The following is a 576,716-nucleotide window of genomic DNA, read 5'->3' as shown; positions in this document are numbered from 1 at the left end:
AAGGCAAAGTGCGTGAGTTTACGCTCACGTTGAGCAGCATTGTAGGAAACGCGATCTTTTGCGACTCGCATTTTTCACGGCGGTATAGGTGCGCATGCTATGCAAAGGTCCTTAAGCAGCATTCGGACCTACAGTTACAAGTTACTAAAGCGCGGAGCGAAATAGAAGAAGAAACGCGATCCATTCGCCGCTTCGCGAATGCCTCTAGCCTCTCTCAACACCCGGCATGTTTGCGTGTTTCATGTAGTACACATACGTGTCTTGTATGCAAATTAGCACTCCAGAAATTCGCAAGGTAAATAAGTTGCGTGAAAGAGAAAGTTACTCCACCTTGCAGATTTCTATACAAGTCACTTGCTTTATGTTCCTGCGTCGGAACGAAACTTTTTTTTTCTTCTTTCTGGTTTTCGTTCCAGTTTGGCGAAAATAATTCAGTTCCGGTTCAACCCCGGAACAAAAATATAACGACTCAAACCAGTTCGATACGGTTCAAGTTGATTTGCATAACCAAAGAATAATGACGACAAATCAGCTTAAATTCGTTTTGTACAAAAGCTCGACGCGGCTGCTAGGCTGTACGGAAAGATTACGCGTGTTGTTCCACAGGTCGCACGCAGTTAGTAGGTACAAAAGAATTATGTGGATCCATCACCATTGCAGCAGTCTGCTTGAAGCGAAGCTTTAGTGAGAGGGAGCATAATTTATTGAGGAAACGCAGAGAGTACCGTAGCCTGCTACAGCTTCTTTAAGGAGAAAAAGGAAAGAGGAGAGAAAGAGGGGTAATGAGATGTGATGATGAGGATAGCCAGTAGGATGTCTTCAATCTAAGCCGGCGTTAACTAAAATTTTTGAGAAAGCCACTCACTTCGTTGATATTATGTCCTGCCAAAGCCCCAGTAGCCCTTTTTTGCTCAACGGCTTGCAAGCAGCTGAAAAAGAGGCGTGCCGTGCGCATAGTGGTGACAAGGAACAATGTTCTCACTTTGCACACATCGCAATCTGGCATGTCCACGCGTCAGATTCGATGCAAATATTCTCGCGTAAAGAGAACACCTTGTCTGGGCAGGCAGCTCGCCCGACTACGCTAGATGCCACACGGCATCCGCAATGCCCTATGGAGATCGAGCTTACAACTTGACGTTCCTGGTGAGTTTCGTGTGCCTGTCGCTTTCCGCACTGCCTAGCGGATAAAATAATTGCGGTCCACCCTTGAGAATAGCATGGTGACAAACATGCCGTCATATGAGGTCATTTTGGCTTCTGTGTGTGCAAGGTCGTTCCCGTATGCAATGAGATATGTCGCTTTCATTAAAATGGTGTCGCAGCTTTGCCCGAAATGTGAAGCATCGATCACGATATCAATGTAATAAACAGCTAAACGAAGTAAGAATAGTAGTTTTATCGGCCGTGTTAACTTGCAAACATTCGCTTACTAACTAAATAACTAAATCAAGAAACATATTGGCAGCGCGCACAGGCAAACATGAACACATTAAACTCGATGCGCGCGGGCGCTCGCTGCCATAACGCAGGCGTGAGGTAGGGCGGCAGCAGCAGCGAGCGAAGTGACCTTCGTGCTGTCTATCGGCTTCAACGCAAACTGAGAGGCGAGAACTAAGCGCGCACAAAGGTATGAGTCGTCGAAACGCCTAAACTCTGCCCTCAAGCAGACCCCATTCAAGATACGGCGAGAGCGGCCGCGGAATAAGCAGTACAACGCCACCGCGCCCCCCTCCCTCCCCCCGGACCCTAGCGCGCGACGTAAGACGAAAACTTGCCGCGCGACTGGCCGTGCGAGGGACTTTTCTTCTTCTTCTTCTTCTTCTTCTTCTTCTTATTATTATTATTATTATTATTATTATTATTATTATTATTATTATTATTATTATTATTATTATTATTATTATTATTATTATTATTATTATTATTATTATTATATGCAACTACCTGGTTCTTGGCTAATCACCTAAAGTGGGTATGTGAGACCGACGTCTAGGCTACATCTACATCTACATATGCACTTTTCGTGCATTCGCGTGCTTCTCTCCCGCTTCGAAAAACACTTTTATGAACCACGTATTGAGGAACAGTAAGCTGTAGCGGGAGTTTTTCACGTTGCTCCACAATTTTCTCATTGACACTTTTCCTGTATATATAATATTTGAAAAGCTGAATAATTAATTAAGACGAATTATGTAATTAAGCGGAATGCAAGAAAACTAATCTGAGTATCTCCAAGCGATGACAAACAACGTTACTTTGGTTTTGTCCAGCTACGTGGCATTTGCATATTTTAAAAGGTTGGCTCAAGTTAGGTGCCGACGACCGGCATATACTATTCAGCGTCGTATGTACAAGTTGTATGTCGTGATTTATTGTTTTCTCATGCCCAACAAAGATGTGCTCACTGCGCTCATCATCATCATCATCATCATCATCATAAGCAGCAGCAGCCTGGTTACGCCCACTGCAGGGCAAAGGCCTCTCCCATACTTCTCCAATAACCCCGGTCATGTACTAATTGTGGCCATGTCGTCCCTGCAAACTTCCTAATCTCATCCGCCCACCTAACTTTCTGCCGCCCCCTGCTACGCTTCCCTTCCATTGGAATCCAGTCCGTAACCCTTAATGACCATCGGTTATCTTCCCTCCTCATTACATGTGCTGCCTATGCCCCCCCCCCTCATTTATTTTTCTTGATTTCAACTAAGATGTCATTAACTCGCGTTTGTTCCCTCACCCAATCTGATCTTTTCCTATCCCTTAACGTTACACCCATCATTCTTCTTTCCATAGCTCGTTGCGTCGTCCTCGATTTAAGTAGAACCCTTTTCGTAAGCCTCCAGGTTTCTGCCCCGTAGGTGAGTACTGGTAAGACACAGCTATTATACACTTTTCTCTTGAGGGATAATGTCAACCTGCTGTTCATGATCTGAGAATGCCTGCCAAACGCACCCCCAGCCCATTCTTATTCTTCTGATTATTTCCGTCTCATGGTCCGGATCCAGTCACTACCTGCCCTAAGTAGATGTATTCTCTTACCACTTCCAGTGCCTCGCTACCTATTTTAAATTGCTGTTCTCTTCCGAGGCTGTTAAACATTACTTTAGTTTTCTGCAGATTAATTCTTAGACCCACTCTTCTGCTTTGCCGCTCCAGGTCAGTGAGCATGCAATGCAATTGGTCCCCTGAGTTACAGGCAAGGCAATATCATCAGCGAATCGCAAGTTACTAAGGTATTCTCCATTAACTTTTATCCCCAATTCTTCCCAATCCAGGTCTCTGAATACCTCCTGTAAACACGCTGTGAATAGCATTGGAGAGATCGTATCTCCCCGCCTGACGCCTTTCTTTATTGGGATTTTGTTGCTTTCTTTGTGGAGGACTACGGTGGCTGTGGAGCCGCTATAGATATCTTTCAGTATTTTTACATACGGCTCGTCTACACGCTGATTCCGCAATGCCTCCATGACTGCTGAGGTTTCGACTGAATCAAACGCTTTCTCGTAATCAATGAAAGCTATATATAAGGGTTGGTTATATTCCGCACATTTCTCTGTCACCTGATTGATAGTGTGAATATGGTCTATTGTTGAGTAGCCTTTACGGAATCCTGCCTGGTCCTTTGCTTTCATTTGCAGGTCTATGTGCTTTAGAGATTCATGCGAGCCGCCATTATAGGTACAACGTTTGTGTAGTGATTTAGTGATTTATTAAAACGAAGCATTCTATGTCTCACTGATTCGTCCGTGAGCGCCGAAAACGCACTACAGGAAAGCCAACTTACACATCTGCGTGGAACACTACATTCGCAGTACCGCACCAACTTCGACTGGCTGACCGGTCAGTGACTGATAACGGCGCAAAGGGACGAGCTCAGCAAGAGTGGCGCATGCGCACAAAGTTCGCTGGAAGCGCAAGTCACGTCTGCTAGGCATGACACCACCCCTGCCGCGATTAACTGCGCTTCCCTGCTTATCGGAGACAGCAAGTGCGCGTGAATACGGGCTCGTCTTAAAATCTAGAAAAATAATCAAAGCCGCTTTCTTAAAGAAAGATGGTGGAACGCCACGCTGTCCAGACGAACTGCTCATATCTGCATTGCATTACGCACGTCACGCAATGCGTTCCCGGCCGTCACCATGGGTAGGCCGCGGGTGCAGGACCCGGCAGAAGAAGAGGCTGCCGTATGCGAATGTAAGCGCGAGCGCGAAAGGCAATACTGTGCAAGTGTGTGCGTGTAATCCACCACTACATGATCGAAAATAAAGGCTGCGCAACTTAACGAAATGTGTATTGATTCAAGTTAGACGTTCAAACTATACAATCCTAAACAAGCAATCAAGTCACATATCCATAGCATCGGCTCGCCCCGCATTTCTTGGGTTCGTTGTGTGGTCGTTGGCTTTGGACATGGATTAAGTTTGCCCAATTGGGGGAAAGCTTCGCGTTGAACAATCTTTCTTTAAGAAAGGGGCTTTGATTTTTTTATGCAGAACGGCAGCGCGCTCACTTGTAATATTTATTGGTCAACGTAGAGTAGTACAATAGCCGGTTTAATCGATGAAGCCGCACAGAAGGACGCGACTAAGGACTAAGACGCGACCTAAATCTAAGTACACGGGTGTTTTCGCATTCGGCCCACATCGATATGGAGCCGCCGTGGCCGGAACTGGATCCTACGACGTCGTGCTTAGCAGCCTAACACTATAGCCAATAAGCAACCACGAAGGGCAGAAAAAAAAATTAAATTATGGGGTTTAACGTGCCAAAACCACTTTCTGATTATGAGGCACGCCGTAGTGGAGCACTCCGGAAATTTCGACCACCTGGGTTTCTTTAACGTGCACCTAAATCTATGTACACGGGTGTTCTCGCCTCCATCGAAACGCGGCCGCCGCGGCCGGGATTCGATCTCGCGACCTTGTGCTCAGCAGCCCAACACCATAGCCACTGAGCAACCACGGCGGGTTACGACGGGTAGAAAGCTTCAATTTAAAGATCACGTTGCAAAAGCGCATGTCAGAAGCAATATATCATTTCTATTGCACTTAATCCAACTTATATAGCAGTCCGAGCAAACGCCATCACCCAGCTAGGAAGCACTTGTATTTTTGGACGGTCATACATATTTTTGAACGATCATATATTACTAACATTCACCACCCTGCCCCTGACGCGATACGTAGTAAACCGTACTAACGGTGCTGGTACTTCTAGAATCGCGGGAAATTGGAATGTATTTACATAATAGGTAGCATAGTTGAGCCACAATTGCAAACAATGCATGAATGAAAAGCTCCAGAAAAGGCGACCAGCCTGGACCAAAAACCATTATTTCTTTAAGTTTCACTGCGGAACGAAGAAAAATCGTAACGTTGCGCGATTGAATTCCGTTTCGATCAAAAATAAAGCTTCCTTTTTTCGGTTTTCCGTACAGTTACGGTTCGATACTCTGGTTCCTGCGCTTCCATCTGTCGATTAATTCGCTCTATAACCGCGCATACCTTCTGCTCATCTCCTGATTTGGTGAAAGAGAAAATTTCGTGCAATCAGCTTTTTTTTTTTTTAGCTTCGTGCCACAACCTTCGGGCCAACTTTCCCTAGACCCAGCTTCCCTGGACACGTTCATTCGTGATCAGGGAAATTAGGGCAGAATTCAAAAAGTTTCGTTCGTAAAAGCTGTTTGCCTATATAGACCTGCGCTTATAACATCCCCGTCACCACGATTGGCTACCCCGTTGACTCCTACGCAGAATTCCAGAATAAGAGCTTTCTTTGAGAATGCGGGCCCTTTATTCGCGAAATGCAAGCGCGAGCAACGCTTCGGCGAGAGTGCAGACGACGTTACAAGCTGTGCGGCGCATCGCCTCGCGCAGGCCAAGGCGGCGGCCGAGCGCTGCTTCTCGTGCGGCCAGTGCGGCAAGCGCTTCAAGCGCTCCTCGACGCTGTCCACGCACCTGCTCATCCACTCGGACACGAGGCCCTACCCGTGCCACTTCTGCGGCAAGCGCTTCCACCAGAAGTCCGACATGAAGAAGCACACCTACATACACACCGGTGGGTGGTCCGCCATGCTCTCGCGCATGCAGATTCCCTGAGCGAGAATTTAGCGAGTGAAGGCTTTGTTCAATTCCTGACATGTGGGCCGGTCTCTTAAATTGCGTTGTGTCACGTATTTTCACGCTGTCCTTTGCCACTGCCCAATTTCCCGCGTAGTAACCGAGCTTGTAACGTAGAGACGTAGTTCGCGGAAGCCATAGTGAGAACCTTGTGGTATAGATATACATATAGGCTGTACGATATATACGAAGATTCTCGTTCAGTTCTCAGCGTCGATGGTTTGCCTTGAACACCTCTCGTGAATTTTTCCCAGTGATTACGCCCAAAACTTTAGTAAGAAACGATATTCGTGCACGATTCTATATGGCACAAGCTAAGCCAATCTGTGTATCAGTTTAGTCGCGTAATCAAATAATTCTTGAGAGAGTATCCGACTGTATACTGTCATTGTTAGTGCGACTTTTTATTCCTGATGTGTTTGTCTAGTTACTTTTATTTTATTATTCTCTTTTAAACGGTCGTTCGATCGCATTCTCCCGGACGCACAATCTCGACCGCTGTCTTCACTACACTGCCACTTAAAAATTTCGATGTTTTGTGCCGATGGCCATTTACCATAAAACGAAGCCACTAACTGCACTACAGGATAGCGTATATGGCGGACTTTGACAGTCTTCAGAAATCCCGCAGCGAAGCGTGCAGGGCCGGTACAATGTAATAATTCCTTTCGATCGATTACGTTCCTTTCTCATCCACCGCTCGCGGCCGGCCGATGCCGGGGATAACGTAGGCGAACCGCCTCTCGGACAAGTTGCTGGGGACGAATTCACGACGCTTTCGTTCGTAAGCGATCTTTGTCCTTAGCCGGCCTCCTTTGCTAATTGTATGTCCATCGTTGGAGTTGGCTAGAATTTGCTCTTAGGAACAGTTCTAACGTAATAGCTTTCGCGGCAACACACACACGCACGCACACACGCGCGCGCGCGCGCGCGCGCGCGCGCGTGTGTGTGTGTGTGTGTGTGTGTGTGTGTGTGTGTGTGTGTGTGTGTGTGTGTGTGTGTGTGTGTGTGTGTGTGTGTGTGTGTGTGTGTGTGTGTGTGTGTGTGTGTGTGTGTGTGTGTGTGTGTGTGTGTGTGTGTGTGTGTGTGTGTGTGTGTGTGTGTGTGTGTGTGTGTGTGTGTGTGTGTGTGTGTGTGTGTGTGTGTGTGTGTGTGTGTGTGTGTGTGTGTGTGTGTGTGTGTGTGTGTGTGTGTGTGTGTGTGTGTGTGTGTGTGTGTGTGTGTGTGTGTGTGTGTGTGTGTGTGTGTGTGTGTGTGTGTGTGTGTGTGTGTGTGTGTGTGTGTGTGTGTGTGTGTGTGTGTGTGTGTGTGTGTGTGTGTGTGTGTGTGTGTGTGTGTGTGTGTGTGTGTGTGTGTGTGTGTGTGTGTGTGTGTGTGTGTGTGTGTGTGTGTGTGTGTGTGTGTGTGTGTGTGTGTGTGTGTGTGTGTGTGTGTGTGTGTGTGTGTGTGTGTGTGTGTGTGTGTGTGTGTGTGTGTGTGTGTGTGTGTGTGTGTGTGTGTGTGTGTGTGTGTGTGTGTGTGTGTGTGTGTGTGTGTGTGTGTGTGTGTGTGTGTGTGTGTGTGTGTGTGTGTGTGTGTGTGTGTGTGTGTGTGTGTGTGTGTGTGTGTGTGTGTGTGTGTGTGTGTGTGTGTGTGTGTGTGTGTGTGTGTGTGTGTGTGTGTGTGTGTGTGTGTGTGTGTGTGTGTGTGTGTGTGTGTGTGTGTGTGTGTGTGTGTGTGTGTGTGTGTGTGTGTGTGTGTGTGTGTGTGTGTGTGTGCGTGTGCGTGTGCGTGTGTGTGTGCGTGTGCGTGTGCGTGCGTGCGTGTGCGTGTGAAGCAAAATAGCTGTTTCACACAGAGCCTGTCTGTTCGCGCGCGTGTCTGCCGCCTCGCAGGCGAGAAGCCGCACAAGTGCGTGGTGTGCGGCAAGGCGTTCAGCCAGTCGTCCAACCTGATCACGCACACGCGCAAGCACAGCGGATTCAAGCCGTTCGCGTGCCGCATCTGCGGCCGCGCCTTCCAGCGGAAAGTGGACCTGCGCCGGCACACGGACTCGCAGCACTGCGCACCGGCTGCCACGCACCAGTCGCCGCCAGCCGTTGCGCCTCCGGTCCATCGCAGCGCCGTCCCGGTCACCGCATCGTCGGCGCTCGCCAGCACCTGCATGCTGTAGTCGAGCGCCACGCTATCGCCTGTGCACCTTTGCCAAAGTCAACGTAGCAAGACAGGCGGCGCTATTTTGGACAATGTCCGATTCTGCCGAGTTGCCGCATTCCGCCGTGCCGGCGCTTTGAGCCAACCATAGGAGCCGTAGCCGCCCTGTTGTCCAATCAAAGGTGACAACATGGCGAAATTTGACGATGTCCAGAATACATCAGCCTGAGGGTCACGGGAGGATGGAGGTTTGAAGCGAATGGCCGAACCGAGCGATATCTTTCAGCCTGGAAGCCAACGTTTCGACAAGGGGACTTGCTGCCATCGGCCTGACAGAGACAAGTCTAGACGCTGGCTCCAGGCTGAGAGATATCCATGTTGGAAGGAAAAAAAATGGGGAGAGACCCTGACGTCACTTGTTGCGAAGCCTCCGAGACTGCGGAAGTTGGCTTTACTCGGCCATCTCGCCGGGGCAAATTCTACTCCCTTGTTTACATTTCTCGCCTCCTGCGTGCAACCACGTGCAAACCCTCCGGGCTGCGCGGACACGCGCGCGCCGTAGCGATACGATCAGCGAACCCAATCGCGATGTACCATCGCTACACCGTTGCCAAAGTCACGTCGTCTGAGTATTGTGCTCTAGTGTCGAAAGAACTTCGTAGTGAACTCCGCAAATTAGGCCACGATACCGGCCTTCGCTGCTTTTGCCGGACTTTGTGAAAATAAATCTGCGCATTCTAACATCGCATGCACAGGCGATGACCGGCAGCACACTTTACGTACATCCCGACACTTGGACCTATGGTTAGCCCAGCTGCAGTTTGCGAGAACAAATACGTATGCTCGTCGTGGCTTGAGGACTCGTCTTGCTTTATTATTGAACCAATTTCGAACGACCACGCACCGCGCGGAGATGTGACGCGCCACAGCGCCCCGACGAAGAGACCAGCAGAGGAGAACACGTTGAGATACCTGACTGCAATTTCAGGTGTATTCTTCGCACGGTAAGTGAAGCTTCACGGAAACAAAGTTGTGTGATAGGTGCCACGCGGGGCAGAACAGTGCGCGCGTATGCGCACTGCTAGCGCGTTGACCGGGCCCGCTACGGGAGACCATCAGCCGTCTGATGTGCGCGCAGACGTACGTTCTTCTGTTCAACCTTGTTCACTCTTGCACCGAATCCTCCAACCTTCACGTCCCTGTGCCACTCGGGCGCACAGATACGTTGTCGGCGGTAGGCAGAGTTCGTCCTTTAATTACTTATAGCTACCGCTTTATTCCCATCCTCCCGCGTGGCTGTTTTGCGTACCACAAATGCATCGTCAGCGGTAGAAAGCAGGAACACTGCACCACCGTCGCTGATCTACAAACCGTTTATCGTACAGATTCTGAAGCATAGCGGTTTCAGTGTGTCATGACACGCTAGCATGAATCCACCGAAGAGGGCGACAATACTCCCAAATCTCCCCTCGTCAGTGACGCGGTAGGTGTGGTGTACGACGTTACACGCCCGCTCGTTTCACGCTTTTTACTTCTTCGAGTCCCATCTGGCATAGCAATAACCGAGAGAGCACGGCCTAGTTAACACGGTGGCAGGAAACACGGAGACTAACGCAAACCTGCACGTACGACGCCTTTGCTATGGTACGAGAACTACGGAGCAGCACGCACACATGAGCTCACACCACCATAACAAAACCGCCATTGTACCTCGACAATATAGCCGCTACAGCAAAAAAATACCACGCGACTTCCTCCACACTTATCACCAAGCGCGCGGACTGGGTAGGGCCTCTCCTCAGTTTTTTTCCCTTCCTCCACGGAGATATCCGTTTATTCCACCACTGTTGACCACCTGAAATCATCGCAATAATGACAAGAGTATTCGTCTGACCCTGGGACGAGGCTTCGTAGCAAAGCAATAAATGGGTCTAGTTAGTTCGTGTTACCTCTAATGCGCTGAAGCTCAGAGCAGAAAAATAAAACACCGACACAATGAAACAGACGCATATCTTCGTATCCATTGGCATCTTTTAAATATATGTCATGTTTTTAAGCATGAAATACGCTTAGCTCCCGTTGTAGGCGACCTCCAAGTGATGTTCAGCCAAAAGCCAGAGCCATGATACAGGCACTCAAATGAGAACATCCGGGCACCGTTGTCAGATGGGAAGAGGACTTGGCACCCGGAGGCGCCGCGTCCATGAGCTTACATGTACTCATCAACCCAAGATAATTCGATACATTGACCCCGGGGCTCCCCCCTCAACCCGAGCTAGATGCGAGAACAAAACAAGATCATCCGGACAACCAGTCAAAACGGAATAAAATGCGGACTCAGGCCCGGAACTCTTTGTACTGGACCGCATTATATACGCAAGTTACTGCCCAAACAAGTTAAAAAAAATATTGCCTCCGAGTTCTTCCTAATGTTTGTTCACAATGTCACTCAAGCTGTGGCTTCTAGTACGCTGAAGTTTTATTTGTCATTTCCAATAGCGGATGTTTAAAAGGCAGAGACAGGGCACCATACACGTCGCTGTCGTCTTTTGGCGTTGAGATAGGGTTGCCTGTGCTCTTCTGAACGCCAACGGTCCGTGAGTTCTGCGGCGCTGCCTGGCGCCTCCTTAAGGCGATTTTCTTCTAGCTGGGCAGCGTCCATATGGACCAGTGCACAGTATGGCGTGGTGCGGTGCGGTGTGGTGCGGTGTGTTGTGGTGGAGTGTGTCGTTGCGAACATGCACTACGCCCACTTTAAGGTTGTGGCTAGTGTCATCTCCAACCAATCTGCTTTGCCAGTCACCATTTCGTGCTTACATCTACTCTCGTTACGGGAGAGCCAGCAATTTCTTTTCTCGCTGTTAACGGGCCTGCTGTACCCTCTCGCGGCGTACGCTGGCGATATTTTTGATCTCCACAACACGAAGCTTTGCAACAGCTTTTCACCAAATCGTGTCAACAGCTCCCATTGTCATGTTACTGGCATTTCCGATCGAATTTATTAGTATTATTACTTCGCTATTTCAGTTACGCTGAAAAGCTTATTGTGAATTCGTAAGGATGAGATTCCATGAGACGACGGGTGCTCATCACCATCTCCAAAACATGGTGCTGGATGCAACAATGCCAGGACTCGTACGCTCGTCCCCAATAGAGCTCTTCATTCGATTGATTTTGCACTGCCCTCAAGGTGGTGAAACATGCTTTCTGATTTGTGTTAGCGTATATTCTACGTGTCAGTCCTTTCGCCGAACTTTTCATGCACAGGTTCGCAAGTAAAATTTAATAACATTGAAGTTATAGAATTTATGAGCAAGTATCACAAGGCTTAAGCACATTTCGTCCCTTTTCTTAGAGACGCTCAGGAACCGAATGGCGCCAGGACGGTTTCCGGTTTTGAGGCTGCGAGTATAAGCCCGGCAATTAATGTCTTTGGCGTTGTGAACTCGGTGAACATAACTTAATTGATGCACTTGTCCATGAACCAGCACACAACTTTTTTCATCTTGCTTCTTGATCGTGAACTATTAAAACTAAACGACTGCCACATGATCATTAACTCCTAAAGTTTCTGCATGCATTATACCAGGGGTATAAGCAAAGCTGACGTTTATTAGCTGGGCTTCGAGCACTACATACAAGGACGTTTTAATTATTCTTTGTTCACGGAAACATTATTCGTGGCATTGAGCATCAGTGACAATCACAACAAGTTGTTACTTCGTTCGGTAAAGTTATTCGACTCACTTTAACGAAATAAGTTTTTCTTAATTATTAACTTTAATGCGCACATAACTCAGTAATTGAAGTGGCAGCGTGCCAAAGTTGTGTCCTTTTAATATTATGGCTAATGCTAGCACAAGTTTGGAGACAAGCACACCCAAAATGTGGCACGACTACACTGGGGTTAATTTTCCATTATAGGCATTTCCCATGTGCTGTGCAAAACGCCGATACTTCTCACGGGATATTTTGGCGACTAATATTTCCAGATCAGTTTCAACTCTGCGATTACATGCGCGCCATGTTACTGGTAAATTAGTTGGTAATATTATAGAATTTATTGGCAAATATCGCGCAATTGCTGCTGCCACCCTGAATAACGTGTTTCTACAAAAAATAAAACAATAACCTCCTTCGCTCCACTGCACTGCTTTAAGAAGTGTATACTTCGCGAGAACATCACGCACTTATAGAGAACGGCGGCCGCAAATTCTTACCCTGTACTAGCGGAATGGAGGCGACCATATGTGATCCTGGTAAACAGGTTTCTCCTCATTGCCCGGTGCATGCTTTCACACCGGTTTCAGTGCCCAACAACGCAGTCGCGCACAAAGCGACGCCACCATGCTTGCTTCGCAGACTCGCGCGCAAATATATATGACTTGGTGTGCGCTAGCGTGGGATATCTGCGACGCGATTCTCACGCGAATGGTCGACGTTGGTGTGGTTGTGAGCTAGGAGATGGCGGCGTGGCGTAGCAAAACAGCGTCGCCATCTCTAAGGCTACGTAGCATGCAGGTCTTCAAATTCTAATCTTAGAGCTGTGCAAACACGTGATCACTTTCTCCTGTGCCTGCCGCGCCCGCCTGGAAAATTCCGCGGCGCGAGCGTCACACGGCAGGCAGCAGAGAGGTCACGCGTGGTATGACCTCCGAAACCGAGAGCGCATGCGCAGTCTCAGAGGCGACGCTACACGTGACCACTCTCCATTGTCTGCCGCATGGCGGCGCATGCTGCGGAATGAGGACGTAGTAAACCAGCCCGAGGCCTTGGACTTTAAGGATAATAACGGAAAAGTTGATGCATATGCGATGGAAAATAGTAGAACACGGCTGGAGCAGTGGTGGCGCAAAAGAAGGCGACATAAGGGGGAATAGACTTTTATTTTGGAAACAGTATTCCGGGGTAAGCCCAGGTTCTACTCTCGGTGGGAGGTCTCCTCATTCCAGGAACCCTCTGGCCTTCGCTGCCTTAAAGAATATATTTTAGGATTATACATATCTAACAGGTTCGGTGATTCTGTCATGCATCGAAGCATGGGTCTTAAGAGCCGATAACAAGCGTAGGAGAACAGTAAATAAAAATATTGGTGGCGTCCACGAACATCCCGTTTCAAGGCAGATGTTTATCCACCGCCAATTATGCCAACGAAGGGAGACGTGGACTCGGCGTCCTTCAAAGTGCGGGTGGCTCAGGGCAAAATCTGCTTCGAAAAACGACTGAGGGATGCGAAAAAAAAAAAACAGATGAGCCGCTAGGCTATTTACGTAACTGTACATGAAAACCGTCGACTCACAATGAAAAAAAAAATTGACTCGCCATCCCGGAAAAGTGGACATCCAGCGAAGCTGTTTAAAACCACCACTACAACTGCTAAGAGGGGTATGCAATGGTTTATTGCTTTAGAATAATGGTAGTAATCGTAATTTAGAGTAATGGTAATTCTAACAGCATGCCGCCGCCCATGGCGGTACTGCAACAGCATTGAAATCAGTTGCTAGGCTGGTTCTTTTATATACGAAAGGCTATGGACGCCACTGCCCACGTCGCAAGCTGCCGTCGCAGCAGCAGCTTATGCCATAGTAATCTTTACCGGGAAAGGCCCATGCGGGAAATTCTACACACTATGTGCTTCGCATTCTTATCAGGAATGCCTTATCATTAGTGATGTGGTTCGGATGCTTGTTTTGTGCTTGTTCTTTATTGAAAAGTATGCTGTCCTGTATGTTGTATGCGTGATTCGACAGAATGTATGCACTTTTCGCTTCACTTTGCTGATTGCTTGAAACCTCACGGAAGTACTCGAGCCACTGCTCCTGGCCTAACCTCCCGCGGGATCGGCCCACATTTTTTCTAAGAGACGCGGACACCAAAAATGCCGACCACTGAGAGGCTAACAGCTTCGCTGTAAAAGAACAAAGCAACTAAACAGTAAATTAGCGGCCTCGATAGAGACACGAGAAAGGGCGTTGTGCACAAAGGCAGAGATGTGCAGGCAGCATGCTGTAAAACAGGGATGGAGAACAAGACAGCGAACATCAAATTAAAAGAACTTTGTGTACGATAACTAAAAGAACAGTGCCGGCTTTTCTAAGCCAGAGCGGCAGGTCTGAGAACATGGTGTTATAAGAGAAAACTTGCCAATGATGACTATACATGTATGGCCTGTGGAAATAGCGCAGAAACCATCGAGCGTGTGTTGCGTTGGCACGTCGCAGGATCCGTCCCGAAGTCAACGGAAGCGTACTTACTCGGCCCGAGGCCTTGAAATTAAAAAAAAAATTGCTGGCTCTGCCGTAATTGAGAGTAGATGTAAGCATGAAATGGCAACGGGCAAAGCAGATTGGTTGGAGATGACACTGGCCACAATCTTAAAATGGGTGTAGTGCATGTTCGCAACGGCACTGCCCGCCGCACCACACCGCACCACGCCATAATGTGCACTGGTCCATATGGACGCTGCCCAGCCAGAAGAAGAAAACCGGCTGAAGGCGGCACGACAGGCGGCGAAAGACACCAGGGAGACAGAGCGCACTTCCCAGCTATGGCGGTAACAACTTTATTGAGATTCTGCTCAGTTATGATCTGGCAGGCCCGAGTCCTAGGATGGCCCCTCACGAGGAGCGACTCTTTCGGCCCAGGCAACGCGGGCTTTTTGTATTTTTTCATCCGGCATTCTGAGCAGCTCCTCCCACGGCTGTTCTGAGGGAGCTGGCAGGAGCGACCTGGGAGGGGGTAAGCCCTCGCACCCCCAAAGAATGTGATTTTGGGTAGCCAATGTTTGATTTGTGCAGTTTTGACATATTCGGTTCTATTGCCCCACTGCCCAGCTATTGGCCTCCAGCTCCACCACTAGAAAAGCTGGTGCCACCGTCGGCGTGACGTGCTATTAGGGATCACGTGGACATAGCGTCCGCGTCGGCTGCTTCGGGAGCGCCGAAGCGTGCTGAAAGCGAGAGTTTAAATTCCCTCGTACGCTGCGGTCCTCATTTAGTGGCGAGATTTTCCGGCTTCGAGTGTCTCCTTTACAACGCTTGAAAGCACTACAATAGGTAGTGGCTGCCTTTGAAGGCGCGCAACATGGTAGGCTACTGCTCGGTGCCGCAATGCCGGACGTACGCAACGGAGCCCGGCGTCAGCCTTATTCAAACGTAGCCGCAAGACAAGCTGCGTGCAGCTTGGCTCGCGATACAGAAAACCGGCAAACACTCATCGGCTACAACTCGGGTATGCAGCAAGCACAGACGCGAGGAAGATTTCTGCTACGGCGCCGGGTCTGCGATGTTCGGAAAACGCGCACTGAGACGCTCGCCCGAGTCCGCTGCCCGGCTAATGTCATGACGGTTTGGTCTATGAACTTGTCGATGCTGTAGATACTGGCAAGTCCACTGGAGTGGAAAGGGAGCGGTAAGAAGCACATTATAAAAAAGCATGACATATGGTCATGTTCGTGTTATCAATTAATGCACTGGATTACAAAAATGAAGCAGCGAGAAATCGCACGCTGAGAACACCGATAAACATACAGTGCGACGCAACTCGAGAAATAATATTGAAATGTCCAAGAATTTAGAAGGAAAAAAAAAGATTGAATCGTCGCGACAGCACATCACAGTCCCCGTAGGCGTCGAAGTTTCTACAATGAAATTATTTTTGAACAGCTCTGATAGCACCCACGCAACAATGGTTTCTTGTATACTGTCAAATGCTTATAGCTTATATTCTGCGGCCTAAAGCTCATGGCACGGTGCGAAAACGCGCACGCGGCGAAATCGAAACAGTGCGCGGACAAGCATGCAGACGCGCAGTCGGTCGCTGCGAATCTTTGCGATCGCTGCATTGAGGCTTCATTCTGTTATGCTCCATTTTGTTATACAGACAGCCCACTATAAGAACATATTTAACTTTCAGCGTTTGCCTACCTTTCACGTAAGAAGCCGGTTCAGGAGGCTCCATCGGGGCGACCGCGCGCAGTGGCGTTCGCTGTACGTATTCGCTAAAGAGATAGCCTCTGTAATCGATTCTGTGCTTTCAGTTTGCCCAAGGTTATTGTTTAGACAGTAAAAAACTTCTCTCGTTTCGAAAGTACTTACAGAAATGTCCCGAAGAGCTCGCGCGTGGTGTTTTCAGTGAGCGCCGATAGCAAAACCTATGAGGAGCGCGCCGCGTGATCCCTCATACTACGCCAGCGAGGTGCGACCAATAGATGGCGACTCCGTAACTCTTCACCGCCAATAGAAGAAGAAAAGCATCTGAAAGGAGGCGCCGCAATACGTGGCGTCATCTCTCAAGGCGAAGCAAAACCCGCGATGTGAAACTCGCGCACCATTGGCATTAAAAAGAGCACAGGCAACCCTGTCTCAGCGCCAAAAGATGACAATGAAGTGCATGGCGCCTTGCATCTGCCTTTTGAACGTCGCTATTGGAAATTACAAATAAAACTTGAGCGCGCTAGCAGTTACAGCTTGAGTGCTACGGTGAAGAAACATTAGGAAAAACTTGGAAGCAATATTTCTTGCAACTTGTTTGGGCACTAACTAGCGTAAGTAATGCGGTCCTGTACAAAGGGTTGGGGGCCTGAGACCGCATGTTCTTCCGTTCAGACTACTGTTCTATGATCGCGTTTAGTTCTTGCAGCTTCACCGGATGTTCTCGTTTGAGTGCCCTGATAGCGGCTCTGACTTTTGGCTAAAGGTCCCTCGAAGTTGGCGGCAACGGGAGCTTAGAAGCATTTTATGCTTAAAACTGGTTATATTGAAAAGCGAAGTAATCTGAGTTATACCTCTGTCACACGGCACCTGTAACGTCATTCACAGTAAATGACATTCATACAGAATGTCATTGTGGTCTTGCGTTCATGGTCTACACGGGCATACAAAATGGCATTCCCATATGATGGCGATGTTTATCGGCACCTTGCGCACGCAGACAATCGGCATGTATACTTTCAGGTTGCGCTTCACCCTGCGCAAATCGGTGTGGTGGTCTTCCCACACTTTCAGCAGCGCGTACGTCTGGTCGTCGGTCCCCAGTGCGCTTTTCGCTTCTCATTCTCCGCTGACGAAGCTACAGAGTTAGCTTCCGTGGTTGGTGGATAGGCTTTAGCGTGGTACCACCTTGAAAACGATATGCAGAAATGAAAAAAAAAAAAAGGCTGACGGGCGTTTGTATACATGGCCGACAATTTGCGCTAGCATCCAGTCGGAGACTGGGAACAAGGATATATAGCTGCAAAAACTACTTCAACTATCGTGCTGTACGTAAAAAAAAACGATTAACAAGTTCATAACAGCAATTATGACAGCCTTTACTCTGACTACATTTCGTTTTAACCTATTCATTTCGTAATTTTTTGCCAAGTCCCTGTCGTCGAGGTTACACAAGTCGCACTTGCATGTGTTCGGGAAACTCATTCAACGGGCGAATGCCATTAGCTGTGAATGTCATTCACTATATATGCCCGTGTAGAAGCAACAAAAATGTCATTATAAGACGTAATCTCATTCGCTGCGAATGACATTACGTGTGTTGTGTGACAGGGGTATTACAGAGTAGTCTAAGGACTCTGGCGGGCGCACAAGACACTGAAACAGAGCCAAACTCGGAGCGGTAGTTAATCTAGTGTCACTGTTTTCAATACAAGCTGGCTATAGAAATAGATATCTGTGCAGGGAAAAATATAAGAGGAGGGATGTACTCTTCCCGACCGTGCATGCGCATGGGAGCTGCGGCTTATAGTTAACAACCGGTGAAAAGACGGCAAAACACTGAGGCCAACTGTAACCGACCACACTGTACGGCGCTACGCAAGCTAAAAAGCCAGGGTGGTGGCTGCACGTATGCATATCTTAAGAGCCAGTAAAAAAAAATAAAGAAGCGCCTCCATTCCGCCCTGGGAAATGGGACGTACAGCGAAGCTGCTGCCGACGTTAGGCAAGCTTCACAACCGACATTAGAAGACGCAACACAAGCACCACAGCCGCAAGCGACGTACGTCACACGCGTGAACGTGTGCGGACATGCAGCAAACAGCCTCATTCTTCTAGGCCCTCAGCCAAGCGCAAGGACATTACTGAACGAAATGATTGCTTAAAAGTAAATTGCGTCAGAAAAATGCGCAAAGTGCCACTTACACACAAGCTGCAGACATGATAGCTTCGGATTGTAATACGAATATACGAGAAAACAATTCTATTACGCCGAAACTGAAAGACAAAGCCCCTTTTTGGCGGCTGCCACTTAAGCTCTGTCGCGCTAGACGCGGCCGCTAGGTGGCGGTACTCTTTTTGAACAGTGTTTGCCATACTGTCGAATACGGTCGCAGCCCACACTGTGCGACAGGTGCATGTAACGGGCAGAGCGGCCAGGCATCATGGACAGACACATTGTGTGTACACGTCCGTCATGCACGCACACACGTGTACGGAAGCGCAACACACATCCTCATTCTCCTAGGTCCCCCCCCCCCCCTCTCCTAGCGCAACTTCGTTATTGAACTAATTGAATTTCTCAAAGTAAAATGTGTCAGAAAATTCGTAAAGTACTACTTACACACAACCTGCAGACATGATAGCATCGGATTATAGTTCGAATATCAGAGAAAACATAATTCTGTTACGCGGAAACTCAAACACAAACCTGTTTTCTAGCTGCCATTTGACGTCTGTTTTTGGGTGAGCACAGAGCGAAAAATCCTCATCAACTAGAGGCTAACAGCTCCGCTGTTAAAAAAGAAAAAGAAAGGACCAAATCACGCGCTCGGAGCGGCCGCACCAAACACAGGCGTCGTTGATATCATTGGGTCAATATCATCATAAGCGTGCTTTGACACAGTCCATTTTGGCTACCTGCCTTCGCTGCTGGAAAGCACACACTTCTAGTTTTCGAGAATGCCCGCAATCAAATTAACGCGAATATTTACCGGCTGGCCTCGTGTAGTCGGCCGCCAGTTACACACGCCAACTCGCTATGATTTTCATGCAACTCACGAAGTGCCGTCTACAGTAGCGGTCTGTGCTCTATATAGGGGTCAGGTTCGCGCCTTGTTCGAGTTGCTCCACACAGTTACAATGCTGTAAACCAGCGCGCAAAACGCATCGACTGGCGGTGTGCAGCAGCAGTGACCGCCACGCGCACCATTTGTGGGAATTGTGTCGCTGTACTCACGGTACTGTTATTTGAGAATCAGCCTATTTTAGGTCCACTGCAGGACTAAGGCCTCTCTTCCTGCGATCTACAATTACCCCTGTCCTGCGTATGTTTATTTAATTATTTATTTCACATACTGTCAATCCCTCGTGGGATTATAACAGGAAGGGCAAGTACATATGGTAGTATTTGTGAACAAAGAATATAAATACACTATATAATCACGAGTGTGTTATGCAAAGGTTTTGGCTTCTCTAAACAAAAGAATTAAGCACTTCATCACAAATGCAATATTTGGGCACAATATACTATAACGAAGAAGAATATGAGAAAAGAAGAATCCAAACAAGAAAGAAAAAAAAAACACCTGAACACACATGTGATATAAAACACCTAATGAACATGACAAACAGAATGCAGTCATACGTATAATGCATCATACAAAAAGAACACTCATAGATTAGAGTGTTAGGCTATGAAGATCGGTAACAAACCAGAGTATGTAAATCAGAGCTGTAAGGCGAGGAGATGTTTTTTCACTGAATTAGCAAATGTATCTAATGAGGAACTGTTACTAATGGGTTCACTTAGATTATTCCACTCTCTTATCGCTAAAGGAAAGAATGAATTCTTAAAGCAATCGGTATGAAAAGAATACTCATTGAGTGTTTGTGTGTGTTTATGTCGCGTTGGCCGTGTTTCATTTCTGGGTATGTATCTAGAGGTATCAATATTGCTACGGAACAGTGTTTATAATGACGAAGAGGCGAGCAATGAGAAGACGACGACGACGATTAGATGCTAGCGCGGGCTGTTGCCTCTTGAAAAAGTGCGGCGTATTCCCTTGTAAATATACTTGTATATAGCTTTTTGTCTGCTTTTTGATACCATCCTCAAACCAATGGCCTGACAGAGCGGTTAAACCGTACTCTTACAGATATGCTGTCCAAGTACGTTTCCAAGGACCACCACGACTGGGACATTGCCCTTCCTTACGTCACATTTGCGTACAATTCATTCCGGCACGACACCGCCGGATTTTCTCCATTTTACCTACTGTACGGTCGCGAACCGACCTTGCCCCTAGACACGGCACTTCCTCCTGCTGCGATCTCAACAAGCGAGTATGCGCGCGACGCCATCGCCCTCGCCGACCGTGCACGCCAGCTTGCCCGTGCTCGACTGACGGCCTCGCAGGCCACTCAGCAGCGTCAGTACAACGCCCGCCACCGTGACGTACAGTTTTCGCCTGGTGCGCTCGTGCTCCTGAGGTCGCCCTCTCGTCACGTCGGACTTTCAGAGAAGCTCCTTTCGCGATACACAGGGCCCTACTGCGTGCTGCGCCAGGTGACGCCTGTGACGTACGAAATTGCTCCTGTGAGCTCAACCTCGTCATCTACTCTGGCATCTAGTGATGTCGTGCACGTGAGTAGGCTCAAGGCCTACTACACTGCTTCCGAGTCCGACCTTTAGTCGCTCCGTGACGGCGCTTTTGCCGCCGGGGGTAGTGCTACGGAACAGTGTTTACGATGACGAAGAGGCGAGCAGTGAGAAGACGACGACGACGATTAGATGCTAGCGCGGGCTGTTGCCTCTTGGCCAAGTGCGGCGTATTCCCTTGTAAACATACTTGTATATAGCTTTTTCTCTGCGTCTTCCTACGTAACAATATTAAGCCTGTTGTGTAGGAGCTGGTACACAAATTTTGAACGGGCTAGTACAGCTCGGTTTTGTACTGTTAGGATTCCGGCTTTGTTAAGTAGTTCGGTGGGCGAGTCTGTTAATTTATGTTTATTGTATATGTACCGTAGAGCTTTCCTTTGTACACCTTCTGGTTTTTTAATTAGTTGTTTAGTGTACGGGAACCAGATAACATTTGCGTACTCAAGGATTGACCTGACGAAGGTTTTGTAAGCCAGAAGTTTTGCGCGGGTGGTGCTAGTCGGAGGTGTCTTCCAAGAAAGAAAAGGCGTTTCATTGCAGTCGCTGTAACATTGTTTATATGGGAGTTCCACCTGAAGTCATGTGTTAACGTTAATCCGAGGTACTTGTGTTCATGAACTCGTATTAGTGGCACGTCGTTAACGGTGTACCTAAAGCTCGAGTTACTTTTTTTTTTCTGGTGATTGAAAGAACAGCAGATTTCTTAGTATTGATGGTCATCTGCCAGTGGGCACACCAGTTAGACACAGCTTTCAAGTCGTTGTTTAATGTTATGTGGTCATCATGCGAGTTAATATTTCGATAAAGAATGCAGTCACCTACAAATAGCCTAACGTTTCCTGTGATTTTTGCGGGTAGGTCCATTAATAAAAATTAGAAATAAAAGGGGAGCCAGAACGCTTCCTTGGGGGACTCCCGATGTTACCCGGGCTGTCTGGGAAATCTGTCTGTTCACTTCCACAAATTGGGTACGGTTAGTAAGATAGTCGCAAATCCAGTCAATTATGGGGCCTGTACCTAACCTAATATAATCTCAAGTTTCCTTATGAGCTTTTTTGTGTGATAACCGATCAAATGCCTTCGAGAAATCGAGTACGATGAGGTCTGTTTGTCTGTGTTGGTCAATCTTAAATGCTATGTCGTGGGTTAGTTCCAGTAGTCGAGTGATTGTAGAAGGCCTCTGCGAAAGCCATGTTGATATGGTGATATGATACTCTCCTTTTTCTAAGAAAACGGTTATACGTTTTAGTATGATGTGTTCTAGAAGTTTGCACACGGTACTCGTAAGCGAAATCGGCCGAAAGTTGGGCGGGTCGTCTTTACAGCCTGATTTATGTATTGGAACAACTTTTGCAGATTTCCAATCCTGTGGAAGAACAGATGATGATAATGATTTGTTAAATATTATACAAAGGTACTTCGTCGTCCATTCTGCGTATCGTTTCAAGAAAGCGTTGGGTATTTTATTCGGGCCTGGCCCTTTATTTCGTGTCCAGGTTTAGGAGAAGGTTCAGTGCTCCGGCCTCCGTGACGGTGAGGGGGCTTAGTGTGCTGTTAACGGTGATGTCAATTTGAGGTAGTTTCCTATCGTCAGTTGTGATGACAGAAAAAACAATAGTTATTTAGTGTATTAGCGGTTTGTTTGTTAGTTTCGGACGACACTTGGGGATCAGTTGATGCCTTAGGTTTAAGGTAGTTCCAGAATTTGCTCGGTGAATTTCTTAGAAATCCTTGAAGTGTGTTTGAGTAGAAGTTTGACTTTATTTTAGATTTGATGTCTTTACATATATATATATATATATATATATATATATATATATATATATATATATTCATTTATTTCCTCAAAGGTCTCTTGTTGAGACATTACATGAATGAGTGGGTGAGTAATGGCAAACAAAGATACTACTAGTTGCAATGGAATGTTTTCGATGAGCCGCTTGAATGCTAGTGGGTCGATGCGAGGCAACTTTGGTAGGCAGGCCGTTCCAGTCTCGTGCTCTGCGCATAAAAAATGACTGCTGAAAAGTCACGGTACGGGCTTGTGGGGGATATGCTGTGTTAGAGTGACTGGCGCGGGCAATGCGATGTACTCTTTTTATGTACGGGTTGTCAAAAGGCAAAGAATGGAAAAATTTATGAAAAAGGTTAAGACGTGCTATTCTATGGCGTGAGGCTAGACGGGTAAGCTTATCTGGGCTTTTAGTACTGAGATGCTTGAATTGGGGGGGGGGGGGGTATCAATAAGCTGACAGAATAAACCGTGTCGCGCGGTTCTGAGCCGACTCGACGGCGTTAACAAGGTTATTGTGGTGGGGGCCAAAAATAGCATTGGCATACTCCAACTTGGGCCGCACAGTTTGGGTATACATATACAGGTTGTCCCACATACCTTAAACCAAAGTTTTAAAAATGAAAGGCACTCCGGACGCGAGTTGAAGCGAATGCATAATGCTGGCACTGGCCTAGAGTTACACAGGCATTTTTTTATTTTCCCCTTAACTAGCGGATTAGTTATGTTTAATTAATCAACTTTTTAAGTATTGGCTGCAGACCCCAAGTGTGATACGCAAAGTTGTAGAGTACCTTGATAAACCTCTCAATAAATTGTTTCCAACACGATATATCTCACGCGGTCCTTTTTTCCGCGTTCCAATGAAAGCCCGCGAAATATGAATAAATAAAGTGAAAAATGCGCCGCAAAGGTTCTGGCTTTCATCGTATATACTACAACGTTTCAGATCGGTGTCTTCAGAGCAAACCGTTGACGGGAGTGGCGCATCCACGCGCTTCGAGTATCGCGTTTCAGCTGAGCGCTGTACTACGTCTGCTCACACGTTATCTGCGATCGCCCGGCTTATCAGCGTTTCGTGAACGTGCCGACAGAGGGCTGCAAGCTTCCGATGACTTCGCTGGGCCAGTGCAATGTGAATGATTCGCTGCGCTTGGTTCTATTTTCTTTCTTTTTTTATCATCCACAGCTCACGAGAGCCTGGATGAATGGATCGATAGATATGGCTGAACCCTTTAAATCGAGCGGCGGCCCACGCCACCTAGCCGTGACTAGCAATGCATTTTGTACTCAGTGAAGGGTGAAATATCACTCTTGCCTCGATTTCAGCCACCAATAAGATAGCCTCCATTGGGCTATTTCTACTCGCTTAAATTCTGTTTTGCCTCCACTGCCCCTAAACCCCAATGCCTTGAATAAAAAAAAATCAGTCCCGTTGCTTTGAACTGTAGGGCGAAGAAAAGTATCAGGTATTCAGCCGTTTCCTCCTCCTATCCACACACACCGCATAATGTGTCTATCCTTGACTTGGTACGTTTTAGACCGCAATACTTCCGTCCTGGCTTCAAACAACAAAGAGCTTCCAGTAGCAGGGGCGTAGCCAGGGGGAGAGGGGGGCTTATGGGGCTTCAGCCCCCCCCCCCGAAATTTTTTCGTGCTGTCCATGCACCGGCGACCAAAGCAACCCCCGGCGCCGGAAATCATTCTGGGTTTTGTCTAGAATGGTCTTTTTCACGCTCGAACAGACATTTCACCGCGAACATTGCGAACTCGGGCTGGATTTCGCGGCAACGCCCATGCACCGGAAGTCACATAACGCAAGAGACCCCATCCGAGCAGAGTTTCAAGGGCGTTTTGATGGCGAACGGGCTCGCCGCGGCATCTCGCGGAGGCCGCGGAATTTACGGAGCGCATGGATGTCAATTCCGAAACATTATGGGTATAAAGTTCTCATAAACTTTTGATGTGAAAGGTGCATTGACATTTCCAAAGTTGTGCTTTAGATTTTCAATTGAGGAACTATGTGGGTTTAATGTTATAAACATTTGACGCCAAGGTGCATTGACTTTTCTAAAGTCTTACATCGGAACATACAACGAGACAGGCCAAATCAGCAATCTATTAGACAAGTTGACAAAGCATGCAGCGAGGTCCGATGAGACGAAGCGTTGTGGTGGCTCATTTGTGCCGTCATGTCACACAAAAGAATATAAACATTCTTTTTCACCTCCGCTCTAAGCATCCATGTCGAGACACTAAAGCCAGCCAAGGTAACTAAGTTCTCATTTATTTTTTCTACTTCTACTTTTACTCGCGAGGACACATTGAGCCTCTTCAATTTTCTTGTTCTCGCTACCCGCGGGCTGTCAGAGCCAGCCAGAGCGCATGCGTTTTTCGCATGTTGCCCCCACCACCGCGCGGCGCACTTCGGTGCGCGTTCGGTTTTCTCCATCCGTGTTCCTGAGGAAGTGTATATATTGACGGACTCGCAACAGGCATGCCGGGCGTTCCTATCGGGACACGACATCCCGAGAGCGGCGCACCAAATTCTCAAACAGATCCCGCAAAATACACCAGCCACACCTCCCCGCATTCACTTACTCTGGACCCCTGGTCATACATCGCTGCCGGGTAACGAACGCGCACATGCGGTTGCTCGAGAAACTTCCCTCCGGGCGACTCGGCGTGGTGAGGCGACTAGTTCAGAGTGGGGAGATCCCTTGCTCCGTTATAAAGACATACTCCGTCATTATACACGCATTCGTCGCACCCACGCCGCACCACCGCCGTCGTTCTCGCGGGAGGAAGCAGTGGCATTACACCAGTTACAAACCGCAACTTTTCCTAATCTTGTATCTCTCAATAAATTCTACCCACACTGTTATGCAGATCGTTGCCCTGGCTGTGGCAGCTCGCCCACAATCTTCCACGTCACGATTGAGTGTACTGCAAACCTCTTTCCTCCCTTGCCAACTCTCCTTTACCCCCTACGCAACAAAGAGCTGTGGGACGATGCCCTCCGCGACGGACCTCCCGAGGTCCTCCGAGCTGTGATACAACGGGCTCGAAACATCGCCGGAATCATCTTAGGGACCCTGGACTGAGGGTTCCTCCCACACTGCTCTCGCCATTCAAATATTATTAATAAAGATGTTTTACTCTCTCTCTCTCTCTCTCCGGGAGAGTTGATTTTCGCCTGGCAGAGTTTTGGACGCTTTTTGGCTAGCGGACAAGAAAATGAAACAATGGTCGCTGGCCGGCATCACTGTGGTGACTCGACGGATTGCACCGCGTTTGCTTGATCGCAACCTCTCCGGAAAGGCATGTCTCGCCGGTGTGGAATGCCGAGCAGTATACGTATGGTTCTCAGTGGACTAAGGGTGTCACGTTTTCTTCGATATTCCTTCGGTAGCCACATTAGGTGCCCAATGTAGGCATCCGATTGTGGCCAACATAATTTTCTTAATAACATAAATTAGTAATTTCAAAAATTACCTTTATAAAGGTAATTAGTGAAATTTACGAATTTAATGGTTCATCACCTATTATGGAACAGTTAATTTCTACAGGTATTCCCGCTCAGTTTATTCTAAGCTTCATTGAAAATAATCCAGATCCCAGCCAATTTAATCTGAGCACCAGCATTTTTAATCCAAGTGCCAATAGTTTAATCCAGGCCCCACCACATTTAATCCGAGCGCCATCCGAATTAATCCGCGTGCCAACTGATTTAATCCTTGCTCCAGCCATTTTAATCCAACTGCCAGACATTTTAATCCCTGTGCCAGTCAGTTTAATCCGCTTGGAAATTGACTGAGGAACTAATAATTCTTGCAGAAGAGGTCGTAACAGGCGTCATGAATCCCGTCTATTCACTGATGTGATCACTGTATTGGTGTCAGCACTATAGGGGCACAGTTTCCAAGCTACCAGTGTTGTCATGGCTGCTTCAGAAACACCTCCATGCGGGACATTGATCATTTTCTCCTTTTCGAGTCACATTTCCAAGTGACAAGAGTGACTCACATAAATGAGTCACAATCTTGACGCATATTACGCGACTTGGGTTGCGATCATGACAAGCGATTTCCTTCTCTATCGCTATGCATATTGATCAACATGGTTCGCAAGGGCAAAAACTTGCTCACCATTGCTCGGGCACTTGACATAATCACTGAGCAACTCATTATAGCTCACTAAGCTTGTATCTTGCATGCAGTACTATGCTTCCAGCATGCATATCAAACGAAATGGTCCTTAGAGTGTAACAGTTTATTCTTGAGTGACATGACTAGGTCACTAGTGACTCACTCAACGACACCGCCGTCGCACCTCGCCTAACCAGTCTACTAGCATATCAAACGATTAAGGAAACTAAAGAAATTGTCTTTAGCCTCAATAATTGCTGTCTCAGGAGTAGCGTGCGCCTCTTTGTACTTTTCCCAATCACTGCCAGCGTTTGTTTTGTTCGCTGTTCGGTATGCTCTGTTTTTCCTATTAAGAAGTTTTTTAACACCTCGTGTGAACCACGGCGCATCTATTCTGGTTTTAATCGTTATTTTAGGCATACAAGTAAGTTCAATTTCTTTGATTTTATCGTGGAAGACGATCCAGTTCTCATTGGTTGTGCGGGTATTGATCGTGACTTCGAACATTGGGGCGAACTCACCGAACGTTCGGTTCATTTTAGTGGTGTCAGCTCTGCAATAGTTTAGTATCTGCTTTGTGACAGTAATTTTGCTTCGAGGAACAGTACTTCGAGACAGTATTTCCTGAAGTACACTTGTATGAGCTTTGCCTGGAGTGTTTGTAAATAGCAAATCAAGAATATGTTCGCCTCTAGGCAGCTCGTGCAGCAGCTGGACCAAATCGAACGTGCTTATTGTGTGAAGAATGTGGGAACACTCGTGACGATTGGTCGAAGAGTTCACAGCAGACGTTGTCCAATTTATACTGGGGTAATTAAGATCGCCTCCTAATATTAGAATGCACTGTGGAGGCACGCTGAACACGTAGTATAATGCGTCATGCAAATGATCAATGAAGTCCGACTGGCTGCTAGGGGGGCGGTAACACGCACCTACGATGCACGTGATGCCTTTATATCTGAACATAACATACAGTAGTTGAAGCGGCGTGTCAATGGGCATAGGTGACGGCTGATAATCGTTCCATACGGCGATCATTACACCTCCTCCCCTGCAACCACTCCTATCTTTGGGGAAAACTTTGGAGTTACTCGGGAGGGATAGTTCACCGTTCGGGATATCAGCGGTGAGCCATGTTTCGGTGCCAATAATAATATCTGTGTTACATGTGTGTATCCTAGTTTTCACTACGTTTAGTTTAGGAAGAATACTGCTGGAAATTTGCAAGCAGCACAGAAAGAGGACGATTTCCGTGTGGCTTTGAGTTGCGCAATGGCCCTAGTCATTTAGGAAGACGCGCCTCCTCTACGGCTGTCTCAATAACCCTGCCTAAGATTGCGTTGTATTTGAACGTCTTACCATGTAGCTGAAGTTTGTTAAACCTGATTGTGAAGCGTTCGTTTTCCTTGCATTTGGTTTTAGCGAAATCCCTCAGCTTTTTGCGGGCCAATTGTACTTTCGGTGAGAAGTCGTCCTCTAGCCATAACTTTGGCTCGACATTCTTTAGTTTGCTTCAACGTGAAGTTTAAGAACTTTATGATAATTGGCGATTTTGTGCGGTTCAACGTATCCCGATGCGGTGAGCTCGTCCAATGTCGTTATCCTGTAAGTGCAAACCTAAGTGAGCTGAAATAACATCTCTTATTTTCCTTTCAGTGATTGCGTAGTCCTCTTTCTCTGTCTCTGATAGACCCTTTATCAACAAGTCGTTGCGGCTCGATCTGTTGTTAAGATTATCTGCAACGTCGCCCAGCTCCTCCTTTGTCTTTGATACGGATTGCCTTACCTCGTTTAATGTGCCATGGACAGAGCCGACATCATTCCTAATTTCGCGGATTCCACCAATGTCCTGCTCGATGCTACTAAGTTGCGCTCTTAAGTCTGTGATATCCTTTTATATTTCGATTAGGGTAGCCATTGTTTTCTCGAATTTTGCCCGATTGTCATCCATGAGCTCTCTTAGGAGGATAAGAACGTCCTCAATCTTAGGCCCTGGGTTGGCCTCGACATCACCAGCACAAAGGAAGAGCAAGGCAAAGCACAAGGAAGCAAGCGCAAGAGGTCTCGGTAAAGGTGCATTGATACCATTTACATGGTTGGTAGCTAAACTTCGGCGTCCTGAGCATGGGCAGAAAGTGCGAGTGCGAGCACGATACATGCTGAGATCAATGCTCATGACTCAGGTTTCATTCGCATTAACAAAACACTTGAAACAGCCAAAGAGGATCAACGGCCACCCAAGTGGTCACACTACTCAAAAAGGACTGAATGCCTACATATAACAAAACAGAACAGTAACTTAGTGCTTGAAGCCTGTGGCCGCAAATCCCGGAGATTCCGTGTCTTTCCGCTGTTTTGATACCGATGTGGCCTCGGCAGCAACGCTCGCGTGAGCAATGAGCGAAGGCAGCGCCACCGACCATGACCATGACTTGGGCAATGGAAGAAGCCGGCCAGGTAAAAAGCTAAACACAGAGACGCGCAAAAAGAAAAAAAAACAATCCCTCTTCTTCTATTGGGTTTGTGGCATTTTCCTCTCTTCATTTTTCTATGCTGGTTACATTACTTTCTACTCTATAGATCCCCAGTGCTGTGCTTGAGTTTTTCAAATACGCACAAAATACACATTTGTGTCATTTGATACTGTGACCAGCCGAAAGCGCGTGCCACGTCCAATGTGCGTCGAGCAGGATGCTCCCATACACCACGAAAGAAAGTAGTGAAAAGGTAGCATCGCTAGCCGCTCACGCGATCAGAGCTATACGCGTTATCCCGTTGTACTTTTATCGCGTGCGTTTTATTAAATGTGTGATTTTGGCACCTGGTATTGACGGTGAAGCATCAAACACCACCAAGTGTGCGAGTATACTATTTAATTCTTATTTTGCCGAATTTGTGCCCCCCCCCCCCCCTTACAGAAAGAAAAAAAGCAACACCTTAAGCAAAACGATAGCGGCAAGCACAGGCTTCGGTCATCTAAATCCTATTCAAGCCTGGGGTACATGCCGCAAGCATTTCCAACGAAATCCGCGCAGCAGAAAGAGAAGACGCGGCACGATACAGAATATTCGCTGAGTTGCGGTACGTGTACTCGTATATATAGAGCGCGAAAGAGAGGCGTACGCCAGCGCACGTACGCCGCGTTGCGGTCAGTGTGACCAGAAAGTGTGAAAGAACTGCACGAGTAATGTATACGCAATGCACCAAGTAGTAGCTCTTGGTATTACTATTGCTTTATGATATCAAAATGACTTTCCACTTGATACTATTGGTTCTTATAATTTTCACTGATAACGTTCCCTGCAAGCCGGCTGCCGAAAAGAACCAAACGCTGACACTGGCATAGCGCTGGAGTGTCACTTCCGGAAACTTATTTGAATAATTGTGATCGAAATTTTCGAGGACGCTTAAGGCTTCGCCATTAGGAGGGGAACGCGATAGCATCCAAAGATCCCCGACTGCTTGTCAGGCTTCCCGGCAAGCGCAACTTTCTGAAAGCTGCGCATGCGCGGAGGCGAGCACGGTGGTGTTGCAAGGAACCGAGCACGCCGCGTCGCTCTATGAATGGTAGAAACGCTGGAAAAGGAGTTTCTGTTTCAGTGTGCGCATAACAGAAATATGTTTACCGGCATATCCAAACTAAACTCCGACGCTATTGTCACGTAATAGTGACGGTGAAGATGGAAGCCAAACTGGGATTATAGAAACTGACGCTCTATTGGGCGAACTTGTGCCCTCAAAAGCAGGCTATACTAAAGGAACAACGATAGCGGCGAGCACACTCGGCGATCGTCGATAATCTGATCAGCGGGTCAAGCTTTACACTATTCGCGTCGCGCATACATGCAATCAGATTACACAAGTTGGGGGAAAGACAGCGGATGGAACCATCGATAACACTCCAGAAACTTCTTTTACATGCAGGCTCGTCCTGCGCTATGCGATAACATTTGTTAGGCGGTAAGAAGTGGTCGCCCGATAAACATAAAGAAGTACACGTGTTATTACGCCCCTCTTCAAAAGCATCGTCCCGATGCTACAAATATAAGAGAGCGAAGCACAAGAGGACTCTTATTAAACAAAAGTAACAAAACAACGAAAAGAAACAAAGTCCAAAGGTCAGTTACGCGAAGTCCCAAAGTTCATTACCGCGGTTAGCACGGCTTGAGTCTCACAACGTGGACTACTTCAGGTCGTGAGCGGCGCCGCCGTGATAGCGAAATGCCGTCTGGCACGACCTCATAGTCTAGTGCGCCGATACATCGGATGATCTTGTACGGTCCGAAATAGCGACGCGAAAGCTTCTCGCTCAGTCCTCGTCGGCGTATAGGGGTCCAAACCCAAACACGGTCACCGGGCTGGTACTCGACGAAGCGTCGTCGCAGGTTGTAGTGTTGGCTGTCGGTACGCTGCTGGTTCTTGATCCGTAGGCGGGCGAGCTGTCGGGCTTCTTCGGCGCGCTGGAGATAGGTCGCGACGTCAAGATTCTCTTCGTCAGTGACGTGCAGCAGCATGGCGTCGAGCGTCGTCGTCGGGTTCCTGCCGTCGTCATCATCATCATCATCATCATCATCATCATCATCATCATCATCATCAGCCTGGTTACGCCCACTGCAGGGCAAAGGCCTCTCCCATACTTTTCCAACTACTCCGGTCACGTACTAATTGTGGCCATGTTTTCCGTGCAAACTTCATCTCATCCGCCCACCTAACTTTCTGCCGCCCTCTGCTACGCTTCCCTTCCTTTGGAATCCATTCCGTAACTCTTAATGACCATCGGTTATCCTTCCTCCTCATTAGGTGTCCTGACCATGCCCCCCCTCCATTTCTTTTTCTTGATTTCAACTAAGATATCATTAACTCGCGTTTGTTCCCTCACCCAATCTGCTCTTTTCTTATTCCTTAACGTTACACCTATCATTCTTCTTTCCATAGCTCGTTGTGTCGTCCTCAATTTAAGTAGAACCCTTTTCGTAAGCCTCCAAGTTTCTGCCCCGTACGTGAGTACTGGTAAGACAAAGCTGTTATACACTTTTCTCTTGAGGGATAATGGCAACCTGCTGTCCATGATCTGAGAATGCCTGCCAAACGCACCCCAGCCCATTCTTATTCTTCTGATTATTTCAGTCTCATGATCCGAATCCGCAGTCGCTACCTGTCCTATGTAGATGTATTCCCTTACCACTACCAGTGCCTCACTACCTATCCTAAACTGCTGTTCTCTTCCGAGAGTGTTAGACATTACTTTAGTTTTCTGCAGATTAATTTTTAGACCCACCCTTCAGCTTTGACTCTCCAGGTCAGTGAGCATGCATTGCAGTTGGTCCCCTGAGTTACTAAGCAAGGCAACATCATCAGCGAATCGCAAGTTACTAAGGTATTCTCCATTAACTGTTATCCCCAATTCTTCCCAATCCAGGTCTCTGAATACCTCCTGTAAACACGCTGTGAATAGCATTGGAGAGGTCGTATCTCCCTGCCTGACGCCTTTCTTTATTGGGATTTTGTTGCTTTCTTTATGGAGGACTACGGTGGCTGTGGAGCCGCTATAGATATCTTTCAGTATTTTTTACATACGGCTCGTCTACACCCTGATTCCGCAATGCCTCCATGACTGCTGAGGTTTCGACTGAATCAAACGCTTTCTCGTAATCAATTAAAGCTATATATAAGGGTTGGTTATATTCCGCACATTTTTCTATCACCTGATTGATAGTGTGAATATGGTCTATTGTTCCTGCCGTAAACCAGCTTAAACGGCGTGATCTGTGTTGTTTCTTGCACCGCCGTGTTATAAGAAAAGGTTATGTACGGCAGGACCGCGTCCCACGTCTTGTGCTCGACGTCGACGTACATTGCTAGCATGTCGGCGAGGGTCTTGTTCAAGCGCTCCGTGAGACCATTCGTCTGCGGGTGGTAGGCAATTGTCCTCCTGTGGCTTGTATGGCTATACTGTAGAATGGCTTGGGTGAGCTCTGCTCTAACCGCTGTTCCTCTGTCGGTGATGAGGACTTCTGGTGCACCATGTCGCAGTAGAATGTTCTCGACGAAAAATTTCGCCACTTCGGCTGAGCTGCTTTTTTGTAGAGCTTTAGTTTCAGCGAAGCGGTTGAGATAGTTTGTCGCCACGACAATCCACTTATTCCCGGATGTTGACGTCGGAAACGGCTCCAACAAATCCATCCCAACCTGCTGGAATGGTCGGCGAGGAGGTTCGATCGGCTGTAGTAATCCTGCTGGCCTTGTCGGTGATGTCTTGCGTCGCTGACAGTCGCGGCATGTCTTGACGTAACGGCCAACGTCGGCGGTCAGACGCGGCCAGTAATACCTTTCCTGTAGCCTCGACAGCGTCCGGGAGAATCCGAGGTGCCCAGCGGTCGGATCGTCATGTAGGGCGTGCAGTACTTCTGGACGCAGCGTGGACAGAACAACACGAAGGTAGTTGGCGCGGACTGGTGAGAAGTTCTTCTTCACGAGCAGGTTGTTTTGTAACGTGAACGAAGACAACCCGCGCCCTAATGCCCTAGGGACAGCGTCGGTGTTCCCTTCCAAATACTCGACGAGGCCTTTTAGCTCCAGGTCTGCTCGTTGCTGTTTAGTGAAGTCTTCTACGCTTATTATTCCGAGGAAGGCGTCGTCATCCTCGTCGTCTTCCGGCGGGGGATCGATGGGGGCGCGTGATAGGCAGTCGGCGTCAGAGTGTTTTCGTCCGGACTTGTAGATTACCGTGACGTCATATTCTTGCAGTCTAACAGCCGTCCTGAAGGGTCCTTTAAGTTAGCTAGCCAACACAACGCGTGATGGTCGCTGACGACGTTGAATGGTCTGCCATATAGGTAAGGGCGGAATTTTGCTGTAGCAAAAATGATAGCGAGGCTTTTAAGTCGTAGAATAATTGCCTTCCGCTATTGACAGCGACCTGCTAGCATATCACCCGTTCATGTCCGTCTTTCTTCTGGACTAGGACGGCACCGAGGCCTAGGCTACTGGCGTCAGTGTGGATTTCGGTATCGGCGTCTTCGTCGAAATGTGCAAGTACCGGCGGCGACTGCATGCGTCGTTTTAGTTGGTGAAATGAGTTGGCCTGCGGCGTTTGCCACTTAACTCGACATCAGATTTGGTTAGACGCGTTAGCGGCTCAGCGATGCGTGAAAAGTCCTTGACAAAGCGCCTGTAGTAGGCACACATTCCAAGGAATCTACGCACTGCCTTCTTGTCGATGGGCTGCGGGAACTTTGCGATGGCAGCTGTTTTCTGTGGGTCGGGGCGTACTCCGGATTTGCTGATGACGTGGCCTAGGAACAGAAACTCATCGTAAGCGAAGCGGCACTTTTCTGGCTTCCCCTGATGATTTGATGGCCTCTAGTATTGTCGCAAGCCGCCTAAGGTGATCGTCGAAATTTCCGGCGAAGACGACGACGTCATCCAAGTAAAGAAGGCAGGTGTGCCACTTCAATGCTGCTAAAACCGTGTCCATGACGCGATGGAACGTTGCAGGCGCCGAGCAGAGTCCGAATGGCGTGACCTTGAACTCGTACAGGCCGTCTGGCGTGATGAAGGCAGTCTTTTCGCGATCTCTTTCGTCGACTTCTATTTGCCAGTAGCCAGACTCGAGGTCCATCGACGAGAAGTATTTAGCGTTGCAGAGCTGATCCAATGCGTCGTCTGTCCGTGGAAGGGGGTATACGTCATTGTTCGTGATCTTGTTCAGTCGACGTTAATCGACACAGAAACGTAGGGTTCCGTCCTTTTTCTTTACCAGGACAACAGGAGATGCCCATGGGCTTTCCACGGCTGGATGATGTCGTCGCGCATCATTTCGGCGACTTGTTCTCTTATAGCTTCACGTTCTCGCGGCGAAACTCGGTAAGGGCTCTGGCGCAGTGGTCGAACGCACTCCTCGTTGATTATGGGATGCTTTGCAACTGGTGTTTGTCGAATCCTCGACGACGTCGAAAAGCAGCGTTTGTATCGTTGCAGCAGACTTCTGAGCTGTTGTTGCTTAATCATGGGTAGACTTGGATTAATGTCGTAGTCTGGTTCGGGAACCATCGTCGTCGGGGTAGATGCGGCGGAATCCGAGAGGACAAACACATTACTGGTTTCCAGAATTTCTTCGATGTAAGCGATCGTCGTGCCCTTGTTGATGTGCTTGAACTCCTGGCTGAAGTTTGTCAGCAACACTTCAGTTTTCCCTCCGTGCAGTCGAGCGATCCCTCTTGCGAGGAAAATTTAACGGTCTAGCAGTAGACGTTGGTCACCCTCGATGACGCCTTCTACGTCGGCAGGTGTTTTGGTGCCGACGGAAATGACAATGCTGGAGCGAGGCGGGATGCTGACTTGACTTTCGAGCACGCTTAATGCATGGTGACCACGATAGCTGTCCGGCGGTATCGCTCGATCTTCCGACAGCGTTATCGACTTCGACTTCAGGTCGATGATTGCACCGTGTTGGTTCAGGAAGTCCATGCCGAGAATGACGTCTCGTGAACAGTGTTGGAGGATAATGAAGGTGGCAGGGTAAGTCCGGGCATGAACGGTAATTTTTGCCGTGCAGATTCCAGTCGGCGTAATGAGGTGTCCTCCAGTGGTCCGAATTTGAGGGCCTTCTTATGAAGTTTTAACTTTCTTCAACTGGGCGGCGATGTGTCCACTCATTACGGAGTAATCGGCCCCTGTGTCCACTAAGGCGGTAACTGCGTGGCCGTCGAGAAGCACGTCGAGGTCGGTGGTTCTTTGTCTTGCGTTACAGTTAGGTCTTGGCGTCGGATCACGGCTGCGTCGCATTGACCTGTGGCTGGTATGGGATGTCGTCAGGTCGTCTTTCGTCGTCGTATTATTTGCTTCCACGCTTCGTCGGGACGGCGGCGTGTCGTTATGTCGTCGAGGTAGTTTCTTCGGCGTTTTCGTCGGTGGCGGAGGATCTTCGTCAGTTCGACGAACAGCAACCGCACCTCCATCGGTTGCTGCTTTTAGTTTTCCGGATATGGGCTCGCAGAGCGGCCCCGGGCTGGGCCGGTGTATGGTCGGCGCTGCGGCGACAGGTAGCGGCCTGGTGACGGCGAACGGGACGGTCGTCGAGAGTTCCACTGAGTGGCGGCTAGGTAATCGGCGATGTCACGTGGGTGCTCCCCAAGCTGTGGACGCGGCGCGTTGACGGCGAACCCTCTCAGTCCCAAGTCGCGGTATGGGCATCGGCGGTACACATGGCCGGCTTCTCCGCAGTGATAGCAGAGCGGGTGGTGGTCGGATTCTCGCCAAATGTCCGTCTTCCTCGCGTAGGTGCGCTGGGCGACGGGTGGGCGTGCTGGCGGCGGCGGCGGCGGCGGCGGACGACGCAACTGCGGCGTGACAGGGCCCTGGCGCGGTCGCGGAGGGGGGCCTTGACGGCGTGCGACGGCGGCGTAGGTCATCGTTTCTGGCTGGGGCTGCGGTAATTGAGTAATCGTTTGATGCAAGTAGTATATCTTCTGCGAACACTCCTGGCCTGATTTGCGTCACTTGCTGAACCCAAGCGCAGCCCAGATGTTTCATATTTTAAATATTATTACTCACTTGCTTAAATCACTCGCACTCTGCATCCAACATACATAATATATGCAATGTTAGGGGTTAGGCTATCATAACAACTAGCGCTAACTGTATATATTGTTGGTAAAATTATCTAGCAACGCGATAAATATTTTAATACGCGGGTCAAGAGCCCGCTCGGGACATGACCGCGTGAAGCTGGTGAAATAGTTCCCGCAAAACAACGCGGCCAATAAGCCTTATTGAAAGCATATGGCTGGAGAAAGAGACTGTAGTGCCGGTAACAGCACGAAAGAAAAAGCGTGTCTTAACGTTTTGCTGGCAAATTGCCTCTTTATTTTGTTTCTTTAATCTGTTTTACAGTAGTCTCACCAGGAATGTGCGCCACGAGGTCTGATCTAATCACCTTGCAGATATGAAATGTCGCTCTCGTTCCTCTTTCGCAATCGGGTTCAATTCGTTCAATCAAGTCCCTTTTTCGCAGACGATAAATGCTGTAGTTCACAGCCTCGTGGGTTTCATTCATAGACGGTAGCGCATGGTAGCGCTCCAATGAGTTGTACGTTAAAGAAAATATTTTGAGGGGACTGATATATACCGAAAGTGATAACGGCATAAGCGGACAGCTAAAGGGGAGGAGAAGGTTGCTTTATATCAGCTTTGCCTGACCTTAAGGTATCCGAGAGGAGGCGCTGCAAAACTTTTTCGTCGGTGCTTGCGCGATCAGTGCGATCCCCTACATAAATTCAGGGACTTGCTCGCACGAGCAGAAGGACGGCGTCATGCCTAACGACCGGTACGAGGCTCTTGCCGAAGACGCACCGGCACAATCGCGAGCTGCCCCCGCTCCAACTGGCACGGGTGCCCACTGTCCGCAACTGCGCCAACTTGTGGTCCGAATGCCGCGCAGTCGTTCGTGTCGAAGAAGGAGCTTTCACGAGGGCGACAGCAAGGCTCCGATACTCGACGAAGAGCAGAACTGCCACTTTTCGTGGTCGTCGTCCTCTCCTTCGCCGTCTCCAGAGCCCCGCGGTGCCAGCCGGGAGCTGTCATCCGACACCGAGCCTTCACCCTCTTGCACGCCCAAGGGTTATCTTGTCTTTGTTTATTCGAGCCCCGAACGCGAAGGAAAGCGTGAGAAAACAGTTATCGTGCCACCTACGGACGTACTTGTGCCATGTTCTCCAAGCTCGAACCTAAGTAGCGGCTTCGAAAGCGACCCGAAGTGGACTGGCAGTCCTCCACAGACACTTGCCGGCTGTCTCAACGTTACGTCGAGTAGCGGACCTATATGCCGCATTTGCCACGAGGGAGACCAACAGGACTCGCTTGTGTCGATGTGCAGGTGCTCGGGCACCATGGGCCTCTTGCACGTCACCTGACTAGAGCGCTGGCTGAACGCCCGAAACGTCGATCGTTGCGAAATTTGCCACCACCGCTTTCCTACCGTGGGCCAGGCCACTTGCGTGCGCCAGTTCTTCCACTGGGCGCTGCACGGCGATTCGCAGCGGGCGGTGCTGGGAGACTTGTTTTGCTTAGCGCTCCTGACGCCGGTGGCAGCGCTTAGCTGTTTCATGTGCAGCCACAGCGCCTCGAAGCGAGTGCTTGAAGGCCGCATGGTTGAGGCGGCCAGCCTGGTCACTCTGGCCGGCCTCTTGGTCACGGCCTACGTGGTCTGGTCGTTCCTCACGCTTCGCTTCCACTACCGAGCTTTCGCGGCATGGCAGGCAAGGAATCCGATGCGCAGGATCCTGGCTCCGCCTTTCGCCAGGGGAGCAGCTGCCGGCGGACACAGCACGACGATGGGTGGTCAATCGGCCGGCGTGCGAGAGCTGGTGGACGTCGTCGCTGGAAGCGTCAACGAGACCGGGCGCACGTCCACAGCACAGGGTCAAGGCGGCGGCCGTCGAGCGGCTTTGGAACCTTCACCTCACGTTCTAGCGGAAAACCTGCCTTTTGCAGGCTTCGTGTTCTGGTAGATCTGTGTTGTAGTTTTGATAAACATTTTTATTCGTCTTCGCGTCCCAGCAATATAAAGCGTTAAATATCCTTTTTCATTTAAATATTTTTTTCGGACTGTCAGCGCTATGCAACTTCGCCTGTTTTAACTTTTTACTCGATGCGTTTCTGCAAATAAAGAGAGCTTGCTCGTATTTTAAAACTCCGTCTTTATATCAACTCGTTATTCCAATGTCTTTTTCAGTGTTATAAATGACTTCGTCCACAGCATCAGCGCATGCCGTGGTAGTTTCTTTCACGTTGCGCTACTGAGCCCGAGGGCGCAGGATTGAATCTTGGCCGCGATGGCCGCTTTTTCATTGGGACGTAGTGCAAAAATGTCCGTGTACCGCGCACTGGGCACACGTTAAGGAACCGTGGGTGGTCAAAATAAATCCGGACTCCAGCAATGGCGTGCCTTATGAGCTTTTGGCACGTAAAACCCCAGAAGTGATTTTACAGCGGTCATACATTTACATATATTAAGCCTTATTTGCAGAATTTTGGAGTATCCGCGGTGTTACAGGATTTTGCTAGTGCATACCAAGATAGAAATCTTTCAGAGAATTTTCACGTGGCATTACAGGCGCGATTCTCACCATGCTAGTACCACACCAAGGCGGCCACGTGGACGTCAGTGCGCCATATCACACGTACTTAGTTTTACCTTCTGGCGGTGACCGTCCTTCACTACATTGTCGCTGTTATCGTTTTGTGGCACGGCGCTTGTCGTGTTGTGACCTTTCGTGTTTACGCAGCTTCTGGACATTGCGGCCATCATGACGTAATGCAAACCATATATCGATTTGTGATGTCGCCCCTGCCTTCTGGGATTGCTACGTGGTTCCAATGGCATGACAGAAAAAGGGGATGCGGTTAAAACTTTGCAAATTGTAGTACAATACTGAGGCTCGTAATAAAAAAAATGCAACAGGTTTCAAGCGAGGACGGACGCACTTGGTCGAACATGACCTTAACTGATGACCCTCTCCATGCAGGCGTCATTGAAGATTTAATTAGCTCGTCGAAGTATCTACACGAATCCTCACACGGCAACTGAGGTCGGATACATCGTCTGATAAACGCCTAAACCCCCCAAAGAAATGACACTTGCAATGGACCTTGTAGCGCGAGCGGGAACTGTTTCTGCCAGCAAAGTTTCAACCGTTTTATGCAAACTCCTGCAGACTTGAGTGATCTTTCTGAAGGCTCAAAAATCAATGCGGACTTTTAGGGGTTCGTTAAGATTTCAAACTCTGTGTATGGTTGCTAAGAGTTTCCATATAGCCGTTCAAAGTCTTTTCTTTGTATCTCTTTTCCTTTTCTTTTTTTCTCGCGTAGAGTCAGAATTGGCCAGAAACTAGTTTATCCTTGTCCACGCTTTGTTAACATTATCTGTGCTTATTTTATTTGTTTGTTTGAAAGACCGAGGAGATTGTTAGCGTGCAACCCCGGTTCAAGTCCCAGACGAGGCTGACGACTAGGTCTTCCTGTTCTCGGTGAAGTCTAGGATGTCCAAGCAGTGCTTTTAGGACGTCCGCCGGCCACTCCTCCAGGGTCTTACTTAGGTCTACGTGCAGTAATGTGTGACAGAGGTTCCCGCGGACAGCTGCGTGGGCACGCGGAAAACGTAACAAAATTGGGGATTATTTAGTGAAGCAGCCGCAAGCCATGCAGGTGGGAAACTCGTCCTTACTCAGCATGTAGTGTTGATTGTGGGGGTTGGCAGATAATGTATTTGCGCATCCCTCAATAGGATTATCTTCCGTCGCGTCATGAAGCAAGATGGATGATAAAGTCTGTAGTACGTACGCAACTCGTCCTATATCTTGTGCGCTGGTTCGAACGCGCTAGAGCTAGTAGTTAGGTACGATTTAATGAATCTGGCCATCACAGGGGAAGAGCCCGGGGTAATCAATCGCAGCTGGTGGAGGGTGACGAAGGCAGCTGCTGCAGTTTTACAGCGAAAGCTGTATATGACTAACCTTCCGTAGTTTTTTCGGCGTCCGGTGAAAGAAACGGACTTAGGAAGGAAGGAAGGAAGGAAGGAAGGAAGGAAGGAAGGAAGGAAGGAAGGAAGGAAGGAAGGAACAAGTAGAGAAGGAAGGCAGGGAGGTTAACCAGTTTAGCCTAACCGGTTTGCTACTCTACACATGGGAGCGGGATGGGGGGGATGAAAGATGGGGAGAAGAGATAGAGAGCACATAACACGGCACACACATCGTTGGTTACAGTCTGTCACTTTTGCGCGGTATGTGACATCACTGTCACAGCCGCTTGTCCCAAGCCCGTCTCCTTCATAAACCGAAGATAGAGAGCACATAACACGGCACACACATCGTTGGTTCCAGTCTGTCACTTTTGCGCGGTACGTGACATCACTGTCACAGCCGCTTGTCCCAAGCCCGTCTCCTTCATAAACCGAAGATAGAGAGCACATAACACGGCACACACATCGTTGGTTACAGTCTGTCACTTTTGCGCGGTACGTGACATCACTGTCACAGCCGCTTGTCCCAAGCCCGTCTCCTTCATAAACCGAAGATAGAGAGCACATAACACGGCACACACATCGTTGGTTCCAGTCTGTCACTTTTGCGCGGTACGTGACATCACTGTCACAGCCGCTTGTCCCAAGCCCGTCTCCTTCATAAACCGAAGATAGAGAGCACATAACACGGCACACACATCGTTGGTTACAGTCTGTCACTTTTGCGCGGTACGTGACATCACTGTCACAGCCGCTTGTCCCAAGCCCGTCTCCTTCATAAACCGAAGATAGAGAGCACATAACACGGCACACACATCGTTGGTTCCAGTCTGTCACTTTTGCGCGGTACGTGACATCACTGTCACAGCCGCTTGTCCCAAGCCCGTCTCCTTCATAAACCGAAGATAGAGAGCACATAACACGGCACACACATCGTTGGTTACAGTCTGTCACTTTTGCGCGGTACGTGACATCACTGTCACAGCCGCTTGTCCCAAGCCCGTCTCCTTCATAAACCGAAGATAGAGAGCACATAACACGGCACACACATCGTTGGTTACAGTCTGTCACTTTTGCGCGGTACGTGACATCACTGTCACAGCCGCTTGTCCCAAGCCCGTCTCCTTCATAAACCGAAGATAGAGAGCACATAACACGGCACACACATCGTTGGTTACAGTCTGTCACTTTTGCGCGGTACGTGACATCACTGTCACAGCCGCTTGTCCAAGCCCGTCTTCTTCATAAACCGAAGTAGTCCCTTCCTCGCCTTCAGCTGCGATGTCTTCTGTCGGCGATATGTGAAAATGGTTGCAACTGACAATGGTCTATTGTCAAGGTGCGCTAGAACGGACGCCATGGGCTGTATCTGAACATTATATTCAGGACCGTCACACAGAATGTGTTCCAGTGTCTCCTCGCAAAGACAGGCATTGCAGAGAGCGTTGTCGGCCATTCCAATTGCGAAACGAGTAAGATTTCTTGAAGGCCACCCCTAGCCATAAGCGTTAAAGCAGGGTGGCCTCACTTCGACGGGGTCCTGTTGGCATACAGAGATGCATCAAGGAGGGCAGGTCGTGTTGACAATTGCTCCGGTTGGTCTGGCTGCTTGGTGTGCACCATAGAGAGAGCGTGATCTCCCGTGCAAGCACTTGAAGTCTGTTGGCTGCGTCGGACCGTGAAAGTGGTATGGCCTCTTCATGTGTGTCTTCAAGAGCTGTCCGAGCGGCTTTATCGGCGTCTTCATTTCCTATGACGCCGCAATGACTTGGCAGCCACTGAAATGTCACGTGATGTCCTTTCTCATGTGATGTGTGGAGTAGGCATCTAATATCGAGCACTAGCTGTTCGAATGGCCCGCGACGCAGAGCTGATAGCACAGATTGTAGGGCTGCCTTTGAGTCACTGAAAATTGACCATTGTCGAGGTGGTCCTCGATTGACGAAACAAAGTGCAGCGCGAAGAGCAGCTAGTTCCGCAGATGTATATGTCGTTGGGTGGACAGTCCTAAAGCTGATGGTAACACCTCTTGCTGGGACGACCACAGCACCGGACGAACACTGGATGTTTGTGGAACCATCAGTATAAATATGTGCCCTGTCCGCGTACCTCTCGTGCAGAAGAAGCAGAGACAGTTGTTTCAGCACGGTCGACGACAGCTCAGACTTTTTCCCGATTCCTGGTACGCTGAGATGGACTGTGGGGCTTACAAGGCACCAAGGGGGTATCGATGGTTTAGATGCAGCGGTGAAGCCCGCGGGAAGTTTGTCGTTGTACTTGACGATTGTTTTAGAGAATGATGATTGGTGCCTGTCTGAAGGTAGTGTTGCAAGGTGGTGATAGGGGGCACGTGCAAAATGTCTGATATGCGTTCTCAGGGCTTCCACCGTGGTGTGAGTTTGCATTGGATGGTCCCGAGCAATCGCAATAGTTGCCTCAGTTGACGTGCATCTGGGCAAACCAAGACAAACTCTGAGTGCTTGGGCTTGTGCTGCCTGCAGAACACGAATATTTGTCTTGCAGGTGTTGTTCAGTACAGGTAGGCTATATCTTAAAAAACCGAGAAAGAGAGCTCTGTAGAGTCTCAGCATTGCGTCTACTGACATCCCCCACGTCTTTCCTGTCAAGTATTTAGACAACTGGGAGGTTGCTGCCAGGCGCCGTTTCATGTAGGCCACGTGCGGGCTCCAACAGAGGTCTCGGTCGATAATTACGCCAAAAAATCTGTGGGTTCTGACATAGAAAATGGTCCGCCCATTGATTGAGATGACATAAGGCGTCATCGGTTTACGAGTAAATGCTACTAGTGAGCATTTTTCTGGTGATATGCTGAGACCCTGTTTACACAAGTAATTCGCATTCAAAGTGGCCGCTCTTTGAAGTCGCGCACGTATCTGAGGACGTGTGACTGCCGAAGACCAGACACAGATGTCGTCTGCGTATATTGAAATTTTGGTGGTAGTTGTCAAGTGTTCAGCAAGCCCAATAAGAGCGAGGTTGAATAGCGTCCGGCTGAGAGCACCGCCTTGAGGAACGCCCCAGCTGGCATAGCGTCGCGTAGTTGGGCCATCGTCAGTTAACATATAGAATGATCTTGCAGATAGGTAACTTGCAATCCATAAAAATAGTCGACCACCTAGGCCAACCGTCAAAAGAGCGTCGAGAATGGCCTCATGTAATATGTTATCGTATGCCCCTTTCACATCTAAGAATAAAGCTGCAGATAAACGTTTACGGGACCTTTCGGGACATTGTCGATGGAAGAGCGGTCACGTCGGAAACCAGCTATGGAATTCGGATAAATCTTGTAGTGTTCAAGGTACCATTCCAGGCGGCCAAGGATCATCCGTTCCATTATCTTTCCTACACAGCTGGCCAACGCTATTGGGCGGTAAGAGGTGAGCTCTAGCGGGGATTTGCCCTGCTTCAAGATTGGCACCAAGCGGCTCACTTTCCATTCGTCAGGAACATTTCCCTCCTGCCATGAGGTGTTGTAGAGACTCAATAATGCTATACGTGCTGTTTCTCCGAGATAGCACAAGGCTCGGTATGATATACCATCTGGACCCGGAGATGATGCGCACCTGCAGAGAGCTAGTGCCGCCTCGAGCTCCTCCATTGTAAAAGGAAGGTCCATGCGACAATCACGGGAATGGGGGACGTCATCTCGGGCTGGAGGATCTGGACCTGTCGCTTGGTCTGCCATCCACGCACAAAAGTCTTCTGCGACATCGATGTCCTGCCGCCCTTGGAAAAGCGCGAGCGCCTTGAATGGAAGGCAACGAGACCTTGCACCGTTTTCCAAATGTGAGACAGTGGTTTGCGGGGGTCGAGTGTCTGGCAAAACGTTGTCCAACGTTCCGACGCTTATCTATCCATTCGACGCTGAATCTTCTTTTGCATCCTCCTGGCTGCCCTAAGGTCATGGATTGATTTTGTACGCCGATATCGACGTTCCGCCCGGCGACGAAGTGCTCGAAGTCGCTCTAATTCTATGCCGAAGTCGTTTCGCGTGTAAGAGATCGTCAGCATGCGAGTGGCGTTTTGCATCGTATATTTAATTGTTTGTTCTAACCCAGAGGGTAGGCCCTCGCGGCAGGCATCTTCCATATCAGATTTTAAGTTGGTCCATTGAATCGCTAAGTCCAAACGGACTTAGCGATTTCTAACGAACCCATACAGGTGCAGTGCGGCGGCGCATATGTCAAAATGCGGAGCAATACCGTGACATCAAGGTTATCGCAGTACATAAGCAGGAAAGGCATCGGCGCTAAAAACAGCTACGTTATCCATGGGGCGGACACGTATAGTTCGTACACCCGAAGAACAACATGCGTACGAGGAGCGCCGGAGGGAACAGCAACGAAACTGTAAACGGCGCCGGCGTGAAACGACCACCGACGAAGAACGTTCCCGCGATACTGACCGAAAACGACAATCGCGAGCCCGGGCACCTTCGAATGAGCAACGACACCAGCCTTGCAACGCAAAAAAAAAGACAACCATTCCACTCTGTGAAGATGGAACAGCAGCGAAAGCCCTTTGCTTTGTGTTTGAGAGCTTTGACTGTCGTCAGCTTTCGCTGCCATTCCATCTTCACAGAGTGGAATGGTTTTCATTCTTTTAGTGGCACTAGCATCGAGTGAAACTCTTATTTCTTGCGTAGCACTTCCGGTTCACCTCCTGAGACGACCTGAGAGAACGTACAAAATAAATTTTAAAAAATAGAAAAATAGTACAGCAAGAAATTCATGGGTTTCAATATAGATATGATATCAGAGCATAAGTTCAGTTACAAGTTGAGCTACTGAAGTGTCTGGAATAATTAGAACTAATTAGAAATCACTGATTGCCGCACACCAAACCACAGAGCCGTAGAATTTAGAGGCCGGCCACGTGAGCACCACTTTGGCGAAATTCCTGGAAAGGTGGAAGTAGAAAGCGGAAGTAATTACGTCACTAATGGCATCACACACAAGAAGGTGGCATGAATTTAACCGCCTAATTAATTGAAAACAGTTGCCTCCGAGGTCGTTTAGTGCTTTGCGTTCGGCTAAAGTTAACCTATAGAACACCAACGCCGAGGTGCGAGTGCCACTGAGAGACACCTAAGTCAGAGATTGCGGTCGCCTACCATTTTTTTAGGACCTGCACAAGTGGCTGTATCTTGAATTGGTGTTCGCTGGGCTCCACGTGATAGTTACTGGCTGCGATAGTGTGCCCGTGCTACTTTTCACGCTCTCTTTCTTTCTCTGCTTTCTCACCTTTATCCCTCCCCTCTCCCGTTCCTCAGTGCAGGGTAGCAAACTGGCTTTTCCAGCCTGGCTTACCCCGTTCTTCTGTCTCTCTCTCATTACACGTGGGACGTGGCGTGTGGTACTACATTCCATGTCATACCCGAAAGACTAGACATCCATTGGATTCGCATCCGCCAATGGAAGCACATTGGCCTAGAGGGCTACCGCTGGAGAGACTAGTGCTGCTATCGCTATGACGTATGAAGTGGCATCGCGTGACTCACGTTCGCGCCTCTGCCGCAGAAAAAGCTGCTCTCTGACTGGGCCATTGAAACCTTCATTGTAGGGTTGTAGATGTATAACACAACGTGCATGTATGCATGGTAGCGAAACTCCCATAGCGGCCCATACGTGCTGCGATGGAAGCTTGTGGAGGCACGGCAATGTCATCAACAATTCGACGGACCGACTTCTCTGTGGAAAAAAACAAACAAAAAAAAACAGCGTTCGTCGTTCGAGACATGTTGTGCTAAGTCGTGCACTGGCACCCACTCACATCACATCGCATTTACTACATGCACAGAGCAGACAGCAATACAAATCAAGCGTAAGTCAGAATAATCGCCACAACATTGCGTCACAGTGCAGCACGAGTTATTGACTGACCCATTTGTATTTATATGTTATGGTATGGCAAAACTTTATTGAGGTCCTGCAGATCGAGGGTCATCACGAAGCGGGCCGCTCCCACGTGAAAACCTGAAGGCCAACCCTCTCGGCCGCATCGTGGGCCCACTGGACAGCCCAGAGTTCGTCTTCCAGAAGAGGGCTGCGGAGAACTGCCTCCCAGCTGGCCGAGCTGTTATCGATGATAGAGCGTGACCGGGTACACCGCCAGAACATTTGTTCTAACGTGGCTAGTTCTCAGCGATCGCGTCAAGTACCATCGGTGTAAGTATCCGGATATACTGTATGTAAGAGCGAGGGATTGGGATACGTATTCGTTTGTAGTTGACGGAGCGTTAGTGATTGAGCTCTATTGAGCCGCGGATGAGGAACAAAGTAGGTTGTATGGCTGAGATAGTAGTGTTTAGTAATCTCGTTGGAGGTGGACGGCGTGTCCCTGTTCTCTGGGATGTCGTGTACCGATTGGTAGGGAGTAGCGCGGCGGGCAAGTTCGCACGCAGCCCCTTGAGCCGGCTCGTTGAGGTTGGGAGGAGCACCCTCTATCTTACCTTTATGTGAGGGAAACCAATAAATGAAGTGATGCGTGGTTATCCTACCCTCAAGAAGTCTGAGGGCCTGTTTGGCAACGGTGCCTTTTTCAAATGCTCTAACTGCAGACCTTGAATCACTGTAGATAACATCCCGTGAGCTATCCAGCAGGGCTATGGCTATAGCCATTTTTTCAGCATTTCCGAGCCCGTGGTCCGAACTGAGGAAGCATTGGTTATTCCTTGCTGACCATCCACAGTGACGATTGTGAACGCCCGACGTCCCTTACAAGAGGCGGCATCCCCAAAGCTGACCTGTCGCTGATCCCTGTGTATTTGCCTAAGGAGGTTGGCCACCCTTGCCCTCCTTCTACCACGATTATGATCGGGGTGCATGTTTCTAGGTATGGGCTCGACCGAAATGTTTTCACGAATCGTATTTATGTCCCTCATTTTATAATGACAGACATTACACAAGTGAGCCGTAAGAGTTTTGCTTGAATTCATTGGAGTACGTTCACCCAGATTTTGAACAAAGTACCACATGTAGTGCCCTTAGTACCAACACACACTTGTTTTTCGGTATCAAGATAAAATCAACACTAGATTGAAATAATTCACAAAAACCACCCATTAATCTTAATGATGATGATGATTTATTGGCATTCCCTTCGAAACTGGGCGGTGACAAATATTCAGCTAGAAGGTTTGAGTTAATCAACAGTAAATTACGGGGTTTTACGGGCAAGGCGTGTAATTAGGAGGGAAGATAACCGATGGTCATTAAGGGTTACGGACTGGATTCCAAGAGAAGGGAATCGTAGTAGGGGGCGGCAGAAAGTTAGGTGGGCGAATGAGATTGAGAAGTTTGCAGGGACAACATGACCGCAATTAGCACAAGACCGGGATACTTGGAGAAGTATGGGAGAGGCCTTTGCCCTGCAGTGGGCGTAACCAGGCTGAGGATGAGGATGATGACATGCCAAAACTACGGTCTGATTATAAGGCACGCCGTAGTAGGGGTACTCCGGAAAATTGGACCACCTGGGGTTATTTAACGTGCCCTTGAATCTAAGTACATGGGTGTTTTCGCATTTCGCCCACATCTTTTCAATATATTTTTATCAGTTGAATTAATATTATCTTGCGAAGGTCAGCACCGCAGCACAAGACTACGTAACTTCGTTTTACCCAGTAATTGTGCCCGATCTTCTATCAGACATTCCAGACCCCATTTTGCGTCGATGCTTCTAAAGCAGTTCATACACCGCAGCCACAACCTCGTTTCCTGAATATTGCATGAAACGCCTTTCGTGACAGGCTTAACGCGCCGGGCAGCAACAAAATTGAAATGTCCGTGGCCAACGGCGACCGAACACGCAGCATACGCTGACAGAGAAACACAGTATTACAACGCAGACACAGTAGCCGAAGGCCAAATGCTCCAGTTCATCGTCAAAAAAAAAAAAGAAGGCCGACATATCATAATGAGACCCCACGACAACGGAATCACAATGATGAGAAACCAATACCATACTCGCACATTTACATACTGAAGACTAGCAGATGACGCTAAGAGTACTTTGCACTAAGTGTGTTGACGACGGCGACTCCGCTCGATATTTCGCAGAAAATAGTGTCCTGGAACATTCCGTATATATAGTGTTTTACAAACCTGCAGCCTATGGTGTGGATGCCGTGCTCCTTGGATGTTGCTGGTTAGTTGCGCTTTATTGCGCCAGGCGAATTTTTACCGTCGCCGTCGCCGTGATGTTCCATATAAAGTGCAATGGCGATAACACCGTCGCCACGCGCCTTGTGCTGTATTTGTGAGTGAAAGTGTGCGAGGATGAGCCGATGATCGCAGCTCAATCTAGCGTTCTCTAGGGAAGGAAAGGGGGAGGAATCGCGCAGTCTTCTGTCGTGTGCACGGAACCGGGGGGACGGGGAGCAGCGGGGTGGGGGGACGCTGTACATCGGCAGCAACGCGCGGTCGCGCGGTCCTTATCGTGAACGCGATCTGCTTTGGGGGCAGAGTATAAGTGGGCAGACGGCTTGTAGCTTTACGTGTGCTGTGTTCTCGCGGCTCAGTATGCGTTGAAGCTATAGACAGTACGAAGGTCGGTTCGCTCTCGCTGCTGCCGCGTTTCCTCACGCCAGCGTTTTGACGGCGAGTGCCCGCGGTCATCGACTGTGCTGTGGGCATGTTTTCCTGTGTGCGCTGACACCATGCTTGTTAATTTAGTTAGTAAGCGAGTGTTTGCAAGTTTATACTGTTGAAGCTACTATCCTTCTATCTTGTGACAATCTGCTAATTTGCAAAAGAGATGGATGCTTTGCCTTTCGGACGAAACTCCGACTTTTTTTTTTGTCGCGGCCGTAACATAGGAAATCGTGTGATAGTCGCGAGGGAGTCATTTACCTGTGAGACTGACGATGAATCGGATAACTTCATCGCTGTGTCTAAATGTACGTCAAACCGACAATCTCGCTCCTGCGGCGCTCATGCTGAGTCAGTCATGCCAGATTTCTCGTGCCTTACGGCGCTCTACTTTCTAAATAGCAACACTTATTTTTCCGGAGGAGCAGTAGGGTAAATGGTATAGACCGGGCCTGCTCTCCTGGAGCAGTATCTTCGATCATGCCAGGCTTTTCGTATGGTGCTACCTACCGACTTTCGCACATGTTTGTACGCATGCCGACATACCTTTAGACACAGCGTTAAAGTTGTCCGGTTGGTCGTCAACCTCATAGGTTGAATGATGCCCTCGCGACTATCACACGATTTACTATGTTATCGTTGCGTTAAAAAAGATGCAGCGAACTCTCCAGTAACATCCGAGGAGCAAAAGCAAATCTTGCGAACGCGTGGTCGGTAGTAGAACGAACGGGTAAGGCGGAGGGTGTGGGTTCCAATCACAACGGCGGCAAGTTGTTCCTTTCCTCCATTTCCATTTCTTTTGAGCTTATCATTCCTATACTTAAATTAAGAACTACAAGTACATTCCTCTGAATTCTTTTTCTTCATTGTGTGTGGGCTTCATATGGTTACGAAGAGCGAAAATCGTACCCCTCGGTTTCTCTTCTTCAAGTAAATTTCTAGTTGCATTTGATCACTCTGAAACGGAAAATATTGTGCACACGAATGTCTTTTCAAGTCATTTCCTACCACCTCATATAATAACTAGAAATAATAAACTTACAGGTAGGGTATTAAAAATTTTCCCCAACAACGTTGACAGTCGTACAACATACACAGTTGTTCAAGTTGTACATAACGGTTGTACGAGCTACAAAATGAAACATTACGCCGGTAGCGCTAACCTTCCAGTCGCTACAGTCACAGTAGCAGTCCTAAAACATGGTCAAGTTGATTAGAAAAACAGAAAGTTGGCCCAGTTGGTACAAAATCTTGTTATTTCTGAACGAAGAAAGAACGGGTACAAGGGAGGAAGCACACAGCACATGCGCGGAGTCCAATCCGCCTTTTTCATTTTCCTGTGCTGCCCTCTGCCGCACACCGCTGAAAACGTTTTGGAAGGGTCCCGGGGCTTTCGCCTGTTGATTTGTGTACCTGCGCCCACGTTGAGTGCGTGTCGGTTGCGCGTTTCGTGGATCGCGAATCATTATTAATGGCTTCTTCGGGACAGCATGTCGTTACTGAAGCCATGTATCGCTCGCCGTCTACTGGGTGAGCAGGCCTGACTGCGCTGTTCTGCAAACAGTGCGGCCGATAAAGGCGCGCTGAGTTCCGTTTGGCGGCACGGCTGCCTTGGAATTTGTCACTGATTTCTACACTTGGACGTCACTATTTGTACTGTTTTTACATATTATTTAGACATTTCGCATATTCGAGAAGTCTTCGAGCGCAGCCTTCTGCGTCGCATTTATTAAAGCGGTGCACTTGTTTAAATCGACATCTACAGCCGCAGTTCGTTGTTATCGTCAAATATTGTGGAAAAGGTCCATCGCTGATATGAAGTAATGTCGAAATTTAGCAAAACATGCATATCTGCGCCTATGTGCCCTGTTGTTACACCCTGAGATGGGTCAATATGAGCGGCCGAACCACTTAAACAACGGCAAATGTGATCCAGATACATATATTGCGGGCTGTTAACTCATTCTCGCTTTTCTTTAACTCCATCATACTTACAGTTTTAGCGTGCCATAGAACATTATTAGAGAAAACTGTGCTCGCATAAGTGCTCATTTCTAGGCCATGTTGTTCCCTCACGAAAACGCGCAGATGCCATCGCTCACACGCCGCTGGTATAACTTAGCGAGGCGGTTGTTTATGCTGCTGTATACCGAATACACAGTCCCTTGTTTGCCGCTTGACGCAGAGGCAAACAGTGCATCTCTGAAATTGAGAAATGTGTCGGCAAAGCAATACGTGCTGGCCCACCCGTATACGTGGCGAATGCGGCCGGCAGCCTACAGGTACGGTGACGTACTATTATGAGCAATATGAAAGGGAACACAGGAACGCGTAGAAAACACCCTCAGGCCCAGCTATGTGGGTGATACGCAGCGGCCACCGTCGGAAACAAAGTGTAAAGGGGGACGCTGTTCTAACAACTGTTCGCAATCCTGTCGTGCGTCTGCAAAGTGCGGAACTTCGCATCGCCAGCAGGCGGCGATAACACTGTTAAATATTGCGTCACTGATAACTTTTTGCGCCGAATCGTTACAAAAGGTAGCACTGTTCCTGACTTCGATATTGATTTATGGTAGATCTTGTAAATCAGGAAAAAAATGGTCTTTAAGGGGGAGTTCAAAATAAGTTTATTGGCGCTTGCCGAATATTAAAAAGATATTTAAGCAAATGAAATAAGGCAATAGCGTCATCGCAGCTTACGCTCGTCCTTTGTTTTGTTCGTTGGTAGCCTAATAATGCGTCATGCCACCGTAGACTTGAACGACGGCCTCCATCCTTTGGGGCAGAGACGCGTAGAGAGCCTCGATGAATGCGGTATCACGCTGAAGGCGCTTCCACTCATGTTCTATCTTCCCATATAGTTGGTCGGAGTTCGCCAATTCCAGTGACCTCTTCGAAAGATTCACTTTCACACGGCCCCAAACGTGCTCTATAATGTTCATGTCGGTACCCTTCGCGCACCACTGAAGTTACATTACCCCTCGCTCTTCCAAAAGGCGCGCCACGTCCTTCGATGTGTTAACATAGACAAGTCCTGCTGGAAAAAATAACACCCATCCGGGTGCGGTCCGTTCAACACATAGGGGATCATCTGGTGCTCGAGCAGAGTGCAATACGTAGCACTGGTGAACCTCCCATCAATTCTCACCAGTGGGCCTAGGCCTTCGTGGAAGATCGCCCCCCAGACGTTCACAGACACGCGTCCGCTGGCGGCCACCTCCTGGATATTCTGCGGACTAAAGCGTGTGTTTGCGGTCCGCCATACTCTCTTTCGTTGGTCCCAGCGGCTCGAGAACGTGGACTCATCAGAGAAAACTACATACTTCCACTCGCTCTCGCTCCAGCTGCGGTGTTCAGTAGCGAACCTCAGGCGAGCTGCTTTGTTGGCTGCGGTGAGCAGAGGTTTCTGTGCGGCGATGCGACTTCGCAGTCCTGCTTCTCTAAGCCTTGGTCGTACCGTGCTGTCGCTCAAGTTGTCCAAGCCAAGAGCACCTCGAACGTCCTTCGCACTTAGAAATGGTTTGTCGCTGACGGCAGCCACGATGCAAAGGTCTTCGTCGTTCATTGTTGATCGGGGCAGTCTGCGGTGCGGCGCATCGTTTATGCGTCCTTCGTCTCGGTAAGCCTGGATAGCCCGGTTGACCATTTTCAATGGGCGGCCTGTCACGAGGGCAATATTGCGCTGCGTATAACCTCTTTTAGACATTTCTATTATATCTTCCCGCTGTTTAAGAGGCACTCGAGGCATCTTGAGGCTACAAAATCAGAGTTGACTGCTCTGCGTGGACCACTACGCGTGCTACGTAAATTTTTCTGAACGAATTTCGTGCAACAAAGTCGCACGAGAGACAGTTTATCAATGTTCTTTTTTAAAATTTTTCTTTATTCTATTCCTCTGTCGTCATTGGTTCGAGCGCCGCCGCTGTTCGAGGTGCCACTGACAACCGGGTGCGTCGATTAGAATAAAGAATCGGTTTGAAATACAGGGCAAACTTGATCTATGAGTACTATCAAGCGGTTGCGAGAAGAAAAAAAAAGAATGAAATAAAAGAAAATGAATCGGTGTAAGTCACTGGCGACGATTACCGTCTTATCGGCTGTCGGACGAACGATGACGTAACTGCTCCTTTGTCGAAATGCCAGCGTGGTGGGACTGCCAACAGTTAGTGGAAGAGCGCCCTCCTTTCGCGGAGACTCGGAGCGATACGCGTCATCCGTGTATCGCTCCGAGTCTGTTTCGAGGCTGTTTGCCACGCGTCCCTGTGTTCCCTTTCATATTGTTCATGATAGTACAGATGTTGGCACAGCGCTGTGTCGCCACTTACCGCTTATTGTGTACGCGCCGTGCGAAGTGAAGCGTAGCTGATTTCAAATCGCTAAGGCCAGAATTGGACTATCAAAGCAGTTTCCTTCGACCTAACTGCTTACATTTCAGTTCAAATCCGCCGCTAGCGAGTGCAGGAACTCGACGGCGCCAGGTTCGACAGCAGGATCGACATTGGCTCAAACTTCGCGGGCACGGCTTGAGAGGCTTAAAGCTTGTGCATTTCAACTTGGCAGGCGTGCTTGACTCATTTTGAGCACGAATAATTATATATACAAGCGAAGACTCTGTCCCCCGCCGTGGTTGCTCAGTGGCTATGGTGTTGAGCTGCTGAGCACGAGGTCGCGGGATCGAATCCCGGCCATGGCGGCCGCATTTCGATGGAGGCGAAAACACCCGTTTACTTAGATTTAGGTGCACGTTAAAGATCCCCAGGTGGTCGAAATTTCCGGAGTCGTCCACTGCGGCGTGCCTCACAATCAGAAAGTGGTTTTGGCACGTTAAACCCCATAATTTTTTAAGACGCTGTCGCTATTGTGTTGTCGGTTCGACGGCCAATCGCGCGGGTTCGGTCGAACGATGGTCGGCAAGCTGATGTTGCCGGTGCCTTCGACAAGAAAGCCTCGCGCTCGTCGGTTGCGTCGTTGTCGACCTGGTATGATAAAATGTTTTCAGTGACGCACAATAGTCGGTCAATCGTTGGAGTGTGCGTCTTGTCGGTCTCGTACCGACCCAGTGTTGCCGCGCCTTACGAGTACGTGCAGTCAGGCACGCGCTGCCACCACCAGCAAGTGAGGGCCGACACTGCAAGAAGACTTCGTCAGCAACGTGATGTACTTAAGTGTCGTCCAAGTGTAACGCACGGTTTTATTTGCTAAATTTGCTAGCCATCACTGAAAGGCGGCAACTACCTGGCTCACGGCGCAGTCCGGACAACTCGGACGATGCTCTGGCCGCTTTCTCTCTTAAAGTGGAGTTGTAGTCTTGCGCTACGCACGTTTTCGGCACCGCACCGACGTCGAGCTACCAGTAGAGTTTCAGCGCGGTACACGGCACGAGTGTTTGCAGCAGCGCGCGTCCGAGTGTTTTCTTTTTTTTTTTTTCAGGGGACTTCCCGGCGCGCGGCCATGCGCGCGACCCTTCCAAAGCGTTTCGCGACTAATCCGCTAGGGCAGGGCGCATGCGCCGTCGCGCTATGAAAGAGGCGGATTGGCTCATCCTGGAAGGTGCTGCAAATACGTAGGTGACCGAGGTACACGTGTCATCATTATTATGAATGAATGAATGAATGAATTTATTTCCATAAATATGCAAGTTTATGGAGGATATAAGAAAAAAAGTTACAAAAGAGCAACTTGACTAGTCCTTAATCCTTCTCGTGACAGCAGCAGCAGTAAACAAACACATGGCAAAAAAACAAAAAAAAACAAAAAAAAACAGTAAACGTTCTCATACAAGTGTACATACAGCAGATAGCAATAGAAAAAATACATAACTCAATAAAAAGAAGCCTACTTATACAGACATTAAATGCTAATAGGCACCAAAATAATTTATTAACTTGTTTTTTACTGCAAGAAAAGACATCAATACCATCGTTCATTAACTTATTTAATAAATGCGGTAAAGTATATGAGAGCTTTTGTTTCGCATAGTTGGTACGTGGGTATGGCACAAACCAATATTCCGGAAATCTTGTAGCATAATAGCTTCTATTTCGTGTCAAGTTGGCTATAGACCTGACGTGGTTAATGTTTTTCTGGCATTCCTTACCATATGTTAACGCTAAGCGAAAATTCAAGAGATCAGGAGCTTTAAGTATCTTTAAGTCTTTAAATAATGAATTAGTTGGAAAGTCAAATGGCACTTTGCACACAACACGAATGGCTCTTTTTTGTAGACGAAAGATACGATTAATGTTAGTGGCAGATGTTGTGCCCCAAACCAGGCAGCCGTAATTTAGGTGACAAACAAATAAAGAGTTATAGAGCAGAAGTTTTACCTTCTGTGGAATCTGTTTAATAGTAAAAAGAAGGCCTGAAACTTGAGAAAGCTAGTTTGTTAAAAAATTAGTATGACAGTTCCACGACATGTCATGATCAAAGAAAACACCTAAGGTTTTAATGGAATTCACGAGCATGATTTTTGAAGAGCCAAGTATAATGTCATCCTTCAGGAGACCATTCTTATTCTTGGCTTGAAATAAAATTGCTTTAGTTTTTTCTGTGTTGATTTTCAACCCATTTTCGAGAGACCAAGTATATAATTTCTTAAGCACACAATTCGCAACTGTAAGCAGTGTTATAGCATTATTTGAGGAAAACAACGCGGTTGCATCATCAGCATATAAAATAAACTTGGTGGCGAAATCTACATTAACAATATCATTAATAAAGATGTTAAGCGAAACGAAAGGGAAAACAAAAAAAAATACTATGCGTGACAAATTAATATTTTGCATATGTAGGCAATCAATTTATCGTGCTAACCAGACACAAGATCTGCTCTGTGAGGGCTATTTACGGTTAGCATAAGCAATATTCTTTTAGTTTTCTACTATAAAACGCTTCCGTTATCCCGCAGTACAATTGTTCCATTGCCCTTGTTAGGGTCTAAACATGGGGTGCTTCCCCACTTTCGACAATGTACAGCCAGGTGGGTCAGAGCTGCATTTTCAGGGACAGTTCATGTTCTAAGTCATGTCATCATGTCACTCAAGAATAAGCTGTTACACTCTCAGAACCATTTCGTTTGATATGCAGGATGGAAGCATAGGAATGCATGGAAGATACAAGCTTAGCGAGCTATAATGAGTCGCTTAGTAGTTATGTCAAGTGCCCGAGCATTGGTCCGCAAATTTTTACCTTTGCGAACCATGTTGGCCAATATGGATGACGATAGGGAAGGAAATCGCATGTCATGATCGCAACCCAAGTCGCATAATATGCGTCACGATCGTGACTCACTTATGTAAGGCGCTCTTGTCACTTGGAAATGCGACTGCAAAAGGAGGAAATGGATGATATACCACACGGAAGTGTTGCTGAAGCCGCCGTTACAACCCTGATAGCGTGGAAACTGCGCTCCTATGGTGCTGACACCAATACAGTGATCACATCAATGAATAGACGGCATTCAAGATGCCTCTTACGACCTCTTCTGCAAGAATTATTCGTGCCTAATTCAATTTCCATGAAGATTAAATTGACCTGCACTGGGATTAAAATGGCTGGCACTTGGATTAAAATGGCTGGCGCAATGATTAAATCAGTTGGCACGCGGACTAATTCCGATGGCGCTGGGATTAACTGTGGTGGCGCCTGGATTAAATTTTTTGTACTTGGATTAAAAATGCTAGCGCTCAGATTGGCTGGCACCTGGATTATTTTGAATGGCGCTTGGATTAAACTTACCGGAAAAACCTGTAGTGTCCGCCACTGCTACGCGTACCTTTGTTAGCAAACAGATACTTCTATTTCACATTCCCCAAGGAAATTGAAGAAGGATGTTCACGTCGGTAAAACTGCACACCACAAGAACGACGCGCTCCCGAGTGCGCCAGCGCCGGCAACAGTGCGCACCACCGCTGGATCGCTGCAGAATGCTTCTGCGCATGCGTGCGCGCTGCCAGTCGGAAAGGCCACCGCTATTCGTCCGTCTTCGTGTCCAATAAGTCACGTACCCTTATCGACGACGCTCGGCACTCGCACCCCACGTCACCCTCTACTGAATATCTCAAAAAAAATAATAAAAAGAAGCAAAGAAAGGAGCTTCAACAAGCTTATGCAAGCTGCCACTTTTTTTTATTATTATTATTCGAAAGGTTGCCTTGAGGCATATATCAAGAGTAGGGTCAGACAAAGGTGATACTGGGTGAGGGACTAGGGGTGGGGCGGGGGAGTGTAACCAACGAAAGCTTACAAATTAAGTTCTGCGGTTTTGCGCGTCAAAACCAGGATATCGTTATGAGACACGCCGTAGTGGAGGAGGCTCCGGAATAATTTCGATCACCTGCAGTTCTTTAACGTGCACCCAATGTACGGTACACGGGCGTTATTTGCATTTCACTCCCATCGAAATGCGGCCGCCGCGGCCGGGATACTATTCGGCGCCCTCGGGTTTTGTAGCGCAACGCCAAAGCCACTACGGCACCAGGGCGGGTCCAAAGAAAGCTTAAGCCGCAGTGACCTTCCGCGGTCGTATTATAAATCTGTCCCCCCAAACAAAACTATGTATGAAGCTTCATTAACGTGACCTGCCAGCTCCTACTAGTAAAACTACAATTCCTAAAGGACACTGTGTTCACGGATGCGGCAACTTCTCGCTGGGCAGGAGGAGTCGCCATCGCGAGTCCATCTCATTCCGCAATTCGACCTGCTTTCAGCTGTAAGACAAAAAGGCTCGACCCGTCCACACTTTGCTAGTTGAATTTGAAGCGAAATATACAATGTATACAAGATATATACAGTAGAAGATAAGCAGAATAATGTCATCGGCAATTTGGATTATACAGTAAAAGAAGCAGAATTTTATACTGACCTGTACAGTACCCAGAGCAGCCACGCAACCTTCATGGGAAGTAGTGACGAACAGGATACAGAGGATCCTTCAACTAGCGATGAAGTTAGAAGGGCCTTGCATTATATGTCCCAGGGAAAGCGACTGGAGAAGATCGAGTAACAGACGACTTAATCAAAGATGGAGGAGATATGCTTGAAAAGCTTGCGGCCCTTTACACGCAATGCATCATGCCTTCAAATGTACCGGAGAGCTGGAAGAATGCCAACATTATACTAATCCATAAAAAGGGAGTCGTTAAATAATTGACGAACTATGGGCCCATCAGCTTGCTTTCAGTATTGTATAAAATATTCACCTATATAATTTCCAACAGAATCAGGGCAACATTTGACTTCATTCAAACAAGGGAACAGGCTGACTTCAGGAAGGGATATTCCGCAAGTGCTCATGTCCGTGTCATCAATCAGGTGCTTGAGAAATCTGCGATGTACAATCAACCTATCCATATGACATTCATAGATTATGAAAAGGCATTTGATTCAGTATACATAACAGCAGTCATAGAGATATTGCGTAATCAAGGAGTACAGAAGGCATATGTGACTATCTTGGAAAATATATACTAAGGTTCCACAGCTTCCTTGTTTCTCCACGAGTAAAAAACGACCAATTAAGAAAGGGGTTGGGCAAGAAGACACAATTTCTATAATGCTATTCACTGCATGCTTAGAAGTATTTAAGCTATTAGGCTGGGAAGGCTTAGGAGTGAGGGTCAAGGGCAAATGTATCAGCAACCTTCGGTTTGCTTATGGCATTGTCCTGTTCAGAAACACCATAGATGAACTGCAACAAACGATTGAGGACCTTAACCGAGAAAGTGGAAGCGTAGGGTAGAATATTAATATGCAGAAGACAAAGGTAATGTTCAATAGTCTGGCAAGGGAACAAGAATTCATGATCACCAGTCAGCCTCTAGAGTCTGTGCAGCAGTACGTTTATCTAGTTCAGTTACTCGCAGGGGGGGACCCTGATCAGGAGAAAGAAATTTATAGAATAGAAATGGATTGGATTGCATACGGCAGACATCGCGACAACCTCACTGGAAGCTTACCACTGTTGTTGAAATGAAAAGTGTACAATCATTGCATTCTAGCGGTGCTAACATATGGGGTAGAAACTTGGAGGTTTAAAAAGAAGCTCGAAAACAAGCTAAGGACAGCGCAAAGCGTGATGGAAAGAAAAATGATAGGCGTAACGTTGAAAGACAGGAAGAGAGCGGTGTGGATGAGAGAGCAAACGGGGATAGCCCATATTCTAATTGACATTAAGAGAAAAACATGGAGCTGGGAAGGTCATGTAATTTGCAGGGCAGATAAGCGATGGACAATTGGAGTTACAGAATGGGTGTGAAGGCAAGCGAATCGCAATCGAGAACGGCAGAAAATTAGGTGGGGTGATGAAATTAGGAAATTTGCAGGAGCAAGTTCGAATCAGCTAGAGCAAGACAGGGATAATTGGAGATTGCTGGGAGACGCCTTCGTCCTACAGTGGACATGAAAATGGGAGCCTGCTGCTGATGATGAGGATGATGATGACGAATAAACGATGTCATAAACAATGCCATAAAGTCATTATGCCTTACACCTTACTGCGCATCACGAACTTTCAAATTCTCATTCTCTCACATGGTACAGTGAAGCACCTGAAGCAAGTGACAAGGACGCTACATATATGCTAATAAAACTACAGATTATACACACTTCCTCACAGTTCGGTACTAAGGTACAGTAGGTACAGGCGCGAAGTTGCTTAACCAAATCGCTCGACCGCCTCCCTCATCTGAGACACCAGCGTCACTTCCGTCGGACCCACATGCTCTCCATGAAGCCCTAAAAAGTAACCTCCGACGGGACACACACGCCCTAATTCCCCATGCAGTGTGTCCACTTCCTTCCCCATAACTTCACCCGGGCACACGAAGTATCTCGTCGAAGGCTTTGCGCTGGAGCGGGCTTCGTACCTCACACCCCCCGTCACCTGTGCCTGGGGATCGACCGAGGAACGTGTTTCAAGTGGCCGTATTCTGCGGCAATGGCTGAAACTCGGCATTCACTCTGGATCGGAACTCGAGCCATGAGGCTGAAAATGCTGGCAAAGGCAGAATTAAATAAAGCTTAATGTGCCGGAAAACTGCAATCGCTGGGAGACGGACAAGTTTTCAGATAAATAGAGAGAAAAAAGTTATGTAGTTCCAGGGCACGTGTTGGAATCTATGTGAAGCGAAGCTTTCGGAAGACAGTTGATCAAATGCTATAAATTTGCCGAGTTCGTCTTTGGCGTAATGGAAACTACAGTGTTGTCGCGGGATCAAATCCTGGCCGCAGCGGCCGCATTTCTGTGGGGGCGAAATGTAAAAACACCCGCGTACTATGCATTCGGTGAACGTTAAAGGGGCCCTGAAATAGTTTTTGAACATAGTAAGAAAACGTTCTTTTTTTTATTGGGTTTTACGTGCCAAAACCACTTTTTGATTATGAGGCACGCCGTAGTGGAGGTCTCCGGAAATTTCGACCACCTGGGGTTCTTTAACGAGTACCGAAATCTAAGTACACGGGTGTTTTCGCATTTCGCCCCCATCGAAATGCGGCCGCGGTGGCCGGGATTCGATCCCGCGACCTCGTGCTCAGCAGCCCAACACCATAGCAAGCGCGGCGGGTCAAGAAAACGTTGTCGATCTGTCGTAGAGGCTGTTGTGAACATGGGGGCCAAATATTACTGCACTGCATGCAGTAGGGAATTTACAATCTAGCGTCAAACACAACAAAAATCGCGTGCTCTCGCTTCCACATTGTAGTCATGCAGCGTCATGAAAAGCGGCTGGCTCAGTAACACAATTTGGCTATTTTCGTTATCGCGAGAGCATTATCGGTATTACATAATTGCTGATTTTGACTTCAATAAATTAGAAGTATATATATATATATATATATATATATATATATATATATATATATATATATATATATATATATATATATATATACGATCTCGGAAAGAGAGAAATATAACTTATCTTTGCAGTACGTGTGGCCTCTGAAATGGCAGCGGCGTGCTACGTCGATCCGCGCAAAATGTGGGACAAAACGCATGGGCGTTACAGTTGTTTTTGTGCTTCAATGCAGATAAGAGAGTTTTGTTGAAAGTGTATGTGGAACAAGGGTGCATTTTTACGGCGAGTTTGAGGGCGCATATCTCCAAACTGGTGTCATCCTGGATATTAATTCCAAGTGGATACACCTTGCAAACTCAGCGGCTACAATTCATAAATTGGAATGTGTGCCATAAAGTAATTAATTCAGCAGTTTTAATTAGTCGATTACACACTTGAATTTCGCTGTCGCTCTTCGGCCGTGAGACAGGGTCTATCAATTTCGCGGAATAACAGCGCAATAAGGCGCTGCATAGCGAATCGTAGCCAAACACTGCATGAGAACATCGGCCAACGCTTATACTTTGTATAAACGTTGACCTCCTGTGCCACGCGACGACCCTTCGCCGCATCGTCCGCACGGCGGCGAGACCCAGCACTAGAGACCGTGCCACTCCACCGCAGCAAATCGAGACGTGACGTGCGTGTCCTGCAAGTGAGAGCAGTTCAGAGAGCGCGCATTTCTACTGCTGCATGTCAGGTACGTGTTTCTTTAGAGTGGTGCGCGGCGCATCTTAAAAGCTTCGTTTGCATGAACTCGACGCCACGGGTCGAATCAGACGTCCAGCTGATCCAGCTTCGCCTGACCGCGTTGAAATCCACATCGCCAAGCTGATTGGGCGAGCGAATACATCTCTTGGAGGCGGGTTAACTGAATTCGGCTCTACGCTCGCTCGGCCTCACCCGCTCGCGCTTACATATACCTGATGACAAAGTCTTCGGCTCCTCAACCCGACTCGACTTCGACTTCATCGGGTTCGTGTAAAGCTCTAGTGCCATCCAGTTTTATTGCGATAGCAATTATATGGACACTCCAGGCGCCTGTGCTCTACGTGCGAGTGAAATCGTGCGAGGGTGAGCCGAAGATGGTGGCTCAATCTTGCGCGTGCAAGGGACGATAGTGAGGATGAATCGCGGCGTCTTCCGTCGCGCGCAAGATGTCAGAGGGAGGGGGGGGGGTGCTTTCCATTCCGGCGGCAACTGCATATGGCGCGGCCGCGAGGGCTTTATATTATTACGATATCATCGAGAGATGCTCAAGAGAAGAGCCGCCGCGAGAACGATGATGAAGTGAGTCTGTGCCCTCGGCGCGAGCGAGTGTCGGCCTGGCTGTCTGGCTCCAGTGTAAATAGCCTGTAAATAGCCTCTTTCGTCTATGTCTTTCCACACGTAACAGTCTGGTGGAGGTGCGGGGTACGTCAGAAACCGCCGCCTTCTCTCGTTTCGTCACTCTTCTCAACTCACCACCCATTCTCGCCCACTTCGACCCTGATGCCTCTACAGAATTGCGTACAGACGCCAGCGGTCATGGCGTAGGTGCCGTCTTAGCCCAGCGTCAGCGTGGCCAGGATCGCGTTATTGCTTATGCGAGCCGCCTACTAGCACCATCGGAGCGCAACTATTCCACTACGGAACGCGAATGCCTTGCTCTTGTCTGAACGGTTGCGAAGTTCCGTCCTTACCTTTACGGTCGCCTTTTTTCCGTAGTCACTGACCGTCATGCTCTCTGCTGACTCTCATCGCTAAAAGATCCTACAGGCCGGCTTGGTAGATGGGCTTTGAGGCTACAAGAATTTTCATATTCCGTGGTGTACAAGTCTGGTCGCCTGCACCAAGACTCTGACAGCTTCTCGCGTTACCCTGTTGACGACTCTGACTCCTCCAATTTTGACAGTACTACTTGCGCATTCCATGTATCACAGCTGCTTCATTTCGCCGACGAGCAACGTCGTGACGCCCACATCAGAGCACTCATCGCCGTTTTGAACACTCTACGGCCGACGCTACTCTACGCCTCTTCGTCCTCCGCGACGGTACTCTGTACCATCGTAACCTTCATCCGGACGGCTATGAGTTCCTACTTGTAATACCTCAACATCTCCGCTCAACCGTTCTCGAAGAGCTTCACGACGCACCAACGGCAGGACATTTAGTAAAGCAATGAAGGGGGCTAGTTGGTGAACGTTCATGGTTATATTGCGCTTAGTTTTACACTGACGATTTTAAGTGAAGGACAGGACGCGGACGTACGTAGCGCAAACTACCAACTGTTTAATACTGTTAAAGAACGCGCTTATATACAAGGAGATATGGCGCGGGGGGGGGATATAAAAAGATATGACAAGGTGCCGACATGTGATCATAGTTCGGGCCAGGCATACATCGATCAGTTGCACCCGTTCGCCCCGGCAAACTCGACCTCAGCTTCGATAAGCGCGATGGACGGAGTGCTTACGCACATCTCTTTCTTTAGCTATCGCAAGCGCCTCCCATATTTCTCGCTCCGTTTTTGTTTTCATGTGCCAATGACTGTGGTACTTTCTAGTAGCGGAGAGCATTTGCATTGTTTGCAGTGTGCAGCCAAATTGCTAGGTGCTGTCAGAAGCTGGCACGTGTATTTGTGCTCCTGTAACCTACAGTTATTATTAGGGTTATAATTATATTCGAGTGCTGATTGCTGTGCTATCGTTTGTTAACGAAGCTTTCCCTCATGTCTAAATATTTTAAGGCAGTTTGTCGTGTGCGTATCATGGCCACGCACGCTTATATCGCCTTCCGTTTCTCTACCCCGGGTGCGCTTTAAAACCACGGCGCTGCAATTTTGCTTGAGACTTTCCTTTCCTTCCTTCTTCTCCGCCCTTAAACTGGCGCTCTTAACTACTACACGCAGAGGAAAAGCAACAGCGCGCGCATGCGCTCATTGTAATTACACGAAGGTATTTCGCTCTCGTCAGCAGCAGTCCCTGCGATAGTTATTCTGGCGGCTAGCTTCCCACGCTATGCGTGCCGCCCTCGCACCTGTTTAAGCTTTTCCTAGACGCTAGAGTTACACTATGTACTCGCAACCTTGAGCGATCGGAAAAACACGTTTTCAGCACTTGACCGACGGGAATGGGGGGCTTTGTTTCCAGCCGGAAAGCCCTCCACGTCTCAGTAAGTTGCCTGGTGGTGGTCTCGTGCGGACGGTGACCTCTCGGTGAGCGCATATTTCCCCTCATCTTTTAAGAAGTTCAATACTTACACGCATTTGTCTCGCAAACCATATTTATTTCAAGGGAGTTTTCCACGTCTCAATAATTTCTCTCGTCGTATTCGAGTGCTGATTGCCGTGTTATAGTTTGTTAACGAAGCTTTCCCTCAAGTCTAAATATTTTAAGGCAGTTTTCCTAGTCTCTAAAGCCGCTCAAGTTCGCTCTTCTCCTCGGGCGGCCATTTCTCCAAGAAAATATACCTTCCAACCACTCGGAATCCACCATCGCGGACAACATCAGTCCTTTCCCAAGTAAGTTTGAGGCTCGGAGCAGGAGTTATGGCGCTTGAAAGTAACCTGGGGCTTGACGAACCAACCGACTGAGCTATCTTTCCGGGCAACATCCAAGGGTCAGAGTTCAAATCACCTCTTATGTTCCTTTTCTTCCCCCAAAATTTTTTTTCTTTTTTTCTTTTTAATGTCTTTTCCTTTATTTTATCACTGTACGGGAACCCTCCTTCAAAAAAAAAAAAAAGATATATATGGTCAATTATATATGGCCACACATGTGCAGGTCATAAATACGAGGTTCTCCAGCCGAGTGCCATCCGTGCGGTATAACCGAGCTCAGATTGGTCCACCTTGACTGATCAAATAGGGCACCACTGTAGGTGAAATGAGGCGCACAACTCCTGCGGGACCCGCCGTGGTTGCTCAGTGGCTATGGTGTTAGACTGCTGAGCACGAGGTCGCGGGATCGAATCCAGGCCACGGCGGCCGCATTCCGATGGGGGCGAAATGCGAAAACACCCGTGTACTTAGAATTAGGTGCACGTTAAAGAACCCCAGGTGGTCAAAATTTCCGGAGTCCTCCACTACGGCGTGCCTCATAATCAGAAAGTGGTTTTGTCACGTAAAACCCCATAATTTAATTTTTTAACTCCTGCGGGGGCGGTAGAGTATCCGCCTCCCGTGCAAGAGGACCGTGGTTCGAATCCCGGTGCCGCCCAATTTTCCACCGGATTAAAAAAAATCCGCGTGTTGATAAAATTGCATAAACAGGCCTGGAGTGCGGCCTGATCCCGGTGACCAGAACCGGCTACGCACTCCCTCACCAGAGCAGGGTTGGCCACCCTGGTACTGTACTTGGCCACAACCTCCTATATGAATACAGCAATCAAACTCCGGCCCTCAGCCCCCAGCAGCTGCGAAGCAACTGACCACAGCGGCGGTCAGACCTGTGGCGCAGCAGAGGCTGCTAAGAATCCCTAAATCCGGACAATCCGCCATTGGAATCTGAACGTGGCAACGCTTAACGCTAAAGCGTTATCTAGTGAGGCGAGTCTAGCAGTGTTATTGGAGGAATTAGACGGTAGTAAATGAGATATAATAGGGCTCAGTGAGGTTAGGAGGCCAAAAGAAGCATATACAGTGCTAAAAAGCGGGCACGTACTGTGCTACCGGGGCTTAGCGGAGAGACGAGAACTAGGAGTCGGATTCCTGATTAATAAGGAAATAGCTGGTAACATACAGGAATTCAATAGCATTAACGAGAGGGTGGCAGGTCTTGTTGTGAAACTTAATAAGAGGTACAAATTGAAGGTGGTACAAGTCTATGCCCCTACATGCAGTCATGATGACCAGGACGTCGAAAGCTTTTATGAAGACGTGGAATCGGCGATGGGTAAAGTCAAAACAAAATACACTATACTGATGGGCGACTTCAATGCCAGGGTAGGCAAGAAGCAGGCTGGAGACAATTCAGTGGGGGAATATGGCATAGGCTCTAGGAATAGCAGAGGAGAGTTATTAGTAGAGTTTGCAGAACAGAATAATATGCGGATAATGAATACCTTTTTCCGCAAGCGGGTTAGCCGAAAGTGGACGTGGAGGAGCCCGAATGGTGAGACTAGAAATGAAATCGACTTCATACTCTGCGCGAACCCTGGCATCAAACAAGATGTAGACGTGCTCGGCAAGGTACGCTGCAGTGACCATAGGATGGTAAGAACTCGAATTAGCCTAGACTTGAGGAGGGAACGGAAGAAACTGGTACACAAGAAGCCAATCAATGAGTTAGCGGTAAGAGGGAAACTAGAGGAATTCCGGATCAAGCTACAGAACAGGTATTCGGCTTTAACTCAGGAAGTGTTGAAACAATGAACGACTATCTCATGGGCATCATTAAGGAGTGCGCAATAGAAGTCGGTGGTAACGCCGTTAGACAGGAAACCAGTAAGCTATCGCAGGAGACGAAAGATCTGATCAAGAAACGCCAATGTATGAAAGCCTCTAACCCTACAGCTAGAATAGAACTGGCAGAACTTTCTAAGCTAATCAACAAGCGTAAGACTGCGGACATCAGGAACTATAATATGGATAGAATCGAACGGGCTCTCAGGAACGGAGGAAGCCTAAAAACAGTGAAGAAGAAACTAGGAATAGGCAAGAATCAGATGTGTGCGTTAAGAGACAAAGCCGGCAATATCATTACTAAAAAGGATGAGATTGTTCATGTGACTGAGGAGTTCTATAGAGATTTATACAGTACCAGTGGCACCCACGACGATAGTGGAAGAGAGAATAGCCTAGAGGAATTCGAAATCCCACAGGTAACGCCAGAAGAAGTAAAGAACGCCTTAGGAGCTATGCAAAGGGGGAAGGCAGCTGGGGAGGATCAGGTAACAGCAGATTTGTTGAAGGATGGTGGTCAGATTGTTCTAGAGAAACTGGCCACCCTGTATACGTAATGCCTCATAACCTCGAGCGTACCGGAATCTTGGAAGAACGCTAACATAATCCTATTCCTTAAGAAAGGGGACGCCAAAGACTTGAAAAATTATAGACCGATCAGCTTACTGTCCGTTGCCTACAAAGTATTTACTAAGGTAATCGCAAATAGAATCAGGAACACCTTAGACTTCTGTCAACCAAAGTACCAGGCAGGATTCCGTAAAGGCTACTCAACAATAGACCATATTCACACTATCAATCAAGTGATAGAGAAATGTGCAGAATATAACCAACCCTTATATATAGCTTTCATTGATTACGAGAAAGCGTTTGATTCAGTCGAAACCTCAGCAGTCATGGAGGCATTACGGAATCAGGGTGTAGATGAGCCATATGTAAAAATACTGGAAGATATCTATAGCGGCTCCACAGCCAGCGTAGTCCTCCACAAAGAAAGCAACAAAATCTCAATAAAGAAAGGCGTCAGACAGGGAGATACGATCTCTCCAATGCCCTTCACAGCATGTTTACAGGAGGTATTCAGAGACCAGGAGTGGGAATAATTGGGGATAAAAGTTGATGGAGAATACCTTAGCAACTTGCGATTCGCTGATGATATTGCCTTGCTTAGTAACCCAGGAGACCAATTGCAATGCATGCTCACTGACCTGGAGAGGCAAAGCAGAAGGGTGGGTCTGAAAATTAATCTGCAGAAAACTAAAGTAATGTTTAACAGTCTCGGAAGAGAACCGCAGTTTACGATAGGTAGCGAGGCACTGGAAGTGGTAAGGGAATACATGTACTTAGGGCAGTGTTACGTTTCGCCTACGACGCGCGGTAATGCCGGCGCGGATGCAACGGACGCCGGGGCTTCGTTCAAAGCGGCAGACATTTTGGCCCGTTCAGCGCCGCCGCTACGCCTCCCCGCCAAGCGCGTCCAGGCATGTTCAAAGGCCACGTGTCTTCGTGTGCGTGTGTGTGTGTGTGTGTGCATGTTGGTGCCCACGCTTGTCGAAGCGCGGCAGCCGGGGAGAGGAGCTCCCCCAACTGTGAAGCGAGGAGGTCTGAACGGCGCCGGCCCGGCGGATGCGTCACCTACTCATCTCAACGTGTCCGAGCGGCGCCGGCCCGGCGGATGCGTCACCTACTCGTCCCAACGTTCCCGAGCGGCGCCGGCCCGGCGGATGCGTCACCTACTCGTCCCAACGTGCCCGAGCGGCGACGTCACGTGCGCGTCTATAGAGACGTTCCTTCTTGCCCTCAACTGCGAGAGTATAAAAGCAGCTGCCCCCGGACGCCGAGAGAGGCTCCGATTTCTTCTGTTGAGTAACGTGCTCTCCCGTCTCTCCACTTCGGTCGACCTGACCGCCCGCTCTTATGCGATGATAGAATAAACAAGTTGTTCTGTTAGCAGTCGACTCATGCTTTGCTCGGACCTTCGGATGCTTCCAGTTGTGCCCCAGGCCGCCAGGCCAACGCTACCCTTGGGGCTTGCGACCCATTTGCAATAACGGGCGTCAGCGCTGAGATTCCAACAGCAGATAGTGACCACGGATCCGGATCATGAGACTGAAATAACCAGAAGGATAAGAATGGGCTGGGGTGCGTTTGGCAGGCATTCTCAAATCATGAACAGCAGGTTGCCACTATCCCTCAAAAGGAAAGTGTATAACAGCTGTGTGTTACCAGTACTCACATATGGGGCAGAAACCTGGAGGCTTACGAAAAGGGTTCTGCTGAAATTGAGGACGACGCAACGAGCTATGGAAACAAGAATGATGGGTGTAACGTTAAGGGATAAGAAAAGAGCAGATTGGGTGAGACAACAAACGCAGGTAAATGACATCTTAGTTGAAATCAAGAAAAAGAAATGGGCATGGGCTGGGCATGTAATGAGGAGGGAAGATAACCGATCGTCATTAAGGGTTACGGACTGGATTCCAAGGGAAGGGAAGCGTCGCAGGGGGCGGCAGAAAGTTAGGTGGGCGGATGACATTAAGACGTTTGCAGGGACAACATGGCCACAATTAGTACATGACCGGGGTAGTTGGAGAAGTATGGGAGAGGCCTTTGCCCTGCAGTGGGCGTAACTAGGCTGATGTTGATGATGATGAACCTATCATTTAGACAACGTCCAGTTTGCCCAATGTATACTTTCCCGCAATCTAGTGGGATTTGGTAAACCACTCAAGTAGCACATTCCATGTACTTCTTCACGTGCTTAGTCTGACAGACCGTAGCACTAGGATTGCCCTCGGGATCCTGCGTTCACCCTCTTGCGCAAGTGAACGATGTATGCCTGGCCCGAACTATGATCACATGTCGGCACCTTGTCATATCTTTTTATGTACCCCCCCCCCCGCGCTATATCTCCTTGTATATAAGCGTGTTCTTAAACAGTGTTAAACAGTTGGTAGTTTGCGCTACGTACGTCCACGTCTTGTCCTTCACTTAAAATCGTCAGTGTAAAACTAAGCGCAATATAACCATAAACGGCAGGACACCTAGGCGTATCTCGAACCTATGACCGTGTACGTTGCCGTTCTTTCTGGCGGGGCCTTGCCTATTCCGTACGACGTTACGTCGCCGCTTGTGAACTTTCCCAACGACGCAAGAAGCTTTCCCAGCTCCCCGCCGGTTACCTGCAGCCGCTTGAGATCCCTGCCAAGCGCTTCCATCATGTCGGCTTAGACCTTCTCGGCCCATTTCTGGAATCTACATCAGGAAACAAGTGGGTTGCAGTCGCGGCGGACTACGCGACCCGCTACGCCGTAAACCGCGCTCTTCCGACCAGTTGCGCAACTGATGTTACAGACTTCCTCCTAAATGATATCATTTTGATGCATGGTGCTCCGCGTCAATCGCTAACAGACCGTAGCCGTACGTTAGTGGCCAAAGTAATTCACGACATCATGCGTGGCTGCTCCAGACAGCATAAATTTACCACCTCCTTCCACCCTCATACGAACGACCTCACTGAGCGTTTGAACCGCACCTTTACATACATGCTATCCAAATACGTTTCATACGACCACCGTGACTGGGACCTGGCTCTACCTTACATTACCTTTGCCTACAGCTCTTCCCGTCTCTAAACTGCTGGCTTTTCCCCGTTTTACGTCTTGTATGGCCGAGAACCGACGCTACCACTGGACGCTAGCTGTGCTTCCGTCCACCACAGCTTCAACTAACGATTATACCCGTGATGCAATCGCCCATGCTGGCCATGCTGGCCATACTCGCCAACTTGCGCGCGCTCGTCTACGAATGTCTCAAGACAAACAGAAACAACGCTACGACCTCTGTCACCGTGACGTCCATTTTGTGCCCGGCACCCTCGTGTTGCTTTGGTCACTATCGCGAAAAGCTGGCCTTTGTGAAAAACTGCTTTCCTGTTACACAGGCCCATATCGCGTGCTACGCCAATTGACCGATCTCACCTATGAAATCGTTCTAGCCACGCCCACTACGTCCTCAGCTGTGACAGCCAGTGACATTGTCCACGTCGCCCAACTCAAGCCCTACAACTCTCCACGTGCCTTGGATATTTAGCAGCACCCTGGCGGCGCTTTTGCCGCCGGAGGGGGGGGGGGGAGGCGAGGGTGAGGCAGTATTACGATATCATCGAGAGATGCTCAAGAGACGAGCCGCCGCGAGAACGATGATGAAGTGGGCATCTGCCCTTGGCGCGGGCGAGCGTCGGCCTGGCTGTCTGAATCCAGTGTAAATAGCCTTTAAATAGCCTCTTTCGTCTATGTCTTTCCACACTTAACAATATCTTGAAAGCGATCTGCGACGAGGGACAGAGTCTAGGTGCGCGGACGGCCCATAGCTGCGTGGACGCTGTTTGCGTTGAAACGACAGGCAGCCGGAAGATCACTTCGCTCACTGCTGTTGCTGCGCTTCCTCACGCCAGCGTTTTGACGGCGTGTGTCCGCGGTAATGGAGTGTGATGCGTTCATGTTTGCTTGTGCGCGCGCGACATCATCCTTGTTAATTTGGTTAGTAAGTGAATGTTTACAAGTCTACAGGGCCGATAAAACTACGATCCGTACATCGTACAGCTGTCTGCTAATTTGCTACCACAATCGATGCTTCGCCTTTCGGGCGAAGCTCCGACTTTTTCTTTCTGTACAGACAAGGGGGTTTTTCAGGTGTCACTGGAGTTCTCTAAAGTCTCCCGAGTCTCTGAACTCATCGAGGAGTCGAGCGTTCAGAAGCACTGCTCGTAGAATCAGTCACTGAAACCAAAGGATATTGCCTGCGGGTTTGTCTACACGAATCTAACACCTTACGCCTGAACCGCTGCTAACATTCTCGTGTTAGCTCACCCCGATAACTATACTTCAAACACTTGAGGCGTTTCGTGCTCAACATATGCCATCACGTAAACTGCAGTCTGTTTCTGCGGCACCGCTCTTTCCTGCTCTGGTCTTACTTCACTTTACTTCGCGTCCATATTGCGCCATAATAAGTACGCACAACAGGAAGGAAGCTGCAGAAACTTTATTCAAGCGAGAGACTGCACACACGCACCCACACAGAGGGCGCTAAGGCTGGACCACCACTCCTGGCAGGAAAACAACGTGGAAGCGCTCGGAGGTGGCGCCCATGGAATTACAGCATGCACGAATGTAGTACAGCGTGTCCTCCATCACTTCCTCTTCAATTTGGTACTGGCCAACAGCGGGGTCTGACTTCCATGTGGTCACGAGGGCGTCTGAGACATCAGTTTTCATGTAGCGCAGCTGCGTAACGCACAGACAACGTGAAGCACAGTTAATAAATAAAAGCGTAACCTGAACCTTCCCCGTGGCCAAACATGGTCGAACATTTGTGCGCTCTATTTTATCCACAACGTTCCTGGTGATAGAACCGTGCGTTTGTTTGGTATTAACACTATGGTGCACCTATATTGCTATAATTTTGCGCACTTTTTAACACCATTACACCGAAATGAGAGTTGCCGTTATATTTTTCCACCTATACGAATCTCGACGGCTCAACGACGCCTCGCGGTATAGAGACATGGACAAGCGGGAGGCTCCACATCGCGCACATTGCAATAACCTAGGCTACAGTTCATCCTTCGCTGTTCAACTACAGGCCAGACAAGTGCGCAAGTGCAATCACATCATCAACTTGGAAAACGCGTCAATTACCGCAACAGAAAAGAACGCCATAACGAGACATGCTCAAATCATACAGGCGACACCTAACACTAGGCCCGAAGTTGATCTCTACTCATTACATCACGTTGTGCGTATGTAAACTGACCAATACAATGTGCGTGCCGCCTACGCTTTAAACAAAGAGCCTCAGTATGGGTTCCAGAACGTCAAATACTTTTTGACTCGGCCCTTTCGTTACCGCTAGAGATGCGCTCATGTTCGGTGTTTTTTACGTTTCCACATTTCATTCCAAGACGCAGTTGTCTCTATGTATACTGCTATACATAAAATTAAAGCTTGATCACTGGTATTTTGAATGGATGTATAGCAATAATAATTGCTCTGACAATTTTTGAGAATTCTTAGGTGAAACTCCAAAGAAGCACTTCAAGGAACCCCAATAAAAGAAATAATTTCCTATCTTTAGTATAAGGAATGAGAGTACAAAAAATCTGAAATGTACAAAACATGCACCTGGTTCCTAGCTCCAAACATTTGTAAGTTAGATCACGCAAAAAATTATTATGAAGATTTGTTGGCGTCAGTACTAACCATAGTGATGCCCATGCTATGCGAGAAAGCAGTAGCTTCCGCAAATGTAAAAACGGGTAAGTTCCTATTGTACGGGGACCAATGGATTTTGTTCACTGCAGCAGGCACGTGGTTTGTATTTTTGCAGCATTCTTTAGTCTCGCGAAATAATGCTTGCCAGGTCAGAGCGCATGCAGAAGCCTCCTCATACTTGATTATGGCGTTCGATCAGTTTTGCTGTTCAAGCAAGGTGCATGGTTCAGTGTGCGTTCAACTGGCGGTGGAACACCGCAGTGCTTTGTTCAGTTCACGTGTAATGCTGTACAGTAATGTGGAGTGCTGTACAATATGGTACAGTAATGAATAACGGAACTTTCACAGACGGTGTTCAAAATCTGAGAGAATAGACTGCTAGTCAAGCTGCCGTCGAAGGCCAGTCTGAAATCGACTGCGTGCTCTTGTGTGAGTGAAAACAACACTACGGGAATGATTGCTCGTACTAATTTGTACCCATGGTCTTGAAGCGCTGATACATAAAAGAAACCCACTGTGGATAAATAAGGTTACACTTGATATCAGTCGAACACACTTACCAAGATAACACGCACTCACGAGCGTTCACCATTGTTTGAGACATCGTTAACAGCCCATACGGGGGATCGGAAAATTGGCAACCTGAGAGAAGCTTGCGTATCTTCACTGGCAGAGCTATTTAAAAATTATGTTGCCGAGTCGACCAAAGCGGGAATTTTGGGTCGTTTTATTGAAGAAGTGCAAGGCGCATATTGGAGGCTAGTTCAACGATACCTCCACTAGAAGGTTTATTTTTCCAGGCTGCCCAATCTGCCAGAAATTGTCATATCTGACAAATAATCACTGTTAAGTCGTCATCTCAGACGGTGCATAATGTTCCTAGTAGAATAATTCCAACGGAATGTTCAACAAAGTCAATAAAAAACTGTCGATCAAATTTAACGATCTCTATTGGCGTGGTAACGAAATACTGAACATTTAACTGTTTTATAATATGCTACCTGACCAGACGAGCTTTCATGACTATCACCCAAACAAGCATCTTTTTTGCCCGCACTCAACCTACCCAATCTAAGCAAGAGTATACGGTAGGCGTTTGAGCTGCACCCCCGCATGGGCCGCGTCTATACATGTCAGCGATAGTGCAGAAACGCGCAGTGCGGATCTCTAAGCGTTCGACGTCTACGACACCGTCAGCGGCCAACCGGGAGAGACCTTAGCCAGCATTGGGCGGCGACATGTCTCGTCAGGTGTCGAGACGCCCGGAAGCGCGGGTCCCCGGGCCGTTCATCGCTGAAGGCATGTTCGTATAGCAACGCCGAGAGAACTACGACCGAGATTCGATACAGGCGCTTCCAAAATGTGCCACGAAATACACGGTCATATCTCATGATCTGATGGCGTTCGTAAAATCACGTGAATTGCTTCTGCCTGCTGTGGATTCCTCTTTCAATACTACCTTTGCAATGCTGTCGGTAAAACCAATAATTAGAAAGTTAATTAACGAATACTTGTTTATGAGCAAACGGACTGCGACGGCTACACGGCCATCTAGAGTCTGCAGTGCTGATGTAAAAATATTTATTTAATTATTTATTTATCTACTTATTTATTTATTTACTGATTTATTTATTGATACTGTTAACCCGAGCGTCGTTACCTGGCGGGTAAAATAAACACAAATACGCAAGACAATACGTGAATAATAGGCAGTGCTTTAGTCGAACATAAAATAATACCAATAATAAGCAGATCTAGATGTGCAAGTGGGTACATAGCGCATAATATGTTACAGAGCAAATCACATGGGACACCAATGAGGAGGCAAAAGAGAGAAGAAAAAAAAAGAAAAAATAGAAAAATAGTCAGGCGTTCACATATGCATAGTGCTAAAAAAATAATCGAGAACAAGAGAAGCAGTGCTGCAGCTTGTAAATCAGCAGTGCGAGGTATCCGTAAAACTTTAATTTCCGCAACGGAAATGAGATGAAAGCCACTCTTCAAATTGCTTTAATGAGGCTGATTGAAGGACTGTGGTGGCGGGGATGGGGAGTGGAATCCCATTCTTCTGTTGTTTTAGGGCATAGTGAATATTTAAAGCACTCTTTTCGCGCTGTGATTGGTTTTAATTGTTTTTATGGGAAATTCTTAAGGTGCGAGAAGAACGTAGTTTTAAGTCAAGGTCAGCATTCAAATTAAGTGAATTACAGTGTAATTGATACAATAATTTTAGTCTCGCGATTTTTCTATATTCAGCAAACTTAGCAAGTTGAAGATCATCTGACATATTAGTAACAGAATTTGTGCGTCTATTTCGACAATATGAATCGAGTCGCTCTTCTCCAGACTTTTTCAATCTTGTCTTTATTCAGACATTTTTGGTGCCGATTCCACACAGCGGTCGCTAGAGGGACGCGCAAGGGTTACATACATCGTTAACTTCGACTTCAGAGTAGCGAGCTTTAACTTACTTCTGAGAAGCCACAATTTTCTCTCAGCTTTTGAGCAAATGTCCGTATTGTGCGTTTTCTCGTTTAAATATGAAGATATTGTTAAGCCAAGATATTTAAAAGAGTCAACTTGCGTTAACTGGTGTCCGCCAATATCGTAGTCGAATGCTAACATGCTTTTAGTTATTTTAGTCAGCCGCATGTAAGATGTCTTGCTGAAGTTAATTTTCATTTTGTTTTTCTCGCACCAGGCCGCGACAACCTGCAGCGCAGAATTTACTGCGATTTGGTGGTGGCAGCCGTTTATATCTCAGTAAATTAAACACTTACCCGCAAATAAACGTACGGTAATATTAGGAGGAAGAATTGTGTCTGACAAATTATTTACGTAGCGCAAAAACAAAACTGGACCCAACACGGAGTCCTGAGATATGGAATTGGTACGGAATTAGTCGCACTGCAACTGCCGTCAGTTGCAGTGCAGCGCTCGTGTTTGTTCTTTCACGTGTTAGAGCCCTGGGCAACGGCGCCGAAGCTACGTGGTGGAGACGTCGAGTGGTGTTCTGGTGTGAAACATGCGTCATCTAGTGCTCTATGGTTTATCTGGGGCGCAGACTGGCCAGGATGGCGTAACTTCAGGTGGAAGCGAAGTGCCTAATCCGGAACACGTCAATTTACACTCCCTGTCACCTATCCCTACCGCACACGATCGAGGGGAAAGGTCATGCCATCCAAGAGATTGGATTGGTACGAATCTTCAGAAGGGGGGGATGCATGGCCTCCGGGATAAGGAGGCGCGATCGCGCACCGCCCGATGTCGGAGGCCATGAGGGATGTATAATTTGTACAAAGCAAGAGGGGAGCAAATATATTCGCGGGTTATTTATTTTTTTTTTCCGGCAGGGGTCACCATGGCTTGAAGTGTGTTCACCACAGCAGCGTTATGAGAAACTTCGATGTTCAAGGTAATCGGAGAGCGCGACAAGAACGCGGAGCCATCAGCCGAGACAAAGCTACTCCAGAGGCATGTAACCGATGGTGACAGAGCTCACAGCTCAGTCGTTTTCAGTTATTTTTCTTCTTCTGCGATGCCTGTTGATTGCAGCTTCAGAGGTAGCCTTGCAATGTACGGTGCACCACTGGCGAGACTACCAACAGCACCGTTTTTTTTTTTTTCGCGCTGTTGCAAATGGTCAGACCAGAGCTCGCACCCATATTTTTTTGTTTGTTGACATGCCACTTTATACTAATTTAACTTCTTAGTGATAACCTTCCTTTCATCCCGAGCTGCACGTTAATGTCTTGTCCTAATTTCTTTAGGTATCCTATAATTCCTTAATCTCTCCTCTCCCTGTCAGCTTTCGGCAAGCCGTGTTCGTGCCCAATACTTTTATTTCCAACACTCCTGCTTCTTGTCTCGTATCCTTAGCAGTTAGTTGCTACCTGCCTGGCACTGCCAGTCAAACTCAATGTAGTTTGGCAGGCTCGATTCTTGTACCTTTCTTTAGTGGATGCGTGCAATAAAATATTATTAAGGCCAAAGCCTTCTCCGCCTCATGGGACGAAAATCTGACCGTTCGGCGTTATGGCACCAAAATACAATGAGGCCTAAACTGGGGGTCCAACCCTCGACCTTTGGTGGGAGTCGAACCTCTACCCTTGGCGTTAATTACGGCAAAGACAATTAAAGCACAGTTCAGTAAGATTGAGTTAATTCAGGCACTCGAACCCACGAATTTTTATATTAAGGCGAAATTACTTAATTACAGTTAATGAAGATACAGTTAATTAAGGCACTCGAGTCCGCCACGAGCTTTGGTGGGAGTCGAATCCACGACCTATGGTGTTAATTAAGGCGAAATTGATTAAGGCACTCGAACCCACGACCCAACATGGAGATATGGACGAACAGGCCATATCTTCAAGTCGGAGTCCAAGCCGCCTCTTTCATTTTCCTGTGCTGCTCTCTGCCGCACGCCGCTGAAAACGTTTTGGAAGGGTCCTGGGGCTTTCGCCGGTTGATTTGTATATCTGCTCTCACGTTGAGTGCGCGTCGGTTGTGCGTTTCGTGGATCGCGAATGATTATTAATGGCTTCTTCGGGACAGCATGTCGTTCCTGATGCCATGTAGCACTCAATGACTACTGGGTGCGCAGGCCTGAGTGCGCTGTTCTGCAAAGAGTGCGGCCGATAAAGGCGCGCTGAGTTCCGTTTGGTGGCACGGCTGCCTTGGAATTTTTCGCTGATTTGTGCACTTGGACGTCACTTTTTTGTATTCCTTTTACATATTATTTAGACGTTTCGCATACTCCAGAAGTCTTCGAGCGCAGCCTCCTGTGTCGGATTTATTAAAGCGGTGCACTTGTTTACACCGACATCTACAGCCGCAGGTCGTTGTTATCGTCAAATATTGTGGAAAAGGTTCATCGCTGATATGAAATAGTGTCAAAAGGTAGCAAAACATGCACATTTGCGCACATGTGCCATGTTGTTACACCCTGAGACGAGTCAATGGCCGAACCACCTAAACAACGGCAACTGTGATCCAGGTACATATATTAAGGCTGTTAATTAACTCATTCTCGCTTTTCTTTAACTGCATCACACTTAGTTTTAGCGTGCCATAGAGCATTAGTAGAGAAAACTGTGCTCGCATAAGTGCTCATTTGTAAGCCATGTTGTTCTCTCACGAAAACGCCCGCATGCCTTCCCTCACACAGCGTTGGTATAAATGAGCGAGGCGGTTGTGTATGATGCTGTATACCGAATACACAGTCTCTTGTTCGCCGCTTGATGCAGAGGCATACAGTGCATCTCTGAAATTGAGAAATGTGTCGGCAAAGCAATACGTACAAGCCCACCCATACACGTAGCGAATGCGGCCGACAGCCTACAGGTACGGTGACGTACAGACGTTGGCCCAGCGCTGTGTCGCCGCTCACCGCTTATTGTGTACGCGCCGTGGGAAGTGAAGTGTTGCTGATTTCAAATCGCTTATGCCAGAATTGAACTATAAAAGCAGTTTCGTTCGACCTAACTGCTTGGACGGCAAATCGCGCGGGGTTCGGTCGAACGATGGTCGGCACGCAGATTTTGCCGGTGCCTTCGACAAGAAAGCCTGTCGCAGTACAACCCGCGCTTGTCGGTTGCGTCCTTGTTGACCTGGTATGATAAAAAGGTTTCAGTGGCGCACAATAGTCGGCCAATCATTGGAGTGAGCGTCTTGTCGGTCTTGTATCGACCCAGTGTTGCCTGGCTTTACGAGTACGTGCAGTCAGGAACGCGCTGCCACCACCAGCAAGTGAGGACCGATGCTGCAAGAAGACTTCGTCAGCAACGTGATGTGCTTAAGTGTCGCCCAAGTGTAACGCACGGGTTTTTCGTTCAATTAGCGAGTCATTTATGAAAGGCGGCAACTACCTGGCTCACGGTGCAGTACGGACCACTCCTACGATGCCTTGGCCGCTTTCTCTTTTAAAGTGGAGTTGCGATCTTACGCGACGCACGTTTTCGGCACCGCACCGACGTCGAGCTACCAGTAGAGTTTCAACGCGGTACACGGCACGAGTGTTTGCAGCAGCGCGCGTCTGAGTGTTTTCTTTTTTTTTTTTTAGGGGGACTTCCCGGCGCGCGCCAACGCGCGCGACCCTTCCAAAGCGTTTCGCGACTAATCCGCTAGGGCAGGGCGCATGCGCCGTCGCGCCATGAAAGAGGCGGATCGCCATCGTGAAGGTCGAGTGTCGAACCCGCTGCCTTTGTTATTAATTGAGGCGAATTTAATTAAGGCATGGTTAAATAAGGCACTCGAACCCACGAGCTTTGGTTGGAGACCCGCCGTGGTTGCTCAGTGGCTATGGTGTTAGGCTGCTGAGCACGAGGTCGCGGGATCGAATCCCGCCCATGGCGGCCGCGTTTCGATGGGGGCGAAATGCGAAAACACCCGTGCACTTAGATTTAGGTGCACGTTAAAGAACCCCAGGTGGTCGAAATTCCGGAGTCCTCCACTACGGCGTGCCTCATAATCAGAAAGTGGTTTTGGCACGTAAAACCCCATAATTTAAGCTTTGGTTGGAGAAAACAATAGGAAGTAACAAGGCATTAGAATGAAAATGTCAAGTAATGAATCTCTCGTAAGCGCACAAGCCTTCATCCTCTTTCGCGTATGCGAAAGTGTCTTTCAACTTTTGTTTCCAATATGCACTACTAATTACTCTTAATGGAATACGTGTTTATACCACTGATGGCACATTCGACTAATCGCTTTTCAACGTTGTCGCGAGGCGTTTTAAATTCCGCCGGTCAAAATCGAGCGCTCAGAACACATTCCCCTGATTCATTCATCAGAGCGCCTCGCTCCGGCTCAGAGCGCTTGGAGGCGCTCTCATATTGGATACGGGAGCGCGACCGATATCCGACAATCTCGACCACGTGTGCGGTGACTCTGATTGCTCTGGGAGCAGCTGAACGTTCGGCTTGGACATTGCTCCTCTGAGTCCAATCTCTGGAGGGCTCCGCATCTCTCCGAACAGAGCCGGAGCACCGTAGGGACAAGCCAAACGGCGCCTGCTTCCAGGCGTAGGTTCTTTTCAGCTTTTTTGTCACCGCTACTTCTTGAATGAACCGGCCGCGCTCTGCCACTGCCGCCCCCCCCTCCATTTTTTTTTATTTAGCACTTCGACTTCCCTCACGCTACTCTACGCACCCGTTTATTCTCCTCCCCACTGGGGGTGGGGGAGAGAGAGCTACAGAAACGCTTCCAAGGAAAGCACTTGAACTGAAAACGCTGCCTCAAGCAACAAATCTTGTTCGATCCCTCTTGACCACATCAATTAGTCCAGTGTTATTCGGTGGTTTCATCTCAAAACGATCGCCAGGCAACATACTTCCCTACATCCCCGACAAAATGATCCTCGCTGTTAACAGTATGGTATGCTCACCTTGCTGCCCACCTGCAGGTCGACACGCACTTCTTTACCCTGGACCTCTCTAGCGTAGAAGTGCTGCAGGTCCGTCTCCATCAGCCACAGCAGCAAGACCTGCTTGTCCTGCGCACGTGCACACGGAGGACAAAGCTTAGGGTAAGCGAGCTCGATCGCAGCGATAGACGCCGCGCTCAATGAATCGAGCTACAGAGCATGCAGCATTCAGTGGCAATACGTCTTGGAATCGCGAGAATACCCTGAACATTTGCCGGCCCCTTTATTACCTCTTTTAAAAAAGTTCGAATGAAGACGCGGTTCCTGAGACTACAGCCAGTATAGACCGCATCAATGGGTCGCAGCAAAGTATTTACGTTACAGGCCGAGCGAATCGCGCAAGCTAACTCGCTTGCGCCTCCTCGTTCCCACCACATTCTGCCGCCAGTCCGGCGTTCTCGGATGTTCGTAAACTGCGCACCAACGTGGAAGGCAACGCTTATTCTGCGTACAAACTGCAAACGCGCAACAATTATAACTCCCTGCTGTCCACTATATATAGTTCTTGTGTAAAAAAAAGAAAGGAAACAAAAAACACCCTAGTGAAACTCATTAAATTCCTTTACTTGCCCTTGTCGCGCCGCCTTCAAGATTCCGTAGTCATGTTTTTTTATGGCTTTGTTGGAAATCGAAACATTCTAACCAAAATTCACAGTCAAATGTCGATATGGCTTCGACCGAAGCGCCTTTTTCAAACTCTTGTCATGCACGAGAAGCACCCCCCCCCCCTCAAAAAATAAAAATAAAAAGACAAAGAAAACCTGATTGCTCCTGCCCTTTTCCCTAAGCACTTGCAATAGGTATTAGGTAGTCGTCTTACAGAAGATGCCGCCCAGACAAAGAGGAGGTGGCTCGAAGATCTCGGTTAAGCAACAATGCGTCAACAGCCAAAATTGCCGGCTGTGCTCATTGCACAAAGAGGTCGTTTGAGAAATGATTGCGAGAGGGATATTGCCTTGACCTGCTGTCCGGTATACAGCGGCGGTGGCGCGTGGATGGAGTGGCTTCGGTTCAAAGTACCCAATACCCTTGTGTGTGGGTATGGCTACGGCCGAGATGTACCGTGAAACGACCCATAGATTCCCGACAAACAAAAAATCATGCGCATGCCACGCACTGTGGGAATCGACGCAAGCGAAGCTCTCAGTGCTGTTTGCTTTGGTTGACGATAACTAACGGTGATGTTGACGGCGAATGTTTAATTTACTCAACGTTTAGTGCAATAAGAGAGTGGTGAGTTGATGCTTAAACGTTACCTTGCGTGCACCACTGCTGTTTGGCTGCGTAGTACACAGAACACACAGGGAGATGTGTTTGCTTGAGGCACTCTTGTGCGCCATTGTTCATAACCACCGAGAAGGATAGTATTGTCATTGCCTCACGCGGCATATGACATCGTGGCATAAGTGTTAAACTTTATTTGAATTATGGGGCTGTACGCGCCGAAACCACAACAGGATTATGAGACACGCCGTAGTGGGAGACTACGGATTAATTTTGACCCCCTGTGGTTCTTGAAGGTTTGTGTTTATTCGTATTTATGTTGTTTTATTCTATATTTGCGTTTGTTTTTGTAAGTTTACTTTAAGCTGCGTCTTTATTTAACTCGTCTCATTCAAAGCACCAAGTCCTGTGAATAGTAGGGCTGGCCTCTTCGATCCCATTAGAGCATTTCTATCTCATCTACCTTGTCTTCTGAATCTGCCTTCTAGCTGTGTTTTCCGCTACCATTCTGTCCTTGCTTCTTGTGTTGTTACCGCAATGTGATTAAACAATTTGTACTAAAGAAAGCTCTATAAGCTATGACATCAGAAAAGTTTACATCTACATTTTGTTAAAACAATCATGTGGGTAGCACAGTAACTTCGCCTTTTACCTCTGTTCGTATGTTTACGCATCAGTGCATGCGGCAGCTCAGTAGAAGTGCGCATGAAAGGGTGCGACATTTTGAAACAGCACCTTGCTATGTTCCTTTTTTTTTCACGCTTCCAGTCTTAGTAAACTGACGGTTTCGCTGCCCATCACATGTGGTGATACACATTTTAAACGCAGGTAACAATGCGCAGTAGAGTGTCATTTCCTGTTAGACGCTTTCGTCGTTACAAAGGCATTCTTCAGTGAATATAACCCAGCAAAGCAGCGGCCCGGAAGCTTGTGCAACTTTCACCATTTATTAATTCACCAATTTTATTGCCTGAATCTGGGCGCCGCTTTGCCTACGCCTTGTGCAATGAACAAACTGCCTCAAAAAACACGTTCAACTTTACTCTGCATTTTTCGGTATATAAAACGACAAAAGCATGCTAGCAACGTTATCTGGGGCTAATAATTGTGCTTGCATTAGCGTTACTTGCCCGAGCCAGATAAACAAATTAAACAAAAGCTACGGCACAACTGCGCTTTGAAGTGCACACTGCTGACGGTGCCTTCCAAACGTGCTTCAACCCGCCGTGGTTGCTCAGTGGCTATGGTGTTGGGCTGCTGAGCACGAGGTCGCGGGATCGACTCCCGGCCACGGCGGCCGCATTTCGATGGGGGCGAAATGCGAAAACACCCGTGTGCTTAGATATAGGTGCACGTTAAAGAACCCCAGGTGGTCAAAATTTCCGGAGTCCTCCACTACGGCGTGCCTCATAATCAGAAAGTGGTTTTGGCACGTAAAACCCCAAATATTATTATTAACGTGCTTCGACTACTGCTGTTTCACCACGGGGCCCTTAAAGCTCGACAATGGCTGCCCGAATGACCATTTTGGACCCCACAAAGTTATTCAGTGTTAATAATTGTGTTTGCATTCGGATTTGCCAGCATTTAAGCATGTTTCCATGCCAGTACTTAAATTGAGCACGATATTTGTGCAAGACGTTGTTTTTTCGGAACTGAGCTTCCATTAAAAGGAATATGCCATCAAATGAACTGCCTGTTAGTGACACTCTTGTTTCTTGATGTAATTTAGGGGAACGCTATAAACACACGGACAACAGAAGTTTATAGCGTGCTTATAGTGAAGTACCCTCCTAATTACAAGATGAACTTCCACAAGCTAGCCCAGATTGCCACCTTACAGCTACACTCTTGTTTCTTGCCGAGCACTTCCGGTTGACCTCCTGAGACGACCAAGGACGAAATCAAAAATAAATCAGAAAAAATATAGCAAAAGACAGCGCAGTACAATATTCATGGATTTCATTATAGATACAATATCAGAGCATAAGTTTAGTCATCGGTTGAGTTCCTGAAGTTCCTGGAATAATTATAATTAATTAGAAATCTGATTACCGCACATAAGAGCACAGAATCGTAGACTTTAGAGACCCACCACGTGAGAACGACTTTGGCGAAATTCCTGGAAACTCGGAAGTAGAAGGTGGCAATAATGACGTTACTAATGACGTCACACACAAGGTGGCATAATATTTAACCGGCTAATTAATGGAAAACAGTTGCGTGACATAGGCTGAAAATGTCTAGCAGAGCGGATGTGACGTCATTCACCCCTCTTTCGCTTCTCCTCTCCCGGCGTTCACCTGCTTGCCTGCCCACTCGCAACAGCTGCGCGCGAGCACACATACGCGTTACATGCTCTGACGTCAGCAGAGAAGGCGCGTATGGCCAACACCACCTAGACTAGGTAGTCTAGGTGATTCTGGTAAGGCACGCTTCGTGACAACAACACCTAGTTCGTGCGCGGCTCGCTAGAGGAATACGTCCTACCAGGTGGCGCGTTCTGCGCTCCCTCCTCGCTCAAATACCGTGCCAGGGGAATGACGTTCACTCGCTTAACCTAACGAACGCCAACGCCAAGGTGCGAGTGCCACTAAGAGACACCTAAGTGAAATATTACGGTTGCCTACCTTTTTTTTTATTTTAGAGGACACGGGATGGATGCTCGGCTATAGCGTTAGCACCAGCAAAATTATAGTAGCCCTAATAAGGGCTGTTCTTTCATTAAACATAAGCCGTTATGCTTTGTTGAGTGGCTCAATGGCGGACAGCTAGCAGTCGGAGTCGCTTTCTTCTGAATAGCAGCTTGGGCTTGTTGGTTTTCCATCCTGGTGTTAACAGCGCTAAACGTAGACGGGACACGATACGAGAAGACGACGCCACAAGCGATGTCAGCGTCTTCATTGCCCAGTTGGATGACGACGCGTTGGATGTGGTCGCTCGCACACGTTTCAAGTCGGAACTTTGCCTCCAGTTCCATCACGGGCTGCATGTTCTTCCTCCATTCTTACGCCGTTACGTGCGTGATTTGCTCATTCAAGATGTCCTCGACTGTGCACAGCTTCAAGTCGCTGTTGTCCGCAGCGATGCTATTTTTGCCTTAGCCCACACGAGCTCAATAGGATTAAATTCGCAGAGGTACGACGGGAGTCCGAGTAAAACGCAACCGGCGACTTGCCGCGGTTGCTTAGTGCCTTTGGCGTTGCGCTGCTAAGCACGAGGTCGCGGGATCAAATTTCGGCCACGGCGACCGCATTTCGATAAGGGTGGAATGCAAAAACATCCATGCACGTTAAGAACCCCAGGTGGTCAAAATTAATCCAGAGTCCCCCACTACGGCGTGCCTGATAATCAGATCGCGTTTTTGGAACGTAAAACCCCATAATTTAAATACAATCAGCCCTTTCAGCTGCGTTGTCTATACGATACATTGCTCAGAAAGCGTCATTTAAAAGATGACACCAACTCAAGCAGCTGATTCATCGCCAGCATTTCACTGTAGGCGATGTTCTTGCTTTTGAGCCACTCCTGTAGTTTTTTTCTTCTTCCCTTCTCGCCGGATATGATAAGGGGCATTGTCCATATCAATGAAGCTACCAGCTGGCAACTTCTGCAGAACGTCAGTGAACCATCCCTCGAAACGAGTGCGTTCCATTTCTTCGTGGTAGTCGCCTGTATTTTGGCCTCTGAATACATCCAAGCTGCGGTCGACGAAGCCATTCTCGCTCCCAATGTGCGTCACGATCAGGAGCTGGCCTTTCCCAGAAGGTTGTTTAGGACCCGTCGACAGGCCATTTGCTCGAGCGTACAGGCGTCCGCGCTTCTGCACCACGATGTCTGTCCTTGCGATCGATCGAGTGTGTCCTGCCGTCACCCATGTCCTCATTCAGATCTTCCGGCCTTCCGCCCGGTAGTGCTCCACGTCACGAAGGTAGCGATTCCGCCATTCGGCGATGTCATCCCGGTCGATAAGCAGCGAGTAGCGGCTCCTCTTATCGTGTTCGTGTCCGAGCTCGGCAAGAGGCGACGCCCAGTACACCGCTTCGAGAACTCGTTCGTTGTCTACTCGACAGTTGGCATCTTGTTGCGGCGAAAGAAATCGTGAACACGTAACCTCAGCGCACACAACGTGGAGCTGTCAAGATTCGTGCTGCGTCTTCTCCGCATTTCGTCTCGAAACCACTTTCTGATTACGAGGGACGCCGTAGTGGAGGGCTCCGGATTGATTTTGACCCCCTGGGGATCTTTAACGTGCACTGCAACGCATGCAGACGGCCGTTTCTGCATTTCGCCTCCACTGAAATGTCGCAATAAAGACGTTTATTCTCTCTCTGTCTCTCTCTCCGGCTCAGGGCGCTCAAAGGAACCTCCGAGCCGCGAGCGCGACCGAGATCCGTCAGAAACTCTATCGCGTGGCAATTGCGATTGCTCTGAGAGCAGTTAGCGCGTTCGGTTGGAGCAGGCCATCTCTGGTTCCAAGGGTTCCAACCTCGAGACGGCTCCGCATCGCGGCAAACAGAGTTCGAGCGTGGTATAATGTACCATTATCGATTTCTCGTAATTTTTCTAAATTGCTATCGCAGTAAAGCTATCAGACTCTACACCAAAATTCTACTTCCTGTAGTCGGCAAAGTTCAGACATTCTATATGAATTCAGCTTTCTGTCTCCAGAGTAGAACAATTTTCACTGAAATCGTTAGATAGTTTGCTCTAAATGATGTGCTTGTTTTCACATGTATTTGGGTAGGAAAAATTCTAGTTAATTTCATGCGGCCTCGAGGCATTTAAATCTTCGGTAGCGTTGCTCTTGAAGAAGCACCTCAGCAGCGAGTAACTACTGTCGACGTTTATATAGTGGTCAGTATCTCCGCAAGTCATGTGGGCAACCGGGGTCCGATTTCCCCGACGGGGACAATTTTCAAAAGCATGTATTACGATGTTTTTTTTTTTGGAAGCGCGATTACTTACTGCATATGCATGCGCACAGGGCAAAACGACGAGTGAGAAACGGGACCGGACGGTCTCGTTCCTCACTCGCGCTGTGGTACGTACTTGCAATGTCGCCTCACCACCTCCAACTAGCCCAAAGGATCGTGTCAGCTGTGATTACTTACTGAAGCCACCACAATCCTGCAGGCCTCGTTCAGCTGCAGCCGAGCTTTGATGAAGCCTCTCAGCAGGCGAGACGCGTCGACGCCATCGATGGGGCTGCCATCCTCCTCGTTGGCAGGCGTTGGTGTCACGCGGGTCGTAAATAATGCCGTGGACGATGGAGTCGCCTTTCTCCCCACCACAACGCGACAGATGCCACAACGTACTTTGCCGTCTTGCTTGTCGATGTCACCTTCTCTTACTTTTTTGTCGTGCACAACGAAGTGAGCTGCTGAAGTGAACAGCTCGTCCGGTTTCGGTGCGAAAGCGTCGGCCAGGTCGTCGCTGCTTGCACTTTCTCGTTGTTTACAAAACCACTCACCCGCAGCCTCTTTCCAGTCTTCGGGTGGCAGCGGCACGACTCGACGAAATTTTACTCCTCCGCCGAGAATCCCCGTAGCGCATTCGACGCACTCAAAGCAGTAGAGCGTTCCAGCAACAACTGCGGGTTCGACGAAAGGCTCCATCCCCTGCTCAGAGTCCGAGCCGGCCGCCTTGTGGAAACCCACGTTGAACGTCAGTTCTCGGGATGGCATCGGCTGTACGAATTCTTTGCGGTCCCTGAGAACCCTTATTTCTTGAGGGTTCGTGATAGTTTCGTGATCTAAAACAACGTCTTCGGGAAAAATAAGATCAGTCTGGGCGCAACTTCCACGGCCTTCTGCTGCGTTGACCACGATCTTAATTCTTGACGACGTACACTGAGTGGTAACGTGCCCCCCTGAGAGGTCCCACAGAAGAGCTTGAACCTTGCAGAGGTTAAGTGTGGGTTGCAGTTCCACTGCGACGTCCATTTTCTCCTGCCGCTGAGAACGAAAGGTACGTGCTCACGAGCATGCGCGATTCCACGCGCGCTTCACGCAACCACCTTTTGTCACCCGCGCTTTTTGGCGTTTCCAGCGTCCAAGTGCAACAAAGGCGACATCCAGGCGCCACACAAAAAAAATAATAATAACTTGTGTTGCCGCTTAACGGCAGCTGCAGAAAGCAGTGTTTCATAGAGGGCTGCCGCGTGTTCCAGGAGCGGGCAAAATTATACAGATTATGGGCGACACGCTGAAATGCCGCTTTTTGCATCTGCCGGCAAGGGCGACACATGTATATGCTTCTGCCATTAGCGCACACCTGGTATTCCCTTAAGCGAAGGCAAATTTGCATTTTTTTTCGTAAAAACCAGGCAATTAGGTGTGGCAGGTTTTACACTGAACGACGTGGACAAGCCCGTGGCATTTCCATAGGGCCAATAGGACCAATAGGATCGCAGGCGACGCTAGCGCCGTCTGGATTCTAACAGTACTTGCGCTGATACCAAAGAAATGTTTATTTGTTAGATGATGTTTTCAATATTGTTCCCTTATAATCAAAATTTAAAAAAACGACAGGCAATGTGTGAATAATATCTAGTTGCTTAGAAAATTAAATGCATGTCGAAAGCGTAATGACAATTGTGAATACCGCACAGCAGACGACCGACGCCGGCGTCGCCTGCTTCTGCTATTTCTGGTGCAGTGCCCGCTTGCTTTGGCTAGTTGTATCCCAATTTTACCTCGTCCACATAAGGTATATATATTTTTTTCTTATTTGGAACTCAGAATTAGCTTGTACATTTATCTTTGAAGGTTGGTGCTGCTGCCTGGGTGGAGCGATAGCACAAGGCTCATCACACCAACTTGCTGCAGATAAACAGCTTTACTGTAACAGCATCCATGTTTACAAGAAATAAAATGCACGTGAATAGCGTTTCATAACACATACTGATGCGTAACATGTATAATTGTTCATGCGCAAAAAGATACTACGTAGAGTCCGACCCCACATTTCTGGTGAACACTAGCTGTACGCTACTGAATGAAGAAATACATCCGACCACATAGAGCCGTCGCAGGCTCGTATGTTGCTAAAGTTCCTCCACTTATGTAGCTTAAGATGTCACATCACTTCATTAACGATATTCATAAACTGCAACTCTATTTGAGCATAAAAATGTAGCTTTGAAGGGACCCTGAAACGATTTTGACGATCTTGTACAAACGTACTGAGTCGTTAGAGTGGGTCCTTCTGATCATTAATTGACGCATCTAAATATTCCGCGTAAAGCGTGCAATTTATTATAAGGTTCTAAAAATGTACATCGCTGCCGATTGCAGTACACTGTTCAGCGGAATTTTCAGCCGCCCCTACCAATATGACGTAAATCACCCAATTGACGTCAGTAGGGCGAGCTATCCGATTGGCTGCCAGGGCGCGTCATCGATAATTTTTCCACCTTTATGGTGAACAAATGACGTTCGTAATAGTTGGAATGTCAGTTCATTTGTTTCTATAAAAAGAAAGTAACATAAAGAGAATGCACAAGAACAATTTCTCACTACACTTAAGCACTTCCTGCCCACATCAAGCGTCGTCTGCACGTGTTACAATGTGCACGCTCCGTCTTGACGAGAGCTCCGCGGTCAATGTCGGTTTGTCTTTTCGTAGCCCCATGAATCGCCTTTGTTGCGTTGTGGGCTGCAAGCGTAGCGACTGGCAATATGTCAAGCTGCGACATCGTGTCCCTCTGCAAGGCAGCAGACGAGCGTGCTGGCTGCAGCACATCGGACTGCCGCTATCCGATCGGCGCCACGATTTGCGCGTTTGTGGCCGTCAATTTAACACCGGAAGATTACTGACGCAGTAGCGTTTCGCGAGTCCGGTATTAGGGTATACGCAAGGGAATAGGGCCTGGCCCTTTGACCGTGCCGTTTCACAGGATGAGCAGAATCGCAAATGTGGATGGTTGGATGGAAGGTAGGAGCTTTGAAACGGGCTGATGGCAGTTGCCACCATGCTCAGCTTTTTATTTTTGTTTAACTGTGTTATGAGTTATTAAAATTCGACATTTTCTTTAAATACGTCTTCCCACCCTTTTAACCTTATGTCACCTCTCTGCTTTTGAGCCACCAATCCTCCAATCGCTTTTTGCTAATTTCTCGCATATTTATTTACATCACTATTGTTATATCTGAACCCTAGGGCATCAGGAAGCGTGACAGTGCAGGCATCGACATCGGGATGGATACCATCACATTTTAATATGAGGTGTTCTATTGTTTCTACAGATTTACCACACACAGTACATGCGCCTTCCTCTTCGTTAAATTTCTTTTTATAGCTCCGCGTTCTAAGACATCCTGACCTAGCTTCAAAGAGAAGGGCACTTGAGTTATCATAAAACGCTTCCTTCCTGATCTGCTGTTTCCAGTCTCGATATAGTTCAACACTATGCTTCTTTTCCATTGAATTTATCCAATTTTTATCTTCCGCGTTTTTAACCTGTCGTTTAATGCTCTGTCTTTCTTCGTCCTCGTGTCTGGCATACTTACTGGTTAGCTTCCTAGTTCTTTTCCGCCATTGTAAGTCAACGCTCTTTCTGTATAGGTATTTAAATACCTTAGCTGCCCACCTGTTATCGTCCAGTTTCCTCATGCTTTTTTCTTATAGGATTTTACTCTGAGCTTCCCGTGCTTCGAACGATGCCCAGCCCATATCCCCCTGTACTGCTTTGTTTGTGGTTTTCCCCTGGGCACCTAGTGCTAATCTTCCAACAGCTCTCTGATTTACTTCTAGTCTCGACTGAATTTCTGCCCTTAAGCACAGGACCGCATTCCCGAAAGTAACCATTACTCCCTTCCAAATACCTCTCAGTACCTCATACCTGTTGTACCCCCACAATGCCCTATGTTTCATTATCCCGGCATCTCTTCGCCCTTTTGCTGTGAGAGACTACTCGTGCTTTTCCGTGTACATCTGCCCTTTGTTTATCCTTACCCTGATATATTTGTATTCGGCCACTCGGGTATTTCATGGCTTTGTATTGTAAGCTCCTGATTAGTTGTATCGTTGAAAAACATCCCACCGGACTTAACTGCACTAAAACTGAAACCTAGACTGTCTCCTTCGACTCCACAGTAATTAACCAGAGTTTGCAAATCTTCCTTGCTCTCTGCTAACAGTACAATATCGTCCGCATACATTAAAGCCGGTAATCGTTGCTCAACAACCTTTCCGCCTAATCTGCGCGACAGATTGTACCCTAGATTGCTTCCTTGTAGCCTTCTTTCCATACTTATCATATAAAGCATGAACAGCAGCGGTGATAGAGGACAACCTTGCCTTAATCCTCGGCAGTTGTCGCACTCTTAATTCCTTCCCATGTTATTTCAACATTATTTTTTCGATATATTTCCTGCAGAAAATCAATTACCTCATGACCGATATCTTCATCTTTTAATATGTTCTACAGGAGTTCCCTGTTCCCGTTGTCGTATGCACCGCTTATGTCCAGGAAGGCTAAATACAGAGGTCTGTTTTCCGCCTTAGCTATTTCTATGCACTGGGTAAGCACGAACAGGCTATCATCTAAGCGCCTACCGTTCTCCAAGTGTGAATGGTCCGCACAGTGCAGTCACCTGGTGGCACAGAGCTCAACCACACACAGCAGCAGTAACGAAATATATTCTTCGTTGGTGCTGGCCGAATCTTATAACGGTTCGGTTGGGGAACCGTTCGTTTGGCCTCTCCTGATTGGCCAAAATTGTTGTTACGTCACAGGTCGTCAGAGGCAGCGGGGCGGTATCGCACTTTATGACTACGTCATGCATCTGTCAATCATATTCAAAGGAAACCGGCCGTAGGAACCGGCGAAGCGGTAGTCAGCTTTGGATTCCGTTGCTGTGGCTTGGCTGTTGGCTTGCGACCCTAGCCGCGAGCGCCGGTCGCGCGACCCAGGAGACACGCGGGCGTCGCGCGCGCGTGCGTTGGTTGCTTCGGAGGCTATTCGTCGTCTGCTTGGCGTTGCTCTTTCGGTGTCGACCACGGCTGGAAGTGCGATACGCGCTCGAAGAAGTGACGTATAATGAGCTGCACTGCCCTTGCCAGTTTTCTAAGTAAACCTTTTGCAGGCTACGCTATCAAATGGAGGAGACTCGGGTGCAAGCGTACCAGTGGTCATTCCACGCAGAGGAAGGAATATTGCGCACTGCGGTTCATCGCCGCCGGCCTGCAGCTCCCAAAGGTCGGTCGGACGCGAAGCATTCATCGGAATGGCCTAGATCTCTGCTGCCGACACTGTCCACAAAGTTGCTCTCGCAATTACTGTGTTGGCCGGTAGAAGGGCTGGGTCAGCTTTCCCGTGACCTCCGCTTCAAAGCCAATGCCAAGGAGGTATTTGCATGGTGAGATCGAATTCCCAGTACTATCGCCAGCGTGAATTTCTTGAAGATCGCCGTTCAGCAATCAGAAGGGTTCAACCTAGGCTGACTGTATAAAACTATACAGTCAGGATGGGAAGACATTGTGGAGATCTTTTATTTGGCTGCCCTTTTTTCTCTAGTTCGGGAGTGCCACACTTTATTCCTCAATTTCACGGCACAGCGCGCACCGTCAGCACCACACTCTTCGATTTTAGTTCGCGCAGGCAATGCAGGGCCCGTATATCGTGATGTTCGCTTTCAAGTTCTATTGCTTCTGTCACGCGACGCGTCGTGGGGCAAATCGCAGGGATAGCGGTAGCGCGGCCACGAGCGAATCATGTCCGAGCCGATGATGAAGGGCGAAAACAGAAGTTGATACAGTCGGCTAGTAAATGTGTCCATAAGAACCAGTTCACGGTTTTGTCGCGCTCGCTAATTAAGAAGTGCTGGCAAGGCGTTCCTGTTGTGTGCATCGTGCGAGCTCCTGGTAGCGGACGACATGGCACTGCGCCCTGCTAACTCATTTACGCTTACGATACCACCTGTCGGCTGAGAATGAAAAATAATGACATTAATAAATTACTTCTGCATTGCGTAAACGCCCAGCACCACACGTTTATACTTCAGAATTTGGCGTATAATATTTACTTTATATTTTACATTTATTTAGCAAACAGAAACATTGTGCAATTCCTCGATTAGCTCGTCATATAATGACGTACACTTCAGAGGTGGCACCCTCTCAACTATTGGTCGCGTCCTCCCCTTCTTCCACCACTGGCTTGGGAGTGGCACATCTAGTGACGTAAGCGGCGAAGCGAACGGTTCGTATTCCGAACCGCTAGATTCGGCCTCTGATCAGGCCACTCACGTACGTCTACGCTAAAGTTGCTTCATCAGCTTGAGTTTATGCCTCCACCCATCCGTCGAATGGCCCAGCACGCCTGTGGCTACCGGAATACCAGACACGTTCGGCGCTGAGACAGAATGCTCGCAACGCACGCAGTTTTGATAGCTCTCATTTGGGGTCGACTGCCCATCAGCTGCCGGAGAGGTTGGACGGGCTTCACGCGCTCGCTCCTAGAGAACCGGAAGTTGACGACACGACGTGCCATCATGACGCAGAGCCAGTGAAGGCGGAGCTTAGCTCCGATCACTCGGCAAACGAGTTGAGAAAATGCACGACTATGGAGGAGGGTAACTTGTAATCGTCCGTAGCCCTCTTAATATGAGACGCTTGGCACAAATTGTGGTGCGAATTATTAACTTTAGCTGTACCCTACGCGTCTGCAAAATCTTGGTAACGACATCGGGGCCGGCTGCTGAGCGGGTGTTGAGCTCGTGCAGCGCTACCTGTACCTCCGACGTGTTAATGTCTCGGTCGAGCCACGCGTTGGGCAGAACCCCGTACGGCGGGTGGGTTTCTGTTGGCGTGTCCGGCAGATACTTGGCTTCCAGGCTCTTGATAACAGCGTATTTTCCTTGTTGTTGTGTGATGGTGTGCATGAGGCGGGCCAGGCGGTCGCGCTGGTATGACTTGGTCTTTGTTTCGTCTAGGAGGTGCCGAAATAGATTTTATGTGCAACTGCGATGCAGTTCCCTGTCAGCTCGGTTGCACATTTCGTTCCACTGCTGACGGCACAGGAGAATGCAATGGTGTTCAATGGCCCTGTTTAAGTCAGCCACCTTCTTCCTCATTTTGCGATTCAACCGTTGCTGCTTCTAACGCGCCTGTATCGAACGTTTGGCCTCGATCAGATGGGCAAGGCGGCTGTCCATGATGATGAAGTCCTCGTCTGTTTCTATGGTCTTTGTGGCTGAGTGCATTGCATCGCGGAGCTCCGCCGTCCAGGCTTCGATCTCTGTGATGTCTTTTGCTGTGGTGAGGCGTCCCTTACGGAATCCGTCCCAGTCCGTCAACTTGTGTATAATGGTATTACTCCGTAATTGGTTAGGTATCGTAATTTCGAGGATGTAGTGGTCACTGCCCAGGTCGACGACGCCCGTGTTGTGCCATGTTACCTTGCCCGTGTGGCCATTTTTGATGAATGTAAGGTCTGGTGTGGTGTCTCGTGCTACGGAGTTGCCGATGCGGGTGGGATGCGCGGGGTCCGTGATCAGGACACAGCTGTGGTCCAGGGTATCCTGTAATAAGCCCCGTCCCTTGGCCGTGTCCTTCACGTAACCCCACGCTCGATGGGCTGCGTTGAAGTCCCCTCCGATCAGCAACGTGTTGTCTCTGGCTTGGGTGCTGGCTGTGTGTAGTAGGGTCTTGAATTTCTGTGTTTGGTGCTTGGGATTACTGTAGATGTTGGCGATGAACAGGCTGCCTTTCCGTTGTTTGCTTGGGATGATTTCGGTGAAGGCGTATTCCACTCTGCTGCGGCCGTGTTTGAGTTGGTGCTCGATGAACGTGAGCCCTTTGCGGACGAACGTGCAGACGCCCCGTCCCTCCGCTGGGCTAACGTGAGCGCGATACCCAGGGAAGGTGGGGGTCACCGTCGCCGTTTCTGGCAGCAGGATGATGTCGGGTTTCTTGTTTACTGTGGTGATACGTCGTTGCAGCACTGCTTTCTTGTTGTTGTAACTGCGGCAGTTCCACTGCCAGATCGCAAGGCCCGGTAGCGATCCTATTGTGGACTGGGGCTGGGACATAGTTGTGGCTAAGGTGGGGCTTGCGTCTGGTCTTGGAGGTATGGGTGGTTGGCGAATCGCGCTGAAAAGATGGGGCTGCGCACTATGGGCTTGACGGTGTGTTCAATGAAGTCGAAACGCTCTTGTATGGTGCGGAAGGACGTGTTGATCAGTTCCTCCAGCCGCGCCAGTCGTTGGTCGGTCACGGCAGCCGTACCGGCGTAGGTGTTGGCGAGCGCTTCAATTTTGGCTTCGAGCTGAGTTTCCAATTGGGTCAGGTCCTTGTAATGTCGTGATGAAGTGCGTGTTCGCTTCTTGGTGGTTGGGTCAGTGGTCTTCTCCTCCTGGGGCTCGTCTTGGGTTTTGTCCTTTGATTCTGTGCCTTGGTGCGATGGCGTGTCGGTGTTCTGCTCGGGGACAGCGGTGGGTGTAGGTTCAGTGCGTGCTCGTTTCTTGGGGGTTGGATCAGTGGTCTTCTCCTGGGGCTCGTCTTGGGTTGTGTCCATTGATTGTATGCCTTGGTGTGATGGCGTGTCGGTTTTCTGCTCGGGGATAAGGGCGGGTGTAGGTGTCTCGGGTGACTGGGCTGGATCTGTCCTTGGATGGGCTTGCTGTGCTTGAAGTTCTTTCTTGACCTCAGCTAGCTCTTCGGCAAGCCGGCGCGTGGTTTCTACCAGCGTCGCATTGGTTGCGCGGAGTTGTTCGAGTTCCTTGTAGTAGGGATTGGTAATCCACGCCTGCCAGCTGCTCGGAGTGCTTCGGCCACTAGTGGCGCTGTTGGAGTTGGCGCTTCTGCCTTTAACTTGGCCCTTGGCTACGTCGGCCCAGCTGACTCTGTCACGGCCGCGGGATGCGCTGCGCAAGGCCTGACGGGAAGCGTAACCTGATGCGTGGCGTGAGGCATGGCGCGACGCGCTGAGGAATCCGCCACGGGAAGCGCTGCGCGAGCGGGAGCGTCCTTGGCGTGGACAGGAGCTTGATTCGAGTGCTTGCGTTCGCTGTTCTTCGGCGTTCCCATCGCCGTCGCCGCACAACGTATGGAACCTTGTATTTGGCTCTGCAGAGGCGGTCCCCAGTGGGGTGTTCTTCGCCACAGAGCTTGCACTTGGGGACACATTTGTGGCCCTCTCTAGGATTAGCAACACCGCATGAAAGACAAACACGTATGTTCGGTGTGGGGCATACGTCGCGCCTGTGGCCGACCTTGCCGCATACTTTGCAAACTTCTATTTGCTTCCTGTAGAGACTGCACGGAAAGAGCGTGGATCCATAACGCACATACTTGGGAACCTTGATACTGTTGAACACTACGATTACTGTCGTCGTGTTGCCGATACGCTTCGCCCTCGCGGCGAGGGGGTTGTACTTTGTAACGATCTACTGCATTATTTCGGCTTCGCTGTCCTCGAGCGCTATGCCCCTGATCACGCCTTTGACTGTGTCGTGGGCGGTAGTTCCGTAAGCGCTCACTTCGTATATTTTGCCTTGGACGTTGATAGCTTGCATTCGAACATACTCCTTCGCTCGCTCCTCGTACGGAGTGCTGAGCACCATAATGTTCTGATGGGTATTGGGACACGCCACATCCTCAGCTCGATCTGCCTGCTCAATTCCCGCTGCCGCCATGATAGCAGTAGCCACGCATGCCGCTCCCGCCTTGGAAATATCGAGCTCTCTGCGGGGCCGCACGACGATCTTAATTTCTTCCGCAAGCATTGCGGGCATGCGAGCCGACCGAATAACTGTGGTCCTAACGTTCTTGTTGGATTTAGCCTTCTGCTGAGAGCTCGGAGTATCGGTACGAGAATTCGGCTCGCCCTGCGTTGCTTGCACACGTGTTCGGCTCGTGTCCCCACCGTTGTGCAGCCATTCGGGCGTGCGATGAAATTCCTCGGGCATAATTTCTTCTCCCTCTACTTGCACGCACATTTGGGAAACCTGGGGACCGTGCGTCAAAGCGGCGGGGAAAGCCTCCATGTTGTCGTGGCAGTGGTACGGCTGGCTAAGGCTAGCGAGCCCTGGCTTCGCTTAGGCCAAGCAATGCCTATTGGCGGTGAACCAGGAAAAGTCCGATAAATCGATGAAAAACGCACCTTTGACGGAAAGTCGGGTATCGGGTGATAGCGGATACCTTCACGATCAGAGTGGTAATAAAATCTTCGGGATCCACACTAATTAGCACTGCGAAAGCAGGCATTAACGATAGAGCCGACCCAGTGTTGCCGCACCTTACGAGTACGTGCAGCCAGGCACGCGCTGCCATCACCAGCAAGCGAGGACCGACGCTGCAAGAAGACTTCGTCAGCAACGGGATGTACCTAAGTGTCGCCCAAGTGTAACGCACGGGTTTTTCGTTAAATTTGCTAGCCACCCTGGCTCACGGTGCAGTCCGGACAACTCGGACGTTGCCCTGGCCGCTTTCTCTTTTAGAGTCGCAGTCTTAAGCTGGAACCGCATGGCGCAACGGGCGGCATGCGGCACTTTAGTTATTAGGGCCTCGTTGAAGGTTGCTTTGTTAATTTTAGGTGAACACGATGCGCGAACGAAATCACGGTAGCACACGTTTTCCTTGACGCGCGAGCCAGTTCTGCCGAAAAAAAAATTCCGCTAAGGAGGTTCCGTCGAGATGCGCAGAGAGCAGGGCCATCTGGTGGCAAAAAAAGAACCAAAATGCCACGTGACTTACCTGAACTCTGATTGGTGGACGCGCCATGCGACGCGTTTTTTTCTACTCCAAGCAGCGTCGCAGAACATGGCTCAAGCGTTGCATAATACCGTTTGCCTAAAGCCAGCTTCGAAGCCAGCAATGAAGCATGCGCATTGTATTGCGGCAAAGTATACCAAGAGTGGAAAGCGGCCACTGTGATATACGTGCCCACTTGCCGTCACGTCTCCTGCCGCAGTACAAGCACGGAGACGCCGAACAAGTGTACTGGCAGGCATTCAGAGTATTTCGCATGCGGTTGTAGCGATCTGAGCCCTTGTTTCGTCCACACAGAGCGCCCCGTATATGAGCTAGACATCGTAACAGCCGGGATTATTCAACGATCTACGGCTCAGATTGCATGGCGACGCAAGTACACACATACACATACAGAGTACAAAATTTTTATTCCCACGAATCTCCAAGTGTGTTGTATGCTCAGTTACATTAAGAACTAATGCATCGGCACGGCAGTTAATTCATAAACTCTTTCCGTTCCCGCAATTCCCCTGCAGTGTGTGGTATGCTGACCTTGATCAACGACGCTAATGAACAATGCATCGGCACGACGTAATGCTTTGCCACTAAAGTCATCCGAGAAGACACCTCACTTCCAAACGTATCCCCTTGCGACTACAAAATTTAATATGCTGCCGTTGCAACAAAATAGCAACAAACTCGCCTCGGACGCGGCTTTTTCGCCTTGCCGGTCACGCATCCTGTCGATTCTCTGCAGCAAGCTCGGCTAGGGACAAACGGAGCAAACGGTTTTCTTCCCCGTAGTACCTAAATGACGAGAAATTTTGAGCACCTAAAGTCCCCACATTTCTCTCTCGCAACCACTGCTCCTCGCGCGTGCGCAGAAAGAGCGGTGAAATCCAATTTCGATGTGCTCGTAGCAGCAGCACGCGGCGGCGCGATTTCGTGACGGGTCGTGCTGGGCACACGTCAAAATGACGCGCGCGTCCCACCATCCGCGCGTCAATCGCGCCTGAAATCGTGCCATGCGGTTCCGCCGCACGTTTTCGGCACCGCACCGACGTCGAGCTACCAGTAGAGTTGCAACGCGGTACACGGCACGGGTGTTTGCAGCAGCGCGCGTTCGAGCGCTTTTTTTTTTTTTTCCAGGGGCTTACCGGCGCGCGGTCACACGCACGACCCTTCCAAAACGTTTCGCGACTAATCCGCTAGGGCAGGGTGCATGCGCCGTCGCGCCATAAAAGAGCCGGATTGGGTGATTTACGTCATATGGGTAGGGGCGGCTCAAAATTCTGCCCAGCAGTGTGCTGCGATCGGCGGCGATGTGCATTTTTAAAACCTTATAATAAATTACACCCTTTACGCGGAGCACTTAGATGCGTCAATTAATGATCAGACATACCTGCTCTAACGACTCAGTACGCTTGTACAAAATCCTCAAAATCGTTTCAGGGTCTCTTTAACTGCATTACTGCTACCACTTGTCCTCGTCTTATATGAGCAGAACTTGCAGTGGTAAGTAGCAACCAAGGAGGTTGTATAAAGCTTCTGGAGTGGCAGTCCCAGCCACTGCCAGCGAGAGCAAGTGAAGCTGCAAGTGGCCATATTGCTAGAGGCAAAAGCGCGCGGCTCCTAAGGAGGTTCAACTACTGGAGTGGAGGTGGCTCTCCAAAAGCAAACTCGGCTGCCGCCATATTGTTAGAGAAAAGAAGCCCGAACCGCCGTAACGGCCGCTGCAGTGTATGATCGTCGTGTTATTGGTTGTGCGCGGTCGCAACAGTGTTTAGGCGATTGTCGCAAGCCTCCGAGGGCAGTGGAACACCTCAATACGTGACAGCTAGTACACTCGTCATAGCTGCACCAGTCGCGTAACGATAGCACCAGTTGTAAGGTTTAACTTGTAACATACAGGTATAAGCTCGCGTCTTCTGCTCAGTACTGTCGTATTCATTGTGCGGACGTTTGCTTCAGTTCGCAACGGTTGGGAAGGTGCCCATAAGATACGCCTCTGTCAATATTAAATTTACGTTTACATCCTATAAATACTCTCCGGCTCGTCACTGCTCGCGGTTTTTATGTGGCGCATGTATGGGCTACATGTTAGGAGAGGATGGGATTTCGCCACTTGCGTGCAGCGTTCTCTGCTTGTGCTCGAATACATGTGCGGTGTACTTGCACGAGGTCATACTCGTTTTAGATTGCACCGTATACGTTCCGCGCAGTGACTTCGTTTTAATGGGGGAAACCAGCGAGACGAACGCGTGCACAGCAGAACACGTGAACAGGACGAGCGCAGCACTTACAAAGGAATAATTGCAAGTTCAGTGCTCGTTCTGACCAATTCTCTTGCGTACGCATCTTTGTGTTTCGTAGGTTTTCTGTTCAATAATTTGCACCGACTAGCCCAGCAAGAAATTCTGTTGTAAAAGCTGGGCTTCAACACAAGAGCCTGAGCCCTTTTACAAGAACATTGCATAGAGTTATCTAAGGGTTTGGGTGCGCCACATCACTAAGAGTACTAAACGAGCGAATTGAGAGGTAAATGCCTAAACACTGCTTTCAAGATTGTAATACCTAAAACGTAACGAACGCAGAACCAGAGTTACAAACTTAGCTTGTGTAGTGAACCATTATGCATTGTAAGAGTTCAGGTGTCAATTGGAAATGTTTTCTGCTGTTCCTGTCTGTGTAGCATTTTTGACTGATGTTTCAGCTGTCGTGTGTGGTACAGTACGAAGCTCTAGACGGGATGGATGAGTGGCATCAATCTTTTTGAGCACACATGAAATATAGAACGTCACTGTGAAGCTCATGATGCAAGCTTTGGCTTCAGCATATGACTATCAAGTTGTTGAGGATGCTAAACACATAGCTTGTGGCGCCTTGTGTAAGCCAGCTCGGTAATTTGGTAATGTTGTGTACTAAAATAGAGAGTAATTACCGTATTTTCACTTAACTAACGCGACACGAATATCGCGAGGGGGACTTTTGGTCTCTTAGACAGAGGAAAAAATGCTTACTATAAAAATTACTGTACCAACAGAAATGATTACCGTAAAAACAGCAAACATCGCACAAAACGGATGCCCGCAAGGCTTTATTCATCGTTCGAACTGCTGTATACCCACCAAGATTATTGAACAAGCCTTTTAGGCGGATTCCACGGTGATGCGCCGCGCGACTTCAAAGACCGTTCACTAGAAGCGCCGTTCAGCAGCGCCTGTCATATCTTTCACATGAATTAGGGGGGTCGCAGTAATTAACTCCGGCGGTAAGTGCGCATGGCACAACCGCGTGGGCTGGCTTGAGAGCGATCTGCAACGGGGGACAGAGTGCCCGGACGGCGCCTAGCTGCGTTGCTGCTGTTTGCGTTGAAAGGATAGGCAGCCCGAAGGTCAGTTCGCGCTTCTTCACGCCATCGTTTTGTGGGTGGTTGTCCGCGGTTATCGAGTGTGATGTGTTCATGTTTGCTCGTGTGCGCGTGGCATCATGTTAGTTAACTTAGTAAGCGAAGGTTTACAAGTCTATACGGCCGATAAAACTACGATCCTTACTTTATATAGCTGTTTGATAATTTGCTACCGCAATCGATGATTCGCCTTTCGGGCGAAAACTCCGACTTTTTCTTTCTGTGTATACAGAGGTTCTTTTTTTTTTTTTTTTAGGTGGCACTGGAGTTCTCCCAAATCTCCCGAGTCCCTGAACTCATCGAGGAGTCGAGTGTTCAGAAGCGCTGTTCCCAGAATCAATCACTGAAACCAAAGGATTTTGCATGCGGGTTTGCTTACAAGTTAACAGCTTACGCCGGAACCGCTGCTACAACATTCTCGTGCTAGCTCGCCCCGATAACTATACTTCAAACACTTTAGGCGTTTCGTGCTCAACATATGCCATCACGTAAACTGCCGTCTGTTTCTGCCGCACCGCTCTTTCCTGCCCTGGTCTTACTTCACTTTATTTCTCGTCCTATTACGCAATATTAAGTACGCACAACACGAAAGAAACTGCACAAACTTTATTCAGGCGACAGTCTCCGCGCGCACACAAACACACACGCGCACACACGCACACAGAGGAGGCTAAGGCGGGGCCGCCACTCCTGGTAAGAAAACAACATGGAAGCGCTCGAAGGTGGCACCCATAGAGGTGCAGCCCGTGCGGAGGTAGCGGACGGTGTCCTCCATCACCTCCGGTTCAAGTTGGTACTCGCCAACTAAGGGGTCCTCCTTCCAGCTGGTCACGGCAGCGTCTGAGGCATCAGTTTCCAAGTACAGCAGCTGCGTAACACACATACCACGTAAGGCACAATTAATAAAAAGCGTAACGTGAACCATACCCGCAACCAAACCTCGACGAAAATTTGTGAGCTATATTTTATCCACAACACCCCTGGTGATATAACCGTGCGTTTGTTTCGTGTTAACACTGTGGTGCAGCTAATAGTGCTATAATTTTGCGCACCTTTCTAGCCCCATGACACGAAAATGAGAGTTACCGTTATATTTTTCCACCTATACGAACCTTGCCGGCTTGAAGACGCCTCGCGCTATAGAGGCATGGACAAGCAGCAAGCAGCACATCGCGCACATTGCAAGAACCTGGGCAACCTACAGTTCATCCTTCGCTGTTCAACTACCGACCAGACAAGTGCGCAAGTGCAGTCACGTCATAAACTTGGAAAACGCGTCAATTACCGCAACAGAAAAGAACTTCATAACGAGACATGCTCAAATCATACAGGCGACAGCTAACACTACGCGCCAAGTTTATCTCCGCACATCATGTTCTTCATGCGTATGTAAACTAACCACGACAATGTGCGTGCCGGCTGCGTTTTAAAAAAAGAACCTCAGTTTGGGTTCCGGAAAGTCAAATAATACTTTCTGACTCGGTCCATTCGTTACCGCTATAAATGCGTTCAATTTCGGTGCTTTCTATGTTTCCACATTTTGTTCCAAGACACCGTTGTCGCCATGTATACTGCGAAACATAAAAGTATAGCTTGATCCCTGGTGTTTTGAATGGATGCATAACAGTAATATTTGCTCTGATAATTTTTGAGAATTCTTACGTGAAACTTCAAAGAAGCACCTCAAGGAACACCAATGAAAGTACTAATTTCCTATCTTTAGTATAAGTACTGAGAGTACAAAAAAAATCTGAAATGTACAAAACATGCACCTAGTTCTTAGCTCCGAACATTTGTAAGTCAGCTCGCGCAAAAAATTATCATGAAGATTTGTTGGCATCAGTACTAACCATAACCATAGTCACGGCGGCCGCATTTCGATGGAGGCGAAATGCGAAACACCCGTGTACTTAGATCTAGGTGCACGTTAAAGAATCCCAGGTGGTCAAAATTTCCGGAGTCCTCCACTACGGCGTGCCTCATAATCAGAAAGTGGTTTTGGCACGTAAAACCCCCTAAGCTAATTTGTTTTTACTAACCATAGTGATGCCCATGCTATGCGAGAAAGCAGTAGCTTCTGCAAATGTAAAAACGGGTAAGTTCCTATTGTACGGGGACCAATGGATTTTATTCATTGCAGCAGGCACGTGGTTTGTATTTTTGCAGCATTCTTTAGTCTCGCGAAACAATGCTTGCCAGGTAAGAGAGCATGCAGAAGCCTCCTCATACTTGATTATGGCGTTCGATCAGTTTTGCTGTTCAAGCAAGGTGGTTCAGTGTGCGTTCAACTGGCGGTGGAACACCGCAGTGCTTTGTTCAGTTCACGTGTAATACTGTACAGTAATGTGGAGTGCTGTACAATATGGTACAGTAATGAATAACGGAACTTTCACAGACGGTGCTCAAAATCTGAGAGAATAGACTGCTAGTCAAGCTGCCGTCGAAGGCCAGTCTGAAATCGACTGCGTGCTCTTGTGTGAGTGAAAACAACACTACGGGAATGATTGCTCGTACTAATTTGTACCCATGGTCTTGAAGCGCTGATACATAAAAGAAACCCACTGTGGATAAATAAGGTTACACTTGATATCAGTCGAACACACTTACCAAGATAACACGCACTCACGAGCGTTCACCATTGTTTGAGACATCGTTAACAGCCCATACGGGGGATCGGAAAATTGGCAACCTGAGAGAAGCTTGCGTATCTTCACTGGCAGAGCTATTTAAAAATTATGTTGCCGAGTCGACCAAAGCGGAAATTTTGGGTAGTTTTATTGGAAGAAGTGCTAGGAGCATTGGGGGCTAGTTTCAACGATACCTGCAGTAGAAGTTTTATTTTTCCAGACTGCCCAATCTGCCAGAAATTGTCACATCTGACAAATAGTCTCTGTTGAGTCGTCATATCGGACGGTGGATAATGTTGCTAGTAGAATAATTCCAACGGAATGGTCAACAACGCGCATAAAAAGAACTGTCGATCAAATTTAACGATCTCTATAGGCGTGGTAACGAAACACTGAACATTTAACTGTTTTATAATATGCTACCTGACCAGACGAGCTTTCATGACTATGACCCAAACAAGCATCTTTTTTTGCCCTCACTCAACCTACCCAATCTAAGCAAGAGCATACGGTAGACGTTTGAGCTGCACCCCCGCATGGGCCGCGTCTATACATGTCAGCGATAGTGCAGAAACGCGCAGTGCGGATCTCTAAGCGTTCGACGTCTACCACACCGTCAGCGGCCAACCGGGAGAGACCTTAGCCAGCATTGGGCGGCGACATGTCTCGTCAGGTGTCGAGACACCCGGGAGCGCGGGTCCCCGGGCCGTTCATCGCTGAAGGCATGTTCGTATAGCAACGCCGAGAGAACTACGACCGAGATTCGATACAGGCGCTTCCAAAATGTGCCACGAAATACACGGTCATATCTCATGATCTGATGGCGTTCGTAAAATCACGTGAATTGCTTCTGCCTGCTGCGGCTTCCTCCTCCAATACTGGAATTGCAAAGCTGGCGGTAAAACAGTTCATTAGAAAGCTCATTACGAATATTTGTTTATAAGCAAACGCATTGCGACGGCTACACGACCATCCAGTGTCTGCCGTGCTGATGTAAAAATATTTATTTATTTATTTATTTACTGATTTACTTATTTATACTGTTGACCCGAGGGTCGTTACGTGGCGGGTAAAGTAAACACAAGTATACACAAGACAATACATGAACAAAGACAGTGGTTTAGCCGAGAATAAAATAATAGCAATAATAAGCAGATCTAGATGTGCAAATGGGAACACAGCGCATAATATGCTACAGAGCAAATCACGTGTGGCCCTGTGGAGGGAAAAGAGAGAAGAAAAAAAGAAACATATAAAAGATAGTGAAGTTTTCACGTGCATAGTGCTCAGAAAATAACCGAAAACAAGATAAACAGTGCTGCAACTTGTAAATCAGCAGCGGCAATTAAAGTCTTTTTAAAACTTTAATTGCCGCAACGGAAATGAGATGAAAGCGACTGTTTAAATAAAGACTCTGGTTGGGGTGGTGGGGATGGAATTTCATTCTTTTATTGTTCCAGGGAATTATGAATATTTAAAGCACTTCTTTCTCACTGTGATTGGTTCAAATTGTTCTTTGTGGGAAATTCTTAAGGTGCGAGAACAACGTAGTTTTCAAAGTAAAGGTCCGCATTCAAATGAAGTGAATTACGGTGTAATTGATACAAGAAATTTAGTCTCGCGATTTTTCTATATTCAGCAAACTTAGCAAGTTGAAGATCACCTAACGTATTAGCGACAGAATATGTGCGTCTGTATTTCCATAATATGAATCGAGCCGCTCTTCTCTAGACTAGACTTTTTCAGTCTTGTCTGTAAGACATTTTTGGTGCAGATCCCATACAGCGCTCGCATACTCTAGCGAGGGACGCACAATGGTTACATGCGCGGTTAACTTCGCCTTCAGAGTAGCGAGCTTTAACTTACTTCTGAGAAGCCACAATTTTCTCTCAGCTTCTGAGCAAATGTCCTTATTGTGCGTTTTCCAGTTTAAATCTGAAGACATTGTTAAGCCAATGTATTTAAAAGAGTTAACTTGCGTTAAATGGTGTCCGTCAATATCGTATCAAATGCTAACATGTTTTTAGTTCTCTTAGTCAGCCGCATGTATGATGTCTTGCTGAAGTTAATGTTCATTTTGTTTTCGCGCACCAGGCCGCGACAACTTTCAGCGCAGAATTTAGTGCGATCTTGTCCTGGCAGCCGTTTATATTTGAGCAAATTGAACAATTAACCGCAAACAAACGTACCGTAATATTAGGAGGAAGAATTGTGTCTGACAAATCATTTACGTAGCGCAAGAACAGAACTGGACCCAACACGGAGCCCTGAGAGACACCCGAAGTTGCCCCCAGAACCACTGATTTTGCATTGTTCACTTCCACGAATTGTGTTCTGTTGGACAGGTACATTTTTGTTCATCCGACAATTTCGAAATTAACTCCTAAATCTAAAAGTTCTACGATCAGTCCTGCGTGAGGAACACGCTCAAATGCCTTAGACACGTCAAGACAAACTGCGTCTATTTGTCCTGTTTCGTTAAGGGATTTTGCAAAGTCATCAACTGTTTTTTTTGCAAGCTGAGTAATCGTCGACAGCTTCCCTCTATAGCCATGCTGTTTGGGAAAAGAAAGATTAGAATCTGGAAGGTGCAGACCGGGAGACATCCTAGAACGTCAATGAATGAAGTTTCTTGTACGCATGGTTACCTGCGCGCCTCAAGGGCTCATGCTCCTGTTATCCAGTGAAAAAGTGAGAAACCTTCTCGTGCTGCCAGGAATTAGGAGGGCTTTTTTCGCTATTTGAAAACAGATACCAGATCACCTCGTTAGTAGTTACAAACTTTACTTAGTCAGTAGCCGCTTAACTGCGATAATTAAACGGGAATAATTATTGCATCTAACGAGTAAGCGCGAAAATTAGAACACGTAACCTGATTCCTAATGCCCGCCATCCTCGATAATCTAAAAAATGGCGTTTTTCTTTTTTGTTTCTTGAGTGCTCTAATTTTATCCGCTGCGGCTGCCACACACAAGCGAAGCCACGAGAAACACGCGGCGCACTTTTGTTTATTTCTTTTTTCCTTTATCGGTGACGTCATCATACCTAGCCTTATATACACGAAGTCAACAAATGTTGCTCAGTGTCATGACGGTTTGGTAACGTCGATAACGGCCGGTTCGATATTTGGAGGCAAACTTTGGTACGTCATTAGAATATCTTATAAGTGCTTTCCGTGCTTCGTATTTGCTAAGCGTCATCCTTTTACGTACTATAGGAGAAGCGTATGGTACAGTTTATTAGCGTCGTGCGTGGCCAATGGCGGCGCTGCGAACGGCGTTCCGGTGACGTCAGTCGGGGTACCCGCCTTTGTCGTCTGCTACGCTCTAAAAAAGTTATGGGGTTTGTGGGGATGCGTGACTCTTACGCGTCCCCTGATTTGTTGTTTTCTCGAATAGGTCCCGCCTCCTGTAATCCGGCATCACCGCGTGGCCTGGTGCCGGTGGTAGTCGGTGTGGTTGAAGCGCATTGCGAGAGATGGCGCGAGTGTGCCTCTGCTAACTAAAGGCGCTTAAACTTCGTAAAGTAGCGACACTCTCGTCCGCCTTCACTTCTCGTTTCTCCTCTCTTTCACGCTCCCTCCTCGACCGTGGCGCCGCCTACACTGCTCGAGCGTAGCAACGGCGCCAACATGCACTCCTCGCCACTCCGTAGACGCTTCTCGAGCAAGAATAGCGCTGATGCACGGCGCGAGGGCCCACGTGATGCTATTAGGCCAATAGCGACGCGGCGTCGGCCTCGGCAAGAGCGCGAGAGGAGGCGGCATTCTTCAAAGCGTGGCGCTACTTTACGAAGTTTAAGGGGCTTTATCTGCTAACGCCACCTAACAGCAGGGTTACTTGGGCGCGGAAAGGAGAAGGCTCTTCCTCTTTGGCTCGGAATCGGCAAGCGGCGCGGACGTTCTGCGCACGCGCCGATCCATGCTTCTGCGAGACCGTCTCGCGAAGCGTGCCCCGGAATGGACGAATACGATCGTTCGAACGCGCCACCATTCGCGTGACCGTACGCGCGAACGACCAGGCGTTGGTGTCCAGCATGAGGCGAACATAGTCGCTCGTTATCCGGTCGCGGTGAGTCGGACTTTCGCGATTTGTCGCGCGCCCATCGGCATGTTTTGTGGATAGCAACTCGGCTAGCAGACATTAGTCTATGAAAGGTGCAATAAATGCCCTTGTGATTGTTTGCACTACTGTGTTCTAGTTCCTTTGTCCCAAGAGCACGGGTGAGAACCCCATAAGCCTTACGTGCTAAAACCACAATCTGATTATGAGGCACAGCGGAAATTCAGACCATCTCGGGCTCTTTAACGTGCGCCTAAATCTTTTAACGTGCGCCTAAACACGGGTTTTGTCACACTTCGCCCCTATCGAAATACGGCCGCCGTAGCCGGGATTCGGTCCCGCGACCTCGTGCTTAGCAGCACAACACCATAGCCACTAAGCAACTACGGCGGGTGTAGTCTGCGACCTCCGGCTATAAAATGGCTCCACTTCCATGTGCTTTCTCGCGCTCTGACGGCGTTTCGCGTAGCACTGCGCTCTCCAGTTACTGGCTCTACTTTTTCCTAGCTTTAGTTCTATAAATGAATGCATTAGGAAAACAACAAAATAAACGTTGCGTATTTAATGTATCTGCTATATCACCAACCGAGGTCACCACCAAGATCACCATATCACCACCAAGATCGAGGTCGCTGATTCGATGAGGGCGCAATGTGAAGATGCTAGCGTATAAATAAATTTAACTGCAGGTTAAGAACCCCAAGAGGGGGGGGGGGGCAATATGAATCGGAAGTCCTCCATTGCGTCGTACCTCAATACACATGGTGATTTTCGCATATAACATCCCAGAATTTCATTTTTAGAAAAAAAAAATCATATAACTACGCAGACAGGGACAAGATATAATGACTCAGTCACAAAACATCGCGCCGAGCGAGTAAATACGAGTTTACGCAGCTCTTGAAATAAAGCACGATAGGAGGACTCTTTCAAAAAATTTCGCGTCGGCTAAGTGGCATTGTAGTTGAATACAAATTTTATATTTCGCTCACAATTCTAGTTACTTGGTGTTGCATATATTTAAGGCTTTTTGTGACAAGAAATATCTGTTTATTTGCTGTGGCAAGTGGTTTATGTAGAACATTAGTTTCACCACGCTCTATCATGTTTCGCAATCGTCAGGCATGCTTTACACTATTTTCTTGAAAGTAAATGTCATTAACGCTTTCTAACGCAAAAATTTTGTTTGTTTAGGGGTTATCATAGGACTATTTCTGTTGAATGCGCACTTTCAGACTACGGGAGACCACTCGGAAGACATTACTTTATCAGCATAGAAATAAAAATAGTTATAAAAATAAAGGAAACACAGGAACGCCTGCGAAAATTTTATTTCGCCTTTGTATTTCTCTCCCTTCCCCCTCCACCCCCCGCCTTTTTTCCCCTAGTTTGTTTAATTAACGCTACAGCTACTTATTCGGTCAAGTACCAGCTAGCCTGAACTTCTCACCTTCCTTGTTTTAGTTTTAAATACGCATTACGCACATACAGAACCATGCATATTGAAAAAGGTGATCTAAGCAAATGTTCACCTATTCTTATAGCGCTAATTCTCATCGCTGGAGGAACCTCGCCCGGAAAACATGCTGCTACCCATGGTAGGAGCAAAGAAACAAAGGGTTACTGGTAGCCGACTAACTTGCACGGGCGAGCTGGACCACGATGGAAGCAATTAAGTTTAATAAAAATAACTTGCAAAGGTCAGCACAGGAGCACAATACTGCGTAACTTTGTTTTGCCCACAAATTTTGTCCGCCCTTCTAGCGGACGTTCCATACCGCATTTTTGGTCAACAGTTCATGGTCCAAAAGGGGCCGACAGATCACTACAAGTGCACCGCCACAACGGAACAGCAATGACGAGAAACCAACGACGTGCGTACACGCATGTGTACACACTGATGACTATAGCAGACGACGCCAGGAGCAATCGACACTAAGCGTGGTGACGATGGCGACTCTGCTCGATTTCGCAGGAAATAAGTGTCCTGGAAGGTTCTGTATATACTGTTCATGTAAATCTGCAGATGCGAATTTAAAAAAAAACTCGAGCAGAGCATGTCGGCCGACAGCGCCGAGTCGCCTTCACCTAGCGAGCGAGCGCGCGCTTGGGCGGCAGTGGAGTCCCCCATCTGACGTCACACGCGAGAGGGCGCCACTCAAAGATTTCGGGGCTAATACAACTTAGAAAATATTTATTATTTATTACGAAAAGTCGCATTCGCTCCAAGAGCATTACAGTGAGGGCGGGGGGGGGGGGGGTATACACATATTTACAAATTTTTAGATGTAAAGTGAAAACTCAGTGTCACACAAGCGAGACAAGCCTTTATAAGCAGGTAAACAAAAGCAATAGATCGCTAGTATCTAGGTATCATACCCCTATAAAGCAAAATAAGTGCACAAGTACATTACAGAAAACAACACAAGTACAGGATCTGATAAAAGCAGCGCTATAGAGCTTGAACACTGAATTGAATAATATAATAATACATGTGTCAGTGCTCCTTCCAAGAACACCCCGTAATCAAAGTGGGCCCGGAGTCCTGTACTATATCCTTCATATCAGAGGTGGCGCTGAACAGGACGCTAAGCACTCGATTAGAAAGGCGCGGCACGCAAATGGAGCAGAAGGCGCATGACATGTGGTCGATGCGGCCCCGCGTGTCATGGCAAATGGTCTCAACAATCTCACCTTGCTTTCGACGCGGGCAGGGAGATATTGCGCATAACAAAAGGGCAAGGCGCGAATAACAGGATTTCAAGTCTGAAGCTTGAATTTACTTAACCACCTATAGTACGCGAGGAATGGGGATTTCTGCCTGGGTATGACGGGAAAAAAAGCTGCGTAGAGGCAGCTTGACGAGCCCCACCACCCCTGAAACGAAACAACAAACAACAAGCGCAGGCAGCAGAAAACAACGGCTCATTAAAATACATATGTGGTCTTTCACAACAAAGAATTACTAAACAGTTTATGTACCACAAAAACTGGATGTTCTATAAGTGTTGAAATAAACACATCATTTTAAATAACGCGGCTTTTGACAAAGCACGAAGTTCTCAATCGCTAATTTCCACCTATTAAGTATGCCAACTGGAGGACAGAAACGAACAGTTTCATGTCCATAATTTGATCGCGGACGTTGTACCCAATTATTTCTCCGTTTATAGAGTCAGACGACAGGCTGGATTAGGCTGTAAGCCGGCTAAATTACGTATGCACCTACTGCCCCTACGTATTTCAGATTTAGAAGCTCACAAGAGCTGGTATTCGTGGAACGGGACTTGACTCACGGAAGGCACATCTCTCGCGCGCACCACAACCAGTCGTTGTTGCGTTCTCTTGAGTCCACCACCTAACAGCCATTTTATGGGTCTCGTCCCTCCGACATATGCTGGTCTGCAGTGTTTACACAGTTCTACGCAGATAGTAGCTACAATTGTCTCATCACAAAAACAAAATTTGGGCGTCCTGTTCCCAGCCTGTTGCTCCTTTTCTGTGGTCTCATTTTCTCTTTATGCACACATGTGCGCTTCGCGAAAGCTTCTGGGAGTACAAGAGTGTGTATGTGCTTACAAACGGCAACAAGAGTGCAAAAAAAGAAGTTCAACAAGAATTTTTTCGGCATTACTAATCGCGTTCTTCTAATTCCATCCGAATATTGACCAATTCTCCATAAAGGGTACCAGTTTGGTAGAGTGGGTCCACAGTGGGTATATATCCAGAGGGCAAGCAAGCAAGCAAGCAAGCAAGCAAGCAAGCAAGCAAGCAAGCAAGCAAACAAACAAAAAACAAACGAAGGATCGCAAAGCTTGTTGCGTTTGGATGCCGCGCATAGTCCACCGGCGCCGCAGTAATTCCACGTCCACCACCAGGTTTCGACTTTCCACGCAGAAGCGCGAAACACATTCGCAAGAAGAAAATTTAATGTTGTCTGCTAAAACACTAATTACGGCCAAATGCACACGTCACGGTGGCGACAAAATCTGCCTCAACGTTGCTTCATCGCGCCGAAAAACCTGCGGCACAAAGTCAACTATCCTGAGGAGGACCTTCTCTTTTAAACACGTTGTGGCTGATTTGGTTTCAAAACCATATGCGGAGTACGGCTCACTGTTAAAGATAACTTCCGATTGAATACCAGCCCCGATTACAAATTGAGATTAGACAAGAAGGCATCCGCACCGATTTTTCATCAGATGTCTACCCGCCTAATGCGTCTTATCAGCCGCCGATTCTCTTTCATATTAGATGTCTCAGTGAATTTATGCAAGATTGTATACTAGCTTGGTGTTACCTTTAAGTGTGGGCCGTATTAAACGCACCAACACTTACGAGTACTGTGGACAGCCTCTATCGGCTGTCTCACACAGGAGCGGCTGAGCATGAGCTTCTTATCTATTGTTATGCACGTGTTCAGCTGCGACATATGTCTATATTAAAATTAATTTCTCGAGTATTACGTGCTATAAACCACGATACGATTATGAGGCACGCCGTAGAGGGGGACTTCGTAACAATTTTAACCACCTGGAGTTCTTCAACATGCCCCCAATGCACGGTATACAGCCACCATCGATATGCGGCCACCGCGGCCGAAAATTGATCCTGCGGTAGCTCTGGACCAGCAGCGCAATTAACAACAAAGCCACCACGCCCCCAAGTCGGGAACATGCGCTCGGCGCCTTCGGCCCACTTCGGCGCGCAGCCAGAATAAAAGCCCCGAAGACAACCTGCAGCCGCAGGTGCAGTATAAAGTATTGCAGGCGGCGCTGCATAGCGTTCCGCACGACTGCAGAAATAGGGGGCGCCAATAAATGCCCGGGGCTTTTTCCCGTCATGGAAATCTTCGTGTCTTGAAGTGTGTTCACAAATTCGTGTCAAAAGTGAAGCCAGACAATATGGAAGCGCACTTGGGACCAACGACGCAACACAGAAAGAACAAACACGAGCGCTGTACTGCAACTGTCCAGCGCATTGTGTTTCTTCTTTCTGTGTTACGCCGTTGTTTCGAAGCGCGCTGTCATATTCCATCGTGACTACCCAACTAGCCCACCGCTACGTCTTAAGCAAGCCAGGCATGCTGTTCTGCTGATCACGCGCGTCTGTGCAGCGCCGTGCTTCGTCGCTGTATCATACATATCTGCATCACGAGTACCCACGAAGGGAACGAGGGGCGGCGAGCCGCCGCTTCTTTCAACAGCCGTTCAAGTCTTGGAACCGCATCCACGGGCACCACTACCGTTCTATTTCGAAAACTCGAGCTTTCGGGTTACGAGACTGTTCCAGTATATGAGGACTTGTCGTTCGCTACGGGTCTCTACGCCGTTCATCCGGAAGTCCAAGTGCGCTCAACGCTGTTAGCTGCGTGAGATCGAAGGCCAGAATGTCTCTGCTATACACTCGGGGAAGCCGATCTGAAGGACGTTTCGGAGGTGCAGAGACCTTAACCGACCGCTTCTCACTTCGGTAAGACAACAGGTGCGTTTTTCACCGCACTTCGAACCCCAAAGTCAAGCGTTTCAATTACCAATCGTCCGACATCGGAGAGGCTGGTCAGAGACAGATTTATCGTTGCTTTGATTTAGTGGAAGCTCTCGGGCCACTTGTGTCGGAATCCGCGATTGACTTTGCAAGAAGCTCCCACAACGGCCAGGCAACACGAAGACGTCGAAAACAAGCGCAAAGCTCTGGTGATTCGTTTCTACTTGGCGTCGAAGCTGCCCGTTTCAGCTAAGGAAAGTCACCACTTGCCGACAGGCTGATCGCACATGCCCCTACTGTGGCAGCGGATACCGCACCACTGAATGTCCGGCTCGCCGTTTGCCTTGTAACTTCTCCCGAAAGGACGGCCACTTTGAATCCGCCTGCTTCACCAAGAAACGTTTCAACGGAAAGCTGCAACGCAAGCCTTCAGCAAGCTCCACAGAACTGCGCGCAGTTACATCGGAGCGTCCGAAACAAAGTACGCGGAAGTACTCGTAAACGGTACGCCGCCTAACTTCGAAGTTGACATTGGTGCAGGATTCACGGTCGTGCCCAGCACGTTCTGGGGAATACCCGCGCACACTGACGTACAAAATAAGGATGATGATAATGATGGCGATGATGTTTACTGGCATCCGTTTTGAAATGGGGCGGGCAGGGGCAAATAGTCCCCTATTCTGGTTGATTTAATCACGTTTCAATATATCGCAATCTAGCCTTTTGCCCATCAGATCTCGAGCTTAACTTTTAAATACTCCAGTTCTATCAATCTCTTCCCTGCCGGTGAAGGTGAGCTCATTGGCGCCGAGGGCCAGGCATTGGTCGTTCTCGGTACTTTCTCCGCAAGGCCCACGTGGAAAGGCAAGACCCGTGCAGGGACTTTACGGTGTGCGGTCACAGCGGGTACCTTTACTGGGATTCCCGGCTATTCAAGCACTGGGCGTAGTCAAGTTTGCGGATGGCGTTGATGAAAAAGAAAAGATGCGGCCTCTAGATGAACGTGAAAGAGACAAGCAGTTCCAGTGCCTCAGTGAGCTCCAGGAGGCGTACACGAATCGCTTGCAGTCAGACGCTGTGTCCTTCTCGCTAAATTCCTATTCCCTTTCGCCAGGTCAAGACCGAGCTTGACAAAATGAAAAAGCCAAGGCGTGATAAGGAAGGTCACAAAACGAACGCTTTTGTGTGCTGGCTTGGTGGTGTCTAAAGCATCGGGTAACTACTGTCTATGTGTAGACCTAACAAAATTGGACAAAGTTATTCTCCCCGAGCGACATGTGCTTCCTACCATCGAACAAGTGCTCTGGCTGCTCGGAAACACGAAGGTTTTCTCGAAACTTGATGTCACGTCCAGTTTTCACTAGTTGAAGTTAGTTTGGGCCAGCCTGCAGTTAATGACGTTTATCAAGGCCATTCAGCAGTTATTACTTCTGTCGCCTACCGTCTCGGAAAACCTTGTCCCCGGAGTATCTCCAACGCCAGATGTTCTACATTCTGGAAGAGCAAGCGACTGTTGTCAACATGACTGACGACTTGTTGGTCTTTAGACGTTATCGCAAAGAGCGTGACAAAAGACTGTACTTGAGCGGTTGAGGAACGCTGGCCTCATACTAAATAAGGACAAGCGCAAGTACGGCGTGTCAAGCGTCCATTTTCTGGGCGTGGTAGTGTCCGCAAAGGGCATCTTGCGTGATACTACCATGGAAGGACTACGATACTACTAAAGTGGAAGCCATCCAGATGATGGAACCACCCGCTGACGTCACCGGCGTCCGTAGATATCTCGGCGTGCATGGTAAGTAACGTTGGGAGGTTTTTGCCGCGTCTGTCGGATATCGTTGCCCCACTACGAGGGCTCCTTTGCAAGAGAGCTGAGTGGCCGTGGCGCACTCCTCAGAAGGCCATATTTAAGAAAGCAAAGGACATGCTTTCATCTAACACATGCATGGCCAGCTATCACCTTGAGAGTCCTTATGTGATCTCGGCGTACTCGAGCTCGTATGGACTTGGCGCGGCCCGGCTACATGCAAGATCAACGGCGAACGCCGCGCAGTCGCCTTCACGCCCAGTCGTTGTCCGTCAACAAACAAAGATACAGTCAAACCGAGACAGAAGTTCCGGCGGTGATGTGGGCAGTCCACCATTTCGACGACTTCATCGGAGGGATAGAGTTTATCGTTGAACCTAATCACTAATCTCTCACAGCTCTCGTTGGCGAGATGGACGTCGATCTCTTGCCACCACGCATACAATGATTATGCTCACGCGTTATGGGTACAGAGTGGTTTACATCCCCGGCAAGCTACTTGCTATCGCAGACACGTTGTCAAGAGCTCCATTTTGGCACTCAGCGAGCACTGCAATGGAATCGATCGAGCGGTACACGGACATCGTCGTAGATGCGGCACACGAGTGTGTGCATACCAAATGGAAATAAATAAAAAGGCACAAAATATCTGATGGCGTGAGCTCGGCTCTAATCAGGGTCAGCGAATTCGGCTGGCTAGCATTGTCAAGGCTACCTGGACACCTGACAGTATAGCGAGAGTATTGCGGCGAGCTCAAAGTTGCCAATTCCCTCCTGCTGAAAGTAGTCAGGGTCGTAGTTCCTGTGGCCCTTCAGGATGACGTACTCCACCTGATCTACGAAGGACACTGTGCGGTCCGCCCCAAGGCAAGGGTGTCAATCGGGTGGCCGGAACTCAGTCGTAGAACCAAATTAGTTGTATACTGCTGTGAAGAGTAAGGCAACGGCGAGCATAACCAATGTTGCCGTCACGTGATCGCACATGGCAACAAGTCGGCGCAGACCTGTTCCATCCCGAAGGTCAATACTTTTTGATGGTGGTCGATTATTACTTTCGGAAGTGCTCACTCTACGTGGCACTGTGATCTGTGAAGTGCGCGAAGAAGAGAAAGAAGAGGACAACAGATTGCTTGTGCGGAGGCGAATTCAGTGCTGAATGGAAGACAACAACGTCGAGGAGCATCAAGCACGCGCGGCGCAACAAGAGAAAACAAAAGGAAAATTCAAGAGCACATACTTTCGTTCGGGGTCAGTCGCGATCTGCCCTAGATCTTACGTTTGCTACCTCGAGCATGTTTGTCACCTCCTGGAAGACTGTAGATTTCGGAACTAACAGTGATCACCTCCCTATCATGTTTGAAATGCTTACCCCGTTAACTAGTTCAGATAGTAATGTGCGCACTTTTGTTAATCACGAAAAAAATTTAAATGCGTTAAAATCAGCTTTACACGCTCAGGAGGGCATGGAGAGGGATATTAAAGCAATGAGCCTATGCTCAATTCTAAAACAGTAATAAAAAAAAGCTCAATTTGTTGTGCAATCTACTAAGGATGGATCATATTGTCCCTGGTGGAATTCTGACTGCGAGCGAGATTTCAGACGTAGAAAAGCTGCGTGAAAAAAACTTTTATACAACCAATGTCCTGTTAATTGGGCTGATTATACATATACAGCTACTACATTTAAACGAACAGTCTCAAAAGCTAAGGAGGATTATGACTCCACGCACTACACATACATTTCGAAGTGCAGCAATAAAAAAGCCCTGTTTAAGTTTCTCCGATCTCGTAAAGTTATTGGGAACGATGACTTACGGAGTCGCCATCTGTCGGAAGCGGCTCCCTTGCGTACTATGAGGGATCACGCGGCGCGCTCCTTATAGGTTTGGCTTACGGCGCTCAATAAAAACACCACGCGGCAGCCCTCTTATACATTTCTGTAAGTACTCTCAAAACGAGAGAGGTTTCTAACCGTCGAAATAATAATCTTGGGCAAACTGAAAGCACAGAATCGTTTACAGACGCTATCTGTTTACCGAATAGGTACAGTGAACGTCACTGCGCGCGGTCGTCGCGATGGGGTCTCCCGAACCGGCTTCTCGCGTGAAAGGTAGGCAAACGCTAAGAGCAAACTATGCGAGATATGTTCTTATAGTAGGCTGTCTGTATAACTAGATGGAGCATAACAGAATGAAGCCTCAATGCAGCGATCGCACGTGTTCGCAGCGACCGACTGCGCGTCTCTATGCATGTCCGCGCACAATGTTTCGCTTTCGCTGCGTGCGCGTTTTTGCACCAGGCTGTGAGCTTTAGGCCGCAGAATATAAGCATTTGACAGTACACAAGCAACCATTGTTGCATGGATGTTATCAGAGCTGTTCAAAAATAATTTAGTTATATACACTTCGACGCCTAGGCGACTGTGATGTGCCGTCGTGACGTTTCAATTTTTTCTTTTTCTTCTAAATTCTTGGACGATTCAATAATATTTCTCAAGTTGCGTCGCACCGTATGTTTATCGGTCTGCTCAGCGTGCGATTTCACGCTGCTTCTTTTTCGTAATCCCGTGTATTAATTCAAAACACAAACATAACCATATGCCATGCCTTTTTTAATGTGCTTCTTACCGCTCCCTTTCCGTTCCAGTGAACTTGCCAGTATCTAGCATCAACAAGTTCATAGACCAAACTGTCATGACATTAGCCGGGCAGCGGGCGCGGACGAGCGCCTCAGTGCGCGTTTTCTGCTACTCACCGAACAGAGCAGACCCGGCGCCGTAGCAGAAATCTTCCTCGCGTCTGTGCTTGCTGCGTACCCGAGCTGTAGCCAATGGCTGTCTGCCGGTTCTAAGTTTTCTGAGCCAAGCTTCACACAGCTGCTTGTTCTGCGGCTACGTGCGAATAAGGCTGACACCGGGCTCCGTGCGTACGTCCGGCACAGCGGCACCGAACAGTAGCCTACCGTGCTGTGCGCCTCCAAAGCCAGCCACTACCTATTATAATGCTTTCAAATGCTGTCAAGCAGGCACCCAAGGCGGGAAAGCCTCACCACTTAATCAAGAGCGCAGCGCAGGTGGGACTTTAAACTTTCGTTTTCAGCTCGCTTCGGCGCTTCTGAAGCAGCCGACGCGGCCGCTGTGTCCACGTGATCCCTCATGCCACGTCACGCCGACGGTGGCGCCAGCTTTTCCAGTGGTGGAGCTCGCCCCCAATACCGGCGCCGGTGAATGCTGAATCTGTCGTTCTATCAAAAAAATAATTATCAGAATCACTTGAGAAACTTGCTCAAGGACTTGCGCGACGTTTCAAACATAAATTGCCGATAGGACTAAAGAAACCTGCCTTGCGAGACGACTTTATAACAGTAACAGCGACAGAGCTTGAAAGCATTATTAGTTCGTTACCGGCGTCAGCCCCCGGTCCAGACGGAATTACAACAGGAATGCTAAAGGATTTATTTGATTATGCGTCTCAGGACCTGCTAAACATAATAAATTTCTCCCTCACGAATTCATGGGTGCCAAGAGAGTGGAGAGCAGCTAAAATTATTCCACTATTAAAGAAAAGATCAGCTGGACTTGACTTAGACAACCTAAGACCTTACCCGCCGTGGTTGCTCAGTGGCTATGGTGTTGGGCTGCTGAGCACGAGGTCGCGGGGGATCGAATCTCGGCCAGGGCGGCCGCGTTTCGATGGGGGCGAAATGCGAAAACAGCCGTGTACTTAGATTTAGGTGCACGTTAATGAACCCCAGGTGGTCGAAATTTCCGGAGTCCTCCACTATACGGCGTGCCTCATAATCAGAAAGTGGTTTTGGCACGTAAAACCCCATAAGTTAATTTTATCATAAGACCAGTTTCTCTTACTTCCAATGTCGTCAAATTAACAGAAAAGGTTCTTCACGGCCGTATAACGAATTTTATGCAGGATGATACCCTTCTCAGTTTTTGTCGGATTGGATTTCGTCCAGGCCACTCCATATGGTGCGCCCATGTAGATTTAGACAGCCGCATTAAAATTGCTCGCCACAAACGAGAGTACGCGGCTTTGGTGACGCTAGAAGTATCAAAAGCATACGACTCTGTAGAACATTGTATTGTATTCGATAAGCTTCAGTCTACGAATTTCCCAAGATATACAACCGCTTGGATCTATTAATTTATAAGGGATAGAGAGTTTTATTGTTACCAACACGGTATCTCGACGTCCAAACACAAGCAGACAAGAGGTGTACCACAGGGTTCCGTTCTTCCAATTATATGATTTAACATTTTGCTAAGCACAATTCCTTTGTCTCCGGAAGCACATGTTTATGTTTATGTTTATGCGGACGATATCGAATTTTTTTACATCCGCAAATAATATACATTCACTATAACAGTCGTTGCAGAATTACTTAGGAATGCTGGAGACATGGCTAGAGGGGTTATGTATGTCGTTAAATATTAGCAAAAGTGCGGTATTAGTGTTCCCATTAACTGCGCAGGTGCATATATCTTTACAATACCGACAGGAAATCATTCCTCAAGTTGACGAAGTCAGGTACCTTGGTGTTATTTACGACGGCAAACTCACCTGGCACAGTCACATTGAACATATTAAAACAAAGGCAGAACGAGCCGTAGCTATGCTCCGCCGGCTCAGCCACTGTCGCTCTGGACTACGCAGGGATGACTTACTGATGATACATAAAATGTATGTTCGGCTCATATTAGAATTCGGCTGCGTAATATTTTCCGGCGGCCCCGCCTACAACATTAAACCTCTCATACTTTGAGCAAGAGAAGCTCTACGGTCGTGCCTCGGGCTACCTAGATTTGTTGCCAACGCTGTTTTATATCAAGAAGCTCATATACCCACCCTAGATTGTAGATTCTGCATGCTTACGGTTCAGACATTTTTAAAAATTTATGACTTTTTAAAATGACGTACGCAATATGCATTTATCACTGAACCGTCTGAGTTTTTTTTTCAAGTATCCTGGTCGAGATTTCATATTTGTGCAAGAACAGTTACAAAAATTGGATGTGTCCATACGCCAAGTTTGCCATTCAAATGATGCCTTAACAGACCTCAAAATTGAGTTGGAGGACATGTTTCCAAATCATGCTAAACTATTACCAAGGCGAGATTTAATTAATATCTTACACGGCCACCTACACCAGCTAACCACTGACAATGTAATAGCTACTGACGCTTCTGTGTGCTATGAGAAAGCAGGAGTGGGGATCTTCTCTGAATCTCTTCAATGATCTTACTCCCTTCGCCTTTCCGACTTCACCTATATTTCAGGCAGAATTATTAGCGATTATATTAGTGTTACGAAAACTCCCCCAAAATGACCCATTAGCTCTTATTGTGACCGACTCGCTATCTGCATGTACAGCAGGCACGTACGCAGGATATATTTTCGGGGGGGGGGGGGGCAACCCAAGGTAATTTTTCTATGCAAATGACGGGGGGGAGGGCTAGTACAAATGTGAATAACGCCGGCCAATCACCATAAAGACGCGTAAACCCGAAAAAGAGAAATGAAATAAGGTGTATCTTACAGGTACGCCTGTGAAATACACCTCTTCTTTACGAGGCAAACAAGGAGCCACATCAAACGGAGTCGCGCAGGAAAGAAGCGCAGTGCGAACACTGCCAACAACAATTATAAAAGCGAAAGTGTAAAATAAACATTTCTATGGTAACATACAACTTTTAAAAAATGAACAGCAGTTGACAACCAAGGCACAAGGACCACGCGAGGTTATGTTGCTCCGCCAGCCAATCACAGAAGCAAACAAAATGGTCTTCATGCGGCCTTTTCAAAATGGCGTCGTACTTGATACCTCCGGAGCGTCTGCTGTTCTTGAAGAGCCTTTGCATCGAGGGAAGAAATGAGGTGTGCAACAGACATGGACAAAGTGTATGGAGTCTGAGCATTTCACTCTTCAAACGTCTACCAGCCATGGTTGCTTAGTGGCTATGGTGTTGGGCTGCGAAGCACGAGGTCACGGGGACAGAATCTCTATCCCGGCCACGGTGGCCGCATTTCAGATGGGGGCGAAATGTATATTTGCGGAACAACCACAGTTCTCTTGGATCCCTCGTTTACTGCTCTACGAAGTTAAGTGCCACAACCGACTCGTGTTGTTATTTGGGAAGTTGCGTAACGATGCGTGGCCGCCAGTCCCGTACAACCGCGTAGAGCGCATGCAGGACGCTGCGGTTATAGACGTACTGCGCCCACCACGGAAGGTTAGAAAAACACCTATACATAAGCACAGCAGAGAAGTGGCTCAGGCGGCTCGACTGATAACTGTAGAAGCACCATTCAAAACACACGGAATGTTCTCCACTTCTAACGGCGTTTTCTCTGCTTCCTTTTTAAATATAGAGATGTTGATCCATAAAGAGTTTCATAAACAACGGTTAAATTCGTTATTCTTTGCTCTTCCTTCCTGTTTGGCTGTTGCCTTGGCTCTCTCCCTAGGTATAAAGCTTAATTTCTCAATTCTTTGTTACTCTTGTTTCCAGTTGCCAATTTTTCACGAAAAGTGCTGTACAATTAGGGAAAAACCAGACGAGGTAACGGGTGATAGTCATATTGCTTATGGGTTTAAGAGGAAGCTTTAGCTCGGTTGATCTTATCTAAATACATGTAAAAGGAGAGTTCGTTTTTCTCGGCAACCACGGCACCAAATTTGACGAGGTTTGTTGCATTTAAAAGAGAAACTTAAAATCTAGTCGCTGTTGGTTTCCAATTCTTGATTTAGTCAATTCTGTATTAAAGATTGGCAAAGGAACGTAAATTTTCAGAAAACGAAACTATCAAGTTTACAACTCTCACTCAGAAAGGAAAAATAAAATCACAAATATGTGAATTGCGTCTGATATTACATTTAAAGGGGCCAAAATTTATATGTTACACATGAATATGAAAAGAAATCAGTAATATGGAAATACAGCTTTTGCAGAACCCTTGTACACAACGTAAGAATTTCACGTAAGATATAAATTGACGTATCGAATTAGTCGACTTTGAATGATCTAATGGATGCCGTTTATAGAACCGCGGTATCTGTTTTTGATGCAGAGTTATTAATTTATAAACTTCGTGCGTCTATCTTTTCATAACTTTCGAATTTTTGAAAATGTTTTTTCACAAAATTCACGCCATAAATCGAAATTCCGCTTCCAACAGTCGCTATAATTTAATTTTCTCTCTCAAATGCAATAAGTTTCATTAAAATAAGTCCAGGGGTTATCTCAGAAAAGCATTTTTGCGTTTCACATGTATTTGAATAGGCCGCGTCGGAGTTGGTCCCGAGCTAAAGCTTCCTCTTAAGGGTTATTGCAAGGTTTGATGATGGACGCCGTTTCGTATTATTTTATTTTCCACTTTATCTAACCCATATCGCCGGTATATGGCTCCGAAGATCTGCCACCGTCGCGGCGAGCCGTCACTCGAGGAAATAATGAAGCAAAAGGAGAAGTTAAACGCAACTGGCGTTTTGTCCGGCCGCAACTCGTTTCCCGCGCATGCAGACCAGCTGACCACGAACCGAATCCCTTTCCTGGTCCCTGCATCAGTCTAAAGAAAGAACGGTCAACTAACGGAGCAACATCAATGCGCGTGACCGTTCAATATGGTGACAACTGAACGCAGATTGGGCGCGCAGCAGCGAGCGAATTGATCTTCGTGCTGCCTCTCGCTTCAACGCGAACTAACCGGCGAGAACACAGCGCACACGAAGCTGTCAGCACTCGGCGGACTCTGCGCCCATCGCAGATCGCTTTCAATATAGGGCCCGCGCCATACGCAGCCGCCGTTGGAGTACGGCTGATCACGGTCGATAATGGCTCGACGCGGATGGATGTGGCGCTAAAAAGCGATAACAGCTGATAATGATCGGAATGTCATCAGCGCCCCTGGCACCGCCACCTGCAGTAGTTTGCTTGCATCATCAATTCATCTTGCGTCGCTGTCCGCAGCAGTTTCGTGTCGCCGCAGCGCTACCGTTTATACCGGTCGGATCAAGTTTCACAACGTTGATAATTACAACGTGCTGCGCGGAGATGAGCAAGTGGCACATTGCTTACACTTACTTAGACAACTCCTGTAGACGAGTTTCTGTGTGAATTTTTTTTACAATTGGTCAATTTACATCCACGACAAAATGATCCTCGCTGCTAACAGTATATGGTACGCTCACCTTGCTTCCCAACCGCAGGTCGACACGCACTTCTTTACCCTGGACCTCTCTGGCGTAGAAGTGCTGCAGGCCCGTCTCCATCAGCCACAGCAGCAGGACCTGCTTGTCCTGCGCACGTGCACACGGAGGACAAAGCTTAGGGTAAGCGAGCTCGATCGCAGCGATAGACGCCGCGCTCAATGAATCGAGCTACAGAGCATGCAGCATTCAGTGGCAATACAGCTTGGAATCGCGAGAATACCCTGAACATTTGCCGGCCCCTTTATTACCTCTTTTAAAAAAGTTCGAATGAAGACGCGGTTCCTTAGCCTAAAGCCATTACAGTCCGCATCAGTGGGTGGGAGCAAAGTACTTACGTTACAGGCCGAGTGAATCGCACCAGCTAACTCGCTTGCGCCTCCTCGTTCGCACCACATTCTGCCGCCAGTCCGGCGTTCTCGGCTGTGCGTAAACTGTGCACCAACGTGGAAGGCAACGCTTATTCTGCAAACTGCAAACGCGCAACTTATAACTGAACGTTGTCCGCTATATATAGCTCTTGTGTAAAAACAAAAAGAAAGAGAAAAACCTTCCAGTGAAACTCATTAAATTCCGTTACTTATGCGCAGGAGCAAGGCAAATAGCCAACATTACAAGTAAACATGGCTTTCGGCTGGTACAAGTGGTGCACCGTGTACGTAACTTGAATGCATCTCTTTACTTATGCGCATAATGTGGGGTGTTTTTTTTTTTTTTTGCACTTGTCGTTTTCGTCGCGCCGCTTTAAGATCCCGCAGTCACTTTTTTTCATGGCTTTGTTGGAAATCGAAACATTCTAACCGAAATTAAGCGAATAATCGCACAGTCATTTCGCACAGTCAAATTTCGATATGGCGTCGACCGAAGCGCCTTTTCCAAACTCGTGTCATGCACGAGAAGCCCCTCATCACCCCTCACCCACCCCCTCAAAGAATAAAAATAAAAAGACAAATAAAAGCTGATTGCAGCTGCCCTTTTCCCTAAGCACTTGCAATAAGTATTAAGTAGTCGTCTTACAGAAGGTACCGCCAACGCAAATAGGAGGTGGCCCGAAGATGTCGGTTCAGCGACAATGCGTCAACAGCCAAAATTGCCGGCTGCACAAAGAGGTCGTTTGAGAAAGGATTGCGAGAGGGATATTGCCTTGACCTGCTGTCCGGTATACAGCGGCGGTGGCGCGTGGATGGAGTGGCTTTGGTTCAAAGTACCCAATACCCTTGTGTGTGGGTATGGCCACGGCCGAGATGTACCATGAAACGATCCATAGATTCCCGACAAACAAAAGATTATGCGCATCCCACGCACTGTGGGAATTGACGCAAGCGAAACTCTCTGTGCTGTTTGCTTTGGTTGACGACAACAAGCGGTGATGTTGACGGCGAATGTTGAATTTACTCAACGTTTAGTGCAAGACGAGAGTGGCGAGTTGACGTTAAACGTTACCTTGCGTGCACCACTGTTGTTTGGCTGCGTAGTACACAGAACATACAGGGAGACGTGTTTGCGTGAGGCATTGTTGTGCGCCATTGTTCATAAGCACTGAGAAGGCTAGTATTGCCATTGCCCCACAGGGCACAACGCATCGTGGCATAAGTGTTAAACTTTATTCCAGCTATGGGCACTACACGTGCCAAAACCACAATCGGATTATGAGGCACGACGTAGTGCTAGACGGATTAATTTTGACCCCCGGGGTTCTTTACTGAGCACATAAATCTAAGTACGCGAGCGTTTTTGTATTTCGCCACCGTCGAAATGTGGCTGCCACGCGGTCGGGATCCAAGCCGTGAGCAATGCCATAGCCGCAAAGCTACCACGACGGGCACAGAAGTGTTGAAGTGCGACGGCCAGACGCTACGGTGCTTTAATGCGTCTTTGAGTTTGCACGCCATGCGTGAGTCGTCCTGGTGTTTAATTTTTAGAAATAGGAGAAACGTACCGTACCTTTAACTTAAATTTATCCAGTTTCTGCGCAACCACTGTCGTGTCTAGTAGCAGCGTTTCCTCGCCTTCTCGCGTGGCCTTTTCCCTTTCCCCCCTCCCCCCCCATGTCAGCGAGATGGAAGCGACTAGCTGTTTGTTTCTCACTCGTTTTGGGGCAGCGTTGGTTCTACCCATGATCTGCCTGCTCTCCCTGCCATTAGATATACCACCAAACATAACCAAATCCGATTGTGGTTTTGGCACGTACAGCCCCATAATTCCATGAAAGTAACACTTCTGCTACGATGCGATGTGCCGTGTGAAGGAATGACGATACTAACCGTCTCGGGGGTTATGAACAATGGCGCACAATAACGCCTCAAGCAAACACGTCTCGCTTTCATTCTATGTAGTACGCATACAAACAGCAGTGATGCATGCAAGGTAACATTTACCATCAATTCACTCTCGCATTGCACTAAATGCTGAAGAAATTAAACATTTGCCGTCAACATCACCGCTAATTATCGTCAACCAAAGCAAACAGCACAGAAAGCTTCGCTTGAAGGGACCCTGAAACGATTTTGACGATTTTGTACAAAGGTACTGAGTCGTTAGAGTAGGTCCTTGTGATCATTAATTGACCCATCTAAGTGCTACGCGTAAAGCGTGTAATTTATTATAAGGTTTTAAAAATGAACGTCGCTGCCGATCGCAGCACATTGCTTGGCTGAATTTTAAGCCGCCCCTACCATTTGACGTCATTTACCCCAATGATGTTAGTAGGGCGAGCTATTTGATTGGCTGCCCAGGGCGCGTCATCAATAATTTTTGCAACTTTATGGTGAACAAATGTTGTTCGTAATAGTTGGAATGTTAGTTAATTTGTTTATATAAAAAGAAATTAACAGAAAGCACAACAAAATTTCTCACTACACTTAAGCATTTCCGGCACACAGCAAGCGTCGTCTGCTTGTGTTACAACGTAACAACTTGTAACAACGGTAACTTGTAATCGTCCGTAGCTCTCTTAATATGAGACGCTTCACGCAAATTGTGGTGCGAATGATTAACTTTTGCTGTACCCTACGCGTCTACAAAATTTGTCCAAACCGTTTCAGGGGCCCTTTAATTCGATTCCCACAGTGCGAGAGATCCGCATAATTATTTTTTTTATTTCGTTCATTTACAGCACCATGCGACATCGACACCTTCAACATGTGTGTCCACTTGGGTGAAATAGTATATCAGTATAGGAAATTGCTATCAAACTTAAAGGGACCCTGAAACGATTTTCACGATTTTCAACAAACGTACTGAGTCGTTAGAGTAGGTCCTTCTGATCATTAATTGACACATCTAAGTGCCCCGCGTAAAGCCTGTAATTTATTATAAGGTTCCAAAAATGCACATCGCTGCCGATCGCAGCACACTGCTCGGCGGAATTTTAAGCCGCCCCTACCCAATGACCGAAATCACCCATACGACGTCAGTGGGGCGTGCTATCCGATTGGCTGACAAGGGCGCGTGATCGATAATTTTTCCAACTTTATGGTAAACAAATGATCTTCGTAATAGTTGGAATGTTAGTTGATTTGTTTTTATGAAAAAATGGCCAGGCTTAGCTTGGTTAAGCCAAGAATGCGTTGCATATTGCGCGGTCAGGTGGTGGCTGCGGCCGCGCGCGACCGCGCGAGTTGGGGCCCAGCTTTTCCTCCGTGACGTCACGCGCCGGCGCAGCGCCCCTAGCGGGAGGAGCGGGAGTCAGGTGGTGGCTGCGGCCGCGCGCGACCGCGCGCGTTGGGGCCCAGCTTTTCCTCCGGCTGTCGTGACGTCACGTCACGTGGTTGCGCTAAAGGTCAATGGTGGCTGCCCGGCCGCGCCCAAGGGCTGAACTGAGTGATTGCAATATGCAACGCATAAAAGAAAGTAACATAAAGAGAATGCACAAGAACAATTTTTCAGTGCACTTAAGCACTTCCGGCACACAGCAAGTGTCGTCTGCTTGTGTTACAACGTACTCCATTTTGACGAGAGCTCCGCTGTCAGAGTAAATACATTTAGAGCTTCGATTTTGTGCACCCAGTAAAGCTAAGTTTTGTCTGTTTGCTCGTGTATTTCACTTTGCCTCGAAAAGCATGAGCAAAATTAACGATCTGAATTTCGAAGTACAAGTTTTCCTAACGGCTAATATGTTAACGCTGTTGTCTTTATGTGTCTACGGAATCCGTATAGAGACCTCTAAAAAATATTTTGCTTTTACTGCTGCTCTGTTCTTAGACAACTTTGGCGGCATGATTGCATTTTATGTTCGTAATCGTTCAATATAACACTTGGCACTCTCATATGCTTGGTTTGTCGAGAAAAAAAAAATCCGAATCTGTCTTCGTCACACTGATTTCTTTAACACGTACAAATCATGCAGTGAGCGATGCTAAAGTTGAGCAGCGGTAGCGCAAAATATTTCACTGTGCCATTAATTTATTAGTATGATTTTTTTTCCATAGCCATCGTAAAGAGCGTAAAAAATTCACGTAAGCTGTAACTTTGCTGGATACAGGCACAGATAAAGGTGATCTAACAGACTCGAATGACAGAACTCCTATATCTGTTCTTGGTGCATGCAGTTACAGATTTGTGAATTTGCTATGGTACATTCGACGGGTTGCTTCCAAGCACTCGAGAGCGCTTTTGAAACGTGCTTTACTGACTGCAGATTGTTTCCCATTGCTTTGTCGCAATAAAGATATTTATTCTCTCTCTCTCTCCAGCTCTGGGCGGTCGAAGGCAACTCCGAGCCGGGAGCGCGAAAATCTGTCAGAAACTCGATCACGTGGCTGCTCTGCTCTGAGAGCTGTTCGCACGTTCCGCTGGAGCAGGCTATCTCTGGTTCCAAGGGTTCCAACCTTGAGATGGCTCCGCATCGCGGCAGAGTTCGAGCGCGGTTACCGATTCATCGTAATTTTTGTAAATCGCCATCGCAATAAAACTACGAAGCCCTAAACCAAAAATTCCGCTTCCTGTAGTCGGTAGAATCCATTCATTCTAAGAGTTCAGCTATTCGGAGAGTGGGTCCAACGAGGGCTCCGCGCTGAGGCATTTTTTATTGAAAATCCAGAGGGCGCCACGATCGCCTTCTTCTGGAGGCCACGCCCCCGCGCGCGGCGGAGGCCGCGGCGGAGCCGGTCGAAGAGCATGCCCCCTTCCTCCCCCCCCCCCCCAAAAAAAAGCACGGCCGCGGTCGAGCGCAGCGTTGTAGTTGCGTTCGAGGATGACCGTGCCTGGATTAGCTGGAGTCCCGCAGTCAGATGGATCGCGTTTGCAGTTTGCCTTCCTTACCTTATGTGCGTGTTTCACTGAGTCATGAGAAAACGAAATTCATAGCTGATATTCCGAAGAAATGGGGACCATGTGCCGTAATGGGATGAGTTACAGGAGTTAATGAACTGTGTGGCATAATTAGGTGTTAAATAAAAATTGGTAAACCTTTGTTTTCTTCCTTTCTCAAGGCGATATATTGAATGCTAAAAAAATTTCCCCGATGCCCTAATAACGGCAGCGATTTGAGATTTAGGGAGTCTATATGGGTCACATTATTCTTTACGTGCAGCACATTTTTTTGTAGGTTAATTGTGGGTTTTGAAGATATTTACGGAATAGCCTTTTTCTTCCCTATTTTTGTGCGTCATATACGCCTGAGATGTAGTTGGTTTTCCAGACCTCCTGGGTGAATAAAGCAAAACACATTGTTTATATAGGAAGCATGTTATCGGTTGTCTGTCTTCGAGCTCGCGCAGGTTTCCATTGACACATGCCTCCAATCTGAAGGACCGTTCAACTGAGAGCGGGAGCGTTCTCTTTGTTGACCGGCCTTCATCTGTTGAATATGAGGTCGTTCTCTTTCGCGTGGGCTGCTCGGGTGTAGGCTGCTCGCAGAGATAATCCTGAAAATACGGCAAATGATTGTGGGTACCGCAACAGACCGAAGCGCAGGCTTTCCACGCTGTGTAGATACTTCCTGGCCTTCAATGATATGCACATAATGCCTCAGTATGTACTTTGGATCAAAGTGCAGCTCACGAATGGAGTCGGTGCGGTGAAGAATGAGCTCCTGCACGCGTCGCCGTTCTTCATCTTTAGGGACTCCGAAGAGCGAGAGCTTGGCCTGACCTTTCAATCTACTGTATACGGTTATGCAACCCATTACACAACAGTAGTTCTTTCGCCGAAGTGTGCTCATCCTCTCATTTTTCGAACACTGTGCCAAGTCGCCGAGTTACGAGACAAACCATAACACATATGCGAGGGCCGTCTGCGCGCGTAGATATCGGGCAGACGGCATCGTTTGACGCAAGCGAGGAACCTCAATTCATGGCAAAGCAGTAATTATATTGTATTCTTTTTTCACATACCTGGTACAAAAATCAATTAGAGAGTAAATGACGAAATAAACACAAGCACGACGGCGTGTTCAGGAGACGGCGGCGCGTCGAGCAGACGACAGCTGGGCGCCGCCGTAACCTCCATCGGTAGGCGTGGTTCCGCCGGGCCGTCGAGGCACCGGATTGGCCGGAACGTAAGAAGAAGGCGACTGCAGCGCCGCCGCAAATTTCAATGTTTTTTGCTTCACTCTCGCTGCTTGTCGGGGCCTCCGCTGGACCCACTCCCCCATTCTAGTACACTCTAGTTCAGCGTTCTGTCTCTCAAGTGCGATAGAATGGCTGCCTGAATGGGGTCCTTGCTTTCACATGTATTTGGGCAGAAAAATTCTAGTTGATTTCATGCGACCTCGAGAGTCATTCTTCGGTAGCATTGCTCTTGATAAAGCACCTTAGTGGCAAGGAGACATTATCCTCGTTAGTATAGTGGTCAGTATCCCCGCCTGTCACGCGGGAGACCGGGGTTCGATTCCCCGACGGGGAGGGCTTTTTTTTTTTTATTTTTATCACTCCCTTTTTTTTTTTTTTGAAGTGCGATTACTTGCTGCAAGTGCACGCACACAACGCGAACAGACGCGTGAGAAACAGGACAGGACGGTCCCACTCCTTACTCGTGCTGTCGTACGTGCTTGCAATGCCGCCGCCCCCAACTATAGCCCAAAGAACCGTGTAAGCTGTGATTACTTACGGAAGCCAGCACAATCCTGCAGGTCATGCTTAGTTGCAGCCGCTCTCTGATGAGTCCTCTCAGTAGGCGAGACGCGTCGACGCCTCCGATGGTGCTGCCATCCTCTTTGTTGACAGGCGTTACTGTCACGCGGGTCGTAAACAATGCCGTGGACGATGGAGTCGCCTTTCTCCCAACCACAATGTGACAAATGCCACAGCGCAGTCTTCCGTCTCCCTCGTCGAAGTCGCCTTCTCGAACTCTTTTGTCGTGCACAATGAAGTGAGCTGCGGACGTGAACAGCTCGTCCGGTTTCGGTGAGAGAACATCGGGGAGGACATCGCTGCTTGCAGTTTCATGCTTGTGACAAAACCATTCACCCACCGCCTCTTTCCAATCATCGGATGGCAGCGGCAGGACTCTCCGAAATTTTACTCCTCCGCCGAGAATCCCCGTAGCGCATTCCACGCACTGAAAGCAGTAGAGCGTTCCAGCAACAACTGCGGGTTCGACGAAAGGCTCCATCCCCTGCTCAGAGTCCGAGCCGGCCGCCTTGTGGAAACGCACGTTGAACGTCAGTTCTCGGCATGGCATCGGCTGGACGCACTTCCGGTCCCTGAGAACCATGGTTTCTTGGGGGTTCGTCACAGTCTCGACATCGAACACAATGTGATCGTGGAAAACCAGCTCTGTCTGAACGCAGCTGCCACTATAGTCTTTTGCATTCATGACGATCATAATTCTTGAAGACGTACATTCAGTGGTGACATGGGCACCTGAGAGGTCCCACAGAAGCGCCTGAACCTTGCAGAGTTTAAGTAAGGGCCGCACTTCAACCGAACAGTCCATTTTCACTAGGTGTATAGAACCAAATGTACGCGCTCACAAGCAAACACCATTCCACGTGCGCTTTGCACAACCACCTTTCGGCCCCCGCGCTTTTTGGCGTGTCTAGCGGTGGTCTAGCGCATTAGTGCGACACAGGCGACATCTAGGCGCCACAAAGTGAAGCGCATTAAGCGCGAGCTTCAATTGCTTTAATCATTAAAAGCGGCGCTTGCACATCACGCTACGCAAAGTTTACACATACACGAACAACCCATCGCATTAAACACCAGATATTTCTGTACGAGCACGCCTTCTTGGTCTACACTAACACCAAAAAAAAAAAAAAAAAAAAAATAAAAAGCACCATACCAAAGTTCATGACATGGGCAATAGCATGGATACGTGCTTTAATTCATGGGCTACTCGCTTTCGAGCTTTCTAAGCGCTCTCGCGAGGTGGTTTACTTTCGGCAAGCCAAAATTGAGCGCTGCGAACATGTTCACCCATTTCATTCAAAGCGTCAGGCTCCAGCAGAGCACTCGAAGGCACTCTAATCTATGATTTGGGAGCGCGACCAAGAACCGACAGAATTCCCCCATTGCCTGGCTCCTCCGATTTCCCCTAGAGCAGCTGAACGTTTGGCTCGGGGATGCTTTATGATGTCGAGAGGCCTCCGCATCGGTGCAAACCGTGCGGCAGGAACGTCTCAACTGTACTACAATTCCGTAGTTATCGAAGGCACGCGCAAGTTTAGGCGGCAATACCAGCATAAGTTTTGGTTATACATGGTGGATGTTAACTGCAATACTGCTACTACTTGTCCCCGTCTTACATGAGCAAAATTGTGATGAAATGGGGGTGTTTACTTCAAACTGATAATACATATAACTACATTTACAAAAATAAAGAAACAAAAAAAAAATAGCGCCCAACGTGGGGCTCGAACCCACGACCCTGAGATTAAGAGTCTCATGCTCTACCGACTGAGCTAGCCGGGCAGGCGCGCATTGTTTTTCTCAAGCTGGATTTAAGGAATAAATTTTTTTCTCCATATTTTGCTGCTTTTTTTAATTGCGCCGTAAACATTTCAGAGCCTACACATATCATCGAAGTTTTCACGATCGTTACAGTCGATATGTCAAAAGGAGTCCGAATAAATGCAACCGGTGTAGTGCGACAAGTGCGAACCTGTAATTGCAGCCCGGTGCTGGCTCCTTGAAGGCTTCATGGATTCCTTATTCTATGGCGGGCCGTGCTTTCGTCAGCCAATGCTGACGGAATCGATATCGGAAGTGCTCGAACACCTGGTGTTCGACGCCAACGAAGTGGTCACCTACAAGTGGATCTCGCGAAAGTGGGAACTTCACGCCAACCTCGCCAAGCGCCTTTTGCACGACTTCGTGACGGAACAGAGGCGCGCTGGAAAATCGCTGTGCAGCTGGCACGCCGTGCTGTGCGCCGGTTCGGTGACTCTTGTGCCAGAGGCAAAGCTAGCGCGTTGTTTACGGCGCTGGCCAGAGAGCCGCGCGCACATCTATGCTGTGCTCACGAGCCGGACAGAGGACTCGAATGTGATCTGCCTAGCAGATGCAGTGTCTATGTGCAACATGCAGCAGGATGTCAGCTATTCTTCGGTGAAGCCGACGAAAGCATTGGCGAAACGCTGCGATCCTTTATACGTGCTTGATTCGTGAAGCAGAGAACAGGCGACGTTCTCTCCTCGAGATGGCTGGCAGCATTACGAGCACTAGACCGCAGCATTGGTTCGCGCAAGTGCGCCAGTCAGCCTTTTTAGCAAGGTGCGAGTTACGTCGACACAGAATGCGTTTCTGGACCACGTGTATGATGGCGCTGAGAAAGGAGCCATACAAGGCCGGTGTTTTCGTCCACGAAACACCGCTCGCCGTTTTGCTCATGTTTTTCTTTAGCATTTTCAACGCTATTGTTTCTTTGTACAGCTGTTTATTTACGTTATTTGCAATTTTAGTTTACATTTTGTGGCTGCGTCTACATAGTTTTATTAATCACGCTGTGTGTGAATAAAGATGGACTAAACGACACACGTGCATTCCTAGTGCCTGGATCGATACTAGCGGAACGCATCGCAAGGTTACGTAGGCCTAAGCGCAAGCAACTCGAGAATACCTACGCACTGCACTAATGCAAAAGGGCTAATCGTGTTCAAATGGACGTTCCTGAAGTCCAATCATTCCGTACAGCTATTTGCTGTCTCATTGCACAAACAATAAGTTTTATTAAACAGAAATCTGCTGTTACTTTGCACATTGTTCACAGGGTATAGTCATTTGCTGCGTCAAGGTAACCTACCTTTGAGCGATGCCCTTTACCTCTCGTGCACCATGCATTACCCCAGAAATGTTGGATAGGTGGATTGATGGAAAAACTATTGTGGTCCATTAGGTCGCGCTAGTTTCATAGCACGAACCAGGCCACTCCCACGTTGGGAATGAAAGGCCAAGCCTTTCGACTGGCTTGTTGGATGGGAGATAGTTGTTCTTCGAATGCGAGATTGCGTAGAGCTGCGTCCCACCACTCTTCAATGTTGTCCTTGTCGCTGCGCAACACGGAGCAACGCCAGAGAATGTGACCAAGATCTATGGTGTAGTTACATTTCTTGCATGTTGCAGGTGTAGAAAACTCCAGATAGATCTTGTTGATTAGAAGTGGGTTCGGATAGGTTCTTGTTTGCAAGAGCCTTAGCATAATGGCCTGAGCTCTATTTAGTTTACTGTGAGGAGAGAGGAAGACCCTGCATCCGAGGTAGAAGTGGTTGGTTAGCTCGTTGTACGCGAGGTGGTGGCTGCTATCTGTAACCTCAGCATCTTCTTGACTTGTGGCTGTACTGTTGGCAAGTCCTCGTGCAGCATTGTGGGCAGATTCGTTGAGGTTCGCAGGAGCACCAGTGATTTCTCTCATATGAGCAGGGAACCAGATGATCTCGTGTAGGGTTTGACTACCTTTTAATTGAGAATTGCCAGGGCCTATCTAGAGATGACTCCTTTGGAAAATGCTCAGACGGCTGCCCTTGAATCGCTGTGGATCCTGGATCTCTTTGGGTCTAAAAGTGCCAATGCGATGGCTACCTGTTCTGCAATTTCTGGTTCTGTGCAGAAATGTTGGAACAAAAATTTTTTTTTTCCTGTTCTTATAGGTAAAGGGGGGTCTTCCGCAAGTGTCCACCTAATTAATGCTCATGTCCATTTCGTCTGCTGCTGAAGTTCCGATTGGCTGGGCTGCGGTATGTGTCGGCACTTCAGCAGCAGACAAAATGGACATGTCCACTGGGTGAATACTTACAAAATAGCCCCCCTACAGTGTTAAACAGCCAATGTTCACTATTATTTGTGACATTTCCCAGCACTTGAAAATTATTCCAGTGAATTTCACACAGCCAAACACACTGCTGCACATCTACAACTGGCAACAGCTTGGGCTGCGCTACTTCGATGTTGGTGGTTCTATGTACAGGCGCCCAAATCTTTAACTGGCGTGCGCGAGCAGCGACTTTTCCGTGCGTCAGCGCCGTATGACGGGGCGAGGCTGGAAACAGCTTAGCAGACGATGGGCCCAGCTGAGCGCACTTTGTCCGCATGCGCTTAGCCTCAGACCCTTTCCAGCCGCGCCCCGTCATACGGCGCTGACGCACGGAAAAGTCGCCGCTCGCGCACGCCAGTTAAAGATTTGGGCGCCTGTACAGCTACTGAAAGTCCCACGTAGTCTTGCTTTATTGTTCAGGTTCAGCTTGGGCGCATCCTTTACAAGCTATGAATCAGTTTACCCAAACCAAAGCATTGTGCTTGCATCTTTACAGGGAACACAGTTCGTTGCAAGTTTTGTGGTCAGCCTAATGCAATCCCTGCCTATCATAATCTGCCTTGTAGTCTGTGCTCTGTAAATGACTTCACCTGAAATTATAATCGTGAATTTTCGTGCACCATTGTCAGGCCGAATCACAAGTGTTATAGGTCAAATGAAAAAAAGTCAACTTGATTACTAATTTTCTCTGCAACATAAGCAAAATCAGGAGAGGAATGTAGAACTATCCTATCAATTTACTTTTAGCCGAGTTCAGCACTCCACTGTGCTTCGTTACAAATGAGACACTGCAGAGGTGAAAACATAATTCATTGTAGTGGTAGTTCGCACTTATGGTGCAATATTATCTTTAATGGCGTCTCAGCTTGTTGCTGAAGATATACCAATTCAGACCATCCTGTTGCACTATAGTATGTGCAAAATTGTAAATATGGGCATTTTTAAATATAGTCATGAAAAATAAGGTATACGAAAACATACATAACTAGGACGTAGACAAAAAGCAAAAATGCCTCCATTTTGAAGCTTAATGCACATCTTTAAAACAAATTGTATTCCTCAGTATGCAAGCACCTCTGATACTACCTCCGATACTGCTCGACACACTACTTCTGTTTTGTTCGGATTTCTTTTCACATTTTAATTTGTGCCAGGTCAGGATGGGAAGGACAAATGTACTTTCACAAGGAACACTGATAAACGACGGTGCTGTTGGTCAGAACAGCAATGAATGTCTTTAATATTAGCTGCCATTGGTGTCCAGTCTACATTCAAGTCGCTATTCAAATTACATTTTTCTACCCACACACAAGTTGCAAGCGGTCAGCCACAAACCAAGGGCTGTCGTGCTTGCCAAACAGCTTCAAGCTTAGTTTTTTTTTCTTTGAGAGAAAACACCCATTCTCACCAAAACTTTTATTCCTTCAGCATTGTTTTCTCCTTTCATTCATACATACCTCAGAGAACAGCCAGCATTGCAAAAAAAAAAAAAAAAAAAAAAAAAGCATTGCTAGCCCCCTCTTCAACAAGCAAAACCCATTCTAACAGTGCCTTCATGGAGCAGGCATGCCCACAAATGCGCCAATGGCATGGCATGACTGCGCGCGTCGGAAGTGAAAAACAAAAACAGACAAAAGATCCAAGTGCCGACAAAGATCGCAGTGAAAATTGGAACATTCCTAGGGATCACACACACAAGGAAGCTTCTTCGACAGAACCAAAATGTACAGCACAGGAAACCATACAAATTTTTATGACCGCGTGCGTTCTGTGTGTGTGGGATACTGGGACCACTTTTTGACAGTGATTCCTCTCTAGAATGCTTTTTTTCCCTTGTCCAAACAACCAGTACACTCTGGCTAGATTACACTGCATTTCAAATCCCAATCTGCTCCTCAAAAATTAGAAATGCTTTCCGCAGCTCCCACTTCTGCTTCAATTAAGACGAAAGGAAATGCAATGAGGCAAGGAATCGCTGTGAATTTCAGCCCTTTAAATTGCAGTGCACAAACCCCATGCCTCACCAAGTGGCATTATACACAATTTTATTCCGTACTGTGCTCTGTCACATAAGTGCATGCCTGAATATGAACAAAAAGCAATTGAGCAGAGTTAGTGAAGTGCACAGAAAGATAAGCGATTGCGAAGGCCCTAGAGGCGTCGCTTCCATTTTGCTACACCTGTGTGCCTTTTGACTGCATGCAGAATAGAAGAAGAGAACATTAATCCAAGTACCCACCATAGCATCATAAACAAGGTCGATAAACTACCTTGTATAATCATTTGAAAAATTTAAAAATCATCTACTTCAAAAACAAAGGCTTTCCTTTTGCAAAGGACACCAACAGCTACAGAGCCATTTGCAGAAAGGAAAGTCCTGATTCTACTCGTAGTCATCGATGACAGAGACCTACAGCCACTACGATGGTAGGACGTCGTCGTCAAGCCCAAAGCAGCACTTGTAGTACAGTAGCTCTGCCAAATGCTGGGCTTATCAAAAGGCCTGCCCTTCTATGTACAACTATAAGTTTAAGCAAACAGACAAACAAAAGGAGGAAGTTCCCCAAAAAGCATCACAAATGGTTATCATCAACCACTAATATAAGCTTTTAAACAGCATTTACTACAGTACGCCACCTCTTCAGCGAGGCTAAGCGCAGAACGGAATGGTAGCAGCATCTCAATGACAATCATGGCAAACACCATTTCACACATTTGGGAAAGAAAAGATACACAAGATACCCTACACCAAAACCAAGCAGTTCATAAGAGAGATCCACAAAGCAGTCTTAACGACTACAGACCACTGTTAAGGCAGAAGTTGGTCATGGTCGGTGTGCAAGACCTAGCAGCACCACACTGCCATGCACTTAGCAGCACCATTTTTTTTTCTTGTTGCTAGTCCATTGAACATTGCTTCTGTTTTACTTAGTCTTCACTGGAGGATACAGATAACAACAAACCATTCATACCACCATTTGGCTCAACCACGTGTGATGGTAGCTTAACAAAAGAATGGTGGCAACCAAAGGTAGGGTCTCCAAACTTGCCCCGTATAGGCTTGAACCTTGGATTGCAAGATAGACATCAAGACACCTTCAAGCTCTTGCAGACAGAGCAAGCTTCCTCTCCTGTTTCCCTTCCCGTACAGCCATGAGCTCATGCCTTGAATCTAATTTACATTAAAACAGTCTAAAAATGAAAAAAATTGTATACAATTACTCAGCAATGCTGTGGGGCCAAACAAAACTTCATTTTTTGTAGTAGCCATCCAGTGAAAATGTCACATTTGTGTTAAAAGCACGGTGTTGCTAACAGACAATGAATGTGGTTACGATACCTACAGCATTGCACTGTCACGTTTCCAACTGACTTTAATGTGTCATGCAGCATACAGGGATTTAAAACGTCATGCTAGGCCTTGCAGAACAATTTTAGACTATATTAGGGACTTTGATGCATGCCCAAAAAACGAATGCCAAGTGTATCAGTTTCGATTCTGCTTCAGTCACACGTGAACCTGAACAGACACATGACAAAGGATTTCATTTTAATCAGTCGAGCACCTTCGATCCACTCTTGCAAACAGAGTACCATAACTAATGCCTGCAGACAGACAGCCTTGGCCTCTGCATGTAGCCTTAAAAATTACATGAATGCTCTTGCACAAATAATTAAGACTAAAAAAATGTTCATTTCAACAGCGTAATGACATCATATAACATGCGCGCTACACTTTCAAACATTTCCATTCTGGTTTTATCAAACCTAGAATAAACCTACTGCCAGAAGACATGACAGAAAAAGTCTCGGAACACTACCCTTCCATAGGAGAGCAGCAGACAGAGGGAGGAAAATAAAAACTATTTCAGAAAAATGGCATTCTAAAATGCACCATGAATTGAAGTAGCATTTGAAAGAAGAAATACTGTCCTGTAGTGCAAAAAAGAAAAGAACCTAGGAAAAGGCTTCGCATGGAAAGGGACGCAAGATGGCTGCCAAGTCAAACATGTGACATCTGCTACGTTGGATATGCTCTCCTCCTGGCCAGGTTACCACCAGCTGCCTTGTGACTGCTGTCCACTGCTCGCGACGAGAAATCCGCAGGATCAAACATCATGGGTGTTGAGACCGCCTTGGCTGAGGGTTGCTGCATTAGTAACAAGAATGTGTCAGTAACTTAGCCCCCAAACTGACAATACAGAACTCTGGTTCCAAATTAGTCTTTCCACAACTGCAAGATTCTAGACTGATGGTCTCAAACATGTAACCTGCTGACTTCTCGTATGCAGCCGCATCTGCCAATGCGGAGACATATAGGTGCACCTGTGTGCAAAAGTACAGAGACCCTTTCCTTCCTGTTCACTAATTGAACTGTATTTTGTGTGCCATATGATGGCCCTAATTTTGTTTGCGTTTCCTCATGACGCTGTCCTAAATTACACTGCAAGAAGAAAACAACAACACTTCTTAGCTGAGGCAGAAGTGGAGTTCCAAATGAGGACTTAATTCTGCACACAGGGATTTCTCTTTATCTGGCCTGATGCTTGACGCAAACATGAGACCTTTAGTTCTAGAGCTTCCAGTCTAGGGCTACCAATGTTGGTCATGGCAAAGAGCCCCTCACCATTCTTTGACATCAAAGAATAAGATGGCTAGGAACAGAACTAAGCAACATTTTTTTACTGGAGCCACCTCCATAACTAAAGTGACAAGCCCGGACTTCTGTGCATGTATGGGCATTGCATGCATTTATATGTCGCTGGAATGTGGTTATTGAGGGCAGGTATCAGATCCAGGAATACCCTGGTCAGTAGAAGAGCGTTTGTCCAAATTACTGTTTTTTTTTTTTTACTCCAAAGCAATACAGGAGGAAGTTCCAGATTGTCTGACCCCTTGTACATCTTTTACCCAAAGCATGGTATACGGGTGCATTCACATCATACATCCATCAGAATGCAGTTGCTGTAGCCAAAGAATCGAGTCTGCAATCTTTGGCCAGGAGCAAAATGGCACCAAAAGAATCTGAATTTAAGCCTGTTGCTACGGCTTCACAACCGAAGTAGAGCACGAAAAACTGGAAAATGCCTAGTCCTGCCCTCCCTTTCTTGCCCAGGTTTTTGTGATGCTTTTACGCTAAACTGCAAAAGCCTCAAAGCTACTACAGCAGATTTAGCAAAGGTCCCAAGCCAATATAAAAAATAACATATTTTCTTTTTTTATTGTGTTTTTGCAGTTTACGTACCTTTGTTAACATACATTATTTGGAGAGTTTAATGTGCACGATGTTCTTGTACGCCAAGTAAGCAATAGTATTGTTGAACATGGCGGCACCCAAGGCTTCAGCTTGAATTCTTATGATGCTGTGCTCTCACTATTGTTGGTTGCAACTAACTGTTGAAATGAGCCTTCACTTCCTCTAAACTGACATGAAACGTTAGTTATGAGCACATGGTGACTCCAATTTCTGAGGCCGTTCGGCAATTCTGGCATTCGCAGACCTAACGAGAGGCATCGGCATAGAAACGACAGGATGGTTGCCAATGCACTGGCTTAGATATGTTTGGCACAAGGCACCAGACAGCGCCCCGTTTTCTAGCACCTTCCTTACATTTGCGTTTACTATGCATTAAAGTAAAGGTCTTCCAGTGACACACACTGCAACGTACCGCAAAGGTGCTCATGTTTGACGTAAGTAAGGTGAGAAATGCTATTCTAAAACTGTCTATTCTTAGCACAGTGCCAAGCACGCTTTCTTATCACATTGTGAAAATGCTGTTGCCTGTCAACATGTACGGTGCTAATTATGTGAAATATAGAGAAAATAAAGTATGTTCAAAAGTGACTGTTCAACAATACGGCCCGAGTTTGTGAATGTGTTGCTGTATGTACTTCCCTTTGGCCTAGACAGTCCATGGGCGCGATTTTCTAGCAATGCCTTTAATGCTATCCCCTTGCATGTTTTTCGTGCTTTGTCAAGGATTAGAGTCACAATTAGCATGTGGTATCAATGGGCATCAGCCAGCCATGAAGAGTGCACGACAAGAGTGGCACAGAAACAAGCAGAAGGCATCGCTACGAAATCACGGCACTTATTCGACCACTATCACACTGTCACTACAGACAGACAAAAGTACAGTCAATGCATGCACCAAATCTTCATCAGCGGCTACTAGATCAACTAGCTTTGCTAGTTTCGGTTTTGAGGAAGTGCCAGTGACATGGCCGACAACCATGCCAGCGACATACCAAAATGAAAATACCGTTATTTTTCCTCGACCCAGTTGCCAAATTAGCACATGGCTATACATTCGGAGTCCGAATTATTGCATGGCGTGCTGTAAGGAGTCTTAAAAAAGAAAAATTAATTAAATGGTGTTTTACATACCAAAACCACAATCCAATTATGAGGCATGCCATAGTGGGGGGCTCCAGAATAATTTTGACCACCTTGGTTTCTTTGACGTGTACCGAAATCTAAGTACAAGGGTGTTTTCGCATTATGAAATTTGTCTGAAATCTCAGTTGTCATACATCATGTCTACGGGGCTAGTGGTAGGACTGCTGAACTGTCTGAATAATCAAGCATGTTCGAATGATCAGTCAGCAACTGTATATCCTCTTTATCTTTATACCTTCTACAGTAAACTACTCTTAAATGAAATGTTCCTCGGCATGCAGTTGTATGGCCCGAAATGTAGTGCTGGCTGCACATTGATTTTGCTGTTTCATTCCCTGCAGGCTGTAAATATTGATTTGTGAGCAAAACAACAAGAAAATACTGCCATTCACCTAATGAATAGAAGGTTATCTTTCCATAAAAGCCCTTTACAATGGATTTTTTTTTCAAGCAGCCATCACAAGCATGCACTGAAAGTTGTTCAAATTTGCACTCACATAGGTCGGCACGGCTTCTGGAGGTGGTGGTGGAGCAGGTGCAGTCTGGTCTGGCAACGGAGCAGGCGACACAAATTCATAGCCAGAGCTCCCATCATGTTGTTCTGTGCAAAAAAAAAAAGAAGAGTGAGAAAAAGAACAAACATTCCCAATGATTAGGATACTTCCTAATGCGAAATTTGAGCGCAGCTCCATACGTGTTTTCATTAAGCGATATATTGAGGCAAAGAATTAGAGAGAGACATGTATCAGAGTCGGCAATCATCGAAAATCTGATCTGAGGGTCAAGCATGTCAGCTTTTATACATGACGCATCGAAGGTTCCAGTGTAATCCCTGGTAGCGCTTGGCTTCCAGAAAGTACTACTCAATTCGCGTTGTGCATACAATCCGATTAGAAAACAATCACAAACTATGGCAACTGAAACAAGCGCGAACGAGACCAAACCAAACAAAGCAAACAAGCACGAGTGAGAGCTGGTGCGAGCAGCTGATACGAAACGGGCAGTTTGGCTGAGAGCAAATATGGGTAAGCATCGAGCGGTCGAGTGAGTCCACATGAACACATGAAACCAGTTTCCCGTGTGCATGTCACTGAAGGGGTTACTCTCATTGGTCTCTGCCATTCGCGGCTCCTGTCTTTCACCTACCGCTTCGTGTTAACTCTCATCTTTCGCTCAGTTATGCCACCACTAGCCACAGAAACGCCCCCCCCTCCCCCCCCATTATGAGCTGCTCTCTAAAACCCGTTTAAACGCTTCATTTAAAGCAGCTTTAACTGCACTAATGAAAAAAAATGTTCGTGAGATAAACACTCATCAATAATCAGCTTGCACGATGCAGCTGCGCCCAAACAGCAGTGTCAGGATGGTGCAGAGACTGGGCTACATTTGGGGGCAAAACTGCGCCCCAAATTATCGGGTTGCTGTGCAACACCACAAAAAGTGGTGCACAGGTATGTATCTAAGCACCTTAGGTGGAACATGCAAAGGAATTTGCAGTAGAGTTGCCGTGGGGTCGTAAGTCTTGGCAGGCTGACAGAAGAACATACATGCACCTGCACCCTTCTGTCCAGTCTTACAAGGGCATCTACTCACCACCCACAGCCGGAGGAACAAAGAACTGGACGGGAGGCTGTGCAGCAGACTGTTCTGGAAATGATGCCACCGCAGGTGCCGACGGAGAGTCACCAGATGTCTTATTACTGTTTGGGTTCAGCACATCCACATAGTGCTTCCGCAAAGCTGCAAAGAACAATGTTGCATGCAACACAACTTTCAGAAAGACGTGCGGACTTGCATTATATGACGCAAGCCTTAATAAGTCTCTAAAAAACAGCATAAAAAGGAGTATGTTCTCCCACAGTGGTTCTCATCATTGGCACTGTGGGACAGCAGTAAGCCTCTGAGTAAAACAAAAGGTAGCAACATTCCTCGCCCGGCCTCTCCTTCTCTCCTGGTCTCCATGTCGCTTGTGCTTGCCCTCATCGCCCTCACAGTTTGGTCGTTTTCATTGGGGTGTGCTGGTTTTACTCACAGAGTTATGCAAGGTGAGACATTAAAAATTGTTGGGTGTTTACGCCTGGATTTTTACTCTATTTAAGGCTTGTTCATTGTGTGCTGTGCTAGGAACAATGATGGAACGCTATGAAACTGGCAGAAGCAGATGATTTTTGTGCTTTTTCGGCACAGTAACTGCGCACTTGTTTTGCCACTTCAGGTTGGCTGCCTGCTTCGTGTTAGAAGCCTTTTGAGGCTAGTTTTGTGGAGAACTTCCTTTTAGTGTCGAGTTCTAGCACAAAAATTAGAGATCTTTGTCTCGCCAATAATGTATACGTAATGTACACAATGTTCATATACCTGCCAGAGCTTTATTTGAGTGTTACATCATCCACAACCAGTGTACCAGCAGGCAAAAACACTGTCGTGGCTTGCACATATCCAAGCCACTTCGCGAGTTATTTCTATTGTATTGACCAGATTCTGTATTTGGCTTTCTAGGGACACCTGCCCGGCCTGAAAGGGCTCCAATGAAGCCAAGGTGTCGCCGGCACGTGCGAAAGGTGATGCATTTGCATGTGTGCCGCACTATGTAGCTGCTGATTCAACAACTCGGATTGATTTGCGTTGCTGAAAGTGCGCACGTGGGTGCTTGCGTGTACCCAATCGACTGCCGTGTGTAGAGCTTGTGCAGCTTCATAATTTAATCATCTTAGTACCACAATAATCGAATGTAAGGTGCGTGACATACTCGCTTGAACGTGAACGTCATGTAGAAACATGCGCAATCAACGCGAAGCATCTAAATTATTCTTATCGTTTTGTCATGACACTGGCATCTCTGTATGCAGTGAAACTGGTCCTACGCTTTTATTGCAAACTGTTGCCACTGGCTCTCAAGGGCAAGCATCACAGTGGAAACTGTACTGCATTTGTAAATAAAATGCATGCAAGGACGAAAGTTACACATAGAAATAGTTTCCATGAATGAGCACTTTTGCACTTTACGCAGTTTCCAAGACAATACGAGCCAACAAACTCGTGTACCACTTTAATTTGCGGAGACGGCGAAGGGGAGAAAGCCTACTCACAATAGACAAAATCATTTACACTTAATGAACAGCTTGTCCTCACAAAATATGTTTGCAGCACCTAACAAAAGCATGGAATGACAAAGCTGCACACTCTCAGTAGTACAACAATAACGCGTGTTGCATTTTTTGCATGGTATATGACAGCACAGAGCCTACACACTCCATAGCATCATACACTTGTTGATGATAGCGCAATCAGGAAAAAAAATATGAACAGGTACCGAGATTAGCACCCGTGCCTAAGCTTACCCATGATTGAGCTCCATACCCCATCAACAAAGAAACAAGCTACGTTTGTACACATTTGTACACGTTTGCACCTTCAGTACTCTTAAAATCAATCCTTAACATCAAACAAAACAAAAACAGAGGTCTTCAATGACGCAGATAGCCATGAAACTTAGCCAAAACATGTGAAATCCCTTGTGAATGTGTCGCCACGGCAACTCGACAGCCAACTGTCATGGTGGCGAGTGTGCCAAGACGCACAAAAGAAAAAAAATAGAGAAAAGGGCGTGAAAAATACTAAGTGACGGTGTTTGACCAATTCGGAGATGCAGACCTTATCTCCTGCCTACTCTCATGCTCCTCATCGCAGCTGTGGTGGCAAGATAAAAGTATGTCGCAACCTTTGGTTTTATTCAGGGGGCTTAGCCAGCAGCCTATGTTGGCCCCCCCTCCCACCCTAGTGTTGTCTTACTCTTGGTTCCTAAAATCCTTTACCTCATTCCAACCATTCTTCATGACATGTATCAAGGTAAAGCTTGCTACTCACACTTTACCATGCCTTGTGTACTACTTAGAGACTTTCAATGAAAAATTTGATATCACATGCACACCATATCAGATAGATGTATGTGCTCACAGGTTTTATTATGCTCCTGCCATGCGAACCATACACCACAAGTGAAGCTCTCTTTTTTTTTGTGTGTGTGTGTGGCCCGAGACTACAAGGCATATTCATACAATTCTTGCATATCCACAAGAATTGTGTGGATGACACCATTTATGAGATATGCACCATCAGACCTGCGGTAAAAATGCACTGTCATTTCACTTACTTTCTTAACAAAACATCGTTTTATGCATTGAAGCACAAAAGTAACTGGAACACTAACACATTTCTCCACAAAGTTCGAGAGTTAATATCTCAAAACTGTTGTCATCCTGAGAATTCATTCGAAGTGGATCTGCCTTGCAAGCTCACCGGCTCGAATTTGTAAATTGCAATATCGGCCATAATTAGTGAATTTTTTTTAATTATTCGATTATGCAATATAATCTTTTGTGCAAGTAATGTCTGCTTCTTCGAGTAACCAGTTCATGGACTAGAAAAGTGATATCTGCCCCAGGCAATTTAAAAAGAAAATTTTTGAAATTGTTCTCTGAAACATTCGGTATATGCTGGCATCAGTGTAGTCGTTAAGGGTGTGGGGCAGTGTATCCTCCACCCACTAGTGTTTCGTCTTCGGCTTGATGGTGATGGCTTTATAAACAATGCCGTGGTTCTCCTTGAAGTGCTGTACCCAGCTGCCAAATGGCCGGAGGTCCACATTGTTGATGAGTAGGGCAAACTACTTCGCTTTTGTGACCAAAATTGGCCCGGTAATGGGCAAGTTCATGGCATAGGCATTAAGAAACCACTCGTAGAGGGCCTCTTCCACCTCCTTACAAGCACCTTGTCGAATGAATTTGCGCCTGTTGCATACCGAGCAGTTTTCTGTGTCAAACTTCACTGTGAGCAGATAACTGTGGACACTGTTGGTTGTGACAGCCTGTACTTCTTCACCAAGTTGCACACTTTTTTACTGTCTTTGTACTTCTTCACGATACTGCATTTTGTTTCCAAATCTACCGCAGTACGCTTTCTTTTCATCGGCAATGTCGTGCATTGCCGATGATCAGCACTCGGACCAGCCATCTTCCGTTTCAGTGGCGAGTCAAAAACGGCAGAGAAACCACATGGCCAGGAATGACTTCGACGCAATCAACTAAGATGAGCACGAGCGACTTAATTCGTTGGCAGAACTGCGTAGATTGAGGGGCCAGCAAGCAATCTGAGAGCAGCACTGTCAGCGCAATTGGCGCGGTCTATTTGTGTTTTGGGGGGTGGAGCGGCATAGAGTTATGGGCGCAGCCTATTTGTGTTTGGAGGGGTAGAAGGGTTTCAGTTTCAGTTTATTGTTCCTTCAAGATGCATAGTTGGTTGTTAGTAGTATACAAGCGAGGGTCCCAAAGTCAAATGACTGCAACGGGACCCTCGGTTAACAAGAAGATTGGTACAAAATGATTAATTAATACAGCAGTGTAAAATTACACTATCTACAAGTAAATAAAAAATGAACGAAGTAGTAAAAAGGAATACATTCGATTTTTATGTTTTTCGATTATTATTTTTAGGGGTGAAGGGAGAGAGGGGCGCGAGGCTGGCAATGTGGAGAAGGCTGGAAAACAGGTTCTACTGTATGAGCGCGCAGCTACTATTAGGGCAGCGGGTGAGGGTGTAGGAGCTCAGATTTCTCTTTTTCTTTTTTCTTTTCAAGGGTTTTGCATTCCACTACCTTTCAGCATGGACACCCAGCAGCCAGGCTTCATCGTTATAACTGATAATGCTGCATGGGGGCATTGTAATCGGTGGGTTGTTTCATCATAGAAAACATACAAAAGTTGATGGTGCAGTAGCTTCTCATTGTTACTACGGATATATTGTTAAAGCCAGTATCGTTATAAGTGAGTTAAACTGTACTAAATATAACTAAACCAGTGATATCCCGCACTTACACTTCTCGTTTTCGACAACATATTGATTCAGGATGTGTTCCCGACAGATTGAACATAGCTCAAATAATTTCAATATTTATGTCTGGTGACCCCATCAGAACCATTCTCTAACTACAGACCCATTTCGCTGACCAGTATGCCATGTGAACTATGAGAACACATTACTTCGCCAGCAATTATGTAATACCTAACAGAGCACTACGTTATCTTCATTAACCTAGACAGGTTCCAACAGGGTCGCTCATGTGAGACAGTTATTTGAGCTAGTCAGACATATATCAAGCTATTGATGATTCATCACCAATAGACACCATATTTATTGATTTTGCAAAGGCTTTTGACAAGGTAGCTTATAACCAATTATTATTGAAACTTCACTGTTTTAATATATATAGTAGTAGGACTATGAACTGGACTGCCAACTTCTTAACTAACAAGCACCAATTTGTAACTGCTAATCAATTTTCTTTTTCGCTAACCCTAGTAATATCCAGGGTGCTGCAGGACTCTATACAGTCGACTCTCATTACAACGGACCTTGATAACAAAAAGAAAAAAAAGAAAAAGAAGAACAGTCCATTTTATCCAAAGTCCATAATATCCGAAACGCCTCACTTCCAAAACTTTTGTCACAATGTCTGACAACTTTATTGCAAAGAGTGAGTGACGAATGTCCAAAGTAAAAAAAAAAAAAAAAGCTGCAGTTTCGCTTGAGAGGCAAAACATCGACTGCGATAGCAAATTAAGCAAGATAAGCACAGCAGCGGCAGTGAGCGAATTGACCTTCGTGCTGTCTCTCGCTTCAACACGAACTAAACGTAGAAAGCACAGCGCATGTGAGGCTACTGGCACTGGGCGCACTTTGTCCACATCACAGATCGCTTTGAAGGTTAGGCCCGCGCGGGCGGGCACTTTGTCCACACCGCACATTGCTTTCAAGATACGGCAGCCGCGCCGTAAGCAGCAGCCACTGGAGTAGAACCCCCTCTTTTCGCCTCCCCCACTTGTGCCTCGCACGCGAAAGAAGATGGCGTGTTTCTGCCCCGCCTTGCTGCCTCACGCGCGTGATATTGAGCGAGGTTGGTTAAAAGCGAACTTCGTTGCATTAATAAAAAAAGGTGGAACAAACTAAGGCTGAAATATAGTCAGTTGTTCGTGGGTCCATTGTAATGAGCGTAGACTGTATTGGGACCGATTTTATTCCTACTATATACCAACGACATCGGCAGTAATATCACATCTACAGTTAGACTATCTGCAGGTGATTGCATAATTTAATTAACCCTTCCGACACTAACACTTTGCGAACTGACCTCGACAAAATTGCCGACTGGTGTAAACAGTGGCAAATGAAAATATTGTTTAAAAACTAAGGCTATACCTTTCACTACGGCTACTAACCACAAGTCTTCCCATTACTCGATAAATGGCATTATTATTGCAAATGTGCACACAATGAAGTACTTGGGGAACCTATTTATGCTCAAACGTTTCATGGAATCAACACATCGATGCAGTTACTAGCAGCACATGCGAAACGCTTGACTACATCAGGCTAACTTTTACTGAGCTAAGTCGACTCGATTATTAATCTGTACTACAGTTGAACCTGACTATATCGAACCCGTTTACATCGAATTATTTTATATATCGAACAATTTCTGGTCACGGTATAGTTACATTGAGTATATATAGCAAAAGTTACGCTTACATTGAACAAAAATAGCGACTACCGATATATCGAACGTCAAGCGCCGGAAAAGTGCCCCCAGAAGTTAGCTTTCCCTCACGGTATATCGAACGTCAAGTGCCGGAAAAGTGCCCCCAGAAATTGGCTTTCTCTTGCGGTAGCGGGGAAACCCGGCGGCGCGGCTCCATCCAACCGCTCTCCCTACCGTGACCGGGCTGCTCGGGCAAGCCGTCGACACCCCCCTGCAAAAAATGATCCTGGCCCGCCCGCAGTGCTTGCTCAGACAGCCAATCAGAGGCTCTTGTGCTCTCGGTGTGCAAGATGGCGAAAGTGCGAGATGTCTTGCTGCTTTTCAGGTTCATTGTGTTTGCGCCTTGTGGGCCTTCTCCTGCAGTGTTGCCATAATGAAGTAGCAGAATTTGCCTTTCGTCATGAAGCTCGAAATCATAAATCAGGTCGAACGCGACGAGAAGTCGGATGTCCCCGAAGCGTGCAAGATTCCGAGGAGCACTCTCAGCATGATTAGGGATAAAGCGGCCAAACTAACGACCCAGTGCCCGTGGCACCCGACGCGTACGCACGGCCGTGTAGAAGTGGTTCTTCGTACGAGCCGGTTTCCGCGTGCTCGGTGATGACTGTAAATTCTGACGAATGTGACGAAGCTGTTGCCGGTGTTGCCGAAGTTTGGAGCGAGCTGTCAGAATTTCCGGAAGCTGTTGACGAATCAACGGTGGACGAGTTTGTGAGTGCAGATGATGGTGTCGCGACCACGGGAGACCCCGAAAACGAAGACTACATCGCCGACATCGTACAGAGCCCAAATGAAAGTGGGCACAATGAGGAAAGCAACGATGGTCCTTTTTGCCCACATCCTCTGAAGTGATCGGTGCACTCACACTAATCTGGTGCTTCTGCGCGAATGCTGAAGGTTGCGGCCTCAGCTGCTCCGACTCCTTAGACAATGTGGGGAAGTGCGTGCATTGCAGGCGGCGAAATTGCCCAAGCAGAAGTAAATGCTGGACTAATTTATGCGAAACTAAGCTACTTTGATCGATAAAGTGATTTTATAAATGGTATGTGCTTTTATGACATGCAATTATTTAACAGGCTTATATCGAATTATGCTCTATATCGAACTGATCGGTGTTGTTTTGAGAGTTCGATATAGCTGAGTTCGACTGTACACTGGTACGTTCAAAAATTACACATCTGCACATACACAACTATGTGTAGAATTACACATACACATCTTTTATTTGGAACCCGCATCAGTGTACCTCAAAAACAAGCTTGAGTCAGTTCAAGACAAAGTAACCTACTTCACTACGAAAAATTATTCTTGAACATCTCGCATCACTAACATTAAAATACATGTAAATCTGCCCTTACTAGAAAATCGAAGACTGGGAGGACTTCTTTCACATTTTGACAAGCTTTATCACTGCAGGTCGTCTTTCAGTGCATGCCACATCAGGCCCTTCTATTGTATCTTCCTGAGCCTGGATCATCACTTTAAAGTTTAGGGCAAATACAGTAGAATCTTGTTACAACAAACTTCGCGGGACCGCCGAATTGAATTCGTTAATTTGAATTATCGCAGTACTGAAAAACCAATATTTTCATGTCAGTAATGTAACACAATGAAAACTGCATACCTTTGCAGCCGATGCGCGTGTTCGTACGTAAATAATAAGCAAGAACGCTGGCCACAGTTTAACTACAATTTATTGCTTGAAGAAGTCTGTAATCTTCTTCTGACGAGTTGACAGCAAGCGCTGCAGGACGAACGCCTCCACATCCTCGACCTTCCTTTAAACATCATCAGGGATATCTTTACAGCACCCGAGGAATAATCGCGTCTTTTCTAGAAAAACTAAAACATTTGAGCTTGAAACAGTCTCTTCCTCTTCGTGTGTTGATCCAGTGTAGGCATCGTCTTCGTCACTACTGCAATCTTCTTGCTCATGCACTTTATTCACAATGTCTTCATTGGTGAGCTCCGCGGATATAGCAGCCGTGCTGTTGCTGTCAATGTAATCATCGAAGGTCACCGTGGTGTCTACAGGGAGCTTCTCGGTAAGCTCATTCCACAGTTCTGGGTTGAGCTCCTTTGTGTCCTCGCAGTCTTGTGACGCAGGTGAAGCCTTCAAAAGGCCTGCTTTTCGCCAGCAGTTGCCGATAGTGCTTGCCTTCACGTTCCACCACGACCCTGTAAGCATGTCTGCAGCTTGACTGATGTTTACCTTTGTGGGCAGTTTCAGTCGAATATTGATCAGGAGGTGCTGCACAAGACACTTCCAAAATTCGGCCTTCACACATCTGATGATGCCCAGGTCCAAAGGTTGGAGCAAAGAAGTACAATTCGGGGGCATAAATTCAACTTGAACATTGCTCAATCACACGTTCACGATATGCGCCGAGCAATTGTCAACGATGAGGATAATTTTTCTGTCTTTCTTCTTCATTAAGTCGTCCAGCTGCAGCAGCCACTGAGTGAACAATTCTTGCGTCATCCATGCTTTTTTGTTGGCTCGGTAGTCGCAAGACAACGATACAACGTTTTTCAAGCAGCGCAGCTTAGCAGACTTGCCAACAACTAGCGGCTTGAGTTTTTCCATGCCCATAAAGTTGCAGCATAACAGAACTGATACGCAGAGACGTGATTTCTTTCTGCCCTTGCACCTGTCACCTTTGAAGTTCATTTTTTTATCAGGCAACAACTGATAAAAGAATGCCGTTTCATCGCCATTGAAAACGTCGTCTGGAGAAAAAGACTCGATCTCTTGAAAGCGCTCGTTCCGTCAGGCAACCACACTCCCGACATCTGCTGCCTTTTCTTCTCCACAAGCAACCTGCCACACAATGCCATTCCTTTGCCAGAAGCGGTAAAGCCATCCGGCACTTGCATCGAAACCGGAGATGTCCAAGGCAGCCGCGAACTGTAACACTTTCTCTTGAATAATCGGGCCTGACAAGGGCACATCGTTTTGTCTGGCATCCTTAAACCACGTGAGAATGGCGTCGTCGATGTTCTGTAGTTGCCAAGCTGCAAGCGTTTTCTTGAGGGAGCCAGCTGTGATTCTCGATGCCATTTCATTACCTTTTCCTGATCCTTGAGCATCTTTGCCATTGTTGACGGTGGAATATCACACTCCCTGCACAGGTTGACTTGCTTTCTTCCAACTTTCAGCTGTGTCAAAATGTCCACTTTTTCTTTGAGCGAAAACTGGCCTTGCTTCTTTTTAACGCAGAGGCCAGGTGAACTCATTGTCAGCAAATCGAACGCACAACACAATCACAGCACCGATAACTTCGCAGCTCCTGAACGATCGGTATCAACGTGGTGATGTTAGGCCTACGACGTAGTATGAGAGTCCAACGAGACGTTCATTTGAGGGATCTCCAGTCGTTTGTGCATAGGCGCAAGTAAGAGCGAGCGCAAGAGAGAAAATTTGGTGGCTTTTGCTCCTTGAATATACGACTCTGCCTAAGCACTTAAGGAGGAGGTTTCTTAGCTTGTGTTATGTATTTGTCCCCTAGACATGCCGGCATTGCGGAGTGCAGTCGAGTTTGTTTACGCTCTGCCGCTGGCGGCCCGTGCAGTGAGGCACGGCACGGATGCCCCATTTGGTGATCGCTGTGTCTGAAAGGGCAATGTTTTGACTGGTGTTGTATAAATCGCAGGTCGCATTTTTCGTTGCGACGATAGCTTGGACTTTTACAAGCACTGCTCCAGGAGGGCACATGTAACCGGCAAACGGAGGCCTCAGGAGAGCACCTGAGGTTACTTAAGCAGGCAGCACAGGATCTCCAGGGCACCCAAGGGGTAGCGGGGGGATCAAAGCTAGAAGCAGGGCGAGCCGTGGGTTGAGGCCGCAGAGGCCGAAGCGTGCCAGGGGGTGTTCGCATAAAAAATTGCCTGTCCACGATAGTGGACAGCCGATTTTATACAGTCGACGACTGATTTTTCAGACCCTCAAGAGACCATGAAAAAGTAAAAAAAATCAGGCAGTCTGAAAAACAAATGTGCCCCCAAAAAACTCAATTTATTGCTCACTATTGAGTTAGAGGCTGGGAAAAGTGATTACTGATCTTCGGAACCTTGCTTCGCTTACGTGCAAGCAGGTCCGCCTGAATTTCGGCGAGAGTCGTCGTGTTGCTGTAAGCCAACAAAAGAGTTGCGACCGCTTGCATCAGCTCAGCTTGCGTCAGCTGCGCTGCTGCAGGCGAGTCGTCGTCGTCGTCGCTCTTGGACTCTACAAGCACTTGGTGAATGATTTTTTCATCCGTGAGCCCGGCGCACAGTTCCAACTCGCTGTCCACGTCCGTGAACTTTGAAAAGGAGACGGTCGAGGGAATTTCGAAGCCTGCAGTGCAAAGGTCGTCGATGAAGTGCTCATTGCCACACAGCTGCTCGACGAAACTATCCTCGTCCAAGACAGTGACATCACCATTCAATACAAATCCCACGTGGCGGAAGCAGTTGCGCATCGTTATGGGTGCCACCAACTTCCACGCATCAGCGAGCATGCTAAGTGCTCTAAGCGAATCGACAGAGTAGGCTTTTCCACTGTTGAGGCACAGCACCACACGCGAAAGCAAGCGTGACCGATAGTTCACCTTCAGGTTGCGTATCACGCCTAGGTCCACTGGCTGTAGGATACTTGTCGTGTTTGGTGGCAAGAACTCGACTCGCACAGACTTTAAGTTGTTTATGTGCCCGTGTGCAGCGCTGTTGTCGACGAACATCAAATCTTTGTGGCCTTCTAGATCAAATTTACGATCTAGTTTTCTCACATAGCTTTGAAAAAACTGCCGTGTTATCCATGCCTTCTTGTTCACCTCATACAAGACAGGCAGAGACTTTACGCCTTTAAAGCACCTCGGAGCTTTCAACTTGCCGATGACGAGCACTGAAAGTTTTTGTGGCCCCGACATATTGCTGCCGACCAAAACAGTAACTCGTTCCTTACTGTGTTTTCTACCATAGCAAGGGTCACCAGCAAAGGCAAGAGTCTTCTCCGGCATAAGATTAAAAAAAAGTCCGGTCTCATCGCAATTGAAAATGTCGTCCGGCGAGTACTTCTGTAAGAGTGACTGCAGCTTTTCACAGCGGTAGTCCGCAACGACGCTCAGGTCAACAGCTGCACTTTCGCCGCAGTTTCTTAAAACTGAGATCAGCACGCTTTTTGAAGTTTCTTAGCCAGCCGTCGCTGACCTTAAATCCTTCAATGTTCATCTGAAGCGCCATCGTCTCGGCTTTCTGTTTGAGGAGGGCACCGGAGACAGGAACCTTGCTGGCCACTGTTGACTTCAGCCATACAAGGAGGGCCTCGTCGAGCTTTGTATAGGTGCCTTGGCTTACATTTTTCTGACGACACCCAGTAGACTTTTCTGCCGCCTCCAAAACCTTTTGCTTGCCTTTCATGTAGTCCGAAAGAGTCTGTTTGGAAATTTTAAACTTTTTTGCAATGTCTGCCTGTGATTGGCCACCTTCGACGAGCTTGATGATTGCTGCTTTCTTCATCATCGACATTGTGGCATACTTGCCTCGGTTCATCGGAACTCTCGAGGTCGACGACAATATAGATTTCTTCTCCATTGTGAATCGGAACGCTCGGCTAAGCAGCACACACAGCGAAGTCGTCGGGAAGTTGTCACACCAACCTTGTTGAGTGCTTCCTCGCTGCCACGTTGCACGCAAAAATAAAAGTTCCGGAAACAGCGTCTTGAAGCACTGAAGCCGATTCAATCAAATGCAAGCCACAGTAGCGACAGAACGTGGTTTTCACGTCTCCGCAGCAAAACCACGACTAGGCCTACTCGCTAAGCTCGTCAACGCACGGCAAACACAAACAGGCAGCCAAAGGAAGAAAGGAAATAAAAAAAAGCATTGCGTTACAGCAGTGACGCTGTTGCAGAAGCGGAAGCTGCTAGCATATAGCCTCAATCCAGCATCCGAGTAGCTGAGGAACCATGCCATGCAACACCGGCACCGGTTTCGAGGCTACAGGAGGAAAATGTAAACAAGCAAGATGGCGGCGACACAGCTCAAACTGTGCAGCAGTTGGCCCGGCTGACGCTTGGAAAGTCCGAAAAATCGAACAGCCCTCCCTAGAGTGTCCGAAATTTTGAGCCACGTAATACATTGACATAATGAGGTATGTCCTGGGGCCAGGAAAAAGTCCGAAAAATTAAGCACGTTCGAAAAATTAGGCGTCCAAAAAATCAGTCGTCGACTGTACACCCCTGGCAAGTACAGACGTCATCCTGGAGGCGTCATGCTGGAGCCATCATTTGGTGTATCGGACGCGCCGCCAATAATGCGAAATAATGGCACGTTGTTACAATTAGTAAAAAACACGATTGACTAAATATAAATATGTCCAGCCACCAACTTGTGATGCTAAGGTAAGCACCACTGCGTCCTGCAAATTCTGCAACACCAGTCAGAACTTTGCCTCTGAAGGTACGTCGGACAGACTTTCTCGCACCTGCGGCGCTGGTGCTGGGTCAGTCATCGTCACCTGCGGCCTTTCAGCCACTTTCGTTCAACCGCGGTTGCTAAGGCACTCTGCTCTGCCTTCTAGATTTTCAATATACACGGCCCAGGCTCTACTACAGTCGCTACTGCTCCCACAGAAACATCTGTGATGTTATTTACAAGGTACATGGCCGTAAGGTGCGAGAAAGCTACGATCCACCACGACTGACTTAGCAAGAGCACCGCTGCTGCGAGTCAGTCTGTGTGACACAGCAGTTGCCACATTGGGCATCAGTGCCCACTGCTTCACCTACTATATCGCGCTGGCAGCCAGCATCCGAGTGTAAACAAACTCGACCCCACTCCGCAATGTCGGCACGCCTAGGGACAAAAGCCTACAACATGTGATAAGAAGCCTCCTCCATAGTACCTAGACAGAGTCATATATTCAAGGAGCAAAAGCCCCCAGATTTTCTCTCTCGCGTCCTCTCTCACTCGCACCTGCGCACAAACGACTGGCAATCCCTCAAATGAACGTCTAAGTAAGAGTCTGAACATGACCATATGCGACGCTCACGCTGATGCTGATGATGCTGGGGCTGTACCCGTTGAAACAGGTTCCCCAGCACATGGCTGCTGCTGCTGCTGCTGCGGATGATAGGTGCAAGCGTCAGGGATTTGGTACCGAAACTTCAACGGAACTCCATAATAATGAAGCATCTTCGTGATTACAAGATTAAATTACGTACGTTATTCTGAAATATTCGGCAATCTGAAATTCGTAGCACTTAAAAGTTTTTTACATTGAAAATATAGGCATTTTGATGGGGATTAAAAAAATCATAAATCTGAAAAGTTACTTAATGTGGTGTCCGTAGTAACGAGAGTTTACTGTATAACACTGCTGTTTAAGAGTTCTATAGTAAAAACTACTGAATAAAGCAAAATGAAAATTCGCATGGTGGTGGGAGGGGGGCATTTTAACTTAATCTCCATGTGTTCTTCTGTCAAAACTTTTGGGCAATTTTTGGAAACAAGTATCAATTTTTGGCTAGAGTTCTATGTTTCGATGTACCCTTTCTCAGTAACAAATCAGTGCCAAAATTGATAGTTATATTTTATACATGGCTGTCTTTAAATGGAACCTAAAAAATTTCGGTTTGTACACGCAGCATGCAAAAAAATTTTTTTTTTTCTATAGTAGTTGTCTAATTAGAGGTGAACCTGAAGATATAATTTTTCCAGTTAATATCACATTAATAGTACTATGATATTAGAGGTTCAGGTTGTTGGCAACACAGTACACTATAAGCTGAAGAAGTTTCACGGTGATGGGATGAGTACTTCTCTTGAACAGGTAGAAATACACAATTTTATGTAGGCATTACTCCACTTCAACTTTCTATCTTCAAAGTGAAGCCCACCTTTCTTGTATTTTTTTTGCAAACAGCACGATTGAAAAATTCCCGAAGGATCTTAAAGGGCCCCTGAAACGGTTCGGACAAATTTTGAAGACGCGTAGGGTACAGCTTAAGTAGAACATTCATACCACAATTTAAGTGAAGCGTTACGTATTAATGGAGCTACAAGCGATTAGAAGTTACCCTCCTCCCTAGCCATGCTTTTCCTCCTCAACTCGTTCGCCGAGCGAGCGGGGCTAAGCTCCGCCTTCACTGGTTCAGCGTCACGATGCGACGTCACATCATCCACTTCCGGTTGTTTTGGAGCCCGCCCCCGCCCGCGTGAGACCTCTCCGCTAGTCGCTTGGCCGTCGACCCCAAGCGAGAGCTATCGAGGCAGCGTGTGTTGCGAGCATTCTGTCGTAGCGCCGAACGTGTTTTGTATTCCGGTAACCACAGGCAAGCTGGTCATTTCGGCAAATGACTGGAGGCATAAACTCAAGCTGATGAAGGAACTTTAGCGTAGACGTAGGTGAACGGCCTGATCGGTCTGCACAGTCCATACACTTGTTGGCGCAGCGCTTAACCAGCCAAACAAAGCGCTAATATTGCTCTAACCAAGTGTAAAACATTTTAAACATTTATAAAAACAACGTGTTGATGATTACACTCCTGCGAAAAATACACACCAGCAGCAAAGAAGAATACATTTCGTTGCTGCTACTGTGTATGGTTGAACTTTGTGCCACCAGGTGGCTGCACCATGCAGACCATTCACATTTGCCCTTGTGCTCATCTCATGGCTCATCCCGTTACGGCACAGTTAAGCGGCCAGACCCTGTCCCCTTGCGCTTGCGTTTGCCCTAATACCGGACTCGCCAAACGCTATTGCGTTAGTAATCTTCCGATGTAAAGTGACGGCCACAAACGCGCAAATCCTGGCACCGATCGGGTAGCGGCAGTCCGATGCGCAGCAGCCAGTTCGCTCGTACGCTGCCTTGCAGAGGGACACGATGTCGCAGCTTGACATATTGCCAGTCGCTACGTTTGCAGTCCACAAGGCAACAAAGTCGAATCATAGTGCTCGCGAAAACACTGAGACCGACTCTGACCGCGGAGCTCTCGTCAAAATGGAGTACGTTGTAACACAAGCAGACGACACTTGCTGTGTGCCGGAAGTGCTTAAGTGTACTGAAAAATTATTCTTGTGCATTCTCATTATGTTACTTTCTCCTCATAAAAACAAATTAACTAACATTCCAACTATTATGAAGATAATTTGTTTACCATAAAGTTGGAAAAATTATCGATCACGCGCCCTTGTCAGCCAATCGGATAGCTCGCCCCACTGACGTCGTATGGGTGATATCGGTCATATGGGTAGGGGCGGCTTAAAATTCCGCCGAGCAGTGTGCTGCGATCGGCAGCGATGTGCATTTTTAAAACCTTATAATAAATTACACGCTTTACGCGGGGCACTTAGATGTGCCAATTAATGATCAGAAGGACCTACTCTAACGACTCAGTACGTTTGTAGAAAATCGTCAAAAGCGTTTCAGGGTCCCTTTAATGTCAATAAAACGAAACCCCGATGTCCTTGCCCAGACGTTGAAACTGCCACATGAAGAACTTTCAGCTATATTTAAAAAGCGTGCGCTATGGCGTACATTGTTGTTGCTGCTCTTGTTATTACCGGTATTTTTGTCCACATACTGATTACGTTGAGACTTTCTCTTCCGCGTGCACTTTGCATTATTTATTGCCATGTTGTGGCACCACAAAATGCTAAAGTAATCCGCAAAAAAATGCAACACATGAGTAAAATTGCACAAAACACCAAAGCAGCAGCAGCAATCATGCAATACAGTATAGTAAAGGCCCCCAATGGCAAAATTTGCAGTGCCAACTGAAAAACTAGTGATAAATTGCCTACAGTTTTCCTAACAAGTACAATTATGCAATAAACCACAGAAATGCAGCACCCAAAGCATAAAACATGGCACGTAACGCGGTGTGCGCCTGCAAATTTTAAATCTCAGGGGGCGTGACTTTTACTGCGATGTTTAAATGGCTTGGAGTGCTCGTTCACAGCTGCCATTGCATTGACTTGCTCCTCAGGCGTTGCACAATTTTTTGATCGGTTTACCCTGCCATCCCATTGTTGCATTCCCTAACTTCTTGACCTACTCCCCCCTCTTTATTGCTATATATCACTGGAATATATTACAAATTAAAATCATATCTGCTCTTAATCACAATTTTTATCAAAACTAAAACACTTACTTAATGCAAACACCTAGGACTCTTTTGCTCATCCATTCACGATGTCAGTGTGTTCTTGTGCTCCATTTTTGGATTACTTTATTTATTTCACCATATTTTTATGTTCCTTGTGCACATGGCTTTATTTTAAGCTAGCACAGAGTTCATGTAATGCTTTTTTTTCTAATTGTATTCTTCTTTTAACATGCAGTATCTATTTGAATGTGTAATTATTTTGACAAGCATTACCTGTTTGAATTACATATTGTAATTATCCTTGATTTATTAAAACACTCATTGGTAATGGTCATATGGGTCTTCAAGGTTTTGGATGTGTTCTTGTGCATGCGTTAGTTAATACCAAGTTCGATGTGCTACTTTAAAATTTTTTTGCATGAGTTTTACTTTAACCTGCATCATGCATACTGTATTTATCATTTATTGTCACACCCTATGTAATGCCCATATGGGCCTTTAGGGTGTCTTGAATAAAATACAGAGGCGCACTATCGCTTGCGATTTACACACCCTTCTCAATATTCAAAGGAAATGCAGCTGCTTTTACTGAGACTCCTGTTCCACCTTAAGAATACCTGCTGCTTCAGTTTCTTCTCTTTCCAGACATTGTGTGTGGATTGTGTGTCATTGCCTACTTATTCGTGGTTACAGCTAAACGGATATCTAAAGCAAATCCACATGACAAGTTTACAGATGAAAAGGTCATGTAAAAAGTACACAGACCGTGTGACTCCAGCACGCATTTACACAGACGATGGAGCGAATAGACCAGGGAAATACTCAACCATTCCACCACCATATAACAGCCTGGCCAGAGAGCAGTCGCACACACGCGTGCTAGCCCAGCTGTGGCCTTCCTGAATCCAGACTCCTGGACAGGTAGCTGGCCCCAAAAGCAGATGAAGCAGAATTCAAACATGAAAAGACAATTGTTCTTTTTTTTTGTATAGTCATCTGTGATATGTGCAGCATAAGAATGTCGAATGGCACATTTATTACCTGTGTTGGGCATTTGTGGTTTCATCTATCTACCATGAAGGCCCCTGGGTTTCCCAAAGGAAAACAAAAAAGCAACCCTTTGGAGTGTTAGATCCTGTTAGAACTTGGAACTGTTGGCTAGTGCTACTCTGGCCATGGCAGTGGATGTGGAACATCTTTCTAATCATAGGCATCACATAGTACATGTAAACTTAGAAGCAGGCAAATGGCCAATTAACTTTCAATTGCTACCTCATCGTATCACAGCTACCAAAGCGAAGGCCCTCGCTACGCAATGAGTAAGAAAAATAAGGTAAGCCGAGGGGCTCGAACACACCCACGGCAGTTTAACTCTTTCCTTACCGGGCATGAAGAAATTGCTTAATTTGATCCACAGTTTTTCTGCATGGTTGTTACAACATTTTCATTAAAATTCTTCTACTAGCAACAGCATGCAACGTCGGAAATAATGATTGAACTATAACTACAGGTTAAGTTTGACAATTTTTGACAAATTGAGGAGTGTGGAGAAATGAAAACTTGACTCGAGGTATCGTTGAAACTAGTCTCTAGTGCTCCTGGCACTTCCTCAATAAAACAGTGCAAAATTTGCGCTTTGGTCGACCCAGTAACACAGTTTTTAAATAACAGCAGTAATGAAGACACAGAAGCTTCTGCCGGGTTGTATAATTTTGTGATCCGACATATAGACTGTTTTATATATGTCTCAAACAATGGTAGGTGCTCACGACTGCATGTTATTTTGATAATTGTGTGTAACTAATATCAAGTGCAACTTTATTTTTTCCATCGTGGGTTGCTTTTATCCAGAAGCATTTTGACAGCATATAGAAATTATTACAAACAATCCTTCCCGTCTTGTGGGGTTTTTACTCCCACAAGCGCATGCAGTCAACTTCAGACTGACCTTCAACCAAAGCTTGACTAGCAGTCTAATCTTTAACATTTTGAACACTGCCTGTGCAAGCGCTCTTATTATTGTACAATATTGTGCAACACTCCACATTACAGTACAGTTTCACATAAGTTTCAAAACCTGTATGAGCAATTATTACTGCTACTACACATTACTACAAACAATCCTTCCCGCCGTGTGGAATTTTCACTTACACAAGAGCATGCAGTCAATTTCAGACCAAAGCTTGAATAACAGTCTAATTGTTTACAAGTTGAACACTTCTTGTGCAACTGCTCTTATTCATTGCTGTACAATATTAGGCAACACTCCACATTACAGTACAGTTTCACATAACAATTCTAAATAACTATCTGGGCAATTATTACTGCTTAAACCTATTCAAAACACCATGATCAGTCTATAATTTTATGTACCACGGTGTGAGTTGCAATGGCTACTTCTTAAAGTAAACCATTATAACATCACGGCACCGAAAATGAGCACATTTCTAGTGGTAAGGGAATGGTAAAGCCTTTTATAAGTGATGCGTAATATGTAGCTCGGCTCTAACTTGTGGGAAGTTGTCTTTTCGTCCAGTTCAATTTCCCTTCTCTTTGTTATTTCTACCTTGCAATTAAACACATCCACTAATTTCCCGTATGCTTTCCCTGGCTTCATTGTCTGTTTATGTCACATAGTTGTACTTCAAAAGTATGTTTGCCAGATTCTCACCAATCCATTGTAGTATGTGGGTCATCATTACAAATGAAAGATGGATAATTGTGTTTTCAGAAAAAGAGATCTGAAACTTTGTAAAGCAAGAATGCATTGCTGCTCCTCCCTGGAAAAAGACATGATAGTGTAACGACACTGAAAATGAACTGCACACAAGCTCAGCCTAGCTGAATAGCATCCACATTTGAAGTGTTGAATTCAAGATGGCTGACACCCTTATTAGATGAAAACAGTGTAACAGATGGGATTACACAAGAAGAAGCACAATGACACGGCACTGATTACGTAATCCCGAACCAACTAGCCCGACAGTCAATCCTCATCGACGCCCTTATGTTTTGAAAAGCACACACACAAATCCTTCCTCATGTAAGTAGGAGATGAAGCCAAGCAGATCCCAGAAGAGACAATTTCTAGTCTTGACATTTACAAAGAGACTAAATGAGGACTGTGAAGAATGAGGAGACTTCTATGAGACCAAAGTCAGTGCACAACATAAAGAAATAAATAAACATTGTTGTGGAACAGTTTGCCAACAAGTAGCGTACAACCAAAAAATTGTACAACACTGCCTAGCAGCAACACCACTGAGGTTTTCCATAAAATAAACGAAACTCCCTCGAAATTAGTTACACATGACACATTTACCACAACAAATTTACTATGTTTACTACATTTACTCACAGCGCTGCTTGCTCAGTTGAAAGCGGTTCTCTCCTGGCTTGCTACTCAGTGGACTTGGCTTGCCTAGACCAGATACAAAAAAAGAGACTAATTGAGCCCCCTTCACATCAATGTACTTTTGCCTCTTGGCAGCACATAATCCAGAAACTTTTTTTCCCACAGCTAACCATGCTTTCTTGCCTGGTTATGCGACCTGATGCGTTTGATGCAGTGAAATCATCTCTGCAGTTATTTGGCTCACATGATAATATATGGGGTATAGTACTGCACGGACCCAAGCTGACCCGAAAGCCTGGGATGGGCCGTCCGTAATGTTTTTTTGGTGGGCCTGGGCCAGGCCCAGGCTTGAGACCGTGGGTCGGGCCGGACTCGGGCCCATTCATTAAAGGGCCTAAGTTGGGCCTTCGAGTACGTGCGAACATTATGCATTGTATGATCCAAGGTATTCTGTGCCAAGCTGAAGTGACACGTACAAAGAGCTGGCTGTTAGTGTACCTTAGAAAAAAAAACTAGTTCTTATTTTTTTCTATTCCACATAACGGACAGTGTTTCTGCGTAAGGAAAATTAAATTATACAAAAAAGCGCTCCTCAAACCATTTCCCTGTTACCACTTTTACGATTGCACTATTACCACTCTAAATACTACCTATTTATAGTATTTTAGCACTAGTGCAGTGGGTGTCTCTCTGTAGTTGTTCCTTTATTTTATGCTGTATGCTCATGAATTCGCTGTTTGTACATGCATCAGGTGTTTCAGCAAACACTTTCAAAAATATTTTTAAATTGCCTGTGCCAGATAGCACAATTCTAGTTCATGAGCTGGTCTACTTGAAGAAACAGGCATTACTTTTGAGTGCAATCGCATGGTTTTAGTTCCTATTTCACTGGCTTTCTTTAAATGCAGAAAAAAATCACCACACAGCATGTACACTGCTACAAAAAACTGTACCTGTTGTTTCTAAATCCCCTCTACAATGTTACGAAACGCACTTGGCCCTAAAGAGAATATTAAAAAATTTTGTTGATCTCAGTAAATAACTAATTAAGGGGAACATAAAAATATTTTGAGGAGTACCACATGACGGCAAACCATATGTTGTTGTTTTTACTCAGCTGTGGTTAACCACTTTATTAAAATCCTTGGTTCAAGTTACGTGAAACACCCTGCAAAACCTTAAGCTTTTTTTACCTTGGTGCAACAAATTATTAACGAAGAGCCCCTTTTATAAATGTTTCTAATCATTAATGTTTCCAAAGTGTAGACAAAAGCATTGAAGAGAATGCCCTGGGTTGACTTCTATCAGCTTTTTCATGTTAGCTCTACACTATGTAAAAAAAAAAAAATGCTATCTTTTATTGACACTATGCTTTTAATTGTGATGGCTTTTCATGTACCGCATAAGCACTATTTCACTTATATTCTGGGGTATTACGTTCCAAAACCACAATATGATTACGGGGCATGCCGTAGTGGTGACTGGATTAATTTCGACCACTTGGAGTTATTTAATAGCACCTAAATTTAAGTACATGGGTGTTCTTTCATTTCTCCTCCCCCTTAATGCGGCCACAGTGGCCGGGAATTGAACCCGCATCCTAGAGCTTAGAAGTGCGACAGCTTAACTGCTGAGCTACCACCGCGGGTAAAGGAACATTTCGATTCACGTGCACACCGGATTTTCCGCATGGGTTGTCCGCTACAAAGGGCAAGGCACCAATAATGATCATGACCATCAACAAATTTCCTCCAGCGTGCCCGGGCCGGGCTCGAGCTTCATGAAGCGGAAGCCCAGCCCGGGCCTGGTTTTATGGCGCAAGGGCCAGGGACGGTCAAACAGAGCCAAAAAATGGTATCTAGTATTCCTTTTACTTGGCTCACAAGGGTGCCTTTGTGACATTTGAACCCAAATTTAGCTGAAACAATGTAACAATATTTTTTTTTTGGCTAAAATATCTACATCTGCTTCAAAGTTTGATAACTGATGTCTTCGATAACTGCAACTGGGAGAAAGAAAAACAAGGGAGGGGGAGGGAGGGTGCAATTAAGGTAATACCTACAGGATTGTGTTTCCCTGCATATAAAAGCAGTCTGTGAATTAAGGGGCCACTCTGAGGAGCTCACAATATTAAACACTTAGTACTTCAATTGATTGAATCATTCTGGACATCTGGGTTGCGATCTTGTACGCGTTCCAAAATAGAACGGAGGCGGTCCATTCATTACGTCACGAAATAGGCGGCATGTTCCGTTCCGTTAGCAGGCAACACGGAATGATTGACAGCAGATATCACGTCACAATTGACGTCATGGCGTTCGGCACGGTTCACATTGACGAATCGTATATGGCTCGGTGGAACGAACCGCCTCCGTTTTATTTTGGAACGCGTACAAGATCACACCCTTGAAGTCTACAAAGTGTCTACTTTTCGCAGCAAGGAACACTGAAGCTAAATGTGATTTCAAAAAGCTTTTGCACTAACCAATATAGGTGGCTAGTCTATACATCTGTTAGCCCTCAACTGCCATATGCCCTTCTTATGGCACTAATTCTTAACCATTACCCAGTAGGTACTTTTCCAGCTGAGTGGCATGCAAAATATGTGCAGATTAGACATGCATTCTCTGGACCATGTATTGGGACCAACAGTAAGGAAAACCACTTTCAGGGGCCCTTGTGTGTATGACATAATGCGACACAAGGCTTCATTGTCGCAATGAGCACTTGACACCATTCGAGAAAAAGAAGAAAAATAGTTGGGAAAAGTGGCCACCCTCCCCAGGTTAGGTTATTTCTTTGCTTCTACTGCTTCAGCCAAGTCGCATGTGACACATGCCATGAATGGCATCCATAAAAGCGGCTATACTAAGTGATAACCTAAGAATTCAGCACAAGCTCCACCCACAAGTCTGTACTCCATCTGCCTACTGCACTCCCGCGCTACAAAACATCGTTCGTGAGGGCCGCTAATATTCAAAAAAGTTTGCCTCCGCCTCGATGCTATGGAAATTAGCAAATGAACCAACCAAATTAGCAATTTGGTTGGTTCATCTATAAGCATTTTCTATGAGTTTGACAGCAGTGTATTTGTGACTGCATTCCTTTGGTTGTCACAGAATATTGTGAGCATACAGCACTTCGTTGCTGAATGGGCAGCTATGCTTGCTGTTCAAGTGAGGCAACTCGGAGCAGCAATGAGAAAAAGCAGCACTACGGCTCACCTCCAAAGCTTGTGTCCGACGGTGGAGCTGCCATCCGACTCTCCGCTTCACCAGGCGCAGCGTTCTTGTCGACCCAGCAATTCTTCTGCTCATCCCATACAATCTGTACATATAAGACAGCGAGACAGTGGTGATCACCGTAAGAGCACAAAGGTGCTACCAGGCACCAACCACCACCCCACCAAAAGGCGTGCAGTCATGCAGGCAAAGCAGAAGGACTGAACAGTCAAAGACAGTATGAAAGGCAAGAGCAGACAAATCTACGTAATGCCAAAAGGAGCATGAAGGCAGCATGCTCTTGAGCACTGCCTAGAGCAAAGGTACATGCACACTTGTGAACAGGCACCAATCCACCATAGTATAACCATATGACAGAAGTTAAAGTAATTAAATTTGAGGGTTTTACATGCCAAAACCACAATGTGATTATGAAGGACACCATAGTGGGGGACTCCAATTTAATTTTGACCACCTGGGGTTCTTTAACGTGCATCTAAATTTAAGTACATGGGCGTTTTTGCATTTTGCCCTCATAGAAATGTGGCTGCTGTGGACGAGAATTGAGCCCACGACCTCGTGCTTAGAAGCACAATGCCATAGTCGCTAGGCCACTGCAACAGGCGTTTCCGACAGAAGTGGCAAGACATAATGCATTGTTACTAGCCCACCTGCAATGGTCAGTGAAATGTGGGGTGAAAGCAAGTGCAAAGTTCGAAACCACTAATTTGCTACAGCTAATTCATAAGAACTTATGCAACGCAGGTAAGCTGTATATTCATAGACTTAAGCCAAGTAGCTGGAAAAATAACTGTGGTGACAAGATATTTTGGTAAAGTCAGGTGCTTCTGTCAATTACAATGAGGTTCGCGGAAGACTGAAACTTGAAATGGTCAACAGTGGTCGAACAAGAGATGCATCTGGAGCCAACATTTCTTCGACAAGGAGCTTGTCTTTGCCCTGAGGAAGACAAGTCCCCTTGTAGAAACGTTGTCTTCAGAGGGATCGTTTGTTTGACCACTGTTGTCAACTAAGATGGTACTGCCCATGCTCTTTCAAAGAACACCATCAGCTCCTGCATACCCAGTCAGAAATGCATAAAAGAACATCCACCTATATCTGCACCCAACTACGTGACTGCACCTACTAGATAAATTTGTAATTATAGCACTTGCATGAATATCATATATCCATCAGGAATTGTGGTATTTGTTTGAATATAATGCAACTAAACCACATAACGTAGCACTGGACTTTCTCAAGTTTGACAAGTAAATGTAGTGAAAGCTCGACAATTCAAATTTATTAAGCTGAACATTCAGAATAATACTAATGGGATAATTCTACACGCCTAACAAGTTGCACAAACATTTTGGACAGCTAATCAATTCAAGTTAGTTTTAATAATTTCATTAAAGCAGAGCATGACAGTGTATCCAATGCGACTGCTTTCCCTATCGACAGTTATGCTGTCATGCATACATTGTTATACTTTCGGCTGGTTGATTGCTTTCACTGGATTGACACTTACACACAACACTCGTTTGCAGCGATACCTTTTCCAATTCTATTCTTTTTTGCACTTCGTCAGTGGTCAGAGCTACGCTCTGCCCACGTTATCAATAGGATCAGCCAGCCGTGAATAGTTTATAAGAGTTGGTAGGTTGGTATATAGGGTTTTATAGCGCAAAGGCGACTACGGCTACAATGCGCCAGGGTGGCATAGAATCCAATGGAAGGCATCACTACAAAATCGTGGCCCTGCTGTACTGGAACCTTTGGGAATGTTGTCACCTCACTAGCGAGATAGGCCCTTCATTATCAAATTGCTTGCACATCGCGAATACTGTAGTACGATGTTAAAACTGACACGAACACTACCAACTTCTCTGGAACATATGATGATGTGTATAAACAGCAGACAGATTCGAGCAGTGTCATAAAACTTGACAACCACTAAATGTGCTCACTACAATCGTCCCTTAAGCATTGTTTAGCTTTTTGGGCACAAGTTTACCCAATAAGCAGTTTGGTCCTTTTCATTCGTTCTTCCTGCAGTGTTTCTGCCTTTGCACTGTCACCTCTCCACAACAATAAGTGGCATAGCCAACATCAAACAGCCTTTACAAACACAAACACTCTAGTCGGGCTATCTCACAAAAGAGCAGGAGACAATGGAAGAACCCATGACAGAAAGAGAGATAGAGAGAACATCAAAGTAGGCAGCTTGCTTGCCAACTGTAGTTGCCACCACTCAATGGACGCATTCTAAAGCTATGTGATCCAGCGATCATGAAACTAAGTGAACACAGGCTACCGACATTTTAACGTTTAAGCAGGTGAAGGTGCGTGTTTTCATTGACCCTGTTCCTTGTGGCATGATCACCTAATTTACACTATTGCAAGTGGCTGCCCCCACTTTCGTCAGCATACTCATAGATGATTCATGCTCAGTCTTGGTCAATGCCAATTAGTAGAACAATTTAGCAATCAAATATGTGAGCAATATGCACATATTTGTCTGCTTCCATGGCATTTTTGGCTCAAGCAGTGAAAATGCATGTATTTTGCAATAGTTGGCACTAAACTTGGATGAGTAATTAGACTGAATAACACTCAGAGAAGGCAACACAGCTTGGCAGAAGGACATGGGCAGTGCACTGTGATGTGAGAATGCAAGTAACTACTTTGCGTGTGCAAACTCTGTCACATATTGCACTTAGGTAATTGTACTTTTCCTAAAGTTACCACATTTTTGTTTATCACTGCATCACATTATTTCATCATGATAAGTTCCTGCTGAAAGTTTTAAGCTGTGTAGAAATGACAGTTCCTCCCTGAAAGCTTGAAATCTAAGATGAGTGTGTGAAAGTGAATGTTTAAAAGGAAAACTGCCGCATTAGAGGTTTCTCTGTCCTGGCATGCAAGGCTCAGCTGTAGGTTTCTCTGAAGCCATGACACATGCATTTACCTGTTTAACAGTATTTTCAGATTGATGCACATTATGAAATCAAATGAATATTGTTGAAAATATATGGCTGGCTCAGGCTTAGGACAGAGGGCGTTCAAAAGTTTCAGTTGCTTAATGGCACATGTAGCTGCAACACTTGCATGTTCCACGCAAGTACTTCAACTGCAATCAACATAATGTGCTCAAAAAACTAAAAAATTGCCAATGAAACCAAGAGTCACACAATATGCATCATTAGGCATCATATAACCAACGCTACATTGAGCCTTTACAGTGCTTTACTCCACTTTAGCATTGTCAATAGTCTTCCTAAAGTTAAAGCACGAGCCAAGGATACAGCAAAATACAGCCCAAGCAACATTCAGACATGGCATAAATAAGTTGCAAGAGATCTTCGTGCAAGGTCTGAGCCTGACAAAGTCACAAGAACCAGTGTATCTCCAAAAGTATCGTTGCACAACTCTACAATATTCTACAAATCAACTTTGAGGAGAACAAAAGACAATGTGCAAGAGATGATGCCACAACCGAAGCCATGCCATGCATAAAGCAAAAAGGGGAGAGAGGGGGAGAAAGCATTCCGAGTACAGAACAGGCACGTACATCAGGGTCCTTATCATCGGGCAGGATCATTTGATTGGGGCCCTTGGGAAGCAGCTTCCCAAATATGCCCCCCAGCCAACTCTTGCCAGCCACCTACGCATACCGCAATGGCACAACTTAGCAGTGCCCCATTGCTCTCCTATGGCTTTTGATGCGACAACATCTGACACCAGTGGTGAGCAAGCTATGATCATATATGAATTGCACCACTACAGGTCCTACAGCCTGTGATGTGCATGCCTTGAACTAACACTGCAACGCATGCCGAAGTTGCACCTCGGCTACGACGAAGCTCAAGATAAGTTTGCAAGTCTATGCAAGCTATGACAAAGCTTAAGATAACCTCACATGTCTATGCAAACATGTGCATACACAGCTATGTCAGAGTTGCAGCATCTAGCAAAATGACAGCAACAAAAGCCATAGATATCTATAACTTGTTTCTCTGCGATTTGAGTTTGCAGGGCCCATGTGAACATCAAGGAATTACCTATTTGGTCATATATAACAGCTGTGCCAAGCAGCTACCGAGTAGGAATGCTACAGACTTAAAGCAATGCCCATTCTCTTTTGACCCTAAGCTTACATCATACAGAATGCCAGTGAAACAATGACTTCCTGCCTTCTCCAAAAATCCTTTGTACCAGATGCGCACAGGCATGTTTTACATGACATGAAGACAACGTTCAGCACCACAGTTCATTGGATACGAAGACAGAGCTCTATGACATCCTAGGGATTACAAGCTTCTTACAGCTAATCTGTCACGCAATCACATAGCGCTTAACGAAGTCACCTTGAGCTTCTTCAATTGCTTATCTTCACCGTCCCACAGCACCATTACCTCGTACAATCACGCATACCGGAGAAATAAAGCTAGTCATTGTACCAAGGTCTTTGAGCCTAACTACATATAGCAGGATAGCTGACGAGCCCACCACAATGTGGAGACCGGTAGTGTAAGTAATTATGAAAACTTAGCCACTTCCTCTCATGCCACATCAGCACAAACATCTACACTGCTTGCTTTCAATGAGTGACTTCCGCTATCAGTCACCATAACAACCGGCAATTTGTGGCTCCTGAAATGTGTGAGGTAATAACCAGATCAGCTGGCTATACCTAAGTTTACACAAAAATCTTGCTGCTGTGATGTCAATGAAACAAACACAGGAAAACCTTTTTCTGCTTGCCTTAAAGTTGTCGTACATAACCACCACTGCCAAAACAAATACTTCAGCCACACACAAGGATAGCAACGCCAAAATGCATTATAGTTGATTGTTTGCCAATACAAGCTCTGGAGTCGCCTCTCCTGTCAAGGTTTCATAATATCCTTTTGCTTGACAGAACAACTTACTTCATGCAGCAAGTTGGCCTTTACATTGCCATAAATAGCTATGCCTTTCAGCCACTTAACTAACCCATAGCTTTACCATAAAAGTCTGTCACCAAAATGTTTACCAAAAGGAAAGAAACAAAAAGCTTCAATAACCTGGTGCAACTCCTACTACACACCTCAGCTTCATGTTTCAGAGGGCTTATAGGCTTCATCTTAAATACAGCGCAGGAACATATGGACAGAAACAAAGATGACAGGACAGGCTTATAGGCTATTAGGGCATAGTAAGAAACTCATAACAAAACAGCCCTTTGAAGTCCATGGCAGGTCACATAGCACACTATCTCGATAAGCCATCAACCAGCTAACAAAATCATTCTCATAAATTGCCATCTGCATTCATTCATTCTTTGCGATGGCTGCCCCTGAACTTGCTGCATTACTTCAGACCATACAAGATGCTCTGATGCACTGGCACACTGAACTAGAAGGTCGTGTTCCTTCGCAACGCCAGTGAATTTTTGTTACATTAAAATTGTGCATAAACACACTTAGTTATATTCATGCCTTGTTAGCAAAGAACAAGAAGTTGAAAATTCCAGACCGTCAATTTGTGCCAATGGCTGAACTTTCAAATACATTGGAAAATAAACATGCCAGTGAACTCCTCGCAAGCACTAACCAACCATATGCATATAGAAAGATTTAACATCCAGGATACCAATTTGGAACTTCAAACAGCCTCTCAATTTTTCTCGTCTTTGCAAGAAAGCAAAGACAAGGACGGTCACCCCTGTCTCTGGTTTCCTGCAACAACCATTACAGCAATACTTTAATTCCTCGATTCTAATGCACCTTTGGTTGTAAATTCACCCAACTTTCATGGCCAGAGGTTGAAGAAAGAGAGACACATTCATACAGTAACCAAATAGTAAGTTTATCCCATTACAGACTATAAAAAATAATTGTTTCAAGTTTAGTTATTTTCCCCGAACTTGTAGAGACTGGAACTCTCTTCCAGATTCTGCTGTTCGGTCAACATCATTAGCTGAATTCCTACACCACTTAGATAATTTCATATACGGCACTAGCATAGGGCGATGAGATAAGATTGCTGCTGTATAAGATTACTGTTCTGATTTCTGAGTGATGCGTTTTTGTTTATGTATGCATTTCACGAGATGATCTTTTTTTTTTTCCTTTAATTAATGTATAACTATGGATTTCAATATGTTCTGTACTGCTTATTTTGCTGTTCAGTTCCGTTTTTTCCACTCCTGTTGTAGCCCCTCAATGAGGCTGACAGTATTAATAAATGAAAAAAAAAATGAAATGAAATGAAATAGCAAAGTGAAAGCTAAAGAACAGCTCGGAGTTGGACAATATTATGTAATGAATAATGCATTAGATGAATGTGCACAAGGGGCACGTGAAATGGCATCTGTCCTGTACCATTCTGATGTCATTCAAAGCTGGTCCAACAACCTGAAACATCTCTCTTTGTCAGGGGTTTCAAATGCTGAGAGTGCATAGCTGCGAAAGCCTCTAGAAGGTGTTTAAAAATGCGAAGACTTTACTAATGGTATATTTAGCTGTTTCACAGCACTTTGGCAGCACAAATAAATCATGCAAGACAACTTTAATGTTGTACTATGAGGACAGATGGGCCAAGTAAATCAGGCTTCACTGTAACCTCTAGCACCATTATGTTTGCAGTAAAACTTGATTGCTGTGTTACATAACCTTTCAAGCACTGCCAGAGTGCCTCTGGAATGACTAGCTGAATACCATAAGACTTCGGAAGTAGACATAGCAAATACTTATAACTTAAAATCAGGGCAACTACTGACAAGAAAGTATAAAAAATATTGATTCATTATTTTAGCTCTCACAGCCACTTTTCCAGACCACTCTTTCATATCGTGGGCGATCTTTACAAGGCTGTTCTTCAGAGTGACATACCTCGTTTTATGTCAAGTAGCCACTCCTGAAGTCCTTAGTGACAAACTTTATGAAGATGCATAGCACAAAGATGGTGGAGGTGTCAACCACGGCCACTTAGTTCAAATGAGAGAATGAATGCTTCAAAAAGCAAACATGTCAGAACAGTGTGCAGCAAAAAAATTTTTCCAGCCTTGATATGCACACCACAATGGCACTGGAGCCCTACTGTTGGTCCCACTTTCAACCCCCGAGTTTTTGTTCCTAAGAAGAAAAGGACTAATAACTCATCTAAACAGACAACCAGCTAAATCTGATCATTTTCATGACATGAAGGCACATAAAAACTGAGCTCGTTCCCATCCTTAGCATACAGCCATGACTTGAAGGGTGCACTCAGCACTTTCGTACACGACACACAAAGCTATGCACCTTCAAATTGCAGGTCGTGTGCACAGGCTAGGAAGAAGTTAGTTCACTGGGTCCATGTTCAAACACCCACAAATGTTACTATACCCCATCACAATTGTCTCACACTCTCTGCATCCTGCATGACTGCATATGCACTTCTTTAAAGAGACAATTGATGGTCTGTATTCATCAGGTCCCTTGTTGCGTCTCTGTGTATTGATTTAGTAACCAGAGAGCACAGTTCACCAGTACATATTGCCACCAACTGGCTGTTTCCATTGCCTTGTCATCTCGCATCGCATTGCAGCAGAATAACTGACAGCAGTATGCAAAACTATGTAGTAATGTGCTACACATAATTTCTGATACATGAACAATTTCTCTTCTAGACTGCTTGCTGCATTACCATTCGCAGTTATAATCTACAACAGCATTTGTAATGAAGGCTCATTTACTCATTCCAATTCTTTGCATATTGTAACATGACTTGACCTGTCTTACTAAACCTGTAAGAGCATCAGAGTATCAGTGAAATGACCAAAACCATATACAGACCACAGAAAAGACACAGCATGGTCATAAATAGTAGCCACTGGAATACTTCATCAGCCTACCTCAATGACTTCTTAACTTAATAGCCTGAGCATGTTGTCTTGGTTACATTCTGCACAGAAGCAGCAAAATCTGTGTGCCTCAGAAAATAGTTGAAATGATGTTACTGAGACACGGACACTCCCATCTGTCACTTTAGACTGGCTACAAGCAAGAATCTTCCCAGCACTTTAATGAAGAGTGCAAAGTGTATCAAGGACTGCATACTAGGATTATATAGCACCTGATTTGTTGAGCACTGTACATCTTATTTCCTTCGCCCAGATAAAAAAAAAAACCTGATGGCTCGAATTCAATGCCTCACTTGCAGTAACCACAGCTTCAACTTGCAAAATTGCTTCAGATTTTGGCTAGTATCAGCCACAAGTTCATCTCTGCGCCATGAATTCTACATGTTCTCAGTGGTAGCAATGCAATTAATCTTTGCACAATAAGAAAACTACAGTCTCTGCAGTAAGTTAGAAAAATGCAGTAAAAAAAGATTTTAACAGCATCTGTGAAAATGTAGTGCAAAATAAACTCCAAGGTCCCTCCTCCAATGCTGGCATATTTAAACTTCTAACATTAATAATCATAATCAAAATCATAATCATAATCAAAAGTAAGCAAATAACATACAAGATTCATTTTGATTATGCCATAATGTTACCACACTCTATTCAGGCTTGATTTTATTACTGAAATAAGGAGGTACTAAGTCTAGGTGAGTAAGATAACATAACTACAGAGCCCAGAGTGATCAACACAATCACTTTATGGGCCAGAAATTGCAACATGACAAGGACAGCACTGTTACTGTAAGATCGGTGCTGCTGCTAAGAAAAAGGCCATAATAGTCACCGGTATGCCATGTAACAAGGAAGATGACTATTAACATCCTCGAAAACAATTCCACACATAGTTCTCGGAAGCTGTACACTCGCTAAATGAATTACCATACACGGGAATTGCCTAGTTAGGAATAGAAAATAATACTTCACAGAAGCAAACTTAAGTGGACCTTTCGGTAATTAATTAGAACAACAAATAAAACAATGAAAAACATAGAACAAGAGCAAGAACAGACCAACACAGCACTATGCCTATCTACACAGCATTACTATATATGCCAATAACTTCCAATTCTATATGCATTCATTGAACTTGACTGCAGGAGGCTATACACCTCTTTTTAACACACTTCTCTGAGCTCTCCTCTGATTCAGCATTACGAGATGAAAAAAAAAAACTGCTGTGCTCCAACCTGTGTCTTTCCCTTGTTAGCTGCGGCTGGCTTGGACCGCTCAGACTCTGAAGTCGACTGGTCTGTGGCGAGTGAAGACTGCGGCCCCGATGGTAGCCGTGACCGACCAGAGGCCAAGGCAGCACTGTCAACACTGTCCCTTCGATCACGAGTATCTGTGGTGCTGCTGACACTGCTAAGGCGCTCTCGTGATGCTTGGCGATGCTGAAGATTCTGTGCCTGCTAGCAAAAGAGAGAGAGAGAGCAGACAGCGGGTGAAATTACGTTAACAACAAAGACATGCAATAATATAAGAGACAGGCTATCCCAAAAGCATCAGTTTGTGGACAAAGATGCAGCTCTGCCTAAATAACCTCTGATCTCTAGAGGCTTATCTCGAGGTGTACTGAAACTACAGCAAATGGAATTTACTGCCAAAAGGAAACCTTTCCCCGCTAGCAGAGCAGCATGACAACTTTGTCATTCCTTCAAATAGCAAAATCACATGCGCAAATCGCACATGGCATGCTGCAAGCCAATAGAAAAGACCCGTTTCATAATTTTCAAGTTTGCTCTTCTGCAGTGCGAATTTGACCAACTAATGGCAGCAATGGTTATCGTTCAAAGGAAGACAAAGTGCTTCACATGATGGAGTTTGTCTTTTGAGCATTGTTTCATTGCGAGAACTATGTCTACATTCTCCATGTTATAATACAAGCAGTCTCTGCTTGTACACACTGTTCGCAAAAATGACAACGCTGCCATTAGTTTGGCAAGCTGCCTTGCAGTAAAGCGAACTTTACGATTGTGAAAAGGGTCAAATTCAAGTTTTCCCTGCATAGCATCAGGCGTTTTAGTATCACAAACTCAGCTAGCATCTACAACACCGCTATACGTTGCAAGCAACACCTGCGAAGTCCCCAAACTAATGCATGCAACAAAATCTGCTTTCTTTTTCCCACTGCATTCATAGAAAAAGGGCAACAAATGCAGTTTGCTGCCACCATTTGCTGCCATAAGTGTGAAATGCTGCAATTTATGTTCTGTATCGTGAGCCAGCTCAGAGGATTAGCGTTCCCATTTTCCCAGGTGGGGATTTGTGCGGAAGCCAGACTCTGCATTGAAGGAAGTATGCAAGATAAATCAGTCATTGTTGTGATCAAAATTTGGAAGTTTATTTACACATGGTTCATTTCTTTACACAGAGAAGAATCTCCTTGGAATGTTCTACTTTGTAACATCTGGTAAAAGTCTGCACAGCGGGTAGAGGGTGCCAATATCATGAGCAACCCTCATGAACCAGTTCATAAGTCAGCTAGGATCGTGCACACCACTGAGAAATGTGAGGTAAAACTAATAAGCTAAACCAGTCTTGACCAGTTTGGCATAGCAGCTACCCCTCAAGCTTCCTTCCCCATAGCACTTGGCCGACTCCATGTCACATCCAGCTAGCAAATGTGGTCTCAAACGGAAATTTTAAAGTCTTACATGCGAAATATTATCAAGGGAGAACCTGTCCACAAAGGTTCACTAAGAGTCGGGAAACAACTTAAGCCTTAAACTTAGATACCATCCCCAGTGTGCTTTCTTCAGCGCTTAGCCTTACCTTAACCCATGCTTTAGCCACCACCAAGGGATGTGAAACCAAGTGCTCAACTTTCTTTAATGTAAAGAGCTTTTTTTTAAAATTTCTTTAATAAAGTTAAAAAGCCAACACTACACACTCGACCATAAAAGTAGTGCATACTGCATTGCTGGTGGCAGTGCGGACACTAATCAGGTTGCTTGCTTGTAAACTGTGACAGGTGACGTAACTCAGCAGTACGTAATGCGGTATCACCAAGCCATCAATAAATAGGTTGGCAGTGCTGGCCAAGACAGATATTAGTTTCTTTTTTTTTTCTTGAATTAATGAGCTCACCCAGAGCAACCACAACAAAGTGCTCTATGCACTGCACTTGTTTGCTCAAAATACTCAAGCAGTATGCATTACAGCCAGAACTATTTAAAACAGTCCCATAGAAAGATTACTTCAAAACAATGACAGGCACCATCAATGACCCCTGTCATCGCAGGAATGGCCGAGTGTTCGCAGCGACCAGACCATTGTCCAAAACTCTGAAGCACTAACTCCTGCCATTAACGCTGCACTTCCATTGACCAGTAGCCCAGTTCGACTTCAATTGTGTTCTCAGGTCACGCACTTATGACAGGTGTGAATGCACAGATGATGTATTCCAGGCAGTGAGACACATATGCTATGTTTTATCTGCTAACGTCCGCAGCAAAATAAATAAATAAATAAATAAATAAATAAATTCTGATATGGAACACCACCTCCTCTTGTACTTTGTTGCAAAGACTTGCGAACTGACTAATCACTGCATAAAAAGCAATGGTCACAAGTTTCCAATGCCAGAACTAATGAAGTAACTCCCTCTCACACTATTTCCAAAAACAACAAGCACATCGGCCATTTTTGGTTCTCAGCAATGTAGCAAACATGAACTGATCAGACTATTAACACCATATTTACTCAAATCTCCTGCCCTCTGACCCAATCACATGATGTATTTTTTTATTTATCAAATAATTGATTTTTAGGTACCAGCATGCAGTTTGCTGGCCTAAACTGGTGTAAATATGGCATAATAATCCCTTAATGTTGTACTGTAGTTCATGAGCAATACCAGAAGCAAGGGTGCTGGATTAATTTTAATCCTATGTGTGCCAATATTGCGGCACATGGTTCTTCTGACATTCTGCCCACAATGCTGAGAGGATGCCATGGGTGATCGCATCAAGAGAGCACTACGCCTACAGTGCAGCAAAGTGGACAGTAGCTTCTCTTTGCAGCTCCAGTAGAAGCCAGTATATATTGATTGTGTTTCATTTCTGTAAAGTGTGAATGCAAAGTCCAAATATTTTTCTCGCCTCCTGACAGTTTCCCAGTAAACACAATACCCAGGCCAAGCCTCAGTCTCAATATGATTCACTTGACATCACACAGCATTCCAGCAGTAGAAAAAAAAAAAGAATCTTACAATTGTTTTAGAACACCCATCCCTATTTTTTTTTTTTTTAAATTGTAAATGCTTGCATCAACGAAAATTGTATGGGGTCATCCACAGGCCCTCTCAAAAGCATCAGTGATAATGAAAAGCAAGACAGCAATACTAGTTAAAGCATCGGGTCCCTCCATTTTACCCAACTTTAACTTCAAACTTTGGTAACAGTACTCCCAGAAACTGGAGGTGCATTTTTCAACTAGTTATATGACACTGATGCTACTTCTATTGAATGTGAATTGAATTCTAAGGTTTTACGTTCCAAAACCAAGGTTTGATTATGAGGCATGCCATAGTGGGGGTCAGGATTAATTTTGACCACCAGGGGATCTTAAACGTGTCCCCAATGCACGGGACACAGGAGCTTTTGCATTTCGCCCCCACTGAAATGTGGCCACTGCAGCCAGGATTTCATCCCACGACCTGATGCTTAGCAGCAGACACAACTTGTCTTGCGGTCACATGTTGTGCAAACACAAAACAAAGATAAATAAATATAGAGAAACACAAGGAACACTACAACAGCAAATATACTTTATCTCCATCCACAACTCCAACGCTCATAAAGCCAACAGCATATCTCTTCAAATTGGTGCTTCTTGCTACCATGTAAATGCACAAACACCACAGCAGAAAAGATGCCATGCATGTTATAACTGGCACACATCAGTACAACACACAAGCTTTGTTCATAATGCAGTCAATGTGCCCCCTCTCGCTGTCAAGTCATATAACCATACTTGTCTGTCAAAAATTTGCTGTTAAACACTTTACAGGAGCCATTAATTTGCACAATAAATAATCTAAACATTACATTGTTAAAGCAATGCAAGTTTTCAGCATTGCTAAAGGAAACGAAACTTTCAACCCACCATTCGTACAAAAAGTGGAGGTCCATAACTTTAGCAATATGTTTAATTTTAATAGCTAGTGGCATGCCTACCTTTAAACATACTGTGCTATAGTTGCAAACAGTTCACTGAACCATCATCAAGCCATTAAACTTGTCAGTACCTTACAATTAAGCACTTATTTTCATGCTGCCAAATCAATAGTGGAAAATGGTGTCTGCAAATTAACATATTTAACACTTTGACTAAAAAAAGACTCCAAAATTAAATATATTTTCATATAAACCCATATACATCCGACAGTAACAGAACGTTTCATAGATTAAATTTTACGAAAGCTGTTCAAATGCCAGTTCAATTAAGCTTAAGTTTTTTAATGTTCACTCTTCCTTTTTTTGAACTGCTTTACTCTTACACCAACTTCATGCTTTTAAGAAAAAGCCTTATTCTACAAGATGGGAACTTTGGCCATGGACAAGATATATTTACATTCTAAAAAATAGAATTTTAATTCTGATCCTCGGCTATGACTACAATATTCAAGTACAAAACTTAAGGCGCTGGACCAGTTTAGTACTTGTTTACATGACAACTTCTCAGAAGTGTACTACAGAGCCTGCCTTGAGCTTGTTCTAATGCTCATATCCTTTTTATTAAAGTTATGTACTATGGCGGACAAAATTGCACATAGATGGACCATTTCAAACAGAAACACAATGAAATCAAATTTTCCTTATTGAATTTCATACAATGGTGCTACAGCAAATGGCGCACTGCATGTCAAATAGTATCAAATCCACCACACTGGTACATTGCCTGCCTCAAGCACCATCTTCCTATTTTTGCTGTTTTCATTTGAGTTACCCCTTTTGGTTTTCATTCATCCACAACTATACCTTACAATGCAATAACCACCAAGGTACTCCAATCACACAGAAAAACAGTAACTTCTCCACTGACACACTCAGCTTTGTATGGTTACAGACAAGGGAGAGAAAAAAAAAAGAGCACAAAGCACGTGTACAAAAATAAGTGCGGCAGCGATGCGCAAAATATTTAAATCTGCTCTGCAGTGCTCCAAACGACAGGTTATATGTGCACAGGAGCTTATGCTATTTCATTTGTACAGATTTGTTATCATTCGGCAGAACCACAACCCTGAAGCAGCACATACAGTGTGCACCAATGCCAGATAAACACACTACCCTAGTAGTATAGTAGTACGAAGGGCAGTATATATTTTGTTTTTACTAAGTTCTGCAGCTTGTACTATACCAAACCTGCCCTACCAAGCCTTGCACTACACCTAGCCTGCCAAGATGCACTTCGAAAGCCAAGCTCAGCACCAACCGCCACTGTGAAAAGTCACAGAAGCCTGAACCAGATGCCAAAAGAAAAGGAGGAAGTTTACTTGTGGACTGTTTGCCCAGCGCAGCATTGAGATGCACATTTAAGGCAGAGAGTTCGGCTACAGAGTTGCGAGTTGAGATGCACAGATTGCACTTACAGGTCCTGGCTGCATGTGCTGTGAGGAAATTCAGTTTCCTTCACTGCTTCCACATTCTGAAAACATTTGTATACCTGGAGGACAGAAACACATAACTAGAAATATGCTATCTTAAGCTCTAAACTATGCTATCAAACTAGCAGTTGAAGTTAATAAAATCAAAAACATACTTATATATCATTAATATTGAATGCTATGTTACAGTGCAAGCCTTCATATTGAAGAGGGGCCGGGTAGAAATCCACGGTAAAATGAATGCATGCAATCACATTAACCGAAAGGAGCCTGCCAGCCATTCAAGCATTCATACGATACATGTAGCTGCACTAGATTGGTTTATCCGTGGATGTTTTGCAGAGGCTCTAGAAAACAATGTGCTCAGAAGTGAACAATCCTAGAACCGTTAAGTTTAGTTATGTGACAGCTTCAGAGTATATGAGTGCCCTGTGCCTTCTTTAGCTATGCTACAAGAAAAGCTTGAGATGCAGCTCTGTTTGCAACAAGACACTTCTGGAGAGTGTCAGACAATAGCACAGTTGCAAGAAAAAATTTTAAGTAAGAGAACCTGTAAGCAATGCATGTGCTGCACCAGGCCCCATACAGCCAGTTGTCGAGAGTATATATTTCTGCATAAAATGACCCTTCTAGGTGTAGACAAACAATATTGCTAGCAGAGATATAGAAGACAAAGGACATTAAAACTTAAAAGCAATAGGGACCCATCTATCACTTTCACATGAACACAACTTTCAATGCATGTTGATTGGCTAAGCCAGAAGAAACAAACGTTTCAAAAGGAATGGCCAAGCACCCATAGGCATTAATTTTTACGTCGCATAGTTCATGAGCACTCTGAAAGATGTCCATGCTTCAGTAATGCGTTGTGCTGGACAATGAAACACAGAAAAGCAAAAGGCATCTATAAAAATGATCAACAGGTACTACAGCAAGCTCCAGCATACAGTTTACCAGAAGACAAATTATGTCAGCCACATGTAACTGCTATCACTAAACTCAAAGGCAGGATAAATGAGAGCAGCAAAGAACATATGCACTGCCTGTCTATGCTTCCCCCCCATCTTCATACCGATACAGCAAAGCACTTCACCTGCCTCCTTGTTCTTCAGTTGCTGCTTGGAATGACATTTTTATGAATCCATTGCAGCAAAAATATGATGCTGCATTACCAACACATAATTTACGATGAGCAAAATGAGAACAAGGTAAAAGCGGGAGCTAAAGTTTCGACAAGTGGACTTGCCTCCCTCTTTTACCTTGTTCTCGTTTTGCTCAACGTTTTGAATTTCCATCTCTCCCTTGCCCGTGTTTTCCCAACACATAATTTCGTAAGAGCAAAACACGAACTAGGAGACAGTGAAAAATTGCCGATCCACTGGGACACACTGAATCCTTGACTCCCAATAAAATCTATGCAAGGAACAAGTACTCGTACACTGCACAGTAAGTAGTAAGCAAAACTGTTGTTGCAGTTCATTCAGGTGTAGCTACTTTTGGAGAAAGCACACTGCAACGCTGTTCACACAAAAAAGGGCCACTCTTTAAACAGTGTCAACAGACATGTACCAAGCTCTTAAAGGCTTGCACAAACACCTATAAGACAAGTGACCACAGCAATGCGATGAATGGTACAATTAAGTGACACTTCATAAAATAGCAAGCACAGTATCAGGATGAAAAAAATACTGAAGGAAGGCAAACGTGAAAGGCAAGGATAAATATCACAGCCATGATGCAAATACAGCACCAATTTTAGCAGAAGAATTGCGATTCATCCATTTGTTACTATACATGTGCACCCACCTATCTTGTAAGAAAGTAAAACAGGCTGCGATAGCAAGAAAACTAACATTAAATAGGTCAGAGTGGATTCTGCTGCCTGCAGTAGTAGTTGTAGATAGGAGAGAACAGAGGTTTAGAACTTAAAATCTTTACTGCATGTAAGTTAAAACTAACAAATTTGGAATCTTAAGCCAAATCATTGCAAAGAAGTGCCGTAGATACGAGTTGGAATCTATGTACAGCAAAGTTTTGTACGAGTGCATAAAGAGCTGAAACATGAGTGCACACACACACACACACACACATGCAAGTGCAGGCACGCACAAATTATACCGAGCCATTTGTTAAGCAGAGTTGCTGACTACAAGTGAGCACAACGGATGCCTTGAATGCACCATGGTTTCAAAGGCAGCATGAGCACACATATGTAGCGCAATTTGAATCCATTCTAACCACAAGTGTTTATTTCCTCATTACCGTGCAGCTGTGGATGCGCAAAGGCGAGTTTTCTGTTGTCTTTTTAATCTCTACCCTGCACAGCTGGCACGGCCACTGCTGCAGATGTGCGGCGGCAAGCGCCATTTGGGGGTGCAGCAAGGAATCCAGAGGTGTGTGCAGTGCTTATTCGCGAAGGGAACAGCCAAGCCGCAGTCCCAACGTCACAAAACCCAGCGAGGTTCGAAAATGAAAGCTTCGATTTTAAAAGCAAGCTGAGTTGGGGTCATAGCCGACACAAGTTACTTTGTTGCAGGAGAGACCCAGAAAGATGAAAAGCATTAAAACCAGTTGCTATCATTAGTCATGGTAACAAGTATCAAGAACAGCAACATCTCTACCAGCTTGCCCAGAGATAAATAGGTATGCAAGGGTAGGAATTCTCCATAATCCAAAGAAATAAAAGACAGTCCCAAGGTCAGGCAACATGTATGTTGAAGCAACCACAATGTCTTCCGCATTTACTCTCTATGTTTATTCTTTACCATATGTTCAGATGCACAACAAGAAAGACTTGTTACTCATGGCATAAATTGTCAGGACATGAATAACATTACTACTTCTGCAACAAAGACAGCCAACATGGTTGCCATTGTATCTATGCTCACTAAAAGATGTAGTCGCACCCATAAATGTTTGAATGATACAAAAATAGGAGAAAAAGTTGTCTGCAGCCTAGAATTGAGGGGTGCACTTGCAATGGTCACGTACCCCTGGGTGCAGAGTGAACCTGTTGGTTCTGGTCTACAAGGAAATTCCGTGGTCTCCTTTTATGTTTTTCTCCTGTGGTTGTGTGCCACAAACTCTCAGGGGTGATAGCAGATGCTTAACAGTGTATAGTAAAACCACTCATAAGGATGTTACATAAAATGAGATACACAGGTAATAATGATTTGCATTGTCAACAGTGGTCTGCCTTAATGTAGAAATAAAAGCTATGAATAACAACCCTTATCTATTCGCCAGTTCCGTAGTCTATAGGTGGGGCGTAAGGCGACTCAATATGGCACCCACAGAGAGTATAGGAACCTCTGAGCACATGTGCGTCCTTCACATCAGCTCATATTTGGCTTAGCGCTACAAGATGGCTCTACCTTTTTCACAATCACTGTTGCTAAGTGACATCATGCACCGCATAGACGCCTCAGAAACTTGGATATGGTGCCTCATTAAAGGGGAACAAGTCAGGAACACAAAGCGCATTATATGTTGCCACGTGAAGGCCTGCAGCGCATTGTCTGCCATTGTGCAAGGGCTTTGCATGCAGACGTCACATATCCAGCAGAAGCTGCATGGGCTGGAATTTATTTGTGACTGGGAAGGTTCTATAAAGGTACGTTACCTTGTCTTTTCTGTTTTTCTTCATGCTAATTGTGACAGCCCGCAAGGCTTTCCTTTCACACACTGCCATTTCCCGACAAAGAGCAATTTTACTACACTGTGATGTTCTCGAGCTCCTTTCACGTATTGAGTTGTTATGAGCAGATTATCACAACTGCGATTTTTAAGACATCTTTCTTGTACGTCGCTATGCTAGTGCATGCAGATGTAAAGAAAGCCATGCTGGTTGTTTTATTCTTCGCTGGTGCTGCTGTATTACCGTTCGAGTGATGAAGGGCCACAATAGAAGCTTTTTGCGCTCCCATCGCGAATTCAGTGTCAGTGTTTTATGTTCTACCAATCTTGTTTTCAGGGCCACTGAAGCTGCAAAGCTTGGTCGCGCCTTGGTGCATGGCATACAGCCCAGAACATAAACACATGCGTTTCTGGCAGGACGAGACAACGAAACCACACTGCAGGCTGCTGCCGGTGAAACTCAGTCAAATACCTACTATACCCGCCCACACAGATCTACTGTAGCATTTCTCCAGAGCTGTGACAAAGTGCAACAAACGTGCCAGTTTTTACCTTAAATGCTCGCGTGTTCTTGGTGCTCTGGCCACAAGTGCACAGCTCAAGCCTGGCTGTGTGGCGGAGCATGGGGTGCAGCAAGAACGAAAACATGTTTTTGGCGAAACGAGACAACATGGTAACCACATCTTGCAATCACACACTACGAGTTGATGCAGGCGAAACCTAAGCAAATACTTCCAACGCTCGCCTACGTACTAGATATACTCGGGACCAAAGCCACACCGTTATTCGCGCTGCTGCAATAGACTGTTGCGAGCTCTATTTTTCTAACTAGCGCTTCGATTCTCCATAGAAAACAAATTAAAGGATGTACATAAGCAAAGAACTTCTGATTTCTTAACTACATGGCTCCAGAAGAAGTCACTGTCGACAAAATGCGCACTGCACACTTTCATCAGTGGTGTGACCAACTTGCTATTTCGCAACTTGAATACTCATTCTTTCTTCTATGCCGCATCTTTGTGGAACGAGTGGAGGCTCACTTCACTTGCCACAGCTCTGTTGGTGCATTGCGGCACGCAGCATATGTGATTGCTTTTGAATTTCACCTTACACAAACGATGCATAAAAACAGATAATCCAAGTCTACTGGCTGCCACGAAGAAAGCAACCAAATGCGCTACCACCGCGCTGCCTGCGGTTACTCCGATACACTTTGGAAAAAATTCGCCAATGGCCGCAGTGTGGCATAACAGTCTAAGGAACTTGCAAATTCCATACCAGATACAGCAATGAAATACTGGTTTTCGGAAAGCTGTTACCTGATGAAACTAGGTGCAAAACGAAGTCACAAAACTGTGCTCAGCCTACAATGGCATTATTGGATGCAGCTATCACAAGAAGACCCCCATAAGCCCCCCTCAGATTTGGCACACAACTCCCTGCAGTCCAAACAAGCCTGTCTGCTATGTGCAGTGGCTGGAAAACAGTGAAGAAGCTCTGTCTTCCACAGAAGCAGGCACATATTTTAGAGCTGTGATGAAGCTCTATACTCCATAAAAAGAAGCACAGACTTCAGATCCTCCATTGTGCCTATGCTTAACACAGTATTTCCTTTCACTGCAGACCAAGCGTTATTATTTTTTTTCTTCACATTTTTATTTCTGTGATGAGGTCACTTCGACATACTCTCTTTTGACACTGCACCAGTAATGACCCCGAGAGAAGTGAAGTATGCCCTTAAGTTGGTCTATCATATTCTTGTGTGGCAGCTTTAGGGTCACTCAAGAAATCCTGATAATAAGACAGACCAGATTTTTTGGTATCGTAAATGTTATGGGCGGATTGGACTGTACAGCAGATAACTGCTACATTCAGGTGGATCACAATTTTCCCTTTTATGACACTTCCTCCCCTTTCTGGGATTCGGCAAATTTGATTTGTCATATTCAGTGTTCCTTTGCTTCAAGTTGCGATCTGCTAGCCACCTGATTAGCTCATTGGCAGAGCAACTGCTCCAGAAAATAGTTGGTCCCGGGTTCGAATCGCGGACCAGGACAAATTTTTTCTCAACTGTGAAGCTTTCCGACAAACCTGTATGGGTTTCCTTTGTAGCTTCGTGCTATATTCAGGTGGATGAAAACTTTCCCTCTGATGAAAATCCGTTGAGACATACTCCTTGATAAGATGAATAGCTCATGGACATTTGTTTAGCTTCCCATGGATTCAGTGCACTGCTGTTTAGGTGAACTTCCATCATGATGAACAGATCTTAAATGAGTGGGAAACTTCACCTGCTTACATTACTCACTCTCTAGTAACAGACAAACATGTCTGATTAGACCTCAAATGCAGAGTAAATGGCGGGACAGATAATGGTCAGTTATGAAAAGCGGGTACCTTTACAGCTGTGCTACATGAAAATTTCTACAAGTCACAAATGTAACCCAATTACAAATATCCTTTTTTTAGATAGATATAGATCTAGTCAAAGTCGCTCATCAATAGAGTGCACACACCCCTATGCTTCACTCCCACGTGTGTCTTGGCTTTCAGCATTACACATGCAGTGACATCAGCGTACATGTGACATAACTGTTCAAATAGCCACTGACGAATGCTTAGTGGTACTGGTACAGGTACCATAAGAGACCAAACAAGGAATCTTCCAACAGAAATTACAATAAAATGGAAGTCAGTCCTGAAGGAGCTTGATCTCACAAATATGAATCATTCGACCTAGTGCCAAGTGAGACTTATGGACCCATTTTTCACCTAGCAGCTAATAAAAGATGCAAAGTTACACAACAACTTGGTGACAATTAGCGCCTTGTAATTCTTAGTGCCATGAAAGCAACAGAAACCACAGAAGCCATTGATACCCTGTTTAGCGGTATGTCAGGAACTGATATTTTACAGATCATTGCAAAAAATTATTTCAAGGGAGCTCGCATAAAATTAGAACCAGAGGAGATAATCAAAAATGAACTATACATTCAAATTAAGCATATAACATTATATATATGTACATGTTTCAAGCACCATATCTCCAATAATAATTATTTTTTCTATGATCCACCTCCCTTCTTAATATTCATGCAATGCACACTTACTACACTTATGCCCTTCACCATAGTGCAATAGTTAATCTACAGAAAATTTAAGTTTAAACAACTTAAAGCAGCTGTAGTGAGTGCAAGCCTAAAACTGCAGACTACTACTACTCAAATCTTGTAGCTTCAGCTGTAAAGAACATGTACGCTAAGCAATGATGAAAAAGTGTCGAATTTCTAAAATATGTGCGCCACAATGTATGGCTCATCCATGGCTGGCTAATTTTGGTGTCATATCTATTGTGGTATCAATATGCTCACAGGCCTAAGTACACTATCATCTCAGCTTACACTTACAGTTCCTATGGCCACAATGGCATTTCAGAAAATTGAAACTACCAAGCTGAATTATCCCATTCTACAATGGAAACCTGAATCTTCACTCCCTATTACTATACGTGAAACGTCATTACTACAACTTCAATTACAGCTTCAACTACATTTAATCAGGTTCTGACCTCACATATACAGTACTACAAAGAGGTTCAAAATCTTAAAATTACCGACCCCAACTAAATTCAGTCAAATTTTCTTCACATTTTCACATTTGGAAACATTGCCAAGAGAATAAGAGATGCAGCAAAAATACTACTTCATATCGGTACTATAAAGTTACGAAGGTTTCAATGCTGATGGCACCAATGCCGCCTTTTAAAATTTTATCCTATTAAGAGACAGCATTGTGTTTGTACTGGTAGTATAGTAAACACTTGAATGCAACAGATTTCAAAGCAGAAGTACTTGTTACTGACTTGGCACTAAAGATACAAAGTGAATTTGAAGCCGCAAGAAAATATAGGAGAGGACATTCTGCCTTGCTCAAAATTCACAACAGGGTCATAAAAATTTAGCCTATTTCTACACTTACAAATAACCCAGTCATGGTTATATTTCATCCAATAAACACATTTCTGGTACTTTGTTCAACTACACAACAGGAAATGCATGCCACACCATTTAAGGGACATAAACAGGCTGAAAGCACCAAGCAGCACTGGGAACAAAAAGAACATGTGCTGCAACCAGTACTATGCAGGTTGAAGGTATAGTGCCTTACTATGAACATGGCTTAGTAACATGCCAAAAGGTGGCATAAGGGTCATTTCACACCAAATCAACCAGTGTTTTTTCAACCATGAACAGATATAGCTGAAAAAATTTCCACATGTTTGTTGTAGTTCAAAACTCATCCACCACGTTTATTTTTTTGCCAAAAATTTTGCAGAATTTTGGTGTCAATTTGTTTTTGATGCCCAGCTGAGCAAGAAGGCATCAATCAACATTTCTTTCTCAAAGACCCCCATTGTATGATCCACTCTTTCAAACTGTGTGTATGGCAAGATAATGAAATGTCATATCACAAGAAGCCAACAAACACTGACACCAAGGACAACATAGGGGAAATTACTTGTGCCCAGGTTTGCGAATTCTGTGCGCATTAACGGAACCATGTCTTTGCATTATTTTCAGTCGACGTCACTTTTTCAACTAAATGTTTCATTCCCATCGAAGACAAGAAGGGTTACCGCTGCTCGACAGCCCACACCTGCTTGGCTATAAAAGTGATGCGTGTTATGTTCAGGCAGATGTGTTCAAACGCAGTTGACATCTAATTTCTTTAGCCATGCAAATAAAAAAAAAAAGAAGATTAGTCAGGAATATGGCGTTGGAAATCGCTTGTCTTGGTTTTCATGCAATAAAAAAGCCAGAAACTCCTTAGTGAATAGTTTCTCGGGCTCACTTTGTCACCAGTGTGTCTTTGCAGGACGGCAGTGCCTCATAAATGTACGCTGTCTATGCGATCCACATACTGAAAATTCAAAAAATAATTTTTTGCTTTAAAAAACAATACGTTTTTTAACTTCCGACATGCATAGTAGACACGTTGGGCTACCTAATGATGTAACACATATTTTTAGGCTGACCACCAAAGCAACCTTTTTTTACCTTGAATATGAAGTTTTTTTTTGCAAAAAAAATAAAACAATTTTTTTCCATACGACCTGCTAAACCCTAAACACTTCAAATATTTTTCAGCTGTACTATGTTGACTGGGCTACCATTATGCACTTTATTTGTGACTTCTCGATTTTTCTACATTCCGAAAAAAAAAAAAAGTTTAGCAGAGTACTTTTGGCATCAGCAAAGTGCATAGAATTGCAAAGTACTCAAATATTTGAAAAATTTACTATTTTGGCAGTTACACCACTTCATTGTCATGCCATACAAACAATTTGAAGGAGTGGATCATACAATGTGTCTTTGAGAAAAAAAATGTCGATTGATGCCTTCTAGCTTAGATGGGCAGGATTGCCAAAACGCTACAAATTTCTTTGGCAATAAAAAATCAAATAAATAAACATGGGCGATGAGTTTTGAACTCCAACAAACGTGGAAATTTTTTCAGCTATATCTGTGATGGTGGAAAAAGCAATGGTTGATTTGGCATGGAATGACCCAAAGAAAAATATCAATTATGAAGGCAAAAGACGTAGCTGCTACCAAGCACTGGTAGGCGTTGGAGGGAACATTTACTAAATCTACAGTGAAACCTTCTTTTTCTGATCAGCCTCGCTACAGTATCCACAGATGCAAATATATAGGCCTTGTACTAGAAAATTATGGGGTTTTGCGTGCCAAAACCACTTTCTGATTATGAGGCACGCCGTAGTGGGGGACTCCAGAAATTTCGACCACCTGGGGTTTTTTAACGTGCACCTAAGTCTAAGTACACGGGTGTTTTCGCATTTCGCCCTTATTGAAATGCGGCCGCCGTGGCCGGAGGCCTAGTACTAGAAAGACAAATGCATCATATTCCTGAATTATGGACCCCAATCAAAACCAAACTTCATGACCCATCGTATGCTGTCTTTTCTTTTTTTTTTCAGGAGGATTTGCTGCAAGACATATGGGGGATAAAAGAAAATCAAATAAAAGCTTTCAACTCTGCATTGTGCACAAACTGCAGCAATGTTTCCACAAACTTTTCGCCCATCCCCTAATGGATGTAGTATTTAGGTACACCTGGCTTCAGTCCAGCATTTCTTAAGATCTTAGGTCTGATCGCCTGCTAGTTCCACTGAGAATGGGGATTGTTCGTTATCTAAGGGTTGACTCCACATACTTTGCACAAGCACAGTGTATCAATTGGCCTTAACGCAACAAAGGATTCATTTGAGCACAAACCACCGACATGTACAAGAAATCTGCCAGGTAGCTTCCTTTTTTTTTTTTGCATTATGAATCCTTACCAACTACCTCAGCTTTCTGTCGTTCTTAGCTTCCTCTTTTGCTCTTGTGTGATTGGATTTTGGCTGCAAGTTTCAGCAGTATCTCATTGGCTACACATATGGATCCCCATAATATATCACAATGCTGAAGCAACCATCTTGTACAGCCTAGAAACATCTCGAATAGCTAAACAATGGTTTTAAAGTAAACAGAACCAAGCTCTGCTAGGGGCATGCTTGCAACTCCTCCTTTTGAGTGCTTAACACCAAGACTGTATCCCATCCCAATTCAGGCACTAGTTTAGGCTCAGCAAAAAACAGAGTAAACCTCAATGCATCTAGGTAGGCAATCTATAAACATGGCGTGCAAGACATTGCAACTATGCAGCCAACAGCCTTCACAGAAACAAACCAACAGAATGTTAGCAGACGTTTTACCTTGACATGAAAGTCTGACAGTCCTTAATCATAGCTTTTATTCCTAAAATAAACACTGACTGCACTCAATTATGTTCATTAAAAATTTTGATTTGAATAGCCCAGTTTTCACTTGACCCCTTTAAGAATGAGACGCATAAATACTCAAGGACAATGTTTATTTTTTAACTAAATGTGCAAAATAAAGCAAGTATATTTCCCTAGTATATATGTATATAATATATTGTGCAAACCTTATATTTTGCACAACACTACGCAGAACCCTGGAAGTGAGCTTCACCCCGAGCAACCTATGGCTCAGTTTGTAAATTGTACAGACCACTCTTATACTTGCCAAACAATAATATTCATTGCATTTCCTTTACATTACCTGTATGATACTATTGCAGCCAAGGATCTTGCAACAGTCTATCTCCTCTTATCGTGCTTTCAAAAGAGAGCGAGACATGTGCCAAACTTCTTCCTCGTCCCGTGTTCGTACTCTAATCCAACAAATTACACTTACGGCCTGTCATTTCAGTGTTGGACAAAGGCAATGAGCCAGAAACTCCGTACTCAATAGCCAAACTGAGAAAGGAACTTTTTTTTTTCTGGTGTGTTGCCTGTAGGCAACATTTGTTCATAAAGGGTTAAAAGGTAATATAGTACATTGAAACAATGCCTACTTTCACATGCTATATTTGCAGCATAAGGCGGTGAGAATGCAAGCTCTATGGCTCTATGCACTTGAGGTATCAAGAATCGACACATTATTTGCCAGTGGAAGGTGATCCTGAAAAGAAGGTTTCACTACAGTATTTTTGCAGCGTAAGGCGGTGAGAATGCAAGCTCTATGGCTCTACGCACGTGAGGTATCAAGAGTCGACGCACATTATTTGCCATTGAAAGCTTATCCCAATAAGAAAGTTTCACTAGAGTATTTTATCTCTATGAATCCTACACTATTCATGACTTATGAACTTTGGATTCACCTGACAGGAAATGCAAGAAGCTTGAACCCTTCCACCTTGGGTGTGCAGAAGGTGCAAAACTTTTGGTCTCTCTGCTGGAATCTGAGGCCGCAAGCGGCTGGCTATGTTTGTGCAGTCTTGTTGTGCCTGCCTCATGCATCTTACCGAAAGACGATACTTTGCTCTCAGGCTCGGACTCACTAGTCGAAGCGACTGAGCTCTTTGCAATAGCACTACTGTCGCGACTTTTACAGAAAGGTGATTCTACCGGTAGATTCTGTGCGTGCCCCTGACACAGGTTGGGTGCTGCACAGCAAAAAGCATCGACAGGAAATGTTGCCACACTAAGACTCCCCTCAACAACACTCCGGAAAGGAGACTTGGTTCCCCGCAGACCCACAGGTTCGTCGATTGGGAACGTGCCACCAAACACAAGGGGAGGCTTCCGAGGTTTGTTGGTTGCAGATCGGTGGCGCCATGTATCTCCACCACGATGTCGTGATGACGGTGACCTCTCCAGTGGTTCTGAAATGCTGACCACCTTGGGCTCTCTCGGTGATGTCCCTTCCTCCTCCTGTTCTTCATCTACTGTGGTAGCAACGTCATCTGCTCGATGACGTGAGACATCACTGAGACCAAAGACGCGTCCGAAAGCACGCCTGCAGAAACGGCCTGGACTCATGGGACGGTGCTCAGGTGACCCTTCACTGCTTTCAGTGCCACCTCCAAAAGAAGAGGCTGATGGTAGTTGCCTGTGCCTACCACTGCTGCAACAGTGCACCTTCTGGCGACGCAAGATTCCCTTGGTTGGAGGCCGGGCTACTGTAGCTGGGACAACGGCTGCCGCCTCATTTCCACCACTTCCCTTATGCTTTTCAGGCGATGAGCCCTCAGCGGAGCCACTAGCCGACAGCGACAATCGGCTGAGGCGTCGGAGCCTGGCGGCCAGGCTGCGGCGACGTAACAAGCCACCAGGTGGGGCCCTTAGCAGAGGTGCCCGCAGGTCTTCAAAGGCGCTACTGCTCTCGGCTGATGAAGCAGCTGCAGTTGTGTCGTCGTCGTCGTCTTCCCCTCCACCTTTAGTGACTTCCTCCTCAATATTTTTTTGCACCGCTTCAGGTTCAGATGCCTTGGTTGTCACTGCCACGGCTGGTGTTTCCTCCTATGGATGTGTCCAAGTGGTGTGTTGAAGACAGAAAGGGGAATAAGAAAGGCAATTACGAGTTAGATTTCCTCAGACATAGACTATATTAAAATTGACACATGCACCTCATTAAAGACAGTATCACTTACACAGGCAATAAAATAAATAATACAGCTGCCACACATTTTATTCAGAGCTTCTCTGAATTCCAAACAGAGCTTACACTTAAGTGCACACAGTTTTTCACTCATCTGTGCATCCAGAAAGTGCCATGCACATGCATAAACAGCCCTGGCCAGTGCTTAAAGTGAACCAATAATTAAGTAAAACACCCTAAAATATTTCAAGGACAATGTACTCAGCATTAAGGCACACTCATTTTGACAAACAACACAGCAATGTGAAGCTTGCCATCTCACCTACATTAATGATAATAAAAGAAACCACTCCATCATGGCATACATGGCAGCCAAGTATACTGCCTATTTTATGTATTGCAATGATATGACTTCTAAAATGCTTTCCACACCCAGGGTGTCTACCAAGTTGACATTTTCAAATTCCCTGAGTTTTCCAGGTTTTCCCTGAGTGCCTTTGCAAAATTCCCTGAGTGATGCAGAACTATGTTTTATGTCAAGAGGGGCTGAAACCATATTGCCTGATGCTGTCACCCTCTAGTAAGCATAAAAAAAATTTAAAAAAAACGACTTAGTCTAATTTGAATACTAAAGAGTAGTATTTATGTTATTCAAAAAGAGAATAGAAGGGAGGGTTTAGTAAGATGCACAGCAAATAAAATGTCTGCGAAAAAAATTGCAAATCGAGTCGGACATTCTCAAATACGAATAAAAAGGAGATGCATACAGAAGCAAATATTTTCGAATATGAGCTATTTCTATCAACTGATAGCAAGCTCAGTGGTATGAGGCCCGAACGTTGTCGCAATTGAGATTCTCTCTCAACAGCTCATAAGTCAACCTCAACTGTCCTGACATACTCTCAGCCTGCACACGACACCTCAGTGTTCTGTTTCACTGCTTTAAGAAGTTTATTTTGGTTTGGATGAGGGACACCTGTATCTCGGCATCAGCCAACACTTTGTTTTTTGAGCCCAAGCTCCTTCAAAACGGCGGCAGCACGCTTTCTTTCCCGTTCATTCCTCAATACGTAGGTCCTTTCTATTCTTGTCCTGCTTCTGCCACTCGTTTGCCCCACAGACCACTTAAAGCATCTTCTTGGTCAGTCGCACAGTCCACGTCCGATTTTTGAAACTCCTCGGGGCCGCGAAAACGTCAGAAAAATCGGCCGGTTGGAAAAAATTAATGCATGTCATTTAGTGGTGTAATCATTAAAGGCTCAAACCGCCACAAGCACATTCGAAAACGCTCTGAAGGCCTGTCAGTACACGTATTAGGCGTATCGGCGCTCGTATTGTGACAGCAAATTCCGGGTGCACGCGTGTGTAATTAAGGAATACATACTGTGTCCTATGACAATAGCCGGTTCTCACGCTAGTTATACTTCACTGCAATACTTTTGCATATGCTTCACTAAGTAACACTTGTGTATGGAGGCGAAGCTGACTTTCGGGAACCGGCATTACGCAACGCACCGTGCTTTCCAAGCTTCTAAGCCAACCGCGGGGACCACAAATGCGGAGTCCGTGCCATTGCTGACAGCAGCTAATTCTTTCAATAAAAAACATGTCAACCAATGGCAAGAAGCTTCATAGCGAACGTCGAAGCAGCTAGGCCTAGCGTTGCCGCCGTGGTGGCTACGGCTGCCAGCGGATCTGCGTGCGAGAGTGCCGGTTCCAGGCGGCAAGGTAATCAAAATGGCAGCGGTGGTGGCTTTGATTAATGCCGTTTCGGACCTGCGGTCACGGCAAAATCTCCGGAAAATCGGAAGGCGAAGAGTTCTTACATCCGAAGTTTAAGACGTTCTGATACATTGACTCTATGGGGTACATGGTGGTGCCGCGAAGCCGTCCAAATTATCAGGTATCCGGATAGCCGGTCGTAGACTGTACACCAGAAACTCCTCCAGCCGACGACAGAGCGTCAAAGACGATTCATTACGATTCCTTTCTGTTAATCACGCCAGCATTACCTTGACTTTCGACCCTTTCAATAAAATTACAGCTAATTATCCCTGATAGAAGCACAAATTCCCTGGGTTTTCCCTGAGTTTTTCCAGACAACTCAGAATCCCTGAGAATTCCCGGTTTTCCCGGTTGGTAGATACCCTGCACACCACACTTTAGTCCCTTTTTCTGAAACATAACAATTAGTGGATCGAGAAAGTGTAGTTTTACTTTACTATGCCTACTGGCAGTAAAAATGTCAAGAACATCTGTCCCTGCACAATGAAATAAAATCAGGTAAAAAGCATATGGTTAAGGTGGCAGCAAGTGGCCTTGTTTTACATCCCTTTAAGGGCCCATATTTATTTAAAAAATTATGATAATGACTTTTTCTTTTTATGTGCCATGCCTTATAACATGGTCAGAACATAGAAATATGCTTGCAAATATTGTTGAAAGTCGAATTCGAAAGTGATGACGATATACTGTCTACCTCCACCTACTTTGTGAGAAAGACTTGTCATAAGTAAAAAAAAGTGACCGCCACGCATGACGAGCTGAGGTTGTCAAGATTCCTTAAAGGATTAAAGCGGACTGAAGGAAAACATTTCTAGTGAGCACAGATCGAACTACACGATTGCTCTGAAGCCCACACTTTTCTAGTATTATTGAGCCATTTAAAAGCCAAAGGCTTTTCACTAAAGCCACTGAGCCCTGCATAACCAAATCACGACGTTAGAATCTTGCACATAGCATTTTATGATTGAGACACTCCTGGAAACAGCACTTGCATGGCTTGCAGAAAAAAAAAAAACACAGGCTACAAAAGGCACTGGCAATTAAAGAAGCAGGGCACTCCCCTGCTTTTTCGCACACGTCAATGTTAGTTTATAATGTAATGGAAAAAATAATAGGAAGCTGTCACTAACCAAACTTTCAGAGAAAATGAAACACTAACTACCACACCTGTACAACATACTTCAAACAGAAACAATCCAGTGGCTTAGGATTAGGGCAGATAAAATAAAGTCATACAAAACAGGATACAAGCATGCACTGGAAGCCCCCCAATGCTCTGGAAAGCCATGATAAAGCCTCTAGCAAAGCCTTTGTCTAACATAAACACTTCCCACAAAATGCTTCTGAGCTGTGCTCCCCAGACATAATAAAAACTAAGAAACTGCTTCCACAAATAACAAAAAGTTAGGTTTTGAAGGCTTGATCTTTCAAACGGCTTCTTTAAATTTTATCATTTGATACCATAAGAGACTATTGCATAATTTCCAATTGCACAGTCCTTCAACAAGTGAAATTAGCATGCACACATGATTCTACATGGTGTGACACGCATCAAGTGCATGAACGGACTCGGTGTAAACAGTTAAAAAAAAAGTGTTCACTAAGTTCAACATGGGCTCTTCCCAGGTGATAAATAGTAAAGCATCAAGTGAAGAAGGTAAGTGCGTTGGAAGTGCAACAGTTGGTTCACACAGCACATATAAATGCTGCACACAGTGCACACATTGCTCACATTAACACCGAGATCAAATTATTTATGCTCTTATTGCCATTGAATCATTGCTTCGTGTCTAGCGATTTTTCCAGTCTACTTCGTATTCTTGCACAGCTCCTCCCTCGCATGAGTTTTCTACAGAGCCTAGGAGTACTACTGCTGAAAGCAAATAAAGAGAGCTGCTCAGCATATATTTAAACCTACAATGTTGTTGTTTGCAACTAGTGGTCAGCTTGGTCCAAGTCTCACTCGAATTCTTAGACACTAACTTTTGCGGCAGAAAGTAGTAAAGAAAGAGAAATGGTACGACTGCGCAGCTGCAAATCTCTGCCACGTGCCTCTCTGCCTTTTTCCGTGGCTTAGTGCTTCACAGTATCTCACGCTCTTTATGGCACAGTGACGAGTGCTACGCCATCATGTCATGCGTGTGTGTTCCACTAAGTCAAAGAGTGCAAATTTTGACGTGGAGATAACCAAAGAACAGACAAGCACAGCGCTTGTCCTTGTCTGTTCTTTGGTTTTGTCCTCATAAAAATTCCTGCTGTTATACTTCAAATTATGCAAACCCACTAGCCCAATCTGTGATGTTCCTCTATGTCAGTTAAGTTTTCCATAATTGTAGCACACAACCTCAAGTTAAGCTGTTTGAACTGTTGAAAAGAGCATGCCAACCATTCGACTGTCAAAAGAGAGAGGGGGGGGAGAAAAATGGGTTCTCGTGAGCGGTTGAGTACTGTGTGCACCACACGTGTGTGCATTGGGTACAAATGAAAGTTTGAAATCACAAAGGGAGAGAAATAGCACAAGGAAGCCAATATAACTATCAGTGAAGGGGCTTCAGACGCAGCTAGCCATACTCAACGCTGTTCGGTTCATGGCAAGTCCTTCTTGTGGGGGCATGCACATGCACTGGAATGCCAGCCAGCTCAAATTACAAAATCTGGATAAAGTGAACCTTATGCCCAACTCCTAGCAAAGTTTTTGCTAAAACACCATGCTTTTTGACAAAACTCTTGCAATTTTATGCGCCTGCCAGAAATTTTTTCAGAGTTGAAAGGACATATTGTGCCTCTGTGTAGAAGTACAAAGTGCACCTTTTTGTTACCATTTGCCCCAAAATATGAACAATGGCGTAAACAAATGTAGAATAGCCTCAACTTATATTGGTGAGGCATACTTCAGTAATGAAGACATAGGAACAAAGGTGACCTCTACAAACTGGCAACCTGCTAGCGGTATGCATTGTCTGGGGGGCACAGCTCAAGAAACCGTACTGAAATGCACACACACACACGCACAAGCACTTTGTGCCAACATCAAGTGCTAAAGACACAATTTAGGTCTTTGCCGACTTTGTTAACAATGCACATGTTGGTGTAATGTGTAATATACTCATGACACATAGTCACGCGAGACCAGCCATATCTCATTGCTTTTATCCTGGTTTCTTTCTAAAATATACAAGAAAAGGACCTGTCTGCAACTAAAACATGACAGGCAGCCCACAAGCTGTGACAAGAGCAATGATAGCCTAGCACTACCTTGTTAAGAGATTTCTAAATTTCATTAACCAATACACATTGTGAAAAAAAGTAATGCTGTTGATTCTTCAGGAGACTGAACAGCCTGGCTTTTCTTGTTTCATTTTCTTAAAGCTGGACCAGCTATTCAAAAATTGCTGGTGGCAGATAGCTTAAGAGGCAGGATCACGATGAGCTATTTGGAATGGCAGACATCCCTTGCATGAAAAATTATGATGCACAATGAACTAGTCAATAACTTAAGTTAGTCAAGAGAATGGTAATTTGCTTGGGATGCATGCTGGAATTGTAGAATTGAAGCTAACAAGTATTCTAGGCACGCACAGTCAGCGTCAAAAGCTTACGGGGCACAGGATCTGAAAAAGTTGAATATCTTTTTAACTTGGGCACACACAACCTGGATTTCAGACTTTCCACCTTTACTACTGTATATGACTTACACAGCATTGTACTAGCTACATGCTTGGGCTTTCTCAAGGAAGCCACATCCAGAGAACACTTGATGACTATACATCTTATGAGAAAAAGTACAAACCAGCTGGCTCACAATGGCTGGCCAACCATGATTTTTTTGTGATGGACTGTACACACATGCACAAAGAACCCTGAAACTAGCACTGCTTTCAAGACACCTATCCACATAACGTGCTACAAACTACGAGGGAAGAACCCCAAAAGACCTGACTAGCATCATGGAGCTGTTTGTAACTGTATTACTATGTTCTCCCATTATGTGGATGCAGGTAGGCGCCTCACAAGTCGAGAGACAAGCTGAAGTCGGCATAGAATGTCTTATGGGTTTGTGGCGACAGTTGTCCCACTGCTCTTGGAAAATCGTGACGTCTGTTCGTAACGGACACTGAATCTCCTTAAAATTTCCATTCCTCCTTGGAAAAATGACGAAAGAAACACCAAAATACTTCGAACATTTACCAAGGAGGCACTGAAACATACACGAGTTTTTCAGTGATTGAACTCTTTCCCTAACACGCCCATTGGGCATTGGCCATTGGGCACTTTCGAGACCTTCTGCGCCACTCACGGACACACTGCGCTATCAGATATGAAGGAGAACTACTTTTTTGTTTTCTAAGCATTTCACTTTTTTCCTGCCAGTCGGTGATTTTTGAATGTGCTCCGAAGTTTTCATGATCGTCAAAGTATAAAGCAAAAATAGCCACTTGCTATCGATGGTTTGAAACGCTGCTTTCGAGACATTCTGCACTGTACACGGAAATTCTGTGCCATTGGACGGGAAGGAGGAGATATATATTTGTTTTCTGATCAGTTTGCTTTTTCACCGCCAAGCATTAATTTTTGAATGCGCTCCGAATTTTCGCGATCGTCAAAGCAGAAAGTAAGAATGGCCCGCCTTCAGGTGCGGCACGCACACTTCGAAAGATCGCAGATCCCACAATTCCGCTGCATCTGCGGCCGATTTTATTGATGGGTCGAGCAGCAGAGAGTCTGAGGATGCTGCCTTTTGGTTGGACTTTGACTCTGAAAGCGATGACGACGCAAATCAGACCGGAACATCGGCGGCTGCAGCCCAGCACGCCCAAATGTAGTGCTTGCAATTAAATTTTTGTAGCGGAATATCTGTTCAATGAAAAATTTCAGTTTTTTCTCAGAGATAGTGCCTATTAGACAGCAATACATTTTGTATATCTCACAATTTTTGTTGCATTTCTTTCTTAGTAGATACAAGCGTGTCTTTACAAACTTTGTTCAATTCATCCCACAATCTTTATTCTGGCAATTTATATCTTTTTTACTACATATATCTCGTTAATAAAATATTTGTGCGTGAAAAATGCATTCATTCTGCTTCTTGTTTATGTATTACATAAAATAGTGAGTGCAGTATTTCCTTCAGAGTAATACATCTGGTGTACCCTACAAAAAAAAAAACTATTTTTTCCCACGGTAGGGAAACAGTTAAGCAGTTCCAAGAGGAGAAATGAGGGTTGAAGAACTTTCTCATATAGGCTGACCTTAAACCAGTCAAACTGATGAGACTACTGAAACGGTACAACGAAAAGCCAATGAGAGTCATCGCTACATAATTGAAAAGATTTCAACAGCTGCTGGCATGAGTCACAGCTCCTCCGAGTGGATTTTGAGTGTGGAATTTGGCATGATACAGGTCGCCGTAGCAAAGTTTGTTCCCTGCCTGCTCACAAAGTTAAAAAGGCAAAACAAAGAACACTTGTTTGATTTTGTGCCAGGATTTGAAAATCACATCGAAAGGGACACAGACCTTTTGAAGATTATCATGGGTGACGAAACCTGGTGCTATGGGTATGACCCCAATTCCAAGCAAGTTTTGAGCCAGTTGCCACTTTCTTCACCAAGACCGAACAAAGTAATGCGACCAGTACGCTCATGTAAAGATAATCATTGTTTGTTTTTTCTTTCTTCTTCGGCATTCATAAAATTGTGCAGCAGTAATTTGTTCCTCCTGGAGAGACTGTCAATCGGCAATTTTCCTTAGAGGTATTAAGGCAATTAAGAAAAAGATGTGCGAGAGAAGCGTGTTAAATTGTGGAATTCGGGTGATTGGTTTCTGCATCCTGACAGCATCACAACTCACATTACTTTGGCTATGATGGGGCATTTAGCCTTTCAGGGATGGGCTGGCATTCCCCACGCACCCTTTCATTGGACCGAGCTCCTTCAAATTTTTTTCCTTTATTTTTAAACTAGAAAATTCCTTGAAAGGAAGGAGGTTTGCCACTTTGCAGAAAGTGAACACAACTTTGCAGGGGGCGTTCAACAGCATTAAGCTTGGCACTCCAAGGTTGCTTCGAACAGTGGGACAAAAGGTTTCACAAGTGGACTGGCTTTGTTGAAAATTATTTCAATGGGAACTAAGTGCTTTCTGTCCTAAATTAAACTAATTTTTTTCTTTTGGAGTCAATCCTTTTTTTTGGGGGGGGGGGTCCACCTCCTATGCTGGCCTTCCAGATATTTTCTAATAAAGTCTTCCATTTGCACCATGGGACAGAACCACATGAAACGTCAATACATTTTGTTGCACATGTTTGTGGTAGATATCTCAAAACTGGCGCTAGTTTCAAGTTTCCTTCAAAATTAACATACTGCAAACTTCCCACCACGTGGCAAATTTCTGCAGAACTAATTTGCAATGTTCAAATGAACATCCTTTGTGTTCTGTACAACTTAAAATCTGCAATTGCAATGTGTGCCCTTCGATAAATTTGAACTTAGCTGCTATTGTTAATCAGCTAAATGCACATCACTTACGACAAGGTTGCTCTCTGCCACAGGCTATGGTTAAAGGGACACTAAAGAGACACAATGAATCAGTTTAAACTGATGAATAACTCTTTAAAAACTCTGTTTTAATTAATTTCGTGGCAAGAGAATTTCAAAAAGAGAAAATGAAGCCCAAACTTCTAGTTTTGAAATTTTGCGCTGTAACCACAGTGCTGGTACCTCAGTGTGACACCATGTATTTCAAAGTATTTCCTTGTATTTAAGCTGTTGTGGCGCAGTAGAAGTTCTCTAAATTTGTGAAGTTCAGTCTTTCACTCTTTTAGAATACAATGTAGTCCACTTTCACCCATAAAGAGTTAGCTGAGCCCAAGTCGACACAATCAGAATCAGTGATGTCATGGTGAGCTGATGGGGAACTAAAGGTGCAGGCAGCACCACCTGTATTTCGTTTTAGCATCTTTCCTGGCTTACCAAGCCACTTCTCACTGCAACAGTGACTTTTCAAAATATTTTTTGTATTGTAGAAGCATAATTTACTAATACAGCTGAAATTATTTCTCTCTTTAGTGTCCCTTTAAAGTCCAACTCTTGAAATACTCTTGAAATAAGAGCGAACGCACCATAAAAAGCCAGCAGAAACAAAATTTTTGATATCAAAACTGAAGAAAAAGAATGCTGCCATCACCACTTGCGAGAAGTGATGCATGACCCAGAGCCAGCGGCTCCTTGGCATGACTTTTGAGATTAGGCAGTGCCCACGACTGCTGCAGCATACTAAAAGATCTCAGAGGCTGTGAATGATGTCATATCTGCTAATTACCACGAGCACATGTCATCAGCTTAGGTGATATTTAAACGCTGCTAATAAGAATGTTAGACAATTACCAGACCTGCAGCATTTGCCAAGATTGCCTCTACATACTATTAATCTATAACCAGAAATATTGGTGTAGCTGGCCTTTAAATGTGTAGTGCAGCTAAAGAAACAAACAGCCGTATAGTATATGCAAAGAGGGGCAAAAAAGGTTAAAATGGACTTGGGAGGGCCTATAGGTCTGTAGTTCAAGAAAAAGTGAAAACAAGCATACACAGCAAAGCAGACAGGCTTAATTCACACCACTGATTCAATCGCTTACACCACTAAATATACTTTACTGGGCAGCATGTGTCAGCAATTCTTTGAGTCTCTGCAGAAATGATAAAGAACTTGAAAAAAGTATAGGTTTAGACACGTATCTTACAAAGCCATGTTTCACACATAATGGGCTACATTGTAGGAGGGCTCTTTTAAGACAAATTCAGTGATAAGCTTTAAAGTTCAGGGACCCCTCTTCATTTTTCTATAAGTTCAGTGCACATCGGTTATGCTAAATTTGCGGTAAGATTACCCGACTTTGAAGGTATTTTTGTGCCTACGTTAAGGGGAGCTTATTGTGTATAGTTTTATAGCCTTCCATTTTAGAGTAAAACTTGATTTTTTTTCTCATTTCGGCACCCCGAACTGTGCTTAAAATAAAACAAAATCTTTCTTTTTGCTGAAAAACAGTTTTCCAGAATATGCAGTCAATTGGCACATTAACGTTGTGTAAGTGATAATTCCTAAACCAGTGCCTTTGTTACAAGTAGGCTTCAGCTGCTCTGCAAGGGGTACTAACAGAATATTTTCGACTTAATTTCTTTTTTGCATTAAGTGAAGGTCCTTAAAAAAATACTTGCAAGCCTCGGAGCCCCATAAATAATTTTCTAGAATAGCTTTTCTATATCCAGTTACAGTTTCTTTTCCCAGGAGGTGATGGTGTTATGACAAGGACGGTGGTCACATGAAAGGAGGACATCACGATGTTCTGACACTGACGCTAAGTCACTTCGTTTGCTGCTGCTCATCATCATGAGGCCCAATGTAGCAGCATTACCAGATGACTGAGCCAGCTGGAGTGAGTGCCGAAACGTTGTGATTTAGACAAATGAGACCAATGGCACATTGCTCACAGTAACCTTGAACAATTCACAATTTCTTTTGCAGCCTGCCTAATTAGCTAAATAACATCGACCATACATTTAACGGCACAATTATCTGAAAATACTTAGATTACCAGAAATGCCTGACATAGTTGTTCCTGTAAATGTACCTTTTATTTCTTTTTTTGGGAAGGGCTCTAACTAAAGCCATAAAAAAACAAATAAAAATGTCACTATGTATTTCCATGCCTAGATCATATTTCTAACGTTCTAAAAGTGTTTTCAACCAACAACACCTACACACTCACAGCAGAGAAGCTAAGAACAGTTTCAACCTGCTTTAGTCGTCAGCCTATCACTTTCACAAAATTGTTTGAAGCAGGAAGGACCAAGTTTAGGCAAATCCATCCACTGCCCACCATTCCCATTCTGGCTAAACAATCATGCTTGCAGCTGCCGTAGACACTATAGCGTTAGAATTCCCCTCTTGCAATTTTTGTAAGAAACTCTGTGGTCTGGCCAATGCTTGACACTGGGGCCATCAACTGTTGTTTTTGTGACCAGCGTGTGTATGGAACTTGTTAAAAACATACAAGTGTGCTGTAAGCAATGCATGGAACCACATAGTGGCACCGTTTTTTCCACATTTCTTTTGAAGCCAGGGAAAGCTGAGCAACATAAACGGCAACTTCACGGAAAGCACTGCATCAAGGGCTTTAGAATGCTACGAATAGAAAACTACGTACACTGTTGTTTGGTCTCAACCACCTCAAAATATCAATTGAAAAATTTTTTAGTTAGTTTCAAGACATGGAGGAATGCTTGACATATTTAGTGGTATATGCAAGTGTACAGTATTTGTCCTCATCTCTTTCTTCTGTATGAATTTTTTTCACCATTTCTTGTTCTTGAATGCAATAGGCCAGCCAGCAAACAAAAGTTATTAAATGCCAGAGGAGGCTTCAACAAATCAGAGCAGCAACAACATCACTAGTCATCGGTGCACCTGCAGTAAAATTCAAGCGCTAGCACTCCATCAAAAAAAGTTCAGAGCTGTGAAACACCATCAGTTACTGTTAAGCTTGGCTCATTGCTAACCAGTCATTTCTGTTTAGAATAAGACTCTCCAAATTGTCTATCAGCATACAACTCCAGCAAATCCACATTAATCTGCACACCAGCTTTCCACACAAACATATTTCTCTAGTTTGCTTAACAGCTTTGTACACCAGAATTTGCTATTACTGAGACTGTTCACTTGGTTTGAATACAGATATCAATGAAATACTGATGGACATTGAGACTCATTGGGCACTGCTACCTTGAGAGAAGTCCTCACTGCTGACTATATTTTTATGTGTCACAGCAGTCTTTGCTTTTTATGAGATATGAAAAAAGACATTTTTTCTCTACCACCACCTTCAAGTTAAGGTAATCAGCTTGTTAAGAAAATGAACAACTACACATGAAGTGTGTACAGAAGTTCACATCCTACAGACAGCAAATTGAACTTTCTGCACTTGTGTACATTACCAAACTCCCCAGCATTCTGCTACCTTAAATTGCAGAGATGGCTATAAATGCATGCAACAGCTTGTCAAACAAGACTGGGGCAAAAAAGAAAAAAAAAAAACGCTAAAGAGGCATACAGAAACCAGCACAGTCAAAAGCACAAATCAAAAGCAGAGGGCGAACAAAATAATACAAAAGAAATGAAAGAGAAGGTGCCACCTACCGAAAACTGGGGGGTAGCGCAGATGCCAGCCGCAAAACAGGGCGCACGTAGGACGGCGATGGCTTTAATGTGCTCGTGTGCTGCTGCTGCGCGTTGCTTCTTGAGGCGCGGTGCCACGCTCAAAGAAAATTTCGCACGAGAGACTTGGGTCACGATAACAAAAAAATCCAAACAAGAAAGCAAGGAAAAAAAAAGAACCAAGGCAAATTTAGCGTACAAAGAGAAACGCAAGGGAGGTAGAGGTGACACGTGACACAGCAGCAGACCAGACAGTCATGGCAAGAGGCCCACAATCGACCAGCCGTCGGAGACCGAAATGACAAGTTACATCATCTGCTGAGATGTCAAGATGTTCGTTGCACAAGTGCACCTCGTTCCGCTGCTTGACGAAGATGACGTGGCTCTGAGCTGCCAAAACTACACTTGCTGCCAAGTGCACCAGCACCCAGTCACAATGTGTTTGTTCCACAACTGCACTGTGTGCTGTTCTCTTCCAAAATTGGCAGGGTACACTGCGTGACCAAATCTGTCCCACCACTCCAGCTCCAGTCAAACTGAGCAGCTTTTCTTAGCCAATAGAGCTTTTCAAGCAAGGCTACAAAAGACAGCGTCGGCAAATCCGTGGTCGCAAGCACACCTTTAGCTACTGAGGCCTGAAAGCTAGAAGCCCACAGTCCTGACAGAGGGAAAATGGGACGAGGAGGGTGCCACGGCGCACGCCAGGACCACACCCCTTGGTCGCATAAACACAACTACCGCGGAGGGCATATTTGCCAACGCCCAGCACAGCCAAGCACCATTCTGCTCGCAATAATATAGGGCCCTGCACCAGTTACTCAAACAGTGCGAGCTCTGATTTAAAAAAAACAAAGAAGAAAAAGAAGAAAAAGGAAAACTGGAAAAGAAAAGCGACAACCTCAAGGCACAAAACAACCTCTAAAGGGTGACGAGTTACAGAAACAAAAACAAATCAAGAAACCAAAGGGCACCCGCATTACGCCATGCCAGTCACATGGAGAAAAAAACAGTGAGAGAGACAGTGGGAGTGCACAGCCACCCCTCGCTCCCTTTTCCTTCTCTCCACGATACCCCTGCAGACCAGAGCAAAAGAGGAGGAGCTGACCAATCAATATGCACAGTGAGGGAGAGAAGGCACAGACCATTAACCCAATTGAACACAACGTCCACGCATAAGCGCACACACACGCACAGCCTTGCACATCATTTCTCGCACCCCTTCATTCTTTTTTTCTTTCCTCATGCCCCAGTAATGCTTTCTTTCTATTCGCCATCCAATGCCACCGAGGTACTTAATCAGTCTCGCATGCACGCATACACCACACCCCCTTAGAAACAGCCTTCCTCTTTTGTACCACTCTCGCCTGTTACTGGGAGGAAACGCACACACACCAATCAATACGGCTCCCTCCTGCATCTCCTCATCAATCTTTTATTTGTAGCCCGTTAAACAAATGGATTCGATGTCAAAACATTGTCTGTGCTTTTTTGCTTTGCTGCTCTACACTTCATTAAATACGTAAGTATGTATATATTCCAAGAAAGTGATTACCCAAATCATACAGGAATTGTTTTTTCAAGCACCTTGGAAGAACGGAGCATGGAAGTGTAAGCTCGTCAGAGCAGGAATAAAAAAAAAAGCAGAAGGCTTTAACTAAGTCTAACTTTTGCAGCTTGCACTAAGGCATTTACTCTGCCAAGTGACAAACATCTTTGGCCTCAGATAAAAAAAGGGGGGGGGGAGAAAAAAAAGAACTGTAAGCAAAACCTGTGAAATGATTACCAAATGCGCATAGTACAAAAAACTGCCTGCATGACCAATGCAGGGACATTTATGTTTACCTAGTACCCCTTATAGTCGTAGTACAAGCTTGTGTGAAGACACAAAGTATTTTTGGCAGCCACTATACCAAGATAATGTTAGTGAGAAACTAGGTTATTGCAAACAACTAATCATGATGCTTACAATTATGATAATTACGTGCAGGATGTTTTTTTAAATACTATACCGAATTTTTAAAATTCACTTGCGCAAGAATGCATAATTCAGTCCTTGAGCTGGATTACTCGAAGAGGTGGACAGTACTTGTATGAGGTATCTAGCTGCATAATTGACTAATTAAGAATAATGCACTAATTAAGTTTATATTTAATTACTTTATAGCACAAATATTTCTCAAACACTATTTCAAGATCAAAGTAGTAATGCCATACATGGTGTGTACACTGGTGAACAGTAAAAATTGCTCAACCTATACAATTATTAAATATTTACATATGAAGAATGCTTGTGCACTCCTACAACTCATTCCACACTTGCCTAAGCTGTCTAATCCTAACCTTTTGACAGCGGCAATGAAACCATGTGGGACAAATTTAGCAGAGAAGGCCGTAAAAGAACTCCAATTATAGGCAGCACTCACATATGTATATCCAGAACATTAAAAAAAAAAGGGGGAGCAAGAATATGAAGTCAGCTCACTCTGGAACGACAACACTGCGAATTTCCTGGTTTTACAACTAAGCAATACAGCAGACTACCTTTAGGAAAAACAAAAACGGACCTTGGGATCAGCTTGCACTATCAGAAGTTCAGTTTAACAAGAGCGCAATGAATTACAGGACACAAAAGAGGCCATGAAATGAACTGTCTAGCTTACTGGTGAACTTGGCAACAAACCCCATATTGAAGGGCATTTCTCATATATCCCAGCAACAATAATGACAATACAGCACAACTTCATTTGTCAAACACCGAAACAAACTAGAGTGATGACTGCACAGTCTCTCTCACCCTCACGCTGTTCACTTAGGCACACCTGCATGTTACACCTCAGATTCTGAAGAAATAATGTTTCTTTAATTTAACCAACAAGAATGACAGCACAGCTTAGCTTCAGTTGTAGGGTGCCAGACAGAAACCATTGCAATCAATATCGCTCACTCTAGCACTCTTTGGCCATGCGTAGACCTAGCACCAATAAAAGCCATTAATGAATTAATCATGATAGCTCTACTTGAAAAATAAGTAAAAAATTACCTCTTTACATAAAAACAATAGAATACTATAAAGGCAACAAATATTAAGCAATCTTCATAATGCTTGAGATCACTGCCACAATACGGTAGTCACCTTATTGACTGGACCTTATTGACTGGGCCAGCAAGGTTTAAGACATATAGCAGATAGTAGCAGGAGGTCAACATAAACTGACAACCTAAAGAACAGATAAAGAATGCATTTGCCAAATGAATTTCAAAATGGGAGTACTTGGCAGAAGAATGCCAAAGGTTACGGCTTACGTGTTCAAAAACTGCACAGTGTAGAGGTACCAGCCTTTGTTTAAAGCTCCAGCATGAGTGCCTTTCACAAACTCGTAGAGTGAGAACCCTGTTATCTGTTCTCTTAATAAACCACAGAACTCTATATAAAAACAATCCTCCATCAATCACAATCTACAATAACAAACTATTACACAAAGATGAAGTGGATTAACCAAGTTTCTACAAGCAGAACATAGATAAAATTTGTTGTTTTTTCTTTTCCCATCAATTTGGGAAAATTTATTTGTAACACAAGTTTGCTTTATTTTACCAGAACAATGAATGGCAGGCAATTTGTACCTGCACTTGCATGCATACATCTCTCTCATATGGTGCATTAAAGGGGCCCTGAGCCACCTTTCTTTGAAACTTCAAAAACACCCAGTAAAATCTCCCAGGAAAATATTATAAAAATAATTTTTTAAAAGGACCTAGTAAAGCACAGATACTATCAATGCAACCATTATCTTTACCATTTCTGCTTTAACATTCTCCATTCCGAAAACATTGGGCATCGTTGGTTACGGTGCTCTGCTTACGGTGTTATATGTAACCTAGCTTCAATGTTTCTTCCTTAGCAGAAAATGACGGACACTACTGGCAACACATACTTCCAGCCACTGCTACTATAGCAACATTGGTCACCACTTTTATGTGTTTAGTGTACTGATAGCTGCACGCTGCTGCTCTTTCTCGGTATCAAGTGGCACAAGCAGCACATTTCCTTTTGCACTTATCTCTATGGCAATCGCACAATTTCAGAGACTTGAACAAAATGTCATCTCCACTCGTGCGAGTATGTCCGAAGCATGCACATCGGCTCAGCGATGGGTGTCGCACTCTGGACTCTCACTGAAGGGATTCCTAACGTAACAAGCTTCGAGAATGAGGCGACACACCTAGAGCACCTCGAAGGTGTACAACTTGGGAAGCAGACAACTTGTTCCACGGCTGGTCTGGAGTACGCAGTGTGCTGCTGCGCACATACTCCCCACTGGTTGTGCCTGCCTTCGTACAATGTGGGCGCTTGGGCCGGCTCGCGTCGTCATGCCCCTGAGCCATGTGATCGACAGAGACCAATCAGTGCACGCAGTTCTCAACATATCTCGACAGTGAGCAGGACCCGCGGGAGCAGGACCCGCGTATGGCAGCACCCCGCGGCGGTCACGGTATTTACGTTAGGCAGCAGGCACAGCTACGCACAACTCTAGTAGCCACCTTAACTGTAGTGCTCTTGCTATGTGCATAGCAGGGCTGGAGTGCGGGTTGCGCTAGTGTGCTTCAGTCTGGCTGTGCTACGTGGTGAAAACTGGTTTTGGCCTGCAGGGATAGTAGACAAATCCAAATGACACATTTTGAAGCCTTATCCATAACGCAATATGATGTTTGACAAGGTGTCTAGCCAGGAGTGGCTGAGAGCAAAGTTGGCTGGGAGCATGGTGGCTGGGACTGAACTTGTGCTGGCTCACCTTCCTTTCAAGACGCGACAGGCATAGCATACATGCAGTCTGGACTTAAGTTTCACGTGGTTCGAGGCAAGTTGAGCATTGAAAAGTAATCGCAATTAATGAGACCAGAGGTCTACGACACTGATAAGCAGCGTGGCCACGGCCGAGTGTGAGCAGATGATAGCTTCTTCTGGAAATGTATAATTCTTCTTGATACTTGACATGGTGACATTGTGGCTCTGGTGTTGCAATGCTAAGCCCGAGGGCACAGGATCAAATCCCATCCACAGCAGTCACGTTTCGGTGGGGGCAAAATTCAAAAACACCCACGCACCGTGCATTGGGTGCCTGTTCAAGAACTCCAGGCGGTTAGAATTATTCTGGAATCCCCCAATACAGTGTGCCTCATAATCATATTGTGGTTTTGGCATGTAAAAACCCAGAATTAATATTTTTTTAATTCCTAGTGAAATTCGAAATGCATATTTTCACTTGCTTCAGCCTGTTTAGTTAACTGCATAGCAGCAGCCTTTTCCAATAGCAGCAGTCTATGGGAATCTGCTAAATGACAAAATATAGCAGCTGCTGGCAGCTCCAAAACAGGTTAGGGGGAAAGCGTCTGTGTGAAGAGAGTGTGTTTGTGGAACAGGCAACTGAAAGCTCAGCTTCTTAATTCTAGGCTCGGCGCACGACAGAAAAACTTGGCTGAAATGTTCACAGCAGTGTATGCTGTACGCTGAATATTTTTGTTCACCCAGCCTGGGGGTTGGTTCAGGGCCCCTTTAACCCTTTGAGGGTCAATGACAAATATACAGTACCACGAACAAGACCAAAAATGGTCGATGCCGTATATTTATGGTGCCGTCTGTACGTTTAAAAAGCGTGCCAATTTCCTGACTTTTTCTTTTCTATCATGTGCTGCCACTATGTGGGAATACAAGGAATTTTTTTCGCGCGCCTCCCTCTCTCGGTTTTCGTTGCATGGTTTGTTTTAGAGCTAGTTTGCTTCCGTGCGTCTATATACTACTGCTCGCGCATTGGTGTGTGCGCGGGCAGGCAGTGGTTTGGGTTTTGTTCCACAGGCGGTTTCGGCTTCTTGTGCTTGCGAAACTGATGGCTATCTCGTTACTAATCGCTCAAAGCGCTACCACTTGTTTCTCGCTCATTCAGTGCTCACAAGGGTGTGCATAGGAAGGATGCCGCCGTGCATGCGTTTCCGCTGCTTTCTTTTACTAATTGCCTCTGGTTGGCGATAAGATGAAGACTAGCGGAAGTTTGCCACACATTTTGCTTTTTTGACGGGCGGACAACCACAGTTTTCTTGAGTGCGCGCACTTACGCAGTTCGATTACGCTATGGACGTAAATATTAGTGTAAGAGCAGGAACAGGTGAGAGTTGCGAAATATTCTGATGTGCGCATGTTTCAAAACTTGAACTATGTGTATAACAATGCCTAAATTTTTAATTCTTATAAGTTTATTTCTTTTTTTATTGTTTTTATTCATGAATGAAGAGTACGTATATACCAACGCAAAATCTTTTTATCTCACGTTACAGTCACCCTACAAAAATTACGGCAAGTTTTTTCGAAACAAGTCCCTAAGAAGAACTGGAATCTGCAATAAAAAAAAAATCAACCCTGGGTGTTCGCATATGGCAAAAAAAAATCGACCTTCAAGGGGTTAAGGAACGGTCAGTTCATTTCCACTCTAGCTGCAATGTGTCCTTACCTTCTTTTCCCCTCCTTCATGACTTATTTCTGCTCCACTGTGAGCTTACTGGCAAGGGCAGTAGTACCAGAAAAAACTTGCATTCAACAATTGTGCAATTAATATAAGAATGTCGCAAGACTGCATTTATTAACACGAAAGAAGCCAGACATTACATTTCAGATGTTTCACACGTTCTGGGGTGCTTTATGGGTCATGTTGAAGACCACAGATCCACTGCAGCAGCGTGATGAGGTGTGGCTACCGAGATTTGCAATATAATACAAGGATGTAGAGGCCCTGCTGTCAGTGCCAACGATTTGCCAAGTTATGATCCCAATAACTCGGAAGTCAAATAGAATTATTCAACAGGTTAAAGTTTCATTTAAATTAAATACAAATATTTGCACACACTGGACACATATTTATCGACACACCTTCACTCCCATACTACTCTACTTGACTCCCTGTGCCCGCCATAAATGCCATTTACATCTCTCAACAAAATGCAATGTTTTAACACACAGCTTACAGGTAAGCCAATTAGGCTGTGGAACTGTTAATATGTAACAGTGGAAATATTTAATAAAATCAGTCATCTGTCACACAAGAAAAAAGAAACATTTCAGACACCCCAAGGTAAAAGTCCTTTCCTCAACATCACTACTTCAAAGTTGGAGGCACAGATAAAAGTCATACAAATGGTACCTGGCTTAACGCATTAAGGAGAGATGCTACTCGGCAAAAAAAAAACTTTTTTTTACTATTTGTACTAGAGATTTCTAATATGGTGTTAGCTTTTGTGTATCTGATATATTTTTTTAGTTACACCCTACACAAGTGCAAATTGCAGAGATCTTTAGAGGCCCTAACTTGTGTATTAAATTTTCACAAAAAGCATCATGCTGCAGATTATTTAGCTCTAAGTAGACTGCAAAGTGCCGATATCTATTCAAACTGCCTGTATAAATTATTGGAACTGTGCAAAAAAAGATGAGTAAAGTTCATTATGCAAAAAAGAAGTGAGGCGTGCAGGCAGGACACAAGAGTATAGAAGTGGACAACACGAATGCCACTTCTATACTCTTGCGTCCTGTCTGCACGCCTCACTTCTTTTTTGCATAATGAATCCTTACCAACTAGCTCAGCTTTCCGTCGTTCTGAGTAAAGTACCACATTTTTTTTTGCAATCCCAGGAGAATAACCTTGTGCACTTATAATTGTCCTATAATAATGAAATTTGGCATACATACTCTTCGAACTATGCAGAATCCCTATATTTACTTGAAATTACAATATCTCTTGACAGTAGCTGCCAAAGTACAAGGTTATGTTTCATAGGATTGTGAAAAAAAATCTGGGGGATGCTTAAGCTTCGCCTTTAAGAGTGGAACACGATAGCATTCAAACATCCCAAAGATCTCATGCTTTTCGGCAACTGCAGTACATGTAACCATAATGTTTACCGCGAAACACTCTCAGCGAACGTTATGCACGAAGGCGGGCTTTCTGGTAGAAATGCGGCCTGTTGCGTTTTTATAAGAAACTACCAAGTTTCGGATGCGCCGCTTTGTGGCCTTCGAGATATTTGTGTGCCAGCATGTGCAAATGGCAGACCTTGTGGCCGGTCTATGAATGGTAGAAATGCTGGAAAAGGGGTTTGAGCTTTTGTGTAATACAATTATGTTTTCTTTCATATTCAAATTACAATCCAACGCTATCATGTCTGTAGGATGTGTGTAAGTTGTATTTTACATTTTTCGATGTATTTTAGCCTGAGAAATTCAATCAGTTCAGTAATTTCCTTTTGCCACATGGAAGGCCTGGGTATGGGTGGCTTGAAAATCTTTTTGCCGGGCACCAACGCCGGATTTTCTGTGACACGGGTCCTTTCACACTATCGTGTTAAAATGAGTTAAAGTGGCTTTCTAAGTGTTTTTTTTTTTTTCATCCAAACAGCATGTACTATCGGCGTCAAATGAAAGTTGAACAGCGGAGCGCGTGGCCCAAGCACAAGTTAAGATATAGTGCGCGCCGTCCAGTCATCACCATTGACAGGCGCGCACATCCGATTTGGTCGCACTGCGCGATCCCCCTCTAGTGACATAATTTCGCTTCTGTCCTGGTTCTTACATTTGAAAGGGAGGATATAAAAAATAAAAACAAAGCTAAAATATTGCAATTTACGGCGAGTCTTGTCGCACAGATCGCCGAAGCCACAAGTGCTGTCAGCGCGAATAGCGGTGCGCGTGGTGCAGTTTACACCGTCCGTCATCGCTCGCGTCGCGCGGGCGAATCTAGCCACAAGTGCTGTCAGCGCGAATAGCGGTGCGCGTGGTGCAGTTTACACCGTCCGTCATCGCTCGCGTCGTGCGGGCGAATCTACCTTGCGATGACGGTGCAAACTGCACCACGCGCACCGCTATTCGCGCTGACAGCACTTGTGGCTTCGGCGATCTGTGCGACAAGACTCGCCGTAAATTGCAATATTTTAGTTTTGTTTTTATTTTTTATATCCTCCCTTTCAAATGTAAGAACCAGGACAGAAGCGAAATTATGTCACTAGAGGGGGATCGCGCAGTGTGGCCAAATCGGATGTGCGCGCCTGTCAACGGCGATGACTGGACGGCGCGCACTATATCTTAACTTGTGCTTGGGCCACGCGCTCCGCTGTTCAACTTTCATTTGACGCCGATAGTACAATTACTGAAAAGCAATTGTACATGCTGTTTGGATAGCTATCAGCACTTTGCGGTCTACAAGGAGCTAAATAAGCTACAGCATGATTCTTTTTAAGAACATCTTATACACAAGGAAGTGCCTCCAAATATCACTATATTCAGTTGTGTAGGACATAACTAAATAATATAGCAATTACACAAAAACTAATGAGATATTTGAAATCTACATAACAAGCTCTATGAATGGCAGTATCTTCAAATCTGCAGTACAATATATATATATACATATATATATATATATACATATACATATATATATATGCACACACACACATTTTTTTTTTTTTTTTCGAGTAGCATCTCCCCTTAATGACGGCACCAATAAACACCCAAAGAAATGCTTATTTTCTATCTAAATGTGCAGAACACATTGTGATTAAGCATATTCAATGATAAAAATATATATATTTTGCGCAGAACTTTTTCAGCAAAAGGAGGAAACCCCAGGCAAAAAACTGAAAGTGGGCTTTACCTCAAGCCACCTAAGGCTTCATTTGGAATTTGTACAGACAGCTCTCATCGTACGTAAACCGTAGATGCACATTTGGTTTGTTCTATATCACGTGTGTGCGATACCATGGCAGCCAGACATCTTCCATTAGTCTGTCTCCTCGGACCGCACTTTTCAAAGAAAGCGAGTTGCAAACCAAAATTGTTATTCCTCGTCCTATATTCTTGCTCTAAACTAACAAGTGACACTTGCTGCCTGTCATTCTGTGTTGGCCAAAGACAACATATAACCACAAACTTCATACTCAATAGCGAAACTCAGGAAGAAAAAATTTATTTTCTGGCATGCTGCCTGTAGGCAACACTCGCCAATAAATGTTTACCACTCAACTTCACCTTATCAATACTGAGGTAAAAAAAAAGGAAAACTTGATAAATTAGTTGGAATTTATTCTTCATTGCCACATTTTTCTTATAGTATCTGCGTAACTTTCCTTGATAAAACACTTTAGACTCCAGCATTCTAAATTACATTAAAAGAAACTGGTGGAGGGTTCACCCCATACCACCCACCTGCATGTTTCTGACCACACTTTCTCAACCCTACAGAGGTCTCTGCTGCTTCAAGGACATAAGTACAATGGTTATATTCAAGCTACTTGTGTTGTAAGTCTCCAACCCCAGTCCGGAGATGTACAGGTGGGTACTTTGTTGATGGGAAGAGGCAGGCTGCTGGCTAACATTTTGCGGTTGCTACAGTTGCCGGTGCTAGCAGAACTGGTGTCAATGCACTATGCGAGTACATAGAGAAGAGCCAGAGTCATCTTCTGCATGAGTCTTCTACAAAGCTGATCATTTCCAGACTTCTCACAGATGGAAATTCGTTCATGCTGTGCTAATGTGTGTTTCCTTTAACAATGGAGCTACCAGTACAATAAACCTACGAATAGTCGGCCAGTGCATTCGGAAATTGAACCTGCAACATTGTGGCTAGCAGCAGAACGTCATAGCCACTGAAGCGCCATGGCAAGGTGCGCGGGAAAAAGCCTATAGAAGTTTACCAGGTTGAGTTTACTTCTGGTCCACAAAGTAAATCATATTTATTTAAAGGGCCACTCACCAAGCCCCATAGCAAATTTTGGTTATACGCTGGAAGTTGTTCCGTGTCCTCTAGGTAGCGTTCTGCCGGAAAAAAAATTTTCAAATCGGCTCATTAATAGGCGAGATAGAAATATTTCAGTGCCGCCAACCCATGATGTCAGGTGACAAGCTCCACTGCCAAGCAAGACACTCTCCCCTCACCCGGTCTAGCCTCCGCAAGCGACATTCCTTCCCTGCGTTCTCCCTTACTGGACCTCGATGATTATGTGATGCATACGTCACAGGTCCCGCCTTCATTTTTTTTTCTCCTCGCTTTTTTTTTCCCCGGCACTGCGCAGGTCCACTGACGGCGTCGCGCACGAGCTGTTCTCATTGTCCGGTTTTGCACAGCGCACAATTTTGCGCACTGTGCACCAGGACACATTAGTAGCGGTATAATTCAGTGCTACATGAATACTGAGGCAGAACAAGTGGATCGCACAGCATTATCACGCGCTGGAATATCGTAGCAAATGGCATAGTATCGGTACCTGCGCACGTGACGGCACGACCTTGGGAACAAGCGACGAAGCGAAAGTACATCTCTCTTGCTTCAGTGTGACGTAAAACAAAACACACGCAGACATTCCGTTTTTGTGTTTTATTATTTCTCTAAACTTCAATTCGTCAATTCAAGCAACAGATCACACAAATAACAGATGTTACCTTGAATAATTCTTGAAGTCACGTGTCACTACGAGCGATGTCACACTGCAGACACGAGTATATAGGCCACGGAGCAAGAAACATTTAGGAGAGGAAACTCCGCTGTTTGCGGCGACCAGAAAAGGTCACAAGCCCGTGGAGCCGTTATCGTGCTGGCGGCCTGGAAAGAAATTACCGCCGTTGAGAGCGCGCCGGAGCAGCCTGCCCGGGGGCTGCATTTTTTTTTTTCGCTGCGGCTTCTACGACGCGGCGCATGGCGCTGCAACTGTATACGGCCCTGTCGGCGCATACAACAATTGTGACTTTATCTGGTCGCCCGCGCTCGCTCGCGCTGACAAGAGTTTCAGCTCCTAAATGTCTTACTCCGTGATATAGGCACAGGGACACAAGTGTGTCACCATCCGGCTTGGAGCACGGCTGCCGCGAGGGAAAGGGAAGACGGCGTTCGGATTGAAATTTCACACCTTTCCGTGGCGCATAGCGATGCAATTTTTTGCAAACACGATCACTGGCGTGCATTGTATGCTCTGCACTTGTCAGCTCAAAATGGCTAGACCTGGTGAGGGGCCCTTTAAAGGGGCACTGAAACGCTTTTTGAACATATAGTAAGAAAACGATGCCAATCTGTCATAGAGGCTGCTGTGAACATGCGAGCCAAACATTACAGCACTGCATGCAGCAGAGAATTTACAATCTCGTGTCAAAAGCAGCAAAAGATCACTTGCTTTAGCTTCTGCAATGTCGTCATGCAGTGTCATTGAAAGCAGCTGGGCCAACCAATGCTAGTGGCCAATTTCTTAATCACGAAAACAACCTCAGCAATACATAATGGTGAATTTTGAGTAATACAGTCTAGCCCGGTTATAACAAAGCCACTTATAGCGAAATAGCGGTTATAAAGAAGGGATTTCAATTTCCCATTCCCATTTTTGCATTTTCAATACATTTTGGGTCCGGTTTTAACGAAGTAAATAGAAGCGTGTCAGCGGATATAACGAAGAGATTTAATACCAACCGAAAAATAATCTGTCAACACATTTTTGCGTCCTTGAGGCAATTTTTTCCGCGAAAATAAGAGCAAAAGTCGGCTGACTGCGTCCTTTCGTGGCGTCGTCTGCTCTCCCACGGAGCGAAAGGTTGCTTCACTGCATCGCATGACACGCCGGTCTCGTGTTGCACCGTCCTTGAACGGCGTCACGGCGTAGAGCGGTAGGGCACGCCCCACAGGGAAAAATGTAAAAAGAGAGGATTTTTTTTTTTTTTTGATGACGTTGCGGAGAGCGGCCGTCTTGGCAAATTGCTTCGGGAGTCCGGAGTTCAACCAGATCTTTGGTTCGCAGTTGGATGGTATGGAAGCCGCAATGGTGAAGTCCGCACTCGCGAAACGTGTTGAGGGGACACTGGACCACTTCTTTCAGCGGCAATAAATCAGTATGCCCATGTTTGTATTTTTTTTTTCATAGTCCACATATTATGAAATAGCGGATATAGCGAAGTAATTTCCGATTCCTGCCGACTTCGTTATAACCGGGCTAGACTGTAATTATGAAATGTGTATGTATGTATATATATATATATATACACACATGTCCGCAATCTCAAAAAGGCAGAAAATAATTTCATCTTTGCACTCCAGTCTACCCATGACAACTGCACGTAGCTGTGCCTGCTATGTGTGGCCTCCGATATGTCAGCAGCGTGCCGCATAGCACAGTATACCGTGGTGGCCACAGGGTGCTGTGACGGTCCCTTCCACTGTAAAGCCCTTCAAACTTCAAAGCTCCCCAGAATTCCAAGCCCTTTAAACTCCCCCATTCCATGCACAGAGCGGGGGAGAGGGAGAACTCTTTTGGCTTCTTTCCTGTGTAGTTTCCAGCGGGCTAGCACAGACGAAAAAAGAGAGGAAGCCACACATCTGTGTGATAGCTCTATTAATACTTGAAGGATTTGAAAAATGTTTGCAGCATGAGATTCGTGAGACTACATCCTTTAATAGTGAGGCCATCTTATGATTCGTTAGAAAAGTGCTTCAGGGCCCTTTTAAGAACACCTAATCAACCTCAACACCAATCAAGTGGGTGAAAAACAGCTAGTCAAGAAGAGGCAAGACCTTGCCTGTCCTTTAAGCGAGTGTTCCTAGCGTCATTTGGCACTTGGAAACAGTGGATTCCAAGTTGCACAGCATGCAACCAAGTAGTGCCCATCACAGTATGAAGCTTAGCACTCACCGAGTAGGTGCTGGCCTTGTAGTAGTCAAATGAAGCAGGCTGGCTGCTGACAGGCGGTGACGAAGGCACCGATCCATCTGCCTGGGGTGACATGCCATTCATCACGGCAGCTGATTCAGAAGGAAGGGGCGGACTTGTGCTTACAAAGCTGTACTCGGCCGAAGGCTGTGCGGCTGTTGACAGCTGAGGCACCGAGTTCCACCCACTGTCAACAGACGTTGGCGCTGCCACAAAGGATGACATACTCGTTGGAGGAAGGTGTTGAGAGAAGTCAGGAGTGGCCTGTGGCAGTGATGTCCCTTAAAAGAAAATAAAGAAAGAAAGATATTCATTCCATAGGCTTCAGTTAAAAAGTTTGTTCACAAATGTTACCTTCTTAGAACAGTAACACTCAATGTACAATTAGGAGGGTAAAAATATAAAATGTCATAGATTATTACGGACACCCTCCTCCCCCTCTATTCTTTGCACTTATGTGTCTGTGTATTTGTTTACAAGCAGAGGTACAGTTGATGTTCATGCTGTTCACGTAGCGGCAAATTTCATTTGAGCCCAACAAAAAATTGTAAAGATTTGTAAAAAAAATCTAGAGTGAGTGAGTGAAAACTTTATTGCAAATGTCCGGCGATTTCGGCGGAGGTGGGACCATAAGCACCCCAGCCTAGGTGACGGCCTCGAGTCCTTGGACTCGTGCGGCTTCCTCGGCGTGCCGGACGGCCCACAGTTGATCGGCGAGGTCGTGGCTGAGCAGGGCCGCCTCCCAACGCACCCCTCGGTTCGAGACTGCCATTTCTACCCCGTTCGTCGGGGACTCCTGCTGCTCGCTACCGGTGCATGCCCACAGCATGTGCTGCAGCGTCGCTCTGGTTCCGCACGCTTTACAGTCGTCGGACGGATAAATGTCGGTGCAACAGAGGTGAAGGATCGCCGGGTTCGGATATGTGTGTGTCTGCAATTGCCTCCATGCAACCGCCTGTTTGTTTAGTTTGGCATGCGGTGGTGGGTATTTACATCTGTTCAATCTGTAGTGTTGCGTGATGTCTCTGAAAGTGGTCATACGATCCCCCCACGTCCACGCCCGCATCGCTCTCACGGTGGGCGAGACGTCAGAATTGCCGGCGGGCGCCGCGGCTCGGCATGCAAGTCCTCGAGCCGTGGCATGGGCCGTCTCGTTTCCCGGGAGCGAAGGGTCCATGTGGGCGGGGGTCCATACGAGGAAACGGTCGCTTTTACGGCAAATATTGCCCTGTTGAACATGGAGAATGCGGGCCGCTTCCCGGGAGATCCGGCCGCTAGCGTAGTTGCGTATCCCTGCCTGCTAGTCGCTTATTATCACCTCGGCATCCGTGGTGGCTACCGCGAGGGCTATCGCTGCTTCCTCGGCCACCTCCGTCTCTTCCGTGCACATCGTCGCGCTCGCGACGCAAGTTCCCCTGTGGTCCGTGATTGCGACCGCGTCGCCGCTCGTAACAGGCCGCATCTACGTAAACAGTTTCTCTGTTGTTGCCGTATTTCTTTTGCAAGTCGCGCGCGCGCCTGTTGCGCCGGCCAACGTGATGCGTTGGGTGTGCATGTTCTTTGGCAACGGCAAAACGTCGATGCGCTCGCAAATCGGTGTGGGTATCGCGACCTTTTCGCCCTGCTGCGAGTGGTAGCTGATGCCCAGAGTCTCGAGGATGTGTCATCCGCTTCTGCTTTTTGCCAAACGCTCGTACTACACGACGTTGTGCGCTTCTATTATTTCATCTAAGGTATTGTGTAAACCCAGTGCGAGAAACTTATCCATGCTGGTATTGATCGGCAATCCTATGGCACGTTTCTACGCCTTGCGGATGAGGCAGTCTAGTTTCGTTCGTTCGGCCACCTGCCACTTGAGGTAGGAGGCGACGTACTTTATGTGACTAATTACGAACGCCTGTACCAGGCGGATCGTATTGCTTTCTTTCATTCCACTATGTCTGTTCGTGATATGTTTCAGTAACCGGATCGTTTCATCGACCGCACGCTCTAGTCTGCGTACAATTTCGCCGTTGTGGCCGTTGGCCGACAGGTGCAAGCCCAGTACTCTAATGTTGTGAACATGCGGGATAATGATGCCGTCCGATGTGAGCCCTCTAATTTTTCTATCTGCGCGCTCGGCTGCGGAATCGGCGTTCTTGGGTTTGCGGCCCCTATGCGTGGGTCTGTAAAGCAGGAGCTCCGATTTGGCCGCGAAGCATTCGAGGCCCGTGTCGCGCAGATACTCCTGCACCGCGTCGACATCCGCCTGTAAGGTTTGCTCTAAGTGGCCGTCATTTCCCTCAGCAACCCAGAGCGTGAGGTCATCGGCGTACAAGCTGTGGCGGAGGCCTTCTATCTCTGCCTGTTTCTGGGGTAACCCGAGAAGCACGACGTTATAAAGAGCATGGGCGAGATGACGGAGCCCTGCGGCGTGCCCATGCAACCTATGTCTATGTCTTGCGATTCCAGTCCGCCGATCACTATGTGGGCATGGCGACCCGTATGGAAGTCCCGTACATAGTCGTACGTTCTCTCGCCCAGTCCCAATGCTCGTATGCTTTCAAGTATCGCAGCGTGTTTTACGTTGTCGAACGCCTTTTTGAGGTCAAGACTGAGTTTTGCTTTTGTGGAACGCGTGGGATTGTCTACGATGTGGTGTTTGAGTTGAATCATGACGTCCTGCGTAGAAAGGCCACGAGGGAACCCCAGCATTGTGTGAGGCAGCATGTCTCGGTCCTCGAGGTAGTTGGTAAGGCGAGTGAGAACCGCGTGCTCAATGACCTTGCCGACGCAGGACGTCGGGGATATTGGTCGAAGATTGTCGATCTGTACCCGTTTGCCCGGTTTGGGGATCATAATTATGCGTGCCGTTTTCCACGAGCTCGGTATCGCGCTGGCATTCCAGCACACGTTAATGTAATCCGTCAGCCGTTCTATCGACTCGTCGTCCAAGTTGCGGAGCGTTTTATTGGTTACACCGTCCGGGCCCGACGCCAATTTTCTGTTGAGCTTGTGCAGTACCGCCCTCACCTCTGCTACGCTAAAGTCCTCATCTAGCTGCGCGTTACTCTCCCCCGCGTACGCCGGATACGCGACGGGGCTAGTTGCCTTGACGTAACGGGTTCCCACGGCTTCTAGAAAGTCCACGGACGTGCCTTCGGAGTCGTGTACTAGCTTATTGATCTTATGCGCGTGCGCTGATTTGGTCTCCTCAGGATCTAAGAGATGCCGGAGGAGGTGCCATGTCTTGGCCATTCCTAGCTGGTTCTCCATACCGTTACACGTCTCCTCCCATTGCGCTTGGTATATCTGCAATGCGTGGTCTTCTATGTCTCTGTTTAGCCGTGCTATGCGTCTGCGTAGCGTTCGATTGCGTCGTTGACGCTTCCACCTGTCTTGCCCGCTGCGCTTGGCTTCCCACATGTGTAGGAGTTTACTATCTATCACCTCTAGGTGTGCTTCCTGCGGTACTTCCCGCGTTGCCGCTTCAATGTCCCTCCTGAGCGTTGCGCTCCAGCTCTCGATGTCGTCGATTGCCTCGCTGCCGCGATTATGCTCTTTCCGGGCTTTGCGAAACGGGTCCCATTCTACCAGCCGATAGTGGTTGCCCTTGGTGCCGTCCCGACGACCGTGGTGATGGCAATGCGGTCCCACGTCGACCTGGATCTCGATCACCGAGTGATCGCTACCCAAGTCCTGCTGCGTGTTATGCCACTGTGCGACAGCTACGTTCTTCGTAAATGTGAGGTCAGGCGAAGTGTCCGCACATATGCTGTTGCCCTTGCGTGTGGGCGCGGAAGGATCCGTAACGAGCTCCAGCCCCTCATTCTGTGCGTCTTCCCACAGGTGCTTACCCTTCGGCGTTTCATACTTGTATCCACACGCCGCGTGAGGCGCGTTGAAATCACCCGTGATGATTAACGGCCAGTCACCGGCTGCCTCGCTCACCTTTCGCAGTAACGTGCTAAAGCGGTGTTTGCCTTTGGGTCTACTATACACGTTCCAATACAAACAGGCCGCGCCCTTTTGTTGGAATAAGCTCGATCAGTACGTGCGGTATTCTAAAGTTCTTGCGTTCGCGTTGCGCCATGGTGAGGTTGTGTCTCACTAGCGTTGCAGCGGCGGGCAGTGCTCCCGCGGTTACGGCCTCGTCAATCGCTTTGTAACCGGCCAGCTTGACCGCGTCGTTGGTTTCTTGTAATAGTACTACGTCGGGCTGTTCCCGGTTGTGTAGGAATTGTTGAAGATGCCCCCGTTTCCTCCTGTACCCCCTGCAGTTCCACTGCCAGATTGTGAACGTGTTCTGTGTGTTACGCTGTTGTGGGCGTTGTGTTTGTGTGGTGTCGTGTCGAGCCACGGTGACTGTCCGCATTATTATTTGCCGTCCCGCTGATCCTGCACCTCTTCGTCTGGTACCAGCCTAAGGTACGGTTTCCCAGTCGTCCGTACTGGGCGACCCGCGACGCCCAGGAGCCGCATTTCAATATTGTCTATGCGCGATTGGAGCGTCGCGACCATTTGAGTGAGTTGTGCTATCGCACTGCTCAGCTGTTCAGTTTGCGCGGTTTGCTGAGCTACTGTGCAGTTCAGTTGCGTTGTTTGTGTGTACGCGGAGGAAGTCATGGAGGTGCAGGACGCACAACCCGCACCTACAAAAAATCTAGAAGGCTTTTTTTTTTACTACAGGCAATCTTTGTACAGCTCCCTAGGAGCAAATATGCAATACTCCCTCCTGCATCAGTTTTGTGAGATGCAATAAGCACCACAATAAACTAAAGTGGAAGCCCCAACCACACATTCAGCAAAGGTCAATTCTGTTGTAATTACAGGCAAAGTGCACTACCTTGACAGAAAAAATTCAGCAGCAGGAATACATCATGGCTGTAGATTTCTTAAGTGAAAATTTCTCAGGCCCGCTATCATCAGTTACTTAAAGCACTGTAAAGAATTGCTGCCATAAGGCACACCTCAAGTGAATCCCAATACTGTTAAAGGGACACTGAAGAGAAACACGAAATAAGTTCCAAGTATTCTTTCAAAACTCCACTTCCACCAATTTTGTGGTATAGCAGGACCTACATGAAGTGCCACAGCATCGGTGTCAGTTCAGGCACTGCCTGGCATCTGGTTGTGGAAAAAAGCAACTTTTCTTGTAGCAGTTGGAAGAAAGAAACGAAGGGGGAATTCTGCTGGCCACACCCACAACCGCTGATATCTGAACAATGGTAAGAGGGCGGATGCAACCAAATGGGAAAGTAAATTATGGCGATAGCATGAGATTCCAGAAATTCTCGTGCTCCCACTTTGCTCACCGGCCAGTATGGAGGGATTTTCGAAGTAAGCACACAACTTGCCTTCACCTCCCCCACCTTCCCAGTTAAGCAGGTAGAGACCTGGGCGCAATGCGCGCTTCTCCCCTTGCAAAACCATAAACAGAAGACAGGAAAAAACGCCATAGTACGAAGTGGCTCAGTTGCAGAAGCTTTTTCTTCAGAAATAACAGTTACCTTTCCCACAATCAGATGCAAGCCGACGCTGCCGTAAGAAGAAAAAATAAAGGCAAAGGGTCAATTTTTTTTTATTTCCCGCCAGAACTCCAATGCTGCTTTGTCAATGTAGCGTAATGGATAGTTCAGTCTTTGGCTTCTTTAAAATAAAATGTAATTCATCTTTGCTGATAAAAAATTAACTTGGCCCAAGCAGACGTCCTCAAAATCCATGACGTTATGGAGAGCTGCTGTGGGAACCGCAAGGTGGCATTGGCACTCGTTTTTCATTCTTTTTTTGGCTCATAGAGCCTCCATTTAGGTAAGAGTGGCTTGCTTGGTATTGTAGAAACATAACTTATTAATACAGGTCAAATTATTTTTCTTTTTAGTGCGAGAAGAATAAGGGGATGGAAGAGCTATTTCTTATTAGTCACAACCATATGAAGAAACAGACAGTGATGCCGGAGAAGGCATGGGAGAAATTCATTATGCTTAATTGAAATACATAACAAGATAAAGAGGAATGAAAGTGGACAAAAAGACAGCTCCCACATGTGCAAAGTTATCTTTTCATCCACTTACATTTCCCTTTGCCTAACTATTTCTATATTTCGATTAAATGTAATTACCCCTATGCCTTCTCCGGCATCACTGCCTGCTTCTTCATATGGTATATGGTTGCGACTTTCTCTTTAGTGCCCCTTTAAATAAGTATGTGGGAATTGTGGGCATTGGTTTGTTTTAAACTAAATACATAGCAAATATTGAATGCACCAATACTGAATGGAGGAATCAAAAAACCTGCAATTCTTGATTATTTAAACATTAAAAAACACCCTGCTAGCAGTCTTGATACTTTACAATTCCTTGAAAGGAAAAGACAACCAATTGGGTTTTCATTCAAATTTACTAAATTAGCATATTTATTCAGATAATGACCTCAGTGTCTTTTCACAAAAATTGATGTCAATTTGGAGGTAGGGTTCATTACGTGAGGAAGTGTCGACAGTTTTATTTCTGTAAGAATAAAAATTTATTAAGATTAAATAACAAGTTAATCGCCATCAATACCTTTTTGTTTTATAGAGGTGTAATGCAATATATACAAATCAAGTAGTGAACGTTCGTATAATTTCACTTGCAGATGAAATTTCTACTATTCAGTTTTTTAAACATATATAGGTGCCCTGGAGGTCGGCTGGCATGCACCCTTGTGACTTCGGCTACCCACGAGGTGGTGAAGTCAAGTCACATGATGCACAGTTCACACTCTCATCTGGAAAACGATTTGTCTGACTAAACTATAGTTGACATTTACATAATGCGAAGCATCACAAGTGTCTCGGCGCAGTGGCTTTCACGAGTGAAATTCTGAAGGGTGTTCTATTCCGCCTGTTGAGGTATGCATCCGTGGCCAAATCGAAATGCATAAAGTGTCTCAACGGGCTAGCTTGCAAGCGGGAAATTCTTAAGAGTATTTATTCCGCCTGTCGATGCATGTATCTGTGGCATAATGGTTGCAGTATCAGGCTTCTGTGCTAGAGGTCCTCTGTTTGAATCCAGCTGTCAGAAAAATTTATTTAAATAAACATATAATATAAATAAATTTAAATAAACATTGTGGGGATGCCTGACTCTCACGCGTCCCTTGAAGCGCAGTACGAGCGATGGCGCGTGTGTTGCACTGCTAACGCCGCCTACCAGCAGGGTTACTTGGGCGCGAAAAGGAGAAGGCTCTTCCTCTTTGGATGCGGGTTGGCAAGTGGCGCGGACGTCCGCGCGTGCACCAGTCCATGCTTCTCTGAGACCGTCTCACGAGGCCTCCTTCGAACGCGCCACCGTTTGCGTGACCGTACGCGCGAACGACCAGGCACTGGGATCCAGCATGGGGAGAACATATTCGGTCGCTATCCGATCGCGGTGAGTCGGACTTCCTAGATTTGTCGCACGCCCATCTGCATGTTTTGTGGATAGCAACTCGGCTAGCAGGCATTGATCTATGAAAGGTGCAATAAATGCCCTTGTGACTGTTTGCACTACTGTGTTGTCGTTCCTTTGTCCCAAGAGCATGGATGAGAATCCCACAACATATAAACATTAATTTAAATAAACATATACATATAGAGCAAATCAGTTATGCGGAAGCCCCTCAAGGTGGAGGACAGTTCATAAAAGGAAAAAATTGCCATCCACCCAAATAGTGCCTGGCTTCCATATGGGTTTCCTTTGTGGCATCCTACTACATTCAGGGGGATGACAATTTTTCCGTTTTATATATATACATGCATGCATCCGGAACATCACGGCAACCAGTGGCCCCCAGGGCACATACTCATGGGCGTACCTTAGGCAAATCTCCAGGATCGGCGCAAGAAAATGCCAACATACATGCACTACAAAAACTGCCTCGACTTGGAGAAGAATGTTTTGCATTAAGAGTCACTAGTACAGGACAAAAGTGGGGTGGGTTCATTATGCAAGTAAACAGGGTATGTTAACTGTGTGGCGCATAACCTGGCCTTAACTGGAGCACTACTGCACTAGCAAACTGTTGCCGTAAGTGAGCAACAACGTCTCAGAGTGTGCAAAGGAGTGCCCTGATTGATTAATGGGTTATAATGGCGCAAGGGCATCTTTGGCCAAAGAGTGTAGAAGGAGTGCCCTCCAGCTAGCCACATTCCTTGTCATTGAATGCAGCTTCTTGCTCGAGATGCGGCTGGTATGGAGACACCCAGTTAGCAACTACCAGTAATGTTGGATACTTGATCTTGCCCAAAAACTTTCTCCAGCAGAAACGTGGGTTGTCAGGGCAAAGCAACAGGTGTGTAGAGATATTCCCCAACCTCTGCTAATGGTTGTTATCTGGACTTGGCACCTGAGCACCTGATGTTTTTGCAGAGAAAAGTGCTAAAGAAAAAAGTGACACACTTCAATGGTAACAGGTATAGGAGTGTAGTTAACGTGGGCAGTCAGTTGCGTTAGTATGTACATGCTGAGCAGGCAAGAAGAGACAATGCAAGATGACAGGAGAAGTCGATGCAGTCTTTCCTCACATGTCAAGCAGTGAATCTCTGTGGCAAATTCCAAAAGGCAAAATAACAAGCTACGAATACATGAGACAAGAAAGTTTATCTAAGGCTATGCATATTGGCAAGCTGAAATAAATGTGAAAATGCAAAGAACACAGTTGTCAACTGATTTTTCATATGCATGATTTTTAGACCCTTTGTCTTCATTTGCCTGCCATACCACTGCCTACTCCACGAAACCAATGTAATATTATAAATTGAAGTTCATATGATATCTCGTTCAACTTTTAAGACATGATCCATATGCAACACATTGGAAACATTGTGGCTATTAACAAAATTGCTATCATTCATGTCACCTGTACGACAAATTTCATTAGCTCCAAGGGCCACTTGGCCATAACAGAGATTTTTATCAGCTTGCCAACAAACACGACAAAGTAGCATTGGTTATGCCAAATGACATAGTCAATGTGCCCGTGACAAAAATTTGCCACTGGACAGTGCAATGGGGGGGGGGGGGGGGGCATATTAGTTTGTCACAAAATGCTTGTACATACCAGTATTCTCAATTAGCGATTGAGCCTGATATCATGTGCACGGGCTAGACTGACAGCCATAGAAACAGTATTGGCATTTGGGACCTGGAGCAAACCGCCGGCAACTACTGTGAGCTACGAGAACTTCTTGCTGGGCAAGTTGGCATTGATTCATTATACCTATCTTAAGGCGCCAAAAAACCACACACAGCCCACAAGAGAGAAGAATGGGACAGAAAGCCTCTGTCCATGGTTCCGGATCCATTGATCGTTGATCCGGACAAAGGCACTCTGTCCCATTGTTCTATCGTGTGTGCGGTGTGTGGTTCATTGACGCCTTAAAAATAGGTGTAATGAACTACTGTGAGTGCATAAAAGTTAGTCTATGAGCATACTGGACAGGCGGCCAAAGCTTGTGTATATGCAGAAAGGTCCAACTGAATTCTCAGAATGCAGCCTAAACTGCCAGCACGAAATCAAGATCACATGCATCTGCATTTCACAGCATCACGATGACGTGCAATGCACAGTGGGCTGCACAAAGAGCAAATGCAAAACATTCCTTTAAAGGGACACTAAAGGTTACTATTAAGTCAACGTGGACTGTTGAAATACCATCCCAGAAACCTCGAAACGCTTGTTTCGTGCCAAGGAGAGACTTATTTTAAGAGAAAATGCGTTCTGAAGCGTCCGCGTACCTCTAGCGCAGTTCAAATCGCCCGCCCTCCGATCGAGGAGTACTGACATCATGGTCTCATAGTGACGTTGCGCCATCGGTGAGTAGAACGGCGTCCGCAGACGGCGCTACGGCTTTTCTGCGCAAAACGCGAACGCGCGGCCAGAAACAGAGCCAAGACAGAGCCGAGAGCAGAGCGAAAGCGGGAGTATGGTGGCTAGCGGAAGGAGAAACGAATTACGTCCCACATTACGTCCCACGGCACACGGAGAGTCCGTTTTCGTTAAACTATAGGCTGCGGCGAGCTCGCAGCGTGGTTGGCGTGGTCTATGAGAAGCGACGAGCCTTTTCGCACTCGCAACAGGGCATAAAAATGTGCGAATCGACGCAAAACTCGGCCTAGAAACGTGCTTCGCCACAGCCAGGGCTCAATACGACCCAAGCTGGCACGACCCAGATGTCGTTTCCCGCACCGCCACCAGGCGCCGCTACTATACCTCAAACTCCAGTGCAAGACGCCCATAAGCTGGTACTTCATTCTATGACGCTAACTTCGACGCTCGTCGCAATGGACCCTGACACCGACAGATTGGCTCGCGATGGTGGGCTCAACTTCAGCGATTTGAGCACCGACGAGCGCGACCTGCTGCTGAGGGCTCGCACTGCCGGCGTCGTTGCGTACTACGACGGCGGCCTCGACACCGGCTCTCTGGAGCGGGAAAGCAACGAGGGCTTCCCACGACATCACATGGACGTGGCATTCTCGCTGCTTGTTCCAAATGAAAGTTTCGCGAGCCAGCAGAACCCTCACAGCACGACGCGATAACGAAACTACTGAAACTCCAAAGCGTGCGCGGTGCAGAGTCGAGCGCGCAGAGCCGAGCGAAAACGAAACCTTTCGAACACCCATATTACTGAAGGGCAAAGTCAAAATGTTATTTTTTCTTAGAATCGAATACACGTAGACAAGTAGCATTTTTTTCCGTCTTATAATCGAATGAAATGATATTTTTAATACGAGTAGTTGAGTATTAGTAACACAAATTATGAGGAGTCCTTTCGTCATCGGGCTAGTACCGGAATGTCGCTGGGGGGTCTCAAATCGTGTCATGCATTTACCTCAATTTCTCGGTTACTAAAGCTCTGTTCGCGATTATATTGACGCCTTAGACGTTCTAGAACATTGCTCTACCACTTTAACTTGAGTTTCTGGTAACCTTTAGTGTCCCTTTAACCTCAACTTTTGCAAAGTTTAAGTAGATAATATTTCACTAAAGCAGCAATACCATTCAAAGATCTGTGAACAAGGTTTCTGAAGTGCCAATTCTAAAAAAAATAATGAATTCGTTCTTTGAAACTTATTTCCTCCTGCTCAGTTACTCCAACATTTTCAGTCCCTATCATGTCTGAAAAATTGGTTTTCCACAGTGTAACAACTGTTATGGTTACCGTGCTCTTTCCCAGCGTGTATATCATTGTCTGCATGTGGCTTTTGTTAATTTCTCAATACATGACAGTTCGTCTTCTAGACATTTCAAAACTTCAAAGTAGTTTAAAAACACTTAAAACTTCTGAATAGCCTAATTCAGTTACAAAATAAAATATGAACTTACTTGTTTAGATATAGATAATATTCACACAACCCTGCCACTATATATGCAACTGTGACTGCCTTCTCACAATTATTTAAGCAGACGCTAAGCCAGATGAATGGTGCCGACACATCAACCTCTATTGACTACATATCACAAGAAGCCCTCTCTCCTCTATTGACTACAGGCATTTATGTGGATGAAAGGCACGCATTCAGCATGTGCATCTTCAGAAGTAGCTGCTTTTAAGCTATGAAACAAGCAAGAGTGCTACTCCGCTCACATTGCTCGGCCGAAGGAGAGACCACCTGCGCACTGTCACCACATGCAGAGGTGTCCAGGTACGAGTTGTTAAATTTCCCTGACTGCTGGAGAATGGGCATGCTGCTATCGTACACTGCAAATCCAGTACTGCCTGCAATAGACAAAGGGGAAGAAAAAGTTAATAAAGCAAGCACATTAAGCATTGTACAATTGGGTAAGGCATCGGTTGGTCTACATTATATGAAGACCCTGCTTTCAGCAACAGTGATTAATCATTACCACTGGCTGTAAATTGTCTTGTTGCCTGTCTTGTTGCCTGACCAAGAGCAACAAGACTGTACACTAGTGGCGATGACTCGCTGCTTGTTGATGATCTACAACTACAGTCAAGCCTCGGAATGATGAAGTCACATCCGAAATGGAAATCCCTTCATTACACCCAATATATGTTCTAAGCGGACATGCTGATATTGATATGAAATCAAAATTGCTATCAGGTCTTGAAAAGGAAATGCAGGCATATGTGATGCCTTCGACCTACCAGCAAAGGTCTATTAATTTTGACGGCCTGTTGGTGGCTTGTCATGCCGATACATGGCACACGAACAATGCTAAATTACAAATATGCTTTGCACCTTCATTAATATGCAACTATGCAATTACAGTAACCCTATGAAATCTCCATGTTAGCTTGCCAGCTGCAGGCCAGCTGAGCCAGGCCGTTGGTTAAAGTGAGTACATGTCCAGAATGTGTCATTTCAAGTTGTTCTTGCTAATTAATTTGACATTTTAACTACCAGAGCTTTTTAATAATAGAGTAAAACCTTGTTAATTTGGCCCTCGTTATTTCAGAAAACTGGGCAATTCAGACTCATATTTTGGTCCTGGCAGGTGTATGCATTATTTAACCTTTTCAGGGTAATTTCAGGATTTCATTTCATTTTAACCATTTCAGGATTTTTTTCGCCATATGCGACCGCCCAGGGTTGATATTCTTTTTTATTGCAGATTTGAATTCTTCAGGGGGACCTATTCCAAAAAAAATATTTTGTGTTCGTGTATGTGTGTATATATATATATATATATATATATATATATATATATATATATATATATATATATATATATATTATACCAGAAAAAAGCAATTTTGGGTCCGGGTAAATGTACACAGTGAAGTAGACGCGCGTATGATGCGGTTTATTGACGTGAATGGGCAGTGCAATGTGATGAAGACAGAAGGCAGGAACACACAGGACAGCGTGATTAAAGTGTCCGCATGAAAATCTCCTGCGTGAGCTTTGTGTTGGTTCTGTGAAAGCAGTGCTCCAATGTATCCGTCAGCTATTGAGCAACGTCCGCCAAAACTAGCATTTATGGCGATGATGCCAGTCGCCAGGAATGAGGAACAGGACCGCCCCCCCACATTGAGAAGGAGGCGCAGATAATAATATATGGGGTTTTACGTGCCAAAACCACTTTCTGATTATGAGGCACGCCGTAGTGGGGGACTCCGGAAATTTTGACCACCTGGGGTTCTTTAACGAGGAGGCGCAGATCACCCACCGATCCTTACGTCCAATACACCTTGTCCGTGATCGTAGGTAAAGATCTACTTGAAGTGTTCGGTGAATGGACTCAATCATTCTATACCCTTGAAGGGCACTACCACAATATGTGGCTGTATGATAAACCCATTATGAACCAACCTATCAACCCAAACATAGACGTAATGCTTCACCACACAGAAGCGTTCAGGCCCCAAGTTCCCATCTACTCGTTAGGATGGTCAGAAATTTGCCAGGTACGATTCATTCCGACTTCATCAGCGGGGTAGAAATAGTGTGGAAAGAAAGGGGAACCAGGGAATCAGGAAATAGCCATTTGCAGAGTGGTTGGTTCACCATACGTTTGGATTGAAGACGAAGATCTCAACCCATCAACAAGAAGATTCAGATACACGTCAGACTTGGCTTGGACTAGAACCCAACTTGCGACCATTGACTCGCCGAAAATAAGGCATGTCTGGGGTAAAGCCTTCCACAACATACTGTTGGAGGTACTTTCAGCGTCATCCCTGATCAGGTACTATCAAAGTCATGATCACCCGACAGTCGTGGGACTCCACTTCTATCACATGCTGCCTCAACTACTCAACAAGTGTATCTACACTGGTGAGGAGCGCCGCATCGAAATTGGACTTGACACGAAGAGCTTCGACGCATCAACACAGACGTGGATGATTCGCAAGGTCTTTGAGATGCTCCGAAGGTATTTGCGATTCCCAGATCCTGAGTCTGAGTATGCTTTTGAATACACTATCGAGCACTTCATTCGAACCCCGGTGATCATGCCGGGCGGTAGAATGTGCCTCAAGAAGATAGGTGTTCCCTCCAGTAGCTACTACACGCAGTTGGTAGATTCAATGATCAACTACTTCGTCATCACCTTCCTACAGTTGAAAATGTGGAACCAGACTTTCTCAACATATGTGTTGGGGGATGACAGCCTTTTTGGTATTCCAGAGGAACTAGGACTACCAGACCTGGAAAAGGCACAACAAATCTTAGCCACACTGTGCTTCCAACTGTCACCGTAGAAGTGTGTTGTCATTGTCCACCCCAGAGACCTCGAGTTTCTTGGACACGTCACATGTGGCTTATCTGTGGACCGAGAATGGTCTAAGGTTATCCAATTGGCCCTGTTTCCCGAAAGGGAAGTCACCGACCCAGGGCTCTCAATGTCACGCGGAACGGGCATGCTGATTGATTCTGCCTTGAACAATTCGCAACTCGGAACACTCGCTAGAACGATGGGGGTATTATACAATGTACCAGTTCCAACAACTATCGCGCGAGATGACTCATGGCTATGCACAGTCATAGGCCTCGAGTCCTTCCCAAGAGGAGACGACCTCATCAAACTCTGGACACTGACCTAAAGCGTCCGCTGTATATAAATGTAAATATTTTGTATAGAGGCATGGTTATTTGTATCTTGTATTTAATCCTTAATCAGCCCATGGAAAAATGCACCTGCGCATGCGCCAACTTGTTGAAAACCAACTCTAGGGTTGGCTCACAGCATCCTCTTGTGGAGATGAGCGGTGCGGCAGCACAGAAAAAAATGATTTGGTTCCTTGACGCCTACTCAGGCTGCAAGGAGAGAGACGGAGAGAGAGCGTCCAGACCTGCCATAGGAGGAGATAGCTGAAGCAGCAAACCTGAAGATGGAAGGTATGTTCAATTCGCCTGCACCACCTGGACCAGTTGATAAGGTGCTGCACCCCGCCAATTGTTTCAGCGGTGAAGCAATAGCGAACACTGAACCACACCATTTGTTTCAAAAGGTGCAGGAAAGGTGCAGGGCTGGTTCATGATTTTGCGGTACCCACTCCACTGTCGGTGCTGACCTTGTGCAGGCTCGTACAGGCACGAAACAGCAGCGTAGCAGACGCAGCACACGGGCATGAGCGCCGTTAAAACCGCTCTTAAGCACGTCTGATGAGTCTATGCAAGTGTGGTGTGCATTTACGGCCCAGTAGCCGATCATACTTGCATTTCAGGACCTCTCAAACATACACATTCTGTGCATGTTAGTCGGACATAACGTAACGCCTGTACCGTGCCTGCACCTTAGGATTCGTTTCGAGTGTCGCGCTGTGCCTGCACCACAGAAATCGAGCTGCAGAATTTCTGAACTTTGTGTGAACTGCCGTGAACTGGTTCACAGTGGTCCAGGCGAATTGAACGGACCTGGAGAAATGTGCTTTCCGACAAGACCAACATGGAGGCACTCGGTTGCACCGTTGCGGAGATACTGTGACTTGAAAAACGCTGTTCTTTCTTGATTTCCGCGAAATGTTTCTCGAGAAAATTTTTCGAGCCCTTCTACGTGGTTTACGGTGATATTTCGGAACCAGATAGACAAAGCGTTTTAGAAACTGAAAATGTGACTGGCAGTATTGCAAATAAAATAAAAATAAATTATCACACCCATAGAAATTGGTCAATTTGACTGACAGTTGTCTTACACATTGTTAAACATTTCCGCTGGAACTCTACCAACAACGCCAGGCACTGTCTGAAATGACGACCAAACTTTAACTATGTCACATTTGACAATTTTTGGCAGATTAGGGAGTCTGGAAATGTTAAACTTCAACTGGAGGTATTGCCGAAACTAGCCTCCAGTGCTAATGCGCCACAAAATTTGCGTTTTGTTAGACTTGAAAACATATTTTTTAAATGAAAGCTACACTGAAGACACAGAAGCTTCTCTCAGGTTTTCTAATTTTTAATCTGACGTGAAGGTTGTTTTAACCCTTTGAGGGTCGATTTTTTTCGCCATATGCGACCGCCCAGGATTGATTTTTTTATTGCAGATTCCAATTCTTCGTAGGGACTTATTTCGAAAAAAATTTACCATAATTTTTCTAGGGTGACCGTAAAGTGAGAAAAAAATCTTTTGCTTTGGTATATATGCACTCTTCATTCATTCATTCATATATGCACTCTTCATTCAATAACAAAGGACATAAGCTTATCAGAATTAAAAAGTTCATGCATTTTTATGCACATAGTTCAAGGCTTTGAAAATCCGCACACGAGAATATTTCGTAAGCCTCAGATGTTCCTGCTCTTACACTAATATGTACATCCATAGCGTAATCGAACAGCGCAGGTGCACGCGCTCAAGAAAACTGTTTGGCTGTGTGCCCATCAAAAAAGCAACACGTTTGACAACTTCCGCTAATCTTCATCTTATCGCCAACCAGCTAGGGCAATTAGTTTTCGCAAGTCTTAAAAAAAAAAAGGAGAAAAGAAACGGAAACGCATGCATAGCGGCATCCTTCCTATGCGCACCCCTGTGAGCACTAAATGAGCGAGAAACATGTGGTCGCCCTTTGAGTGATTAGGAACGAGATAGTCATCACTTTTGCAAGCGAAAAAAGCCGAAACCGCCCGCTAAACAAAATCCAAACGGCCGCCCGCACGTGCGCACGCCAATGCGCGAGCGGCAGTATATACACACGCGGGAGCAAACTAGCGCTAAAACAAACCATGCAACGAAAACCGAGACAGGGAGGCGCGCAAAAAAAATTCCCTGTATCCTCACATAGTGGCAGCACATGACAGAAAAGAAAAAGTTAGGAAATTGGCGTGCTTTTTAAACGTACAGACGGCGCCGTAAATATATGGCATCGACCATTTTCGGACTTGTTTGCGGCGCCATATATTTATGTCATTGACCGTCAAAGGGTTAATAATCTCACAGACAATGGCACATGCTCATGAGTACGTGTTATTTTGATAATTGTGTTTGACTAATATCAAGTGCAACTTCGTTTTCCTCACCGTGAGTTGCTTTTATTCATGAGAAAACACGGGGAAGGCGGGAGATGGAAATTCAAGATGATGAGCAAAACGAGAACAAGGTGAAAGCAGGAGCCAACATTTCAACAAGTGGACTTTTCTTCAAGGCACCTTGAACAAAAGTCCACTTGTTGAAACGGTGGCTCCTGCTTTCACCTTGTTCTTGTTTTGCTCATCGTCTTTTATCCATGAGTATTTCGACAGCGTATGTACAAATTACAGGGTGTCTACCAAGTTGACATTTCCAAATTCCCCAAGTTTTCCAGGTTTTCCCCGAGTGCCTTTGCAAAATTCCCTCAATGATGCAGAACAATGTTTTTTGTCAAGACAAGCTGAAACCATATCGCCCGATGCTGTCACTCTCTAGTAAGCATATGAAATTAAAAAAAAAAAAAAACCAGCTTAATCCAATTTGAATACTAAGGAGTAGTGTTTATGATATTCAAGAAGAGAATAGAAGGCAGGGGTTAGTAAAATGCACAGCAAATAAAATGTCATCAAAAAAATTTCAAATCGAGTCGGACATTCTTAAATACCAATAAAAAGGAGATGCATACAGAAGCAAATATTTTCAAATATGAGCTATTTCTATCAACTGATAGCAAGCTCAGTGGTATGAGGCCCGAACTTTGTCACAGTTGAGATACTCTCTCAACAGCTCGTAAGTCAACCTCAACTGTCCTGACATACTCTCAGCCTGCGTACGACGCCTCAGTGTTGTGTTTCACTGCTTTAAAGAGTTTATTCTGGTTTGGTTGAGGGACACTTGCATCTCGGCATCAGCCAACACTTTATTTTTTGAGCTCAACCTCCTTCAAAATGGCGACAGCACACTTCCTTTCCTGTTCATTCTTCAATGCGTTGTTCCTTTCTGCTCTTGTACTCCTTCCGCCACTCGTTCGCCCCATGGACGATTTGAAGCATCTTCTTGGTCAGTTGCACAGTCCACGTCCGAGTTTTTGAACTTCTTAGGGGCCGCGAAAACGTCCGAAAAATTGGCCAGTTGTGAAAAAAATAAATGCATGTCATTTACTGCCCTTAAGAGCTCAAACCGCCACAGGCACATTTGAAAACGCTCTGAAGGCCTGTCGGTACACGTATTAGGCATATCGGTGCTCGTACTGTGACAGGAAATACCGGGTGCATGCGTGTATAATTAAGGAATACATACTGTGTCCCGTGGCAATAGCCCCTTCCCACGCATCTTATGCTTCACTGCAATACTTTTGCATATGCTTCACCAAGTAACATATCTGTATAAAGGCGAAGCTGACTTTCGGGAACTGGCATTATGCAACGCACCGTGCGTGCGTTCCAAACTTCTAAGCCAATCGCAAGGACCGCAAAGGCGGAGTCCGTGCCATTGCTGGCCAGCAGCGAATTCTTTTAAAAAAAACACGGCACCCAACGGCAAGAAGCTTCATAGCGAACGTCGAAGCAGCTAGGCCTAGCGTTGCCACAATGGTGGCTACGGCTGCCAGCGGATCTGCATGCGAGAGCGCCGATTTGAGGCGGCGAGGTAATCAAAACGGCAGCAGTGGTGGCGGTCACGGCAAAACATCCGGAAAATCAGACGGCGAAGAGTTCGTCCGTCCGAAATTTCAGACGTTCTGATACATTGAGTCTATGGGGCACGTGGTGGTGCCGCCAAGCCGTCCAAGTTATCGGGAATCCGGAAAGTCGGACATCGACTGTACACTGTCAACTCCTCCAGCCGACGACAGGACGTCAAAGACGATTCATTACGATTCCTGTCTGTTACTCGAGCCAGCATTACCGCGACTTTCAACCCTTTCGATAAAATTGCAGCTAATTTTCCCTGATAGAGACACAAATTCCCTGAGTTTTCCCTGAGTTTTTCCAGACTACTCAAAATCCCTGAGAATTCCCGGTTTTCCCGGATTGTAGACACCCTGAATTATTACGTGCAATCCTTGTTCTGCGAGGTTTTCACTCACGCAAGAGCACGCAGTCGATTTCAGACCAGCCTTCAACCGAAGTCTGATTAGCAGCCTAATCTCTTACATTGTGAAGACTGTCTGTGCAAGTGCCCTTATTCATTATTGTACAATATTGTGCAACACTCCCCATTACTGTACAGCACTGTACAGGAACTGAACAAAGCCCTCGGATGTTCCATCGCCAGTTCAACGCACACTGGACCACCTTGCTTGACCAGAAATACTGATCCAACACCATAATCAATTATGAGGAGGCTTCTGCATGCTCTATGACCTGGCAAGCATTGTTTCGCGAGCCTAAAGAATGCTGTAAAAAAACAAACTAGGTGCCTGCTGCAATGAGTAAAAACAAATGTTCCCTGTACAACAGGAACTTACCTGTTTTCACGTTTTTTAAAGGTACTGCTTTCCCAAACAGCATGAGTATCACTATGGCTAGTACTGACGGCAACAAATCTTCACAATAACTGTTTGCCTGATCTGACTTACGAAAGTTGGGAACTAGGAGCCAGGTGCGTATTTTGCATACTTCAGATTTGCTTTTACTCTCAGTAGTTATACTGAAAATAGCAAATTATTACTTTCATTCACGTTTGAGGTGCTTCTTCCAAATTTCGCATAAGAATTCTAAAGAGCAGTCTGAGCAATTATTACTCCTTTGTATACATTCAGAATACGAGTGATCAGGCTATAATTTGATGTATCATGGTACTGTATTTACACGAGTGTAAGTCGACCACTTTTTTAAAATTTGAAAATCTGAAGTGGGGGGGGGGGGGGCGACTTAGTCGAAACCAAACCATGGCACCGAAAAAAAAAAAAAAAGCGAGACGAACGGCATATCAGGGGAGCTACAACGTAGTTACAATTTTATGTTTGCTCTACGGCCCCACACGTAGCTTTGTGCTATCCCGCAGGTTTGTTCACTTTTCGGAAGGGTTTTTCAACATTTTTTAGAGTTTTACAGCGCACGCAGCACTCCTGTGGGGTTGTCGATAGTTCATGGAAATGCCTCTGTTCCATTTTCGGCGGCAACCTCAGAACAGTGGTGCTTGCGAGGAGTATCGATAGTTCCTGGAAGAGCAGACAGGAGCAGACACCGCTTGCGGCTCGCGTTTCTCTTTCCCTGTAGCTCTTTAGTTTATGCGTTAGATTTGACTGCCGGCCACGTGCTACTTCCGTGCTTCCTCAGTTGTGATGAGTGCTCCGAGTCCACTAAACATTCGGCGCTCGTTCACAGCGGCGTTGAAGAGGGCTGCCATCCTTTACGCTGAAGAAACAAATAAATACGCAGCGGGCCACAAGTTTGATGTTTCTTAATAGGTGGTGCGAGAGTGGCGACGGCAAGCGAAGAGGTTTCCACAGGCCGAAGTCGGGACGCTTTCCGGAGCTGAAGGCCAAGCTTGCGCCATACGTAGCCGAAATGCGTGATCAGTCCCTGCCAGTGACGTGCGACATGGTCATGAGACAAGCCTGGACCTTCGCCTTTTAAGGACGTGCTCCGCCGTGAGTACGAGTGGCTTGCGGCAGAAGACCGCAAACTTACGCCAACCGGACATGTCAAAAGAGCCATGGCATTGGCAAGAACCTACCATCAGAGTGCAGCAACATCGCCACCACAAGATGGCGACAGCACGTTTGCGTGACGGTTGCTGTGGGTCCATTTTTGCTTGAGTACGATCTGGAGCAGTATTCTCGGTCAATCACTTTCGGAGATACTATCAGTTTTGCGAAATTTCATTTGCCGTCCACATATGCCAAATACGTCGCTATATATGGACAACAGCATTTCTGGCGCTTTGCCAGGCACGCTATCTGCACACTGTACATGAAACAATGCTGCCATGCCTGCATTTCTTTTCTTGAGACTCTAGTTGGCAATGGGACGAAGGATTACTGACAAATTTCTGACTCGTTTGGGTTTCCTGACAGGTGCACAACCATAGAGTTTTCTTGTGTGTGCTCACATACACAATTTGATTACACTATGGAAGTGCGTGCCAGTTGCTTTTCTGCAAGTGAGTCGAGCGGTGATTCCTTTGATGTGGACTATGTCTCAAGTGCCGATTTGGTATACAGTGTATTTATTCCATTGCATCTACTTTTTTATTCCTATTATAAGTATTTATGCAACCCCATCTGCAAAAAGAAATAAAAAAGAGGAAGACCCTCAGCATTCACATTTGATAAAAACAATTGACCTTCAAAAGCTTTTTTTTTTAAATTATGGGGTTTTACGTGCCAAAACCACTTGCTGATCATGAGGCACACCGTAGTGGAGGACTCCGGAAATTTCGACCCCCTGGGATTCTTTAACGTGCACCTAAATCTAAGTACACGGGTGTTTTCGCATTTCTCCCCCATCGATATGCGGCCGCCGTGGCCGGCATTCGATCCCGCGACCTCGTGCTCAGCAGCTCAACACTATAGCCACTGAGCAACCAGGACGGGTCCTCAAAAGCTTAAACCCGCAAATATTTGGTGCACATCAGATTTCAGGGTGCGTTAGAATCGGGTAAATGCAGCACATATTTCAACAAAGCACAGCATACAGCCAGGTTTGGTAAACGAATTTTCCACTATGCTGGCATTGTAAAAAAATACAACACTGATGAGAATGTCGCATGTTTTAATCACATCTGGGTCACCACTTGTGTGAGGACATGAGGTGAGATGCATTTAGCACTACATTCTTTCTAGACTCTGACGTAGGAAGAAACCAGCCACGGCCTTGACCACAGCGAACAGCTAGCCAGAGCTTTTCGTTGCCGGATATCACTTGCTCATAAACTCTTTTGCTTTTGCCACGCTGCATGCAAGAGCCATGATGAAGCGCGTGTCGTGGCTTGCCACAGTTTTATGGAGCTGGTGGCAGTGTCATGGGAAGTCAAAATAATCTAGCAGTTCAAAAAAATAAGGCGTCCGAAAATTGTGTTGGCGACTGTAATTGCTTATAGATTTCTGTATTCGCGGTTTAATGCTCACAAACTCATATGATAAAAGTAATGAACAATCATGTCATAAAGTCTCACGCACAGTGGTCATGCATATTCAGGTAAAAATGAAATGTCAATGCAATAATTATGCTGCATGCAATGGATGTTCTTGATGCAAAGTTATGTCATGAAAGTTTTTATCATCAAGCACAATGACAAGGTTGCCTGAAACTGGTGCATTTTTTGTTTCTTTTGTTGATTTCACAAAGAGGGATACCTTTTCTTTGCCCCCATGCCCTGTGAATTTAGGTGTACAAAGCTTCAAAGCTATGCCAACAATGAATAACGCACCACTGAACCAGATGATCATATAAATGTTAATATTGGTAAAGCCAGTCTTCCTTGTTTCCCCCTTCACACTGTTGCTGTCAAAAATGCTGCAGCTGTTAGTACTCACTGCTGAAGCCTTGTTGACCATGCAAGCTCTCGGTGCTAGGAACCTGAGACATGGGCTGTGCTTCATGACCTTCATAGCCGCTCTCCTGGCCATAATGGATTCCAACCTAAAGGACATCCCACATTCATGTTATTATATTGAAACCAAACTGTTTTCAACAGCTGAAAGCCCACAACTATTGAAGATGAATTTGTACGTGATCCGGTGCACATTTGGCCATATACAGTCAAACCTCATTATAACAATGTTGCATCTGACACAAATACCTTCATTACATCTAATATTCCCAATAAGCATAGTGTATTCATGGCACATCGATATCAGCAAAGAACGCTTCCTATTTACACCACAGAGCCGGGTTCATTCGGCCTGCGGCTCAAGACTCATTCAGAGCTGGACTGCGAGGGCATCGGTGGTACCATTTGACGTGGACTATCGATAACTTCACGAGAAAGACTTCTTGGACCCAGCAGTGCGCTATCTGGTACACATACTAAACAAACAAACAAGCACAAAATGGCAGAATGCCGTCTGGAAGGCAAATTGAACAAGCAAGTACAGGCCATGCGCGGTGGTGCCGGAATGGATTTGATGATCGCAATGTTGATGTGACCTCACAATTCAGACAAAGCCTCCAAAATCGGCATTTGCAGTTAAATCTCTGGGGTGCAGTGCTGCAACCAAGGCAAGGCCTCAGGGATTACAATCTAATGTGTAATCTCTGAGGCCATACTTGATGTCTCGCCAAGGTTGCGAGAGAAGATAATGGCGGCAGAGTTGGCGTACGCTACAGCCACAGACTGAGTCCGGATAATTGACTGTAGAGCTAGCAGCTGTCCGAATTCTGAGTCGTCTTTAAACATAAAAGGGACACTAAAGACAAATACTAAGTCAATGTGGAGTGTTTAAATACCATTCCAGAAACCTCGCAACGCTTGTTTCGTGCCAAGAAAAGGCTTAGTTTATGAGAAAATTGCATCTGAAGGGTCCGAATACCCTTTTCAAAATTCAAATCTCCCGCCACCCAAATGGGAGAGTGGCGACGCTGCATACCGTATTTACACGATTGTAAGTCGACCCCTTTTTTTAAAATTTGAAAGTCTGAAGTTGGGGGGTCGACTTACAATCGAAACCAAAACATGGCCCCGCCAAAAAGAAAGCGATACCAACGAGAGCTACAACGTAGTTACAATTTTATGTTTGCTCTATGGTCCTACCCGTATCTTTTCGCTATCCCGCGTGTTTGTTTGCTTTTCGGAAGGGGTTTTCAACATTTTTGAGTCTTACAGTGCATGCAATACTCATGGGGGGGTGTCGATAGTTGATGGAAGCGCCGCTGTTCCCATTTGCGGCGGCACCCTTAGAACGGCGGCGCTTGCGGGGAGTATCGGTAGTTCATGGAAGAGCAGACACCGTTCGCGGGTTTCTCTTTCTCTGTTTAAAGGCCTTAAAGGCATTGGCATTGGTTTGACCAACTTTTTGACGCGCTCCACTTGACTGCCGGCTACGTGCTACTTCTATGCTTCCCCAGTCGTCATGAGTGCTGCAGGCCCACTAATCTTTCGGCACTCGTTCACAGCAGCGTTCAAGAGGGCTGCCATCCTTTACGCCGAAGAAACAAATCACTGCGCTGCAGGCCGCAATTTCGATGTTTCTAAACGGGTGGTGCGAGAGTGGCGACTGCAGCGAAGCGAAATTTTCACCCTGTGGCGGCAAGTGAGAAATTTCCCACGTGCCGAAGTCTGGACGCTTTCCGGAGCTGTAGGCTAAGCTTGCGGCAGCGTCGCTGAAATGCGTGATCGGTCCCTGCCAGTGAAGTGTGACGTGGTCATGAAACAAGCCCAGACCTTCGCCTTAATTTTAAGGTTCTGCTCCGCCGTGAGTACGAGTGGCTGGCGGCAGAAGACTGCGAAATTACACCAACCGGACCTGTCAAAAGAGCCTCCCTGACGGCTGCGTGTGGTTGGGTGCATTTGGCTTGGGCTGCTGTTCTGCAAGATGTCCTGGTGCGGTCGTTTGCCAAATTTGAAATTTCGCTGGACCACGACGCGCTGTGGGACCGCAGCAACGATGACGATGGCAGCACTAGTGAAGACGAGTAGTCCAGTGACCATGTCAGCTACTAATAAATTTTCGTTATCGAATGCGCCCTCGGGATTTTTTTTTTTTTTTTTCGGTCAAGCGATATGGGGGGGTCGACTTACATTTGAGTCGACTTACAATCGTGTAAATACGGTACGCCATCACCATCCTTTGCTGTCTTCAGCGAGTAAAATGACGCCCGACAGACGCCGCTACTGGTTCCAAGACAGAGCGGTGGATTTGCCGCTGCTGTTGATTTTAGGTCAAGTGGCGTAGACCATTCAGGCATCCCGCGACATCACATGGAAGTTGAATTCTCTGCTACTTGCAGTTTGTATGACTTTCGCGAGCCAGCAGAACCCACGCAGCACTAGGCGATAACAGAGCTAATGAAACACGAAAGCGTGGGTGACTTGGAGTCGAGCGAAAACGAAACCTTTAGACTGTCCGCGTCGTTGCGAAGCGTAATCTAAATGAGTTCGTTTTGCTAAAAATGAAATAGAACTGGACAAGTAGCATTTTATTTCCACTTATAATACAATACAAGGATGTTTTCTGGAACGAGTGGTTCAGTACTACTGACAGAATTTAACTCAGGAGTGCTTTCATCATTGGGCAAGTACAGTCGCCGACTGATTTTCCGGACTCCAAAAATTCGGACATGCTCGATTATTCTGTCTACTTCGCGGCACTGCCATTCTCCCCATAGACCATAAGGTATAACTGCCGAAAGTTCGGACACCTTGCAACCTCTCGTCTGATTTTTCGGACACTCCTTGAGCCAACTCGATCGAGAGCACCATGCACCGACTCTGACCGGTGCATGGTTCGACTTGCTGGACACCAATTTTGTTTTGAACGGAGCCTCCTTGCTGCTCCACGAAGTGGCGCTACTGCAAATCCCCGCTCATCATCATCGTTTCTGCCTGGTTCAATAGAGTGGCTCTACAGCACTTCCAGTTTCAGCTTAGTAAGCCATGTCAAGACAATCCAGCAGCTGATTTGTTTTTTCACGCACAACGTTGCGAGTAGGCCATGTTTTTCGTTTGTGCGACTGGTGTCGGCATGGTTATAGCATGGTGGTGTTTGCTTTGTGTGCTGTGTCGAGGTTCCGGTGATCCAACGTGGCATACGGAAACATAGCGTCAAGTGTCTAATGGCGCCGACAGTGCCCGCGCAGACTGCGCTGGGGAATGCAGGCAAGCGGGTGCTGGGAGGCCTAGGATTTGTCGCCTTCCGATGTGCTCCCTACTGACGCGGAAAATGTTCTGCCGAGACCTGCGCAGTGGTTGCATTGCGATTCCGGACACCGTCTCATTTGACAATTTCACAGGTGCTGACACTGCTGTACTGACATGCGCAGAACTCGACGACTGTGAGATCATTCGTCAGGTTTCTGCTGCACCGCCGAACGATGACTCTGAGTCGGAAGATGACGCACCATGTGCTACGCTGCCGTCGCATGCGGAGCGTGTACAAGCAGTGACCGTGCTTTCAGCCGCCTATAGTGACCGTACGACCCTCTCCGAGATTCAGGCTTATCTGACGGCGCGTAGACGGAACAGCTTGCAACGGCGCATTCACGATTTCTTCAAGCCTACTGCCGAGCCCGAATAAGTGCGTGGAAATAAAGGAATTCATTTTTTTTTTTCTTAATCTGTTTTTTCGGACACCTGTTTATTCGGACATTTCCGCAGTCCCAGTGAGGTTCGAATAAACGGTCGGCGACTATACTTGAATGTTCCGGGAGAGTATCTAATCGTGTCCCTGCATTTACCGTACCTCAATTTCTCGATTATTAAGACTCTGTTCCTGATAATATTGATGCCTTAGAGTTTCTCGATCTCTAATCTATCACTTTAGCTTGACGTAATATTTGCCTTTATTGTCCCTTTAAGTCTATGGGGCCACTGGCGGCACTGTCTGAATTACCAAGACTGTCCAGATTATCGGCGTCCGGTTTATCGGTCAGCGACTGTATAATGTTCCGATTGCACACTACATTTGCATTTACCAGTTCCAGGACCACTGCAGTGCCCATGAATGTTGCCCTCACATTTCTTCTGTAGCTTCTGCAGTTCACAGCGCTCAAATGGCACCAAGTCATTCATGACAGCTTCCAACACAACAGCTATACAGTGGACTCTCTTTAAACAGAACTTCAAGGGACCAGGGAAATTGGTTCCATTTATCAGGAATTCCATTTACTGAGAGACAAAGCTGAATACAATGGCATGAATACAAAACCAACCAACCATGACAATGGTGTCCAATTTAAGAGGCTTTTCCATTTGAACCATTTCTGTTTAGAGAGATTCCACTGTAATTTCCTAGAAATAGGCTACCCGAATAACAAACGCTCACAGAAGCATACTAAACACCATTGTCAGCTTACTGGTCATGAGAGCATTTTTACCAATTATGCCGCAGCCTACACACACCACAGGCACAGAAGGTGTGCAAGCCTAAAGTGCAACCCTGAATGTGTTCCATTGCATCTATACTGCTCCAAAGCCTTGGACAGTTGGAACAACTGTTATTCCCACCTTCAAAAGCTTTAGAACACCAGCAGCGCCCAAGGAACACCAGCACAGCACATAGCATCACCTCTGGTCAAGTATGCTGTGGTTCAAGTACTGTCGCCGATGAGCAATTTAGACACCTATCAGTTTGGAGACACTCGATTATTCTGACAGCTTTACAGCATTGCCAGTCATCTCATATAAAGTATAGGGATGACCAACTTTTTAAATGCCTTGCAGCTCGCCATTCTATATTACACATTCCACCTGCGTGACCATGTGCTTCACCCACTGAGATGAGCAGAAAGCCAATGCTTTTGTTTTTATACATTGCCGGCACTTCCTAGAAACCAGACGCAGTGAAGCACTAATTGATTTAGTATATACCAACCTTGCCCAAACCCTGGGACAAACTGCTAGCCACAGGACAAACCAAACTGTTAAGTTTTCAAGGCTGATTTTGCATGCTGGTCGCGGATGTCCTGCATGACCAGCGCCTTTTCCTTTACATGTTTGAACAGCTACAAGGTCTCAAACAACGTCATTGTCTGCAGTAACAAATGTTTGTCCCTCGGAAACATCAAGCAGCTTTAAATAGCAGACTCCATGTGGTCGTGATGTCTGCACCAATGAGAACGATGACGTGAGGAGCGTGGCCAACCTCTGTTGCAAGTTGCTAGGGGACTGAGCTTCGGTGGGTGCATCGATTGTGCTTTTATTTAACTGCAATGACAGCATGACAATGGTCAAACTACAGATTGACTCAGTCACGTGCAAGCATATGTGCATGCAGCAACGCATTAACAAACTTTTCTGGAAGGTTGTGGAATCAAGACACCTATTTTCTGGCACATTTTTTTTTTTTTCATATGCCTTCAAGGTTAAGTGACATTACTGCAGACAGTGGTTAATGTGAGAAAATGCATGAAAATGGTTGGCACTTCCTGCTTGTACACTATCGGTTATTTCGGACTCCCAATTATCCTGACTTTCAGGCAGACTCTGGCAAGTCCATTTTATTAGTTGGTGACTGCATTACCATACATTTTTTGACGGCTGCTGGCTACTACTCTCGATCTTGTACCTGAGACATGTTGCTGTTGCCACGTAGTTGCTGATGCAGCTGGGTGACCAGGTGGGCGAAGTTGGCAAGCCACGGGGGCTCGCCCAGTTCCTCCAGCTCGCCTTGGCCCTGGCTGAAGTGAGGGTCGTGGTACTTGAGGCGGCTTGCCAGCTCGTACGTCTGGGCTGCCAGCTGCGCCGATTCGCACTGCCGAACCATTGCCTCTGCTAGGACCTCACAATAGTGTAGTGCCTGCAACAACATCCGCCAAGATGGTGCTCGTTCACCTGCTCTCAAATTCCAAGCAAACAATATGATTACAACCGTGAAATTGACAACTTAGGAGCCTCTTTAGTTAGGAAGGAAATTCATATTACAAGGAAAGAAAATGAAACATGGACCAAAAATGCGTGGTTAAAACATTTACACAGGAGTCGCCATTTCCATGTGGAAGCCTTGTTCACACAGAGGCCTTGTTGTGAACAAGCCTTTCATGTGGAAACAAAAACATCTTTTAACCTTTTCTTTTTACTTTTTTTAGACAGCCCTGTTTCTTTTCCTTGCAATGTGCATTTACAGCAATCTATCACTCCCTGAAAAAGGACACATAAAGAGGACCCAAATGACCATTTGCATGAACACCCAGGCCACAATGTAAAATTAATCGTGCCAATAAAGAAAAGTAGCAGGCCTCTCGCTCGCTCCACCACGAATATCAGCTGCACTTGTTTACAGTTCCATCTGGTAAGTATGCCAGGCGATTGTTTGTACACTATGCAAACAAAAAAACTGCCCTACACCTGCATTAACTGGACAGTCAACAATGCAAGCTCCCCATAACTAAAAAGACAGAGTAGAAAAAAAAAGAGCAAGTTACACCAACACAGGTGCCAGTGCTTTTGGTATCTTCAAGGCCATGATCCTGGACTTTAATGCCAAACAAAAAACTTGCAGGAAACATCAATTTTTACTATTCAAGTTTTGCCTACTGTATATTTTTGGTGTATAAGTCATGGTGTTGTTCTTAATTTTTCGTCAGTGCATCTTGTAGAACTTATACGTATGTTTTTTTTTTTTTTCTGAAAAAACTGTTGTCAAAATTATAATGGATGCTATGGCCACACGAAGCGCGCTGGGTTGACCTCCTCTGGCAGTTGCTACGGATTGTGTGAGCTACTGGGCTCGTCTCGTGATTGAGTTGCCGAGTGCTGTGCGAGAAGGACGAACCAGCAATGCAAGCGGCTGCAGGCCAACCGCGAGTCGACTGAATCCGAAGTCATCACATCTGCAGATCATTTTCAAATACGGAGTGCACTGCTGTGCAAACTACGCAGTTGCTACCAAAGTAAAAGCCACTTCTCGCCCATGCTGCCTTCCCACTTTCCTCCCCAGTGCGCGATTGGCTCACCGTCGCACGCTTTCATTGGCACATACGGCAAACAGCACGTGGAGACAATGTTATCGCCCTTGGACTTTATCGCCCTTGGACTTTAAGATTAAATCAAATAGATATATTCAGCCTCCGGGAAAACGGAGCGCGAGAACAAACCACACACGATCCATCAAGCCTTACGAGTCACGTGTTGATGCTTTTCGTTTTTCTTTTTTTCCTGAGGTGATCGAAATTTGGAATGGTTTGCCTGCTGAAGTTGTCGAGCAATCGGACGTGCACAAGTTCGAACGTTCTATCGACATCTTTTGTCAGGAGCACCCAACTTGATGATTATGATATATGAATTTTGTATGTTGTACAAAATTGTACATTGTTGTACATTGTATTCCCTCCCTGTAACGACCCTCAAGCGAGGGTCAACAGTATCAATAAATAAAATAAAAAATAAATAAAATAGAACATCGCGACGACCACGACAGCAGAAATACGCCTGGAAAGTCCATATTATTGCTATCGCAATTTAAAGGAATTGCACTAATACACTTGCGTGTGACCTGCGTTCACGAAGTGAAATGACACTGTAATTTTTTAAAATTCGCTTACCAAATGAACAGGTGCACCATATACACCGGCGCAACTTATATACATAAAAAAAAACTGCCATTTTGAGGGGGGTGCGACTTATACAAAAGTGAGACTTATAGACAGCAAAATACGGTATATGTTCTCCTCAAGAGGCACATGTGTTGAGCAGAAGCAGAACAAGTTATGCACAGAAAAATGTGGTTCAGTTATTTTTTCAAAAATAAACTTCCACAGGTATAAACCTTGAGACATACACCACGAACCATGTCCTTATCTTCACTGTGTCTCATACTCTGCAAAATACACAGTAGCAGACGAGGATTTAGCTGACTGGGAAGAGGATGCTAATCTTTTTTAATTACACACATGACTCAAGCACATGTATCAGGGACAACCCGTGGGAAGTAACAGCACCACGACGACATGGAAAAACGTTTTTCCCTAGATGCAAAAACAGCATTTAACTCGTCTGTCTGCACAATTGAGGATAGGGCTGAAAAAACCCAAAATACCCTTTGCTCACAACCCTGCAAGCTGTGAAAAACTGATTGCAGCAGCCTCACTCAGCATATTGTTGTGCTTTCAGTGCAACACAAGCATTCAAAACTACATTAAAAACATTTTCAAGCCCTGCCTTAACCCATGACATCTATGAGGCAGTTGCCCTGAACGCAAATGACCAAACATTCTTTTCAAAAAAACGCAGCCTAATATTACCAAGGAAGGACTTAATTACCCTTGATGCTTAGACATGTATTCAAAAGGTTGGCAGGAAAGAACCCACCTCTTGTGCGAAGCCGAACTCGGCAAGCCGTGTGGCATGGAGAAACTTGTAGACCTGCAACAACACATTTGCCAAGAGACATCATGTATTGTAAAACCTTGAATAACACGTGCCAGTTACGATTAGAGAAAAAGGAGCATGCATAATTAAAATTAATTTAAATTCGACAGATATGTGCACTGCAAAATACAAAAATGGAATGAGACCAGCACTGGGCTTGCCTGGACAGGTATATTGTGAGCACTCAAGAAAATAAAACTCTAGTGCACCACAATTAACATTACAGCAGGCTACAACTTGGCAAACAGACACAAGCATAACTTCTATAATCACTCTATGTCAACAGGACTACAACTTGCCAAGAACATCTTGTTACCAGAAAAAAATGAGGCATGCGAATCGCTTTTGTGTGCCGTGTGTCGCCGTCAGATCAGCCATGAACGGCATCTGCACTCGACAAGTGTGGCCGCACACACTCTGTGTTCTTTTGCAAGAGGCCAGTGAAGATAGTGGTATGCTTTAAGTCGCTGTCTAACAACTCTTCTTAAAGGGAGAAGCTCCTCGAAACAACTTTTAAAAAATTATTTGTACCAGAGACATCGAAATTCAGCCAATTAGTAATAATAATAATAATAATAATAATAATAATAATAATAATAATAATAATAATAATAATAATCAGCCTATTTCATGTCCACTGCAGGACGAAAGCCTCTCCCTCCAATCTCCAATTACCCCTGTCCTGTGCCAAACGATTCCAACTAGCACCAGCAAATTTTCTAATTTCGTCGCACCACCTAGTCTTCTGGGGTGCGATCGGAGATGGTTGTTCGGCGCGTTCGTTCGGTTACTGGCGCGCGCGATTGGCCTACTCCGCGCCGACGTCGCCAGCCCCGGGGCGCCGCCCCGTTTTTGGTGACGTCAAAATGACGACACGCTCCTGTCAATCATCCGCCCACCGAGCATTTCGTCCGAACGCGACGAGAGTTGAGAAGTTTGGAGCGATCATACGGCTTCACATGGCGCGTCTGGTGGATTGGATTGGATCCAACAGGCGGCCTTTTCGGCTGCGGAATGGCACGTTTGAATCCAATTCATAGTTTAATTCTAGAAAATGGCGCTTCTGTTGGAAACTTAGGTTGTTGCGCTGGCTTTTCTAGAGGAAGGAGGAGAGCGGGTGGCGGTGCGAAACGCGTTTGAAGAGATGGCAGAAAGTGAATTCCGGCGTCGTTTTTGTTTCTCGAAACAAATAATTCGTTGGTTGTACAGAGAAATCGACAAGACCATCGGTGCCAGCGAGCCACTGGGATGTTGTCGCTGCCTCTTGAAAAGTGCGCCACTCTTCCCGTCGTATTTTTTTTCTTTTTCCTTCTCGCTGTGCGCGACACCACCTAGGGACGACGCAAAGAACCTAATAGTTATAAATTGCAGTAGTCACACGTACTACTATTTGAAAACGTGTTTGGGCTTGAGAAGAAAAAATACATTTTTTTAGATAAAGATTTCATTCAATTGGAAGACGAGAAACATTTGGCTTTGTAGTATACTGTTTGCAAGCAGACGACAAACGACGGAGATAAACTTCCGGGGAGGTCACCGCTTCCTGATTGGCTGCTCTCTCCGCCCCGCTGTCACAAATTTTGCATACTGCAACTTTGTGACGTTGCAGCAACTGAACAGAACGCGTATCGAACAAAATATCTCCGATCGCGCCCCTGCTGTCCTCTACTGCGCTTCCCCTCTCTTCATACCCATTCTGTCATCCTAATGGTCCAACGGTTATCTAATCTGCGTATTACATGACCTGTCCAGCGCCATTTTTTTTCTCTTAATGTCAATCAGAATATTGTCTATACCCGTTTGCTCTCTGATCCAAACCGCTCTTTCTGTCTCTTAAAGTTATGCCTAGCATTCTTCGTTCCATCGCTCTTTGCGCGGTCCTTTACTTGTTCTCAAGCTTTTTTGTCGGTCTCCAAGTCTCTTCCCCATATGTCAGCACTGGTAAAATGCACTGATTGTATACCTTCCTTTTCAATGATAACGGTAAGCTTCCAGTCAGGAGCTCATAATGTCTGCCATATGCGAGCCAACCCATTTTTATTCTTCTGTGAATTTCCTTCCCATGGTCAGGGATACCTGCGATTAGTTGACCTAGGTAGACATACTCCTTCACAGACTGATTCTAGAAGTTGACTTGCAATCCTGAACTCTTGTTCCCTTGCCCGATTATTCATCATTATCTTTTTCCACACATTAATCTTGCAATCCTGAACTCATTTCCTTGCCCGGTTATTCATCATTATCTTTGTCTTCTGCATATTAATCTTCAACCACACTTTTACATTCTCCCTGTTAAGGCCCTCAATCATTTGTTGTAACTCGTCTGCAGTGTTCCTGAATAGAACAATGTCATCGGCAAACCAAAGGTTGCTGAGGTATTCGCCCTCAATCTTACTTCTAAACCTTCCCAGTTTAATAGCTTGAATACTTCTTCCAAGCATGCAGTGAATAGCATTGGAGAGATTGTCTCTCCCTGTCTGACCCCTTTCTTTATTGGTATGTTCCTGCTTTTCTTGTGTAGAATTAAGGTAGCTGTAGAACCTCTGTAGATATTTTCCAAGGTATTTACGCAAGCATTCTGTACTCCTTGATTATGTAATGCCTCTATGACTGCTAGTATCTCTACTGAATCAAATGCCTTTTCGTAATCTATGGACGCATATAGAGAGGCTGATTTTACTCTGCGGATTTCTCGATGACCTGATCAATGACATGGATGTGATCCATTGTAGAGTATCCCTTCCTGAAGCCAGCCTGTTCTCTTGGTTGACTGAAGTCCAATGTTGCCCTTATTCTATTGGAGATAATTTTGGTAAATATTTTATATAGTACTGGGAGTAAGCTAATGGGCCTATAATTTTTCAATTCTTTAACGTCTCCCTTTTTGTGGATTAGTATACTGTTTGCATGGTTCCAGTTTTCTTGGACCTTTGCAGTCGATAGACACTTCGTATAGAGAGCCGCCAGTTTTTCTCGCATTATGTCTCCTCCGTCTTTGATTAAATCGACTGTTATTCCATTTTCTCCTCAGCCAATTAGAGAGTTTCTTATGCAGATTTCAAATATGCCATCAGTTTCTGTGTATGTCCTACAGTTCTTGAGTTATACTGAATGACAAATTATAGAGATCTCTATGGGCACTTTTTTTATTTGCACTTTCATTTGATTTTGATTGGGCACTTTTTTGAAGCTTGATTTGCATTTCCAGGTTCCAAATTCACAAGGAACAGCTGGTATAAGAAACATTTGGTTTATCTCAAAACTCTGGTTATCTCGAAAGATTTACTTGCTTTTATGACATCATTAACCACTTCCCTCCCGATTTATCCTGAATTTTGATCAAAAATGGCAAATTTTTTCTAATGCAGGATGCAATATTTCAACCATTTGTGTATTTGTACAAATACCTCAGCCATTCATTGCAAAAATGAAGCTTAGCAGCACTATGTATAAAAAGAAAAAATTAAATATATCGTTGACGGTCTGAGCTCACCCTTGGTCATTTTTACTAAAAACATGCAGAAGAATCCAGCTTACCCCATAGCACCACTGTATACAGGCATTTACAAGCATTCGATTCACGTTTAGAATATTCACACGCTTGTATATGAATTCTGGGGCTCTATATGCAAAAATCACAACATAATTATGAGGCCCGTTGTAGTGGGGACCTTATATTTACGGTGGGGACAGCGGATTAGCTTTGACGACCCAAGGTTCTTTAAAACACGCGCCTAAATTTAAGTACACAAGCATTCTTGCATTTCATCCTCAACAAAACGCTGCCACCGTGACCGGATCGAACCTGGAACCTCGAGTTCAGCGGCGCAACCATAGCCACTAAGCTTTCGCAATGAGTATTCACACACTTCTAGATAAGTTAATAATCTAATGTCAGATTGGGCAAGATGCAGTGTTAAGCTTTAAATTTTTCAGCATCAGATGCCCAGAAACTAAGTGAAAAAGTAGAGGGGAAAAGTACTTGCCTGCAGGTGTGGCAGCATGTATCCTGCATTGGCCAGGGACTGGGAGTATTCGTAGATTTCGGTGCACTGGATTGCTTCGTTAGATGCAAACTCCTCGAAAGAAAGTCTGTAGGGAAAATATTGCTTAAATGAGCACTCACCACTTCCATAAAAAATGGTGCAATAATGTATGGTCCCCGTTACAACAAAGATGCCTCATAAGCTATTACCTTACCAACCAGATGTATGTGCACGGTCTTGGCAGGTATCCAACTAGTATATGTTTCAGTTACAAACAAGGCAAGATCAGGTGCGAGACACTAAATTGAAAATACAATAAAACATGCCAATGAAATAACAGATACAGTCGAAATTCGTTATAATGAACCATGATAATCCAGCGAAAAAGGTCTGTTGTATCCAAAGTCCATTATTTAAAATTAGGGTTGCGGTATATTGAGAAATTGTGAAACTTCCGTACATACCACTGTGTAACCCATAAGCGATCGCAAAAACAATACGAACATCGAAATTAAAGTAACTATAGATCAGCAGGTTTACGCGGTAATTGTACAACCACGCAGCACGGTGTCTTCCTTTCCGCCGATTTCCTGATACTGGATGCTGACAAATGGCAGTTTCCCCATACTAGAGCATATATAAACCTGTGCAACCTGCGCACAATGGTGGGGAGCTGGCCGGCCGGCGCTGCCGCACCGGCCGCCAGGCCTGAGCATGTCACCGCCGCCAATGGCAAACATCAGCTACAGTTTGTTCTGCAGGCAAAACAGTGGCCGGTAGTATAAACCAGTCTAAATTTTCTTTCGCAACAAGCGATGATCATTGTAAAATCTGCAGCACGAACGAAAGCCGTGGTGAAAGGCAAGTTCAACTCGGAGCCCTCGTCTGGCCGCAGCTGCACTGCATGTGAGACGGTTCGACTGCATCTAGCAAGGCCTTGCAATCTGGAGGCCACGAATAGCAGCTCCTTTTTTGTGCGAATTCACGCGATGACAAATCAAGCGTTCTCAAAACGGTGCATTATGCGATAGTCAACAGTTGTTTTTGAAGGTCTAGCAGAGTTCTCAGCGTTTGGAGCTGACAGCAGTGAGCGGCGGCAGTCCACTTGCGTGGTTAACATGAAAACACTCTGCTGGCGAGACATTGCACGGCATGCCGTTGCGGGAAGCTTGCCGCTAGTGCATTTGTTTTTTAAGAAAACATGCATTTTTGCATATTCCGCAAGGCCGGAAATAGTAGCATGCAGTACACTGCCACATGCATGCATCACCGCAGTCAAATACATTGTACTATTTACACCATCCAGGCAAAATTCGCCCCAATATTTGTCTGCTGTAGCCGATAGTCCGTTATAGCCAGGTCCCATTAAAAGCAGAACTGGTTACACTGATAATATAGGTATACCAAACTAAATTAGAAGAATAGTTGGTTATACCTGAAATATGTTGTATGGAGACCAGTTCTTACGGACATTGTGGGGATGCGCGACTCACGCGCGTCCCCAGATATCTTGTTTTCCCCCATCTCCTGCAATCACGCTTCGCCGCGTGGCCTGCATGACGCCCGCGGCGGTCGATGTGGTTGAAGCGCAGCGCGAGAAATGGCGCGAGTGTTGCGCTGCTACCAGCGGGGTTACTTGGGTGCGGGAGCGGAAGGCGCTCGCTCTTGGATTCGGGACAACAAGCGGGACGGACGTGCCGTGCCGCGCGTGCGCCGATCCATGCTTCTGCGAGACCATCTCGTGTGGCCGCCTTGGAACGCGCCACCATTCGCATGACCGTACACGTGAATGACCAGGCGTTGGCATCCAGCATGGGGCGAACATATACGCTCGCTATCCGGTCGCGGTGAGTCGGACTTCCTAGATTTGTCACGCGCCCATCGGCATGTTTTGTGGATAGCAACTCGGCTAGCAGGCATTGATCTATGAAAGGTGCAATAAATGCCCTTGTGACTGTTTGCACTACTGTGTTGTCGTTCCTTTGTCCCAAGAGCACGGTGTGCGGACCCCACAACATGGACTGTATAATGAACAAAAAAAGATTCCCCCTAAAGCCCCTTACAAATACATGCAATTATTGCCTCATTCTAACAGAACAATACTTCCCTACCAACAAACATAATGAATCGTTGTTCTTGAAGCAACAAACAGCCAGTGATTTCACATTGTCAGTGGTGGAACAGCCATTTGAGCTTTTGGCACAGTGTTCAACACAGATCTATATATACCAGATATGGTCTAAATTTGATCTCTAAAACAGTCAATAAATATAGCGGAGCCAGCTTTACATGCTTTGATGACGCATTCAGGCTAAACATTCACAAACTAATTAAATTAAGTTATAAGAAAATGGTTTTCCCTGTAGGCATATCGTGCCAGTTCTACTATCACCGTCTTCAAGCAAACAAAAAAAGGGGTTCCGGGAACTAGGGTATGTCAACAAGACCCCACCCAGGAACTATGTGACTAAACTGAAGTTACAGGTGTTTGGATCGCGACACTGGAGCGATCGGATGGGAACTCGGCGCTGACGCCCGTGGTTGTACCTGGGTCGCAAGCCCCAAGGGTAGCGTTGGCCTGGCGGCCTGGGGTACAACTGCAAGCATCCGAAGGTCCCGGCAAAGCATGAGTCGACTGGTAACAACGAAACAACTTGTTTATTTTAACATCGCAAAGAGTTGGCGGTCAGGTTTGACCGAAGTAGAGAGACGGGAGAGCACTTCACTCAACTGAAGAAATCGGAGCCCTCCTCTGGCGTCCGGGGGCAGCTGTTTTTATACTCTCGCAGTTGAGGGCAAGAAGGAACCCCTCAAAAGACGAGCACGTGAATGTACAATGGGCTAATGGTGACGCACACTGTCGTAGCGACGCCGTAGCACCATGTCGTGGCGCTGCGCACGATCTCGTAGCACCTGGTCGTGGCGCTGCGCAGCACACTGTCGTGGCGCTGCCGGTCGGACACAATGACTGTAACGAGAAGATGGTCCCTGCTTTGGCATCGCCTGTTTCGGGCACAATGACTGGAACGAGATCCCTGCTTTGGCATCGCCTGTTTCGGGCCCAATAACTGGAAGGAGATCCCTGCTTTGGCATCGCCTGTTTCGGGCACAATGACTGGAACGAAATCCCTAGGCGGTCGCATCGCCGCAGACGCGCCTGGAAACACCTGGCGATGAGTGTTGCGGTGACGACGATCGGGCCAAAATGTCCGCCGCCCCGCCGCCGTCGCGCCGGCAAAACCACGTGTCGCAGGCGAAACGCAACAGACCGCCCCGCCGGGGAAAGGAGATCCCGATGGACAGGGGACTGCATCCGCTGTCCGGAGGGATGTCGCTCGATGATGCTCATAACCGAAGTCGGGCGTCCCTTGACGTTTCTTGAGCGCAGCGCACAGAGAAGGCCTCGTTCTCTCGTTCAGGTTCGCACGGGACACTGCAAAGTGACTTCGGGAGAGTTCACATTTTTGTTCTCGTTCCCGGCAAGCGTTAGAACTACGCTGAAAACTCAACCGCTCAGTCAGCAAGCACGGCACAACCCTCACTAAGCCCTGCCAGGCTCTTTCCCCTTTTTATACCACTGCCTAGTTCCTTACAGTAGTCTAGCATCACTCAGAACGCGTCCACAAATTGAAAAATTGCACTAGAAAGCATATCATCACTTTGAAACACTAAACAAAAGCAATATGTTAAAAAAAATCCTGCCTCAGGAAGAAAAACATCAGTAACAAACAATTTTGAGGCTGATTCCTACGTTAGGGGCTTCGACTTAAGCCATCGGCGTTACCGTTGAGACTCCCCTTTTTGTAACGCACCTCAAAGGAATATTGTTGTAAAGCGAGGCTCCAGCGCAGGAGGCGGCCATTTTTGGGAGAGATGGTCTGCAGCCATTGGAGAGGGCAGTGATCTGTCTCAATGATAAACCTCGAGCCGGCTAGATAGCATGACAATTTCTGAACGGCCCACACGAGACATGCACACTCTTTCTCGGTGGCGCTATACGCCTGCTCACGACTGGTCAGCTTACGACTAGCATACAGAACGGGGTGTTCTACTTCTCCATTTTCCCGTTGGCACAGTACAACGCCCATGCCTCGCTCACTAGCATCGCACTGAACAATGAACTCTTTTGTATAGTCTGGCGATCGTAGCACAGGCTGGCTTGTTAGGGCACTCTTTAGGGCGCTAAAAGCTCTTTCCTTTGTCTCGTCCCAGACGACTGTTTGAGGCTCTGTCTTTCTTAGAGCATCCGTCAGGGGAGCCGCGATATCAGAGTACCTAGGGATGTACCTCTGATAGTAGCCGGCGACACCTAAGAACGACCGAATATCGGTCTTTGTGCGCGGTTGCGGAAAGTCTCGCACAGCGGCCACTTTTATTTCAGAGGGGCGGCGACGACCCTGACCAATCACGTGACCGAGGTAGACAACCTCGGCCTGTGCTAACTGGCACTTAGGAGCCTTTACTGTCAAGCCTGCTTCGCGCAGGCGGGTTAGCACTGCCCGCAAGTGTGTCATATGCTCAGACCAGGATGCGGAGAATATCGCTACGTCGTCTAGATACGGTAAAGCGAATTCTTGCTGTCCCCGCAACACTTTATCCATGAGACTTGAAAAACAGTATGGCGCGTTCTTCAAACCAAAACTCAACACTTTAGGACGGAATGTTCCCATTGGTGAAATGAACGCCGCATACCTACTAGCCTCTTCTGTAAGTGGAACCTGCCAATAACCCCTGACAAGATCTAGGGTGGAAATAAACTGAGCGCTACTAACTTTCTCAAGGCGCTCCTCGATGTTAGGGATCGGATAAATTTGATCCTTAGTGATGGAATTAAGCCTGCGGTAGTCGACGCAAGGACGAGGTTCCTTGCCCGGTACCTCAACTAAAATCAAAGGGGAGGTATAATCACTCTCACCTGCCTCAATAACACCGAGCTGTAGCATTTTCTTTACCTCAGCCTCCATAATATCGCTCTGGCGGGGTGACACCCGATACGCCTTGGATCGTACTGGCTCTGTGGAGGTAAGTTCTATATCATGAGTAAGTACAGAAGTCCTACCAGGCCTCTCAGAGAACAGACCTTGAAACTCTTGTAATAGCTGGTGTAGTTCGGTTTTCTGCTCGGGCGACAGCGGTGCTCTACTGATAAGGTCACTAATGACTTGACCGGTGTCTTCCCTGTTCGTCACCGAGCCTAGTCCCGGAAGCTCGACCGGAAGCTCTTCAGGAACGTTTATCATCATGCACACCACTGCTTCCCTTTGTCTATAAGGTTTGAGCAGATTACAGTGGTAAACTTGCTGTGCTTTCCGCTTTCCTGGCAGACTTACCACGTAGTTAACGTCCGACAGTTTCTGAACAATTCGTGCTGGGCCCTCCCACTGCACGTCTAGTTTGTTGTTTAGCGATGTGCGCAATATCATGACCTCATCGCCAACCTCAAAACGACGGGCCCTGGCTGTCCGATCATAATAAACCTTGGCCCTCTGCTGGGCCTTTGCCATTGCTTCACCTGACAACTCCTGTGCCCTTCTTAAGCGTTCGAGGAGCTTAAGTACGTACTCCACCACGACTGGGTCGTCGCCCCTACCTTCCCATGATTCTCGAAGCATGCGAAGCGGAGATCGAAGCGAGCGACCGTACACCAGTTCAGCTGGCGAAAACCCCGTAGCCGCATGCGGCGCGGTCCTTAAAGCAAACATCACCCCAGGCAGACACAGCTCCCAGTCAGTTTGATGTTCAAAACACAAGGCTCTCAACACGCGCTTCATGACGGAGTGGAGCTTCTCAACGGAATTCGACTGTGGGTGGTACACTGAGCTGTGTAGCAGCTTTACCCCACACCTTTCGAGAAAAGTTGTCGTCAAAGCGCTAGTAAACACTGTGCCCTGATCTGATTGAATTTCTGCAGGAAAACCAACTCGCGCAAATATGGACAGTAGTGCATTAACTATCTCAACTGAGCTGAGTTCTTTAAGCGGCACTGCTTCAGGGAACTTTGTCGCTGGGCAGATCACAGTCAAAATGTGTCTGTACCCCGTGGCTGTTACCGGCAGAGGTCCCACTGTATCAATAACGAGCCGTCTAAAAGGCTCCGTAATGATAGGTACCAATTTCAACGGCGCCCTCGATTTGTCCCCTGGTTTGCCCACCCGCTGACAAGTGTCACATGTCCTCACGAAATGGTCTGCGTCCCGAAAACACCCTGGCCAATAGTACTCTTGCAAGAGACGGTCCTTAGTTTTCTTAACTCCTAGGTGTCCGGACCACGAACCCCCATGTGACAAGCGCAACAGATCCTGACGATAGCATTGAGGCACGACCAGTTGATCGAACTCCACTCCTCGGCGGTCTAGATACTTCCGGTACAGGACTCCACCTCTTTCCACAAAACGCGCAGTTTTCCTGGCGATACCTTCGTTGACATTGCAGCGAATGTTTTCTAGGCTGCCATCCTTCTTTTGCTCGGCTATCAAAGCCGACCGGCTGACTTTTAGCAACCTATCAAGTCCGTCTGACGTAGGCGCGATGAGCAAATCAGTAGATAGCTCTTCTAACTTTCCCGTGTCGGGCATTTCCTCTCCAGTATCTGGCGCCTTTAACGTTACGGACTCAAGTTTATTCAGTTCGGGCGTGCTCGGAATATCAGCTTGCTGCGCCTCTGACCCTTTTTCGTTGTTTGATAACGTCGGCCCCGCAACTACCGCCTTTGCAGCGAGCTCCCGAACCTTCGATCTGGTTAAGGCCTGAACACTAGCTTCACCAAACAAAAGCCCCTTCTCGCGCAGGAGGTGATCGGACCTGTTTGAAAATAAGTACGGGTACTGGGGTGGCAGCATAGATGACACTGCCGCCTCTGTCTCAAGCGCTCCGAAAGGTCCTTCAATAAGCACCTTTGCTACCGGCAGACACACGCTATGAGCTTCCACGGCTTGCTTGATCCACGCGCACTCGCCCGTGAACATATGGGGTTCTACGTAAGACGGGTGAACTACATCCATCGTAGCTGCGGAATCGCGAAGCACTCGGCACTCTTTCCCGTTTACGAGGAGGTCTCGCATGTAAGGCTCAAGAAGCTTCATGTTCTCGTCAGTGCTGCCTATTGAAAAAAACACAACTTTTGGTGTTGTTTCCGGACACTGCGCCGAAAAGTGACCCGGCTTCTGGCACGTATAACAAACGCCCGCTCGCCTCATCTCGAACCGCTTTCTGCGTTTGGCTGCCGCCGTCTCTTTACGTTTGGTCGGACTGCTTTCGCTCGCATCCGCACTACGCGTGTCCCCTTTTAATCTCATGGGCGTGAACTTCGGCCTCTCAAACTTCGAGCCAAATTCACCCTTTTGACCGTCCTTAGCTCCGCGAGCTCGACGCGTCACAAACTGCTCGGCTAGCTCAGCGGCTCTAGCCACCGTACTCACGTCTGGCCTATCCAAGACCCAGTATCGCACGTTCTCCGGTAACCGACTATAAAACTGTTCTAGCCCGAAACACTGCAGAACTTTATCGTGGTCACCAAACGCTTTCTCTTCTTTGAGCCACTCCTGCATGTTCGACATAAGCCTATACGCAAACTCTGTATATGACTCACTTTTGCCTTTCTCATTTTCCCGAAACTTCCGACGGAACGCTTCCGCAGACAGCCGGTACTTTTTTAGCAGACTCGATTTTACTTTGTCGAAATCCTCTGCTTCCTCTCTATCCAAGCGAGCGACTACGTCGGCCGCCTCGCCGGGTAACAAAGTGAGCAAGCGCTGTGGCCACGTTTCCCGAGAGAACCCCTGCTTCTCGCACGTTCGCTCAAAGTTAACCAGGAACAAACCAATGTCCTCTCCAAGCTTAAACGGCCGCATCAGGTCAGTCATTTTGAACAATACGCGTTCTCCTGCACCGTGTGCCTGACTTCCATTACGAGCGCGTTCCATCTCTATCTCGAGACGCTTCATTTCCAAAGCGTGTTGACGGTCACGCTCTTCTTTTTTTTCTTGTTGCTCTCGCTCTTTCTGTTCTTTACGTTCGCGCTCTTCTCTTTTTGCAGTCTCCCTCTCTTCAATAGTCTCAAGGCATTCCGACAGCTCGTCATCCTCAGCCTCTAACTCAAGAATAGCCTTTATCAGTTCTGGTTTTCTGAGTTTGTCTGAGACATCCAGACCCAACTCTCTTGCAAGCTCCAACAATTTCGGTTTGCGCAACGACTTCAAATCCATGGCTGCTCTGAATGCTGCTTTCTCTACTGCTTACTATTGTCTTGCCGCAAACTAACCCGGCAGCAACGACAACCACAATTACCAGCTCTGTTTCTGACACTAACAAAAAGCCTGGCAACGCTCAGAAGAAGAAAGTCCCGCACTCACCAAACCTCGCAGGCAGGAATTCCGCGCAGTCGTTCCGCTGCAGGCAACCAGTCGTCACACAGGGCTCGTTGCACTGCTCCCGGATCGTCGTTGAGCTGCTCAGCATACTGTCAACTGCATCTCTTTGCTGCTGGCCTCCGTTGTCGTGATCTCGCCGCTGGCAGACAGTTGTTTGAAGTCGTAGGCGATCTCACCGCTGGCAACCAGATGTTTGGATCGCGACACTGGAGCGATCGGATGGGAACTCGGCGCTGACGCCCGTGGTTGTACCTGGGTCGCAAGCCCCAAGGGTAGCGTTGGCCTGGCGGCCTGGGGTACAACTGCAAGCATCCGAAGGTCCCGGCAAAGCATGAGTCGACTGGTAACAACGAAACAACTTGTTTATTTTAACATCGCAAAGAGTTGGCGGTCAGGTTTGACCGAAGTAGAGAGACGGGAGAGCACTTCACTCAACTGAAGAAATCGGAGCCCTCCTCTGGCGTCCGGGGGCAGCTGTTTTTATACTCTCGCAGTTGAGGGCAAGAAGGAACCCCTCAAAAGACGAGCACGTGAATGTACAATGGGCTAATGGTGACGCACACTGTCGTAGCGACGCCGTAGCACCATGTCGTGGCGCTGCGCACGATCTCGTAGCACCTGGTCGTGGCGCTGCGCAGCACACTGTCGTGGCGCTGCCGGTCGGACACAATGACTGTAACGAGAAGATGGTCCCTGCTTTGGCATCGCCTGTTTCGGGCACAATGACTGGAACGAGATCCCTGCTTTGGCATCGCCTGTTTCGGGCCCAATAACTGGAAGGAGATCCCTGCTTTGGCATCGCCTGTTTCGGGCACAATGACTGGAACGAAATCCCTAGGCGGTCGCATCGCCGCAGACGCGCCTGGAAACACCTGGCGATGAGTGTTGCGGTGACGACGATCGGGCCAAAATGTCCGCCGCCCCGCCGCCGTCGCGCCGGCAAAACCACGTGTCGCAGGCGAAACGCAACACAGGAAAGACATCCATAGGTTTATTCTAATGTGCCCAATTTCTCCTGTCCAACTGTGCCGTGGAACATGTGAAACCTGATTTTGTTCCGCGGCCGGTTTCGGCTTCTTGCACTCGCAAAACTGATGGCTATCTCGTTACTAATCGCTCAAAAGGCAACTGCCTGTCACTTGCTCGTTTATTGCCTACAGGAGTGCACATACGAACGATGTCGCCGTGCATGCACTTTCTTTCTTTCTTTTCCTTTTTTTGGAGACTCACGAAAACTAACATGTAACTAACGGTTAACATGTAGTGTTTCCACTTTTCGTCGTGCAAACACGGCGGTGCGTCATCTCCATCGGGCGGCCCGGCAGAACAACAAGCCTCAGAGATCGGAACAACGGCCTCCAAGCGCCCTGTGCATTTGCGTGTGAAGCCACATCAACATCAACATCATTTCGACGCTGTGTCAGAGAGCTTTGTGGCGTCGTGCAAACAGGGTCTTGCGTCATGCCAAAGCTCGGATAAAAAAGATGGCGGGTGCTCAGCATAGAAGAAAAATTAAGGCATCGTTCATGCTATCGAACGTGACACGAAGTTGGCGCTAGCACGCAACAGGGATCTACTGTCGACTACGGTGTGTGGCATTTGGAATGCGAAGAAGTTGCTCGGCAGCGCTGCTGCAACCGCGAAGAGATGTCGGCTACGAGGTTCCACTTTTCGCCATCGTTGCTTCTGTTTTTGCCGAAGTGTCGACTAGCAACAGTGATGAGGACGACACGGAAAGCTACAGTGCATGCGATTCAGGCCTGACAGTGGCAGAAGCTGGACGTTACGTCAGCCTAATGAATGCAATCTTCATGACGAGAACAGCCCCCCGCAATTAAAAAGGTGCCCCGCGACTTCTGCAGCGCTACCACTCGCGTGCACGGAGAACATGCAACGCCAACGAGGAATCTGCCATGCGAGTGTTTGCTGAGAAGAGGGGGCTGGCTGAAAGGCTGGCTCGCAGTTTCAGTAAGTTTGAGGCCACTGTCGTCGCTGCTAGGCCGCGGCAGCATCAAATGAAAAGAACACTTTTGTCGCGCGAAGTGAATAAATACTGCATGTCTTTTTCCCCTCTCATCGCAATCTCTCTGAGTTCGGGTTGTGACAGGTAAGTGGGCGATTAAGTGGGCGGTTAAGCAGTACTACCGTTTAGTACGTACTTTTTCCGAGCTCCAGCCAACTACGGTTTAACGAGGTTTCACAGTATACTTATATGAAACTGTTATAAAATAATACTAGTAAAGAGTTTCAAATATATTAACACAGAATACAAAAATACAACCCTTTGCAATAAATACAGGAATAATGAGTAAGAACAGTACAGTAAAACCTCGTTAAACTGTAGCCGCTTAAACAGTAGTTTTGTTTAAAAAGTAGTAAAGTCAAATCCCTGACTCAGCAGCCATTGAACATTATGTGTTTTGTACCCGCATAAACCGTACCAGCTTATTGCGTACGTATCGGTTAACACGTATTGTTTCCACTTTTCATCGCGCAAACATGGCGGTGCGTCGTCTCCATTGGGCGACCCGGCAGAACAAGCCTCAGACTGCAGTAAAACACGTTGTGGGGCTAGTTGGTGCATAGCTTTCAATAGGTCTGTTAATAGGTTTCAAAGGCCTGCAGGAATGAGGATGAACAAGTATGTAAAGCAAGGCTTCATGATACGACAATCATGTATAAAAGTAAAGATTCTGTTGCGCGTGAATTGTTGGAGGCCAACGAGATTAAGAAAAGAGGGGACAACTGTGTCAGTACCCCGTCGTTCAATATAAACACAAATGAAAGCATGTTTTTAGATAAGTTCTCGATTTAGATTAAGCGTGATTCCCTTTATCCTCAGTGTGCTCGCACGTGCGCATTCACATATTCAGTGTCCCTCTTTTTTCGTTCCCCTCTCCTAATGGCTATATAATCAGCCACCTGTGATTTCAATAAACAGTTGCAAGTAGCGCCTTGTCCTGTCTGTATTTCTTCTAGTGTGCCGTCACTATTGGCACTTCACCTATTGAAAGCCTCAGACATCGGCACAACGGCCTCCAAGCTCCCTGTGCATTTGCATGTGAAGCCACATCAACATCATTTCGGCGCCGTGCCAAAAAGTGTTGTGGCGTCGTGCAAGCGGGAGCTCACGTCATGCCTCAACTATCATGCCGTGCAATCGAATGCGACGCGAAAAGTCGACGCTGGCACGTGACATGGGCCTACTGTTTGTTACAGTGTGTAGCATATGGAATGGGAAGAAGTTGCTTGGCAACGCTGCTGTGACCGCAAAGAGATGTCGGCTATGAGGTCCGACTTTTTGCCATCGTTGCCTCTGTTGTTGCCGAAGTGTCGACTAGCGATAATGATAAGGATGACACGGAAAGCAACAGCACGGGCGATTCAGGCTAGACAGTGGCAGAAGCTGCGCGTTATGTTAGCCTCATGAATGCAATCATCGTGATGAGAACAGCACCCGGCAATGAAAAGGCGCCCTGCGGCTTCTGCAACGCTACCGCGCCTGTCCACAGAGAATATGCAACGCGAATGATGAATCTGCCGTGCGAGTGTTTGCCGAGAAGAGGGAGCTGGCTGAAAAGCTGGCTCACAGCTTCAGCAAGTTTGAGGCCGCTGTCGTCACTGCTAGGCCGCCACGGCATCAAATGAAAATAATACGTTTGTCGCGTGAAGTAAATAAATACTGCATGTTTTTTTTCCCCCTTTCGTCGCATTCTCTCCGAGTTCCATGTTCCGTTTTTGACAGGTAAGTGGGCGATCTCATACTATTTCGGTTAAGCAGTATTACCGTTTAGTACGTACTTTTTCCGAGCTCCGGCCAACTACGGTTTAACGAGGTTTCACTGTACGTCGATTTGCAAAATGAAAACTTATTGTGCAGTGCAGTCCACTCATAACAATACCACATATAACGATATACTGGTTATAACGATGAGTTGACTTCAGATTATCAATTTATGGATTAGGGCTATGAGAAAAAAAAAAGTATGCTATTCACCGCATATCGGATATAACAATCAAAATTCTGTCTTTTGGGCAGCGTTTTCCATGCAGAATGATAGTGAAATTCGCTTTGCTAAGTTCTCCTTATCCGAGACTGGGCAAAAAGTTTGCTTGCGCGAGTTCGTATCTGCCGGACCACTACTGCACAGCACGTCCCGCCAGCGCACAGATTCAGAGCATAGCAAGTTGGCGCGGCGTGCCACAAGATGGTACTAGCTGCTTCGCGTCCGCGTCGCTCCCCTGCAATGCGGACACGTCACTCGCTAGAGAGAGAGAAAAAAAAACGAGAAGCAAAGTGCACCTGCACTCCCTTTCTACAATCTCTCTCTCTTTTTCAGGAAGCACAGAAATGAGCCACAGAAGCAGCAGTCAGTGCGCCGACAAAGCGCAAAGCTATATTGCTTGGGATGGAGCTGCAAATTTTGCAAGACTAGCGTAGTTGACGACATAGACAATTCTGAAAACCACGAGCGCCATGATCATGAAGGCTAGAACAAGTGACCATGCCGATGAACGGAAACGGCAGGCTTTGTGCGCAAGGGCGAAACCCCCATATGTGAAAACAACACGGCGGCAGTCGCTGACATTGCCGAACTCTGGGAGCACATCGCTATTGGCAATAAAATAGGTGGTGCTTCGATGGAGGAGTTTTCGAGTGCAGATAGCGCTGCATCGTTCTGCGAAGAATCTCCGACAGGGCGATTGTCGCAACAGACGGCGGCGTTGTTCAACGGAGGCAACGAGGTTGACAGTGGCCCGTCCTTGAAGCTGACCCCAATGCTCACACAAAGTGTACTGTCACTGATAGAGTCGCTCACTGATTTTATGCACGCTAAATTATAGCTGCCGCTGTTCGCGCAGCCGCTGGATGCGATGTAGTTGTGAACCTGAAACTTCCGCGAAAGCAAGTGCAAATTTCCGACTATTTCAGTGCACCTAACACTTGACACGCTGTTTAGAGGTATAAATAAGCATCTTACTTTTCACAGCCTGGTTTCTTCTATGTCAATTCTTTATCGTAAGTGGCAATTTTGGTTTCGGAGCTGCAAAGGTATGTTCGGCAGCCTTTTTTTTTTTTTACGACAGTCGAGATATAGTGATGATCGGTTATAATGATTGTATGTTATATCGTTATAAGTGGACGGCACTGTATAGGTATTGATATTAGCTTTTTCGAAAAGTTAGCAAAGAACAGAAAAATTGCAACACTTCGCAGTAAACACAAGATAAACCTGATGAAATAATAGTTGTAAGCGGTTTAACAAAAAGAGAACATAAGGATCAGTTTAAGAAGCAGAGAGAATAACTTCGAAAAAATACTTTTTCATTGCTCTCAGCAAGTTCTGCGAGTTCTTTATGTAATGCGGAATACCATTCCATACATTTGCTCTAGACTACTGTAACAGTCGTTTGCCATAGGCGTTTTCTATTGGCGGGATATTTAAGTTACCAAAAGCTTGGTTCCGAGTGTGGCACTGTGGGATGCAGAGTAACGAAATAGGGAATGGCTTGTTGTATCTTATAACATTGTTAATACACATGGCTAATAGTAATTCTCGTACGAAATCAAAAGGCAAGATTTTTAGCATAGAAAACAGGGGTTTGCTTGGTTCATAGTATCGCGAGAAAGTTATCGTACGTATAGCTCGTTTTTGCAACCGTCGTACTCGTTCAAGGCAGAAGTTATATGTCAAACCCTAGGCTTCTACACAGTACAAAAGGTGGCAGTTCACTAAAGTATAAAATGCGGAGTATTGACACATCAAAGTATCCACAAGCTTGCACGAAGGCATAGCAACTTGAAGCTAATTTAGAGCAGACACCATCTAGCTGAAGCTGCCAATTTAAGCAGCTGTCTAGAAGGACACCAAGGTACGAGAACGAGTCAGTACAATCGAGGGGGCAATTATTAATACGTAGCATTATATCATTATGTGGAGTAGTACTATTTTGGGAATCGAATACCATGCATTTAGTTTTATTAGGATTAATGATAAGTTTGTTAGCCGTAAACTAATCAGCAGTTCTGGCTAGTTCACTATTCATTTTTTCTTCTATATCTGAAATATTTTCACCGGTAATAATAAGGGCGGCGTCAGCATACATGAGCATTTCGGCAGTGGTCAACTAACTTGTGGTAAGTCGTTTATGTATAGCAAGTAAAGCAACAGACCTAATACCTAGCCTTGTGGCACACCTGTTTGTATGGAAGTAATGTTGTTAATTATTACCATTTATGAATAAACAGTACATAGACACCAACGCAAAATATTTTTTTCTCACTTTACAGTCACCCTAGAAAAACTATAGTAAATTTTTTTCGAGACAGGTCCCTCTGACGAATTTAAATCTGCAATAAAAATATCGACCCTGGGCGGTCGCATATGGCAAAAAAAATCGACCCTGAAAGGGTTAAAATATTGTGATGATTGACACTGTGGGGGCGGGAGGCTCGCTTTCGCTCGTCGCACAGCTTGACACGTGTAGCACACCATTTCGCACAGTGCAGACATATGCGTGCAATCTTTGACTCTGCAACGCTGTCAGATTCGGCTGTGATGTGCAAATTCAGTTTGGAGCTTTCTGCCTACACACAAGCTTTCATCATTCCACCTAGTAAGCACAAAAAAAAAAAAAAACTTTCACGAATATGTTCGTGGTAGTTGCCAGCATGTCACCCTCGGACCCAATGTCAGCTTTCAGCCACCAGTCTAGCCTGTGATCTCACACCCAATCATCAAAGCAATTTAGTAGCGTGAACAATATGTATTGGAGGCCACCTTGCCACGACAACCTACTGCTCGCCACCACATCAGCTGGCAGCAAAGTTTTGTCAGTTGCAGTTGAGGCCTCAGTTGAAGAAAACTTTGTCCTAGTTTGGGGAGCAAATGTTGGAGCCTCGTCATTGCATTTTCTCTACCATTAAGCCAACAGGAAGGATAGCCGATAGCAGAGCAAGGCTGAATTAATCGTAATCGACAATTGAAGTGCAGGGATGCTATATATCAGCCTGCATAAACGATTTGACATATTATGCAGAGATAAATGTGAACTGCACAGTCCATAGTTTTTCCTTGCAGAAAGCGATCTGCATGGGTCAGACTTAAAGAGGCCCTGCAACACTTATTTAAGGCCACTATTTTAGCCCTAGACTTTTCATTAGCCTGTAAAAGAACTAAGAGAAAATGGAATTATAATAATGTACACAAACCGAAGTTATTGGCTGCAGAAACTGCAAAATACAAGCAAGATGACTGTTACTCTCAACTCGAATTTTCACAACTCTGAATGCCCCATTTCACTCTCACATGGCATAATACTGCGGTGCCCAATAGCAGGAGGGAATCGATTTTAGATAGCAAAAGTTGGAACACCATGGCCTCCACAATCGTGCGTTACCCAGTGCGATCCTGGATGCCATGGCATCACTTCTATATTACAACTAGCGCGAGATGAATGCTGGCGTGCAATGGGGTGCTTAGTATGCTGATGCATCATTCCAATGATTACAACACCTTGCTTGTGGCTGCGTGATAGGTAATTAGGCGGCAATTAAAATGGCTGTAAAATGTAATGGCACAGTTTTTTTCGCAATAGTCACAGTTTTGTGCAAACACAAATCGCACATTACATTTTTAACCATTGCACCGCACAAAGATAACAAAATTTCTGCATTGTGATGATTCAATTGGTACAATCGAACAGGCTTTCTTGAGAGCTTATCAAGCTCCTTTAATGCCATCATGAATCTGAGGCTGTGCTAGCCACAGTTTCAGATTCGTACTTAATAAAACAAATAGCAATTACAGCCATTTCTTTCTTTTTCCTGGAAAGGCAAAAATAAATACACCCTGCAAATGATTAAATATGGCACTTTGGTTTATAAGTCATATGGAACTTGCCCTGAGCCTGAGAAAGTTTTGTAATGGCAGTAAAGAAAAAGATTTACGCACGTGTGGTGGCTGGATCCAAGCAGCACCATTTTGCTTGACTTGCAGGCGTATGTGCCAAACTCCACCTGGGCCATCAGGTAGCAGAAGTGTGCTGCTGAGAGGCAACCACGGCTAGCTGCATTCAGAGGAAGACAAGGACAGGCACCATAATTAATTTATTCATAAATGCACTCCTCAGGTTCTGCAACAAGTGGGAATCAAGGAGTGAATCAAACATGCAACTTCCTCAGTGTGGCGACCACCGGCACGTACTTTACTTACTCGCATAGTGTTCACACTTTTTTGTCAAAAAAATTAATGCAAATTCAGGGGTGTGATCATTATGCGGGTTAAATTCCCAGTGAAAAGAAATATCTTTTTTTTCATACCGCATTTGCTGCAGGATGACAACAGCGGTACAGCGGTAACAGCGGGACACTGCTGTTACAGCGGTGTCTCGCTGTAACAGTGCGGGACACCAAAACAAAAATGGCGGCCGGTGGAGCAAGTCAAACGCGCCGAACGCAATTTTTTTTTCTTCTCGTGAGTATATTACGCGCATTGAGTTTTTTCCATATCAGTAATGAATAATATCTTTAATATCGGTACGTTTGCAACAATAACGTAGCCATGTCCACTTTGAGGAGACAGAAACACAGGTGGGCGCACTTAGATGCCAGTGATATAGAAACACATGGCGGGCATGCTGTGGAAACTGCAGCATTTGTCTTCACTACTATCCTAATGCGGCACGTTTCTGCTAACGGTGGGCTAATATCTTGGCTGTGTTACAAGCGTCGGCGTATGAATAGGGTACACTTCTATCGTGTAAGTGAAAATGTGGCTATTATCGTTGCCGCTTGCGATTTGTCGCGTCCCCACGAGTGCAGATGAGAAGAATATAAAGGCACCTTTCTTTGTTGTTGTTGACCACAACCATTATAAAGCCTGCAAATAGGAAAGCCAAGGCAAGTTTGGTTGTAGCTTTCTTTTTCATGGAAGTGCGGAAAGTGATGAAAGGAATGAAATGGGGCACCTGCTTAAGAATATTTGGTGCGTGCAGAGCGCTTGGTATGTCTCGAAGAGTCATTCCCGTAGCATTCGACAGCACTCGACAGATGGTAAGCGCGATCATAATTAGCTAGACATAGCACGCGACATACTGCTACAGCAAGTTCAGGGTGCAATCATTACACGGGAAAGAAAAAAATCTAATTTTGACGACAAAATTCAGAGGTGCGATCGTTATGCAAGGGCGATCATTATGCAAGTAAATACGGTATTTAGTGCTGCATACTTAGACATATTAAGTATATTGTACTTGCAATATTATACGTATTTTCTCTGGCTATTGCAGATTCCTTTCAAGACAAAAATACATTCTTGACCTAATCAAGTCGCATAGAAGAGTGCAAATCAAATATGTATAAGAAACAAAATAGGCAGGATGAAAGCAAAGATACACATAAATACGCGGCAACCTACGCTACACGCAGTCTATGCTGTAGCCTACTTACCTAATACAAAGATTTTTCAATGTTACAAAATATCACAGTTACACATGCTCAGAGTTATGCAAAAGATGGAAGTCACAAATTTGCACTTCCAGACTTCACCACACTCACCAAGCACGTCACCTAAGGTGGTGATGCTCCGAGCATCCACTTCTGGGCGTGACGATGGGTTGGACAGGATCATGGCTAAATGGGGCCGCCAGTCACCCCACTTTTCATCCGCTATGCACTGCACATATGCATGCATACACTTACTTCACTTAAGGCACACAATCACAGAGGACATTAAGCAAATGAAGAGTACACACATTTTAAGAAAAAAATACGAGAGCCCTGAACTTGAAAATACAAGCACTCAGGAGCCGAATTTGGTAAGTAGAATTATCTACCCCAGGAGCATCATCTGAACAGGAACAACATCCACTGTGGTCTGTACCATCTGTCTAACGAAGAAATTCAAATGTATCCAAAAAGAGTTGACTTGGACGCTCTTCATCTTATGCAGGTACATACCCTATACATTCTCGTGCAAGGGCAGCCGTCTTTTTCCTACATTTGAGCCTGTATTTCTTAGACGTGCCCCATACACAGTAAAAAGTAAACAAATTTGCATCTGCTTTGAAAAACTGACATGCTTGTCGCCGTGTGCAACAACCTTGGGAAGCCTTTATTTTAGCTTTATTTATCGCCCCATTTGTTACCACTGGCAGGCAGCCACAAAGATGTGGCAGATGGATTCTGGTTCATTGCAAGCATACTATTACAAAAATAAGCCATCCTCAGATGCTCGCTTTGACGTCGAGACGCGTGTAAGGTCGCAGAATTAATAAACTACCAGCCTTCTCGCACAAAATGTGAACTTAGTGTTAGTCAATAGCACTTATGCAACTTCCAGCTGGCGCATTAGCAACAAAAATTAACTGCATAATTTCACAGTAATTGCCAAGTGCACAGCCCTTGGGCAATAGCCGAAGTGGTATGCATATGTTGCACAAATGTATGTGCACAGCTCTACAGGACAAGCTATGTGGTGCCAGGATACATATTTCACTGGTCCTTAGTCAACAACTGCAGAAATAACCGAAGAGTAGATCGATATGCCCTGCGAGAAGCTTCGAGGGACCGTGCTGATATCACTCTATTCAAAGGTGAAGCAGGCCTTGGACACCGGCTTGGACGTCATGTTGCGCTGCCCATAAGGTTACACAGTGAAAAAAAAAAAAAAAAAAAAAAAAAAAAAAAACCCTCCATTGGTTTTACTTTTTGCACGGATCCTGCGGGAACACTCGACACTCTTGTGGCCCCTGATGTTGTCTGGAATCTGACTTTCCCGCATAGCACTTAACGCATCAGAAGTTGGTGCAATTTTGCAGTAGTACGAGAGATGGCGCAACTGTTCCTTTGCGAGCGCCACCTCATGGTGTGCATACACCGGCACAAAAGAAATTTGCTTCCTTATCTTTGGCTTGGAGATGGCATTATGTATGGCTGTCTGAAGCACGTCAGCACGCTTCACGGGACACCGGGATGGAGGAACACGAACGTTCGCGAACGCGCCTCCACTCACATGAATGCACTCGCAAATTATTATTATTATTATTTATTATTACCTCAAAGGCCCCAGTGTGGGGTATTACATGAGGGATGGGTGACCACTTCAGTGGAATATGGACTCAATGGCAGCCTTGAAATGATGTGCATTGGAGTGGTGCACGGCGTCGGAGGGAAGGTCATTCCAGTCCCGGGCAGTCTTCACAAAGAAAGAATGTAGGTGCGCAGTGGTCCGGGCAGGCGGAGGATACACAGATTTTTCATGACATAATCGGCAAGACTGGCGGTGTGCTGGAATGATGGCCGGAGTACTAGGAGCAGAATGATAAAATTTGTGATAAAGGCACAGTCTGAAAACATGACGCCTTATATCTAGATTGGAAAATCCTGCTTTTAATTTTAGCTGAGAGACATTAGTGTGGTAAGAATAATCAGAATAAATATAGCGAGCTGCACGATTCTGAACTGCTTCTAAAGTGTTAGAAAGGGTGGTTTGGTGTGGGTCCCAAACAGAGCATGCGTATTCTAGCTTAGGTATGACAAAAGTTAGATAAGTTAGTATCTTTAGGGATGGTGGTACGAAGCGCAAGTTGCGGCGGAAGTAACCAAGCGTGCGATTGGCTTCGTTAGTGATGTTCGTAATATGAGGGGACCAAGAAAGGTTATTTGAGAGTGTAAGGCCTAGGTACTTGCATGACTCCACTGATGATATTTCCGAGTTGCAGAGAACGTACTTAGGAGTATGGTGAATCTTCCGTCGATGAAAAGGTATTAGTAAGGTCTTTGTAGTGTTCAGTGACATTAGCCACATGCTGCACCACAAGGTAACTTTGTCTAGATCATCTTGCAATGCGTGGTTGTCGGTATCAGCTAGGATTGGGCGATAAATGACACAATCGTCAGCAAAAAGGCGAATGTTAGATGTGAGATTAGCCGGTAAATCATTAATATATATATAAGGAATAGGAGGGGCCCGAGAACTGTGCCTTGGGGTACACCGGAGAGAACAGGGCTTTTAGAGGAGGAGTGGTTGTTAGCATACACAAACTGTTGTCTGTTAGTTAAGAAATTTCGTATCCAGTTCAAAACAAGGGGATTAAGGTGCAAGCGAGAAAGTTTTAGGAGTAGTCGTTGATGCGGAACTTTGTCAAACGCCTTTTCGAAATCTAAAAAGAGGGCATCAACTGGACTGTTTTGATCAAGGTTAGAGCTTATGTCATTTATAAAGAGTGCTAATTGGCTATCACAAGATAAACCTTTACGGAAGCCATACTGGTTAGGGTGGAAGAAACTGACAGATGTTAGGAATGAAGCAATGTGGGAGTAAAGCACATGTTCCATCAATTTCGAACAGACGCTAGTTAGAGAAATTGGGCGGTAGCTACTACATGATGATGAAGGACCTTTCTTTGGGACTGGAATAACCTTACCCACTTTCCAGTCATCCGGCACCACTCCTGATGATAAGGATTGCTGAAAAATGTGACATAATATCTCGCTTGTTACATATTTAGTATTTTTTAAGACTTTAGAATTAATACCATCGATGCCAGGTGAAGACGACAGCTTTAAGGAATCAATGCATTTCCTGATTCCATCAGAACTGAAGGTGATTGCGGGCATGGTATGGGAACTGAAAAGTGGGAATTCAGGAAGTTCACCTTTAGGCTCATTCGTAAACACGGAAGAGAATGCATGATTAAGCGCTTCGGCGATTTCCTGATCAGGAATAGGCTTATTTTTCTCGTCGCACAGAGCAAATGACTTAGGTGTTGGTCTTTTGGCAGAGGTGAACATATTAGCTCAATATCCTTGCGCGGTGAGTCGGGCTTCCTCAATTCGTCAGAGCCTGTGGACATGTTCCATTGGCTGTAATTTGGCAACTGGATTGTTGTGTAGAAGGTGCAATAAATGCCCCTTTGGTTTGTTTCCACTACTGTGTTGTCGTTCCTTTGTTCGAAGAGCACGCCTGAGACCTCACAAACGTGAACTGAATGTTGTCATCGAACTATCTACATACTTTTCAGGCAGCGCGGGAGTGACAACATACAGACGAAGCAAGAGCTCCCCGTTATGTGGTGCTCACACACAGTGGTATGCAGCAAGCTGTCTACGAAAGATGACACAGGTGAAAAGTATGACAGCTTGAACTGCGGGGCACAGGGAAACTAACTTAACGATGATGCCAATGTTTAAGTCAATGAGCTCACTGGAAAAAGATCAACTACAATTACAAATGAAGAGGAGCCCGAAACGCACCTGTAATCACATCTACACTGTTTGGATTTGGAGATATTGCCGTGCAGCTGTGGTTGACAAAGTGCATGCATCAGAAAAATGGGACGCGACCAAGCATTATTTTTCTGAAATAGTTACACCAAAATTTAGGCGTGTGGCCGTTACACAAGAATACATGGTATTAACTAGGTTCTAATGTATTAGTACACCACTAGCATAAAATGCGAGTCATCAGCTGGAAGAAAAAGAGAAAGAAAAGCGAACCTGGCATTGGACATGCAAAGGCCCCCAGAAAGCCTGGCAGTTATAAACAAGACTATTCACCTATTCCTACATGCCTAGACAAGAAGATTCTAAAGACCGCACAATTATTGCCCCAGTACACACTTGAACAGCCACAGGCATGCACAGTCGTTCACAAAAGTTTACAAGATACAGGTTCCACGGCAAATGTGAATCTCTGCTCTGTTAAGCCATGGCGCTTCTAATTTATAGGATCACTGTGTAGTTCGCAAAAGCTACTACTACACACTGAAACTTTGAATTCAAGGCTATGTGACCAGACATTGTGGGAATTCAGCTTCTCCGCAAATTCCGTGGCCTGTCAACTTTTGCAGCCAACCGTGTATGCACTCTCCATATTTGCAGCAATCCCAACAACACATGCTTTGATACAGCAATATGAAGTAGGAGGTTCACACTTGGAGTGTACGCCTTTGTTGAGCCCACGTGCCTTTTTTTTTTCCCACTCTAGCCTAGCGAGTGCTTGTTACTCACAGTGACGGCAGCAGGCTGCCGGCCAGACAGATGCTGATACAGGGTCTGCAACGGGTCGTTGATGGCCAGGGCATTGGTGAAACGAGTCATGATGCTTGCATACGTCCTAGCGTCCATCTTCGAAGCAAGCGACAGGGCGTGACCCCATAGGCCACACTTCACTGCCCATTCCAGTGCATCCTTTTCAGAGGCAGAGGAGAAAACAACGCCATTTTTTTTTTAATACAATGCTCCGGCCTCAGCATAGCTACAGACAAAGAGCACTACAATGTGACACAATAATATTGGAGTAACCAGAAACTTTGGTTCATTGTTTGATCAATTCATAGCGTTTAACATTCCAAAGCAAGACTTCGGCTATGAGAGATGCCGCAGTGAAGGGCTCTGGATTAATTTTAACCACCTGGGCTCCTTTAACGTGGACCTAAATCCAAGTACATGGGTGTTTTTCAAATTTCAACCCCATGGAAATGGGATTGCCGCTGCTGGGAGTCTAACCCACAACCTTGTGCTCAGCAGTGCAATGCCATAGCCACTGAACCACCACAGTGGGCTGGAAAATCTGAAATATATAAGGTTGTGCTGCTTGCAGTGATCAAGCTATACATCCTATGTGCCTGTACTACAAGCTTCTTACTGTTTGGGCTACAAGTCCTATCCTGTTACACACAGGACAGGTTTCCTGCAGAGACTTTAGGTGCCAGTATTTCAAGGCGGCATGCAGTTAACTTAGCTTGTAGTATTTGAGGTTTTTTGCATAAAGGCTTGCATAATGAAGAACAGACACAGGTTGAACATTCAGAGAAGCTTCCACGGTGCAACATTGCAATGACGCCCTTTAATAAATTAGAACAATAAACGTGTACAGTAAAAAGAAGGAAAAATAACAAGTTATATGTCAAATTAGTGCAGTACGAAACAATGAAGTACATGAAAAGCATAAAATATCAATAAACATCAAACATATGAGTGATATATCCATTAGTATCATAAATATCATAGTGGAACCCCGTTAAGAGGAAGCTTTAGCTCGGGCACAACTCCGACATGGCCTATTCAAATACGTACATGTAAAACGCAAAAACATTTTTCTGAGATAACTCCTGGACCGATTTTAATGAAATTTGTTGCATTTGAGTGAGAAAGCTAAATTCTAGTGACTGTCGGAAGTGGAATTTTCGATTTAGGGCCTGAATTTTTTAAAAAAACATTTTCAAAAATTTGACAGAAAGAAATAGAAGCACGAAGTTTACAAATTAATAACTCTGCATCAAAAGTTCTGCATCAAGAACATATATCACAGTTCTGTAAACGGCATCCATTAGATCATTCAGAGCAGACAAATCTAATATGTCAATTTATAGGTTACGTGAACTCGTTACGTTATGCACAAGGGGTCTGCAAAAGCTGTATTTTTATATTGCTAAATTTTTTAAGATTCATGCGTAACATATCCATTTTGACCGCTTTAGATGTACTATCAGATGCAATTCACAGAAATGTGATATCATCTTTAATTGCTGACTTATAGAGTTGTAAACTTGATAGTTTCGTTTCCTGAAAATTTTTTATTTTTGCCAATTTTTAATAAAAAATTGAAAATGTAAATCAAAATTCGAAACCAACAGTCACTAGGCTTTAAGTTTTTCTTTTAAATGCAACAAACTTTGTCACATTTGGTGCAGTGGTTGCCGAGAAAAACAAATTCTGCTTTTACATGTACAGTGGAACCCCGCTTATACATCCCCCGGTTTTGCGACGACCTGGGTTTTACAATGGATTAGCGCAGTCCCGGCGAAGTCCCCATAGAAGCAATGCATTAAAAATCCCGGCTATCCGACGAAATTCTACACCTGACCCACGTTATACGACGAGCCTCGCGAAGTGCGGGACAGAACGGCAGACGATAGAAAAGTGCTGCGAGTCTCTTTGCTCTTTCCCTCACCAGCAGCCGCCCGCGACACTCGCTGTGCTGAAATAGCGCCTTTTCTTCTCCCCAATCACTTTCTCCCAAGTCCCGCACACTCTCAAGTTCAAGAAATGGCCACAGAGGGTGAAAAAAATAGACCGCGTGCTGCTGCTAATAAAACAAGCATAGTTGAAGCACTCAAGGGATGCCCGAGTTAGTTTCAATATCTCCCGCTAGGGGCGCCATAATAAGTGCAATATTTTCTTACAAACTTTTTCCTACAATTACCGAAGCATGTTTATTGCATGTACATAAAATAGGCCATAATATTATCATTGCTAATTAGATACTGTACTTTTTATTAGTAAGTTTAGTGTTTTTTGTCAATATAAACGCAAATAGCGTTCAGCATCATCGATCTTCCACGTGAGCTCTGTCTGGCCTGGATTTCACATTTTTACTGGCATTTTCGAGTGCATAGCAGCACGGATTCATTCGTTTGTACACTTAGATTGGTTGCTTCGTTTTGCTAAAACTAGTTTATTGTGCTTCGATGTCTCCTGTTATTTAACTTGTGGAGAAGTGACGTGTTTTTAAGCGGACATGTAAGCCCGAAAGCTACATTTCGGTCATGAGCCATGCATCTGCATCAAAATGGGAACCGTATTCTGTGAGTGAGGACAGCAGTACCAGTGAGTCATTTAGTATCGCTGCCTGAATCCTTATGTCATATTGCTCTCGTTAACTTACAGGCGGAGCCAAGTTAATGAACTAGATGCTGCATTACATATGGGCAGTCAGGAACCTCCGTTGCTGTTTCCAAAATAAACTTTTAGTTGTGAATTCACGAAAGAGAAAGCGATATCGGAACGTGCATCACATTTTTTATCTCGTTGTAGCCGTAGCCATGGGTGACAGAGTAGCCTTATCAATGTATATTTTTTCGAGTCGGCCTGCAAGTTCTTTAATCCCCAGAACCGAATAACCCTGTGATAAACTGAAGCTAAAGTAGTGAACTTAATGTATCCAACAATTTCCCGCATGATAATTTCCCCATATTTCGTACCTGTTGGTTCTAAATGTTCTTTCTGTTCAGTTTGGTTTACCTCAGAACATTTATTTTTGCAGTAGTGAAGCGGTGCATCACATTTATGCAGAAAAAGAATGCATCATTTCTAATAGCTTCATGTCTTTCATGCATTTGCTTATGAAACCAGCAGTGTAATCTCTTCTAGTGTATAAATGAGCACACAAATGTTCTCATTTGTGATCTTAAACTCAAGCTGTTGACATGCATTGTAGTTAGGCAGACATCAATTTTATGGAGAGTAGCAATATTTATTTACCATGCTGCTAAACACTATAGAACAAACAGTGTACATTTGCATGTGTTCTGTAGTCACAAACCATTACAATGTATATGTCACACCTTTTCGCATCTTATATTGCAAAATTGTGCTTATTCAATTTCTGATGCAGCCAAAATTTCTGTTCCAGACATGCAGTAATGAGGACGGCACCAGTATAAAGCAACAAACTCCACGTACTAAAGAGAAGTTGCTGCCTGCTACAACAAGGTCATTGTGTGGACTTTGGCTGCTACTACAAGGTAAACAACACCTGGTTCAGAAATATATATGCTTGATATATGCTGTATTGGCTTGCTAGTCTTGAGATACATGTAATTTGTTCGTAGCAGATGATATGAATGTGTGTTCATATTTACAGTTCAGCATAATTGGTTCGAACATAAAAGAAAACACTACATGACTTTGGATAATGTCTGCTGTATCTCATGTGCCACTGTTTTGCCCCAACAGAGTCTGTGCCAAGCACATCTTGATTATCACGGGAACCCCCATCGACACCAACAGGAAGGAGCTGGAGCCGAATTCGCAAGGCTTTACACCACGAACAAAGAAGTCGTTCCAGAAGTATTTGGATGAGATATCAAGTCTACAAATGACTGTGTCAAGAGTGAAAAGAGCCTTCGCCATCATTCCCCCAGCACGGGTATTGGCCGAGTCATCTAGGTACCCCAACAACAAAAATTCTGTGTCTTCAGATGTACCTGCAACCTCTAACAAACACAGACGACGCTGGCCAAAAGAGTTCCGTCAGCTTGCCCTTCCTTAATGAGCTTCCTGGCCTTGTCAAATACCATTTGTGCTCAGTATAATTTTTTTTTTCAATGAATGTAAGCTTTTTCATTCCACATTCTTGTTAAAGATCATTCCTTTTCCTCATCCAAAAATTAAAGGTCAACCAATTCTCTGCTCATACTTAATACCAGTCAGACTAGTAGCATAACATATGTGTAGCAGTATTTTCTAGTGTACGTTGCCATGTGCCATTCCTCTCCTGAAATAGTTGATGCGGCATTGGTGTGTGTCTTGCATTAACAGTTGCACTTTGTGCTATGTAGCATTAAACTTTAATTCTTAATGTTTTTGGCTTTCAGTGCTTGCAAGGTAGAATGGCTTCTTTCTTGAATGCAAGCTTTCTCATTCCCATATTTAATTCCTAGTCTCGTTCAGAATTGCTATTCTTGCTCGACAGCCTGTGTTTTTGTGCAAGCTACACTGAAGCGATCTATTGCGAAATCTTGTTTCACTGCTGTCCGACTTGATACTCGTCACCATGTTACGTTTCTCATATGTGGGAGCCTGGTCAGTTGCATTGGGAAACAGTCTCTTGAGGCAAGCACCTGCTCCTATAGTCTGCACAGCAACATAGACTCCGAATTTACATACACCGTGATTGGTGCTCCCCACTCCGTCCTTTCTTGCTGCTGCCGTGTGCAAATTTTGCTTGTGGCCTTCCTCGGCAACGATTTGGCGTCAACGAAGACTATCATACGTGATTACATGGCCTGAAGTGTATGAAGTTGATATACACGTGTGGAAAGGCCTGCAAAAGTGGCTGCAAAATGATGATGCCCACAAAACTGACCATGCTCATATTTAGAGAATGTGGGGCACCAAGTGTGAGTTACACATTAGCGGCACACAAAAGAACAAAAAGAAATGTGCAGGTTAGAAAGGAGGTAACACTGAAATGCCGGGTACTTCATGTCGCTATGTTGGCTGCAGCAGCAGATGCTTGCGTCACCCGATTGCTTTGCAATGCAAGTTGCTCATCTTCAGTGGCGACTGTCAGTGCAAACAGGTAGGACACACTGTTCAATCTGCTTGCACTGCTGGTTGTTGCTTGTTACCAGACCACCATGTGCAACGAAGGCAACCACTATGCCTGCAGTCGGACGGTTGAATGTGCCGTAAGCGACCTGTGTGCGTGTATGCTCACTGTTGTCATGTGGATTATAGCCAATGTATAGCATATAGTGCCAATGCGTTATGTTAGAGGTATGCTGAAGTGATTTGATTGCATAGCCTTATTTCAATACTGTACCATTTGGTCATGGTTGCCGTGTTACATTTCTCGGATGTGGCGGCCTGGTCAGTTGCATTGGCCAACACACCCTCTCAAGGTAAGCATCTGCTCCTGCAGTCCGCACAGCGACATAGAATCCCTGTTTACATGCACTGTGATTGCTGCTCCCTGTTCCGTCCTTTCCTGCTGCAGCCGTGTGCAAAGTTTGCTTGTGGCCTTCCTCGGCCATGATTTGGTGTCAGCGGATGCTATCATACGTGATTACATGGTCCGAAGTGTATGAGGTTGATATCCACATGGGTGGAAAGGCCTGCAAAATGGCGATTCCCACAAAACAGACCATGTCCATATTGATAGCAGGTGGTGCACCAAGTGTGAGCAACACATTAAAGGCCACCGAAAGAATAAAAAGAAACGTGCAGGTTGGAAAGGAGGTAACGCTATAATTCCAGGTAGTTCATTTCGCTGTGTTGGCTATGGCAGCAGATGCGTGCATCACCCAATTGATTCACAATGCAACTTATAGCGACTGCCGATGCAAACAAGTGGGACACTGTCCAATCTGCTTGCGCCACTGGTTGTCACTCGTTACTAGACCACCATGTGCGATGTAGACAAGCACTGTGCCTGAAATCGGATAGCTGAATGTTCTGTAAGCGACCCGTAGTGCGTGAATGCTCACTGTTGTCATGTGGATCTTAGCCAATGTACAGTGTACACTGTACAAATGAACCTTTTGCAGTGATTGAATGCCGAGTCTCATTTGATCATGGTTGCCGTGTTATGTTTCTTGGATGTGGCGACCTGGTCAGCTGCATTGGGCAACAGTCTCACGGGGTAACCATCTGCTCCTGCAGTCCACACAGAGACAAAGTGACTCCCAATTTACACACACCGTAATTGGTGCTCCCCGTTCGACCTTTCATGCTGCAGCAGTTGGCAAATTATGCTTGTGGCCCTTCATAAGACGTGATGTGGCGTGAACGGAGACAAGCATACGTGATTACATGATCCGAAGTGTATGAAGTTGATAGCCACATGGGTGGAAAGGCCTCTGCAAAAGTGGCTGGAAAATGGTGATGCCCACAAAACCGACCATGCCAATATTGAGAATGTGAGGCACCAAGTGCAAGTTACACATAAGCTGCACGCGAAAGAACAAAAAGAAATGTGCAAGTCGGAAAGGAGGTAACACTAAAATGCCGGGTAGTGCCATGTCATTCTGTTGGCTGCGGCAGCAGATTTCTACGTCACCTGATTGCTTCGCATTGAAAGTTACGGCGACTGTCGATGCAAACAGGTGGGGCACTGTCCAATTTGCTTGCGCTGCTGATTGTCGCTCGTTACTAGACTGCCATGTGTGACAACGTAAGTGTGCTTCTCAGCGCATCTCGAGATGCAAATTTTATTTCTGCTCTTGTACGAGAAGGTGCACTGCTTTTCTTCTGCCAATAAAGACGCACGTCCTGTTCACTCACTTGTGGGTTGTTTGTATGGGCGTCAGTAGAGGCTCTCTGGTCTCCTGGCAATTAGTACGCAGCAGCCTAGGCAATGAGGCATGCCGCATAGGCAGCAGGGCGAGCACAGCACGTACCAGCACACGCCACTGGCGGAAAGCGGCCATATTGGATTTTGCTCTAAAAAAAGAAACTGCACTTCCGCTTCCTGGTTGAGCAATGCCACCTGGCGTCCGCCCCTCTAAGTTCCATGCGCTGCCGCTGCTTATTTTCGTACCACAGCGGAAGGTACAGTTTCCCTTCTCTAAAGTTGGTTCTTTATTCTATGCTTTCTCCCTCTCTTCTCGGCGGTGTCTCGTCGCGTTGGGGAAGCGTTTCTCTCCTTCCAGTTTCCCAGCAGCAGATCGACAAGGTAGCGCGGAGAGGCCTAGGTTTATCGCACGTGTTTTCCGCCCAACTGCACAATCGTAAACTGGAATACATAGTGCAAGAACGACACAAGAACGAAGCAGGAACACGGGACGAGCGCTACTGCACAAGCCGGCTGCAGCCGCTGGATGCCAGCATCATAAAGTGCATCAAGCAAGGGTACCGGAAGCAGTTATTGCAGCATCGGCTGGCGGCTATGGAGCGCAGCGAGTCAGAAAAAATTATCACTGTGCTCGACGTCATGCATTTTGTTGCCAGTTCGTGGAACGCAGTGTCGCGAAGCACAATCGCTAACTCGTTCAAGCACTGGCTTTAAGTGAGAGACTGCCTCCTCTGCTGGGGACGCAACAACCTCGATGCCGCTCAAGGCCGATGCAGGCTTTGCCGACAACCATTTTGAGGGTTTAAACATCACCACGATATTCGCAGAGTACGTGGAGGCCGAGGACAACGTTGCGACCTGCAGCGAGGAGTCGCTGGATGGCGCTATCGAGGAGGCCTAGTGCCGACACCGCTGCGATGTCGCACAAAGACAACAATGACGCCACAATGCCGTGCCTGTGCCTACCACATTCGCCGAGGTGCAACAGCACATACTACATTGCTACAAAGACAACATACTACAAAGTATACATACTACATACTACAAAGAATACTACATTGTAGGTGTCAATCACACTTTACTGGGGAAATTTAGCATACCGTGTACCACGATCCGTGCCTGCCAGCATGCTAAAACATTCTTTTCTCATTTACAAACTTTAAAAGATAAGTTCATTCATTTCTTATAAACTTTTTTTGAACCACGCAGCAAGAGCTGCCTTTCAAGTGCAACAACGTCCACAAGGAGGCCACCTATGGCGGCGCCGCCCATACAGGTGTACCTCTAAATGTTGTAGACGCTATGGAGCACATCTGCGAACATAGGCGGAAGCATAGCAACATCTGTGACGTCATCCTTGAACCAGGTTGCAGCCAGCAGTGTTGGCATGATACGATCGCCCGCACGAAACCGGAAACCCAACGACAGATGCGTGAGAAGCCTTCTGTGCTCATGGGTATACAAAGCTCCAAACTGCGTTCTGGACACACGTATTCGAAATGATCTGCCTGCCTTTCAGTGGCTACCATATTTGCACCTTTGTATAAGTAGCACCCCCTCAAAACAAGTTCTTCTGGAGGGGGAGGAAAAACAAACTTATATAAGTTGCACAGGTCTATAAGATGCACCTGTTCATTCAGTAAACGATTTCAAAACTTGTTGAGGATCAGGTCGTGAGGAAGTGTGACGACAATACATGCTTGGAGGAGTCGCTGCCTCTGCACGTATCCTGCGGTAGGCAGTGCTGACATGCGTGCAAGTGCCTTCCAATGTCTAGACAATGCTTTTCAGAAGTACTTTATTTTAATAGCGTGAACAATGCTATTGATAGCTTGCATGACGGCGTTTAGCCCATCGAAGTCGCCCTCTTCCGAGTTGCTTACAAACAATGCAGCTACTTCAGGTTGGTGTTCCACTGGCACGTCACTGTAGTCTTCTGACTCACTGGTATCCAACTCACCAACATCACCATCAGCCGCAAACAGGATCAACCCAGCCTTGTGAAACCCTGTCACAATCGTTTTCTCAGAAATTGAGTTCCATGCCTCACTAAACCATTAACCCATGGAAGGGACAGCACCGCTAGGGAGCTGCCGGAAGCTAGCAGCACTTCTCAAGTGTCGTGTCTGCCGTTGAGTTTGCAGGTCATCGTACGAGATGGAACATGAGTAATCTCACACCATATAATCGAGGTTTTTGATGCATTGCCTCTACAGGGAGTTCATTAGCACTGCACTAATATGTTGTAAAACCAGGGACGTTGCAAAATCGGGGGACGTATAACCGAGGTTCCACTGTAGCATATCCAATGCCGACCAGTAATTCGGACCCAAGGGGGACTGCCAAACAGCCTAATAATCTGGTGTCCGAAATATCACATTTGCCAGAAAACAAGTGACTTTATTCCTCAAGTGGCCAAGTGTGCCGCAAGTGGCCAAATGTACTGCATTTTTGTTTCGCTTCGCAGTCTTAAAACACTATGCAATAGAAAAACAACAAAACCTGTCTCTAACCGATTGGGGCTCAATGCGCATTGGTGTCTCATGCCGCAACGATTCTCGCCAAGTGGGCACGTCGAAACTTCCCATTGAAATGCCCCGCCCGAAGAAGCTGAGAAGCGAGAACAAAAGCCTGCCGACACCTTGAAAATGACAATACACGTCTCGGGCCACTTGAACCTCACAATGCTTGGCACACATCAGCGTATTGTGGTGCAACGAGTTGTGAAACGCCTCGCATTATGTAGATGCCAAATACGGTTGCATCTAAAAATATTTTAGTAACTTCGGATTGTGCTTTCTTGCTCACATTTCTTTCTTTTTTTAAACAGAAGGATGAGGTACTACTGTATTTTCTTTAGTTGCTGACAGGCAATGAAAGCAATCCATGTCCAAAATTGGCCCTCACAACGAGTAGCAGCATAGAAGACTGCGGAAGCCGGAGCGAGTGGCAAAACGTCGTACAGTCAACGACTGAATTTTCGGACGCCCAAATTTTCGGACATGCCTGATATTTCGGACGTCTTCGCGGCACCGCCACGAGCCCCATAGAATCAATGTATAAGGACATCTGAAGTTTCGGACACTCGAACGCCTGCCGTCCAATTTTCCAGACTTTTTGACGCAACGGAAGCTCCTTTGGCTCCTCGCGCACGCCCTTGCGAAGGAAATCGACTTGCAGCCGAAGCATATCACCGCTTTGAACCACAACTAGCCGAATCCAGCCGTCACATATCAATTTGGTCTGGCCACGCTGGCTATGTTTATCGGCGCACTTCCGCCTCCGGCGGAGTTTCCGGAGCGGCGCCATCATAGAGGCGCCATTTCGTTTGTTTACGCCGGCCACGTTTTGGTTAGCGTGGTGTGTGGTTGTGCTGTTAAAGTGTGCTCTGCGACGCTAGGCCTAGGTGCTTCGACGCTCGTCAGCGAGCTCCACTGTTCGCAACTTGAGGATTTCGCTTGACTTCGATGGCCCCCACTCCGTCTTCGTCGTCCTCGCCGATGGCATCGAAGCGCAGAAAGCAGTACCGTCGGTTAACGATGGAGAAGCTGCCATTATTAAGCAAGTCGTGAGCGGCCGATCCCAAGCTGGCGTGAGCAAGGAGTTCGGCGTCAATGGACGACGTGATCAACGACCTCCGCTCTGCTGGGGTTTCCATACCCACGGAAATAACTTTCGAACAGTTTGTTGACGCTGACAACGAGCTCGACTTCTGTGCGGAACTGACTGACGAGGAAATAGTCCGTCAGGTTGTGAGGGATTCAGAAGACTCCGATGTTGAAAATGAGGAGCCAGTGCCTGCGCCGACTACAAGCGCAGAGTTGACGCGTGCACTGTTGACTCGTTCATCGGTGTACAGTGCTGACGTGACCCTTGCTCAGATCGAGGCGAATATGATCGCATGCAACTGGAACGCCGTCCAAACAACAATCAACAAGTTGTTTAAGCCAATGCAGCAATAACATCGGCCGCCCGACAATGCACATTACATAATAAACCGGCAGTCGGCTGCATACAGAGTTTTTGAACGCCTGTTTTTATAACCACTTCACTGATGCTTTGGCAGGGTTTCGGAAGCCTGGTACTTCGCCCTTTACCTCAAGATCCGATAAAAAAAGAAAAAGTGCGTTTTTTTTTTTGCATGCATTCATTTTTTCAGACTGCCTGAAATTTCGGATGTTTTTACGTTCCCTAGAGGGTCCGAAAAATCGGTCGTTGACTGTAATGTCAGACTCCCACGAGACCACCTTCTGCATCATGGCAGTAAAAATGAAATCAACTGGTTGTGGAAAAGCTATAATGTTCAATTATTTACGGCCCTCTAAGGCTTGTCAGTGTTTTTTCCAGGTTATAGAACCTTCATTTACCTTCAAAAAACGAGGAGTCAAAGATATCATGCCAGTACTCCTTTAAAGAAACATCAATTGCAAATATTACCCCAAGCTCAAGTCAAAAACCATGGTCTTCAAAATCTATCTTCTATTCCAAGAGATGGCTTAGTTGCTGGAAAAATTGCAACCGAAGATACTGCGTTATCTGAAGACAGCAGATCACTCAAGAGAATGGGTAAAGATGGGTCATCCACGTCTCTGCACCATGCAGGAATCCCGCGTTGCACACAAATACACAGATATTGCATTGAGGAATCTCACCTTTTTATGCCCAAAAAGGAGGAACTCGCGGAATTTCGTTAGCGTGTGACTTGAGCTCGTGGTCCCAAGTTGAGCACGATCAGACACCACAATTCCCTCATCAGGCGATGGGCTGCTGCCGTCGTCAGCACCCTCGGGCGAGGTCACTTCACCTCCCTCCCCTCCTGGTCGGCCCGCAAGCACTGATGTAGAGGCTGATGGCTCCAAGATGTTGTGGCCCCGAAGAAGCAATTCAGCAATGTCCGAACCTGAGACAAACTGCAATGTCCATCGATTAACTCCAATTGCCCACTTTCACCTGAGACAAAAGCATGAGGAGTAGGCATCACTGTTTAATGGCCCAACCGTCACTCGCGCCATCTGAGCATGATGAAGACCATCAAAGTAATGAAGGCAAGTGTACAGTAACCCACAAATGTTTGCAGGTCACAGGATCTACGAAAAAGCCGAGTTGCTGCAAAGCCTGCGCACACAGTTTCACTGTGTTAATTCCCTGTTATGCAGTGCAGACATTTTCTTATGCTTTATGGGCCATTTCTCCCATACCAGCATGTCATACACGGTGGCTTTGTTGCTTTGACTGCACGGCTTGAACTTAAAATTTATACTACAGCAAAATCTCGATATACTGAATGTCACGGCACTGCCAGAAATGATTATTTTGAAATATTGTTGCATCAAATACACACATACTGTCATTACATACTAAATTTAACAAGAGAAATCTCCCGCATTTGAAAGCAGCACATCCACAAATGCATTTATGATGATAAGGACTTCAACAGATAGAAGTCAGAACACGCATTTATGTGAAGTCATTAAAGGAGTACTGACTCAAAATTTCGAAGTCGAGTTAATGTGCGAGACCGATTTATGCGGGCGCACACACATCATCTGCATAATATCAATGGCAAATACAGCTCAGAACGTATTTAAAATCAATTTTAAAGCCAACCACCAATTTAAGCCAACCCCAAAACGCAGCACCTCGCGACATCGACCTCAAGAAAGGAATGTAAACAGAGAAAATGCTACATCACAAGTTTGCGCTGCCGTCGGGGCAAGCCCTGCAAGCAAGTTTCTTGCCACTCTGACCATCCCAGTGTCTCTCTCTCTCTCTTTCTCTCTCTTTTTTTTTTCTCCCTGGTCATGACTCTGACCAGCTTTCGCCGCTGACGGCGGCACCAAATTCGGCTAAAATTTGTAATAACTCAAACAGTGACCTCGAAAGTGTGCATGTTAGAAAACGTTGTGCGATATTGTAAATCGTTTGCATGATTTTGACTCGCAGGCGGTCAGCGCAGCCGCTACTGCAATCGTCTCTGCGAAGCGGTTCGCCTGGCTAGCGCGTTTTCTCATCGCTACCAACAGCATCTGGAAAACTAATTGTATTGTCACTTAGGAGCGACATAAATGTGCAGACGTTGATTGTGTTGACGAATATAGATGCTTTATTACCAGCTGTGGATGGGTTGCAAAAGCCGTCGGCCTCGGAAACGACGGCCAGCAAGCTAGGCCTATATACCGTTTCCCAGCAATCGCCAGCTCGCCTGGCTTGCTTGCTAGCTATATCGTCGGCGTCGATAAACGGCAGAAATGGTCTGAATATGGCGTGCCACTGGACGCTCAGAATTGACCCCATTAAAGAGCAGCCAGATTTGCTCGTTTCATTTCAAGCGTGCCTGGTATAAACAAAACCGGCCGAGCTTTGAGCAGTTCGATTATCTTCCACCAAGACTCCGTACCCCCAAGACTGATGCTGTGTCGACTTCTACCTCACCTCGTGTCTTTCTCCAGAATATGCTTCATTCCCAAAGCGCCCTCGACAAATGGCTCGTACTACTTGTACCAGTGCGTACACATATTGATAGCTGTCGCTAGCTGCACTTTTTCGAGTCACTGCTTTGTAGTGGATCCAGTCAAATGTAGTTGGCCACGTCTAATTCAGTGGTGACTACAGCAAGCAAGAAATAGTCACCGCTGGACGACGAAAACAAGGACGACGATGATGATGAGGACATCGCAAAGCACGTGCACGTGTAGCAGACGAACTAGCAACACAAAGCTCGCGCACCGGCGAGCGCACTGGCGTGGCACGTCACAGTTTTGTGCGATGACGCCTCCAGCTGTGTTTACAACATTCCTTTTTTGGCCCATCTCATTGCTCTCTCAAACCTAAACTTAGACTGGTTGCTACAAACAAGGCTTCAAATAATTACCTGTCGCACTCTGAAGCCAATGATGTTTTGTGCCGTGATTACTGGGTCATTAGCTACTTACTGCAACAGAAAAAACAAGATCGAAAATTTTTGTGTCAATACTCCTCTAAGTTGTGGAGTCATTTCTGCCTTCATACGCTCATGCACTCTAGCGCTGTTTTAAAACAACGTAGGCATGCATATGAATGAAGGCTCCCTAGTACAGACCTCGGATAAGTTATGTGCCCCATACTGACAATCAGCAACAATGCGATTATGCAACACAGTTCCGTGCATGTTCCAGCTGTGGTAGGACGAAACACAATGCTTCAGGGTTGCAGCGATAATGACCTGCTGATTTTTGAGCACGCGTTGACTGTCACAGATGAACCATGGAGTAGCATCTTTCTTCAGAGCATAGATGACGTGCCTCAAGTCATTGCACCCACTAGGCATATGCTCGCTGAAAACGCCGGTGGCTGGCAGTAAAAAGCAAAGCCAGCACTTATGTCGTTAGCATATTTGAGATCTGCACATGATGCACCACCATGCATCATGGCCAAACGTTACCGCAACCCTGACGTATCCACAAATTTCATCACTCTCCTTGTATTATTTGCCAACTCACTGATGAACCTTGGGTTCGTGTCGTGCTTTAAGCAAACCTGCCTTTTGCCAGCTATTTTCCTTTTTAATCCTTTGAGATTATCGCAACTGTGAATGATGCAATGAGTACGATCACAATCTCACAGTTTGTAGTGCCATGCCAACAGTGCCGATTTGTGCAGTTTTTATTTCTGCAGGCGAGCGTTACTGCGGGCAATGGCCACAGAGTGGGCACAAATTTGTAATCACAGCCGTTCAGGAACCTCTGATGCTGATGGTGGCACGCCAAATTTTTGCAGCTTTGTCGTAAATGTGTGTGATATCTAAAGTTACAAATTTGTTATACTGAGGTGCTACTAAAACAGAGAGATCATTAATTTCGGTAGTTGTTAAAGTCGTACTAAGGAAACAATTTTATATTAAAACAATAGGCTTCTGGCTCAGAAATTTTCAAATTGTCATAAATCTGAAAAATTACTTAATATGAGGCTCGTAGTAACGACATTTCACTGCAAGTTTATATGCTAAGAAAGCATGCTTTTGCACTGAACAAATGCTGAAAGAGTCATACAGTGTAGCCCACTTACAAACAAACACACTTATAGTGAAATAGCAGTTATAGTGAAGTGTTCTTAATTTCCCGTTCTAATTTCTGCATTTTCAATGCCATTGCAGTTCAATTTTAACCAACTATTTACACAACTCAACAGATATAGCGCAGCATTTTTTCGAGAAAAACAAAAAATCCTTCCATCAAACATCCTTCTGAAGGTCGCTTGAATCAACAATGCCAAAAAAACCCCAATTCTTGGCTCCTGGCAGCCTCCGCTGGCATCATTTGCCCTTTTGTCCAGCTCGGCTCCTTGCGAAAGCTTGCTTCACCACATCGCACAGCCGGTGCTGCCCTGTCGCAGTCTACAAACCAAGCGCCCACTTCCTTTTTTTTTTTTTTTCAATGCAAGGCAGGCCGACCGCCGGATACATGAGCTGGTTTAACGCCTTCCAGAAAGGTTGCCGGTTTTGTCTTGTCTCTCGTCACACTGTGTAGTCTCCCAGTTTGAGAAAACTCTCCTCCAGTTGACAGTCTCCTCACGCTTTGAGCCGCCCCAGCCCGGTTTCGCTTGTGGTGCCTCATCTTGGTGAAAAAGCAAAGCACATAGGTGCGCTCCTAAACTGCCTTTTCTCTATGGCGTGGTGCCACCAGCTAAACCGAGTGGCCTGCCTGCCTGCGCTAACAAACATGAAGTGCGGCGTCACTGCTCACAGGTAAAAAACAGATCGTCGTTGCTACTAGTGGACTGACGGGCTCTGGCTCTTATCACAGCATGCTTGAACTTTACCATGGTATCAGCTTGACCTGCCCTGTGCTTCCTGCAATGACCAACTTTTCGACAATGTCAAGTCCATTTAGACCCGGAATGTCCACGGCGAAACAAAAGGTGCTCTCTCTGAAAGTGCAACGCGTTATTTTGGATGAAGTTGGCCAGAAAAGCAAGAAGACCGACATTCTGCGGAAGTATGACATAGCACAGTCAGCTTTACAATCATGAAAAATGCAAGCAAAATTGATGCTGTTTTGAGCGGAAGCGAATCCTACTAGAGAAGGCCACAAGTATGAGGGTTGTTCTTAGCCACAACAACTTTAATCCAGGCAATGGATGGTTGCAGCGTTTTAAAGAACGGCACGGCATCACATATAAAAGCATTGTCGGTGAAGCTGGATGGAGAAGCACAGCAGCCGCATCTTTGAGACACACTATCAGGGACACGTATAATGCTGATGAAATCTGGCTATTTTTTTCGGTTAATGCGAGCAAAAGCTCTCATGGAAAAGACGGATAAATGTGTGGGAGAAAAAAAGAACAAGAATCACATCACAGTGTTGGTGTGCAAGAACATGGACGACTCAGACAAGCAGGCCCTACTGGTCATCGACAAAGCTAAGAAACTGCGGGGCTTCGCCAAGGTGCTGTCAATGCCAGTATCATATACACACAACACCAAGGCCTGGATGACGGGAGACATCTGTAAGTGGCTGACCAACTTCGACAAGGAGCGCAAAGAAGTGCTAAGTGCTGCTGTTGCTCGACAATTGCAGCGCACACCATGTCAACGCACATCTAAGTGCTGTCGAGGTTCTTTTCCTGCCTCCCAACACAACCGCCAAGCTACAGCCAATGAAACAAGGAGTGATCGCCAAATTTAAAGTTCACTATCGCCTCCATATCATCGAGCGTCTGCTCATCGATATCCGAACAGCTGACAACTCAGCTGACTTGAAGGTGCCGCTGGTGAAGGTGATATTTTTCACAGGCAGAGCCTGGAAGGATGTGAAGTCACAGACCATACGTCACTGCTTCCAGAAAGCAGGTTTCTCGCGGGGCAGCAGCACTGCCGGAGATGAAACAGCAGCAGTTGACATCGGTGCTACAGCAGTGATGAGCTTAGGGCAGCTTTGGGAGTCCGCAGGCAATGCAAACCTTGGCCCACGCGGCTTGGATTATACGGATGTTGTCCTGAACAGATGAAGACCTCGTCGCAACTGAGGAGCTGACCTCCGACAAACTCGCCACAAGCGTTTCTGAAAAGGAAACAATTGCCGATGACAGTGCCTCAGACCCCGAAGGTGATGACATTGGTGCACCTCAGCCAGTAACCTCTGGAGCAGATGTTGCAGCTGTCGACACGTTGCGTATGTAACTGAGTTCCGAACTGGGCATTTGCACTCAGTTGGACAGTGCCGAGGCCGCTGTTCTGAAATGTGAACGTGCGAAACGCGTGCAGGGGACCCTCGATCACTTTTTTCAGAGGGTGTAAATAAAATTTTCTACTTGGTCTACTTGACGCTTGAATATTTTAGGGTCCTGATATAGCGAAAAAGCAGTCATAGCGAAGTAATTTCTGATTCCCGCCGACTTCGTTATAACTGGGCTACATTGTAATGCTTGTAATGACAACAAATAATCTTCAGAAGTTGTATTTATAGTCTCTTTAGGTCACCACAGGCTATGAGAAATACTGCAGTGAAGCATTCCACATTCTACAATTCCTAGCATGCACTGATGAAACCTTGGCGCCCAGGTGTTATTGAATTCCACTCCCCGCCCTGGTGGCATAGTTGCTTTAGTGTTGCGCTGCTAAGCCCAAGGGCACGGCATCGAATCCCGGCAGTAGCGGCCATATTTTCAATGGGGGTGAAATGCAAGAAACGCCCGTGTACTGTGCATTGGGTGTACATTAAAGAAGCCCAGGTGGTCTAAATTAATATGGAGTCCCCCACTACAGCATGCCTCAATCATATTTTCATTTTTGGCCTGTAAAACCTCAGAATTTAATTTGTTAATTCTACAATGCTGAAACGCTGCCACTGCACCTAGGCATTGAACCCACGGCCTCATCTTAGCCACAAAATATATTAGGCATAGTCCTTGCTGTAGGCAACTGCCACCTCTTTGAAACACCCAAAAGAACACTGTGACAAGACCTGCTTGTTATGTAAAATTTTAAAAATTTATCTTAAAGCACAGAACTTATTCACATGCACTGCTTTAAAGCAACTAGAAGCCTGGCACATGCAGGACATTGTGTGCACACAGTTTTACCTGTGTTCAACTCTCCTGCAAGCAGAAAGGAAAGTGACATACCGTATTTACCCGCGTATAACCCGCCCCTGCGTATAACCCGCACCCCTAACTTTGAACTCGGCGGAAAAAAAAAAAAAGAACTCGCGTATAACCCGCACGTTTACCTGAAAAAAAAAATGAGCGCTAGAAAGATGCAACTCACACTCAGTGATCATTTCGTTTTCAGAACATTTATTCAAACGACCGCCACCACGTCACTGCTTATCCGATTCTTAATCGTCGCCGCTCTCACTACTGCCATCCGAGGCTTCAGCGCCACTCTCAAAGACGTAGTCGTCCTCGGAACCATCCAGACTATTACTGATCGCACATTTTTTAAAGCTTTTGCGCACCAAATCGGCCGGTATCGCTTTCCACGCATCCACAATCCACTGGCACAGCAATGGAATATCGGGCCTTCGCACGCGTCCCGTCGGTGTGAGGGCGTACATGCCGTCGGCCATCCACTGGGCATACAGCCGCTTCACGTGTGCCTTGAACGGCTTGTTCAGGCACACGTCGAGTGGCTGTAACATGGACGTCATGCCGCCAGGTATTATGACGAGGTCGGTGCTGGTCTCGGCAAGGCGAGCCTTCACCGCATCAGTGCAGTGGCCTCTGAAGGAATCTAGTACGAGCATCGACCGGCGTGCCAGCAAGGCACCTGGTCTTCGCTCCCAGATTACTCGAAGCCAGTCACCGACTAGGCCACTGTTCATCCACGAATTTTCTTCCGCACGCACAACGATTCCTGGGGGCAGTGGAATGCTAGGTAGCGTCTTGCGTTTGAAAATCACATACGGGCGCAGTTTCGTGCCGTCAGCCAAAGCGCATAGCATGACTGTGCAGCGCAGCTTGGCATTTCCGCCGGTCAGCACGCCGACTGATTTGGAGCCCTTTTTTTCCATGGTCGTGTCCATCGGCATCTCAAAGTACACAGGTGTTTGATCAGCATTTCCCACCTGAGACAACAAATAGCTGTGCTCCTTCCGAAGTGCGATCACATATCGTTGAAAGTTCAACAACTTTTCCTCGTAGGCTTCAGGAAGCCGCTGGCACATGGTTGTTCGCCGCCGCATAGAAAATCCATGTCTTCGCATGAAGCGCTGAAGCCATCCACGGCTTGCACGAAACTCACGTGGAGTGTTCAATTCCCGGGCCAACTTCAGGGCTTCCATTTGCGCCATCTCAGTCGAAACAGCGTGGCCACGACTTCTCTGCTCCTCAATGAACTTCGCAAGCTGCGTCTCGAGGTGGGGGTACGCGCCAGTCTTCGGACCCCGAAACGCTCGCCTGTTCCGGTTCGTTGCTTCGAGACTCTCTTTTTTCTTCCTCCAGTCGCGAATGCACGACTCGTCGACGTCATGCTGTCTTGCAGCAGCTCTGTTGCCGATTTCTTCGGCAGCGGCTATAATCTTTAGCTTCTCTTTCGCTGTGAAACACTGCCGTCGAGTCGCACTCATGATGCCAAAACAAAGCAGGCAAACAGTGCAAACTGGGGTAAGTACACTAAACAGCGCCTAACGCGAGGCTCAACAATGGGCTTCTTCGATTTTCCACTTCTGGCTACCCGCGGGCTGCCAGAGCCAGCCAGAGCGTCTTCGTTTTTCTTGGGTTGCTCCGCCCACCGCGCTACGCACTTCCGCCGGGCGTTCGTTTTGCTCGCGCTGGACGGTTCTGGCTACCCGCGGGCTGCCAGAACCTGCCAGGACGATTTTGGTCTGGCTGCTCTCTGGAAGTTCTCTGGCTAGCAGACGACTAAAACAGGCGATGGGCGCTCGCCGCCATCTTTGCTGGGACTTCACGGATTGCAACGCGGGCGCTTGAGGACTTACATTTACCTCGCTCAGCCAACTGTATACGGTCATCTTCGGATTTCCTTACTTCTAGCGTTATCTCTTTAGGTGCTAACGCTCCGTTCCGCATCGCGAAGCGGTGTGATACGAGCCGTGGTGAACCGTTTGAAGCTTTTGTGTGTGTGTGTGTGTGTATATGTGTGTGGGGGGTTGTCCCCTGATTGCTTCTTCGCGGAGGTAAACAGAGCGCCGCGCTCTCATGCGTGCATGTTAACTGCATCGTGTTCCACGCAAGTTGTTGGCGCTCATTCACACATTGCGGTACATTTTGGGTTCGTCTTTCACTGGTGGTGTTCCTTTTCACATATCTCGCGTATGTATGCGGAGGTATCTCCTTTTTCTGCAGTTAGCGAAGGCTTTGCAGCTAGCCCGTGTTCGCTCCGTCTCTCCGTCGTATGCTTGGGTGGCAGCTCGAAACCGATATGTGTTCGAATTGCAGGCCGTTTATATAAGAATACACTGATTGCACTCGGTACATTAGACACGTACACGTACATTGGCTTATTGCTCTCATGATTGCGACCAATGTTATTTTTTGTGTGAAACGTTTCGCTGGTCACAGGCGACGTGCATTTTCGCGCGCCAGCCGCGTCCTCAGCTCCATAAATGAGAAGCACCATCAGCGACAACAAACTTTCTGAAATCGAAGCCCAAGCAGGTCGGCGCGAAATTTTATGCGTGTGAGACATACCCGATAACCTGCTTTCTCATGTCTTGTGATGACACAACGCCAACTCATCAATGTCGCCGGTGGTCGACGTGATCGCTGCGAGCAGGGATCCTCCAGCTATCGCTTTCGAGTATACGATCACGATTTCGCGTCTTGTCATCCGCCTCGTCGGAGGCCATCTGTTGTGCTGCGCAAGGCGAGGTTGGCCGAGTACGCGTCCTGCGCCGAGTCGCGCGAAATCGCGCGAAAGTGATCGTATTCCTGAATGCAACAATATATCTTCAAGCTGGCAACGCATAAATGGGCCGACTACGCCGAGCGCGCGTCGGCCTCGACGGGCGCTGCCATGCTGGTAGCATGTTTACATTTGGCCAGCTGTACCGGCGTTCGATTTTGCAAACTTCGGGCAGGTTCGGGTTGTCTTGGGATCCCAGCCCATGTGACTTCCTGTCAGAACCGGAACTAGCTGGCTGCCGTCTGGCTCCCAGCGGGCTGCCAGAACTCTGAAAATCGAAGAGGCCCAATGCTGGCCTTTCGTTGGCCCTTCATCGGCTTGACAAGCGTCGATGACGATGGGGATGGCGGACTACACGGGGAGGCCGCCGCACATTGCGGTGAAGCCGACCCCCCCCCCCCCCTCCCAAGGAAAAAATTCGCAGATAACCCGCACCCCCACTTTTTAAACGCGTTTTTTCACATTTTGGTGCGGGTTATACGCGAATAAATACGGTATGCCAATGAACTGCCCTCTGTATGTACACATTTTTGCCTGTGTTCAATTCTCCTGCAAGCAGAGAGGAAAATGACATATGCCAATGAACTGCCTTCTGTATGAAATCATTTTTTAGTCATGTCAGCTCCCCCTCACATGTTCGCCCTCTTTCTTCGCTTCTAAGCAATGGCAATTTCACACAGCAATAGGCCAACCTTCCTTGCACAAAAGTCATTCAATAACAGAGGAGAGCAGCATAAGCTGAAGATAATGGGTGAAAGAAGCAAACTGCTTTATGGAATATACAAAAATTATTTGCAGCTCCTAAGCCTAAATATCTGCACGTCATCCCACTTAGACCAATGCTAAGGGCTCATCTGTACAGTATTATGTTCCTAGAATAAGACACATCAGCAGAGGGAAGCATAAAGGAGATGGCGTTTTTCAATTATTTTTCATCTGCAGGTCCACACTAAGACCTGGAGAGGGAATGCCTTCAATGAGCGGCAAGAAGAGCGGTGCCTACCCCGTTTTGCCTGAGCATGAGCACAAGCAGCTCCCAAAGGAGGATGTGTGATGACCGGTCAGGCAAGCTGGGGTCTTCGGTGAATGACTGGATCTTCTGCGTGCAGAACTGGATCACATCATTCTTGTGCGTCTCAGACCTGTGTCAGGGAGTGGAATGGAGTAATGTTGTTTTCGCAAAAATAAATACCCATGAGCAACACTTATTTCTATCAGACAATTTCATCTCAGGAGAAATGGTTTTAATTAGCTGCTATATTGAATTCCAACAAATGCTTACTGAACGCTAACATTTAAAAGAAGCACTTTTTGTTTATTCACTTGCATTGTGCATGTTTCACCCATAAACAGAGAGAGAAAGGGATCAGCATCCCCTTTGATGTCCTATCGGTTAGCGTGCCTAGCACACACATCACTACAAGGCTTACACCAATAGTTATGTCAGCTGTTTATACTTTACTGCGCATAAATTTTGTATGCTTTTCTTTTGATAGAGTAATGGTAGACACTACAACCTCCACAAACACTGGAGACCAGAAAGCATGAACACATAATTAATGAATGCTATGGTACTTTGCTGGGCACACAAATCAGACCGCTTTCTATGCTGCATTCAGCACCAATCCTGTTAGCTTTGCATCAGTGCCTCAAATTTTGCTGAGCTTTGCCGTCCTTACTGCAGGCCCTGCCCTCACCCCAGGTTGCGCCACATGACGATGTGTGAGGCAGTTGAAAACCAGCAACAAGGTGTACCTGTTCACTGTCTTGGAGCTACTGAATGTTGCACAGACTTACCAAGATTTTACCTGCTATTAAGCTCATTATCTTTCAAGGAAGACCACATCTGACATGTCGGAGGGTGCCTCGATGGGACTTATGTGACAGCAAAGGCTAGCACAAGCTCACTTGTGCATGTCAACTACTGATGAATTATCCAACCTTCTGCCACTTTTGAAATTAAATTAACAGAAGGCTTGGCTTGGCTGATAGAAGTGCTACTACTAGCTGGGGCTTTGCATAAGGACAGAATGAACCAGAATAAAATTACCATTGTGATAACTGGCAACTATGCATCATGCAGATACTATGAGTATTTATTTACGTCAACTGAAATGGTTACCTCCTTGAGGAAACAGGAGTAAGCTTAGAAGATTCAAAGAAGTCTTGTGCATCATAAGCATCAAATGATAATAAAATTTGTAGAAAAGCAAAGCATCTTCCATAACCATTGAGGTACGCATAAAAATAGCGAGTGCAGTGAGAGAAATAAAAGTCGCAGCTGACCTGACCAAAGGTCCTGGGAATGCCTGCAACTCATGGAACTGTGGATCCTTCTGGAACAAGTGCTGCACACCAGAAAAGAATTACGAAACAATAAACTGACAGCTCATCCCACATAAAGTAGGTGCAAGCATGCAGCATGCATGCAATATATTACTTGAACACTATTAGGAAGCATATTTTATTCTATGTCTCATGCTGCATGACATCTTGCAAATTTGTGGATACCCAAGATGTTTGGTTTCAACGGTGTGGTGCACAGCAAACAGGCAATAGCACGTGGCAGGCTTAGTGAAACGTAATAGGAGGACACAGTCTCTACTGGACCCAGCATGACACAGCAGGGACATGGGAGACCTGGCTGGCAAGATTTGCATCTTGATTGTTCATTTTTGCCCAAACATTTCTGGCCCAGGCCCCCAAGCTGGGGAATCAACCAATGGTTTTACCATAGCCTGAATTCCAATGTGACATTCAGAGCACTTTTCAAGCAAAATTTTCAGCTCTCTTTTTTAAGAAGTCTGTTGCAATGGCAGATGGAGAACAAATCTGAAGCCCAAATCACTCCATGGAGCAGTTGAGACTACTCCACAGAAATCAGCGAATTGGACCAGTAGTCCAGGCAATGTGGCCATTTACTGTAGTGGCCAATCACTCAAATCATCCGTGTAGCAGATGATACCAAATATTAAGCAAGCAATTCAAAGTTTCGCGGCAGCAATGAATAGTCATTCGTATTGTACCAGCCTCTCTTTCACACTGAGAAAATGATTACATGAAAAGCAGTCTCTTAAACTCAAGCAGCTAGAAGCTAATGGTTGTAAACACCCACTTATTGGACATGTCATATCAGCTGCTGCTGAAGTGCTGATTGGCTGGGCTGGGATACCAGCGAGAAGAAAAGAGGCACCCACCGCCAGTGGGTGTCTGTTTTTAACAAAGTACTTTTAAGGAAGTACTGAATTATGAATAATTGAATAAACATTATTAAAATTGTCTGACGGCCGAATTCGAACACAGGACTTCTGGTGCAGAAGTTCAATATTGCAACCATTATGCCACAGATGCATGGACATGTGGAACCACTACAATTAGCAATGATTATGCATGCTTGCAGAATTTATTACCTTTTGCACTGAAGAAAGCATAAATTGCTTGAAATTTAGTATAATTTAGGTCCAGATAAAGCGTAATAAACAAAGCCACAAGAACGTCTGAAGCCCCAAGCATGAACGTCATGCAAATCCATGTACTACAAATCATTCCCCTGGTGGCTGAACAATTGCAACGCCAGAGTACCCTCTAATAATTATTGTAGGAAACTCTAGGGCTGAAAGTAGCAGGAAAGAACCCCGCGCCCAGAGTGTTACCATGCACTCAGCTCCACCAGCACTGTTCAAAGCCCAAAATGAAGAGTCCCTTCACGGAAGGATGGTATTCTATGACAGAGTTTGTGGAGCACACTGAATCTGCCATTGGAATTTAGCATTGGTTACTTCCGATCCAAAGAAACAAAAATAATGACCAAGCTACTTATTTGTCAGTTAACTAACGCACAGCAAACCCTGCAACTATCACCATCCACAGCATTTCCTAATGTAATCACTTTGTATTCCTCATCGACACTTATGTCAACACCAGTTCAATTTTAAAGAGTTGATGACCACCAGCAAGGTCTTCATGCTTTGAAGTAGATGCATACACGACATTGCACTCCAAGGCTGCATGCATACTTTAACCCTTTGAGGATCAATGACTTAAATATACGGCGCTGTGAACAAGTCCAAAAATGGTCGATGCCGTATATTTATGGCGGCGTCGGTACATTTAAAAAGCACACCAATTTCCAAACTTTTTCTTTCCTGTCATGTGCCGCCACTAAATAAGAATACAGGAAATTTTTTTTGCGCGCCTCTCTCTCTCTCGGTTTTCGTTGCATGGTTTGTTTTAGCGCTAGTTTGCTCCCGCGTGTCCATATTGGGGGCGAGCTCCACCACTGGAAAAGCTAGCGCCACCGTCGGCGTGACGTGGCATGATGGATCACGTGGACACAGCGGCTGCGTCGGCTGCTTCGGAAGCGCCGAAGCGAGCTGAAAACAAAAGTTTAAAGTCCCACCTGCGCCGCGGTTCTGATTAAGTGGTGAGGCTTTAGCGCCTTGGGTGTCTGCTTGACAACATTTGAAAGTACTATAATAGGTAGCGGCTGCCTTTGGAGGCGTGCAGCATGATAGACTACTGCTCGGTGCCGTAGTGCCACACGTACACAACGGAGCCCGGTGTCAGCCTTATTCACACGTAGCCGCAGGGCAAGGAGCTGCGTGAAGCTCGGCTGGCGAAACTTAGCACTGGCAGACAGCCATCGGCTACAACCCGGGTATGCAGCAAGAACAGATGCGAGGAACATTTCTGCTATGGCACCGGGACTGCGCAATGTTCGGTGAGTAGCAGAAAAAGCGCACTGAGACGCTCGCCCGCGCCCACTGCCCGGCTAATGTCATGACAGTTTGGTAGATGAACTTGTTGATGCTAGATACTGGCAAGTTCACTGGAACGGAAAGGGAGCGGCAAGACGCACATTAAAAAAACATGGCATATGCATGGTCTTGTTTGTGATATGAATTAATGCACTGGATTACGAAAAAGAAGCAGAGGGAAATCGCACGCTGAGAAGACCGATAAACATACAGTGCAATGCAACTTGAGAAATAATACTGAAATGTCCAAGAATTTAGAAGACAAAAAAAGATTGAATCATCATGACGGCACATCACAGTCGCCGTAGCTAGGCGTCGAAGTCTCTATAACAGAATTATTTTTGAACAGTTCTGATAACACCCGCGCAACAATGATTGCTAGTGTACTGTCAAATGCTCATATGCCACAGCCTAAAGCTCACGGCATGGTGCGAAAACGCGCTCACAGTGAAAGCAAAACATTGTGCGCAGACATGCATGCAGACGCACAGTCGGTCACTGCGACCCTGTGCGATAGCTGCATTGAAGCTTCATTCTGTTATGCCCCATTTGGTTACACAGACAGCCCACTAAAAGAACATGTTTCACATAGTTTTATTCTCAGCGTTTGGCTACTTTTCACACAAGAAGCCGGTTTGGGAGACTCCATTGTGGTGACCGTGCGCAGTGGCGTTCACTGTGCGTATTCGGTAAAGAGATAGCGTCTGTAAACGATTCTGTGCTTTCAGTTTGCCAAAGATTATTATATCGACAGTCAAAAACTTCCCTAGTTTTGAGAGTACCTACATAAATGTCCAGGAGGGCTGCCACGTGGTGTTTTTATTGAGCACCGTAAGCGAAACCTATGAGGAGCGCCCCGCGTGATCCCTCATACTACGCAAGGGAGGTGCTTCCGACAGATGGCGACTCCGTAACTCCTCGCCGCCAATTATTGCTTGCGCATTGGCGAGCGTGCGGGCGGGCAGCGGTTCGGATTTCGTTCCGCGGGCGGTTTCGGCTTCTTGCGCTTGCAAAACTGATGACTATCTCGTTACTAATCGCTAAAAGGGCGACCGCCTCTCTCTCGCTCGTTTAGTGATCACAGGGGTGCACACAGGAAAGATGCCTCCGTGCATGCGTTTCCGGTGCTCTTTCTTTTTTCTTTTTTCTTCTTTTTTTTTTTTGACACTCGCGAAAACTAATTGCCTCTGGTTGGCGATAAGATGAAGATTACGGAAGTTTGTCCCACATGCGTTTTTGACGGGCACACAACCACATCGTTTTCTTGAGTGTGCGCATTTACGCAGTTCGATTACGCTATGGATGTACATACTAGTGTAAGAGCAGGAACACTTGAGTCTTGCGAAATATTATTGTGTGCGCATTTTCAAGGCCTTCAACTGTCTATAAAAATACATCAAATTTTTAATTCTTATAAGTTTATTTCCTTTTTTATTGCTGTTATTCATGAGTGAAGAGTACACATATACTAACGCAAAATATTTTTTTTCTCACTTTATGGTCCCCCTAAAGAAACTGCAGTAAATTTTTTTCAAAATAAGTCCCGAAGAAGAATTGGAATCTGCAATAAAAAAAAATCTACTCTAGGTGGTCGCATATGGCGGAAAAAATTTACCCTCAAAGGGCTAAGCCTGACTCAAACTGCCCCGCATGCAGCTCGGATGGTAGCTCACTGGTTGGTGCATCCAGCTCTCAGCTACACACAGGCATAGTTGCCTGTGTTTGATTACCGGCAGTGCTAGTCAGCAAAAGTCTAATTTGACGTCTTACAAGTTACATTTAGCGTTTGCATTGCTTTGTGTCATCTTGTCTGCCTCCTCTTGTGTGTCGTATGTCAAATTATGCAAGGAAGCAAACAAAAGCATCAAAGGCCAGAAATGACTAAAAAACGGTGTGGGCCAAACTCTTTTATGAAAAGAGCCATCATTTGCCAAGTGCATGCTAGATGGCACCACAATATTCTGCACCGCCAACACAGATGCTTAACACCAACACGGACAGTACGTGCATCATACCAGCAAAAATTTTCTCAACATGCGTCTGAAGCAAGGTAAGTACGAGCAACAACATCTACAGTGAAACTGTGCAGAATGGGCTGAATTCTATGCCTGACGAGAATCAAATGTACATGTGTGAGGTGATCTCAACATGGAGCAAGGAACACCATCCTCGACATGAGGACGGTGCAAAAAAATCAAAAGACAGCTAGATATAACACCACCAAAGCAATAAAAGTGGCATCAACAAAATTATAAAATATCAGTATCTGCAGCTGCAAGAAGCCTACCTTGAGGCTGTGAATTTCAATAGGAGGCGGCAGGTTTCCACTGCTTAGGGTTGGTACGAGCTTGAGCAGACCATTGGCCCCACAGAAACAAGCCAGTGGGTGTGGCCGGGAGAACTTCTTCACCTCTTCTGGTTGGGGCACTGCGAATGCAACCACAGGGGGAGATGAGTGTAGGTTATCTTGGAGTGTGGGGAGGGGCATCTTTTCAAGCCAAAAGGGAAAGTAGTCAAAAGGACCAGCAAATAGCCATTTACAGTAGAACCTCAATGATATGAATCTCTCAGGACCGCAAAAAAATTCATATAACCAAAAACAAAATTTTTTTTAAAAAGTAAGGGGAGACATTGCAATAAAATGGCAAACTTGCTCAAGCTTTCCATTTCCTAAATTTATTTTTCATCTCATGGTGAAGTATTTGGAAGAAATACACAGCAGCATTTGAGAAAACTCAACTTTTTTAGTGTGTTGTCTTCGAAATCAGGAAGACAATCGGGCTTCAAGAGGTTCACTGCTCATCATGTGAGCACAGCTTTTTAGTGAAATAGCACCACCGTCTTGGTATTACTGTAAACACGGGAGACTAGAGATTCCGATAGTCACAGCATCGTATTTCACCATGCAGAAGCAAATGTAACAAAAGCAAGTGCAAAACGAGGAAACTAGGGTCGCAATTTGCTAGTGTAGCCAACACATATTTGACTCGGAGGTATTGCACCCCAAATCAGCAGTGTGTATTCTTTGGGTGCGTCCCAACCTTCATTAGTGCCTGCCTAAAAGGCGATGGAGCCTGACAACAACTGTGACGGGCAAACAAGTGTCTCAAATCAGCAGTGCGCATTCTTTTGAGTGTTTCCCCCAAGGCAGCCCCTTCATCTACGCTCGCCTAGATGGCGATGGGGCCCCTGACATCTACTGTGACGTGCAAACAAAGAAGCTCACTTCGAGGTGACAACCGTGAAGGCCAGTCGCCTCACCCTCACAAGCTGACCGTCACAGAGAGCAAGGAACCAGTGTTGACTATCATGGAAGGAGAGTGAACCCATTTCCAGATTGCCTTATCCTTGCTTCAAAGGTTGGACATCAGAGGCAGAGTTCTGTGAACAGTACGACCCCTCTGATTGGCTGCAACAAGGTCATCGATTTCACTTCTGTAGGGAACTAGGGGAAAAACTGCTGAGAAAGGACCTCTTGAGTGTGACTGAGAGAGCTTTGACTAGAATCAGACTACTTGTTTCAATATACAAATAAACTTTTTTTTTTCTTTCGCTCCTACTCCTGGACGTACTCATCCCTATGCCTGGAGGATTCCTGGCCTAAACACTACCCCGAGGCGCAACACTGGCATGCTTGTTTTGCACACATTTTAGCAGCAGTGAACTGCGCACTTCACATGTTCCGAGGCCTACATTTCAAGGTATGCCGGTTTATTTCGAGTTTCATTCATTGCTATGTCCTAGCTGCTGCATGATAGTGATAAGGGCATGGTTTGCTCAAGGTAAGAGAATCTGTTTGCTTTTCTTTTCGGTGGTGAAGCTACTTCGTATCATGTGGTGCGACGGGTGCAAAGGTAGAAAAGTTTTGAAATGTTATCGGGAGCCAAAGACGACCGAGGACATGTAACACAGAAATAAGGCTGCCCATGGAAGCGAATGTCGCCGATCTTGTTGATGCGGAAAGAATGGGTCACATGCGATTGCTGGCTCCTGATAAAGTTACGAAGTGTTTGAAAACTGCAGACAAACTGCATGATACTGCAGAAAGTAAAATAATTTTTAGTGATGTAGGTCACCCTAGCAAATAGGAATGCAACCAGTGCCTCCTCGCCAGCTCCACTGTGGCTCACACGGTTGCTGGATTGTTTGTATCATTCACCACAGCGCAAAAGGCAGTTCGCAACATTCGAAATTTAGCAGACTGTAAGCTTATGAACTTGAGCTGGGACTTCTGAAAAATTCGCATCATCTCGAAACTTATATTAGGTGTGATCATTACTACCAATATTCCAACGTATCAATTCTGTAGCTCAACACTACAATGAGAACAATAAATGTTAAGTTTCTACATGAAACAATCTTTCAAGGCATGAATACATGGAAGCAATGTTAACTTGGCCTTTAACACTATACATACATACATACATACATACATACATACATACATACATACAGGCAATCCTGGATATATCAAACCCAGACATATTGAACTATTGTCTATGTTGAACAGTCATAGCATCTGCTTAGAAATCCCATGGAAAAGCATAGCACCATACAATAGATGTATTGAACTCATGTTCACCAGCTTCACCAGCACATCTGATATATCAAATGTTGTGCCTCACGGTGTCCTTGCAAGTTCGGTTCTCCTAACGGGATGAGATCACTTCTTGCACGGTTGGAAATCTTCAATGCTGATAAAATGTCACCTCCCCAACAAAACATTCAATCTGGAGGGCAGTACATGTCATGGAGGAAAAATGAGCAAAGTAAATGTCTCACTTTGCTCACGGCAAATTTGGGTGGCTTGTGCAAACTACAACCATTTGTTATCAGCAAAAGCACATCGCCACACTACATCAAGAATGCAAAAGGCCTCACGGTCTTATACATGCTTCACAAGAAAGCATGGATGATATACTTGAGCCCTTCACTGAGTGACTCCAGACATGGGATACCGAATTGATGTCTGCACTGCTGGGTTTGTTTTCTTAAAGACCAGGGGTTTCCACGAAACCCACAGGTTCCATGAATGGAATCTTAAGATTTCGCGAGTGGCCAAAACAAATCCAATCCCAGCCTCCATATGGAAGGATTTTCACATTATACAGTAAAACCTCGTTAAACCGTACCCACTTAAACAGTAGTTTCGTTTTAAAAGTAGTAAAGTCAAATCCCCGACTCAGCGGCCATTGAACATAATGTGTTTTGTATCCGCATAAATCGTACCAGCTTATTGCGTACGCATCGGTTAAAACGTAGCGTTTCAACTTTTCGTCGCGCGAACACGGCGGTGCGTCGTCTCTATCGGGCGGGCGGCCAGGCAGAACAACAAGCCTCAGAGATCGGAACAACGGCCTCCAAGCGCCCTGTGCGTTTGAGCGTGAAGCCACATCAACATCAACATCAACATCATTTCGACGCCGTGCCAGAGAGCGTTATGGCGTCGTGAAAGCGAAGACTCACGTCAATCTGAAGCTCGGATAAAAAAGACGCCGGGTGCTTAGCATAGAAGGCAAATTAGAAATCGTCCATGCTATCGAACGTGACATGAAGAAGTTGGCGCTGGCACACGACAAGGATCTGCTGTTGACTACGGTGTATGGCATTTGGAATGCGAAGAAGTTGCTCGGAAGCGCTGCTGCGACCCCGAAGACATGTCGGCTACGAGGTTCGACTTTTCGCCATCGTTGCTTCTGTTGCTGCCGAAGTGTCGCCTAGCGACAGTGATAAGGACGACACGGAAAGCGACAGCACGGGCGATTCAGGCCCAACAGTGGCAGAAACTACGCGTTACGTCAGCCTAATGAATGCAATCGTCACGACGAGAACAGGGGCACGATAACGTAACTCTATTCCAAACAAAAAGTATTCCAAACTCCGGCACCCAGCAATGAAAATGCGCCCCCGGGACTTCTGCAGCACTACTGCGCGTGTGCATGGAGAATACGTAACGCCAACGAGGAATCTGCCATGCGAGTGTTTGCTGAGAAAAGGGGGCTGGCTGAAAAGCTGGCACGCAGCTTCAGTAAGTTTGAGGCCGCTGTCGTCGTGCTAGGCCGCCGCGGCATCAAACGAAAATAAACACTTTTGTCGCACGAAGTGAATAAATACTGCATGTTTTTTTTCCCCTTTCATCGCACTCTCTCTGAGTTCCGTTTTCGAAAGGTAAGTGGGCGATCTCATGCTATTTCGGTTAAACAGTACTACTGTTTAGTACATAGTTTTTCCGAGCTCCCGCCAACTACAGTTTAACGAGGTTTCACAGTAATGTAATTTAAAAACTGCAATACCTGCAGTTGACAGTGGTCAGTTATCTCACCCATTCCTTCCTAATCTTTTCCAAGTGCTTTCATTGGGAGAGCTGGGCCACCCCATCCAGAAATACCTGGAACACTCATCCTGTCCCTTGTGTACTCATCTTTTTGCTGGTTTCCTGTTTAATCTCCCGAGACCTGACTATCTTAACCGATCCTAGATGCAGGCCCTTTTCTCATAAGAGGCCGAACACTGTTTTCCTTGTTTGAATGATCACACAAACCAGGCACGTAACATCTCCTAAATGAATTCTGATCACATAACATTGCATTTGCATACTGCTACTCGATGTTCACACACAGTTTCTCCCTTTCTATCCTAATGCTTGGAGCAGCTATGCCTTGCTTGGTTTCTTCATACACAAACAAATATCTTACCATGGTCGAGGCGTGTGGACTCATTGTCAAGAATGCTGGGATCACAATCATCTTCCGTGTTGCTAGCAAAGCTCTCATCACGACGCGAATCTCCATTGGCCGATGATCGGCCAGAATGCACACTGAGGCGCTCCATTATCTGTGCCGGGTTGTAGCCTAGTCGAGCGTAGTAAGCATCCACTTGCTGTTTATAGCTGTGGACAGAAAAGATGTTAAGCAGCACCATTTTACTGGGATGAGAAAGAAAACAGCTCTTGAACTTTCTTCTAGTAAAACTTCCCACATGCAAGTTACAAGAGCCAGTCTCTTCAAAAGGGAGTCCAGCTTCAGCATCTAGGTTGACCAGCTTATGAAAACTAGGGATGTACGAGCAGTAAGTTTTTAGACTGAACTGAATACAAATCGAATATAGTGTAAGAAGCAAATCAAATCTCAAATACTTTTTAAATAGATTTAAAATAAATAACAGCTGTTTTCATAATTAATATAAAACAATGTTCACATCCCAAACTGATAACGTCGCAAGTTTCTGTCACTACATTGCACTGAAGCATTGTTTATTGAAAAGCAAATTAGGAATAAATAAGCAGTTTCTTCACATGTACAGGACTTTCCAGAGTGCCGACATCTTAAGCCATATTAACCTTAAATAATAGAGCATCAAAAAGTAGTAGAATAATCCCTATATCAAAATGTAAATTTAGTAGCAGTATTTCACTTGCAGTTTACTAATATAAAGAAATGAACCCTGAACTACCAAGAAACTATTAAATCCTCTAAGCCAGCATAACTCCCTGGCGCACCGCTTCGTTGGCCACCATGCAAAGCATATGCTCATTGGGCACTAGGTACTGTGGTAGCAACGTACCTCAAAACATCCTTCAGAGCCCCAAAATAACTAACAGCCTCCATTTTCCTTTAGTTCTCTAGAGGATCCTCAATCCCACACATATATGGTTCACTTAAATTATACCAATCTCAAAAGCCTTTAGACCACCACAATCCTGACCTAGAGATACCAGGAACACCAAAAAAATGAGTCGTACTGTTCAAAAGTTACAAGGAACTCAATCTAAATTTGAAACAAAACTTCTCACACTCCAAACACTAGAAACAACTTAGCAACATAAACATCCCGCAAAATGAAATTCAAGCTTTGAAGCAGAGATATTTCACTACTAAAACCCAAGGAAAACATACGCATTGAAAATAAAGAAATGTGATTCAGCATGCTCCTTCTTTAATGTTAATTATGGATCTGTCTCAAAACAGACTAAGGGCGATCACCACACTGGAGTCTGACCATACCCTATTTCATGCGTTGAAACAGTGCATTGAGAATTCACTTCTTAACTTTCAGCATCAACTCAGGTTTCGTAGGGCTTTTGTTAAAAGGTGCAAGCAAAAACACATATGTTTAAAACTTGCAGCATGTACCAGGGTGGATGAAGTATTTCCACGAACAGAAATTAAGAGCAAATTTATGTGCACTCTATGGTTGATGCACTCATACTTATACGTATCTCTTTTGCATTAGTACATATGAACATTTTAACCAAGCTATAACACTACAACCAGACCTGTTAACCAAAAAATCTCCAAGTCAAACAAATTTCACATTAATTTTCCGTTTTCATAATACGTTAGTTCGCACTTCAAACTCGTCTATTACAAAACAAAACAATTTTCTGACGACCACAGAAACGAGCCTGGTAGGCACACATCGTGCATACTAGTAGACAAATCTTCTTTAGCAATTGATCAATACTCAGAATGTCAATGCATTCATATCACATTCATTCATATCATATTCATATCACATGTTTTGACCATACAGCTTCTCTCATAGGCCCACTAAAGAAAACATAAAGTGATATACTAATGCCCCAAGCTGCCCAAAGCATGAGTTTTACAAAGAATGCAACCTTTGTATATAATATGATAATGAAAGAGAAAATTGCCTTCTACCAGATTGTATCATGAAGCTACAAATGTTTGTAGCTTCATGATAAAATCTGGTGAAAAAAATTTTCTCTTTCCATAACTTTGGTTCAGCTTGCTTGTGCCTGCAGAACAGATTTGCTGTAAGATGACAATGTAAATGCATGCAGCAGACTGGAGCTGCCATTATCAGGACACAGCATCAAGTCACATTACGTAACATGTCGTGCTTATAACTGGTAAACTGAAGTTTACCATCGATAATAAAAAGGTTACCATATTTTTGCACGTATAACCAGCACTACAATATTTTTTTTATTAGTAAGGTCCGGGTGCAAATTATATGCGAATTTCACCTTGAGGCATGGCTTCAAAGCAGTGCAGTGCACTCTGCCGTGAAGCCACATCTCAAGGCAAGGTTCCCCACCATTTTAAGTTTCATTATCTCCCAGGGAACCTCGCCCTCTGCGCACCCCTGTGTGTTAAAACTCTTTTCTCCCATCCTTAATGGTCCCTCATTCACATCCTGTTTATGAATCGGCATTTTGCCTTAAGCAGTTAGCAAACAGTGCTCGAGGCGCCGGTAAACTAGAAGTCGAATCATGATGAACTACGTTCACTGCTATCATTTAAGCTGGATTCACATGACAGACGTATTGTGGACAAATCAGTCACGTAACATGCGATGCGAATTGGATCACTTCACCACTAAGATTCACACAACTGAGGATGAAAGCACATATGGACAAGCCCTCACATGGGTGACGGTGACGGAGCAAACGTGACCTAACAAAAAATATGAACAGTGCCTTGGCTCTCCTCCATATTCCAAGAAGCTACGCACGGACTGAGGGCATGTGGCGTGAATGGGTGGCACACAATCACGTTACATGCTATTTGCAAGCTGAAATTACAATTTGCTCCATCGCGCGAATACAACTTTACAGTGCGGCAGACGCTGAACATCATCAGCATTGCCGAAGAGCAAGCCAATGGCCGTAGATAACACATGGACAAGTTGTGCATCCATGAATGGAGATTGTTCTTGCAAAGATTTGAGCGTTGTTCTATGCAGTTATTTGCACAAATTATATTCCCGGGATCTTTTTTCGCCTTTTTGTTCGGGCTGTTGTAGTTGGTGCTGCAGATTATACGTTGAAAAATACAGTCATTGCATCACCTTTCGACAAAAAAGAAAGTGCAGTCTGTCCAATTTTAGAGGACTTTACGGCAGAACTCACTGATGCTACATTTTCACACTACTGTGTTGGTGTTACTTGCAGTAATGTGAGCCCACTCTCTGTGTGGACCTCTGACTCTAAGCAGGTAGTAATGCCCAGCAAAACATGACCTCAGATCACCAGCACAGCTTAGAATATTCCCATCAGTGACCTTAGGTATCAAAGGCAATTTGAATTGCAGTAATGTGCGCACCATTCAGTTGGGTATTTCTCTGCAACCAAATAATCTCCTGGCATACAATAAACGTTTCAATGTTTCTACAAGGGTAATCTTATAACTGTCTGCCTTTAGTGCCCCTTTATGCGATATCAGCAAAGCGATGGTGTTGTTTTGCAGCTTGGTGGAATGTAAAGGACACGAAAATATCTAGGCTGCGATAATGTGGCGATGCTTTTTCTTATGTTATTACTTTTCACACTCCATCAGTGGTCAGAACATTGCACCGCCCACATTATCAACGAGATCAGCTGGGCATGAATGGTGCATGGTAAGGGTGGCTTAAAATAGAGTGAAAGGCATCGCTACAAAATCGTGACCCAGTATAAGCAAAATTTCATGAATTAATAATATAAAATTTGCACCAAGTTCAGCTATATGAGCACGTTCAGTCAGCATCACAAGCTTGAGGGAAGAAAACATGAAGGAAAATGTTTCAGTTGTGATACTGCAACAAGTTCTAATAAGAATGATGCATATGATAATGTTGTGGTATTAATAAATGTTACCATTGATAATCAAGGACCAAAGTAAAAAAAAAAATTTCAGAACAGAACAGAAACCTTTTGAGACCTTCCTTCAACACAAGCCTCCCCTCAAGCAGCAGCAGATCAAATCTTGCTTAGAAACTGTTGTCGACTTACGCTGGATTGGTTCTGTATAACTCATCATAATAGCCATAACCGTAGCCTGAGCGTGGTGCATAGCCATAGTGATAGTAATTGTAATAGTCCCTCCTATAAGTGTTGTAGTCGTAGCCACCTGAAGACAAAAGGGAAAATAAAAAAAAAAAAAGATATGTCAAAAGACGCTTGTTTAAAGAAATGGCAGAGCACAATCAGAAATTGCATAGTACAAATTGACTCTGTCCCCGTTCCATTTACACGCATTTCAACATGTAAAACTATTAGTTAAATTCAAACACACATAACTGCATGTGCTGGTTAGTCCACACAACGTTCTGCAACTTGCGTCTGATGCTTGTTGCAGTATATGATACCCGAATGCATTATTTGGTTTCTTTAAAAGAAGATTTGCACTAGGCCTCATGCCATGAAGGCCTACGCGCTTTTAAAGTATTCCTAACAATCAACTCTCCAGGCAGGACAAGAATATTGTTCAGCATATGTATGTACACATAATTTACTTATAGTTCCTTGACTACTACTACTACATCAAATTCCTTAAACTATGTTCACCTTTTCAGTGCACTCTCTCCCGCAAAACTAATTGTACAGAGACAGAACAACAAGCAACCTGCCAAGCTAAACCAACAAATAAATGCGTGGGATTAAAAAGCTTCTGCCCTCAATAAAATTAACCTTTTTGTTATTTCATAACCGTAATTTATCAATCAGGCTTTGCTTAGCCACAGGCCTTACCGGCTCCACCAGCTCCTCCAGAGTTTTTCTGATCATAGTAGGCACCAGATGCCATTTTGTCAACATCCCGATACTTTCGGTGCTTGCCAGTGCCATAACCCCTTCGAGATTCTGGAGAGGAGCTGTCAGATTCACTGTGCCTTGATGATGGTCGGTTGTGACTGTCCCTGTGTCTTCGGTCACCCCGCCTGTCATAGTCATCGAGGTAAGCATCCTGGGAGGTTCGGCTTGATGGTCGGCCACGGTCACTGTACCGGTCACTATGACGGTCATCGTACCGGTAGTCATGCCTGCATGGGTATTGGGACCTTCCTGTCACATGTGTTGCTCAAACATTACATAAAAGTTTTCGCAATGTCCAAAAACAATCCTTAGACTATGGGCTCTCCAAGTGGGTTCTACGGAACCCAGAGGTTACGCAGGCCCCTCCTCAGTGTTCTGCAAACCAATGATAAATTTACCCTGGTTCCGCGCTCGCCAAGTGGCTAAGTCAGCAAACCCCGAGCATTTCTGCAGTTTGAAGGTAGGTGCCACTAGCGTACAGGCTGATGCATACATCGGAGGATTAAAAATTAAATGCATAGAGCAGCACAACCGAGCTGGTTCTAGTACAGTAGCTCGGTGAGCGCGGAGCACCAATAATGCATGATGCAAAAGAGCAAACACAGCGCTAGCATCCAAATGAAACGAAGCGGTTGAGTCTGCATTGCCATAGTAATCAGCGGAAATTGTATACATGATACGCGACAGCAACGCCAGAACACCTCGTGCCTAACTGTGGTCATAAAGGGCCCCACACCAGGTATGACCACTTTGAGCTGACAAGCGCAGAGCATACAATGCGCGCCAACGATCGTGTTTGCAAAGAATTACATCGCTATGCGCAGCGGAAAGGCCTGAAATTTCAATACAAACACCATTTCCCTCTTCATTTGCGGCGAATCCGCCCAGAGAGGGGCAGTGACATAGTCAGGCTCCTGCACCTACGTAATCGGGTCCGCAGTGTGACGTCGCTCGTGGTGACACGCGAGTTCGAGAATTATTCAAGACAACATCTGTTATCTATGCGATCAGTTGGTTGAATCTAAGAATTGAAGTTTAGAGAAATAATAAAACACACAAAGGGAATGTCTGCATGTTTTTTGTTTTACTTTGCATTGAAGCAAGAGAGATGTACTTCCGCTTCATCTGCTTGTTCCCAGCCTTTATTCTTGTGTTTATCGGCGCGCATAAAACCGCTTTGGTCACCATCCATGATTGCGTAGATAGCACAAAGAAAGACTAATTTAGGAGGTGCAACTTAGCTCCTTCTCACATCGTCAACGTCACGCAGGAGCGTGGCGGCAGGCGTCGTGACAGCGGCCCCTACCGAATGCCAGACACCTGGTGTATGGTCATGTGATGGTTTGTCAAAGCCGTCGAAGGGATGCAGAGGATCCGTCCGACGCAGGGAGTGCTCTTGTCGTCTGCTCGCACATGGCTGCTTGATGTCAGAGTGTCGCCCTTGCATTAGATTCAAGATACATGTATTTCTTAGGTAGCCATTGCTTGAAAACACTAGCTCAACACGATGCCTGTTGCTAAATGTGCTCTTGCTAAGCTGGCCAGAGTGCCATGAAACAGGCAGCAACCAGCACTGCACCAAAGAGCAACAATGACTTTTTAGGCTTACCAGGGATGACTGTGCCTCCCAAGGTCAGCGCAGTATTTACGCCTGCTGACCATTCCGCAGGAGAAATGCTTTTAGCAAGCGTAGTCGCTTATTGTCAGTTCTCAATCCTCACTTTCTATAGCTCTTGCACATTCTTGCAAGCATTAAGGTATTTGGAGGTTTGAAAGTTCGAGCGTTTTCCGCACAGGACTTATATTCACTGTTACAGTTTGAGACGAAGCATCGCACTCCATTTTTGATAATCAGTGAATGCATACACAGTGAACACTTAAATTGTACAGGAGCAGTGGAGGAACTGCATAATTTACGAAGGGATGACTTTGACTGCTCGAAGTGAGCGGCGGACTCTTTTCTACTCTGCTGTTCAGTCTGTCCACAACTGCCCAAATGTGCTGCAGATATATAATGAAATTTTTTTTCGCCGCACAATAGCTATGTATTGCATACTCTGATCAGTAATTTTTATGGCACAGGACAACAAAGTAGAACAAATTCTAGTTTTCCATTACGTCAAAAAATTTATAAAGTCCCAAGTGCAGTTTTTTATATGCTCAAGATTATGGTTGCCGATTGTTTGCTCTTTCTATATGTGCCTGGCTACGATTGCAGATCGTTTGATCTTTCAAGTGCGCTAGTTTCTTGTTCTCATTACTGCATAAAAAGCATGTCATCTTAAATATAAATGATGAAAGAAATATTTACACTAAAACGCTCCCAAGGTCTTTTATTCCATGAGTGCAAACCACGCTGGTGTAAAACATTTATGGCGGCATCCAACAACCCAGCGCAAGTGGCCAGAAGCAGACGATACGGGATGCCATCGGAGACAGTGGCCACGCGCACTCCGCTCCGACCGCGAGGGATAACAAAAGTAGTTCCTTGCAGCACCGCAAGGGGCGGCATGCCAACATTCGCCAACTCACGATAGCATGTCTGAAGCTGCGCGTCTCCTCCTCATGCAGCGGGACATTATCCTGACTCGCGCTCGCACTGGCACCTATCCATAGTTTTGCCTCTTGTTATTCTTATTCCATGGGTTCACCCGCATTTGTTGCAACAAACGGTAGTTTCATTTTGAATTGGCACATGCGTTAGCCATCTGCCTTCAGAACCACAAGGTCGCCATCTATGATCACGTTGATAGTGGCCGCGGTTTCGTAAGCAACAGTTGTGGCAAACAATAGTTTTGCTTTGACTCGGTGCAAAGCTGTCAAAGATGAATAGCACCAGCTACATCGCAATGGAGACCACTATTGGCCCCAAACATGTTGCGTGCTATGCCTAGTCACTATATTAGGGGCGGGGAAGGGGGGAGGGTTCCTTGGCACTTTATGGAGCTTAGCAGGGTTCCCTGGTACCAACATGCCTGAGAACCCCTGCCTTAGACCTTGCTTTTCAAAATAAGGCACATTTCATTTTTTTATACTTCCAGCCAAAAAAGCGTGCTTACACTGCTCCACCATTCTGTCACCAATTTGGGGCAGCAGAGAGAAAGTGCAGCGCATAATCAGGCTCACTTACGCCCAACATGAAATGAAGCAGAGCTTCATTTGCTCACTCTTGAAATGTTAGACTCAGTATTTATATGAAAACCGGTCAAAAAAATTGCACTAGTACCCTGCCAGGCATGTCTAAAACAAAAAATTAAGTGCATAACATTAGGGTGTCTGCTAAATGACAAATTCTCGAATTCTCCAATTTATTCTAACTTTTCATGTTCCCCAACCACTGAAACAGATCTGTATTGGCACAACCCACAATGCAAGACAATCCTGTCTGCAGCTCTGTTTTGTTGCTTGCAGCCACCACAAGCATATTACAGTTGAACATTCATTAAACGAACAACAATCTAATTAAACTTACAAATAAACACTTTCGCTTATATTTTTTTGTCCTAGTTCTACTGGTGGAGACCATGTATTTTTTACCATGATTTTAACAAAGTCCTTGGGCATCACATGAAAAATAATAGGGCTTTCATAATGTGTAAAAAAAAAAAGCAAGAATGGGGCAGTCTTTTTCAGATGAATTTGTCTTCACCAATACGAACATTGCTGTTTAGGATAGAAAAGCGGCTGCCAAAACAAAAATGCCACCGCACTGTCAGCCACCTTGGTATAAAACCTGCTTAAGGCATAGTATTTATTTTACACCCTGAAGGTCCTTATAAGCTCTCCAAGCTCAAACCCATTGTTGACACCACAAAGGATAGAAAATCTAGAAGGGAGCATCGTATCACAATCGTGAAGCTGGTCATGAAACAAAACGGGTCGCAGAAGAGTTCTGACTTCGACTCGTTGGTACTAGTACATGTTGCAGCTAAATTAGAGCAACAGTGCAGGGACAAGACAAACAGAAGGCACAGACAATGAAAGGGGCCCAAAGGCATAATTTCCACTGTGCAAGGCATGGAAAAATAGTTTCTTACTTTTTTTACTGCAGGCATAGCAAAGAGGGAGACATTTTGTTCTTTAACTACCACCATTGGCAATAATTTTTTTTTTTTGTTTCCTTGCTGGGTCATTGCAATGTAAAATTGTAAGCAGAAATTTGGAAACTAACAGTGCCACGAAAAAAACCAAAAACCTTTTATCGCAGCCTACACATGCAGCCTGAAATCGAGTGGCAAGATGCATGTGCGCAAATTCAACTAATGCTGAGCACGTCCCGTTTCCACACTGAGTGGCCAACCCCCCCCCCCCCCAACACCAGAAGAAAACTACAAAAAAGTTTTCTTCTGGTGTTGCCATGCAGTTAGGAGATCACGGCACGAGTAACAAAAATTTACTCATGCCATGATCTCCTAACCTCTGCCTAGCAATGGCACGGCCTTCCCTACAGCGTACTCTACTATACTCCTTTTCATACACAGCAGGTAATGCTGTAGAAGCTACGCAAGTACTAGTATGGTCATAGAAGCCTCACCCATGCCTTTTGCAGTGCAGTTTATCTGCGGTGCTTTTCTACAGAATAACTATATAATAAATAACTAAGAATAACTACAATAAAGCTGAGTTCGAACTAAGGAGAGCTCCTTTATATGTAGCGCCTCATCAATTGTGTCGTACAGCGTGCAAAAACAAATCCTTCACTGGGCTCACATTCAAAAAATCGTTATCTTTCCACCATCAGCACACAACTATATGTGCCGGAAGAAGCCTAGGTTCCGTATGAAGTCCAAGAGGGATAACATTTCGGCGCCTCGTGTGCCATTTGCTGTAACTGCCAGGGAAAACGTGCAAGGGTGAGCCGAGAAGGATGGTGTCTTAATGCGGGCCATCCTCACCCTTGTGCACAACGTTGGAGATGATGTGATCGAGCTTGCGTCGGGACATAGGTGAGCAGGCGGTAATGTGATCGAGTGAGCAGTAGAAAGAAAGGGAAAGAGTGAGAAAGGGGGGGGGGGGCGTTACTCCCACTAATGTGATCAAGCACACGCTGCTGCGGGCTCTTTCCTGCTCCTTTTAAGCCGGACGGGAAAGGAGGGCGTGCACCACTCTGCTTGCTCCGGGTTGGCCTCAGCTTCCTGCATCTCTTTTCTCAACATTACGGCAGCTATCTACACATCGAACCCTCACCTTTGGCTCAGGTTTTTTTTTCGAAAAGTGGCCCATGAAATGAGAAATTTTTGTTTGAAATAATTGTCGCATGGGTTTTAGAGTTCGAATTCATAGGAGTTTTTCTCTATTATAGGACTTTGCAGGGCCAACAGAGCAGTTTGAATTATCCATCAATTAAGAGATTTCTAATTATCAGGATTTAACTGCACAGTAAAACCTCGTTAATTCAAATTACACAGGACCCAAAGAATGTCCAAATTAAATGCCAAGTTATTGAGGATAACAAGAAAACAAACAAATTCTTACTATATGGGTTAAGACCAGGGATCACTTTATGGTAAAATTGCTAGTTGGTCTTTTACAAGCAGGCACTTTTTAAACTGATCCCTAATAAGTAGGGGTACGCAAATATCAAAATTTTCTAATAGGAATCAAATACGAACAGGTTTCAACGTCAAATCAAATATTTAATTATGATATGCACATGTATTAATTAGCTAGTGGGGTAATTTGTTATGCTGGAACATCGCAATTGCATTGCCAATGTTAAAAAACTAGGTTAGTGAGCTGTTATACTAAAACATTGTGTATTTGGTTCATGTTAACTTGGAAAATGTAATAATTCTCACTAGCTGCGCTCGCAGCCTGTGCCTTATTATACCACATCAAATGCCCGTAAACTCGGGCGAGGCATTTGACCCTGTGCCAGTTGTCCCTCATTGCACTTGCTGTCAAGCAATAAGTGCAAAATTGGGGGTGGTGCTGAAAAAATAAAATAAAATAAAACTTTTCTAAAAAGAAAAGTTCGCCCTCGCTGTATGCAAACCCTCCCCTTGCTACCGAAAGGCTGGCTTTCCGGCATGGTTTAGACGTTTAGTGGCTAAGTGTGATTTGCAGGCAAAATTTTGCTAGCAACACAAAATAGCCCAATATTCTTAGATTGGATAGAAACAAATGCTAAGAACTGTCTTTGCTCCCGCACAGCCAGCAATATATTTGATTTGATTCGTATATCTATTTCTTGTAATCAAATACGAATATTAAAAATATAATATTTGCTAATATTCTAACTTTTCAAATATTCACACACCCATACTAACAAGCTGCCACCATTATCCCGTTTTGCAGCACTTGTGTGTAGAGACGGTTTACTTCTACTGCTATACTTAGTTTCCCAAAGTCAACTGTAAGTAGTCAATACTGCGCAATAACTCGTAAATTAACTCTGTTGTGTCGCCGTTTGCCAGTATTCCATACACAAGCAAAATGTCTCTAGAACAGTGGACGTTGTACGTACCTGGCTTCCCTGATGCACAAATGTATTTGAGTCAGCATGCAATATCTGTATTCTAAAATTTTCTACGTGATCTAGTTTCTTCTTTGTAGTAAATTATTGTACAGCATCAGCAAGAAGTATTTTCTCAGTTCATTGCGTGTACTGTAGCGTGTGTGCTTTGCTGCTACAAGTGATAGAACATGGGTTAGGACTTCCATACAAGAATGAGCTTTGGTTTGGCTTTGCCCCCACTGCTACTCAGCTGGCACCTGCTGAATAAATCCCCTCAGGTAGGTTGCGCAGACCGTATTTTGGCCTTATTGCAGGTCCATCCAATTTGCTTGCACCAATGTTATCCAGTTCGTGGTGCTGTACAACAAGTTCAGTAATTGTGCAGCTCAATTTCTGTGACGCAGGCACAATGCAACATTCAAACTGAATGCTGAGGTGCAGATGCGGTGCAGGTGTTGCTTTTTGCCCAACTAATGTGCACTGCCTGCGCAAGTTTGAGATGTCCCGAAACCGCAGTTATGATCGACTTCTGGGGCATAAATGCCCCCCCGTGCTTTCACAGACACAACAGACTTGAGTAAGTGGGGTTTCAGTGGCACATTTACCCATATACTATGTCGTATGCTTTGCTGCTGCTTTGCACCTGCACGCCGGCACCAAGTTGGCACCGACAGTAGAGAGGGTGCAGGAAAATAGTGAACAAGCTCTGCACCTTTCCTGCACTTTTTGAAAGGAATAGAATGTTTCAGAGGATCTCATTGCTGTACCACTGAAACGAATGGCAAAGTGCAATACCTTGTGAACTGGCTAAGCTGGTACAGGCGAATCAAGCAGAGCTTATGACGATATTGCACAAAGATACATGTGCGCATGCGCACAAGTCTGAGATGCAGATTCTGTTGTGGTGGAACATGTACACGTAGAACAGGCATGGTGTTACAGGTTCCAGCAGCATGCAGAGGTACTTAGTAAATTTTCTTAATAACTCTAACTTTCCTGGTGTTGTATTTTGCCATCTATTTCAATAATATGAATTAGAGGTTTTATTTAAATTTAATAACTTATTTGCCTTGGACCTCTGATTAGGCTGCCACGCTTGACGTTTCGCTATGTGTGCAATTATTCAGCACGGGCCACCACTTGGCATGCGGTGGATTCTCAACAGCTACATAGTTAACGTAGGTGCTAAGAATTACCTGAGGCTATAGGTGAATTGATGAGTTTGCTAGTTCTTCAAATCACTTTGCACTTTCTAGCGCAAACATAAAGTAACCACTGCCAAGATAGAGGCAAAATTTTCATTTCATCAGGTCATGAAGTACTTTCAATTTTATATGACTGGTTATGGACTTAAGCCAATTACGGTCAGCTGGAAATTATATCAGCAAAAGTGATTGACCTAGCATACAGCCCGAAAAGTATTGCTTTGTTATACTTTATCATCAGTATTTTGTATGGTACCTGTTTGTCCTATATTATGTCATGTTTAAGTATGAAATAAAGGTAACAATTGAACAGTGCAATATGTTGAAATAATAAAGAGCTATTCAAAAAACTTTCACGAAGGAGTTACTGTATTAGAAGACGACTGTGTACCAAAAATCAACATCTGGCTCATAGATTTTTCTTAGGCCTTAATAGGCTAAGAGAAAGGAGTGTTTAAATTTATTTTTAATGCAAGCCAAACTTCTTGCTTGGCATGTGTTGCTAAAAGAAGTTCCAATTTACACACTTTTATTTTCTCTAGATTTTTTTTTCTTCTTGTGTGCAGGTTTTCCGTTCCTGTGTCTACAAGAACCTTCACATGAGGCCTACAAGAGAAAAATTTGTAGGCGGCTAGCACTCTCCCACTAAGGGAAACTTTCCGCGCAGCCTGGCCTGCTATGGTTGCGACAGCGATAATCTTCAAGATGCATGTGCAGCCACCTTTGTCATTTCTTTGTCACTCTTGTTAAATATACATTCGGCATCTTTTCTAATTTATTATGCAACTATGTCACGCAGTGTGAAGTAGATGCCTTGCTGCATTATAGCCTGCATTCATGCTTGGTGCCCTACACTGCATGAAGAGCTAATCTGTACAGTTGTGTCGAAAGAATTTATAACAGCATATTCTGATTTATTTTCACTTCCAGTAACATATCATATGTCATATGCTAATGGATGGTATGGCAAAGAACTGGCCATTATTTCTGCAAGATGCTACGTGAGCATAGGGCAATATTTCATGAGGGGCATGCACAAAGTAAGTTCCAATTCACATTTGAATTATGCATGAACATCGGAAAAAAAATGTTATATTGGTGGATAGAGTGATGTGCAGACCGTTTTTCCTGGTGTAAACCATCTATTTTTTAGAAAAACATTGTAGCATTACCTTGCGCTTTTGTATGCTGGTGTCATGCTTATACTACCTGTAATTGTAACCAGGATGTCATTTCTGCCTGAATCGCAGCATCACTAACAAAATGTTTCCCTACTGGAAACTATTTCAGTTCTTAGGAGACCCAGAAGGGCAACAGTTTGTCAACAATGATTCATTACATGCAGAGGTGACACCTTTGCTCCAGGCAAACATGTACATTGGCACACAATTGAAAAACAAAAGTTTTTTTTTTTTATTATTCAGGAAATCATTGTTACAGGCAGCATTCAATGATTGGTCTAAGCAAGACGCACTTGTTGACCACTCAGGCTATGCTACAATATTAGCGTGCTACCAGCACTTCCTAAGGAAAAGATGGTTCACATCTAGAACTACCTGTACATTACTATCCGACAATATAAACTTTTTCTGATGCCCGTGCCTCATTTAATAATGAATTGCAACTGTAAACACCCCTCGTGTTACTCTAAACGCTGCCAAAAAAAATTTTGGGAATGTCTATTAAAAGTCAAGATGTCGGCTTTTACTTTTAGGGTAACGTTAGCAAGGCTTACTGAAGTACCTCTAGACGTCCACGGCTAAAAAATGTTTTGGCCAAGACAGCTAGTAAAATTTTGAATTAGCCGTTCAAGACATCTTTTAGACATTAATCAGCTGCTTCTGTGTTTTATGGGTATAGACGCGATCGTGGATGGTGACTACGCAGTTTTGAAGGCACGTGGCCAATGCATGCACAGAGTCATAACGAAACTACTGTGTGCCACAACCACGGCGGATAAAAATGCAGTCACTTTAGACAGGATCGCCGATGGCGACTATGCAGTTATGAAGGCACGCAGCCAACGTGCCGCCAAGTCAGAACGAAACTACTGTTTGCCCCAAGTACTACAGAAGAAATCACAGCCTTTATCAACAAGATTATTGATGGCGACTACAGAGTTATGAAGGCACGCGGCCAATGTGGTGTTATGCACAGTGATAAATGCAAGAAGGCTTTAAAGCACAAATAGGTACGAAGCTTACGGGCGTTGCTGTCATTCATGTAAGATTTCTGCTGATGACTATAGCAACGCAGACTCCGCCACTTCGTTTTAGTTTAATTGCTAGCGCTGTTCTTGCTCTTTTGCGCTGCACATTTGAGGTGCACCGTGCTCGTCGAGCACCGAGAGTTGTCTGAGTTAACGAGAGTTTGATTGCACTAAATAATGCATATGCCTGCCAGGACCCTCTGAGAGGACAAGTCCCAATTATCCGGTTTTTTTAATTAGCAAGGATTTTACTGTATTACAACTATACAACTTGTCAACGCAAAATTACGTCACATGACATATTATTTGCGCACCTTGTGCTTCCCATACGTGACATACTATGCTTTAGTTGCAAGTGCAAGCATTGCGATGCAGCCACTTGTGGTACAAATACCGTATTTACACGATTGTAAGACAATCACTTTTTTAAAATTTGAAAATATGAAGTGGGGGGGTCGACTGACAATCGAAACCAAAACATGGCACCGCCAAAAAAGGGAGACCAACGGTGGCTACAATGTAGTTACAATTTTATGTTTGCTCTTTGTACCTGCCCGTAGCTTTTCGTTATCCTGCATGTTTGTTTGCTTTTTGGAAGGGTTTTTCAACATTTTTGAGAGTTTTACAGTGCCCACAACACTCATGGGGAAGTGTCGATAGTTGAAGGATGCGCCGCTGTTCCATTCGCGGCGGCACCCTCAGAACGGCCGCGCTTGCGGGGAGTATCGGTAGTGCATGGAAGAGCAGACACCGCTCACGGGTTTCTCTTTCCCTGTTGTGCTTAGCTTTCTCTATAGTTTGACGAAAGGCATTGGTTTGACGCGCTCTACTTGACTGCCGGCTACGTGCTACTTCTATGCTTCCTCAGTCGTCATGAGTGCTCCAGGCCCACTAATCATTCGGCACTTTTTCACAGCAGCGGTCAAGAAGGTTGCCATCCTTCACGCCGAAGAAACAAATCACTGCACAGCGGGCCACAAGTTCGATGTTTCTGAACTGGTGGTGCGAGAGTGGCGACTGCAGCGAAGCAAAATTTTCACCTGTGACAGCAAGTGAGGAATTTCCCACGTGCCGAAGTGGAAGTTTTCCGGAGCTGTAGGCTAAGCTTGCGGCGTACGTCGTTGAAATGCGTGATCAGTCCCTGCCACTGAAGTGTGACATGGTCATGAAACAAGCCCGGATCTTCGCCTTTTAAGGACCTGCTCCACCGTGAGTACAAGTGGCTGGCGGCAGAAGACCACGAAATTATGCCAACCGGACCTGTCAAAACAGCCTCCCTCCCTGACGGCTGCCTGTGGTTGGGTGCATTCGGCGTGGGCTGTTGTTCTACAAGATGTCGTGGTGCGGTCGTTTGCCAAATGTGAAATTTCGCAGGACGACAACGCGCTGTGGGACCGTTGCAACGATGACGATGGCAGCACTAGGGAAGATGAATAGTCCAGTGACCATGTCAGCTACTAATAAATTTTCATTAACGAATGCGCCCTCGGATATGCTTTTTTTTTTCCTGTCACGCGATATGGGGGGGGGGGTTCAACTTACATTCGAGTCGACTTACAATCGAGTAAATACAGTATATCACTCTGCTCACTCGGAAGTAAATAGGAAGAGATCTCCGACACCTTCCATGTAATAAGTACATCATGCTGTTAGATACGGGACCTTTTCCGGAGCCTACTTCAAGTTCACCAGACCACATCGAATCACGTCAGCTAATTAAGGAGTGGAGAAGTACATCTACCATGTTCCCGAGGCGCCGCACGTCCAAACAAGTTGGCGACCCCCACCTCGTGCGCCGCAGGTGAAGCTATTCACTGCTTGACTCTTCCTGAAAGTGTAGCAGGAGCCTGGCACAGTTCCAGGTAACGTGGGTCCCAAGGCAAGATGGCTGTAATGCACCGTGAAGCCCTGGCAGCAATCCCCCCATCTGCCTTTGTGAAGGCAGTTGCAAGCCAGGAAGGCAATACCGCAGAGAGAAGTAAGCTGTGGGACAATTGGGGCCCAAGGAGCGACCCTCTGCGCCGGGTGTGACACAATCGCACGGGCGCCTACCATTGGCCAAAAATGACGCCACCTGAGCGGGCTCGACGATTGGCCGAACGTGACGTGATTTCGAGACACCGAAAGGGTTAAAAGCCAGAGACTGGGAGCAGCAAGAGAGCATTCCTTCATCCATCTCTTTCGAGCTTCTTGCCACGGGCCGCAGCATCCGAGTTGCTGCCGGCCCGTAATGACTTTATGACTTAATTTCTTTGTACTCTCACTGTAAATAATGTAAATAAACCTCCAGTTTTCATCTCAAAGTCCTCCTCAACCTCGGCCAACTCCCGCACCCAACGGCAAGGTCCAATATCTGGGGGACAGCAATTGGGATTGTCCTCCAGATCCAACAACTGGATGTCAGCAGCAGGATTGTCCTCAAACTCTAACAATGCTTTGCGACATAAAAGTATGAACATAATATTATACAGAATTACACTATGCATATCTATATCTCTCTCTCATATGCACTGCACTATTTTTCACTTGCAAATGTGAGTAGTGAGAGAAGTGTATCAAGATAGTCTATGTAGTGTTGCCTGCTATGCATGAAAGTGAGTACAAAGCAAACAAAGAGGAAGTGTTTTTGATATGTGTGGTGCAATCTAACAATGGGTTTAAACATTAAACCTGGTCCACACTCCAGTGTTGTTCTCTCATATGCATTAACTTGCTATTAAGCATTACACACAGAACATACAGCAACAGCTAGTGCGCTTGATCGTAAAATTACTACTCAGCTGTCTAACTGATTTGACTTGTACACGTTTACTGGCAAGCTCTTCTTGACACCAAGTATGTGCAGAATCCACAGTTGTTTTTTAAGGGGGGAGAGGGGGGAACTGGTAAAAGAGAAACCTCACTTTAATGAAAATCTCAATTTAACAAAGCTTTCAGCTGTAAATATGGCCTATAGAGGTTTGGCTGCATGGGCTGCCAGCTATACTGACTCAGTGCTACACAATGCATGCATTATAAGAGATTGTGGCATCTCAGTAACTGTGGCCAGTTTACTAGTGAACCTTATAGTGCATCACAGCAATGATTTGATGGAGTTTTTTTCCCAGGACTGGTATTATTTTAGCAATAGCCCCAACCCCTTCTTCTCAAGAATATCACTGAAGCAGCTGCTAACTCTGCAAACACGTCATGCTGCTACGCCATGAGAGTTACATTTTGTATACCTTGTGGTGTGCTAAATGGAAGTCAGCACAAATGACCAATTTGAACTGCGAAACACACAGTAGACAAATGTGACTTATCCGGCCAACATAGAAGCACTCACTTGAACCATCAACAATATGTGAACCTACTTGCACTGTCAACAAACACACAATTATTCTGCTAACCTTGCTTTACCTCCTTATGGTGTGTATGATGCCAGCATGTGACTCAATAAAAGATACACATACTTAATTTTAACTGCCCCCTTCCCCCTCCAAAAAAAGTTTAGTATTCTCAAAGAATCTCGAAGTCTACCACTAACCCCATGTTCACAGGTTCACAAAGATGCTGGTAATGAAATACCCTATTGCAGAGTGATGCAGCGAATGATGTCGACAGCACTGCACAATATTTAAGAGGCAAAGCATTGTCATTCACATCCACAAAAGCCTGTGCATTAGTATCATGATGTCCTCGTAAGAGATCAGATATTGCTTTTTTGTCAATTAACTGCCCAAATTACATTGGCCCAACATTGTGAAACTTACTTTAAAGGATAATTGCTTGGTGCTCTTGCACATATCAAAAGCCAAAGGTTATCTAAAGCTTGCTTTTTATTGATTCTAGGCTTCTAAACAGAAGTTACATTTTAAAACCCTTTCAATGTCTTTTTCTTTTTTTACATAACCCACTGGGCTTTCAAGCAGGCAGTTTTTTCAGAAAATGTATCTAACTTGGGAACTTGCAGCACCACTTATCTGTAATTTCACCAAAGCAGGTCAGCTATTGGCAAGGCAGCATCTAATACTACAGTCAAATCCAGATATTATAACACACTCGAGGGGGATTGCGAAATAGATACAATATATGGATTATTCGAAATATCAAATATGCTTAAAACCTCCGCACATCTCTCAAGTTTCTCAAGATCATCAAAAGCAGGAATTTGCTGATTTGTTTCACTAGGGCATGTTCAACATAGAAAAGTTATTTCTTGCATACAAATTCCGCAAGTCGCATGCACTGATACTAATACGAAAGTCACTCGCACATATACTGACCGCAACGCTAACTCTAAAAGCCTATTGCGGTGTGCCTCATGCGCATCAAAGTGCTTCGTGCGTGTTTTTCTTGAGGATAAGGTACCTAGAAATGAATGCAGTGCAGAAGCAACCAGCCTGTATGGATGTGTGCCTTGCTGCCATCAGCGCACTTATACTGCCAATTGTACATGAACGTGCCCAGCTGCATGTTCATTATACTATACACTGATTAAGGCCAGTCTGGCCAATTTTCATAATCATCAACTATTCAACCAGGCAGTTGTGTCAAGTCCTGCCATGGAACCGGCAGTTCTGTCATGAAAACCTAAAATGCCATTCACAAAATACTGTTTCTACAAGACAAAACCCAGTGGCACAGACATGCCCAGTTCAATCAGCATCCCCATGCCTGGAGCTACTTAGTCAAAAGATCGGATGTCATCCATGCTTTGTTGTGGAACACGTATTGGACTGGGAAGCTATTTGCATTATTGAAGAAGCACAGCCTTTGCCTTTGCAAAGCAGATGCAGTCTGCACGAGCCATCCATGTGCGAGTAAGACAGACACACACCCTGCTCATTTTGTCTCCCCAGCATGTACTGCCCTTCAGAGCCAATGTTTTGTTTGAAAGCATATGCCAGAACACTGCATTTTGAATTCGTTGGCATTAAATATTTAATGGTGTGAAAAGTGATTGCACTCCTGTTAGAAGTGCACTTGCAGGGACACAGCGATACAGGAGTAGTACAACTTTCCCTACTTTTACACAGGATCTTTAAGGAGATAATTAGTACACTCAATATAGACAATAATTTGGTGTACCCGGGTTCAATACATCTGAGCTCAACTGTACCTTCACTTGACTGTATATAAAACTGCTTCTCCAAGCAGATTTGTAAAAAATTCTCACCTGGTGCTGTAACGGTCGCTCCTGCGGTCTGACCGCCGGTCCTTCCACTCATCGTCACTTTCCTGCCCCCTCCACTGGTCCCGCCGATCGTGGTAGCGGTCAACTCTCCGGTCTGATTTGCGATAGTCGTCCCTAAGCTCCTCACGCCTATCTCCTCTCCGGTCTTCATACTGGTCATCCTTTTTGTCGCCCCTTCTGTCATCATGGTAGTCGTCTCTCCTTTTCCGATCCTCCCCAACACCACTTCTACCGCCTCCTTTCCTGAACTCATCCCGGTCTTCTTTCGAAGCATCTCGTCGATCATCTGCCCGATCATAGTAACGGTCCCTTTTCCGGTCCTGGTCATCCCTGAAATCTGCTCTGCCACCTCGCCTGTTATCACGTTCAAAGTCGTCTCGACTTCCCTTCCAATCTGGGCTATCAGCATCACTGCCCCAGTTCCTTGCTGGCCTCGAGTCCCGAGAATCCCTGTAGTCCCTTGATTCCCTAAAATCCCTATCATCTTGCTTTTCTTTCCGTGGTTCCTCTTGCCGTACACGTGATTCGCTGCCCTTGTCGCCAGGTTCCTTTGCGTCATGTTTAGGGTGTGCCAGAACAGCACTAACATTGATAGTGTCATGGTGAGGGGAGAGATGACCAGTTGGTGTGGATGTCGCATTAGGTCGCAGCCCCGCCAAGCTTTCCTTCACTTCCACAGCACGCGTTGCTGTGACAACCGGCTGCAAAGAAAAATCACTTTCTTTGCAGAAAAGCAAAAGACACTTTCCTGCACAGACCATGTTCCAAGACAAGCGGACAAGCACATAACATATGCCCCTGACACAGAAGCTTCCTACAGTGGCTTGATACCGTATTTACTCACATAATGATCGTACTTTTTTGTAAAAAAAATTGACGCAAATTCAGGGGTGCGATCATTATGCAAGTTAAATTTTCCACTAAAACCAAAGAAACATTTTTCACCCAGCATTTGCTGTGGGATGACAACAGGTCAACAAACAGGTGGCTGCTGCTGTAACAGTGCGGGACACCAAAAAAAAACATGGCGGCCAGCGGAGCAAGCCGAACGCGCCGAATACAATTTTTTTCTTCTCGTGAGTACATTACGTGCATTGAAACAGTTTCTTCTTTATCAGTAATGAATAATATTGTTAATATCGGCAAGTTTGTGGCAATAACGTAGCCATGTCCACTTTGAAGGGACAGAAACCGAGATGGGCATGCTTAGCTGCCCATGACATAGATACACATGGCGGGCATGCTGCGGAAACTGCGGCATTTGTCTTCACTACTGTTTTAATACGGCAAGTTTCCGCTAAGGGTGGGCGAATATCTTAGCTGTGTTAAAAGCGTCGGCATATGAATAAGGTACACTTCTAATGTATCAGTTTAAACATAGCCACTATCATTGCCGCTCGCGATTTGTTGCGTGCGCACGAGTGTAGACGAGAAGAATCGAAAGGTGCCTTTTTGTTGTTGTTGACCCCAACCATTATAAAGCCTACAAATAATAAAGCCAAGGCAAGTTTCATTGTACCTTTCTTTTTTTCATGGAAGTGCGAAAAGTGATGAAAGGAATGAAATGGGGCCCCTGCTTAAGAATTTTTGGTGCGTGCAGACCGCTTCGTATGTCTCGAACAGTCTTTCGCGTAGCATTCGACAGCATTCAAGAGATATCAAGCGCGATCATCATTAGCTAGACTTAGCACACAACATACCACTGCGGCAAGTTCAGGGTGCGATCATTACACGGGAAAGAAAAAAAATCGAATTTTGCAGGGGTGCGATCGTTACGCGAGTACTATCATTATGCAAACAAATACAGTATATTAGTGCTGCATACTTCGACATATTAAGTATATTGTACTTTCAATACTATACATCTTTCCTCTGGCAATTGCAGATTCCTTTCAATACAAAAATAAAATTTTGACCTAATAAAGTCGCACACAAGAGTGCAAATCAAATACATATAAGAAACAAAATGGGCAGGATGAAAGCAAAAATCAGTCACAGCCCATCTTGTGAGGCTGCATCAAAATAACTTCACTGCAAATGGACATTATGTTGCCTAACACGACATTTTCGCAGGAAGACAGGTCAGAAGCATAAATAAATGAACACTACGGTGTGATACCTCTTGTAACAAGAGTAGCTATTTTTACATCTTACAAGAGATAATTTTTCTTACTTTAAATTTCCCACGCCACTTTCTCTAAAAAAAAAAGCAAAATCACAAAAAAACTTCAACGTCAAGCAGATTGAAATAGCAGTCTCTCATCGGCCTTTCCTGTCATGTGGTGTCAGGTCTGCCTCATGATATAGTGCAGGAGTTCGAACTTTCTTTTCATTTAATTTTTGTGTTTTATGTGCCAATACCACGGTATAACTAAGAGGCGCGCCATAGGGGGGAACACCACATTCATTTGGACACCTAGAGCTCTTTAATGTGCACCCAATGCACGATACACGGACGTTTTTGCATTTTGTCTCGATCGAAATGCAGCCATTATGGCTGGGATTTGATCCTGCACCCTTGGCCTTGGATGCACAATGCCAAAGCCACTACGCCACTGCAGTGGGTTGCAAGTGATTCTGTGAGCAGCACAGGCCGTTTCATATTTCAGATGTTTTTCTTCTTCCAATATTGTGCAGTGAATATCAATGAAGAATTATTGTCCAAGTGGGGAACAGTGCATCATTGCATGGCTGTTTCAGCGTTGAATACCACAATGCTACGAGTAATGTCTACGAGCACAGGCTAAGCGTTTCATGGGCATCTGCAGTCGCAATTTGTTCAATGGATGCATGACAGTGCTGCAACAATACCGCAATGTTTCGTAAAACATTGTTCTGGCAAAGTGCAGTCTGCTGCACTGCCTAGCTTGTTGAGTATGACTTCTATTGATGATACCTAATCCATGAACGCAAGTTAATATGAATTAGACGCATCTGCAACATCCTTTTGTTATGTCAGAGGTGTCCCATGTGTTTACCTCTTGTCTACTGCTTCACTCCATTCCACACCAGCAAATAAGTAAAGGCAAATAATATATTACAGTAAAACCTCGTTAAACCGTACCCACTTAAACAGTAGTTTCGTTTTAAAAGTAGTAAAGTCAAATCCCCGACTCAGCGGCCATTGAACATAGTGTTTTGTATCCGCATAAACCGTACCAGCTTATTGCGTACGCATCGGTTAAAACGTAGCGTTTCCACTTTTCGTCGCGCAAACACGGCGGTGCGTCGTCTCCATCAGGCGGCCCGGCAGAACATGCCTCAGAGATCGGAACAACTGCCTCCAAGCACCCTGTGCATTTGCGCGTTAAGCCACATCAACATCAACATCATTTCAACGCTGTGCCAGAGAGCGTTGTGGCGTCGTGCTAGCGAGGACTCGCGTCATGCCGAAGCTCGGATAAAAAAGACTCCACGTGCTCAGCATAGAAGAAAATTTAGACATCGTCCATGCCATCGAATGTGACACGAAGAAGCCGGCGCTGGCACGCGACAGGGATCTGCTGTAGACTACGGTGTGTGGTATTTGGAATGCGAAGAAGTTGCTCGGCAGCGCTGCTGCGACCGCGAAGAGATGTTGTCTACGAGGTTCGACTTTACGCCATCGTTGCCTCTGTTGTTGCCGAAGTGTCGACTAGCGACAGTGATGAGGACGACACGGAGAGCGACAGCACGGGCAATTCAGGCTCGACAGTGGCAGACGCTGCGCGTTACGTCAGCCTCATGAATGCAATTGTCGCGATGAGAACAGGGGCGCGATAACGTAACTCTATTGCAAACGAAAAGTATTCCAAGCTCCGGCACCCAGCAATGAAAAAGGCGCCTCGGGACTTCTGCAGCACTACTGCGCGCGTGCACGGAAAATACTAACGCCAATGAGGAATCTGCCATGCGAGTGTTTGCCGAGAAGAGTGCTTGCCGCAAGCTTCATTTTGTTGAGCATGCGACCAGCAATCCCGCAGGCATCACCTAGCTACAATAGATAAAGACCTTTTCCTGGCAACATTACCTGAGGATGGTCTCCATCAGTGCTTCCTGAAGGTTCGGTTCTCTCCGGTAGTGTTGAGTCGACAAGCAGGGGGCTTGGTGCAAGCGTTGTTGCCACCTGCAAGCATGACATCCCACAGCAAAACGCCCCCTTTCAGATGAACAGAGGACAATAAGGTGTAGTTGGCTCAGCACACACAGCCACATCCGCTTGCCTCATGTCATAGGCCAGTGTGGACATGCTGTCTCATTGTCTCACACTCTCTTGGAGCGCTATTCCCAAGCCTATTTTATTACATACCAAAGCTGTGAACTTGTTTCATTAACCAATCGCCTACATTATAAACAGTGACACTGCAGAAGTTCTCTCTATGCTCCATGGAATGCACACACTTCCAGTGAGGCTTGGGTTTTACTTATATATGGTGACAGATTTCGAACTATCATGCTGCAGGTAGCTTCCACAACTATTCAATTATTAGCACATTTACTTACTTTTTTTACATATTTTTTTATATTACTAGTCGCAACTGCACTTAACAATCTTACATATAGTACTTTGTACAGAAGGTCCCATTACAGCCTTAATTTCAGGACTACTTCCTTTATATCATTAGATTGTAACACACCTTTACTTTAATAAATTTGATCTCGATTCTCAAAGAAAAAAAGGAGGCATGGTGACTCTCACCCTCAGTGGAGGTGGAGCAATGGTACCTCTCCCAGTTCCCTCTTCCCTACCCAGGGGGCTTTGACGCATCAAAGGAGGTGCCACCATCCTTGGGATGTGAGCTTGACAGTGGCCATCTGGTGGTGCCACTTCTTCAGTGGCAGTGGGAGCTGAAGCACTGGTCAAAGAACTGGAAGACTGCTCCACCATCTCATTCGACTGTGCTCTAAATAGGGAGATAATGTGATAAGCATTGAGTTAGCAAGATGAAATACCCGACCAATGCTACACTAATCGCTACCTTTATTTGCTGGTCAACCAGAAAACATCTCCTGCTCTCTAAACATCCCCACAGGTCCCGCTGTACCTGCATCTATGTGACGTAACATTTCTCCCACAACTTACCCAGAGAGGGAGCTCGCACGTGAAGCCGGCCGATCGTGCGGAATAGGTGGCGCTGCTGGTGCCAGGGTCACAAGAGGTTGCATGTCAGGTGCATCAAGCAGCGTCAGGCCCGTGCCGACAGAGCCCACTGTAGTTGGTGACAGTGGTGCCACACCTTGCCTGTGGTGGAGGTGGTGGTGACGCAGCGAGGCATGTCGTGCAACCTCATCTGGTGGTAGCAGTTCCAAGTTGTCAGGCGGAATGTGCAACTGGGCTGCATTCTGCTGCATCAAAGCTGATACAGAGCAGGGCAACATCAGGGCCAGCACAGAAACGAAGCAAACTAAGCAGAGTGCCCGATAAAATCGGGCAGTCTGCCGTGATTGGGTTAAGCACAGTGGCTGTGTACTTCTATAAGTCATCATGAGGTAGCTTCAAGAGTGGCATAAGGCATAAAAATTATCTATGCTTTGAGAGAGTAACCACAGTTGTAATGTTTAATAAAGTTTTACTTAAGGGACTAGCTACCTAGCTAGACAACGGGTTACTTGCAGGACATGCTAATATGGTGGACATTTTTCAAGACGCACACTGCTACGATGAATTCCTTGATGAACTGAACAGTTCAAGGCCCTTCGTTTAGATTCCCATAACGGCACTGCACTTCCGTTAAGGTGAACTGCTAGTAAGACCAACAGATTTTTGAATGACTTGAACAGGGCAGAGGTTCACAGGAAGATTAGTTGAAATTATCAACGAGTGGCTGAAAAAGAGCCAACTGGAGCCAACTTTTTAACAAGTGGACTCATGTTCCTCAGGACCCTGACCTCAGGGCTCTAATAAAGGCAAGTCCCTTTGTCGAAATGTTCGCACCAGTTGGCTCTTATTTACCACAGTTGATTCGTGGTATGAAAGATACACATTACGCTGAAACCAGAGCATGCCCCAAAGTTCAGTACAAAGCAACTTGCTTATCTGGCAACTGGTGCCAGAATTCAAATCAAAGTGTGAAATGTATTTGCAGCATAGTGCATTCTTAACACTTCAATGTTAACTCAGAGTACCCAATATTCAGAAACTGCTAAAAAAGCAGTTAATATTACACAATAAAAATGTGTAGTGGTGCGGAGCAAGCTAAACGATATACATGTGACAGGTGGAAAAAGCACAAGAAATTATATACAGAGTGTTTCAGCAAACACTTTCAAAATTTTTTAAAGGTTGCCCCCTGTGCTATCTATAGATAGCTCAATTCTAGTTCATGAGCTGGTCTACTCGGAGCGGCGGACACTACCTGAAAAAAAAATTGAGATGCAAAATCGACTAATTAACAAACATTGCTAATTCGCTTTTAAAGCGAATTACCGTGTGATTACCGTGTTCGAGTAGACCAGTTCATGAACTAGAATGGTGATATCTGCCACAGGCAAATTTTTAAGATTTTTGAAAGTGTTAGTTAAAACACCCTGTATATTTATATACAAGGTCCCAGCTAACTTGGACCAACATTTTAAAAATACCCAAGAGCTCCAGAGAAATTGTACCGACTACACAGTAGCCGTCGTCGTATGTACTTACGGCCAGTATTTTTTTCATTACGAGGTATTACTTAATTACTTTTAATTAGTGAGCTTTTTAATTATTGCTTGAATCGCAAACATATCAATTAAAAAGTTGTAAGGCACCTTAAATAACCTCTGAGTCAAGCATTTATTTCGTGCTGAAGTGGTCCTGGTTGTTTTTTTCCAAGAAAAAACAAAAGCCCACGAAATAGGTGAAATACGAAATAGATGGCACACTCGCACGTCGCTACTCAAGCGCCTACAAGCAACCATTGAAAGATATACGGCTGCATTCTCTTATCGCCGCATCATACAAGGCTCTGTTACACTTATCAATGCGTCAGCGGCGTGTTCTCTTGATGCCGCGACCATCACATAGCGTGAAGCCCTTTATCGAGCTGCCACCGCTAGTAAAGCTGTGTATCCATGGCTATTCACTTGGGAGTGCTTGAGTAGAGGCGCACGAGCGCGTATCCATTTCGTATTTTAGATGTTACGCGTACTTTGGTTTTTTCAAAGCTGAGCACTAAACAAATGCTTTATTCGGAGGTTAATTGAGGTGCCCTACAACTTTGTAATTTATATGCTTGCGATTCAAGCAATAATTTAAAAGTTCACTAATTAAAAGTAATTAAGTAATACTTCGTGATGAAAATACTGGCCGGAAGTACATATGACTACGGCTACTATACAGTCAGTATGATTTCTCTAGAGCTCTTTGGTATTTTTAAATCTTGGTCCAAGTTAGCTGGGACACCTCATATAATCCATCAAAGGTAAAAGAAAAACAAGGGAAGTTTTACACAACGAAAATTATCAAAATGCCGTGAACAATGGCTACACATTCAATTTTGAGCTAACCCAAAGAAGACAGTTGATCAGCTACAGTGTTAGACAATCCAATATGACTACATCTGTCAAATATGGCAGGGAATGCAAAGGAGGTAAGTGTAAGTAACGGCAAGTATTTGAACAGTTAATTGAAATCTGCCAGATGTGCTATTACTGAAGCGTCTGTTAAATCATGGAACACAGAAAGCATGAACTGGCACATGCACATTTACTACAACCGCAACATGCTGTACCAGAAATGCAGAGAGTATTCAAAAAAAGATGAAAGGGCCTGGTTAAAAACTAAAAGAAGAGACTGCGTGACTAGCAATGATAATGAAAGCAGTCAGAGCACAGATGGACAAAGTACGGAATGGGAAATCAAACTGAGGTACCAAGGACATGAATACTACACTGATGTATTGGGACCAACAATCAGGGAGCGAACAAAAAACTGAAAACTTTAAAGAATTATGTTTGGTTGAGTCATCATAACTAAGGGATGTCATTAACTAAAAAGGAAGAAATAATTTGTAAAAAAAAGAACAGATTGTATTTACCTTTATGCTTCCTACAACAATAATGCTTTCTAAAAACTTTGGAAACTTTGGAAACAGTCCAATGACTTACATTAAGCACAGAGATACACTAATGACATGACTCAAATGAATGGCACATCACATGTGGGACATCATGCAAGCCATTCGAATAATCTGTACCTGATAGTACAGAACGAAGCTATAGTTTGGAATACACTTTTTCTTGAATGATCTTACGAATTGCTGGCAAATTATTATTTTTTTTTAGTTTGAGCACCTTTTTTTCTTGCCTATATTAATAAAAGTGTGAGTGTTGGCTTATATTCTAATTAAATAAAAGTACATTACAAGGACCGAGAAAGAATTACTGTATTAAAATCAAACAATTTCAAGTTGCTTAAAAAAATTGTCAAATTACTGCTCATTTGCAGTCATGTTCCTAAACAGGGCATAACCAACCACTCCATCATAGCCACTAACTAAAGCTGACACTTGACACGGAGTCCTTCACATTTCTAGTCAAGGTGCTGCTATCGATATGGCCAAATGAGTTCCAATGAGCCTTTTTGTGACGCCAAACTTTCTAAAAGACTTCATCGTAACATCAGTTTGACTATCAACAGCTAACATTTGAATGCAACGAGGATGGCACGCAAATTTGTTTTGCGTGCCATCCTGGAATTTACATCCTGGAATGGGGAACAAGATTTTAGGAAATTGGGTATTCGACACTGAAACAGACGCCACAAGCCACTGCACGATTAGGCAAGTGCCACAGCTCTTGCAGCATTATACCTCAGCTTGAAAGAAATGCAACACATCACTGGTGCTGCATGCACCACTACGACGATCGCACCATGGTGATTTTCAAGCCATAAAAAAAATTATGTCAAGGCACACTTAAGAGAAGCAACAAATCAGTTTAAACTGATGGGAATTCTTTTAACACTAATTTGGTCAATTTCTTGGCAAAAGGTTGATTAATAGAAGAGAAAATGATGGGCAAACTTCTATTCCTTGAATTTTGCTTCGAAATCCTAGCGCTGAGGCGTCAGTGAGATGTCAGGGATTTCAAAGTATTTCATCATATTTGGACCATTCTGGCACAGAAAAATTCTCAAAACTTGCAAAGCTTTGTGCTTGGCTCTTTTAACATAGTACAATGTAGTTCATCTTACTGATTTAAAAAATCTGCCAAAACTATTGAGGGATGACTGTCTAACTGATAGCTTCCTGGTGTAACCCTGCCGAGATGTCCGGCTGTGCGTGATGTGAGCGTGTGTGTAATGACAATGTCAAGATGACAAACGACTATGGCATAACAATAGCGTAACAGCAGCAACATGACAAAGACGACATGACGGCAACGAAGTGACCGCACAACAATGGTGGCGGGATGGTCCAACAACGATGGTGTGACGACAATGGAGATGACAGCACAACGACGACGTCAGTTGTGACAATGTAATGACAGTGTGACAATAGCAGCACGATGAAGATGGCATGAAGACAACGAAACGACTACAGCATGATGACAACGGAATGACTACAGCATGAATGTGAAGGCAGGGGCACAACGATGGCACAAAGGCCATGAAACGACGACAGCATGACAAAGACAGTATGGTGACAACACAGCGATCACAATGTGATCATGACGGCAGACAGGACGGCAACAGCAGAGTGCCTGCATGAGATGTGTGGCAATAGAGGCCAAACACTACAACCATGAAAACAAGCGAAAGAGCCAAAGAACCAAAGACAGGGTGTCTACCAAATTGGCATTTCCAAATTTCCCGAGTTTTCCAGGTTTTCCCTGAGTGCCTTTGCAAAATTTCCTGAGTGACACAGAACTTTGTTCCATGTCAAGATTGGCCGACATCATGTTGCCTGATTCTGTCACTCTCTCTAGTAAGCAGGTTAAAAAGTTACTTAATCCAGTTTTTTTTCATTTTATTTCCTTAAAGACCTCTTTCGGTGTATTACATAAAGGGTATGTATGTAAGGGCACATTTGAACAGTAAGGAGTAGCGTTTATCTTATTCAAAAAGAAAACAGAAGGGATGGGTTAGTAAAACACACAGCAAATAAGATATCTTCGAAAAAAATTGTAACACCTATTGCAAATCGAATAAAACATTTTCAAATACAAATAAAAAGTAGATGCATACAGAAACAAACGTTTTCGAATACGAGCTATTTCTGACAACTGATAGCGAGCTCAATAGCACGAGGCCTGAACTTTGCCACAAGTGAGATTCTCTCTCAGCACCTGGAATCATCATCATCAGCCTGGTTAGGCTCACTGAAGGGCAAAGTCCTCTCCCATACTTCTCCAACTACACCGGTCATGTACTAATTGTGGCCATGTTGTCCCTACAAACTTCTTAATCTCATCCGCCCACCTAACTTTCTGCCGCCCCCCGCTACACTTCCCTTCCCTTGGAATCCAGTCCGTAACCCTTAATGATGATCAGTTATCTTTCCTCCTCATTACATGGCCTGCCCATGCCCCCCCCCCCCCCATTTCTTTTTCTTGATTTCAACTAAGATGTCATTAACTCGCGTTTGTTCCCTCACCCAATCTGCTCTTTTCTTATTCCTCAATGTTACATCCATCATTCTTCTTTCCATAGCTCGTTGCGTCGTCCTCAATTTGAGTAGAACCCTTTTTGTAAGCCTCCAGGTTTCTGCCCCGTAGGTTAGTACTGGGAAGACGCAGCTATTATACACTTTTCTCTTAATGGATAATGGCAACCTGTTGTTCATGATCTGAAAATGCCTGCCAAACCCCAGCCCATTCTTATTCTTCTGATTATTTCCGTCTCATGATCCGGATCTGCCATCATTACCTGCCCTAAGTAGATGTATTCCCTTACCACTTCCAGTGCCTCGCTACCTATTGTAAATTGCTGTTCTCTTCCGAGGCTGTTAAACATTACTTTAGTTTTTTGCAGATTAATTTTTAGACCCACTCTTCTGCTTTGCCTCTCCAGGTCAGTGAACATACATTGCAATTGGTCCCCCCCCCCCCTGAGTTACTAAGCAAGGCAATATCATCAGCGAATCACAAGTTACTAAGGTATTCTCCATTAACTTTTATCCCCAATTCTTCCCAATCCAGGTCTCTGAATACCTCCTGTAAACACGCTGTGAATAGCATTGGAGAGATCGTATCTCCCTGCCTGACGCCTTTCTTTATTGGGATTTTGTTGCTTTCTTTATGAAGGATTACGGTGGCTGTGGAGCCGCTATAGATATCTTTCAGTATTTTTACATACGGCTCGTCTACACCCTGATTCCGTAATGCCTCCATGACTGCTGAGGTTTCGACAGAATCAAACGCTTTCTCGTAATCAATGAAAGCTATATAGCTTTCCAGGTGCTGAGAGAAAGCTCTCTCAGCACCTGGAAAGTCAACCTCAACTGTCCTGACATATTCTCAGCCTGTGCACAATGCCTCAGCATTGCGTTTCACTGCTTTAAAGAGAGCTTATTTTGGCTTGAATGAGGGACATGTGCATCTCGGAGTCAGCCAACACTGTGCTTTGAGCTCAAGCTCTTTCAAAGAAGCAGCAGCACACTTCCTTTCCAGTTTATTCCTCAATGCATCGTTCCTTTCTGTTCTTGTCCTCCTTTCCCCGCACGTTCACCCCATGGGCCATTTGAAACATTCTCTTGGCTAGTTGTACAGTCAATGTCCGATTTTTCAGTCTCCCTAGGGGCCACGAAACCTTTGGAAAAATCGGGCAGTCCAAAAAAATGAATGCATGTATTTTACTGTCCTTAAGGGCTCAAATTGCCACAGGTACGTCCGAAAAAGCTCTGAAGGCCTACCAGTACATTCATTAGGCATATCGGTGCTCATAATGTGACAGGAGACAGCGGGTGCATGCGTGTATAATTAAGGAATACATAGTAGGTCCCGTGACAATTGTCCCTTCCCACACGTGTTAAGCTTCATCGCAATGCTTTGCATATGTTTCCCCGCATAGCATTGTTGTATTGAGGCGAACCTTACTTTCAGAAACCAGCATAATGCAACGCGCCGTGCTTTCCGAGCTTCGAAGGCATTGGCAAGGCTTACAAAGGCTGAGTCAGTGCCACAGCTAACAACCATCGCATTGCTAACAGTAGCGAACTTCGAAGTAGCTAGGCCTAGCGTTGCAGCGGTGGTGGCTACGGCTGCCAGCAGATCTGCATGGGAGAGTGCCGGTTCAAGGCCGCGAGATAATCGCAGTGGTAGCTTTGATTAATGCCGTTCCGGGCATGTGGTCACGGCAAGAAGTCTGGAAAATCAGACGGTGAAGAGTTCTTGCAACCGAAATTTCATACGTTCTTATACAATGACACTATCACATACGTGGTGGTGCTTCGAAGCCGTCCAAATTATCGGGCATTTCCCAAAAAATTCGCCGTTCGGAAAATCGTTCTGACTGTACACTGGCAACTCCTCCAGAGAAGGACACGGCATCAAAGACGATTCGTTACGATTCCTCTCTGTTACTCGAGCCAGCATTAGCGTGACTTTCGTTCCATTTCAATAAATTTACAGCTAATTTTCCCTGATAGAAGCACAAATTTCCTGAGCTTCCCCGAGTATTTCCAGACTATTCAAAATCCTTGAGAATTCCCGGTTTTTCCAGATTTTCCCGGTTGGTAGACACCCTACAAAGTAAGCTATCACTTCAAAATTAACTAGGCTCAAGCAGGTGCCGTTGAAATCCCTACCATCAAAGTTAGTTGGGCTGCAATATTACAAACAGTTGCTTCCCGAAAGTTCACTTTTGCTCCTACATGACAAAGTAGGCGGTACACAAAATTTGTGAGAACGGAAGGGAGAGCACCGCCAACAGACGAGCGAGAGCAACCCAGGAAGCTTGCATCGACAATTTTGGCTTCAACTGGGGGCTATACATAACAGCACAACGTTTCTCAGCATAAAAGAATAAAGATGTTATACTGAAAACTTTCTTTTACTCTCACAACATATAATCTGCACAGCAAAAGTTGTGCGTAAATTTTCAAACAATTTAATAGCTTTATTATTTTTCTTGCTATCACGCGAGGACAGCATCATTTGTCGTTTGTTGCATGTTGTTTGCTACTGCATGTTCACAGGTCTATTCCATTCGCCTTGCACTTCTTGAACAAGTCCCCACGAGTGCAGTCCCAGTTCTTGCTCATGCGGAATTGGCAAGGCACCACCTGCACAACCGCTGCACTATCTTTCAGATGAAGCCTGCACTGAGCAACGAATGGCGACGAACGAATAGCGACGTGCAGCTGCCGTCATGTTGAACTGGTGAAACTAAGAGCAAAGTGTGGCACCTCATGAACTCATTCAGTAAGTGCAGACGATTTGAATGGACCTCACATTTTGTCCACTCTTCCATCATGTTTTCAATACGAACGTTCACTTGGGCCTGCACGCGTCTCAACACAAGCCTACTTGTTGCTTTTATAGAATAGCATTCATATATGGTGAAAGCGGTGTTCGGCTGGGCTTAGTCCTTGGGGAAGCGCAACTGGCAAGTGACGATGGCATGAAAAAGCCATTTTGGCACCAGCCTTGCTGTTGGTTGTAAACAGAAAGCGTTGCTGCTGGCCTACCACTGTTATATCACCTCGGCCACTTCGTGTATGGCATCGCTAACTTGAGTCTCGGATCGCCACCCACCATGATCACATCTCTAACTCTGCCCCTTTTTCCGAGCTTTGAAAAAAAAATGAATTAAATTCTGGGGTCTTACAGGCCAAAACCATGATATGCATGAGACATGAAGTAGTGAAGGTCACCACCTAGGGTTATTTAACATGCACTTAAATCTAAGAAAAGTGTTTCTGCATTTTGCCCTCGTCGAAATGCAGCTGCTGTGGCTTGGATCGAATCAGCAACCTCAATAACAGCATTGCAATGCCATAGCCACTATACAACCACAGTGAGTATCCCAAGCTTTGAAGAAGCCTTGGAAAGTAGGAAAAAATTACATAATTATGAATTCGCTCATTTAGGATGTTGCATTCCAAAGTGTGTTTACAAGGAAGAAAATCGACAAGCAGACCACAATATAACTCGAGGACCCAGAATAAAACATGTAAGCCAAACAGTCATGCCAGCCTCTAAAGATAATAAGCTGCCATGAGCTTATCTTCTCAGAGCCCAGAAGTAATAATAATGTCCATATAAATAACTTCACAGAAGTAACTAATAACAAGCAAAGAAATGTTTATGAAGTTTATTGACCAAACATTCCACGCTTTCATTAATAAGTTGGCGATACTGCTGAGTGGGTGATCAGTCTATGAAAAATCAGTCAGCATATGCATTTGTGTTCTTCTGGAATAAGTTTTACCCTACAATAGACACAAATATGAAATAGTAAAATTATCAATGCAAATACAACAATTGTAATGAAAAGCTAAAACTCTGGTATTTTGCAACAAAATCATAAAATTTTGTGGATATGGATTAGTGTGTAAAAGCAGCCTTACAGTGCTTGTTGTGTATGTTTCACCAGACATCCTGCCTGCTCTTGAAATATGCGCAACGTTCGTGGTTCACACAGACCCACTTGAGCTCTTTAGACCCACAAAAAGTTCATGGGCTACAGTTTCAGAAATGCTTAGTTATATTAAAGAAAAACACTGAACCTATGCAGATGGCTGGACTATATTTTAGAAACCTTGCAACATTTCCTTGATGCTGTGAGAGGCAAAGAAAAAATTGTGACTGAAGGGGGCGCACAATTCTTCCACAATCAATTTTAAAATTGCATGTGACAAATGAAGTCCCTTAGTTAAGAAGCCTCTGTTTTGCCTATGACCTTAAGAGATTCTCTGCTGAGAAGTATTACCTACTTCAAGTCAGAATGCTACCCAGAGAGGGTTTCCCACACCCACAAATAGTGTTGCTATAGTGGTGAGAAGAGGTAGAATCAGTAAGCTCTTTCGACAGTAAAGTCAGTAAAATTGAACATACTGCTTTTTTTTTTATTGTAGGCAAAGCAATTACGCTTTTTATTATCAGTGGTTGAGTACAGTTGTCTTATAAATAGTGGCAGCAATTAAGCCTATCCCTTGTTTACATAATTTTCAAGCTCACAAAAGCTCTGTACTTGGTACAAAAGATACTTTTAACACTTCTATCAGTTCTGCTTCATCTAAAAAAAACAAAGAATTTGTCTGGCTTTTTCTTGCTCTGTCAGACAGGCAGACTCCATAATCATGGTGTGACACTTCAATTCCTGGAATGTGCCACAAATCATGGATTGCATACCTGCCAACCTGGAGACGCGAAATTCAGGAGATTCGCCAAAAGGAAAAGGAGAAGAGGGGGGCTACAAAAGAACTTTTTTTTTTTTTTCATCTAGGCCACAACAACATCAAAACAAGCTCTGAATGGCTGCTAGTAGTTACTTGATGTCTCAGCACTCGTACTTTGATCAGATGCGGCACATACAATTAAGTAAAACATACTTTGCCAAAACAGTGGCCCCCTTACACTCAGCATGCTTCACCACATAACACAGCTGTAGAACACCAAAGCTAACTTAAGGAAACCAGCTATCATACAATGCATATTAGACCTTTGCCTCACACGGAGTTCTTAATGCATGTCTAGATCTGAAGCAAACTGAGTTAGGCCTACACTACCTACACACCAATGCCTTAGATTTATACCTTACTTGAGTCAGGAGACACCAAGTATCTAATGTCAATTATGATGCAGCTGGGCTGCTTGACAAAACTTTTCTCACTGGGGGTGGGGCAGTTTTTGGGAGAAATTAAGCCTTGTTCATACAATTGGGAGGATTGGGAGGAATTCAGGAGTCTCCTGAACAAAGCGGGAGAGTTGGCAGGTATGGAATTCTAACATATTTTAATGAGCCGAATTAAAAAAGCATGCCAAATTTCTAGGCCTAGGGTTTGTCTACAAAGGCAACTTCTATATGTCACAAAAATTGGTAGGTGGGGGATCACATGGTATCACTGATGCATGGATTGCTGCGCTATTCGAAGCCGCATTTTGATCGACTTGTCAATATCAGGCAAGAAATAGGGGAGAGAAGGTGAAGAGGACAAAGGGCGCTGCACATTCTAACAGAAGTGAGAGCTGAGAACCAAGCTTATTATCCCACGTGGAATGCAGAGAAGCACAGCGTGAAAGAGGAAGAAGTGGTTTATGCAGCATGTATCCAGCTTACGGCAAAATACGGTGATTGTATGGCTAGCAACCACTAGACCAGGCTGACCAGCACCCATCAGCAGTTTGTGGCCATTACCATTATTTTTGTGACGTGCAGAGATTACTTGTAAACAAACCTTATGCCAAGAAGCCACAGCCCATTTGGCAGGCATCTTGAAATGCTTCACCCTAAAAGAGGACTTAACTGGCTATTTTTTTGCCACAACACTGTAGTTACAGGGTAAACAACTATATGATAAAGCAAGAAAGCAGACTACGAAATTTTTGTGTCAGTACCCCTTTAATCCCTTCCGTGCCTTGGACGAGCTCGGTACATCTATGGTTTTATGGGCAGTGATCGCACAAACAGCCTGCTTTTCGAATGTTCCGTTTGGCATTTTGTCGCAAAGTAGGCCATCCACAAAATTTGCAAGAACAGGAGGGACAGCACAGCCAAAATATGAACGAGCAAAGCCCCTTAAGTTTGTGTCGCCAATTTGGGCTTTGTTTGAGGACAATACATTAACGGCAGAATGTTACAGGAGCTTAAAAAATTTTATACAGAAAACTTTCTTTTACTCTCGCAACATATAAGCCTCATAGCAAAAGCTATGCATGAAAGTTAAAACAATTTAATAACCTCATTCTTGTTTTGTTGGCCACTAGGTGGTATCACAAGTGGACAACGTTTGTCATCACTGCTACATGTCGTCACATAAGAATGTTCCCTTGGGACCGCACACATCTCAGTGCCAGCCTGCTTCTTGTTTTCATGGAAGAGCATCTATATCTGGTGGAAGCAGTGCTTGGGAGGGGGCTCAGTCCTTGGGGCAAGCACACCCGGAATATGGAAATGGCATGAAAAAGCCGTCTTGGTGCCGGCCTTGCCATCAGTTGTAAACAGAGAGCGTTGCTGCTCACCTACTACTGTTATATCACCTCGGCCACTTTGTGTATGGCATCACTGACTGACGACTTCAACATCTGATAACGTCATGTTGCGGTGAAGGTGGCACTTGCTCCCAAATTTGCTCCCAAAAAGACAAGCAACACTCAAATCACGACAACAGCAGTGATCATTGCTATCGGCCGCCAAATCGAATGAAGACCACTTGAGTGTGGCTTCTTAGGCATAGATGCGTCATCGAATCTTCCAGACATGCTCGTGACGACGAGGTCAATTCCAGAACGTGCCACAATCATCTAGTAGCACGCCTACAAACTGATACACTGCAGGCCCATCTTTCAGGAAAGTATTATGGAAACGCTACATTCAAGAACCATGTGTTACTAGATGGTGTAAGCACGCTGCGGCGAGACAGCAGAAACTTGATAACACCACGTAGTGAAAGCAAATGAAACTCACGTGACACTATAGAAGGGCAACAACGTACAAGAAACTTCAGACAACTACAAGCGACAACTACATAAGAGTGATATTATGGTAAAAACAGGCACCAGCGGAAAGCAAAACAATGGCGCATAACCCAAGGACTTCAAGCACTGCTGGTTCAGAAAAGGCGGAGAGCACAAAGGACCTTCTGCATCCTAAGAACACTGGCTCGCTTGCTGCCGAGAATGACCACCAAGCAGTCGCAGAAGTGACGGCGCAACGCGCCTTCATATAGAAAAATGCGTCCCGCAACACCAGCCACTGAGGTTGGGCAAGTGACAACAAGACTATGAGAAGACCGGCCATTGCGAGCAGATGCCAAGCGCATCATCTGCTATGAGTGAAATGGGCATTCATTCCAAAGCGAAGAGCTAAGCAAACAGGAGCATGACATGACATGATTGACAGGAGCATGACATGTGCAATATTCTGTGGTTCTGGAGCCCTGCCACATTGACGGCTACTGACAAAAGTGTGATGGTTGGAGCATCACAAGAGGGTAAAAAAAGCGAGGAGCTTCAGCAATCGCACCCCTGGTAAAAACAACCAAGGATGATCTCATCTCCTCAGTGGTACTTTGCATTCTCTAGCAACACTGTGGACAAGCCTAATTTTGTCTCAGTGCTTAGGAGTGCATTTGGTAGATGGCAACCCACATTTCATGGAACAGTGCAATCAGAAGTGAATTTATACTTTCTGAGGATGCAAAGCATGTTGGTAACTGGGGTCTCAAAATAATTTGGCCTTTCTTGGTAATAATTCGAAATAATAATGTGGAACAGAAGGGCTCGATATGTACTTGTCTTTAGTGTCCCTTCAAGAAGAAAGATAAAAAGAGAGGAGCAATGAGCATTGTATGCATACCTTATGGACCGCTTTCAGTTTAATTATTAGTTTACAGTGAGTGCAGCCTAACTAGACTGTGTTTCTGCCTGTGGTGAACGCAGAATAAGAACATGACTGCATAGCACAGCACCCAACATATGATGGCTGCTGCCAAATTGACAGAACAATTTCGCAGGAACAGTGTCGCAGAAACAGTTTGATCAACAGATACTTATGAGACTACTGATGAGGAATACAGGTGCAAAAGGAGGCAGCCAACTGCATTGATACCTATATGAAACAAGCGACAAGGACCTCCACTTTAGGTGTCATATGCTTCTGTAACATTAAAGGCTATGCAGCGGATCATGGCAGTGAACTGAAGACAAAGTTGTTGTTTTAAGCCTTTCAGGATAAGGACGAGGCATATAAATACCCAGATAATTTCTTAAATTTTCTATCTAAATGTGTGAAACACATTAAGAATAAGCACACTCAACAAAAAGAAAAATATATATTGCGGAAATTTTTCCAGCAATAGAGGGAAAACCCCTGGCAGGAAACGAGTGGTCTTTACCCCAGGCCACCTAAGGCCTCATTTTTAATTTGTCTAGTCTGCTGTCATCATATGTGAACCATAGGTGTACATTTCACTTGCTTTACATTACGTGTGTGACTACGCTACAGCCGGAGATCTGACATTTGTCTGTCTCCTCTGACCTTGCTTTCAAAAGAATGCAAGTCGAAATGCCAAACTTCTTTATCCCGTGCTTCTGCTCCAAACCAACAAATGATGCTTGCTGCCTGTCATTCAGCGTTTGCCAAAGACATTTAAATGCGAGAAACTTTGTACTCAATACTGAAACTTGGCAAGAAAAAAAATGTTTCTCGTATGTTGCCTGTAGGAAACATTCGTCAATAAAGGGTTAATCAGCAGTGTCATGCCACAGTAAAACCAGTGGTGGGAAAATGCACAAACAGAGAATTTGTTTCTATGTATCAAAAGCTTTGCAGGCACCAAAGTAAGCTATGACTTACAATATGCAAAGTTAAAAAGAAGCTGCGCTGATTTTTTTTCACCAAAACTGATCAGGCCACCAAATGACTGTCGTAAATGTGTGCCAGGGCAAACATGCAGAAACAGAACTCTTTGGAAAACGATAGTTCTAAGCTAAGTTACAACTTTAATGTTTCCTGCAAAATAGTCACAACTGGATATGCAAAGCTCTCATGTCAGCTACATATGTGCACACCTTTAATTCTGTGGCTGGGATATTACATACACAACAAACCAGGCACAGATTCAAAACAGACTTACTGTAAACCTGTCTCATTCATTTCTGCAAGAGCATAACCTGGCATATAATCTGCTAGGCTATGTTTTTTATCACAAACAACGAGCTTACACACACTTCATGCTGCTAACTAACAGAGGCAACATATTTGCTGATAAGTAAATATTTTTGAAAACAGCATCAGGCACAGCATATCCACTTGTGTAGAGGACTTCAAGGCAAATCGCATGAGGCAATGTGACGATAATAAAAGTCCAACACAACCTAAAAAAATTTGCAAGCAGCCAACTAGCAAATTTTTTAGTGCCTGCAGAACCATCTGTTGCATAAAGTGATGCTTCTTCTACTGCTGAAAAAATTAAAACATTTCAACTACATCATAAGACACAAAACCTTGTGCCAGTACAAAATCATGGCAGCGGGTAATAAAACATGAATTCTGCACTGTACTGCTATATACTGCAGACACATCAATGACATCACAAATAACTGCAAGAAGTGCTGTCAATTGGTTGAACCCAGAGCAGTAAAACTTTTTGCTCATTCAGGAGAGTTGGCTGCCACAATGCATTAAACGCATGGCACTAAAGCATGGCACAAGAATGCAGCTAAAAGAAATGAAATTGCCTAATTCTGTCTTAGACAAGGTGCTGCTAATTTTGGTTAAGCACTGAAGTTTGCAGTCCAAGCAGGTGCATACACAGCAAAGCAGAATTAACAGTAGTTTTGGCCGGCTGGATATTGAGGACTTTTTTGTTTGTTTGTTTAACAGGACACCCACAAACACCACTAAATATCTCAGTGCTGCAGTAACAAAGCCAGTCACATGGGACACTTGTTTTGAAAAAAGAAGCAATAGAGCTTGACAGCCAATGGACTAAAGCACACATGACAAAACCTTGCTAGAGCCAAGCCAAGTAAGAGTGGGCCTGTAGTTGGGCATCGTGCGTTAGTGGGGCCAGCAATAGTTGTTTCAACATAACTGTCCAAAATTCTAGCACATTAAGACCAATGCAAAAAGAGCCTCATGCCATCGCGTTAGTGAAAATGAAGGCTCACAGAAATTAGAAGCCTTTCACATGCCTACGTTTGGAACTAACATGCAAGGGAGGAAAGTTCCTTGGAAGACCTACAGCCAAACACTACGCATTTTTTTTTTTTTTGCATGCCAAGGCAAGCACAAATTGTTTCCTCATGCTTCCTTAGGGTTCTGGAAACCATTCAGAGCATCAGAGGGAAGGCACAGGTCAGTAAGAGCACACATGACGGCACAGTCTCGACCTGGATGACAAAACCCAACTCTTTCATCACATCCCCCATCTGACATAAAAGAATATAACGTACCATGCCACAAATACCATAACAATTGGTAGATAACCCGTAGGTAATCTGCAGAAAGAACATAAACAAGGCCAATCACTATCTTCAAAAACGAAGAAGAAAGGATTTTTTTTTTCAAGACTGTGCAGTTGAGGCAGTAGTAAACAAAATTTGAAAAAGGGGCTTTGATCTCCGATTCAACACATGCCCAAGGAAACATCTCACTCAATGCAAACGCTGGAGTGTATGTAGCTGAAGATCAACAGAACTAAACATGCAAAACTAATCAAACAAACCCATGCTTAGTTTGCACAATCTGAGACAATACACGCTGAAACAGCCAAATAGCTATCTGCAGACAGTGGTAGAACTGTTCTAACCCTGTGGAAAGGAGCAGCAATATAGCAACATACATGGACAAAGAACGTGGCAGCTGCTCTCCTTTCCAAATGCCATATCTCTACGGTAACTCTGCATGCTTCATCTGGGCATTGTTTAAGCTTTTTAGTCAGCCACTCGGATATTTCAGCATATGTTGTCAAAGTTCATGCAAACAAACGTGTGACATAATCCTAATGGGTAGGGATAGGAATACTATACGTACTACTGCGTTAGTCCAAGAGGAGCACACAATGCAACGTCATCTGTCCCTTAGTTAAAACACAGCAAAAAAAAGTTTTCTTTATACCTTTCGCACTGTGTTCCCCGTGACTTACACAACTTATACACTTCCCGAATGGCAAACTTGAACAGAGTATGCTGCAGCACCACCTAGACTCGAGCATACTATGCAGCTTGCTTGCATGCAATTGCCTATGTCCTGCAGCCAACCTAACAAAACTAACAAGGAAAACGGAAACTTAACATCACACAAAGTTCTTTTCCCATTCTTAGAGAGCCGACCATAAACTCTCAAAGTGCAATGCCACTGCCTCCATGCGGCATATGCCCATAAAATACGATTACCCTGAGCCCACAGGCAACTGAGAAGCTGCACATAAGTGTGCACTGGTAAGCATGCTAGGCAATGCAAATAAGCCATGAGAAAGATGGAGAGAAAAATTTGGCTCGTACAAATGATTTCTTGCTTAGCTCACAAGGCAAAACACCACTAAACAGTTGACCAAACTACAGGCCCTCTGGTCCTAAACCCCTTATGGCGCTGCGTGCACGATTGAGCATGCCAAGGTTTTGCATCAACTGCAAAGGCACTGACGAAAGTAATAACATTTAAAATGAGTAACATATCTAAAAACTTCCAATTGGAATTTTGATGCAAGTTTGAATAACATGTCCAAATTTTTTAGTAAAACAAGTGGGAATGTAGGTTGGGTGGGTATTTTTACTCAGGTATGAGTATGTCATACGCAGCGGGTTCACATATTTAATTGTTTTTCACAATTCGTTGCACCAGGCACAATTTTCAAGTGACTGGGTAAGTACTTTTCAAGCCTACTAAACATGATATAGTTGATGATGTCATATCTGATGTTTCTGTGTGAGTTTTCACATGGAGACCACATTCTCTAAACATGACACAGTACATTATTGAAAATTGTTAATCTATTTTGCAGATGTATGCTTTTTATGGTTCCGAAAATATATTAGATGCGTCTGAGATAAGTTTTAAATTAACAGAATCAGTTAGCCCCTGAAAGGGTTAATCATACTCGACATGGAAAAATTTATAAGCCCACATCAGATCCTAATCTTTAAATATGCAATGGACCTATGCTTGTAAGTTCAACACACACTTCCCTCACTAACAATTAAAGATGTAACGGCAGTACATTAGTAATTAAACTCAAACTGAATGTAACATTAAAAAAAACAAAGTCCTCTCTTTGTAAGCTCTCATCAGATGAAAGAGCTCAAAATTAGGCAGAAGCAAACACGACAAATTAAGAATTCTGCCTCTAGTCTACAGAGACCAAAGAAAAAAGCACTATCCAAACATACTAAGATAATGTTTCCTTTGGAGGATGTCAGATGGAAGACAACGAAGTGCACGTTGCAACTGGCATAAGCTACATATGAGAAAAGTTGTTTGACACCACACCCATGCGGAGCTAACTAACTTTTCTTAGTTTGTCAACATCTGGCTCTTATGTCAAGGTTTATGTAAATTCCAGAACTATTTGAACTATTCACTTTCAAATAACTTGAAATTACTATTCACTTTGAACCCGAAATTCATATTCGCACAAGCCTACATAACAACCCTTAATAAGAAGGTGCATGAAGGTAGTGTAATGAACCTCAAAGGCAGCGCTTGGCATTAAATTTAACATTTTCCTTTTTGTGCAAAACAATGTACAACCACAGTGGTGTACCTGCATTTCAGACACTCAGGCAACCTTCACACATAGCAGGTATGTTCACCAAGAACAAGCTTAAGTACAGAATTCTTCGTTTCATACAGAGGGATACTTAGACGCTCTTGTACTGTATTTACTCGCTTCTAACACGCACTTCTGTAACAAAAAAAAAAAAAAAAAAGAATTTAAATTATGGTGCTTGACATCCCAAAGCCACAACATGGCTATGAGAAATGCCGTAGAAGGGACAGCTCCGAACTAATTTTGACCATTCAAAGCTCACATGCACATTAGAATCGACTACAAAAATGTTTCCGCTAGTCACACTCCATTGTCATTTACTTCAAGTCCGTCCACGTGGTGCATTTCCTGCACACATTCTTCAAATTAAAGATACTGCACCACCGCTGTGTGCAAGCTCCACATCCATTAAATGCAGGCACGGCATGATTCAAAAAACAACACCAAGGTGTGGAGCACCATTGCACCTGCCGCCTGCATGCGTAATGCTGACTGTGTATGGTGTACTGAAAAAAACAAGGTGCCTCTCCTTATTATAAAGTAGAATCTCATTAATCCAAACTCCAAGGTGAACAGAAGCTTAGGTATTTGAATAAACAGAGTTCCAACTAAGGAGAGCACCTTTAAGTTTAGGGCCCGATCAATTGCACAGTACAGAGCACAAAACCAAACCTGTCACTGGGATCGCATTGATAGTTTTATATTTCCTCCATCAGTGCACACATACTAAGTCCAAGTATGATAAGATTGCACCTTGTGTGCCATTAGCTGTGGGTGCGAGGGAAAACCTGCAAGGGTGTGCCAAAAAGGATAGTGGCTTGATGCGTGCCTAGCTGTCTGTCGCATGCCCGATATTGGAGATGACGTGACCGAGCATGCAATAATGGCATCAAGTGTGCACTAGGAGAGAGGGAGGGAAGGGAGGGGCGTAGGTGAGGGGGTGCGATAACATGATCAAGTGCATGCTACAGTCTCCTTCCTGCTACTGTAAATTTTAAGCCGGATGGGAAAGGACGGCGCACACCACTCTGCTTGTTCTGACTTTGTCTCGGCTTCCTGCGCAAGCACATCTTTCCTTGCAACTTTTATGACATTACGGTAGCTTGCAATGCATTGAACCTTCCCCTTTGGCTTGAGTTTGTCCGAAAAGCGGTCCATGGGAGTGCAAAATTTTGTACGGAATAACCACTGAGCGTTTTATGGAGTTCAAATTCATGGAAGTGTTTATCTATTCAAATACACAGGAGTTTACCAGGACCAAAAGAGCAGTTGGAATTATCCATCAATTCAAATTAAGACATTTTAAATTATCAGGATTTCATTTTATGTTATGTGCTTTCCATGCAAATGTCAGGATAGGTTCTCATTCGTGTAGTAGTTCAGAGCAACCATCGGTAACTTGACAAGCAACTCACTCCCACACAAAGCTTGTCGGGGTACCTTGGGGCCGATCCCATATCCCATTGGCAAATATGTGTATATACTAGCTTATCTATTGAGAAACATCCTCAAACCTCCAGGTGAAGTACATTGATGTTTTAGTTGGCAATTATTCACACAGTTAAAAATGGACTACTGAAATGTGTTTATTAGAATTTCAATGGTTCACCACAAATTTTGAGGACTTCTTTCTCGAAAGTGGTGCTAAGTGCAGGATTTATACTAAATGGACATTACTTCATTAACGCTCAGCTTCAATTATACAACCGGGAAGTGTGCTCTAAAGCAATCAATTTCAAAGCTAGCGAACCTTTGGTTCTTAGCTAGCATTACTGTGCAATTTTACTGGCAAGCAGTGTCTGCCTCTTCAACTAACCCAGCTGATGTGACAGAAGTGTAATATCTACCACAGGAAATCATTGAATATTGAAGTTTGTTTTTATTAAAGGGACTGACAACTGGCCAGAATCTGTAGCGAGACGTTGATAGAAATGAAATGACCATGATTTATAGTGATACAATTCAGCACACTGTTCCAGATTTAAGTAGGAATTATAATTGTAAGTTGGCAAAGTAAGACTCAAAAACCAGTAAGTCAACCTGGCGGTAAAGTATCGGCACTTCAGATGTATTATATGAGATTACTGCAAATACACTGTTTAAGTACAGCATACTTACTGCTTAAAATTGGAGTTCGTATATTACAGTAAAATCTCGTTAAACCATACCCGCTTAAACAGTAGCTTCGCTTTAAAAGTAGTAAAGTCAAATCCCCAACTCAGGGGCCATTGAACATAATGTGTTTTGTATCCGCATAAACCATACCAGCTTATTGTGTACATATCGGTTAGCATGTAGTGTTTCCACTTTTCATCGCGCAAACACAGCGGTGCGTCAAATCCATCAACAGCTAGCCAGCTAGCCTCAGAGATCGGAAAAATGGCCTCCAAGCGCCCTGTGCGTTTGTCCATGAAGCCACATCAACATCAACATCATTTCGGCGGCATGTCAGAGAGCGTTGTGGCATAGTATTCCTTTTTCTATGGTTGTAGTGTCATGCAAGCGAGGACTTGCGTCATGCCGAAGCTCGGATAAAAAAAACGCCGGATGCTCAGCATAGAAGAAAAATTAGACATCGTTCGTGCTATCGAATGTGACACGAAGAAGTCGGCGCTGGCACGCGACAGGAATCTGCTGTTGACGTTGTTGATCTGCTGTTGTGGCATTTGGAATGCGAAGAAGTTGCTCAGCAGCGCTGCTGCCACCGCTAAGAGATGTCGGCTGCGAGGTTTGACTTTTCGCCATCATTGCCTCTGTTGTTCCTGAAGTGTCGGCTAGCAACAGTGATGAGGACGACACAGAAAGCGACAGCACGGGCAACTCAGGCCGACAGTGGCAGAAACTGCGCGCTATGTCAGCCTCACGAATGCAATCGTCACGATGAGAGCAGCACCCCGCAATGAAAAAGGCGCCCCGCGACTTCTGCAATGCTACCGCGCGCGTGCATGGAGAATACGTAACGCCAACGAGGAATCTGCCATGCGAGTGTTTGCCAAGAAGAGGGGGATGGCTGAAAAGCTGTCTCGCAGCTTCAGTAAGTTTGAGGCCGCTGTCGCTGCTACATCGCCGAGGCATCAAACGAAAATAACACTTGGCGAAGTGAATAAATACTGCATGTTTTTTTCCTCTTTCATCGCACCCTCTCTGAGTTCCGTTTTTGACACGTAAGTGTTCGATCTCATGCTTTTTCGGTTAAACAGTACAACCGTTTAGCACGTACTTTTTCCGAGCTCCGGCCAACTACGGTTTAATGAGGTTTCACTGTATTAGGTTTTTGCGCTATATTCTGTGTGTATTACGAAGCAAAAAAAAGTGCATGCTAGAGAAGGACACTGCCTTCGTGATAACGAGTGGTGCGGGCAGAGCTGGTCTATGCATAGCAGCACATGAGGGCTGTTGTATGTGCACAAGTTTGAGAGTTAGTACGCTGAGTTCTGTGAGATATAAAATGATATTGACGAATTGTGCCATAAATGAGTGCCAGCACTGCAACAATAGCACTACTGGCATTTCCTACCACTTAGCACGCCTTACTTAAAGAGAAAGCTTGGTGCATGCAGTCGGCAAAAGCATGGTTTTTGAGATTTGAGATTCATTTGTGTTACAGTCGAGCCCACTTATAACAATATTCAAGTGCCACAAAAATTCCGTTATTATAACCAATAATTGTTATAACCAGGTTGCATGAAAACATCAAAATAGGGTGATGGCAGAAGTGATGTGAGAAAACTATAATAGTGGGGAGGCCAGTACCCTTCCCCACCACCTTCCTAGATTCGGCTGCTGATTGTGTTCACTCGTTTATTTCCTGGGCACTCCGATCACGCGTAACAAGCCACGGATGTCGGCATTAAAGAATGGCACTGCTATAACAACTTCAATGAAGGGTCACAGGTGGCAAGTAATATGCGAGCACCGCCGAGGCATCGATTTTGTGGCCCCGTAAAGGGGCCTTTTAAAAAAGCGAGAAGGTTGCTGCAGCAGCCTGTCAGCTTGAGAAATCCTGGAGAAACGCTGAGGCAAGATCGCCACGAGCATCTTACCACGTATTTCTTACTGGCTTGCATGAGAAAACCCTACGTCCATCAGCCTTGTGTGCTTTATGCAAAGCTTGCCGACATCCTTCTCCAAGGCATCCAGATGCTCCACATAGTGCAGAGGAAGGTTCCTCGCAAACACGAAGCCCCGGAGGGACTGAATCATCTGCCGGGCCTCTTGTGAGGTCAACGTTGGGGCAGCCTGCCCTACCTCGTCCTCGCTGCCGTCGTCACCGTCGCTATCCGATGCAAGCATGTTCGCAACGATCGCCTCATCGGTTAGAAGCACTTAGTTTCCAAATCTATAGCATTGCACTTTCTTTTCACCGGCAACGTCGTGCACTGCCGATGATTAGCGGGCGGATCAGCGATCTTCCGCTTCAGCGGCGAGTCCAATGAGCCTTAGAAACCACGTGGCCAGGAACGATTTCGATGCAACCAACAAAGATAAACGCGAGCGATTAAGCCGTTTGTAGAACTGTGCTGAATGAGGAGCCAGCAAGCAATCTGGGAGCGGCGCAGGTGGCGCGGGACATTCATGTTTGGAGGGGTGGGAGGGCAACAGGAGAGATGCGCATAGAGAAGGCTGGAAAATGAGCGCGCGGTGGCTGTTGGAGCAGTGGGCCATCGTGCACTCGAATTTCGGCTCGAATTGCACTACCTTTCGGCTCGTACAACCTGCAGCCAGACTTCATTGTTATAACTAATAATGTGGCAACGGGGCATTGTAGTAAGCGGGTTATTTCACCATGCAAAACATACAAAAGCTGACGGTGCAGCAGCTTCTCATCGTTATAACTGATATATTGTTAAAACCGGTATCGTTATAAGTGGGTTCCACTGTACTTGGAGGGAGCCGTCGCTGGGGCTTAGATTCGGACACGAACTATTATTGTAAACATAATTCAACGCTTCATAAAACATGAACCACAGGAACATCTACTTGATAATCAAAATATTACTTTCTTACAGCTAAAGCCGCACTTGTCGCTTGCTTCCCACCAATGCCGGCATATAATTGCTATTGCACTCACCTACCACTGTTTCCAGCATGTTTATTGAGCACGACAGCATCCGCAATGCAGATCGGAAAATTATGATACTAAAAAAATGTTCCACAGCATTTTCTGCATTATTACTATGTGATTGAACAGTCAGACCAGTAAGCTTTCCATTGCACTAAAAATATGCGTACCTTAAAAATGGTTGTCAGTCTCTTTGGAAAAAATTTTGAGAAAAAAACATAACCCAGAAAATGTACAATCCAAAGTGACTAAAAACTTTGACAGACTCAACTGTAGTTGAAATCTACGTAATGGGAAACATTGCGCGAAATCATTGCACATGAGACGTCGACACGCATCGAGTTGCAGGGGCTTTGGCGGTCAGAATGTTGTTTCATTGTTTTCCTATTGCGCAGTGTTTTAAGACGATGACAGGAAACCAAAACGAAATTGAGCTGGTGGGCGACGCCAGATGCCACCGAAGCAAAATGCAACGCTCACATCGTGCTGCCTGCAACAGGGAACAGCGGCTCGTTTAAATTACCACCAACTAAAGACATGCAGTATGCTTTCAATGATACCACGCACTGTGAAACAGATAAACGAAGATGCTTATCGCAATAGGGTTAGCGGTGACAGCCGTGAATTCGGCGTGCGACAACCCGGTAGGAGGAGATGGATGGATGTGTGTTGTTTAGTGGCGCAAGGGCCAGGTATGGCCAAAGAGCGCTATGACTGATAATGATGTGTTAAGCGCTGATTAGTGAGTTACGATGATGGGGTGTAACATGGCTGTAAAGTGGCCTAAAATTAATCACTATCGTATAAGCATAAAACGATATACAGTATAAAATTATGACAGTGATACGTGGAGTGGTCTCTGGGCCGGTAGGAGGAGATTGACTGGTAATGGAATCAGAAGCTCAGTGCTCGCCAGCGTTTTCGCACGAGACAGGCAGGCAAGTACAACTGCGTGGACGCTGATGCGGCGGGTGGCTACTGTTCTCAGTTGCGCACTCCCAGCGCTTTTTCTTGTATACATGGGATCCAGCAGCCAGAAAACATATCATACGATCCCAGTTTGGAAAAATACTGAACGTTGGTGCCGAAAAATTTTGTTTTCCAGAAAAGTATGAACCAGTAAAAAAAAAAGGGTAACTCTATTGGGTCATTTCTTGTGTTCTAGATTGCGAACATTGGTGGCGGAAGATCGCACAAAATAGGATCGTATCAACAAGGTTTTGCTGTACAGCTTTATTAAAGGAATGATGCAATTGAAGGCGTATATGTGTTGTAGTGAGGACATTTAGGTAGCGTTTGTTGTTTCATTGGATAATTCCATAGAGAGCATAGCCGTTAACCAGCACATTTGTAGCGGTGCTGGAGCCCTCAACCACAGCTGCCACAGGGTGAGAAGGCAGCGGGAGAACAGGAGCGCAATCCTTTTTGAGTGCTACAATACATTGTCTAAACCTTCAAAAACCCCGAAGTTCTCACATGACAGCTTGTGTCGAGAAACCCCGCTATTCACTCATGCACAACAATATTACAAAGGCATGTTTTCAATGAAGCCAAGTTCTACCTTAACCCCTTCATTTCTGCCCAGCACTCTGGCGCGCCTAGTGTTCTATGGCCCATTTTCCTGCATCATTTCGTGGGTGCCATGACATAATAAAATTGCTCTCATACCAGCTACAGACATCACATTTAAAAAAATGTCTGGTTTAATTTGTTCACAAAAGGCTTCTGCATCAGACACAGTAAAAAAAAAGAAGCATAAGGTGAGTATAAAGAAGTTTAAAACATCCAGGAACGCAGAGTGCAGCTTTGAGTTTTGCTCACTCAGAATGCCTCTTGCACTTTTTGACTTGACCCTTGAAAATTAATCAGAGCCTTGAAAGGCTCTGCTACACAGTGTTTGGCAGTATATGCTGAAAAAAATGAGCCTGCTCGGAAGTCCGTAAGCTTTTTTTTTTTTTTTGAGCCTGGTACTCAGGTTGCAATCGCTACAATAGAGCGGAGCCGAGCAAGCGGGAAGGTTTCCACTGTTTTACTATTGCCTTCTGCCCAAAGTGTGGAAAAGATGTCTATCTAGTGTGCAAAACCCAAAACTAGAAAATAGCCTGCAGTCTGCTGCCATCTATGAAAAACTTCTCAAGACATCCACTTTAAAGGTGGCCGCAGGAGCTCATGGGTTAACATTGTTGCCTATTACCTATCTTCACAACCTCTGGAATGGCCCTGGATGCTTAATGAAATTCGATGCAATATTTATTTTACCATTAGAAATGCCATATCTAGAACTCATAATTTTGTAAGAACTACGTTTGCATAGCTTTCTATACTGATATACACTCAAGCCTCATTATAACGAAGTTGAAGGAGGAGCTGAAATTATTTTGTTATATGTAGTACTTCGTTACATGCATTATTGTCATATACTGCAATATATGCACAGTGGGGTGCGAAATTGTAAACATCGAAATAAGAAGGCGGCTTTGCAGCCTGCAGAACCATTACATGGCCATGCATGCGATGAATTTTGAACAACACAAGAGAATCTGCAGCCACGCGACTTCACATCTGATGCGACAGCCTTTTGATAGCTACCTTTGGTTCATTGGAAAAAGGACACAGCGCAAAAAAGTCAAGGACATGAGAGAGTGACACGCACAAAGAGCTAACTTACGTGTCACATGTCGCTCTCTCGTGTCCTTGTCTTTTTTCCGCTGTGTCCTTATTCCAATTAATCACCAACAACCCCAAGCTTCCACGCTATATACCTTTGGTTCCATTGCGGTCTTTCACGTCCACTTTCCGCGTGGCTAGCTGCAGTCGAGCAGCACATGACACACCCCAGTGCAACACTGTGTGATGAAGGAGGCAAGCGAACTTAAACGCGCCAACTCGAGATGTTCAACAAAACTGGCACAGGCCGGCTTCACTGGCCCCTGAGACTGCACCAATACCATTGCCATCTCGGAGGCCAAGCCCAGCTGCCAGCCGGAGTGGCACGGCATGGCGCAGGGACAGGGAAAAGTGGATGCACGGCCTGGGCATGACCCCCGAGATTGCGCCGGGGATATCTCTAGGCCAACATCACTAGCTAGGGGCAGTTGGGAAACTCCATGGGCTTGCCACAGCAGCGAGGTGGCCCCTGACTGCTGCCCAAAAAGAGGCGGCACTGTGATCGGGATGCCTCCTAATCATGTGACTTTTGCTCCGTGTGTCGTCTGTTTCATTGTCTGCTGCTGCCATCATTCAGTTCACGTAAACCGCCGCAACCTTTTCAGAACACCTCCAGTTCTCCGAAAATGATTAATGGTATGCATTGCAAGAGGAATGTGTCACCCTGCCGCGAGCGCAGTAACTTTCTCGCTAAAGGAGGGCACATCTGAACTCTTCTATAGGGCAGGAGGAGCTCTCGACGCAATGTCCAGGCTAATGTTTACAAAGTGCTGACCTATCCCAGTGCTGCTTAGGTATGGTGTTTACACTTACCTAAAGAATAAATGCTCATAAACGCATGAAGGATGAATTTTTTTCTGAGATATATTCTTTTTAGCTTCGGCGGGCTAGCAAGCATGCTTTTGTGATGGATAAATAAATTGTGCGTAGCAAGCATACAATTTATTTATTTATTAAGAGTAACAAGTATTATAAATGATGTAACTACCTGAGTGCTAATATGATGGCACCAACAAAAATGTTTTGCCAACAGTAGATTTAAAATGCCCTGGCCCACATATTACCATATTTTCATAGTGTTTGCATCAACTGTAAATGTTCTGTTTACGCAAACAAGCCTTAATACTTTGAGAAGTATACAATAAGCAAGCAATACTCAACAAAACTGAAAGAAGAGAAGGTACGCACAACTGTGTTAGAATGAAACACAATAATTTTAGCTGGCTGGCACAGCGTTCAGGGTGTGAAGTGCCGTTCCAAGAATATTTTTTCTAATGTTGGTACAAGCCTGGCCCTGTACACCTTGACAGAAAAAAAGCCCTTTCCCCTCAAAGTGAGTCGTGAGCAGCAATATCCACTTGCACTTGCTTATGGACTGCGTTCGAGCAAGAGAGCAGAACTGCACAACAAAGTCATCTGTTCAGACTCTGCCGAGTGAATGGGCTAAATGCACTCGGTAACATAGAGCAGCGTCTCTTTTTCAAATATATGTTCACTAACCAAGATAAGATCTCTTTATTTGCAAAAGAAAGAGCTCATCTGAAGGTGTGCTCTGACCATGCCACATTGTCTGCTACACGGACGTCTCCACGTGACCTGGTCCTAAGTCGATGCGAGCACTACCTTCGAATGGGCGACAAGCTGTGACCACCTTTTCTAGAGTTTTCCAACTGACCTCTTCTAGTAACGTTGGGCAAGGCCCAACTTTGGCAGCCTGCGCGCGCGACGTACCATAGAGAAAGAGAGGAAAGAATGCACTAATTTTTCGCACCACCTCACAGCATGGCACGACTCACGCAGACTTGCACGTGACCCCCCGAGATTGTGCAGGGGAGATTTCGGAGGCCATGCCCAGCTGCACCTGCCTGCATGTAGCCGCACAGCGTGGCACAGCTTGTGCAGCCAAGCATGCCCAAGAGAGAGAGAGGTCGGTGGAGAAGTGCGACAGTGAGTTGCTGCTTGTGTCCAGCTACGCGCGGCGGTGAGAAAGACCAGTGCTGCTCAATGACATATTTAACGCAGCGATGCTGGAGTTTTGAATTGCCATGGCGCACAAGTGCAGAACACCTCAGAAAGCAAAGTGCTCGGCGTGCAATGGTTGGGTATTTTTGGTTTTGTAGACAAATCTAGCTTGTTATACCCATTGGCAGAACAATTTCACTTCATTAAAACGAGGTTTTAAATATATGGATCTTTATGGGGATTTCAAGGGGAATTTCATTCATTTTGTTATATCCATTATTTCGTTATACTGTCGAAGCCGACTATATCAAACCCATTTATATTGAATTGTCCTGTATATCAAACAATTTCTGAACACAGTATAGTTACTATGAGTGTATACAGCAAAAATTACGGTTACATCGAACAAAAACAGCAGCGACTCCCAATATATAGAACGCCAAGTGGCACAAAAGTGCCCCCAGAAGTTGGCTTTCCCTCACGGCGACAGGGAAACCCGCCGACACACCCCAAAAATGGTTTAGCTCAGCGACGCGGCTCCATTCACCCGCTCTCCCTACCGTGACTGCACCGCGTCGGACGAGTCAGTGACACCCCCCTGCAAAAAATGATCCAGGCCCACCCACAGCGCTTGCTCAGACAGCCAATCAGAGGCTCTTGTGCCCTCGTCGTGCAAGATGGTGGAAGTCAGAGTTGCCTCGCTGCTTTTATCGTTCGTTTTGTTTGCACCTTGTGTGCCTTTTCCCGCAGCAGTGCTGTGATGGCTAGCGCGAAGCGCACTACATTTGCCTTTCGCCGTTAAGCTCAAAATCATACATCCGAGTCGAACACGGTCAGAGGTTGGATGTCACCGCAGCGTACAAGATTCCAAGGTGCATTCTCAGCACAATCTTGAAGAATAAGGGGGAGATTTGGGCTAAAGTGGACAAACAACCCGTGGTGCCCAACGCATATGCACAGCCGTGGAGGCAGCCATGTACAAGTGGTTCATCCGAAACTGCTTCAGACATGCCAGCTTCCGCATGCCCGGTCATGACTCTGAAAATGCTTATGAGTGTGACGAAGTCATTGCAAGTGTCGCCAAAGTTTAAAGCGAGCTGTCACAATTTCCAGACGCCGTTGACAGATCCAACGATCGACGAGTTTGCGAGTGCAGATGGTGGTGTCACAACCACGGGAGAGCCCCAAAACAAAGGCTACATTGCCGAAATCGTACCCAACATAAGTGAAAGTGGGCACAATGAGAAAAGCAATGATGTTCCTTTGCCCACACCCTCCAACGTGATTGGTGCATCGCACTATTCTGGCGCTTCTGTGCGAAAGTGGAAGGTTGCAGCTTCAGCTGCTCCGACTATTTAGACAACATGCAGAAGTGCGTGCTGTCGCAAGCAGCAAAGTTGCCCAAGCGGAAGAAGATACAGGACTATTTCATGCGAAACTAAGCTAGTTTCATCAATAAAGTGCTTTTATAAATGGTATGTGTTTTATGACGCCCAACTCTTTAGCAGGCTTATATCGAATTATGCTTTATATCGAACTGATGGGCATTTTTTTGCGAGTTCGATATAACCGGGTTCGACTGAGGTTAGAGCATATTTATTGTTGGTGACAAGCGCACTCTGCGCTTTGTTTTTGTATCGGCAATGAAAGTCTGACCGCCGACCACCAACCATGAAAACAGGCATAAGACCCAACGAAAACTTAAAAAGAAAGTTCATAGGTGGTAAGACACTTTAACTGGAGCTGCAACTGCATTTTTCTTGTTCTGACCATGGAAGTTGGGTGAGCATTACAACCTACAATGTGTTAGAATCGAGTAAATACAGTAAAAGTCTAGTAAATCCAGTACCCTAGTAATTAAAGCAGCCATTCAGGACTTTTTCTCAAAATATGTTGTCCTTTTCTCATGCTTCTTGTTCTAGCAATATAAATGCATATTGCAACCAAGCCTCATAATAACAAAGTCTCATCCCACAACAACAACTACAACAAACAAGATTTATAGCCAATATTCGTTATAAACATGTATTCATTACATTGGTGAAAAACATTTTAGTGTACTTCATTATGTCCAATAATATGCTATATCCACATTTGTTATATTGAGATTCAACTGTAATACACTAGGGCAAGACTACTCAGCTGCTTACATGTATAGTATTTGCAAAAATAGTTGTTTTTGACTAAAATGTCTAGATTAAAGGAATGCTTCATGCTGTACTCATGATAGTGTCACAAGTACAATGCTAAATTTTCTTTGTAAGCCCCAGGCTTGACTATATTGTACCAACACCATGTAAGAAAGGCAACAGTAAATGTGATGCGGTATTCCATAAGCAACTTCCCAGTGCACACACAAGATTCAAGTTGTGCAATAAGGCACCCAACTTCATTACAATGCACCACTCCTAGGCAATTTGGACAAGGACTGAACTTCTTTCAGGAGCCTGCTTCAGGAGCAAGACTTTAACACGTGTTTCAGAGCCTCGGCTGCGGCTGCTCCATGCAGTGTCAATTACATTTCCAGCCTTAAAGCTGTCTTTTACTCCAATAGTATCACAACCAGGGTGCTTTGACGCGAAGAGTAATACGCCAATGAAAGCAGAATTTCTCCCTACTGCCATAGTATATTGCGGTAGACCAGAAAAAAACCTAACTGCTAAATGTGCGATATCTTGGACATGCTACCTGCTTTCTCTGCAGACAGTTCCCTCAGAAAAGCAGCTTGGCCACTATGTTCTTTTGGTATTTTGTCACATGCTTGTTGCCTGGCAGTAGAATGCTGTATGAGCTGAACCACTGTGGGGAGTATTCAAGTGGCGCAGTCACATAGCTGACACCCACATCGCATTTTGACACTCCAAATGTTAGTTCTCGCTTGCCATATCTAAACCACCCAGCCATGGCTCAGTGGATAGCTCTCTCAGCACAAAGGGGGGGAGCTCCAGCAGTTACTGCCATCGTCACTGCTACTGCTCAAACTATAGAATGTATTAGGCCTTGATGCAGTTCTATCAAGAGAGAAAAGTAAATAAAGTGGCTTAAAACTATATTGTGGGTTCAAATTGGAACATACATGCAACCTACAAAAAGGTTTCACTAAAGGACCAACTCAGGATGGACACAAAATCCAGAGGTATCACTGGTGCACTCTTTTACATTATCCCAGCCTGAGAGACCATATGCCGTGGAAAATTAATTTGACAACTTGCATCGCAGCAGCCTGTCAAGAAAAGAACATGAGCTTAAGGTCCCTAATACAGCATGCCACCCTACAGCATGTGGGTTAGTTGGCTATAATTCACAATTACTTTTTGCGCGAAAAAAAATTTACTACAAGGACACAACACAAGCGTAAACTGTGCTCAATTACACCGTGAAGCAAGGGGGAAAAAGGAAGACAGGAAGGAAACTATAAATCTTATCATGCAGACACCTTTTCAACCATTCACCACTGTGCACAATTCCAGGATAACCGCTTTCTTTATACGATAGCAATATGGACAGCTTGCTAACACTTTTGTCAGTACCTCATGCCACTTCTGCTGCCTCAACTATCTCTGGGGTGTGTTGATCGCTGTTCCTGCACAAGACAGCACACCTTTCAAACTCTGGGTTGCAGCTACACCCCCAACCCTACGCCCTTTGAGCCCTCTATGCACACATACGATTGCACTCCCTAAGACAAGTTGTTAAGATACCTTCCAGTCGGTCGTACATACCTGCTACCTCATGCAGCACTCCACTTTCGCGCAAAAAGTAATCTCGCCAAACTACTTACCTGTCTCAGTAGATGAGCCTTGCCGGACAAGTGCAGGTGGTTTGAAGGGCCCACCCTGGCGAGCCCGAATCACAGCCTTCTTGGACGGTGCCGGACACTGAGCCCCACACTCTACCCCAGGTGTCACTGCAACAGCGCATGTAGCCTCTTCGCTGCCGGGACCACCACCTTCCATGTGCAGTGGCAATGCCTGGAGGTGGAGCGCATTAAAACACATGCAAAAAATCTTTAAAATAAGTGAGGTGTGAACTAACATACACAGCATGACAAAGACACCACAGGAAAATGGAAACTAATTTATCAAACAAGGGCAGCTTTAGCTAAAAGCAAGACTTCATGAAGGGCCTCCTCGTTAAACTTTTGCCTCCAGGCTGAGGCTTCCTTCTTTCATTGACTGTTAACCATGTGGAACATGTTATTCCCAACCCCATGTAAATAAATGCACACAGAAAACTGCATAAAATATGTTCTTTCAATAAATTCCACAACCCGTTACTGCTGTAGGCCACTTTTCGAACATGTATCAGTCATTTTGTACTGCGCTAATTCTAATGCACTAACTGCACTTATCTAACTGCCCTAACCTCAGTGATGTATTTAAATCAGTCAAAAGTTAAGCAATGAGGCTCTTCCTGTAGCCCCACAAACGCTATCAAATTGAGTCTGTACCTAATTTCTTTACTTTTGGTGAAAGTTTAACAGAGACCTCTTTCAGCTTATCTCAACATCATGTCATTTGCTCACACCTATTTTCATCTGAGCCTTTGAAGTTTAGCACAAGTCAAGGTCAACAATACACAAAAATGCACACCCTAAACAAGATGACACAGTGCCCACCAGTGGTACTACTGAGGCTGAGAGAAGCATTTCGAAAGCATGGATGGTGCAAGGAATGGAGGTTAGCAGACACCGATGCCTTATTATTATTATTTACAATTCTATTCTGAGGTTCGCCAGCTTGGTTCATGGGTGAAAGTGTTTCAGAGCAGCTCTAGGAGTGAGACTGTTGCTTTGGTATAGCTTTGCAATGCTTAAGGCAAGTCAAATACATGATTTGAATAAGGTGGGGGGAAAAGCACTCTTTAAACTAAATTAAGTTCTGGGGTTTTCCATGCCAAAACACAAATCTGATTATGAGGCACACCGCAGTGGGAAACTCCAGATTAATTTTGACCACTTGAGGTTCTTTAACGGCCACGTAAATCTAATGAGTGTTCATGCATTTCACCCCCACCGAAATGTGGCTGCCATGGCCAGGATCGAACACACGACCTCACGCTAAGCGGCGCAATGCTATAGCTACTAAGCTACCGCGGCAGGTAAAAAGGGTACTCTTTAATCTACCTCACGGAACTACGTCAAGCAAATTACCCATCAAAATAATGTTTAACATGAAGCCCTAAAAAAATGTCATGTAACCTATGGCAGATGATGTTGACTGGAAAGGGTGTGTACATTCACATGGCTTTCCACTCTGTATCTACCACTTAACAAACCGGAGTCATAATAACCTTTTCTGGGTCACAAACTACAAAGCATTGCTTTCGTTCACAGTGGAAAGTAATTTCATGTACCATGAACTTTGTTACAGCATTGCGATTTAAATGTAAGTGCACAATGACAACTCACCTCTTGCGGCTCTGGCCTCAAAACTGAATCTGGAACTTCTTGGTTCACAGACTCTGTCAGAGGGACAAAAAAAGGAATGAAAATGCAATAGTTAGTTACTTTATATCGCATGCTGAACAAATATAAAGATGGACCACAGTTTTGAAAGCTGCCATGGAAGCTGCCATGCTTCCAGGAATGTACCAAAACAATTTCAAGAGGCAGTTCTCTTCAGAAGCTTCTACAGAATTGCATTCTTTATTGAAACTAAAGCAGTATATATATGTTAGAAAGCATATGAGATTAGCATGAACTTGTGGCAATTCATGTCACACAAAGGCACAGTAATGCTTCAGCCAAGCAACCCTACGTATGGATTTCGAAGCTAGAGAAAACACTCAAATAAAAGCAGTGCCAAAACAAAATTATCTGTTCGTGCCACGCAGATTACTTGCAGGCACAGGCATTGCACAGGCATAAATTGCTCGAAGAGGTTCACCGAGATGTGCAGTGTGTCCTGCGCATTTCCCTGAACAATCTTGATTAGCACTAGTCAATGTTTCTTGCTAAGAAAGAGATAGTTGAAGGTGTGTAAACATGCCTCCATGCGTGAGGACTACAGCTAATGCTAGCATGAACCAGTCACAAAAGGACGCCTCGTGTCCCATTTACTCCTTAATCCAGTGCCAACCACTGTTCTGCCAGCCAGGAAAGTGGAGCAAACACCACTACATTTGGCTCTCGGGGTCTGTTTAGAGAACTTCCTGTGTGTTCTGGTGGGGGGGGGGGGGGTATACTGTAAGAGTCCACCTAGTGGACATGTCCATTTTGTCTGCTGCTGAAATACTGATTATCTGGGCTGGGATATGCATCAGAAGGCGGCAGGCACTCCAGCCAATCAGCACTTCAGCAGCAGACAAAATGGACACGTCCACTAGGCGGACTCTTACAGAATACCTCCCCCCCCCCCCTGGTTCTGCACTGCCTACAAACATGGAAGGAATGTATAGTACAGGTGACAACAAGGTGCCATGCTAACAGAAGGCACAGCAGCGTACTTTTGTTCCCCCGCCACTAAGAGGCCCGTTGTTGTAAGGGCTGCCAAAGCACTTGCTTAAATCAAATCTTCAGTGCAAAATTACTTTTCTATATCAAGATAAACAGTGTACTCCCTTTTGTGGAGTCATTCTAGCGGAAAGCAAAGAATGTTAAATAAAAAATTTTATTAGTGGATGTTTGATTAATTGAGGTTTGAGTGAGTCACAACCAGGTTTAAAGGCCAAAAGCAACCGGGTTAAGCCAGCCTACGAGTTTTCAATTCAGTAAACTGACCATCACTGCCCAATGCAGGCACTACTTCAGGAATTGTCTCATGCTTGCCTAGTGTGACAGCAGCACCATCTTCAGGCATTCCTGTGACTGCTCTCTCTTGTTCCTGAGGCTGGATTCCCAATGAAGCTGGTTGTTCCTCCGCATGCTCTGGTGTCGCCTGTGGATCATGGGTTCTTTGCCCTTCTCTGCTCTCCTCTGCTGGAGCTGTCCCTTCCTTGCTCACAACATGAACAGTAGTGCTGCTATCTTGAAAGAACATGGACATTGTGCCGTCATCTCCTGATGTGGACTCAACATATTGATGCGACGGTTGTTGCGGGCTTCCTACAGCACCTGTTGATAAGAAAAAAGAATGAAGAGAAGTAGGGCTTCACTCAAATATACAAGACATATTAGAGTACAAAAAAAACGCATACACACAGAGTACAAACATAACAAACACAACTACAAAGCAATCTGGCAATGCAACTGTTCAACTGCAGCAGGAACAATAATAAGCTCTGCTTTGTCATCAGTCTGCTTCCAATCACTCTTCTTCAGCAACTATATGTACCAAGTCATATTTAGCGTTCAGAACAAATAAAATTTATTTGTCAGTGCATTAGGCAAGTGATGACATACTGCTTATGTACCACTGAACATGTATAGATAATACTATAACAGTAACAAATCAGAGTAATGTTCATAACCATTGTATAATAAAACCTCAGTAAACTTCAGTAAATTGGATCATTCATACTCACCATCCCGAATCAGCTAGGGTATGGACTACAGTAAAAGCTCACTATAACAAAGCTGAAGTTACTTTGTAATATCCGGGGCAAATAGTGTTGCAGTGAGTTACCACTGGAGAAACCGATGCAAAAGCCAGCAGTACACCATCAAAGGACTGTCAGCAAGATCGCTCTTTCAAGTGTCAATGCTAAGCCATCTTCGCGGTCGTCTGAACAGAAGTAGCAAGCAACACAACAAATCAGCATTTTATAAGCATGGAGGTAAAGTGCTGCAAGCTTCTGATTTATTTACAATACTGCCAGTCTCATATCGAGAGCATAGCAGGTGGGCATATGATTATATATACAATGCATGGTTTATATACCAAATGGTAAGAACATCCATTTCTTACTAAGTTCATCACTGTACACAAACGGACGCATTTAAATAAAGCATTTGTCTATGCTGGCGTCCAGTGATGAGCATAGTGCAAAATTATAGGCTTGTAGTGCTCCGCTGAAAGAAACTAGAGTTACTGTATGTGCTACCGCAGGTAGCAGAGTTGCGCGTCTATTTTCTCATGCCGCTAGCGCCTCTATTGGCAGAACGTCATCACGTGGGAGCCAAGCAACCGTGCATTGCGGAGAAGCAGATGTTCGGGCCAATTTTTGTATTTCCCGAAACCGCCGCTGCAGCGAACTGGATTGACACAAGTTATTGCCAGTCAAATTCAAATCCAATCCGGCCGACCTTGCCGTTCGCTGTCCACGTGCGTGCTAGCTGCGTAGCAACAACGCAACGTGCACAGCGCATCTCACGTTTGTTTCGTCGGCCTGCCTCGTGACACCTTACTGCAGCAATTGTTTTTCTTCCTTTGTAAAACTAGTGAAGGGTGTTCAGGTAAAGACACCTGAACAAACAAATTTTCAGCCAACTGCCTATTGCGTCAAGTGTGTATGAGATGAAATTGCTTGACTAACAGCTACGTGCTTTTTGGGCTGTGCTAAAAAAATTCACAGCTGGAATATTAAAAGCTACTGCAAGTCTGGATTTTTTTAAATAATGGAAGCACGTAGAGTTATACAGAAGATTTAGCTGGAATTACCAGTTTTCTGCATGTGATGCACCACACTGCTTTCACAGAAGTGTCGTAAAAAAGCCAGCTCACATTTTCATGATTATGCACTGCTTGGGTTGTTTCTGAATATGAAAGAGGTTACTACTAAGTAAAGATACTTAATCTACTACAGCTTATGAGAACCAGGATGCAAGAGGAATGAATGTCGTCATTTAACATACGGTAAGGGCCGAACTGTGTTTTGAATTATTCCCTATAATGTAGCTATGTCAATCCTATGAGAAAAACTTTGGCTACACTCCCACAGAAGGCTACTTTTGGAATCCCTGCAGTGAAAAGGCACATAATGAAATCACACTTGCAGGTGCAGCAGATATCCATTGCTTGCTGGTAGATGGATATGTTCCTACACAAGATCTAATGGGGTACCAGAGTCCAAATAGCAATGGTTGGTCATTGATTCACCAGTAATATTTTAGACTGGCTACATGTTGAGAGCTATGGCACATAAGCAAGTATGAGCCTCATTATATTTAGTACAGTTCCCTTTGTAAAAGAGCACCACTTGATAAAGCTCACTATATCAAAATATTTGCACGCGCATATACTAGTGTGTTTTTTTCTCTGAAATTCGCATTGTGATTTTATTGCCAAAAAAAAGAGGTAGTTGCAGCTCGGTGCTTTTTGTTACTGTTTACATGCTAAAAGAGCACTGCACTGCTCTTAATAGCGTATTTATCTCTGTTGAAACAAAACCTGAGTGCCAAGCAGTATTGAAGCGAAGGAAAGTTATTAAAGTATCTGATTGTTTACCTTAATTACTAAAGTTTGTCCAGTTTTTAAAACGCTATCTTATTTCGAACCTTATACTACCTTGTGAAGTAGCTTTTTCACACGAAAATTTTGTAGGTTTCCGGAATATATAAAATAACATCACAATATTCCCTAAGTTTATTCGGTGCGATCTAATCGTTACCGTCGCGGTTCACGAATGCTGCATCTGATCGGCATATATAGAATACACAATCTATTCTAGATATGCGAGTGCCCATACGTTATTAGGGCGGAGAAAGTGCACAGGTGAATGCAACTCCAAAAAAAACTAATATACGTGCTGCATCTTACGCCGCGCGCTAAAAAAGGGCAGCGCCTTTTTCTTCACAATCTAATCAAGTCAGCTGTTTCGATGCGCTTTGTTTGCGATTTGGCAGAAAAGCGGTGCACAAGCGATGCAAAAGCGCCCACGGTCGATCGACGATACGCTAGGCATGTCGCCTGCAAAAACGGAGTGCGGCTTCGCCGCATAGACTTGGTTGCTTCTCAGGCAAGATGGCGGACCTACACACAACTCTGCTACCTACGATAGCATATACAGTAACTCTAAAAGAAACCACACAAAGGCGACACCTTAGGCGCAGAAATTTACACTACGAGGATCATTGCAGTACGAAACTATGAATGCAAAACTTCATGTAGCAGTATGAAAATACACAACAATAAACAGGCTAAGAGTAGCATGCCACAGTTACCTCTGAAGTAGAGCACGTTTTCTAAAAAAGCTGCTGCTTTGTGCACAGCTTTGTAACCATATAGCATGTTGCAAATTCCTGCATTTGCCTTTCCTTGTTCAAGGAGTGAGGCTAAGGCGAGCTGCAAGTGCAATAATGCAAGCAAAGATCTCAGTATTAACTACAGTCAACATCTGATTTTTCGGACTCCCTAGGGGCCGTGAAAATGTCAAAACTGGGCTGTCAGAAAAAACGAATGCATGCCTTTTACTACTCCCAAGTGTTCAGATCGCTAGACGCACGTCCGAAATAGCTCTGAAGGCCTGCCAGTACACTTATTAGGCTTATATCTATGTGCTTGTACTGTGATAGGAGACGGCGGGTGCATGCGTGTATAATGGAGGAGTACATACCGTGCCCTGTGACAATTACCTCATCCCAATTTTGGTATGCTTCACTGCACGCTATGTGTATACTTCACTGCGTAATATTTCTGTACTGAGGCGAAGTTGTGATGCAGTGATGCAAGTCATAGTTCTAATTCAGTAAGCAGCAACGAGTTCCAAAGCAGAATGATAAAGAAAGTACAATTAACTTCTATTGAATTCGACCTGTTTTGGAGCAGCAACCCAATACCTCAAGGTGAACAAGCACTCGCACATGCTAGGATTTTGCAAATTTATAAATATATCGGGAAAAAGAAAGTATGCTTCGCATAATACATGCGACAAATTTTCACATGCAGTAAGCAAAAAGTGCAATGCATTTTAGACCTTTTGGTTGAATCTGTACCAGGGTGTCGAAACAAAAAAAAAAAACATAGGGGCCTGGTACTGCCCCCAAATGAAATGGTTGAGCAGTATTTTAAGAAGTACTTAATCTGAAGCAAGCTCCATGGCATGGAAATGACGATTTTCGGGTGATAACTTTCAAAGATAGTTTCACTTTTACGACACAGCTCATCCCAGCGACAAACCGCTCGAAATATATGGCCAACAGAGCTCTTGGCAATGTGCAAAGATATCGAGCTTGGCACAACACCAGAAACACTTGCCGAGGACGGCGTTTGGCGCTGAATCATGCAAAATTTCGCGAAAGTGATCGCCAGAGAATGCCAACCAAGAAAATATCTGCCTCCTCCTCAGATGATGGCAAGTGAAAAGAACTCGTTTCTCAATGGCAATTCCTTGAATAAAGGTACCATTTATACTTCTGCTTATTTCATGTTTCACTCGTGGTTTTATTTTGTTTACTTTGCTTGACTGGAAAGTTGACATCGCGTTACATTTGAGTAAATACAGTACTACCTAAATTACAGCTTCAAACTTCTAGTCTGCAGCAAGGAAAGAAGCCAGCATTTCATATTTCACTCAGTTTGCTGCTTCTTTAGAAGATGAGGATATTGATGCTTCTGAATGATGAAGAGTGGTTTGCGCTGAACAATATGCTGGTTTGCGATAAACCATACATCTTTCCGTGATTATCTAGCTTTGGTAACAAGTTTGCCTAAAAGACGAATAGGAAGCGTCAACAGAAACGTTGATTCCGCAGAGCCCTAATCAACTTTTGGTGTGATACACAACTGACATGGCCAACGTCAGAAGTGCAAGCGTCTCTGCCGAGGTGGTTGTAGTTACCAGCACATACCCATCGCCTATCCCTCTTCTCACACACAACGCAGCTCGTGAGTCGTAACAATCTGCTAGTAGGGTGCACCGATAGAAGTAGTAGTTATTTGAACAATCATGCAAATATTGAACAGCCATCGTCACCTTACATGCTTGAACCGTTTCATGCCAGACCGGTAACCGTTACTATTTCTTTTGGTTCGGCACGTTGCAAAGTATTGATTTGGGTTCGGTTCTGCCCAAAACTGCGGTCTGGGTTCGGGTTCGGTTCAATACCCCAACCTGTACGCCAAAGGTGGGGTAACCTCGAGAGGTAGAAATACTGCGAGTGAGGTTAACGAGTCTGACCTCAACCTCATACCCGAGTTTGAGGTAAAGTGAGGTGGAACATAAGGTGTGAAGTCAAGTTTTCTGCAGAAAATAGGCTTAAGTCTGCGCACCATCAATTAAACAGTAGTAAAAACAAAAAAACAGCAAGAGTGCCTAGTATGATCAAAGTGGATGCTCTTTACTCTGGAAAACAACATCATAAGCAGCAGAAGGCACTTGGTATACTCATAACCCCTACCCCTATTCTTGAAGCTCAGACATTCCTGCATATCAACATGTGTGAAACACAAACAATTAATTGATGCATTCAATGTCAAGGACTCAAACACATAAAACATTGAGGACCTGACCTCAACCTTAGTAATAAGGCTGAGATCAGGTCGAGGTAACGATGGCTACAGCTAAAGGTTGAAATCTTCCAAAAGCATGTCAACCTCACGAGAGTAAAGGTTGAGTAAAGAGTCATCAAATTAGTTTAGGGGCCGAAATGAGGCAGAACCTGCCTTGACAGTTAATTTGTCCATCTTTGCTGTGCAATGACAGCAGATTGAGAATGATCCCTGTAGAAGCCCGAAGCTGCTCTGAATCAACCATTGTGAAACTACCACATTTACATGATCCTACTGCACACCCAATTTTTATGGTTTTAAGATAAGAAAATAAAGGTGTACCTGAATGTAACATGTGCCCGATTTATAAAACAAAAATCAGAAAAAACGAGGCGTGCAGAAGAAGCTTCCTTTAATAATGAGCACCCATAATGACAGTTGCGCATCATTGTCCCCATTTGCAGTTCATTGGCCACAGATACAAAGCACACAGGGTCGGTATTCTTAAGCAATAACATTTAGAGCTATGCCGTTACAGTAAAAGCTAGTTAATTCACAACTCATTAATTCGAAATTTCAGATACAGTAAAACCTCTTTAAACCGTACCCACTTAAACAGTAGTTTCGTTTTAAAAGTAGTAAAGTAAAATCCCCAATTCAGCGGCCATTGAACATAATGCATTTTGTATCCGCATAAACTGCACCAGCTTATTGCATACGTGTTGGTTAACACGTAGTGTTTCCACTTTTAGTCATGCAAACACGGCGGTGCGTCGGCTCCATCGGGCGGCCCGGCAGAACAATCCTCAGAGATCGGAACAACGGCCTCCAAGCGAGCTGTGCGTTTGCACGTGAAGTCACATCAACGTCAACATCATTTTGGCGCCATGCCAGAAAGCGTTGTGGCGTCGTGCAAGCGAGGACTCACGTCATGCCAAAGCTCAGATAAAAAAGATGCCGGGTGCTCAGCATAGAAGAAAAATTAGACATCGTGCTGTCGAACGTGACACGAAGAAGTCTGCACTGGCACACGACGGGATCTGCTGTTGACTACAGTGTATGGCATTTGGAATGCGAAGAAGTTGCTAGGCAGCCCTGCTGCGACCTCAAAGAGATGTCAGCTACGAGGTTCGACTTTTCACCATCGTTGCCTCTGTTGTTGCCAAAGTGTGGACTAGAGACAGTGATGAGGACGACACAGAAAGTGAGTTGGGCGATTCGGGCCCGACAGTGGCAGAAGCTGCGCGTTACGTCAGCCTTGTGAATGCAATCGTCACGACGAGAACAGCACCCGGCAATGAAAAAGGCGCCCCGCGACTTCTGCAGCGCTACCGCGCACATGCACGGAGAATACGTAACGCGAACGAGGAATCTGCCATGCGATTGTTTGCAGAGAAGAGGGGGCTGGCTGAAAAGCTGGCACGCAGCTTCAGTAAGTTTGAAGCCGCTCTCATCGCTGCTAGGCCACCACAGCATAAAACGAAAACAACACTTTTGTCGCGCGAAGTGAATAAATACAGTCGCCGACCGATTTTCCGGACTCCAAAAATTCGGACATGCCCGATTATTCGGTCAGCTTCGCGGCACCGCCATTCTCCCCATAGACCATAATGTATAACAACTGCCGAAAGTTCGGACACCTTGCAACCTCTCGTCTGATTTTTCGGACACTCCTTTAGCCAACTCGGTCGAGAGCACCATGCACCGACTCTGACCGGTGCATGGTTCGACTTGCTGAACGCCATTTTTGTTTTGAACGGAGCTTCCTTGCTGCCCCACGAAGTGGCGCTACTGGAAATCCCCGCTCATCATCATCGTTTCTGCCTGGTTAGATTGAGCGGCTCTGCAGCAGTTCCGGTTTCAGCTTAGTAAGCCATGTCAAGACAATCCAGCAGCTGATTTGTTTCTTCGCGGAAGAGGCATTGACGCTGCGAGCAGGCCGCGTTTTTCGTTTGTGCGACTGGTGTCGGCACGGTGGTGTTTGCTTTGTGTGCTGCGTCGAGGTTTCGGTGATCCAACGCGGCATACGTAAACATCGCGTCAAGGGTCTAATGGCGCCGACAGTGCCCGCGCAGACTGCGCTGGGGAATGCCGGCAAGCTGGTGCCGGGAGGATTTGTCGCCTTCCGATGTGCTCCCTAATGACGCGGAAAATGTTCTGCCGAGACCTGCGCAGTGGTGGCATTGCGATTCCGGACACCGTCTCACTTGACAGTTTCATAGGTGCTGACACTGCTGTATTGACATGCGCAGAACTCGACGACGGCAAGATCATTCGTCAGGTTTCTGCTGCACCGCCGGACGATGACTGAGTCGGAAGATGACGCACCATGTGCTGCGCTGCCGTCGCATGCGGAGCGTGTACAAGCAGTGACTGTACTTTCAGCCGCCAATAGTGACCGTACGACCCTCTCCGAGATTCAGGCTTATCTGATTGCGCGTAAACGGAACAGCGTGCAACGGCGCATTCACGATTTCTTCCAAGCCTACTGCCGAGCCCGAATAAGTGCGTGGAAATAAAGGATTTCATTTTTTTTTTCTTCATCTGCTTTTTCGGACACCTGTTTATTCGGACATTTTCGCAGTCCCCGTGAGGTCCGAATAAACGGTCGGCGACTGTACTGCACGTTTTTTTTACCCTTTCATCGAACTCTCTCCGAGTTTCGTGTTCCGTTTTTGACAGGTAAGTGGGCGATCTCGTGCTATTTCTGTTAAACAGTACTACGGTTTAGTAATTTTTCCACGGTCCGGCCAACTACGGTTTAACGAGGTTTCACTGTAATTCAAAGTAGCCACCGCGGTCCATCCAGCAATGTATTTAAAGCAATATGTAACACATCCCGCTAATTCACACTGAAATCCGCACCGTCACCGATAATTAGAACTACACGCCATCGTGGAAGGGGAGAGTGCTAGTGCGCGGGATCACATTGGCAACGCTGGTGTCGCCACGCCGGCAGCGCAGCTTTGCCTTTTCCATCTGCGGCTCTTTGTTTAGGCCTGACTGGAGATAGACGCATTTGCGCCTGACCAGGCATGGCAAATGCGTCTGTTGCAGGTCACTTCTCTCCTGTGAGGTTCCGTACAAAGCTCGAGGGCAATAAAATCGTCGCCATGCACTGTATGCTGTATGTGTGAGCAAAAGTGTGCGAGGGTGAGCCGGCGAACACGGCTCAATCTCACGTGCACGAGTGAGGAAGGCAGGGCGGATGCACGCCCTCTCCTGTCGCGCACGAGGCACGGGGGTGAGGCGGAGGGCTATGTGGGTGTCGTATCTTGAAAGCAATCTGCTACGTGGCCAAAGTGCGCACCTGCATAGGCCTCATCTTCAAAGCGATCTGCGATGTTTGCAGAGTGCACGTAGTGCCGGTAGCTTTGTATGCAATGTGCTTTCTATGTTTCATTAGCGTTGAGGCGGGCGCTGTATGAAGGCCAATTCGTTCACTCCTACTGCCACAATTCCTCCCTCCAGCATTTTTCAGCGAGTTTCCGCGGTCATCAAGCGAGATGCGAGACACCGTACTAGTCAATTTAGTTAGTAAGCGAATGTTTACAAGTTTATATGGACGATAAACCTACTATCCGTACTTCGTATAGCTATCTACTAATTTGCTATCGCAATCGATGCTTCGCTTTTCAGGCTAACTGCGACATTCTTTTTTCTCCACACCAGTCGGGGTGACGAACGCGCGGATGGAGCAAATGCCATCTTGACGTCGGGCACGTTGTACCACGTTGGCTGCATCTGGTTATGTTGGCTACGCCAGTGCTTCAAAGTACAAACGTTGTTGTTCATGCCAACGTGACGTAGTGTGTGTGCGCTCGTGCTCACACCATGTCGGACTATATGCGCGACTTAATCGAGCGATTTTCTTCTCTGACTTTCATTAGTTCAAATTTTGTATAATTCGAATTTTTGTGGCATCCCCACGGAATTCAAATTAACGAGCTTTTACTGTATCACTTTCACAGTATTTTACGCAACTCTGCATCGGACTTGTTGAAGTATGCGGCCGAGAGCATTCCTGGCACTGTGCACAGATAGCGTGATTGGCACAGCACCAGAAATGCTGGCCACCGTATACACCAACACATCCAGTGCCGAGTCGTGAAAAATCTCGCATAAGTGACTGACTGAGAATAGCACTCCAGCTTGTAGCCAAGCCCAAAATGAACCCCCAGCTTGGCCCACAGCTGCCATTACGAAAACATGCTCTGTCGCCATTTTGTGATGGCGATGAGGCTGCGCCTGATGGCTCTAACAGTAGGCTGTTCCCAATGCCAAAAACACAGTTTTGGTTTAGTATCTGACTGTAATGCGCAGGCAATTTTCGAAGATATTTTCTCAAAATAAAGGCATGCGTTAGATTCGTATAAATAAAGTAATTCTTTTCTATGGATTAAAAAACAAAGGTGCTTCAAATTGACAGGCGAAATCCACCTTTAGTGACAGAAGGGTTCGACAACATTGACAGAGCCCACCCACCTTGAGAGCCATCTTGACTATCTGCAGCATGACCAGAAAGGTATGCAGGGGAAGACACATCACTGACTGCAGTCTGTCCAGCTGTGCTAGGTGGGTCCTGGCTATGGAGCTGCTGCTGTTCTTCTTGCTGCTGCTCTTGACAATGCAGCGAATCGTCCGATGGGTTGTACGCTGCCAAGGAGGAGCCCTCATACTGGCCAGCATGAGCCGTGCCCACTTGAGAGTCATAGCCCTGCCACTGAGCATCAGCAGATGGCCAACCTTCAGCTGGCATTCCTTCTGGATACTGCTGTAAATGAGAAGGCACATAGAAACGAGACTTTTTTTTCCTCCAAATTTTTCAGGAGCAGCCGAATGCTTTAAACCAGCAGTCATGAAATGGGACCAACCAACAGGATTGAGCCCATCAAGACACTGGCTCTTAGTAACACTTCCTGTTGTTATATATTGTTATATATGCAGTTAAGCCATATGTGCACAGTAGAGAGTAAGTGCTCAAAATATTTTGAAAAAAAATAAAATAAACAAATAGAGTACAAAAAGTAGTCAAGGGATATGCACCATCCAAATGGAGCATTGTCTATGCTCTGGGATATCATAGTAACCAGGGCCCTTTTGCTGCAAAGCATCTATTCCAAAATAAATATACTCCGGTACAAACCGCGGGAATGAAACAACAATAGCACCATGTGTCACAAGGTATCCGTTGGCTGCGCCAGGTATGTTGGTCGGTACCTAGTTTACGGTACCCCCCCACAGGCAATAATGTGGCGAAACAGCATGCACAGCTGTGGCAGCATGGCTGTTGCAATAGGCAACTGCAAATCAGTCACCCCTCTATAGCTCCACCCCTAGCTTTTGTGAAGAGGCCCCACTTTTCGAAGTCATGCTGTGTCGATAAGTTTGTCGGCATCTGAATTCCAAATTAACGAGATTTTACTGCACAATTTTGCATAAATTTTCTCGGATAGTCAAGAAACCCATAACTTCTAAATTCGGCAAATGCATTTTCTGGTAGAAAACTGCAACATCTTGCACAGTGTTCTCCCATTAAGGCAAGAAAAAAATAATAGCAATGCTCTTGCTTTCTAGAAGTGTCTGAACCTTATATGCCAAAATTTTGCTATTTGACCCATGTACCTTATTTGGGTGTGTGCGTGTGCGTGTGTGTGTGTGTGTGAAAGAGAGAGAGAGAGAAAGCGCTTGCACAACCAATTTTTACGGTTTTAAGATAAGAAAATAAAGGTGTACCTGAATGTAACATGTGCTCGATTTATAAAACAAAAATCAGAAAAAACGAGGCGTGCAGAAGAAGCTTCCTTTAATAATGAGCACCCATAATGACAGTTGCGCATCATTGTCTCCATTTGCAGTTCATTGGCCACAGATACAAAGCACACAGGGTCGGTATTCTTAAGTAATAACATTTAGAGCTATGCCATTACAGTAAAAGCTAGTTAATTCACAACTCATTAATTCAAAATTTCAGATACAGTAAAACCTCTTTAAACCGTACCCGCTTAAACAGTAGTTTTGTTTTAAAAGTAGTAAAGTAAAAGAAAGTGTGTGTGTGTGTGTGTGTGTGACATGACGTTGATAGTATTTCACTACCGTGACATCGAGAAATGTGACCTTGCAGCCACAGCTGTACCTGTTCTCAGGAGGTGTTCAGCAATTGCTTTATCTGTCGCACAGCCTGTCAACCATATCCAAGCAGTCCGCCTAACTCAGCCCTCACAAGTAAGCAGCACTCTGTGCATGCCGATAAGCAATGCACTGACACAAGTGGCCCCAGTCCCTGACATGCACCAAAATACTGGTCCGCTGCTTCAACATTCTCTCTACCAGTTGACAGTCCCCAAGACAGATCTGCAGCTCTGCACAGAGACACAGCAACCATAACCTATGGCACTTACCCACTGCACCGGGGTCGACCCGTACTGCTGCTGCTGCTCAAGGCCAGCCTGCCACTGGTTAGTGTCACCACCCCATGAAGGTGCCACCCAGCCTTCTTGGGGACCAGTTCCCTCTGTCACAACAGCTCCGCTGCCATACTGTTGCCCCTCTTGAGGAGGCACAAACTGAGGAGCCCCGGGATAGAGCGATGGCTGGTGGTATGTCCCGTCACTCGTCATTGGCGCCACCGCAGCCTCGTGCAAGTTTGTCCCGCCACCCACTCCAGTTGGGTCAGGTGGCTGTGCCCCACCCCCTCCCGTCCATGACTGCGGACCCACCGAAGTCATCTCCTGATGTGAAGTACTCCAGCTACCACTACTCCAGGACTGCATTGGGGCTGACATCATCCCATCGCCACCTGCCACTGCCGCAGATTCCTACAATCAAAAAGGAAGCAGGATTTAATGACATCCTCTGAATCATGAAACCTTGACAACTTCACTAGCACAAGGTGCCTATGATGACAGGCCCTTGGTGAGAAAAATCTACAACAGCCGTCATGCAAATCTGAACAAAATATGTCCATAGCCTATTAGATGCTGGTGCCTCTTGTTCTTAACAGTGTACATATTCAAACTTCGCGATTTCATTGTTTTCTCCAAAATTTGCTAGCTATCATTTCTACAGCAGTTGCACAGAGCGCACAGACATGCCACACCAACTACAATGGTGGCAGTGGTAACAGCAAAGCGCACATGATGTTATGCTTCTGCCTGATTCTTCAAACTTCAAATTCTCTCATCACAGACAACATGCATCAGCCTCAGCGCAAAGTCTTGTTGACATGGTATATCCAAGCACCATCACATGTGGACATCACACTTTTTCAATCTGCTCTCATGCGCACAGTTCTCATTTGGCATTCATTGCTTTGCCACCTATCATATATAGAGCCCCTGTCCCAGTCCCATTGCAGTCCTCACAACTGCAACCCACTGGATTAATAATGCCATCTGTACAATATGATTGTACCTCCCAATCCACAACTGCTGCACACAGTACATGTAGTGCGATCTGTAAGCGTGGGGTTACACTATCTTTTGCATTAAAAATGCCGCCAACTAGGCTGTCTACCAGAGTCAAACAATTTTTCTCTAAGTGGCCATCACTGTTAAAAGTGACCAGAAATAGTGGATTGCCTATCACAGCTGTTCTTGAATCCCTAATCTGAATATGTGCAGCACACAGGTGAAAAGCAGCACTTGAAAACTCAGTACGTAGCTAAAATGAGCAAAATCATAAACCAGGCTGCAGCTATTTGTTGGAAGAACCATGATGAAAATCATCTATGGAACTACTAATAGGAAAGCCACCTTAACCTCATGGCAGGAAACAATGAAAGCAGTGACTACAACTGTGCCCATGCCAGCCCATCAATTGTAATGTCACTGCAGTCCACTATCCAGTCAAGCTTAGTAAAAAAAAACTGCGCACTAAAAAAGATGTTCTCTGGAAGAAGAAAAAGGCACTAGAAACAGGCATTTTTCTGCACTACCATATTTACTTGCATAATGATCGCACTCGCGTAATGATCACACCCCTGAATTTTGTAGTCAAAATTCAATTTTTTTTCTTTCCCATGTAATGATTGCAGCCCGAACTTGCCACAGCGATATGTGTGCCAAGTCTAGCTAATTATGATCGCACTTGCCATCTGTCGAATGCTGTTGAATGCTACGCGAACGACTCTTCAAGACATACCAAGCAGTCTGCACGCACCAAACATTCCTAAGCAGATGCCCCATTTTATTCCTTTCATCACTTTCCACACTTCCATGAAAAAAAAAAGCTACAACAAAACTTGCCTTGGCTTTATAATGGTTGTGGTCAACAACAACAACAAAAAAGGAGCCTTTTGATTCTTCTTGTCTGCACTCGTGGGCACGCAACAAATCGCGAGTGGCACCGATAGTGGCCACGTTTACACTGACACGTTAGAAGTTTACCCTATTCATACGCCAATGCTTGTAACACAGCTAAGATATACGCCCACCCTAAGCAGAAGTGTGCCGTATTAGAATAGTAGTGACGACAAATACCGCAGTTTCCACAGCATACCCGCCATGTGTTTCTATGTCACTGGCAGCTAAGCACGCCCATCTCTGTTTCTGTAACCTCAAAGTGGACATGGCTACATTATTGCCGCAGACTTAACACCAAGTCTGCCGATATTAACAATATTATTTATTGCTGATATGGAAGAAACTGTTTCAATGCGTGTAATGTACTCACAAAAAGAAAAATATCACGTTCTGCGCGTTCAGCTTGCTCTGCCGGCTGCCATTTTTGTTTTGGTGTCCCACACTGTTACAGCGGCAGCCATCTGTTTCTTGACCTGTTGTCATTCCACAGCAAATGCGGGATAAAAAAAATTTTTTTTTCTTTTCATGGGAAATTTAACCCGTATAATGATCGCACCCCTGAATTTGTGGCAATTTTTTTGACACAAAAGTGTGATTATTACGAGAGTAGATACGGTAATTTCTACAACACACATTTTGCAGTAACCTCTCATATATGTGCTCACATAAAAAGGGCATGACATTGACGCACAGCAAGAAGGAGGAGAAAAAGAAAGCAATCATTTCCTTAGAATATGGTCTCCAGTAATAACACTGGTTCCAAGTGGCATCACTAGACAGTGATGATGAGACCAAATTCGGTCTTGCTAATTACCAGAACTGTTTTCTCTATAAAATAAGTGCACAACCCCTACCTCAGAATTTTCTCTTAAAAATGAAATGTAGGAAAACTATGGGGGCACCTAAGCAATTCTTATGATGTGTAAATGCGAGAGCGTTACTTGTCGCTAAGTTTCCTCACTGCAACCGCTGCAGCTCGCCGTGCTCGCTCTGCCCTTTGCATTGTAGGGGGCTTGGGTGGTGAACATTGTTTTGCTGCAGCAGCTTGCTTCGCACGTTTTGCTGCATTGCGATGGTATTGTACTTTGTCAGCAGTGAACTGGTGCCTCAGGCCACACTTTGCTGTCTCCCTTGATGATGTAGACGCAGCTTCGGATGATGAGGGCTCCATAGCGCCGACAGTGGCGTCATTCCTATCATGGGAGCAATCTAGTGAATTGCCCGCCAGGCAGAGCCCAACCACGTGCACAGCGTCGAAGATATTCATCAAAGTCGCCTGCTGCAATGGTGGCGCAGTGGTTAGCGTGCTCGGGTCCGGAGCAGTAGCAGTGACGTTTGGCCAGGGCATCGTATCCTCACTGTGGAAACTTATTTTTTAGTTTAATTAGACGAAGATGACATAATTTGTGTGCTGTTTTTCTGCCCCGGCTTTCTGATGACGGCAAGATCACACAATGAGCCAAGTAATGCTCTCACATTAAAAACATTAACATCCCTTCCTCCAAAATGGGTACACCTGGAAGCTGCGCACGATACTGCATGTAAGCCCACATGCAATGAACTAAAGGAAAAGAGCATTAATATCCACCTGGTGGGTGTTCCAGTTCCAGTAGTTCTCTCCCTGCCCATAGTGGACTGCAGAACCAGCAGTGCTGCCGTTGGCTGCTGTCATTGCCGCCGAAGACCAGCCCTCCTGGGAGCAAAAACAATGACATGCTACAATCTCATAACTGCCACTCCCACCCCGATGGGCAATTTTACAGTGCCAAGCCTCTTTGTATTCAGACCATGCCCCCGTTTCTTCAATGCACAACAGATACAGTCATTCAGCCTCTTCCCTTCTTCTCTTTCTCTGTCCCATGGTTGAGGTTCATCCAAGCAACTGCTTAATTAGCTGGGACATATCTTCATCAGTAAGCCACCTCACAGAAACTAGCTCAAGTGCAAAGCTAAGGAAACGAGCAATATGGAAGCACTGCACTTCTGGACGTAGACACATCTCGAGATTACCCTTTCTGCAGGGCTACACAACTACAGTTCAAACAAGTATCATTCACCGACTGCATAGAAGCTTTTGTTTTTCTCACAGAGAGCAGTCAAAGCAAAAACTAGACAAGCAAACTCAGAAACACTACAGGTTAGCACTCTGCAGTTCTACAATGAGAAGTAAGCAATCAGCTTTGCTGTGTAGTTAAGAAATAAACACCACCCAATGAAAACGCAGTCAATGCATCAATAGAAAGCTTAACACATCTTGGTTATTTCATGTCATGCTATTCTGCCCTGGGTACATCCAGTATTCAATTACGAGCTCCAAATGATATGAAAAAAAAAATTAGATTATGGGATTTTACGTGCCAAATCCATGATCTAATTATGAGGCACACCATAGTGGGGGACTCTGGAATAATTGGGACCACCTGGGGTTCTTTAACGTGCACCTAAATCTAAGTACACGGGTGCTTCCGCACTTCGCCCCCATCTCCAACTGATCTGGTATACACGGCAATGCTGCCTAAAATACAAGGCTGGCGCTGTAGACGTGACTGCAGTGGGCACTCCTGTCCATTAAATTGAATGATAAATTAAGCAATCAAGTTTTAGTGTTACTCTCACCACATAGGTAAGTATATATTGAGGTCACCCTTGAAATATGGAGTGTTTGTAGTCAACTTGGCAAACAGTAAAACATGGTTATAAATCCAATGAGACAAACCGAGATTATTTTCATGGACTAATTAACTGCAAAAAAAAAAGAAACCATGGGGAAAATAACTTTTTGACATAAGAGTTTTAGTTTTATCTACTGGCTACATCTCCATATAATTATCACAAGAATTTAGGCATTGTTCTCGCCTCATTATTGCTCATGTCAAAATTGTTTCCACTTATGCCCTGGTCTACCGCACTTGCCTTCATCATGTCACTGGTGACCTGCTGTTTGGACAATAACCCCTTTTTTTTTTCAGAAATGATGGTATCCTCACAGAGACAATTGTAGGTTGTAGGAGGAGAGGTCAAACATTACTCAACCTGGACTGTGAATCACGTCTTCCATTCACCTGTGAGAACACAATGTCAGGCACTGTACCCGAGATGCCTGAAGCTTTAGACGTGGTGACATAAAGGGCATTGTAAAGGCCATTCTTCCATCTCACAACTTGTAGCAATTCTATACACAACAGTAATGCCTGACTTTTTACCATATTGTTAACCTTTTCAAGCTGTAACAGGATGGGTACACTAACATCAACTTGCACCAAAGATATTTCCAGTCTTTCTTGAAATGTGTCAATGGAATTGCAGACAATGAGTATATGAAGACTGAGCGTGTTCCAGTCAACTATAGTTCACAACAAGAACTTACATTTAAAAACATCAACTCTTGATGTATAGGGTAAAGCAGCATATATCTATGGTTTGCTCGTGTTGAAGCTCAACCAGGAGGTTGGAAATACTACAGCCCAGGATCCAAGTTATACGTTGTAAAGCAAACAGAAAACTTCCAATGCACTATCTTCCTTCGGGTATCCAGAAGTTAGAAACCAGCCCTTTGAATCAATGCTGTTGCAAATTGCATTCTGTTATAACACGAAATAATAGCAATAATACTTATTTCACAATAAATGCAAGCTGATGGAAAGCACGGGACTAAAAAGCAAAAAAATGCTTGATTTTGGTTTCATACCTTTTACAGCAGCCAACCACAGGGAAAACCAAACCATACATTTTACATTCAGAACACAAACCTTGTTCTAATTAGAAACAATCATGGGAAAACCTTAGGTGGTTTTCCTATAAAAAATGAATCTGATAGCACCCATCGCGGTAACTTAGTGGCTATGGCATTCCCCTACTAAGCTTTAGGTCATGGGTTCAATCCTGGCTGTGATGGCTGCATATCAATGGGCCAAATGCAAGAATACCTGTGTACTTAATTTAGGTGGACATTAAAGAACCCCAGGTGGTCAAAATTAAGTCCCCAATTTAATCAGATCGTGGTTTTGGAACATAAAACCGTCGCGTTTTAAGCCATATGTTCTCTTATGTAGAAAAAAAAACAAATAACTAGAAGCTCTATCAAGGCACACAAATATAAGTAGTATGAGTGCACTCCAGCTTTGAATAATGGTAAATAATAAGTAGGTACTGCGAGCACTGTGCATGCAATACAGAGAGAACCTACAATAGTATCCCACTGCATGGAAGCACACAAAAAAGCGGTGGTGCCAGGTTTAGCCCAAATTTTATCATCAAAATTTAACATGCATGCCAAGGACGCCGACGGGGGGCACACAAAACACCGATGCAAAGGGTTGTTTTGAAGCCTGCACCTTCAGATAAGGACAAATCCTTATTTAACTGCAGAGCTTGCTCTCCGAGAACACCAAAAGTGGTCCCTCTGGAGCATACCCACTACAGCCAAGTCGACGGCAATTTTTCCTGTGATACACTAACATTACCAGCCACCTATAAAAATTCTACATTCTTCCCTCCTCGATATGCAGCCACCAGGACAAGGAATTGAACTCCCACAAGCTACCATAGCTCTTGAAAATAAAGCATCTGGTTGCTACTCAAGAAAAAATTCAGTACTAATGGGACAACACAAGAAAGGGAGAGGACAACTGCTGCTGACACTTTTAATGGGGTTACACGGTACACTTTATGTAGAAAACCGTGCAGAATATGCGTGCAAGGAGAAATCACCATAACTAAATGACCAAGTGAGCACATCAGTGAAATGAATCCAAAGAACTCGATCTGGTACCATATATAGTGTGAAGGGCTGCACTTTTTTTTCTAGAATCTTGGCTGGGTGCTGCCCTTACACGAATTAGGCCAATGACGGCGTGCTAAAGGTTCTTAATGTTTCTGCAACTGCGGCAGAGGGTAAGAGAGGTGCAAATGACATAACGCTGCAGTAAACAACCTCAGACGCCAGCCCATCATCCCTGACCAGCGCTGGCCCAGACAGGGCTCCCTTCTACTGAGGCAAAATGCTAATGATACGACTGGAAACACTGCTAACGCAGCCGAGACGATGGACCACATAAAGAAATAATGCCACGGCGGTGCCAGCCTGAGCGGCGTCGATGGAAAAGCAGCTAATGTCATCTAGCGGCAACCCGACTAACTTTTTACTCTTGCTCTGTAGCGGCAATGAAACTAACTTCGCCTTCCGGCGGGACGTTTTGAATTTTTCCCCAAAATTTTGCCCTGCAAAGTGGGGGTGCGGCCCTTATATGAGTATACAGGGTGATCATGTTTAAGTTTTATGGAATTTTTAAAAATCATTTGTGGCAGATAGCGTATTTCTTGTCACTGAGCTGGATTATTCAAAGAGGCGGACATTACTAGCATGCAAAATCGAAACACACATTCAACTAATTAAAAAAAATTGAGTAAACTTCTCAACTGATTATGTTACGGCACATATCGCAATTAATGAATTGTAGCCTGTGAGTTTGCAAGACGCATCTACATGAAATGAATTTCAAGGATTACGCTAGTTTCGAGATATTACTTTCCAAAGTGCGAGACGAAATACATGGCCGTTCCAGTTACTTTTGTGCTTCAATGCATAAAGGAGCGTTTTGTTAAAAAGGTAAGTGGACCACCAATGAACTTTTACGGTGAGTTTGATGGCGTATATATCCAAACCGGTGTCATTCTGGAAATTAATTCCAAGTGGATACGCCTGACAATCTCACCACCCACAATTCATAAATTGCAATATGCACCATAAAATAATTAATTAGGAAGTCAATTATTGTTGAAGTTGAATATATGTTTCGATTTTCGTGCAAATTACGTAATGTCTGCCTCTCCGAACAGTCCAGCTCAAGGATTAGAATTATGGTATTTTCAAAAGGCAATTTTTAAAAATTGCATAAAACTTAAAAATTATCACCCTGCATACGGTATTATACAATATCTACAGGTGCAGCACCAACACATTCCAAGGTATCTTGGCTGCCTTTCAATATTTTATAGCTTCTTCAAAACTCAGCAAACTGTCCTGGTAACTGTTTCATATTTCATGTGTCCAAGTACCATGGTGACCTCCACCTTAACAACTTGTAATTTTTTTCTTCCCCCTCTGCAGTCTCAACAAATGTGGCAATGCCACCTTAGAAACCATGAAAAAGTTGCTCCCTTACAACAATGACTCATCAATGCTGAATACCTGTGAGTTGCTTTGCGGCTGCTGCTGATGCTGTGGGTCCAGCACTGCTGTGGGATACTGTGCTGGCTGAAAGCTGGCAGTCCCATCCCATTGGGGCATTCTGCAGGAGATATTCACGAGTGGCACGTCAATCAGCACATAAAATAAACACACATTACACAGGGCATTGGGCACACAGGGCACACTGAAGAGCCCCGTTTCATATCAAGAATGCAGTTTAATTCCCATCTGTTGGCTCTTGAAATATTTTTGCACAAAATAGCCTCCACAATCACACTAAGTACGCAGCAGACAGGATTGTCCATGAACATGCTGCTTTCAACCAATGTGAACAACAGACGAAATGTATGGAACCAAACTTCAAGACAAGCCAGCATAATGGCAAGTGGGCCCACAAAAGTACTCGAAATCAGTACAACTTCACTTCTTACCCACAAATACTTGCAGAGCACTTGAGAACTCAAAAAGCACATGCTTTATTCAGTGTAGCAATTTGGCGGCATTGTGGTCATTTGCCCTTTCATAATGCACAATCTTTTCGCATAACCACACGCAAGTCTTCCATGCCGTTATGAGCAGGATAACCCAAGGCAACTGTCTTAGGCAGTATTAGCTTTATTCTGAACTTACCAACTTAATTTGCACAAAGAAGGAAGAACAGCTTTATGAAAGCTTTATATCTTGAAGTAAGAATGTGAACGCTACCATTTCTATGACAAAAAAGCCCTTCTGTGTGGTATCAAAAAGACATGAGTCACTACATGTTTTAACTATATGAGTGTAGGTGAAAGGAAAAGATTCTGGACCGGTGTTTTCTTTGCTGGCCCTCAAGTATACTCGAGTAAGCTATCCACAGTAGGTTCGTTTACAAACATTCCCACATGGTGTTTGTCGAAAGTAACAAAAGAGGCAATGTCACAGTGATAAGTATGTGATAACACATATGCAATGGACTGTACATCAGTCCTCCACTTGGCCATCAGATCAAGCAAACTAAGTACCTCAGATCAATTTTTTCCGCTTTCTCCAGTGTATTATATAAATGTCAGTGATACATGCAGTTTCTTTAAACAATGTACATCTTGTGTAGAAAACTTTCAAACATCAAAGGAGGCTTCAATATTTCTCAACCATAATTTGTGCAGTAATACTCATACTCAGTTACACACCTAAATCAATTAGCATTTTTCTATCGATTTAAAAGAAGATCAGGAACAATTACTGCACACTAATGTTACAGTTCAGAAATTAGCTCTGACAGGGCAGTGCTCCTGAAGTGCAAGCCTCTTGACATAGTACCTCTACAATGAAAACATAACTCAATATTCAGCAACTTCAACTATTAGTCACTAGTGATTACACACGCTACTTACTTTCAACACTAAGAGAACTACAACTGTGTTGACAAGAGAGCACACAGGTATAATATACATTTTTATGTTTTATTTTCAACTGTGCTAAATGTACATTGTCATTTCTTTTTTTTTTCACATCAAGGCCTCAGAAGCCTACTCTTCACCACAACAGGTGACCCATGGCATAAGCAAGCTATGAAAGCACACCAACAAAAGCAAATAAAAAAAAATATTTAACTCACATGTCAGCAGCTGGCTGAGGTAGTGAAGCCGCTGGCTGGGCTGCCTCTGTTGCTTTTCCTGTGGATGTGTGTTGGGGAAGAGACAGGAAAGACATCAGAGCATTGCAACCCCCTTCATGAAGGGAAGTTTTACTAATGTTGAACATTAGTTTTAAGGACTACATGCTGTACCTATTTTAAATGCACTTGATCAGCATAGTCGGAAGAGCCCACACACAAGTCAGTAGAGAGCTTTAAATAAGGGGACACAAGCGACTAGCGCACCCAAGCACCCAAAGTCTGCTTGGGCTTTGCTGAGACCCAAGCGAATTGCGTGCACAAGCAGTACATAAGCCTCTTGCATATCCCAACCTAAAACTCTCTGGACTACAAACAACTGCAAAGCATGTCTTCAGATAGGAGTGGCAAAAACCATTCTAGGCTTGGCACAACAAGAAAGAGAATGTTACTTCTCACTTTGCAACACTCTCAAAGGCATAACATGCAAAATCAGCTGCTGGCTTTTATGGGTGGCTGAAGCCTTTTCTGCTGTTTCTTGGTGCACTAGCACATTTAATTTGCCTCATGTCACTGTAATCTGTGGTGAAGCAATGTCGTATCAATAGTTGTGCATATTTATCCCACCTGGGTGGTTTTCTGTATTACAGTTCGAAGTCTTTGCCTGCCCTTGTTTGTATGTGTATTTTCTTCACCTACATTTTTTTTTTTTGTTCAGCCCTCTCCACAGTTGCAGAAGTCAAACTGAGCTTCATCAAGTGCACATTTTGTAACCATACAAGTAGTTTTCAATGCATGAACCTTAAATGCGGTCTGTCTTACAAACCATTGTCCTGCGAATTAGGGCCAACTACGCCAAAGGAACTTCACTCTCGACATCTGCTGGCAGGGGGCCAGTGCCGTGACATACCCGTGTTAGCACAGCAGAAAAATGAATCTGTAAATGTTACAAACCACACCAAGGAAGGTAATGCCAAATTAATATACAGCCAAGCTAAATTTACCAACCGAGCAGTAACATATTAAAATGTAACACATCATTACCTTCACTTACCTAACAAAACATTCCTAATGTTAAGCACGCAGATTTATGCAATGGGCCTACAATGTATGATTGGATGTGGACCTAACAGGCAGTTGTCATTTTATTATGTACATTAGTGAGGAAACAACTGCTCCAAATAACATGAATTTCACAGTGCAGAAAAAACCCTCAAAGCATTGAACATTTGAAACAAAGCAAATTTTTGGCGCAGCCAATAAAGAATAGAAGCAAGTTCAAATGTAATTAATCTAATAAACTTGAAGACAGACTTAAATCTGCATTTATGTGAACAGTCTGCTGCCCAACAATGTGAAGCTACTGCTAGACCACTGAAATTTCAAAACACACTGTCTTAGCATAGTAGTAGCACTTTACCATTACCATCCTGGCCACATGCCAGCTTTGAGTGTGCCACTAAGTCCCTGTTTTATACATGCATCTGACATGGCTTGATTAGCATGCATTAAGCTGTCAGGTGATCAGCGGTAACAGTAAGGGGGTAACACTATGCTAAAACACTATTATTTTCATTCAGCCTATTCAAAAATCCACAGTGACTTGACAATAAAAAAACTTGGAGAATGCTTAAGCTTTGCCTTTAAGAGTGAAATGCAATAGCATTCAAAGATCCCTGACTGATCCTCACGCTTCCTAGTAACTGTCACTTATGTAACCGTAATGTTTACCGGGAAATGCTGGTGCCGAACACTAAGCACGAAGGCAAGCTTTCGAGTAGAAAAGCGGCCTCTTGTGTGGGCCGATCCCGGAGCTAGCGCCAAGCTGTGGCAATAAAGTTGCATCATTTCCAGGTTTCAGTTATTGTTTTGCACTTTTAATATTTATGTCTGAGAAGATTTAACATAAAAGCATGCGCTGTCGGTGTTTTGTTTCATGACATTTGTTTGAGGGCTGTCATTCTCAAAATTCCAAGCAAAAACTATTTCAAGGATGTAAGACAGGGTATGATCAACTTTAGTGATAGAATGGTGTAGCAATATAACCTGCATATACTGCATGTCATATAGCAAGGTGTGGCATATACATAAACCTAAATATATACGGAAATTTTCACTCACAGACAATTCCACCAAAGCCAACACCGTATTTTCTGCGACATGGGACTCTCAACACTATCATATTAAAAGAGCCTCAAGCTTGTTGCCAGGATAAATTGCCATGGGAAAGGTTAGCATTAAGCTGAGCAATCAACATACCATACAGTACAAACCTTGCTGTGGACTAATCATTTTGAAAGTACTAGTGCCAAAATTTAATAACCAGCTAGATCTATAGAACCAAGAGTTCCCACTGGACAAAATTTCTTCATTTAAGCACTTCCTGGCAGGAGCCATTTTGACAGCTGTCAAATGCACCGACAGGCTCTCACCTGTCAAAACAATGCAGCAGCTGCCATTATGCAAATTCAAGTAAAAAAAATAATGCATAAATCCTAGGCTTTTGTCATTACAACAGCCTCTTCAGTGTTATCACAAAAAGAATGCCAAAAAACACAGTTCAGGCTGAATTCACACCTTGCCATATCTAACAATATACCCCAGGTGTGTTCAACTGTGCATGTTAGGAAAAAAGCATAGAAGTATCACTAAATTGATTGATGTAATGAGGCACTGTATGGAATGCTGCACTGTGGGACAGTACCAGAGAAAGCAACCATTTCACAACACTGTACAATTCTGTTTTACCCATAAAAGTGCCATGACAATGACAGCAAATGTAAGTGGCAAATGTAAGTTTAATCAGATAGGTTAAATAAGAATGCATGTTGTCAGGTGGCCTGTTATAAGGTGCAATTGATACGAACGTATTCATAAATTCAGTGGTGCTACATATCTTAACTTCTAATCTAGTGAGTGTGGACAGTGCTTTGGTAGGTGACACAGATGCCCATGTGACAGCTGCCTCCTGATGAAACTTAGGTCACGCTTACCGAAGCAATAGCACACAAGCTTTTTGTTTTACAATAAAAACAAACTATGACCCGAATGCACACAACAGGCAGGCACAAGAGGTCACCAGGCACTGCCTAGTGTGAAGCAATGGTCAAAATTATAGATGTGCTCCCTGCACTCAACAGACAATGCCAATGACCACAATATCAGTACTGTAATCCCTCACATAGTTTTATGCAATTCACAGGCAGTTGTAAGTACACAATGGCATGGTAGAGATTTTAACATGCTTTTTTTATCTTTTCTAGCTTGTTTTGCTGAGTAAGCTGATTTTTTGGGAATCAACTAGAAACGGTGAGCTATCTTTTGCTTGCAACTACAAACTGCTATGATACATGAGAGGGAATCCCACTCGCGCGCATAAACCACCTCGGAAGTGTTTAATTTTAAAATGAAACATTATTTAACATACAAAATCAAAACTTTGTGGCTGAGATAAGATAGCAAACAATCCCACTGAATGCAAGAGATTCTGGCAAATAAAAATGTACAATATGGCCAGCAGAGCCAACTTTAATTGACATTGCAATGTAAAGCTATGACAATGTGAATACTGCCATCATTGATCAAGCCTAAAAAAGTAAACAAGGTTCTGGATTTTGGGATGAAAAGTTGTGCCACACTGCCTAGCTGCCTTATATCCTATCACACACATTCAAAGAGCACTAAAACTGAAGACAACTGAAATCTGCAAGACATTGGCTCCTTTCCACAAGCTTGTGCAAAGGAGACTAAAAGGCTCGCATATTCTAAGTTTTATTTGTCTTGGAAAGTGTGCAAGTGGCAAGACTTCTCTAATTCTCTAATGCTACTTCTCTAATTAAAAAAAAAATGGGGGAAAGAAAAGCATGAACTCTGAAGGGCAGACAGAGTATGAAGGTATTACATGACACTTTACTTTCTACCATATCAGCATCATGCTGGCATGAAAACTGTCTAATGCAGTTCATTCGTAAGTGAACCCAAATAGTTCAAGCTATGCAACTTAGCCTATTGAAGCAAATGTTGACCAGCGCAAAAAAAAAAAAAGACAAAAGACAAGAAACACGAAGAAATGCAGACATGTTTGTGTTTCTTCGTGTCCCTCGTCTCTCTTTCTTCGCACTGGTCAACGTTTGCTTCAAGATCATGAACCAACTAACTTGCACCAAAGTTCTGCTAACTTGGCTTCTCCACTCATTAAATAGTGCCACATTTTCAACAAGCTGGCAATCTGACACCTTGTAAATAGATGAATCAGATACTTCCATACTAGACACAATGATGGAACCCTTACTCCTGGTTCCCTTCATCAAATTCCTACAATTAAGGAAAGCATATTGTGCCGAGGAGAGCACATGTCGCCTTTCCTGTTCTAGCACATTTTTAAACACCGTAACAAATTATCTTACCCTGTAATAAAAATATGGCCTTAATTTTTTTATGTATGTATGTACCCACCCCTTATGTAATACCCCTTCAATGGGGCCTTTAAGGAAATAAAATGAAATGAAATGAAATGAAAAAGACAAGTCCCCTTGTCGATACGTTGGCTCCTGCTTTTACCTTGTTCTCGTTTTACTCATCGTCCTACAATTAAGTCGCACAGCGACGGGTTCCTCAAGCAAGGAATAATGCAGCGCAGTCACATTGTAAAACACCTGGTTTCTGACACTGTAAAGTGAGGCAGCAGTTGTCATTTTCACTGCTTTTATGGGAGGGCTGTCACGTTGACAAATCATTAATCAATCAGCTATCAATCGGATGAATATTGCACTTGCAGTAAGCACCGGAGCATAATTGAGACCTTCACCACATGCCCTCAGTGTTTGACACACGTGTGCGCTGACGAGTTATCTGGCTCTAAACTTCAGCAGGTCGCTATGCATCTGCCGCCGACAGTGTGCAAAAACAGCAGTATTGGGTTTCGGTCGCGGCCTTAAATATGCCACCCAACGCAAATTAAAAAAGATGAAAGCGTCTCTAAACAACGCGCAGTTGAATATAAGAGTCGTGTGAAGTGCCTACCTGTTGGGTATCTGTGCTTTAACATACGTCGGCTCATCGTTCTGTGGTTAGGGTTTCTTCGGAAGGCCACGAAAGGGTGGAGAGAAGGCGAAAAGAAGGAAAAAAGGATAAAATAGAAAATGCGTCACACACAAACACGACGCTCGGCGAACGTGTCGCCACGTCCGCGATTCACTCGACTCCGAAAATGAGGAAACAAGCAACGGTGGTACAACGATAGCATCGGCCCCAACATGACCCCAGGACGACACGCGTCTGCCAACCGGTTGCGTCGAATCGCTGTGACTGCAAAGACCGTGCTCGCGCTTGTGAGCTCGCACACAAGCACGAACACGGGTCACCACAGTGCGTCCGACAAGTCTTTCGCGCTATTGAAACATCCCCTTTCTTTCTTAAATGAAGGAAACTCCGACGGAGGATCTCAAACACGGCTCACAACTCCCAGTGCCTAGCGCGACCGTGCACACGCCATGTTTCCAAGTGGCGCAACGTCGGTGGCACTTTATACGCGCCCGTTACCTGTACATATTCGTACGTGCAGTGTCACTGCCTCACCACAACGCGATCGATATTTATTTTTACATTTTCAGCGCCTGATCGAATAAGTCTTAGGCTTAGAAAGCAGCTGTGTTGTGGTAAACATATGTCACTTCCGTTGGCGACGTGTACCAGCCGCATCGGCCGCGGTGGCGAGGTTAGAACCTCGCTTCGCTCGCTAACTATTCCCGCCGGCCTTCCTCACGCACCGAATGGTGGCGTCCCAGCTTTCATCAAAGTCGAACACAATTCAATAATTGCGCATCAATGCGACAAAAAAAGTGACCTACATACCAGTAGCACCAACCGGTCAGCAGTCCATCCATACTTATCGGTGTTAGTACGCGAAAGGAGTGACAGGTGGCACGACAGTTGCGAAAGAAGTTGTGAACAAATTTTGTTTCATGCTAGTTCTGGAGTAAAATGAATAAATATGTCATATAATAGTAAAACAAGACGGGCTAAAAGATAGAATAATAACAATTAAACGTGATTATATATCACTTATTTTACAGCATATATAAATATTAACAGCGAGTAAATATATAAATGACACGAACCCTGAATCAACGTTCTTAGACACCGTTACTAGATAATGGTTCTTAGACTGAAGTCTAGGGTTTGACGAAAACTCGTCTGGCGAGGAAATAACATGGCTGAATAAACGTACACTCGCCAACTGAAAAACAACTGGTTCTTAGACTACTTCAGTGCCACACTATGGTTTCACAGCTCCGCTCGGGAGGTGGCCGAAGTGGCGGTCACGCGAACTAGTAGCGCTGCGATCGCCCCTTTCGTCCCTTGTACCACTTCTGGTTTAGCTTCTGCTTTCATTTCGGTGGTGCTCGTTCGTCTGTCGCTACTGTGGTCATGTCGTTGGCGTCATGATGTGCGGCGGTTTCTTCCGGTGAAACATTTCGCGCTGAATCGTTTCGGCGTCTCATAATAGGAAGTTCGCTATGCAGTTCTGCTTTGCCCACGACTGCTCCAGCGGCCAGATGTAACGTGATGCTGGCGGTCACTATTTTTTTTTTTCGCACCGCGACAATGGCAGAGCGTTTTTTTTTTTTTTTATGGAAACACATGCTGCACCGAAAGAAAGAATGCCCCACAGATAAGTCCGACATGTGTGAACGTCATGTTGAGGACGGACGATCTATATTTGATTCTTGAGAACAAATATATATATATATATATATATATATATATATATATATATATATATATATATATATATATATATTGATTCCATCGCTGGAAACATGAACGCTTGTTCACAGCACACGATTCCACGACTTAGTTATTCCCGGTCTTCACGAACACATCTCGAAGCCAATAAATGTGATGCAAAAGCGAAGTTCACCAACAGAAGCAGCTCGAGTGTTGGCAGGCACTTCGACGGAAGCTTGCAGGGATGCACTTCATGCAGGTGGCAAACGAACTGTACTTGAAATGTTGTTGCGCTTGCCTTTGAGATATGCACTACTCACTGTGATCAGCAAGCTCTCGGCCATGATCTTGCCTTCTGTACTCTGAAAGCTTAAATTTATTCAAGATTACGCCATGCAGCAGGGATATGTGAATCGTTTTACGTGAATTCAGCAGCTAGCCCATGGAATCTTTTGAGTTATGGAAAGTGTTGTCCGTGAAGAGTATAGCACCTGAATTGCTGCATGAAAAGCTACAATACCCACAACATGCTATTTCGAGTGGCTATACTACCTTCAAAATCTTAATTGAAATCATCCTCAGAGAAGCAGAAAGTTTGACAAAGCACGACCCGGTGTGCATGACATCAAACCAAAGTAAAACAGTGACATACAAGATCATATGTGCACCACAAACCGTGGCAGTGTAGTGCAGTACTTGCAAAAGCTTGCGAACGTTATGTCTTGCTGTAGAGGCAACTGTGTTCGAGCAAGCCTCCGACACAATTAACCCTCAAGCGACTACAGAAACATAAGTATGGGCAATATGATGAAGAAAAATGCCTGTAGCATTCAAATGTACGTGATTCTGTACCCCCCCCCCCCCCCCCCCCCACACACACACACAAGCCTCTTTATTCACAGAGATATGAGGGAGGTCGTTCAAAACAATCCTGGTATATTCACCGTTATTGAACGCGTACAGAATTAAAAGTTAATTTATCACACTTAAGTGAATTCTGCTTCCGGTGATTTATTCTGGAACACCCCAGTCAGGCTGGAGAAACAACTGTGAGTGCCTGCATATGGATGTGAAGATTTGTAATCCTTGACATGACAAAACAAGTTTTATGTGATCATGCGCGTTCACTTGACAAAAAAAGAAAGCAAAAAAAATGGAAATGGACCATATAAAACGACATTTTACAGAGCACGTGAACGCGACCCGCCAATAACAAAAGCAAGATTATCATGAAAAAGGTTGCTCAAGCAAATAAAAGACTTCACAAGGTTCGTTGTCAATTTTCTTAGAAAATAAAATAATCCTTTGACGCATGAATGTTTTTAATTGTCAATCGGTTCTTGTCACTTCCTGCCGATCACATTGAACGTACATATATTTATATGCGTGAAGTGCATGTAAAAAGGCATGTAAATTAGATTTATTAGACACGAAACAGATGGCGGGCGGAGAAATTCACCGAGTGTATTCAGTTTTCAGATAGGAATTTCGTTTGCTTATCGTTTATAGCTAATACAGATACAAATCACCTACATTTACAGTGCTTTAACGATTAAATGTACGTATTAACTTCGCAAATTACGCATTTTTGTGCCAATACAAGGCATTACACTTTTCGCGTGAGAGATTTTGCAAGGATACTCCCCAAAGAATGTTTATGCATTAAAATAACGAGAGTTAGCTTAGCAGCTGAGGAGTAGCGTTTGGTGCACCTTACAATCTCCAGCTGCGTGCGATACGCTCTTAGTACCGCTGCAGACTATATATACAGGCGCTTGTCTTTATTACACATGGTATGAATGCGCTGCCAGAAAAAAAGCACTGAGCAGACCAGTGTGGCGCGTCTGACTAGGACAAGTTGGTTGGAAAACCGTATCTTCGTACCCGGCCGCTCATTTGCGCCGTATAGCTACAGCCACGATGCGCCAGCCACCCGTGCATTTCGAGGTCGCCACAGGGAAATATCGTTTTTGTTTTTTGCATTTACCTTGGCATAAAAAATTTGTGAGGGCAGCTAAACCACATTCATTAACGAGCAAGCGGTACCGGTTAAGTGGTGCGAACGACGCATTGCAGTAATCATAGTAGACGAAGCACCTTGCGTGAAGAGAGACGCGACTGCAAGACACATTGACACAGATACACCAAAGCAGTAAAGTCGCTGTTACACTAGCACGGCAGGTTTGTCGCAAAACTCAGAGCGCGTATCTAGACTTCATTTACATATGGATAAGCGGTACAGGCCAGTTGGTGCAAACAACGCATCGCCGCAGGAGCAGACGACGCGCGGCGCGTGACGAAAGACGCGACTGCAGCGCCGGTAGTTCTAGTGACAGCCGCTGCGGCCACGTCGGCTAATGGTATAGGGAGCTGCGAAACTGAAGTATGTCTAAGAACGTTCCACTGAATCGTATGCTCAATTGGCCTAAGAAAGAAATACATTTAGATCTTGCTTATGCATAAAATTGTTTACGTATTTAAGGAACCTTAAACGCCACTTCATTGACTTTATCTACCTAATAATCTGAGCGTAAGCCGCACTGAAATTACGAAACTGGTGAGCTGAAGTTAACAGATCCTCAACATGCACGCTATTCTTTTTTTTTTTTTTTATGTATGCACTGTTCAGTTCACACAACTAGTTTCTTTGTCGTAATAAACCAGTGCGTCAACAGCGCGAACACAGGACCTTGGTACTTTCACTCCGTCGCCGTCTTGTTCGCGCTGTTCCCATTATGAATGAATACCAAACTCACCCAACTTTCCACTTTAATACTGCATGATAAAGGCTAACACGCGAACACTGCTAAGGCCATACGGGTCGGATTTCTAATGCGTGGACATAGTGGGTAACATCAACGAATTCTACTATATGAATGAAAGTGAAGAAGCAGCAGAAGTCATTATCAATGAGTAAACAAGAAATATAAATTAAACATGGTATGCACCAATGCTCAAACATTTTAAGGACGTGGTAACCAGTGGCGTAGCTAGGTCGTCTGGCACCCGGGGCCCACAGGTCTTCTGTCACCCCCCCCCCCCCCCCGCGTCTAGTCGAGGAAGGCGAGGATATCGACAATTTCCGGGTTTAAGCACCAGTACAGCTGCCTTGGATACCGCGCACGTTCCCCGGGTCCCCCTCTCTTTCGCTTTCTTTCCCAGAGGTCGCGAATGCAGCTGGTATTGGCGGCTGGATGGATGGATGATTGTGGCTCAACCCTTTGAATCGGGCGGCGGCGGCGCGCGCCACCTAGCCTTTAATGGTTCTATATGCATGCATACCTATGTATTTACTCCTTTACTTTTGCGTTGATATTGTCCACCAATCAGATAGCCTCCGTTTAGTTATTTCTACCTGTTCAAAGTCTATTCTACTTTCACTGTCTTTAAAACCCAAGGCTTTGAATAGTTCCCCGTTAGATTCAACTGCAGGGTGAAGTTGTTTACAAGCAAGTATCAGGTGTTCCGCCGTTTCCTCCTCCTCTCTACACGCCTCGCACACCAAATCCATCTCCTGGTATCTGGCTCGGTACGTTTTAGTCCTCAGTACACCTGTCCTGGCTTCGAACAACAATGAGCTTCCCTTAGAGTTATCGTAAATATTTTCTTTGGCTATTTCTTGCTTAAACGTCCTGTATGTCTCCAATGCCGATTTGGTTTGCATCTCTGTACTCCACATACCCCTCTCTGCCTCCTTAACCTTTTTCTTGACAGATGATTCCTTACTTGTTCCCCCGCTACTGCCCAAGTATTTGCTTGTCAATTTTCTAGTTCGCTTCCTCCACCTCGTGTCAACATTCCTCGTGTATAAGTAACTGAAAACCTTCCTAGCCCACCGAATTTCCTCCATTTTTCTCAATCGCTCCTCAAATGCTATCTTGCTACTAGCCTCTCTGCCCTCGAAAGAACACCATCCCAGATCCCCCTGCACTCCGAGATTTGGTGTCTTGCCATGTGCTCCCAGAGCGAGCTTACCAACACCACGTTGCCTAATTTCCAACTGTTGCCGGGTCTCTGTTCTAATACATAGAACTGCATTTGCAAAAGTCAGGCCTGGTACCATTACCCCCTTCCATATCCCTCGTACTACCTCGTACCTATTGTAGTTCCACAGTGCCCTACTCTTCATAATCGCTGCACTTCTGTTACCTTTAGTCGTTAGATATTTTTCGTACGCTGTCAGATACTCAATGCCATTATTTATCCACACCCCAAGGTACTTGTATTTATCGACTATCTCCAGCGTGGCCTCCTGTATCTTATGCTCGCCGCAACTGTTATCATTAAAAATCATGACTGCTGATTTTTCTTTGCTAAACTTCAAGCCTAACCTGTCTCCTTCTGTACCACATATGTCCATTAATTCCTGCAGATCTTCTGCATTGTCAACCATTAATACAATATCATCCGCGTACATCAGTCCTGGTAATGACTGTTCAATCAATTTTCCTTGCTTGAGAAATGATAGGTTGAAGCCGAGTACGCTTTGCTGTATTTTGGCCTCTAGACCTTGTAGGTACAGCATAAACATCAGAGGTGACAATGGGCACCCCTGCCTAAGCCCCCGCCGAATCATCACAGGCTCCGAAACCTGCTTTTCCCATTGTATAATCACCCGGTTACCTTTATAGATATCTTTTAAGAAATTGGTTACTCCATCCTGCACTCCTAAAGTTTCCAGAATGCCCCACAAGCCCTCTTGAAGTACACTGTCATAGGCTCCCTTGACGTCCAAAAAAGCCAGCCATAGGGGTCTGTGTTCCTTTTCAGCTATTTCAATGCACTGTGTTAGCGAGAACAGATTGTCTTCTAGCCTCCTATGCTTCCGGAACCCATTTTGTAGCTCTCCAAGTACCCCCTCGTTCTCTACCCATGCCTGCAGTCTGTCCTTTATAATCTGCATAACCACCCTGTAAACCACTGACGTCACTGTTATAGGCCGGTAGTTATTTATGTCAGCTTTGTCCCCCTTTCCCTTATATATCATTCTCATCCTACTTAGCCTCCATTCGTCAGGTACTTTACCATCCACTAGCATTTTGCTCACCACCTCCCTCAATGCTTTCTTAGATTTCGGGCCCAATTTCTTTATTAACATAATTGGAATACCATCGGGGCCTGCCGATGTGCTACTTGGTACCCTCTTCTCCGCCCTTTCCCACTCTTTTTGTCCAAGCGAAAGCAGTGGGTTGACCGGGCTATCCCTCTCCGACGTACTGCATGTACCATTTGTCTGTTTTGTAAATTTTTCCCTCATCATGGTTCCTATATGCTCCATTGCCGCCTCTCCTTCTAACCGAGTACCTTGAGCTGTTACTATATACCTCTGCTCTAGGCTTGTCCTATTACCCAAGGAGTTCAGATGTTGCCAGAATTTTCTAGCTGCCTGTTTATCTTTTTTATTGCTTATTTTTGACAGCCATTGGGACCCTTTTGTCTTGATTTTCTCGTTGATCAAATAAGATGCTTCCCTTTTGCATTTTATGTAGTTTACCCATTTCCTCTCTACTTCTGCTTCAGGTTCTCCCTTACTTTTGGAATACCTGTGTTCCCTGGAGGCTTCCTGACGTTTCTTTATGGCCTTCTTAACCTCTTCATCCCACCAGCTCTTGAGTTTTCGTATCCCTTGCCTTGTTTTCCTGACTCGCGCCTTACCTAGCTTACGCTCAAATAGTCTCATTAACTTTTGGTAAGTCCAATCAGTTTCAGTACTCTCTGATATTTCCTCTTCAATTTGTTTGGCCGCTATTTCCACTTCGTCTTCTGAGTAAAAAATCACATCTGGCGTTTCCTCGCGCGTCGTTCGTGCTTTAGTTTCCCTCTTAAAACTCAACTTGATACGTTTGTGGTCGCTACCTATACTTCTGGAGCCCTGTTCATCTATAATCATGGCTCCTAATCTATCGTACATCCTATGTGACATCAACGCATAATCTATTGTCGAGTGTCGACCCCCTACCTCCCATGTTATGATCCCGTCACACTTTTCAGTAGAGTTACAGACAACTAAGTTAAGCCTCTCACACATATCCAGCAGCATGTTACCTGTGGAATCTGTGTACCCATCCATATCTTCAACATGCGCATTCATGTCTCCTAATACAATTACTTCACATCCTTTTCCTAGCTCATTGATGTCCGCTGCTATACAGTCCAACATTTTTTTTGTTTTCCTCTTTAGCATTTGATCCTGTCCAAAGGTATACAAATTTAAGCCCAGAAGTGTTTTCGCCCCTGCTACTTTTCCTTCTAGCCATAAATGCTCCTTGCATTCCTGTTTGACCCTTTGCCAATTTGTATTTTTATGAATGAATGCTCCAATTCCCCCACCCTTTCTGCTACCCTGCACTCTGTTGCAGTATTCCCATGCATAATCAGGGTTACAGGGCTGTTGTTCCATGTCCCTAAGATGTGTCTCTACAAACCCATGAACCATTAAGTTCTCCTGCCTTAGTTGTTCTTCGATTTCCTCCCATTTTAGCCTATTTCTGCCACCTTGCATGTTAATGAACCCTATGTCTGACTTAATTTGGCTCTTGCGCTTATTCCTGTCACCTCTCCTACAGTACCGATGTTCGCGTGTTTGTGGCTCCTGCCTCGAATCGTCCACGCCTACACTGCTTCTTTCAGGGCTCTGGGTCCCCCTAAAAAAGCTGTTGCCTGGCGACCCATCCTGCCCCCTATCCTTTTGCCAGTGGCACCACTGTAGTGAATACCATCCTGCACAAAAAGTCGGAAGCCGGTTCCGTACACGTCCCTGTTGACCTCCATCACGCTGTACCCGAGTCGTCCGCTCAGACTCCTAATGACCCGATTGGCCTCAACCACCCTCCTTTCTACCTGGTAAGCCTGGCCCTGGACCTCTGGGATAGTGCATATGGTCACATGCACCCTCCCGGAGGCCTCTCTAAGCTTACTCAGCCCAGTCTCAATGTGCCTCTCAAGGTCCTGGCTTCTCCCCTCTTAAGCACGTCATTGAGCCCAGAATGCATAATGACCAAGCTGTCGCTCTCCGTGCTGACCCCAATTACTTCCCGCGCCTTGGTCATTGCTTCCGCCATACCCTTGCCCGCTTGCACCTCCACCTGTACTCGCCCGTCCGCCTTCACTCTCGCCATCACGCCCTGTTCGGCCCTCCCCACATTGGAGTCCCCTATCATCAGGACCCTTCTACGTGCAAACCGTTCGACTGCAGCCTGTGCCTGCTGCCCCTCCCTTTGCGCCCGCTGGCGCCCCTGTGGCTGCAGCGTCGCCTCACTCGGGGCGCGTTGTGCAGTTTCGCTATAACTACGCCGTTTCACCGGCGGCGAGCTGACGACGGCTTGCTTTGGCTCCCTGCCTCCCACTTCGCCTGTAGGGTCTACCCTACTTTCCGAGTTTTTGCCAACACTTTGTTGTCCTGACCCGACCTTCTCCGCTGCCCGCGTCTCCAGCGCGTCGAGCCGCCTTTCCAGTTCGGCGCTCCTTTCTTTTTCTGCCTCAAGCTCGGCCACGGTCCTTACTAACTGCACGGCCTGGGCCGCCTCCACCTTGACAAAATTGTCAACTTTCGCCTGCAGTGCTACCCGCTTCTCCTGTTCCTCCCTCAGTTCTGCCTTAAGCTTGTCGAACTTAGCCGCCCAATTCCCTCCCAGTTTTTGGACGGCTTCCGTGACGCCCTCGCACGACCTGCACGTGAAGCTAGACCCCTCCGCGTCTGCTAAATTCTGGAACTTAGTTTCGTCGAGGAAGCACCATCGCAGGCACTCGTCGCATCCCCCGCGGCCTTCGCGTTCTTCGATTCATCGCTAGGCCTACGTCCCGAGGCCCAACGAGGAACTTCGCCAAATCACTCAAGCAAAGCCGACCTCGACCGCTATCCCAAACTAAAATAAAGAATTGTCACTCCCTACCCCATGCAAGAATCTGAGGAGCTAGCTGAAATAATTAACGAAGCCTATCAATAGGTCCCTCCTACCAACTAGGCCTAACGGGGGAGCCGCCAGACCTAGACAAAGCCGGTGCGTTTGCTACTCTTACCAAGAATTCAAAATTTGCGCCCCTACTCCATGCAACAGAAAATACTTCAAAACACTAGCTAATAAAGATAAAAAGGTACTTAGCTACGAACGAAGTCGCTGAAGCCTCGACCACAGGAGCGTCCGTACCGCCGTCCGCACCGTCCGCTGACACACAGCTTGGCGAGGAGTTACGGAGTCGCCATCTATCGGAAGCGCCTCTCTGGAGTAGAATGAGGGATCACGCGGCGCGCTCCTCAAAGGTTTTGCTGTCGGCGCTCACTGAAAACACCACGCGGGAGCTCTCCCGGAAATTTCTGTAAGTACTTTCGAAACGAGAGAAGTTTTTTATTGTCTAAATAATACTCTTGGGCAAACTGAAAGCACAGAATCGTTTACAGACGCTATCTCTTTACCGAATACGTACATTAAACGCCACTGTACGCGGTCGCCGCGATTTAGTCTCCCGAACCGGCTTCTTGCGTGAAAGGTAGGCAAACGCCGAGACTAAACTATGTGAAATATGGTCTTATAGTGTGTGTATAACCATATGGGGCATAACAGAATGAAGCCTCAATGCAGCGATCGCACGGGTTCGCAGCGACCGACTGCGCGTATGCATGCATGTCCGCGCACAATGTTTTGCTTTCGCTGTGAGCGCATTTTCGCACCATGCCGTGAGCTTTAGGCCGCAGCATATGAGCATTTCACAACAGTCTAGCAACCATTGTTGCGTGGACGCTATCAGAATTGTTCAAAAATAATTTTGTTTTAGAGACTTCGACGCCTACGCCGACTGTGATGTACCGTCGCGACGACTCAGTCTTTTTTTTTTGTCTTCTAAATTCTTGGACGTTTCAATATTATTTCTCGAGTTGCGTCGCACTATATGTTTATCCGTGTTCTCAGCGTGCGATTTCCCGCTGCTTCTTTTTTGGAATCCAGTGCATTAATTTATAACACAAACATGACCATATGCCATGCGTTCTTTTTTTGTGCTTCTTACCGCTCCCTATCCACTCCAGTGAACTTGCCAATAAAAAGTTCGACAAGTTCATAGACCAAACCATCATGACATTAGTCGGGCAGCGGACTCGGGCGAGCGTCTCAGTGCGCGTTTTTCGAACATTGCAGACCCGGGGCCGAAGCAGAAATCTTCCTCGCGTCTGTGCTTGCAGCATACCCGAGTTGTAGCCGATGACTGTTTGCCGGTTTTGTTTCGAGAGCGAAGCTTCACGCAGCTTCTTGTCCTGCGGCTACGAATGAATAAGGCTGACACCGGGCTCCGTTGCGTACGTGCGGCACCGAGTAGTAGCCTACCATGTTGCGCACCTTCAAAGGCAGCCACTACCTATTCTAGTGCTTTCAATCGTTGTAAAGGAGACACTCGAAGCGGGACGATCCCGCCAATAAATAAGGACGCAGCATAAAAAAAGCTCGCTTCGGCGCTCCCGAAGCTGCCGACGCGGCCGCTATGTCCACGTGATCCCTAATAGCACGTCACGCCGATGGTGGCGCCAGCTTTTCCAGTGGTGGAGCTATACCATAGTGGAGCTCGACGCTAATACACGCTGTTTTTTTCTGCGCCAAATAACACAGTTTGCTGCACTGATAACTTGTGATAAGCGCATGTGCACATCTTCTGTCAGACTGTAAGGCTTGGCAACCAATACAAATGCGGCATCGTGGCAAATACGGCTCACGTCACAAGTAAAACAAATTTATAAAGTTTTCATTACCAATTTTAGCGGCAACATTGCATTTGCAAAATTGAAGGCCGACATTTACATCTTGCCCAACAACAACTTCACGAAAATCGTCGTAGTTTCTATGGCCCGCAGTATTTTGCCTGTGGGCAGCCCTGAACGAAAACGAAAATTAAATTGTGTCTTAGTGACGCTGATCTTCCCACCATATTAGAAAAATGGAAAACGCCACCTGCCTCCTTGCTGCGCGGGCGCCACTGTTATGACAATTACGACTTCTCTTTATTGTGATCAATAAAGCCTTGTTTTTATTTACTGCTATAAGGACAAACGTGATTACCCTAGCTGCGGTACCACCAAAAGATTGGGAACAGAATAGAGCACGCTTCGCGTCGATTCTTGGCTTCCCCATAAAAAAAAGGACCTCGATGAAGCCCGTGCCAGCGAAACCTGTTGGTCTGCACTCGCAATGGAGAGGGTTCAGGGTTCAACCTCACTGGTCCACTATTTCATATTTCTTTCGCTACTGCCATACTGGGCGCCGCCCGCAGTGCCAAAGTACTGTAGGTTGTAGCACCCAAAACGATTTTGTTTGAGAAATTTTTGTTGAGTTAATAACATGACTTTGAATCTTCAATTCTGGAATTGAAGTACTTCCTCTATAAGTACTAATTCGGGGAATATTAAGGATATGGTTATTACTTACCTGCCATATTTTTCACGCTACCGAGCTCCTAGTAATCACAGACACATAACTTCATGGAATATCCGGAAATATCCTTACAAAATTCACGTTTTTTTTAAAATTATGTGCAGCTGACACAGACACTGTACTTGACATGAAGTCACACAATAACAACAGTTTTCTGAAACTTTCGAGGGTAAGAAGGAAAGCGTGAAACATAACGGCAGGTTTCGCAGCGGCTTCTCGGAGCGAGCGGGAAAGGGGAAGTAAAAGCGAGCTGAACGTCAAGGCGCGCGCGACTATATACAGCGTGTCGAGTCATACGCCGCCAAACTCTTCGGCCGCACCGAGTCATAAGACGATCCAGAGAATCCCATTCGCGACTTTTGACGGGCGCACTTATGCAGCGTCGCTCTCAACGAACGCTTCGCCGTAAACGAGAGCGCCGGGCGCGCTAGTTGAACGCCCTCTTACTGCTGTCTTTGTTCGTCTTCGCTGCGCGTTCTGAACGGAAGAGGGACCCAAGAGCCTCAACGACTTACTGTATGTTTAGCGACTCCTGCTCCCAGCATGAACACACGGCGCACCCCACATGAAACCTTCCGCTAAGGCGAATAGTTTAGCGACCATTTTGGGATTTAAATTTCTTAGCCCGTACATTCGTGCAATTATTTCATGGGGTGTTGATAGAGCTGCAGCCGACAATTCTGCGGCGCAGCGCATCGGTTACATAAGCTCGAGCTACTGGATACCGGAGCATTCTTTGCCATTTGCGCCCAGTCAAGTCGGCGGAAAAAGAGGTCTCTTCAGGCATATGACCCTCCCATTGGCCCCTTGCACCCGGGGCCCACGGCCACCCGGCCCCCCTGTTGCTACGCCACTGGTGGTAACTATTACAGCAGAGTATCTATGTTGGTAGAGTTGCCAGAAAAGAATCGCTGCGAATAAAGAATACTTCAAGACCAGTCTGGGCCGTCCAGCTACGCATCTGCCTTGCTTGCGTTTCCTTTCTTGAAAACTCGACGCTCGCTACTTTCCTGTCGAGAATGCTGCGTCACACTGATAACGCGCATGCCGTTCGTGACTTTGAAGTACCGGGCATCAGCGTTAAAGAAAGGAAACGCGGCCAAGACAGATGGCGATTGTCGTTGTGGGACAAATATACACCCCAAAGGGTGCAACGGTTTTTAGAGTGTAGCGGACGCGGCGTTTTCAAGAAAGGAAATGCAAGAAAGGCAGATGACGATTATTGTTGTGTGGCACAGGTACACCCCAAAGGGTGTAACTTTGCATACACTCTACACTCTTAGAAATATTTACACCCTTTGGGGCTTATCTTGTCCCACAACGATAATCGTCATCTGTCTTGCCCGAGTTTCCTTTCTTGAAAGCTCGGCGCTCGCTACTTTCCTTTCGAGAAGCTGCGTCACACTGATAACGCGCATGCCGTTCGTGACTGGGACGTACCGGGCTCGCAGCGTTAAAAAACGGAAACGCGGGCAAGACGGATGACGATTATTGTTGTGGGACAAAATACGCCCCAGAGGGTGTAAATATTTTTAAGAGTGTAACACAAACGTTACACCCTTTGGGTTGTATCGTCCACACAACAATAAACGTCATCTATCTTGTCCGCATTTCCTTTCTTTAACGCTGCGAGCCCGCTACTTCCCAGTAACGAACGGCATGCGCGTTATCAGCATGACATACACTCTAAAAAAAGTTTGAACCCTTTGGGGTGTACATCTTCCACACAACAATAAACTTCATCTGTCTTGCCCGCACTTATTTCTTTAACGCTGCGAGGCCGGTACTTTCCAGTAACGAACGGCATGCGCGTTATCAGCATGACATAGCATTCCCGACAGGAATGTAGCGGGCACGGCGTTTCCAAGAAAGGCAACGCATCAAGAGAAAGAGAGAGAGAGAATAAACATGTTTATTGGGTGAATGCCGCTTTGGAGAGGCGTCCTCATTCCAGAATGCCTTGAGCTCGGGCCGCGTCCTGGGACCTCGCAATCAGCCGTTGCTGATCCTCAAGGTCGGAGCTGGCCAAGGCTCTCTCCCAAAGCTCGTTAGTGGGGTATAAGGGTTCGGAGGATTTAATGGTGCCGCTCTGCAACCCCCTATACTATGTGCCTGAGGGAGCCGGGCTCTTCGCAGAAGCGGCATTGCGGAGAGAATTGTGTAGGGTCTATGAGGTGATTTCTGGTTGGGTGGGGGAATGTATTAACCTGTAGAGCTCGGAGGAATCGCTCCTGCTCTCTAGGTAGTGACTTGTGTGGGGGTACATATGTTCTGCGAGTTAGCTTGTAGTGTTGTGTGATGGCTTGGTACGAGACTAGAGGGTGCATGCGCTCGGGTTCAGATTCCTCGGCGTCGGCTCGGTGGGTCAGATCTCGAGCCACGTGGTTGCCAACCCCGTTCCCAGGAATGCCTTGATGAGCTGGCGTCCAGATGATCATGACTGATCTCGTTGGCGGCTTTTGATTGATTATCCGGAGCGTAGTGGTATGAATTCTGCCGCTAGCAAAGTTGCGGCACGCCTGTTGGGAGTCGGTCACTATATATGACTTCAACCTCTGTTTGGGAGAGCGCGAGGGCTATGGCCGCTTCCTCGGCCTGGAGGGGATTGTTTCGTGTGAGTGAAATGCTGCTCCGATGTTCTTTGTTGACGACTACGGTGGCTATTGTGGCTGCGCATCAAGACAGATAACGATTATTGTTGTGTGGCAGATATACACCCCAAAGGGTGTAAACCTTTTTTAGATTGTAAGAGTGTACAGTGCTGTGTCATGCTGATAACGCGCATCCCGTTCGTTACTTGGAAGTACCGGGCTCGCCGCGTTAAAGAAAGGAAATGCGGACGAGACAGATGACTATTATTGTTGTATGGCAAAAGGGTATAATTTTGCTTGAGTGTACACTCTAAAAAGTTTACACCCATTGGGGTGTATATTTGCCACACAACCATAATCGTCATCTGTCTAGCCCACATTTCCTTTCATGAAAACGCTGCGCTCGTTACTTTCCTGTCGAGAATGCTCTGTCATGCTGATAACGCGCATTCCGTTCGTGACTTGGAAGTACCGGGCTCGCAGCGTTAAAGAAAGGAAATGTGGGCAAGACAGATGACAATTATTGTTGTATGGCAAATATACACCCCAAAGGGTGGAAACGTTTTTTAGAGTGCACTTCCAAGTCAGGAACGGCATGCGCGTTATCAGCATAAAGCAACATTCTCGACGGGAAAGTAGCAGTGTTTTCAAGAAAGGAAACGCAAGCGAAACAGATGACGATTATTGTTGTGTGGCAATTATACACCCCAAATGGTGTACATTTGTTTAGGAGTGTACATTCTTAAAACGGTTGCACCCTATGGGGTGTATATTTGTCCCACAACAATAATCGTCATCTGCCTTGCTTGCGTTTCCTTTTTCGAAAGCTCGGGCTCGCTACTTTCCAGTCCAGAATGCTGTGTCACACTGATAACGCGCAAGCTGTTCGCGTCTGGGAAGTACCGGGCTCGCAGCGTTAAAGAAAGGAAACGCGGGCTAGACAGATTACGATTATTGTTGGGGGACAAGATAAGCCCCAAAGGGTGTAATTTTTTAAAGAGTGTAAGCGCAGGCAAATTTGCACTTTTTTTAGAACAGGCAATTATCTGTGCCAAGTGTTTACTAAACGTAGTAGACGCCAAAGTACGATCGTTCTGCAAAATTTGAGCAAGAACAGTGCAGCAGTGAGCGCAAAACCTTTTTTCAAACACGCGCAGCGAGATATTCAGGACTCTGTACTGTCCATTAAACGTGTGGTCCATGCCCACTATGGGCTGCTATGGGGATTCGGCCAACAAATGGGGTAATTATGCCACTGTAGTAACGAAACTTAGAGCGCAGCAAAATACGCAGAAAGGGCCACACAATAACGTCTCGGGTTGTCTGTCCCTGTCTTCGTATTTTGCTGCACTCTACGTAGCCTTCTGAGTAAAAACATTAAAAAAAAAACATTGCAAACTTCAAAATGTTTTTTTTTTGCCACCATTTGTAACCGCACCAATTGGAGATTCATACCAACTGGATTTCCAAGCCAATCGGTATGCTTTCTCAAATGGGGGGAGAAACCCAATTGGAATGGTTCAAGTGGTTTTGCAATCCAACAGGTTCATGCGAACCAATTAGTTTAAAACCACTATGGGTCCGTGTGCCAATCGGTGCACACAGCTAGGTTTCATAGCATTATCTATTGCAAATAATTTTTTTATTATTCAAAACACTCCAACATATGACTTGTCACTGCATCCAAATTCCCATTTGGTAGCAGAAACCTGCGAAGAAAAGGTGTAGTATTAGCAATTTGATAGTAGTACCTGAGAGAAGCACTCGACTATATAAAGATGCCTACGCCATTGTACGTGTTTTCGCAATAGTACACCTTTAGACAAAGGTACACCCTTGGGAGTGTATATCTGCCACACAACGATAATCGTCATCTGCCTTGCTTGCGTTTCCTTTCTTGAAAACGCCGCGCCCGCTACTTTCCTGTCGGCAATGCTATATGTCATGCTGATAACGCGCATGCCGTTCGTTATTGGAAAGTACCAGACTCGCAGCGTTAAAGAAAGGAAATGCGGACAAGACAGATGACGTTTATTGTTGTGTGGCAAGATACAATCCAAAGGGTGTAATTTTGTTTTAGAGTGTACTGCAAATCAAGGTAAGAAAGTTTAAAGTCGGCTGAGGGATGGTTGTGAATATTTGCCATCCAGGGGATTCGCTATTTTCCATGCCCTTGGTAACAAGCAGTCAGTGCTCAGTATCTCCGTGGAATGACCGCTGGCTGCGTCTCAGACCGACTCCCACAAATAAAAATAAGGATTAAATATGTGCCCACTATGGAGGTCAGTGCATATATGTCATGCTTCATTGCAATGTTTAAAACGCAGTGTGTTCTGCGGATCGTGTGCGTGTTTTGTATGCCACTTGATAATTAAATTTACGACACGGTAATATACCACCCGCTCATATTTTAATTCAATTTAAGATAGTCATGAACTGCTTGGGGAAGGGTTTCGGGAAACAACTCGAATGACACTGTACTTTAAAGGGCCCCTCTGGCCATTTTGAGCTGACAAGCGCTGGGCATACAATGCGCGATAAAGATCGTGTCTGCAAAGTATTACATCGCTACGCACCGCGGAAAGTTCTGAAATTTCAAACCGAGCGCCTTTTTCCCTTCTCGCGGCTGGCGCGATCCAAGCCGGAGGATGAAGCTTGGGTTCGGGAACGCCATCGCGCCACCGCCATCTTTGAGGGTGTTGGGGGAAAGCTCGCGGCCTGTCAGCAGAGCGCACGTGGTCTGGGGTGGCGGAGTTCGATATATCCATTTTACGTCCGACCCCGTTCGAAATAAAAAAAAATTAAAAATGTATGTGATTTTCCAGCTGATATAGAAAGTGTTCGACATAAGTAATAATTACACATATCTGTGGTTGATATATCGAGGTCTGACTTCATCAAACATTTCCTTTTCGAATACGGAGGCGAATAGCTATAGTGTGCACTATTCGATTTCTATTTGAAACAGAATATTCGCTCATATCTCTGGATGAAAGGTATGAAAAATTATTTTTCCATGTAGGTGCCCAGTGCAACTTCCCCCTGAAATTCGTGCCAAAACAAAACTCGACCTTCCCCTCAAGGTTACCTCGAGCCCAAGTACAGCAGAAAAGTGGCATGGACCGCAGGCATTATAGTACCGCCAATGTAGCATGCAGTCTGAACATGTTGAGATCGGTCCATTGGCCCACATGCACGTAAGGCGACACGTGGCTTTTGTGATTATTGTCACCAGTTAGTCTACGTTGCAGCGAATAATTTTCTGCCATATAACTGGAACTATGATTATTTACGCCTGTTTAGTTTTCAAGAGCGCGATGTCGTGAGAATGACTGAGTAGAAAGCTGAGGGCCCGTATCACAAAGCCTCTCTTACGTAGTGTTAGATACGGGACCTTTTCCTGAGCCTCCTTCGAGTTCACCAGACCACATCGAATCGCACCACAGCTAATTAAGGAGCGCAGAAGCACGTACACCACATTCCCGAGGCGCGGCACGTGCAAGCAAGTTGGCGGCCCCCCCCCCTCGTACGCCGCATCTAGAGCTATTCACTGCTTGACTCTTCCCGAAAGTGAAGCGAGAGCCTGGCACTGTTCCAGGTAACGTGGGTCCAAGAGGCAAGACGGGTGTAATGCACCGTGAAGCCCTGGCAGCAATCCCTCCCCGTCCGCCTTTGTCACGGTAGTTGCAGACCGGGAAGGCAAGACCGCAGAGAGAAGTAAGCACTCGGACAATTACGAACCAAGGAGCGACCCTCTCCGCCGGGTGTGACACAATCGCACGGGCGCCTACCATTGGCCGAAAATGACGACACCTGAGCGGGCTCGCCGATTGGCCGAAAATGGCGTCACCTGAGCGGGCTCGCCGATTGGCCGAACGTGACGTGACTTAGAGACACCGAAGGGCTTAAAAGCCAAAGAGCGGGAGCAGCAAGAGAGCATTCCTTCATTGATCTCTTTCGAGCTTCTTGCCACGGGCCGCAGCGTCCGAGTTGCTGCCGGCCCGTAATGACTCTATGACTGTTAATTTCTAGGTCGTCTCACTGTAAATAACGTAAATAAACCTTCAAGTTTTCATCCCAAAGTCCTCCTCAGCTCCTACATCTGGTTGACAGCGGTGGGATCGTCTCCAAATGCAACAGTAGATTATGTCTTGTGGGGGATATGGGGTTCTCCTCCGTGCTCTTGGGACAAAGGAACGACAACACAGTAGTGCAAACAATCACAAGGGCATTTATTGCACCTTTCATAAATCAATGCCTGCTAGCCGAGTTGCTATCCACAAAACATGCCGATGGGCGCGCGACAAATCTAGAAGTCAGACTCACCGCGACCGGAAGCGAGCGAATATGTTCGCCCCATGCTGGATCCCAAGGCCTGGTCGTTCGCGTGTATGGTCACGCGAATCGTGGCGCGTTCGAGGGCGGCCACGCGAGGCGGTCTCGCAGAAGCATGGGTCGGCGCGCACGCGGGATACGTCCCCGCCGCGTGCCGACCCGCCGGGCAAGAGGGTCGCTGCACGTGCGGCACGGCCGTCCCGCTTCCTGTCTCGAACCCAACAGCCCGAGCGCCTTGTCTCCCGACGCCCGAGTAACCCCGCAGCGGCGCGACGCTCGCGCCATCTCTCGCACCGCGCTTGTACCACCCGACCGCCGCGGGCGCCAGGCCACGCGGCGGGCGAAGCCGCCCTGCAGGAGACGAGCCATGCGGGAAAACTAGATCTCAGGGGAGGCGTGAGAGTCACGCATCCCCACAGTCTATGAAGGTGATGTGCCTATGAAAACAGAGTCCACTGACAGTAATAATAACAAGTGCCTTTCATCATCACCATCACCCTCATCATCATCAGCCTATTTTATGTCCACTGCAGGACGAAGGCGATCTCCTGCGATCTCCAATTATCCCTGTCCTGCGCCAACCGATTCCAACTAGCGCTCGCGAATTTCCTAATTTCGTCGCCCCACTTAGCCCTTTATACCGTCCTCGACTGCGCCTCCCTTCTCTTGGCACCCATTCTGTAACCCTAATGGTCCACCAGTTATCTAATCTGCGCATTACTTGACCTGCCCAGCTCCATTTTTTTATCTTAATGTCAATTAGAATATCGGCTATACCCGTTTGGTCTCTGATCCAAACCGCTCACTTTCTGTCTCTTAACGATATGCCTAGCGTTTTTCGTTCCATGGCTCCTTGCGCGGTCCATAACTTGTTCTCAAGCTTCTTTGTCAGTCTCCAAGTTTCTGCCCCATATGTCAGCACAGGTAAAATACTCTGATTGTATACCTTCCTTTTCAATGATAATGGTAAGCTTCCAGTCAGGGGCTGACAATGTCATGGCGTATGCACTCCAACCGATTTTTATTCTTCTCTGAATTTCCTTCTCATGATCAGGGTTCCCTGTGATTATTTGATCTAGGTAAACGTACTCCTTCACAGACTATAGAGGCTGACAGGCGGTCTTGAACTCTTGTTACCTTGCCGGGCTATTCATGATTATCTTTGTCTTGCGCATTTTAATCTTCAACCCCACTATTACATTCTCTCTGTTAAGGTCCTCAATCATTAGTTGTAACTCGTCTGCAGTGTTGCTGAACAGAACAATGTCATCTGCAAACCGAAGCTTGCTGAGATATTCGCCGTCGATCCTTACTCCTAAGCCTTCCCAGTTTAATAGCTTGAATACTTCTTCCAAGCGCGCAGTGAATAACATTGGAGAGGTATTGTGTCTCCTTGTCTCACCCCTTTCTTTAGAGGTATCTTCCTACTTGTGCAGAATTAAGGTAGCTGTGGAATCTCTGTAGATATTTTCCAAGATATTTACGTAAGTGGTCTGTACTCCTTGATTACGTAATGCCTCTATAACTGCTGGTATCTCTGCTGAATCAAATGCCTTTTCGTAATCTATGAAAGCCATATAGAGAGGCTTATTGTACTCTGCAGATTTCTCGATAACGGATGTGATCCATTGTAGAGTATCCCTTCCTGACACCAGCCTGGTTGACTAAAGTCCGGTGTTGCCATTAATTTATTGGATATAATTTTGGTTAATATTTTATATAATACGGGGAGTAAGATAATGGGCCTACAACTTTTCAATTCTTTAACGTCTCCCTTTTTGTGGATTAGTATAATGTTTGCATTGTTAAATCTGCCTTTAATGAAACTTAATAAACGAGGTTTGTACCAGAGCTAAAACAATTTCCGTTCAAAGCTGGCGACTGCTGTTTTTCGTCGCACTCCTCGGTATCCGCGCTCCTCCTTTCCACTCGCTGTATTTCGCCTTGGCGGCGACCATATCGCTTGGCAGTACGGCGCTCTTCGGGCGTCAGGACTTTGTTCGTTCTCCCCATGGCAGCAGCACGTCTGCACGGAGTAGAGGCGGCGAGGGACACGTGGTCGCCGCGCCGACTGTTGCAAGATTTTGCTCGCCTCTGACGTCACGACTTCGCCCTACGCGCCTGGGATGCGAGAAGGTTACGTGGCTAGGTGCTCTCGCAACTCGTTGCTAGGCAACGCGAGGCGGCGCACAATTGGGCTGAGTTTTCTGGTAACGCTCCACGGCGGAACTAAAGCTTAAACAGCTCCGCTGTTGAAAAATGAGACTGCATTTTTTTCTGCTGCTGTGAAACAAGTGGTAACCCCAATGAATATTCTGCAAATCATCGCACGTGCCTAACTCCCAAGAGGCATTAATTAACTGTCTTCAAACCGGTAGTGTTACAGGGCTCTGGTATAACGCATAGTGAAAACCGTCAAAGACCGACCTTCAAGTGTCGTTGTTATAATGATTTTATTAGTAAATTAACTTCTCCCTTCAACGACATACACTCCTCTCAACCTCCCCCCCTTCTCCTTATCTCCTCCGAACAGCACTATATCTTGTGTATAATCGCTTTGTCATAATTATGAGCAAAGTAGTTTTAACTTATGGGTAGCACTGGATAGCCAGTCGCAAAAGTAAATGCAGAAAAAATAACGTCATCAATTGAAGCAGTTGAAGTGTAGGCAGATAGAATCCAATCTCTTTTGCAGGTCGTTTTGTATGCATAACATTTAGCAATCTCGCTAGAGTGGGAAATGTATGTCATTGAATAGTGGGGCGCACCTTCAGAAAATTTGAAAATGGCAGCTTCCATAAGAAGCTACAGCGAGGACATGAATACATTCTAACACTCTTTGATCTTCTAAATTGGATTAATTGTACAAGACAAATATTACGAATGGCTTCACCAACCTGAATCATGCATCGAAATACGCGTTGACGAAATGTTGCATTTCCGCAAAGAAAGTCAACTTCCTCACTAACATGATAACTGTTGCTGCACACTTAATTTAATACGGTATACGCTAATGATGACAAAATTCAAAGCCCGTGGACTGTTTCCAGAGTGATAGCGTAATACAAACAACAAATAAAAGAAAGGGCAATACAGGATAGGCTGTTTCGGGTACGTAGTTTCGCCGCACGTTATGAACGAAACAAGCATGTAATAAAGCTGGCACCTCGGCAAGATTCACAACTTTTCTAAAGAGCCAAAGCGTTTGTGAGCGATTCCGGAGAGGTCTGTTTACGCGTACGTTGACGGTCGTGGGAAACTTTTGGTATCTTCGACTGGTCGCCTGTATGCCCCGAAGCAAAGTCGGGTAGATCGGTCGTTTCCCGAGCTCAAAGGTAGGGGACAAGCGCGCAAGCCGTACGTGCGACTCGCTCTCGGAGGAGGAAATTGCTGACGCGAAGCCACGTGACTGCTGCCAACGTCCGATGTTTCGCCTATCCAAAGCTCCCGGCGCTGCCGGAAAAACCGGCGGACGTGCCGGCGGGGCGAACGCTCGTCGAGACGCCAGCATGCAGTGGCCTAGGTTGCCAAGGTTACGGTGGGCCGTCGCCAACAGCAGCGACGCGGCGCTGCGATGACGTTTCAATCTCGATGACTGCTCCGACGACAGGTCTCGGAGCGCCTCAGAGTGCTCCAAGATAGAGGAGAGCAATCGAGAAGAACCAGCCGAACGCAGGGCGCGCATCCTCTTTCAACCAGCCGAAGACAACGCCGCTCGCGAGAGCGCTCCAGAGTGCTCAGAAACGACCAGCCGAAGATAGCTTTTAAGTGCCTTCAAAACATTCAAACTTCAATTGAATTTGAACAATAAAAAACTGAACCTGACAACGGACCGTGACAGACAAGTTCATCACAGGGCTCGGCGACAGCTCCAATCGTACACGAAACCTTCGTGCTTTCGCAGGGGCACATAAGGTACCCCAGCAACGGCTATAATAACATTAATTGTAAGCACATACAAGCTGCAAAACCTAGAAAATACATTTTCAGGAAAGTGTTGAAATGACTTTTTCAGTTGCCAGTTTTATATCAGGCGCGCGCAGTGGTTGATGCGAGAGACATTTCGATTATCATGAAGGTAAGCTCAACTTAAAGTACCCCAATTTCCCGGTTCCTTTCGTTGTAACTAACGTTTGGCGAGACTTCCCCTTGCGTTATACTTTTATTCTAATTTAATTCTTAGATAACTGTTTTTCGCGTGCGCGGCTCTTTTTTAGAAAGCAGATATTTTGGCCAGCGTGTATATTGGCGGCGAGGAGTTACGGGGTCGCCATCTATCGGAAGCGCCTCGCTGGCGTAGTATGAGGGATCACGCGGCGCGCTCCTCATAGGTTTTGCTGTCAGCGCTCACTGAAAACACCACGCGCGAGCTCTCCCGGACATTTCTATAAGTACTTTCGAAACGAGAGAAGTTTCTTACTGTCTAAATAATAATCTTGGGCAAACTGAAAGCACACAATCGTTTACAGACGCTATCTCCTTACCGAATACGTACAGTGAACGCCACTGCGCGCGGTCGCCGCGATGGAGTCTCCCGAACCGGCCTCTTGCGTGAAAGGTAGGTAAACGCTGAGAGCAAACTATGTGAAATATGTTCTTATAGTGTTTGTATAACAAAATGGAGCGTAATAGAACGAAGCCTCAATGCAGCGATTGCGCAGATTCGCAGCGACCGACTGCGCGTCTGCATGCATGTCCGCGCACTGTTTCGCTTTCTCCGCGCGCGCGTTTTCGCACCGTGCCATGAGCTTTAGGCCGCAGAATATGAGCATTTGACAGTATACAAGCAACCATTGTTGCGTGGGCGCTATTAGAGCTGTTCAAAAATAATTTCATTGTAGAGACTTCGACGCCTACGGAGACTGTGATGTCCCGTCGCGACGATTCAATCTTTTTTTTTCTTCTAAATTCTTTGACCTTTCAATATTATTTCTCGAGTTGCGTCGCACTGTATGTTTATCGGTGTTCTCAGCGTGCAATTTCCCGCTGCTCCTTTTTTGTAATCCAGTGCATTAATTCATAACACAAACATGACCATATGCCATGCTTTTTTAAAATGTGCTTCTTACCGCTGCCTTTCCACTCCACTGAACTTGCGAGTATCTATAGCATCGACAAGTTCATAGACCAAACCGTCATGACATTAGTCGGGCAGCGGACTCGGGCGAGCGTCGCAGTGCGCGTTTTCAGAACATCGCAGACCGGGCGACGTAGCAGAAACCTTCCTCGCGTCTGTGCTTGCTGCATACCCGAGTTGTAGCCGATGACTGTTTGCCAGTTTTATGTTTCGCGAGCCAAGCTTCACGCAGCTTCTTGTCCTCCGGCTACGTGTGAATAAGGCTGACACCGGCCTCCGTTACGTGCGTCCGGCCCTGCGGAACCGAGCAGTAGCCTACCATGTTGCGCGCCTTCAAAGGCAGCCACTACCTATTGTAGTGCTTTGAAGCGTTGTAAAGGAGAGACTCGAAGCGGGAAAATTTCGCCACTAAATGAGGACCGCAGCGTACGAGGGAATTTAAACTCGTTTCCAGCTCGCTACGGCGCGCCCGAAGCAGCCGACGCGGCCGCTATGTCCACGTGATCCCTCCTAGCACGTCACGCCGACGGTGGCGCCAGCTTTTCCAGTGGTGGAGCTCGAGGCCAATATAAAACCGCTGGCATTCTACTCTAAATATAGGGAGGTGGAAGGAGAATAAAGCGTTTATTTGGAAATTGCATGCTTAACACAGTACATCAGTACGGGGTTTTCGAAACTGCAAGAGCACCTGGCAGCCCCTCAAATTAAGCGCCTAGTGCGCTGTTTCTGCGGCTGCACTGACACGGAGCAAGTGGCTTGCGAAAAAAAAAAGGTTTTCCGCGCTTCTTTTTCTGACAACTCGCATACATTGGAGAGCTTTAGATTAGGGGGACGCAAGCGTTGGGGCCAAGGGAGCACCGAATAACGTGCACTGGGATAAGGACAAAGAAAACGCTTTCCAAGGTTTGAAAACGCTTTTGGTTTCTCGTCCTGTGCTTCGCGCGCCAGACTACACAAAGGAATTCATAGTTCAGTGCGACGCAAGCGACAGGGGTATGGGCGTGGTACTTAGTCAGGTCGGCGGCGATAATGAGGAAAATCCTATTCTCCATGCCGCCGTAAACTAACTGTAAGAGAGGAAGCCTACAGCGCTTCAGAGAAGGAATGTGCTTGTTTAGTTTGGGCAGCTCAGAAGTTGTCGTGTCACTTGTACGGAGCGAGGTTCAACTTCGTGACCGCCCACTGTCCTCTGACGTGGCTCAATCAAATATCACACAGAAATGACCGCTTGCTCCGATGGAGCCTCCCTCTCCAAGAGTACAACTTCTCCGTTAGATATAAAAAGAGACAGTTGCATAGCAATGCGGATGGTTTGAGCAGGCTAACTCTGCGTTTAGGGATCCAGCCTAAATTTTGGGGTTGTTATTGTTAATTTTATTAAGCTAAGAAGAACCCCTCCCGTTTAGCAGGATTCCCTCCATGATTGCTCAATTTGTCAGCACAAAATTCCTTTAAAAAAATTGGCGTAGCGAAATGCGCCATTTGTTGTTTCTGCACTTATGTTTTCTTTGAAGCCTAGCGGGTCTAAAGTTACATCCAAGATACGTCATCTCGGCGCAGAGCCGTGAATTGGGGTTGGCTTTGCAGTTGCCTGTCCTTGTTGGATGTTTAGGGGCGGTGTCATTTCACAGCTGGTCGCTGCAAGCCAAAGCATCCCCCCTTTGCCACCAGCCATTCTCTTCCTGCCCAGAGGTTATCAGCACTGGCCAGTCGAGATTTTGCGGGCCATGGATGAGCTGTTACGATCGGCCTGCGGAAGCTGGCGATCTTCGGAGAAGCGACCTTGGAACCCTTCCCGGCCCGCTGCGACGAGTTCCATTGTAAAGCCGACAATGCGCCTCCTAGTACAGGCCAGCGGCGCCGGCGGGGCTAGCCGTTCGGCGGACCAAGTATTGTTGGTTGATTCGCTGTCGCCTTCACGGTTTGCTTGGAGCAGGGCGACTCCTGGAAGGGGACGTTTTGCGGTGCGATCTCACGGGCCCCAGAGGTCATCACAGACAATGGACAAACGCGGCGGCCACTGACTGCGGGGTCAGCTCTGGTATCAAGAGGCGCCTGCTCGGGTCAAGACCTCTGTCTACGAGAACCCTCTCACCATTGTGTTCAGTGAAACCAAAGTGCGGAAGTGAGTCTGTGAACCCTCCCCCTCAAAGGCGAGTGGACTTCGATGACTTTGGACGCTCCCATTGGTCGAAGGTTGAACGGCAGTTTTCCCTCACCTAGGGATCTAGGGATCGAGGACATAGTGTTTTTAAGCAGCCGTTTCCGGCTCTTCAGTGTGCATTCTATTTCAGTCATGCTAGACTGATGAACTGTAACGTTCTCCACCCTTCATATAGATATTGTAAATAAATCTCATATTCATCGTTCTCGATTAGAACAAGTCTCTCCCTTCAACAACGTCCTCAGCGTGGATGAGTCGGACGAAGGCATGAGCCAGCGACCATTTATTTCATGCCCGACCCCAACTCTTATTGCTGTTTTCATGGATAACGGTTGTAAAGATTTATTCGCTGTGTGGTCGGTCTAAAGAACGTATTCAAACAAATCGACCTCTGCCATAATGCGGTATTGGCACCTTTTCAGCACGTCCGATGTAGCTTTTTTGATGACGCAAGACGGTATCTCGCTGCAGGCCTCAGCAATCTCTGCCCTTAGCGCTTCTGGTGTAGTTGTTGGTATGCCGTACACGCGGTCTTTCACATGTCCCCACAAGAAGTCAAGAGGTGTCAAGTCCGGTGACCCTGCAGGTCATGTCACTGGTCCGAGCCCCAGGGGACCGAATCGAGCTCGGAAAGCCTGCTGGCGGAAAGCATGGCATTCTCATTTTACATATTTCTATAGCGCGTGAACACAAACTTTGGGCGAGTAAAATGGGAAGGAAACGAAAGCTTTCCAGCGACTTCGTAAAGGAGTAGTGATTTTGAAGAGTCAACGTCATCTGAAGGAGTCATTGTTTGCAAGGTTTGCCGTGTGACAGTTAGCATTGCCAATGGCAAGGGCGCCTTGGGTATTGCGGAGCATTTACGATCACAACGCCACGTTCAGCTAAAGAAGCCCCGTTGTAAGAGTTGGGGTCGGGCATGAAATAAATGGTAACTGGCACATGCCGTCGTCCGACTCATCCACGCTAAGGACGTTGTTGAAGGGAGGGACTTGTTCTCATCGAGAACGAGGAATATGAGATTTATTTACAATATCTGTATGAAGGGTGGATAACGTCACAGTTCATCAGTCTAGTATGACTGAAAAAGAATGCACACTGAGCAGCCTCAAAACGGCTGCTTAAAAACACTGTCCTCCCTAGACCCCTAGGTGATGGAAAACGGCCGTTCAACCTTTGACCAATGGGAGCGTCCAAAGTCGTCCTAGTCGACCCGCCCTTGAGGGGTAGGGTTCACACACTCACTTGCGCACTTTGGTTTCACCGAACACACCGAGGTGAGAGAGTTCTTGTAGACAGGGGTCTTGACCCGAGCAGGCGCCTCTTGATCCCAGAGCTGACCCTACAGTAAGTGGCCGCCGTGTCTGTCCATTGACTGTGACGACTTCCGGGGCCCGTGAGATCGCAGCGCAAAACGTCCCCTTCCAGGAGTTGCCCTGCTCGAAGCAAACCTTGAAGGCGACAACGAATGGTCTAACAATACTCGGTCCACCAAACGTGACTAGATCTGCCGGCGCCGTCGGGCTGTTGAAGAGGCGCATTGCTGTCCTTACAAAGCGAGTCGTCCCAGCGGCTGGGAAGGGTTCGGAGGTCGCTTCTCTGAAGATCACCAGCCCCCGCAGGCCGGTCGTAACACCGTCTAGACAAAGGTGCGGCCTTTTTTAACTGTTGGTGCTCGGAATTTATGGCTATGTGAGAGTTTTCAATAGATTAAGCGCCAAAAGTGACGGCACACAAGAGTGTATGTAGCATGCTTCGTACAGCCCGAGACGGTTTCTCCGTTTATTGTGCACGCTTCCTTCTATGCCAGGTGTCTGAACAGGCTTCGCATGGTCGCAGTATAATTTGATCACATCGTCTTGTTATTCCTATCCCTTAGGCAACTGCAAAGCTCGCTGGAAGGTCACAGCAAAGCTCGCTGGAAGAATGCATCCCACGGGCCCTATCCAAAAGACAAGACGCGGATGACATCGCGCACCAGGTATTTCGTGCACTTTGTCATGCTGGGATTCCACTGCACCAGGCTGATGGACCCCTTGGCAGCCTCTTTCGAAGCCTCTTTCGGTGGCACTCATGATGCCAGGTAGTGATCAACTATACTTGAAACACCTACATGAGGTGAGTGCGAAAGACAATGCGACGATAAGCTCTTCGATGAAAGACCGCCCCATTTTCAACACCATCGACGAGTCGCCGGAACTCCGCGGACGTCCGGCAGTGGCGGTGATTGCAACCTTCTACGATGACGAGCTTCCTGGACGTAGGACCCTTATAATAAACTTGCAAGTAGTTCAGCAGTGTAACGCAGTATCAATTGGCGTGTCGATGCAAACCGCTTTTCAGAAAGTTGGAAAGGCCTTAGCGACGTAACTGTGTTGTGCTCCGATTCAGCTTCGTATATATATGCAGAAGCTTCACAAGGACTTGTAACTCACCAGCTCCGATTTCAAGGCACTTCACTTCAATGATCCGTGCCAGCTACTTAACAACGCTCTGGAGGATGGAATTAAGACCAGCTTATTTAAGGTAGTTCACGATTTTGTTGTGCACTTTCTTACCCTGTTGAAGTCGTCGCGGGAGTACTCCAAAAGGACCTTCGATGCGAATCTTTGCCACAAGGAGGCAAATACTGGAGGCCTCTACGGCTTGCCTTATCCAAGCCCATTCTCCCGTGAACTCGCCTTCCTCCACGTACGACGGGTGCACCACGTTTACTGTGGCTGCCGAGTCGCGAAGCACCCGACACGGTTTGCCGTTTACCATGAGATCTCGAATGTACGGTTTAGCAATTTCAGATTTTCCTCGTTACTACTTAATGACATCAATACTAGTTTGGGATTTTCGCACCCCACTGAGATATGCCCCGTTCGCTGGCATTTGTAACAAACTACTGGTTTCTTTGCCTCAAAAGCTTTTTTTCTTTTGCCTTTCTGCCCTCTGTGAATTCGGGTGACTCCTCTTTTCCCTTGCTGTTCTCGTCACTATTTTTCACCGAATCTGACCTTTCCTGTATTTATACTTACTCGACTTTGACCATCGCTCTGGCTTGTCGGGTCTGTATTTATTCATCTCCTTCTTAGGATCTTCTTTGCCTTCGAACGCACGGCGAGTTACGTGCTCCTCAGCGAGATCAGCCGCTCTCGTGGTAGTGTCCCCGCCTGGCCTATTCCGAACCCAATACTTGATGTTTTCTGCTAGCCAGCGGAAGAACTGTTCTAACGCAACGCACTGCATTGTCTTTTCGGCGTCGCCGAGTGCATCCTCTTCTCTGAGCCATTCTTTCAGGTTTACCTCCAAGGTGTAAGCGAAATCTGAGTATGACTCACTTTTGGTCTTCTCGACCTCCCTGAATTTTCGCCTGAATGCTTCTCCTGATAATCTATACTTTTTAAGCAGACTCGCTTTGACTTTATCGAAGTCCTCTGCTTCTTCTTTTCCCATGCGGGCAATGATATCAGCTACCTACCTCACGTGGCAGCAACGTAAGCAAGCGTTGCGGCTACGTGATTCTCGCGAATTTATCCTTCTCACAAGCGCGCTCAAACTACACCAGACAAAGACCTATCACCCCTCCTACTACGTAAGATGCCATCAAGTCTCATTCTGCGCTCGCTTTCTCGTGCCTGTATGCTAGGTCTTTCAGTATTTTGAGCCTTCAGAAACTCAACATCTAGGCGGCTCATTTCGAGTGCGTCGCGTGCAACACGGTCGCGCTCTTCTTTGGCCTCACGTGCTGTCCGCACGCGCTCTTCTTTTTCTTCTAGGCGCTTACGCTCTTCCTTCTTATGCGCAATGCTCTCTAGGCATTCCTTCAGTTCATCGCCGTTTGCCCCGATTGCTTCGATCGCCTCAGTGATCTCCGACTTTCTCTTCGATTCGGCAGTTTGGAGGCCCAACTCTCTGGCCAAGTTATACAACCCCGGCTTCTTTAGTGCCTTTAAGTTCGTGGCTGCCCTTAGTGCTGCTAACTCTTCACTCTATAACAACCTCGACGTACTCAAAACTTCAGTCAAAGGTTATAGAAAAATCACTGCTTTGTACTTCCACAAAATATACGTAAAGCCAAGTGATATCTCAGGGAAGAAAAGCCATGCACTCACCATGTGCAGTCATGAATCCTGACACCTTCCTTCCGAAGTTGTCACCAGGACAAAGAGGAGACGATCTCTTAGATGTCATCCAAAGTTGGGACCTTCGGGGTAGCGTATCCCATCGCTGCCAACCAGTTGTTGAGACGCCGGTTACTCAAACATCGACCGGCGTTACTATTGGGTAGCGTGGCATTGTCGGCAGGCTTCAGGCGTCCGGTAGACCATGTAGACGATTGCTAGTGCGAAACTTGCACTGTTTATTCCATGGTTGGTGAAGTATATAAAATAAGAGCATTATTCAAAATACATTGCGGGGCCGCTTAAATAGGCCCGCTAAAATCGTAGGCGGGATTTTGCTCACGTTAAGTCACGTGACATGTACTGAGCCCGGTCGGTCATGGGCGGCTGCTCCCTCTCTCCTCGGCGACGTTGCACGTGCTTGCCTCTGCTGGCGGCAACCCGTGGGTCCAGTTTGGTTTGCGGAAAGGAGAAGCGGCCCCCCCTCCTGTCACGCACACACACAAAGGTGCCCGTAATCACTGTGGGGCGCTCGCCAGACCGGCAACCTCTCGAGACACCCATAGCAAATTAGGGATCCATCCTCCGTTTCGATTATCCATGGTCTTTCGACCATCCTTTTTGCACAGGGCGTTACCCGCCAATCGTAACAGCACTTCTCGCTCTACCTTTTTCTAGCGCAAACGTTGAAAGGGCATTTTCAAAGCTGAGAGTCATCAATCGGAAGGAGCGCGCTTCCATCAGTGACAGCAACCTCGTAAAGTGTGCTTGCGCCTATTACAACAAGGTTTAAGGATGTAATACGCACAAACGTAGGTATTTTGTATTCAAGTATTTGTGCTTGTGGGTATATGTGTTTGTGCATTAAAATGTTCCAGACAAGTAAAACACGCTTCGTGTGTTCTGATGTTTTCGCGTTCACATATCATTTCATCTAAGATTTTGGAGTATTGCGAATAATGCAAAATTAAACTCGGAATTTTTCAGAATTGGGGATTTACAAGAAATAAACTCCGATAAACGCCGAATTTCCGCCAAAAATAAACTCCGAAAAGACGGAGCCCTAGTTATATACCGTTTTATTCATGGTTTTATTGGCGAGGAGGAAACTAGCCTCGAACCAGCGCGCCGCGCCGCTATCCTCCTCGCACTGGTATGTGCGGATTCCGTTTTCTCCCAGCGGCAGCTTGCAAAGGTAGCGGATTAATTGCGAATTAGTGCGATTCCAACGTGTTCCATCTGGAATTTCTGCGATGTCAGATAACTCAAGGTCGACGGGCTACCACTCTGCTGTATTCGGCTGCAAAAGTAACTTTGGGCAGCAAGGGTGAAGTGCATCTTCAGCCCCGGCGACTTCATGGACACGGCCGCTGCGATAGCAGAGGAGCGTCTGCTTTATGTTCCAGCATAAACAGAAAGAACTTGATGCAATCGCGTATATGTTCGGAAGGTGTTGTTCCCAGTGAGCGCTCGGCGACGAACTCGGAATTCGGTATACCCATGATCAAACTGGGATATGAAAGAAAGGTGCGTATTTGAGTCGGTCAACTATTGCGAATGGATGAAGTTAACTATTTCTTCGTGCACGCGCACTGAACTTATTCTGTTTAAACGTGTTCTAAGATTATCATACTTGCATGGCAACCAAAGTTTTCTTGGAAGTTGACCGAGGACGTACTATGAAAACAGTACGTGCCGACTAAGAAATGAAGATGTGTTCTTTTCCATTCTGTAACCAAAGCCATGCCTGCCGTGTGCTGGCCAGCCCTAGTTCACATGGGCTCTCCCGTAGTTCCGAATCTCGCCGGCAAGCTGTCAATGCGGCTCATCGCGTGCTGTATTACTGCAGAAAATAAAATTGTTGTTGCAAAGAGTAGTTCGTTTTTCAGCTCTCTCGAGTAGGCGTGGTGACCTTGCACGCACATGCACCACTCGAGACCTAAGAGTGCCACGTGTCAACGCGTCACGTGCGACTTGTTGATCGTAGCATATTCGTACGTCGTATATACCGTCGTATACCTTCGTATAGTAGGGTACTTCTGCAGTGCCCTGCTTACATAAAAAAAACAGCACTTTTCGCACCCCGTCATACTGCAAGAGCTGTCAGTGCGTCGTGTGACATTGATTCCGCAATTTAACCGAGAAAGAACATGCGAACACATAACTTTTGGACAGCTGCATCGATGAAGAAGCAACAAGAATAATAACACTGTCAATTGTGTTTTGTCGGCGGGCTCCTGCAGAGTGTTGGCTTCTTCGCGACGCACTGGGGCCAGTTTTGACCACGTAATGGCGCTCGACGAATAGCGGCGCTAGAATCGCTGAAGGTATGGTCCCTAGAATATTCTAGGGACCGTACTGGAGGCGCTGCGAGCGGCGCCCAGTGGAGCCACTCTGGCTCCCTATGCAAGCGTTATCTATTTATAGTAAGCGAACTGACCGGTGAAAATGGTCTATATCGCCACGAACACTTATATATCTTTTGCAGTGACCGTCTTCGGCTAACGAATGTTAAAGGTTGTCGCTCAGCGCAAGACGCGCCTTTCCTGTAGCGGAAGTTCCTCGAATGTTATCGATGGTTCTACCTGTTGCCTATGTTGTTGCCGAGCCTTGTGGAACCAGATTCTGCTCCCGACGGGAATACTGGTGTACGTTCTTGAACTTACGCGAGCACCAGCGATTACGCTGGAATGTTCATTGAGCCAAGTGTAAAAATAGTGGCGGATCCCACGCAATATTGGAATCGATGTAAGCGAAGTTTTGCATGCCGTTTGCTTTGATTGAGGTGGCAGTATATAGTGTTAAACTTTAACTGAATTATGCGGCTGTAAGTAATTCGATTAATTTTATAATTTCATGTATACATTGTATACATACATTCGCGGTCTGCACGACATTTCGCTGCGTAGCGAAGACGCTCCTGTTCCGCGCGATGCTTCTTTCGGGCCTGGGTGTCCTCGACGCTGAGTGCACGCTTTGGAGCCATTTTGCTGGCGCGTGTTTATGTGCCCCTTCTTCATACGTAGCCAGCACGGCGCGTTCAGCGCTCTCTTCAGGCTATGGACGCTTGTAATGTTTACACTATAACAGCCCAGCACGCGACCTCCACAGCCCAGCACTTTCATTTTTGTTGCATAGAAAAGCAAGTACAGCACGTCATACGCACAAACTGTGAAACGCTGCCGCGACGGCGCCGGCCGGGATGGGATGCGCGGAGGCGAGCGCCATCTGGTGGTGTTGCAAGAAACCCAGCGGTGTTGCAGCGGTGGTGGTGGTGTTGCAAGAAACCACAGCAGCAGCGCCCGGAAAGTTGGGAGAAGGCAAAGAAAGCATCGCTCTAATATTAAGCCGTCGCGTCTGATTACAAGAACGACAAGTGTGCTCGCCGCTGTCAACATACTGGGTATTACCTGTTTTGCTGAGCACAGGTTCAACGAATGTGATTGTTCTCTGTCACGAAAACGCAACAATATGAATTTCGAATTATTGCATTACTAGAAAGAGGCTGAAAATGCGTTAGTGACAGTTACTCTTGTAAGAGACAGACTTGATTGTCAATCACCAGGCACGTACCAAGGGGGGGGGGGGGCAGGGGAGCCTGGTCAACGCCACCTAGATAGCACAAGGCCTGCTTACTTCGATCCATGACGTCACGCTACCTGGCCCAAAATTTCCATTGACAAGGCTGGCGTGATGAAAGCGGCGACGTCAATATCACTGTTGCTTACTCGGGAGCATCCCCATTAGATTCTAGGGCAGTCGGGCCAGGTAACATGACGTCATGGATTGGAGTGAAAAGGCCTTGTGCTATCTAGGTGGTGTTGGCCTGGGCCCCCCAAATTTAAGCGGCATACACCCCCCCCCCCTTACCCGCCCACGCCATTACTCCTCACATACTGTAGAACTGTAGAGAGGAGACGAGAAGAAGGAGAGGGAGAAGAGGCAGTTTCCATACAAGAGATGGGGGAGGTGACGTGAGAAGGCAAAGAAACCCCCTCTATACGACAGCAGTTGCGGGGAAACAGGTTCTTAAAAGCTTAAGTTCAAGGTACAGTGCAGTACGTTTCTGAAAAATAAACGCCATGCAAATATGCCAAGCGGGCAACTTACGCAGGGCGTGCAGAAGCAGAGCCGGATTAATTAAAGCGCACCGCAGGGTCCAGGAGACACTACGGAAGCGGTGGACCGTCAAATCAACACTTCTGTGCCCACCGCGCCCGCTTTGCGGCTATGACATTGCTGTAGGTCGTGGACTTGATCGCAATCGCGGCAGCCGCATTTCGACAGGGGCGAAATAGAAAATGCACGTGCACTTAGAGTTGGGACACGTTAAAGAACATATCGGTGTCAAAATTAATCCAGAGTCCGCCACTAAGGCGTGCCTCATAATCCGAGTGTGGTTTAGGCACGTACAGCCCTATAATCCAATTCAAGTGTAATACTGCCACAATGCAATGTGCCATATGAGGCGACAACGTTCAACCCTCTCAGAGGTTATAAAATATGGCGCACAACAACGCCTCAAGCAAACACCACTCCCTGTGTTTTCTGTGTACTACGCAGACAAACAGCAGTGGTGCACGCAAGGTAACATTTAACATCAACTCACCACTCTCGTGTTAGCCTAAACGTTGAATAAATTAAGCTTTAGCAGTCAACATCACCGCTAATTATCGTTAATCAAAGCATCCAGCACGAGAAGCTTCGCTTACATTGATTCTCACAGTGCGTGGGATCTGCATACTTTTTCTTTTTTTCTAATAATAGCAAGAGCTTGGTGGCGCAACCCACCGGCCCGTTCCAAAGAGGACGCTCATAATATCCATCTATCCATCCATCCATCCAGCAACCGGGTGAAAACGAGTTTCTCCTGTCGCTTTTCCTCTCTGACTCGCGCCCGTAATGTATATTACACGCACTGAACCACCCCCCGACGCGATGTGCGCGACAGCAGCAGCAGCAGTGGGAAAGTCGAAGGAGGAGGCAAAGAAAGCTTGGCTTTAAAAAAATACGGGAGAAACTATTCACGATGATCATCTAACTCAATGCGAGTCATTTCTCCGCTGCACGTGGCGCGAACGACATCCTCCCGGGGAAGCGCTCGCTTGAGGACCGGCGGGCCAGGGGCGGTCGCGGACGCTACACGGCGCACGAAGTACGCCTATCGACAAAGTGCTTTCGAAATACGCGTCTGCGTCCCGCAAGCATAGTGGTCCTCCAATCAGTGTCGCTTGGTCTCCGCTGCCTGTTCGGTGGCCGTTCGCTAGGCGTGCCACTGTTCTTCGGCCGCGCGTCGCTTCCATTGTTGCCCGCGCACCAGGGCCGCACGTATCTTCGCCGGCCCATCATTGCGACCACAGCCTCGCCGCTTTGGTACGCATCGCATACCTCTGTAGTCTTAGCAGTCTTCGCACTCTCCTCCGCTTGATACGTCCGAGCGCTTATTTGCTGTACTTGCAAGTAGAGGCTTAAGGCCCAACCACACGCGGTGAATCGTGCGCGCCTGGCTGCGCGTCACGCGTCTGCGAGGCCGTACGCGCCTGTCCTACGCGTCTAGAGAGGGCAGACGCGCAGGAAACGCGCGCGTCAAGGAGGTCTTGATCTTGGGCGTCTGTTTGAGCGTACGCGACGGAAGTGGCAGCTTGTGCACCGACGTCACGTGGGCCGCATGTACACTTCCGGCGGTTCGGAAAGGTTGTTGAAGTTTCAGAATCGTGCGGAGACGCCGGGAGTCGCTGCTGGTTTCGTGTCGATGGAGCACAGAGGCTATGGAGGCGATCAACAACGAAGCGCTGATCGCCTGCGCTGAGGCTCGACCTGCGCTTTGGTAGCAGGCGAAACACAAGCGCCACTAGAACAAGCACTTGACGAGGTGGTCGTGGATCGTCATTCGCAACGCTGCCGAACAGGCGAGTGCTCGGAATTTTATACGGGCGTCACAGCGGAGCAGTTTCAACCGCGATCGAGCCCGATCGGGGTCGGATTTTGTGATCACGATCGCCTGTACCGCGCAATGTGCGTAGAACCGATCGTGATCGAGAAATTTGATCGCGCTCGATCGCCATCGAAAGCCTAGCTGTGTGGCACTGGTATAAGCTGACTCTCTCATCAGCCGACTCGCAGATGTCTAAAACGCGTTTCATCTGTGCAGATGACGTTATCCCAGCGCTGCAGAAGTGATGGAAGTCCGCGGGGAATAAATTTCGGCGCCTGGGAATACGTTTCAGAAAGAAAAGAGCCGCGCCGTGCCAGACGACGTTCAGGACGACGTCATCTGGCTGTTTTTCGACCAGATGATGTTTCTGCGCCACACAATGGAGAGTAGACCGTAAGTGATCTTGAAGTTTCCACCTTAGCCGGCGTGTTAAAAATGAAACACGGGATTTTAGTGCTTTCCCTTTACCACGTTAACCGGCGATGCCGTATGTTTGTGTTATAGCTGGCAATGCACCGCACTTATGGGAATCGACTCAATACTGTGCTTACACAAGCAAGTCGGCGCACAGTATGCATTATATTCAGCTTTGTCTAATTGGCGATAAAATATTTGTGCTGCATCGCCGCTCCGATTATCGCATATTTCGTTAAATGTGATCCGGTGAGGGGACATACAAGCAGTACAAGAATAGCTTTGTATATTTATTTAGGTACCCACAAAGCCAGTTTGGCTTTGCAGTGGGGAGCAGAGAAAGCAGAAATACAGGTACAAAATAACAAGTAAAATAGCACTTAAAAACCTAACAGTAAAGCATAAGACAGAAGTACAGAGAATATCACATACAAATGAGCAGGATGAATAAAAAGAAAAGGGCTTGCATGATGCACACACAAAAACAAAACACAAAACATGCAAGTAGTTTTTTTTTTATTCTGTGCACTGATCCTAGAAGGCAGCGTGCAAGTCAATGGCCAGTATTTAACTGAGTATTGAATGTTGCAATATTCATGTGTACCTTGGGCACTTCAATGCACAGTTTTAATTTTGCATTTTGTTGCTTGCCAGCAGTGTGCAAATCGGTGCTTCATCACAGACCCTCAAATATTACCTAGCTTGCTTAGGGATTCATTCAGTGTCATCATGCTGTAGGAATAAATGCGCCATAGTACTGACGACATTGTCAGCTGTGTAATTGATAATTCTTTTTGTGTCTGCTCAGCAGTGTCCTTACCTAATTATCAGCCTGCGGTTATTCTGCAGATCCCAGGTGGTGTGGTTACTCGTTTAAGCGAAGCTTTCACAATGTTTGTGGAGAACACTGTTCCTGCTTAGCAAAATTTTCAAGGAAGGACTAGATGATCCAGTTTAACACATTCGCAGTGTGCAAAAAATGATTATTGAAATTTTACATGCTAAAACCACGATCTAGTTGCATTATTTTAATTGGTATTTGCATTACGTCCAGTACTTGTCACTCGTGCAACACAGTAGCCAGTAGTCACCTGGGATGACAATGGTTCAACGACTACATTAATATCAATATGAGGCGAGCTATTTGGCAAGACAGTAGGAGTGGCGCTAGGAAAGTCCAGAGAAGAGGCAAAAAAAGCTTGGCTGTAAGAAACCTTCTGGAAGGGTTTGCTCGCTAAGGTCAGCTTTGCTGGGCCAAAACACCCTTTACAAGGCAGATGGCAAGAAGGCAAACATTATTAGATGTAACTTCCTAAATACAAACAACAAATGCCCTGATTACTACGTACACAGCTTCACACTGTGTTTAGACGTACATTCAGTTAAGAAAAACAGTTTAGAATGAGGTGAAGTTTACAAACAAGTGAAAGGAAAACAAAGTTACAAGCCAAGAACGTTTCCAGTAGAAAAACTAGAACAGGAGAGAGCCTTATACTAAAGCACGACCTAACAGTACTACTACTCTATGTTTAGAGAGTGCAAGCATAAGTCTTTCAACATGAAATTTATTAAGTGGTTTTACTGAGTAAATGTAGTGGAATGCTTCCTGCTAATTATTTCAAAACTGAAACATTCCAAATATCATGCACTGTTTTGAGTAGAAGTAATCACTAGGCTTTAGGCATGCAGATCTCGTAAGAACTGCTTAAATGCATCACAAGCAAAAACAGAAAAAGATACAAAAGCTACACTTATGCGCATGCAGAAACTGTTCATTCTGGTTGTATAGGCAAGCCACTTTTGTCCCTACAAAACTGATTCAGAGCTTCAGTGTACGCTAATAAAATCACACACTAAAACAAATGTGGACGGATTTGAGCCTTCATATATTTTTGCATCCAGACTGGCACATTATTTACACATTGACAGTATGTGCAACCCTTATTACGCTCACATGCAGGATGTCCGCCAACCTTCCACCAATGCCCCCATCGAGTGAGGAGGGAAGTGCTGCAGACATCTTAACAAAAAATGTGCCAGTTTTCCGATCTGGCAACACTTGGAAGTGCCATCACCGTCAAGTGAAGAGTCACAAGCGCCAGCATCGACTCTGTCTTCGGCGTCGCATGAGTCTGTGGAGTCTCAGGGCATTTTAGAATCTCTTGAATCACCGATGTTTCAAGAAGTTCTGGTTCCTGAGGATTCTGAGGCACACCACAGCAGTCCGCAGTCAGAAGCATCGCTGGCTTCAGCAGGCAGTCGTAGGCTGGATATGTTAGGAAGCATTGCTTCTGAAGCAAAGTCAAGGGGGAGGAAAAGGAAAAAGAAAGATTAGAGTCAGTTAATATTGGAGGAATTAGGCAATGTTTCAAGTGCAATCAAAAGATGCAAACCACAGGACGACCTCGAACTTTTGCCGTCTCTCTGCTCAAACACATTAGAGAGGTCAGTGAGGATACGCATTTCGACATGAAAATTACATTGATGCAAGTAGGAAAGTAATTCAAAGATTAATGTTTTTGAATGTATACTTTTTGTATAATAAAGCCAAGAGACAATGAAACAAAAGGAAATCATTGATGAATTTAATTACTTTATATCGAAATGGAAAAATAAGGAGGAAAATGAAAGTATATAAAAAGGTGGCTTCCCACTAATGGGAGACAAACCCACAAACTTTGAATTATGCTTGCATTGCTTTACCGGTAGAGCTGCAGCAATGGCTATCCCTCTGCAAACTTTCTTGGGCCTGAATGTGCATGTACTGGATCTCACCCTGGTAGTGTTAGCCAACGCTACTCATGCAAGAACACTCCAAGAGCCTAATCTAGTACACATAGACATTCTATGAAATTGATGGTGGAATAGCCTCCAGCTCAATTGGTTTTGGTTTTAGCTCCCACCAGTGGCAAGTTATATTTTGACCACTTTCATTTCCCTTCTCCTTGTGATGTTGACATTACAAATAAAATGAGTTATTTTCATTTATGCTTTATATATGTTTCCTTGTCTGTTGTTGTCATGTCAAAGCCCCTCAGCTCTTCTTTTTTGTTCATTTTACATTGTGTTGTATCCATATTTTTGTGCGGTATTCAAGAATTTCATAAAGTTGATATCTGTGGGCCTGGTTGGCTGGCCATTGCTGCTGTAGAGATGTGTGAACATGTTTTAGCAACACACCTACGATAAAGAAGCACTGACTTGCAACTAAAGGTTTGTTGTTGCAAGACAGATGTTTATCGCTTTCATCTGTGTTTACTCATTCAGCCTGTCTTGCAGCAATGAACCTTTTTGAGTTCACCACCTGTGCATGAAGAGTTTGTGCATGCATGTAGAGATGCCTGTACATGCCTGTAAATAAAAAAATGTAATGAACCTTCAACCAGACCCCACTGAAAATTTCGGTTATTTGCTGCACGTTGTAAAGCCTGTCGGGGCGTTCTAGCAGCGCAAGCATTTTTCATATTGTTTTATTATTATTAGAAGAGGTAGCAGAAAGGCAAAAGTCTTGCCACCACATAGCCAGGAGGCGAGGTTCACTGCCAACATAGACAACCTCTACCTCTCCCACAACTATCATCCACAAGCCACATTCCTTGCATTTTTTTTCTTTGTGTTCCGTGGCTCAGTTCCAGAGTTGGTTTTGCATGTTCTGCATTGGATGTTTGGCCAAAGTCTTTGTACGTAATCAGTGACATTGAAGGCAGTGTGTAAACGAGACATTTATACGTATGACCCTGCTTCACTGGCAGGAAGCAGGGCTACCTGACGGGAGCCGTGAACAGCATGTGAGCTTTAAAAAATTTCTTAAGCTGAAAAAAATGTAAGAAATTTCTGCGGCTGTCGTGCTGTTCTGCAGTTGTTTAATACTTTGCAGGCACGATCGCCACTATATGACTTACACACCACTGCAGAGTCTAGCCGCGTCAATCCCCACACAGTAAGTCAAGGCAACGTCTTTTATGTCTTACCGGGATGCCAAGTAGCTTGAATGCAAGTTGAAAAAAAAATTAGTACGCATGTTTTAATTGTTTGAATACTAATTATGATGACATGATTTTTCTTCACAATGATCTACATGGCTGTGGGGGGCCCTTTTCAGGTGACATACGATCAAAATTCATTTGTGTAGGTTAGCTACCACCTTTGTTTAATACTACATGTGCAAGCATACCTCAGTGCATGTTTTACAGGTTGCGGAAGGTCAAAAGCACTGAGGTAGCTTTTGTGCGATGACAGTCGATGGCAGTTTTTTTTAGAGTTAGCCGTAACTGTTACACTGGTGATGCAGTAAGTGGAAACTTTCAGTCTCTGTGCTCATGCGATCATTTTTTTCTTGTATTTCTTTTCACGCGCATTGTCAGTACCATCATTACTATTTCTCGTTTTGTATCAGCATTTCGTGTCCCATTTTTTTATTTGTTTATGAGTTAATAGTTAGTTGTGTATAATTCTGTATTCTGTGGAAAGAGAGAAATAAAGATGATTATTAATATATTATTATTATTATTATGTATTAGTATTTTTTATGCACGCTCATTGTCAGTCGTTTCCTTCTTTCTTTTGTTTTGCTTCAATGTTTTGTGGCTCCTTCCTGATTTGGCTTCCAAAAGGCGGCGGGCAGTAATATGTAAATAAAATAAAATAAATGATACATTAAATGACAAAGAAACGGTGTTCTGTATTCCTGCAATCGCACATTATTACTCTAGGGGCAACTGTCCTTTACCAACCTCAATGCTACAGCAAGTCGTTCTCCAGGCTCCAGGGGTTTCTCGAATGCGGTGCTGCCGTGTGAGGGCCTCTGCTAAAAAGCTCAATAGCATGTCCAAGAGCTGCGGAGCCTTGCGAAAGAACTTGTAGAAAAATCCGTGGTCATCCTGACGTATCCGTTGCATCTGTAAAAAATGGTGCATTATTGCCTGGTAGCAAGACCATGCCCTGCCCATATACACGCGCAGGTATCAGGAGCTGTACACTTTTCACAGACACACACGTATAGCCACTAGCCATCATTAATTTTACCCCCTGCTTTGTTTATGTGCTTGAATACAAACAGTGGTTCGGCAAAACAGGAGAGCCAGTCAACGGTATATTAAAATCGTGCGGCCACTGCCAAGAAACTTCCGAAATTAGTCGCACAGAATTTTAACCTGCCCCCCAGTTCACAATTTAATTACATTACACTTCATATTCTACAGTCACAATTCTGAGAGAAAGAAAATATAGGAAATCGTATCTCGTCCACAAGCTTCATATAAGACAACCAACACGTGTAAAAAGGTGTTCTTGAATCTATGTGCTATACTAATGGCACAAATATAACTAGCAGTCCTTAGCTTTTTGTAGGGGTGTGCTAATACCGAAAAGTAGAATTAGAATCGAATCAAATGAAGAAAAAATAATCTGGATATCAAATAAAATATCGAATAGCAGAAAATGTATTTCAAAACTTAATCCTTACAAATTTTGTGCAAGAAAAGAGGCTGCTACAGAAGCTCTGTGTGAACAGTATGGTCTACTGTTAATAATGAAGGGAGCCCCAAATTAGTATTACAGATTGTCTGTTGAATCAAGCACTTCTTTCCCTCTGACGCTGAACAGTTAATGACCGTATGTCGTACGGCATACACGGGTTAGACAGGCGGCGGTTGAAACGTCGTGAGGTGTTGTCACCACGTATCCAATATACTATCTGTATGCTTCCGGCGGCTAATCAGCCCGATCTTCGCCTATGCTTTCGCGCTTTCCGCACTACACCCTGCTCTTGTCGTTCCCCCTGTTCGCGTGCGTCACGTTATCGTTTCGATCGGTGCTGTCAACCTGGACGAACCTTGCACCGACGACGCGATGCTCTTCTGCGAATTGGGCGTTCGCGCTCTGCGAGTACGATCCCCGCATTACTACTTTAACCCTTTCGCTTATGCGCGCACTTAAAAACGCTGATAAGTAATTGCTGTCCTAACGAAGATAAGTCTCCATGTCCAAACACTGGCTCCTAGTTCTACCACTGTAGATCATCGAAAGGAAAGAAGTTACTCACAGCCGTAAAGTCCTTCTTCTTTACGCAGTTGAAAGACTGGCCGGACCCACCAACGTCGCTGCCGCAGAGGCCGCAGACGCTTTCTGCGCTCCCGCCGCCGTTGCAAGAGCAGCAGCAGCAAAAGCTTCTTTCTCATGTGGTACATTACGGGGAGAGAACGCTGATGCCGGCGAAGCAAGCGGCTAAGCAAGAGCTCGGCAGCAACGTCGTGCGTGGTCGCGCGCAGATGTCAGCTGCAGTTGTGAGCAAGCAGACGCTATCGCGCGTGATGTTGATAATTGATGTAGCTTTTCTTGCCATAAGGATGTATAGATACGAACAGCGTGCGTTTCTCAACTTAAAAACAATGTACTAGCTCTAACATTGATAAATTAAATAAACATGGCTAGCCATAAAGAAATTAAAGATAAACTTTTCTCAAAGCCAAAGACGACCGTTTCCGCCATCGCTGGGCAGCTGGTCTGTCAGCCCTGTGCTACGCGCAGCGAAGCGCGCCCGTGTGCGCGTATCGTGTGGCTGGACGCCCTTCCCTTCGTCACCCGCGTACGCGCACGCAGACGCGTACGCTTACGTGTACGCGTAGCGAGACGCGTATCCCGGGCTGCGTGTGGTTGGGCCTTTAGGCGCAACTTAGCGCTGCTAGCACCACCGAGTGTAGCAAGGAGAAGAGGCGCCAAGTCAGCAGCGGTGTGCCAGCGGGCGCGTAGAGCAAGGAAGGCGGGCGCAATGGGGTGTGCGCGCATCGGCGACAAACTTTGCGACCTTGGACGGTCTCGCGTTTGCATTTAAAAAAATATCAATATTGTAATGGTACATAAGTCTATAGAAATACAACCTGATGTCGCTTTTATTTTTCCTGTAGATTTGACAAGGTTGTTTTTTATCAACATATCCAGGATAAATCATACACAGTAGAATTCGACGGTCAGATCTGTGAGTGGTTTCATTAATTTTTTGAAGGTAATAAGAGACTGACTGCAACGCTTTGTAGACTATCTCGGGTAGAGATTTAGTATAGTTTCGGTATCCGATTCAATGGTTGCGTGAATTACGGCATGCAATTGTTGGGCGCCGCTGATCGTAATAATTTATTGGAGCCCCTTGCCTTTAGAATAAATATGCCAACGCTGTTCTGTGTTTTCATATAAGCTTCATCATCATCATCATCATCAGCCTAGTTACGCCCACTGCAGGGCAAAGGCCTCTCCCATACTTCTCCAACTACCCCGGTCATGTACTAATTGTGGCCATGTTGTCCCTGCAAACGTCTTAATGTCATCCGCCCACCTAACTTTCTGCCGCCCCCTGCTACGCATCCCTTCCCTTGGAATCCAGTCCGTAACCCTTAGTGACCATCGGTTATCTTCCCTCCTCATTACATGTCCGGCCCATGCCCATTTCTTTTTCTTGATTTCAACTAAGATGTCGTTTACCCGCGTTTGTTGCCTCACCCAATCTGCTCTTTTCTTATCCCTTAACGTCACACCCATCATTCTTCTTTCCATAGCTCGTTGCGTCGTCCTCAATTTCAGCAGAACCCTTTTCGTAAGTCTCCAGGTTTCTGCCCCATATGTGAGTAATGGTAACACACAGCTGTTATACACTTTCCTTTTGAGGGATAGTGGCAACCTGCTGTTCATGATTTGAGAATGCCTCCCAAACGCACCCCAGCCCATTCTTATTCTTCTGGTTATTTCAGTCTCATGATCCGGATCCGTGGTCACTACCTGCCCTAAGTAGATGTAGTCCCTTACCCCTTCCAGTGCTTCGCTACCTATCGTAAACTGCTGTTCTCTTCCGAGCCTGTTAAACATTACTTTAGTTTTCTGCAGATTAATTTTCAGACCCACCCTTCTGCTTTGCCTCTCCAGGTCAGTGAGCATGCATTGCAATTGGTCTCCTGAGTTACTAAGCAAGGCAATATCATCAGCGAATCGCAAGTTGCTAAGGTATTCTCCATCAACTTTTATCCCCAATTCTTCCCACTCCAGGCCTCTGAATACCTCCTGTAAACATGCTGTGAATAGCATTGGAGATATCGTATCTCCCTGTCTGACGCCTTTCTTTATAGGGATTTTGTTGCTTTCTTTGTGGAGGACTACGGTGGCTGTGGAGCCGCTATAGATATCTTCCAGTATCTTTACATATGGCTCATCTACACCCTGATTCCGTAATGCCTCCATGACTGCTGAGGTTTCGACTGAATCAAACGCTTTCTCGTAATCAATGAAAACTATATATAAGGGTTGGTTATATTCTGCACATTTCTCTATCACTTGATTGATAGTGTGAATATGGTCTATTGTTGAGTAGCCTTTACGGAATCCTGCCTGGTCCTTTGGTTGACAGAAGTCTAAGGTGTTCCTGATTCTATTTGCGATTACCTTAGTAAATACTTTGTAGGCAACGGACAGTAAGCTGATCGGTCTATAATTTTTCAAGTCTTTGGCGTCCCCTTTCTTATGGATTAGGATTATGTTAGCGTTCTTCCAAGATTCCGGTACGCTCGAGGTTATGAGGCATTGCGTATACAGGGTGGCCAGTTTCTCTAGAACAATCTGACCACCATCCTTCAACAAATCTGCTGTTACCTGATCCTCCCCGGCTGCCTTCCCCCTTTGCATAGCTCCTAAGGCTTTCTTTACTTCTTCTGGCGTTACCTGTGGGATTTCGAATTCCTCTAGGCTATTCTCTCTTCCACTATCGTCGTGGGTGCCACTGGTACTGTATAAATCTCTATAGAACTCCTCAGCCACTTGAACTATCTCATCCATATTAGTAACGATATTGCCGGCTTTGTCTCTTAACGCACACATCTGATTCTTGCCTATTCCTAGTTTCTTCTTCACTGTTTTTAGGCTTCCTCCGTTCCTGAGAGCCTGTTCAATTCTATCCATATTATAGTTCCTGATGTCCGCTGTCTTACGCTTGTTGATTAACTTAGAAAGTTCTGCCAGTATAGCTGTAGGGTTAGAGGCTTTCATACATTGGCGTTTCTTGATCAGATCTTTCGTCTCCTGCGATAGCTTGCTGGTTTCCTGTCTAACGGAGTTACCACCGACTTCTATTGCGCACTCCTTAATGGTTCCCATGAGATAGTCGTTCATTGCTTCAACACTAAGGTCCTCTTCCTGAGTTAAAGCCGAATACCTGTTCTGTAGCTTGATCCGGAATTCCTCTAGTTTCCCTCTTACCGCTAATTCATTGATTGGCTTCTTGTGTACCCGTTTCTTCCGTTCCCTCCTCAAGTCTAGGCTAATTCGAGTTCTTACCATCCTATGGTCACTGCAGCGTACCTTGCCGAGTACGTCTACATCTTGTATGATGCCAGGGTTCGCGCAGAGTATGAAGTCGATTTCATTTCTAGTCTCACCATTCGGGCTCCTCCACGTCCACTTTCGACTAAACCGCTTGCGGAAAAAGGTGTTCATTATCCGCATATTATTCTGTTCTGCAAACTCTACTAATAATTCTCCTCTGCTATTCCTAGAGCCTATGCCATATTCCCCCACCGACTTGTCTCCAGCCTGCTTCTTGCCTACCCTGGCATTGAAGTCGCCCATCAGTATAGTGTATTTTGTTTTGACTTTACCCATCGCCGATTCCACGTCTTCATAAAAGCTTTCGACTTCCTTGTCATCATGACTGCATGAAGGGGCATAGACTTGTACCACCTTCAATTTGTACCTCTTATTAAGTTTCACAACAAGACCTGCCACCCTCTCGTTAATGCTATAGAATTCCTGTATGTTACCAGCTATTTCCTTATTAATCAGGAATCCGACTCCTAGTTCTCGCCTCTCAGCTAAGCCCCGGTAACACAGTACATGCCCGCTTTTTAGCACTGTATATGCTTCTTTTGTCCTCCTAACCTCACTGAGCCCTATTATATCCCATTTACTACCCTCTAATTCCTCCAATAATACTGCTAGACTCGCCTCACTAGATAGCGTTCTAACGTTAAACGTTGCCAGGTTCAGATTCCAATGGCGGCCTGTCCGGAGCCAGGTATTCTTAGCACCCTCTGCAGCGTTACAGATCTGACCGCCGCCGTGGTCAGTTGCTTCGCGGCTGCTGGGGACTGAGGGCCGGGGTTTGATTGTTGTATTCATATAGGAGGTTGTGGCCAAGTACTGCACCAGGGTGGCCAATCCTGCTCTGGTGAGAGAGTGCGTTACCGGTTCTGGTCACCGGGATCAGGCCGCACTCCAGGCCTGTTTGTGCAATTTCTCAACACACGGTTTTTTTTTTTGTATTTCCCGGAGGAGAACTGCGCGGCACCGGGATTTGAATCACGGTCCCCTTGCACTGGAGACGGATACTCTACCGTCCCCGCAGGAGTTAAATTAAAATTTGAATTATGGTGTTTTGCGTGACAAAAACCACTTTCTGATTATGCACGCCGTAGTGGAGGACTCCGAAAATTTCGACCACCTGGGGTTCTTTAACGTGCACCTAATTCTAAGTACACGGGTGTTTTCGCATTTCGCCCCCATCGAAATGCGGCCGCCGTGGCCGGGGTCCGATCCCGCGACCTCGTGCTCAGCAGTCTAACACCATGACCACTGAGCAACCACGGCGGGTCCCGCAGGAGTTGTACGCCTCATTTAACCTACAGTGGCGCCCTATTTGATCAGTCAAGGTAGACCAATCTGAGCTCGGTTATACCGCATGGATGGCACTCGGCTAGAGAACCCGGTATTTATGACCTGCACATGTGTGGCCACACATAATTGAGGATATAGAATTTTTTTTTTAGGAGGGTTTCCGTAGTGTGATAAAAGGAAGGAAAATACCTTTAAAAAAAAAAAGGAACATAACATGTGATTTGAACTCGTGATCCTTCAATGTTGCCCGGAAAGGTAGCTCAGTCGGTTGGTTCGTCAAGCCAGCGGTTCCTTTCAAGCGCCATAGCTCCTGCTCGGAGCCTCATACTTATGTGGAAAGGGGCTGGTGTTTGAGTGGTTGGAAGGCATAATTTCTTGGAAAAATGGCCGCCAGAGGAGCAGCGTGAACTCGAGCGGCTTTAGAGACTAGGAAAACTGCCTTAAGGTATTTAGAATTGAGGGGTAGTTTCGTTAACAAACTATAACATGGCAATCAGCACTCGAATATAATTATAACCCTAATAATAATTGTAAATATTCATCTCATCTATAGTATCTAAAGCGCGCGTTGTTTCTTGCCTCTGCGTGTAGTAGTTAAGAGAGCCAGTTTAAGGGCGGAGAAGAGGGAAGGAAAAGAAAGCAAACTTGCAGCGCCGTGGTTTTAAGGCGCAACCGTGGTAGAGAAACGGAAAGGCGATATAAGCATGCGTGGCCATGATACGCACACGACAAACTGCCTTACAATATTTAGACTTGAGGGGAAGCTTCGTTAACAAACTATAACACGGCAATGAGCACTCGAATACGACGAGAGAAATAATTGAGACGTGGAAAATTCCCTTGAAATAAATCTGGTTTGCGAGACAAATGCTTGTATGTATTGAATCTCTTAAAAGATGAGGGGGGAAATATGCGCTCACCGAGAGGGCATCGTCCGCACGAGACCACCGCCAGGCTCCTTACGGGGATGTGGAGAGCTTCGCGGCCGGAACGAAGCCCCCCCTCTCCGCCGGCCAGGCGTGGAAAACGCGCTTTCCGATCGCTCAAGGTTGCGTAGGAATGGTATAGTTCTAGCGTCTAGGCAAAGTTTTAACAGGTGCGAGGACGGCACGCATAGCGTGGGAAGCTAGCCGCCGGAATAGCTATCTTCGAGAGCTATTCTATATTATATTATATTATACTTCGAGAGCTATGACTGATGCTTTTCTATATATATGTATTCATCTCATCTATGCGATCGCATGCGCGTGCTGTTTCTTTGTCTCTGCGTGTAGTAGTTAAGAGAGTCAGTTTAAGGGCGGAGAAGAGGGAAGGAAAGGAAAGCAAACTTGCAGCGCCGTGGTTTTAAAGCGCAACCGTGGTAGAGAAACGGAAAGGCGATATAAGCATGCGTGGCCATGATACGCACACGACAAACTGCCTTAAGGTATTTAGAATTGAGGGGTAGTTTCGTTAACAAACTATAACACGGCAATCAGCACTCGAATATAATTATAACCCTAATAATAATTGTAAATATTCATCTCATCTATAGTATCTAAAGCGCGCGTTGTTTCTTGCCTCTGCGTGTAGTAGTTAAGAGAGCCAGTTTAGACGGCCTCAAAGAACGGCCTCAAAGAAGAAGCTTAGACGGCCTCAAAGAACTCGGAATTAGAGCACTGCACGGGCCCGGGCCGGGTAAGCAAGTTTTGACGCGGGCCTGGGCCGGGCTCAGGCTTCAGTAGTGCCTGTAATAGGCCCGGTTATGGTATTGGTAACTTCGCAAGACTCTCGACTGTAAAAAATTGCTGGCCTTGCAGAATTTTGGGCCATTGGCGTCTGTCGGCCTACGGGAAAGCAGGATGGGCCTGCCACGGCACAGTAACGGTGCACTGAACCGATTAGCGCACGTTAACTGTTGTGCCGTAATTCCTGGCAGAATTCAAGATATTTAAATTCAGACTTTCGAGAGTTCTTAGATAAGTACTCAAATCTAATGCGGATGTAGCAAGACTCTGCAACGTTGCTGAAGGGGAAGCGAAAATTGAACCAAACTGTAAAAAATTAACCTCCCCCAACACCTTGCGCCATATGGTGCTGGGGTGCAGGAACAATCGAGAAGCACCACCGTCATCATCACCACCAGGCGATAACATGCAGAAAGAAATAGATTCAGAGGAAGAATTGGAAGACCAGTTGGAGGCTCTGCTGGTGACGCAAGACCCTGAAAGCCAGCTGCGGTTGGTGAACAGGGCTCAGGCGGCGGCAGCGAGCCATGGCTACCTGGACTGAGGAGGCCACCCACCTTTGGGCTCAAGAAGCCTGGTCTAACAATAAAGTTTATTTCTCTCTCTCCCAATGCATTCTTAAACGAATTTTTGACACGTTAAATGGCGCGGCTCTCGTGTGCACTGCTTTTATCCTTTCTTTGGGGCACTACGGGGATCATCTTAACTAGATGTGGAAAAAAGCTGCTGCGTTGTCTATGCAACGCATAATATGCACTGTGCTTAACACCCCATATGTTAAAAGCAGACTGAGCTGAATTTGCGCATATTACGAAACACAGATAATTGAGTCGCCAAGTGAAAAATTGATGGCATTAAAATAAAGCGGAATGATGAAATAAGTATTCCTTGTTCCATGTGCCAATATGACCGCACATCGCGTTACCCTTGCGTGTCACTAACTGTTTATACTAATGGCGATAGAAAAGCTTCTATAGAGGCAGTGCAGTGTGGAATTTTTAAAGCCACAAGAAGACCGCATTTAAATTAACATTCCTGTCAATTTTATTCACTTGAATTCTAGCATTGTACAATGTAATGGTTCTCCGATATTCAAGAGTGACACGGCTAGCGCTGTGTACAAGAGTAGGCTCCTATGCCTTCACAGCACAACTTTTGGGGAAATGTGGTACGGGCGTTCACATCACACAGTAACGTATGAACATAATGAACAAAGGACGCATTTGAGAGCGCGACGGCCGTTCCTGAGTTGAGCGTCGGCGTCCCTCGTAACCGAGCGAACGAGCGCAGCGAAGGGTGAAAGAGCGAACGCGGCGAGAGCAAAACACGGCGAGCGCGAGGAGGAAAGCGGAGGAAGAGGGTGCATCAGCAGCATTAGGAAGAAATCGTAGGCGGAGAGCATGGCGAAAGGGTGAAGAGGAAAGCGGAGCGCCGCACGAGACATGTTCAACGGCGGCGGCCAGGCATGCGGCGAGCAAACAAAGCGCTGGCGTGGCCTTCGGACCAACTGCGCCGCCGCCGCTAGAGAATACGCTTCGCGCGCCATGCGTTCCCCTGTTCACACTTCCTTTCTGAACAATGAGCGACGCAACCGGTGGAAATCATGGAGGAAGGAAAGCTAAGTAGGGGCCCTGACGTCACTCTTTGTGAAGCTGGCTCTGGCATCATATCGGGCCTAGTTCTCCTCTCTTGTTTACATTTCTCGCGAAAACATGCCGCGCTGCGCGCAACCGGGCTGCTCGTACGCGCGCTACGCAGCAATACTAAAGAAAACGATGTAATCACAATGTTCATTGCATTACCGTTGCCAAAGTCATGGTGAAAGAAATTCATAATAAACTTCGCAAATTGGACTGTGAGGTCGAATCCGCTGCTTTTACCGGCTTTTATGAAAATAAACATGCCTTATGAGGCCAGCCAACTGAACTGTTCTCATCAACCGCAGGTACCGGCCGCTGCCCAGTTCTTGCGTGTTTTTAAAAAGGTCACCGTTATCGCTGCCTTCTACTTGCTTTTCTCTGCTTGGGCTTCCTGGGGCTCTCAGACGGACTTGCGAGCAAGACGTCTGGCGATACGAAAAAAAAATGTACGCATCCTCGCTGCACTACAAGAATGCACTGGAGACAGTTACGACACACCCAACCCATTTGCGATCCATTTGGAGTTTATGAGCACGAACACGTATTTTCGCTGTGGCTTGAGGAATCGTCGTGCTTTATTGAACAAACTTCTGGTGGCCGCGCATCACTACGACAGCGCGCCGGCGAGGAGGCAGAATGCCATTTCTGACTCCGCGTTTAGATTCATTGACTGCGGCCTGAAGTGCTTTCTTCTCACGGTAAGTGAAGCTTCACTGAACCAAAGTTTTGCGACAGCCAGCGCACGGTGCAGAACAGTACGCGCGTAGAACCGGCATACGTGCGACCATGGAACAGCCGTTTGATGTGTTCGCGGGCGTACGTTCTGTGGAGCCTTGCTCACTCTTGCAGCGCATCCGCTAGCCTTCACTTCCCTGCGCTTCTTACACACACAGATAAGATACGCCTGCGGTAGGGAGGACTCATTCCTTAATAAGTCAAAGCAGTCGCTTCTTTCCCATCTTCCAGGATGAAGCGCCGGCTGGCCGCCGCATGGTGCCGAGGGCAGCAAAATGCTCATATTCTGCGTAAAGCTCTGTCAGCACGTGTATTGTATGCGGTACACCTGTGCAGGTGTGCATGAACCTCGAACGCGCTCTGCTTAAAAGACTTCGTGCTGTCGCGAGTACTGCGAGAAACAAGCAACAGTTAAGCAACATATGTTTTAATTTGCACAAAAGCAAGTAGAAGTTTTAGAACACGAATGTTCTAAAACGAGGACTATGCATTCTTGCATAACGTACGTTCTATATGCCGCAAATACACCATGCACTGACAAAAGCAGGAATCACTGACCTGCAAGGCGTTCGTTGTACAAATTCTGAAACGCATCGGATTCGGCTTGCGATGGATGGCACGTTAGCATGATTCCGCTGAAGTGGGAAAAACTTCCCGCGGATATTCCTTCGTCCGTTGCCATTGCCGTGGCGCGGTATATTGAGTACAGCGTTGCATGCGCGTTCATTTCACAAGATTTAGTTCCTCCTGTTCACGAGACGTTCATTTGAGGGATCGCCAGCGGTTCGTAAGAGTGGCCCGAGAGAGAAAATTTGGGGGCTTTTGCTCCTTGAATGTATGACTCTGCCTATAGCACTATACGGAGGAGGTTTGTTAGCGCGAGGCGTTTGGCCCTAGGCGTGCCGGCATTGCGTAGTGGGGTCGAGTTTGTTTACGCTCGGACGCTGGCTGCCGGCGCTGTAAAAAAAATTGGAGGACGCTTAAGCTTCGCCTTCAAGAGTGGAACGCGACAGCGTTCCCGTCGACCCGCCAAGGGGTGTAAGACAATGGGCTACGGCGCAGCGACTACGCGCCCCGCATCGGACGCGGTGAGCGTCGAGCAACGCAGCGTTCGGCGCGACAACGAAATGTGCGCCTGAGCAAGCGACGCACGCCTGAGCCTTAGAAACAGCTCGTTTCTAAGGCAACACCGCGTTCACTAGAGGCGCTTTTGTACCGCTTTGAAGCATCGAACTAGTGGCTCAGTGGTAACGTCTCCGTCTCACACTCCGGAGACCCTGGTTCGATTCCCACCCAGCCCATCTTGGAAGTTGCTTTTTATTTATGAAGTGCCTGCCGTGATTTATCGCTCACGGCCAACGCCGCGGACGCCGACGCCGACACCGACACCGACGCCGACGACACCGGCTTTTCTGCGACACGAGCTCCTTAACGCTATCGCGTTAATAGGTGAAGCAGCGGGCACTGACGCCCGATTTGGCGACCGCTATGTCGGACAGACAGTCTCGCACCTGCGGCGCTCGTGCCAAGTCAGTCGTAGCGGATCATAGCTTTCTCGCGCCTTACGGCGATGTACCTTGTAAATAACATCACAGATGTTTCTGTGGGAGCACGGTAGCGACCGTAGTACAGTTCGGGCTGCATATCTTGAAAAAAGTCGCGGGGCGCGGTAGTGCTGAATTTAGCGTCACAAGTTGGCGGCTGGACATTATATTTATTCAATCGTGGTAGTAAATTAATGATGAAGTTAACGATTAAGCTTCTATAGCGTTCCGCATCGTCAACGCATCACCAACTGTAATGCTGTGGCGCCATCTGCTAACTAGAAATCAAACCACTTTTAAGGCTCGGTGCCGTGCCTGTAGTCCTAGTAGCATGGAAACAAACAGTCGATCACAATAATTACGACAAAACATACCTAATGATTTTACCTTAGCTTGAGATGAGGCAGCGACGACGGATTTTTGCCGTTCGTTTCTTGCTGATAGGGCGGAAAGCGCGAAATCGGATCGAAGCGGATTGTCGGCGCTGTATGGGCGCTGCCATGTTACCACGATTAGGGTGGCTATTACGGTTACCGACGGTAACTGCCGCAATAATTCTCGGCATACGACGTGCATGCACAAAGGTCTTAACATGTCACGTATTGCTGTACCGTATCATGTAGCGATCAAAAAAAAAAGAAAACCCCGCCTAAGCACTCCGTACAAATGGTTAACCAGCGAAGCTGAAACGTTCGGCCCCAGTGTTTATCACTGGGTTAATCCCGACGGTTCATTAAGCGATGGCTTGGTAAGTTGCCGATCCTCGGTACGCAGTTGCTGCTTGCGCTCGGCTGCACGAGCTTGTTCTTGTGCCCGGGCTGCAGCATCGGCACGGCTTAGACGAGCTCATTCCCGGTTCTGCTCTCGGTGTTGCTGAGCGAAAGCTGCCTGCTCCTCAGGAGTGCGTATGACGCGTGGCCTACCCATTTCGGAGCCGGAGAGAAATTGCTGCGCGCGCGCTTGGCTGCGACGGAGAGCAACGACGTCATTACTGGCTCAGCCAATCGCGCGCCTCCTTTCTCTTTTTTTTCGCGCATGCGTATAGGGTTTCGCCGGTGGAGTTTTCGGCGTACAGGTGACAGACGGACGGACGAATCAGCTAGCAATATACAGCTTCACTGTAAAAAATGTCTAGTGTGGCCAATATTCAGCCAGGGTTCGAAAACAGGGGGAAGGCGGGAGATGGAAATTCAAGACGATGAGCAAAACGAGAACAAGGTGAAAGCGGGAGCGAACGTTTCGACAAGTGGACTTGTCTTTTTGAAGGCGACATATGCTTTCTTCGCCACAGTATATATAGGTAGGGTTCTTCTAAAGGGGTGAGGGAGTAAGGCGGGTGGGTGCGGCGAAGTTGTGTTAACGGCGAGGGCGTAGAATTGAGAGTAAAGAAGTGCTGTGCACAAGGCCGGTGACACGACCATCTGTCAGACACGTGTCAACGGCCGTGTGTCAGCCAGCGTGTCAATGGGATGCACCCCTCTATAACCTGTTCCGCTGGTGGTCGTGGGCTAATGCGTCTCTGACAGATAATAGAAGGAGCTGCAGAAACCGGTGCTCGTGAAATATATATATATATATATATAAACGAGAAGAAAGGGGGTTAACCGAGGGGCCCGATTTTTATTAGTCATATCACAAGAAGCCAACAAACACTGACACCAAGGACAACATGGGGGAAATTACTTGTGCTTAAATAAATGGAATAATGAAACGATAAATTAATGGAAATTAAAGTGGATGAAAAAACAACTTGCCGCAGGTGGGAACCGAACCCACAACGTTCGCATTTCGCGTGCGATGCTCTACCAATTGAGCTACCGCGGCGCTGTTTCCCCATCCACTTTCTTGGGTATTTATGTGTCCTAGTAGCCTTCAGGTAGCATATGTGGGTTTATTGACCAGTTGCCTTCACCCTAAAGGATCACGTTCTAATCACGTTCTAATATTAAGCCGTCGCGTCTGATTACAAGAACGACAAGTGTGCTCGCCGCTGTCAACATACTGGGTATTACCTGTTTTGCTGAGCACAGGTTCAACGAATGTGATTGTTCTCTGTCACGAAAACGCAACAATATGAATTTCGAATTATTGCATTACTAGAAAGAGGCTGAAAATGCGTTAGTGACAGTTACTCTTGTAAGAGACAGACTTGATTGTCAATCACCAGGCACGTACCAAGGGGGGGGGGGGCAGGGGAGCCTGGTCAACGCCACCTAGATAGCACAAGGCCTGCTTACTTCGATCCATGACGTCACGCTACCTGGCCCAAAATTTCCATTGACAAGGCTGGCGTGATGAAAGCGGCGACGTCAATATCACTGTTGCTTACTCGGGAGCATCCCCATTAGATTCTAGGGCAGTCGGGCCAGGTAACATGACGTCATGGATTGGAGTGAAAAGGCCTTGTGCTATCTAGGTGGTGTTGGCCTGGGCCCCCCAAATTTAAGCGGCATACACCCCCCCCCCCCTTACCCGCCCACGCCATTACTCCTCACATACTGTAGAACTGTAGAGAGGAGACGAGAAGAAGGAGAGGGAGAAGAGGCAGTTTCCATACAAGAGATGGGGGAGGTGACGTGAGAAGGCAAAGAAACCCCCTCTATACGACAGCAGTTGCGGGGAAACAGGTTCTTAAAAGCTTAAGTTCAAGGTACAGTGCAGTACGTTTCTGAAAAATAAACGCCATGCAAATATGCCAAGCGGGCAACTTACGCAGGGCGTGCAGAAGCAGAGCCGGATTAATTAAAGCGCACCGCAGGGTCCAGGAGACACTACGGAAGCGGTGGACCGTCAAATCAACACTTCTGTGCCCACCGCGCTCGCTTTGCGGCTATGACATTGCTGTAGGTCGTGGACTTGATCGCAATCGCGGCAGCCGCATTTCGACAGGGGCGAAATAGAAAATGCACGTGCACTTAGAGTTGGGACACGTTAAAGAACATATCGGTGTCAAAATTAATCCAGAGTCCGCCACTAAGGCGTGCCTCATAATCCGAGTGTGGTTTAGGCACGTACAGCCCTATAATCCAATTCAAGTGTAATACTGCCACAATGCAATGTGCCATATGAGGCGACAACGTTCAACCCTCTCAGAGGTTATAAAATATGGCGCACAACAACGCCTCAAGCAAACACCACTCCCTGTGTTTTCTGTGTACTACGCAGACAAACAGCAGTGGTGCACGCAAGGTAACATTTAACATCAACTCACCACTCTCGTGTTAGCCTAAACGTTGAATAAATTAAGCTTTAGCAGTCAACATCACCGCTAATTATCGTTAATCAAAGCATCCAGCACGAGAAGCTTCGCTTACATCGATTCTCACAGTGCGTGGGATCTGCATACTTTTTCTTTTTTTCTAATAATAGCAAGAGCTTGGTGGCGCAACCCACCGGCCCGTTCCAAAGAGGACGCTCATAATATCCATCTATCCATCCATCCATCCAGCAACCGGGTGAAAACGAGTTTCTCCTGTCGCTTTTCCTCTCTGACTCGCGCCCGTAATGTATATTACACGCACTGAACCACCCCCCGACGCGATGTGCGCGACAGCAGCAGCAGCAGTGGGAAAGTCGAAGGAGGAGGCAAAGAAAGCTTGGCTTTAAAAAAATACGGGAGAAACTATTCACGATGATCATCTAACTCAATGCGAGTCATTTCTCCGCTGCACGTGGCGCGAACGACATCCTCCCGGGGAAGCGCTCGCTTGAGGACCGGCGGGCCAGGGGCGGTCGCGGACGCTACACGGCGCACGAAGTACGCCTATCGACAAAGTGCTTTCGAAATACGCGTCTGCGTCCCGCAAGTATAGTGGTCCTCCAATCAGTGTCGCTTGGTCTCCGCTGCCTGTTCGGCGGCCGGTCGCTAGGCGTGCCACTGTTCTTCGGCCGCGCGTCGCTTCCATTGTTGCCCGCGCACCAGGGCCGCACGTATCTTCACCGGCCCATCATTGCGACCACTGCCTCGCCGCCTTGGTACGCATCGCATACCTCTGTAGTCTTAGCAGTCGTCGCACTCTCTTCCGCTTGATACGTTCGAGCGCTTAATTGCTGTACTTGCAAGTAGAGGCTTACGCGCAACTTAGCGCTGCTAGCACCACCGAGTGTAGCAAGGAGAGGAGGCGCCAAGCCAGCAGCGGTGTGCCAGCGGGCGCGTAGAGCAAGGAAGGCGGGCGCAATGGGGTGTGCGCGCATCGGCGACAAACTTTGCGACCTTGGACGGTCTCGCGTTTGCATTAAAAAAATATCAGTATTGTAATAGTACATAAGTCTATAGAAATACAACCTGATGTCGGTTTTATTTTTCCTGTAGATTTGACAAGGTTGTTTTTTATAACATATCCAGGATAAATCATGATTACACAATAGAATTCGACGGTCAGATCTGTGAGTGGTTTTATTAATTTTTTGAAGGTAATAAGAGACTGACTGCAACGCTTTGTCGACTATCTTGGGTAGAGATTCAGTATAGTTTCGGTATTCGATTCAATGGTTGCGTGAATTACGGCATGCAATTGTTGGGCGCCGCTGATCGTAATAATTTATTGGAGCCCTTTGCCTTTAGAGTAAGTATGCCAACGCTGTTTTGTGTTTTCATATAAGCTTAGACGGCCTCAAAGAACTCGGGATTAGAGCACTGCACGGGCCCGGGCCGGGTAAGCAAGTTTTGACGCGGGCCTGGGCCGGGCTCAGGCTTCAGCAGTGCCTGTAATAGGCCCGGTTATGGTATTCGTAACTTCGCAAGACTCTCGACTGTAAAAAATTGCTGGCCTTACAGAATTTTAGGCCATTGGCGTCTGTCGGCCTACGGGAAAGCAGGATAGGCCTGCCACGGCACAGTAACGGTGCACTGAACCGATTAGCGCACGTTAACTGTTGTGCCGTAATTCCTGGCACAATTCAAGACATTTAAATTCAGACTTTCTAGAGTTCTTAGATAAGTACTCAAATCTAATGCGGATGTAGCAAGACTCTGCAACGTTGCTGAAGGGGAAGCGAAAATTAAACCAAACTATAAAAAATTAACCTCCCCCAACACCTTGCGCCATATGGTGCTGGGGTGCAGGAACAATCGAGAAGCACCACCGTCATCATCACCACCAGGCGATAACATGCAGAAAGAAGCAGATTAAGAGGAAGAATTGGAAGACCAGTTGGAGGCTCTGCTGGTGACGCAAGACCCTGACAGCCAGCTGCGGTTGGTGAACAGGGCTCTGGCGGCGGCAGCGAGCCATGGCTACCTGGACTGAGGAGGCCACCCACCTTTGGGCTCAAGAAGCCTGGTCTAACAATAAAGTTTATTTCTCTCTCTCCCAATGCATTTTTAAATGAATTTTTGACACGTTAAATGGCGCGGCCCTCGTGTGCACTGCTTTTATCCTTTCTTTGGGGCACTACGGGGATCATCTTAACTAGATGTGGAAAAAAGCTGCTGCGTTGTCTATGCTGCGCATAATATGCACTGTGCTTAACACCCCATATGTTAAAAGCAGACTGAGCTATGAATTCGCGCATATTACGAAACACGGATAATTGAGTCGCCATGTGAAAAATTGATGGCATTAAAATAAAGCGGAATGATGAAATAAGTATTCCTTGTTCCATGTGCCAATATGACCGCACATCGCGTTACCCTTGCGTGTCACTAACTGTTTATAGTAATGGCGATAGAAAAGCTTCTATAGAGGCAGTGCAGTGCGGAATATTTAAAGCCACAAGAAGACCGCATTTAAATTAACATTCCTGTCAATTTTATTCACTTGAATTCTAGCATTGTACAATGTAATGGTCCTTCGATATTCAAGAGTGACATGGCTAGCGCTGTGTACAAGAGTAGGCTCCTATGCCTTCGCAGCACAACTTTTGGGGAAATGTGGTACGGGCGTTCACTTCACACAGTAACGTATGAACATAATGAACAAAGGACGCATTTGAGAGCGCGACGGCCGTTCCTGCGTTGAGCGTCGGCTTCCCTCGTAACCGAGCGAACGAGCGCAGCGAAGGGTGAAAGAGCGAACGCGGCGAGAGCAAAACACGGCGAGCGCGAGGAGGAAAGCGGAGGAAGAGGGTGCATCAGCAGCATTAGGAAGAAATCGTAGGCGGAGAGCATGGCGAAAGGGTGAAGAGGAAAGCGGAGCGCCGCACGAGAAATGTCCAACGGCGGCGGCCAGGCATGCGGCGAGCAAAGCGCTGGCGTGGCCTTCGGACCAACTGCGCCGCCGCCGCTAGAGAATACGCTTCGCGCGCCATGCGTTCCCCTGTTCACACTTCCTTTCTGAACAATGAGCGACGCAACCGGTGGAAATCATGGAGGAAGGAAAGCTAAGTAGGGGCCCTGACGTCACTCTTTGTGAAGCTGGCTCTGGCATCATATCGGGCCTAGTTCTCCTCTCTTGTTTACATTTCTCGCGAAAACACGCCGCGCTGCGCGCAACCGGGCTGCTCGTACGCGCGCTACGCAGCAATACTAAAGAAAACGATGTAATCACAATGTTCATTGCATTACCGTTGCCAAAGTCATGGTGAAAGAAGTTCATAATAAACTTCGCAAATTGGGCCGCGAGGTCGAATCCGCTGCTTTTACCGGCTTTTATGAAAATAAACATGCCTTATGAGGCCAGCCAACTGAACTGTTCTCATCAACCGCAGGTACCGGCCGCTGCCCAGGTCTTGCGTGTTTTTAAAAAAGGTCACCGTTATCGCTGCCTTCTACTTGCTTTTCTCTGCTTGGGCTTCCTGGGGCTCTCAGACGGACTTGCGAGCAAGACGTCTGACGATACGAAAAAAAAAATTTACGCATCCTCACTGCACTACAAGAATGCACTGGAGACAGTTACGACACACCCAACCCATTTGCGATCCATTTGGAGTTTATGAGCACAAACACGTATTTTCGCTGTGGCTTGAGGAATCGTCGTGCTTTATTGAACAAACTTCTGGTGGCCGCGCATCACTACGACAGCGCGCCGGCGAGGAGGCAGAACGCAATTGCTGACTCCGCGTTTAGATTCATTGACTGCGGCCTGAAGTGCTTTCTTCTCACGGTAAGTGAAGCTTCACTGAACCAAAGTTTTGCGACAGCCGGCGCACGGTGCAGAACCGTACGCGCGTAGAACCGGCCTACGTGCGACCATGGAACAGCCGTTTGATGTGTTCGCGGGCGTACGTTCTGTGGAGCCTTGCTCACTCTTGCAGCGCATCCGCTAGCCTTCACTTCCCTGCGCTTCTTGCACACACAGATAAGATACGCCTGCGGTAGGGAGGATTCATTCCTTAATAAGTCAAAGCAGCCGCTTCTTTCCCATCTGCCAGGATGAAGCGCCGGCTGGCCGCCGCACGGTGCCGAGGGCAGCAAAATGCTCATATTCTGCGTAAAGCTCTGTCAGCACGTGTATTGTATGCGGTACACCTGTGCAGGTGTGCATGAACCTCGAACGCGCTCTGCTTAAAAGACTTCGTGCTGTCGCGAGTACTGCGAGAAACAAGCTACAGTTAAGCAACATGTGTTTTAATTTGCACAAAAGCAAGTTAATTACTGAACACGAATGTTCTAAAACCAGGACTATGCATTCTTGCATAACGTACGTTCTATATGCAGCAAATACACCCTGCACTGTCAAAAGCAGGAATCACTGACCTGCAAGGCGTTCGTTGTACAAATTCTGAAACGCATCGGATTCGGCTTGCGATGGATGGCACGTTAGCATGATTCCGCTGAAGTGGGAAAAACTTCCCGCAGATATTCCTTCGTCCGTTGCCATTGCCGTGGCGCGGTATATTGAGTACAGCGTTGCATGCGCGTTCATTTCACAAGCTTTAGTTCCTCCTGTTCACGAGACGTTCATTTGAGGGATCGCCAGCGGTTCGTAAGAGTGGCCCGAGAGATAAATTTGGGGGCTTTTGCTCCTTGAATGTATGACTCTGCCTATAGCACTATACGGAGGAGGTTTGTTAGCGCGAGGCGTTTGGCCCCAGGCGTGCCGGCATTGCGTAGTGGGGTCGAGTTTGTTTACGCTCGGACGCTGGCTGCCGGCGCTGTAAAATAGGTGAAGCAGCGGGCACTGACGCCCGATTTGGCGACCGCTGTGTCGGACAGACTGTCTCGCACCTGCGGCGCTCGTGCCAAGTCAGTCGTGGCGGATCATAGCTTTCTCGCGCCTTACGGCGATGTACCTTGTAAATAACATCACAGATGTTTCTGTGGGAGCACGGTAGCGACCGTAGTACAGCTCGGGCTGCATATCTTGAAAAAAGTCGCGGGGCGCGGTAGTGCTGAATTTAGCGTCACAAGTTGGCGGCTGGACATTATATTTATTCAATCGTGGTAGTAAATTAATGATGAAGTTATTAAGCTTCTATAGCGTTCCGCATCGTCAACGCATCACCAACTGTAATGCTGTGGCGCCATCTGCTAACTAGAAATCAAACCACTTTTAAGGCTCGGTGCCGTGCCTGTAGTCCTAGTAGCATGGAAACAAACAGTCGATCACAATAATTACGACAAAACATACCTAATGATTTTACCTTAGCTTGAGATGAGACAGCGACGACGGATTTTTGCCGTTCGTTTCTTGCTGATAGGGCGGAAAGCGCGAAATCGGATCGAAGCGGGTTGTCGGCGCTGTATGGGCGCTGCCATGTTACCACGATTAGGGTGGCTATTACGGTTACCGACGGTAACTGCCGCAATAATTCTCGGCATACGACGTGCATGCACAAAGGTCTTAACATGTCACGTATCGCTGTACCGTATCATGTAGCGATCAAAAAAAAAAAAAACCCGCCTAAGCACTCCGTACAAATGGTTAACCAGCGAAGCTGAAACGTTCGGCCCCAGTGTTTATCACTGGGTTAATCCCGACGGTTCATTAAGCGATGGCTTGGTAAGTTGCCGATCCTCGGTACGCAGTTGCTGCTTGCGCTCGGCTGCACGAGCTTGTTCTTGTGCCCGGGCTGCAGCATCGGCACGGCTTAAAAGCTCAACCAGACGTACGCGTTCCAATGCGCCCGCACGCGCCGCACCACGCCTGGGCGCGTACGGCGTCAGGCGCGGAGGCTGTTTCGCGTGTCGGCGCGCGGCGGCGTGGAGACCTACAACCGCTAGAATTTTCGCGCCCGCGCCGGAAGCTGCCGCTAGCGTCAGTAGCATGACACACCTCACATGACCACGGCAAGCCAACGTCACTTCCGGAACGACTCTTCGCGCGACGTTCAGGTAGGGTGGCTAGAAGGGGAGGTGTGAATACCGGTGGCGCTTTCCTTCGGGCGCGCGTGACCCCCTTGCGCACCGATGCCACCAGGGGGAATGTGGCGCTGCCGCTCGCGGCGGGGGACTCATAGCCGTGCTGGCCTGCGCCTCCGCTAGGGTGCCTTCTAGCCACCCTACCTCCGCTGTCAGTTGGTCTCGGCGCCCCTTTTGGAGTGTTCCTCGCGACAATCCGTAATTCGAGGGCGAGATGCAGTCGGCAGCGAAAAAGAAGACGGAGCTTTGTGCCCGGATGTGATACTGGGTGCAAGAAAACCACAGGAAAGGTATCTCTTCCGTGCCCCTGCCTGCAAACGCAAGCGTGTTACACTGAATGAACGAGTGAGTTTCTTTTCAGGGGCATTTACCAGCTTATAGGACGTCGAGGTTCCCTGCAGAAGTCATGAGGTTATTTTAACATAGTTTTTCTCTCAAAACGGTGCATGATTGTTCTCTTTGGTATTTCAGACGGGGCAGCAAGAAAGAGGCCACCCTTGATGAAACTCTTCCGTTTCTTGATGAATGGGAGGCTCACTCCAATGGGCTCGGCTTTCTTAGTAACAGTACTTCTAAGGGGCTGACGATGATCATCCATTCAACAAAACACTTTCTAAAGTACCTTACCGACAATGCTGACATCATGTACATGATGACTTCGAAACTGAGCCAAGACCGCCTGGAGCAATGTTTTGGCGTTGTGAGACAAGCGAGTGGGGCAAATAATCATCCTACCCCACCTCAATTCATTCTAGTCATAAGGTATGTATACGTGCAAGCTTGGTAAATAGTACCAATGTTTTGCAGAAGTTCGGCATGCTTAAGTAACTAATGTTGCTTGTGCACATCCAGGTGTCTTAGCTTCTAGAGCCTCACAAGGAGCCCCAAGGACGGCGATGTGTCTTCGGACGTCCTGGAGTTATCTGTTGAAGAGGTGCTGGCTGAACAAGAAAGCCACAGTGAAGACAGCGTGAAGGCTGTGCCAACAGATGCCGTGCAAGTGGCTGTGGACCACCAAAGTTATGTAGAGCACCGCAGCGACGCACGGCTTAAAGTTTATTACATTGCAGGTTATGTGGCGAGAAGGCGTGTTTTGCCCACACATTGTGAAGACTGCAAAGCAGCATGTCTTAGTGATAAAGGCAATATCCCCAGAGAACTTCCATCAGAGGCATCCAAAGAGCGCCGGGACCTTGGGGGCATTTTATATCCCCCAGAATCGTCCTATAAGCTGGTAAATGCCCCTGAAAAGAAACTCACTCGTTCATTCAGTGTAACACGCTTGCATAGACAAAGCTGTGGCCGAAATATTGCAGTCAATTCGTGATATGCCAAAAATTGGTTGCCTGGACCATTCTGCAACCCTGACAGCCTCAGTTACACGTTTTTATTGCCTCACAAGGATTCACTTTTTGCTTAAAGGTGTCAATCAGCAGGGCAGTGAGAAGAAATGGAAAACACTGAAACCTTGTGTGTTGTAAAGTTTTCACTATTTTTTTCCTCACTTGTAAATAAACGATTTCATGACCAGATCTGTTGCTTCACTGTCTGCAGTCATGGGAAATTGCTTATATGAGCGTCAAAATAACATGCTACAGGTGTGCAAGTGCAGACAGAAAGTGGCTTGTAAATACGTCGAGACGAATTATCAGGTAATGTCTCTTAATCTGGAGACATTACCTGATACGTATAGGGTGATTGACTACTGTGCGTGACTACGTCATAGCTAGGGTGATTGCATAGGGTGAATGACTACTATGCGTGCGTCACGCATAAGGTGATCGAGTGCGCTGATCTAGAGGACGACGGTCGCATTTTCAGGGAGGCGAAATGCAAGGCGCCCGTGTGCCGTATGATGCGAGTGCGCGTTAAAGAACCCGAAGTGGTCGAAATTATTTCGAAGCCCCCCACTAGCCCTTAACACCATGAGCCGCTTCACGAAATGTGCACAGACAAAACGCGTTTGAATCTCGATACAGTGCGAACTGGGCCCGTAAAATTTCACAGGAGTAATGATGTGGTCTAACGTAAGATCGTTTTGATGATAAACATTCATTCTTTGACGCTCGCAGAAAGCCCGGGATATCTGAAACGGGCTCACTTTCACTTCTGTTCTATAGATGCAGCCGACGCGAGGCTGGCGAGGCGCTCATTTCGTCTGGCTGCTTCCCCCGCCTCGGTCAACAGCGCCGCCCCGCGGCATCGGTGCGCTGTGGGGTCACGTTTTCGCCGCCGGTATTCACACCTCCCCTTCTAGCCACCCTAGTTCAGGTATAGCTCAGGTATAGAGGCTATATATAGTTCAGGCAAGCTTGCGGGAAACATGGCGGCGGTCCCGGCTGTCCCGCGCTGCCCGCTTCGAATTGAATTTGGCGTTGCTTTTGTAAAATGCACTTCGTTCGTAGCAAATGACTGTGTAAACGGCTTTCGCTTAGTCTCGGGCCGCTTCGACGACAGAGTATTATGGATAACCTCGTGGTGTTTTCGAGATCGCTTCTCGTTTCGAACGAGTCGAAGCCTAACAAAAGAAACGTTCGAGATGTCAACGCCACCTGTCGCTAATGGCGCGAAATAGCCGCAACAACGGTATATGGCCTCTGAGATTCGAAGATATCGCCGGTCAACTAAAATTGTAGAAAACGTGCGCTGCTTAGCGTACGCTATATTATAGCGTATAGCGTACGCTGTAGTTGCTGACGCTAAACTAAAACTGTCTAATATGTAACACATTGCTTAACGAGGCCGTTAAGCGAAGGCTAGACTGCCTTGAACATGGCAAGCTAGCAACACTGCGCCGCCGCGACGAGACGCACGGCTACGCGCGGCAACTCGTGCATCGTTTGGGTGCGCGCCCTCTTCCTCCGTCGGGCGCCACGCGACGTCGAGTCAGCGCGGCGTGTGCGGACGCATTGGAACGCGTACGTCTGGTTGAGCCTTTAAAAGCTCGTTCCCGGTTCTGCTCTCGGTGTTGCTGAGCGAAAGCTGCCTGCTCCTCAGGAGTACGTATGACGCGTGGCCTACCCATTTCGGAGCCGGAGAGAAATTGCTGCGCGCGCGCTTGGCTGCGACGGAGAGCAACGACGTCATTACTGGCTCAGCCAATCGCGCGCCTCCTTTCTCTTTTTTTTCGCGCATGCGTATAGGGTTTCGCCGGTGGAGTTTTCGGCGTACAGGTGACAGACGGACGGACGAATCAGCTAGCAATATACAGCTTCACTGTAAAAAATGTCTAGTGTGGCCAATATTCAGCCAGGGTTCGAAAACAGGGGGAAGGCGGGAGATGGAAATTCAAGACGATGAGCAAAACGAGAACAAGGTGAAAGCGGGAGCGAACGTTTCGACAAGTGGACTTGTCTTTTTGAAGGCGACATATGCTTTCTTCGCCACAGTATATATAGGTAGGGTTCTTCTAAAGGGGTGAGGGAGTAAGGCGGGTGGGTGCGGCGAAGTTGTGTTAACGGCGAGGGCGTAGAATTGAGAGTAAAGAAGTGCTGTGCACAAGGCCGGTGACACGACCATCTGTCAGACACGTGTCAACGGCCGTGTGTCAGCCAGCGTGTCAATGGGATGCACCCCTCTATAACCTGTTCCGCTGGTGGTCGTGGGCTAATGCGTCTCTGACAGATAATAGAAGGAGCTGCAGAAACCGGTGCTCGTGAAATATATATATATATATATATAAACGAGAAGAAAGGGGGTTAACCGAGGGGCCCGATTTTTATTAGTCATATCACAAGAAGCCAACAAACACTGACACCAAGGACAACATGGGGGAAATTACTTGTGCTTAAATAAATGGAATAATGAAACGATAAATTAATGGAAATTAAAGTGGATGAAAAAACAACTTGCCGCAGGTGGGAACCGAACCCACAACGTTCGCATTTCGCGTGCGATGCTCTACCAATTGAGCTACCGCGGCGCTGTTTCCCCATCCACTTTCTTGGGTATTTATGTGTCCTAGTAGCCTTCAGGTAGCATATGTGGGTTTATTGACCAGTTGCCTTCACCCTAAAGGATCACGTTCTCGTGACGCCTGCGGCAAGAAGGACGTTCCACGTCCGCCGCCAAGGTCTGAGAGTGGTGGCGCTGGCTAACACTCCCAAGGTTCTACTAGGACACATAAATACCCAAGAAAGTGGATGGGGAATCAGCGCCGCGGTAGCTAAATTGGTAGAGCATCGCACGCGAAATGCGAAGGTTGTGGGTTCGGTTCCCACCTGCGGCAAGTTGTTTCTTCATCCACTTTAATTTCCATTAATTTATCGTTTCATTATTGCATTTATTAAGCACAAGTAATTTCCCCTATGTTATCCTTGGTGTCAGTGTTTGTTGGCTTCTTATGATACAAGATGATGCTGTAAAGGAATAAATAAATAAAAGGGAAAAACGGAAAGAGAGGAAAGAAGAAAAAAACCAAAAAATAAGCAACCAAACTAAGTGTTGCCTATAGCTGGAAGTTTAGCATATAGCGAATAGATTCATCATATTCGGAAGAACTTCAGTTTGGCCTAGTTGTTGTTCAGTGCATGTCATATTGACCGCAAATAAAGACGGGGACAGCGGAAGACAGCGTCATTCTATTCACTATGCTAAATTGCCGCACGATTGGCCACTCGAGGCACTTTGCATGTATTCGCGGGCTTCTTTCACGCTCGGAAAACCACTTTTATGTAGCGCTTGTTGAGTAACAGAAAGCTGTATCAGGAGTTTTTCATGTGGCTCTACAATTTTCTCATTGACACGTTTCATCCAATTATAATATTTGAGAAGTTGATTAATTAAGACTAATGACCTAATTAGGCGGAATGAAAAAAGAGTTTGAGTATCTTCAAGTGACGGCAAACATCATTATCTTTGTTCTGTCCAGCTACATGGCATTCGCATATTTTTAAACTCTAGCTAAAGCTAGCTGGGGTACCCTGTATACTATAGAACGCACAATGAACATACAAAGTGACATCTCAAGGATCTATGTTGTCACAAGTGTCGTAGATGTCGATGCACGCGTCTGGATGAATGAATGTAAGACTCTTAAGAAGTTCTCGTGTGCGCTGTGTTCTCGCGCACCTAGCTAGAGGCAGCACGAAGCGTTCACTCGCCGGTGCTGCCGCTCTTCATCCGGCCAGCGTTGACAGCGAGTGTCCGTGGTCATCGAGCGAGATCTGCTCATGTTTGCCTGTGCGCGCATGACATCATGCTCGTTAATTTAGTTATAAGCGAATTTTTATTGCAATCAACTTGGCTGATAAAACTACTCACTTTACTGCGTACAGCTGTCTAATAATTTGCTATCGCAATCAATGCTTCGCCTTTCTGGCGAAACTGACTTTTTGCTTCTTGAGGGAACAGATAGTCAGCGAGAGCAGGTAACACGACAGCGCTTAGAAGCAAAATTATTTTTTGGGTACAGTGCCACATTGTCATAAAATAATTGATATCCATCATCTACACAGTAAACTACAAAATGGTGCAAAAGACCGTGATGTCATACACTCTTAAGCACAATTACACCCATTTGCCACACAACGATAATCGTCATCTGTCTTGTCCGCATTTCCTTTCTCTAACGCGGCGAGCCCGGTTCTTGCCAGCAACGAACGGCATCGCGTTACCAGCATGACATAGCATTCCCGACAGGAAAGCAGCGGGCGCGACGTTTTCAAGAAAGGAAACGCAAGCAAGGCAGATGACGATTATCGTTGTGTGGCAGATATACACCACAAAGGGTGTAACTTTGCCTAAGAGCGTAGGCGCGTTAATTCAAACACCCAAAAAACAAATGGTGGCATCTGTGTGTCAGCCATTTTAAATAACGGAACTTGCATGGGTGCGTCATTAGAGCTCCGTTGTAGGCAGTGCATAAAAGAACATCCTTTACAACACCTTTCACACAGTCATTTACCCTGGGACAATTTTTATGTATCAGTCCCTCACTGCAGGTCCCTCAACTTCGACGGGCAATATGTGAACGCAGGTGTTAGACAGATTATATACAGGCGCAACTAAGTGGGATCTTTTCAGCACATTGGGCACTACGGGCCTTCGGAAAAACATGACAGTACGGCTGTGTGCTTCAGGTCACAATGTATCAAATTTCATGGGTTACATTATATACACTATATACACCGGTCCGCGTCACGTAAGGTGTGGCTGAAAAATGTCCTTTCCTGAAAAAAAATTTATTCTCCTTTATTCCGAACCGTAATGAACTCTCACGAACCGGTTCAAACCATCATATTTTCACTCCAGACCTGAACCTGAACCAAACCGGAAAATATACAGAAGTCTGAACCTCAACCGAACCACGAAAACATTCCGGTTGGACGCCCTGGCGACTGGTGTTTCATGAAACAACCATCACGCACCCATCGAATGAAAGTTATTCCTCGGCGTAGGTAGCAAGACCTTTTAATGCACCAGCATTTTTTAGAGTACTTAATGCACTTTATTTACATATCTGTCTATGTATGTATCAATGTATCTAACCGTTTTCCCGCCTACCTGGGACACTGCAGGGTAGTCAGTCGGCGAATGGGTAGCGCACCGGATTGCTGTGCTGCGGTAACAGGGCCCGAAACGAACCACCAGAACAACTTAGGTCTCTGAGTATCTGGCAATGAGTGCATACTTGCCGCTTTTCAATGAACGTCTTTCACACCGATCGACTGCATTCACACCGTAGATGCGGGACTGTGTAGGTACCACCGTTGGAATAATTAAGCTTTGATGCCGACTTGGAACATTGGTATGTGCCACTCAGTCTGTGCTCGTCTCCAATGAACATCTTTGATGCCAACTTGGGTAACTAGATGTGTGCCACGAGGAGTGTGCCGCTCTACGATCACTAAAGCCATCCGTTAAAGTTATCCGACGCTGAGTGGAATCAAACCCACGTCACAGGGGTTCGTCAAGGAAGGCAACCGGACGCAACAGCAGGCTGCACCGCAAATGCACTGGGCATGTGCCGCTCTTCAAAGAACCTCTCGCCAGCTTGGGTCACTGAGAATGTGTCACTGAGTGTGCGGCAAGCAAGGGAACAATTCTCAACGTTCGCATGCACCGGCTCCCCGCGCTTCTCGTCTCGGAAGCCACGCGCGAACTTCTTGGCAGTGTCGCTAGATGGCACAAAATGTCCAGAAAGAAGCGCGAGAGAGGAGCCCGGTTGCAGCATGACGCATTTCCCAACGGTCGCACACACCGGCGCGCCATGCATTTCGCATGTCACGCGCAGGCTTCGCGGCGGCTTTTAGGGAAACACGAAAGAGGAAGCCCGCTGCAGTACACGCCTCATAACTCGCTACGACGGTGGCAATACGGTGTGTCGATATACTGATCAAATGCTAAGCGCATTACCGTCGAAAGTCATCGTGAGATGTATTCGCTACAATTTTTTGGTAAGAAAGAAAGAAAGGTCCACCGTTGATTATGATACTCCCTAATGCCAAATTTTAGCGCAGCTCTATACGAGTTTTGCATTCGACTACATATTAGCTGGCGCGGACAATCCCGTGCGGCACGTTGCAATCGGCGCGAAGTGTGGCGCGACTGCCTTCGGGGGATCGCGAGAAGCAGCGCGTGGTGACGCATAGTCGCGATTCGCAGCAGCCGTCGCAGACAGACCTCCGCTCGTGCAGCTACTCTGGCGCCATCTCGCAGCCATCGTCGCCGCCGAGCCCGTCTCCGACAGCGGCTGCGTATGACGTGACCGCGCGGGCACTATCTTGAAAGCGATCTGCGATGAGTACAGTCTAGGTGTGCCGAGGGCTAATAGCTTACTGTGCGCTGTGTTATCACCGCTTAGTTCGCGTTGAAGCGAGACGCAGCACGAAGGTCTATTCACTCGCTGCTGCTGCCGCGCTTTCTCACTCCAGCGTTTTCACAGCGAGCGTGCGTGGTCATTGAGCGAGACGTGTTCATGCTTGCTTGTGCGCGCGTGACACCATGCTTGTTAATTTGTTAGTAAGCATACGTTTACAAGCTAATACGGCCGATAAACCTACTATCCTTACTTCGTATAACTGCGTACTAATTTGCTATCGCAATCGATGCTTCCCCTCTCGGGCGAAACTGCGACGTTTTATTCAAATGTAGAAACTACAATAATGTGTAAAAAGAAGAGGTAGGTGCATTTTGTATGAATGAATTTGCAGCTATTTTCACCGTTCTCCGGAACAAGCAATTACAAAAAAAAAGTTGTTCGTTGCTATGAACCCGGCTGCGCGTACGGGGTGTTTTTATTGCGCAATTATATGGACATTCTAGGCGCATTTCTGCCATCGACGTCGCCGTTATGTTCCGTATAAAGCCGAAGTGCGATAACACCGAGGCCGCGCGCTTTATGCTGTGGGTGCGAGTGGAAGCGTGTGAGTGCGAGCCTAGAAGGATGGTGGCTCGATTGCATGCGCGCAAGGGTATGCGCGCTGTCTTCCATTGCGCGCAAGGCAGCAGGGGGTGGGAGGGCTCTATTCCGGCGGCGGCTGCGTATGACAGCGCGGGCACTATCTTGAAAGCCCTCTGTGGAGGGTAAAGTCCGTTTATATAGGCACACATAGCTCGAGGGTACGCAACAAACCGGGCGTCCAAGAACACTGCCGCCATAGAGGACCCAGAACCGGTAGGCCAAACATACGCTGACACGCTAAACTACTTCAGGGGCGCCAGAATGAGATACCCGGCACCAGACAAACAACTCAACAGAGAAGAAGCCGTAATCTGGCGGCAACTACAAACGGGCACATACCTGAACTTATACACACTAAACAAAATTTACCCTACCCAATATGAGAACACATGCCCCTGGTGCGGGGACAAGCCCACGCTATATCATATCACGTGGGTCTGCCAAAAAGCAAAAGAAATAACCATAATAGAAAACCCGAGTACGGAACAGTGGGAGAGGATGCTTTCCAGCGACATCCTGAAAGTCCAGCAAGGGCTAGTAAGGCGTGCTCGCACGGCAGCTACCCTCAGTGGGGCCCTGGACTAGGGGCACCAACCCTGCAAATCAAGATGGAAGAAGCCATCTGAAGAACCGCTAACTCCATATGTAAATAAAGCAAAATAAACGTTTTTCACCACCACCACCACCAACGCAGCCCTAGCGCGCCTTTAGACGCCGGTTTGTGGTGATTTTGTTCGCGGTATTTTCGTGAAAAGGCCGGCTAGTTGTGTTGCGTATTGTGCACAGATTGCTTCTCTAACAAACGGAGCATGAGTTTATTTCGGTTTCCATCCGAAAAGAGCTCTCCGGCGATGAAAGCAGCATGGATAAGCGACGGCCGTGGCATGATGCCATCACAGCACACAACTTGCTCGCTCCTCACACAGCCGGTTCTCATAGCGCTACTTGCGGCTACTGCATCTGCATTGTCATATGCCAGCGCCGCGAGGTTATTTCGGACTGCAAGCTTCGAGACGCCCTTAAACGCAGCCGCATTTTGCCGTAATGTGGAAAGCTCAAGATGGACGAACCAACTAGCCCAGCTGTCCATACTTAGTGAGGACGGACAGCGCTTGCGAAAGCGCAGTGGTGCCACTCAGTTAATTGTCGCTGACGTGTAATTATAATAAATATTATAAAATGATGCCGACGGTGCTCCTCATCTGACAATCATCGCTCAGTACTACGCCACTGAGATGATCTAAACGCACCATCTGAGGGCAGATGGTGTCGCCGACGGGCAGCGCGGAGCGACCACCGTGCGACGGAGTTCGCCTGGTTTGCTCTTTCCCGCCGACAGTGTACACATACCCAAATGCAGTGGCGTAGCTAGGTCGTCTGGCACCCCGGGCCCATAGGTCTTCTGTCACCCCCCCCCCCCCCTACGGGTTTAGCCAGCGGAAAGAGGAGTGTCTTCAGACGTATACGACACCCCCCCTCCACCCGTTGCTACGCCACTGTCCAAATGTATTTTTCATTTAGCCTCCTAATATTCATGCATGCGTTAAAGAGTGCAAAAAAATATGCGTTGAATTGCCAGCAGAAGCTTCGTATAACCGGCGACACCCACCGCCAGCGAGCAAGGCCTACCGTCTTCATCGGTGGCAGTTAGTGCATAACAGTCGAGAGTATGGCACGCCGTTTGAGACTTTCCCGTATTTAGCGTGAGCGAAAAATGACCTTCGTAATAAGACAAACAGCACCGTGAAACTTTGCTTTGTTGCAGATGGGGCACATTAGTACGGTAAACTCTCCCAAGCGGAGCATCACGCGCAGTCCACTGACTGTCGGCAGCCGCCGATCGCTCGAGCCGGTAGGCCTAGCTCTCGGTTGTCGAAGAAGCAGCCGACGGCGCTTGCAATGATAACGCCGCGAAACAAAGCGTTTATTTTCGTAAGCATTTTAACGTCTGGATTATTATGTCGCGTTTAAATGAACACAGAGTTGGTTATCTCTATACTCTGTCGGCAGCAAAGAGCTAATAAGGCGATCGAGCCGCCTTGCACGGTGCTCGCTGTGCGCGGCCAGTTTACGAAACCATGCAAGTGTGGACACTCGGTGACACATCGGCAGTGTGTTTCGACGACGTGCACTCCGCTCTTTGTTGAAGGACTGCATGTCGCTCGCATCAGTCCCGTGTTGGCATAAGCAGCCCTCCGAATACACGATATATTTAATGTAATCTTCTTCCTTCAGTGCCGAGCCTCGATGAGCCTGGCGAATAGTGGAAATCAGATATTGCCACACGCGATCAGGTTGAATGGTACGCTTCGAGAAGTCGGAGGTCCATGTCATGTACGAAAACTGGAACGGGGTGACGGCGTCTTCAATTATTTTTGCCGCAGTGAACACACACGGTTGCCGCGGCAGACGCCAGGCAGAAGCGGAACTCGCTTTCTAACCACGCACGCAGAGCGCTGCAGCTTTGCCTGTTGCGTGATAGATGGCGCTCACTATACTACTAAATTGTTCTTGTTGTTCTTGTTTGGATTTTGTGGCGAATGAAGGTGCTTTTCGGGGCTCCGTGGCGGCGACGAAATCATAAGTTTTTGCGCATGCTTAGAGCTTGCTTCTGTTTTTTATTTGCAGATTTTTTGCCTTTAAATATTAATTGGGTGGTTTTCTTTCTTTTTGTCTCTCGTATTTCGGGTGCGCTTCATGTACATTTGTTTTGCAGGATGGTTAGATCGTCCTTTCGTGCCATGTGCTCCAACACGTGCAGCCTGGTGGGACGTAGAGTGTTTGTAGTCTTTAAATGATAGCTTGGAAGTGGCAAGACAAATAGCTATTAGTGGTTTTACTGTGCGTGTTTTGGTAGGAAAGTGAGAGCGTGGTCGCGTGGTTGAGTGCGTGTCATACCTTAATTCGGTCTCCGCGGCATTGATTGTTTTTGAAACAGTGGTGAGAGTTGCTTTGCGACATTTTGAGGATTTGGATCCTGTGCGTATCGGTCTTTGCTAAAAGGCACGCGCTCTGCATTGATATAGTATTTACATCAGTAGTAGCATTATTATAGTATTGTAGTATTTGCAAAAAGCCGTGAAATGCATGGCGAGAAAGACGGGGAAGCAAGCAGTGCGCGGCGGGTCCCTCAAGGCAGATGAGGAGACGGACGAGAATGGAGGGGGCATCGAATCAACCGCCACACAATGTGATGTCGATACTAAGCTGCAGAAAATTGAGGCTTTCCAGGAAGAGCTTCTCAAACAGGTGCAAGAGCTAAAAATGAGCTAAACAGGGAGCGTGATGCACGGAAGGTAGTTGAAAAGAGACTTCAAGCAGCCGAGGAAAAGCTGAACAGGGCCGCCATTGTGAACGATAATGTGAGCGACAATGGAACGCAGACCCCCGGTGCGACAAGCGAGGGAGTGTCAGCGAAATACGTGGAATGCATGCAGCGTGATGAAGAGTTGAATGGAAAGAGCGGCACCTGCCTTGAGGCCGCCACGCGGAAAAAACAGGAGCCCAGGGGACAATGCCCCTTGTCGAGTCCGAATCACGCAGAAAAGGACAAAGGGAAGCAGGGCGAGGTAGGAGAGTAAAAGGGTGATTATCGCCGGCGACTCAAACCTGGCTGGGTGCTCAAAAGCAATTGTGGAGAGGGTGAAAGGCGACAAAAGAGTGGCGGTAGGGACATTTCCAGGGCAGACACTGGGTTCTGTCATGGAGCGAGCAAAAGAAAAGCTCGCGGAAAATGCACACGTGCGCAACCTTGTCATAGTGGCAGGTGGGCTAAATGACGTCCTAAACAGGAAAGGGCCAGGACTAGCCCAGCGCTTGGCGAAGGGGGTGGACGACTTGCGTGAGCTATCCCCTCAGGTGTAGATCGTGGTGTGCACTGTGCCGGAGGTGCCTGTACGTGACAGTCACGTACAAAGAGCCGTAGTGGCTGCTAATGAGGCAATATGGAAAATGAGCAGAGAGAAAGGTTTCAAGGTTGTGGTGGTTTTAAATGAGACGGGATCCACTTCAATTACAGGCTGGCACGAGAAGGGGGCTCGCAACTTGGTAGTCGCGCTGTTGCTTTTTTAGGGGGCCCATGGGTGCTCAGGAGGTCAGAGTAGATAGTAATGAAGAAGGTGCCCCTAGGGGAACATCAGAAGAGCATTGCTGTCGATAACAGAAAAAGGAGGTAAGCAAGAAAAAGAGCTCGCCATGCAATAGGCTACATAAACATGCAGGGCGGCAGAAGAAAGGAAAAGTGGGCAGAGATTGAGGAGCAGTTACATAGAGAACAAATAGGGGTGTATGCGGTTACAGAAACTCACCTTAGAGACTCAGAAGAGCCGCCAGTTATTGAGAATTATGTTTGGGAAGGGTGCAACAGAACCAAGTCAGAAAGAAAGGGAGGGGGAGTCGGAATGCTCATTCATCAGGGAGCCAAATGGAAAAGAGTAAATTCACAATGTCAAGAGCATCTTTGGTTATCAGGTACAATGAGTGGGAAAGAAACTTGGCTGGGCGTTACGTATTTGTGGACCGGAAAAAATTGAACAGAGAAGAATAAACAGTTGGTGGAATGCATAAGCGCTGATATTAAAGGTTTCGGGAATGGTGCTGAAATTGTCCTATTAGGTGACATGAATGCCCACATACAGGATTTAGATGGCTGTACCGACAATAACGGGAAGTCAACGCTAGACCTTTGTGAGCAACATAACCTTGTTATCGTGAATACAGGGCCCAAGTGTGAAGGACAGATCACGTGGGAAGTGGGAAACTGGCAATCGACCATTGATTACTGTCTGATGACAGAAGGAATTCATGATAAGTTGAGCGAAATGGTCATCGATGAGGAAGGGTTTAGCAGATGGGGAGCGACCATAAACGCATCATTTTGAAAATGGGATATGTAGTTGGGAAAGAGAGCAAGGAGAGCAAAATGGCCAGTCCAAATTTGAACGCTGAACAAATAGCAAATATAGTCACTAGAGTTGAGGAAGAACTTGGCAAATGGCCAAGTAAAGAGTGGGAATATGGTGAGCTTCTAAGTGTAATAATGACAGAAATACAGAAAGAGAAACAACATGTTCATTGGAAAGGAAAAAAGAAACCGAAAAGCTGGTGGAACAAGGAGATACGAGAAGCAATCACCGAACGACAGAAAGCATCTTGAGAGCACAAGCAGGCAAAGAAGGCGCAGTTGCCGCAGGATGAAGTAACCAGTAAATGGGAAATATACAGGGAGAAAAAGTCTATGGTTCAAATACTGGTGCAAGCAAAATTAAAAGGTGAAAGTGAATGCTGGTTGTCAGAAATACGTGAGAAAAAGAAGGCCGCACCTAGAATATTTTGTAACCACATAAAATTATTAGGCAGGAAGTCAACAACAATACAACAACGTATCCTAGACGAAGATTGGAAGGAGAAGTGGCAATAAATTACATTCGAAAAGTAACAGCCAAATCTGTCCAAGCAATGAAGAGGTTGTATTTGAAGAAAGAGCATGAAAGAGACCCAAGTGGAAAAGGAGCTGGTGCTGACAAATTTAAACTGGAAGAAAGCGAAAGAGAAAATTCCTAAGCGCACAGCCACAGGGCTAGACGAGGTTCCTGTTAAGCTGATCAATGAACTAGGACCAAAAAGTAAGGAAACTCTGGTGAAAGCAGTGTAAAAAACTTTAAAAGATAGAACAATACCAGACAGTTGGCGACAAAGTAGAATGAATCTAATTTATAAAGGTAAGGGGGAGAAAGATAGAATTCACTCGTATAGACCATTGACCCTTACATCGCTAATATACTGGTTAGCAATGCAGGCAATCAAATTAAAGCTGAAAGAATGGGCAGAGAATAATGGCATTTTGGGAGAATTTCAGACAGGCTTCAGAATAGGTAGGTGTTTGGATGATAACTTATTTGTTCTTATTCAGTGTATTGAAATATTAAGAGTCGAAAGCAGACAGTTATACATGGCCTTTTCAGACATTACAGGAGCGCAAGACAATGTAGATTGCAACATTTTGTGGGATGTTCTGGAAGGGCAAGGCTTAGGTGATGATTTTCTACAGCTTCTGAGAGAGATTTACCTAGAAAATACTATTTGCGTTGAATGGGAAGGGATGAGGAACGAGGGGAAAGTTGATATCAACAAGGGGCTGAGGCAGCGGTGCTTTTATCCCCACTGCTCTTTATGATGTACATGGTGAGGATGGAGAAGGCGCTAGAAGTAATATCGGGTTTATTCTCTCATACAAACAGGCGGGTACAGTTGTAGAACAGCAGCTTCCAGGTTTATGCAGATGGCATTGTGTTGCTAGCTAACAAGCAAAATGATTTGCAAAGTCTGGCTAATATCTGTGGACAGGAAGGCGAGAATTTAGGTTTGAAATTTAGTGTTGGAAAATCAAGTGTTATGGTATTCAATGAAAACAGTGAACAGACAGTGGCAATACAGGGCCACGAAATACCTCGGGTAAAAGAATATAAATACCTTGGTATGCGGATAAACGAAGGCAATAGACATAGGGAAACAGGAAAGAAACAACAGTAAAGGGGAAGCGAAACAGCCATAATGAAGCACAGAGCGCTATGGGGATACAATAGGTACGAGGTCCTCCGAGGTAAGTGGAAAGGTGTAATAGTTCCAGGACTTGCTTTTGGAAATGCCGTTGTTTGCTTTAAATCAGGGGTACAATCGGGACTCTATGGGAACCAAAGGTCAGTGGGTCGCCTCGCATTGGGCACTTACAAGAAGACTATAAATGAAGCTGTGCAGGGTGATATGGGCTGGACTAGTTTTGAAGTGAGGGAAGCTCGCAGTAAAATTGAGTATGAAGAACGGCTGAGGAATATGGAAGAAAGTAAATGTGCTGGGAGAGTGTTCAGGTATCTGTACAGGAAAAACACTGATTCACAGTGGAGGAAAAGAACTAGGAAGCTTATCAGCAAGTATGTGGCCTGTAGGGTGGGCAACACAGCAACAAACGTCAAGCAGAAAGTCAGAGAGGCTGAAATAATCTCATGGGTGGCGGCAATGGAAAAGAAACCTGCCGTGAGTAACTAGTTAAGAGGACAAAACGAAATCGGGAAAGAAACAATTTATGATAACTCAAAGGGAAGCTCATTACTTTTCGAAGCAAGATCGGGATGCCTTAGAGCACACACCTATAAAGCGAGATATAAGGTAGAAGAAGCATGTGCTTGCTGTGGTAAAGCTAGGGAAATGATGGATCATATTTTATTAGAATGTGAAGACGTCTGCCCAGTGGTCGATTTCGGCACCAATGGACTCCTGGATGTCCTTAGGTTCAGCGAGAGCAGGGGGAAAGTAAATGTGTCCGCAATAGAGATTAGTAAGAGGCGATTGGAAGATTGGTGGAAGTAGGGATATAACAAAAAACGGAGACATACAAAAACAAAGTTCAGAATAGGGTGTCAGAAAGTTTGGTTATGGGAAGTCATCCTGCAATTTTTTCCCTTTTTTAACCTAGGTAGTACATTAGGCAGTATAATAGCAAGAGCTTGGTGGCGTAACCCACCACCCCGTTCCAAAGGGGATGCTCATAACATCCATCCATCCATCCAACTGTCCATTCACTCGCTGCTGTTGCCACTCTTCCTCACACTAGCATTTTGACAGCGAGTGCCCGCGGTTATGGGATAAACCTGAGGTGCTCATGTTTGCCTGTGCAGGCCTGACACAATGCTATTAAATTTAGTTATAGTAAAAGAATATTTACAAGTTTATAAGGCCGAAAAACTACTATCCTTACTTCATATGCTGTCTAATAATTTGCTATCAGAATCGATATTTCAGTTATGGGGCGAAACTTGGGCCTTGTTTTAGACCATACAGAATTGGTAAAAATCACTGTGGCAGACAACGTAATTGCAGTCATTGAGCTGGATTACTCGAAGCGGCGGACATAACTCGCACGAAAAATAAAATGCATAATCAACTAATTCACAAACATGCACCAATTACCTTCTAATTAATTACCTTATGGCACATAATGCAATTTACGAATTGTAGCCAGCGAGTTTGCAAGGCATATTCACCGTGAGTTAATTCTAAGGATCTCACAGGTTTCAAGATACGAGCCGTGAAACTTGTGGTAAAAATGCACTATTCCCTTTACTACTTTCAATGCGATTAGCATTCTTTGCCTACTTCAGGCGTTTTGATCCTACCTATCTGTCTGTCTGTCTGTCTATCTATCTATCTATCAATCTATCAATTGTCGTCATACTGTCGTCGTCATGCTATTGTCATCCCACTGTCCTTATGCCGTCGTCGTCATGCTGCCATCGTTACACGAACATTTCAGAATCATCATCTCATTGTCGTCATGCCGTCGCTGTCTTACTGCCTTTGTTGTTACATCGACATCATTCAGTCTTCGTTATTGCATTCTCGTTACTATGTCGTCGTCGTCGTGCCATCATGCTTACGGGTTATCTTGGCAAGTGAGTGCGAAAGTGGGCCTAGGCCAGACACAGTGTATGTAGCAGCGGGAGCCTCAGAAGGCCCACTAAGATTTTAAATAAGTGACTTCAGCAGTAAGGTGCATCGCTATATTGCTTGAATGCTAATCGCATTACTGCTGACAGCCAATGTGAGATGGATGCTGCTTTAATTTCCTTTACCAGACTGCTGTTTTATGCATCAATGCACAAAAGTAAGAACACTCGTGTATTTTGTTGAACACTTTGGGAATGAATATCTCGAAACTAGTGTAATCCTAAAAATTCGTTCCACGTGGATATGCCTTGCGGAGAGAAAGATTGCGGGGGGGGGGGGGGGGGGCGAGAAGGGTCGTAAATCACAGGACAAAAATCTCAGCTTCCCGAAAAAGGTACAGCTTATAAAGTAAGAAGCACATTTGCATTGCACCGGCTCTTTTCTCAACGAAATGTCAGGGTCAGCCCCCTTCATTCGGTGTGAAACTGACTGATAGTTTAGAACTTTTTCCTGGGCGAGTTGATGCATGGCTATGTTTTAGGAAGAGTTGCACCTAATAAAGAACTGACTGACTATCTGACAGTCTGACTGAACAGGCGTGCCAAGCACTGGGAAAGAAGGCATAGGAAGCTTTGCTTGAATAAATATGTTATGCGCTTGAGGTGTATATTTGTTGAAACTAGCGGTACCTAACTATAGATAGGTACCGCTAGTTTCATTGCACAGTTCCATGGAGCATGGACCAGTAACCATCTGTAGGGCAGCACGACAGCAGCTACATCAAGGCCGGGAGGGTTAGCAAAGAAAGCTTCACAATTAAAGGGTGAAAAGAGTGAGGCATACCGTCAACCGCAGCAGGCTTTATACAGCCCACTCTGCGGACGAGTTACGAAGAGTAGCCAAACTTTTAAGGGCTCCACTGTTTCATCAAATCCACAGATATGGCATGCATGGCATCAGTATGTTGATTTGGGTGCTTCAATAATAATAATAATAATAATAATAATAATAATAAAAAAAGCCAAGCAAGAAGTGAGGTAACTTAGCAAAAAGATATGCAAAAGCCACACTACAAATATCGGTCTCAAACAGAACATACTGATGGGGCGATTTGGTGCCATTATTTCAAAGATCGTGTTGAAGATTACCAAGATCTGGATAATATCGAAAGGCCAAGTTCGAAGAAGCCGCCACTCACATTCTCTATAAAAAAAGAAATTGGCACCCCTGGGAGCCTATGTTGTTCCCAAACGAATAGCTTTATATTAGGTGATGCAAGCAGCACCAAGCGTTGGGGGATGCAAAGTCTATTCTGGGCTGTTCGCGCTCTTTTGTGCTCGCTTCGGGTTCTTTTGTATGCATGGTGGTTAGTGTCCCCCAACGATTGGGTGCGACTTGCGTCCCCTGACCTAAACGTCTATAATAATCGTAATCTACGTTGCAGGCCTTTCCTTTCTTTAACGGTGCATGCCCAGTACTTTCCGGTCACGAATAGCATGCACGCTGTCAGTGTGAGACACTAAAAAATATGGGTTTTAGCTTGTCTGGTATTCTGCTAAACGCAGGTGGACAAGATGCTTTGCGGGATGGACTGCCTTTGTGGGTAAACGTTACCTTTGCAGATAAACGTGAGCGGCTTGACAGGTGGTGCCACCTGGTGGCACAAAGCTGAACTTGACAAACAAATCTAACATTGCACCAACCAAGTATTCTACTTCAGTGCTGGTGTCAATTTTCGCCAGTGACAGTTACACCACTACGAAAATTTAAGCCAGCAGTGATAAAGAATGCACCTGGTTACTGCAATATTATGTCTGCTTGGTTGAGCTCTGCGTCACTGCTTTCGTTTATGCCTCCACCTATCTGACAAAACACCCAGTCCGCTTGTGTTTACTGGAACACTGGACACGCTTAAGGCTATGTTCCCACCCTTGGGGCGTACTTTTCTCTAATGAACAATCGTCATTTATCTTGCAGGCCTTTCCTTGCTTTAACAATGTGTGCCCAGCACTTTCTGGTCAGAAACGTCATGCAGGTTATCAGCGTCACACTAAAAATGTTTGCACCCTTCGGGGTGTATCTTGTGTAAACAATAATTGTGATTCATCTTGAGAGTCTTTGATGCTGCACGCCCGGTACTTTATGGTCATGGTACTTTCTGGTCGGTGCGACACTAAAAAATGGCAGAGCCCGTTTCACAATGAATGACGATGATAATGCGATTACATTCAAGCAATGTAGCTGCACCCCTTATTGCTGAAGTCACATTTATTTAATATCTGTAACGGTCATGCTGAGACTCTTGCTTCGGCTATATACAATATACCCTGTCTCCGGTATGAACCCACATTGCTGTGGCACTCGCTGGCAAAGATAGGAGATAAATATGACAACGACGACGTAGTGACAACAATGCAATGACAAAAACTGAATGATGTCGGCGGAATGACAAAGGCAGTATGGCGACAGTATGGCGACAGTATGGCGACAGCATGACGTCAATGAGGTGATTCTGAAGTGATGATTGTATACCGATGATAGCATGACAACGGAGTGAGGACAATGGGATGAGGCCAAAGTACACCTGCTCTGATGGCAAGTACATTCAAAACACTTTCTCACAGCGTTTTTCATCAGTGTTTTCCCATTCATTGTTGGCATGGACACAACAGGACACAGGACACAACAGCCGGACACAACAATGTAGAGAAATACACAGCTAAAATTGGACGAGCTTATTAGGAAAGGCCGCAGTGACAACCAAGAAGCATGTAAACAAGTGACTTTATTTTGCGTATCCACTTGAACACTCAGTAAAACAAACACACCGACCAAAAAAGCTAACATGTATAAACATAAACCACATATTAAATATGAGAGTGCGTGGCTGTTAGCACCATTTTAATATTTTAAAGAGCTTGTTTATCCTTGCTGTTTGCACTGCCTTGTTCCTTAGGTTGTGCATAAAATCTTTTTGCTAAAACCTAAAATAAACTTTTGCCGACTAGGGCCTAGACGCGTTTCACTGCAGGCCACAGCCTGCAGAGAACATGCGGTATCACATCTGTTTGCTGCCTTTGATTTATGTGGCTGCTAAAAGTTAAACAGGGATGGGCTTATCCTTTGATGATCCATTTCATGCCATTCGTTTGGCTGATGGTGATGACGTCCAAGCCAATGACAGGTAATGAAATGAATCGATACAACAACGCACATCCACGGGAGCTCCCTGGTTATTTTTTGTAGAAATTGGTTTTTTCCTGGTAGCTCAATTTTTTACACCCTGGTGTGGTACCATTCATGTCCGAAAAATTGGTCGCCTAGCTGTGTTTAATACTTGCAATACTGTTAACGGCATCCTGTAGAGGTTTAAAAGCTCCATCATGGAAAAGCATGGTAGGGCAGAAAGTACAAAAAACAGGCCCGCAAGCGGATAGAATGGGCACCTAACCATCCAGGAGAAGATGAAGTATCTGACCTGTCAGTATTGCTTCTTGTGGTCCTGTTCATTGCGCTTTCTGTCCTGCCAAGCATTCAAAGCAAAGAAATTTTTTGAGATACCTTTTGAGAATGTGACTTATAAAGTAATGTGTTGAATTTGTCAGCTATCAGTAGCACGTCATAATTATGATAGCTTCTTCCACATTCACGAAGTTGTAATCAATTCTACATTTTTGTAAATATCTCGCAATAATGTATAATTATCCCCAAATTTTCAAAAGTGTAAATAAAAATTTTGCGACCATATCTTTAAAATATTTCCTGAACTTGATTCCAACCAGCTCAGGCGTTGCGTATTGATAAAATTTCTGCATTTCTTGTACAATTTTAGAAAGAGCTAAGGTTTCCTCTCAAAAATAAATCTACCGACAAATGAAAACCGATTAGAGAATTCACCTCCATGGGCAGCAGCTAGCCAGTAATGACTGTCTACGGCTAACTCACAACCACACAATGTTTATATTTTCATTTTCCTCCTCTCCATCCACTTCAGGACCCATGTCCATTTGCAGCAACTCAGTGGGCACACCTTCACGCACCCCATTCTCAATGCAGAATGTTCTCAGAGCTGTCTCCACTGGAAATGGATAGTGGGCCACCAGCAACTTGCGGTACGCCTCGGGTGAGCAACGGTAGATGTCGAGTGCCAAGCGTAGTGTGGGCTCGGTCCACCGTGTGGGCTCAGTCCACCGTGTGGGCTTCTCATCAGCAAGCTTCTGCAGGCACTCAATTTGGTCCAGTCGGAGGAAGCGGCTTAGCTGCTCTGTCTGACGTGCCAGTGATGCCTTGACACGCACTACCTGGCGAGACAAGTCAGCCACTTCGCGCCGCAGTTCATCAGTCTGTTGCCGCAGTGCTGTTGCCTCTTCCTGTAGCTTTTCATAGCTTGTGGGCCTGCATATGGGGGCAGCAGTGTCACTAAAGGCAAAAAAAGCACTGCGCATTCAGACTAAAGACCCCGGAAAAGTCTCACATCCTAGCGCACAACATTAAGGGTCCACAGAGTTGCAATGATGGCTAAGGGTAAAACCGACGCACAGCAGAAAGGGGTCGATTAGATGAATACTGTGGACCACTCAAAATGCAGCTGCAAGCATACCGTACCCTCCTGACACACAGAGTGCCGACAGCAATTTTTTTTAGCTTATTGCGTAGCACTGCAACAAGAAATAATTTAGACCATTCTGCCCATAAAAGTACTTAAGCGGTGACACCACATTCACTGCCTCTATAAATTCACATTCACAAGTGAATGAGAGGATAGAAACGGCTGGTGTGTGCAAAATGCACCTCATAACCAAGACTAAAGTATTCATCGGACATGTACTACTGACACTACATTTGCACCCACTAGTTCATGCAGCGAAGTATTCTCACTGTTTGTGACAGACACCACATTGCATGAAAACACCAGCCAGCTTGTGAAACGCCCAAGTTGTGCCACTGTATTCATAGCTACTAGATACTCACAGCAATAACACAGACTGCATAAGTTAAAGAATGGTATAATGACAGGCTGGAAGGTGTCTTTCAGATATTTAGAGTAAGTCCACTAACGCATAAGGGAAGAACACAATTGTAAAAGTTTATCAAATAAAGTAGTCCTAACTAAGTGCATATTATGTGCTCATAGGTGTCATGGCCAAAGCATAAACAAATACTAAATGACATACTCAAGGAACAAGTGCTCATTCCTTCCTGGAGGCAGCATCAAAGCTGCATTGACCATATGTCAACATTAACTTCCATCATCTGGAATTAAAAATTAAATTCAGGGTACTATGTGCCAAAACCAAGTTACGATTATAAGGCACACATATTCGGGAACTCAGGATTAATTTAGACCACTGGGGTTCTTTTAATGTGCACCCAATGCATGGTGCACAGGTTGCATTTCATCCCCATCAGAATGCGGCTACTGCGGTCGGGAATAGATCCGGCACACTCTGGCTTAGCAGGACAATGCCAAAGCCACTATTCCACCACAGCAAGTCATCATCTGAAATTTTCTATAGGTGCAAGCAAGTGCTCTGGCCTAACTTCTTTACACATTAAAGGATCCTAAATTGGTATAAACCGCAAGACTGTGCTGCACAAATGTGGCCGGTTCTAAGTAGGAGCGACAAAAATGGAAAAGAATCTTCACGTAAGCTGGCAAAGCCAATCCAGTGGGCTAGATTTTCCAAAAAACAAGAAATATGGCTCGCAGAATTGAGAAACAAGCAATAAATAAGTTTCAAAGAAAGAGAACTGAAAACAAGCTGCATTGTGCATAAAAGTGGAAATGAGAAATAAAAGCAATGAGTAGGAATAAAAGCCTTGTCAAAAGTTAAAGAGAGAGAGGGAAAAGAGACTGATGAAATATAGAATTAAATACATGAGAGCATTAAGATCAAATGGGGATGTTATTAATTACTCAGAAAATAATTAAACTGGCAAGAAAAGATGTGAAATAATAGTAATAATTCAGGCAGGGTATATAACCAGCTATTGTGCAGCCATAAAGGTAATTACTGCTGTTCATATTCTGCCATTCGTATAACGAATAGATGATACACAAGCTTCCTTTTTAAAAATTCAGTGCTCCACTGTGAATACATTAACGCTGGCCTGGTTCTCTTTGGCCATACATGGCCCTTGTGCCATAAAAAAAAAAAAAAAAGCCACATTCATCATCATAGTTTTTCAATTCTCCAAACTGTATCTCCTCTTTGTTCCGATCATCTAGGAAAATTAGGCCCACCATAGTGACAATGCCAGATTGCATGCGAGAATTCTTTTCAGTTTTTGTCACCCCTACTTCTTGGAGGAGCTGACAGCATTACTACTGCTCTCACCCTTGGTCCCTCGATACTGCAAGTAAATGCCCCCTTCAACACTTAAACTGCCCCCAGAATACTCCGTTTGCTTATCTCTCCCCCAAAGTGGGGGAGAGAGCAATATGAATGCTGCCAAGGAAAGCAGTTGCTGCCCTAGTTGACAAAGCAGAGTTCCCTTGTTAAAACGTTGGCTCCAGCGACATTGCTTGTTCGACTAGATAAATAGATATTTAAAGGCTGCCCTGGTGTACTGTGGTTGTGAAAAATGTTGCCTTGCCTTTGAAGTTTATGTAAACTAAACTTCCTTCATACGCTGATAAATTGATCTCCGACTGTTAAACCTGTGAATCAACAACAGCTTGTTACTGTGTCACTGGTCTCTACAATGTTTGTCACACTGCAGGCCTCGCAGTGACAAAAACGGAAGAACTGTTTGCAAATTATGGTGCATCAACGTGGACAAATTAAGTAGCGTAAGCTAAAGGAATTCCACGGTGGTGGCCCTTCTAAGTGATGGCTGTGGGATCCTTCATTTCATCATCATCATCATCATCAGCCTAGTTACGCCCACTGCAGGGCAAAGGCCTCTCCCATACTTCTCCAACTACCCCGGTCATGTACTAATTGTGGCCATGTTGTCCCTGCAAACGTCTTAATGTCATCCGCCCACCTAACTTTCTGCCGCCCCCTGCTACGCATCCCTTCCCTTGGAATCCAGTCCGTAACCCTTAGTGACCATCGGTTATCTTCCCTCCTCATTACATGTCCGGCCCATGCCCATTTCTTTTTCTTGATTTCAACTAAGATGTCGTTTACCCGTGTTTGTTGCCTCACCCAATCTGTTCTTTTCTTATCCCTTAACGTCACACCCTTCATTCTTCTTTCCATAGCTCGTTGCGTCGTCCTCAATTTCAGCAGAACCCTTTTCGTAAGCCTCCAGGTTTCTGCCCCATATGCGAGTACTGGTAACACACAGCTGTTATACACTTTCCTTTTGAGCGATAGTGGCAACCTGCTGTTCATGATTTGAGAATGCCTGCCAAACGCACCCCAGCCCATTCTTATTCTTCTGGTTATTTCAGTCTCATGATCCGGATCCGTGGTCACTACCTGCCCTAAGTAGATGTATTCCCTTACCCCTTCTAGTGCTTCGCTACCTATCGTAAACTGCTGTTCTCTTCCGAGCCTGTTAAACATTACTTTAGTTTTCTGCAGATTAATTTTCAGACCCATCCTTCTGCTTTGCCTCTCCAGGTCAGTGAGCATGCATTGCAATTGGTCTCCTGAGTTACTAAGCAAGGCAATATCATCAGCGAATCGCAAGTTGCTAAGGTATTCTCCATCAACTTTTATCCCCAATTCTTCCCACTCCAGGCCTCTGAATACTTCCTGTAAACATGCTGTGAATAGCATTGGAGATATCGTATCTCCCTGTCTGACGCCTTTCTTTATAGGGATTTTGTTGCTTTCTTTGTGGAGGACTACGGTGGCTGTGGAGCCGCTATAGATATCTTCCAGTATCTTTACATATGGCTCATCTACACCCTGATTCAGTAATGCCTCCATGACTGCTGAGGTTTCGACTGAATCAAACGCTTTCTCGTAATCAATGAAAGCTATATATAAGGGTTGGTTATATTCTGCACATTTCTCTACCACTTGATTAATAGTGTGAATATGGTCTATTGTTGAGTAGCCTTTACGGAATCCTGCCTGGTCCTTTGGTTGACAGAAGTCTAAGGTGTTCCTGATTCTATTTGCGATTACCTTAGTAAATACTTTGTAGGCAACGGACAGTAAGCTGATCGGTCTATAATTCTTCAAGTCTTTGGCGTCCCCTTTCTTATGGATTAGGATTATGTTAGCGTTCTTCCAAGATTCCGGTACGCTCGAGGTTATGAGGCATTGCGTATACAGGGTGGCCAGTTTCTCTAGAACAATCTGACCACCATCCTTCAACAAATCTGCTGTTACCTGATCCTCCCCAGCTGCCTTCCCCCTTTGCATAGCTCCTAAGGCTTTCTTTATTTCTTCTGGCGTTACCTGTGGGATTTCGAATTCCTCTAGGCTATTCTCTCTTCCACTATCGTCGTGGGTGCCACTGGTACTGTATAAATCTCTATAGAACTCCTCAGCCACTTGAACTATCTCATCCATATTAGTAACGATATTGCCGGCTTTGTCTCTTAACGCACACATCTGATTCTTGCCTATTCCTAGTTTCTTCTTCACTGTTTTTAGGCTTCCTCCGTTCCTGAGAGCCTGTTCAATTCTATCCATATTATAGTTCCTCATGTCCGCTGTCTTACGCTTGTTGATTAACTTAGAAAGTTCTGCCAGTTCTATTCTAGCTGTAGGGTTAGAGGCTTTCATACATTGGCGTTTCTTGATCAGATCTTTCGTCTCCTGCGATAGCTTACTGGTTTCCTGTCTAACGGAGTTACCACCGACTTCTATTGCGCACTCCTTAATGGTTCCCATGAGATAGTCGTTCATTGCTTCAACACTAAGGTCCTCTTCCTGAGTTAAAGCCGAATACCTGTTCTGTAGCTTGATCCGGAATTCCTCTAGTTTTCCACTTACCGCTAACTCATTGATTGGCTTCTTGTGTACCAGTTTCTTCCGTTCCCTCCTCAAGTCTAGGCTAATTAGAGTTCTTACCATCCTATGGTCACTGCAGCGTACCTTGCCGAGCACGTCTACATCTTGTATGATGCCAGGGTTCGCGCAGAGTATGAAGTCGATTTCATTTCTAGTCTCACCATTCGGGCTCCTCCACGTCCACTTTCGACTAACCCGCTTGCGGAAAAAGGTGTTCATTATCCGCATATTATTCCGTTCTGCAAACGGTACTAATAATTCTCCTCTGCTATTCCTAGAGCCTATGCCATATTCCCCCACTGACTTGTCTCCAGCCTGCTTCTTGCCTACCCTGGCATTGAAGTCGCCCATCAGTATAGTGTATTTTGTTTTGACTTTACCCATCGCCGATTCCACGTCTTCATAAAAGCTTTCGACTTCCTGGTCATCATGACTGCATGTAGGGGCATAGACTTGTACCACCTTCAATTTGTACCTCTTATTAAGTTTCACAACAAGACCTGCCACCCTCTCGTTAATGCTATAGAATTCCTGTATGTTACCAGCTATTTCCTTATTAATCAGGAATCCGACTCCTAGTTCTCGTCTCTCCGCTAAGCCCCGGTAACACAGTACATGCCCGCTTTTTAGCACTGTATATGCTTCTTTTGTCCTCCTAACCTCACTGAGCCCTATTATATCCCATTTACTACCCTCTAATTCCTCCAATAACACTGCTAGACTCGCCTCACTAGATAGCGTTCTAACGTTAAACGTTGCCAGGTTCAGATTCCAATGGCGGCCTGTCCGGAGCCAGGTATTCTTAGCACCCTCTGCAGCGTTACAGATCTGACCGCCGCCGTGGTCAGTTGCTTCGCGGCTGCTGGGGACTGAGGGCCGGGGTTTGATTGTTGTATTCATATAGGAGGTTGTGGCCAAGTACTGCACCAGGGTGGCCAATCCTGCTCTGGTGAGAGAGTGCGTTACCGGTTCTGGTCACCGGGATCAGGCCGCACTCCAGGCCTGTTTGTGCAATTTTCTCAACACACGGTTTTTTTTTTTTTTTTTCCGGTGGAGAATTGCGCGGCACCGGGATTTGAATCACGGTCCTCTTGCACTGGAGACGGATACTCTACCGTCCCCGCAGGAGTTAAATTAAAAATTGAATTATGGTGTTTTGCGTGACAAAAACCACTTTCTGATTATGCACGCCGTAGTGGAGGACTCCGAAAATTTCGACCACCTGGGGTTCTTTAACGTGCACCTAATTCTAAGTACAGGGGTGTTTTCGCATTTCGCCCCCATCGAAATGCGGCCGCCGTGGCTGGGGTCCGATCCCGCGACCTCGTGCTCAGCAGTCTAACACCATGACCACTGAGCAACCACGGCGGGTCCCGCATGAGTTGTACGCCTCATTTAACCTACAGTGGTGCCCTAATTGATCAGTCAAGGTGGACCAATCTGAGCTCGGTTATACCGCATGGATGGCACTCGGCTAGAGAACCTGGTATTTATGACCTGCACATGTGTGGCCACACATAATTGAGGATATATAATTTTTTTTTTCTTTAGGAGGGTTTCCGTACAGTGATAAAAGGAAGGAAAATACATTAAAAGAAAAAAAAAGGGAAAAAAAAAGGAACATAACATGTGATTTGAACTCGTGATCCTTCAATGTTGCCCGGAAAGGTAGCTCAGTCGGTTGGTTCGTCAAGCCAACGGTTACTTTCAAGCGCCAAAGCTCCTGCTCCGAGCCTCATACTTATGTGGCAAGGGACTGAATATATCCAGGACAAAATATCCAGAATTGATCAAACGTGAAGTTGTCACCGGCATTCTGAGTGGTTGGAAGGCATAATTTCTTGGAAAAATGGCCGCCAGAGGAGCAGCGTGAACTCGAGCGGCTTTATAGACTAGGAAAACTGCCTTAAAATATTTAGACTTGAGGGGAAGCTTCGTTAACAAACTATAACACGGCAATCAGCACTCGTATACCACGAGAGAAATTATTGAGACGTGGAAAATTCCCTTGAAATAAATCTGGTTTGCGAGACAAATGCTTGTATGTATTGAATCTCTTAAAAGATGAGGGGGGAAATATGCGCTCACCGAGAGGGCATCGTCAGCACGAGACCACCACCCGGCACCTTACTGAGATGTAGAGAGCTTCGCGGCCGGAACAAAGTCTCCCCTCTCCGCCGGCCCAGGGTGGAAAACGCGCTTTCCGATCGCTCAAGGTTGCGCGGACATTGTATAGCTCTAGCGTCTAGGAAAAAGCTTAAACAGGTGCGGGGGCGGCACGCATAGCGTGGGAAGCTAGCCGCCGGAATAGCTATCACAAGTACTGCTGCTGGCGAGGGCGAAATACCTTCGTGTAATTATAATAACCCTAATAGGACTTCTTTCTTTAATTTAACTTACATGGTTTAATTTAGTGCAGTTTTATCCATCTCGAGCACACTGGTGCCGCCCTTAAATGCGGTTGATACTACACAATCAATAAATGTTTGAAGCAAAAGTGTATTACATTTCGCAGTTCGAGTATAAACATCATAACAAGAACAGTCATTTTTGACGCTGATAAAAAAAAAAAGAAGAGAACGTGGATTTATACAAAGGGTCTAAGCTTAAAACACTCATTAATGCGTTCGCAGGAATCGCCCATCGCATCCGCTCAACCAACGGAAACACAGTACGGCGATTACAGAGCATGCACACTCCATTGAGAGCAGAGATGAGCGTCGCGCATGCCGAGTAGGAAGGTATGCATTTAATTTCAGCTAAATTCTATTGCTGTTTTTGCCACACTCACTCGTTACGTTGTCACAACTGTTGCACTATGTTCTGTGGTTTGTCAGAATCAAGCATAGAACAGCCAAATTTAACTAAATTAACAAGCTTTAGATGTCGCAAACAACAAAGCACATGTTTGTCAAGGTAGCATTATTGGTCCAGATCTGTGCAATTTTTTAGATTAATGATGAGCTTTAACTGTAATTGACAGCTCACCTTGCCAAGATGGGCGTCATACCCGATGCTTTGGTGACAGGAGGTGGTGCATTTGGTGCAAGTGACTTAACCGACAAGATGACTGGCATCTGAGTACTCGCACTTGGCATCAGGCTGGGCACAGGAACCACGTTGGGTTCGCTCACTGGCACAAGAATGAGGGGGCCAATGTTGGGAAGGCAGCTAACAGAAGGCAGCACTGAAAGACAAGATCTTATTTCACTTTCTGCTACCTGACTCTTAATCATAAGTAACAGATAAATGACAGATTTTACTTTTACTCAGACAAATTTTTGTTTATCTCCCTCCTCTCTCTTCACCTTTCTCCAGAGACAATTTATACCCAATAGCTATAAATGTGGCTTATCCATTTGCTTTCCAGATGCCTTCTACAACTTGATGAACAATCAATCAATGTCTTTTTTCATTTGTCTTTCGTAAACACAACAGAACGAAAAAGGTGGCAAGAGAAAAAGCTGTTTTGTCGCAGCTTGACTGAGCTCCTGCCACCTGTACAAAGAAAACATACAGCAAAATACATAGGCAAGAAATGAGCATACAGAATAGTATTTTTGTTTTTGCAGTTTCAAAAGTACAGAGAATATGTGAGTAACATAATATGAAACATTTAAGCAATAAATACAAACAATGCAACAACACTAAACAATGCCCATTCAGAGTTATGGATACATCTAGAAATACCAGAGGAAACATTTAAAACTACTGCAACTTGTCGTTACATTAAATGTGCTTCCTGTATCAGAGGCAGCAACTCAAAGGTGTAGGGGAAAACATGGTCATGTGGGTACATATGGAGCAGCAGTGCATGCAAGTTGCCCTGCACCATTATTTGAGCCCGGAGAGCTCTGCAGAAATACGATAGCTTCATTTGCTCCAGCCGCTAGTTTTCGATAGCAGTTCCTTAATCTGAACATTGAACATGACATGCAGCAAAGGAAGACAAATAAGAAGCACTGCTACTTCTTCACTTTTGCGTAAGTCTGACACTGATTCAATTTGAAAGAAATTAAGTGCATTCACAACAAATGCACCAGAAATTGTTGAACATACCTAACTTCCATTTTACACAATTCTTCTCAGACATGTTGGTACACTAAAAAACGATAGTGATCTGCACTGCCCTGAGGACAAATTTGGTGCCTGCCAAAGCAGCAGCATTAAGTTGATGAAAGTCATCACCTGGGGATGCAGCATGGGGCCCACCATATATAGATCACTTTTTAGATCCCCACACAGTCAGGACTGCTCACTCTTACACCATGTCCTGACATACTCTGAAGAATTTTGATGCAGCTGCTTCTGGCCAGGCTTGTGTCTTACATGCCAGTGTAATATTTGACTGCTGACAGAATGATTGCCCAGGGTTTCTGCTGAGGTCAGGGCAGAGGCATGTCATCTACAAGTAGACGAAGTGATGTTTACTGACATTTCCAAAAGGGGTGGGGAGGGGCACAAGGCCTACTATATCTGCATTTTGAACCAGACTCCTAAATACTGGTCTTCCATGTGACATGGGCATTGCTGAGAAAATGTCCAGGAGCCACATATGCACAATCATCAAAGTTCTTACATTTAAGCATTGCTCAGCAACCATGCCCAAGTAGCACACATTATTGCCATAATATTGAGGCAAAGTTACATCCGTACATTGCCTAAACATGGCTAATGTCTGCTTTTGCAATCATTCCTGCAACATTCAAAAGCAATGTTGATAAAACATTTTTGCAATGTTGTTTGAAGGTTCCTACAATATTCAGGCTACCTGAAAGTAATGTGCCATGTACACCAATTAACATTCAGGTGCATTCATGTCCAGCTTTTGGTGTAGTTATTTGCATGTGTGTTGAGGGGATTTTCTACAGCTCCTTGTTTTGTGCATTCTGGTCCTTCTGCCATCAGCCACCTTAATTCCATCATGTAAAATTATACAGTGACAGAGTGGGATAGTCGAGCCACCAATAGCAGAGGGCAAAATAAAATATCACTTCCACTTTCCGGTGCTAAAACTTACATGATGCACCAAAGAAGTGTAACAATGCCCCACAAGTTCATCAACTCATCTAAGGCTATAATAAAGCTTCAGGTCTTCTGAAATGGTCACAAAGCCAGCCTTAACTGAACAGCAGACACACGGTCAATGGCTACGACTGTAGCAACATTTACAAAAGCAGTAAACAGTGCTCTTTGTACGAGCTTAATGTACATCATTGTTCAAATGAATTCCTCCATGCTTTGTATGCAATTAATGCCACACATGATGCTTTCCTTACTGCATTTATTATTTCAAATTTGGGGGTTTTATGTTACAGAATCACATTCTGACTGAGGCATGCCATAGTGAAGGACTCTGGATTCATTTTGACCACCTGGGGTCTTTTAACGTGCACCTAAATCTAAGTACAATGCGCATCACCCTTGTGTGGAGCGCGGGAACGGCGGCCGCCGGGTCGCTCCAGAGGTAGCCAGTGACGTCTAACGGTAGCTGCAGGGCTCAAGATAATAAGTGCACGGGAACGCGTGGCCGACGCATCTAATCTCGGACCCAGCCACTAATGTTAGATGTCACTGGCTGGCTCTGGAGTGATTCGGCAGCCGCTGTTCGTGCACTGTACATAAGTGTTCTTGTATTTCGCCCCCATCGAAATGTGGACGCCATAATCGGGATTTGATCTTGTGACCTCGTGCTCAGCAGCGCAACACCATAGCCACTAAGCAACTACGGCAGGTTCCTAACTTCACGTCATTATATGTTAACGTCCACAAAATTGTATTAAGAGCAGCAGCAGCTTAATTCATTAGTTTCGATAACAATGGTCTGAACCGCACAGAAGGATCTCTCTTCGTAACTAGGACGACAGGGGATGCCCATGGACTGTTGGAAGGTCGTATCACCTCGCGGCGAAGCATGTTGTTAACTTGTTCATTGATTACACGACGTTCTGCAGGAGATACACGATACGGACATGGCCACAATGGCGGTTGCGGGCCAGTATTGATGCAATGTGTAAGTTCGCATCTGGCCCAGCGAAGATTGCCCTACGTCGAAAGCAGAACGAAATTTTTCTAAAAGGCACAAAAGCTGAGACCGCTGGACCGGTGTAAGGGCATCGGCAACAGAAGAACCGAACACATCACTGGGCGATAGTTCACACGTAGAAACAGCACTGAGCGCACTGGCACTAGCACAGTATTTGTCATTGGGCACGTCCACAACTTGCACGTCTTCGATCGCTTCTACATTGCCAAGACATTCCCCTCGGAGCAGTAACACAGTGTATGGAAACGGGTTGCAAACGAAAACGGTGCTGTTGCCCTGTGTGATGTCCACTGTCGCAGAAGGCAGCAGCAGACCTTTCCGAGTGGGAAAGCGGTCAGATGGAGACTGTAGTGCAACAGCGTCCGAGATTCTACTGCAGGACAAGGACACAACCGTTGAGACGTTCAGAGGAATGTGGGTGTCGGCTTGGACAAGTAGTCTCCTCGAAAGCGAAGGATTGTCGGTGAGCGGCCAATCTAACAACGGCGAGATTTCTATTTTGGCCCGTGCGCAATGAGTAACTGCATTGTGGTGAGAGAGAAAATCCCAGCCAAAGATAACGTCATGAGAGCACGAGGAAAGGATGATGAATTCTATGGCGTATAGGACGTCGGCAATGACAACACAAGCAGCGCAAGCCGCCAAGGGGTGAACGTGCCGAGTACTGGATGTGTGGAGGGACAGACCAGAAGGGGGCCTTGCGACTTTCCGAAGTAAGCGGCAAAGCTTTCAGATTTTGACGATGTCGCAGCCCTTGCCTCTTGGACTGAGACAATTAGTTTTCCTCGTCCCTACGGGGCGAGGTCGCATCGGCGACAGAGAGCGACGACGTGGAAAAGGTGAACGGCGGGTAGTTGCGGTCGGGTGCATAGTCGGCGACATAGCCGACAGGGGGCCATAATATGGACGGTTGGACTGGCTTGTCGCGGGTGGTGTGGTGCTAGGTGGCTGCACATGATTACAAAAACATGGGACGTGACTGGCATAGTCGCATGCAAAGCATAATGGCCGGTTGTCAGGTGTATGCCACCAGCTCGCTGAGGCAGCTCCCATCCATGTCACAGGATGCGTTGTACGGGGCGGCTGCTGACATGAATGCACGGTGGGCGGCAGTCGGGGTCTAGGGACGAATCAGCGGCAGTCAGGGTCTTAGAGTGGCTGGGTCCTCGCAACGACTTCAGTGCAGCTGAGTGGTGCAGTCGCCAGGACCTGTTGGGGCGGCGCAACGACGTCAGCGTAGCTTAGTGGTGCAGCCACAAGATGTTGGCTCTGGTCTGGCAAGACCTAAATGATTTCCCGCTCGATTGCCTTCGTCTAATCCACAACAAGAAATAGTCAATCCCAGATATATCAAACGTGATGGGGATTGCAAAATAGTTTGATATATCGATAATTCAAAATAAGAAATATGCCTATGTAAAGCTTATCTGAGATCTTTGCATGTGTTGGACAATTTCCCGAGATTTTAATGTTAAAAGCGGGAACTTATAGATTTGCTTCTCCGAGGCTGTGTCGAACAAAGAAAAGTGGACTTCAATTTTTTTTTTTGCTCATGAATGCTGCAAGTCACTCGCGCTGCAGAATGGTCTCTGATATAGTACTGATCGCAACGCTAACCCTAAAAGCCTGCGTCACCCAGACACTAGATCGCAGTGCACCTCGCGTGCGTTGAAGTGCTTGCTGCATGTTTTTATACAAGTTAGAAATAGATGCATCGCAGAAACAAACTAGCTTGTATGGACACGTGCTGCGCCACCATCAGTGCACTTGTACTATGGATCGTGCATGAACGTGCTTGGGCGCGTGTCTGTTACTATGCCGAATACCATCAACACGCCACTTAAACAGCCAACCATCATACATGGGCAGTGAGCTAGGTGGAATGTTTTGTCAGGCTTTGTAATTAAACGACTTCCTGTCGGAACCAGTTGTCCTCGCTTCTCAACTGTCTTAAAAAGTCTGCACATCTCTTCTTGCGTGCCACTCACCACTCTGACGTGTTTTGGCCAGTATGCACCTTCATTCTTGGCCCTTTTCCTCCGGCCCGTGTCGGCGACTACTGACAGGACACATTGATTGATGCATGGTGTTTAATGGCACAAGGGCCAGTTATGGTCAAAGAGCACCACAACATATGGTAATGAAATGCGCAAGTAAAATATATGAAATTATCAAATTAGTTGCAAATGTAGATGTGATGTGGCTGTAAGGAGGCCTAAAAACGGGACACTGTAAACTGCGTAAAATATATAAGTATCAAAATAATGACAATGACTCATGACAGAAAAGCTCATAAAAGTTTCGGTATGAAGAAGTGATATAATAGGATGCATACAAGCACTGCTGCCTCCACAGGGCTCTTGAAGTAAAGCATGAGCTGAGAGGCACGTGCTATAAAAACTTAACTATAACTAAACTATAAAAACTATAAAAAGTATAGGTACAGCCTCAAAGGCTACACATGACCCAGCCAAATGATTTCCAAGATATTAACTTAATCTAAAAAGCCAAAAACTGTTTCTGGGTAAAAAAGGCAGTCTGTTACTAAGAAAAAAACGCTAGGTGAAGTGAAACATGCTGAGGATACGCAGAATAAAAGTACATTTTACGCTCAATTTCTATTTCCTTGCACTGGACGAGGACATCGACAACTTTAAGGCTGTTACCATACCTTCCACATGGGGGAGGATCGCCTCCAGTCAGTAGGTGAGAGAGGTTGCCGAAGGTTTGACTTATTCTTAATCGACAGAGGAACACTTTCTTGTATTGTGTTTTCTCCGATACCCAGCGCCCTAATACGAGTTTGATCAAGTGCAGTTTATTGGATACCTTGGAATCTCGCTGTTTCTGCCATTGCTTCTTCAGCTGGTGGCGCAAGCATAGTTTAAGGTCTGTAGCTGGGGGGGGGGGGGGGGGAATGGAAATGTTTGTGTAGGTGTTGCTAAAAGCTACTGAGGTAGTTCTCATCAGCAGCTTCATTGGCTTTTATGCCACTGTGGCCAGGCACTCAACAAAGGATGATGACTTGTTTATCCATATAAGCAGAGCATAGCGACAAATATGGCTCGTTAAAAACATTGTTCTTACATTTTTGTAAACTCATTAGGCCTCGGACTACACTCAATGAGTGCATAAACACAATAGCCCTAGTGAGGTTTGTCTACTTACTGTGTTAACATGCTTAACAGCAGAAAGGATTACGTATGCTTCCGCAGTATAAATAGTTGCATGTGGGTTCAATGTACCGGATATTAAAAACGATAGTCCTAGTGCTGTGTAAGCAACACCAGGAGGAGACTTCGAAGCAGCTGTATAAAATTCAGCACATCCTTAAGCTCAGAAAATGCTAATATATATGTGCCTCAAGTGCTTGTTTTGATGTTTCTAAGAAAGAGATGTCACACTGGATAGTCTGCCACTCCCAAGGCGGTGGAACCCTAGTACGAGCCATTGGAACACTCTTTAAAAGAGGACGCCAGTTTCTTCTGACAGTGCTTCCAATTGGAGGGACAAAGGAGGTGTAGTGGCTGGGCTGTTATGGAACCACCTGGCTCCAGACAAGTTGAGATCAACTGAATGACATGGATGGTCTACAGCTGATTTTACCTTCAAAGCATAGGAAAACCTTAGATATGTCCCTTGGAAGTATAAAGACCATTCGTTAGATTCAATGCGCAGGCTTTGCACTGGACTAGTCCTGAAGGCGGCTGAAGCAAGGCCTAAGTAGTGGATAGGATCTAACATTTTCAAAGCACTAGGCATAGCAGAATTATAGACTATGGCTCCGTAGCCAAGACGTGATAATATTAGACTTTTGTACAAGCTCATAAGGCATTTCTTGTCGCTTCCCCAGGATGTGTGTGACAAGAGTTTCAGCAGATTCACAGTCTTGAGGCACTTTGCCTTACAATACTTCATGTGAGGAACAAAACTTAACTTGCCGTCCAAAAGGATCCCTAAAAATTTGTGTTCACGGCTCACAGATAGCCGTTCTCTATTGAGGTCTATTCTGGCAGTATACTTCTCTTCTTAGAGAACAGGACGCACATACTTTGTGGGTTTAGTTTAAAACCGTTCTCGTCTGCCCACTAAGACAATTTATTTAAGCCAAGCTGTACTTGTCACTCGCAGATACTTAGATTACATGATTTGCAACCTATCTGAATGTCATTCACATATACACAATAAAACATAGTACATGGTATGAATGTGTGCAGCAAGTTCATTTTTACAATAAAAAGAGTGCAGTTCAACACACCACCTTGTGGAACACCAGCGTCTTACGTAAAAGGACAAGACAGAATGTTACCAACTCTAACACGGAATGTGCAATAGGAGAGGTAACTCCGAATCACATTCAGGAAGTCGCTTCGGACTCCCATTTCAGACAGATCACGGAGGATTCCAAAGCGCCAAGTTGAGTCATACGCATTCTCCATATCTAAAAATACTCGCAAGAAAAACTGTTTATAACAACGCATCACGGATGTTTGCCTTGATGTGGACAAGGTGATCTGTTGTGGATCTACCTTCCCTAAAACTGCACTGTAAGGGATCGAGTATTTTGTTGCTTTCAATAAAATGGATTAGGCACCAGTTAATCATTTTCTCAGAGTTTTCATAGACAACTTGTCAGAGCTATATGCCTATAACTAGTGGATGGGGAAAGGTTCTTGCCCTCATTGAGAATAGGAATCATGACTGCTTCTTTCCAGGCTGATGCAATGTAGCAGGCAGAGAACGTGGAGTTAAAGAGTGACAGTAGTGTTCGGTGGGTTTCAGAGTGCAAGTGCTTGACCATTTCATACATTATTCTGTCACTTCCTGGAGCCAACTTGTTACAACAATTCAGTGAGGCCTGGAACTCCGCCATGGTAAATGGACGATCGTACACTTCACTGTGTGTGTCTTTCTGACCCAGAGGCAGTCGCTGGTATTTCAGAAATGTTCTCCTAGACAATCTGCCTGGTCCTCAAGAGTGTCTCCTTGTGTACTTACTAAAGGTAGAGGATGAGTTTGTGGCCTTTTAGTTTGTTTACCCAGTTTCAGGCTTTTCGTTCGTCTGTATAAGATCTGATGCAACTTACATATTTTTTCCAACTTTCCTGTTTAGCGCAGCGGTGTGTTTTTCTACCTTGCGACTTAATCACCTTGAAATTAATAAGGTTGTCTGTGGTTGGGGAGTTGAGGAGGAAATTCCAAGCTTTGTTTTGCTTTTTAGGGCTTCCCTACACTCCATTGAGGAACATGTGTAGAGCACTCAATCTTTTGCAAGGTTTAGAATGATGGGGAAGTGATCACTTCCATAAAGGTTATTTATCACATCCTACTCCAGATATGGCACAAATGTACTGGACACTATACTTAGGTCTATGCAAGAAAATGTTTTGTGTGTAGGGCTGTAGAATGTTGGTTCTTTCTTGTTAAGCACGGAGGCACTTGAAGAGAATAGGATGTTTTCTATTGGCCACTCTCTCGCACCACGGCGAGTCTCCCCACAAAGTGTTACATGTGTTTAAATTTCTAACAACTATGTATGGTGCTGGAAGTTAATCTATGTAGTTTTGAAATTTGGCTTTATTAAGTAGATAATTAGGAGGGATGCAAACAGAGATGATAGTGACTAGCTTGTCAAACAACACCCCTCGAACAGCAACTGCTTCTAGGGGCATACGAAGTTTTAATTCCCGACAGGCGACACCTCTGTCGACTATGATAGCCACACCAACGGATGACACGACAGAGTCATCACGGTCTTTACGAAACATAACATATTGTCGGAGAAAATTTGTTTGCGTGGGCTTTAGATAGCACAGCACCTTTGGATTATACTTATAGAGGAGTTCTTCGATGTCATCGAGGTCGTGGAGGAGATCTCTGACATTTCAGTGTAATATTTGTGTAGCCATGTTGAATGTGGTTTTTGTGTTGTGCGTTTAAGAAAAAGGAGTTAGCTCATACATGTCTTTCTGGGCACCGTGATGCGAGGTTTGTCTTTTCTACGGCGGTTGAGAGAGTCACGCCGCTCTTTCAGTGCTAAGGGTGCCGTCTGAATGGGTGCTGTGTCCATCACCTCTTCCGAGGCGCTGGACACCTGCTCTTTCAAGCGGTTTGTTTGGTTTGAAGGCCTCACCTCGGGAGACAAGACTCTGGAAGTCGCCAACCCGAAAGTCAATGGCCCCTTCTGGGACAGTGGAGCAGCGACAGCTGCAGCCACCAAGGGGGCAGATAGCGTCACCGCCGGCTCACTGTGTGCAGGCCAGACAGCTGCTGCAAGTCGTTATGGCACTGGCCCCCCAATGCGTGACTTCAGCAAAACTGACTTCAGGCAAGTAGGACACCCACCTGCATGCTTACTTGAAAGATATTTTCTTTTACTTTGACTGTTGCAATTTCTTTTTCAATTATGGGCATGACCTCGAGTATGTGGTGTGCTCCCCATCAGAGTTCACACAGTGGAGAGAGTTTTCACATGATTCAGAGGAGGGCTCATGAGCACTGCGCTTAGCACAAGTTTGGGGGCCTCAATAGTTCTGTGAACTGTGGCCAAATTACTGGCATTTGAAACATCGCAGAGTGTTTGGGACATATGGTCTGACCCTGATCTTCACATACCCAGTATTAGATGCTTTGTTTTGAACTCTTTTCTGTTGCACCTTAGCAGAATTCTCTTAACATTGATTATGTTTTGCTTGCTCCAGCTTGATCATAGTTCAGCTTCTGTGAGCTCTATCAGGTCATCGGAAACAACACCACAGGTGGTGTTCATTGTGTGGTGCGGGGTCACTGTCACTGGGACTTCTCCAAACAATACAAGGTTAAGCAGTTTCTCATGTTGCTTTTTATCGCAGAATTCCAAAAGCAGATCACTGCTAGCCATCTTTGATGCTTCATAGTCTGGTCCAAGTGCCTCAGTTGGGGATTGCGAAACAAAAGGTAGCTTGTTCGTGCTTGTTTTCTTGTTTTTCAGAGTGGATGACATGAAATCGGGGGGGGGGGGGGGGGGGGGAGGATTCTTTTTTGTAACAAAAAATTCGAAGACTTTATCGGTGTGCCCCTCTTCAGGGGGCGATCAGGTAGGGGGGGAAGGAACTAGACATAAGCGAGTGTGTACATTTCGGCAGTAACGGCAGCCACCCACCATGGAGCCCTACAAGGGGACCCTGCAGAACCTGTAAAACAGGCACTGCAAACGCCAGCTGTACGTTACCACTATAACTGAATATGACGTAACCTAGGTTGGCTACTCACACAGGGTTAACCCTCCCTGCCTAGAAGATAGGAAGTAATACAGAAGAGAGGAGAAGACAGGGAAGATTGAAAGTGAGAGAGAAAGACAGATTAGAGAGGAGGATAGGAAAGGCAACTACCAATTTTTCCTGGGTGGGTCAGTCTGGGCGTGCCGAGGCCAAAGGGGCATGTTGCCTCTGCCGAGGGGCTGTAAAAGTCCAAACTGGCATTGGCTAAACCTCCAGGATCCCCTTTTGCGCAGACACGGCTAAACCACGCACAGTTAAGCGCAGGAGAGTGCAACCCTCGTGTGCTCGGGTACGTGGTGTCGCAACTCACAAAATGACTGCTTACGCAGACGCCCGTGGGGCGTCTCCGTGTGTGTCATGTCAGCCCCCTGTGGGGCTGACATGACACACACACTGTTAGTTTTGAAAGTGGCTTTCAGGTTGCGGAACATCCGAGTCCATTCCCACTCCCGCATAACCGTGCAAGCACAAATGAAATGCGTTCAGCACAGACCTAAAAATCACAAAGTGACGAGTTTTGCACGCCGCTGCCACAATGGCCTTTCCGTGAAGTGCAGATGTGGCATGCGGTGGTTTTGTTCAATTCAAATTGTAATGTAAAAATGTGTCGGATTAGTTTTGGACGTTCGCAGAATCCTGGAATGCCATTTGTTGGAAGGCCTTGTCTGCAAGGCAAATCCGGTGGCACAGCTCCTGTTCAGCACCCTATGCCCGGGGCCACTCAGTGAAAAGATTGAGTGCCATCCATGCTTTCTTGCAGAAGGCATAATGAACTGGGAGGCCTTTCGCAGCGAGATGCAGACAAAGCATTCACTCCCCGCTGCGGCGCTTTTCATGATAGTGTCGTCCCAGTGCAGGCGACGCTATCAGCCGTGGGGGCAGAGTGGACCAAAAGTGTGGCTAACTTCACTTAATTCGTACCGCCTATGTGAAGATACTCGACTGGCATGAAACCGTATCATTTGTCACCGACTCCCAAATCCATCAAATAGAATTGTTTTCTCAGTCAAACTTGCTTTTTTAAATTGCCCAATAATTAAGAAAACTATGTGGCTCCTTTTCATGTAAGAAAAATCGAGCAGCAACTGTGCTTATTTGCATAAAAGGTCTTATTTCAATACAACGAAATTTATATATAATGAAGCAAATTGCCAATTTTACCTACTTTGTTATATCAAGGTTTAATTGTATTTCTATCACTTCTTGGGTGAAATATCCATGCACATTTGATTTTATTGAAAACAAAAATGGAGTGACCGAAAACACGCTTATAGTACAAGAATATATACTGCTGGCATTTTTAGGGGATTGCTATAACAGTAATATTCGTGCCAGCTGGCATAAATGCCCACTGTGTTCTAGTGGTTGTAGTGCATTTCGCAGTGCCTGGTGACAAAAAGAAAAGGAGCAAATGACACTGCTAATCATACAATCTCACGGTGAGCATAAATGGTGAAAACATTGTGCTTTACTGCAGAAACAGCGCATTGCTGCAATCAGCAACACCAACATTGGCTATACTGCCTTTATTTAAAGCAGAATGATGTCTGCTAGAGTAAAGTGGCGCGTAACTTGTTCATTTTATTAAAAGCGGTGTCCGTTGTCAAATGTTTAGCACCAACGAGAGTTTCGATACAAGTGAAATTCACCTGCAGTGCATGGCTACCAAAGGAGCAGTGCGAACTGGCTTGGTCATGCTTGCATTGCAGCTGATGGTGCTACAAATATCAGCATATTTTTTTTTCTGTGAAATAATACAGAGGGTCAAGTGGCAACAATGATAACAAAACATTGCAGTTTGGGAGTGCCAGTGGTTTGTCCCAAAGTTCCATCAGCTATAGCATCTAAGTGAACTGGAAAAGGATAGAAACAACATCTACGTCAAGCAATCTGCGGTGGTGAGGCTGCCAGCAACACTAGAGCATAGCTGGGACCACTCCTCTGTCACTGAAGGGCTAAGCTGCTGTGCACCAGGGAGATCTCATAGGAAGATCTCTTGTTTTACAGGGACAACTCACCGTTTAACAGCAAGACTGGCATCGGTTGGCAGCCCGGCAGCCCACAAACGGTGTGTGGCAAGTTGCCAGGCCGCTAATGTGGACACACCTTTAATCCTTGTGCAGTGGACACCATACATGGTTTCAAAGCAATCAACTTAACTCTGCTTACGAAGGAACTCTGTCTATTTGAGTACAGAATATGCAGAAATGGAACAAGTGATCGCTTACTTGAAATGCAACGGCATTTATAGCTTCTTCACTCATCAATTCTATTTCGCTGCACCCTGAGCCACCATTGTCAGGCACAATTTTTTCAATGTCGAAAACAATTTGCTGAATGCAATCCTCGCCCTTGTTGAGTCAGTTTGCATGAAAGAACTCTTCCAGTAAGTCTATCCTTTTGAAGCCGCTCCGCAACACGACACTATTGGCTGTACAGTCGAACCCATTTATAACAATATTCAAGTGCCACGAACGTTCCATTGTTATAACCGATAATTGTTGCAACTGGGTTACATGAAAAAATCTAAATAGGGGGATGGCAGAGCTGATACGAGAAAAATATATGGGCAGGGAGGCCAGTGCCCCTCCCCACCACCTTCCTCCGCCTGGCTGCTGATTGTGTTCACTCATTTAACTGCTTCCTGGGTGCTCCGATCGCGTGTAACAAGCCGCGGCTGTTGGCGTTAAAGAATGGCACTGCTACAACTGCAAAGAGGTGTCATGGGTAGCAAGCGATATGCGAGCACTGCCAAGGCATCACTTTGGTGGCCCCTAAAGGGGCCTTTTAAAATTGCGAGAAGGCTGCCGCGGCAGCCTGTTAACTTGAGAAATCCAAAAGAAATGCTGAGGAGAGATCACCACAAGCATCTCGCCACGTACTTCTCACTGGCTCGAACGAGAAAAGTCGATGTCCGTCAGTCATGCATAGTTTACACGAAGCTTGCCGACATCCTTCTTCAAGGCATCAAAGCGCTCCACGTAGAGCAGCGGAAGGTTCCTCGTGAAAACAAAGCCCCAGAGAGACAATCATGCCGGGCCTCCTGTGAGGACAACGTTGAGGCAGCCTGCCCTACTGTGTCATCGCTGCCATCATCACCGTCGCTATCCGATGCAAGCATGTTTGCGACGATAGTCTCATTGGTTAGAAGCACTTAGTTTCTGAATCTATAGCCGTGCGCTTTCTTTTCACCGGCAACCATGTGCATTGCCGATGATCAGAAAGCGGATCAGCCATCTTCCATTTCGGCGGAGAGTCAAGCGAAGTTGAGAAATTGTGTGGCCAGGAATGGCTTCGACACAACCAACAAAAATGAACACAAGCGATTAAGCTGTTCGCAGAACTGCACTGAATGAGGAGAAACGAGCAACATGTGAGCAATCTGCTTGCGGAACAGTTGGCGCGGTCCATTTGTGTTTCGGAAGGTGGGCTGGCATAGAGCTATTGGCCCAGCCCATTCATGTTCGGAGGGGTGGAAGGGCGATGGGAGAGAGCCGCGTGGAGATGGCTGGAAAATGAGCGCATGGCGGCTGGAGCAGCGGCCCATCGTGCAGTGGCTTGAATTTCTCGGTTTCTTTTTTTAATTTCAAGGATTTCGCATTTCACTACCTTTCGGCTCGGACACCCAGCAGCCAGACTTCATAATTAAAACAGATAATGCGGCGTCGGGGCATTGTAGTAAATGGGTTATTTCACCATGGAAAACATACAAAAGTCGACGGTGCAGCAGCTTCTCATTGTTATAACCGATATATTGTTAAAACCGGTATCATTATAAGTGGGTTCGACTGTATACGCTTGCAGGTGCTGTTGGCACCAATATAGTTTTCTGTGCAATACACTTGTACGGCGTTTTTCTCAAGTAAATTCGTCTTTGATGATCATAGCCTCTTAACCATTTTCAATATTCACCCGTGCCCACACTTCACTCAGTGAAGTGACACACACACACACCAAACTTGCTAAGATTGCAGCTCCATAAAACGTAAGGACAATGTGATCCTGGTGCCCCCCCCCCCCCCCCGTTTGTTTGCGTGATGAAAAGTTACGCTTTTTCACTCATGGCACTGAGGGTCATTTTCACGAGTGCCCCATAGCTCGGGCGCCACCAGCTCGACGTGCATGTCGTGCCATGATTCTAGCCAAGTGGGCGCACCAAAACTTCCAGCCAAAATGCCCCGCCCGAAGAAGCTGCTGTTCCAGGCACAATTCTAGGAGTGCAAACGTAAGCTTGCTGAAGCTAGAAAAATGGCAATGCCTATCTCAGGTCCCCACCAGCTCTGTGCACGTCGGCACCTTGTGCTGCAATGATTCGTGCAACACTTCAAATTACGTAGATGTCAACTACAATTGGAGTTTGCAAAATGTTTTAGTGACTTCGAATCGTATGTTTCCTCATTGGTATGTTTTTTCTTGCTTGTTTTTCCAAAAAGTATCAATGAGGTTCTACTGTATATTTGAATACCAAAGTTGTCGCCAGGGACGGAAACTGACGAGAAACCAAGCATTTTTTAGTGTAGTCATAAGAATAAACTTATTTCTTTTCTATTTTGTGCTGCCAAGGCTACCATATTTACTCACATAATGATCACACTTTTTTGACAAAACAATTGACGCAAATTCAGGGGTGTGATCATTACGCGGGTTAAATTTCCCGTAAAAAAAAATTTTTTTTCAACCCACATTTGCTGCGGGATAACAGGACAACAAATAGGCAGCTGCCGCTGTATGTAGTGCGAGACACCAAAACAAAAATGGCGGCCGGCGGAGCGAGCCGAACGTGACTTTTTCTTCTCGTGAGTACAATATGTGCTTTGAAACAGTTTCTTCCGTATGAGTAATGAATAATATCATTAATATCGGCAAGTTCGCGGCAATAACGTAGCCATGTCCACTTTGAGGGGACAGAAACAGATGGGCGCGCTTAGCTGCCAGTGACAAACACATGGCGGGCATGCTGCGGAAACTGCAGCATTTCTCTTCACTACTACACTAATACGGCACGTTTCCGCTAAGGGTGGGCGAATATCTTAGCTGTGTTACAAGCATCGGCGTATGAATAGGGTACACTTTTAACGTATCAGTGTAAACGTGGCTGCTATCATTGCCGATGCCGGTTTGTTGCGTGCCCACGAGTGCAGACAAGAAGAATCGAAAGGCGCCTTTTTTGTTGTTGTTAACCGCAACCATTATAAAGCCTACACATAATAAAGGCAAGTTTGATTGCAGCTTTTCTTTTTGGCATGGAAGTGTGAAAAGTGATAAAAGGAATGAAATGGCGCATCTGCTTAAGAATGTTTGGTGCGTGCAGACCGCTTGGTTTGTCTTGAGTCGTTCACGTAGCATTCGACAGATGGTAAGTGCGATCATTATTAGTTAGACTTTGCACATGACATATTGCTGCGGCAAGTTCGGGGTGCGATCATTACACAGGAAATAAAAAGAATCTAATTTTGACAACAAAATTCAGGGGTGCGATCATTATGCGAGTAAATATGGTATATGCAAGATTTTATGGTACACAACTTAATACAAATCGATACACAAAGTCTGTATGCTGCCTACACAGCATGCACTTGTGGGCAACGTGCGCGAACGAGGTCCAGTAGTGGCGGTATACGGCAAGAATATTACTGTGATCATGAAGCTACAGAAAATGCCATTTACCTGAGTTAGTATTTGGAGTCCTGGCACTAGGTGTCAGAACAGGTGATGCTCTCATCTCAGTCACAACAAAAGGTGGATCACCGACAATGTAACGGTGTTCGCCTTGTGTATTGGCAGGAACAAGGATGACATTTCCACCTGAAGTGGCCACAGTGAATGCTGGCCCAGTATTTACAGGTGATGTCAGCAATCTGGTCATGGCTGACGGAGTGACTTGCATGTGCTGTGCCTGCTCAGCCCAGCAGGCAAGGTTGGTGGCTGGAACAGCGTGAGAAAGGGCGTCAAGGGAGTGTTCACAAAAACAAGAACATGTACATTCTGCACTACAATATGGTCATACAATAATGGCACTACAGACAATCAAGAGTCTTTCTTAGTAGTACTTGTTTTGCTCTTGTTTGACTGCAGTGCTTCAAAGTCAGGCTTGGCAGTGCCCACATCTTATCCTTTACTTCGAACAGCACCCTGCTCCCTAGCCGTTTCTGGCAGATAGATGCTGCTCCCTCCCAGTGCCTCAAACATAAGCATTTGGCGTCGGACCTTCTTGAGGTTGCCACGCCCTCTAGCTGCATCTTTTTCACGGGTTGTTGTCTTATCATTTTGCCCTGTCTACGCTGTCATTTCATGCATCCAAGGCCTCCCATGTCGCGATCACACTGTTTCAGACTTATTGTTTATGTTGTGTCGCCTCTCCGATGCTGGTGACCAAAAATTGGTTTCTTTAAATGTTTTGTCGGTGTTTCGCTGAGTGCCAAATGAAATTTTCACTTGCTAGTTAAGAGCTTTCTGTCACTTTATGCGGTGTCTCTGCCTTGTCATTCCACAGTATCGACTGTCAACTTGACCCCAGTAGACAGACCGCATAACACTAGATTAATTCGTATCTCCTTTCTTGTGTGAGCTTTGAAAAGTGCGGCGCATTTCACATCAGTGCTTCATCTCAGTTCGTCAAAGCTCAGCCAGTGCAAGTTTCTTGGTGTAATAGCTGAAACATACAGCACCAAGCGAGTGCATTGTGTGGACTATTTAAAACTGCATACCAACAAAGCAAGTATCATATGTATTTTCGTAGCGTGAAAAGCTAGGACACTGCTGCGATGTAGACTTTTACAGAAACAACACCCATCGCAGAAACTGATTTTCTCTGCCTTTACTGCTTTTGTTGCATCCAAGAGTTGACATTGTAGTCATCTCATCTGTTAAAACCTGACGAAACTTGTATGTCCGATGAAGCAGCTGTGCAGGAACAGAACAGGTATGCTGAGCATCCTGAAATGTCACTTTTAAGCTACCAAAACCTTTTAAAGTTCGCTGTCACAAGTCTTATGCAAAACAGAAGCAGACATAGCTTCAAGAATTCCTGTAAAAAAAAAAAAAAGGATTAAGCATAACGTTAGCATATGGCATCAGCAGCGAGGCTTAAACATTGGCTCTGAGCTGCAGCACTTGCTCAGAGTGGTTGAGAAGCATGGGAAGCTTTTGATGCCTTCGAATCACCCATTGAACAATGCCAGTTGTTAACATTACTGCCTGGCAGACTTTCGCATCAAGAGATACAACATATCATTACGTTGGCATCATGTTACATGCTACAAAGAGAACTTAAAGGGCCCCTGAAACGGTTCGGACAAATTTTGTAGACGCGTAGGGTACAGCTTAAGTAGAACATTCGCACCACAATTTAAGTGAAGCATTACGTATTAATGGAGCTACAAGCGATTACAAGTTACCCTCTTCCCTAGCCATGCTTTTCCTCCTCAACTCGTTCGCCGAGTGATCGGGGCTAAGCTCCGCCTTCAATGGTTCTGCGTCACGATGCAACGTCACATCGTCCCCTTCCGGTTGTTTTGGAGCCCGCCCCCACCCGCGTGAAAAGTCTCCGCTAGCGGCTTGGCAGTCAACCTCAAGCGAGAGCTATCGAAGCAGCGTGCGTTGCGAGCATTCTGTCGTAGCGCCGAACGTGTCTGGTATTCCGGTAATCACACACTAGCAGAACGTTTCGACGGAACGGTGAAGGCATAAACTCAAGCTGAGGAAGGAACTTTAGCGTAGACGTACGTGAGCTGCCTGATCGGTCTCCATGGTCCAGCCACGTTGGTGCAGAGCTTAACCAGCCAAAGAAAGAGCTAATATTTCTCTAACCAAGTGTAAAACATTTTAAACATTTACAAAAAGAATGTTAACGATTACACTCCTGCGAAAAATTCACACCAGCAGCAAACAATACATTTTGTTACTGCTACTGTGTGTGGTTGAGCTCTATGCCATCAGGTGGCTGCACCGTGCAGACCATTCACATTTGTGTTTCTGTTCATCCCCTGAAACGACATGCAAGGGGACACAGCCAGGCACTGTCCCCTTGCGCTTGAGTTTGCACCGGACATGCATCGTACTTGCACCGGACTCGCAAAACGCTATTGAGTTAGTAATCTTCTGGTGTAAAGTGACGGCTGCAATCGTGCAAATCCTGGTGCCCATCGGATAGCGGCTGTCCAGTGCGCTGCAGCCAGTCTGCTCGTCTACTGGCTTGCAGAAGGACACGATGTCGCAGCTTGACATATTGCCAGTTGCTACGTTTACAGTCCACAACGCAACAAAGTCGAATCATAGTGCTCGCGAAAAGACAGACCGACACTGACTGCGGATTTCTCGTCAAAGACTGCGCACGTTGTAACACAAGCAGACAACACTTGCTGTGTGCCAGAAGTGCTTAAGTGTACTGAAAAATTGTTCTTTTGCATTCTCTTTATGTTACTTTCTTTTTATGAAAACAAATTAACTAACATCCCAACTATTACAAACATCATTTGTTTACCATAAAGTTGGAAAAATTATCGATCACGCGCCCTGGTCAGCCAATCAAATAGCTCGCCGCACTGACGTCATATGGGCGATTTCCGTCATATGGGTAGGGGCGGCTTAAAATTCCGCCGAGCAGTGTGCTGCGATCGGCAGCGATGTGAATTTTTAAAACTTTATAATAAATCACACGCTTTATGCGGAGCACTTAGATGTGTCAATTAATTATCAGAAGGACCTGCTCTAACGACTCAGTACATTTGTAGAAAATCGTCAAAATCGTTTCAGGGTCCCTTTAAGTTTCACCAAACCGACAGAGCGAGGTCGCTTCCTGACCCATATACAAGAAGGTGTCTCAGTGACGCAGATATACAGGCGGTTTTGGACAAATACACGAAAGATAAATTCAACTGCTCACAAGAAAGCTCAAAGAAAAAAGATGCCCCCCCACCAACGTAATCACAGTTAATTGGAAAAAACAATTTGTCCCAAAGCGCTTCACAATGCGACCTGTTCATGAAGCCTTCCATTTATTCAAGATTGCTCACGGTGACACTCGGACTGGCCACAAAATTCTACTCCTCGTGAGCAAAGTCAGTGCTGTGCACTTATTTGCATAAAGTATGCATGTGTGTGTGTGTATTGTGCCAACATGACGTGGAACTTGTGTGTGCTGGAATAGGTCATCATTACATATTTCTTGTTTTGCTTTGGGGCAACTAAGAAAAGAAATAATATTGTTTATTTTTCTTTTTACTGTAGAGACCTCATGATTTGTTCAATGCTTTTGAAACCAGAACCCTTTGTTAGCAACAAGATGTACATCGCTGCCCACACAACAGACATCTCAAGAAATAAGAAAAGCTGGTTGCGCTTGTAGCCGTAGAGGTCGAAAGTTGAATTTTTTATGACATTTTTTTTTATTTCCGTAAAACACATCACAGGCTTTAAGATCTGCTTTTTTGAAAGAAGTAAAAGATGTCCTGTGTTTTATTTGATGTTCAAAGTTTTACTTTTTTGCCTAATGGGTGGGATTCCTTATATGAAAAATGCTATCTTGTAAAACAAATTCCTGGTCACAGTGAGAGCATAGTACATCTATGTTCCAAGCAAGTTTTGCCGTCATTGTGTTATTTTAATAGCTTGTGAGAGAGAAGGATGTGAATTTATGCAAAATTGCTACATCAGCCAAGTTTCAGATTTTTTGGTCGGAAACTAAAACACTTTGTAACAAATGTATTAACAAATTAAGATACACATTGAGCTCACACAGGGAACGACTTTTGGGCAATACTTGCCTAAATCTGCAAGATCTGAAATGGAGGCAAAACAAGTGCTTGGCAGCGGAGAACCTCAGGATTCTTTTTCTTTAGAATAATCTTTTTTTTTTTCGAAAGCTTAGCACTGCTTCAACGTTCCAAGATATATTCTTTTTCATTAAAGTTAAAGATGTCGACGGTACATTCATGGCTGATATTGCGTGACGTCACCCCACTGTAACTTGTGATATGGTTGTATGTATTCTATATTGTTATGGCACTGTTATACATATTACAGTGCAAATAATGTAACCCGCTCCTATCTTGGCCCTACAAGGGGTTGATAGCATATTCAAACAAATAAATAAATAAATCTTGAAAACTACTGTTAAAAACACGAAAGAAAGAAAAATGACAGAAAGCAGTAAAATGACAGATGCAAACCATGGCATGAGATTTTATGAGTTACAAGCATGTCTCTCCTATGCTTTTAAACAGTGGCTAAAATATTACCAACAGAATATCAAAGACTAAAAATCCCAGATACCCCTACCAATAGATAAATACTATCTAAAACCAATCTACAAGCTTTTTAAAGAAATCCTGTCATTAAAAAAAGACAAGTGTAGAATGAATGCACGCCAAGGCCAGTATAATACAGCAGTTCCTGACACTCAACTGTATGCTACTCTCACAGCCACCGTTCATGGCCACCCTATCCTATTGAAAACACAGGCAGAGCACTGCTCTCGCCTCTGCCAAAGCATAATAATGGCATTGAAATAGAATCGTTAGATTATCCCAGTCTAAGAAAAACAAGTTGCTCTGTCTCTGCCCACGCCACTAACTGAAAGCAAGCTTTTGTTAACTATTTTTTAACATAGAAGCTTCTTTCTGCCCCACTTTAGGGGCACCTACAATATCCATTGACTGAACGATTCCACTTGACTCATTTGAGAAGAGGCCCTCATAGTAAATATAAAAAAAAAGGCCTGGGCTAGAACCCACATTGCTACAATGTTTAAAAAGACATGTCTACCTGGTTGAATATGAGCTGGCTGGCTTTTGGTCATTGAAGATGAAACCACAGGTGTCGTAGGAACAGTTGCAGCAGTAGTGAGACTCGTGGCTGTGGAGACGACAGTAACCACCTTAGCAGCAGTGTCAACAGCAGTGGTAACGCTGGTGCTGCTGTTAGTGGAACCACCCCGTACAAGCCTTCGGCGCCGTTTCGGAACTTTCCGGTGGCTGAACAGAGTGGGCACAGCAAACGGCTTCAGTTTACGGTCCGTGCGTCTGGGCTCATACTGGTCCTCTTCAAAGTGCGCCTGCGGAATATGGCGACAGAAACAAAATTTACTTTCATAGTTGGCAGCTACAAACTACCCTACAGTAGAGGGCATAACTACCTTCAGATATGTCCTCACCAGCGTCCCACGAGCCACCAGTGGTGCACTTACAATAAATAGCTGCTCTTTGTAACTCAGTATCTTAACAACACTGGTATTGTGTTTTCATTTTCTCTAGTAAGGGTCCCATCAAAACAATATAAAATCTGCTATGGGCAGTTTTAATGAGACACTACATCAGATATAGAGAAAACAGGCAGTTTACGATCCACAAACAGTGAAGCCATTTTTATTGCATAGATTATGCTAAAATAACAGCATCTGAGCTCCACTAAGTATCCACTAAGAAAAAAAAAAAGCAATGCACTAGCAATAAAGTCTAATATATATTACCAAGCTGACAGTCACAAGCAATGCAAGCATCAAATACTATGCTGCAGACACCAGAAATTCTTGAAAGGAAAACCTCAGCTGCTTTTGCAGGTAGTCCCACAAGTGCGATGCCTGCGTCAAAATTAATGCCCTGTCATGGCACGCTTAGTCTGCAGTCTATGCCACATTTCGACATAGCATCTTACTGATTTCAGTGCACAGAAAAACAGTTCTTACGTGCACTCCGAAAGGTTGATACCTTAAGATGTGCAGTCCTAACATTACTTTTATGGTTTCGGTTCAGATGGCTGCCCACTGCATGGCACCACTTGCGCCACCCTGTAAAGGCGGAGAAAATAAACAGCACAGGATCAGCTGCAAGCGCTATCCCGACTGTATGGTCGAGCTGCAGTACATGTCGTTGACTGCAGAGTCTGTCCCACCTCTCGGAACTCCTCGGCTACACCCGTAACAAGTGGCGACGAGGGAAAAAGCATTCAAGTTTGTTCAAGTGCGTTGTCCTTCCATGTCCACTTCTACACACGTGATTTTGTCGTTCGTCTAGTGAATTCAATGCAACAGAACTTCGCCATGCATATGTTCGGCAACCTTGAAGCATTCGACGGAAGATACGGAGATGTGTGGCCCTGCTACATTGAATGCCTTGAAGTTTTCTTCATCACCAATGACACTGCAGCAGAAAAAAATGATGCCAGTCTTCTGCCCACTGCAACTAAAGAAGAGCTATCCTCTCTTGTGGGATCTCATTAAGCCTGCCCAGCCACAAGACAAGACCACGCAAGAAACTCTGTTCTGGGTGACCATTACTGCCCCAAACCATCTAGTGTTGTTAATCTTTTTAGGTTCAACACGCGCGGTCACACGGAGGGCGAGTGTCAGTAATTTCGTGGCGTTGTCACTCAAACGTCTCGCAGCTTTGGAGCTGAGCTTGGAAATATGTTGCGGGACTATATCGTGTGCAGCATCAATGACACAGCCATGCAGACGAGGCTGCTCGAGAAGGAAGACCTTACGTACTAAGACGCTGCGAAAACTGCACTTGCCATGGAAGTTGCGAAGAAAGGTGCTGGTGAGACAGCCAGTTCCAGCAGAAGTTCGCTGCCTACGCATAAGGTTGTGGCATCAAAGGGGCGTGTCTCATGCTACCGCAGCGGGGAAGAACACCCAGTACAAGCATATCAGCACTATGTGCAGCTACTGCCGAGAGAGAGAGAGAGAGAGAGAGAGAGCTTTATTCGTCTGAGTGGGGAGCTAATTCATGGGCTTGTCAGGAAGGCCAGATGGCCGCCAGGCAATGTGTGACGGCGACCTCTTCGGCTCACTCCACGGCTCGGAGTTGCACGTGCGGGCTGGAGCTAAGCAGCACTTCCTCCCACGATGAAGGTGAGGGAGAGGCCAGGAGATCGGGGGTCCTCCTCACAGTCCCAGAGGATGCGACTTAGCACAGCCAGCTCGCCGCACAGGTGACAGTACGGACATACTCTGTCCAGTGTGCAAGTATACGTAGGGGTTCGGGTATGACTGTCTGTAACCTGCACCAGGTGATTTCCTGACACTTGTTTAGTTTACTGTGTGGTGCGGGCCTAGTGTGTCGTGTAAGACGGTAATATAACTACTGCCAAAAGCAGGGACACATTGCTTGAGTGTGCAACTTGAAGAGAAAAGACGCTTTGTCATGGAAGGGCAAGTCTACAAAACTAGACCAGCTCCGTACATCCAGCTCGTAAAACTTCAAGTAGAACACACCAAGTCAACACTGTTGATAACAATGCACCTGTCAATGTATTTGACATGTGGCCGGTCGACACTGTCACACCTTCACTGCCCTTCACTGTGACCAACAGTATTTGCAGCAAGCTGCTCCATATGGAGCTGGACACTGGTGCGAGCGCTTGTCATGGCAAAAAAACGTCTTCCGGAGCTACTATCGTAAGTGACTGTCATGCCATCAGATGTGCAAGCTCACACAAGTTGTGCAGATGTGCAGGCAAGCTCACACAAGTTGAAGGCAAAGGAGATGTCGCGGTACAGTTCCGTGACAGAAAGCTGTCCTACCTTTGTTCCTGACTGGGGAAAGTTCACCAACACTGCTAGGTGACAAATGGATTCGAGAACTGGACTTTGACATTGCTGTCTGGGAAGCAGATGTTCAGGATGTTTCATACTTAGGGGAAATCTCGGAGCGCATTGCATCGCGATGCGGTGAGCGTGTGAGTCAGGCGGTGGCAGCAGCTCACACAGGCGCAGACGCTTGCGGGTCGAGTCTTGATCCACGTCGTCTACTACGGCGGCGCGCCCTGGCCGCATTGTCTTAGCATTGTCGGGAAGCGCGCTACTGTCAGAGGCAATGCGTGGATTTCATCGTTACTGCATGAACTGCGCCGATATTCTTTACTAAGCGTTGTGTGATGCCCACTGATACGTCTCAAAGGCATGCTCATCACTGAAAGGTACAGGGCAATCATAGACGATGTACTGATTCCGTATGTTCTTGACGGACCGTTCCCAGAAGGCGACTATATATTCCAACACGACAGGTTGACGATCTACACTGCTCGTGTTGTTCAAGAACTGCTCGAAGGGGCAGCGTCACTGTCCTGGAAAGGCGGTCCCAATCCCTGGATTCAACATCATTGAAAATGTCTTGGGCTCACTGAAAGTATAGCTGGCGCGCCATCCTTTCTATGGGCTGTCCGAAGATAGGCTTTGGCCCACCATCGTCAGTGAGTGGAACGTTCTGCGAATGAATACATTGCTGACCGAGTCACTCTACACCCCACTGCTCTCCAGAATGAGCGCTGCCATCGCGGCAGCTGGGTGAAGTTCAGAGCATGACGCGTGTATTTCCCTGCCGGTGGGCAGGGTCTGTCTAGTGTAATGAACTATAAAAATCACTTCCAGCTCATTGTCTTAACCTAAAACACTCCTTTATTCACATCCGTTTGTTTCATCGTGTTCGGCCCCCATAGTTAATATTGTTGAGTGCTTTGTTTTCCTTTCGCATCAAATAAAGACTGAGCACATAGCGCGCACATTTTGGTGCGTTTCTTGTCGTTGCATATTACGGTAGCACAAACAGTGAAGAAATTTAAGTGCACGCACTCAGTACCCGGGCCTTTTGAAAGAACAAACGAAGCATGCTTTCAAAAGAAGCTTGTAGAACGTCATTATCACCAAAGAAGGCTCACAGGTTGGCGTCGCACAACGCTTAGTAAAGAATATTGGCTGAGTTCCTGCAGTAATGATGAAATCGGCGCACTGCCCCTGACACGCTTTCCAACAATGATGCCAGCGCGCGCCGCCATAGCAGACGATACGAATCAAGACTCCGCCCCTCGAGCGTCTGCACCTGCGCGAGCTGCTGCCGCCACCCGACTCCAGCACTCGTCACATCGCGATGCAATGTGCTCCGAGTTTTCCCCGAAGCATGAAACAGACTGTTCATGCTGTTTCTGATGTTAAGGACATTATTCAAGCATTTCGTGATGTATTTAAAAGGAGCCTTGGAACTTTCAAGGGCCCAAAAGCCACAATTCATGTCCCGTACAACATGCAGCACCCAACTTTTTCAAGCCATGCCCCCGGCCATTTGCCCTGAAGGATGGGGTGTCACAAGAGTTTCTGAGCCTCCAGAGGGAAGGCATTCTCAAGCCAGTCGCCTCTTCATCTTGGGCCGCACCTATTGTTCGAGTAGTTAAGAAGGATGGCCGCATCAAAATTTACGAAGATTTCAAGCTTACTGTTAATCCTGTGGTCACATTGGAAAAGTACCCAATTCCAAGAATTGAGGACCTTTGGGCCATGCTGTAAGGGGGTGAAAAGTTCACCAAACTGGATTTGAGGGATGCCTACCAGCAAATAGTTCTTGATGAAAACTCTAGGAAGTATTTTACTATTTTAACACATATGGGGCTATTTCAGTATACACACCTTCCTTTTGGCATTTCATCAGCATCAGCCTTATTCCAAAGAGAAATGGAGAACCTTCTTCGAGGACTGCCACATGTTGCAGTATATTTTGATGGCATTCTTGTCACTGGCCTGAATGATTCCGAGCACCTTCGCAACCTCGGTGTTGTTCTCTCTCGACTTCATGATGTTGAACTCAAATTGAAGTTCGACAAGTGTCCCTTTTTTGTGCCACAGGTGGAATACCTAGGGCACATCATAAGCAAAGAAGGGCTCTCTTCAAGCTTGAGCAAGGTATCTGCAATCCTTCATGCACCTGCACCCCGTGACATTGAGGAGTTCCAAAGCTTTTTGGGGCTTGTGAATTTCTACAAGCATTTCCTTCCGAACATTTCTTGATGCCTCTGCCCTCTGCATTTGCTTCTCATGAACGAGAAAAAAATGGGTGTGGGGAAAAGAGCAAGAAGATGCATTCACTACAGTGAAGCAGTTGGTAACATTAGCTCCTGTCCTAGTACATTTTGATCCAGAGAAACCACTGTGTCTCAGTTCTGATGCTTCTCCGAATGGGATTGGCACAATTTTGGCACATCGAGAAGCTGATGATTGAGAACTGCCCATTGTCTTTGCATCCAGAAGTTCACCTCGTGCAGAGCAAAACTACAGCCAAATTGAGAAAGAGGCACTAGCCTCTGTATTCGGCATTGAAAAGTTCCACCAGTAACTGTGAGGCATTCCTTTCACCGCACAGATCTCCCTGCTCCAGCACACCACGTCTAGTTAGCCCCTTTTGCCACTAGGGACAGAGCGTACAAGCAAGAGTGGCGCTAGTTATGACCTGTTCGCTGTCGTCTGCCTCTGCGATCTGTTCAGTGCGTGTGTTGCCATTTCGGTAGGCACAGAGTGCTAGCATTGGTAGAAAATGAATAAATTTACACATATAAAAAGAAAAAAAATTGCAAATTCTTTGCATGTGAATAGTGAAATTATTGGAGGAGGAGCGGTGCAAGAAAAGTAAACGAGCGTAGTTGGCAGTTGCAATGGTAGACGGCCTAAACTTTCCTTTCCTAGCCTCCATTTATTGCTGTGTGCCGTAGTGAAAGGCATATGATCTGCTAAAAGTATTCACAAGTCCTGAACCAGATACGTGCAATAGGTTGATCGAGCCTGTTTCAAGGAAAGGCAAGCATAGCTTGTTTTTAATGTCGTTGGATGTCTAGCTCAGTAGAAAGCTTGCAAAAGCAATCCCAGTGCTTTAAAATGTGCTGCATTGCAGGCTTTGTGTCATGGAACTCTTTTCAAGCTGCAAAGCTAGCTTTTCTGCGTAGTACGGCGGCAGCATAACGGTGGTGCAAAAGATACGTATGCAGTGAAGCTGTATGCGTAACTCTCTTTTTGATATCACAACGCAGTCACGGACAACTTTTAGAAGTTAGAATGAGTCGTAATCATTCTGTTGAACGTTACGGTGGTTTCCAGTTTCTTTACAACATATACAATGAAACTGTTGTGTACTTTACGAACTCTATAGACAGTGCGACTTATAATAATGTGCAAGATCTGTGCGGTTTGCTACTGCCTGAAAAAGGCAATAGGAGCGGCTATTTAACACTATTTTAAAGAGCAGCGGACTATACGCAACAACATTTTTCAGGTTCAGGCAGTCAACTTTTGTAGTCAAGTGACCGATCAAAGCCTTGTGACATCACTGTCACTGTGTTCGCAAAAATAATACTATACTCGCCGACAACTTTCTGTGGCCTGTGGCAATGAAGGGAAGGCTACAGAGGCAAAGCACGCACAAGAGAGAGCGCTTCTGAAAAGAGTCTTGTGTTTTTGTCCTCGTTAGTTTAAGCTCGGGAAAAGAACACCTTATTAGCAGCAGTTCAATAGGACAACACACACCACTGAATGTAAAAGTTCACTTATTTTGCAGCTTTTCCCTTCCGCGTCTGGGCAAACGTGAAGCTGTTGCACGTGGAAGCTATGTCGATTCAGTGTCTGTTTCGAGCAACCAAAGGCACTGTCAAACGCTGGCGGACTACTTGGTGCGGTAGCACATGTGCAGAAGCTCCGCCCCTGTAACTTTTCCTTCATTGCCACAGAAAGTTGGCCGCGAGTGTAGGCAAGCAGTTCGTCATAACACAACAGCCGCCATACTAAATACGCCACACCAGTAAACCGTAGAGTAGCAGATGAACAGGTTATAAAAGTAACAATATTGTAACAATATACCAACAGCAATTTTAAACAATAATTAAAATGTACTTATTAACAGATGACTTATGTACCGTAATCTCATAGGATACATCCGTAGTACCAAGATTTCACTGCCAAGACTCGCCACTTGCTGGTTTTTGAGATTTTCTTTGCCAATTTAAAAATATAATTCCTACTTAAATCGTGAACAGCATGCTGGGTTCTATCACGATAAATCATGGTCATTTCATTTCCATCAACGTCTCAACACATTCTGGACAGTTGTTAATCCCTTTAACGAATCACTTTCCAGAAGTACCCTGCACAATGAGTGCAAACTCTAAAATTAAACCAAAATGCAAACAAGGTGATAGACTAGTTTCAAACTACTGCCTGATATCCTTGACTTGTACACGATGTAAGTTACCAGAGCATATAATTCATCAGCACATTTTCCTTTTCTTACGACACCCATTCGGTTCTCTCACCAGCCCATGAGCATGGCTTCAAGCATGGTTTTCTACAACCACACAACTTGTTGAATTAGCTCGACTTTGCCTTAACCATTAATAACTGGCCCCAGGTAGATGCATATTTTTAAAACATTTCTCAAAGGCATTTCACAATATGTTTTTCTAAACCCAGCATGAAACTATTGGAAGCATTGAAAAGCACACAATTTTGTCATTGAATCCAAGTGTATCTTGCATCCCGAAAGCAATATGTTGTTTTCAATTGATCTTCCTCGAACAAGCTGGCTGTCGATTCGAGTGTACCCCAAGGATCAGAAGTGGGGCCCTTTTGTTTCTCCTTTTTATATATGATAATGTGAATGCATGTGGTGCACTCTGTGATAATTCAATTTCTGATCAGATTAAATTAGACTGTGAAATAGGTAGAGTGATGGAATTGTACAAGACCTGGCAGATGTTGGCAATAGGGATGGTAGATTAATTTTTGTGTTTGATTAACAATTAATCATACATTAGTTTTGGCTTTATCAATTCATTACTTTCTATGCTGGGTTTTTCATCGGTTAATTCATTAATAAAAAAATTTACCAGAACATTTGATAAAGGATAAGCTGTGACTTGTTAAAGACTAAATACAGTTGGCACTAGTGGCTTTTGAAAGAATAACAATATTGCTACACGCATGATATTTGATTGTTTGAACGAGGCACATGGGCGCCATCACTTGAGAAAAGAGTAGGAAGAACGAACTGGGCTCGCACTGTGAATCTAACCGAATCTAACCGGTCAGTGCTGCAACCGCTGTTGTAAATATAACCTGTAAATAGTTGCTCTTCTTACTGACCCGTCCTTCGCATAACATTGTGGTAGAGGTGCAGGGTATTTAATATATGTATGTACTAGAACAATATGTATTATAATATGGCATTTATTGCAGGATTGAATAAGATACATGGCACTAGTTAATACCTGTACAGTACAGTTAAACAAGAAATAAGAAAAATGGCAAAAGTGAAAGGTCAAGTTCAACTGAAATATGCAAGAAATTGCAATGTGCACATGGTAAAAAAAGTAACTGGTTTAGGGCTTTAAACCACATGCTCTTTTCTACAGAGCGAAGGAATGTTGATTGGCTGGGATGTTTGGGTGAAACAGACACATTCTTTGAATGGCCACACAACCAGCGTGCGAGAATAGATGCTTGGATGCTACAGATTTTCTGGAACTGACATGACCTCCATCACTATGTCAAATACATGCTCCAAACTGGCGCACATGCTGTGCCATGTTGTTAGTGTACCGGGAGTGGCATGATGATCAACAACTGGGCTGCTATAGTATGCGTTGAATCGTGAACACATTGCAAGCCTCCAGCTTCCGGTGACATGGGCCGTGTGCAGTGTGGGGGAAAAGAGGGGAAGCACTCAGCTCGGCATCACTAGTGTCTCGGAAAAACAGTCGACAGTCATTCTACCACAGCCACACAGTCACTGCTTGTGCACGGCCATTCCCGTACGATTTCAAGATTCTTGCACCACTTTTGTCAAACTCTCAAATATGATTAATCGAACAGGCCTAATTGATTAAGTAGGTTCAATGAAAGGCGGACATTGATTAAGATTACTTGAGCAGTGGGATGCATTTAATTGATTAATCATTATTCTACATTACGAACCCTAGTTGGAAAATTATGAAAAATGCACTGTAATGAATAAGAAATAAAAAAAATTAACTGACAATTACAATACTTCCTAATGCAAAATTTGAGTGCAGCTCTATACACATTTTCATCTCGCAATATATTAGTTGGAGTGGACAATCTGTCTCATGCTGCACGTTGCAAATGGGGCGAAGCGTGGTGCTACTGTCTCGCTAATCAGGAGATCGCAATAGGCAGTGTGTGGGTGATGTGTGGGCACGATTCACAGCAGCCGCTGCAAACAGACCTCGAAGACAACATGCGCTACTCTGGCGGCATCTCAGCCATGGACGCCACAAAGCCAGTCTTGCGTGGCACTACGCTTTTCTTCTTGCACTTTCGCCATAACTTCCTCGCTTCCCTCCTCACACTCTTTGCTACTGCCGGCTTTTATCCCCCACTGAGCTCCACATTTGCTCTTTCATCCTTCGCTGTGCTTGTTCGCTCGGTTACGCTCACAGCAGGAACAGGCACCTAAAAGCTGCACTCTAAAAAATATATATACAAAAGTCTCCTTTTGTATATATATATATATATATATATATATAATTTCTGACAATGTCCAAACTTCACTATTTAAAAAGGTCTCTGCAGTGTATCGAGCAACACCAAACTTGGATACACTCTTGTGCTGCCAATTCTAGAGTATGCAAATGTTATTTGCTACCCATTTACCAATGCTAACCTACATAAAGTGGAAAGAGTTCAAAGTACTATAATGGCATTTATTTTCAATAATTATAGCCCGACATCTGTTACACACTATTTACCCAATTCGGCTAGAAATGAATATTAAAAAGGAATAATGTTGCTCGCCTTAAGCTTATGTTTAAAATTTCATTAATTCATTAAATTTCATTCATTACTTATGTCAACCTGTTTGTCTGAGGATGATAGGCAGTTGTTTTCGATGGGCCATGTAACTGAGTTTAAAAATGTCTTCAATGAGCTGCACTGCAAAGGCTTTTCCTCGACCTGTGATGATGTGCGATGGGGTGCCATGCCATAGTACAATGCTCTGTATGAAAAACTGGGCAACTTCAGAACCTGTGCCTCAAGGCAGTGCCTTTGCCTCAGCACACCGCAATAAATAGTTTGTGGCACTGATTATCCACCTGTTTTCAGAAGATGACAGTGGAAAACGGGCTCAGAAGATCCATGTCAGCTTGGTTGAAAGGTTTTCCAGGTGGGTCGATTGGATTCAGCAAATCCCAGAGGCGTCACAGCTGGCGACTTCCAGTAATGGCATTCACAACAGGCTTGGACGTACCACTTACCACAGGTGGCAACTTTTGGCCAGTAGTACGATTTGCGCACTCTAGCAAGGGTTCACGTTAAACTCAAATGGCTAGATGGAGGCTTGTTATGGCAGGCGAACAAAACTGTCACGGAGGTCTGCTGGAACGACCAAAAGGTAGGTCTTGTTGTTGGCATCGGAGTTCTTGTACCAGGCACCATGCCATAAACAAAAAGATGACAATTCTTTAGTGATCTTGACCTGTCCAAACAGTCATTGATACATGGTAGCGGGCACATGCCCTTTTTGGTAACATTGTTAAGGCGCCTATTATCAACACAGAAACGAAGCGTCCCGTCTTTTTTCTTGGCAAGAATGAACGGGGAGGGCCATGAACTGTGTGAAGGCTGAACGATGCAGTCATTAGCATCTCCTTCACTTGGGCTTGAAGTGCCTCACATTCTTTTGGCGAGACACGATAGTGCTGTTGCTAGATGGGGCGTGTGCCATTGTACATCATTATTCGGTGCTTCATGATTGGCGTTTGACCCACCTTAGTAGACCAAACAAAGTACGCGTAGAACTCTGAGTTCCTGTCATACACTCTTTTGTTCTATCAGCTCGGAGTTTACACTGATGCCTCTCAGCGAACCGTCGTTTGTGCTCAGCTCAGTAGCGAAACACTCGATGTCCTTTGATGGTTTGGTGTAGGCTATGGCAGTGCCATGAAAAATTGTGCCAGTGCTCAAAGGTAAAGTTGGTAAGGAGGATCACTGTCTGGATATCACTAAGTTATACAAGGCTTCGCGCTATGCAAATACCTTGGGTCATCAACAAAGAAATGTTTCCTTCTACAACGGTTTCACTGTCTTGTAGCTCGTCAGACATGACCGGAACTATCACACTTGTATGTGGCAGTATCATGATGTTGCCGTCCGAAACGCCAAGTGCGCATCTGCGTCTGATGGCATCAGTTTGTGCTGCTGCCCTCTTTTTTGGGAAAGTGACAGAGCGCTTGCAGAGGTCAATAATGGCACCATATTCCTGTACAAAGTGCATCCCAAGAAATAAATCGCGTGAACACTCGCACAGAACCAGACAAGTGGCGAGAAAAGCAACACCACGAATTTCTACTCTGGCGGTGTACAAGTCAAGCGGTGCGATGATCTCGCCACCTGCAGCACAAACTGGCATCCCAGTCAAGGGCAACCTTTTCAGAACACTCGCCCGGGGATGTATTCTGCAATGTTCACTTTTGGCTACAGTGTAGCCTTGGTGATAGCATCACCGGGTGCGCGCTGATTGGCTGGTTGAGTAAAATCGGATGACGTAGTGGTCAGGCAATCAGCTCAGCCGATTTTGCTAAAACAGTCAATCAGTGCGGGCCGAATAGTATTGCCGAAAGTAATCGTCACAGAATACATCCACACAGTGAGCATCATATAATCTGCGCCTGTATCTACAAGTGGACTCATTTTTTCTGCTATCGATCAACACAAGTATGTCCAGTGAAATCTTGTTTGCGGGAATGGGTTCTCGCGTCGTATTCTCATGCTGCAGTTGGGTCGATACGAGGTCTTCAGCGTGTCGAGTATCAGCAGCCTCGCCTCGGAAGGTCGTTGAAGTCTTTTCCCGGCGTGGACTTGGCGATCATACGAGGTCTTCAGCGTGTCGAGTATCAGCAGCCTCGCCTCGGATGGTCGTTGAAGTCTTTTCCCGGCGTGGACTTAGCGATCGACCCGGCGCGGACTTAGCGATCGCCCCTCCATTGTCCTCGAAGCAGTATGTGGCAGACTTGCGCGCTGCTCGTCGAGGCATCCTGTGATGTTGGGAGGCCTCTGGCCAAACCTGGGTCGGGGCACATCGACAGAAGAACCCCACAGTGCCAGTCATCAGTCGGGGATCTCCCGATACACATGTCCAGCTTCGCCGAGCACAGCGGTCGTCGATTATGAGCTCGCCTAAACTCAGATTTTCTCGTGGGTATTCGGCGGTCGTCAAAGTATGGTAGCGCAATTGCCAGAGCAGGTTGTGCCGATTGCATTGCAACTGGTGAACCAAGTAAGTAAGAAAGCTTGGGCGGGGCGTGGCAATGTTTCTTTGTAAGTCTTGCGCTGGGGCTCGCTTGGCAGAGGCGGTGCTTCACTGCTGGAAAGAGATGCCTCAAGCGCATGCTGTACTTCGTTGCGTACGACACTGGCGGGGGAGCTGACTGGAGGAGGCAATGTACCATGTTGCTTCTGCAGCTCACCGCGGAACCACTGAGCAAATCAGCTCGCAAAGCAAGGCGACGTTGCACCCGAAGCCTGTCGGTTGTTCACATTGGAGCGCTGTTGCAGTGTCTTCGCCATAGCAGTGGCTTCAGTAAGGAATTCTGCAGTAGTCTTCGACGGATTCTGAACAATACCACCAACGAGCTGTTCCTTGAAGCCTCTCATAAGATGATGCACCTTCTCTTCCTACATGCTCGGATCGGCATGCTGAAAGATATGCGTCATGTCCTCCATATAGGTTACATCGCGGCACTCTCCTTGGGCTTGTGAACGCGTCACTTAGAGGCTCGCTCTGCTTTTCCCCGCCAATCGCACTTTCACGGTTCATAAACCAAATGCGAGCACCATCCTCGAGGCTGATATAGACGTTCCTGAATTTGGTGTTGTTGTGCCACTCATTAAACGAAGCTACAAGCTCGAACTTGGTCACTCAATTTTCCATGTCTTCACAGGTGTCGCCGTGAAAAGCTGTCAGCACTCGGGAGTTAAGTAGCGTCCTGTAAGTCGGCTTCACCCTTTCCGTGGTGTTTGCAGTGGTCACAGTCATCACTTTTTCCTGGAGGTTTCTAAGTTAAGGGGCGATGCCTCGGATTTGCCGGCGTGAGCAGTGAACTGTGGAGTCAGCTTCCATTGTGGGGCGGTGTTCTTGCTGCGCAGTGGGGTCTCCTGCATAAGTCAAGCTTACCCAGCAACCTCCACCAAAATTGCCGCGTATACCCTGTTGAAGTACACGCTGAGTGAGTCTCCAGGCGTTAGCACTTTACCGAGCGTAAGCGTCGATGTGCGGCACCAAGATGAGCCTCGTTCTCGTGCTCTGCCACACTATGTGTCAATATACGTTTTACGCATGTGAAATGTTATTCTTTCATTGTAACTATGCTTTAGACCTGCTTCGGAAAGGTAAAATGGGTTAATGTGCTGAAGAACATACACCGCATTGGTGGCAGTGCCCTTTACCATGAGCTAGGCAGCCACTGGTTACTGCTCCAATAAAATGTTGAGCCAGAAAGCACAATGAAAAGGAACCATCCACTGAATAGTAAAAGTGTGCAAATATTCAAAACTTCAAATACTGAATTGAATAGTGTCCTACTAGTCTTCGAATTGTACTGTCACCATTAGTAAATACTACAAATATTTTAAAAATAATATAGAAAGTAAACTGGGTGCAATAAAGCTGGAGCAAAGTACAATAAATTCCATCCCTGTGGCCATAGTATAGGCATAAAACATGAGAACTTAGGTAGCGGAGCAGGCTAAGTAGGCCAGGAAACCAGAATTTACAGTTTATACAACAATCATTCACACTCTTGAAAGTCATGTGTGTCTGAACAAACTGCTTTTTTGTTCCTAATGCTCCACTTGAGCTTTTCCTAAACGCTTCATAATCTGATATGCATGACAGAAACTTGGCAATGTTATGAATACCAGCATGTAAACATTGGTTTAGATTGTGAAAACGGCTGGTAATTATTAAAGGATGGTTTGATTCGCTCCTTGCACTATTCAATTCGTATATTTGATTGAACCTAAAAAATTACTATTTGCGCCCCTACTGCATGTTTGTTAAAGGAGCCCTGAAACACTCTTCTAATGATTGAATGACATCACTACTAAATCACATCGCCTCACCTAATCTCCTGCCACCCTTTTTTTAATCCTTCAAACTCATAGGAATTTATTGGACCAATAAGCAGCTTTCTCTATCCTTTCATTTTCGTAGCATGCTGGAAGCAACACAGGGAAGATTGCAAGAGGGCGCAGTGCCCCAGTCGAAAGGCTGAACGTCTTGTTGGTGAGATGACTTGTGGTGGTATCCCGTGGTGGATATGTAATTTGCACTACACTTTTAATCTCAGAGGCCATGCGCAGCATATTGGCAGTGTGATGAAATGGATTTGTTTTTTTTTTTTTTAGATCACAAACATATATATTTTTAATTCATTTAACTCAGATGAGCAATAATTGTATTACTACTGAGAATGTTCTTGCAATCAGGAAATCAGCCAATAGCTGTTGTGGATCGAACTGTTTGCGATGCTGCTGCACGACGACACTTCGGAAGCAAGAGCATTTTTTTACTGCTTTTGACACAAGATTGGAATTTCCCTGCTTCAGGCAGTGCAATAATATTTGGCTCACATGTTCGCAGGAGCCATGTTAACAGATTGGCAATGTTTCCATACTATGTTCAAAAGTTGCCTCAGGGCCCCTTTAAAACAAAACTGCAGTTTGTTGTGAAAATAGTACTGTTAAGCAGAATTCACATTGTGCATTGTTTTGTAAAACTGAGGTTGAGCACCCGGATACAGTGGTCAACGCTACAAAGTGTAAGAAGTTGGCAGGAACGTGTCCGGCACTAATACTTCAATATATTTTCGGGCATAGAGTTTGCAAGGGCGCTTTTGGGACATTAACCCAATCAAATTAAAAGAACTGCTGCTAACACACAGCAATATGCAAACGAGCAAAAGGTTGTAATATGTGCCTCAAGTGAGCTCATTAAATAGATGTTTACAAAATTAGTTATCCTTTGTTTTCATGAGCACCCGGATTTGCATCAGGGGGGGCAGAGACCACTGCCATGATGTTTAAAGTTTAACAGACCATACACCACTCGTCTTGCTGGCGCGAGACAATGTTTATAGAATGCGAGAGGTACTGCAATCATTGTGCCTACAGTGTTTGAAATTTGCATCACTGGGCTCCGACCACACGCGAACCTTGCTTCTGAGAAGCTGTGGCTTGGTCACATAACTGAGAGGCCCTGCACTGCATGGCAAGGCAATGGAGAGGGAGTCTACTTCTGACAGCTGATCAGGCAAGCTGCTCGGGGGAAACTGCAAGCATATTCAAAGGGGCCTGGGGCCTTGTTTCTTCAGTCACATAGTAATTAATATAAAGACCTTTTGAAACCTTGCGCCATGTTCACTACCCACACTTTCAATACACTAGGGTACGAGACTTGTAGTAGTGCAGTAGTGCATTTGCACCTCCTGCAGTCATTAAATGTGCTCTAAAATCCCATTACACAAGTGCTCCAGTAGCGCCCCCCCTGGTATGTGGCTAGCAGAGCAAGGAATCAAACCAATGATCTCATACTTCAATAAGCAATTGCTGAAGGTTTAAAGCCTGCAACAAGACTAATCTAAAAAGCGGAGTTTGTTTTAGAACCAATTTGGTGAAAAGGTTCAATGCTGTCCACAAGAGTGTAAACAAAAATGACTTCACATATTATTTTCAAAGGTTGTATAGACATCTTGCCGAAATTACACACCTAAAGTTACTCCCATTGTATGCATAACACAGAACAGAGAGATCCGGTTAGAAGTTGAATGGTAGGTGAGAATTATGCGAGTGTACAGGTAATGCTGTTCTTTTGTCACTTCATTCTTAGTCTAAAAAGATTGAAGCATTAGTACAACTGTATAGCTGCATAACTTCTCAATACTAATCAACCCTGAAAGACGAAATTCAAGGGAGTAAAGCAGCTTACAACTGCTCCGTAGGCATCTTACGAAGTGATGTTGCATTGAAAATGCGTAACCACACGTTACATGTGGGTGTGGTCATTTCTTTCAACACTTGTACAGAGTTTCCTATTACAGCCTTCAATACCCAGGTCTCACGGGGTAATTTCAATCGCGATCGAGCCCGACCTGGATGAAATTTCTCGAACGCGACTGGCTCCCTTCAGCTTGCGCAAGGGGACAGTCGCTAACGCGAAATTAGATCCTGACCTTTACGATAAAATCTGAATGAGTAATGCAATGGCTTATGCCCTAGGTGCTTGGAATGAGGCCATGTTACTCAATTTAAACGGCCCTGCCTGGGCTTGCTTTGTTTTCAGGCAAGGCCATTAAGTACCCTGGCGAGTGCAGAACGGCGATAAAATGCAGGCAGCGGGCCGACAGAAGTGTAGCGCTGTTGTTACCAAGCGCCCAAGCTACCCGAGCCAACGATGCAGAAGCTGCATTTTGCCAAATTTATCGGGCATGCAATATGCCCAGCCTAAGTCCAACAAGCATCAAGGATGAAATGTCCAACCTAACTACTCCCACAAAATGCGCAACAAGTAAAAGGCGGTTTGTCACACCGCTGTTTGTTAAGTATGAAGCGCATTTTCGGCGCTTAATCCACTATTGCGCGCCAAGATTGTTCCACAGAGGTGCAAACTCGTGCATATACGCGCGCAAGGTCAGGATGAATATTTCGTACTCGAGGCTTCGTCAGTTCAAACACCTATTATATCAATCGCATCCTTCGAAACGACCGCGCTGTGCAGAGCGCAAGAACCTGCGACCATCGGCCATCTCGGAGGCCACGACTTAAGGCGTTACATGGGCTTTATACAAATTATTTAAATTTACGTTTCATAATTAACGGCAGTGCACAAGCATATAACGCAAAGGAACACAAAGTGGCCTACCTCGCAGACACCGTAGCAGCAGTCCTTTGGTGGCACCCAAAGTTTGCCGTTCTCTGCAATATTTACTTTGACAGCCCATTCCAGCCTGCGCTTGGGATCCCGCGGGAACGAATGGATACGCAACCCGCTTTTTCTTCCTGTTTGACACCCAACGGCGACGCATCTCATAGCGCCCGCTGCAACGTTTCGGGGTTGTTGCGCGAAAGTAGAAGCGTACTTCTGCGTACTTTGCACGGCAATGTGCTGCCGACGGCGGAAACGCCGGATGAGAGCGGCGATGGCGCGCGCGGCTAAAGTGCACGGAGTGTACTGCGCGGCAACAGTAACTCGATGCTGGAAGCTGGAAGCTCCTGCCTTCTGCGTTACAGTACTCGAAACGCATGCTCAGCCAAAAAAATGAAACCCCTAACAGGGTCATATACCGCATTTACAAATTGTAGCGTCACCTAGGGGCCAACAATTTAGTTATGAATTACATCTTCTTTTAAAAATAAGCATTCAAATTGTTTTATTAACGTAAATTGATGGCGCTTGCATCTACTAAATTTTTAATCGGAGCTCTGATTCTTACAAGGTACCCAAAACACGATGCGCCGCTGATCCGGCTGCCGCAAATTGATCGTCGTTTCCTTTGGAAAGTTCACACGTTGTCTGTTGCGCAGCGCGGAAAGACGGAGCACTGCTAATCATGCCAAGCATGGTGCCAAGGGACTCCATCGGCTCCCTGCATGCAACAGGATTGCAGTAGCCGCTTATGAGTGTTTCCCACCAGCAGCGTGATAAAGTTTACGTATAAGCAGTGAACACGTATATATATATATATATATATATATATATATATATATATATATATATATATATATGTCACGGATCTCCTCCGGAGAACACTCTGGCCGAAAGAATGGACTAGGCGACAGGCGTACCCACACAGATGCACATTTAATACAACCCACGCGACAAGAACAGCAGCACACAAACCTAACAAAACTAACACACAAGATACAAAAACTATCAGTACACACGAACCGGTAACACTGCCACTAGCGTTCCATTGAGAGAGGTTGGCGTTCGTGCTTACGTCTGGTTCGGTGCGGATGTGGCGTGGTGTGGGTCCCGTAGCCGGCGTCGCTCTCTTCCGGTCGAACCGTCCCTCACCCGCCGAGTCTCCGCTGCTTTCTTCTCCGCCAGTGTCTCGCCCTTCCTCGCCCTTTTATAGCCTTCTTGTTAGTCCACGTAATCCTTCTCTTCGTCTTCTTCTCTTCTCCACCAATCGTCGCTTTCCATCTCACCGGATACTTCTCCACCAATCATCTCTTGTCACCTCACTGGAAACTTCTTCTTTATCTTCTTTCGTCTTCGGTTAATCCACGTCATTCTTAACGCCATCCTCGTCGTCTTCTTGAAACCTTTCTTCGTCTACCATTTTATTTCATCTTCCCTCTTATATATATATATATATATATATATATATATATATATATATATATATATATATATATATATATATATATATATATATATATATACTGAAATCGTCCATTTTCCCTCTGCGAGCCTGATCAAGTTGCAGTGGAGTGTACTGTTGAACACATTTAATTAGTATGGATACAGTGAGCTAGAAAAGGGGTAGTAGTACTCCATTGCCCTAGGGGAAAAAAAGAAAGCCCTTGATATTCATGGCGTCCGTGCATGTATTCGAATCTGTATGAACACCGCCTTGTTGCATCGATTTCATGCTTGTCAGCTGCTCAAACGCTTGCCAAACGTAAGTTCAAACTGGGAAAATAGTACATGATAGGATTGTATGATGAGGTGGAACAATATAGGTTCATGATAAGCTGTGTCTGTTTCGCCCAGTACGGGTAAAGTTGAGTTAACGCGTCACAAGCGCAGCCGACGAGGTATAATGACATTCGATTATAAGTGCTTCGAGCGGCCAGTGACGTGGAAATTTTGAGTGCATATGCAGGATTTTTTCACGCTCGGAAAAACACTTTTATTTAGCACGTATTGAGCGACAAATCTGTATCGGGAGTTTTTCATGTCGCTCTACAGTTTTCTCATTGACACTTTTAATCTAATTATAATATTTGAGAAGTTGATTAAATAATTAACGCTAATGATATAATTAAGTAAAATGAGAAGTATATATATATTTTTAGTATATCCAAGCCACAGCAACAACATTATCTTGGTTCTGCCCAGCTAAGTGGCATTCGCGTATTTTTAAACTCTGGCTAAATTTAGCTGGGACACCCTGTATATATATTACTCCAACTGATTTGCGTTTTCTGCATTTAATTTGCATGCCTGGGCACAAACGTTTACCATTGAATGACAGCGCCAACCAGTGATGTAGCTAGAAATTTATTTCGGGTGGGCAGGGGTTTCTCCGCCGACAACAAACCACTCCTCACCTTCCTTCACATATCTCTTTCTATGTATGTATGTATGTATGTATGTATGTATGTATGTATGTATGTATGTATGTATGTATGTATGTATGTATGTATGTATGTATGTATGTATGTATGTATGTATGTATGTATGTATGTGTAGATTGTGCACAAGAATGCTTTAGCAACGAAGATGCATATTTTTTCACTGCCAAAATTACTCAACTAATTCTGACTACAGTTCTTCACTGCTAAGGCGTGCGGCCACTTCGCATCAAATTATGCTATCATCCTTATGCCATCTTTAAAGGTGTGACATTAAAGAAGATATAAAATTTTGTTTACAAATTCATGCATGTCTACATTGTATGTCGGTGACCTAGCTGGTACATGACTTCAAAAAATTTGGAAGACGCTTAAGCTTCGCCTTTAAGAGTGGAACGCCCGATAGCATTAAAATATATCTGACTGCTTCTCACGCTTCCCGGCAACTGGAGCGTATGTAATGTTTACCGGGAAACGCTCGCGGCGAACGCTATGCACGAATGCGGGCTTTCTGGTAGAGAAAACGCTGCCTCTTGCGTGGGCCGCGATGCGGCGGAGGCGAGCGCCATCTGGAAGTGTTTCAAAGAAACGGGCGCACCGCTCCGTTGACTCCGAGATATTCACGCGCCGGCGCGTGCAAATGGCGGACGTCTTGGCCGGTCTGTTTTTCAATTTTATTTTCCCATCTTACAATACAGATGGAGGGGTTGCAGAAAAAAAAGCTACACCAGGGCAGCTTGACAAGTCTACAAACCTAATGTTAAGCAGGGAGGCAGTACTGTAACTTGTACAAAAAACAAACAAACAGATAAGTATATCAAGTAATCGCTAAAGTATACACGAAACCGCAATACGTACACACAAGTAAACTCAAGCCATGTTATTTAAACACATAGTATGAAGCTCTTCGCGCAAACAAGAAAACAAATTGAAATTAATGAGACTATAACTATTAAGAAGAGATGGAAAAATATAGTGAAGGCGTTTCTTGTCCAAGTTTAAGTCGAGGTGTGTGGCTTCTGTCCATTCCTCGCCATGTCTTGTTGGATAGCTTAACGTTTTTTTTTTAGTTCTGCTAATTACCTGAGATTGGTTATATTATTCCTAATTTCCGCCTTAAAGATGACACTGAGACGATATTTATAGAGGTTATGCACTTTAATCACTCTAGAATTACTAAATAAAGCTGCACTTGGATGTCGGTATGACGTATTATGCACATGTCGGAGATACCTTTTTTGGATTAGGTGAATACGTTCAAGGTTAGTGAAGGTTGTGGTACCACAAACGAAGTGGGAATAATTCAAATGCGAGTTGAAGATTAAGTTGTAAATCAGCATTTTAGTTTGTGTAGGAAGGATGTTTTTTAAACGACCTATAGCGCCAGTGATTTGAGCTATTTTGTTTGAGACGTAATTAACATGATAATACCATGACATATATTGGAAGAAAATATAACCCCTAGGCATTTGAACTGCTCTATTATTTCTACAGGACGGGAATTCGAAATAATATCTTCATGCGGTGGGATAAGGTTATTTTTTGGTTTGAAAATGACTGCCCTAGTCTTACCCTCGTTTATCTTCATTGAATTAGCAATGGACCAATCCTCGAGGGCTTTCATTGTGTGGGGTCTCTCACACCCGTGCTCTTGGGACAAAGGAACGACAACACAGTAGTGCAAACAATCACAAGGGCATTTATTGCACCTTTCATAGATCAATGGCTGCTAGCCGAGTTGCTATCCACAAAACATGCCGATGGGCGCGCGACAAATCTAGAAGTCCGACTCACCGCGACCGGAAAACGAGCGAATATGTTCGCCTCATGCTGGATCCCAACGCCTGGTCGTTCGCGCGTACTGTCACGCGAATGGTGGCGCATTCCAAGGCGGCCACGCGAGGCGGTCTCGCAGAAGCATGGGTCTGCGGCGCGCGGGATGTCCACGCCGTTCGCCGACCCGCCGGGGAAGAGCCAGCCCGTCCTCCCCTGCGCCCCCAAGTAACCCTGCCGTGAGGCGGCGTTAGCAACGCAACACTCGCGCCATCTCTCGCACTGCGCCCCAACCACATCGACCGCCGCGGGCATCACGCAGGCCACGCGGCGAAGCCGGATTACAGGAGACGCGCCATGCGGGAAAAACATATCAGGGGACGCGCGAGAGTCGCGCATCCCCACAATTGCAACGTTGCATTGATCAATAAGTTCGGAAATGTTATTACCGGCAAAAAACAGACTTGTATCATCCGCATAGATGACAAACTTTGCATAATGGTTAATATTTATTATATCATTTATATAAATGTTGAAGAGTAAAGGTCCTAGCGTACTTCCTTGAGGGACACCGCACATGAGAGGTTTCGGTTCAGACTGCATACCATTAATTAATACCACTTGTTGCCTAAATGATAGATAAGAGTTCAATAATGATAGTGCTTTCCCTCGGATACCATAGTGCTGTAATTTATTAAGCAGTATTTTATGGTCCACGAGGTCAAAAGCCCTTGAAAAATCCACAAACACACCAATGACAATAGCTTTGTTTTCTAGTTGTGTTATTATATATTCTTTTTGTTCGAACAATGTATGCAGACTCAGTTGATTTGCCTTTGCAGAAGCCAAACTGAAATGGTGTTAGCAGGTTAAATTTATGAATGAAGTTAGACAGCCTTAGATGAAGCATTCTTTCAAAGGCACAGGAGAACACTGGCAAAATTGAAATTGGTCTGTAATTACCAAGAACATTTCGATCTCCCTTTTTAAAACGGACAACGACTTTCGCTAATTGCATTTCTTTTTGAAAAACTGCAGTTACTAAACAGATGTTAAAGATGTGAGCAAGTATGGGAGCGATAACTTCCGTTACATGCTTGACTGGCCGAATTTGAATGTCATCAATATCACAGCTACTGCTGTTGTTGAGATTTCTTATTACTGGCACTACTTCACCTTCCGTAACAGGATGCAGGAAGGCTGATTCATCATTTCGAATGTGCATGTATTTGCTAGCATCAGATTGAGCAGCGCTAGTAGTTAGGTTTGTTAGAAACGTATTGAAAACATTAGCCAATTCCAAACCGCAAACTTCCTTTCCATCAATATGTAGTTTGGTTAATGCAGTGTGTGCACTATTGCGCTGTAAGAGAGTATTTAATCTTGCCCATAGTGCCACTATGTCGAGCATTCTTGACTTCTAGAAGTGATAAGTGATAGGAAGTTCTTGCAGGTCGCAGTTTTTAGTCAATTTATTCCTGTATTTCTTAAAGACAGCAAGGTCCTCAGCCTGACGAGTGCACAAAAAATTTCTGTATAACTTTTGTTTGGTTTGTATTTCACCGCGGAGCTCTAACGTTATCCAGGGCTTGCGGGTTTTGCGACTTTTTATGCGGGTGACAGGAGGAAAGCAGTCATGATAAATTTGTTTAAATGTATCAATAAACGTATTATAGGCTAAATCTGCGTCATCTAGTTCAGCTATCTTGCTCCAATCTATTTTTACAAGCTTGTCCCCGAAGGGTGTCAGTGATGTCTCTGTGATTGCTTGGCATGTGACTGATGTAGATTTGCTCCCCATTGCATCAGGCTTCTCTATGCAAACAAACACGGGAAGGTGATCGCTAATGGAACACGATAAAACGCCCGATATAACATTCGTCTGCATAGAGTTAGTGATAATTAAATCAAGCACAGGATGGCTTTCACTTGTGACTCTCGTTGGTATATATTAATCAGGTTAACAAAACCATTAGACACAAGGGATGTATTAAAATCTCTAGCAGACGGACTGGGAATATTCATATCAATATTAATATCACCGCAAGCTATTAACGCTTTCTGATTGTGACGCTCAACAACAGAAGCCATAAACAGGTCATAGAACTCCAGAAATGACGAAATATTACCGTAGAGACGCTGGAAAAAGTGTTTGGTTGACTTTTCGCTTAACAAAATTATGTTTTCTCGTATATTCAAGTTACAATCCGACGCCATCATGTCTGTAGTGTGTGTAGTCGTACTTTACGATTTTACACGTATTTTAGCTTGATAAATACAGTTAGTTTAGTAACTTCCTTGCGCCACATGGAGGGCCAGGGTATGGGTGGTTCGAAAATATTTTTGCCGAAACGGCGTCCGACGCTGGATGCCGGACGCCAACGCCGACACCGGGTTTTCTGCGACACGGGGCCCTTAACGCTGTCGCATAAAAACGAGCAGCGCTAAAACCGGGCCAAACAAAAACAACACAGCGCACTATCATGTGTCTTCTTGCTTGTAGGCCAGACTTATTGCAGGGTAGGTAACAGTGGAGATAACCGTTGTTTTCCAGCCAGATCTAGGGAGTGGTAGGGCCACGGCCACACACGGAAGCGGGTGGCCACTGTTCTGAAAGTCGCCGATCACTTAATCTCGCTTTAGGCGTGGTGGGCGTGCTATATTATTCTAGATTTAAAAACACAAGAATGAAGCTTTGCGCTAGAATTTCTGTAGTATCTTATGATGCAAGTTTCACTCACTTTCGGTGACCTGCTGTCCGACTTATTTGAAGAGATGTTTGGAATTAATTTGCGATCATGGTATTGTAGTCATCACGCGGCGCATGTTGTTCCATCACACTCGGCAATTGATAAGGCAGACAATCCGAAGCAGGGCTGCTTCCTGTTTAGAAGCCTTTGTGAAAATTACGGCATCCGTAGTTCGCAGTAGAATAAGGGCCAGTAGCTCTGAGAGATTTGAAAGTGTCCTGTCTCTTGATATCCGTCTATTCTAAAATTGCCGAGACGTTAGGATGGGCTCTCCGCAGCAAGCAGCACGTGTTACGACGGGGTAGGTGAGCCTCAGCTAGGCGACTGGCCATGGCCGTCTGGTGTTGAGCGATCGGGCAGTGACGAGACGCTGTCCCTATATCCATAATTATCCACATTCCGCCAACTTCGTTCTCGGCGCCTTTTATGAGCCCACCCTCCTCCCCCTCTCCTCTTATCCCTGAGCCTACTCCCTTAAAATTATTTTCCGTTAGTCACTGTAACACTGTTCCGCGGCCCCTGACACTCCTATATTAAAGCGAAGTTTTCTTTGTCTCTTCCTTCGACTTTCACACTGCTGCTGTCCGGCACACCGCGTCGTGGGGTGGTTCAGAGCGTTTGTATACAGGACAAGAGCGAGGCATAGAGGAAAGGCGACGCGAGAAACTCGTTTGGACTTTTCCTTCGCGTCGCATGTCTATAATGGCCTCTGCAGCTCCCTAGGCGTCGCCGCATCAGCGCTTTGACCGCTGTAATTATCGTGACCTCCCGCAAAAGTGTTGCGGAAACGCTTCCGTCCCCCTAATCTAAACCACTCTAATAACAGCCTTGCAACTCTTTGCTCACTCCCATAGAAGTGTGTGGGAGGGGGGGGGCTGCAATAGGGAATAGGTGACGTGAGAAGGTAAGGAAACGCTACTACTATAGACACGACAGCAGTTGCTGGCAAACTGGATAAATTTAAGCTCAAGGTACTGCACGGTACGTTCCTGCTATTTCTGAAAAATATGCAAGTATGCCAAGCGGACAACTTACGCAGGGCGTGCAGAAGCAGAGCCGCATTATTTAAAGCGCATCGTAGGGTCTACGACACAGAACCGGTCGCAAGTCAAATCAACACTTCTGTGCCCACTGCGGTTGCACTGCGGCTATGGCATGCTCGAGGTCACGGGTTTGATACCGACCGCGGCAGCCGCATTTCGACGGGAGCGAAAAAAAAGAAGACGCTTGTGCATTTGGATTTAGGGACACGTTAAAGAACGCCATGGTGTCAAAATTAATCCAGAGTCCGCCACTACGGTGTGCCTCATAATCCGATTGTGGTTTTGGCACGTACAGCTCCATAATTAAATTAAAGTTTAGTACTTCTGCCATGATGCGATGTCACATGTGAGGCAATGAAGTAGTGTGGCGCACAACACAGCCAACAAGCCTGTGTGTTCTGTGTACTACGCAGACAAACATCAGTGTTGTACGCAAAGTAACGTTTAACATTAACTCACCACTCTCGTGTTGGATTAAACGTTGAAAAAATTTAACATTCGCCGTTAACGTAACCGCTAATCATCGTCAATCAAAGCAAACAGCACAGAAAGCTTCGCTTACATCGATTCCCACAGTGTGCGGGAACCGCATTCTGCCCGTTTCTAGCCTTCGAATGGACTTCGAGGCCAAACTGCCTTGGCATGGCATGGAAAGAACTTTATTTTGGTCCAGAGAAACTAGGCACAGAGGGCAAAAGCCACCAGGCTAAGTCGGTCGCTCCGCCCACGTAGGCGCCGGTAGGCCAAAGGCTTTCCCGTTGTCGTGAGCTCTCCGGACGGCCAGGAGTTGATCTTGGAGGTCTTGATATGCGCCGACTCCAGTCCTCCTCACTGTTGAGATCCGTAGCCCTTTGGTTGGGGCACAGCCAGAACTTATGATCAAATAGACATGGAGTGTGTCCACAACTTTTGTATTCCGCGGGAGAATCCTGGTCAATTTTGTTAAGCACAAAAGGCGACGCGAGATTCCCACAATGTGCGGGGACAGCATTTTCCCGCCTGTTTCTGGCCTTCAAATGGACTTCGAGGCCAAACTGCCCTCGCCACCTGTTTATTGTGGTGGTTTCATAGTTTCCTTGGCCCATCCATGATATACTTTGCTGTGCGTAAATAAGCGTTCTGTAGATCTTTCTTTCTTGTCCCATTAATGCCCTGTTTTCATTTATAACAGCGTGAGCAAACTAGCCCAACAACAAGCTCTTTTCAAGTGTATTAACACAATTAAAGTAAGATACAAGGGAAATAAAAATAATTAAAAAATATGCGTGGCTCTGCCATCGCAAACACCAGAGACCAGCGGAACTGGAGGAAGTTAAGGCTTCAGAAAAATCGATACCATCTTCCTCTGAGGGGGGTTTCGGTTGGGATGGCGCGCTATTTGAGGCGCCCACCGCAACAGAAGCGATTTATTGAGACAACACTTGCGTCGGTGTCGTGTGCCACACGCGGCACCGACGCGCCTTAGCTCTGATGCATGCTAGCTCCGACGCCGTGCACCTGGTAGCTTCTTGAAATCCGCCGAAGCGAGCATGCGGGCTTTTATCGGAGAGCAATGACGTAACACCAGCTGCGTCTCCGCCATGCCGCTCCTTCTGCCTCGCTAGGCTTCACCCACCTTCGCCGCGTCGCTATGCTGAGCGATGCTATTTTTATACTCTGCTTTCACTCTAAGCTCTCTCTCCCCAAGTCGGCGAAGCTGAGAACGTCAAGAGAAACCCAGCGAGGTTCTAACAGCTCCACTGTAAGACTTAGTGTCCTTCCACTCTGTGAAGAAGGATGACCAGCGAAGCCATGTATGTGGGCCCCCTTAATGGCGAACTGCACCTCCGCCGCAGGCCGGCCCGGCATTGAACTATCTTCGGGATCGGCTCATGTATGGGGATCGCTTAACGCCTGCTTCACCTCCGCGACGGGTCGGCCCGGTATTGCACTACCTTCGGGATAGGTCCATGTATACGGAGTTTGGTGTGAACACACGGACACGAGCCTGGGGAAAGTAGCCCTTGACAGCTTCGCTGTAAAAAAAATAGGGGGGGTGGGGTTGCTTATTATGCGCTTCCAAGACAAGCAAATCACAATATTTTCGGAATGTGCTATGCGTGACGTGTTTGCTGTTGCGAGTTCTTGCCGAGTGTTTCCTCTTATTGAATTTTTTTCTCTATGCTTAAACCGTCCAACAGCTAGCCGAGCAACCCACAGCGCTTACGTGACCACCAGGGTAGACCACAGGCGTCGCACCTGCACGGCCTATCATCTTGTTTGGTTTCCGCGCGCTGTGAAGTTAGCGTTATGTATGATCAACCAGCCCTGCGCCATAACTTGCTGCGAGGTAATTCAAGTGGGAGCAGACGCTATCCGTGTGTCCAACCAAGTCCCCCTTCCTGCTTACGTGCCGGTCGCGTGGGCCTGCGAGAGCGTTCTTGCCACCGCGATAATTGAATGGCTTCGCCCGCAAAAATACGTAGACTGCGTAGACGCCGATGCGTCCGGTTGCAGCCGTGCCGTGCCATGCCATGCGCGAGATCTTTCGTGGTATGTGCCTCCGAAAGGTGATCGTCCAATATTACGGCACCAGTAACGCGGCACGCGTTTCCAATGGCGTGATCACGCAGTTAGTCGGCAATCGGGTCCCCGTCGCGTCTGAATGCAATCCACAGTGACGGAGCAAAAGGCTGCGCAAAATTTGCGCTGCGCATGTTTCCTCTGCGCAGGTTCGTGGCCCCTAGCTGCTGTGGCGTCGACAACATTGACTTCAGTTATGACGGGACCGTCTGGCTCGATTGACCGTTCGCTGTACGCGCTCCAGATTCCACTGCTCCTTCCGTTTCCTTCGCGGGCAGATTCACGCCTCAAGGTAAGCGCGCAGCTCTTCTGCACAGTGTCGTCCATGCCGTGAAAAGGGGATAACTTGGGTAGAAAAGCTACGCAAGCATTGGCGCGGAATATGTAATAACGGCATTTAGTTACAATTGGTCACGGAACGAAATTCGGGGATTTTTGACGAGAAGCCTCGAGCAGCGGTCATATTACACCCTTGCAATTTTTTAACAATAGCACGCGAGCGTCAACGGTAAGGCGTGTCCGCGGCCTTGTAGTGGACAGGGACGGTGGGCCTATGAACATTACGTGCGGTCGTGCAAGGCGAACTCTAGTCCGAATGTGTACTGCAGCGCTGTTCGCTTTAGGAGTGCCGCTCACCGCTGCAAGGCCACTGACACGTCGTGTGGTCGGCGCGATATTGTTAAACAAATTGCAACGGTGTACAGTCACCAGCAAAAGATTGCGGGATGCGCGAGCGCGTGGCAAAGCGACCCTCCTCCCCTTCTAGCGTTGAACCCCTGGAGTCGAGACCGACGCCTGCACGCATGCACGTCCCTAAGAAACTGCAAGCGTGCATGTTTCCGCGCTTCCTCCTTGCGCGCCGACGATATCCGAATGTAGCCGCGTGGTAGCCCTCTTGCGATATGCGCCGTGGCTACTTCGAGAACTTCGTTTCTACAACTGAAAACAATTGTCCATTTTCGTTTTAAAACTTTTTGTGCGCGAACAAACGGACGAAGAAAAGGTTGTTAGAAAGGCTGTTGTTAGAAAGCGCTCGTCCTTGTGTTGCTCCTTTTCTTCGTCCCTGTTTGTTTGCGCACAACAACTCTTAAGATGAATCTGTTCCAACTAAGCAGACTCGCAGTTATGCTTCAGTCCATTTTCGTCTTGCCGGTATCCTTCTATAGAGCGAGTCTTCTGCCACGCTCTTATGCGGTAAAACGCACCGTTCGTAAAAAGAAAGGAACAACGAAGATTGGCCACGAAAAGGTGCAGCCTAGAAAAAAAATGGCTTGTTGCGGTCGCCACCGGCCCGGCCCTATGTGTCAACGCTCGTGACTCGACAAAAAGCGGCCGCAGTGGCGCCCGCAAGTTCACGCTTCTAAACACGTTTCACACAGATTCGCCCGTCGAAGCCGCCACAGCGCATATCGCAAGAGGGCTACCTCGCGGCTACATTCGGATATCGCCGGCGCGCAAGGAGGAAGCGCGGAAACATACAAGCTTGCAGTCTACCCGCCGTGGTTGCTGAGTGGCTATGGTGTTGGGCTGCTGAGCACGAGGTCGCGGAATCGAATCCCGGCCACGGCGACCGCATATCGATGGGGGCGAAATGCGAAAAACACCCGTGTACTAAGATTTAGATTTAGGTGGTCGAAATTTCCGGAGTCCTCCACTACGGCGTGCCTCATAATCAGAAAGTGGTTTTGGCACGTAAAACCCCATAATTTAACTCTTTTTACGCTTGTGGTGTGGGAGGGACGCGCATGCGTGCAGGCATCGGTCTCGACACCAGGGGTCACCACTAGTAGGGGAGGAGGGCCGCTTTGTCACGCGCTCGCGCATCCCGCAATCTTTAGCTGTTCAGTGTACGCGTAATGCTGCGGAGTTTCTAATACTCTGGAAGTTCGTGGGAATATCTTCCCATATCATCACATGATTATTTATTTATTTATTTATTTATTTATTTATTTATTTATTTATTTCAAGAGTACTGCCAGCCTCTGATTAGAGGCCTTAAGCAGGAGTGGTTACATACTTGACGAGCAATACATTGAGTACAAGGCGCGAAGAGTAAGCAAAATCAAGTAGCACTGAAATTGAAAATACGAACAGCATGTGATTTGCGAAAATGTAGCATGTAGCGCTAACAATGTGAAACCATTCCAGGAGAAAATACAAACTGCTCTTAGCGCTAAATTGACGAACATTGAAGAGGCAGAAAAACAGAACACTACAAGAATATATGTATACAGCACGTGGCAAACGATTTCAGAACATACATCCTGTCCGGCAAACATAATGTACCCCGCTCATATATACAATTTCTTTAAGCAGTTTTAAGAATGATTCAATGGTGTCGCAGGCAACCACCGCAGCAGGAAGTACATTCCATTCCCTAATGGTTCGGGGAAAATAGGAATTTCTAAACGCTTCTGTTTTGCAGTAGTAGTCTTTAAGCTGCTTAGCGTGGCTAGACCGAGTTGATCGACGAGCGAGATGCTCGGTGTAGGTGTCCTTGTCTATGCCTAATTTTCCATGATAGAGCAGGTAGGTGTATGTACTGTAATCGTTAATTATATCGCCGTTTTTGCATACGGTAGCTAGGTCTGCTGTTTCGAGCATCGCACTTTGTGATGCATACCGTTTAAAAGAATTGAATAAAAATCTTATCGCCTTTCTCTGAATTTTTTCCACCTTTTTCATGCTAGTATCGCTATGTGGATTCCAGACGACGCACCCATACTCAAGAATCGGGCGGACGAAAGTTTTGTAACTATATAGTAGCGTTATCTCACGGCGTGAATTTCTTAAGCAACGACTCAAGTAACCAAGCTTCTGCATGGCTCTTTTCTATGTATAATACGTGATCATCCCGCTTTAAGTCCGAGCTGATAACTACGCCCAAATATTTATATTGTCACGTGGTCTAAAATTTGCCCATCGATCGAATACTGATTGTCTAAAGGGTGTAGTTTCCGCCTCACGGTCATTGGTAGTTTTTTTTTCGCATTGGTTTTCACTTGTCATGCGCTGCACCATGATTACACAGAAGACAGCGAGGTATTTAACAGCGATTGGTCAGCGGGACTACGGATTTCTTTATATAAAACGCTATCGCCAGCAAACAATTTTATGTTAACTGGCAATTCCTGTGCAATATCTATAATGAAAATTAAGAAAAATCAGGGCCCAAGCACTGATCCCTGTGGGATTCTGGATAGTACAGGTCTTGAACGTGAATGTCTTCCGTCGATGTTTGATTTGCCGTCTAGAAGAAAGGTAATGCTTGAATCCAAGATGGGAGGGACTCATTTTTAAGTATTGGTTTCAATTTTATCATGAGTTTGGTATGTGATACCCGGTCAAATGCTTTCTCGAAATCTAAAAAAAATATCAATTTGCCCTTGCTCATCCAGAATAGCTGCGAAATAATGAATGGTTTCTAAAAGCTGAGTAGTGGTTGGAAACCGTTTACGAAATCCATGCTGCTTGGGGTCGAGAAAACCATGAAGCTAAAGAAAAACTGTTAGGTGTTTAAAGCTAATGTGTTTAAGAAGTTTGGAACATGCGCAAAGTATAGAAATGGGTCGATAGGAAGAAAGCAGTGATGAGCTTCCTCCTTTTGGCACGGCAACAATCTTTCCAAACTTCCAGTCATGAGGCAACTCGGATAGATATAACGACTTATTGAAAATCACACATAAGAATTTGGAGCACCGCTCAGCATACCGGAAAAGGAATGTGTTGGGTATCGCATCGGCACCAGATTTTTTTTCGTATCAATGTTAAGTGAAAGCTTTAGAACACCTTCTTCCGTTATTATAATATCACTAATAGGTGGAACACTTTGCAATGTCGAAAATATGGGCTTTTCACTGTTGTCAACTGTAAACACGGAGCAGAAAAAGTTGAAGGATTGTGCTACTAGTAATTTCTCCGATACTGTTTCACCATTCGTGCAGAGGCTGGGCACGGTTGTCGATTTGGAAGAAAAATGCCGCCAGAATTTTGCAGGGGACGAAAGGAGAAATTTCTTCATACATACCCAGGAATTCTGGACATGCGTTATTTTCTTTTTTCTCCACCACGTGGCGTATCCACCTTACAGATTTGAAATTCGCACCGTGACGTATGCCACGACGCAGAACTACAGAAAACATAAGCACATCCTGAGACTGTTGCTTCACCTCGGTACTTCGAAACGAGCGCGCATATGTATCAGCCTTATCTTGAAGACAACCTGCTACTTGCTCGACTTGCAATGAATCGACGATTTTGCTAGACACCTTGCCAGACAGCTCGCCGGCATTCCGGGTGAGATGTCTGGCCGAGATAACGGCCCCGCAAAGCATCCGTTGGGTTTCCTTTGTTTTTTCTTACTGTTTGTGCACGACTGCGCTCGCGGGCTTCCGTACAGTGGGCGGAATGTTTCGCGTTTTCTAAGAACCTATGCGATTCATTCAGAGGAAGCTTTAGCTCGGGCTCTTCTTCGATGCCGGCTGCTCAAATACATGTAAAATGCATGAATTATTTTATGAAAAAATCGCTCAACCGATCTGAATGAGAATTCTTGCATTCAAGAGAACGTTAGATCACAGTGGTCGCTGCAATAATTTTGATTTAGGCCGTGGAATTATTGACAAGAAATATCGGAAATCGGCAAATCGGGAAAAAAAGAATAGAAGTGCGAAGTTTACAAATCTGTTAGTTCGGATAAAAATTGATGTCGCATCCCTCAACTGCATTCGTTCGAACATCTCAATCGGACAAATTAGATGTATGAATTTATAACTTATGTGAAGTTATTACAATGCCTGTAAAGATTTTGCGAATGCCATATTCAGGAGTTAGTGGCGTATTTCAGAGTGGCATATATCATTTTGGTCCGCATTAAATGAAATATTAGGTGCCGCTTACGGAATCAAGATACCGTTTTTAGTTGCCGAGGTATACAGAGTCGTATACTTCGATTATTGTTTCTTTAAATTTCTCATTTCTTTAGAATTAAAGAAAAATGGAAGCTTAATGAAAATTCGCTTTCTGAAATCTCATTTTAACTGTTTCTTCTAAGTTCAATATAACTCGTGAATTGCGGTGCAGTGGTTGTAAGAAAGGATTGCTCATTTCCCATGTAGGAGCTAAAGCTACCGTTAAGTTAGGTTTAGAATAATATTTTTGCTGAGAGAAGCAAGACGGATAGCGTATATACATTATGACGGCCGCAGTTCAATGGGGGCAAAATGCAAAGACACACGTGTACTTAGATTTAGGCGTACGTTAAAGATGCCCAGGTGGTCGAAATATTCCAGATTCCTCCACTACGCCGTGCCTCATAATCAGATCATGGTCTTGGCACGCAATACCCCATAATTCTTTTTTACTTACAGTATGTACATAATTTACAGTAATTCACAAAGCCAAGCCTACAGCAGGCTAGTCATTAAAGCGTTCACTTCTTCAGACCTAAGCTCGTGCTCATCTTCCTCAGCTTTGTGCAGAACTGCGCAACATGTTTCCACTTGGCGGGGAAGCGCCGTCCCGCTGCTTTTTAGGCAGAAAAGGACTGGTAGCGTTTTAGGTGGCTGACCTGAACGACGTGATGGGAAGTCTGGATGGAGCGAGTAGTAGGTGCGACCGGAGACATCTCGTAGGTTACGTTGGTTACCTGACAGAGGGCTGGGGTAGCGGCACATCAGTTTTTCCGAGAGGCCGAAACGGCGGGTGGGAGACCAGAGAGACAAGATCCCCGGGAATATAATCGGTGTCTCGGTGACTACTGTCACAAATGCTTTTCCGCTTGTTCTGAGAAGCACAAAGGCGACGGTGAGCACCTTGGCGTGTTTCTTGGGCTTGAACAATGACAACGCTTGCAAACTTAGACACGGACTCTTGAGCGGTAGGCAGTATTGTATTAAAAAGCAATACTGGATCTCGGCCGCACAACAAATAAAATGGCGAGTAACGTGCAGTGTCGTGGCATGAATTGTACGCGAATATGAGAAACGGGAGAGCAGTATCCCAGTCACGATGGTCATCAGAAACATACATGAAGAGCATGTCTGTTATTGTTCGATTAAGCCGCTCCGTAAGACCGTTCGTTTGCGGATGGCATGCATCAGTAAATTTGTGCTTGGTAGAATAAGAATGGAGGAATTCGCCCACAACTGTAATGAGGAAGGAGCGGCCCCTGTCGGTAAGAAGTTGACGAGGAGCGCCGTGGTGAACAATGATGTGCAACAGGAAGTAGGCTACGTCTGTTGAAAGGGCTCTGGTGAACGCGAACCAAGTTATATAATCTGTTGCGCCGGCAATCCACTTCCTGCATCAGTCAGATGTGGGGAAAGGGGCCAGGAGGTCTACACCAACGCGATAGGATTCGGTAGGAACGCCAAGAGGTAGGAGTAAACCATGCACTGAGCACCGATGGCTTCTTCTGACGTTGCCATAGCTCACAAGAAGCGACGTTGCGGCGGACAGATCGGTACAGACCAGGCCGAAGGAATCGTCGCCGGACATGGTCGTACGTACTGATTCGCTGAGGTGTTCAAAAGTTGGTAGATCGTGCAGCTCAGGCAGAACAGTGGTGCGAACATGCCGGAGAATGACCAGCACCATCTCAGATCCACTGGGGTGCATGCTACGCCGATACAAATTAGTGCCGTCCTTCTGTAGGAACATGCCAAGAGAATCACATGACCTAGATGTGAACTTTTTCATGATACCACGTACGGGTGTACCTCGGCACTGTTCGATAGCGAGGTCAGCTAAGCAGATAGCGGAAATATAGAGAAGTATAGGTCGCCGGAACATCATCTGAGTGGCGGTGCAAGCAGTGGGCATCTTGGTATAAACGGTCGGACTTGTAAGCAACTGTGTACTAGTATTGCTGTAGGCGTAGCGCCCACTGATCTAGGTGATCGGTAGGGTCTTGGAGGGACGAAAGCCAGCAGAGCGCATGGTGCTCTGTGGTTAATGTAAAGGGCCGACCACATGAGTAAGGACGAGATTTCACCACTGCCTGGAGAAGTATTTCAATATTTTCAGTATTTCAGTTCCTTCATTACGTTCAGTAATGAAATAATTCTGCTCAGCTGGAGAAAGCAGACGGCTGGCGTAGACAATGAGGCGGTGGGGGCGTCGCTGACGTTGGCAAAAAATTGCACCGATTCCATGGCCACTGGCATCAGTGCGGACTTCTCTTGGAGCAGTCTCGTCGAGGTGCGCAAGAAGGAATGGATATGTAAGGAGGGAGATAAGGTTCGAGAAGGCAGCTGCTTGTTCAGGTCCCCAAGAAGATGAAGCGTCCGCCTTCAGAACAGAGGGCGGGTGAGCTCGGCAAAATTGGGCATGAAGCGGCGGAAGTACGCGAACAGGCCCGTGAAGCTCCGGACATCTTCAGCGCATGTTGGTACACGAAACTTCTGTACGGCACGAACCACTTGAGGTTATGAAAGAGTGTGTCCATCATGCATTCAAAAGTAGATGGAGCATTACATAAGCCAAATGATATACATTTCAACTTGTATAGGCCATCGGGTGTTAAAAAGGTGGTTTTCTCTCGGTCCATGTTGACGACGCAGTCCGCGAGTAACCAGAACCAAGGTCGATCGAATAAAAGTACTTCGCACCATGGAGGTAGTCGAGGGCGTCATCAACGCGTGGTAGAGGATTAACGTCTTTATTGGTCATCTTGTTGAGGAGCCGTTCATCCACGCAGATGCACCAGCTGGTGTCCAGCTGACGCCCAAGGACTGGGTGATGATTCAACGATTGATCGAGAATCTTCTAGACTTCCGTTTGAATGACTTATCGTTCGTGCAAGCACCGACGGTATGGTCGCCTGTGAATAGGGTGTGCGTCACCGATGTCAGTATGATGTGTCGTGAGCGAGGTCTGGCCTAAAAGGCGACCCAGGTAAAAAATGTCGCCGAACACGGAGATCAGCTGGCACAAGTAGTTGGCGTGGGGAGGCGGTTGTTTGGAGACAATAACGTTTTTGAGCTAAGGAAGGACAGATGGCAAATAAGTCAACGGGAGACGACGTAATATAAGCAGCCGAGAGGGAAACAGGCAAACTTGGGAGGAAGACGGCGTACCTAAGGCTATTCCTTATGGTAGGACGTTATCACTGATTCCGAAGTTGACGAGCTGAAGGTTGGCAGAGTTGTTGGCGATACTGACGAGTTTGGAAAAGAGCAACGGATTGAGCAAGGACTTCCGCGAGAGGAGACACAACAGTCACCATCAGGCACAGGTGGAGCTGTATGAAGCAGGACGCTGGTCATAGCTTGTAGGGAGAGTCTAATATGCTCAGCGAAGCAGAGCCTGCTGGGAACTCCCTCAGGAGGGTCAGGACAAAGTAAATCAAGGGGAAGAAGTCCGGCGGAGCAGTAGATAGGATAGGAAACCAAGGCCTAGATTAACGTCATGATTAACAGATGTTCGGCGGTCTGAGACACCAACGCGAGCGGCACGTAACGCCAGTGTCAGGACGTAAGTGAGCTGTCTACGAAGCTGGTCGCTCATCACATAGTTGTACACGCCTGTAACAAGCAGAGCAGCGGCAGGGACATCATCTACGTCACATCAAGTAAATTCCTTTCCGTCGGTAAGGTCAGCAGAGCAATCGCAATCCAGGTCGTTCTAGCAGCGTCACCTCTCGAAGCTGCACTCGTCAGTTTCCCGTAGAGTGCAGGTACGTGGGGGACGCCGCACGGCAAAGAGTGGGTGAGCGATACGGGTCGTCGTGGTGAGGGTGAACGACTCTGTCGATGAGGACGCCTGCGTAGAGTTGTACGTCTCTGTGGAATATTGCGGTGATAGACAAGTACCTGGCGAGTGGCGGTAAGGTTGGATATTAGACTGATATTGGCATGACGTCCAGGTATAACGGCAGTGGCGTGAAATGTGGCCAACGCGCTGGCACTTGAGACGTATCGGCCGGTCATCGGGTGTTCGCCATTCCGCTGGGTTGCGAAAAGGCCGACACGGCTACTGGCCTCGCGAAGAAGAGATCGTAGGAAAATGTAAGTGTTGCTCAGTTGACGGAATAGACTGAATTCGAAGGTGCGCCAGCTCGTCGCGCACAACAGACTGTACAAGGGAAATTGTCAGTCGAGAATAGTTCGAAGAGGTCTGGAAGCCAACCGGTGCCGCGGCTCCGACCTTTCGGCGAACGATACGGACGAGGCTTTCAGGCGTTGACGGCTGATTCGCAGGGCGAAAGTCCTCGCACGAAAACGTAGCAGCCGTATTTCGAAGACGGATCAACTGGTGTGCGATGCGACGACTTTTTGCTTCTTCGATGCTTCGACAATCATTAATGAGGTCGGCTATGGTGGGAAAAATCTTATGCACGAAAAGATGACAAGCGTCGTCTGCTATACCCTTCAGCACGTGGGTCACTTTTGTCTTCTTCTGACATGCTCTCGTCAACCTTGCGGTAATGGGCGAGAATTTCCTGGATGTAAGTCACATGATTCGGTCGACCCCTCTAGGCGGGACCCAAGTTCCCTTTGCGCAGCTCGCTGACGGCCAACAGGTTTCCTGAACAACTTGTGGAGCTTTTGCTTACATTGCTCCCAGCTCGTCAGGTTTTGCTTGTGGTTTCGAAACCAGAGCCATGCCATTCCTTTCAGGTAGAAAATGTTAGCCAGCATAAGTTTGGTACCACCTGTTGGGGACGCTGATGCTCTTGTACATTGTACGTCCCGGCAAATGTTCCTGCGTCGCGGGACTGCGATGAGACGACTGTCGCCGTTGCAACCCCTTCTAACAATATATGTGCTTATGGCACTTAGTAGGAACATCGGTGGTGCGTTAAAGGAGTGTTTTGGTCAGGAATCGGCGGTGAAGTCCCATTTCACTTCAGGAGCAAATTGTTTTCCACCCTTCCGGCAGAGGTAAAATTTGGGCTGTTGTTTTTAACCTTCACTTCGTGCAGGCTCGTGTAGACGAGTGTAGTGCTGGGCAGAGTTATGACGTCGTGTGCTGCACTTGGCTCGATGGGCTGTAGCCAATCACAGCAGACTGCGCGTCGTCTTCTGCATCAGCAGACTAAAAGCACCTGCATGACTTCGCACTTACCGGCTGCACATTTCTGTTAGCGGCCACAACACCCAAGGGAGCGTCGCATCGAGCTTTACTCGTAGCCGCTTGCCATCGCCCCTTGCAAAAGCAGGGATCGCCGTCACACACTGGTATCGGGGACTGACGACGCGGACGACCGTAGCATTAACCACATCACGCTACCATGAAACTAGACTCCAGTGCACGATTTTTCTTGCGTCCACAAATCTAGACATAACTGAGGTTTTTTAGCGCGCGAAAAGGGACGAAAGACAGTGGCAAGACGCGGACACAGCGCTGTCTCCGCGTCTTGCCACTGTCTTTCGTCCCTTTTCGCGCGCTAAGAAACCTGTTCTGGAATACGAACACGCCCTAACCTACGCTCTTTCAAATCTAGACAAACTGCAGCTCAATACATGGCGAATGCGCAGTGCACGAAGACAGTGTGGAGTCTGAAAGAACCTGCACCATCCATGAACAAGATAATTTTGCTTTCTTAGAAAATTAGCTAACCTCCCTCTGTGACACATGGTCACGCGAGCACTTCGCTACCGCCTTTGCAGCGAGCATTTACTATCGTCGCTATATCACTAATATGTTCTGACAGCCACTGCCTGCATTCATCGAAAACGCAGTGTAGAAAGTGTAGTTTCCACGCTACACTACAGCTATAAAAAAGACTTCGTGTAGGTAGGCGGAGCTAAACTATTCTACAACAAGTAAGAAATGGCACCTTCCTACATTAACTACTCTTGTAGCCAGTGTAGATAAAGATACCCCTACTGACTTAAAAAAGCGCGACATTTAAACCGTAAGGCGATTTATTAGAGCTGGCGTTGGAACTGTAATTGCAGAGCACATGTGATTCACTCTGCACGCAGTAGCGTCTTAAGAGGCAGCAGGCTGGGAGAGGGAGTGTATATGCGTGTGCACGCCTTGAGTGTGCATGCGCGTGTACTTGAGTTTGTGTGCTCGCCCGTGCTTGTCTCCGTATTTGAATCTGCATGCGCACGAGCGCGTTTATGCGTCTGCGAGCATACGTGCATTTGGGTATGCGTGCATTTCCGTGCGCGAGCTTGCGCACATTTTTCTTCGTCGGTGCATGCGTGGACGCGTGTAAATGTGCATGGAAGCGAACGTGCCTGTTATCTGTACCTCTGTATGGTTGAAAGAGAGAGAGTGTGGTGAATATCTGTTTGTGTGTATAGGTGTGTGTGAGAAGCTACCATTTCCTTACTTGCACCTACTCTCGGATGCGAATGAAATATAGACATTAAAATAATGGAGATTTTACGTGTCAAAATCACAATCTGATTATGAGGCACACCGTAGTGGGAGACTCCTGAATAATTTCGACCACCTGGGGCTCTTTAACTTGCACCTAAATTTAAGTACACAGGTGTTTTCGCATTTCGCCCCCATCGAAATTCGGCCGCCGTGGCCAGGATTTGATCCCAAGACCTCGTGCTTAGCAGGCCAACAACAAACACACTAAGAGAGCACGGCGCGGATATAGTTTACTTGAGTATTATTTATATCCACAGAGACAAGAACGAATCGCACTGCCTTTATAGCGTTATCACTTTCTGAAAACGAAACCGACGCAAAAAGAAAAAAATATTAGGAGCCATTCCACTCTGTGAAGATGGATGACCAGCTAAGCTGTAGCACATCACACAGGATTAGACAAGCGTTTGTGTATTTCACCATATGGTAATGGCAGTGACGATAGCCTTGCGATTACTGTGATATATGCGGGTTGATCCGGTTACAACCTTCGACAGAATCTCGGCCAAAGTAGAATCTATGCACGACCGTTGATACTTAATTGAGTTACTTCGATTGGTGTAGCACTTGAAACCATATTATTTTTGTACAAACTCAGTGAACCATTTCTTTTCTGGTTTTGAAATGCCCTCATTTAAGTCTCCTATGGTGATCACAAGGATAGTGTCATCGCGGCTAACCAATGCGAAGTGCGTGGTCATGAACTTCTCAATACCACATTTGAGTGTGCCTGAATATGTATAGACAGTGCATATAATTCCGTCTTTCGTTTGTACGGCACAGACGACCCCCGTCGGTGCCCCTCTCCTCTTGAGTCAATGTTGTATGGTTGTACGTACATTTCCTCCTTTGCATATATGGCAATGCCTTCTGCGCGTGAGGCCGTGTATGTACGTTTCACAAACGATTCCAGCATACCCATCGACGTGAAACAATGCATCTTTTTATTCCTATTATTATTATTAGAATAATAATGGGCGGGGTACTTGAAGCCTGCTTCACCTCCGCTGCATGACAGCCGGATACTGCGCAATCTCCAGGATCGGCCCACATTTTTGCTCCCTGACACGACAAATGCATTTCGAAGCAGACGTACTTGCACAGCTTCGCTGTGAAAGCGCCTGTGCAGTCAGTATTACCGCCCTGTATTTTGTCTCGATGGCGCCATCACCATCGTCACGGTCACGCGAGGAGCTGCTAGCGGTCCGCGTTCGCTATCTTCCTTGCCTCTTGACGGCGATGACGCGTTAAATCTGCGACATCATTTGCGTCGTGCATGCCTTCTTCGACCAAGCAAGCTTTCGGCGGCGCACATTCGCTGTTGTATTGACATTAAAGCTTTAAACTGCTTTATTTCGCAAAAAAAAAAAAACAAATGTACAGTCTTGGTCAAAAAACTTGAACCCGCTGCGAACGGCCGGGGAGCAGCTGCGCTCCGCTATCGCGGCGCTGCCACCACCGGCGTGCGCCGTTGCTCGCTTGCGTCGAGGATAAAGAGGGCGAGGGAAACATGTCTCTTACTCTCAAGCATCCTTTGATCACAGCGGTCGTGAAAAACTAGTGCGGCGTTCGTACTGCCAGCTGCGAGGCCGTCTGGTAGCCACCATGGTACGGCCCTTCATGCGAGTAAATGCCGTCGCCTGGGCGAGGTGCTTCTTGAGCAGTCGAGAAAGTTCATACAACGCGATATGGCATGAAAGCGTGGAGGGGGGGGGGTCAATTTTTCTTATTTCTTTGTTAAATTCGTCTACATTGACAGGACGAAAAGCTTTTCGGATGACTGCATCAAGAAGAAATGGGCAGGGACAGCACACATTACGAGAAGGCAGCATGATGGTGGTCGATTAAGGTAATGGGGTGGATTCCAAGGGAAGTTAAACGTAGCAAGGGGCGAAAGAACGGCAGGAGAGCAGACGAGATTGGGAAGTATGCAAAAGGAAATTGGCCACAGTTGGCAGGGTTAAGTGAAGGTTAAGTGGCGGAGTATGCGAAAGGCATTTCCCTTGTAGTGAAAGTAGCTAGGCTGAAAATTGCTTCCTCAACAGGGACACGTTCACAGAGCTCGCCGAAGGGTTACGGGGTGGCGCACCTTTATGTCCAGATCAGCCCGTAGCTTCGCTTTACTGTATATTAGGAAAGCAACTTTTTGTTTAAACATGCCAATAAACCAAAATTGATTGGATGGCATAAGTACCCGAACCGTTTTGCGACATGACCTAGGTAGCAGGATTTCCATACTTGTTTTCCTGCTCTTACGCCTTTAAGAAATGTTTGAAAAGATGGTGGCAGAGATGACGAGTAAGTGCTTTTATTTTTTGCACAAACAATATAAAAACCACAAACATCACTGCTGGTTTGTTCCGCGGCATAAAGGAAAGTTTGAGGGAAAAATAGAGAGAGAGAGAAAAACATTTATTGAATTATAAAATGGAATTCTCGCGGATCGAGGTCTTCTCTTCTGCACGCTGCCTTCTCGTCGAAGAATCTCTCGAGTGTGTGCTTTTAGAAGGAAAGGCGACACTAATGACGTGGGAAGGCACCTTGCGCCTCGACTGTCCTAAATGCGTCCTGGCAGTGAGGCGTATAAACGTGACATGAGGCTCCTGTCACTCTTTAGTTCTTCCCACACTCCATGGATCACAGACCAAAGGGCTTCCTTAGTTTCAGTCTTAATAGTACGCCGCGAGATGCGGCGCTTCATCAGGCCCCAGATATTCTCGATTAATATCCGCTCCCTTGGGTGGCCATTCCAATGTCTGGATTCCAAGATCATCCAAAGTAGAGCGGACCAACCTAAAATAGAGGGAGGTCAGGGCATGTAATGAAAATGTAGGAACAATGATTTCACTAATAAAACATATTTGCAGATTAAATAACTACAATGCGGGAAAATAACTTTAGTGGTTTGCATGCTTTGAAACACAATGCAGATTCTTAATACCAGAAAACAGGGCTCTCCTTTCATGACTACCATCAAGTTTTCATTTTGATGTTGGCTCCTAAAGAAAAAAAATGAAGATTTGGTTGGTTATATTTAGGTAACACTTATTTAGGCTGTATTGCATACAAAAATGTCCACCCTGTTGTATAGTGTGGCTGCACAAATCACAATGACCTATTTCTGCCTGCATTGGAAACATAAATCTTTAAACTAAAAAAAAAACACTTCGTATACGCATCCTTTCTTTCTTTTTTTTCACTTCGTTTGCGACGTCAGAGCGTAGCAGCCGAAGGTAGCCAGCAACTGGTGTACTTACTTTGATGTGTGAACAGGGCTCCTGTCATGCTGAAAGATAGAGGCCGTCGGGAAATGGTCCTTCGAGAACAAATGGAAGTAACACCTGCTGAAGTATGTCTACATATTCATTTGAAGTCAGGATACCGTCGATGCGATGGAGCGGTCCAAGTCCATCATGTGCAATAGCTCCCCACACGCTGATTCCACAGCGTCCACTGGCAGCTACTTGTTGGGTATATCTTGCCTCATATCTGGAAGAAATCAATTGTTAAAATGACTTTAGAACAGCAGGATTCAAACTCAAACAACAGATTGAAAGTCCAGAATGATCACGAGGATTATTCCTGTCAAGATTCACTAAACTGGCACGTTCTCCATGGTAGCACAGGCTCACTCTTTTTGTATCTGTTGTCACCATTTGTTTTAATCTGAATATTTTCTCGAATGCTTACACCCAGTTAAAATGCGTCCTCAAAGTATGCGCAAAAAATGCCTAAAATGAATTTATTCGACATCCGGAGTCGTCGTATATTACTTCAAGCTCAATGTAAATTTAATTCCTCCGATACATTTCAACAGTCATTCTGCAATTTGTTAATGAAGAAAAGTGCTTTTACCTTGTCCCGGCAATTCTCCACACGCGTTGTTGCTGATCCCAGCGGGTGACGAACGTCGACTCGTCGCTGAAAACGACTGATTTCCACTCGTCTGCACCCCACGCCTGGTGCTCACGCGCGAACTGTAGACGGGCTGCTGCTTCCCTCTCGAGGAGTCGAGGCCTTTGACACACAATACGACTACGAAGCCCCGCTGCGTGTAGCCTGCGGCGAATGGTTGGGATAGACGCTGCCAATCCTAGCTCTCGTCGAAGGTCCTGGAGGGTAACCGTCGGGTCGCAGCTTACTGTTGCCACGATCAACAGGTCTTCTGCAGCTGTCGTTACAGGAGGCCTCCCTCCTCGTGGCGCGTCTTCAATGCGGCCCTCATCTCGATAGGCACAGACAATGCGGTCTACAGAGCGTTTGCTACAACCCACAGTCCTATAGCGATATTCCGTCGGCTCATTCCTCCAATAGCAAGGCCGATTATTTTCAGCCTTTTGTCATGGTCAATTCGTACCATTTCTCTTTTGACGGCAGCTAGCGAACTGATGCGTGAACAGGTTGCCTCTCACTTGTAGCAAAGAACTTGTCGCACACTCAGGCGCGCAAAAAAAAAAAAAGCGATAGGGGAGAAAGGCCGCGTCATGTTTTTGATGTCTTTCATGCGGAGCTGCTGCACATGCGCGTCCGGTGATTTTATTACCAGACGATGAACCACAACCGCGCACTACAGACAACTACGAGTTCGCCGCTTCACTGAGATGAGCAAGCCATTTTACAGCGCAGCTCTGTGTTGCCCGTTCGTGGGTTTAGCGCCGCCGTCGCGGTTCCCATCACTGTCGGCTTAACCAATCGGGAAAATGTGCCGGGGGCAGCCATAAAAGGAGAGCGAACACGGCAGATTAAACACGAGGATAACAGAAACAAGAGAGCGAAGAGCGCGAACCAGAACGTAGACAAGCATGGTTTAAGACATTAGAGAGTTTTAGAATAAGTGCCCCAAACGTTTTGGGGCCCCAAAGAAATAGCGTCGAAGCCACTGCGCATGCGCAACACGCAAACTCCGTTTGGGTTTTGCGTTGGGAACGCTATTAGGGTGGCTTCTAGCCACCCTAACGCTATTTCACCGATTTAGCGGGAGCCCAAATAGCGGCCCCAAAAGCTTTGCGTCGGCAAACATGGCGGCACCCATCGAAGCGACGGCTCCAACTTAGCACAAAACTGGGTTCGATTCGCGGTAACGCGTGAAGTTCGCAAGCTAGGAGAAGTGAGTGCGGTTATCGCTTTCTCTCAACTAGCGTGTGTTATGAAGATTGACCCATTAGACGCCGCTGTTTTTGAATTCGATTGTGGATTTTATGGCTCGTAGGCCTAACACGGCTAAGCTTGGCTGGTGAAGGCTAGTAAAGTTGCTTTGCTCAAAACTAAGCGCAACTAATTGTTTGCTGCTTACAGAGAATAACCTCTAAATTGTACTTAAACGCGAATACACGCAAGTGAAAATTATTATTCCTATCATAAAATGGTAATTTTATTTAATTATTTCTAATAGTTTTTCTTTGACGCCGTAGTGGCGCTGTCAGCGCAAGACGCTATCCGCAAACGTCAAACCCTATTCTAAAACTCTTCACTCCTACGTACCCCAACGCTAACACCTGCAAAGCTCTTTGGGGCCCCAAGCTATTGGGGCCCCTATTCTAAAACTCCCTATTGTTACAGTCCTTGCAATGCAGCGGTGGCTCATCGCGCCTGAGAATGGCGCGGCCAGAAGCGTGGCGAGTGCGGTGGAACGCGACGATGGTGAAGCGGAAACTACCCGACCGGCTATCATGCCGTTTGCAGCGTATGCTGGATGAGCGGGCGGAGGTCTCTGGTGGCCGCTGTCAAACACGATACGCTCAAATTTCGCAATTCCGATTATTGTTATCACCAGTTAATTTTTTTTCGGAACCAAATTAAAGGGACAACGCTATGAATAGTCCTGTATACATGCTCGAACAAGGGCACTTCGCGAGGATCATGGCTAAGATCTGACCTCAGCAGCTGAATGTTATATCATTAAAATGTGCCGCAATGGCAGCTCGTATTTGCCATGATGGTCGTCACAAGTAGCAAATTAACCAAGAAAGCATAAGCTTCAGAGTGGCAGATTCATCTCTCGACGAAATCAAAGGGGGGAGCGTGCCTTCAAGGCAAAAAGTGTGGTCTGTGATTGCCCCGAGCAATTGCAGCTTGCCCTTGCGTTTGACTGTAAACTAGCCAAGGTCTCTGGTTAAAAGGGCGCTAGGGATAACCCTTTTTTTAAGCTACCTGGGAAGCCCTTTCTCGTAGAGACGAATGACACCTCAGTACACTAATTAAATACTGCTTCCAGTGAACCCGCAACAGCGACAGCACCGCTGGCGTGACGCCTTCACTACGCGTAAATGTTGTGATCTCGTGGCCATGGCCTACTTTACGCTATTAAAACGCGTAATGCCCAATGGAAACGGGCTGAACTTGCACTGGCCTCATGTGTGCTCGAAAGTGGACCCTAACGACAATCGGGCAGTATGCAAGAAGACATCAAAAGGGCCACGTAGTGGGCACTTCTCAAGATGCCAAAGGAATGGGTCTAACTCAATCCGCTACTCAGGCAGCACGAACGTCTTCTAGACTCGAAAAGTTCCCATAATCTAACCGTGGGTTTATTTAAAAAACTTCAACGCCGAACGCAATCGCGTGGTCGTTCCTTAGTGGGGAAGTGCGGTCTACGTCTTTGAAATATTGCAACAGTGGTTACAGGCCCTTTCCGAAGAGAGCCCTTGTAGACGAAATTACTGCATCTTGTCCTTTTTAAACGAACCATGAGTGAATTGCCCGCATATTACAATGAAACCTGGAACAACCCTAGACAGCACTGAGAGATGTCAGGTTTATATTTTTTCTTTTGTGTTCATTGCACTCAGAAATACATTCAAAATGTATATCTAAAAGTATAGTGCGAAGGCTCTCACCTTTTAATGTGTAGGATAAAATTGTAATTTGAAATTTTGATGATTAGGACAAGTTTTCTACAATAATGCGCTGCATGGAAGCCGGGAAGTTTCGCCCCGGCGACCGCATTTACTCGCATGAAGCGCCGTACCACAGCGGCCGCAAGACGACCTCTCATATGGCAGAACGAACGCCGCACTAGTTTTTCGCCAGCGCTGTTATCAAAGGATGCTTGAGAGTAAGAGACATGCTTCCCTCGCCCTCTTTATCCTCGACGCAAGCGAGCAGCGGCGCGCGCCGGCGGCGGCAGCGCCGCGATAGCGGAGCGCAGCCGCTCCCCGGCCGTTCACAGCGGGTTCAGGTTTTTTGACCAAGACTGTACATCGTAATCGGACTGGCCGTGAGGAACGTACTCGCGGAGCAATGCCATTGATCACATTATCACAAAAGACTGGGCTCGGTCAGGTCTCCCTTAATGGTGTTCTTTTTCAGCGTCAGTTATGCTTTCAGAGTTTATCTGCCAAACATTTGTGCAAAACAGAAGCGTGTTTAATAATTATTCGCTCAGCTAGATAATCTCGAGGACTGGCTCCAAGATACTCACGTCCGTTAGCCGCCTACGATTAATTATTGACAATTTAAGTATAGTACCTTCGTTTATTACGTAAACAACTGCTCAACTTACTTCGTATCTAGAGGCTACCAATTTGTCCTGTCTGTATTTCTTCTTGTGTGCCGTCACTATTGGCACTTCACCTATTGAAAGCTATGCACCAACTAGCCCCACAACTTGTTTTACTTCAACGCTCGAATGATAACAATGTCAGCAAGATTTACATTGCTCTTATAATGTCTGGCGCCGTTAAAATAACTGCCTGGATATTCATGGTGCAGTACGCTTCTGATAAAGCAGGTGCGAATGTTTCGACGGGTTTTCTTAGCGCAATTCATGTTCATCAACTTAAGCATATGTGCCCAACAGTACACTTCGGCTTTTACGGCGGACTCCTGCGTTATACAACAAGCACTTCAGCGTTACGGTATATCACACAAGGTATGCGAGAACATTTTGCGCGCTCCCGATTGCATATGAGCGTTGGTGGCATCAGGCTCGGTTTCCTGGCGTCATTAAGAATGAAAACAGCTGCCTGGCGGAAAGCAGTGGAAATTTTTTAGTACATTGTATCAAATAGAGTAGCGCGCACGTCTGTGTTAGAACAAAAAGTATTGAAGTGTTGGGATGAGTTCTTTGCGGAATATATTTTAACTGTCTCTTGTTAACACTTTAAGAAAAAAATACCACGATTTTTTTAGAATTAATGCTGATATACGTATGTAGTCAAGGGAAACAAGAGTTCCGACCTAGTGCCCGTGGTGGAAGCCGCCCCTAACCGCACGGCTACATTGGTGCACGAAATATGGTTTATTTAGGCGAAGGCCTCAAGTGGCTCGTAGCAATGGCTTATACCCGAAAAAAAAAAAAAAACACGGCCGCTAGTACAGTGATACAAAATAGAAGAGTGATACAAGAAAATTAGATGAATGGCACAAAAAATACCAGCAGCAATTGCTCATTACCGAAAAAAGAACGACATAAACGGGAATGGCTTATACCCTCGTAAACAAGCAAAGATGCAATGGCTGAATATGAATGAAGAAACAAGAGGAAATAAAGAACGAAGGAAATAAAGAACGAAGGAAATAAAGAACGAAGGAAATAAAGAACGAAGGAAATAAAGAACGAAGGAAATAAAGAACGAAAGGAAATAAAGAACGAAAGGAAATAAAGAACGAAAGGAAATAAAGAACGAAAGGAAATAAAGAACGAAAGGAAATAAAGAACGAAAGGAAATAAAGAACGAAAGGAAATAAAGAACGAAAGGAAATAAAGAACGAAAGGAAATAAAGAACGAAAGGAAATAAAGAACGAAAGGAAATAAAGAACGAAAGGAAATAAAGAACGAAAGGAAATAAAGAACGAAAGGAAATAAAGAACGAAAGGAAAGAAAGAACGAAAGGAATGAAGGAAGACAAAGTAAAAAAATAACGAACCATTCCACACCGTGAAGGTGGTTGACCAGCGAAGCTGTTTAGCACAGGAGACGGAGGTGACACATAATTTTGAACAAAAGGTACGCAGTCGTTTGTCTTGATGGGTCGTCACTATTTCACTCGCAACTGCAATCACAATCTTCGATAATGTCAAATCGATGCACGTACGCCTCTGGGTGGTCGGCTGGGCCGGATCAGTGTGGCATCGCAAGGGATATGTCTGCAACACGGAACGCGCAAACCGCTCCTTTTCTGTACCTACACATACACATTGAAATCACCGACAAAGACAACGTAGGTAGTGTCATAGAAACTAACTCACGCAAAGTGAGAGAGAAAATGATAAATGAAAGGTAGGGAGGGCAAAGTGAGTAGCCATGAACCTTACGGGATTGAGTCATTGCATTTTTTGTTTGCTTACCGGAGTATTAGCCATTGCTCACGGGGTATGAGCCATTGAGGATAATTTTAAACGTGCTGTTTTGTATGTTGTATGCGTGATTAGAAAGAATTTAAGCACCGTTAGCTTCACTTTTCTGAGTACTTGTAGCCTCTGCCTTACGGGGCTATGAAGCATTGCATTTGTTGCTTGATCGGGGGTTTTCTTGTTGCTATACAATTTTTTCATTGACACTTCTTCCCTAATTATAATATTTGAAAAGTTGATTGAATAATTTAGGCTAATTAAGCCGTATGGAAAAATTTTATCTGCGTATCCCCAAGCGATGTACCTTGAGTCTGTTCAGCTACGTTGGATTTGCCATTTTTAATGTTTGGCTCAATTTACGTGGGACACCCTGTATATACGCATAGGTATATACATTGTTTGACTATGCGTATGACTTGCTGTTGAATTTACACCATGTAATTATTCGCCTTTTCATTAAAGATCATACTTCCCGATTTCTCTGTGCTAAACTTAAGGCCTATGTTCGTCGCTGCGTTGTCGCAAATATTCTCAAGTGTCTAAATCACATGCATTGTCCGGTAGTGGCAGAATCTCCGCAGGGGTGTCGGCGTCAGCAGGCGTTTGGTGTGTTGCGACACCACGTACCCGAGCACATGAGGGTTGGGCCCTCCCGCGTGTAGCCGTGTCCGGGGAAAGGGAGATCCTGGGGGTTGAGCCGATGCCGGGTGTTCGGACCTTTAAGGCCCCCCGTGGAGGCAACGCACCTTTGGCCTCTGCTTCACGTAGACGGCAGCCCCGGACTGACCCACCCGGGAGAAATCGGTAGTCGCCTCTTCCTATCTCTCTCCTCAAACCTTCGTCTTTTTCTCTCACTTTTTTCTTTCCTGTCTTCTTCTCTCTTCCATTCACTTCCTTTCTCCACGGCGGCAAGGGTTAACCTTGTGTGGCTATCCTACCATGGGTACACCATATTTAATTATAGTGATGGCGTACGACTGGCGTCTCGCAGGCTTGTATGCAAGCATATTTGCCACGTCCCCTCGTTGGGCTCCGCGGTGGGCGGTCGGCGCTGTTGCCGAACAAATTTTCTTATGGCAGCGCAAACTTCTGTCTATGATCGGCATCTGAAAAGATGCCGCACCGAAGCACCGTTCCATTTCTCCGTTCGGAGCAACGCCCCGTCATTTCCCAAATACTATGTCGTCCACAGTGAAAATAACATACCAGTAAGAAATCTATCTCCCTTTCTGGTGGCCAAGTGTCTCAAGGACAAAATCGGAACTACATATAAAGCTTCAAAAATGTCTAGCGGGGACCTACTCCTAGAACTAAGTGATAAAGATCAAGCGCAAAAGCTATGGAACTTACCACTACTGGCGACGCCAGTGACAATTTCACCGCATAGAACACTGAACACAAGCCGGGGTGTGATATCAGAGGAAGACTTCATTGGCCTGAGCGATGAGGAACACCTTGAGGGTTTCCAGGAGCAAAACGTAACAAAAGTACAAAGAATAGTCATCCGCAGAAATGACCAAGAGATCCCAACAAAACATGTCATACTTACATTGGCACAAGCGAAATGCCTACCTCTCTGGATGCAGGCTATGTAAAAGTAAACGTCAGACCATATATCCCGAACCCAAGACGGTGTTTCAAGTGTCAAAGGTTCGGCCATGCTTCACATGCATGCCGAGGCCAAGCAACCTATGCTAAATGCAGCTCAAACGATCATCAATCTGAAAACTGCACTTCTTCCCCACATTATATTAACTGCAAAGGAGACCATCCAGCCTACTCGCGGTCTTGCCCATGCTGGAAAAAGGAAAAGGACGTAATTGCACTAACTGTGAAAGAAAAAATATCCTTCTTTGAAGCCAGAAAGCGGCTATCGTATCTTCCGCGAAGAAGTTACGCCGATGTGACGCAGTCGGGGGCAGCGTCACAGAGGCCTCCGGAGTCCTCCGAGCCCACGCGCAGTGGCGCCGCAGTGACTCCTCCCGCCCCCGTGATGGAAGCAGCCGACGCTGCTCCATCCTCTTCCAAGGCCCTGCAAACACCAATCCCGCAGGGCCCTAAGATCAAGCGAACTCCAAGGCCCGAGGCACGTTTCTCGGCGCCAAACTCTCGGTCCTCCAGCGCCTCAGAGAGCGATGGAGGTCGACACAAAAACTCCGGTGTCATTGACACCGAAGGACAAGCGCTCTCTCGAGCGCGGTAAGAGGGACAAAATCCCAGTAACCATTCAAAATAAGAAAGCGATAACCTAAAGGTTATCGCTCATTTGTATTAGCCTTTTTAATCCATGTCACCTATGATCCAACCTCTTACTTTTCCGTAGTGTCATATCTGACCTTTCAATATGGCTTTTATTATCCATTGGAACTGTAGAGGCCTTTTACACAACTTAGGTGACATCAGACTTGTTAAGTAACTTCTCTCCTGTGGCATTGTGCTTACAAGAAACAAACTTAGGCGAAAAGCACAAACATTTTAAAAGGCTTCACTGTTGTACGGCGCGATCGTACTCAGGCGAACCGGCTTTCGGGTGGCGTAGCTATAGTTCTACAGAACGGCATTGCAGCTAGAGAAGTTGCCATTAATACGCACTTAGAAGCCGTTGCTGTCACGGTTATAACACATAAAACCATTACCATTTGTTCAATGTACATTCCACCACATTTACATTTTACTGTAAGAGATCTGGAGTTTTAAACCAGCTACCCAAACCTTTTTTTAATAGCAGGTGATTTTAACGCTCATAACATATTATGGACTAACGAAATATGCCTTTTAAACACTGGTGCGCCAACCTACTGCTCCCAAGCACAGGAGCTATGAGCTGTCTTGATCTGGCGCTGTGCACTCAATCTCTGTTGATCGATTTTAAATGGAGTGTTATCAACAATCCTTATGGTAGTGATCATATGCCCGGCATTATTAAAAAAAACATCTCCTTTCCCTACAGTACCATTAAGACCACCCCGTTGGAAACTCCATCTAGCAGACTGGCCTCTCTTCAGCGAGAAGGCCAGTCTTGATCACATATCAGATGATCAAACAATAGACGAAATAAATGAAGATTATTGCCTCCATACTTACTGCAGCAGAAGAGACGATCTCGCAATCCTCCGGCTTCTTAAGGAAAAAACTAAAACCCTGGTGGACGAATAAATGTACTCAAACTAAAGAAGCACAAAACAAAGCATGGGGTATCTTTCGGCGATATCCAACACATAACCTCCTGTATTTCAAAAAAGCAAAGGCGAAAGCCAGGTACACGCGTAGGCAAGCCGAAAGAGTCTTGACAAACGTATGTATCCTCCATCAATAGCTCAATAACATCCAAAAGAATGTGGGATCAGCTTCGTAAGTTTAGAAGCGAGTACGCTCCTTATACGATCCCCATACTCTCACCTCCAGGTACACAAACGAATTTAAAAGAACAAGCAAACATATTAGGGCAGCATTTCCATAACATATCAAGCTCACTAAACTAATCCACTGAATTTCAAAAGTATGAACAATCGGCAGAAAAACAAATGCTTCCGACAGCAGGAAGTTCCGAGAAACCATATAATGCCCCCTTAACACTTCCGGAAATCAACAGAGTACTCACTACAGGCAAAAAAACAGCGCCAGGTCCGGACAGAATACATTACACAATGCTCGCACACCTATCTTTAAAAGCAGTTAAGACATTGCTCCGCTTTTTTAACATAATCTGGGTAACAGGAAAAATGCCGAATGAGTGGAAAGAAGCCATTATAATCCCTTTCTTGAAAGCTGGAAACCATCCTACACCTACCAGCTACCGACCTATAGCACTCACAAGCTGTCTTGCCAAGTCCTATGAATCCATTATAAACATCAGATTTGCATACGTCCTCGAAACTGAGAACCTGCTCGATAATCATCAGTGTGGGTACAAGAAAGGCTGCTCTATTGCAGATCATCTAGTTCGGTTGGAACACGAGATACGTGCGGCCCTTCTACACAAGCAATATTGTCTGTTTTCTTTGATCTTGAAAAGGCGTACGACACAACATAGAGGTTCGGTATTTTAAGGGTTTTAGCGGATTTAGGGATCCGCGGCAGAATGCTTAAATGTCTAGCTGATTTCATGTCCGATCGAACATTCCAAGTGCGTTTAGGAACGGTGCTGTCCAGCGTATTTATTCAGGAAAACGGAGTACCTCAGGGATGCGTATTGAGCACAACATTGTGCGTGGTGAAAATGAACTCGCTCAATAATGTAATTCCATCCTCTGAATGCATTCACTATATGCGGATGATCTTCAAATTGCATGTCGTGCATCGAACATGGCAACCTGCGAACGACAAATTCAAATTACATTAAACAAACTAACGCAGTGGGCATCTGAAAACGGCTTTCGCTTCTCAAGTGAAAAAAACTGTGTTATATTTACACACAAAAGAGGCCGACAAGCAGATCCTATCCTCAAACTACAGGATGCCACACTACCCGTGAAATAAGAGCACAAGTTTCTGGGTGTTCTGTTTGATAAAACGTTGAACTTTCTAGCGCACATAAATAGTATTAAAATCATAGCGAACAATGCACTTAAAATCTTAAAAATCCTCTCCCGGAAACGGTGGGGTTCTGACCGTAAATTCCAGCTACGCATCTACCGCACTTTGGTGCGTAGCATATTAGACTACGGTAGCATCTTATATGGTTCACCCACAATATCTTACGTCCGACGACTTGATCCAATTCATAACCAAGGACTACGACTGGCATGCGGTGCTTACAGAACATCACCTATGCAGAGCTTACATGTTGAATGTAATGAGCCTCCTTTATAGCATCGCAGAGCGCTACTTTGTCCTACATACTCAGAATCCGATCCTCACCATAGCACATATGCTACAACATCGTCACACAGTGCAGCTCACGCTTACACTATACAAATAAACCAAACATGATTAGGCCGCTTGTCCTGCGATACGAGGAATAATGTCGGGATTATGACATCCCCCGCGAAGTCCTCCAGGTTGCCAGAAAGCCAGAACGTTTACCCCCGTGGTGTGATTTCATAGCGCTATGTGATTGGACACTAACACATCTAAAGAAAAGACACACCACATCAACAAATTATACAACAATTCCGCTCTCTTCAAGACAAGTATATAAACTACATAGAATTTTATACTGATGTCTCTAAAACAGAAAAACACGTGGGTGTAGGGGCCGTAACAGAAAATTGGGAAACAAGTATTCGATTACCTCAGCATGCCTCTGTCTACACAGCCGAAGTGTACGCGATATGGACGGTAGTGCAAAAGATCATTGCTGACAAACTTGAAAACACTGTCATATACAGATTCACTAAGCGTACTGAAGGCTCTACACATGAAATCCCAAAGTGAACCCTTGTTAGGCGATATTTTGAATGCATTATCGTCAAACAAATATGGCAGATCAATTAAGTTTTGCTGGGTACCAAGCCATGTTGGAATATCGGGTAACGAAGCAGCGGATAGATGCGCATCAATGGCAGCATACAAAAACATTCAAAACACAGCACTTCCATATAAAGACAGTGTCAATGCGATTCGGAAGGCCTTGACGTCAAAATGGCAACGCGATTGCGACAATTGTTTAAGCAATAAGCTTCATCTAATTAAACTTGTAAGTGGCGAGTGGAAATCATGCAGTCGCCAGACGATTCTACGAGGTGATCGTGTGTACACTTCGAATTGGACACACACATCTGACGCAAAATTTCCTTCTCCGAAAAGAAAACCCGCCAACTTGCGAAAAATGCAATGCAGCTCTTACAGTCATGCACATCTTAATAACATGTCCACACATCGATACACTGAGACGGAGGTTTTTACACAGCCTGTATAATTTGCACATTCCATTACACCCTGCCCTATTACTACCAGATGACCCCCAAGTGCCATTTCCTAACCTCTTCGACTTTCTAGAAAAAAACTGGTTATTTACACCAACTATAATGTAATGCAGGTTTACCTGCCCTAACGCTCCGTTTTATTTTGTCTTGTGACTGGCGAAGCATGGCCTTAGTTGCCTTTGTGCCATTAAACCCAAACTAACTAGCTAGTGGCAGAATATCGTCATCATACATCAGTCCGGGGACCTTTTGTTGCGCGATTTGTCAATTACTCATGCAAGATAAATCAGACCCTAATTCACTGTTCTCCAGTCGCCCCCGCCTCCTCCCCCCCCTCCCCTGCAACGACAGTGCCACGTTGAAGCGATCGCAAATCCCGACAAGCTTGGAGAGGCCGGTTTTCACGCCTCCCAGTTCTACCCACCATAAAGCAGTGACTTTGGCGTTGCGCCACTAACCCCGACGGTGTGGGTTGGAATGCCAGCCTAGGCGGCCGAATTTCCACGGCGACGAAATGCAAGAAGTCTAGCGTACCGTTCATTGGGTGTGGAAGTTGAAAGAACGCCCAGGTGGTCAAAATTAATAGGGAGCCAGCCACTACAACGTGCCTCATAATTATATCGTCGTTCTTGCTCGTAAAACCAAAGGATTTATTATAATTATATTTGCACCAAAGCACTCATCCTAAAATTTCGATATTTTCCGTTCCAACTCAGACCTAAGCGGGTCCGCACTGCCCAATCTGTTACGAATTACGGGAAAAATCCAATGCTTTACACCAGACAGTTATAAAGTAAATAGCATTATTTGCCTATACTTCAGCCATTTGGAACCTACCTGTCTGTCTCTGTCATCCTACGCCGACCCAGTGGCGGAAGTAGTCTACCTGCTTGGGCCCCTTGGTATGTGCTCCTTTCATTCCTGATGATGCCAGGAAACCAAGCCTGATGCCACGAACGCTCAGAAATCTATTGCGAGCAAATAATGCTTCCGCACACCTTTTGTGATGTACCGTGGCGCTGAGGCGTTTCTTGTACAATGTAGGAGAATACATTGTAAAGACAGAGGTGCACGGTTGTGTGCACGTGTTCTAAGTTAATCAACTTGAATTGCGTCAAGAAAACCTGTCCGAGCATTCGCACCTGCTTTAGAAGATGCCTACTACACTACCAATGCACAGGCGCTCTTTTTTAACGGCACCAAATTTTAAGAAATAGATGAATGTAAATCTTCCTGACATTATCATTCGAGTGTTCAGATGGCAAGCTCCGGATACGGAGCAAGTTGAGCAGTTGTGTGCGTGATTCACGAAGTATGTTAATTATCTTTTAATTTATCTTCGGTGGCTAAAGCAAATGAGTAGTTGGGAGCCTGTCTTCAACATAGTGTAGTTGAGCGAATATATGCTTACTAAACATGCTCCTGTTAGAGCTAAGAACAAATATTTTGCAATTAGGCGCTCCCTGAAAGCCCAACTCACGCGGAAAAAGATCGTGGGCAACATCGACCTGACTGCTTCCAGCCTTTTGAGATATTGTCATGAATGGCACGGCTCCGTGAGCCTTGCGGCCAGACGACTGTCGATTTTTATTCATTGTTCTTCCGAAGGCAAGCCGTTTAAAGTTGAAATTTCGATGCAGCAACGAACGTGCGCTGCCGATAACTTGCTTGGTGACAGAAACGATACACGATTGAATGATATTGCAGATTTAGCGCGTCATTGCCCTCAAGACATTGCGCTGCCACCGACGGAAGCAAGATAACGAAGTTGAACTACTTGTCAGCTTCTTACGGGGCCGTGCCAGCCGAGGGCGTCAATACTGACGTCACAGGTGCTTTTTTTGTCGGTTCCGCTTTCAGAAAGAGATAATGCTGCAAATGCAGTGTCATTAGTTCTTGCCTCGTTGATTTAAACACGGATTTTAATGGTCTCCACATCGCGTTTGTTTCCAAGTGTAGGTGTAAGCAGGAAAACGTTCGCTCACACCCGCAAACACACAAACACCCTCGCACGAGCACACACGCACTCGCACGCAGATATCACACACAGATATTCATGCGCACACAAACGCGCACTTTTGTCTGCAGGCGTGCATGCTAAAACACGCTCAAGGCACGCTCAATACATGTACACGCATAACCACTCTACAATCTCGTCTGCCAACCGGATCTTTTTCTCTGGTTAACCTCCCTGCCTTTCCCCTTTCCCCTCTCTCTCTCTCTCTCTCTCTCTCTCTCTCTCTCTCTCGTCTGCCGGTCAAAAACCTGTGCATGCTAACAGACTTCATAACATTCAGTCTACCATTATCATCTCAATGCCAACTGTAATAAATCGCTTTATGGTTTAAATTTGGCGCTTCAAGTCAATGTGCCCTCTACCGGGAGGCTGCAAAACGATTTCCTCCTGTCGTGGGACTTTACCGCCCCTCTCTGACCTGCTTTAAGTGTTTTAACGCACCACCAATGTTCCGACTAAGTGCCAGAATGCACACGTTGTTAGAAGGGACTACCCTCTTGCCGTAGTCAGTTGATACGTTTTGATCCTCGGCCGATATTCTGAAATATCATTTTGAAAATAATTTTTCCGATTGAGTTACACTTGTGCATTGCTATGAAGTTCAGAAGGAGAATGTGCAGAATTCCTGGACATGGTGACATTGTGGTAGTAGTCTCTTGCTTTTTTAATGCTTTGGCTTAAATGAGTGCGCAGCGCTGAAAGTTTGCGCATGTTACTTCCAGAGGGGTGCTTCCGGTGTTTTCTAGTCTTCTTAGCCTTTCGTTGCAAGCGTACAATTTCTTTTGTTATCATGGGCGGGTTTTGCGGTCAATGATTACTTTAGTCTGAACAGAGTTATTTACGCATTGCAACACAAGATTTTTAAAGTATTGCCAAAGATCCTCTACTGAGCATAAAGCAGACTGGGACAAAGAAACAAAGTTGGAAAAAGTCCGGAGCATCTAATATACGTACAGTGCCGTCCACTTCAGTGTAGAGCGCGCGAGCAGATTGCCTTTCTCTGCGAGCGGCACCTTGCGGCGGTTGCGGGGCCTCAGCTAGTGTGCCCTGGAGCATGCGCGCCCTACTAGACGTGCAGGTCTGCTTTGCACGAGTGTCAACGTTGAGAAGTGTTCAACCGAATGTGCACTCAGCCTCGGGGCGCTTGCGACATTGCGATGGCAAATAATGACTCGTTTGGGCTGATAATACGTAGTACGTGCCCAGCTCTTTCACAACAAACGATGCACGCTTTCTGGCTCTGCCGAGCGACGCGGTTACATGGAAAATGATAGCGCGAACGGCTGAGTAAAAAGAAGTCCCATCCGTTAATTTGATACCGCGTTTTGCCTACGATAGGCGGTTATTGCTATTGCGTTCTTTTGCATTTTGGCTCTCTCATTAACAGAACACGGCGTGATCAGCAATTTACGAACAAGAGAAGCTTCAGCATTCTTGTTCAGCTCCTTCCTGAGGTTTTGCTGGCTAGGCCAATGCGGACGACTTGAAATCTACGTCTTTCTGTGGCCCCGCTCCGTTGTGGCGCTTTGTAACAAACAGCATTACGTTGAATACCATGGCCATGCGGCAGCCGTGACCGCGTGTTTGGATAAGTAGTGTGCCATGACGGCTTGTAGCGTTTGGAATAAACATGGAAGCACAGAAAAAACAACTAATTTTATTTATGCGAAAATCAGGAGCGGGCTGCAGCATCTCCCGCCCAATAGATGGGTCCCCCAAAATTCCGTTTCACATTTGCGATCCTCGTGGGAAAAGAGTCGTGGAGCTCATTCGCAAGGTCTGGCAGCTGTCGCAGACAGTCTCGTTCCTCCTGAATGGCTAACCAAAACTGGCCAGCGTTAGCTGTGACTAGACCTGCCTTTTTGGCTAGGTTTAATTTCATTATTCCTCATACATTTTCTGTGACATTTAAATCAGGACTTCTCGCAGGCCCATTCACCATTGAAGCCAGTAGAGTCCATCCGGGAAGGGGCCATCAAGGAACTGCGGAATGAGCAGTCTCCAAAACGCTCACGTGCGTTTTAGAGGTAATTCTCCCTAGAAATCGACGTAAACCTGTGTGGCTGACCGCGCCCCACACGTGGACAGTGGTGCTCCCGCTTGAACGAGTACCTCAGACATAGCGCACCTCGTACCTGCAGGAGATGTGTCAGGGACACATGCATTAAACTGATAGCTATTAGGTACACGCATTTTACAGATAGAAGCGAAATTTTGGTAAATCATGCATGGATTATGTAAAAAAAAGGAAGTGGTTCATGCTAATCAAAACTTCGAGTAGTAAGGCGACTTCCGAGACCATGCAGTAAGACAAGGAAGTATTAGTTGCAATGTTGAAATAAAATCTTTTACATGTTATAACTGCTTACAAGGATGAGAGATTACACAACAGAAGTTTTCATTTACAGGGAGTGCTGTTCCTGACAGAAGTAGGGAACTACAGAGCGTTCAGTCCATGACAACGGTAGGAATATATGGCATATACTGGCAGTGGCGCAGACGCCACACGCTTCTCAGCTGGTCCCAACGTGTGCAGAATGAGGCCTCATCCGTGAACACAGCCACGGGCCAGTTGGTCGGGCAGCAAGACTCCACCGCAGACGCAAATTCAAGACGCTCATTGCGATGTCTTTTCTCCAGCATAGTTCTTGCGCAGATATTCTGCTCTCTATACCAGCTTCGTGAAGCCTTCCCTTGATTGTCGTCTGACTGATTATCCAGTCCAACTTCATCCCTAGTTTCCCTGGGGCTGAGGAATGGATCAGCCGCAGCTGCTGCCGCGATTAAACGGTCCTCATCTTCTGATGTCGCCCGCTGTCGGCTGGCACAGAGAGCGTCACTAATTCGTCCTTCATTATAAGCGCCCTGAAGGACCCTGTTAACTGTGCGCATAGGGCGCCGCGTAGCTGCGCTTATCGCTCTTAGAGACATCGTGTGCCTCAACATATCAATTTCACGTCGCTCTTCTGCTGTGAATCGGGGAGCCATGGCGAAATAGAATTCTTGGAAAACGTTTGGTATTTATACTTTATTCTAGACGGCAGGCGCGTGATCTTGTCATTCCATTGGCCGGTTACATTATGTGGGATGGGTGCAGAGGAGGAAATAACTTCATTGAGTCCTGAGGAACCCCTCCCTACCCACTCTTGGTTTAGTGGTCGGGAGGGGTCGCGGGCCGCAACCACGTTGGGACGGGGAGCCCGTGAGCCTCCGCCCTTTCGTGAGCCCTCTGTACGGCCCGGAGCTGGGTCTGGTGGTCGTCGCTGCGCAGGGCGTCCACCCAGTCTTCTTCTTTACCGAACATGGTGCCGCTTAACGTAGAGCATTGCCAGAGCATGTGCGCTAGCGAGCAGTACGATTCCCCACAATCCGGACATTGCGGCTCTACCTCTGGTGAATAAAGGCTGTCTGCCGCTCAAGGGGAACAACCCTGTCAGGAATATTCTGAATATCGATGACTGTGGTCTAGTGTGTTTAGTGGGGGGGGGGGAGCGGGAAGGTCCTCCTCGACAGCTGATAGTGCGTTATTTCGCTGAAGATGAGCAGCGAGTCACGGTGCTCCCCTCCCTTCCCGCCATTTCGCTCGCCACGATCGCCGCGGTGCGTGAGTCCTCGCGCGCGGCTGTGTGCCAGCTCGTCGGCGTTGGGGAAAGTCGGGGTGCACGTCGGCCCCCATGTGCGTCGGAAACCATTTCACGATGTGATAACCCGCGGCTCCCTCGTTGCAGAGGACGGCCGCCGCTTCCCGCGATGTCGAGCTCTAGGCGAATGCTCTGGCCGCCGATCGCGAATCTGCATACGTAGGGACGTTTGGGGTCCCTCATTGCCATGGTTATTGCCACCTGCTCGGCCACTTCGGAAGTTACCCCATTGACCGATGCCGCGTTAATGATTGTCCCATCCTAGCGTATCGAGACGGCCGCGTACCGGGCGCTGCGCCCGTACTGCGCTGCGTCTACAATTGCCGTCAGTCCCGGGCAGTTGCCGGTCGATTTCAGCAGTGCTCGGGCCCTCGCCTGTCTGCGCCCCTCGTTGAACTGCGGGTGGACGTTTCTCGGAAGCGGTTCAACCTTGAAAATGCCCCTGACCGCCGCGCTGAGCGCGACCTTGCGCGCGTTGCATTCTGCCTCTGCATTTGCTCCTGACAGTCGCACGACCTGTGCCTTGGTCTGTGCTTCGATGATTTCTGCTAGCGAATTGTGGACCCCTAACCGATCGAGCCGCTCCGTGCTTGTAGTGATCGGAAGACCTAGTACACTTTTGATGCTCTTGCGCATCAGTGTCTCTATCATGGCCGCGTCTCTCTTGCTCCATTTTAGCGCCGAGGCTACGTAATTTACGTGACTCATAAGGAAGGCGTGGTAAAGTCTGATGAGACTGCTCTCGCTGAGCCCTCCCAAGCGGTTGGTCACCCTGAGGATCAAGCGGAGCGTGTTCTCCGTTTTGGACGTGAGTTTCATGACCGTTTGCGTGTTACCGCCTTTAGCCTCAATTATAAGCCCCAGGATTCTTAGTGTCCACTCCTGGGGATCGGCTGGCCGTCGCTCGTGTGTAATTTGATCGGTATTCGATCGATCTGCATCAAATTCCTCCTGCCTTGTTTTGAGGGCCTGTACAACAACAGTTCCGATTTGCTGGCTGACAGGCGGAGTCCGGTTTCCTTCAGGTACTCTTCCGCTGTGTCCAGCGCCTCTTTAAGAGCCCGCTCGACTTCAGCGTCGGACCCTCCCGGACACCACACCGTAATGTCGTCTGCGTACAGGGCGTGATTGACGTTGGTCACTCTCGTCAGCCGGTCTGAGAGCCCTTTCATTGCTAGATTGAATATTATCGGGGAGAGCACCGCCCCTTGTGGGGTGCCCCCCGCGCCCAGGGTGTGCCAATTGGACGTGGCCTGTCCTATTTTGATCGTGGCCTTCCTGTCTGAGCAAGCAGCCTATATAGAGTGGAATTTCCGGCCGAGCCCCATCATCGATATCATTTCCATTAGAAATCTGTGTTGGACCATGTCGAACGCTTTCATTAGGTCTAGGGTCAGTGTATGCCCCTGGTGTCTCTGCTCACGGCGTCGATTATATGCTTCTTGAGTAGTAACATTACGTCCTGTGTGTAGAGGCCCGGTCTGAAACCCACAAGACATGGTGGAACAGGCCCTCTCTATATACCACGATACTCTGTTATGTATGGCATGTTCCTCCCTCTTGCCCACGCATGAGGTTAGCGATGTGGGCCACATGTTCTCCGCCGCAAGTAGTTTACCGTGTTTCAGTATTCGTATGACCGAGGCCTCTTTCCAGACCTCTGGTAGTCGTCCCATTTTCCACGCTCTGTTGCTTTCTTCGGTGAGCTTCTCGACCGACTTTCCGTCTAGGTTTCTCAACAGTTTGTTCGGGACCCCGTCCGGGCCCGTCGCCGAGCGTTCGTTGAGGCCTTGTAAGGCATCCCAATTTTCCGATTCCGTGAAAGGCGCGTCGAGTTCTTCGACTTCTGCGCCGGCGTATTGTGGATAGTCGCCGTCGCCTTACGGGCCCAGCGGGAGATGCCTCTCCGCCAGCTCATTTAGGAGCTCGCTCTCCGTTTTGCCCTGCTCCTTTTGCTTGTGTAAAATCCTATTCGATTGCCAATCTGATTGCCTTTGCATTGCCTGTCGTCTAACAGTTTCTTTGGGAGGTTTCATTTGCCTCCGGCTCTCATTTGTCCGTCTACCAACGCGCACACCTCGTTCCACTGTTGCTTGGAAAGCTCGATCGAGTGCACTTCGATTTCCCGCTTTAGTGCCGCTACTGCCGCAGTCTGCGATTTAGTCTTCGCGTTTTCCACCTGGCCGTGATGGAATTCTTTGCCTCTAATAGGTGTGCCAATCTCGTGTCCATCCTTTTCACGTTCAGTTCGGTTTGGACGACCCTCGTCGCGGTGCTAACGTGCTCTTTGGGCCTTTTAAAGAGGCTGTCTAGGTGCGCATATTCTCTAATCTTCCTTCCTTATTTTGTGGAAGGCGTCCCAGTCGGTGACCTTAAGTTCTCTCGTTGTTTCCGCCCTGAAGGGGATCGTCACCGCCAGTATATGTTGTGGTCGCTGCCGAGGTTCTCGTGCAGGTTGCGCCACTCTGCCCCTAGCACGTTTTTGATGAAGGTCACGTAGGGCGTCGTGTCCCGCGCCACCGACGTGCCTAGTCGAGTCTGATAGCGGGGGTCGGTCACCAGCTCTAGCGAGGACGTAGTGACTGCCTTCAATAGCCCCTCGCCCTTAGGCATCGGTCTTGCGTAACCCCAGGCTTCGTGGGGCGCGTTAAAATCTCCCGCCGCTATTAGCGGGGCCCCCTTGGCCATTGAGGTCGTCTTCGTTATTATCCAAGCGAACGACTGTCTGGTCCGAGGGCGGGCTGTGTACTCGTTCACTACGAATACGCTGTTTTTCAGCCAACCGTACGGCATGATTTCGATCGCGGTTACCTCCACTTTCGCTTTGCCTAATTTAATATCTTGTTCTATGATAGAGCATTTGTTCGCGACGAGGGTCGCCACTCCGCGCTTACCATGTTCGGATTTCGACGAGGCGACCCAGTAGCCGGGCAGGGTCGCCTGTGATCTTTCTGTGATCTGATATGCCGACGCTAAGTTCCGAAACCTGAGGAAGCATACTTCTGCTAACCAAAAAGACCTTACCTAGATTCTGATTCATTATGTATCCGTGTCGGTTGTTTTACTAATTGAGTCAGGTCATGATATAAGATCAACAGTGTTCAGCAATTTGTACACTGGGCTGAGGACATGCACCGTCCCATACTACTGATGGAAAATTAAAATCACCGCCCGACCCGCCGTGGTTGCTCAGTGGCTATGGTGTTGGGCTGCTGAGCACGAGGTCGCGGGATCGAATCCCGGCCACGGCGGCTGCATTTCGATGGGGGCGAAATGCGAAAACACCCGTGTGCTTAGATTTAGGTGCACGTCAAAGAACCCCAGGTGGTCAAAATTTACGGAGTCCTCCACTACGGCGTGCCTCATAATCAGAAAGTGGTTTTGGCACGTAAAACCCCAAATATTATTATTATTAAAATCACCGCCCAGTAGTATATTGCAGGATGAAGCTCTGCATGAGCAGAGAAATTCATTGAATGGGTCGCTGAAACCGCTGTCTTTGTCCGGATTGCGGTAAAATCTCCCGATAACGAAAGTTTTGTCAACTGCATGCACCTTTGCGAGGACACATTCAATCGCAGGATTGTCTGCCAACCTTTCAATTCGTAAAGATCCTTCTAAAAATGATGGCGACCCCGCCACCTCTCAAATTTCTATCTTTACGGAAGATTTGATAGCCGTTAGGCGCTATTTCCTTGTCACTGACCTCAGGCTCCAGCCATGATTCTGTAATAATTACAATATGCGGCCTGTATGCAAGGAATATGCTCTCAAGGACGGAGGACTTGCCCACTATGCTGCGAGCGTTCAAGTTCACACAAAAAACCGTTTGTGTAATTTTTATCGATTCATTGGTTTGCTGTCGCTGCATCTTCGGGTCTGCCTGACGGGACCATCTCTTTCTGTTCATTTTCCCATTGGAACCATTCGCCGTCGACCGTAACTTGGTCGTATAAACAAGTTTCACCTTGTTGCCGGGCCGGCCTTCTAGCGTCAGTACTCCCCCATAGCATTTTCATGTGTACATTGAAATAGTTTTGCCCTTCATTTTGTAGGAATTCTTTAACACATTTATTTTTTCTCTGTGATCGAAAAATTTTACAATTACAGGGCGTGTTATACCATGCTACTTTCATCCTATTCAGTGTATTCTTTCAACTGAACGGGCTTTAAAACCTAAAACATCATTAAATATTGTCGCCACACGCGCCGAAGGACATATTGTTTCGTCATCATCAGGAACACCGAAAATAAGCAGGGTGTTTCGGCGACTCCGGTTCTCCAAGTCTACAAGCTCGTGCTCCAAGCATGTCAGTTTTTTCAAGGCCAGTGATCTGGCTGCTAAGTTATTTAACTAAAGAAGCCGATTCTTCAACTGTTTTTAGTTGACTCGATTTCATCAAGTCTCTTCAGAATGTTATTCGGACCATCCCGTAACTGAGCCAAGAGTTCTGCAGTGGTACGACTAAGATTCGACTCCATGTCGCCGCAGAGAATTAACAGCGACAAAAGAAAATATTTCGCAGCAGAAAGAAACACATAACAGCTACGAGGGCACGTCACCTGGATCAATAGTTGTAACTGTAGAACATTTGTTACTGAGCTGCACATAAAAAAGAAATGGGTTGGCCATATTGCGTATCCGATGCCAACTGACGTGCCCACTGACTGAAAGCGGGAGCAACGGGGTTCTCATATGCGCATCCGCTGTAGTAGAGTGCGCTGTGTGCCGTGACGTCCAGGCTTCCTTGTAGAAATCCGGTGCGCATGCGTTGTCTCGAGCGCCATGCGCGAAGTTGTCGAAACTTGTCAATCCTTGCGGTCCTTTACGGTTAGCTTTACGTCGTCTAGTCATATTTGCTATGCAAGTGCGGCGATGTTGGTTGTGGTGGCAGCAGAAGCCAAGTATAGTAATGAAGATCGCAATAGCGTTAGACGAGTTCTGAGAATTTTGCGTGGAATACAAGAGAGATAGAAGGGAGAAGGGAAAGGCAGGGAGATTAACCAGACTGAGTCCAGTTTGCTACCCTAAACGTGGAGAGGGGGAGTGACAGGGAAAACATGAGGCTATATTGCACTTTCACTTGCACTAAGCTAGGCGCAGATGTCTACAGTGGGGCACTCAGCTCTGTTGCCTTTAGGTAGGGAATTAAGGAGCGCTCGAATGGCTTTCTGGGCTGAGGCCAGGCTCCCGAGATCTTTGCTTCTGTGAATGGCCTATCGTCCAGTCTATTCAAGGCACACTGGAGTCTGACGTTGGTCATCAAAGAGAGAACAGTGGCACAGGAGATGACTGATAGCCTTTTCAGACTTGCACTTAGCGCACATCGGGGAATCCGTCACGAGGTGGATCACGTTGTCGACAGAGGAGTGGACTCTTCGAACCCCAGCCATGGGTCGAGGTATACGTTGTGGCGCTCAAGATGCCACTCTAGGCGCGTGAGAACCATTTTTTCCATGACCTTCCCAACACAGCTGGGCAGCGTAATGGGTCATTCGGACGCTAGGTCAAGTGGCGACTTTCCTGGCTTCAGTAGTGGTATCAAGCGGCTGGACTTCCACCGCTCAGGAGCGACGCCATCATTCGACGACTTGTTGTAACATTCCAGAAGTCGACCTCGGCCATATTCACCTCGGTGGCATAAAGCAGTGCAGGTCATGTCGTCTGGTCCTGGCGACGATGAGCGCCTGCATCTGGCCAGAGCAGCGTCCAATTCCTCAAATGAGAAGGACACATTAAGTTCTGGGAAGCGTGTCGCAGGAACCTCACCCAGAATTTCACTATTGATGGTGACCAAACTACCCGTCATCTTCACACAGAAATCAAGGGTTCTTAGCGCCCATAGAGGTCATGAGACCGCTTGGTTGCGTCGTTATTGCAGTGCATTAGCGCAATCTCTTGGACCAGTTCGTGCATGATGAACTTGAAAAAGGGTACCAGCGAAACACAAAGGGCGTGCACACAAGGAAAATGTGTTAGGCACGGACGGACGCTGGACTTTCAACTGTACTTTATTGAAATCTACATTGCCGCACATAACCTCTGACGCATGCGCATCTTCAACTCCTCCCAAGGCCTGTGCGTGAATGTCAGTTTTTGATTAATCATATTTTACTTTCTCGCTAGGTAAGCACGTTTCTTGTTTGTTAAACACAAAGACCTATTTCTTCCTCATTTCCAATGTGAAAAGCTTCTAAGATTTCGCATTGGTATCAGGTCTTGCCCTATCCTTAAGCGGGGACCAGGGAAGCAATTTGGCGGTTCATTACCGCGGCTGCATTAAGTGCAAAAGGTGCGCCATTGTTCGGTCGTGTGACCATTGTAGCGCGATATTTTGCAAATCGCTCATGAGAGCGCTCTAATCGCGGAGCATTCGGGCACACAGAGCGCTGTCACGTGGTATTTTTTAAACTGCGCGGGCTTTCGTTTTTCTCGAATAAGAACGGCCACGCTGTCCATCTCGTTGGAAGTACATGGGTTGCGCAATATTTGTGAAGCTCCACGACTTTCCTATTGTCGCCTGAACGTTTCCAGCCATATTTAATAAAGTTATTATCTCGGCTAATTACGCACAAAAGACGAGCAAAAATGGCACTAAGTTTAGATAAACGCTAACAACATCCACGCGATTTCCGTTCTGAAGAACGCATAGATTTTTTTCAAAATCGTGGTCCAAGTAAGCTGGGACTGTGTGTGTGTGTGTGTGTGTGTGTGTGTGTGTGTGTGTGTGTGTGTGTGTGTGTTTCGGGTTCGGAGAACTGGTCTGGCCCCAGCACCCCCCTCCCCCCCCCGTTAACAAAACTTTCTGCCCATGGTTACCTGTAAGGTTCGTTAACCAATGGGTAACCCACGACCAGTTCCATAGCGGAATGTAACACAAGCTTGTAAGCTTGATTCCGTTTTTTCCAAGGAATGCTAAGCTCGTAGCCAAGGAGGTGTTAGTCGGACTCTTGAATGAGCACCTGGAAGATTTTGCCTCACACGAAGTATGGTGTCCACGGACGCCTCACAGAAGGATTAGAGATCGGCAGTTGACAGTTGCTCTGAATCACTATCGTGGTGCTTTGCTATCCGTCTTCCGAATTTTACTCAAATTTTTGTGGCCGAATTTATGGAAATTTGCTCGGCTACAAAATAAGCGTCAATGTGGACAAACTACATTAATTAATGCTCGCAGACTGTCTGTCAGTTCTTATGTCGTTAGAAAGCACAAGTAACTCGCTATTGCACCGGTCGCTGCACTTTTTTATTCCACGTCATCTTAAAGAAATTCGGTTATTGTACATACCAGGACATTGTCGACTAGCACTTCACCAGATTGCAGACAGCTTGGCAAAGGCAGCACTTCGTGGGCCAGTAATTTCATTATACCAAAACATTAGACATTTAGCGTTCTCCTTGAATGTACGGTCATGTCCCTCACGAAAGTGTCAAGTTTCTATCTCTATTCTACGGGGTCGAATAACGCAGTGAAATCTACATGTGTAGGTGTGGGCTCGCACCATCGACCCTTCTGTGCATCCTCCTTTTTTGCCGGAATGCCTGAAGAAAAGCCTACTTACAACAACCCCTGTTGCGTATTGACCCTCTTTTTTTCGTGCTTAATATTTTCTTATGGTGCGAGCACACTTGGTTGAGCCCGAAAGCAAGTGTCAGATTGTGTATGAGTACGTAATTTCTAGAGGAAGACTGACACGGTTTTCCTTATTAGTGGCAACACCTTTACTTTTTAGTGGCACGAGCATCGAGTGACACTCCTGTTTCTTGTGCAGCACTTCATGCTCACCCCCTGAGACGACCAGGGACGAAATTCAACATAAAAAATAACTGCAGAAATAGTACAGTACAAAATTCATCGGTTTTATTATAGATGTGATATCAGAGCATAAGTTTGGTAACAATTTGAGTTACTGAAGTGTCTGAAATAATTAGAATTATTTAGAAATCTCTCATTACCGCACACCAAAGCACAGAATTGTAGACTTTAGAGAACCGCCACGTGAGCAGGACTTGGACGAAATTCCTGGAAACACGGAAGCAGAAAGCGGAAGCAATGAAGTCACTGATTACGTCAGACACAAGAACGTGGCGTGATGTTTAACCGGCTAAGTAATAGAAAAAGTTGCCTGGCAAAGACTGAACATCTGCCTAGCAGAGCGGATGTGACGTGCTCCTCCTCTCTCGCTTCTCTCCTGGCGCGCACCTGTTTGCTCGCTTGCTCGCAACAGCTGCGTGTGCACTCGTTGCATCTTCTGACGTCAGCACCGGAGAGGGCGCGTAAGGTGCGCTTCGTGCGCCGCTCGCTAGGGGGCTACGCCCCACCAAGTGGCTCGCGCTGCGCTTCCTCCTCGTCCTCCGTCGCTCCTCGCCCACATATCGTGCCAGGGGAAAGTCGTTCGCTTAACCTGAAGAACGCCGTGGTGCGAGTGCCACTAAGAGACACCCAAGTCAGAGATTAGGGTCGCCTACTATTCTTATTAAATTGGATCTCATTATATTATAGATGGGGCTGCATCAAAAATTGACGTGATCAATTCAAGTACTTCTTAGAATTCATAATCATTATTTATATATAGGTAGTATACACCACCGATATAACGGGAAGCAAGATCCTATGCTTCCATTGCCAACTTTGGCCAATCCCCCGTAGTGGGTACGTGCCATATTCAAGGCGACAACAACAAATACGGATCATCATCGCACCCCCGTCAAATGTTTATGGCAGGCCTACGAAGCAAGAATGCTTTCATTCGAACTTGATGTGGAAGCACTGCATCAGCGTCCGAAGCAACAGGGGTGAACGGTGAGTGGGTGGTGTCATGATCGCCATGTCGGATTTTCGTGTTCTCCGCTCTTGAGCGTTAGTTAGTATATATCAGCACTGTTTCGTGAGCTGTATCGACACAGTAGGAAGGAAACGTGTAGGGAGGGATGTAGGCAATAGAAGGAACCGCCATTTTTTTTCATTTGGTTTCGCGTATCTCTGCGGCGCTTCGTAATATGCAGCCGACGAAGCCATTAACCGAGCTCTCAAGGGTTCCCTTTCATAAAGATGACGATAGCATGTATATAATACCCACACAAAGGTAGCTATGTGTCCCTGTGTAGTATGCGTTGTATTCAACAGTGTATGAGGTTGCAGTATTTTCCGTTAACTAACGTTATGCCGGTGTATGTAGGGTGTCGTGGTCCTCCCTAGTTGTTAAATGAATTTTTTGTCTGGTATTCCGCGACGTTGTTGCAAATGAAATTTTAGTTTCGGTAATTATCTCATTTTAGGTAATGAGCCAAATTGTTGAAAATTTTCTAGCTGATAACGTCCTTCTGTCTACGTAACCTGGCTGTGGAAACGGCAGGGGTCTAGATTCTTTCCTAAGGTTCGTCATTAGAATGGGACAAAGTTCGCGTCGAACAAAGTAGCCCAGAACTACAAAGGCCAGAGTCTATAAAACATTATCGCATCCTAGGTATTCCCTTACACGAGACGTGTAACATGTAAATGTGGTTCAACAACCTATAACGCAAGCGGTAAACTAGTCTGAGGTCAACACGCGGATAGGCGCACGCTTCGGAGGTGCTTGCACGGACGTTGTCACATAGACTGCTTAGCGGTCGTAACTAACACCACAAGCGAAGTACGGGTGCATGTAAGCTAACTTCACCAAACAAGTGGGTACATAAGCTCGAACAGTACGGCACCGAGCTATTACGGGACTACCGAAACATGCAAAAGTAAGTCTCGGGCGCTACGCCAAGCCACCTCCCCTGGTGGACACTACGAAGGGGCGCAGTGTCGATAACATGGACCAAATACTTTGTGATAAACCAGGGCGAGACTAATGCTAAGCGAACCGATTCCCCACAACGAAATTCCTATGACCGTACGACCAGACGGTAAGAGATCAGCGTATAGTTGCTCACAAACCCGTCTTGGAAAGAAAACGAGGGGAGGCACGCGGACAAGTGAAAAGCCAAGAGCTATCAGAATAGCAAAAGTCAGTGAGCAAGGACGCCAGCACCATTACGTATGTGACTCTCTCGACTCAGGATGGCTAACCATGAAATTACAGCCACAATTGACCGGTGTATACGTGCTTTCAATCGTGTTTTTCCGTAATGTAATTAGATCAACATAATTAAAGGACATCTCAGCTAGGCAAGTCTGGTCGCGTAATCACTAAGCGAGAGGCATGCAATTATACGTTAAGATCGAGCGTATTTCGCGATATATGCCTGCTTGACATTATTATTGCGATATAAATTATAAGGACTCTCCAGGCGAGTTACCGCCGGCGGCGTGATCCGTATGCTGTAGGCATGCGAGCCGTGAAAAGGTTGTTTCACATGGTGCGATTTTTTAGTCAGCCACACAGCGAATTCCGTCGCTCAGCGACCGCCGCGACGGCCGTCGCCGAGTCGCAGCGATCGGCGCGATGTGGGAGGGGCAATGTGTGTGACGAAACAAAGCGCCGTCAAAATAAGCTCTCTCCTGTTTTACCGCGCGTTGGTAGCTATGTGGAGCAATGTCGTGAGCCAACTTTAGCTATGTTTTAATAGGGCGTACCCACCAGCGTTTACGGCTTAGGAGCTTCATGAACATTTTTTTTTCTTCCGCTTTACAATTCGTTTAAAAGAAGCTGCACGCTATCCAGGTCGAGAGAAGGATGCCGCTTCAACATAAAGCACGTACGCACTTGATCGCCACAGTCGTCAACCTCTTCATCGCTACAAATTCGCCAGCTGCTTATACATTCACACTCAATGGTAGCTTCTTCTTCTGCCAAATCAAATACTCATTCAGGAAAAAAAGTTGTGACTTCCATAGTAACAATTAACGCAACTGTAGGATGTACTAAACGGAACCAGCGACGCCGCGCCAGCCGCACACTCACGGCTCACGACCTTGCGCATCGCTGCAGCGGAAATCGCGTTGCCGTAAACGCGTGTGAAAGCTGTCATCGAAAATCGCTCAGCGACGTGCGCGGCAGAACGATTTTTTCCCCCAATCGTGCCATGTGAAACAGCCTAAAGGTGGTGGCACGACGCGGCGGTGACTTCTGGCAAGGAAGGCGGGCAGTTATCGCACGCTTGGGCTGCATCGCGTCGGCGCGCCTGGCTACGCAGCTACGGCGCTGTCTACCTTCAACTCTCGGTGAAGCACATTTATATCATGCAAGACGGTGCTTATTTTTTCATTTTTGTGCTGATCTAACAGCTATAAAAATATAACAATTACGGTTATAGATGTCGAAGCACTTTGAAACGCTGCCACTAACAAATAAAAATAAAAATAATAAAGTGCGAAGCGTAGTCTGCCAGGACGTCTGAGTGAGCCCAGTGAGCGCGCTCTGTCGCGCGTCTTTGTGGATGCAAACCGCCATTCCTCGCGAGGCGCGGTAGGCGCTAGGCGGATTTCGATGGTGGCAAAATGCGAAAGCACCCTTGTACTTAGATTTAGGTGCACGTTAAAGAACCCCAGGTGGTCGAAATTTCTGGAGTCCCCCGCTACGGCGTGCCTCATAATCAGAAAGTGTTTTTGGCACGTAAAATCCCATAATTAAATTTTTTTAGGCCCTAGGCGCGCGGCAGCGAGCTGGCGCGCGTCCGCTAGCGTACGTGTGGTCTCAGCTTTACGCGCGCAAGGCGAGGAGCGGGGGGATGGCCGCGCGCTAGTAGGGGGACGGGGAGGTGCACATTAGTAGGCATCTTCTATTCCAGCTGCGGCGACTAAGGGTGGCCGCCCGCTTCCTATCTTGGAGTGATTCTGCGCTGGGTTCGAAGGCTAACCGACCTGAGATAGCTAATGGCTTCGCGTGTGTGTGTGTGTGTTCTCGCGCGTCTAGTTCGCGTTGAAACGGAGGCAGCACGAAGGGGAACTCGCTTGCCGGTGCTGCCGCTCTTCCTACGCCAGCGTACTGACAGCGAGTGTCTGTCATCGAGTGTAGATGTGTTTTCTAGTGCGCACGTGACAACGTGCTTGTTAATTTAATAAGTGAGCGAATGTTTACCACAGTTAATGCATCTGACAGAATAACGAACCTTCGTATAGCTGTCTAATAATTTGCCATAGGAATCAGTGCTGATCACCTCTCGCGCGACGCTGACATTTATTTCGTATTGATGAGTGATCTTCACACCACCTCGTTCATGTTCCTTAGTAGCACAAACATTATGGAATGACCCGGATGATAAAAACATTGCGACAAGCAGCACGGCCGTTCACGTCTCGCTGCCGCCACTTTGTTTGAAGCGTGTTCGCAAAAAGCATTGACAACAAATAATGTGG

At 45.9% G+C, this 576,716-nt stretch overlaps 7 protein-coding genes, 1 long non-coding RNA gene and 2 other non-coding genes across 16 annotated transcripts; 3 read left to right on the top strand and 7 right to left on the bottom strand.

Annotated features, from left to right (window-relative positions):
- Positions 1 to 71,181: 71,181 nt before the first annotated feature.
- LOC142568284 (uncharacterized) lies at positions 71,182 to 87,147 on the bottom strand. The gene is made up of 3 exons (XM_075678275.1): positions 86,177 to 87,147; positions 79,800 to 79,907; positions 71,182 to 71,425 (listed from the first exon to the last, which is right to left on the bottom strand). The coding sequence occupies exons 1-3, from the start codon at positions 87,005 to 87,007 to the stop codon at positions 71,228 to 71,230; spliced, it is 1,137 nt and encodes a 378-aa protein (XP_075534390.1). The 5' UTR covers positions 87,008 to 87,147; the 3' UTR covers positions 71,182 to 71,227.
- Positions 87,148 to 100,758: 13,611 nt separating this feature from the next.
- Positions 100,759 to 130,517, bottom strand: LOC142568367 (uncharacterized). The gene is made up of 3 exons (XM_075678363.1): positions 129,424 to 130,517; positions 122,356 to 122,463; positions 100,759 to 101,038 (listed from the first exon to the last, which is right to left on the bottom strand). Exons 1-3 carry the CDS (start codon positions 130,249 to 130,251, stop codon positions 100,841 to 100,843), a joined length of 1,134 nt encoding a protein of 377 aa, XP_075534478.1. The 5' UTR covers positions 130,252 to 130,517; the 3' UTR covers positions 100,759 to 100,840.
- On the top strand, positions 129,148 to 129,219 carry TRNAD-GUC (transfer RNA aspartic acid (anticodon GUC)). Its single transcript has one exon. It is a non-coding gene; the product is annotated as a tRNA-Asp (tRNA).
- Positions 130,518 to 131,155: 638 nt separating the features above from the next.
- On the bottom strand, positions 131,156 to 131,228 carry TRNAK-CUU (transfer RNA lysine (anticodon CUU)). The gene has a single exon. It is a non-coding gene; the product is annotated as a tRNA-Lys (tRNA).
- A 270-nt stretch (positions 131,229 to 131,498) lies between these two features.
- On the top strand, positions 131,499 to 131,924 carry LOC142568357 (DNA polymerase delta subunit 3-like). Its single transcript, XM_075678358.1, has one exon. It carries the CDS (start codon positions 131,499 to 131,501, stop codon positions 131,922 to 131,924), a length of 426 nt encoding a protein of 141 aa, XP_075534473.1.
- A 3,043-nt stretch (positions 131,925 to 134,967) lies between these two features.
- LOC142568320 (uncharacterized) lies at positions 134,968 to 393,586 on the bottom strand. 7 transcript variants are annotated; one of them, XM_075678327.1, is made up of 39 exons: positions 393,493 to 393,552; positions 392,662 to 392,717; positions 388,466 to 388,576; positions 387,643 to 387,700; positions 386,046 to 386,145; positions 381,444 to 381,548; positions 377,954 to 378,370; positions 376,038 to 376,326; positions 366,014 to 366,298; positions 364,655 to 364,707; positions 363,026 to 363,215; positions 347,239 to 347,283; positions 331,283 to 331,556; positions 330,899 to 331,103; positions 330,230 to 330,325; positions 326,203 to 326,921; positions 311,111 to 311,400; positions 310,373 to 310,490; positions 306,330 to 306,523; positions 301,922 to 302,061; positions 297,164 to 297,225; positions 295,881 to 296,019; positions 285,690 to 285,947; positions 274,248 to 274,427; positions 269,793 to 269,910; positions 268,189 to 268,303; positions 251,865 to 251,970; positions 247,819 to 247,872; positions 245,078 to 245,308; positions 239,390 to 239,495; positions 228,680 to 228,811; positions 217,072 to 217,370; positions 173,348 to 173,569; positions 167,799 to 167,891; positions 164,228 to 164,330; positions 161,007 to 161,069; positions 141,560 to 141,706; positions 140,464 to 140,567; positions 134,968 to 137,716 (listed from the first exon to the last, which is right to left on the bottom strand). In XM_075678327.1, the coding sequence occupies exons 5-39, from the start codon at positions 386,142 to 386,144 to the stop codon at positions 137,588 to 137,590; spliced, it is 6,180 nt and encodes a 2,059-aa protein (XP_075534442.1). In that variant the 5' UTR covers position 386,145; positions 387,643 to 387,700; positions 388,466 to 388,576; positions 392,662 to 392,717; positions 393,493 to 393,552; the 3' UTR covers positions 134,968 to 137,587. The 7 variants fall into 7 exon arrangements, with proteins under 7 accessions (XP_075534442.1, XP_075534437.1, XP_075534438.1 ...); XM_075678322.1 differs by lacking the exon at positions 388,466 to 388,576 and having other exon boundaries at positions 393,493 to 393,586; XM_075678323.1 differs by lacking the exon at positions 388,466 to 388,576 and having other exon boundaries at positions 173,348 to 173,566; positions 393,493 to 393,586.
- LOC142568335 (uncharacterized) lies at positions 173,591 to 207,750 on the bottom strand. Its single transcript, XM_075678341.1, has 3 exons — positions 207,588 to 207,750; positions 203,675 to 203,772; positions 173,591 to 191,293 (listed from the first exon to the last, which is right to left on the bottom strand). Exons 1-3 carry the CDS (start codon positions 207,748 to 207,750, stop codon positions 190,127 to 190,129), a joined length of 1,428 nt encoding a protein of 475 aa, XP_075534456.1. The 3' UTR covers positions 173,591 to 190,126.
- A 34,946-nt stretch (positions 393,587 to 428,532) lies between the features above and the next one.
- On the top strand, positions 428,533 to 434,080 carry LOC142568315 (uncharacterized). Its single transcript, XR_012825416.1, has 3 exons — positions 428,533 to 428,968; positions 429,211 to 429,387; positions 431,369 to 434,080. It is a non-coding gene; the product is annotated as an uncharacterized LOC142568315 (long non-coding RNA).
- LOC142568314 (uncharacterized) lies at positions 429,684 to 436,021 on the bottom strand. Its single transcript, XM_075678316.1, has 3 exons — positions 435,452 to 436,021; positions 434,142 to 434,306; positions 429,684 to 431,699 (listed from the first exon to the last, which is right to left on the bottom strand). The coding sequence occupies exons 2-3, from the start codon at positions 434,304 to 434,306 to the stop codon at positions 431,430 to 431,432; spliced, it is 435 nt and encodes a 144-aa protein (XP_075534431.1). The 5' UTR covers positions 435,452 to 436,021; the 3' UTR covers positions 429,684 to 431,429.
- Positions 436,022 to 474,559: 38,538 nt separating this feature from the next.
- LOC142568310 (uncharacterized) lies at positions 474,560 to 522,036 on the bottom strand. The gene is made up of 5 exons (XM_075678307.1): positions 521,704 to 522,036; positions 504,782 to 505,070; positions 499,685 to 499,942; positions 483,701 to 483,899; positions 474,560 to 476,186 (listed from the first exon to the last, which is right to left on the bottom strand). The coding sequence occupies exons 1-5, from the start codon at positions 521,869 to 521,871 to the stop codon at positions 475,733 to 475,735; spliced, it is 1,368 nt and encodes a 455-aa protein (XP_075534422.1). The 5' UTR covers positions 521,872 to 522,036; the 3' UTR covers positions 474,560 to 475,732.
- Between the last annotated feature and the right edge of the window lie 54,680 nt (positions 522,037 to 576,716).

Source organism: Dermacentor variabilis, unplaced genomic scaffold (genome assembly GCF_050947875.1).
Source record: "Dermacentor variabilis isolate Ectoservices unplaced genomic scaffold, ASM5094787v1 scaffold_18, whole genome shotgun sequence".
Taxonomy (NCBI): Eukaryota; Metazoa; Arthropoda; class Arachnida; order Ixodida; family Ixodidae; genus Dermacentor; species Dermacentor variabilis.
Note: the sequence above shows the minus strand (reverse complement) of the source record. Positions and strands in the feature narration are given on the sequence as shown.

What these genes read in the sequence shown, in the direction of transcription:
- LOC142568284 (XM_075678275.1), bottom strand. Translation starts at nt 87,007, where the DNA reads ATGGACGTCGCAGTGGAACTGCAACCCACACTTAACCTCTGCAAGGTT. An exon ending in GCAGGATTGTGGTGGCTTCA is followed by an intron (nt 79,908 to 86,176) that starts GTAAGTAATCAC and finishes GCACGTGCGCAG; the next exon opens with GACAAGCAGGTCTTGCTGCT. An exon ending in ACCTGCAGGTGGGCAGCAAG is followed by an intron (nt 71,426 to 79,799) that starts GTGAGCATACCA and finishes TGCGTTACGCAG; the next exon opens with CTGCGCTACATGAAAACTGA.
- LOC142568367 (XM_075678363.1), bottom strand. Translation starts at nt 130,251, where the DNA reads ATGGACTGTTCGGTTGAAGTGCGGCCCTTACTTAAACTCTGCAAGGTT. An exon ending in GCAGGATTGTGCTGGCTTCC is followed by an intron (nt 122,464 to 129,423) that starts GTAAGTAATCAC and finishes GCACGTGCGCAG; the next exon opens with GACAAGCAGGTCCTGCTGCT. An exon ending in ACCTGCGGTTGGGAAGCAAG is followed by an intron (nt 101,039 to 122,355) that starts GTGAGCGTACCA and finishes TGTGTTACGCAG; the next exon opens with CTGCTGTACTTGGAAACTGA.
- LOC142568357 (XM_075678358.1), top strand. Translation starts at nt 131,499, where the DNA reads ATGCTGACGGAATCGATATCGGAAGTGCTCGAACACCTGGTGTTCGAC.
- LOC142568335 (XM_075678341.1), bottom strand. Translation starts at nt 207,750, where the DNA reads ATGGCTCAGGGGCATGACGACGCGAGCCGGCCCAAGCGCCCACATTGT. An exon ending in ACACCTTCGAGGTGCTCTAG is followed by an intron (nt 203,773 to 207,587) that starts GTGTGTCGCCTC and finishes TGCACTTGGCAG; the next exon opens with CAAGTGTAGTTTTGGCAGCT. An exon ending in TTGACATCTCAGCAGATGAT is followed by an intron (nt 191,294 to 203,674) that starts GTAACTTGTCAT and finishes ACACATCCATAG; the next exon opens with GAGGAAACACCAGCCGTGGC.
- LOC142568320 (XM_075678322.1), bottom strand. Translation starts at nt 392,698, where the DNA reads ATGAGCCGACGTATGTTAAAGCACAGATACCCAACAG. An exon ending in TGGTGCTGCTGTCACACTAG is followed by an intron (nt 364,708 to 366,013) that starts GCAAGCATGAGA and finishes TCCCTCTGACAG; the next exon opens with AGTCTGTGAACCAAGAAGTT. An exon ending in CTGATGGAGACCATCCTCAG is followed by an intron (nt 326,922 to 330,229) that starts GTAATGTTGCCA and finishes TTTTCTTTGCAG; the next exon opens with CCGGTTGTCACAGCAACGCG.
- LOC142568314 (XM_075678316.1), bottom strand. Translation starts at nt 434,306, where the DNA reads ATGCAACGGATACGTCAGGATGACCACGGATTTTTCTACAAGTTCTTT. An exon ending in CGACTTGCTGTAGCATTGAG is followed by an intron (nt 431,700 to 434,141) that starts GTTGGTAAAGGA and finishes ACTTTGCTTCAG; the next exon opens with AAGCAATGCTTCCTAACATA.
- LOC142568310 (XM_075678307.1), bottom strand. Translation starts at nt 521,871, where the DNA reads ATGAGATGCGTCGCCGTTGGGTGTCAAACAGGAAGAAAAAGCGGGTTG. An exon ending in GACTCCAAATACTAACTCAG is followed by an intron (nt 483,900 to 499,684) that starts GTAAATGGCATT and finishes CTTGTCTTTCAG; the next exon opens with TGCTGCCTTCTGTTAGCTGC. An exon ending in ATGACGCCCATCTTGGCAAG is followed by an intron (nt 476,187 to 483,700) that starts GTGAGCTGTCAA and finishes CCCCATATGCAG; the next exon opens with GCCCACAAGCTATGAAAAGC.